This window comes from Lissotriton helveticus, chromosome 12, assembly GCF_964261635.1.
Source record: "Lissotriton helveticus chromosome 12, aLisHel1.1, whole genome shotgun sequence".
NCBI lineage: Eukaryota > Metazoa > Chordata > Amphibia > Caudata > Salamandridae > Lissotriton > Lissotriton helveticus.
Genome location: NC_136073.1, coordinates 864,523,248 through 865,099,963, shown reverse-complemented (window position 1 = coordinate 865,099,963; position 576,716 = coordinate 864,523,248). Strand labels below are relative to the sequence as shown.

The 576,716-nt window shown below is 46.4% G+C and overlaps 2 protein-coding genes and 1 long non-coding RNA gene across 5 annotated transcripts; 2 read left to right on the top strand and 1 right to left on the bottom strand.

Annotated features, from left to right (window-relative positions):
- Nucleotides 1–220,587: 220,587 nt before the first annotated feature.
- Nucleotides 220,588–476,964, bottom strand: LOC144799412 (uncharacterized). 2 transcript variants are annotated; one of them, XR_013603810.1, is made up of 4 exons: nt 476,898–476,964; nt 334,139–334,289; nt 332,032–332,131; nt 220,588–220,651 (listed from the first exon to the last, which is right to left on the bottom strand). It is a non-coding gene; the product is annotated as an uncharacterized LOC144799412 (long non-coding RNA). The 2 variants fall into 2 exon arrangements; XR_013603809.1 differs by lacking the exon at nt 220,588–220,651 and adding an exon at nt 282,361–282,474.
- Nucleotides 338,929–357,093, top strand: PGPEP1 (pyroglutamyl-peptidase I). 2 transcript variants are annotated; one of them, XM_078668414.1, is made up of 6 exons: nt 339,088–339,143; nt 340,027–340,112; nt 343,431–343,483; nt 344,913–345,029; nt 354,593–354,825; nt 356,220–357,093. In XM_078668414.1, exons 4-6 carry the CDS (start codon nt 344,994–344,996, stop codon nt 356,410–356,412), a joined length of 462 nt encoding a protein of 153 aa, XP_078524540.1. In that variant the 5' UTR covers nt 339,088–339,143; nt 340,027–340,112; nt 343,431–343,483; nt 344,913–344,993; the 3' UTR covers nt 356,413–357,093. The 2 variants fall into 2 exon arrangements, with proteins under 2 accessions (XP_078524539.1, XP_078524540.1); XM_078668413.1 differs by lacking the exon at nt 340,027–340,112 and having other exon boundaries at nt 338,929–339,143.
- A 4,561-nt stretch (nt 476,965–481,525) lies between the features above and the next one.
- On the top strand, nt 481,526–492,043 carry GDF15 (growth differentiation factor 15). Its single transcript, XM_078668353.1, has 2 exons — nt 481,526–481,844; nt 489,378–492,043. The coding sequence occupies exons 1-2, from the start codon at nt 481,526–481,528 to the stop codon at nt 490,196–490,198; spliced, it is 1,140 nt and encodes a 379-aa protein (XP_078524479.1). The 3' UTR covers nt 490,199–492,043.
- Nucleotides 492,044–576,716: the final 84,673 nt, after the last annotated feature.

Below are 576,716 nucleotides of genomic sequence, written 5' to 3'. Positions count from 1 at the left end.
GCTTGTGTTAGGGCCCATGGTACCAACACTACGCCACTCAACTACGGGTGATCTGTACGACACTCTTTTTAGTTGAAAAAGTGTCTGAAAAGGTTGTTTTTCAAGAGTTTATTGAACTGAATATAATCTGCTTCTATTTGGAGGTGGGGCTGAGGCTGGTCTATAATTTTGGTTCCTACACTCTCAAGAACCTCTGCCAGGGCAGTTGTTTAATCACAAATGCTGACAAAGAATGCAGGTTTCAGACCAGAGTGGAAAGGCATAACAGATTTTGAAAGGGCACCACCACCTTTACCTGGTTATGCTTTGTGTGAAAGGCTTAGGGTATTCAACTTGCTCGTAATTTCAACTGGAAGTCAACGGAGGGCTTCAGGCCTGTGTTAATGTGGCCATCTTTGTGACAGTGGAGGCACCGTCTACCAGATTTTTTATTCTGTGAACTCTGGAGATGAGAGTTTTAGGGGGGTGGTGAAGATTACGCCACAGTGGCCAAGTCTTCCCATGGCGAAAGCACAATTTGGTAGTTTAGAGGAGCATGGGGATTTTCCAAGTCGGAAGTTAAGTTCCTAGACTTCAGCTTGAACTTTGGGGGGAAGTTTAGTCCGAAATGAGACTGAGCCAGGGCCGGACTGGGAACCAAATACGGCCCTGGCAAAGTGCTCGGCTGGCTCCCCCACCCCGCAGGGGGGTTTGGGGGTGCGACCGTGCTCTTTGCCAGGGCCGGTTTTTGGCCCATTTTGTTACAGGGCCGTTTTTGCAGCAACACTGCAAAAACGGCCCTGTAACGATAACGGCCCCCAGGGGGCCAAAACCGGCCCCCACCCTTGCGGCGCACCGGGGGATTTCCCGGTGCCCGCAACGGCCAGTCCGGGCCTGGACTGAGCCACAGATTTCTGAGTTGATGGAAAGAGAAGGAAGGGGGAGTGCCCAGGTTAGGCAGCCCCTTGACAGAAAGCAATTCTTGGCAACCTCGCCTATAGTCAGGAGTTCCGTTTTTGATCTATTCAAAGAAAACTTTCCTTTGTCCACAAGTAGACGTGGTCTAGGCACGCCCAGGGCTGGTATGCTCGAGTATGCTTGAGCGATGTCCCTGGAGGGAAATCTATTCACTAAGAATGGAAAAAGAGGTAATCTAGCTTGAATGAGCGGCATCTGGTATGACTGGTAGTCAGTCTCTATAGTTGAATGTCTAGTATCACTGTACCTAAGTGGTTGAACATGTTTTTGAAGCATGAATGTTTACTTGTTCTGTGAATTGAGCCTATATACATTTGTGATTAGTAAGCAGCTGTCTGATATAAGAGCAAGTAAACTTGTTTGTAGGGCTGGGTTCAGGGGCTCTCATCCCATTACAAGTGAATGGGCCCAGGTTCTTGTTGGCCTCAAGTGGAGATAGACAGCTTTTATCCCCCAGCTCCAGGTCAAGACAGGATGGCTGCATTCAGAGTATGCTCAGTTGCACACCCATGGGCCTGATTCATGATAAAAACCAAGGGCCTGATTACAATCTTGGCAGACGGGTTACTCCAACGGTGACGGATATCCCGTCTGCTGAAATATAAATCTCATTGTATCCTAATTTCACCCTTTGCTGAAATCTAAAAAGAGGATATTTCAACATTGGGGGAATGGATCCTTCTATGCATATTTTTTTTCGCCCTGGGGAGCGCATTGTTCCTGTGGTGAAAGCTCTTCCCTATTATCCCCATCTAATGTGGAGGTAATCAATTCCAACTGCCACCTTCTGTGAGACTTACTCCAGCCCTTGGGGAGAGAAACTTCCTGGCCATTTCCAGGGTGGAACAAGTTGGATTGCAGTTCAATTATGCTCACAAACTTACATGTTGGTGTGCGTTTACAAGCTTACACAACAAAGCATACCCAGCAAAGCCTATTTGCCATCCAATCACCCGTTATTTACTAAAGCAAACTTCTCAACTCTCCTGGTGGAGAAATTTATAGTAGTACATCCATTTACCATTCCAAGGAGTCCTTTTATGAATTCCTGACAGGGGAAAATAAGGTATTTAAGACATATTTTATGGCAAAAACACCTTTATGAATACGGTCCTGTCTCTTTTGATGTCTTAATTTGCTTTAATTTGAAATCCTAGTATAACATTGGTATTTATAGAGCAGGTGTCCGCCATTGGACTGCATAAAGACAGGTGGCCTATGAAAGAAAAGCCTGTTGTTGTCTTCAGCATTCTCTGCCTAACAGACAGGGGCGTAACTTGGACGGTAAGATTGGGGGGTGTCAGCGTCATAATGTTAAAATACATTATATGACAAGCAGGGCTCACAAAAGGGGCTTAAGGGCGGCAGAAATGGAGATGAATTTGGACTATTAAAGGTACTAAGTGAGAGAAAGCACATTATTTTGTGAAAAAAACAACATTTTTGAAGTCCTGTACCCAACTATTTATCAAAAAATACATTTATTAGGGGGATGTAAACCCCCCCAACCCAAAGCATGTGGTGCAGAGACCAGCTTGAGGCAAACACTTCCTGATCAATTGCCAAGTTACACAAGTTGAACAAGAAAATCTGCTCCAATGATGTGTAATTTCCCGTTTTCCAAGAAGCTTTTCCTGGTCAGACATGTTGAGAAACCCTGCAAAGGCGACTCTCCTAACACAAGGGACTGCAACTTGGATTTGTAATATTCATTTTGTCTTCGCTCACGTGTCCTCGTTTGGCCCCTAGCAAGAGCCTTTTCAAATAATTGGGGGAAAGTTAAGATGTCTTTTTCTGTAAAAAACCCATTCATTTCTGGATTAGAACTAAAGAATGTTGACAATGAAATGACCTTAACTTCATCTAACAAAGCAAGGTCTGACAGGGCCCTGACTCTTCCTTCCTAAAATCAATAAATTGGCCATCACTTATATTTTGTTAATCTTCGCTCTCCTAGTGGTAGAATTAACTAGAAAAAACGTTTTTTCCAGGACAATTCGTTCCTGCATTTTTTTGGGCTGGAAGGTAATAAATGTAAGTAATGTTAACAAACTTTAATAACTTCACAAAGTGTGTTTGTTAACCTTTCAAGCTAAATTTCAATTTCAATCAATCATCACTACCTAAGACCTGATTAGGGTAACAGCCAAATTGCTTCAGAAAACAGCATCCACTCAGATCCCATATTTTAGGGACTCCCTTCGATGTCGTAGAGGCGGCTTACCATGGGCGATCGTTGTGATGCCCAATGGCAGCGAAGAGCAGAATAGGGTGGAGGGCAGAGGCAATCAGAGTAACTTTAGGAGTGGAGTGTTTGGCCTGGAGGGAAGGTGGACTTATTGTTGTGTTGTGATGTATTGTTCCTTAAAAAGATATCTTCAGCTCTTTGCTAAACTGAAGAATTATAGGGGGGATGCTGATGGATAAGGGGAAGCGGTTCCAGGTCCAGGGTGTGTAGATGGTTTCCGGTGCTCAGCATCGGCAATTTATTGTCAACATCGGCACTTGTGACAAGTTCTACCTGTTTGAGTATTTTGCTTTCTGCCACACTGTACTTTCACACAGAACCTACCCTTCTTTTTGTGTTCTGTTCTGTCCTGGGATTTAGTTGGCACATCGTAGACAAGATCGAACAACAATGCCCCTTGTTATTTTGTTCTGGTCAGGCCTCAGCACCTAGACAACACACACAAATGCAGCTGTTGTTTGGGAACACATACTTCTGCCATATAGGTATGCACGAATAGGTAACAACACACTTGGAGAGAGATCTTTCCAAGGTAGAGATCGTGACCTGAGATGTAGAACTTTCATCTGTGCATGCTAAAGTACAGGGTCTACTGCTAACACCCAGAGATCTTCTGATATATAATCATTTTGCTTCTGTAGAAAGGGAGGGAGGTTAGGCTAACCTGTCTTATACAATGACAGCTCCCTCTATGATTTATGGACTACTTACTATGCTGACCATATTTGTGTTAGGTATCCTCTTACATATTGTGGCACATATACTGCATTATGGAGCACGATAGTTATAATAAACACTTTAAACTTTTCTCGTGTCTCTGTCAGATCTTATTGCGGACTAGTACGAGTGTGAGAGGGAAAGGTTATGTCCTGCAACCATGATTCCTGAGAGGGTTGGGAGTGTTGTGTTCTGGGGTGTCTAATCACTTGTTCCTCTGTGAGTGTGTAGGAGGACAAGTGAGACACTATAGCTGGTCCCGGGCTCATGGGTACTCAGGTGGTAGGATGACTCAGTCCCTGCCTACTAAGTTTCTATGGTCGGTCCCAAGCGTAGTTCTATGACTCCGCAGAATCTCTGCAACACTGCGAGCTGCAGCTGCCTCTTGACAAGGGACTTGGCACTTATATTATTTTTTACAAATCAAGTATTGTGTAAAGCCTAGCTTTTCCCCTTTTACCTTATATTTTCCTTGCAGCCCCTGATGAGACATCGCCTATGTCTCAACCCCTAATGGAGCAGCAATAGGAGTACTTGTGAGAACAACTGCTGCCACCTGCAACAACCAGCAAGAACAGATGACCGTGCGTTCTGCTTCACAAGGACCGATGGAATGGGGCTCATTCAAGGACAACAAAAGATGCAACTGCAACCCAAATGCACCTTTTGTAATTACTATCACTGCCACTTATGTATCACTATCATAGTTACTGTATTGTTGTATCTGCTTCATGAAATGTCCTCATAGGCTAAGACTGTATGATGTCACTTCTTGTTATGTAATCCCAATCGAAGATTATGTGATGACACTTCCTGTGATGTCTTTGAGGAGGTTATAGGGTATATAATGACACTTCCACCGTGGAATGTTGTGGTACGGATACTCCAACCTTCAGGGCAAAATCATTTTAGACACATAGTCTTGACAATAAACGCTACATTTCAAGAAACTAGTAAAGGAGATTGTGAGAAGTTGGCCTGATATATAGTGTTCACTATTCTAGTGATCACTTTGTATCATACCAAACAACCCTTATTGATGATTGGTTGTAAGTCAACCTTTCAGACCAGCTATCCTAGTAGCATGGACACGAGCAGTCTTCAGGCTAAACTCTAGAGGGCGTGTTAAGCCAGCTGTTTTACCATCACATATACCCCTTGAACACCAAGTGAAAGGACACCACACAAGTTGTTATGAAAATAAAGGATATTTATTTATAACACGTCTACCCTGAACTCTTTATGAGTCAGGGAGCTAAGCACAATACAAAACTCTTAAGAAAATACTTTAAGTTGCACAATTTACACAAGTGCCCGAGGGGCACGAAAAACCATATACACAAAAAGTGGAATGCGAAATGCTAACAGGTAAGTAACAAGATCGAGAGGCTTCAGGATCGCTAGGACTACACTACTGAACCCTAAGGTTAGGAGCAGGAGGCCTAGGGAGATCGTGTGCAGAGTGTGCACTCTCACGCGGGATGCGGGAAGAAGTCTATGGATTCTAGCGTTTCTAAAGTTACTGTTTCCGGACGAATCCGACTAGATAGACTGAAAACAACAAAGGATCTGGACACCTGGATAGTGAACCTGTGCTGGAGTACCGAAATACTCAAGTTACCTAGCCCAGGGGCCGCGGCTGCATAGGGTTCAAAAGACGTCGGGAATCCTCGTTGAAGTCTATGGAGCCTGAAAGAAGAAGTTGCTGGCAGGCGACCAGTGAAGATGTTCGGTGTGATCCAAGGCTGGATCAGTGAAGGAGACGACCTGAAAGCAGAGGGGACTCAGTTCTTAATCACTAGCCAGTGATTATGTGGGCACCAGGATGGCACCGGATGAAGTCACCTCGACCAGGTGAGTGGGCGACGCTGGACTCTGCAGTCACATGGGCTAGGAGGCGTTGTCGGCGTCCAGGCTGGAGGTGCGAGCTGTCCCACGAGGCTGTCGGCTGTCGGCGATGCTGGACTCAGGATTTGAGCAACAAACCTTGGCAAAGGCAAGCCCACGCGGTGGAGTCAAGATGGCGTCTGGAGTGGACCAGGAGGGTCCAGGATACTCCCCTCTTGGAAGGGAGCAAGGGCCAGTCTGGAGCAACCAGACCAGCGGTGAAATCGTCGTGGTACGTCGTCAAGAGGGTCACTAGCCAAGGGGCAAGTGACCGGACAACGTGGCAAGCAGCAAAGAAGCAGAAGGGCCCCACGCAGATCTCGTGGATGCTGGGAGGCTGGACTTCGGTGCTGGAGCTGCTTAGGGTTAGGGCTTCTCAAACCCCAGTGCACTTACTCGAGGGTCTCTCGGGGGTCGTGCTGGAGAAGCGTTGTGCAGGTCTTGAAGATGGCCGGTCCCACGGGTCTCGTCGCACCCACGAATCTCAGCTGGGCTGGATGATGTAGGTAGAGGCCAGAGATGGCAGGGAATCCAGGTCTCGTCGAGCTGGGCAGTCTTAATCCGGGGGATGGACTTACAGCAAACCGCAAGAGCTTCGATGGTGCCTGCTGGTGCAGGGTGGCTACTCCTTAGCCACAAGGGAGAGTCTTCAGAAGAGTCAAGAGTTCATTTCGTGGAAAGTAGTTTCAAGATTCAAGATTATCTAATTTGGGAAGGGGGCCTGCTCCTACCTTTATACTAAGAAAAGGGGCTGGCACGCGACTAAGTCCTGCCCTATGGGTGGGACTAGGAGGGGGGTGGTTACACCCCTCTCCTTTGTCTGGTCTCTCCCCAGCTCAGGGGCTGGTGTGCCCCAGGAACTGGTTTGAGCCGGCATATGCACAGTGAGCACCGGGGTGCCACTTGCAGTCACCTTCCTTTCAGCCCTGCCTACTTGGGATACACAAAATCCTGTCTGGGATGGTGCTAGCACCGCCCCTGACAGGAAACCCTTTGTCCAGGCCTCCGTTGCTGGAAGGACTCCCAGCAGCAGGAGGGCAGACTTGTGTCTCGGTGGCAGCATCCATTTTGTGGAGCTGAGGCTATGTCTGACTTTAACCGGGGTTCACAGTTACATACATGTTGTGTCCTTCTAGAAGGGTGGAATGCTAACCCCGTCGCCAGAATTGGCGAGGGGTTAGTATTCCAATTCGTATGACACCTTACTCGACATGTTTTGATAAAGCTATACCAAAGTTAGCATTTAACCGCGAGGATTATAATGCACTTAAGAGTATATGGTATAGTGTTATCATGGAACAGCTATTTGGACTTGGTTCCGCAAGCTGCAAACGGGCTCAGCTCATGCCAGAGCACCATCTCACATAATTCCAAGCACTCTGCCTTCAGGATTGATAAGGCCTGCCATAGGAGTGACTGATAGGAATATATGTGTCCATTTTAGGGTTAGATATAGGAATACTATATCTAAAGCAAAGGGTGTTTACACCACCTTGCCCCAGCTGTCGTGCAGCCAGTTGTGTCTGTTTGGGTGGCCAGCCAGGGGTGGCATAATACATGCTTCAGCCCCTGGTAGGCCCTGGGTACACCTATGCCCTGGATACCTAAGGTATGCTGTACAGGGACTGATAAGGTGGCCCAGTACCAATTGGTAAAATGCACCTAAGGTACATGGTTGTAATTTAGAGAGAGAACAGCTAGGCTGTGGGTCTGATTAGCAGGCCCACAGCCAGGGAAAGTCGTAAATCAGTGAAGCAAAAAGCAAAAATCTGGGGTGGCCATGGGATTGCAGACCCCACTCTCCTACATAACCCCCCACCAAACTTAGGGACATTAAACTAACCTTGACCAGGTGAGTCTTCTTGCTCTAAGTGGAAGTACCTGGAGAGACCATCTGCATTACCATGGTCAGTTCCTGGGCGGTGCTCCACTGTAAAGTCCATCCCCTGTAGGGAAATGGACCACCTAAGAAGTTTGGGGTTTTCACCCTTCATTTGATTTAGCCATAAGAGGGGCTTATGGTCGGTCTGAACTTTGAAGTGAGTACCAAACAAGTAGGGCCTCAACTTCTTCAGGGCCCAAACCACAGCAAAGGCCTCCCTCTCAATAGCTGACCAACGTTTCTCTCTAGGGGTCAGCCTTCTGCTTATAAAAGCAATGGGCTGGTCATGACCATCAATATTCAGCTGAGATAGAACAGCTCCCACACCCAACTCAGAAGCATCTGTTTGGACAATGAATGGCTTGGAGTAGTCTGGACTCTTGAGAATAGGTGCAGTGCACATGGCCTGCTTTAGGTCATCGAATGCCTTCTGACAGCTAACTGTCCACTGAACTTTCTTTGGCATTTTCTTACTTGTCAGGTCATTAAGTGGAGTCACAATGGTTCCATAATTTCTGACAAATGTCCTGTAATAACTAGACAGGCCCAAGAAAGCTCTGACCTGTGTCTGGGTGGTTGGAGGAGCCCAGTCCTTTATGGCCTGTATCTTGCTCTCCAGAGGTTGAACTTGGCCTCCACCTACAAGGTGGCCCAAGTATACAACTTGACTCTGCCCTATCTGGCACTTAGTAGCCTTGATAGTGAGGCCTGCCTTCTGCAGGGCCTCTAAAACTTTCCTCAGGTGGATCAGGTGATCCCCCCAGGTGGAGCTAAAGACAGCAATATCATCTAGATATGCTGCACAGAAGTCATCCAACCCAGTGAGAACTTGGTTCACCAACCTTTGAAAAGTGGCAGGTGCATTTTTCAAACCAAAGGGCATCACCACAAATTGGTAATGACCTCCTTGGGTAGAAAATGCTGTCTTGGCCTTGGCATCCTCAGCTAACCTGATTTGCCAATAACCAGCTGTTAGGTCGAATGTACTTAAGAAAGTTGCAGAAGCCAACTTATCTATCAGTTCATCTGCCCTGGGTATTGTATGGGCATCTGTCTTAGTGACAGCATTGAGACCCCTGTAGTCTACGCAGAACCTCATCTCTCTCTTACCATCCTGGGTGTGAGGTTTAGGCACTAGAACTACAGGACTAGCCCAAGGGCTCTCTGAGGGTTCAATGACTCCCAATTCCAACATCTTTTGTACTTCAGTTTTTATGCAGTCCCTGACGTGGTCAGGTTGCCTGTAGATTTTACTCTTTATAGGCAGACTGTCTCCAGTGTCCACCTCATGTGTGCACCAGTTTGTCTGACTGGGGGTCAGAGAAAACATTTGTCTGTAGGATTGAAGGACTTGCCTACAATCCTGTTGCTGATGCTCAGAGAGGCTGTCAGAAAAGACTACACCATCTACTGACCCATCATCAGGGTTCTGCGTGAGCAGGTCTGGGAGAGGGTCACTCTCTTCCTCCTGTCCCTCATCTGTGGCCATGAGCAAGCCCATGTCCTCCCTGTCAACAAATGCTTTGAGCCTATTCACATGAAGTACTCTGTGAGGGCTCCTGGGAGTTCCCATGTCAACCAAGTAGGTGACTTCTCCCTTTTGTTCAATGATGATGTGGGGTCCAGACCATTTGTCTTGGAGAGCTGCTGGGGCCACTGGCTCCAACACCCACACCTTCTGTCCTGCATGGTAAACAGTTAGGACAGCCTTTTGGTCATGCAAAGCTTTTTGAAGTTCCTGGCTGGCCTCAAGGTTTTTAGATGCCTTCTCCATGTACTCTGCCATCCTGGAGCGGAGACTAAGTACATAGTCCACTATGTCAAGTTTAGGCTTTTTGAGAGGTAACTCCCATCCTTCCTTCACAAGACATAGGGGTCCTCTTACAGGATGTCCAAACAAAAGCTCAAAAGGGCTGTAACCAACCCCCTTCTGTGGGACCTCTCTGTAAGCAAACAGAAGGCAGGGTAAAAGGATGTCCCATCTTCGCCTAAGCTTTTCTGGTAACCCTTTTATCATCCCTTTGAGGGTCTTATTGAATCTTTCAACACGCCCATTGCATTGTGGGTGATAGGGTGTGGTGAATTTGTAATTGACACCACATTCCTTCCACATAGCAGTCAAGTATCCTGACATAAAGTTTGCACCTCTGTCAGAGATCACCTCCTTAGGGAACCCCACTCTGGCGAAAACTCCAACCAGGGCCCTTGCCACAACAGGAGCTGTAGTGGTTCTAAGGGGAATAGCTTCTGGATACCTGGTGGCATGATCCACTACCACCAGTATAAATCTGTGCCCAGATGCTGTTGGGGGGTCCATTGGTCCAACAATGTCAATCCCCACTCTTTCAAAGGGAACCCCCACCACAGGTAGTGGTATAAGGGGGGCCTTTGTTGTGCCACCTGATTTGCCACTGGCTTGGCAGGTGACACATGAACGACAAAAGTTCTTAGTGTCCTCAGACATATGGGGCCAGTGAAAGTGTGGGGCAAGCCTGTCCCAAGTCTTATTCTGGCCTAAGTGACCTGCAAGGGGAATTTCATGGGCCAAGGTGAGAAGGAAACCTCTCAGAGACAAGGGGATGACCAGCCTCCTGGTAGCACCAGGCTTGGGGTCTCTTGCCTCAGAGTAAAAGAGTCCATCGTCCCAGTACACTTTATGGGCATCTGTGGCATTCCCTGCAGCCTCAGCAGCAGTCTGCTGTCTGAGGGGTTGAAGAGAGGAACAGTCTAACTGTGCCTGCCTCAAGTCTGCCCTGGAAGGCCCCCCTGTCCCAAGAAACTCAACCTGTTCAGGCTCAAGCTCTTCTAGGACAGTTCCTTCTGGGGTCTTGGGGTCAGTCTCCTGAGAGAGCTGATCCTGTTCCTGAGGCAGGGGGGAAGGGTCAACCTTACCCCTACTGCTCTTTCTCTTGGTTAGTGTCTGGTCCATTGTTCCAGGATCCAGCACTAGTTCAGCTGGGCATTTCTTGGCCTGTGACCTAGTCACAGCAAGGACATGTGCTGACAAACCTAACATTTCCACATGCGTCCTATACTCCACACCATAAGGAGGATTCCAAATCATTGCCCAAAAGACAGTCCACAGGGAGGTCTGAACTAACAACAACCCTTTTGAGGCCATTTACCCCTCCCCAGGAGAAGTTAACAAGTGCCATACTATGGGAGGTAGTGGCATTGCTAGCATTGGTCACTAGGTAGTCTGCTCCCAGTATTACCTGGTCAGGGTCCACAAAGTTAGGTGTCACCATGGTGACACTGGCACAAGTGTCCCTGTAGGCCTGAGCCATTTTTCCATTAATCAAAGGCGTCTGCCTGTACTTGCCCAGAGTACTGGGACTTATTGTAGGGGTCATATCCATTTCCCCAGTACAAACAAGAACAGCCTGAGTAGGTGTTCTGACTAAGTCAGAGCCCGCCTCAGTTCCCAGGGTTAACCCCACTATAGCCTTAGGAGGATTACTACCACTACTAACTGTACTAGGGGGTGCAGGTGCCTTAGGGGCAGTAGTGGTAGGAGTTGGGCCTTTCTTGGTGCACTCACTAAACCAGTGAGTATTACTTTTGCAGTATTGGCACCATGGTTTCTTCTGACCATTCTTCTTCTTTTGGGAATTCTGGGACCCACCCTCTTTAGATTGTTGGGGCCCTGTTGAAGACTTCTGGTCATTTTGCTTGTTCTCATTACCCTTGGGATCTGCTTTCTTCTGGCCACCACCCTGGTTCTGGTTCTGCTGCTTGACCCTTGTCCTGACCCATCTGTCTGCCTTCTTTCCCAATTCTTGGGGAGAGGTCAGATCTGAGTCAATAAGGTGCTGATGCAACAACTGATTCTGACAATTACTTAAGATTTGTTCTCTCATAATTAGATTATACAATCCTGTGTAATCAGTAACTTTACTTCCCAGTAACCAGCCTTCAAAAGCCTTAGTGGCACAATCTACAAAGTCAGCCCAATCTTGAGAATGAATTTTCTGGGTGTCTCTGAACAGCAACCTGTACTGTTCAGTGGTTAAGCCAAACCCATCAATCAGTGTATTTTTCAAGACTTGGTAATTGTTAGCATCCTCAGCTCTAGTAGTGAGGAGCTTATCTCTACCTTTACCTTCAAAGGAGAGCCACAGAATAGCTGCCCACTGACTCTGGGGGATGCACTGGACAGTGCAGGCCCTCTCCAAAGCAGTCATCCATTTGTGGATGTCATCCCCTTGTTTAAAGGGGGGGCACTATTTTACTCAGGTGTCTAGTATCAAAACTCCTGTCCTTATCCTTAGGGATATTGCTGCCACCAGTGGGGACTACCCCACTTAACTGTTGCTCTCTAGCAAAGGCAAGCTTCTCCTTGGCAAGGGCAAGTTCTTCCCTCTGAATCCTCAGATTAGCCTGTTTCATCCTTGCTTCATGTTCTCTTCTCTGAGGGGAAGTCAGTCTCCTCTGGGGAGAGATCATTCTCCTCTGAGCAGAGGCATGAGAGTGCACAGATCTATTGGAGTCCCTAGAATGAGACCTATCTCTTCTAACTCCAAAGTTAGGCCTGCTTAGGGTCAGTACTGGGGGTCCCCCAGATCCTTCCCTATGTAGGTCTAAGTTGGCCCTAGTAAGCCTGACTAGCTCAGGACCATTGTCTGCCTCATCCCCAGAAATAACCTCTTCATCCTCCTCCCCCTCCACTTCCTCAGTTTCAGTGAGGTCAGGATCTCCAGGGGTACCTTCTAAGGGGGGCATGCTCCCATCTGTATGAGTAGCTTTTCTAGCATCATAAGTCTCTAAGAGACCTAACAGAAAAGGAGTGGTAGGGTTAGAACCCTGTTTTAGTTTCCTGGAGGTACACAGTTGTCTCATCTCCTGGAAGCTAAGGCCTGCATATCTTGAAGTGACCTGTGGAGGGTCAACAGCCACAAGGGGAGTCTCTGAAGACTCTCCATGGGTAGACATGCTTCTAGTGTGGTGTAAGTGATGCACCCACCTACACTATGGGTTTACCTACTGATCCCTTGCTAAGAGTTGTAGTCAGGGTGTGCTAAGCCCTGTTGCACTACAACAGCTGGTTCAGTAGAACTCAGAGTATTCTAAGTTAAGTTATATGTACCTGGGTACTTATGTGATCTTTCAATTGATATTCTTAGGATACGTGTGTGGTAAAACAACAGCAAGCTCAAATCCCAACCGCTGCACACCAATGTGAGAAGTTGGCCTGATATATAGTGTTCACTATTCTAGTGATCACTTTGTATCATACCAAACAACCCTTATTGATGATTGGTTGTAAGTCAACCTTTCAGACCAGCTATCCTAGTAGCATGGACACGAGCAGTCTTCAGGCTAAACTCTAGAGGGCGTGTTAAGCCAGCTGGTTTACCATCACATATACCCCTTGAACACCAAGTGAAAGGACACCACACAAGTTGTTATGAAAATAAAGGATATTTATTTATAACAAGTCTACCCTGAACTCTTTATGAGTCAGGGAGCTAAGCACAATACAAAACTCTTAAGAAAATACTTTAAGTTGCACAATTTACACAAGTGCCCGAGGGGCACGAAAAACCATATACACAAAAAGTGGAATGCGAAATGCTAACAGGTAAGTAACAAGATCCAGAGGCTTCAGGATCGCTAGGACTACACTACTGAACCCTAAGGTTAGGAGCAGGAGGCCTAGGGAGATCGTGTGCAGAGTGTGCACTCTCACGCGGGATGCGGGAAGAAGTCTATGGATTCTAGCGCTTCTAAAGTTACTGTTTCCGGACGAATCCGACTAGATAGACTGAAAACGACAAAGGATCTGGACACCTGGATAGTGAACCTGTGCTGGAGTACCGAAATACTCAAGTTACCTAGCCCAGGGGCCGCGGCTGCATAGGGTTCAAAAGACGTCGGGAATCCTCGTTGAAGTCTATGGAGCCTGAAAGAAGAAGTTGCTGGCAGGCGACCAGTGAAGATGTTCAGTGTGATCCAAGGCTGGATCAGTGAAGGAGACGACCTGAAAGCACAGGGGACTCAGTTCTTAATCACTAGCCAGTGATTATGTGGGCACCAGGATGGCACCGGATGAAGTCACCTCGACCAGGTGAGTGGGCGACGCTGGACTCTGCAGTCACACGGGCTAGGAGGCGTTGTCGGGGTCCAGGCTGGAGGTGCGAGCTGTCCCACGAGGCTGTCGGCTGTCGGCGATGCTGGACTCAGGATTTGAGCAACAAACCTTGGCAAAGGCAAGCCCACGCGGTGGAGTCAAGATGGCGCCTGGAGTGGACCAGGAGGGTCCAGGGTACTCCTCTCTTGGAAGGGAGCAAGGGCCAGTCTGGAGCAACCAGACCAGCGGTGAAATCGTCGTGGTACGTCGTCAAGGGGGTCACTAGCCAACGGGCAAGTGACCGGACAACGTGGCAAGCAGCAAAGAAGCAGAAGGGCCCCACACAGATCTCGTGGATGCTGGGAGGCTGGACTTCGGTGCTGGAGCTGCTTAGGGTTAGGGCTTCTCAAACCCCAGTGCACTTACTCGAGGGTCTCTCGGGGGTCGTGCTGGAGAAGCGTCGTGCAGGTCTTGAAGATGGCCGGTCCCACGGGTCTCGTCGCACCCACGAATCTCAGCTGGGCTGGATGATGTAGGTAGAGGTCAGAGATGGCAGGGAATCCGGGTCTCGTCGAGCTGGGCAGTCTTAAGCCGGAGGATGGACTTACAGCAAACCGCAAGAACTTCGATGGTGCCTGCTGGTGCAGGGTGGCTACTCCTTAGCCACAAGGGAGAGTCTTCAGAAGAGTCAAGAATTCCTTTCGTGGAAAGTAGTTTCAAGATTCAAGATTATCTAATTTGGGAAGGGGGCCTGCTCCTACCTTTATACTAAGAAAAGGGGCTGGCACGCGACTAAGTCCTGCCCTATGGGTGGGACTAGAAGGGGGGTGGTTACACCCCTCTCCTTTGTCCGGTCTCTCCCCAGCTCAGGGGCTGGTGTGCCCCAGGAACTGGTTTGAGCCGGCTTATGCACAGTGAGCACCGGGGTGCCACTTGCAGTCACCTTCCTTTCAGCCCTGCCTACCTGGGATACACAAAATCCTGTCTGGGATGGTGCTAGCACCGCCCCTGACAGGAAACCCTTTGTCCAGGCCTCCGTTGCTGGAAGGACTCCCAGCAGCAGGAGGGCAGACTTGTGTCTCGGTGGCAGCATCCATTTTGTGGAGCTGGGGCTATGTCTGACTTTAACCGGGGTTCACAGTTACATACATGTCGTGTCCCTCTAGAAGGGTGGAATGCTAACCCCGTCGCCAGAATTGGTGAGGGGTTAGTATTCCAATTCGTATGACACCTTACTCGACATGTTTTGATAAAGCTATACCAAAGTTAGCATTTAACCGCGAGGATTATAATGCACTTAAGAGTATATGGTATAGCGTTATCATGGAACAGCTATTTGGACTTGGTTCCGCAAGCTGCAAACGGGCTCAGCTCATGCCAGAGCACCATCTCACATAATTCCAAGCACTCTGCCTTCAGGATTGATAAGGCCTGCCATAGGAGTGACTGATAGGAATATATGTGTCCATTTTAGGGTTAGATATAGGAATACTATATCTAAAGCAAAGGGTGTTTACATCACCTTGCCCCAGCTGTCGTGCAGCCAGTTGTGTCTGTTTGGGTGGCCAGCCAGGGGTGGCATAATACATGCTTCAGCCCCTGGTAGGCCCTGGGTACACCTATGCCCTGGATACCTAAGGTATGCTGTACAGGGACTGATAAGGTGGTCCAGTACCAATTGGTAAAATGCACCCAAGGTACATGGTTGTAATTTAGAGAGAGAACAGCTAGGCTGTGGGTCTGATTAGCAGGCCCACAGCCAGGGAAAGTCGTAAATCAGTGAAGCAAAAAGCAAAAATCTGGGGTGGCCATGGGATTGCAGACCCCACTCTCCTACAGAGATGTCAGTGAGGGTGGACATGGCACTATTGGCACGGCTAAGACTGAACTGCGTGTGGTTGGCATCTGTGTTATGGAGTTCATAATTAATTTTTTTTTAATAAAAAACAAAGAAATGAACAACAGATCAAAATAGTAAGTGGTAAGGTGTTCTCTGCTAGACGCTGCAGGTGCCTAAGGGGAAAATCGGCATTTGGAGACTCAAGTAAGAATAGAAGAACTGCAGACCCTTGTCCAAAACTCTCTGGAGGCCATTCTAAATGTATATACAGGCTCACCCCTCTCTGTCCCAGACAGACTCACAAGATCTCAATGTCTGTACGATCAAACACAACCACACTTTAGTTGTAGGACAAAGGGTTTCCCTCAAGCGATCGGAGATGTTGTGCATGTGTTGTTATTGTGGTATTTATCATCTCCCTATACTAATTCACCAATAATACTTTTTGGGTTCCGGAGTAACGTGATACTCGCCGAAAGAGCGCTTCGACACCTAGGGGCCCATTATGATCGAGGACGGACTTGAGTCCGTCGCGACCATAGAGGAGGAGGGAACCTCCGCATGGCCTGCGGAGTTCCCTCCTGTCCAATTAGGATGTGACCGCCACCCTGGCGGTCACATCCTCTATTTTTACCATTGCGGCGGGTGCGGCTTCAAGCTGCACCCGCCGCAATGGTAAAAATGCATACATTGCATTTGTATGCAGAAAGCGACAGGCACCGTGCGGTGCCTGCCGATTTCTGCATACAAATGCAGGGGGGTACCATAGGTACCCCCCATGTGCACCCCCCACCCCCCTTCACCAAGGGGGCCCGCAACGGGCCCCCGCAGTGAAGTTCCACATGCTTTTCCACGGCAGAAAACCCGCCGCGGAAAAGCATTTTTTTAAACCCATCCTAATATGGCTGGCGGTGTCTGAGAGACACCGCCACCATATTAGAGCTTTTCCGCCGCGGTTGTAAGCCAACCGCGGCGGACAAGCTGCGGACGGAAACCAGGACCCACCAGCCATTCTAATGTGGCGGTGGGTCTTTGGTGGGTCCGCTGCGGTTTTTCCGCATCCTCCGGGCCGGCGGTGGCTTCCGCCGGCCCGGAGGATGCGGAAAAACCGCAATCATAATAGGCCCCCTAGTTTGGAGTAGTAGCGCTATATAAGTGCTATTACAATGCAATAGACCCTAGGGCCCTAAAGTGCAGAGTCCTCCCCCTCTCACAGCCCTCACTCCACATTCTGCTGTAAAGATGAACAGGGAGTGAGAAGAGGACATCACAACCAGAGCAAGGACTATGGGGGCAGCATGGGGGGCAAACACCAGAAGCAGATGAACATGTAGTGGTAACTTAAGGAAATAGAATTGTGTGGGAGAAAGCAATGGTCTTTGTGTCGTTACAGCCTTACTGGCTGAAAACATCAGGCATGCTACCTTATAATATTGGTGTAAAGACAACGACTAATTCCCTCCTGTTGTAGGAGCATCACACTTTCACAACACTTCCCAACAACTCTGAATTTGCTCGAGAGTTGTTGAAGAGGTCTAGCAGTTCTAGGCAGTGCTTAATTTGAGCTGGTGGTTTCCGGTGCTCAGCACCAGCACTTAATCATCACACTGGTTCTTTTCATGAGCACCAGTTAAGGACACATTTATCTATTGGGAGCTTTTAATGAGCACCAGTTAGGGGCACATTCATCTATTTGGAGCTTTACATGAGCACCAGTTAAGGACACATTCATCTATTGGGAGCTTTTCATGAGCACCAGTTAAGGACACATTCGTCTATTGGGAGCTTTACATGAGCACCAGTTAAGGACACATTCATCTGCGTGGAGCTTTACATGAGCACCAGTTAAGGACACATTCATCTAATGGGAGCTTTACATGAGCACCAGTTAAGGACACATTCATCTGCGGGGAGCTTTACATGAGCACCAGATAAGGACATATTCATCTATTGGGAGCTTTTCATGAGCACCAGTTAAGGAGACATTCATCTGCGGGGAGCTTTACATGAGCACCAGTTAAGGACACATTCATCTGCGGGGAGCTTTACATGAGCACCAGTTAAGGACACATTCATCTGCGGGGAGCTTTACATGAGCACCAGATAAGGACATATTCATCTATTGGGAGCTTTTCATGAGCACCAGTTAAGGACACATTCATCTAATGGGAGATTTTCATGAGCACCAGTTAAGGACACATTCATCTATTGGGAGTTTTTCATGAGCACCAGTTAAGGACACATTCATCTATTGGGAGCTTTTCATGAGCACCAGTTAGGGACAAATTCATATATTCGGAGCTTTTCATGAGCACCAGTTAAGGACACATGCATCTGCGGGGAGCTTTACTTGAGCACCAGTTAAGGACACATTCATCTGCAGGGAGCTTTACATGAGCACCAGTTAAGGACACATTCATCTGCGGGGAGCTTTTCATGAGCACTAGTTAAGGGCACATTCATCTATTGGGAGCTTTTCATGAGCACCAGTTAAGGACACATTTATCTATTGGGAGCTTTTCATGAGCACCAGTTAAGGACATATTCATCTATTGGGAGCTTTTCATGAGCACCAGTTAAGGACACATTCATCTACGGGGAGCCTTTCATGAGCACCAGTTAAGGACACATGCATCTGCTGGGAGTTTTACATGAGCACCAGTTAAGGACACATTCACCTATTAGGAGCTTTTCATGAGCACCAGTTAATGGACACATTCATCTATTGGGAGCTTTTCATGAGCACCAGTTAAGGGCGCATTGATCTTTTGGATGCTTTTCATGAGCACCCGTTAAGGACACATTCATCTATTGGGAGCTTTTCATGAGCACCAGTTAAGGACACATTCATCTATTGGGAGCTTTACATGAGCACCAGTTAAGGACACATGCATCTGCGGGGAGCTTTAAATGAGCACCAATTAAGGACACATTCATCTGCGGGGAGCTTTTCATGAGCACCAGTTAAGGGCACATTCATCTATTGGGAGCTTTACATGAGCACCAGTTAAGGACACATTCATCTACGGGGAGCTTTACATGAGCACCAGTTAAGGGCACATTCATCTATTGGGAGCTTTTCATGAGCACCAGTTAAGGACACATTCATCTATTGGGAGATTTTCATGAGCACCAGTTAAGGACACATGCATCTGAGGGAAGCTTTACATGAGCACTAGATAAGGACACATTCATCTGCGGGGAGCTTTTCATGAGCACCAGTTAGGGGCACATTCATCTATTGGGTGCTTTTCATGAGCACCAGTTAAGGACACATTTATCTATTGGGAGCTTTTCATGAGCACCAGTTAAGGACACATTCATCTATTGGGAGCTTTTCATGAGCACCAGTTAAGGACACATTCATCTACGGGGAGCCTTTCATGAGCACCAGTTAAGGACACATGCATCTGCTGAGAGCTTTAAATGAGCACCAGTTAAGGACACATTCATCTATTAGGAGCTTTTCATGAGCACCAGTTAAGGACACATTCATCTATTGGGAGCTTTTCATGAGCACCAGTTAAGGGCGCATTCATCTTTTGGATGCTTTTCATCAGCACCCGTTAAGGACACATTCATCTATTGGGAGCTTTTCATGAGCACCAGTTAAGGACACATGCATCTGCGGGAAGCTTTAAATGAGCACCAGTTAAGGACACATTCATCTGCGGGGAGCTTTTCATGAGCACCAGTTAAGGACACATTCATCTATTGGGAGCTTTTCATGAGCACCAGTTAAGGACACATTCATCTGCGGGGAGCTTTACTTGAGCATCAGTTAAGGACACATGCATCTGCGGGGAGCTTTACTTGAGCATCAGTTAAGGACACATTCATCTGCGGGGAGCTTTTCATGAGCACCAGTTAAGGACACATTCATCTAATGGGAGCTTTTCATGAGCACCAGTTAAGGACACATTCATCTATTGGGAGCTTGACATGAGCACCAGTTAAGGACACATTCGTCTGCGGGGAGCTTTAAATGAGCACCAGTTAAGGACATATTCATCTGCGGGGAGCTTTACATGAGCACCAGTTAAGGACACATTCATCTGCGGGGAGCTTTACATGAGCACCAGATAAGGACATATTCATCTATTGGGAGCTTTTCAAGAGCACCAGTTAAGGACACATTCATCTAATGGGAGATTTTCATGAGCACCAGTTAAGGACACATTCATCTATTGGGAGTTTTTCATGAGCACCAATTAAGGACACATTCATCTATTGGGAGCTTTTCATGAGCACCAGTTAGGGACACATTCATATATTCTGAGCTTTTTCATGAGCACCAGTTAAGGACACATGCATCTGCGGGGAGCTTTACTTGAGCACCAGTTAAGGACACATTCATCTGCGGGGAGCTTTACATGAGCACCAGTTAAGGACACATTCATCTGCGGGGAGCTTTTCATGAGCACCAGTTAAGGGCACATTCATCTATTGGGAGCTTTTCATGAGCACCAGTTAAGGACACATTTATCTATTGGGAGCTTTTCATGAGCACCAGTTAAGGACACATTCATCTATTGGGAGCTTTTCATGAGCACCAGTTAAGGACACATTCATCTACGGGGAGCCTTTCATGAGCACCAGTTAAGGACACATGCATCTGCTGGGAGCTTTACATGAGCACCAGTTAAGGACATATTCATCTATTAGGAGCTTTTCATGAGCACCAGTTAAGGACACATTCATCTATTGGGAGCTTTTCATGAGCACCAGTTAAGGGCTCATTCATCTTTTGGATGCTTTTCATGAGCACCAGTTAAGGACACATTCATCTATTAGGAGCTTTTCATGAGCACCAGTTAAGGACACATTCATCTTTTGGGAGCTTTACATGAGCACCAGTTAAGGACGCATGCATCTGCGGGGAGCTTTAAATGAGCACCAGTTAAGGACACATTCATCTGCGGGGAGCTTTTCATGAGCACCAGTTAAGGACACATTCATCTACGGGGAGCTTTACATGAGCACCAGTTAAGGACACATTCATCTATTGGGAGCTTTTCATGAGCACCAGTTAAGGACACATTCATCTATTGGGAGCTTTTCATGAGCACCAGTTAAGGACACATGCATCTGCGGGGAGGTTTACCTGAGCACCAGTTAAGGGCACATTCATCTATTGGGAACTTTTCATGAGCACCAGTTAAGGGCACATTCATCTATTGGGAGCTTTTTATGAGCACCAGTTAAGGACACATTCATCTGCGGGGAGCTTTTCATGACCACCAGTTAAGGACACATTCATCTGCGGGGAGCTTTTCATGAGCACTAGTTAAGGACACATTAATCTACAGGGAGCTTTACATGAGCACCAGTTAAGGACACATTCATCTATTGTTAGTTTTTCATCAGCACCAGTTAAGGACACATTCATCTACGGGGAGCTTTTCATGACCACCAGTTAAGCACACATTCATCTATTGGGTGCTTTTCATGAGCACCCGTTAAGGACACATTCATCTACGGGGAGCTTTTCATGAGCACCAGTTAAGGACACATTCATCTATTGGGAGCTTTTCATGAGAACCAGTTAAGGACACATTCATCTACGGGGAGCTTTTCATGAGCACCAGTTAAGGACCCATTCATCTGCGGAAAGCTTTTCATGACCACCAGTTAAGGACACATTCATCTGCAGGGACCTTTTCATGAGCACCAGTTAAGGACACATTAATCTACGGGGAGCTTTACATGAGCACCAGTTAAGGACACATTCATCTACGGGGAGCTTTTCATGAGCACCAGTTAAGGACACATTCATCTATAGGGAGCTTTTCATGAGCACCAGTTAAGGACACATGCCCTTTATGGTAGACAGGGGGAGATTAAGTGTTTTGCCCAGAATCACAGTATGTTGAGCAGACGCCAAGGCTTGAACCTGGTTTCCCAGCTCCAAAGTTGGCAGCTCTGGCCATTAGGCCGCAACCTCTCTCAACTTTCATTGCTTAGTAGTTGGTTCTGTTTTAGGCGGCGCTAACAAGAGAAATGGACTGTTGCACGCTGCCTCCCGATGAAAGCCCCAGCACGTATTTTTTATTTTTTTACAAATTAACCACTAGTTCCACTGACTTTTTCACCAACCTCTCCAGGAAACTACTGACTCTCTCTTGAAAAGCACTTCCACCCACTGTGTATCCCTGGAAATATATACTTTCCTAGCCAGTGAAAATAGCGTATTTACATCAAAGGGTCATAACAGTACAATCTCAGCACGAACAACTATTGATTGGAAGCGTCAGTTTTACAAATAAAAATAAACAAATTATAAAAATGTACAATCCGCTACAACAGCATCATGACCGTTAAAACTTAAGTAGGTCATCTGTTAAGTAGATACGGGAGCATTTGCCGCAGAAGCAAATACATTACTCCCTAAGGTGTTTGTCACTGCAACAGACACACCAAGACATTTACTTAATGATAAACCATTCAGGCAAAACAATTGACACCAATAAACTGCACGTACGAGGCCACAAAGGAATCGGAACTGGCCTTAAATATTTCCAAACTCGGAACCTCGCGAAACTTACAGAATAGGAAAAAGGCATACAACATCCAGGAGACACTGAGGGCCCGATGTACGAAGATTGCATTCACAAAAGGTGGCTGCAAATTGCGAATCAACTCTTTGTAAAGGCAATCTGGTTTTGTGAATATCAGGTATGAATTATTGACCCCCGGTAATTGGCTCCAGTCACAAGGGTGCTGGTCTGCTGTCTCTTGCAGCAAGCCTATGATTGCCTTCCAAAATGTAAAACTTTTTTTAAGTACCCCAAGATCCTTAAAGTAACTCGGATGGCTTTAGAAAGAAAAAAACGTTTATGGATAACTGCCTACTTCCCATGAGGCTCAAACACTGATCCCTAAAGGGGAATCATCAGTTACCATCCCAACTTGGGAGTCACTAACATATCAATGGTTTGTGACCTGAATTATTATCGCAAACCATTGAAACAACAGGCGATTTGGAAGAAATACTCTTAGCGTGTCCATTCTCAATTACGATTCAGTATGGGTTTCTTTTTTTTCTTTTTAAATATTTTTATTGGTTTTACTTCAAACAACATATAACATATAACATAAATTCATTTTCTGATTGGGAAAACGTTTTCCAAATTGCAAAAAGCGATTAGTACATCAGAGAAACTGATTTGCAGGTCGTAAACCCTGTAATTCAGAGTTTGTCATGTTAAATCCCTTAATACATAAGGCCCCCTCTTAAGGAAAGTGAGCATTTCTGATATCAAAGTGAATCTGAAGGGAACTAAAAGATTTCTTTCAAGAACACATACATACTAGTTGAATAAGCCTTGGTCTGGGCATATGTTTTTTAGAGCAGCGGGGGATTGGCTTTACTGATGTAATCTGTAACTTGGCTATTTCCTGCTACTGGGAGTGACAGCAAAACAAGTTCTGCCAGTTCGGCTGCATAAGTGCATTTCTGAAGCCCCTATCCCCATCAATGTCCGCTGTCAATAGAGCACAGCATAGAATGGCAAACACATTTTCAAAGGTCAAACCTTTCCTTAGAAGCAGTCTGGTGAGATTCCTTCTTACTTTGCCTGGTGAAAGAAGACCTCCTTCAAATTGCTAGCAATAAAAACAAAGTCAGACCTCATTCGAGGCCTTTAACTGTTAGCTCTGCTTGACAGCGCGGTTCTCATACAGACCCAGTACTATCAAAATTCATAGAGTCGACTTATGACCGTCGCTTTCAGCCACCAGGTTTCATCACCAAACCTCTTACAGTCCTTGGCTTTAGACCATGCCAGTCTCATCTTGGCTCTGCCCACCAGAGCGGTCATCTCTCAAACTATGTGCAGTCTCCTGCCTTCCATGGGCCTCACTCACACAACTATGGTATGTGTTAGCAGCATAGAGCCCTGACCCGTAGCTTTGCCAATGCTTACTGCCACTGACTCTGAAATCTAGTCTCTTTACATTAGTATTTTTTTTGTTGGTTTTTGTTTTATCCCAGGCTCCCACCTCTCGGATTTGTTTCTTTACCATTACAAACATAGGTTACGTCCCAGTTACATGTCCGGCATTGCTTTTGTGATTGTTATACCCAAGAAGCAATAGCTTTATTTTTCTCCATCTGTTAAATTGCAGCATTAATTAATGATTGATTATGATCGAATAAAGACGAATTGAAATAAATAAAATAAATAAAAAATGCATGGTACATTGAAATAGACCAATCGCACGACTGATCTTTTTTTAAAAAGCTGTTCTGGTTGCTAGTTTTAGAATCATTAAATGCCCAAAGTCAATAACATTATTCAAAACAAAAGGGAACAGCCCTCCAGTAGGATGCAAGATCATGTGATGAACCCACCTTTCATAGCTCAGGAGCGCTCATATCTAAGGGGAGTCTGCGTCACATTACATTCGATGCGAGGTGAGGGCCTGTAAATTTTCCGGATATTGCTTCTGAATGCTTTCCAAAGTCGAGATCGATTTTTTTTAAAGGCATGAGAAAATACCAACCAAAAATGGACTTCATAAGAAAATTACCATTCTTCAGACTTGTTTTTCAGAAAAGTAAAACATCCTTCAAAACGTGTTTTTTTTAAAAACTGATTTTCAAAATAAAACATGGAAAAAACTTATTGTATAAGGATTTTCCCACAAAATGGGTATTTTGAAGGTGGTGAAAGCGAAGTTGGAAAGTCAAGCAACTCAAAACTTTGTCAATCTTTTGACTAAGGTTCTCCATAGCGGTACAAAACGGGGTGGTGATGGACGGAGCATCTGAACCAATCAAACACTCACACCCAGTCAAAAGATCTGGGTTTAATCCATCACCGTTCTTTAGCCCACTCCGCCACCCCAGTTCAGACATGGCTATATGCAAATCAGTCCGACCCTGTGCCTCATGGGAACAGTCCAGCCCGAACTGCCAAGCCATGCCTTCCCTGGACCAGAAACAAGCCTCCGAGGACCGGTTTCTGGCATTACAGCCTTCTTCAGCCCGGCTTGCTTGAATCCAGTGGCAAAGGGAGCAAGGGACTCACGTCTGAGCATACCCTGCCACACTTATGGCGGCCAAAGCGGTACAAAAGGGGGTGCTGATGGACGGAGCATCTGAACCAAAAAAACACTCACACCCAGTCAAAAGATCTGGGTTTAATCCATCACCGTTCTTTAGCCCACTCTGCCACCCCAGTTCAGACATGGCTATATGCAAATCAGTCTGACCCTGTGCCTCTTGGGAACAGTCCAGCCCGAACTGCCAAGCCATGCCTTCCCTGGACCGGAAACAAGCCTCCGAGGACCGGTTTCTGGCATTACAGCCGTCTTCAGCACGGCTTGCTTGAATCCAGTGGCAAAGTGAGCAAGGGACTCACGTCTGAGCATACCCTGCCACACTTATGGCGGCCAAAGCGGTACAAAAGGGGGTGGTGATGGACGGAGCATCTGAACCAATCAAACACTCACACCCAGTCAAAAGATCTGGGTTTAATCCATCACCGTTCTTTAGCCCACTCTGCCACACCAGTTCAGACATGGCTATATGCAAATCAGTCCGACCCTGTGCCTCATGGGAACAGTCCAGCCTGAACTGCCAAGCCATGCCTTCCCTGGACCGGAAACAAGCCTCAGAGGACCGGTTTCTGGCATTACAGCCTTCTTCAGCCCGGCTTGCTTCAATCCAGTGGCAAAGTGAGCAAGGTTCTCCATAGTCACTGAAAGATAGGAATGAGTTCTGGAAGTGTGAATGAGTGTCCGATATCATGCTAGGTCTCTCTACGCCGAAGTAGAGTTAAATGAGTTCCTGAGGTTTGAAGGAGTGAGTGACTATTAAAAACCAATGTTAAATTACTTTGGGTTTCATTTTCATACTCACTCGCATGAAAGAATATCTTCTGGAAGTCTGAAGGACGGATTCTAAGCGACTGATGTTAATGGACTTCCCTACTCCGGACTCACTCATATATGTGGATGTGTTCATAAAGTCTGAGGGGGTGACTTTCTGAGGATAACTTACCTTGGTTCTCTGTACTCACTCGCAGCCATGATTAAAACTTAGAAAGAATTCCTGTAAGTGACTGATGTTAACTGGCTTTGAGTCTCTGTACCCCCTGATCGATGTGAATGTGTTCAAGAAGTCTAAAGGAGTGATCTCAGGGGCAGAGGGTTACCGTGGAGGCTATCCCATATTAGGATATTTGATGACTTTGTTAGGATTGGAGAGAGCAGAGCATTTTTGGAATGACGTTAGATTATGACTTCCCTGATCAGTTTGCCTAATGAAGGTGACAATCGAAAGGGGCATCATAGTCTGTGACTGCCGGCCACCCCCCCCTTAACGTGCATACTACAGTTACACATTCATCAGACCAACAACAGAATTCTTTGGAAGGCAGGGGGTCTCGAGCTCGAGACCCCCCGGCCGTATTTATTAAAATATGAAACAAAATTAAAAATTTAATAAATTAACATTATTTACATAATTATTAAATGCAAAATTAAGACATTAGATTTACATCCAGTTTAGACAGGTATGGTGGGCTAACCTTAACAAATGTCTAATACAGCGTGGTTCCTAACCGAATCTAACATCCTGATATCAATTTGCATTTTAATAATTTCTGGTCCTACGGCAAGGTCGCTAACCGGTGTCAGATCTTTTTACCCAGCTACGCTCTCACGTTCAAGATGCGCATGCGCGACAAGGGCCCGTTTACCCTTGTGCGCTCCGTGAACTCCATTTAACCATAACAGGAGGGCCCTTACACTCACGCCCTTAGCGTCATAGTGCATAGTGTATGTGTGGGGTGGCTACCAGCCTGAGGAAAGCGTGACTCCCCTCCCCCGCACCCAAGCAAGCGGATATCCTGCCCCTGAAGTTCTGGGAGAGACCAATGGCCCCTCCCCCTGGGCGACCCCTTTCGTGAATGGGGCCGCCCCACCTAAGGACCTTAAATTGCTGCTCACCGATTATGACCTTACCGCCAGACCCACATAATAAATACGACATTACTAATCTAAGAGGGAAAAGAAGGCCTAAGGAAAAAGAGTTAATGCAACAGCAAAACACACCCAGAAAACATATACATATTAACATTGCCTGTAAACGGGGAAAAAGGCCTCAGGAAGAAAAACATTTATTCTTACGATATTGCATAGCGTTACACCGTATACCTACCAGTGTCCTCACCAGAATTCTGCTACAAAGGGATGGAGGGTGGGGAAAATTAAAGGCCCCACAGCGGGGCGAGGAGCGAGCCTGGGGAGTGCGGGCACAAAGAGGCCGCTTCCCGCGTTCCCCAGGCTCTTAAACTCCCCCTATGCCACGATCCCACCCCCTCGACCCGAAAGCGCAAAAACTGCTTCCGGGTCAACTGGCGGGACGCACAGCCCAACCAGCACTGGTGGAGGGGGGGGGGCCGGGCCCAGCCATGTGTGCGTGTGGGCCGAGCGGCCCCCCCTTTCCTCATGGTCTGTGACTGCCGGCCACCCCCCCCCTTAATGTGCATACTACAGTTACACATTCATCAGACCAACAACATAATTCTTTGGAAGGCAGGGGGTCTCGAGCTCGAGACCCCCCGGCCGTATTTATTAAAATATGAAACAAAATTAAAAATGTAATAAATTAACATTATTTACATAATTATAAAATGCAAAATTAAGACATTAGATTTACATCCAGTTTAGACAGGTATGGTGGGCTAACCTTAACAAATGTCTAATACAGCGTGGTTCCTAACCGAATCTAACATCCTGATATCAATTTGCATTTTAATAATTTCTGGTCCTACGGCAAGGTCGCTAACCGGTGTCAGATCCTTTTACCCAGCTACGCTCTCACGTTCGAGATGCGCATGCGCGACAAGGGCCCGTTTACCCTTGTGCGCTCCGTGAACTCCATTTAACCATAACAGGAGGGCCCTTACACTCACGCCCTTAGCGTCATAGTGCATAGTGTATGTGTGGGGTGGCTACCAGCCTGAGGAAAGCGTGACTCCCCTCCCCCGCACCCAAGCAAGCGGATATCCTGCCCCTGAAGTTCTGGGAGAGACCAATGGCCCCTCCCCCTGGGCGACCCCTTTCGTGAATGGGGCCGCCCCCACCTAAGGACCTCAAATTGCTGCTCACCGATTATGACCTTACCGCCAGACCCACATAATAAATACCACATTACTAATCTAAGAGGGAAAAGAAGGCCTAAGGAAAAAGAGTTAATGCAACAGCAAAACACACCCAGAAAACATATACATATTAACATTGCCTGTAAACGGGGAAAAAGGCCTCAGGAAGAAAAACATTTATTCTTACGATATTGCATAGCGTTACACCGTATACCTACCAGTGTCCTCACCAGAATTCTGCTACAAAGGGATGGAGGGTGGGGAAAATTAAAGGCCCCACAGCGGGGCGAGGAGCGAGCCTGGGGAGTGCGGGCACAAAGAAGCCGCTTCCCGCGTTCCCCAGGCTCTTAAACTCCCCCTATGCCGCGATCCCGCCCCCTCGACCCGAAAGCGCAAAAACTGCTTCCGGGTCAACTGGCACAGCCCAACCAGCACTGGTGGAGGGGGGGGCCGGGCCCAGCCATGTGTGCGTGGGGGCCGAGCGGCCCCCCCTTTCCTCATGGTCTGTGACTGCCGGCCACCCCCCCTTAATGTGCATACTACAGTTACACATTCATCAGACCAACAACAGAATTCTTTGGAAGGCAGGGGGTCTCGAGCCCGAGACCCCCTGGCCGTATTTATTAAAATATGAAACAAAATTAAATTTTTTATAAATTAACATTATTTACATAATTATTAAATGCAAAATTCAGACATTAGATTTACATCCAGTTTAGACAGGTTTGGTGGGCTAACTTTAACAAATGTCTAATACAGCGTGGTTCCTAACCGAATCTAACATCCTGATATCAATTTGCATTTTAATAATTTCTGGTCCTACGGCAAGGTCGCTAACCGGTGTCAGATCCTTTTACCCAGCTACGCTCTCACGTCCGAGATGCGCATGCGCGACTAGGGCCCGGGGCATTTCAGAGTTCTTCAGATTTTTTTGTACCAAGCACCCCCTTAAGTAGAAAAAGAGTAGCCAGCCCCAGCAATCAGGGTAAGCTGCTGCAATGTCTAAAGGTGACTGCTGTCAAAATATTCTTATATGCAATAAACAGGCACGGCACAGGCCGCGGCAGTGCAAGGTTTCCTCACGTGCACTGAACAAGCACAGCACAGGCTGCAGGAGTGAAAAAGCTTCCTCACATGCATTGCACATCCGTAGCACAGGTCGTAGCAGTACAAGCTTCCTCACATGCGCTGAACAGGCACAGCACAGGCAGCAGCAGTGCAAGCTTTCTCACTTGCAGTACAAGCTTCCCTCATATGCATCGAACAGGCACAGCACAGGCAGCAGCAGTGCAAGCTTTCTCACTTGCAGTACAAGCTTCCCTCATATGCACCGAACAGGCACAGCACAGGCGGAAGCAGTGCAAAAAGCGATAGAGGGATAATTGGTGAAGAAAGTGCAGGAGGTCTCTGTCCCTCTCTGGGACTAATTCAGGAGTTCTGTCCCCTTCTCCTGGGGTCCTCCCGGGCTCCCCATTGTGTCTGTTTTTCCTTCAAACCTGAAAAAGTTCAGAACTTGTTTAAAATGAATTTAAAGACTGCAGAAAGAGAGAAAGGGCCAGTTTCTTGAAGCTTATGTTTTGGCTAAAACAGGTACCATGATCTAACCAGGCCCAGCCTCTGTTTCAAAGCAAACACAGTTTATAGGGGAAGGGGGGATAGGGAACGTATGGTACCCTTTGTGAAACAGTAATGCTGTACAAAAAACACAGTGCAATATGAAAAGGAGCGTTAGGCACATAGCATGTGCTGTCCCCAAGAGGCAGGGGCCCTTGAAGGTCACAAAAGGACAATATCAAGGGGGACTCGCGGTTCCACATCTGTACACAGATTGGTCAGCGGGTTGAGAGGGGGGCAGGAAAATGGAACATGACAAAAAGAAACCACATAAATAGATTTTAAAAAAATAAAAAAATTAGAAGGAATAAAAAGAGAGGGCACTGGCCACGTTTAGAGGCTGCAGTACATGCTTCGGTACCAAGCCCCGAAACGCAACCTACAAGATATTCAGAGAAAGCAGTGCAGCCCAGCTCGACTGAGTGTGGCTCGAGGACACCAACTCTCTCTCTCTCTCTCCTCCACCTCTGATCCTCCCCACCCCCCACTTTCACACTTTGCTCTGCTGGGCCAGTTGGAACTTGACAAGCAGCATATTTGTTTCTCCTGTTTGAACTCTGCTTGCATAGTTCAGGTGAGCCTGCGTGCATGTCCGCTGGGTTGCAAATGATGGATGACGCAGTTGAAGAGAGGGCTGTGGCCTGCCGGTCTCCTATGCTTTCCAAGTATGGCCCTCCCTTAAAGCAGGTACCATATACGCATTGACGTAGGCAGGAAGAACTGCATTAGAGCACAGAGGAGGTCTCTGAGTCCCTAGGTGTGGGTGGGCCACAGACTGAAGACTCTTCTGGCCTTGGGAAAAAGAATTCCCAGAGGAATTCCAAGAAGGTGTGGTAAACATTTGAGGAAGTTTTCACAAACATTTATTGAAGGAAAATGATCATCCTAAAGTCTGCATTGGGTCAGTCATGGAGAGAAGGCATCGAAAGAGGAACTGAAGACTACCAAGGTGTGAGAAAGCACCTCTTTTTGCAGGGTTAGCCCCCACTTTTTGCCTGGCTTTGATGTGGTTTCAATTGTAATGCACAGGGTCCCTGCCAACCAGGTCCCCTGTGCTGGTGTTTTTTCGACAAAACATAACCACAATTGGTACTCTGCCCCCTGTAAGCGCCTCCTAAATGGTACCCTGGGTACCGAGTTCCTGGGAGCTGAAGAAGGTCCCCTGGGACCTCCCCCTCACTGGGCCTTAGCAGCTTGCATACCCCTGCGAGGTAGAAAAAGACAACATCGACATGGCAACCTGGTTGACATGGAAGGCAGCACTGCCTGGAGGTATAGGTAAATGCAAAAACAACAATTAATGGACATGTCATACATGCACACCAGTACAGAGATCTGGGCCGAAATCCATCGTTTTATTGCTCACCATGCCATTCCAGTTTGAACCCTACCATATGCAAATCAGTCCTGACCCTGTGCCCAATGGGAACAGTCCAGCCCGAACTGCCAGGCCAAGTCCAGTCTGGACTAGAAACAAGCATCCTGGGACCGGTTTCGGGGTTTCACCCCTCTTCAGCCACAATAGCTTGACTCCAGTGGCATGGAGAGCACGGGACCCACGTCTGGTCATACCCGTCCCACTGAACGTATAGGTAAGTCACTCCTGTAGCAGGCCTCAAAGCCCTAAGGCAGTTTGCACCATATCACAGGTGAGGGCAGATCTGCATGAGCAGATATGCCCCTACAATATTAGTGTCCATTCCTTAATATTGTAAGTGCCAGTGAAGCCATAGAGAGTACATGGGCTGGACACTCGTCAATTTGTGTTCCACAGCACCATGACGGCTTCACTGAACAAAGGAGTGTTTGGTCCCAAACGACTCCTCTCAATAAATCCACACTGATGCCAGTGTGAGATTTATTGATGCCAGTGTGAGATTTATTGTACCACATACTCAGAGGATACCAGAGGTGCCTCCTGATAACCTACCAACCCAGGTGTGGTCTCTGACAGGCTGTAGGCAGCCAGCCACCACCAGACATGTTTCTGGACCCCTGGGTGAAGAACCTCTGATCTCTGGAACCAGAAACAATGCACATCCTGGGCAGACGTGTCCCACCTCCTCCCCCAGGATGGGTCAGAGCTTGAAGGGGAAGCATCAAAGGTGTGCCGCCTGTAATGCGAACCCCCCAGCCAGCAGCAGATGGCAGCCTCTGGTTTACACCCCCACTTTGGGTGAGAAAACCGACTGGAAAACTTAGGAGAATAGGACGTGTGCCCGCCTCTGCCAACTCCACCCCTCAGGTGGGGAGGCAAGGTGAAGCACATCTTTCAGTCTCTGCCATCTTGAACATAGGAGACCCCTCCAATCATGGCTTTGTCTAGGACCCCTCCCAGAGGAGGGTGGCATAATTGAGGGTGTAGTCACCCCAGGTAAGGTACCCAATGGCCCTACCTGCTACTCCCTTAAATGGCCCCCAAATTTAGTATTTAGGTGCCTCCCAGACCAGAAAACTAGATCTGCTATGACCTAAGAAGAAAGAAGACATTCCTGCAGAGAAGAGTGAAGACGACGACAGCCTTGGCCTCAGCCATACCGGCCTGTCTCCAGCTTCTGTGAACCTGCCACCTGTCTTGCAGTCAGCAAACTCTGAAAACCCTGGGAGGACTGCTGCCTTCGAACAAAATGCCAATCTCCCATGGACAGTGGACCTGCCCAGAAGAAAACGATTCCAAGGGCTCCGGATCCAGCTGGAACCGCAATCCTTGCCCACTCTGCAACCAATGCCCTGGGGTTGAGTCTGAGTGCCCCACCTGCCCTTTGAAGTCTCCCCAGTGATCCTGACCTCGAGTCCAGTGTTTGCTGACCGCTCCTGACCTCCACAATGACGCCTACAGACTAATTCCAGAGGCTCCCCTTCTCCGCACCCGATTCTGACGTCGAAAGGCACCCCTGCACCCGAAGCCCCTGGGCGTTGGTGAGCTGAACCGACCCCCTACATCTCTACTTTCCTCTGCTGTCATTGGACTCCCTCTTGCAACCTCCGGGGCAATGCCTGCAGCCTGTTTGTCAAAAGCAGAAACTCAATTGAAAAGCATTGGAGGCCGAACGCAAATTTTGCACCCTGCACCTGAATTTGCACCCTGCACCCGGCCGCCCGTGTGCCACTAGTCGTGTACGTTTGGTGCTGCTTTGTGCATCTCTCCCTGTGCTTGTGCTAACCCCCAAAGATTAGCCCCTGAAAGTGATCTACTTACCTGCAAGCAGTGTGGCTCCAAGCACCCCCAGTCTCCTTTGTCAAGCATTGGGCTGAACTCTGACTTTGACCTCTGCACCCGGCGCCCCCTGTGCCACTGGTGGTGCAGTTTTGGTACACACCTGACCTTTGCTGACTTTTGGGCCAGAAGACTGGATTTGTAAGTGTGGTACTTACCTATTAAACCGCATTATTGTTTCCCCATAGGATAACATTGAACTGCTTCAGAAATGTTTTGTGTCGACTTTTGAAAGTGAAAAGTATTTTTTTTTAAACTTACTTACCTTATTGCAAATATCTTAGTCTTAAAATAAAATACAAAGTACATTTTTCTAAAATTGGTGTGGATCTCCTTTTTGAGTCGTGTGTCCGTTATTTGTCAATTTTTTGCAATAAATATCTTACACTCCTCTGTGTTAGGCCTAAGGCTGCTCGCCCATACTACCAATCCAATCCAATCCAAAAATTCTTTATTTCGGCCACATAGGCCATAAAAGAAGCAGTAAAAATACATACAGATAAAAGACAATATATACAATAAAAACCGACTGGACCTGCAGTGTTTAGAAAATACAAGGTAAAAATGGTTTAACCAGACATTTTCTTCCTTATTATCCATGCTGCCATTAAGAATTTGGAAACCGCAAACACAATGTGGCCCAGGGTACTAGTTTTCATAACCCTGTAGGCCTGTAAATAGTTACTGAAGCCCAGGTTCCGGCATAGAGGGGCTAGCCAGCGCCTCCTCGGGCTCCGGTAGGCATGGCAACAAAACATTATGTGCAAATCGTCTTCATCCTTAACTTTACAGCATGGGCAGAGCTTGTCGCCCCCTATCGACCATTTATAGGTGAAGACTTTAGTAGGGAGCGTACCAAACCTCCATTGCAGGAACAGTTTCCTCGCCAAAAGAGGATAAATAAAATCCATAAAAGTTTCAAAGACATAAGAATTTTTGGATACTATAAAACATCCAGTCAGGGTGCCACTGTCATAGGCATTGTCCATGTCAGCAAGGTTTTTGTTCTTATAGAGCTGTGCGAGGGTTTTGCGCGATATCCTTCTACATCCTTGAGCAGGGTCATCCCATAGGTCTGGTAACTTAAGGTTAGAACATTCCGACCTAATAAATGCCAGCCAAGGGATCTTGCCATTAACATCCAACCTCATGACGTGTATAAGGGCCTGCCTATAGTGATGCAATTCCTCGGTGGACCATACCCGATGCCAGAACTTCAGTGGTTTCGACCGTAGGTCCTCTGCAATTGACGGAAGGCCCAAGTCGAGTCTTAAGGGGAGGAGTGGTGTGCCTTGCGGGAGGGCAAGTAAACGCCTGAGGAAGCAATTTTCCACCCCTGCCATGACCTTCCCAGCTTTGTGTCCCCACAGTTCACTGCCATACAAGGCAGCTGCCTTCGCCTGAGTCCTGTACATTTCCAGGGCCGGACTAACAGGCTTGAAGGTGGACTTGTTAGACACCCTCAAGAGTGCGCCCGATAGCTGGGAAAGTTTCAACCTGGATCTTGCTACCTGGGAGTCCCATGCCAGATTTTCTTGAAGTGAAACCCCCAGATATGTGAAGGTGGAGACCCTTTCAAGGCTAGTTCCCCCCAGTTTTGGATTGGGTCTGGTCTTGGTGGGAGGGTTGAAGATCATGAACTTAGTTTTTCCCGTGTTCACCTCCAACCCATGTTGTCGACAGAAGTGACCAAAACCATCCACAATCCTCTGGATCCCCATAGGTGATTTGGAAAGGAGGAGGGTATCGTCGGCAAACATTATTGCCGGGACCCTCCTTCCTGCCAGGACCGGGGCGTCATTGTCCCCAACAGCGTCTAGATGTTGGATGACGCTGTTTATGTACAGACAGAACAGTGTCGGAGCCAGAACACAGCCCTGCCTGACACCTCGGCAGACCGGGAATTTACCCGAGGGCTTACCATCCCTCCCACACCTCACTACCGCAAAGTTGTTCTCATGCAGCCTAATGATGATTCTAAGGAGGTGGGGGGGAACTCCTAGCTTCTGCAAAACCTCCCATAACTTCCCCCTCGGGACCAGGTCGAAGGCTGACCTCAGGTCCACGAAGACCATGTACAGTCGACCTCCCTCTATACTACCACTAATAGATCACCTTGGGTTTTACATTGAGCCCTGTGCACTTTCAGGGTTACCCATGGACTCTGTGCACAGTATAACCACCTGGTGGGCATACCATAAACAGAGTCAGCTTCCTACTCAAGGCATCAAGTGGCTACCACCAGCAGTCATTAAAAAGCAAATGAAGGGTGTTTGGAAATGTGTAGATCTGTATGATTGTAAATAGGTGCAAGTTTGTGGATAAGAAGCTACTGGAAAATGCTGTCTGTGTTGGCAGATGCCAGAACGTTGATTGTGATTTATTTATCTAATGCATACCATCAAATAACTCTTCATTTTGAACCTTTCTATCTAACACAACATAGCACCCAAGAGGGTGCAGCGCATTTCCTGCAGATGATGTTTGGACTAGTCTCTACGTCGATCGTGTTGTCGTATGGTTTGCATAAGCCAATTACAAGGATTTAGAGGGTCACCTATTTCCAAGGTGAGATTTTATTGTACACCGCTAATACCAAGGGGCATATGATGAAGCGGTGGGCAGTTTGAAGCATGGCAGGTTGCCAGAACAAGGAAGAACCTTAAACTTGCAGTAGAAGCTGTGGAACATTTGGGACCTACCACATACAAGAAGGATGATTAAGCCTAAAATTAGATTTTTAAAGCCATACATTTTCTTTTAGTCCCAAGAATAGTGATCATGTCTAGTTTTTTCTGGTACCAGCCAGTACGTTTGTAATTTTTTCAATACTTTCTGACAAGGCAATGAAACTAATAGATCTGATGAAGAAAGACACACTATGGAAGTGGTGGAAAGAGGGTAAAAAGGCATTTCTGAAAATTAAAGAATGTTGTCCAGATCTTTAGTTGAACAGGCTTCCAGTGTAGAGAAAAACATTTCTCTTGGCCCAGCCCTGTTTCTCTAGCAATTATCAACAATACACATTTTAGAATGTTGCTTTGGTTGATGATGTCATCTGGGATTTGGAGACCTATCATGACATCATTCAAAAGATGGCAGTTTTTATTTTTTGAAAACATATTTTATTGAGTTTTCATAGTACTACTTGGGCAATTGCCTGACATAAACCATTTTGAGACAAGATATTGACAAGCTACCAAGCATGGAAATATCATTGGATACAGTTTGCATGTATAACAAAATTGAAAAACAAAACTTTGTGCAGACTTTCCAATCCCACACACATTGGCCAGCCTGTTTAGATTCAACTGTGCCCTTGAAAAAAGAAAATAACATATCCTACATTATGGCTCAGAACATCCAATGGAAACTGCTTTTCAAGGGGATTGCGAAGGAAGAGGAGGAAGGTCTTTGCCCCGATATGTAGCCCACCGAGACCAGATTTTCCTGTGCTTCTGAGGGCAATCCTGCGCCTGGAAGACTACTATGTCCGCACCCATGCACTTGTCTAGTTCCTTTTGCAATTTCCCTATTCTTTGTGGGGAAGTTCCCTTCCTTAACTTGGTGATATCATGTTTGGTGATTGTGAGAGCAAGGAAGAGTAAGTGTTGTTTGTATCGATTCCCCCCTATGTCGTCTGTGCTATGGAGCAGGAACAGTCTAGGGTCGTGTGGGAGATACCAGGACAGCACCTCCTTCAGGCAGGTCAAAACTCTGCGCCAGAAGGGCTGTATTGCAGTGCAGCTCCATACTGTGTGAAAAAATGTCCCCTCTTCCCTGTCATAGCGTAAGCACTGAGGGGATGCAATGACTCCCAGCCTCCAGAGATGGAGACGCGTGTAATACACGCGATGACCATACTTAAATTGAATAAGACGGTATTTAGAAGACACCGCAGCACCCCGGGGGTTAGCTATTGCCTCTGCCCAATCATCATCAGTCAAATCTGGGACATCGTCTTGCCACGCCTTCCTGATCATATGAAGAGTTGTGATGGAATTTGTTGTCAATGTTTGATATATCTGCCGAATTTTTGGGGCGCCCAAATCACGTATAAGGAGGCAGCCCTCTAATGGGTGAAACTCAGGGAGGTCATCTAAATTTGAAAGCAATGGGGTAAGAGCACGGTGTAATTGGAGGTACTTGTAGAACTAGGTTTTGTGAAGATGGACCTCCTCCTGTATTTGCTGGAAGGATTTTAGGGTAGTGCCCCGCATGACGTCCCTTAGTGTGGAGATGCCAATCGGGTTCCACTGGCGGAACCCCTTCAATGTTGCCACCTGGCGTAAGTAAGTACCATTCAACACAGCGCAACCAGTTTGAGTTCCAATCAAACTGCACAGCCATTACAGCAACTGAATAAATCAAATAAATCAAGTTCTCCATTTTCTCTTTGTGTAAACTCCATGCTTAGTCCTTTACTCTTTTTCCATATTCATCCCACAACCACGACAGACTTTTCACATCGACGAAAAGGACACCACATTTTTCCACATGTTGCATTTTTATTTTAAAATTACCCAATGCATTTCGGGAAACCATCTTCCCTTCTTCAGGGGTATCTATAATGCAAAATTAAAACGATTTTAATCGAGATTGCATCAGCAAAAATAATACATTTAAGCATCAACCGTGTATTTAAATTCATCTGCTTGGCTGCCTGTATATCGTGCTGATTAATTCTAAATGCACCCCTCATAATGCGAACCTAATACATTCATCATTGTGTAATGATGAATGGATTAGGACATGAATGGATGTGGTTGTGGGATGGATAAAATTAATTGAAGTAAACATGGAACAAACAGGAATATGGAAAAAGAGTAAAGGAGTAAGCATGGAGAACTTGATTTATTTGATTCATTCAGTTGCTGAAATGGCTGTGCGGTTTGATTGGAACCCAAACTGGTTCCACTGTGTTGGTTGAAACTGCAGCGCAGTGGGGCGGAGCGCGGAGCAAACATGCACGCCTCTATAGTTCTGAAGTGGTTGAGCATGACAAACAAGGAGTACATAGTTGTGCATTTCACAACTCTTTTGTGTACAGTAAGTAAGTACCATGCCACAGGGGTGTTTTTCTGAGTCAAATGCCCATGCCACCCCATACGCCGGACCGTATACTGCCACAGCCAGATCGATGTTCTGCTGGCATGGGGTAGAAAGTCAAGATTCTGCACGCTATAGAATAGCCAAAGGAGGGGAGTCCCTTCCATTGCTGTGTGTTCTAGAGCAAACGCCGGATCTGCAGATGTATTGTACCAATCAATCAATCAATCAATCAATCAATCTATTTCTAGAGCACGCTTTTTACCCGTGAGGGTCTCAAGGCGCTGAGGGGGTGGGGGGGGGGGAGGGGAGGGGAAGCTTCGCTACTGTTCGAAGAGCCAGGTCTTGAGGAGTCTTCTGAAGGCGAGTAAGTCTTTGGTCTGCTGTAGGTGGGTAGGAAGGGTATTCCAGGCCTTGGCGGCGAGGTAGGAGAAGGATCTGCCACCTGAGGTTGTTCGTTGGATGCGGGGGACGGCGGCAAGGGCGAGGCTGGCGGAGCGGAGCTGGCGGGTCGGGGTGTGGAAGCTGAGTCTGCTGTTCAGGTAGGCTGGTCCGGCGTTGTGGAGTGCTTTGTGTGCGTGGGTGAGGAGTTTGAAGGTGATCCTCTTGTCGACGGGGAGCCAGTGTAGGTTTTTCAGGTGGGGGGTGATGTGGCTGCAGCAGGGGACGTTGATAATTAGTCAGGCGGAGGCATTTTGGATGCGCTGTAGTCGTCGTAGGTGTTTGGCTGGGATTCCGGCGTAGAGTGCGTTGCCGTAGTCCAGCCTTCTGCTGACGAGGGCCTGTGTCACCGTCCTTCTTGTTTCGGTCAGGATCCACTTGTAGATCCTGCGGAGCATGCGGAGGGAGTTGTAGCATGAGGAGGAGACGGCGTTGACCTGTTTGGACATGGAGAGGGAGGAGTCGAGGATGAATGATTGCGTGCGTGGTCGGTGGGTGTCGGTGCTGTCCCCAGAGTGGTTGGCCAGCAGGAGTCGTCCAAGGCTGAGGGGTTGGGTCCGAGGATGAGGACCTCCGTCTTGTCCGAGTTCAGTTTCAGACGGCTGCTCCACATCCAGTCGGCGATGGCCTTCATTCTGTCGTGGATGTTGGTTTTGGCGGTGCGTTAGTCCTTGGTGAGGGAGAGGATGAGCTGAGTGTCGTCGGCTTAGGAGATGATATTGAGGTTGTGGTGGCGGGCCACTTGTGCGAGGGGGGCCATGTAGATGTTGAACAGCGGTCCGGTGAGATTTCTGATGATTATTGGTTAGAGGCGGGCAGCCGCCATCTTGGGGACAGGCCCCGGTAATGGTGGAGTGATGAGGTGTGCTGTGCCTCCTGTTTCTGAGGCCAGCACAACTAGGTTAAGTTGTTGCGAGTAGAAGTCTGGTTGAGGTGGAAATAGTTTAGGGGGATTGTTCTGTAGGAGGGGAAGAGAATAGGGGTCAGATGCCGCCATCTTTGGGTCAGGCAGGCGGTAGTGATAATTCACCAAATCTCAGGTTCCAGTGAGTAGACCCTTTCATACTCGTTGCTCGGTAACTCACCAGAATTGGGTACTGTGGGGTTATGTGGGGGCTCTTCATCCCGCCGAGTTTCAAGTTCGATGGGCCGGCCCCACCGGACCTGAGCCGCTCAACTTAATTATACTAAATTAACTATTAATTTATTAGGAATTATAAATTAATTTTTAATTAATAGGTAATTAATTTGTATTAATTAGTTATTTATTTTAATTTATTTTAATTAATTGATTAATTGATAATTATGTTCTGTAGCGGGTTATGGGTTTACAGGGGATTGTTCTGTAGGAGGGGAAGAGAATAGGGGTCAGATGCCGCCATCTTTGGGTCAGGCAGGCGGTAGTGATAATTCACCAAATCTCAGGTTCCAGTGAGTAGACCCTTTCATACTCGTTGCTCGGTAACTCACCAGAATTGGGTACTGTGGGGTTATGTGGGGGCTCTTCATCCCGCCGAGTTTCAAGTTCGATGGGCCGGCCCCACCGGACCTGAGCCGCTCAACTTAATTATACTAAATTAACTATTAATTTATTAGGAATTATAAATTAATTTTTAATTAATAGGTAATTAATTTGTATTAATTAGTTATTTATTTTAATTTATTTTAATTAATTGATTAATTGATAATTATGTTCTGTAGCGGGTTATGGGTTTACAGGGGAATAGGGTGGTAAGTAATTTAATTATAGTAAATTAATTATTAATTTATTAGGAATTATAAATTAATTATTAATTAATAGGTAATTAATTTTTATTAATTAGTAATTTATTTTAATTAATTGATTAATTGATAATTATGTTCTGTAGCGGGGTATGGGTTTACAGGGGAATAGGGTGGGAAGTAATTTAATTATAGTAAATTATTTAGTAATTTATTAGGAACTATAAATTAATTATTAATTAATAGGTAATTATTTTTATTAATTTGTAATTTATTGATTAATTGATAATTATGTTCTGTAGTGGGTTATGGGTTTATAGGGGAATAGGGTGGGAAGTAATTTAAATGTAATTAAGTAATAAGGTTTTTGTTAATTGTTTTTGGTAATTATATTATTGTTAATTAATAATTAATTGGTAATTAATATTTATTAATTGGTAATTAATTTTTATTAATTTATTAATTGATAATTATGTTAAGTGTATTATTTTATTATTGGTGTTTGTTGTGCGCTCATAGGGGAATACTGTGTAAAGTAATTGATATGTTATTAAGTAGTTATTAAATTAATATTTGTGTATTGGTAATTAATTTATTGGATATTATTTATTAATTGGTAATTATTGTTTTAATAATTATTTATTGGTATTTGTAAATAGTTTATATTTATTTAATAAACAATATTTGTAATATTTCAAAATATAATTGTATTCATAAGTATGTTATTTTTAATGTCTACGCTATCCAACACTTTCCCTACTGTTGCACTCTCTGGAGTTGGAATAGTAATTTTCACCCCTACGCTATCCAACACTTTCCCTACTGTTGCACACTCTGGAGTTTGAATATTAATTTTTACCTCTACGCTATCCAACGCTTTCCCTACTGTTGCACTCTCTGGATTTGGAATAGTAATTTTTACCCCTACGCTATCCAACGCTTTCCCTACTGTTGCACTCTCTGGAGTTGGAATAGTAATTTTTACCCCTACGCTATCCAAGGCTTTCCATGGGATGTTGCATTCTCTGGAGTTGGAATAGTATTTTTTACCCCTACGCTATCCAACACTTTCCCTACTGATTGTATTGTATTGTAATTGTATTTATATAGCGCTTACTACCCCTGACGAGGCGTCAAAGCGCTTTTAGGCGAGTAGCACGCTACTCCGGGACCCATAGAGGATTAGTGTTGAATTAGTATAGTGAAACATGCAAGTACATTTTAAGTGGTGGATAGGTTAGTCAGTTATTTGGATTTGGAATGATAGCAGAAGGATAGAGGAGGACAAAGGTTTGTATTTATATAGCGCTTGTTGATGCACGCTATTCAGGAAACCTACAAAGGATTAGTGGTGAATTAATATGGTGAAATATGAAGTAATTTCAGTGGTGGATATTAGTCAGTTACTTGGAGTGAGAAGGATAGCGAAAGGATAAAAGGGGAAGAAAGATTTGCATTCATATAGCACCTGTTACCCCTGATGGGTGCTGAAGCGCTTTTCTGGCGCGTAACATGCCACTCCGGAACGCATAAAGGATTGCTATTGAAAATTAGTATAGTATAAATATGAAGTAATTTGAGTAGTGGATATGTTATTCAGTTATTTGGGTAGTATATTAGAATAAATTTATTATGGAATTTGAGAAGTGAACATGTTAGTCTGTTAATTTCGATTGAAAAGGATAGTGGAGGGATAAAAGAGTGAAGGAATTTTTTTTTTTTTTTTTTTAGGTCTTAGCAGTAGGAGGAGGCTTTTGGATGAGTAAAAAGGAGTTTTGGAGGGGAGGACTCCAAGGGAAGAGTTTAGAAAGGTTTGTTTTAGGGGATCGGTAAAGTAAAAGAGGTGTCAGATGATGCAAGGAAGGGTAGAGTACGAGAGAGTCTAGAAAGGGTTATTTTGGCAATCATAGTAGTAGTATGGGGTTTGGGATAAATGAGAGAGTGGATGTAGAGGATATATTGATAGATGTATAGGATGAGAGATAGGGTAGTGCATTGGAAGGAGTAGTAGAAGAAGTTTGAGATGAGTCAGAAGGTTGGGCTAGAAGATATATCGTGCGAAGTATAGGCTGAGAAATAGGGTTGTGCACTGGAAATGCTAAATTAGAAGAAAGTGATAAATATATAGATCAATAATTACATTGAAAGTATATAGATACATAAAGGAGGTAAGTATATTAAAGATATTAATAGAGGCACAGGATGAGAAATAGGGTAGTGCATTGGATATGCTTTTTCAGGAGAAAAGTAACAGACACACAGATCCAAGTACATAGATGTTTGATATGCAAGAGTAGTCTGGCAGCCGAGTTCTGAATCCGTTGTAGTCTTTTCATGGTCGTTAAAGGCGATCCGTGATAGAGGCTATTGGCGTAATATGCACTGAAGCCGTAGGTTCTGTATATAGTAAGTGCACATATGCTAAAAAGCGTGGACCAAAATTGATCACCTTCAAAAGCTGGAAGAGGCACTCCCAACTCAGGGAGTCAAAGGCCTTGTCAATATCGGCGAGGAGTATGGCCGCAGGGTGACCCAGCTCTGGGGCCAAAGCCATGGCATTATGGACCCGGTGAATATTATGACGGGTGGCTCGGTGTGACATAAAGCTGGATTGATCTAGGTGGATCAAATCCTGAATGCAGGTCCTCAGGCGATCTGCAATAACTTTTCCCAGAGGTTAGATTCAAAGTTAATCAGTGAAATAGGACAGTATGAGGATTGGTCTTCCGGTGGGCGGTTGGGTTTTAAAAATAGGACAATCTCGACCTGTCGCCAGTCTTGGGTTAATAGTTTCTTTTCGAGGGCATCATGTAATGTATCCTATAGGTGTGGGCCCAACGTGATCATATGGGAATCAAAGAACTCTATGGGGAACCCATTGGGGCCAGAGGCCCGGCTTGATTGCACCACGGTCAGTGCCGCCGTTAATTTGCCTAGTGCGGGGGACGTACGTAAGACACCAACACTACCCCTGATGGTTGGGACTGTGGCTGGGGCTCGTTCGGTTTGGCAGAGTCTGTGCAACATTTTACTTGACTTATCCCCCCACTGGTATATTCGGTGTTGAGACGCTAACCAAAGTTCTTTCGCCTCCTCCATAAGGTGTTGTTGTAACTGTTGTTGCATGAGGGATACATTTAGCTGAAGGGTTGTAATGGAATCCTGTGTGTATCGTGCCTCTAAGGATGTGTACTGGGCCTCATGCTCTGCCCGCTGAGCTGAGCGCTTACGTTTGTCATTTGCCCTGTAGCTAATGTCTCCCCCTCTAATTGTGGGTTTCAGGGCTTCCCATAGGCTTTCTTTACATGAAACTGAGTCAGTATTCAGGGCTAAATACTTTTGAATTGCTGAGCTCAGACACTCTTGATAATCAGGATCTCGAAGATTCCATGGGGACATTTGCCACCTAAAGGGGGCTTTTGAAAATGCAGTAGGAGCGTCACCGTGACCGGGGAATGATCAGACAGCCCTCTGGGAAGATGGGAGACCTTGGAAAACCTATGTATATAGCTCTGTGGTGTAAACATATAATCCAGAAGAGACATGGAAGCATGGACCGTGGACAAGTATGTGTAGTGTGGTATATAAATAAATATTACCGGATCTATTTTTGACTGGATATAGTAATAACAGATAGCTCAATAAATAAGAGTCAAGATTCGAGGTAGTAGGAGTTTGCAGGTTTAATACAGCATAAAGGACAGGAACAGGACAACCTGCACAGGAATAGAATGGCAGCGCTGCCGGGGGCAGGATCGGAATCGGCGACGGCGTAACTTTTAATAACAGTGCACAAGTATATATACTAAAACAAATGCATTACAATACATACAATAGGCGGAGCAGTGGGTGTGGTCAATAGCAGTCGCGAAAGATAAGGGTGAAAGTGGGTGTAACAGGAGGCGTATACATAGACATGTGATGTAAACGTAACAGAATATGTCATAAATGGGGCGGAAACATGGAGGGGGCTACCTAAGGAGCCGGGACCTCTAACCTAATGGTGCGCGCAAACTAACAATGACGTGTTACTAGGAGAAGCTGGGGGCTATGACTTCTGCGCTAGGAGCAGAGACTGAAGTCTGGAGAGTCAGGGCGACATGTACCTAAACACTATCTAGTATCTGATGTTTAGAGAACACGTTGATAGAATCCAGAAGTTATCGGGGTAAAGGCTAACAGACTCTAAGACTGGTGCATGCATTATTCTACATGTAGTGCGTGTTGAGGAATATTAAATGACCATTAATACAGTATTTCTCTTACATGGAGATGTAAAGGCTAGACCATGACGGAGACTATTGATGCGATTCAGTAGCTTAGGAATGCAGAGAAGGAGGGCTAGACTGATAACTAGAATCATAACATACTCTTGGCAGACTAGCAGGCAGAGCCAGGCCGAGCCGGGCACTGTGAGGCAGGAAGTAAGTGAAGGGTCAGGAACACAGGTGGGGGCTGTATCGCTCCTCAGCGAGGGCTCGGGAGACAGGAGCTGAATCTGGTGTCCGGGCCCTTTTGAGGCCTAGAAACGGGGACTTTTCAATGAAATAACGTGCACACTGAGAAACGTGGCAACGTAACTTTACATAGGCCTAATATTCGTTGTATTCACGAAGACTGGAAACTGGCATACTAGAGATGGACACAACTGTAAGTGCGTCTTTAATCGACCATAGGGAATACATATGCATATTAATCATGCACATACAACATAAGATGGGGGACACGTAGGGACATAGCACATGGCAAAATTTACTTTTCCACAGTAGCCTATCTCTGCGGGGTGATATTCTCGCCATATGTCAGACCATCCCAGTGCCCCAGCAAGTATGGATAACTTAGAGGCAGCGGCGGATGGGACTACCCCTGATCCCCGCCTCCTATCGAGCGATGACATAGTATCAGTCCAATCTCCTCCCAGGAGAGACAGACCCTCTGAAATTCACTCCACAAATGAGTGATGCAATCTACAAACGTGGTCCCCAAAGGCAGGGGTGCATAAACGCTGCCTAAATTAAGTGGTTCACTATAAAGCGTGCCCGATAGAAGAACATATGTACCCCTGGGATCTACCCAGTGTTTAATATGGATGAAGGGAACACGGAGATGGATAAGGATAGCTGTTCCATGGGAACCCCTAGTGAAACCTGAATGATATACCTGCTGATACCCAAACCTAGCCAGGCAGGGAGCTTTATTACCCAATAGATGAGTCTCCTGTAGGAGAAGAATGTCCACACCATAGCGTTTAGCTTGCCAAAGGATAGGACCCCCTTTGATTTTTTTAAGTAACTCTCGGACAATCCACGTTACTACTGTTAGGTCACCCACATGGGAGACAGCCACCTGAGTGGCCATATGTCGATTATGGGTCTAATAGTAATGGCACACCGAATGAGAAATGGGATGTGTGTCTGCGTGTTTGAAAGAACCGGACACAACATAACTCCGAACCCCAAAAGCGACCTGCTCTTATCCCCCCTCCCCCTGATACTGCCAAGAACTAGGAGCATCAGTCGCGGTGAGGAGCACCCTGGGACCCCGACCAGAGATCCTAGGAACCCCCTCCAATGGATCTCCACATTCCCATAAAACATTAACAATAAGGGTTCAAGTGTCCGGGTTAGGTCAGCCACAGTGCACAATGTCCACCTCCACTTAGTGCAAGGTAGTCGGAGTAGTTCTAAACTATGGACATTCAGTCATGATCAGATGGATACAGCACAGACCGTGAGTTGATCAGGATGCTCACTCAGGACTGGAGGAGTGCCGGTCGGAACCGGAGCGATGTCGCCGTTTTGAATTTGTCCTGTGTGATCTGTATCGTTGCGAGCCCCTGGAGGAGTCGGACTCCGGAGGCGGCGGATAGTGAGTCTTCAGATGGGCCCTCACATCAGAATAGGCAAAGACCGCTTCAGGCGAATCGGAAAAAAGTAGGTCTTAGAGTTATACTCAACACGTAATTTGGCAGGATAAAGCAGCATTTATGAAATATTAAGGTCACGTAGTCTCCGTTTTGCTGCTGTGAAGGACTGCCTTTGTTGTTACACTAGACGGCGTAATCTGGAAAGATCATTATAGGCCTGGAGTCAAAGACAAGTTTATCCGTATGTGACCGAGAGTACTGCAAGACTGCGTCCCTTTCTGCATAATTAAGCAGCTTGGCGATAACCAGTCGTGGATTTTCGCTGGGGGTGGCTTTCTCGTCAGTGTCCAGAGGGCCCTGTCAACCACGAAGCACGTGGAGATCATATCAGCCGGTAGCAGGTCTTTGAGCCACAAGGTGAGGAAGCGATTCATGGAGTTACCCTCGCAGCCCTCTGGGAAACCAATGAAGCGGAGGTTGTTGCGCCTCGTGCGGCCTTCGGCGTCTTCAACCCGGGATGCTAGCTCCTGAGAGATCACAGTTAATTTGTTGACACGGTGCTGTAAGGTCGTCCCATTATCTTCCACGGAGGACACCCGAGTCTCCGCTTCGGTGATGCGGTCTACAGCTTTCCTCAGGTCTTGTCGTACGAATGAGACTTCGGTACCCACTGTGCTAATCTTGGCATCAGAGTGCCTCTTGCTTCTGTAATGGCCGCTAAGAGAGCCGCGTTTTCCGGTAAGGGGCCAGGAGTGGAGCTCCCGCCCGCTGTCGTAGCGTATTGATCCAAGGTACTGTGCTTCAAACCCGCAGCGCCAGGCTTATCCTTCCCCATTGTGGCACCGCCAATAGATTACTCCAATTATTGCGGGGGATCACAGGTCAAGGTTTGATGTGACACGCGGGGTCGAAATTATGCCGAGCCGCCTCTCTGGTGGGCTCACCAGGGAGAGCGCCACGAGCCGGTCCTCACGGAAACCATCCACGGTCAGGCAACAAGCCGCACTGGGCCTAGACCAGCCGCCTCCGCAGCCCTCAGCAGATAGCCAAGCAGGCCCCTCTATCGGGACCTAGCTCACTGGACCACCAGCACGCCACACACCCCTGACCACCCCCGCACCTCAGGGCTATATTTTGATATATGTGCAGGGATCAGTTGTGTTGCATGTCCCCTAGGTCCTCAGGACAAAGCATGGGGTACACTACGCCTCCCAAATGAGTGGCACAGGGGTAATTCACACCTCCTCGGCCTTCAGCAGCGTCACTTGGGTCCAGCAGTGGTATGTGTGCAATTCAATGGAGCGGCAGCCCACTCACGGGGGCCTCAGGAGAGAAACAAGATGGCGTCATAGGTGCCTCAACGCCGAGGAATTTGGCACCAATAATGTCCCCAGGTCCGCCTAGTTTGATCCTGTCAAGGGGTAGTTCTGCAGGGCCCCAGCGCTTCGGACAAGCGTGGTGTATCCTCGCTACAGGCCAGGACAGCAGTGTTTCTGCGCCCAAGGCCCGGTGTGTCATGCCCAAGGGTGAGCCATAGAGGGCGCCGAGAGGGCCCCGCAAGCACGGTGCGCAGCGCCACCCGCCCGCCCCTGCCGGCCGGAATGCGAGCCCAAGAGAGCCCCTTGACACCAGCGGAAAAACCTTACTGGGCCGATGGAGCTCCCCCTGACCAGAACAGCGGCCGGGACTGTTGAGAAGACCTGTGAGTCACTTCTGACATTTCCTCTTGAAGGTGCAAACTCCCAACTCCCTCAAGGATCAATTAACACAATCAGGAATTCAACTCTGACTGAATCAACTTTTCCCTCAGGGAAAGGGGAAGTGGACAGAGAAACTAACAACATATAAATAAACACTGTCTTCAGCTGTTGTTTCTCAAAATAGTGTTCCAGGCCGCTGACCTCTCTTTAAGATGCGCTTCACAGGTTTCACGCAAATCTGTTGTTTTTAATTAAACAATAGTTTTAATCTCAAACCAAAAATTCTGGACTCAGAACAGAATTAAATTTTAAAAGAAAAAACTTCTGTAACTGACCATAGGTATTATTGGCCCTTGTTCACACTCAATAAGTAAACAGAGTTTGCTCAGTCTTCGCTCTATACCTTTTTAACAGAGAAAAAAGTTTCACATTAGAAAAAGTAACATTTTCAAATTAATGGGTTAGTTTGTTAATTTGATTTAGTGAACTGAACTGTTTTTGATCATGCAAAAACTTGTACCTGTAGACTTCAGCAACTCTTGAACTTGTTTTGGAATCTGCAGTTTGGGAGATAGTAAAACAACAACCTACGCCTTTTAACTTCTGCAGACAAATTCAGACTCAGGAAGTCAACTCAAAAATAACCCTACTTATCAGAGTCTTTTGCTAAATAAATACACACTTAAAAGAAATTACTTTTCAGTTCTTAATTTCCTTTAACTTGGTTCTTGCCTTTGCCTAGGCTTGTTCTTACCCCTTTCACAGGAGTTAAAATTCTCCCCAATTGGGAAGCCACAGAAAACGCTAAAAACCTCTAAGTCTTTGTTTTCAAATTATCCTTGCCTTTGCCAAGGTTTGTTTCCTAAGTCCGCTTAGGTGCTTAAATGTCTTCTTCCTAATAACGACGAACTCAGATTCAAAACCCTCTATGCTGAACTCTCCTGAAGAGTAAAAGTCAACTGTTTCTTTTTCCTTAAAGTAAATAAATCTTACTGTACATAACACTCGCTTCTCGGTGCTGACAGGAGCCTCGAACTGCCTACCGGCAAGGGAAACGTAACTGGATACTTCTTCAAAGCGCGAAGAAAGGGACTCGGGTTCTCGGCTTCAGTGATGCCATGAATCAACAGGGAATAACAGCTAGGGTGAAAGCTCGAGCAGGGACCAATATTTCAAAATAAGTTGAGGGGCTTAGAGTAATCAAGGACTAGATTACGGTTGTAAGCGAACCGTCACGACAGGAGCAGAAGTGCTCGTCAGGGCAGCAACATGAGACGAAGCGCCAAACCGTTGGGCTTCCGTCTATTTATAAACAAACTCAGCCACGAGAGCAGCGCGAGCTGTTTCCTCGTACAGATTCTAATCACGAGAGTCAGCGCGAGCCTCTCTCGTAATGAGCGCACAATCTTGAGTGTTTAACCCCTAAGGCTTAACACATAAACTAAAATTAAACAAGCATTGTTAAAAGCAATTTTCTAAGCAGTTATTTACATTGTGATTTCCTAAGCAGTTTTTAACATTGACTAAAAACGAAAAGTTACATTCATTAACTACTCCTAAATTTCATACAAACTATAAATTGAACTGACAGTTAAATTTACACATGAACCAAACCTAGATCTCACTAGATTAAGTAAGACGACCAGTAGCACCCCTAACAGTTCCTCCCCCAAAGGTCGTCTTACAGGTCGAGGTTTGTCAGGGTGTAAAGCATGAAAAGACCTAACAAGTCTAGGGGCATGAACATTCTTTTCGGGTTCCCAAGATCGCTCAGAAGGATCATAACCCTTCCAATCAACCAAATAAAACAGAGAACCTCGTATCCTTTTAGAATCTAAAATAGATTTAACCTCATATTCAACATGATCACGAATTACCACTGGCGGAGGTAGATTATCAGGTCGAGTAGAGGGTTCAAATGGTTTCAAAAGAGAAACATGAAATACTGGATGAATAGCATATTCCTCAGGCAAAACTAATTTCACAGACACAGGATTCAGAATTTTCTCAATTTGAAAAGGCCCTAGATACCTGGGTTTCAACTTCCTAGGACCTTCTAACTGAATGTTTCTAGTAGAAAGCCAAACCAATTGACCCTCAATGTACAAAGGAGAAGGTCTACAATGGGAATTGGCTGTTCTTTTCATAGTTATCTTACTTTTAATCCACTGTTTTCTTGCCTTTTCCTGAATATCCACTAATGAAGTCAACCTGTCTTTAACTGCTGGCATGGGCTGCTGTTCCTCAGGTAAGAGAATAGGGAGAGATCTAGGATGTTGACCAGTAAGAAAATAAAAAGGAGAACAACCCAAAGCCGAATGAGTGGTGTTATTATAAGAAAATTCCGCCCAGGGTAAAACTTCATCCCAAGGCCTAGAAGAAGTAGTTAACAAACATCTTAAACCCTGTTCTACATGTTGATTAACTTTTTCAGTTTGTCCATCAGTCTGTGGATGAAAAGAGGAGGACAGGGCTAATTCAATTCCTAGCTGTTTACTAAGTTGAGACCAAAATTTTGATATAAATTGAGGACCTCTATCTGAAATAATCTTTGAGGGAAGACCATGAAGTTTTACAATATTAGATAAAAACACATTGCTAAATTCTGCAGCAGATGGAATCTTGTGTAAAGGAATAAAATGTCCCATTTTAGATAACAAATCAACCACTACTAGAACCGTAGTATAACCATTAGATTTAGGAAGATCAGTAATAAAATCTAAACTGATCGTGTGCCAAGGTTGAGGAGGTATAGTCATCGGACGAAGTAAACCCATAGGAGCTGCATGTAAAGCCTTTTGTCGAGAACAAACTGGACAAGCTTTCACAAATTGCTGAATTACAGAAATCATCTTTTCCCACCAAAGATAACGCTGACATAAATCCAAGGTTTTATTAATACCCGGATGAGCATCAATTGCTAAATCAGGATTCCATTGCATAACCTTGTCTTGTAAATCTTTTGTGGGAATAAATAATTTATTGTTATGATAGAAAAGACCTTCCCTGACCGAATTCCCTTCCTTTGATAACCATTCATGAAAGTTAAATTTTTTTAATTCTTTCTTAATAGAGTCTAAGAATTTTTCAGAATGAACCTCTGCAGCAATCTTTTCCATGGGCAAAATACTTGGTGGCTCTTTAACAGAATTAATATTTTTTTCACAAACTAATCGTGAAAGTGTGTCTGATAACAACTGTTTATTACCAGGCCTATACATTATTAAGAAATCAAATTCACTAAAAAATTGTAACCATCTCATCTGTCTGGGAGTGAAGGCCTTAACAGAGGAATAAAATTGTAAATTTTTGTGATCAGAATATACGGAGATAGTATGTTTAGCCCCCAAAAGGTGATGTCTCCATTCCTGAAACACATCTTTAATAGCTAACAGTTCACGTTCTGCAACTGTATAATTCTGCTCAGCTAATAATAACTTCCTAGAAAAGAAAGCGATGGGATGTAAATGACCAGTATTTGAATCCTTTTGAAGCAACACACCACCAACAGCTGTCTGCGAAGCATCCGCTTCCACAAAAAATGGCTTGTCAGGATCAGGATGAATCAAGATTGGAGCAGAGGTAAAAGCCCCTTTTAACAAAGAAAAAGCTCGATCAGCTTCCTCAGTCCAAGAGAATGCTTTCCCCTTTTTTAATAACTGAGTAATAGGAGTAACGATTTCAGAAAATTTAGAAATGAATCGCCTATAAAAATTGGCAAATCCAAGAATTCTTTGTATATCTTTAATTGAAGCAGGAGTTGGCCAGGTCAAAATTGCTTCTACCTTCTTAGGATCCATATGAATCCCCTCAGGTGACAAGCAATAGCCAAGAAATTCCACCTTGGATGCATTAAAAACGCATTTTTCCAATTTAGCAAATAATGAGTGATCCCTCAGCCTCTGTAAAACAGATTGAACATGCTGTACATGTTCCTCCGTATTCTTAGAATAAATTAAGATGTCATCAATATAAACTATGCAACAGACATCCAACAAATCATGCAAGACCTCATTGATAAAATATTGAAAGGCCGCTGGGGCATTGCAAAGACCAAACGGCATAACAGTATATTCAAAAAGACCAAATTTCGTACGAAAGGCGGTCTTCCACTCATCACCTTCCTTGACTCTAATCAAATGATATGCTCCTCTAAGATCCAGCTTGGTATAAATACTGGAACCCTTAATTTGATTAAGAAGCACAGGAATCAAAGGTAACGGATATCTATTTTTAATTGTTGCTTTATTAACAGCTCTATAATCAATACAAGCCCTCAAATCACCTGTCTTCTTAGCAACGAAGAAGAGTGGAGACGAGACAGGAGAAGTGGAATGACGGATAAAACCTAGTTCCAAAAGTTCGTCCAGATACTTCCTTAGATAATCATTCTCTGGTTCCGTTAAGGCGTAAATCCTACTGCAAGGTAGAACAGCCCCAGGTACTAAGTCAATCCTACAATCAAAAATTCTATGCGGTGGTATTCAACTGGAAGCTTATTAACTTCAGGATTTAAAGTAGCACAAAAAAGAGGCATTACCGTGTGGAAAAGTGAATTTTGTCATGTTCTGTGTCCCTACGCCTCATCCATCATATGTTATGTGTGCATGACCAATATGCATATGTTATTCCCCATGTCTGATTAATGACGCAATTACAGTTGTGTCCACCTCTAGTATGCCAGTTTCCAGGCCTCGTGAATACTACGGATATCAGGCCTATGTAAAGTTACGTTGCCACGTTTCTCAGTGTGCACGTTATTCCATTATAAAGTCCCCGTTTCTAGGCCTCAAAAGGGCCTGGACATCAGATTCAGCTCCTGTCTCCTGAAGCCTCGCTGAGGAGCGATACAGCCCCCACCTGTATCCTCGACCTTTCACTTACTTCCTGCCTCGCAGTGCCCGGTGCAGCTTGGCTCTGCCTCTGAGTCTGCCAAAAGTATGTTATAGCTCCAGTTATCAGTTCAGTCCTCCTTCTCTGCATTCCTAAGCTACTGAACTGCATCAATAGTTTCCGTCATTGTCTAGCCTTCTCGTCTCCACGTTAGAGAAATACTGTATTTACTGATCATTTAATATTCTTCATCACGCACTACATGTAGAATAATGCATGGTCCAGTCTAGAGTCAGTTAGCTTTTCCCCTCATGACTTCTAGTTTATATCAACATGTTCCCTAAACATCAGATACTAGATAGGGTTTAGGTACATGTCGCTCCGACCCTCCAGACTTTAGTCTCTGCTCCTAGCACAGGGTTCATAGCCCCCAGCTTCTCCTAGTAACACGTCATTGCCAGTTTGCGCGCACCACCAGGTTAGAGGTCCCGGCTCCTTAGGTAGCCCCCTCCAATGTTTCCGCCCCATTCATGACATATTCTGTTACGTCTGCACCACATGTCTATGTATACGCCCAGTTACACCTACTTTTACTCTTATCTTTCGCGACTGCTACGCGTCACGCCTTCTGCTCCACCCACTGTTACGCCTACTGCAATGTAATGCTATGTGTTTGCGTTATGTATATAAGTTCATGTATTGTTATTAAAAGTTAGCGCGCTCATCCCAGACCCAGCCCCGGCAGCTGCCGGGCCCTGTCATCCTGTTCCTATGCAGGTCGTCCTGTTCCTGTCCTTATGCTGTAATAAACCTGCAAACTCCTACTACCTCGAATCTTGACTCTTATTTATTGAGCTATCTGTTATGATATATGCCTAGTCAAAAATAGGGTATTATTTATTTATTTACCACATAATGGCGCCCGAACAGGGACTTGCCCTTTCCCCACGCGTCGGTGAAGCCACGCCGACCCCCTGACCCTCTGCAGTCGTGACGGAACCATACCGTGCACCGGCAGATATTTCTGCTTCAAGTATCCCTCAGGCCCACGGAGGAGACGGAGGAGGCGGTCCAGCATCCAAACGAGACGGTGGAGGAACGCGGCGAGTCCCGACCAGAGCCCAAGCCAAGAGTCCAAGGTCCGAGGTATCCGGAGGCCCACCCGTAACTGAAGTCCGAAGTTCGTCGTCCGTCCAGTCCAGTCCGAGGCCTCCCGTTCTTGCTGCCCGGTGAGTACCATTACTGGGGTAGTATCTAGACAGGGTCAGTCTAAATTGACTCCTGGTCCGTGGGTTGGTGGTACCCAGGCCCACTAACGAAGTGTTCACCTAGGTGGATACGGGTCTTGATGCGTCCCTTTATGGGACCGGTATGTTCCGTACTGTTTCAGCAGTGCATCCAGTAACTCTAGTCTGTTCCGTTCTCGAGAAATTCTGTTCTGTTTCTGTTCTTAGTATTCCAGGTAATATTCTGTCCGAACCGTTATGTTCTGATGTTGTTCAATGTATTTCCAATGTCGTGGTATGCCTGAATTGTTTTCCCAATTGTTATTGTTTTTCGTGTATTGTATTGTGTTCCGATTCAAGTTTACAATGTCTCTCTTTTCGAGATTACGTCAGTTAAAAACTAGAAAGGGTTTGTTAGAAGAAGCAGTTCCTGTTCCGCCTAGGGACAGTCCAGGTCATTTTATGTATCAGAAACATGGCATAAGCGCCATATTATATCTAGATTTATGGGTAGATTATACCAAACAGTTAGAAGAAAAGTATAGATGGCCCGTATCGGGTACATGGGATCCCGAATGCATCATGCGAGTAGAAGAAGCATTATGGAAAAAGAAAGCCAGACAGTCACAGAAATATGCCATCGAGTTATGGCGCAAAGAAGCTCATAAAAGAACCGAAAAAGAAATCAGAAAGTCAGAGTTAAGTAGAGAATCCCAAGAACGAGCCCAAGAAAGAGAATTAATCGAGATAGGTGAACGAGTCAAAGCCGAACAGTCAGATAGACAGAGGCATGCCCTCATTAAGGGTATGTATCCTCTTCTTGCCGAAGGCTTGCCAAAAGCGACCCCAGAGGCATCCAGTAATTTCCCGCCGCCATTAGTTCCGACCAAGCTACGTCACAAACCGACCGCAGCTGATATTTTTATTTCGTCCTATCTGGACGACACAGTCCCCGAATATGCAAATCCTGTTCGCGCTCCGCCAGTCCCTGTAAATCAGGTAATTCCTGCTCCCCCAGACACCGGGGTGCCCTTAACAGCTCCCCCGGGTCAGCCCGTCATACAAGTCCAGCCCACGTTACAATTACCGACCCTGCCAGGACGGAAAGCATCAGTCGACGATTCCAGTTTAGGGGCCACAGGAGGAGGTCTTCCTCAAACCCCACCGCCACACAAGCGTTTATCAGCACTCGAATTACATGCTCAAGCATCACAGCGTACTCCTAAAAGTAATAAGTCTGTTACAGAAATCAGGCAAACCCTTGGCGAATGTGCCTATGACCCAGTTCCAGGCGAGTTTAATATGGTTTTATATTCCGTACGCGTAAGGAGGGTGACCGAGTATCTAGTCACCCTGCCGAATATGAAAGAAGATCTAGACAGAATATATCGTTTCATCCGTACAGGGGATGATCCAGAAAGTATTAGTGATGCCATGTCTCAAAGGAAAGCCGAGATTCAGCGCATGATATTAAAGTTCTTAATTAATTGTCTAATAAGAGAACAAGATTACCCGTCTAAAGATCCAGCCGAAATGAAAATCCTGACAAAGTGGAGTGATAATATAGCCGAAGGAAAGCACAATACTATTGGTGCCATGGAAAGTATGTACAAGAAAATCCGTAGAGAGATAATAAAGATACACGAACAGCGTAAAGCAGCACAAGTAAGCGAGAAAGAAAGTATCTCTGATCCTGAAGAGGAAGACGACGAGAATACCGCCAGAATAGCGTATGTAGGAAAATCTAGATTTCCAGATCGCCATTTACGTCTAGAACACAAGTCTATTTTCCATCATCCAGCACCAGAACAAGGTTCACTAGAACAAGTATTCCAAGCTACCGATCACATTCTGAAATCACGAATCGGTTACAGTGAATTAAGTACCATGCATGAACAAGAAATAGCCCGATCAGCAGTCCGATGGATTACTGATTCTACCACTTTTCCAGACGAAATAGTGGCACAAATGTTTCTGAAAATGCCCCCAGCCGAGCAGCGACTGGTGGGTATGTATATGATCCAGCACCTCATTACTTTGTATGAGGGTCAGCACTCTGATCCAGGTCCGTTACATGATATCCTGAACGAGTTACTCCAGTATAGATGGAGAGGTCTAGGTACCGATTTAATTAGTGTCATTCTAGAACAGCGTCACAAATATAGAACGTTTCTGAACCCGCATTTTGTTCATGTCTCACCCCCAGAAAGTAAATCATTCTACATAGACAGACAGAATCCGTTACGAGAAGTCCACCCAGTTAAAGGAACGGGTGGCGAAATGCAGCGAGTGTTTGTATACACTCCAATCACAAAGATGGAACTCCTTGAAATGAAGAAATTAATTCCCTGTCATGACAAAGATCCAGCAGGGTTCCATAGAGAATTAAAAGACATGCTCCGTATGGGAGAATACACGTACCCAGATATCATTAAAATGTTAAAGGTCCTGTTGCCCGCAGGGGTGTATGAAAAGCTAAAGGAAAAAGAATGGGAGGTGGGGGAGAAAAAGATCGATTGGACAGCTCTAGAAGCTGAAGACAAGGCACGAGTACCAGGTACCGGTCTTGGAGATAAATGTAAAGAATTACCAGAATTATTGATTCAAGTTTTACCCAGATTATTGACAACTAGAAAGGAAGACTGGGATGCAATCTCAGCCTGTAAACAGAAGCAAGACGAAGATATTAGTGATTTTTATTCTAGATTTGAAAAATGTTTCAGTATCAACAGTGGTCTCAAGACAAGTAGTGAGTCATACCCTCACCTTTTTGTTACTAAATTAGTCGAAAATTCAAGTCCACCAATTAAAAACCGAGTTTTGAAAGTCGAAAGCACCTGGCAAGCTAATACTCCGTCCCAGATGCTCCAGATGCTCCAGTACCACCAGAATAGAATCAGGGAAGAGCAAGAACACGAGAGAAAACGTATGAAAGACACGAAAATGAAAGTGCTAGTTGCACAATCTGTTCCTCAAGACAGTCAGAAGAGGGGTCCGAATCAAGCCAGTCATCCTGCAGCTCCCGTTAAAGGGAATTGCAATTATTGTAAACAGCCAGGCCATTTTATAAATGAGTGTGCAGTTCTGAAACATAACATAGCTACTGGTAAGACAAAAGAAAGACCACGTCCGCCTAGACAAGAGCAAGTTTCACAGACTCCTCAGTCACAGAATGCACCACAGACAGTTACAGTACCGCAGCCTATTGCTGCAACACAGCACGTTACATCGCAGATGTACCAGTATGCACAGTCTGAGTATCCAGAGTACCAGCCATATTCATGAAACAGCCTAGAGAGGGAGGTAGGCTTGCCTCTCATCGAGATACCTGTAGATCAAGAAGGTCCCTATGTTCACAGTCAAGTATTAGGGAAAGACAGAAAGTTTTTGATTGATACAGGGGCAAGTAGGACCACAATTAGTCATGCCGAAGTTCCAGGGGCTCCGCTCTCAGGCTCAAGAAATGTTTCCCTTGGATTTTCAGGAAAGCCTATCGTTAACGAGATATCAAAGCCAGTTACTCTAGAAGTAGGTCCATTGTCCCGCACTACTGACCTGTTACTTACTAAGTCATGTCCAGAAAACCTATTAGGCATTAAAACACTGAAAGAATTAGGTGCAGTTATATGCTGTTCCCCAGAGGGAATACGTCTGTTCCTACGTGACTTTAAGGGTCACTATGTATTACGAGATTTTGATTCAAGACTGTCACAAGTTCCGCAGCATTTATGGGCGCAAGGTCCAACTGATGTAGGTTACATGCAAATCACACCCTATCGTGTGACTCTCAAGCCAGGTGTAGTGTTACCACGAATCAGACAGTATAGATTGCCACCCGAGGCTGTAGCAGCCTTATCCAAAATTATTGACGAGCTCATCGCTCAAGGAGTAGTTGTAGAAACTGACTCCAATGTATGTAATTCTCCGATCATTCCAGTCATGAAACGTACTGATCCTAATGCACCCCCAGTATATCGATTAGTGATTGATTTACGAGAGCTTAATAAATGTATTATTCCGCAGTACCCAGTTGTCCCAGACATCTCTTCCCTATTGACAGCCATTGATTCCGAAGCCATGTTTTTCACTGTCATAGACCTCAAGAATGCATTTTTTAGTGTTCCAATTCATCCAGACAGCCAGTTTCTTTTCGGATTTTGTTTAAATGGAAGGAGCTATATGTTCACACGAGCTCCTCAAGGTTTCACAGAAAGCCCTAGTATTTACAGTCAAGCACTCAAGAGACAACTAGACAATATTCACATGCCAACTGACACTGCCCTGCTCCAGTATGTCGATGATCTACTGATCACAGCCCGTTCTGAACGTGCTTGCGAGCGGGCATCCCTTACAGTTCTGTATTTCCTAGCCGAGATGGGGCACAAGGTGTCACCATCGAAGCTTCAATTCTGTGTCCAGCAAGTGGTATACTTAGGACACTTGCTGTCCAAGAGGGGTAGGCAGTTGACACCAGACCGTATCCAGTTGATAGCGAGTCTTCCCCAGCCCAGAACCCAGAAGGAGGTACGTGCCTTTATCGGCCTTACTTCTTATTGTAGACAATGGATTCCCCAGTATGCATTTCTAGCCAAGCCACTGATACAGTTAACGACACAGGAGGCAGCCGTATCGACTGTTCTCCCTTGGACATCTGAACATACACTTAGTTTCAACGAGTTAAAGAAAGCCCTATGCCAAGCTCCAGTTCTAGCAACACCGAACTACAGTAAGCCTTTTACACTTTTTGTCACTGAACGTGAAGGTACAGCATTATCTGTTCTTACACAAGATCAAGCAGGACAATACAAGCCTTGTGCTTATTTTTCGAGCACACTAGATCCAGTCGCCCAGGCGTTGCCTGCGTGCCTCAAGTCAGTTGCAGCCACAGCACTAGCTATCAGACAAAGTGATTCCATAGTTTTAGGACACTCCTTGACAGTACAAGTCCCACATTCAGTAGAAGTTCTTTTAAACCGAACACAAACTCAGCACTTGACAATTGCACGTTTAACAGGTTATGAATTGACACTGTTTCAGCCACACATAGTAATTAGACGCTGCAACGTCCTGAATCCTGCTACACTGTTACCATCAGTTAGTTCAAATCCTGACCCACATGACTGTGTGGAAGTAGTTAACATTACGACAAAGCCAAGACAAGACCTGACAGACATTCCGTTACCAGATCCTGACCTGACACTTTATGTGGATGGTTCATGTATGAGAACTAGTACAGGAGAACTAGTCGCCGCGTATGCAGTGACTACTGACACCGAAGTTATTGAAACACACCGTATTGACACCCTGTCCGCTCAAGCAGCAGAGCTAGTTGCTCTGACACAAGCCTGCATACACGCCAAGAACCTGAAAGTTAATGTTTACACAGATTCACGTTACGCATTTGGAGTTGTACACGACTTCGGAGTGCTCTGGCAGGAGAGAGGTTTTATGACTTCTCATGGAACCAAGATTCAGCATGGTCTCCTTATTCAAGCTCTGTTAGATGCCATACATTTACCGACATCTATTGCTATCATGAAGTGCAAAGCACATACGAAAGTTACTGACATTATTTCCCAAGGTAACGATCTAGCAGATCGCACAGCCAAGCTTACAGCACAGACTCTAGACATTCCAGTTAACATGACACACACTCCAGATCCGATTACATGTATGACAGTTAAGGACCCTACACAAGATGTCATAGATATCCAGTTACATGCTACTCCCGATGAAATCAAGAAATGGTCCGAACAAGGAGGGGTCCAGACAGATCAAGGATGGTTAACAAAGGGTAGAGCCACATGGTTTCTCCCCGACTCTATGGTTCAAGTCATTATTAATACCGCACATAGTCCAGCACATTTAGGAGAAAAAGCTATGTTAGACAGCATCCAGAACATTTGGTTCAACAAGCATTTACGAGCTGCAGCCAAGCAGAAAGTCCGTACCTGTATGATATGTTGTCAGTTTAATCCAGGTAAAAGTGTCCCGGTGGAACAAGGTGGTTTCCAGCCCCCTGACCACCCTTTTGAAGTCCTCCAGATGGATTATATTCAGATGGAGCGATGTCGAGGTTTCAAGTATGTCCTTGTAGTTGTATGCGCTTTGTCCAGGTGGACAGAAGCATATCCAGTCCCAGATTACACAGCCGCGACCACTGCCAAGCAGTTGGTTCGTGAATTCTTCCCTCGATATGGACTCCCTAGAGTCGTATATTCTGATAACGGTCAGCCATTCTCATCTGAATTAATGAAGCACGTTTCCCTGTTGTTAGGGTACCAGTGGAAGTTCCATTGTGTACGCCATCCCGAAGCAGCCGGTCTAGTCGAGAGACATAATCAGACTCTGAAAATCCGAATCGCCAAAGTATGTAAAGATAAGGGTGTGGACTGGCTAGTAGCTCTGCCAGTCGCTTTGTTTTATATGCGCATGGTCGCACATTCCAGATCAGGTCTGTCCCCGTATGAGGTCGTATTCGGCCGCCCCCCTAACATGTGGGGTACTCCTAGACCCCGAAGTATTACTGATGTTTCATGTAATATGCTGACAGATTACCTAGCTTCCTTGATGTCTGCCCTCAACTCATGTCGTTCACAGGTTGCCGCCGCATTTCCAGACAATACCGAGGTGGCACCGCATGAAATCGTTCCAGGTTCCATGGTGATGGTCCGGAATTTTGACAGATCAAGTCCGCTGGAGCCTCGATGGAAGGAGCCCCGTCAGGTCCTCCTCACCACCCGTACAGCCGTGAAGTTGGAAGGCCGAAAAGGATGGATACACCTTTCTCACGTTAAACTTTTTAAAGGATTGAAACCCGTCTTTAAGAACATTTCCCAGGATTTTAAGGACTGCCAAAATATTGCTCCTAAGGACTGACCCGCAAAAGACATTGATACAACCCCTCCCTTGGTAGAGAAAACTCCGCAGCAGGAGTATAAGTTAAAGCTCTAGTAAAATAAGTCAGTCAGTTTGATTGTCTAAGTCCTCCCCTAGGTGAAACGGTTAGACTGTTTCTGACATGTATAAAATAGACCCCCATAGTGAGAGAGTCAGTCAAAGTTCAATTCAATGTATCGTTTTTCTAAGTTTCATATTATTCATCAGCATAATGATTTCCTGCACTAGTTACGCATTTTTCCTATATTTCCCAGTTCTTCATGTAAATAAGTCTGCTAATGCTACAGCAGAGCACACGTTTAGTGATCTGCCTCCTCACGAACTCTCCTACCGCCTCGCTATGCGTAACAATTCATTTATCCGCATGTTACATTACTCACAACAGACCAGCAATGCCACTAATTGTTGGGTGTGTGGTCGACTCCCCCCTTTCCAGACACCGAAGGGAGTTCTGCCACTCTTTCCTTATCCGTTCTCACATAATGGTTCGTGTGGAGCATGGTCCACGTTAACGTCATCCTCAACAGATATGTCTTTTCTTAACAGCACATGTTTCCCAGACAAGCAAGGTCTTCCCCACAGAACAGGTTTAGATCTAGAAAATGAAGTATATAATTTAGGTAATTATTCGTCGAATTTCATGGTCCTGAATGTTCAGTCTGATACTACTCCAGACTCACCTGCTATTTCAGTACTACCAGTCAAAGGCGAATTATGTGTCCGAAATAAGGGTTCCGTACATGTAGGACATAGTGAATGTACTACTGTTGTCCAGTATAGTGACAGTGGGAAATCTATTTTCAAAGCTTCACGTCATTCTTATTTTGTTTGTGGTCAAACCGCATATGTTCGTTTGCCCCTCGATTGGGAGGGAACCTGTTACATTGCCTTCCTACTGCCACCTGTTTTTCTAGCCCCACCTGACTACCATAGGAATTCCTTCCTAGTACATACTAGACACAAGAGAAACCTCCCGATTGTCGACTATACTGAAACTGCCGCAGAACAATTAATTGATATTGATAAAGGTGTGTTCCCTTATTTAGGTACAGTTGTAAACAGTAAGCTAATTCGTAGATTAACAAGAACCCTTGAAGCTGTAGTAGATGAGACTGCCTCCGCTCTAGGTAACTTAACCGAAGAGCAATCCTTTATGAGAATTGTCGTTTTACAGAATCGTCTCGTCCTTGACGTCATACTGGCCGATAGGGGCGGGGCCTGTAGAGCCATCGGATCTAGTTGCTGCATTTTCATTCCAAATAACGCACCGTCTGTTTATTCAGCTATAACCAGACTCCATAAGATTGCCCATCTGTTACACCAAGATCCAGGCACCTGGACATGGTCCGGTTGGTTCTGGAATATAATTTCCGCATGGGGATGGAAAGTCCTGTCCTTTCTAGGTATCGCAGTAGCGATCATATTCAGCTGCTGCCTCTGTATACAATGTGGCCCTGCGATTTGCGGCATGTGTGCTACCTCTTGTATTCCTAGTCTCAAGCCCCGTTCTAAATCCCGTTCTAAGACCATTCGAGACGAGCAAATGATACTGTATGAAATGATAGATGGTATCATGAATATTGATGTTTCCTGATGGAAACGTAGTGACAAGGAGGGAATGTGGAAAAGTGAATTTTGTCATGTTCTGTGTCCCTACGCCTCATCCATCATATGTTATGTGTGCATGACCAATATGCATATGTTATTCCCCATGTCTGATTAATGACGCAATTACAGTTGTGTCCACCTCTAGTATGCCAGTTTCCAGGCCTCGTGAATACTACGGATATCAGGCCTATGTAAAGTTACGTTGCCACGTTTCTCAGTGTGCACGTTATTCCATTATAAAGTCCCCGTTTCTAGGCCTCAAAAGGGCCTGGACATCAGATTCAGCTCCTGTCTCCTGAAGCCTCGCTGAGGAGCGATACAGCCCCCACCTGTATCCTCGACCTTTCACTTACTTCCTGCCTCGCAGTGCCCGGTGCAGCTTGGCTCTGCCTCTGAGTCTGCCAAAAGTATGTTATAGTTCCAGTTATCAGTTCAGTCCTCCTTCTCTGCATTCCTAAGCTACTGAACTGCATCAATAGTTTCCGTCATTGTCTAGCCTTCTCGTCTCCACGTTAGAGAAATACTGTATTTACTGATCATTTAATATTCTTCATCACGCACTACATGTAGAATAATGCATGGTCCAGTCTAGAGTCAGTTAGCTTTTCCCCTCATGACTTCTAGTTTATATCAACATGTTCCCTAAACATCAGATACTAGATAGGGTTTAGGTACATGTCGCTCCGACCCTCCAGACTTTAGTCTCTGCTCCTAGCACAGGGTTCATAGCCCCCAGCTTCTCCTAGTAACACGTCATTGCCAGTTTGCGCGCACCACCAGGTTAGAGGTCCCGGCTCCTTAGGTAGCCCCCTCCAATGTTTCCGCCCCATTCATGACATATTCTGTTACGTCTGCACCACATGTCTATGTATACGCCCAGTTACACCTACTTTTACTCTTATCTTTCGCGACTGCTACGCGTCACGCCTTCTGCTCCACCCACTGTTACGCCTACTGCAATGTAATGCTATGTGTTTGCGTTATGTATATAAGTTCATGTATTGTTATTAAAAGTTAGCGCGCTCATCCCAGACCCAGCCCCGGCAGCTGCCGGGCCCTGTCATCCTGTTCCTATGCAGGTCGTCCTGTTCCTGTCCTTATGCTGTAATAAACCTGCAAACTCCTACTACCTCGAATCTTGACTCTTATTTATTGAGCTATCTGTTATGATATATGCCTAGTCAAAAATAGGGTATTATTTATTTATTTACCACAACCGGATCTCTGGTCTCTTGATAACAATGCAACTTACAAAATGAAGACTCTAAGGTAACAGTTCTTTTAACCAAATCAATTCTTGGATTATGTAATTCTAACCAAGGAATACCCAAAATCACTCCAAAGGTAGGTGCGTCTATAAGGTCAAAAACCACCTTTTCAGTATGCCCATTGTCTGCCACTAAAGTTAATGGTTCTGTGTTAAATTGAATCATCCCAGAAGACAGAACTGAACCATCAACAGCTCTTACAGACTCCGGTTCCTCCTTGGCAACAAATTTCCAATTTAATTTGTGGGCAAACTCAATATCGAAAAAATTCCCAGTGGCCCCAGAATCCAAAAGTACAGGAATGCTATGTCTCTGAAGTGTAGTTAAAATAAAAACCATCCGAATTGTAAAATGTTTAGGAATATGCGTAGTTACATTTGTGACAAATTGGGAGATCTTAGAAAAAGACTTACTCGAAGAAACGATCTCGGCTTTCCTCGAGAATTCTAGTTTTCCGACGGATTTGACGAAAAAGTTTCTATCACAAGGGCCTTCTTTTTAGCAGGTTTAACAGTACAATCCTTAGCAAAGTGACCAGACTTGCCACAGTACAAACACAAGTTACCCTTACGTCTTCGTTCTTTTTCCTCAGGGGTTAAAGGTCCTTTAAACCCTCCCGAAAGAACAGGCTCACCTAAGGTATTCTTAACTTCTGACTCTTTTTTCTCAACTCTAACTTGTGAACTTCTAAAATCACTCTTTGTTTTCTCATTTTTACGTTCACCTAACCGGTGATCAAGCTTAACCACAAGGTCCTGAAATTCCTTAAAATCCCCAGGCAGATCAACTATGTGTGCAAGAGAATCTTTCAAATCATCCCTCAGACCTCTATAAAACAAAGAAACTCTTTTCCCTTCAGGCCAATGAGTTTCAGTCAAAAGTCTATTGAAGGTTGTAATGTAAGAAATGAGATCCTTGCTCCCTTGTCGAAGATTCAATAACTCATTATCTGAAGACTGAACAAAGGTATGCTTAGCAAATAAATTGGACATGGCTATTTTAAAATCTCGCAGATTATGAAGCAAGGGATCATCATTATCTATCAAAGGCATAGCCCAATTTGCAGCCACCCCTCCAAGATAAGAAATAATAAATGCTACCTTAGCAGTGTCGGAAGAAAAAATCTGAGGTTTACACATGAAATGCAATTGACATTGACTAAGAAATGTAGCAAATCTACTATTATCTCCAGAAAATCTTTCTGGATTTGCCAAAGGGACAGGTGTCGGGGTGACTACTGTGACTTGAACTGGTTGACTTTCAGACTGATCACCTGAAGCATGTGACTGATGAACCCCAGTTCCAAACCTAGTAGGCGCTAAGACAGGCTTTTTCTCCTTAACAGGATCCCTCCAGACAGAAAATCCTGCTCTAGTTTCATCTAACTCTTGACGAAGCGATTGGTTCTCCAACCGCAAATTCTCCATCTCCACAGTCATTTTCTGCACTAACTGTGACAACTGTGAGACATCCATGAGGGTGAGTTTACTAACTCCAGAGGAAACGTTTTAAGTAGTGGCTTCGTCTACTGTTGAGAAGACCTGTGAGTCACTTCTGACGTTTCCTCTTGAAGCTGCAAACTCCCAACTCCCTCAAGGATCAATTAACACAATCAGGAATTCAACTCTGACTGAATCAACTTTTCCCTCAGGGAAAGGGGAAGTGGACAGAGAAACTAACAACATATAAATAAACACTGTCTTCAGCTGTTGTTTCTCAAAATAGTGTTCCAGGCCGCTGACCTCTCTTTAAGATGCGCTTCACAGGTTTCACGCAAATCTGTTGTTTTTAATTAAACAATAGTTTTAATCTCAAACCAAAACTTCTGGACTCAGAACAGAATTAAATTTTAAAAGAAAAAACTTCTGTAACTGACCATAGGTATTATTGGCCCTTGTTCACACTCAATAAGTAAACAGAGTTTGCTCAGTCTTCGCTCTATACCTTTTTTAACAGAGAAAAAAGTTTCACATTAGAAAAAGTAACATTTTCAAATTAATGGGTTAGTTTGTTAATTTGATTTAGTTAACTGAACTGTTTTTGATCATGCAAAAACTTGTACCTGTAGACTTCAGCAACTCTTGAACTTGTTTTGGAATCTGCAGTTTGGGAGATAGTAAAACAACAACCTACGCCTTTTAACTTCTGCAGACAAATTCAGACTCAGGAAGTCAACTCAAAAATAACCCTACTTATCAGAGTCTTTTGCTAAATAAATACACACTTAAAAGAAATTACTTTTCAGTTCTTAATTTCCTTTAACTTGGTTCTTGCCTTTGCCTAGGCTTGTTCTTACCCCTTTCACAGGAGTTAAAATTCTCCCCAATTGGGAAGCCACAGAAAACGCTAAAAACCTCTCAGTCTTTGTTTTCAAATTATCCTGGCCTTTGCCAAGGTTTGTTTCCTCAGTCCGCTTAGGTGCTTAAATGTCTTCTTCCTATTAACGACGAACTCAGATTCAAAACCCTCTATGCTGAACTCTCCTGAAGAGTAAAAGTCAACTGTTTCTTTTTCCTTAAAGTAAATAAATCTTACTGTACATAACACTCGCTTCTCGGTGCTGACAGGAGCCTCGAACTGCCTACCGGCAAGGGAAACGTAACTGGATACTTCTTCAAAGCGCGAAGATAGGGACTCGGGTTCTCGGCTTCAGTGATGCCATGAATCAACAGGGAATAACAGCTAGGGTGAAAGCTCGAGCAGGGACCAATATTTCAAAATAAGTTGAGGGGCTTAGAGTAATCAAGGACTAGATTACGGTTGTAAGCGAACCGTCACGACAGGAGCAGAAGTGCTCGTCAGGGCAGCAACATGAGACGAAGCGCCAAACCGTTGGGCTTCCGTCTATTTATAAACAAACTCAGCCACGAGAGCAGCGCGAGCTGTTTCCTCGTACAGATTCTAATCACGAGAGTCAGCGCGAGCCTCTCTCGTAATGAGCGCACAATCTTGAGTGTTTAACCCCTAAGGCTTAACACATAAACTAAAATTAAACAAGCAATGTTAAATGCAATTTTCTAAGCAGTTATTTACATTGTGATTTCCTAAGCAGTTTTTAACATTGACTAAAAACGAAAAGTTACATTCATTAACTACTCCTAAATTTCATACAAACTATAAATTGAACTGACAGTTAAATTTACACATGAACCAAACCTAGATCTCACTAGATTAAGTAAGATGACCAGTAGCACCCCTAACAGGGACAGCCATCCATTACCTCTACGTCCCTCGTCCTCGACCCAGTCATCACTCATGAGGTATTCCACAGACAGGAAACAAAACAGGAAACGCTTTTTAGGCTCCACCCCCCCTCCTGCCAGGTGCTATATCAGACCAAACCACCAGAAGCACATCCTGTTTTGTTTCCTGTCGGTGGATTACTTGATGGGAGATGCTGGGGTTTGTGCCGGGCACTTACCTGCATCTTTGTCCTGTGGATCCTCCTCTGCTGGGCTTTGGGTGGCTCCCATGGAACGTCGTGGGATCTCTTGGAGTGGGCCTGCTGGGCTTCCCTGTCTCCGCCTGGGCTCAGGTGTCCTGGGCTGCGTGGCTTCTCGGGTCTTCCTGGTTTCCTGCTGCCCTGCTGTTCCTCCTGCGGCTGCCCTGAGGTTCTCCTGCTGTGCGAGGGGTCCTTGGTGGTATTGGCCTGCTCCCTGCTGTGGGCATCCAGGTAGGGGCTGTGTGCGCTGTTTTCTGTGGCACGCTGCTCCCTGTTTTTTTTCTCTGGCCTCTCGTCCTGGCCCTCTCTGTGTGGGGGCCCGGGTGTTTCCTCCCGTTGTCCCTTTTGTGGTGCGGAGGGGCGGGGGGGGGTTGTGTTGCTCCTTCCCCCTCTCCGGGGGACACGGGTCGGTTCTGGCCTCTCGCCGGGCTTCCTCTGCGGCTCCTGTTCTCCTGTGTCCACGCATGCGCTTTGTTCGCGCATGCGCGGTTGAGCTTCCTTCCCGGCACTGATCGGACCGGACGTCCGGGTGGGCTCCGGGCACACGGTCCTTGGATGGTTGGTTCTGTGCCGTCCGGAGTGGACGTTTGCCAGCGGATGGGGTGAGTGTCTGTCTCTTTCCCCTCAAGCGGCATTTTTCTCCTTGGTGCCGCGCCGGCTGTTTGCCTGCGGTTTTTCTTTTTTTTCCCCGCCCCTCCCCCTTTTCCTCTGGCCTGTTGGTTGGCTGGGGGGTCGGGGGCTTGCCTCACTGCCTGTTTTTCTGTTCGCTTGTGAGGGGGGGGGGCTAATTGTTGGGTGTGCCCTACATATATATATATATGTCGTCCCCTGGGGGGGGGAGGTATTTTTTCTTTGTAGTGTTCTTTCTTCTTGGTCACTACTTTGTGCTTTGGTGTGTTGGTCATGGGGAAGCATCATCGTAAGAGGAAGCATTCCTCCCCTGTGCCTCCCTCTTCCAATGGTTCCAGTGGGGACTCCTCTCCTCCTTCTGTGAAGCGTGCCAGGAAGGCTGATGATGAGCGGATTAAGCGCCTTATCCTGGAGACTCTTTCTGATATCAAGGCGACCAGGAAGGATGCTGTTGGTCTTTCTGGTTCTGCTGCCCTTTATTCCGATATTTCCTCCTCTGCTGAATCTGATGAGTCTTCGCTGGCTGCTGTTGATCTTCAGGGCAAGTACATTTCCAGGGATCTCTTGCCTGACGTCCTTTCCCATGTTAGGGTTAACATGGGGTTTCCTGATGAATCTGCGCCTAGTACCTCTCAGGATTCGCTCTTGCCGCAGTTTCGGAAGCCTGTTGCCTCTTCCTTGCCGGTACATCCCTTTGTGTCTGATGTCCTGCTAAAGGAGTGGAAGGACCCGGATCATATTGCTATGCCCAGGTTTATGTCTAAACTTTATCCGTTGCGGGATATGGTGGACACTTTGCCTGATTCCATTCCTGTGGACTCTGTGGTGGCCAGTCTTGTGGGTCGTCCTTCCATGGCTGATGATAATATTCTAAAGGACGGTGTGGACAAAAAAGTGGATTCTGCCCTGAAGAAGTCTTATGCCGCTTCTCATCTGGCTATTCGTTCTGGCATTTATGGGGCTTACGTTGCCCAGTCTTTGCTGACCGATTTCAAGTCCCTGTTTTCATCCATGCAAGAGGGTGCCAGTTGTCCGGAGTTGCTGGAGTCTATGGAGCGCCAGGCGGAATTCCTGTCGGACATCGCCTTTGATTCTGTGAGGGCTTCTGCTATGTCCGGTGGTTCCTCTATTGCTGCCCGCCGTAACCTGTTGCTGCGGGATTGGAAGACGGACGCGGCCCAGCGTTCCATGGCTTTGAGGCTGCCTTTCACTGGTGCCCGTCTATTTGGTGACTCGCTGGAGGAGAAGCTACACAAGGTCTTTAAGGAATGCAAGCATTCTTTGTCCTTTCGTGATCTTCCGCCCCGGGTGGGTTCTTCCTTCTCTGGTGCCAGGACTTTCCGCCAGCCTTCCAGGTTTCAGCAGTCCTCCTTTCGGAATCAACGTGGCACTGGCAGGTCTTTTCTGCGGAGGTTTCCGAAGAAGTCCCAGAGGGGTGCAGGGTCTGGTCCGCAGCGTTCCTGACTATGCCGTCCTGGGGAACGTTCTCGCTGGTGGTCCGCCTCTGGTTGGTGGGAGACTTCGCTTGTTCCTTCCTGCTTGGCGCCTGACGACCACCGACAGATGGGTGCTGAATGTCTTGTCGAGGGGCTACCGGATCGAGTTCCTGTCCCCCCCTGCCCCCTCCGGGGTGGTGGTGAGACCTTCTCCTCGGGATGCCTCCCGCCGTCTGGCCTTGTCGGACGGGGTTCGTTCTTTGGTCAGCAAGCTTGCGGTTGTCCCTGTTCCGATGGCGGAGAGGGGGTTGGGCGTCTACTCCATCATCTTTGTGGTGCCGAAGATCACGGGGGGCTTCCGGGTGGTCATCAACCTTCGGGGTCTGAACTTGTTCGTGAGGAAGATCCCGTTCAAGATGGAGACTCTCCAGAAGGTTATTCCGCTGATCCAGTCCGGTTGGGTGTTCTCCACTCTGGACCTCCAGGATGCTTACCTTCACGTCCCGGTGGCTGTGAGGGATCAGCGTTTCCTGCGCTTCTGCCTGGAGGGCCAGCACTGGCAGTCTGCGTCCTTCCCTTTCGTCTTCGGTCCGCCCCCAGGGTGTTCACCAAGGTGGTGGCTCCCTTGGTGGCCCATCTCCATCTCTTGGGGGTGTCGGTGTTCCCGTATCTTGACGACTGGATGGTTCAGGCTCCGTCCCTGGAGGTCATGTCTCGCCACCTTCTCTTGACCATGACTACGCTCAGGGAACACGGGTTCTTGATCAACTTGCCGAAGTGCCACCTGGAGCCTGCCACTCGGAGGACCTTCATCGGAGCTGTGTTCGATTCTGTGTTGGGCAAGGTGTTCCTGCCGGAGGCCCGGATTCGTCGCCTCCAGTCTTTGCTGAGGAAGTTGTTGTCGCAGCCCTCGGCTCCCCTCCTTCAGTGGCTGGAGGTTCAGGGCCACATGGCTGCTTCTGTCTTCACCGTGCCATGGGCCAGGGTTTATCTGCGCCCTCTGCTGTGGCATGTGCAGCGGTGGGTCCCCTTTCCTGTCCTTGATTATGCAGTTCCTGTGCCCGTGTCTCTGGACATTGTGTCTGCTCTTCAGTGGTGGCTGGATCCTTTCCACCTTTCCGTGGGGATGTTGTTCCGTCTGCCTCCTCCTCTGGTTGTGACCACGGATGCCACGCTTTCGGCTGAGGGCCGACTCTGGACCATTGGGCTGTGCAGGCTCGTTGGCTCCTGGTGGAGTCTCACAGGTCTTCCAACTGGAGGGAGTTGTCTGCGGTGGAGAGGGCGCTCCGCTTTTTCCATCTTCATCTGAGGGGTTGCCATGTCCGGGTGAGATCGGACAACACCGTGTCTGTGGCCTACATCAATCACCAGGGAGTGACCCGCAGTTCTTCCCTGAATCTGGTGGCCTGCTCCATTTCGGACTGGGCGGAGAAGAATCTTCTGGCCCTGTCTGCTCAGCACATTCGTGGTGTGGACAATGTGGTGGCGGATTCTTTGAGCCGGAGGTTTCCTTCGTCTCTGTCCCTGTGCCTGGCTCCCCGGACTTTTCGCTTGATTTGCCTGAGGTTCGGAACTCCGGGTCTGGACCTGTTCGCCTCCCGGTCCAATGCCCTGGTCCCCCTGTTCTGCTCCAGGTCTCCGGAGGTGGGCGCCTGGGGGGTGGATGCCTTGTCTCTCTGGTGGCCTCCTTGGCTTCTTTATGCCTTTCCTCCCTTTCCTCTGATTCCTGCTTTCTTGTTGAAGGTTCAGCGGGAGGGGGCTCAAGTGGTGGCTGTTCTTCCTCACTGGCCGCGGAGGTCCTGGTTTCCTCTGCTGCTGAGCCTCGCGGTGGGCCCTCCTTGGCTTCTGCCCTGCTACCCATCTCCTCTGAGGTCCCCGTCCTCTCTTCTGGTTCCCCTCTTCTTGGCGGTCTGGAGGTTGAACTGTTGTCTCTTGGGGTCCGTGGTCTGCCCGACCACATCATTTCTGTGATGCAGGCCTCTCGTAGGCCGTCTACTTTGTCTTCCTACACGAAGCACTGGGCTTCCTTCTCGGGGTGGTGTTCCTCTTCTGGTTTATCTCCTACCTCTTGCCCTGTGTCTTCTGTCCTTCAGTTTTTTCTGGATGGCTTTCAGAAGCGCTTTGCTGTTTCTACCTTGAGGGGCCAGTGGGCTGCTATCCGGGCCTTCCGGGACACTGATTTTTTTCTGTCTTCTGATGGCCTATTGGTTTCTCGTCTGTTTCGTAGTTTTTCTATCTCTTCCCCTTCTGTTCGTTCTCTAGTGCCTCCTTGGGATTTGTCTTTGGTGTTGGGTGTTTTGCAGTCTTCCCCCTTTGAGCCTTTGGAGACTGTGGACCTTAAGTTTCTGTCCAACAAAGTGGCCTTTCTGGTGGCCATCACTTCTGCGAGGCAGTTGGGGGAGCTTACGGCCTTGCCTTGTTCCCCGCCGTTTTTGCGTTTTCTGGATGACGCTGTGGTGCTCTCTTTGGATCCTGGTTTTGTCCCCAAAGTCCGCTCCCGTTTCCATTCCTCTCAGGAGCTGGTTCTTCCTTCTTTGTGTCCTTTTCCTTCTTCTCCTTCTGAGCTGTTGCTTCATTCTTTGGACCTGAGGCGTGCCCTGTCCATTTATGTGGCTCGTTCTGGGGAGTTTCGTTCTTCTGACTCTCTCTTTGTGACCTTTGGTTTGGCTGGTAAGGGTAAGGCTGCTTCCAGGCTCACCTTGGGTCGTTGGATTAAGGCTGTCATCACTCTTGCCTATCATGGTGCTGGTTTGCCTTGTCCAGTGGGGGTTCAGGCGCGTTCCACTCGGGGCGTGTCTGCCTCCTGGGCTGCTTTTCATGGTGTGTCTCTTGATGAGATTTGTCGTGCTGGGACCTGGGCCTCCGAGTCCACGTTTGTGCGGCACTACAGGTTGAATTGTGCCCTGTCTGACCGGACCAATTTTGGTTGTGGGGTGTTGCAAGCTGTGGGGGTTCCCCCTCCGCTCTGAGTTCTGTTTGTGTATTGTAACGGGGTCCCCCTTGAGCGCCCCGCTGTAGGGCGCGACTTGATCACTTGTGACCCCCCCCTCTTCTCTTCACAGCCCACGCAGTATTCAGAGTGGACCAGCCGCGACTCCTACAGCTGCGATGAGGAGGACGCCTGGCCCTTTAACCTACAAGGTGGTGATTCGGAGGAGGGGCCCAGCAGCAGGATAAAGAAGGACGACGCCCAACACCAGGTGTGTCTATACACCGGAGGAGCGGTCAGAGTGGAGCAGAGCGGAGAGGCGGGAAGCAGCGAGGTGGAGAGGAGAAGAGAAGGACGTGGAAGCAGCGAAGCGGAGCGGAGGAGGACAGGACGCGACGACCGAGAGACCGAGTGGCCAGGCTGTAGCAGGTGGATCAGCGAAGCCGGTCTCACGGACGGAGAAGAGAGGACGACTCGAGATTGGAGCTGGGAGCTGAACGCGGAGAACAGCCCGGACCCCGCCTTGCCGACGAGTGGAGACACCGAGAGAGCCGAGGACGCATAGGGAACGCCTGGAGGCCAACACCACGAGCCGCCCAGCCGTACGCCAGGAGGGGTACGGCCCCCACAGGTACGTAACCGCTTCCTAGGGTGGTTCATGAAAAGAGCCAGACGGCTAACGGACAGGGGGGGAGAAGCCTGAGGGACGGGTCCCAGGGGGACGTCACAAGCACCTTTCCTCCTCATTTGGTTAAAAGCAAGTACCCTACTGGGTTCACTGTGTGGTGTGCTATCCCTCACTCCCCATTCCCTGTGTTCACAGTAAAGTACCTCGTGCGCCTCACTGACATCTGCCTCTCCTTTTGTTCCCCCTGTTGGTGGCGGCGAGGGCGGACAGCACGGAGCCTCCAGAGCCCCCTAGACGGCGGAGTCCAGTCAGGAGGAGAGAGGAAGGAGTATTCAGAAAGACCCGCAAGGAGAGAAGCAGATCGCCGAGAAGAGCAGCTGTTCGCAAAACCTGTACCGATGCACTGTTCGACCAATTAAAAAGCGGTATCACAAAAACACGTCTCCTGCCCTTTCCTGGTCCCGCCGTTACAGTGGTGGAGAATGGGGGCAGTGTAGCCATCTGCACACAGAAGATGGAAGGGGTAGTACAAGCCTTGGTACAAGGGCAGGAGAGACTCGAGAGGTTGGCAGAGCAGCAGCTCAGGGCGGCCGAAGCCGATAGAGAACTAATCAAAACAGCCGTAACAGCCAGAGCACTGGACCCCCCCCTTTCGTCAGGCCCGGTCACCGTAAGCAACATCCCCCATACCATAGGAGGGGTCTCACTACAGAAGTACCAGCCAGGGGAAGACCCTGATGCTTTCCTCTTAAACTTTGAGCATGCGGCCCGAGCCTGTGGTTGGCCTGGGGCCAAATGGCCTTTCTTTTTGGCCCCGTTACTTGTAGGGGAAGCACAGGCCGCTTACCAGGTGGCTAACCCACGGGGAGACACCTCTTATACCGATATAAAAAGGATAATCCTTGATCATCTGGGGTTGGACCGGGAAGCCTATAGGCTAAGATTCAGGAGAGAAAGAGGGGTGTCCGGAGAGACGCCAAAGACTCTATTTGTCCGACTAAAGATGGCCGCCGACAAGTGGCTCAGCCCCAACGAGAGCACGAAAGAAGAAATAATGGACCGGATTTATCTGGAACAGTTCGTGGAGGCACTGCCCTTCGCCACTCAACGGTGGTTGAAACAGCACCACGATCTGACCACCGCTCAAGCCGTGGAGATGGCCAATACTTACTCCCGTGTCCAACAGAGACCCCTGCAGACCCCCGAGACAGACAAGGCGAAGACGCCCTTCCGACAGGATAAGAAACCCCTGAGGGTTCCCGAAATTCCCAGACCACGCCCCTGGAGAAGCGAACCCCTCCCTCACACCGGGCCCCAGTGTTTTGAGTGTGAGACCTGGGGCCACATCGCTAGGCTTTGCCCAAGGAGAAAACCGGCAGAAGAGCCTATGGAAGTGGGATACCTGCCCCGCACCGTTCTCTATTCAGCGGAGATGGGTCACGCATACCGCGTAAGTATGAGGATCAACGGCAACCCAGTGCAGGCCCTCCTAGATTCCGGTTGCCGCCAGTCGGTGGTCCAGGCCCATCATGTGAGGCCCAATCAACTCCTCCCCCACGAGCAAGTATATATACGTTGCGTGCATGGGGACGTAAAACCATATCCCGTAGCTGTCTTGGCCCTGGAAACTCGAGGAGGACCCCCCTCTAGGGTAAGGGTCGGAGTGTTATCAACTCTTCCCGAGGACCTCATCATCGGAACCGACAATCCGGCTTTTCTATCCATGTTTGAACAAAGCATGAGGAGAGTGAAGGATAGGGGTGAGAAAATGAGACGCCCAGCAGCAATCTCAGCCTTAACGTCCTCTGATCCATGGACCTTGGACCGCAGTTTTCAGTTCGCCCAGGCCAACGACGCCACGTTGTTCAATGCCTGGGAAAAGGCACATCACTCCCAGGACACGGAACCGATTCGGTATCCGCGGTTCTACATCAAAAACGGCTTGTTGTACCGTCAAGGAGGAAAAGAAGAAGCTGAGCAGTTGTTGGTTCCAGTCTCATTCCGGGAACAAGTACTTTTTTTTCACATTCCCATTTGGTAGCCGGCCACACAGGAGCAGAGAAAACAACCCAGAATCTACTGAAATGTTTCTATTGGCCTGGGATCTACAAAGACGCTATGACCTATTGCCAAGAATGCAACACATGCCAAACCCGAAACATGACCAGACCCCCAGCGGTCCCCTTGCAACCCCTCCCCATCATTGGTGTCCCTTTTGAGAGGATAGGGATGGACATCATCGGGCCTCTCCCGAAAACAAAGAAAGGATACTCATACGTCCTAGTCATCGTGGACTATGCCACCCGTTTCCCGGAAGCGTTTCCCCTCTCGTCTACCACCACCAGAAATGTGGCAGACAAAATGCTAGAACTGTTCGCGCGTGTGGGGTTCCCAAAAGAAATACTAACTGACCAGGGGACCCCGTTCGTGTCCCGCCTCATGGGGGAAGTATGTAAGGCACTTCACATACATCAGATACGGACTGCAGTGTACCACCCTCAAACGGACGGACTCGTGGAACGGTACAACCGCACCCTAAAAACCACCCTGAGAAAAATGCTAGAGGTCAACAGTAATTAATGGGATCAGGTACTCCCCCTTGCCTTGTATGTGATCAGAGGACAGACACAAAGTAGTCTAGGGGTCTCCTCCTTTGAGATGCTGTACGGGCGACAGCCCAGATCATTGTTAGACATGACCAAGGAGGCGTGGGAGAAAGAAACCCCTGAAGAGACTGCTAACACCCTGGAGTATGCCCGAAATCTGCGCTCCAAACTGGGTAAACTAAGGGACCTGGCATTCGCCAATTTGGAGAAACACCAAAACAAACAAAAGAACCTGTACGATAAAGGAAAAAAATGGAGGACTATGGAAAAGGGGGATTGGGCCCTGGTGTTGCTGCCCTCCTCCACGCAAAAGTTTAAAGCAGAATGGAGTGGGCCGTACCGAGTAGTGGAAAGGATTGGCAACACGAGCTACAGACTACAGGTGAACCCTAGGAAAAGGCAGGTGTACCACATCAACATGCTGAAGAAGTGGTTGGGGAAACCCCCTAACGCAATACACCTAGCGGAAGAAGAGAAGACGCCAGACCCCTCCACGATACCACAATTGGTCATCAATGAAGACCTCAGACAGGAAGAAAAACAGGAATTGATGGGAGTACTGCGGAAACAAGAACGGGTGTTTTCAGACCTTCCCGGAAAAACCACACTGGCAGAACACCGAATAGACACCGACCCGGGTAAGACCGTAAAGATACGCCCCTATCGTATCCCCGAGGCCCGACGACAGGACATACGACGCGAGGTGAACGACATGTTGAAACTCGGGGTTATACGCCCTTCCCGGAGTAACTGGTCCAGCCCGATCGTTCTCATACCCAAACCCGACGGGACAAGAAGATTCTGTATGGACTTCCGCGCCTTGAACGACATCTCACGATTTGATGCTTATCCCATACCACGGATAGACGAACTCATCGAGAAGCTCGGGGAGGCGAAGTATATCAGCACGATTGACCTCACGAAAGGGTACTGGCAGGTTCCTCTACGGGAAGAGGACCGCCACAAAACCGCGTTCTCGACCGCCGAGGGGCACTACGAATTTACGGTGCTACCGTTTGGACTGCACGGCGCCCCCGCCACCTTCCAGAGGCTAATGAACAATGTGCTACAAGGACTGTCCTCCTTTACCTCAGCCTATCTGGACGACATCGTGGTGTTTAGCCCCGACTGGGAAACCCACCTAGGACACTTAGAGCAAGTGCTGGAAACCCTCGAGCAAGCGGGACTGAGGATAAACGATAAAAAGTCTAGGATTGCTTTCCACAAGGTGAAATACCTGGGGTACGTGCTGGGACATGGACTGATAGAGCCTCAGACCGAGAAAGTCAGGGCCATCGCGGAGGCCCCCTTTTCCCAACACCAAGAAAGAACTACGGGCGTTTTTGGGGCTGATAGGATATTACAGACGTTTTATCCCCAACTTTGCTCAATTAGCAGCCCCCCTTACGGATGCCCTACAGTCTTCGGTCAAACAGGCAGCGCTGTCGAAACCCACTCCGGTCATGTTGGATGCTTTTTCCGAGCTCAAGAAAAAGATCACCTCAACGCCTATCCTCAACTCACCGGATTTCTCACGTCCGTTTTCACTTCACACCGATGCGTCCGATTTCGGGATCGGCGCAGTACTATCACAGGAGGGTGGCGACGGGTTGGATCATCCGATCCTGTTCGTTAGCAGGAAGTTGTTCCCCCGTGAACTCAAATATGCTACTGTGGAGAAAGAGTGTCTGGCTATCCGTTGGGCCGTGGAGAAGCTGGCCTATTACCTTGAGGGCCGTTCCTTCTCGCTATACACAGACCACGCACCTCTCACCTGGATGGCCCGTAACAAGTCCTCCAACGCCAGGGTCATGCGATGGTTTCTGGCGTTCCAGCCATTCTCGTTCAGGGTGTGCCACAAGCGGGGGGTTGACAACACCGGGGCCGACTTTCTCTCCCGCCACCCACTTCCCGATCGGAAGTGTCCCGAGGGGGAGGTGTGTAACGGGGTCCCCCTTGAGCGCCCCGCTGTAGGGCGCGACTTGATCACTTGTGACCCCCCCCTCTTCTCTTCACAGCCCACGCAGTATTCAGAGTGGACCGGCCGCGACTCCTACAGCTGCGATGAGGAGGACGCCTGGCCCTTTAACCTACAAGGTGGTGATTCGGAGGAGGGGCCCAGCAGCAGGATAAAGAAGGACGACGCCCAACACCAGGTGTGTCTATACACCGGAGGAGCGGTCAGAGTGGAGCAGAGCGGAGAGGCGGGAAGCAGCGAGGTGGAGAGGAGAAGAGAAGGACGTGGAAGCAGCGAAGCGGAGCGGAGGAGGACAGGACGCGACGACCGAGAGACCGAGTGGCCAGGCTGTAGCAGGTGGATCAGCGAAGCCGGTCTCACGGACGGAGAAGAGAGGACGACTCGAGATTGGAGCTGGGAGCTGAACGCGGAGAACAGCCCGGACCCCGCCTTGCCGACGAGTGGAGACACCGAGAGAGCCGAGGACGCGCAGGGAACGCCTGGAGGCCAACACCACGAGCCGCCCAGCCGTACGCCAGGAGGGGTACGGCCCCCAGAGGTACGTAACCGCTTCCTAGGGTGGTTCATGAAAAGAGCCAGACGGCTAACGGACAGGGGGGGGAGAAGCCTGAGGGACGGGTCCCAGGGGGACGTCACAAGCACCTTTCCTCCTCATTTGGTTAAAAGCAAGTACCCGACTGGGTTCACTGTGTGGTGTGCTATCCCTCACTCCCCCTTCCCTGTGTTCACAGTAAAGTACCTCGTGCGCCTCACTGACATCTGCCTCTCCTTTTGTTCCCCCTGTTGGTGGCGGCGAGGGCGGACAGCACGGAGCCTCCAGAGCCCCCTAGACGGCGGAGTCCAGTCAGGAGGAGAGAGGAAGGAGTATTCAGAAAGACCCGCAAGGAGAGAAGCAGATCGCCAAGAAGAGCAGCTGTTCGCAACACCTGTACCGATGCACTGTTCGACCAATTAAAAAGCGGTATCACAAAAACACGTCTCCTGCCCTTTCCTGGTCCCGCCGTTACATGTATTAAACTTTTTCACTTGCTGCACTCCTTTGTGTCTGGTCTGTGTTTTGCTGTGTTTGGGTTGCCAAAGGCCTGTTTGGGCGTTGCTTTGGTATGCCTCATGAGTGATGACTGGGTCGAGGACGAGGGACGTAGAGGTAAAGCTATGATTACGTATGGTAATACCCATTACTCTTAGTCCTACTCGTCTTCGACCCAGTCATACTTCCCGCCCTCCCTCCCTGTCCAGGCCTTTATTGCTTGGTGTGTCAGGATGTGCTTCTGGTGGTTGGGTCTGATATAGCACCTGGCAGGAGGGGGGGTGGAGCCTAAAAAGCGTTTCCTGTTTTGTTTCCTGTCTGTGGAATACCTCTGGGTCGAGGACGAGTAGGACTAAGAGTAATGGGGTTTACCATACGTAATCATAGCATTAACGGGCCCCGGTAAAGGCGAGGGGAAGAACACAGGTCGCACCCGCTTCAGCGCCCCCTTCGTCTCCGCACACCTCACCTCAGGGTCCGATCCCGGTCCCAGCATAGGTCCTGGCAACACCGCGTCAGGAATCGGGCGGTTGGCCAGCAGCGCCAGGCCCAGTCCACATTGCGATCAAGGCAGCCCTGGCGCCTTCGCTCGATCTGCCGTCAGAGCTCGATCCCCGGCACCGCACCAGGCGTTCCGAGCACGTCAGTAGTCCTGTGCGCTTAGGATGGGCTGCACCAAAGTTAATGAAAGCAAGATTTAAGGCGGATTAAGGAGGTGGGCGCGCTAAGCTTATTCAAGCTGCGTCCGCCATGTTGGCTGACCAAGCCACGCCCCCCCCAAAAGATGGCAGTTTTAAGCCTTCAGACACTAGGAGCAAATGACTAACCCCTAACAGGTCCCAGCATATTTGGCCTGGGCAAAAGTGCTGTTACAGGTGCGAAGAAACGCAAGGCAACGCGAGTTCAGCAAGGAAACGTTGGACATGTAATTTATGTAGCATCTCCTATTTTGAGGGATATAAGACTGCAATGACTTCTTTCTGGTGTGTACAGCCTTCCCATTCATATGTATGGCTTTTAGAAGTTAGCACAGAAAGCAACCACACACATCTGATTAACATCTTTGCCACCAGTGGCACAGGAAAGGCAACGCCTCGCATTGCAAAATACCAGCAGAGCTTACAGGCATGGGTTTCCGCAGTAAATTTGTATATTGAGCGCAGATTGCCACAGAAGTGCGGTTAGAAGTCAGAATATGATTGACATAAAGGCTGACTGACAGAAATAGCGTGTCTTAAATGTTGTTTACAAAGAACATCTCTCCACCGGATGTAGAACTGGTCTCTTTAGAGTAAATGCTGCTTATAAAATAACTGTGTACCACAACCTGAAAGGATGCACCAGATGAGGGTGCCCAGTGAATTTGGAGATTGAATTATCACCAATGGTTCATTTTCCTTTGGAAGGTCTGGCCTGACAGAGCTGATGTCTTTTACACCTATTGTCGCCAATTACTTCAAATATACACAGAGCGGGCTTTGCCTCCACCCAAAGGAGGATTTCCTTTTCATATCATGTTATTGAGAATCTGTTGCATGAGTTCCATCGCTAGGAAGCGCCTCCATTGGAATGTATGATGGACTACTGTACATTTGAAAAGTACTCTCACCCCTCACTCTGTTCGTCCCATGGAGTCCCTTTACACCTGTATGCTTTCATTACTCATGGCAACACTTTTCTGTCAATAGCACAGACTTTAATGTGACAAACAGCATTTGTGCATGCTACCTGTGGCAGTTGCATTTACAAATGCCTGTGTTTACATGATTAGCGCAAATTATAGCCAGATCTATCCGCCTTCTGACTTTTAAGTATCATAAATAGACAATAAAACACCGCATTTAAAAATACTTGTATAGTAACATGAATAATGGAAACAGTTGTGTAAAGAAGTGCACAGAACCGGTGGCGAGAATGGAGAGAAGGCGAAACCCTTTCCAGGATATGCTGCAGGCGGTCGCTGCAACCTCTCGTTGAGCAATCCTGCCCACCCCAGGCGCCATTCGTGCACACATGCATGCATGGTTGAACTACCTTGGGGATGTAGCAAGGAAGAGTAGAAGTGAGTGAACCACACATTAGGGGCAACTCACAGATTGTCAGCAATGCTTTTGAATTTAGGAATGGGTAATAAATGTTAGGCTCTCAATCCACTCTTGAACATTTGATTTAAAGCGCCCGTCTACTCTGTTTTGTGAAAGACAACCACATAACTGGAAAACGTACTTTATAGTATTGGTATTGCAACACTTACATATAACTAACTTCCCTTATGTGCAGCGCTGAAGTACTTGCCTACATGAGTAGCACGCTACACCATGCAGTGAGTGTGGCTGGGGGGATGCTGTTTTAACCCTGCGTGGGAAGTGTTTCATGTTGGGCCTCATGGTCACCGAGGTACGGTTGTCGGGATGTGATGCAGTGTATCGGAGACATAGAACATTATGGTACCCTTATATTCAAGTACCTATTAAATACATTCCCCATCATTTCGATATTTCTGAACGCTGCACCACATGCATGAAATGATTGATCTCTCTGTGATTCTAAGGGCTTTTTATTTGGGGCAATGGGTTGTGTGGTTTGTGTGACCGTTTGGCAGTAGCACTTGGTCTACTGTACTCCTTTGAGTATGGTAGTACTTTTGTTCCTGGAAGTTGTCGTGATTATGAAGCAGTTCTGCTATTTGCTTGTGTGTGACAAAACGTGTACAATTTAGATATATTCCTGGGCGTGTGTCGATGGGCGTGTTGTGCCCCAAACACGTGGACTTTGTTCCTCTGTCTGTTACTCAATTCAAATACAGAGATTTTTCGCAATTTCATAATTTTGTCGAATTTGTGTAGAAACGTTGTTAACTCAGCGAAGGATCTACCCTGTTTTGGACTAGGTGTAAAACATTTGATTGTTTAGAAACAAATATACGTTTCCAAAGATTGTTGTTGATAAAACTCGAGATAAAATCAAAATTTAAAAATAACTTACACCTGATCTTCTCTAAAAAGAGACTGGACACAGATTTGTCTGCAAATAAGCAAATTAAATGAGGGTACAAATAGAATTCTCAACACAACACACTGCATAGTTCTGTCATGGTTGTATTATTTTACTTTCAGTTGTTTGCACAACAGCACTCAGAAGGATTTTCTGGCTCACGCCACCAGTGCAAATAGAACCAACAAACATCACTCTGAATAAAGCTGAACACGTCATGGAAGAGATAGCAAGGCACAGCAGAATGCAACAAGCATTGGCAAAGCAAACTCGTCCCACCTTTCAATGGCGTAACCCGACCTATTGACTTAGTCTATGTATTTACCAAAGCTGTTCTGCCCTCTCAAAAAGACAAAACAATCTTGCTTGCTGATGTGGAACAGTATGGGCAAAGGAAAGAAGGGTAATGACGAACACAAATGCACGAGTCATCGCGCGAGCGCATAGAGTGACATGAAGGCGGACCACAGTAGTAAATGTAAAAAATATCACATGTGCCCAAAAGTGCTTTATTTTAAAAGTAAGGTGTAACCCAAAAGCATATCGGACCTGCTTGGCCCTCTAACAAAACAAATAAAAGAAAGTAAAGAACTTAACAATGTTTGTGGGGACAGGGAGCAACAGTGGAAGGGGCAAAGTAAGCAGTTGGGAGGGGAGTAGGTGCAACTAGGGAGCTGGGTAGAGGGTGGGTAGTTTAAATAAGAAACCCTAGGGGATGGTGGCAACTCAATGAGCAGGGAGGAGGCGTGTGGATGTGTGCGGAAGGCTAGCACAAAGGTGAGATCCTAAGATCACATCAAATGTATCCCTACGATGTGCTGAAAGAAAATGAGAAGAGAGCAAGAAAATGCATTCACATTCATGGAGTACTGAAACAAAAAAAATGAGTTTCCTAGTGGGCTGCAATGCAAAGACACAAGTCATCGAGTCAAATGGATGGTAAAGTGGCTACTCTCCAGGGGAGGGTCAAACACAAGAAAAGAGAGGAAAGCTATAGTATAAAATGCAAAGAGATGAAATTGGCAAGAAAGCCAGACAATGATAAGCATTGGGCTGGCCCAAAGCCCACTGTAAGTATTTGGCTATGTCTTGGACAAGAGACAGCTAGAAGAAATGTAACTATTACTAAAACTCCTGTTGAGTTTTACAGTTACATTATATAATATGCTTAATACCCAGGGGCTAGAGCGATCCTGTAATGGACGTTAGTTCGATTCCACCCTGCATTCTCCCACAAATATCGGTCTCACTCTTATGACATAAAGCAGGATAGCATGAATATTATGACTCTAATGTCAGCTGCCTGGCACCAAGATAAAAGTGACAAACAAAACTAGGGCTGCCACTCATCTCCACACCCAAGTGCTGGGGCAGTCTCCTGCACTGTTTTATGGGCGTAGAAACCTGAAGCCCCCTTTGTTCCAGACCACCCCACCTAGGAGTTGAGTTAGCCCGCCCATTACCACTCCCACTGAGGGCTCAAAAGTAAATATTTCCATGAAAAGGGGGCTTCATCTCTAAAATTCACCCACAACATGTGCTCTAGAATGTACCTGTTTGATGGCGTCTGTTTGGGTTTTGAGAACTATTGTGACATCATTCACCAGACAATCCCTTCCAATTAGAGTTCTCAATGTGTCTGCTTTGAGGGTGGACATTTTGTTGTATGTTTTCTTGTGATTGGCTAGCTAAAGGTTGAGGCGCCTAATGCTTAAATATCTTTGTTTAGCGGAAAGAGAAGCAAAGGTGAACGATTTACCTGCAGGTATTGCCTAGTCTGTGTTTCTTTCAATAATAGGGAGAGCACAACACAATACATAGCAGCACGCCACACTTGTTTTATTGGAAGTGTAGCTGATAATGGCTATGTATGTTTAATACTCATTGAGTGGAGCTGATTCAGTACTCATAACCCTTGGTGCTCCCTCCTAAATATATAAACGGCTGTTAATATTACAACAGATTACATCAGTCAGATGCACTAATTTTGTCGACCTTGACACAAACACACCATTGACCGCAATGAAGGGTGCATTTACTATTCTAACTCCATGCGCGCTTTGATAGTAGGGAAGGTTATAACGTGGACTGAGGCAAATATAACGGCACTTTTAGTTTTTTGATGCACTCGCTCTAAAGTACCTAAACACACTGTGGGAACCGGTCCTCATAATGCACCAGTCCTCACAAAGATAGCGCTTGGTTCTGTCAGGGTTTACCCACGCTTTCAAGACCACTCCTGTCCTCACAGCATGGATAATACATTCCCTCTACACACACACACACGTGCACACACACAAATCCAACAAAGATTAGAGACAGAGACTTATACATTAGAGGTACATCTATGCAAGAGGCACCAGTGCCCACCCCTCGCCCCCCAGATGTTACACAGGGATCAGAACCTATCACTTGCAGAGTAAAGCACAACTTGTACAAGTCACATTAACAACACCAGCTATTGTATTGTGTTTGAAACGTGGTCTGCAGGTCTCTTTATCTCGGTCTTTCTCAAGCACAAATACACCCTCTCGAAAATCTATACAGCAGGCAGCGTGATCAATCCTTTCGACTTTGGAACATGTGATCTGCAGGTTACACACAGATATCTGCAGTGCACCAACCCAATGTGTTGTCACAATGAAACTGGAGCCTGTAGCCCACAGGTAAAAAAGGCAACTCAGCTGCAGGTACATTAACACTCCAAGTTGCCTTCCTCTTTTTATGGTCTGCCTTGAAAGCGCCGCTGTTGGCAGACAATTATGTGAGCATCACTAGACAGGGGCTTTGGCTCTACACACATTTAGGGAGCCAGGAGTCCATGTTTTGATTGGGCAGATGTTGTGTGCTTCCACAATAAAGTGCTTGCCCTCCACAAAGCTGCGATCATGTTCTTTATTTATTCAGCTGCCTAAGCTTGAAGTGAACTTTCAGGGGAACATGCATGACATTGAAATGCTATTAAAGTGTCTTAGATAGTAAGATAATTTATGTTGTTTTTCTCTGGCAGCAGCACAGATGGGATGAGGGAAATCATTAAACCTACATGGATGCCAGGGCCCCGCTTGACAGTGCAACTTGTAGTGTAGTTCCGATATTCCCAATAGGCTCTGTGCATTGGAATAATATATCCTATAGATGTGACGTAGGACTTATGTCGACTAGGTCTCTATCGAATATATTAGACTTAATTGTGAGTGCCAGCTAGCTGAGAGGTCACTAGAAACTTTCTTGAATAAACAAGAAGGGATTAGTTTCTGACAACCGCATAAACCTGACAACTTTGTTTCCCCAAGATAAAACGTATCTTCAGAGTCGTGGAAACAATAGATAGATATTTCACTCAGTCAATCGTGCATGCTTCCTTTCACCAGAGGTGCAGAGAAAATAGAGAGACTGCATTTTCAATAAAAGTATTTATTGAACAGTCTTCTTTCTCATGCAGAAGAAATGAACTGCTACAATCATAATACTGGCTGTAAAGTATAATGAGTACAGCAAGAAGAGTATTATAAAATAATACTGTAAAAGCATGGTATGGTTTCTAAGCCATAAAATACATACATTAATAAATAAAGACTAAAAGCACTCAACTGGTGCTTCTAAAATACGCCTACCCCGATGCACCTAACCTAAGTCTAGTACGAGGGAAGAAGTAAGTGTGGTGTAGCATAAGCTTAGTTTCTTTTTGCCAAGAATCTATCCAAGTTTTCTCTTAGGGTGTAATCAGCTCCGTACCTTGGTTTAGAATGAAGGAGGTCTGGTATCTCTATGTCTCAGTACTCGATTTCCCAACAACCCGCAAGCATATAATATGATATTGATAATGCTAACCGAATGAATCACCAAATTACATTTATGAAATGGCTCTTAGTTACAGAATAAAAAGGTCGAGAACATTCCATGGCAGAATATATAAACTGTTTCCGTTTGTAGATAAGGTCAATATTGTTTCTAGGAAGTATTCAAAGAATTCTTGTTCTCTAAGAATAGTTTTACTTCAAGCAGATTACTTTGTGCCCAAAAAAAGTTCAATTTTGGAAAAAAGTCAAATCAAATAGTAGAAAAATAGAGTTCCAATGCTAGAAGTTTTGTTTTGAAAAGCGAAGGTCGAATTCAGAGTTCATAGAACACTGTGTGCTAATTTCAAAAGTTATTCTCGGTGTCAGGAGAAAACATTAAATTATCTAGGCTGGCAAAGAAATCATCTACCACAGTCGGTGAAAGTTGAACCATTTCATTAAGTAGATCAATCGTACACAGATGAGAGGCATCGCCGTCAGCGTCAGTCGCATTAGCAATGTTCGCAGTAGATGGTACCTGTGTGCCTGTCGGTCAACGCATCTGACCTTCAGCTGGAATTGCCAGTGAGACCTCAATGAAGGCCGTCATCAGGATTGGTAGCCGTTGGGGGCAACACAATGCATGAGCCGTTACCGAACCAAGCAAAGCGCCAACATCCGTTGGCAGTGCTGATGGAAGTGTCAGACAGATTTCTAACACGCATTCCTCTCCACAAAGCAGGCATCGTAGAACAGGTAAGATGCAATCTTGCCAGAATGGTCTGAGCGAAAGGAACCAAGTGGTATTCAGATCTCTCAAACAAGCCAAGCCAAGAATCTGTGTAATGAGTTCACGATACTGCATGGCAAGAAGAGTGTTCTCCATGGTAATCGGGGTATTTCTGGGGACTGGACTTGCCATATCGGAGCAGAAGGAACAAAAATAGTACTCCCTGCTATGAGTCCCAAGATGAGAGGCAGGCCGCCGAACACAGAGTGCACGAAGTTTGGAAAAATGCCTAGGACTGATTCAAAGGGTGCTAACCGTCCCGAAAAAATCATCTTAAATACATGTTCAATACCACTGGTATCAGACATGTTTAAGATACGACCTAACATGTCTGCGAAATGTATTGGGCAGTTTGTCGATAATAGGGCATGTATCTCTGCAGAGGACCTTGCAACTTGCAGATCATACGTCTCTTTGGACGAGGTCAGTGGCACAGTTTTTTGTAAAAGAATGGCTTTCATTCTGCTTAAAGTATCAATTCGTATAGAAGAGATGTTCAGTGAAGGCCATAGGAGTGACTCCCCGTCTGTCTTAGCTTTAGGAAACAATACTTGCATACAACAAGTGACCCTGGCTGACACACTAACGAGATAGGCTATTCCTGGCATCATTCTACAACAGCTGTGATCATTCAACATTATGTAGTACCCATTGGAAAGCTGCCTAAAAACTGGATCTATCACTGCTGCCGGGGAACCCTGCAGGTGGCATGATAAGTTGTTCGAAGAACCATCGCAGGCTCCATGCAAATTATTGGCCTGACATAGAAGTGTACCGCTCAGTGAGCTCTTGTAATTTTTACCACTAAGAAATACCTCCTATCCCCCACTCCAACATTTGTGTGTGTGTATGGTAAATCCCAGGTCGACTTTATGTACTCTTTACCCAACCTTTCATACAGGCCTGCTGGTATGTATTTCAAGCAATACTGAAACTGGAAAATCGTCACTGGTATCGTGATGGTGCCATGTATTATCCATTCAACGGCTGGTTTCTCAGAAACAGTTAATGGTAATCTTTCCAGTTGTTCTATGCTCAGCACCGTATAGTCTGCTCCCCTTTGTGTCAAAGAGATTTGTTTATCTGTAAGGTTAAATCCAGTAAACAATGACGTGGTGTTGATTAGACGCCAAGGCAAAAGCCTGAACGAAGATTTTGTAACGTCCAGCCTAGCAGCATTATAGAACGCAATTGAGACTGTCCATGTTGTAACACGAGCAAGTCCTGTTCCATTATGTCTATGGCAGAGGATAAAATGCTGTCCAAAGAATAAATCCTCGATGACAGAGTCGTTAACCCATTGTCAACTACAGAGAGATCTTTCTCTAAATTAATACGATCAATTTCTCGTATTCGTTCTGCAGTTTCCATTTGCGTGACTTTCCATGCTTCATTATAAGCAGCGTAGATACCGGCGTATATGAAACGTTTATGACGTTGCTTACGAGGCCCTAGTAAGAAGTCTCTCAAATCAACGCCATCTTTAAGTAAAGTTAAGTGTTATTTTATCTGGAAGTGTGGATTTCTGTAGCCACTCAAGGCATAGTTGTCCTACACTGTAAGTTGTTATTATCTCTGGATGTTGTCTCTGGACATATCTTGGATCTGGCCTAGTTACTGTAAACCCTTGTGTCTTGTTCAGGAATCTATTTTGACAGTTATTCGGGTCTGTGGGCCAGATTAACCATTTTTTCCAATCAGGATTAGTTCTGTTCTGTTGTAAAATATAGTTTACGTCTACCTCCTCATCTGTATTTCCATTACTATCAGGTGTGGGTTTAGGTATGGACGGTTTGTTTAAATCTTTTATCTTAGCCAGGCCAAGACAAGATCTCTGTTGAACAGTTTCATTTAAAAACATTATTTGTTCTGGGATGATTCAGGCTCTAAATAAAGCTTCTAAACCTTGCACCTGCCAGTCTTTTGTGGCCCAGACAGTTTTTGTCTCAATGTAGTCTTTCCAAAAGTCAAAACCTAATGTGGACAATTGAGCATAAAAGGCCGCAGAATAAATTTGCTTAGTATTAGTAAACATACTTTTCATGCCTGTCTTATTAACATTTTTAAAGTAAAAAGTTTCTGGATTTGTGACATTAAAGCCTGAGAAGTATGGACATTTTTCATTAAATGTTTTAGAGCTACCTTTTGGTGGCATAGGACAATGTTCTTGTTGATTATAAGTTAAAACATTTCTAGGGTTTGCAGATTTGTGCAAAAAATGATGACCAAAATGATTAAAACAATACATTTCTTCATAATCTGATGAACCTTCTAAGTATTCATGTTTTGCAAATTTTGCTGACATTTCTAAGTCTGCCATCATGTTATTAACAGTCTCAAAGTCCCAATCATCAGAAAATGTGCTGGGTGAAACAAAGTCACTCAAGGAGACTTTGATGTGGAATCTTCAACAGCTCAACCGGACCATAAATGTCATGATCAGTTCTGTCCCATACTATACCACCAGGTAGGGGAATGGCTGTGATATTTACTGATGACAGGTCTCTTTGTTCACGATGAGATGATTTGTGTGGCTTCAGGAGCAAGTTGATGTTCTTTCTTGCTGTGTCCATTTTACTATATTTTCTATCTACCAGCTTTCCCAAACTTAAAACAAGAATGAGCCAAATAAGAGAAAATGTACACCTGACACAATCCAAAATTCAACCCATGGTGAAACCAGATATGTTTTCTCAAGTTGATGAAAGAGTTCTGTTATTTTTTCATTGAATGTTTTATGTACTGGTGTCGTTTCGGGCTCACTGGGATCCTCAGAAAACGTATCAAAGTTGATGAAATAGCCAGAGGCAGTTCTATCAATTGTTGGAATTGCATCCGGATTACTTGAAATCGCTGGAGCTGCTTGATCCCTTGTCATATTAGTATAGTCAGAGGCTATATCATTGTAGACAGGAGTGTCTTGACGAACTGTTATTTGGGTTTCAAGAGGCACGAGTTCCATGGCTTTGTTACATAGTCCTTCTTTTCTCACTGCAGATTCATCAAAGGTGATGAATCTCTCATTTTGAACCTCTTGGATTGTAGCAAGATTTGGTCATCTGCTACATCTATGGAGTCCACTGGGCCTACTACTTATTATCGCCCACATGATGTGGTTTTACCAGGTCAATTGACACGGACCGGTTCTCCTTGCTTCCAGCAAGGGGCGGCAGTAACACTGTTCTTGATCCGTGGACTGCTAGTACAGGTACTGGTTTTCTGTAAGAAGGCCCAAATTCCTTCTTATCTGCTATTTTCTCTCTGACTAGATCCCCAATCTTTGGAATCCAGACAGATCTTGCTGGGACAGGTGGTTTTTCTTCAGTGGTCGTTGGCTTCTGTAATGTGTTGCTTAGACTTCTTCTTGTTTCATTTACGTCCTGCAAAACAGCCAACCGGTCTTTGATATCAAAGGGTTTCTGTTCTATTTTATTTATTTATTTATTTGCGGGTTTGTAAAGCGCTAGAATAAACTCCCGAAGGAGTATCTCCGCGCTAAAGACAACAGTAGCAAAAACCGGGATAATAATAATAATAATGCTGATGCAGTACCAGTACTTATGTTTTAATTGATATTTGACTAGCTCTGGACCTAGCTAAATTAGGCCTGAAACAAAAAAGTCTTAAGTTGTTTCCTGAAAGCAAAGGGATCAGAACACTGTCTAAGTTGAAGAGGAAGGCTGTTCCACAGAATAGGACCCACCACTGACAGAGCCTTGCCACCCAGTCTGGTCCTTCTAATCTTGGGTACTCTTAGCAGCAACTGATCACTTAACCTAAGGGTACGTGTGGGAACATAAGGAACACATTTATTTGCCAAATAAAGAGGCCCTAGATCATATAGTGTGACAATCAATATCCTGGAAAAGCATTCTAGTACCAAAAAGTATTTTATATGGAGTGATTCTACCCAGAGAGTTTCTTGGCAGATTGTTAAGACTACGTTGGACACTTATTACATGTTTGACCCACCCGTCACCCGAGCCTAATACCCTAGCTGTTATAGATTGCTTTATGTCACGGTTTTTTCTTTCCACTACAGAATTTCCCTCAGGATGGAATGGACTCGAAAACCGCAATGCAACGCCCAAGCTGGCCATGGCCTCTTTGTAAGCTCGTGAGCTAAACGCAGGACCCTGTTCAGAATGTAGTGTGCCGATTGCGTATGTGCTGATAAAAACTCGCAAATCTTTTATAACAGTTCGAGCGTCAGCCGAGCGCTGAGGCAACATCCAAATGAATCTGTCCTAATATTTGTGGGACCACATTCGTCCATGATGACGTCTGCGTGTAGAAAGTCTAATGCTGTCTAACAATGGTGTTTGTACTGGGCTGGCTACGCTGTAGTCAGGTATCTGGCGGCGCTCTAAGCTGTGATCTCTGTAGCAGACATCACAATTAATTCCAAATTCGTAAATGTGGGCACTCATCCCCGGCCACCAGTACATCTCCTTTGATTCTAGTAGAGATTTTGAGATCCCTCGATGTATCAGACCCTCTCCCATATGTGCTTCTTGAATCAAAGCACCTCTCCTATTCCTGTTTGGAATTACTCTGTCCCCCACTCCAGAGATTCGAGCAAAAGGAACAGAGGTGCCATCAATTATGTATGTATATTCGAGTGGATAGTTTAAAGGTATCGCAGCTCCGCTGCCTTTGCTTGTGGCATTGATAGCTAGCATTGTTTCACCATCTATTTCTGTTTCTGAACGAGTGATTGCAGCTCGGAAGCCGTTTGCACAGCTGCCTTCGCGGCTTCATCAGCAAATGAATTCCCTGCAACGTGAAAACGCCTTCACGCTGATGACTCAGTGTATGGATCTCGTGAGTCTTTTGTAGTTCTTTCTGTAATAGAATTACTTGATCCCAAAGCAATTTATGCTTGATTGTGCCACCTTTTGCGTCTTTGAAACCATTCTGAACCCAGTTCTGCAAGTATTCGTTGTAAGATTGAATGCAGTAATACGAATCGCACACTATGAGTGTGGGGAACTCGCGATCAATATTTTCAAGCGCCATCTTGACAGCCTGTAGTTCAGCTCGCTGAGCTCTACAGTCTCCTAGAAATTGAGTTTTTGTGACCATAGGTCTGAATTTACCATTGCGCCAGTGACCTTTAACAATTGCGCAAGCAGCACTATAAGCTTGTTTTATCCCCAATTGCGGGCTGTGCTGATCCGTCTGTATAAATTATACATCCGTAATGTTCTAGAGGAAGAATCTCAGTGGGCAGAGGACATTCTTGTTCGTATTGGAGAAATTCTTGTGTTTTCAAGTAGGGGTCAAAAACGTATTCAACGTCTGTTGCAGCAAGAGAATTAACCCATTGTATCCATCTCGGATGTAAAGCTTTTGCATTTAGAATGATTGCTTTTGTCACTGCCTCTAAGGCAGGTATAGGCGTAACGACCTTTATGCGTTTTCCCTGCGCGAGGGCTCTCTCCTTTGCTACTGCTGTTTGAACCGCTGTCAGAATTTTTTCTGTTGAAGTGAATTTCATTTCAGCTTGTGTGTACAAGTGTGATTTGTAAAGCTATTGGTACCTTTCCACCTTCATTAAAGGTTATGTATGTGAATCCGCATCTCCCTGGGGTGATTCGGATTACAAGGTTGCGTACGTTGTCGCGTGTCTGTAAATGTGTTGTTGCTAACATGTCTGTTTGCACTGAACACAAAATTTCTGTGTGTTTTTGAGTCCAATTAGTTGATTTGAAATCAGGTTTGATTAATTCGTAGAGAGGTTTAACCCTTTCTGTGTAATTTAGAATGTAAGTTCTTCCAAAATTCAGGAAACCTAAAATTGACTGTAAGTTTTTCAGCGATTTTGGAGGTTGGAGCAGCGCACACTTTTCTAAAAAGTTTGCTGCCAGGCTTTTGCCTTCACTTGAAAGTTCGTATCCTAAGAATAGGACGTTGAGGTGGGCAATTCTTGATTTCTTAAAATTGAATTTGAACCCTTCAGAGGCGAAACCAAGTATTATGGTGTTCACTCTGTTCAAGTGCCTATCGAAGTCATCGTCTGTAAGATAGATGTCATCGACATAAGATAATGCCTCATCATCATACGTTTGTAGTAACTCTGTTACTGTGGCTGAAAATAACCCTGGACTATTCTTGAATCCCTGGGGAAGACGGCAAAAATTACCCTGTGTCCCCATTATTAAGAAAGCTGTCAAGTACCTGCTTCTGGTGCAATGTTTTGACAGAAGAAACCGTTAGAAATATCTAACGTGGTCTTATATTTTTTGCGCACAATTTTATTCATCAGTGCTGCACTGTGTGCATTTTGTACTGCAAAGGTTTTGCAACAAGAGTTTAAATGTCTGTAATCCAAAACTAGACGATATGTATTGTCTGGTTTGGAGACAGGAAACAAAGGATTGTTCATGGACGAGGTGCATGTTTTAATCACCCCTTGGTATTCAAGTTGATCTAAGTTCTCCCTGACCTGTTTTTTAGCTTCTTGCTTAACCGGATACTGCCTCTGAGCAGTCGGTTGATTTTTAAACTGGATTTTATGGTGAGGAGAATCCTCATCCCATCCCACATGATTTTTATATAATGCTGGAGCTTGAGCTACATCCCATTTTCTGGCATAAGTGTATTTTTTATGAATAGGAATATGTTTGGAGAAAGCTGGCATAATGATGTCTTCGCCATGTGGGCACTCCCTGACAAATTCAGGTGGACAGTTTTTTTCAGCTAGAAGAATGTCATAGCCCTTAGAGAACTTCTCCCAAAAGAGTGCTCTTATTTTCCTAGTTATGTCCCCCTCCATTCGGAGCGTTACTTCATATAACTTATGGGGTACACTAACCCTGGTATCTGCAGTTTGAACCTAAATGCATTCATTCAGGTCCACTGTCTCCAGATGATCCTTCAGGATCTTGCGAGCTATGGTAACTTCTGCTGTGCTGTCTAGCATGTCTGGGCCCACTCCCCGTTCTTGAGTTGTGTCCTCAAGATCCTCGGCATGTCTGATTTTTAGACCTGCTACCTTCTTTTTGATGAATTGAGTTTTCTTATTTTTTGGAATGTGTTGATCGTCTTTGGACTTCACGCGTTCTTCCTTGTGTTCTGATCGTCCTCTTCTTTCGGATTTCTGCGAGGAAGTTTGAAAGGTACAAGAGGAACGTGTATCAGTATCTTGATATCTATCAGATTTTCTCAAATTATCCTTATTTCTGAGGTTATATCTCTTTTCAGAGGGCTCCTTTTGAGAAACCTACCTCTGGATTGAGAACACTTCTCTTTAGTAAGCGTCTGTCTAGTATTTTCCCACTTCTTTTTAGGAGTAGTGACTGTATTTTTGATAAAAACCTTTTCAGGATTTTCTGTCAGTTCAGGTTTTACTGGTTTCCCTCCCAAACTATCTCTACCTAGTTCTTAATAGGATTTTTCAATAATTCTGGCAAGTTCATACTGTTGCTCAGTTACATCAAGTTCTTTTACTTTTTGGGGGATCGCCATGGATGCTGCTTCACCTTTAATATTAGCTAATATTATAGCTGAGACCTGTTTGAAATCCTTCAGTAACTTCACACCGAGATTTAAAGCAGGCTCTGCCCCATATTCATTTTGAATCTGTTTCAGGACATCCGGTATTACCACCATAGACCACCATGTGTTTTTGTGTATATTGCAGCAAAGACTGTACCCCAAGTGTCACAGTCCTCCAGGTGTGGTGCGATCCCCATTGGTAAACAGATTGTTAAAATCCTGTGTTTCTCATGAGGTGTACTATCGGGAAATACTGCCTCTATCTGAGTAATTTTTTGAGCTAACCAGAAAGGAATTTGTTCCCTTTTTACGGGCAATTTACCAATGACTGATTGCATAGTGTGTGGTATAATTTTGTTTGTGTTCCCTGGTGAGGGGTGTGCTGTGGAATCCTTATAGCAGGTTGGACTGTTAGAGTCCGCATGACATATTGTACCAGTTGTCTATGTATTTTAATTATTTGTTTTAGCTGATCTAACAGTTTTGGGCCTGTCATTTGTTCAATGGCAGGATGTGGTGTATAGCTGGCTAGTACCGGCCATGTAGCTCCTGGTCTACCTAGTGGACCGAGCCTGGTAATGTGATTTTGATGTTGTAGGGCGCCTTTAAACCGGAGCTGGTGCTCTTGGTATGTTAATGGAATTTCAACGTCCTCGAAAGGAGCGTATTCCGCTGGATGTTCCTCTATCTTGTAGAAGTGGAACACATGTGTTGTTGAATTTGCTTCAGGGAAGATAATCCACGAATAGAATACCTCTGTCTGCCGATATTCATGTGCCTCTATGACAAATATAACCCTTCCCCCTCTTGGTGATAGGCCATTTTCTATAAGCTTTATAGCTATAGTTTTCCTTAAGTTTTCCGGGATGATTATAGCATCCGGGTCATTCTGTTGGAGACCTGTAACGTTTAAACCTGCTCGGGCTGCAGTTCTTGCAGGTCCACCGTTCTCTTCGTCGCTGTCCGGCATTTTGTTGACAGTTTTGCAGAGCAAGTTTCAAGGAAACAAAGATAAGGTGCACAATATTTTTGGAACACTGTATCCTTCAACGTTGAACAAACCAAAAACTAATACATAGGATTTTTCGTCCTAGTCAGTTAAGGCGAATTGTTTATCCTTTAACCCACTCCAGACGTCTATTGGAGTATTTTACGGGAAAAAGGGGTCCCTGTGAAAAGCACGACTGAAGGCACCAACAGCCGGCTTGCATCATCTCAGAAACTCTGCCCCGATATCTTGACGAGAGAGGTGAGAGAGAGAGACAATGAAACCGTATGAGAATTTGTAAAGCAACTAACACTGAATATTTCACCCAATGGCATTTATAGCTTACCTTTCAATTGACGACTACATAATGTGACTAGCCCCAGTCCTATCAGGAGTCAGATGCGGAGCCAAATAGCTGGGGCGAGGACCTCGGACTTCTGCAATGGAATGAGCCAGCTTGCCGGTTAAGCAGGATAGTTGCAGAGGCCTTTGCATGAATAGATGCAATCCCCTCAAACGTGCTACAGAGATGGAGAGCAGCAGCACGCTTCTAGATATGGAGCTCTCAGAGATAACGGAGCAAAAGAACTTAACAGGCACAATGGGGTAAACACCAAGTGGTTCAGATGACTAGTGGGGAGGGGAACTCAGAAGGGGGAGAATAATGAAGAGTGAGGCATCGCAAATGAGTAACTGCTGGATACGATGAAAGCAAAAAACACTGGGTGATGTTGCAGGCACCAAACCAGTGCCTATACTGGCCTTTCATTGTCAATCGCCTGGAAGGCCCCAGTAATCCCGCCTGCGACCCAGAAGTGAGTACTAGACTAGCTTCCATGTTCCCATCCACCATACTCACCCAGCCTTACCTCTTTTGAGCTTAAAGGAGTTCTTAACCCCATGGTTAATTATATTCTGCTGGAACAATCTTTCCTGATAATCCTGACAGATGGTCAGTATCCATACAATTTGGGATCTGGACCATCACGTCATGAAGGTGGTCTGTGCTTTCCAGAATATTCTTGATGCATTAACTTTACAGTGCAATCGACAGGAAATCAATGTAAACTGGGGCCCTGGACCTGTAGATCCTTCATCTCATAGACTGACAGGTACTTGGGATGCAGTAGACGCATGTCTTGCATGCTAGACCCAAGATGCTCATGGTCATCATGCAGATGCTTTAACAGCATTTCACAGAAATCTAGAGTCAGTAAAAGGAGCTGCAAAGTAAGAAAGAAAATGGGTTACTTACCTGTAACTATGGTGCTCCAGTATTGGTATCTTTCATAGATTCACATGCTTGAATCATCCCCGTCGTAGTGGGAGTCCCACGCTACCGATTCAAGCATGTGAATCTATGAAATATCCAATAGTGGAGAATAAAATGAGTTACTTACCTGTAACTACGGTTCTCCAGGATTGGTATTTTTCATAGATTCACATGCTTGAATCTGTAGCGTCGGACTCCCATTACTACGACGGGAAGATTCAAGCATGTGAATCTATGAAAGATCCAATACTGGAGAACTGTGGATTCCACTTTCTAAATGCACAGTGTCTCTTTGCAGGATCAGAAGTTCTCTGGGTCAGAAGATGATGCATATCTCAGGATCTACAGAAGTAACTGTCATCAGAGGTTCGCCCACCTTCTTGGCATTGAGGTCCTATGAACTACCTGAACCCATCAGGTGCTCTACGTAAGCCTGTAAGATGTTGCACGCTTAGCAGTAGATGATTGGCTGGGATTCATGCTCAGATCCAACACCCTCAGGTGGACAGCCTGACTCCTCAGCATTCACGGTGCCTTCAGAGTTATGCAATCCAGATTCATTGACATTCGAGCAGGAGGGGTCGTACAACCGCTTAACGGTTCATCTTTTTCTGAGCTTGTACCATTGTTGGAAATCATGCATAAACATGGCTGCAAGTCATCAATTTCCAATACAGTACAACTTCTTTGTCATCTCACTGTCACATTAGTGAATGGGTTGTTAAGCCTTCAGGACTGTGACCTAGCCATAAATATGAAATGTGTCCTCAAACCAAGGAACTTAAGTTGGTGCACTGAGTAGTTTTTTTCTGATGCTGAGAAACCGTGGGTAGCTGTGTGTTGCTATCCAGGCCAGCGTTACCCCATCTCTGACAGGACATCATGCAAACCTTCGAGACCGACATCTTCTTATCGTAAGATTGCTTTAGTGAAGTCAACTAAAGCTAGGACAGAGGAAATTGGCAATATGTCAATTCCAGTATTGGAGGTTAGGGTCTTATGCAGAATTCCACCTGGGCCCAAAGGCTTCTGGGACTTTGTATTGTGATCTCTCTAGCAAAGAAGTGTCTTGATTCTAACTTGATGTCTTAGTTCTGGGATACCCTTGAGTCGGTATGATTGCAGACTCTCTGATACTAGCGAACCCTTTATAGTTCTTGGAGTACTACTGCTTCTCACCGAAATGGAGTAACTGTTGCCATAAGAAGCACTCTGCAGCTATCCCACTGTTGATGCATTAACTTTACAGTGCAATCGACAGGAAATCAATGTAAACTGGGGCCCTGGACCTGTAGATCCTTCATCTCATAGACTGACAGGTACTTGGGATGCAGTAGACGCATGTCTTGCATGCTAGACCCAAGATGCTCATGGTCATCATGCAGATGCTTTAACAGCATTTCACAGAAATCTAGAGTCAGTAAAAGGAGCTGCAAAGTAAGAAAGAAAATGGGTTACTTACCTGTAACTATGGTGCTCCAGTATTGGTATCTTTCATAGATTCACATGCTTGAATCATCCCCGTCGTAGTGGGAGTCCCACGCTACCGATTCAAGCATGTGAATCTATGAAATATCCAATAGTGGAGAATAAAATGAGTTACTTACCTGTAACTACGGTTCTCCAGGATTGGTATTTTTCATAGATTCACATGCTTGAATCTGTAGCGTCAGACTCCCATTACTACGACGGGAAGATTCAAGCATGTGAATCTATGAAAGATCCAATACTGGAGAACTGTGGATTCCACTTTCTAAATGCACAGTGTCTCTTTGCAGGATCAGAAGTTCTCTGGGTCAGAAGATGATGCATATCTCAGGATCTACAGAAGTAACTGTCATCAGAGGTTCGCCCACCTTCTTGGCATTGAGGTCCTATGAACTACCTGAACCCATCAGGTGCTCTACGTAAGCCTGTAAGATGTTGCACGCTTAGCAGTAGATGATTGGCTGGGATTCATGCTCAGATCCAACACCCTCAGGTGGACAGCCTGACTCCTCAGCATTCACGGTGCCTTCAGAGTTATGCAATCCAGATTCATTGACATTCGAGCAGGAGGGGTCGTACAACCGCTTAACGGTTCATCTTTTTCTGAGCTTGTACCATTGTTGGAAATCATGCATAAACATGGCTGCAAGTCATCAATTTCCAATACAGTACAACTTCTTTGTCATCTCACTGTCACATTAGTGAATGGGTTGTTAAGCCTTCAGGACTGTGACCTAGCCATAAATATGAAATGTGTCCTCAAACCAAGGAACTTAAGTTGGTGCACTGAGTAGTTTTTTTCTGATGCTGAGAAACCGTGGGTAGCTGTGTGTTGCTATCCAGGCCAGCGTTACCCCATCTCTGACAGGACATCATGCAAACCTTCGAGACCGACATCTTCTTATCGTAAGATTGCTTTAGTGAAGTCAACTAAAGCTAGGACAGAGGAAATTGGCAATATGTCAATTCCAGTATTGGAGGTTAGGGTCTTATGCAGAATTCCACCTGGGCCCAAAGGCTTCTGGGACTTTGTATTGTGATCTCTCTAGCAAAGAAGTGTCTTGATTCTAACTTGATGTCTTAGTTCTGGGATACCCTTGAGTCGGTATGATTGCAGACTCTCTGATACTAGCGAACCCTTTATAGTTCTTGGAGTACTACTGCTTCTCACCGAAATGGAGTAACTGTTGCCATAAGAAGCACTCTGCAGCTATCCCACTGTTGACACCTTAGACCCGGGTTATGTTGCCTTGGCCCGGAGCAACGCTATTGGCAGACCATCTAAATGGCCACAATTCCATTGAGCAAGACATTCCTTTCACAGAATTTATATTCCAGTTAGAAAGGAACAATAGTTCCTTCCCTTGGTAACAGAGGGTGTGATTAGTATGTGACCTGACCTAGTGAAAGCATAAACATTGCGGAACCGTTACCCATTCAGAGCAAGCAACTGTTTCCAAAAAAACATGACAAATGAACTCCTTCATAATTACTGTGGTTAAACGGGCGCTCTTAAAAACATTCAGACTGCAAGCAAGAAATACTGACCCAGAGCACATACCACTGTCAATAAAAGACACATTGATGCATTCAGTGTCTTAATCCTGTTTTGGCTAAAGGATTGTGCAGATAGTGTTGTGGTTTCTGTTGGGCGGTGCAGTGACAGCACCAATGGCAGGGTCAGTAAATTTTGTGTATAAAGATAACCTCCCCCCCCCCCATGTAGCCTTTATTCAAATTGTCAGCTACTTTCTGGAGTGGGCCTAAGGAGAAATCCCTGGGCCCGGTATAGAGGTTGTTGCTAATGGATAAGATTCTAAGTCCAGAAAAGAATCCACCAGCAGGTTTCCTCTACCGTGGTCATACAGCTGAATATAAACACCACAACACTATCGTGGTACAAGAATACAGAGGACAGAATGTCGAGGGACACAATGCTTGAAGTTAACCGCATAAAGGGATGTATGACCTTACAACGCATACTTTTACATCGCATGCCTTTACAACGCGGTATTTACAACGAATACCATTACAACGCATAGTGCTTTTAGGCGCTGGATAGTGATTTATTTAATTTACTATTCCAACTCCAGTCCCCGTGGATAGTAGGGAAGGTGTTGGATAGTATATTAAATACATTCCCTATCCTAGAGTGCCCCCCAGTGCAATGCGTTGTAATGGTTTGCGTTGTAAAAGTTGCGTCGTAAAGGCACTGCGTGGTAAAAGTTGCGTTGTAAAGGTTGTACACCGCATAAAGGGAAGTACAGACCTACCATTCCCAACTCACCATCTAAGCCCCTTGAAGATATGTGTATCGCACAGGCCCAAATATGTGGAGTTAGGTAATAAAATACTTACTTACTTGTTGGTATGTTATTTTCGACATCCTGGCCTCTATATTGTATCCTATTGATGTTGTGGTTCTGATATTCATGGGGCACATCCTCTACTATACCATGCACAAGTATTAATAGTAAACAAGGGCAGGAGCAGTACTCCCGGCACTTCTTTTGGCACTGCGGGTACCACCCTTGCACCACTGGTCACAGAGGTCATGCAGGCAGCAACAGGATCAACGGTAGACTTCACTGTAGTAGTCGGATCCGGCCAGACAGCAAACGCGATCACTAGCCCGTGATCTAGCATCATTCCAGAGACATGACCGCCCCACTGAGGGCTCCTTACAACTGGTCACCATACCGTTATCCCACTTCATAACCTAGAAGCTGCTTTTTCACCACGCGCAGTGAACCCGGCTGGGTTTGCTGTGAGTACTTTTACATCTACTTCACTCACGCTTGTTACACTTCACCCCACGGGATATAACGCTGCAAACTCAGATGTCCCACACATCGTAGGTCCTGATGAGACCCCACATTCTAGCTGGGTCGAAACACCATCGACGATAACTGGAAGTGAACCCACAAGACAGCACTCATGATTGTATAGAGTTGCTTTACCACTGTGTTTGACCTCATTTCAAAAAAGGGTCGCTTCCTTTGATGAACATTTGCTCGAAACCTTGTATATATTTTCACTGTATGTCACCTAACTGTTTTTGCTTTGGTTCTTACAATACACTTGGGGCACTTTGCACTGTCACAAAGTTATTCTTTGTTCATTATCCATAGGACTATGTGTAATGTTTTGAAAAAATTTCTTGGATACAACATCAATTTTTTTTTTAATAGACCATGGTGTTACGTTCGCTCTCTCTTTGATATCACGTATGAAACCCTCTGTTTTTGATTAGCTATCATGCATTTGATTTACCATTGAATATTAATCCTAACATTCCACTGGAACCGCTGTTCTTTACATAAATTATGCACCCTGGTTCCTTGTGAGTAGGGTTTCCCTTGTTCTTTCTTCTCGCGCTCCAGCTCACAGTCACATCCAGAGGCTGCGCTCCAGCTCACAGTCAAATCCAGATGCTGTGCTCGAGCTCATAGTCACATCCAAAAGCTGCGCTCAAGCTCACAGTCACATCCAGAACCTGTGCTCGAGCTCACAGTCACATCCAGAGGCTGCGCTCCAGCTCAAAGTCACATCCCGAGGCTGTGCTCGCGCACATGATCACATCCAGATGCTGTGCTCGAGCTCACAGTCACATCCAGATGCTGTTCTCGAGCTCATAGTCACATCCAGAGGCTGCGCTCGAGCTCACAGTCACATCCAGAGGCTGTGCTCGAGCTCACAGTCACATCCAGAGGCTAAGCTCGAGCTCATGGTCACATCCAGAGGCTGCGCTCAAGCTCACAGTCACATCCAGAGGCTGCGCTCGAGCTCACAGTCACATCCAGAGGCTAAGCTCGAGCTCATGGTCACATCCAGAGGCTGCGCTCAAGCTCACAGTCACATCCAGAGGCTGCGCTCAAGCTCACGGTCACATCCAGAGGCTGTGCTCGAGCTCAAATTCACATCCAGAGGCTGTGCTCGAGCTCATAGTCACATCCAGAGGCTGCTCTCCAGCTTACAGTGACATCCAGATGCTGCGCTCCAGCTCACAGTCACATCCAGATGCTGCGCTCCAGCTCACAGTCAAATTCAGATGCTGTGCTCGAGCTCATAGTCACATCCAAAAGCTGCGCTCAAGGTCACAGTCACATCCAGATGCTGCGCTCAAGCTCATAGTAACATCCAGAGGCTGCGCTCGAGCTCATAGTCACATCTAGAGGCTGTGCTCGAGCTCATGGTCACATCCAGATGCTGCGCTCCAGCTCACAGTCACATCCAGATGCTGTGCTCGAGCTCATAGTCACATCCAGAGGCTGCGCTCCAGCTCACAGTCACATCCAGATGCTGTGCTCGAGCTCATAATCACATCCAGAGGCTGCGCTCGAGCTCACAGTCACATCCAGATGCTGTGCTCGAGCTCATAGTCACATCCTGAGGCTGCGCTCGAGATCACAGTCACATCCACAGGCTGCGCTCCAGCTCACAGTCACATCCACAGGCTGCGCTCCAGCTCAAATTCCTCACAGTCACATCCACAGGCTGCGCTCCAGCTCACAGTCACATCCACAGGCTGCGCTCCAGCTCACATTCCTCACAGTCACATCCACAGGCTGCGCTCCAGCTCACAGTCACATCCACAGGCTGCGCTCCAGCTCACATTCCTCACAGTCACATCCACAGGCTGCGCTCCAGCTCACAGTCACATCCACAGGCTGCGCTCCAGCTCACAGTCACATCCAGAGGCTGCGCTCCAGCTCAAAGTCACATCCCGAGGCTGTGCTCGCGCTCATGGTCACATCCAGATGCTGTGCTCGAGCTCACAGTCACATCCAGAGGCTGCGCTCCAGCTCACAGTCACATCCAGATGCTGTTCTCGAGCTCATAGTCACATCCAGAGGCTGCGCTCGAGCTCACAGTCACATCCAGAGGCTGTGCTCGAGCTCACAGTCACATCCAGAGGCTAAGCTCGAGCTCATAGTCACATCCAGAGGCTGCGCTCGAGCTCACAGTCACATCCAGAGGCTGTGCTCGAGCTCACAGTCACATCCAGAGGCTGAGCTCGAGCTCATGGTCACATCCAGAGGCTGCGCTCGAGCTCATGGTCACATCCAGAGGCTGCGCTCGAGCTCATGGTCACATCCAGATGCTGTGCTCGAGCTCATGGTCACATCCAGATGCTGTACTCCAGCTCACAGTCACATCCAGAGGCTGCACTCCAGCTCACAGTCACATCCACAGGCTGCGCTCCAGCTCACATTCCTCACAGTCACATCCACAGGCTGCGCTCCAGCTCACAGTCACATCCACAGGCTGCGCTCCAGCTCACATTCCTCACAGTCACATCCACAGTCTGCGCTCCAGCTCACAGTCACATCCCGAGGCTGTGCTCGCACTCATGGTCACATCCAGATGCTGTGCTCGAGCTCACAGTCACATCCAGAGGCTGCGCTCCAGCTCACAGTCACATCCAGAGGCTGTGCTCGAGCTCACAGTCACATCCAGAGGCTAAGCTCGAGCTCATGGTCACATCCAGAGGCTGCGCTCGAGCTCACGGTCACATCCAGAGGCTGTGCTCGAGCTCATATTCACATCCAGAGGCTGTGCTCGAGCTCATAGTCACATCCAGAGGCTGCGCTCCAGCTCACAGTCACATCCAGATGCTGTTCTCGAGCTCATAGTCACATCCAGAGGCTGCGCTCGAGCTCACAGTCACATCCAGAGGCTGTGCTCGAGCTCACAGTCACATCCAGAGGCTAAGCTCGAGCTCATGGTCACATCCAGAGGCTGCGCTCGAGCTCACGGTCACATCCAGAGGCTGTGCTCGAGCTCACAGTCACATCCAGAGGCTGAGCTCGAGCTCATGGTCACATCCAGAGGCTGCGCTCGAGCTCATGGTCACATCCAGAGGCTGCGCTCGAGCTCATGGTCACATCCAGATGCTGTGCTCGAGCTCATGGTCACATCCAGATGCTGTACTCGAGCTCATGGTCACATCCAGAGGCTGTGCTCGAGCTCACAGTCACATCCAGAGGCTGTGCTCCAGCTCACAGTCACACCCAGATGCTGCGCTCCAGCTCACCGTCACATCCAGAGGCTTTGCTCGAGCTCACAGTCACATCCAGAGGCTGAGCTCGAGCTCATGGTCACATCCAAAAGCTGCACTCGAGCTCAAAGTCACATCCAGAGGCTGCGCTGCAGCTCACAGTCACATCCAGAGGCTGCGCTCCAGCTCACAGTCACATCCAACTGCTGCACTCGAGCTCACAGTCACATCCAGAGGCTGCGCTGCAGCTCACAGTCACATCCAGAGGCTGCGCTCCAGCTCACCGTCACATCCAGAGGCTGCGCTCCAGCTCATGGTCACATCCAGATGCTGTGCTCGAGCTCATATTCACATCCAGAGGCTGCACTACACAGTGTGGTAGTCGATCCGAATCAATGAAGCAGCGCTTAAAGTAGTGGAACTCACGCCCAGTGAGTGAGATCAAGTTGTGAGACTCACACTCAATGAGTGAGACTGCTTCAAAATATAACACTTTGAGGACTTCAAAACTCTTCTTTTTGATTCTTGTTAAGGCAGCTGTTAGCTTTTTTCTGATCCCTTCTTCAGGTGATCTTTTCCGCTAGCGCCGGACGCCTCATCAGAGGTAGGTGTGCGAAACAAATGGCATTGTATTGCATTGTATTGTAGGACATTCCGCTCCCAGAAACGAAGGTTGAGCTCAGTGTGTTCAAAAGAAAGAAAATGGTATCCAGTGAATCCATGATGTGAGATTCAGACTAAATGAGTGAGATTAGCCGATTAGATTGCGGCATTTAGGGCAACCTCTGAGGAGAAGTGCAATGATGTTATGTCAACGGTGTGCACCAGCTGTGCTGTCACGCGGCATTCCACTGCATCTCTGGCCTGCAGGAGCATTTGACCAAAGAACTCCATCACCCTCTGTGTTCCTAAGGGGGGCTTATGAGAGCACTGAAGCCTATGCCTAACCCCCTCCAAAGGCTCAGCGCACTAAGTGCAGACCGCTACCGGGGCACTCTACAATCTGCCCCCACTGGAAAGAGTAGTTGCCCAAGTGCACGTAGTGCAGTGGTACTTTGGGCCTAGGTGTGATCTCCGTCTCATCTGGTGCAATAGCGTGTAAATGTACATCCACAATGTAGCATTGCCCAGCTTTGGTGCTATACCAGAATATCATGTTTTAAATACTGTCCTACAAAATATCGTGCCCGCAAAATCATGAAAATGAGTACGAATGGGAGGGACAGAAATTCTATGCTGAACTCCCGTATACGTACCTTAACAATCTACATATGTTCAAGCTATGTAGCTGCAGGGCTCGAGTCGAGGTACCACGTGGGTGGACGGCGTCCCCCCACTTATTTTACCGGGTGGACGCTGTCCCCCCTGCCAAACAGCTGGACTTCACTCTTTGCCCTCTCTGGGATGCTAGATCGGAGCTCACAGCACGATGCTCATGCGCTGGCTTCGCAGATGCAATCGCATCTAAGGGGTGAGCGAGGGGGGCAATGAGCCCGATGGTGCAAGCCACCTTTCGTGACGTCACTTCCTGTCGGGACGTCACTTCCGGTGACAGCGTCCCCCACTTCTTTTTTTAGGACTTGTACCCTGTGTAGCTGTACAGTTAAGAATAGTAAATCAATACTTCCTGATGCTTAAATATGTTCTTACTTTGACAATATTGTGGCTGTCAATATTCTGGCTAGGATACCTGTGTACACTCTGGGCCTAATTTAGAGCTCGAAGGACGGGTAACTCCTTCCTAAACGTGAGTATACGCCGTCTGCGTATTACAAGTGCATTATATCCAGTGGCACGTGTAGTATGGCCGATAGGATGTCCGTCACGTTTGTGATGGAGTAACCAGTCAGCCGAACTCTGAACCAGACACTATGTTCTCACAGCCCAAGCTAGTTACCGAGGCCAGAGGTGATGTTTGCCCTGGTTGCAGCAGTGCCAGTCCCCGTGACTCACCTTGAGCAATGTTGGTTTTGCATCAAAGTGCTATAACTAATCACACAGAGGGATTTACTTTAGGTGTTCACGGATAAATACCATGCTCTACTTGGAAGATAACAGTGTGGAGCATGAAGAGAGTAGCTGTGCTGCTCATAGTCTACTCCAGAGCAGTGGCCTAGCGTTGGGGGGAGGAGGGCGGGGGGGGGCACAGGGGCAGATGTCCTGGGCACAAAATTCGTAGGGACATTTTTAGAGGCACAAAATGTTAATGTAATGTAATGTAAAAATGTAAAAAATTCTTGTAAAGCGCACTTACACCCAGCGGTTTCATGGCGCTATTGGCGGTAGGGAGACCAGAAGGGCCAGGCGGGAGCGAGGAAGAGGGAACTAGTTATGTGCCCTGCGGAACAGATGTGTTTTCAAGAGAGACCTGAAACGGGGGTAAGAAGTGGTGAGCCTAAGCTCTAGAGGGAGTGCATTCCAGAAGGAGGGGGCAAGAAACGAGAATTTGAGCCCTCCATGTTTCTTGCGTTTGAAAGTGGGAGTTTTGAGTAAAGCAAGATGGGAGGACCGGAGGTTGCGGGGGGGCCATAATGATGGAGAAGAGAGGAGATGAAGGCTGGTGCAATGTTAATGGGTGCAAAATTATAAAAGATAAGTGGAAGGATACTTACCTTGCCCCGGGCGCTGGCAATCCACGCTACGTCGCTGCTCCGGGGAACTAGGTTCCCTTCGCAGGGCACCTCAGTCATTTCACTGCTTGCGAGTTCAAGCATCCCAGCCTGTATGATGCATGTGCCATGTCTTCGCGTTTCCATACACATGGCTATGTTTCCACTTGCATGCCACTACGCGCCTACTGGTGATTTCTTAAGTGCTGCATGCTCCCGCCAGATGACACTGGGAAACCAAACAAGCATTTACAATGCAACGGTTTCGCCTTGGACAAAGTTAGAGCTATTGGCATTGCAAATGACAAATTGTTTATTTATGTGTTGGTTTTGAAAACAGATAAATAAATGGCATTGTCATTTACAATGTCAATAGCTTAATCTTTCGCAAATGCGAGACCTAACAAAAACAAGCAGACCTATTGCATTGCAAATGCTTGTTTAATATGCAAGTCGCTGAATTGATATGATTATTGTGAATTATGGAAAACAACTGACCGGTGTGATAGAACTCCCGTGAATTTTAGGTACTGGGAACGGTGCTGTACGTGCGCAATGATAAATGTTAGAAGAAATGCCGTAATCTCACGGACAGTCTGTATCTGAGTCAGGGAGCCATTACTAGAAAAATAAAAACATTCCCAGAGTGTACGTTGTATACGTCACCCACGTGCAATAACGCGCACATAGATGCAAACATGTAATCATACAAATGCACGCTGACACACACATTCACACACAATACACACATGCGCATAAACACACATATAAACAGTCATTCGCGCACACATGATTTGTGTATGCACAGATACACATACAATGATGTACAGACACAAAGCAAATGTCACTTTACATACACACAAAAATACACACGAGCAAATACGCACACACAGCCACATATACATACGCAGATTATACACACACACACATGGAAGCACGCATGTATAAAGGACAAGATACACACTTAACAGTCATTGTGAAATAACTTAGTACACGTTGTGTTATCCGCAATACATTTCTGACAATGGTAAACCCGGAACAAAAACTCAGCTGCTTGTGTATACCGAAACTGTGACGTCAGGTAAAACAAACATAGGTTTGGTTCAGCCCCTTTGTTTCCCTTCAGCCTAATATTAAACTTAGAAAAGCAGGAAAGTCAACCAAAACTAAGGCCTAACGTGTGGTAACTTCAGCAAGTAATAACAGTTTTCTTTTAAAAATAACAATCAACAGCGCGGTGGGAGTTGGAGTGTTCTACAAGAAACATACAAGCTGTAGCCGGGGACACGACGTGCTGCCAGACACTGCAATTCTAACAAAACATAAAGGTTAGGCTAATTGTTTACTTTCGTGCTGTTTTAGAAATTATGTAGCCTGTGAAATAGGAATCTGTAAACCATTTGTGCTGGCCCAAGGTTCAGGTGTTTTTAGAACCCAGGCTCCTGGCCTAAGACCACTGGCTCCAAACATGAACAAGAGCAGAGTGGCCTGAAACGAGGACCGGTGGTAGGTTGATAAAAGGGCCATAGGATCGGCCAGAGGTCGCACATCAAACAACCCGGACCGGACAGAGGCCACGAACCGAGCAACCCGGACAGAGGTTCTGAAACTAAGAACCAGGACCGGACAGAGGTCGCAAACCAGGTGCGTATACAGGTGAGACCCCAATCGCAGAACGGAAATCTGAGATTTCAACAGTCCATGTACACTGTGGAGGGAGCTGCATAGTCTGCGCACCGCGATGGTGGATCATTGAAGGCCACTCACGGGCAGACACCGAGCTCTTATCCCACGGGTCTGGCGCACAGACTCCAGAGCAGAAGCAGGGTTACATGCACTCTCAATGTGCAGGAAAGCATTGTTGGAAATTAACATTGTCCACTCACCGTCTAAAACAAGCAGTCGCCATTGCGCAAATGCAGCCGCTTGTTTAACTTAAAGCGAGATGCAAAAATAAACACGCAGCTACCATTAAAAACAAGTCAGGTCCCGGGCCGGCCAGCCAATCACAGCGCGGCCCGGGGAATGACGTCACGGGGGTGTCCCGGGCCGGCAGCCAATGACAGCGCGGCCCAGGACAAAGGGGCGGGACTTAAAAAAAGACCGAGAAACTCCCCCGAATCGCGTTTTCACGGGAAAGCGTGATTGACAGCCTCTGTCTCCCAATGGCTAGCCTCCATTTATGGAGCTAGCCAATGGGAGACAGAGGCGGGACCAAAGCCCCATATGTAGGATCATGAGATTTCGCCCTGGGCGGAGCAACTGCTTCGCAGTTGCAACGCCAGGGCAAAACCTAAAAAAAACCCAGAAAGGAGGCGAGGATGAGGGTCAGCCCCTCCCTGGGTGACATGACAGTGGTTACCGTTGCTCGGACCCCTCCAACGACCCCATACCCCGCACCAACAAACCCACTCCCCTCAGCTCAAGTGCACAGCAAGAACCCGCCCGACAGGAGGTTCCCTCTCCTGGAAAACAAAGGTATTGTGTTCCACAGACAATGCCTGGCCGTCCCCTCCCGGAAACCAGAGCCCCGGATGGTGCCTTTTACTAGGCTAGCGCCCCCGGCTAGCGCCAACACCTCACATTTAGCTGCTTTCTCATCAAGAGACTCTTTGTCGGTGAACATGCTGCTGGCTAATGCACCTGCTGCGGTGATCCGTGTGTAACATGCACTTCACGTGTCCTAACCACAGAGGGGCTTGTGCTAGCGGGAGGCGTCCCGACTCAGTCAAGCACCTCGAAGGCTTGGTAGAAGCTGGACAGGGGCACGGGAGGGGTCGTGGCTCAGGCTAGCGGCTTGAAAGCCAGGGGAGGTTGTGCAAAGAAGTGGGGTCCAAGGCTCCTAAGATGCAGTGCAAGTGCACTGGGACGTTTGTAGCTCAGGGTAGCGCCTCGAAGTCTGTAGGCAGTCTGGACAGATGCTTGGGTGTTCGACGTGGACGGGGTGGCCAAGTCCAACCAATTATGCATTATTCAGTGGCATGGGGAAGCCGTACAGGTGCATGAGGGTGGAGACAGAAATGCCCGGCTCCTGATTGGGTGGCGGCTCTTACTCATGGAGATGGCAGCTCACCTGGGTGCCGCCTCCACTCATATAGCGCTGGAGGTGCCAGAGGAGACAGACCCGCTCAGAGTCCCGGAGATGTCTTACCAGGTGTCCGGGCGGCAGAAGCCGCGCTCCAGCGCCTCGAGTCTGTATGGCGCTCCCGGGGAGCTGCGCATCTCCACCTCCCGCCTGAGCTCCCTCCGGGCCAACATGGACGCCTCCCTGCCCGGGCTGCGGGGGGGCATGGACTCGCTGCTCTCTGCCAACAACCACCAGGAGGCCATGCAGGGGCTGAACGAGCGGCTGGCCGGCTACGTGGAGAGGGTGAGGGGCCTGGAGGCGGCGAACTGCCGCCTGGAGGAGGAGATCCAGGACATCACGGCCAACCGGAGCACCCCGGCCCAGCGGGACTGGGAGCCCTACGAGAGCCCGCTGGGGGAGCTGCGCAAGCAGGTGAGAGCCGGGAGCTGCATAGCGCCTCGGTGCCGCGAGCAAGTCATAGCGCCTCGGTCCTGCAAGCAGGTCAGATCTGTGTGCGGGCATAGCGCCTAGAGCAGGTATGTGTGTTGTCATAGTGCCTCGGTACCGCAAGCACATCATAGCGCCTCAGTGCCGCTAGCAGGCCATAGCGCCTCGGCGCCGCCACCAGGTGAGATCTGTTTGCTGTCATAGGGCCTAGGTACCGCAAGCAGGTCAGATCTCTGTGCAGTCATATCGCCTCGGTGCTGCGAGAAGATCAGATCTGCGGACTGCGTGCTATCATAGCGCCTAGAGCAGGTCAGATCTTTGTGCAGCCATAGCGCCTCGGTACCGCAAGCACATCATAGCACCTCGGTACCGCAAGCAGGTCAGATCCGTGTGCTGTTATAGCGCCGCGGTACCAGACGGGGAGATGTGTTGGGTTCATACAAAGTCACCCCAAGATTACACTGAGTGCAGCCAAAATATAAATGAGTATACACAGTGGGAGTCACAGACACCAAGATCACACGCAGTCAGGCGAAGATCACAGCCCAAGACCACCAGCCTGGCCGTTGCATAGAAATAAAGGTACAGAATGGGAGTCACAGACACAAAGATAACACACACCCAGACTCAGTTCACAGCCCAAGATGAAACAGAGTGGCAGCTGAATAGAAATGAGTGTACACCGTGGGAGTCACAGACACTCAAGATCGCACACTGCCAGACCAAGATCACATGTAGTGTGTTAGCTGCACAGACACCAAGATCACACGCTGTGTCAGCTTCACTGATGAATACTGTAAGCTGCAGAGAGCTCATACCAGAGTCCCGGCTGCACAGATTCCAAGAGACAGAGGTACAAACGCCAAGACCACACCGTGTTAGAGCAAAACTGACGAATATCACACATGGCGTCAGCTCCATAGAAAACACAACGACACTCAGACTGAGGGTCACAGACGCATAGATCACCCATTGCTAGAGGCAGACGGCGTACAGATACCAAGATCACACATACTGTCCACAGGATAGGATCATAGCGTCAGCTGCACAGAACCGAAGGTCAGGCACTGTATAGCGCGCATAGAAACCACGAACAAACACCAAGATCACACAGCGGCAGAGCACCCTGTTAAAGGTTAGACGTGGTGGCGGATTCACAGACACCAGACCAGGATCACACACGGTGTCAGAGTCTCATATAGGACCTGCTGCACCGCTGAGTAAACTCGGCTCACCCTGGGGCACTGCTGGAGGAGGCCCAAGCAGGGCAGACCTGCAGGTTCTCTTAGCGCTGTGCTTTGGAGAGGCCCCGTGTTCATCGACTGTCAGACGAAGATCACACAGTGTCAGCGCCGCAGACACCAAGGTCACGCAGGGTCACCCACAATCAATTGTGCTGCAACAACCTCCAGAGTGGGGGAAGGGGGTATGTGGTGCTGCCGTTAATGTTAGCGATTGTGAAAAATCTGTGTTACACAAAGAGCAAGTGAAGCAAATCAGCGTGGTGGGAGCGGTGTGTGTCCCGTGGTGCATTTTAGAGCAGCCTGTCCTGAATATACACGTGCGGGAGATTCACTTCCACTGCCAAATGCGAGCAAACGATAACGTGGAAATCGGGGCTCAGCATATATTTTTCATTTGCTCCTGACAGAACTAAAGTGCCTTGATTTGTTGTCCACTCACCGTCTAAAACAAGCAGTCACCATTGCGCAAATGCAGCCGCTTGTTTAACTTTAAGTTAAAGCGAGATGCAAAAATAAAGACGCAGCTACCATTAAAAACAAGTCAGGTCCCGGGCCGGCCAGCCAATCACAGCGCAGCCCGGGGAATGACGTCACGGGGGTGTCCCGGGCCGGCAGCCAATGACAGTGCGGCCCAGGATAAAGGGGCGGGGCTTAAAAAAGACCGAGAAACGCCCCCGAATCGCGTTTTCACGGGAAAGCGTGATTGACAGCCTCTGTCTCCCAATGGCTAGCCTCCATTTATGGAGCTAGCCAATGGTAGACAGAGGCAGGACCAAAGCCCCATATGTAGGATCATGAGATTTCGCCCTGGGTAGAGCAACTGCTACGCAGTTGCAACGCCAGGGTGAAACCTAAAAATGGGAGTATGCAGAAAACGAATATACCCCTACTTTGAACCCTATCCCTGAACCTCACTAGCAGTTTTTGGGGGTACCGGTTGGTGAAAATGGGTAAATAAGTGACCAGGCGGAGCATTTTACTGCATCGTCTTGAAATATCTTGGCCAAAAGCTACTTCTTTTCCAAGCATTTATTGAGGAACACTCCTGAGACAACCCAAAATATCAAGATTTGTTACTCAGTCAGATCTACCATTCCCAAAAAAATTGGTCGAACAATGTTTTTAGAGCATCATGTCCCTGATAGATTCGACAAAAATTGCTTATTGACCTACAATTTAAAACACCGGTGCGTGGGGAGGAGCTTCGCGCGGATCCAAGATGGACGCGTGAGCACAGGGCTCCCGAGACCCCTTCCACCTCCTGCGGCTATCCTGTACAATATCCTGATTTAGACGACGGGTTCGACTGAAGGAAGCCCTGCTGATACGAAATTGTCTTTCGTAATTCGATTTGGCCGCCGGACACCGGACTTGCTGCATCTCTATCTTTCTGGCCTACACCAGCGGATGCCCACGGTCTCGAGTTGCCGAACTACCCGAGTGGTAATTGAATAACAACGGTCACTGGGGCTTGATCGCAACCCTCGTGGTACTTTCGGTTTCGTTTTTGGTCGCTGTCCTCCGTGGCTTCCTGCCTGCCAGTACTGCTGTCCCATACCTTGCAGCCCGCCCCCAGCGCATCTCCTGTCTCTCGTATTTCTTGACTGTACACGTCGGATCTCTAGAGAGCTGCCTTCGCCGTACCCTTCCGGAGGTCTGCCAAGACTCCTTGGCCACCATGTCGGGTAAACCTGAGAGCGAGAAGCGGGCCACCAGGGTCACGAACCGAGGGGGTTCTACTCAGTCTAATACCATTGATCGCTTTGCCCGCCCGAAGGGCACCCCTGGGGGGCTGGGTAGAGCCCCGGGTGAATCTGGAGAGGACCTTCCTGCGACAGACGACCTGACGCTGCGAGACGTCATGGGCGCCATTGCCAGTGTAAAGACCTCCATGGGCCAGCAGTACGAGACACTGGCCTCGAAGATAGACACTGTGGCTATCGAGGTTAACCTCATCAGAACGGATCTTGCAAAGACTAGTGAGCGGGTAAAATCGCTGGACATTAAAACAGCAAGTCTCACTACTGATGTTTCGGACCTCCAGACCGAGGTCCACAATCTCCGGAAATTTAATGACTTGTTTGCTCGTCGGCTGGATGATTACGAGAGCCGGGCCAGGCGAAACAACGTCCGCATCATTGGTGTTCCGGAAAGTTCCGAAGCAGTGTCCACGGATCTTTTGGTTGAGGACCTCGTTCTGAACCACTTGGCACCTAAGGGCCTCAGTAACTTCTTCACTGTGGAGCGGGCCCACAGAGTTCCAGGTGGTAAGCCTAAATCGGGAGCGGCGCCACGGCCCATTATAGCCAGGATCTTCAACTTTCGAGACAGAGACGCTATTCTTCAGGCATCGCGCACTGGTGGACCCAAGAAATTTGACAATGCATCTATCAGTTTTTACCCGGACTTCACGCAGTCAGTCCAAAGACAGCGCATGAACTTCACGGGTGTGAAACGACGCCTCCGAGATATGAGCCTAAAGTACGCTATGCTGTTCCCGGCCCGCTTGAGGGTCGAATATGAGGAGCGCACTTTCTTTTTTGATCGCCCGGAGGTTGCTAGTGACTGGCTTGATACTTTGCCTACACGGCGAGATCGATCTGAACACTCCGGCGGTGCTGAAGGTGGACTGGAGGAGCGGGTGGAGTGAGTCCCCGCCGGAGGGCCGGCTATATGGCCTTGCAGCAGCGGTTTGACTGTTTCTCCTCTAAGGGGTTCTTCTCTCTTTCCGTAGATTAGTTTAATGGGGCGACAGGCACACTGCAAGTTGGGGTGGTTCTTTGGATCGACGCAGGGGTGCAGGGTGGGGGGGTGTGTTGGGTATTCTTTCGGGGGCGGAGGGGGGTCTTTTGTTTCTTTGTTTACTCCGAGGTTTCATTTCAATGTACGATTCGCTGGATGTGACTGTCCTTATGCGGGGGGGGGCGCTGGTTACGTTTCTGCAATGGGGGGTAGGGGGCTGAGGGTGTTTGGTTGGAATGTCAACGGGCTGGGTGATAGGATCAAGCGGGGGATAGTTTTGCAGTACTTGAAACGTCTTTCACCTGATGTTGTGTTGCTTCAAGAAACTCATTTGATAGGGAACACTTGCCATGCGCTGAATAGGAGGGGGTATCGTCTGGTGGCGCACTCAGGTTTCACCACAGGTTCGAGGGGGGCGGGCGTTTTGGTTCGTAACTCCCTCCCCTTGGAGATCAATGACATCGTGCTTGACGATCGTGGCCGATATGCGGCCATTATGGGGCGATGGGGGGGGGGACGATTTCCATACTCTCTGTCTATGTCCCACCGGGTCTACAGTCCACTACGTTCTCTGATTTGGGTGGGGTGGTCTTGAGCTTCCCCGAGGGCATGTTGATAATGGGTGGCGACTTCAATTCAGTGGTTAGTGGTGATGATGATCGTAACCCCCCAAGAACTCTTTTGAGATCGCAGTCATGGTTGGGTGATTTTCTGGATGCGATGGGTTTAGTGGATAGCTGGAGGCACCTGCACCCTGGACAGTTACAGTACACCTTTCACTCGGGAGCGCATGGCAGTCTTTCGAGGCTTGATTATATTCTAGTGCCAGCGGTGCAGATGGTCTCCGTAACGGAAGTGCGTCACTTGGCTAGGGGGATCTCGGATCACTCTCCACTTTGGCTTGGGATTGATTTGTCCTTGGGAGCGGAGGGCCGTGTTGCCCCGATCAACCCCTGGCACCTACGCAACCCCAAAACTAGGGCTGCAGTGGTTCAATGCATGGAACACTACTTTAATGAGAACGTGGGATCGGTGTCCTCTTCCGTTTCCCTCTGGGAGGCCTATAAGGCCGTGATTTGGGGTCAGGTCCTGTCCTTGATTGCTAGCGCTAAGAAAGGTAAGCATGAGGAGGTTGTTTGCCTTGAGAATGATGTCACAGCTTTGGAGGAAGACTTGGAATCCGGGGTTACACCAGAGAAGTTGCATGTTTTGGCCCTTAAACAGGCTGAATACAAGGCTCTGGTGATGGATGCAGCCAGAATGATGTACCGTGTGCAACAGGGGAGAATGTATGATGTTGGTGATAAGGCCGGGAAGTTGATTGCTTGGTTGGACAAGAGAGAGTGTTTGAATAGGGTTGTGCCTGCTGTGGAAGGGGTGGGTGGCTCGCGGGTTGTGGACCCTGTTGGGATAGTCGCGGCTTTTGCTCAGCACTTCCAGACGGTTTACGCGCCGGTCTCGGACAGGCCGGAGGAAGACTCACATTTGCTACTGAGAGATATCGCGCTGCCTAGCCACTCGGAGTCTGACCGTGAGCTTATGGAAGCGGATTTTTCTGCTGACGAAATAGCGCTTGCTATTCGTTCCCTTCGTTCAGGCAAGGCCACTGGCCCGAACGGTATTCCGGTAGAGTTGTATAAGTTGTGCCCGGATAAGAAGGCGCCACATCTACGTCGCATGTTCTTGGAATCGCGAGATCTCGGACTTCTTCCCCGGGATCAGAGATTGGCATCCATTGTGGTCATTCATAAAGATGGGAAACCCCGTGAGCAGTGTTCGTCGTATAGACCGATCTCGCTACTGAATGTTGAACCTAAGGTTCTGGCGAAAGTATTGGCGAACCGTCTAGTTGCATTGATTGGTGACTTAGTACATCCGGATCAGTCCGGATTTATCCCCCACCGTAATACTGCGCTCAACCTTCGCCGTCTTAATGGCGTTCTGGCGCGGGCGGGGTCACTTCGTGAGCCGGCCATCTTGGTTTCTTTAGACGCCTCGATGGCCTTTGACACAATAGAGTGGTCGTATTTATGGGCGGCTCTCTCGAAGTTCGGTTTCGGCCCGCGTTTTATCGGGTGGGTTCAGCTCCTCTACGAACAACCATTGGCTCAGGTGGTGGTGAACGGCAGGGCCTCGGAGTCCTTTGTTCTTGGCAGGGGCACACGGCAGGGCTGCCCGTTGTCACCGTTGCTCTTCGCACTTGCTCTTGAACCCCTTGCCGTGTGGCTCCGATGGGAGCCGTCGCTTAAGGGCATTAGTTGGTCCCCGGGATACGAGGATCGTGTTTCGTTGTATGCGGATGATATCTTGCTGTACTTGACTTCCCCTCGTAAATCCTTGGGAGTGTTATTTGACGTGCTGCGCTCCTTCGGGAGAAACTCTGGCTTGTCCATCAATTGGACCAAGTCTTGTATTTATCCGCTCACTGGAGAAATTCCCTTGCTGCCCCGTGACTGCCCGATACCTGTAGTACGTGACGGCTTTAAGTATTTGGGGATTTATATCTCCTTGGACTCTACGGTGCGGTATGAGAGGAATCTACTGCCGCCACTTCGTTTAAAAAAAAACAAAAAAATACACCGGTGCGTGCTAAAATCGTGTTGTCCACCTCCATGAAATAAACCAAAGATGTGGGTCCTCGGAAATAAAAAAGCCTGGTATTGCAGCATTCAGAGCTAGAAATGATGATGCTTACCCCAAGAACCTTTAATGGGGAGAGGAGGGGTTAAGGAAAGGTGACACGAAGTGGTGGAGGAAAGTAGCCTGGAGGTAGGAGGTGCAGATGCAATATCAGGAAGTCTTAGGCCTGCACATGCATTGGAATTATTTTACAGTCTCTGATTTGTATCTCGGAAAAATATCTCAAGGGGTTAATGTGTTTGTAGGAAAGATTCTAGTGCAACTGCCTGTTACAAGTGCAAATGCTGGTAAAACAACTCAGTGGGGCATGTCCCTGTGTCACATTTCACTAGGCAGCATCAAAGCATGGAGTGTTACTTAGACACTATTCAGTCATTTATGGTGATTACAAATAGCAAGACAAAGACAGTAACATTTCTTATTGTAGTCCCTAAGAGAACTGGCAGTGCAGTAAAGCGGACTGGTACATTAGTATGCTTGTAATTGGCAAGACATCACTTTCAATATTTGGAAGCTTCAGCACAATGTTTTAATCTTCTAAAGATAATACAATGGGTACTATTGAGGTGAAAAGTATTTGGCACATATTAAGTTTAAAAAAGAATACTCATTTTTGTGTGCAATGCAAGCAGTTGTTGTTAGTAAAAGTCCACACAGACATAAGTGAAAGGGTCACAATGAAGTTGGCACTAATGAGGGAAAATCGCCTCTAATTGCCTCGACCTTACAGAAGGATGTTGCTGCTAGGCCTGGGAAAAATTGTATTTACATCAGCGAAAATCATGTTATTTTGTGAATTTCATGTTACTCGAAATTCCAGAAATTACACCGCTGCGCCACCACACTTAGTTACGCGCAATTCGCAGTAAAAAAAATACTTCAAATATGGAATGAAACCATGTGAACAACAATATATAAAAAACACACTATTTTGTAACTCGAAAAGCATCCTCGCTTCAAAAATTGATGAGAGGATGCATTTCGGACTAATATATAGCGGTAAAAGACGAATTTGCATGTTCCATAACGCGTAATTTCTTGTATTTTTGCAGAAATTTTGCATAATTACGAGAAAACAAATTGAATTTTTGAATTCTCCACAACCCCAGAATCTGCATATGGCAGGTACATAGACACAATGTGCACTCTACAGGTGCCAGAGATTATTCACTAAACCAGGACTCATTCACTGAGGTAGGCAAGCCACCCAATACATAGGAAGCGATGGGCCAGAGCCGAGTGAGGGATCTGATGTGACCGTCCAGGCCAAAGCACGCCCGGGTCGTTGAAAGACCCATCGCAAGAATCATCTAACAAATATCACGTTAAAATATCTACCCTATCTACCTAAAATACCTCAAATATTTACACTTTGCCAGCATCTACCTAAAATATCTACCCTTTGCCATATGTGTTTCAATGTGATACATTGCATTATTGCACTGTGACATTTATTACTTATTAGTACTTTATTGTTGTTATTATTTACATCGTTATGTTTTTCATACATAGATTTTAGAAACATTTAAGAAAGAATGTCTGGACAGCTTTGTCAGGTGCGAACTAGCAGACACATCATAAAAATGGTAATTATGTCCTTCTTATTATTATTCTAAAAGCAACATTGCGCTGTATTATTCTATGCATACAGTAAACTCTCCACAGATTTACGGCCACATTTTACAGACAATTATCTGTAGGGAAGGGCAACAGTCATTAATTAATTTCTGCATAATTCCATAGACTTAAAACTGTAATCGCTTGTAATCACATGGTATTAAACCAAAGTGTATTTCTGTCTGAAAGAATTTTTCTCCAAACAATGTAGAGTTCACTATGAACGACAGTAAGGAGTCTTTCACCATCTTGGTCGTTGAAGTTGAATTATTCATAATAGGAAGTGAAATCTGTAACTGACTATTTCACAAGGCCACAGCCACAAATAGCATACTGAGAGTAGATATTGCACACCCCAAATATGTCATAAACAGTATCCCCTCTGGCGAAATGATGAGGATCAGGCACCATTACAGTGAGGACACAGACTTTAGGGAGGAAATCTAAAACTAAAGACAAGAGGTTATGATGATAAAGTCTTGAAACAGACCAACAATAGGATCTTGGGGGTCAATGGGAGTACAACTTTACATAAAAAGACCCGTATGGGCAAAGAAAGAGAGGTAGCATTAGCATCGGCTTTCAGTGCTGAACATAATGTGTATAATGTCATTACACAATGACATTGGGGACCTCTTTTGAAAGTTCTGGGTCTAACCAATATACTCACAGAGAAAGCATAAATGACTTATAGAAGAGAGGTTGCGGTCAGGAATTTGGCTACGTGTAGTTATACACCTCCCACTTTCAAAAAATCAACAACTGGATACCAGTACACCCCAAAGTCAGCTACCTGAACAGAATGCAACATATGCCAGCTTGGGATCAATAAACTTAAAACCTTTTGTCATAACTATGTGAGAAAGTATTACATAAATTATATTATGAACTGTAATAGTACATATGTGGCTTATATGATTGTATGTAACTGTAAATGAATCTGTGTGGGCAGCACTATCAGAATGCTAAAGTTAAGGATAAACTTTGGGCCAGATGCATCAAAGGGTTCTGCCCATTCTGTGTCTATGGGAAAATGTGTTGATGCATATGGCCCATAGGAACATCAGAGAGCCATCAGGAACAGACTTTCTAGAGGCCCTATCAGCATATAAAAGAAATGCAATCCTAATGATCTCAGGTTTACTTTCCACGGTATACAAAAATGAATCCCAAACCCAGAGGGGGTGATCGGGAATTGACTCTTAGACAGAATGCAGCTAAATGGAGAGCTAGGTTGATGTCAGTGGAGAAGGTCTCAATGCAGAAAATGAACTTCACTAGTTTCTGTCAGACTTAATATGATGTAGAGCTGTACCAACTATGTGGGAGATGGCGAACCATCTTATATAAGAATCTATGCATGAAACCTAGATGCACCCATATTGGGTTAAAGATCAGATAGTACAATCTGGGGATGTGAACGTAAGGAATGACAACAGTAGAGTATCCGTTGATAATACAACAAAAGGATAGGATGATGTCTTGGTAAAATATCACAACAGAGGTAGTAACTTTCCCCGCTTAGCTTGTTGCCCTAATAATACCATGACTGTAGTGAGATATACATAGATAACAAGTTTGTAGTGAAGAATACTAAGATATCGACTATTAGTGACTGAGATTACATTGTACCGTCATGGAGCCCCAGTGTGGGACATGAAACTGATTGAGTGTGGCCTTTAAAAGCTGTGGCACAGACTTTGCACCCTTGATACCGATAGGATGTGAGGTTGTTTCTTTCTTTCCTTAACGCACGAAAAACTCTGACGTAAGTACATTAGAATTGTTATGCAGTGTAATATCGTAATCCGGGTAGCGGCTTGCCCCTTTTCTCTAACTGGTAGCTATAGCAATACCACGCAAATCTGGTGCCGGCACACCACCGTTGTAAATATTTGTACTTTGGTATGATCCACAAGAAGTAACAGTGTGCCACCTATCAGCTGGATTATTAGTAGCTACGTATAATATTGTAATAGGGTGTTCTGATGCTAAATTTTCTGAAACATATTTCGGTCACGAAACATATATTTATGAATAAATACCTTGTGGGTAATTGACTTATTTACTTTGAGGGATATGTTTGATGAGGTGCAAACCACAGTGGGATTATGAAAAGTTAAACTTGTCATACTGGTATCATTTATTTATTTTTTATATATTTTTATTGACATTTTTCTAATTGCAAGACAACAACAGTGGTTATCAGTGGGATATGTAAACATATTCAAGTAGACAGCAGCAGCGTATCCAATCAGCAGTAAAGGAGAGTCAAACATACTGGTATCATTTTGTTGCCAATATTTACCAGGTTATAAATGTGGGCTGCAGATGAATGGATGAAGTCAATGACTGTTATCGTTTGCAAGGAGAGTATGGCCTTAATATGCAAGTTCAATAAGGACAAACATTTTACCATGATGATTGGATGAACAGATGGATGTATGAGAGTTGCAATACATTGCGGGGAATAGAAATGTGAAATTACAGTGTTGGTAACAAAACAGTTATTTATTGTATTCGACAATGTTTTGAACAATGAGAACTGTATATGGTATGGTGTGGCCACCATTCCAAATAGAAAATATGCAAGTATGCACTTGGGTGCTGAGAATGATGGCAAGCTCAAAAATGATATCAGGTACAGATAGGTATGAAGGAATGTTTTTCTTTCTTGTATCAGTGAATTAAAATATATTGAAATTAAGGACATGAAAATTTGATGGAATTAGATAAGAAATTACGTTGTGAAAGTAATGAATTCTGTTCTCCTTTAAAAACATATCGCACTGATATACTCTTAAGGGAGTGATAATCATATGAGGAATGGATCAATTGTTTATTGTTTGAGTTGTAATCACTATTGTTAAACTGTTGGGGGCAAAGATGTTCACTATATTATTGTCGCAGAATGAATTTTTGCTAGAACTGGGGTGCAAATTTGGATTTAGTATATGTATATACTGAAGGTATGTACTTAATTTTATATACAAAATGTTTCAAAAATAATTTTAAAAAACGTATATATATATATATATATCCCTGTGCTTTGTGCTCCTTCTGTCTCCCCACGCCACAAGCAGAGGATCGCCCAAGCCGGTGGAGCGCGCCGGATAAATTTCTCCGATAAAGTCCCAAAGTAATGCGATCACTCAGAGGATTAACACCACTAGTTGGTTTCTTTTTCAGTTACACATTTCGCTCTTGCTCACACACTGACTAGTGGGGAAAAAACTGCATTACATATGGGTATACAGAAAAGAAACACGGACTTGTGGCACAAAGCGTTGTATAAATGGCATCTATTTTGAAAATGTGCTATTCTTATTGCTAGTGATATAATCATGTACATATCAACTTTTAAGACATGTGAAAACAGTATGGTATGCTATGCCTCAGTGGGATTCTATAGTTAGAGCGTTGCAGTCGTATTAGGCCGACGGGAAGTGTAACCAGCAAATTCCTGTGACAGCCACTTGTAAGCTCTGATACCTTTTGCTTGACACAGTGTCACCCAAGAGGATGCTGTTGGGGACATAGAAGCTTGTAAACATGCAATTATGCCTGATGTTAACAAACACACTTAGCGTTGTGTTGCTAGGCAAGAGTTGCAATTTCCTCAATTATTAAAAGCAAGGTAGTAATTGCCTTGCTAACGAGCTGCCCACCACAAAGTTAGCTCTGCTATAACTGGCAATTTCCTGGTGCCAATGGTATCTACACAAGACATAGTATCAGGATGAAAGAAGTGCCAGCATCATCCAAATAACCAAAATAACCAAATTCCCATGTAATTGTATTCCACACGGAGAGGCATTCTAAATAGTGAAGGGAAGAAACGAAGCAACTGAAAGGTCAGGGTAGTATTTCACAAGCCTGCAAGCCTCTGATCCAAGAGGTGAGACTGAGTGTGTCCATGCAGCAAGGCCTGAGACACACAACTATTAAGAGAGACTGTGCACCAGGTTGCTGGGCTTACATCAAAAGAATAAAGTTCTGCTCTGTGATGAGAAACTTGCAATTGGTGAAAATGTGCTCCCAGATGTTTGACTGAGGGTGCAGGCCACACCTCCCTAACGGACAGGAACTTAGAAAGTCCGTTCTGACATAAAGACGCCAAGCGCTTCACGGCAGACGCAAAAGATTTCTCAAGCTTGTGGTTAGAATCCATAACAATCTATAGAACATGGGTCTCCAACCTTTTCTGTAACAAGAGCTACTTATATGCAATGAAAATCTTCCAGAGCTACCAAAATTAGTGATGTAGCAGCGACCACCACATCCAGCATTGTCAGCACCGGTCACAACAGTGCATTAGGCAGAGTTGCCTGCAGTAAAGTAGAAAAGCACTATCATTGGGGAACACCTCAAAATGGGTAATACAGTGCTTAATTTAAGTGCCGGGGCTCTGCATTCTGCCACTGCAGCTTGCACCACACATTGCCCCCTGCCAGCACTGCCAATGACAATACCAACACAACCACTAACCACCACACTCCTAAGAAGTGTGACAATGTGTACTATTCCAAGCCCCCAAAGCTATAAGAATGGATTGAGCAGCAGGTAAAAGTCATCTTTAATGTAGATTGAATTTTTATTCGACTGTTGGTGTCTTCTCTACATTAGTCAGACAGCACCCTCTTGTGGCAGACTGTCACAGGCGCTGGTGTTGACTATTAAGTGTTGTTGCCGAGCACCAGAAACCACAGGCTCAAATTAAGCATTGGGGTAATACCTACCAGCTCTAGCTGCAATGCCCCAAGTTCATAATGAGAGTAATGACAGCTACTCAGCTCCTGGAGCTAGTGAGCTACTCACTGGAGACGCCGGCTATAGAAGCTTGACTCTATGTAGGGTAAGGGATAAGGAAGGGCAGGAAAGAGGGGTCATGAAGGCTACTGAGGCTCCCTCCTGTCCTGGCTGCTCCGGCTAGAAGGTCAGGGAATCCCTTGGCACGGGCAGTCCTGCCTGCCCCTCCCAGAACTGCCGCAAAATGGACTTTATCTCCACTTGTGGGACACCCCCGCGCCGCACGGCCACCAGCTGCTGCGTGTGCCCCCTGCCGCCCTCTGCCTCGCTGCTGCCTCGTTGCCGGCTCCCGCCGCTGCGAGTGGTTTTTTGTATTATTTTGACGGTGATTTGTGCTTGTCTGTGTTAACTTGTTTTTCCCAGCTTTTGCGTGCATTTGTGCCTGTTTTTCTACATTGTTTTCTCCTCCGTGTTGCCCTCCTTCCTTGTTGTCCGCCTACCGCCTTCCTCGACGCCCCCCGCCCTCCCTTCCCGCCACCGCCGCTTGGCCCCGCCCCTTTTTGCCTTCTGTAACCCTCCCCGCTCCCGCCTCCCAGCTGCTCCGCCCACCCGCGCACTTGGCCTTAAATGGCGACCGTGCGACGCAGGTGAGTGTGACCCACTTGTGGGACACCCCCGCGCCGCACGGCCACCAGCTGCTGCGTGTGCCCCCTGCCGCCCTCTGCCTCGCTGCTGCCTCGTTGCCGGCTCCCGCCGCTGCGAGTGGTTTTTTGTATTATTTTGACGGTGATTTGTGCTTGTCTGTGTTAACTTGTTTTTCCCAGCTTTTGCGTGCATTTGTGCCTGTTTTTCTACATTGTTTTCTCCTCCGTGTTGCCCTCCTTCCTTGTTGTCCGCCTACCGCCTTCCTCGACGCCCCCCGCCCTCCCTTCCCGCCACCGCCGCTTGGCCCCGCCCCTTTTTGCCTTCTGTAACCCTTCCCGCTCCCGCCTCCCAGCTGCTCCGCCCACCCGCGCACTTCGCCTTAAATGGCGACCGTGCGAACGCGCAGCGGTCACGCGCAGCGGGCGCGCCGATTGTGCGCCGAAGGCGCGCCAAAGGTAAGCCCGTCTGCGCCCGTCCGCGACCGGATCGCGACCAGCGCCAGGACCCCTGGACCTCGACGATCCCGACCGACCCGCCTGACGTACTCCGCCGCTACCCTCATCGCACTCAACACCGGCCGACTTCCAGACTGCCACCAGGCCACTCCACGACGTACCCACGGACCTTTCAGCTGCCACGCCTGCAAGTTCACCTGCAGCCGGACCTGCCTCGCACCAGCACCCGCAAAATCGAACACCAGCAGCACCCACCTCAAGTGCATCCTGCTCAACACCCGCTCCGTCCACAGACACGCCATCGAACTCTGGAGCCTCCTAGACGCCACAGCCCCTGACGTTGCCTTCCTCACGGAGACCTGGATGAACGCCTCTTCAGCTCCCGACATCGCCATCGCCATCCCGGAGGGCTACAAGATCGTCCGGAGGGACCGAAACGCCAACCAGATGGGAGGAGGCATCGCCATCATCCACAAGAGCACCATCCGTCTCACGACCAGCACCGACAACACTCCGACCAGCGCCGAACACCTGCATTTCCAGATCCACACCAACCCGAACACCACCCTCAGAGGCACCCTGATCTACCGACCCCCTGGACCACGCACGCAATTCAGCGAGGACATCGCCGACTTCGTCAGCCCGCATGCCCTCCCATCCGCCGACTACATCCTCCTGGGAGACCTCAACTTCCATCTGGAGAACAACAACGACCGCAACACCAGCACCCTGCTCGACAACCTCGCCAACCTGGGACTCAAGCAACTGGTGTCCACCCCCACCCACCTCGCCGGACACACACTCGACGCCGTCTTCTCATCCAGCAAAGACGTCACCTTCAGCCACACCACAGAGCTTCAATGGACGGACCACAGCTGCGTCCACTTCACCTTCAAGAGAACAACGACCCACCAACACCAGCAACAGGCCGCCCGCAGAAGCTGGAACAAGATCACGGCAGACCAGCTCACCGCCTCCCTGGGCCAGCACCCTCCTGCCAGCTCAGCGAACCCCAGCCAGGCCGCCGACAACCTCACGAAATGGATCAGCAACTGCGCCGACGAACTCGCCCCACTGAGGACCCCGCCTAGCAGACCCGGCAGCAAGAAGGCCCCATGGTTCACCGACGAACTCAAGAGCTCCAAGAAGAACTGCCGAGCCCTCGAGAAAGTCTGGAGAAGGGAACCGACACCAGACAACAGGACCTCCTTCAAACTTGCCACCCGGAAACACCACCAGCTGATCCGTGCCGCCAAGAAAACAGCATTCAAGGACCGGTTGGACAACAACGCACACAACTGCAAGGAACTCTTCAACATCGTGAAAGAGCTTTCCAACCCCAGCGCTGGTAACAACGACATCACCCCATCGCAAGACCTCTGCAACTCCCTCGCTTCATACTTCCACAACAAGATCGCGGACATACACAACAGCTTCAACAACCAACCTACGCACACCAGGACCGAACAACCACCCCCCACCACCACCCTCCATGCCTGGACCCCGATCAGCACCGAAGACACCATCCGCACGATGAACTCCATCCACTCCGGATCACCGACAGACCCCTGCCCTCACCACGTCTTCAACAAGGCCGACGCTGTCATCGCACCCCACCTGCGAGACATCATCAACACATCCTTCGACACCACCATCTTCCCGGAGAGCTGGAAACACGCCGAACTCAGCGCTCTACTCAAGAAACCAACAGCGGACCCCACCGACCTCAAGAATTACCGACCCATCTCGCTCCTCCCGTTTCCAGCCAAGGTCATCGAGAAGACCGTCAACAAGCAGATGGCCGCCTTCCTCGAGACGAACGGATCCCTCGACCCCTCACAGTCCGGCTTCCGGGCCAATCACAGCACCGAGACCGCCCTCATCGCCGCCACCGATGACATCCGAGCCCTGATGGACAAGGGAGAAACAGCGGCCCTCATCCTCCTAGACCTCTCCGCGGCTTTCGACACGGTCTGCCACCGCACCCTAGTACAGCGGCTCAACAACGCCGGAATCCAGGGGAAGGCACTGGAATGGATCATCTCCTTCCTCGACGGAAGAACACAGAGAGTTCGCCTACCACCGTACAAGTCAGAGGCCTCCGAAGTCATCTGCGGCGTCCCCCAAGGTTCATCTCTGAGCCCCACCCTCTTCAACGTCTACATGAGCCCCCTCGCGGCCATCGTACGCAAACACAACCTCAGCATAATCTCCTACGCCGACGATACCCAGCTGATCCTCTCCCTGACCAACGACCCCGCCGCCGCCAGAACCAACCTGCACGAAGGGATGAAAGAGGTAGCCGAGTGGATGACGACCAGCCGCCTGAAACTGAACTCGGACAAGACGGAGGTCCTCATCCTGGGCTCCTCGCCCTCCGCCTGGGACAACTCCTGGTGGCCCCCCGCCCTGGGCACCGCACCCAAACCGACAGACCATGCGCGCAACCTGGGCTTCATCCTGGACACCTCCCTCTCCATGACCAGGCAAGTCAACAGCGTCTCCTCGGCGTGCTTCAACATCCTACGCATGCTACGGAAGATCTTCTGGTGGATCCCCACCGAGACCAGGAAGACCGTCACCCAGGCCCTCGTCACCAGCCGACTGGACTACGGCAACGCCCTCTACGCCGGTACCACCGCCAAGCTCCAGAAGAGACTCCAGCGGATCCAGAACGCCTCAGCCAGACTCATCCTCGACATCCCACGAACCAGCCACATCTCCGGACACCTGAGAGACCTTCACTGGCTCCCCGTCAACAAAAGAATCACCTTCCGCCTCCTCACCCACGCACACAAAGCCCTACACGACCAAGGCCCGAGCTACCTCAACAGCCGAGTCAACTTCTAAGCTCCCAAACGCCACCTCCGATCAGCCAACCACGCCCTCGCCGCCGTCCCCCGCATCCGAAGAGCGACTACAGGAGGAAGGTCCTTCTCCTACCTGGCCGCCAAGACCTGGAACTCCCTCCCGACCGACCTGCGCCTGACCCAAGACCACCTCTCCTTCAGGAAGAAGCTGAAGACCTGGCTGTTCGAGCAGTAGCGGCACCCCCCCCCCCCAGCGCCTTGAGACCCTACGGGTAGGTAGCGCGCTTTACAAGTGGCAATGATTGATTGATTGAACGAAGGAGATTTGTTCATGCCGAGAAGGTTAATGTTCAACCAGAATGGCTAGGTCTGATTTATGCAAATCTGTCATGTGCTCAGTCAACCTAGTCTGAGTTCACCTGCTCTTTTTCATCCAGGGCCCAACCGAAGGCTGCTGTACTAATATTAGCACAGTCTCTGGCCTGAAAGAGATCAGAGCGAGAGATACCTTCCTCGCGTGCCATACCTTGTGGTCCACAATGCACACAAAGCAGACTCCGCCCAGCTGCTGGTTCCAGCCTACAGAGAGGGAAAGGGCTGCTTCTTCCCTCTGAAAGGGTCGGCTCTGCTAAAGTGCAGGTGCACAGACTAGTGACACTGTATGTTCTGCACAGAATACCCCTGTGCTGTCCGAGTGGGCCGAATCCCCATCACATGTACAGTAAATGTTGCAGAATGGCCCCATCCTCTTAATTCAAAAAATGTAGAAGACCGAATTACATTACTTTTTATATAATATTTAGTGCACAAAGGCTTCAAAGCGTTTAAGGGCGTGAGGCATAGACCGAACTGCCGAACGCAATAGCAGTGTGACCTAATTTAATACATTTCGCAATGGTAAATGTGAATTACGCTAGCTAGAAGTAAGAAATAACGTATACCTACCGTTTCGGTAACTCAAAAAGCTACTTTAAGCACATGCAAGTGTTATTTGTGTCTGCGTACATGTGTGTGTTCTGTATGTGTGTAAGGTAGTTAGGTATGCGTAGATAACACATTATGCATGTGTACATTTAGCAAGTTTATCTCAAAAGTGAACTTTTTCAGGGAGCTTTAAGGCAAGCTAGATAAAAACGCACATAATGGGAAGTTTTAACCTCAGCTGTGTGTTAATAGTAAATGCAGTGTAGTAAACTGCTCCAATTTCATTCATTACCTAAACATGCGAAAAGGAAATGGCATATACTGGATTAGCATTGATTTATTGGGAAAGAAATGTACAAAATAATAATTTATGAACAGGGTCCAATTTAAAACTCTCAGCCTCATGCACAGAATAAAATGGGGAAATGCACCCAGATACCTCCAAACCCTCGTGCATACCTATACTCCTGCCCGATGCCTGAGATCTGCCACTCAAGGCCTTTTCTGTATCCCTAAAATCCACCGTGCAAGGATGGGAGGAAGATCCTTCTCTCTCCTAGGCCCGAGGCTTTGGAACTCTCTCCCGCAATCTCTCCGTCTTGAAATTCGTTACACCTATTTCCGCAAAGCCATTAAGACCTGGCTTTTCAACCAGTGACCTGATCTGGTTTTCCTCCCATAACTCTTTCCTGCCTCTCGGGTTCAGCATCTTTTATAGCGCCGGGAAACCCTTTTTTGGGTAGCTGTCGCGCTCAATAAGCCCAATAAATAAATAAATAAATAAATGAATGTAATGTTATCTTAATTTGAGTATGTCTGTTTACTGGATCCACTGCTTATATTTTGAATAGGGCCCTTTCAGTGCATTATTTGCAATGGTTTCTTCAATTGTTGAGGTTTACAATAGTTTGCTTCAAAGAGAAATCCAGCAAGCAACCATTTATTGACACCCTGGCTGACCACTCTTGAGCCTCAGTGGACCAGTGGCTAGCCATCAGTAGATCATACGACAGACAACTTAAAGAACTATCTCCCCGTGTGAGGAGGTGGCAGGGCCTCGAAGGGGGCGGGGCCTCATGCAGAGACGTACCTATGAGGCACTTTTGAACCCCAACCTGCCCCGAATCCCCCTCCACCCCAAAACATAAGAACAGTTTTCTGAGGCTGCTGCCGATGTCCTAGGGAGTTTTCACACCCCTTTATGGACGTCAGCAGTTCAAAGCCTCAGAAAACGAGCTGGAAAAACGCTATTTACAGTGGTTTTCAGCTCGTTTTCCCTTCCACCATGTGATATCGGTTCCTCACCAGGAGACCGTGTGATGGGAGCCGATATCGTGTGTCACATGGTGGCACCGTGTGAGTTGGTAGGTATGTAAGACATCGGTGGATAATCAAACAACAGACATTAAATGCAGCGAGCAGCAGTGATGCTGTGGTCTAGCTAAACTATCTACAAGAAACATTTCTCCATTTACATTTTATAACTGAGCAAAGATTATATCGCTTCCTGCTGACCTTGTTCTCGGGATGCGGTTCATATTTTGATCCAACAAGCCAAAGCAGTGATTCCACTTCTTTAGCGATGGCCGGAGAGCAAAATAATATTTGAGTTAAATTCATACAAGAAATCAGCAGAGATAAAAAATGTATGTTTGATCTACTGGTAATGTCCATGTTGTTTTGCTGACAATAAGACCTACTGTGTCCAGTGCTTAATTTGAGCAGATGATTTCTGGTACTCTGCACCAGGACTTAATTGTCAGCACCTGCACTTATGACAGTTTGCCACATGGTGACGCTGTTTGTCTGATATAAAGATGAGCACAGCAACAGTTGTTTACTAATTTAATGTACATTAAAATGACTAATATCTTCAGCCTAAGCTATTCTAATAGCTTTGGGAACTTAGAATAGTCTGGATTGTGACACTTGTAGGAGTGTGATAGTTAGTAGTTGTGTTGGTACTGTCATTGGCAGCGCTGGCAGAGGACAATGGGTGGTACAAGCTACAGTGGCCTCCTGACGAGGGCACTGGCACTTATTTTTGAGGTTTCAGTGCTAGACGGCGCACATGCGCTGTCTCGAAGCGAGACATGCTGTATCTGCTTCGTGGGCATACAGTCCATCCATAGCCTTCCCATTTGCTAGCACTATCGTCACTCCATTTTTCCTTCTCCTCAATTGTCAAGGGCATGCATACTTTATACTTTTTTATTTTTTTAAATGTTAGGAGCACTAGTGTTTCATTAGCAACAAGCACTGTTTAAAAAAAAATCCAGTGCCACTACCTGGCTCCTGTTTGCCCCACGGCTGTGCACTCATGCCAGCTTCCTGCACTATCCTCCCAACGCTGGCTACAGAGCGGTCATAAGGGACACAAGACGCTGTTTAGACAATCATTGAACCTCTCTGCTGTGTCCGTGGACAATTGGTTTGATTTGAGATTTTTGTACAGCGCCTCATACCACCTTGAGCGAGCCTCAGAGCGCTGTGGCATCATTTTGTGCCTACTTTGATTAGGTTTTGTGTGTAAGATGAACAAAGGATACATGCTTATGTCACACTGCTGTGCCCTTCAGTGACCTTGGAGGTCTAGAATCATGGCATTATTTCCAACAAGTAACTTATGGTCTATAGATAAAGGGCGTCACAGCGTGAATGAACATCCGTTCATTAAACATCCAGGCGAAGCAAAACTGACATCACTGATGACATCACAGGATTCGCCCTCTGCCCCACCCTTTTCCTGTATGCTGCTGGGGAAATAGGGTTAGGATATGGAGTGTAAAACACACGCTGTATACAAGGCTCTTAAAGCCCTGCTTCCTTGTATTCCTGTCAGAAGATGTATGCTCTCTGGACCAGGAGCAGCAAGAGCAGTGTCCAGGCTACGAAGGGGCCAGCCTGGGGCAGAACTGCTGCCGCTGGCTAGGTGGATTGACTGTAAGGGTAGGATGGTCTATCTTGTTTCCACGGGTTGTCACAGTCCGCACCTATCTCGTTCTGGACTGTGTGTGATTGGCTTAGTAAGGTTTTGGTAGATCCAGGGGATTTTCAGTGTAAGGGGTAGGGTGACCTGACCTGACCTGCACGGTTAGCCCAAGGCTCTCATACTATGATCCCCAAACTAACCCTTCTTAGAATCTTCCCTCCTCTACCCATACTTGCATCATCTCAAACCTCCGCTACTATTCCGGTCTCCCAAACAAGCCTTTCTAAATTCTTCCCTCTGACTCTCCCCCTCCACCTCCCCATTATTCATTCCATAGTACTCTTACAGCTATGATCCCCCCCAAAACACTTTCTAGACTCTTCTCCCTTTTATCCCTCCACTATCCTTTTCAATACAACTAACAGACTCACAGTTGGTAAATCTCTCCCTATCCTCAGCAGAGGTTCCTATAGGCTGGAAACAGGCAAAGCTTCTGCCGCTCTTAAAACAAGCATTAGAAATGCAATCGGGCTCGGATTTATTTGAGTTTGAGCTAATGGCATTGTAAATGCCAATGTATTGTTGCTATGTGTTATGGAGTGTGTTCATGTGTGTGTACTGCCAGTGATCTCATTGTGAGTGTGAGAATATTGCACCGTTACTGCCTGTGTTGTCCTTCTTGTGAGTGTGAGAAGCTTGCACCTCTGCTGCCTGTGGTCTCCTTGTGAGTGTAAGAAGCTTGCACTGCTGCTGCCTGTGATGTCGTTGTTGTGAGTGTGAGAAGCTTGCACAGCTGCTGCCTGTGAGTATGAGAAGATTGCATTGTGCATCTCTGTGCTGTGCCTGTTCTTTATAAGGGACTCTTGCTCTGTTGCTGCTGCTGCCTTGGCACAGTACCTGCTGTGAGTGTGTGAGGGAATCTTGCACCGCTGCTGCTTGTGATATCCTTCTTGTGAGTGGGAGAAGCTTGCACCTCAGCTGCCTGTGGTATCCTTGTGAGTGTAACAAGCTTGCACAGCTGCTGCCTGTGATGTCCTTCGTGTAAGTGTGCTCTGTCATCGGTAGTTGAGAGTGGTAGTGGAGAGTGGAGAGTGTTAGTGGAAAGTGTTAGTGGAGAGTGGTAGTGCAGAGTGGAGAGTGGTAGTGGAGAGTGGTAGTGGAGAGTGGTAGTGGAGAGTGGTAGTGGAGAGTGGTAGTGGAGAGTGGTAGTGGAGAGTGGAGAGTGGTAGTGGAGAGTGGTAGTGGAGAGTGGTAATTGGTAGTGGAGAGTGGCAGTGGAGAGTGTTAGTGGAGAGTGGTAGTGGAGAGTGGTAGTGGAGAGTGGTAGTGGAGAGTGGTAGTGGAGAGTGGTAGTAGTGAGTGGTAGTGGAGAGTGGTAGTGGTGAGTGTTAGTGGAGAGTGTTAGTGGAGAGTGTTAGTGGAGAGTGTTAGTGGAGAGTGTTAGTGGAGAGTGGTAGTGGAGAGTGGTAGTGGAGAGTGGTAGTGGAGAGTGGTAGTGGAGAGTGGAGAGTGTTAGTGGAGAGTGGTAGTGGAGAGTGGCAGTGGAGAGTGGAGAGTGTTAGTGGAGAGTGTTAGTGGAGAGTGGAGAGTGTTAGTGGAGAGTGTTAGTGGAGAGTGTTAGTGGAGAGTGTTAGTGGAGAGTGTTAGTGGAGAGTGGTAGTGGAGAGTGGTAGTGGAGAGTGTTATTGGAGAGTGTTAGTGGAGTGCGTTAGTGGAGAGTGGTAGTGGAGAGTGGTAGTGGAGAGTGGTAGTGGAGAGTGTTAGTGCAGAGTGGTAGTGCATAGTGGAGAGTGTTAGTGGAGAGTGTTAGTGGAGAGTGTTAGTGGAGAGTGTTAGTGGAGAGTGTTAGTGGAGAGTGGTAGTGGAGAGTGGTAGTGGAGAGTGGTAGTGGAGAGTGGTAGTGGAGAGTGTTAGTGTTAGTGGAGAGTGTTAGTGGAGAGTGTTAGTGGAGAGTGTTAAGTGGTAGTGGAGAGTGGTAGTGGAGAGTGGTAGTGGAGAGTGGTAGTGGAGAGTGTTATTGGAGAGTGTTAGTGGAGAGTGTTAGTGGAGAGAAGTTAGATCCCAGAAGCTCTTTGTGCTCCACGTGCCGCCAAGCTCTGCAGAACAGGAGCTTAAAGCGAAAGAGAGAAACTGGTGTGCTATAGGGGAGAGGAAAAAAAGAAAAGCTTCAGACTTCAGTTGAAGGCTAAAAACGCGTAGACAGACAGGTCCAAAAAAATATTAACGTTTCTTAACAGGCAGACGAGAGGATGTGGCTTAACAGCTAGAGCGGCCGACCTCCAAGCTGGTCCAACTATAACTGCAGGCAAATGCTATTTTTACAGCATAAACCCGAACACATTATCTCCAGGCATGTTCGTGGTATACAGAATAGAATGGTATGTCTTATTTATTAAATTTCCTTCCCAGAAGGTACCGAGAACGAGAGACGTAAGACTACAGGAGAGAAGAACAGGAAAGATGCAAGCTTGTGTGGGAACAGGCACAGAAGGGAGAACTGACACTAGGTGACTAATGGGGATTAGGAGCAGGGTAAAGAGGAAGTGTTACACTACAAATCCCACGATGCACCGGAGAGCTGCAGCAGCACCCGGGTGGCACCAATGTCGGCCCGAGATGCCCACTGGCTGGATCCCGTAGTTTCCCGTTGAATTTCGGCAATATTGGAAAGGAAAGAGGCCCGGCCCTTTGCCCAGAATCGGAAGGGTGCCCGATCTACGGGGAGCACGTGACATCAGAGCATGAGAAAGGGCACGCGAGAGATGTGCAGCGCGGAACCCCAGGCAGACAGCTGGAACTCATCTCTAGCAAGGCGGGGGTGACCACGGCAAGGAGCGCGAGCCCGCCCCTGGGTGCCAGGGAGGGGCGCGCGGTCAATTGACTTTAGTTGACAAGTAGGGGACAGGTGAGGTATGCTGATGTTTAGCTTCTACACAATGGTTCTCTTGTTCACCTATGGCATTTTATTGTTAGAATTGTTTTCTCTTTACTCTGAAATGTCATTTGAATCAAAACAATGGAAAATATTCAGAATCAAAATTTTAAAAAATGTCACACTCAGCAGAGGGCCTCCTGCCGGTCAATTTATCTTCAGTTTGTGCCAAATACTTCCTCCTGCCTACAGGTGCAGTGTGGCATCAATAGGCACCTGTAACACACTGAAACAAACAAGGAACTTTTATTTCTAATAACAAGCGAGTTCTGACATTAAAACTCTCTTGTAATATAAATATAATGTTTGAATAAGAAGAGTACATGAGGTAAAGTATCCCCATTGTATAATTTATATAGGGCTTACTAGTCCTATGTGGGGTGATGGTGCGCTTCTCTGCACCGGTAGCATGCAACACCATGTAGAGTGTGGTTGAAGAGTGTTGTCTTTATGTTGATCCTATATAGTACATTATAAAGCTACTGAAAGTCAGCAAGTGTTCTATCTAAGCAGAAAACTGAATCCAAAGCTTACTGGAGGCCCCGTGTGAGCTAAAGAGGAATAAGTGCTGCTCACTTTGTCAAGCAGCATGTTCTAAGACAGTGGACTCTGCTAAGTACTGAGCGTGTGCACCATATTATGAACCTACCTAGTGCCACCATGCTCATGGTCACCCAGAGGGATGGCCCTCAACTGCTTGGAGTAGGAGTGTGATTTGCGGTTGGATTGTAAAAAGCAACGATGGTCGAAATATGTCAATGTTGAGCTTGTTCGTTTGCCATGTAAGCGTCATGATTTCCAGAAGGAGGGTAGACAATCCTCATAATTTGTCCTCTCCAATATGGTGGTTTGCCTAGTGGATATGAACACAGGTTACAAATCCAAGAAAAGGCAGAATATATTCAGTCATGTCTGTTTCAATTAGCACCATATCGAATGAGGCACATTCAAAGTGAAGGGTGAATCACAACACATTTGTACGCTTATTTGTGTCACATGCATCATGCCGTTTATACCTTTTTTGTCCCCGAATTTTGCTCCCTGAAGTTTAACACCTTTTCATTACTCTTTTCTCCTTTCTGATGTTAGCAGGAGTTTGGTGTATTTCTAGTCTCTTCGGTACTAATACTCATCTTTAATCAGACGTGCCAAGGAGGATTTTTTAACCCTTAGTGAGCGATTTCCATTTAGCAGGGGGCATTTTAAGGAGAAACTTGTCTACGTTCACGTATATTAGATCTGCTGTGCAGTGTGTCACTGAAGCTACTGAGAGGAAGCGCCCCTTCTTCAGGCAGTCAGGAAGTGGACACACCAGACCTTCTCAGACACGTCCTTGAGCACTTACTTAGCCAATCATTATACAGAAACAATAGGATGCAGGCACAACCTTTTATGAGGGCAGAGAACTCAGGGGTGACATGTATAACTGGGGAATAACAGTCACGCTGCTGGACTGCATGTTCCAGTTGTCTTCTGAGATGGAGGGATGTCTTAACAGTTGGTTAAAAGACAGTAGTAGTCTTGGACTACTACTGCAGTGTGGAGTGGGGCACTTTCGGCACTTTCTATTCATTAGAACACATGAGTTCCCGCCTCACTTCACTACAATGTCAGAGATTCGTCGACTTCCTCCCCTCTTTCCATAGCTGTCAAGAGACCCATAAATACCAATAGTTAAATAAATAACTTAACACGTTTTCTAAAAAGTGCCTTTTACCGCGGTCTTACTTAATCCTTCACAGAACTCATGTCACTGGGGTCTTCGCTTCCCGTGTTGCACTTACCAGCTGGACGCCAGGCAGACACACAGGGAGAGCAGGCACAGCGCGGTGCGGGGCTCCGGGCACACGTTCCGCGACTCCTTGGACTTCAGAGACGCCGGGGAGCAAGTCTCCTTCCCTGCCTTGGCGGCCCCTCGCTCCTGCTCTGCCTTCGCTCCCTCGGTAGGCTTAGAAGGGGGAGCTTTCTTCCTCTGTTTAAGGTAATTCGACATTGTGAAAAGTTTCAGACAGACCGGAGCGGCGATGGTGTGCGAGGAATGGCGTGTCTGGGAGAAGCCGCTTATCCCAGGTCTCAAGGTGGTCGAGCGCCCAGGTCCACCTCGCCTCCGCGCGCTGCAGACCGAGGGGTAAAGGTGGGTGTCCGCTGCAGGGTGTAGATGTGGCACGCGTTCCTCGCGGCCGCTGCAAGCCCCGCAGGAAGTTTCCTGAAGTTCGGGACTCCAGAAGTGGGGGGCGGGGGAAGAACGGGGTGGGAGCGTGCGTCTGGTGCTGGGATGTGTACGGGAGCCCAAGAGGCACAATTTTGCACACAAATGTTTTTCGTTTCCATTGGGCTTTCCTTTTAAAAAGGGTCTCTTTTTATTTATTTGTATTTTTTTTAAGCCACTTGAAACAATTCATCCGTCAACGTAGTCATAACATGCAAGAACAAGGAAGCTGCGCGCTGAGCGCTGCACAATTGTGAACGCGCCCGGCCATCTGGATTCACTAACGGAGGCACCCTGACAGCTCCTAATTATAATTTAGGTACTTCTTTGCGCGAGCACGAACGAAATATGCCCAAAATGGCGGAACAAAACTACATTTACCCTATCACTTCAAGCCTATTAAAACGAAAACACAAGGAAGACGAATCACTGGCCAGATGACAGAAAACACTAAGGAATGTGTGGAATTCTCTCCAAGGCCCTAGGAGATACTTCTTTTTTTTCTTCTAACATTAGGATCTCGAAACTCCTCCCCCACTTACAGTGGGGAGGAGTCCGAGCCCTAAAAACCTGGGCTGGATGTGGCTGTGCCTGGGAATTATCGTCCCATATCCCTTTTGCCAGCATTGGCCAAAATCTGTGAAAAAGTGGTTTTTCGTCAACTTGAGAGCTTTGTTGAGACCTCTAATGCTTTACATCCAGCTCAATCAGGTTTCAGGGCAGCCTACAGTACGGACACAGCCTTGGTTGAAATGGCAGAATCTATCCGGGAGTGTTTGGACGGTGGCGGCAGAGCGGTCCTGATTTTGCTGGACCTCTCTGCCGCATTTGACACCGTTCCGCACGCCCTCCTCCTCGCCAGGCTGTCTGCAATTGGTATTGGGGGGCGTGCCCTGGCCTGGTTGTCTTCGTTTTTAACGGACAGGTCTCAACAGGTCTGGTTACCACCTTTTGCCTCGGAGCTCAAACCACTTCTCACTGGGGTCCCCCAGGGATCCACGCTTAGTCCCCTACTGTTCAATATTTACATCACCCCCCTGGTATATCTGGCGGAACAGTACGGGGCTAAGATTATTGGATATGCTGACGATACCCAGCTGTTGTTTACCTGGCCAGATGACCATCTAGACACCTCAGCAGTCCAACTTTGTCTGTCCTCTGTTTTCCGCTGGCTGACTATGGCCCAGTTGAAATGCAATGAGGACAAGTCTGAGGTCCTCTTCTATGGTTCTTTTCCCCCCTGCTTCAAAGATTCACTGTGGCCACCCAACACTCCTAGCCCCAAGGTAATGGGAGGTCCTGCGAAGAATCTTGGCATCTGGTTTGGCGAGGACCTAAGATTTGAGGACCATATTAAAAAGCTATCTGGGACTTGTTTTGCCACCCTGAGAATGCCACGTAGATTCTTTCCGCTGCTTCCCAGGGAGGCAAAAGAGACTGTTGCTCGAGCTATCATCCTAGCAAGGCTAGATTATGCCAATGCTCTGTTTAGTGGCATTCCTGCTTATCTGGTCAACCGCTTGCAGGTTATCCAGAATGCCGCTGTCCGACTTCTGTTTAATGTGCCGAGATGGAAGAGCGTTCGCTCTCAAATGAATTGTCTTCACTGGCTTCCGGTGTCTCTGCGCATTTTGTTTAAATCCCTGGTGCTCCTGTTTAGAGCAATTCACGATCAAGGGCCTGTCTATCTGAAGAAACGATTCATTCTCTATGTCCCCACTCGAGCTCTTAGATCATCCTCTCAGCTTAAGATGACTCTCCCCTGCTTTAGGCGATCTAGGCTAGGGGGCCAGTACATATCTGTGGTGGCTGCCCGGGCCTGGAACGCCCTTCCCCTCCAGCTGCGCTCCACTCAGGGTGTAGCCCAGTTTAAGAAAAATTTAAAAACTTATTTTTTCACTAGGCTGGTTTAAGTTGGTCTCTTTATGTCTTTCTCTGCTTTTTCCCATCGCGCCAGGACACTCCCAAGTATCAGAGCGCGTTATAAAACGGTTTATACATACATACATACATACATACATACATGTCCAGAACTCAAATTAAGTTCATATCTCCAGGGGCGTAACACAGGCCCCCGCGGTGCATGGGGCCCCCTCAGCACGGCACTTTGGCAGGAGAGCTCCTGATGGAGTCCGGAGGGGCCCCCTTCATGTACCTTGTAGGGAGGCCCCTTCAATTTTGTTTACATCACTGTATATCTCCCTATAATAATTCACCAATAATCCTCTTTGGGTTCCAGAGTAGCTTGCTACTTGCCGAAAAAGCGATTTGATGCCTCGTCAGCGATAGAAAGCGCTATATAAATACAAGTACGATACAGTCTCCAAAAAAGGACAGTGGACAATGGCCAAAGTGTAGGAATGTGTGAAAAAGTGCTGCCCGTGCAACCGAAAGCCTGACAGAGACAGAAGCACAGCAGTCAACCGGCCTCACGTCATGACCTGGGCAGTCAGTGGTTCATCTTTATATGCTCGCAGTACTAGACATATTGGGATTTGTAATGTCCCTGTCGTCATTTCAAAGTACTAATACTACGTACATGTTTATGTAGCACTGAACACCACGGTTTTGCCATGTGTGAGCGCTATAAATAATAGGTGTTCGCTTTGCTCAATGTAATGGTGCTCAAACCCTTGCCCTTAGAAGGATACAAGTCTGAAAGAGTCCAGTTGGTATACAGAGCAGAACACGTCAGACGTCAGCAGTGAGGACTTAACTCGCTGAGCCCAGGCTTGCTAGCACGGTGGGATAAACAAGACACCACTGCCTGAAACTCACAGAAGACGTGGCTACCTGACAGCACCGAGGAACTCTAACTTCTGAGCAGGCACCTCAGCTGGAGCACACTGTTGCTATCACTCATCTATGGCAACTGAATGTATGCAACTGAAACAGGTACAACCAGTCAAAAACAGAGCTGCCTGTCTAATCTTGATCCTAAAAGTGTGGGATCCCAGAAAAGGGGTGAGTGTGGCTTCACTGGCAACCAGGTAAATGATGGGTTAACTTTAAAAGCATCTGCATACATGGTCTTCATTGCTTTTACTATTTCCATGCCTCTAGTATCTGCAGGTGCACTTACAACGCACCGTGCAGCAGGCTAGCCCTTACCAAAGGTCACAGGGGGGGGGGGGTCACACTACTACTCTCAGCGCACATTAATAGGAATAACCGCTTGTATCATTCCTGGTAATAAAATGCCTTGAAGTACTCAGAAGTTTGGTGTAAGGCCGTCTTCTGCCATTTAAAACATGTAAGGATCATTTCCAGCAGTCACTCCGGAAGTTACATCACTCAAGTCGGACGTTAGTCCTGCAGAGAAAACAACACTGCCTCCATGTATTTCATTTTAGTCTGTACACAATGTCATCATTCTGAGGTCGATGCATTGAGTTGTGCAATTGCACCGCATGCTGTTTACATCTCCCTGAAGCAGCAAGGACTGTGCTAGCACCTAGTATTCAAAAAATGAACACCATTATTTGAAACTATTTTAAAGAAGAGGCTATGGTAAAAAAAAATGTTTTTTAAAAACTATATAACAACAGTAATTGAGCCAAAACCAAAACAGCATTGTGTCCTATGGAATACTATTGCCACTTTCTGAACCATTCATATACAGTTAGCTTAATCACACCACACTTTCACACACACATCCAGTGTCTAATTTGAGCTGGTGTTTTCCGGTGCTGAGCACCAGCACTTAATTGTCAACAGCAGCACTTAGACAAACCGCACCACCATGTGGCATACTGCCCTAAATTAGAGAACAGCACAACAGCATTTGTTTGTTGATTCAATATACATTAAAATGACTAACACCTGTGGCAAAAGCCATTTTATAGCTATGGGGGGGGGGGTCCTAGAATAGTCTTAATGGTCACACTGCTAAGTGTGTGATGGATGGTAGCTGTGCTGATACTGTTATTGGCAGCGGGATTGGGCGAAATGAGTGGTGCAAACTGCAGTGGCCTCCTGACTAGAGCCCTGTCACTTATTATTTTACAAATTAAGCACTGCACATCACTATACAGCTTTGCACCTGGCTAGTGATACTTGTCTGTAGAACAGTCTCCTGGGCAACCGTCAACCACTCATCAAGCACAACAAGAAAACATATAACACAATACAAAGATGTCTGCCTGGCTCAGACAGACTCCTATCACTTTCACACTAATTAATATGACTCACTACTATACTGGACATTCAACGAAAAAATCACCATGCACAACCATTCACAGACAATCTATAGAAATCCTACACACTTATAGGAATGCGCCCAATTACAATCATGCAATGGTAGAAGTGTTCTATACAAATTCCCATCACATATGATAAACTGAATTATCAGTTGGATTTTAATGATGCGTATATTTACTACCTGGCCCTGCTCGGCTCCACTGGGTTTTAAATCTTGGCTCTGCAGGCTGGGTGGGGTCTGTCAGATTCCAAAGAGACTGACAGGCAAGTTGCTGCATGTTTAAAAGGAAGCCAAGCGCTGGCGTTACGTTACACGTCCGGTATCCCAGCGTGGTGCGTCACCTAGGGAACCGCGTGAGCCCCGAACGGGCTGTCACTCGAAGCGATTGCTCTGTAATGATTAAAGCCTACACACTACTGTTCTGTACGCGGTATGCCGCGATGACACAACTGTTACTATTGGAGGCGTAGAAGGACCTCCTATGGTGCACAGCTATTAAAGGAAGAATACCGTGCCAATAGACCACATGGATATATACAATATTGATACACTTAAATTCCTTAAAGAAAAAATTATAAATGTTGAATGATCATGGTGACACGCATATGTGCATTAGGCAGCTTACATTGATGCACTTGTATATTTGCATCTTCGGGTTTATCAACCTACAACACACGTTGGGTTGCAATTCTATATAAAACATGGGATTTTAATAGACCACTGTTATACGGCACAGTAGTAAAATAGCCAGTGTATTATTATCACTATTGCGAGCCCGATAGACAAGAGGCCCTGTAAGCGGTGGCCACAGTAATGCGATGTGATGTAGAGGTAAGTGCAGTTAAAGAAAAAGGTTACACCCAATGCCCCAATAAACAATTGTGTTTGTGACAAATTGTTTACAGTGAAGGTAGTACAAAAGTACAGAATACATAACCTATTTACAGAAGGTGACACATTAATTATATAAAGTGAAGATAGTACAAAAGTACAGAATACACAACCTATTTACAAAAGCTTGAAAAACAGAACCACAGTTATTCCACATGGGCATATCAACCATTGTTTAGAGTTGCGGCCTGTTTTGCTATCTCCTCGTATTTGTTCAGACCCCTGAGTGTTGTGTCAAAGTTATGGATCCAGTTACACTCGCTGAAGTTCAGACTGTATTGGAGTAATTACCACCTCTTACATTGGAGTGGACTTTCTCGATACTCCACCACTTAAGGCTCTCAGCCGAGTGGCCGAAAGTGGTGAAGTGGTCCACTAAGGGGGCCCCCTGCACTGAACAGCGTATACGACTACAGTGCTGTAGGATGCAAGCCTTAGCCTTTTGTGTCGTCTGGCCAATGTATAAGAAGCCACGTGGGCATTCAATTGCGATAATAACCCCTGCCGAGTTACAATTGGTATGGTCTCGCAAGGTATGTGTGTAACCATTGTGTGTGAAACTTTTTAATTCCTTTGTCGTGGAACACGCCTTACAGCTCCCACATTTGAAATGTCCCTTTCTAGGTTGAATATTCCATAAAGGGAGTTGGACATTCGTGGGTTTTACAGGGAGTAGAGATTTGACCAGATGCTCTCAGAGATTTTTACCTTTCTTAAAGGCGTGCATGGGGGGATCAGGTATACCTACATCCTCTGCCACCAAGTGCCAAAAATGTTTATTGATGTTTTTTTGATTGCATGGCTCTGGGTACAAAAATTCGTAACCCAAGTCAAACGTTCCTGCGCCAGAAATTGTTTAGAGTTCCAGAAGGAATTCTCGCTGTGAAAACCAAGCCCGTTTATATCCTTTTTTGAGAAGACTGGCCAGGTAGCTGCGTTCTTTTAAGCGACATACCACGTCAGCTGACTGCAAAGTAGTCAAGTTTCTTCGGAACAGTTGTGTCTGATCCTGAGAAATTGCCCAGAGGGTAGGTTATCCCTGAGACTACGTGGGTGGGGCTCGGCTATCTTAAAAGAGTGTTCCGTTCACTTTCTTTTCTATATAGGGTGGTGTGTAGTTTACCTTCCTCAGCCCTGATCGTAATATCTAAGAAGTACATTTCCTTTGTGTTATGTTCAAGGGAAAATTGAATGTCGTTTGACATCTAGTTTAACCAGGAATTAAAACGTTTTAGGCGTTCCTCTGTGCCCCGCCAGATCATGATGACATCGTCTATATATCTGCCCACATCTTGATATTGTCTCTAAAGGGGTTTGTATCATTTAAGCGCCAGGATAACCGTTGGGTGGCAGCCGCGCTATAGAAGTACTCCCTTACATTACATTAATACATACCAGTGTTCATAGTTATTCATGTAAATGATAGCCAGATTTAGAGCAAAACTTGCCCCCATGGCTACGCCTTTAGTCTGTATGAAATGATCCCCCTGGAAATAGAAGACATTTTTAGTCATAGCACTTTCAAGTAGTTGGAGAATGAACTCCGTAGGTACTTGGGTGGGTCTAGGTCTTTCGTCGATGACTTCTCTAATGACATCGAGAGCAGCCCCCTGGGGGTTGCTCGTGAAGAGTGTCGTTATGTCCATGGTGACCAATATTTCTTCCATGTTGTTAAAAAGAAGGTCATCTAACAATTTGATGGTCTCCATTTTATCTCTCAGGGAAGCAGTTGTATTGACTGCACTTGGTTTGAGGAACAAGTCTATGTATTTACCTAGAGGCTCCAGAATGGAGCCACAACCTGTGATGATGGGTCTACCCAGTGGTTTAGGCATGCGCTTATGAATTTTAGGTAGTGTATACTCATGTTTATTTTTAAGAAAAAACTTCAGAGAGACCGAATTCGGTTACGTTTTTGATGGTCCCTGCAATCTCTTTTGGGGGTCACTTGTGAGTCTGATGTAATTGTCAGTTACCCCAAGTTGGGCCAGGATCTCTTGTTTATAGTCAAGTGTATTCTGAATGACTAAGGCGCCCCCCTTTCTCATGTGAGTAACAAGGACCTCCTGTTAGATCAAGAATATAATTCCTAGGACAGGGTAATACGCAATGAAAAATAAATTCCTAGGCAATATAATAAAACAGCATTCCTCATTCTGAATATGCTAGAAATAGAGACAGTGTAACGACCAGACTATAAAAAATGCAAAATGTAATGACAAATATTCAAAGTTGTGATCATATCATTACATTAATAGATTAAAAGAACAAGTTACTTACCATCTGTAATGCTATTTCTGGTGGATACAGTACCTGCCTGTGGATTCCTCACCTTGTGAATATCCCCCTGCGTCAGCAAAATTCGGAAATTCTTTTGTAGCTCTTCACGCCGACGTGGACGACATCACAAAACGCACGGCGTGATGACATCAGTTCCGCCCTTTTTTCCGTGCCTTCGAGGCACACGGACGGACCGACAACAGTAGATATACACACAATGTACACAGTACCAAATAATCAAAATAACACACACGGTGTGTAGTCAATGCAGGAAAGCAATTATAATAACACATTTCCTTTGACAATAAAATATTTACATTAAAACAATGACACTAAAACAGGTATAGAAGAGTGGACAACGGGGAGGCGGGTGGGCCAGTGAGGAATCCACAGGCAGATACTGTATCCACCAGAAAAAGCGTTACCGAAGGTAAGTAACTTATTCTTCTGATGGATACATCTGCCAGTGGATTCCTCACTTTGTGAATAGAGTCCCACAGCAGTCCCCACTCCAGGAGGAGGATGTCCACTCTCTTATACCAGAAAATCCTGGAGGACAGAACGCGCAAAGTGGCCGTCCCTCCTCACTTTGGAATCCAAGCAGTAATGCTTTGCGAAAGTGTGGAGGGGAGCCCAAGTCGCTGCTCTACAAATGTCCTCTACAGGAACACCCCTAGACAAAGCAGATGCAGCAGACCTTGCTCTAGTAGAATGAGCTCTTAAACCTTCTGGAGGTTCCTTACCCGCCAAAGAGTAGCATATCTTGATACACAAGACAATCCATCTTGACAGCGTGCGCTTGAGCACCGCCTTACCTCTTCTGGTTCCAACAAAACCCACAAAGAGCTGGTCATCCACTCTGAACTCTCTTGTTCTGTCCAGGTAGAAGCTCACCACCCTCTTAGGGTCCAAGCGTTGAAGTCTCTCCTCCTTGGAAGGGTGAGGGGAGGATAGAAGGTAGGAAGGGTAACGTACTGTCCTAGATGGAAGGGAGTTACCACTTTAGGCAGAAAAACAGCCATGGTCCTGAGTACCATTCTTTCAGCATGAATGGTCAAGAATGGGGGCTTTGAACTAAGAGCTTGAAGCTCACTTACCCTCCTTGCCGCGGTAATTGCAATCAGGAAGATCGTTTTAAAAGATAACAGTCTCAAGGGACACTTGTGCAAAGGTTCAAAAGGTGAACCCATCAAGAAAGTGAGCACAAGATTCAAGTCCCATTGAGGCACAATAAAGGGAGTAGGAGGAAATGTATTGTAAGGCCCTTTAGAAACCTTAAAACAATAGGAGATTTAAATAGGGACGGCTGATCCGGCAGACAGAGAAATCCCGACAAGGCCGAAAGATAACCTTTGACCGTAGCTACAGCAAACCCTTGCTGAGCCAAAGAAAGAGCAAACTGAAGTGTGTCAGACAATCGAGCCTTCAAAGGGTCAATGGACTTCTGCCCACACCAAGAGACACATTTAGACCATCTATAAGAGTAGATAGACTTGGTGGAATCACGCCTGGCCGATAAAATGACATCCACCAGGTCATGTGGGAGAGAAAAAGAATTCAGGTTGCCCCGTTCAATCTCCAGGCTTGAAGGTGTACGCTCTGGAGGTGGGGGGTGTAGAACCTGCCCCTCCATCTGAGAGAGGAGATCTGCCCTGAGAGGGAGACGGAGCGGCGGGCACGAGGAGAGGTGGAGAAGATCTGTGTACCACACCCTTCTTAGCCAATCCGGGGCGATCAATATGATTGGGCCCGGTCTTGACGTATCTTCCTCAGAACCCGAAGAATCAAGGGTATGGGAGGAAACGCTTAAAGGAGTCTTGAGTCCCAACTCAACTGAAACGCGTCCCCCAAAGCTCCCTGCATCAGATACTGGAGACTGCAGAATGACGGGCAGTGAGCATTCTCGTGAGTGGCAAACAGGTCCACCTGAGGAATTTCTCGGGTCGGAAAGACGTGACGAACCACTTCTGGATGAAATCTCCACTCGTGATCGGCCGAGAACTGCCGACTGAGACTGTCTGCACGCACGTTCAGAACTCCGGCCAGATGATTTGCCGTCGGACAAATCTGATGGTCCTGAACCCAGGACCAAAGACGGAGAGCCTCTCTGCAGAGACACTGCGATCCCACTCCTCCCTGCTTGTTGACATACCACATCGCGGTCGTGTTGTCCGTCAGGACCTGAACCGACCGACCGCGAAGGGAAGGGAGGAAGGCCTTGAGCACCAAACGTATTGCCCGTAACTCTAGAAGGTTGATATGAAGCAACCTTTCCTCTGGAGACCAAAGACCCTTGATCTCCAGATCCCCCAGATGAGCACCCCACCCTAGGGTGGATGCATCCGTTATCACTGTGGCCACCGACGGAGGCAGTTGAAAAGGCTTCCCTTGAGACAGATTGCCTTCCACGCCCCATCAAGACAGATCTGCTGCAGCTTCTCTTGAGATCCTCACAGACTCCCTGAGATCTCCGTTGTGTTGATACCACTGCTTGCGGAGGCACCACTGGAGTGCCCTTATGTGCCAGCGTGCATGGTTGACCAGCAGAATGCAGGAAGCCATCAGACTGAGCAGACGAAGGACCTTCAGGACTGGAAAGACCGCTCCATTGTAAAATAAAGGAATAATTTCCTGTATGTCGCGAATCCTTTGAGATGGAGGGAATTCCTGACACACAGTTGTATCCAGTACAGCACCTATGAACAGGTTGCGTTGGGAAGCACCAGGTGAGATTTGGGTACATTTATCGAAAACCCCAATCTGTACAACAACTGAGTTGTGACTTGCAGATGATGGAGCACTTTCTCTAGAGATTCTGCTTTGATCAGCCAATCGTCCAGATAATGGAATACTGGTATCCCTGTCCTTCTGAGATGTGCTGCCACCACAGCCTTCACCTTGGTGAAGACTTGAGGTGCAGCAGGAAGACCAAACGGAAGGACCGCAAACTGGTAATGTTGCGAACCCACCGTGAAACGGAGATACTTCCTGTGCGACTTCAGGAAGGGGATGTGGAAATATGCATCCTGCAAGTCGATCAACACCATCCAGTCTTCTTCCAGCAGCGCTTGAAGAACCTGCACAAGGTTGAGCATCTTGAATTTCTCCTGATTCAGAAAGAGGTTCAAGATCCTGAGATCAAGGATTGGACGAAGTCTGCCATCCTTCTTGGGGATCAGGAAATACCGGGAGTAGAATCCCTGACCCCTTTCCTGCTCCGGAACCACCTCTATCGCGTCTTTTCTTAATAACGCCAGGACTTCCTCCTGCAGAAGTAGCAGGTGGTCCTCTGAGCAAAACCCTTGGCAAGGAGGGTAATTCGAAGGGAATTCCCGAAAGGGAAGAGCATACCCATTCTCCACGAGATTGAGAACCCAAAGGTCCGATGTGACCGATTCCCAATCTCGTAGAAAGTAGGTAAGCCGACCCCTCACTGGACCCGCATGATGCGGAATGGCGGATCTAGGGTTGCTTTGCTGAGGTTGGAGGGGGGTGGGAAGAGGAAGAGGAGGAGGAGGAAGAGGAATCTTGACGACATAGAGGACGAGCTCTTTGTCATCCCCTGTACGATTTGTACAGTAGATTTTGCTGTTGCTGCTGCTGTTGCGGCTGCTTGTAGGCTCGAAAGGAGAACCTTCCAAATCCCCTATACCTTTTACCCACAGTTCCTCTGGACTGTAGACCCAAAGACCTGGCTGTTGCTCTGCTATCTTTGAAGCTCTCCAACGCAGCATCAGCCTTTTTCCCAAAAAGGCCCAAGCCAGCAAAAGGCAGATCCATTAAGGCAACCTGGACATCAGCAGAGAATTCGGAAGACTTCAGCCAAGCTGCTCTTCTGGTGGCACTAGAAGACCCCATGACTCTCGCCACAGAGTCAGCTGTGTCCAACCCACTCTGGATGACTTGCCGAGCAGCAGCTTGAGTATCAGCAAGCACCTCATTAAAATTCTGCCTTTCCTCCTCTGGAATTTTAGGGGCCAACTGTTTCACAGAATCCATCAGAGCATGGATGTAACGCCCCAAGAGGCACGTGGTGTTCGTTGATTTGAGAGCCATGCTCGCTGAAGAAAAAACTTTCTTTGCTGATTGGTCTTGTTTTTTAGATTCTTTGTCTCCAGGCACCTGAGGGAAAGCACCTGCAGATTTTTTGGAGCAGGCTGCCTGTACCATCAAGCTCTCTGGCAAAGGATGAGAAGATAAAAAGTTTGGGTCTCCAGGAGCCACCCTATATCTTCTTGCGACAGCTTTCGAAACTGCTGGAGCCGTAAGAGGCCTACTCCACACCTCCAAGCTTGGCTCTGTCAAAGCTTAATTAAAAGGAAGCATAGGCTCTACCACTGAAGGTGGAGAGTGGAGGACTTCTGTTAATATATTTGACTTGTACTCCGCAGTAGGCAGATTTAAATTCAACAGTTCTGCTGCCTTCTTGATGACCACATGATATGGCGCCACATCTTTTGATAGGGCATCTGGGACAGAGGATAACTCCCAACCCGGAGACAGTTCCAATCCACTAGCCTTCCTTAGGTCATCAAAGAAATCTTCAGATTCCTGCAGCTCACCTTCCTCCATCTCCACTTCTCTGTACCTCTGTACCTCTAGAAGTCGCTGAGCCTCACCTCTCGATCTCTCCTTCGGGAACACCATCGGCGGATCCCCAATCGACTCCGATGGAGCCGGAGGCAGCGTCGAGCTCGGAGCTGAAGGAACAGGCCACTGTACTCGAGGTCGAACTGGAACCGGCGCCGGTGACAACGGAATCGGCGCCGAAGACCTCGGCAGCGCCGAGAGATGCCAAGGCGGTGTCGGAGCCGGCATAAGTGGCATAAACGGCGCCGGAGCATACGTCTGGGGGACTCCCAGATTAAAGGCCATCGGACCCATGGGACCAACCGGTGCTCCAGAGGGGTACATGGCTCTCGTGAAGACACCATACATAGCATTTAAATACTGTGTAGGGTCTTGTCCCGGGCCTGGAAATGGAGGGTATGAACCCACAGGCTGCTCTCGAGGAGGCACCGCATTCTTGTCAACTTGTTCCTCGGGTTGGTGAGCCGGAGTCATCGAACCCTCAGGCAAGGGAGCCTCTTCCTCCTCTCGAGATGGCGCCGGAGAAGGATTCCACACCGGAGCCGGTGAATGCTCCAGCGACTCCATGGGCGAAGCCTCACCTTCCGGATCCAGAACATTTGGAGAAGGAGATACATCATCCTTACGATGTTTTCTACCTGGCGACTTCGGCCTCGAATCAGAGTCCTTCTCAGAAAGGTGTCGAGATCCGTGCTTCCTCTTCTTATGCTTCTTTTTTGTCGACCTGGAAGCATGCCCCGATGACGACCTCGAAGGCGACCTCGAACGGGCCCTCGACCTCGACCTCCTCGATTGCGGCTACAAGCTCTTCTTGTCCTTTTTACCCTTCATCTTGGCAACCAGGAGCTTCGCCTCTCTTTCATGAAGGGCCTTGGGGTTCATCTTCTTGCAGCATGGACACCCTTGGACATCATGGTCTGAGAACAGGCACCATACGCAATCTTCATGCTGGTCCGTGATTGACATCATTTTCCCGCATTCTCTGCACGGCTTGAATCCAGTCTTCTTCAAGGACATCTCGACAGGAGACAAAGAAACAAGAAAACACTGAAAGCAACAAACAGTAACAGAGTTACTCAATAGCTACAGAGGATCCCTCGAAAACCGTTAGCGTCGACGACGCAGAAAAAAGGGAACTGATGTCATCACGCCGACGGAGTCCTATTATGGAGTCAGTGACGTCAGCGGAGCCGCGGGCGCGAAGCCGTGCATTCTGTGACTTCGTCCATGTCGGCGTGAAGAGTTACAAAAGAATTTCCGAATGTTGCTGACGCAGGGGGATATTCACAAGGTGAGGAATCCACTGGCAGATGTATCCATCAGAAACACAAGTTTATTCACACAATCGTTATTTGTCTAAACCTCTGCTAAATACATAATCTCACTAAGATAAAAATACAATATAAAAACACAATGCTGTGGCAAATAAACAATAAGTCTTTGACGCGCGTTTCGGCGTGAAACACGCCTTTGTCAGGAATAGCCACACAAAACTTTATGCATATAGGGATCAATATTTAACTATTCTTGGCAAAGGATGTATCCGATTATTTTCTTTTGTGGAATCAAACCTTAAAATATATCACGACTATTAAGGAGGGATGGCGCCGTAGTAACCACCTCTAGGCATCTGATATTGTTCATGCGTGAGCAATTGATCAATAAAACCAATCCTGGATGGAGATCTGATATTAAATTCGTAGCAATTCACGATAGAATTAATTGTAGTGTACCGCGTTGATGGTGGTTAACTAATAAGAGTCAATATATTCCTTTTTGATAAAACTCTGATACGCAAAGGGACGCTCCCCTTGTCTGCTGGCTTGATGACAATATTGTTATTCTTTTTGAGTGATTCAAGTGCCATACGTTCAAGTTTGGAAAAGTTAAATTTCACATATTCTATGTTGTTCAGGGAATGCATGACATCCCTCATAACCACCTGTTCGAATGCCAACACTTTGTGTGACATCAACTGGGATGGTGGTGTGAAGGTGGATGGAGGTCTCAGATCTGTGTTAGAAAACACTGGTTTAAAAGGGATTGTGTTGAAGTAGTATTTAAGGCGAATTTTTCTAAAAAATTGATGCAATTCCATCTTTAGGTTGAAATTGTTGGGCAAATTAGTAGGGACAAAGGATAAACCTTTGTGAAGTACTTGTTTGTCTTCAGTACTGAGGACATGATCCGATAGGTTGACTACAGGGTTTTGTTTATCCATTTGGAGGGTTACCATCTATAGTGTTATATATATAATTTTCCCACACGCAAGACAATGCAGTCTTAATGAAAACAAGGCTAAACAATGCTTCCACAAAATGCCTTTGCATCAATAGACATATACTCTGTTTTTAATTCTTGTATATACACTTATAGGAAGAAAAAACAGGAGAACAAAGAGACACTCATACTCTCTTTATTGAACTGCAGAAGCTGCAATGTAATAGAGTAGGCATTGTTAGCCCATAGGTTGCATTGGAAAAAACACATTGCAGCATGGAAAATTAAAGAAGTGGCACCGTGCCTTAAAGGCAGCCATGACCCCTAGCTTCCCATCATGCCTCACAGGTGACAGTTAGGTCAGTTGTTCTTTGCGGAGATCTGAAGATCAGGGCACAAAGAGATGCCTTATTGATTGATCATTTGTCTGGGGAGGTGGGTGGGTTTCTTATGCTTTGATGAGGACACCACTTGAAGAGAACTAGGATTACAAGTAAGTAACTTATCCTCTCTTCCAGGGGATCCTCATCAATAGTCATAAGCACTGAATCAAATAGCAAGCGCACCCTCTACCTCTGTGGACAAATGATTAAAAAACAAGAGCTGCTGGACTCAGCATTGAAATACGTTTCTCAAAGAGGCCTGGCCTACTTGACTGTCCGCTCTTGTATCTGATTCAAGACAATAATGTCTTGTGAATGTATGTCTCAGCCTCCAAGTGGCTGCTTTGCAGATCTCAGAGATGGGGACATTGTGCAGTAGGGCCACAGTAGCTGCCTTTCCCCTTGTGGAGTGAGGCTTGGGTATAGCCACAAGGAGTTTATTAGATAACTGGTAAGCCAGTTTGATACAGGACACTATCCATCTGTAGATGGAACATTTTGAGACTGGACAAACCTGTTCTGATGAAACCATAATTAACCAACAAATGATCAGATTTCCCTAATGGCCGTAGACTTGTCTAGGTAGAACTTTAATACTCTTTTTAGATCCCAGGAATGGAGAGACCTTTCAGCTGGTGTGGTGGGATTAAGAAAGAAAGTGGGTAGTGATATGGTCTGGTTAATGTGTAAATCAGATAACACCTTAGGTAGGAAAGAAGGGTGGGCTCTCGTTACTACCCTGTTGTAGTGAAATAATGTGTATGGCTCTTTAGAGCAGATAACTTGGATCTCGCTCCCCCTACGAGCAGAAGTGATTACTACTAAGAAGGCAGCCTTCCATGTGAGATGTTGTAGGGTCGCTTTGTAAATCGGTTCACAGGGTGGACCCATGAGTTTAGAGAGGACCAAATTGAGCCCCCAGGGAGGAGAAGGGGAGCAAACTGGAGGAAAGACTTTCTTTACCCTTTAAAAAAATCCTTAACCACCGGAAGCTGGAAGAACAATGGTTGAGATTGTGACTTTCTATATGCCGTAATGGCTGCAAGGTGTATTTGTATGGAAGCAAACTGCAAACCTGAATTGGTCAAGTGAAGGAGGTATGGTAAGATTACCTCCTCTTGCCCATGAATTTGATGGAACCCTCTTTGCACACACCACATATAGAATATTTTCCATTTAAATGCATAAGAGTGCCGAGTGGAAGGTCTCTTTGATTTTTTTAAATGTTCATGCACTTCTGAGGAAGTCCTAGAATGCTGTACTGAAGGACCTCAGGAGCCATGCCGCTTTCACTGCCTCGGCATCGGTGAGCAAGGCTGCTGTGCAGCCAAAACACGTTCGATGGTGGCCGAATAAAACTTTATTCAACTGCACGAGGTGTCATCGTCATCCTTGTCTGAAAAGAGTGTGTGGATATATATATATATTTTTTATGTACTATGGGTCCCCGCACATTGGTGGGAATATTCAGGGCGTGTGACCATTGATGAGGATCCCATGGAAGAGAATGTAGCTATCGCCACGCCACAGCTGTGTGATCTGACCTGAATTGTTAGTCGTGCAGGAGATGCTTAGTATTGATATGATCTTGAAGTTGTGTTTAAGCTGGTTTTTTGTCATACTTTTTCATTGGGGGTTGAAGCAGCGTTTGAGTGTTTGGAAGTCTGTTCAGCTTCTGTGGGCAGTTCCATTGATATGTTGGTGTAAGATTCGGTTTAGACTCATGTGATGATTTGTTTACATATTATGCACAAAGACTTCAGTAAAGTGAGTTCATTGGGAGTTCTGTTTTTCTTCCATTTTCTTTCCTTTCTGAGGAGGAAGTGTGTGTTATCGGCATGTTCTTTGGAGTGCGAGCATACAGGAAAGGTAGGGGTTCACAGGATTTTCTAGAAATATGTTGATGATTTTTGGAAGGCTTTTGAAGTTGGACTTGGAGGTAGCAAAACAAGAGATGAGTTTGAGCTTTAGACCATCTTTGGAGAAGTCTTTCAGGGATCTGAAACTTTGTTGTTTTCTTTGGATGGATCTTGATGCATTTTTTAGATGCTGAGCAGTGTGACGTTGATTGTGAGCAGACTGCGTTGATTGGGTGGCACGCTGTACCACGTTGAGGTGTCTATGAGATTGAGGCTGGTGTCTTTTGTTCGTTTTCGTACTTCAGTTATTTGGCAGATTGATTTAACTGAGGAGGGTCTTGTGGCTCTGTTGGATGGATGAATTGGTGAGGTGGTCAGATAAGTTATCTGTGAAGTCCATGCTCTGACCCAGAGGCTTGTTGATGGGGTGGAAGGTGGTAAACTGAGTAGTGGAGAGTGTGAATGATGTGTTAAGGGCTCCCTGGAGTTGAATGTTGGTTGAAAGTCTAGGGCTAGCTCAATTGAGCCAGAGGACTTATAGATAATGGTGAGGCCTTCTCCCTCCTTAAAATCACAGTACACACCCTGCAGTCTGTAGCCTGTGGGACGAAGGGCATCCGGGATGTGCGAAGATGTAGGAGTGAACCATGTTTCCATGATGAAGACTGAATCAAGGTTATGATAGGTAATCTGGCCTCCGGAGTCTGGAGCAAAGAGTACTGCAGAGAGTGTATTAGGGAGTTGTGATATGAGTGTGTGTTTGGGTATGTGGTGGGTAATGGGATGGGTATGAGGTTAGGTTTTTGTGTGGTCTTTGTCTGGGTGTGATTATTGGGATTCGCATGATGAACTCTTACTTTGTAGGGTGCAGTGGAGAAGTGTCTCTGATCCAAGGCTCTTCCTGGCCCTAACAGGCCCAAACAGGAGACAGTTTTGTCTGAGTCCCCTCATTGCTGGGGAAGTCATTGTGGTAGGGCTCTCTGAGGCGACTGAAGTAGGGAGAAGGCAGGAAGTTATGTAATTTCCTGAAGAGACGAACGTTAGGAACTGCTGTAATGTCGCTTTCTGTGGAGATGGATGTTGAGGAAAGAACTCTGCTTGCCCGTCTTCTTTTAGAGATGTTTTGGCTAGAAACCAGTGATGCAACTTCCTGTAGAGATGGATGCTGGAAACTGCTGTGATGTCCCTTCCTGTGGAGTTAAATGCTGGAAAATGAAGTCTGAATATCTGGTGGTTTCTTTTAAATATTATTTAGGTGGGAAACCAGCAAAGTAATTTCCTGTTGGGGTGGATACTGGAAACTGCAGTTATGTCAGTCCCTGAGGTGATCCATACAGGGCAATGAAATCTGCGTATCTGGCATCTTCCTTTAAAGAACGTGTGGGCAAGAAACCAGTTGCTGTCTAGTCCAATTCCATGCCCGACAGAAATGTAACAATATGGACATTAAAAAAAGGTTTTCTGATTTCACTTTGTTTTTTAAGCACATGTCTCACATACTACTCTGCTCCGCACATGCAATATTCTAGAAGCGACATGGCATGGGTCCCGGAGAATATCATAGATTCTGTAGTTATGGAAGTGTTTCCTAGGATTACCTCTGACCATAATCCTATACTACTGTCCTTTCACGTCGAAGCCGGTCGTAAGACAGTTAGATCCTTTTCATTTCCACGCGACTTGCTCACAGACAGTAGGTATTTGGCTATTATTAAAAAACAACTAGAGGACTTCTTAATGGATAACACGGGGACGGCTTCTCCTTTAATCGTCTGGGACGCTATGAAGGCGTTTATACGAGGGGTCACACAGCAATACATCTGGCAGCCGAATAAAGAGCTGGAAACCCTGGGCAGAGTAGCTACTCAAGCATTGCTTGCTACTGAAATTCAGCATGCAGGAGTGGTTCAACGAAGGGCTGGTGACCAAGACCAACTGCATATCTCTCTGGTAGATGCAAGGGCAGCTATGAGTCGGTCATTAAGGGAGAAAACTGCTGTGAAATATAATAAGCACAGGCTTTTACAACATTAATTTGGGGAGCAAATCGGGAAGGTGCTTGCTCTTCAAGTAGCAGACAACAGGGCTAAAAACCGGATGAAGGCTTTAAAAGGGACACATGATATTTTACATACATGTCTGCAGGCAATTTTGGATCAATTCTACAGGTTTTATCAGAAATAACCCTGGGCGCAAGACTACGCTCCGCCCACGGAGTGTACGTAGTGTTGCCTACTTTGCATTTTGCAAAGTAGGCGCAGTAGGCAACACTACGCACGCTCCGTGGACGGAGCGTAGTTGCCCGCCATCCGCCTCCCTGCCGCCCTCTTCTTCTTAACTAATTTATGCTTAAAAATACTTGAAAAGTAAACTACGGGCACTTACCTGGTCCGCGGCGTCCCGGGGCTCCCTCTTCTATTTCGCGCCGCGTCTTCCATGCGCATTTGGATGGAAGACGCGGCACGAAATAGAAGAGGGAACCCCGGGACGCCGCGGACCAGGTACGTGCCCTTAATTTACTTTTCAAGTATTTTTAAGCATAAATTAGGTTTGTAGAAGAGGGTGGGAAGGGGGCGGGCTGCGCTTAGTGGGGCTACGCGAAGTGCGTGGGTGGGCGTAGCTTCATGCCCACTTCACGTAGCTTCGCGTAGCCCCACTACGCATACTACGCCCAGGGTTAAAGAAACTATCTGCGCAGTCCACAATACCAGAGCAGGATGATCTACAGCAGTACCTCCGAGGTTGCTGCCTAACGGTCCTGAGTGAGGGAGATTTGGCTTTATTAGAGGAGGAAATTTTGCATGACGAAATAATTGAGGCAATATCTTCTCTTCCCTCTGGGAAGGCTGCAGGGGAGGATTCTATACCTGCTGAGTTTTATAAAACCTTTAAGAGCCTTATAGTCTCGCCTATGGGGATGGTTATACAACATATCGGCTCTAGCGGCAGGATCCCAGAAACCTGGAATATGACAAATATAGTCATTTTTAAAAAAAAGACAAACTTCCAGAGGAGTGCGGCTCCTATTGGCCGATCTCCCTTATTAATTCAGATGTAAAAAAAAGTTCTAAAACCTTGGCTACTCGTTTCACCCTAATAATGCCCGGGTTAGTATCCAGTCAGCAGCATGGTTTTATTCAGGAAAGGGATACTACTGTGCATGTTAACATTGTAGTGGGGGCCTTCGACCTAGCTAAGAAGTCAGCAATAAATTTAGGCATGGTCCATTTAGGTTTAACTTTGTTTTTTATTGGCATTCAGCAAGAAGATAACATACAATTCCAGAAATTTGCGCCATGCAGTTCGCTATACGGAGCCATTTACAACATATACTCATTCTTGACGTGCCATTTATGGGCGCTCCCAGTATGGCCCGAGTGGGCTTACTAAAACGTCTGTAATGTCTCTATGCTTTCTGGAATCTCGCGCCAACTCTTAGACAGCAATGCCGTTGAAAAAGAGGAGAAGTGTGGCTCAATGGTTAGAGCGGCAGACCCTGATGCAGAGGTCTAGCCCGGGACCAGGGTTCAATTCCCCGCCTCGGCGGGTCTTGGGCTCAAAATTTCACGGACCTGATAATTCTCGCCTTGGTACCTATTCCAATCATGGAGTCCCACTCTGCAACATAGCTTGCTTAATCTCCACAACGGCCCCCACAACGCTAAGGATGCCTGGCCTCCACCTTGGGGATGCCCAGGAGTGGACACCTCACAGGGAAAGCCAGGATGGGTTCCACAGCGGTATTCGTACAAGCGCCATGATACCCTTGCGGGTGAGTAGTGCCCTATACAATTATCAATTTACATTTTCTTTACATTTACAAAGATAAGTAAAAGAACAGACCCCCTCCCTCAAACTGGTGTGCTTTGGAGCGGCTGATTTATCTTCTAATTGCGACGCAAGCATAAATGTACTGCAGCTTTGCTAGGCTGGTGATGCAGAGCCCGTGAGGTGGAGAAGGCGCAGGTGTCTTGGGCATGTGATTTTGTTCGTTTCAGTTGACAAAAGTGAGAGCAGCAGTTGCCAGGTTTCGTTAAAACTTGTCATGGAGTTGGTGAGGGAGGCCTGTATGCGTTCCATACCTAGATTGTACCATAGCCTGTGCAGCCACCCTAAATATGGTGGCTTTACCCGTGTTACCCAGTGCGATAAGATGTTTTGGAGAGCCGCCCCCAATGCTAGCCCCATTTGTTTCCCTTTTCGGGACCTTAGTGGATACGTCAGCGGGTTACGTAGGCTCAAAACCACATAAGCTGAGACTCTCGGTGTCTGCATGTCAAATTGGCGATCCACATCGTCCAGGATCGCTGGACAATAGCTCGCCAATTCTGTGCATTCCCACAATAAGTGTACTAACGTGCTGTCTGCTCCGCACTCACGCCAACAACTTGGGCTGTGATTTGGGTTCCACCTATGAAGACGGACTGGAGTCAAGTGCCAGTACATAGCAACGTTAACTGCCGTCTCTCTGCTAGCTGTATTGCGTGCGGTGTGGGTAGCATGGTAGTAGATATCGGTTCACTCCTTTGCTGTGAGGTCTCTCCCCAATTCTCCCGCCCATCTCCTCTGTCCGGCCGTGGGTTCTTTTGGGGCTTGAGGGCGTAGCACCTCATATAACTCAGAGATCATTTTCCTATCCGTGTTCTTCGTATAAAGCCCTTTTTCAAATTTCGTCAACTTCAGAGAGACCTTTTGCAGCACCTCTGTATTGAGTAACCAACGCCTTAGTTGCAGATAATGAAACCGTTCGGTCCCTGGGAGGCCATAGTCTGCGCATATGTCACGGAAAGAAAGTATCCCCTCCAGCTCGAAAAAGTGCCCTGCTGCCTTGCATTCCGGCTCCCTCCACCTTGGAAACGCCCTTTCGTCAGCCCACAGGGAAAATACCTTGTTATCGAGAACGGGAGTCATGGGCGAAGGGAAAGAGGACAACCCCTTCTTAATGGTGACCCCGTCCCAGACCTTAAGCAATGAGTGCATGATGGGTGACCCACTGAGATTGGGAGGTCGATCTTCCCGCTTAAGGAATGGGACCTTCCAAAGCGATAGTTTAGCCCTGTCTTGGAACAGCCATCTCTTTTCGGATTCAGATCTGGTCCACTCCACTAGATATCGGAGCTGTGCTGCCCTGAAATATTCTAAGACATTCGGTATCCCCAATCCCCCCTCTTCTGGCCGTAAGTAGCTCAGTTCTTTCCACAACCCAGGCCTAACTCCCGCCCATACAAAGTGCTGGATTACTTGTTGCAGTTTCTGGATAGTGCTGGGTGGTGGCCAAATCGAGATTGTCTGGAAGAGGTATAGTGCTTTAGGCAGGATGACATCTTGATTGGTGCCACTCTTCCCAGCAGGGATAACTGTTGATGTTTCCACTGGTGTAGATCCTGGGCGATTTGAGAGGCTAGTCTGGTATAGTTGAGCGTAACCGTTTGGGACACCGACGGGGCCAATTCAATGCCTAAATAGGGGATAGACGTTTTTACCTGTACACATGCGTACGTGTTCCCGCCCAAGGCGAGTGAATGTCCTGCTTGGTTCAGCCATAGGATCATTGATTTCCCGACATTAACCCAGAAACCCGAGACCCGGCCAAAGGCCACTAGCTCCCATAAAAATGCCAGGACCGATTGCGCTGGTGCTTCAAGGGAGGCGATAATGTTGTCCGCATAGCGACTTATTTAGTGTCTTTCCCCCCCAAACGGAATGCCCGGTATGTCGGAGTTCTCTCTAATCTTCTGGGCGAGCAGCTCAACATAGAGGGCAAAAAGAATGGGCGATATCGGGCACCCCTGTCGGGTTCCTTGTTGAATCTCCAATGGTCTGGACGTAACCCCATTTACCCTTATAGTTGCCGTAGGCTTGTTGTAGCAACTCGCCACCCGGGCCCGAAACATTTCCCCTAGCCCAAAATGGATCAAGGTTTTATCCAAAAAGTCCCAGTCTACCCGGTCGAATGCTTTCTCAGCATCTACAGATAACAGGAGGGCATCCATAAACGTGAGGTGAGCCTTATCGATGAGGTGGAATAGGCGTTTGGTATTATCGCTGCTTTTCCGGTTTTTAATAAAACCGGACTGGTCGGGTTCTATGATGCCCGGCATAAGGGGCCCCAGTCTAGCTGCCAGTATGCCTGTGAACAACTTCAGATCCACATTAAGCAGCAACACCGGTTGGTAGGATCTGCACAGGGATTTATCTTTTCCTGGTTTCGGACAGCTTAGGACACCCCCCGCGCCGCACGGCCACCAGCTGCTGCGTGTGCTCCCCGACCTGCCTGCCTCGCTGCCCGGCCGCCTCCGGGTGACCACGCCCCCTTCCACCGAGCGGCGTGGCCTCGCTGTGCTCGCCTATCCTGCTGCCGTTGTTCTCTGTGTCCCCCCTGCCTGAAGTGCTTTTGCCCTTTAGTATTGTTTTCATATTGTTTTGCATTGTGTAATTGTCTTTTTTCTTTCTGTATTGCCGCCTGACTCTAGCTCCCCGCTTCCCGCCACCACCGCTGACCACGCCCCTTTTTCTTCTGTACCCTCCCCGCTCCCGCCTCCCAGCTGCTCCGCCCTCCCTCGCACTTGGCCATATATGGCGACCGTGCGACACAGGTGAGTGTGTCCTAGCTTAGGACACCCCCGCGCCGCACGGCCACCAGCTGCTGCGTGTGCTCCCCGCCTGCCTGCCTCGCTGCCCGGCCGCCTCCGGGTGACCACGCCCCCTTCCACCGAGCGGCGTGGCCTCGCTGTGCTCGCCTATCCTGCTGCCGTTGTTCTCTGTGTCCCCCCTGCCTGAAGTGCTTTTGCCCTTTAGTATTGTTTTCATATTGTTTTGCATTGTGTAATTGTCTTTTTTCTTTCTGTATTGCCGCCTGACTCTAGCTCCCCGCTTCCCGCCACCACCGCTGACCACGCCCCTTTTTCTTCTGTACCCTCCCCGCTCCCGCCTCCCAGCTGCTCCGCCCTCCCTCGCACTTGGCCATATATGGCGACCGTGCGAACGCGCAGCGGCCACGCGCAGCGATCGTGCCGATTGTGCGCCGAAGGTAAGCCCGTCTGCGCCCGTCCGCGCCTGGACCGCGCCCAGTGCCAGGACCCCTGGCCCCCACCGACGGAAGACGACCCGACTGTCCTACAACGCCACCGAACTCCTCGCACTCAACACCGGCGGAACCCCTGAATGCTACCGAGCCACCCCGAGGCGCACCCACGGACCCTTCAGCTGCCACGCCTGCAAGTACTCCTGCATCCGGACCTGCCCCGTTCCAGCACCCGCCAAGCCGAACGCCTGCTGCAATCACCTCAAGTGCATCCTGCTCAACACCCGCTCCGTCCACAGACACGCCATCGAACTCTGGGACCTCCTCGACACCACAGCTCCTGATGTTGCCTTCCTCACGGAAACCTGGATGAACGACTCCTCAGCGCCCGCCATCGCCATCGCCATCGCCATCCCAGAGGGCTACAAGATCACCCGAAGAGACCGCGTCAACCAGACTGGAGGAGGCATCGCCATCATCCACAGGGACACCATCCACATCACGACCAACACCGAAGACACCCTGAAAACCGCCGAACACCTGCACTTCCAGATCCGCACCGACCCGAAGACCCCCCTCAGAGGCACCCTGATCTACCGCCCCCCGGGACCACGCACACAATTCAGCGAGGACATCGCCGACTTCGTCAGACCGCATGCCCTCCCCTCCGCTGACTACATCCTCCTGGGAGACCTCAACTTCCACCTGGAGAACAACAACGACCGCAACACCACAACCCTTCTCGACAACCTCGACACCCTCGGACTCAAGCAGCTGGTGTCCACCCCCACCCACCTCGCCGGACACACACTCGACGCCGTCTTCTCATCCAGCAAAGACATCACCTTCAGCCACGCCACCGGACTCCACTGGACGGACCACAGCTGCGTCCACTTCACCTTCAGAAAAACAACGATCCACCACCACCAGCAACAGGTTGCTCGAAGAAGCTGGAACAAGATCACAGCCGACCAGCTCGCCGCCTCCCTGAGCCAGCACCCTCCCACCAGCTCAGCGAACCCCAGCCAGGCCGCCGACAACCTCACGGAGTGGATCAGCAGCTGCGCGGACGAACTCGCCCCACTGAGGACCCCGCCCAGCAGACCCAGCAACAAGAAGGCCCCATGGTTCACCGACGAACTCAAGAGCTCCAAAAAGAACTGCCGAGCCCTCGAGAAAGCCTGGAGAAGGGAACCAACACCGGACAACATGACCACCCTCAAGCTTGCCACCCGGAAACACCACCAACTGATCCGCGCCACCAAGAAAACTGCTTTCAAGGACCGGCTGGACAACAACGCACACAACTGCAAGGAACTATTCAACATCGTGAAAGAGCTCTCCAACCCCAACGCCGGAAACAACGACATCACCCCATCGCAAGACCTCTGCAACTCCCTCGCCTCCTACTTCCACAACAAGATCGCGGACATTCACAACAGCTTCGGCGCTCAACCGACGCACGCCACGTCCGAACCACCGCCCACCACCACCATCCACGCCTGGACTCCGATCAGCACCGAAGACACCGTCCGCATGATGAACTCCATCCACTCCGGATCTCCAACCGACCCCTGCCCTCATCACGTCTTCAACAAAGCCGACGCTGTCATCGCACCCCACCTGCGGGACATCATCAACACCTCCTTCGACACCGCCACCTTCCCAGAGAGCTGGAAGCACGCCGAACTCAGCGCCCTGCTAAAGAAACCTACAGCAGACCCCACCGAACTCAAGAATTACCGCCCCATCTCGCTCCTCCCGTTCCCAGCCAAAGTCATCGAGAAGACCGTCAACAAACAGCTGGCCGCCTTCCTCGAGACGAATGGATCCCTCGACCCCTCACAATCTGGCTTCCGAGCCAACCACAGCACCGAAACCGCCCTCATCGCTGCCACCGATGACATCCGAGCCCTGATGGACAACGGAGAAACAGCGGCCCTCATCCTCCTTGACCTCTCCGCTGCATTCGACACTGTCTGCCACCGCACCCTAGTGCAGCGCCTCAGCAACGTCAGAATCCAGGAGAAGGCTCTGGAATGGATCATCTCCTTCCTCGACGGAAGAACGCAGAGAGTCCGCCTACCACCGTACAAGTCAGAGGCCACCGAAGTCATCTGCGGCGTCCCTCAAGGATCCTCGCTGAGCCCCACCCTCTTCAACGTCTACATGAGCCCCCTCGCGGCGATCGCACACCAACACAACCTCAACATCATCTCCTACGCTGACGACACCCAGTTGATCCTCTCCCTGACCAACGACCCCGCCGCCGCCAGAGCCAACCTTAACGAAGGGATGAAAGACGTAGCCGAGTGGATGACGACCAGCCGCCTGAAACTGAACTCAGACAAGACGGAAGTCCTCATCCTGGGTTCCTCACCCTCCGCCTGGGACGACTCCTGGTGGCCCCCCGCCCTAGGCACCGCACCCAAACCGACAGACCATGCACGCAACCTGGGATTCATCTTGGACTCCTCCCTCACCATGACCAGACAAGTCAACGCCGTCGCCTCGTCATGCTTCAACATCCTGCGCATGCTACGGAAGATCTTCCGGTGGATCCCCACCGAGACCAGGAAGACGGTCACCCAGGCCCTCGTCACCAGCCGACGGGACTACGGCAACGCTCTCTACGCCGGAACCACCGCGAAGCTCCAGAAGAGACTCCAGCGGATCCAGAACGACTCTGCCAGACATCCCACGACACAGCCACATCTCCGGACACCTGAGAGACCTGCATTGGCTCCCCGTCAACAAAAGAATCACCTTCCGTCTCCTCACCCACGCACACAAAGCCCTACACGACCAAGGCCCGAGCTACCTCAACAACCGCATCAACTTCTACGCTCCCAAACGCCACCTCCGTTCAGCCAGTCACGCCCTCGCCGCCGTCCCCCGCTTCCGAAGAACGACAACGGGAGGAAGGTCCTTCTCCTACCTGGCCGCCAAGACCTGGAACTCCCTCCCGACCGACCTGCGCATGACCCAAGACCACCTCTCCTTCAGGAAGAAGCTCAAGACCTGGCTTTTTGAGCAGTAGCAGCACGCCCCCCCCCCCCCAAGCGCCTTGAGACCCTCCGGGTGAGTAGTGCGCTCTATAAATGTCTGTGATTGATTGATTGATTGATTGATTCGGCAATACGGCTATGGAAGCCGCTAGCATGCCCGAGGGAATGGTCCCCGGACCTGAGAAGGAGTTAAAAAGTTTTGGCAATACTGGGGCCAGCACCGTGCAGAATGTTTTATAAAACCCGGCAGAAAAACCGTCCAGTCCTGGTGGCTTCAGAGGCTTGAGACACGAGATCGCCCCTATGACCTCCTCTATACGTATGGGTGCATCTAACGTGTCGGCGTGGGTTGGAGCTAGGGCGGTTATGTGGGACCCCTCGAGATAGGCATCGACATGGGCAGGTGAAAGGGTCTCCCCGCGATAAGCTCAGAATAAAATTATTGAAAGACCCAAGCGATCTCCTCATCGCTTTCGGCCATGGTCCTCGAGGTCGACTTGAGAGAGTGTACTTTGGAGTGTAAGGTGCGGGTGCGCAGTTTGCTCGCAAGCATGCGCCCTGTCCTGTTCCCTCCACTGTAGTAGGAGTGCTTAAGCCTGAGCGCTGCATACTCGGCCCGGTCAAGGTCGAGTCCCGCTAACTGGGCCCGCGCAGCTTTCAACTGACGCCAGACCCTGGGTGCCCTAGTCCTGCTGTGCACCCTCTCTAGTTCCAAAATTTGGGCTATGAGCTGTTCGTGCTAAGCCCTTCGCTCTCTGTTCTCGTCAGAGGAGATCGCAATCAGTTCTCCCCTTACCACAGCTTTAAGAGCCCCCCACAAGGTGGACCTAGAAACATCGGGGGAGTTGTTCGTGTCACGGTAGTCTGTGATACATTTGAGGATCTGTACCTGCATTGCTGGTTTGTATAACATGCCCTCTCTCAATCTCCAACCCCCACCTGTCCTACGTGGTTGTGGCACCCACAGGGTCGCTTGTACCGCATTGTGGTCGTATAAGGCCACCAGTGTTATATTGACATCCCTCACCAATGCGTTCACCTCCGCCGTACACAGAAAATGATCTAGACGGACATACAGGTGGTGTGCGTGGGAGTAGTAGGAAAATTGTGAGGCATGGGGATGAGCTGACCTCCATATATCTATGAGCCCCTGGTTCTATAGCCACTGCCGACTCTCCGCAGAGATTGCTCCTGTCTAGGCGTACCTGTGGCTAGACCTGTCCGCTGACGTATCCATAACTAAGCTCAGGTCACCTCCTACAATTACCCATTTCTTCTGAGCCCACATGACATCGGACATGGCCGCTTTGAGGAACTTCTCTTGTCCAGTGTTGGGTACATAAAGAGACCCCACTACCAGGGGTGAACCCCCCACCCACAGCTTGTATGCTTAAAAGCCAGCCTCTGACTTCCGCTACTTTATCGCCCACTTTCCAGGTGAAGTGCTTAGCCACCAATATGGCCACCCCTGCCTTTTTGTCCTGGGTGGAAGAGAAAAGCTGTTAAGGGAATGCTCTGGACAGCAGCCTAGGCCAATCTTTGGACAGAAGAGGAGTCTCCTGTAGGAGACATATATCCGCCCCTGAGTGCTCGAGATTTGACAGTATGGATTTCCGGTTGTTAGGGCTATTTGGCCGCGTACATTAAGGGTTAGAATGTGTATCTCTGAGTGTGTCATGGAGTATAGGTGGTAGCTCTCAGCTGTATCCACCCATGGGCCAGCCCTCGCTGCAAAACTGTGCCCCCCTCCCGTGCACTCAGCCAGCCGCCTATGCTGCCTACGCTTGCGTGGACTCCCGGTTAGCACACCAGTTCCACTCCTCCCCCACCCTAACCCCATATGAACTTCCCCAGTCCCTCCCCAATGTCCAGAGCCCGCTGGGCTTGATCACGCATCTCTGGAAGAAAAAGTTAACTGGGACATCCCGTGGCTTGAAAGATGAATCTTCTGTCCCCCCGCCCCTACCGCACTTCGTATGGTATCAGTCCCCGCTTCAATCAGGGGCTATCATTAGACGCTGTATCCTTGACCACTGACGCCAATGCTGCCTTTCGTTCCTGCGCCATGGCTTTGGGGTCGGGCCCCCGGGAAGCTCCTGAGAGATGTCTCGTACCAACTCTCTGCCATCTCTTTCGGGGTGTTCGTTGACTAGTGTTGAGCTTGTCGTCGGGACTGGAAAGTGGCAGGCCCAGTAGCTTACAGGCCTCTTGCAGCGATCGGATCCGGTGTAGCCTGCCTTCCCACTTAAATATTATTCAAAATGGGTGCCCCCAGGAATACGCCACTCCTTTGTCTCGTAGGTGGAAGGTCACTTCTCGAAAGTCTCACGTGGCTGCCAAGTCTTGATACAGCGCTATGTTGTGGCCCTGGAATTGGATCAGTTGTTTCATTCTGGCCTCCCGGGTAATGCGTTCCTTCAGGGGGTAGTCCGGCAAGAAGGCGAGGATATCCGGTGGTGGAATTGTAAAAACAGTTTCAATCGGGTCGGGGACAATCGATATTTGCCCGGCAGTATTGCCTCTGTGACCCTCTAGTTATTTAAATCAATGAAGAGGCAGGCGCTGGAGACTGGAAGGCAGGAAACAAGGTTTTTATTTTCTCCGGAGGAGAACACAACGAAACGGACAGAAGGTATCGTTCTGAGGTGCTCTAGCTTACGTTTGAGGCCTGGCCCCTTATATACGGTGTTTTATTGTTTTTATTGCAGTTTACATATATGTGACAAAGCTTTGATATACGGAAAGACATACCCGGAATCCCCCTTTGGGGCCCGTTCCCACACACATTTACAGTTGAAATCCCCACCCTAATCACAACAGGTGATGAGCATCGCGCAGCTGGATAATCCGCCGAGTCACGGGATGTGGGGAGTGTGATCGGGTCTCATGGGGTGGGGGCTTTGATCAACCCGGGGATTTCTTTGATGGGGGAAACTTTCTATTGTACGGGGAGGGGCAAGGGTGGTATCGGCAGAGCTGGGTGTCGGCTTGGGAACGGGGAGGACAAAACGGGCACACGGGGAAAAGGGGGGTTTGCATCTAAGGGCCGGAGATCATGAAAGGAAAGCAGGGAGGTGTCGCGCTGGGAACAGGATGAGGGCCGGGGGCAGAGCAGCGCCGAAGAGGGGTTTATGACTCCAGGCAGGTGCAAGCAGGGGGTGGTCAGCGGGCAGGCTTAGCGAAGGCAAAGGGCTATGTCAGGGGCCAGCGGCATGCAAAAGGGTTGGTTCTGATCGGGGCATCTTAAAATGGCGGGCGCGCACGACAAAAGTGTGGCATCAGGGGAAGAGGCAAGATGGCGCAGATAATGTTCACCAAAACGCACTAATTTTCCACAGTCCCTCCTTTAACATATTCAAGACATCTTGTTGGTTCATTTTCTACTCGGGTCTATTGTGGTGAGCATGAAAGAGAGAACGGTAGGAAACCCAAGATAAAGAGTTGTAAACAATACACTTTGAGGTTACTAGTTTTTAGGAGGTGCACCTATTTGATGAACTTTGATAAATTGGTTCAGCAGGAAAAGTCATAGGAATGAAATACAAAAACGGCGAGCAGCAAGTACATATCATAACATAAACTGGCAGGTTAATACATATTTCGGATTCGGATTGGAGCAGGATCAATACAATGGTGGCTGGGAGAGAAATGAGGCGTAGGAAAAAAACGGTGGTTTGAGGATGTCAAATGTTCGAAGTTTACGAGTTCTCATTGTTCTTTGTGGTCTTTCGTTGGCGCTGTTGAGCACCGGCGGTGGAGCTGCAAGTCCGGCTCTGTTCTAAGTTCTGCGTTGCAGGGCACGACCCTTTCCTCGCGTTTCTGGTCGGAAAGGTCCTTTTCGCCCCGTGTCCTTTGAGGTGATTGTCAGAAAGTTCCGATGGAAGAAGAGCGTTCAAGACAGTCCATAGGGTAGGTCAGAGGAAAAAGGGGGATGGAGCAAGGCCAAATTAGGAGCAAACTAGGGGAACGAGAGACTTCAAATAAGCGGGCGTGTGACGGAATTCGGAGAGCGGGGACTTGTCGACAGGCACTGGACGTCGAGCAGGGGCATCAGGTCGACCCTTTCTTTTCATGCTGTCGAAAACAGTGCCTCGTCCTGCAGCTCTTTTCAGTCGTGGTCTCGCCTTGGCTAATGTCGCAGGTGTCCCTTAGTCTGCAGTCGGGCCTCGTGCTCCCACATCCGGTCCTTCTCTCCTCCAACAGCAGTACCCTTAAACAAGTTTGAAAAGACAGTTTTTTAGAAAAATTTTCGGATGAAGATAATCAAAAAGTCTATTTCTCTCCCAGCTCCAGGCAAAGAATGAAAATGTCCGTCATTTTTAACGTTCACAACTGGCATATGAATGACCGGTGGCGGACCTGCTGGATTTACTATGACTTTCCTTCATAATCATTTATTACAGGCATGACAGTTCATCTGATGGTAACCCACCTTCGGGAGATAAATCTGGCAAAGGTATGCCGTCCTCTAGAGTTTCACATTTACAAAAGGGTACAGTGAGTCGTCAACATGGTACTACACAGGTATTTCGCTGAGAGACGAACATGGCTAAACATTTCCTTTCTATCAGTGCATCCTGTTTTTCAGCTACTGCGAGGTTCATTTTGACGATTTCTTTACCTTGGTCTAGTCTGTTAACCTTGTAAAACATCATTCTGGGTCCTACGTAACCTTTTACAGCCCGGTTACTTAACTAGGAAGGACAGGGGATTTATGGGAAACAACCAGGGACATAGACAGGGGAGGCAACGGGGGTGATCGTTTTTCTGGTTTGGGTATTACGACGATTCGGGGAGGGGAGGGTCGCGTATTCTGAGGTCCTTGTTTTATACTATAGGAGCCGTTGACATGTAGTTCCCTTATTTCGGGCCAGATTAGGGAACCTCTGTTGTCTTACCTGTCCTTTCCCTTACGGCCCAACCTGGGTTCATTGACTTCTAGCGGAAAAGGAGAGGTAATGACGCGGCCTCAGGGTGATTGCATTAAAGACAAATGTTTGTGCAAATACTGACGGTATTTGAAGCCAATTAGGTGGTGTGCTAGGGGTGGCGATCTGCCAATTTCGGGGCTAACCACTCGGGAGAGTGGTAGTGCAAAAAAAAAAAAGAGAGAGAGAGAGAGAGAGAGAGAGAGAGAGAGAGAGAGAGAGAGAGAGAGAGAGAGAGAGAGAGAGAGAGAGAGAGAGAGAGAGAGTGTGCAACGGCAGGCTAAATAGTGCACGTGCAACGGAGAGGGCGGCAGTGCATTCAAGAAAGGCTATTTAGTGCATTACACAGTAAAGGGTATTCACGAGTCCACGTTAGAATCTTGTAATCATGCAGTTTGAGCATTAGACAGGGTAGAGGGGACGTGCTTTGGGAAAAGGAAAGAAGAAAAAGGAGGTACCATTTTGTCGCACTTTCTCGCATTCTCGGTCCTTTGACCAGTCGGGTCAATGCTTCAGTCACACACACACACACATTCCCTCACAGTTTCGCATCATACGTGACATGGGTTCATTCTTCCGGTCTGGTTTAAGGGTGGTCACTTTTTATCAGGTTGTGCTAATTTTTCGGGCTTGTTCGATACGTGAGTAGTTTGCAGGCGTGCTTGGGCACTACCCTGCGGCGCTAGTCCGTTTCGTGTATTTGGACATGGCAAGGTCTCAGATCTTCGCCACACCTCGGCTGTAATTTCTGACGTAACCTGCAGAGGGAGGAAAAGAGGGGGGGTGGGGGAGACAGCATTCGCGCGCATTCAAATACATGGATTCATAAGTCCTTTACTTACCTCTTACTCGTCTTTTCCTCCTTGGGGCAGGGTCCCCGGGGATATGGTTTTCGGAGTCGGGGGGGGTAGTGTGTTCATGTAGGGCGTGTGCGGGGAAACATAAAAAGGTAACCAGAGGTGCCTAGTGCGAGGTATCTAGTCAAAGGATATACCTCACTATCGGGATCCTTAAACCTCTTTCGACGCCGTGGCGTTCTAAAGTTCTTCGGTTCTTGGGTCCCTGCTACTTCGGAACGTTGTACTTTACAATATTTACATTATTTCATTTCACCCTCCTTTTACATTCCCTCATTTACACCATTCGTTTTACCCATCCTTGGAAGTCACGGTCTTCCTCTACGCGAGGGTTCACGAGTCAGTCGCGTACTTTTAACGCGGAGCGTCGGGTTGTCTATCCGATCCGTCCTCCAAGGCCGGGCAACCATCTTCCTTTAACCTTAAAGAGAGAGCAGAGTAGGGTGCACAGAAAAAGAACTTTCCTACCCATCCCATATTGTTTTAAAATAAAACATGCAATACCCGTCCATAGTTTAAAAGACTTTAATTTGCAAATTCATTTCAGCATATGGATTAGGAGGGTGTGGTCGTATTTGGTCGGTCGTGGCAATGGCTAAAGTGCGTACAGTGGGGGGGTGTCGTTTGCAACAGTAAAAAACATCGGAAAGTTTTACTCATTCATTTGTAAGAGACTAAAAACGTCTATTAATTGGCTGGGGGTTCGGGGGCATATATTTTCATAATTTAGAAACATAATCATAACAGTTGTAATCAGATTTCCTATATACATACCGTACGCATGTATCGTAAATGAGGTTTACATCAGTTATAAAAATATAATACATTGTATATTCGTAATCAACGTTTGTAACGGGGATCTTTTCATACAGTTCGTCGAGTGAGCTCTCCTTGTCTTTTCTAGCCAAGTGTACAAAGGATCACAAAAATCTCAGAACATCAAGTTTATATTAGTGCGAAGGAACACCACGAGGTGTTCGTAGGTTCCGATTGATACCAGCGCCATTTTGGGCGGGGCCGGCACAGTCCGGAAGCAGCATCAGGGGGAAATGTTTCCATTACTGGCAGTTTGGACCAGAGTCCTTTTCGGCAGTTCTAGAATTCACGCTAACAGAAGGTGTGGCAATGTCATGTTTGTTTCGTTGGCGATCGAAGCAGCCGTCCCTTACCGGAAACCTGCTAAGGCCGAAGGCTCCGCCGGGGACCTTTGCATGATCTTCAAGGCTGCGGAGATGCTGTCGGAGATGGGGGCTCGTGCTCCATGGGACAAATGTTCGAGTTGTGTGGCTGGCCAAAGTTACTCTAGTGGCCGGGGCCCGCCTTCCAGCGGATCCAGACGCCATTTTGAGGCCCTACAGGGGCCACTCTCGTCGAGTTTGCAAGAATGGAAGAGACCCTTTGGAGTGAAGGGAAGAGGTCCCTGTTTTGTGAGAGCGGGACGTTCAGCTGGGGTGCAGCTGTGATGCCCCCACCTGGGGGGGGGCGAGGGAGACTCGTTCACATCGTCTCCTTCTCCCGGTGCACTCCATGCCGCTCCTTTTCATCGCCCTGCATGAAGGCCTCTCCACATCCGATGTTCCCCAAGCGTCACCATTGTACGTTCGGTGCTGCGCAAATACTGCGGTGCCACCATTGTGTGTTCGGTGCTGCGCAAGTACTGGGGTGCCGCCATGGTGTGTCCGGTGCTGTGGAAGTGTGGGCTCCATCGCCTGACTGGGGGTGTTCGGCGTCGGACTGGGGGCTGGGAAACCTCCTACCTGTGGAGGTGGGAGAGGCTCGTCCGCGTCGCCTCTCCCTCCCAGCCCAACTTGGACAAATTGTTGTGGAGGTACGTGCAGGACATCCCGCCGTCCAGGACTGCTGCGGCTGTGACGGAAGAGAAAAGGAAGAGGTGCCTCGCTCTCCTCTTGACATGTGGCGGGACTACCTTAGTCTTTCCAGGCCCGTTGCGGCCGGCCAAGGAGACATGTGGCGGGACTACCTGCAAATGCCCAGGCTGCGGGCTCCTGCCTCTCCTCCGGCTCCCCCATACGTTAAGATTTCCTGACCAAGAGTTGGCGGCGGGGCTCGCCTTATATGGGTTGCCGTTGGTTGGGCGTAGCCGTAACCCTGCCCTACTTTGGAAGGTTCCAGAATGGGGGGGGCGAATGTTCTGTTTGACTTCCGTTTTCTACAGTTTATCGTTATTATTCCTTGTTTGTGGTGTTTAAATTAAAAGTTCAAGTTTATTAATGTTCTACGGATTTTGTTTTATCATTTCTTTCTTTCCAGGTTGCTTTTATGCTAAGTTTCTGCTAACAGGGGTCGAGTAACACGGAAACACGTGTAGAGGGGTGACGCAGATTTGTACATTTACATACACACGAACTCAGACGGGGGACAGTACAAGTACGACATACAAAGACCCAAGACAAATATAAAAACAGTTATCGGTCATAGTTATCTCTTTCCGTCTGTAAGTTTTTTTTAAACGAGGCTGGGTTCCCGTCTTGACATTGCCCGACCTAGGAGAACTTGATCATGCCGCTGAGATTTTCCTGGCGAAATCTGTGCCATCGGGCATAATCAAACGTGGTGGTTCTGTCTGGCCTGTCTATGTAAGTCGGGTTCTTCTCTGTCTCGCGCCTTTTCTCGTACTGTCGGTCTGTCGTTCCTGTCGGTCCTCTGCTCCTACTCACGCTCAGTAGAGTCGGGCATTGGGCTTTCCAGTGTCCGACATACCTACAAAAAGCGCATTGGTCTGACCCTAAGTCTGGTCGTCCTTGGTATAGTGTCGGGGGGTAAGTTGTGGGTAGCGGTGTCCTGGGGTTGTCCTGTCGGTATATTTCCCTACTTGGTTTATCCTCGTCTTTTCTCTGTCGTTTTGTAGCCTCTCTGCGCCACATACCGAGACTGTCGAGCATAATTGGCGTCGTCTTATTATTTCGAAGGGCTATTTCTAACGTTTCTATTTTATCAAGGTCGAAGGATCCTGCCAGTGGCCATTGTTTGTCTTGGCTATCTTCGGTATACCTGTGCCATAATTTATTATAAGCTATGGTAACTAACCCATAGTTTATGAACATGTCCTTATTAGGGGTGCCTTCTAGTGGAGCCATATGGTCCACCTCTAACACCCGGTCCGGGCTAAACAGGCTATTTATCAATGGGGAGAAGACAGACATGACGGCTCGTAACGAGGGACTAAAAAGTCAGCACTGCCTATCTTATCACTAGGTGCAAAGACTAGACAGAATATTTCTATTCTACGTTGTTTGCAGGCAGTGAATACCTCATGGATCCCAAAAAAACCAATAGACCAACAAAATAACAATGGGGAGAATGAGTAGGACCGCAAAGATCTGCGTCACCTACCCTTTTCACTATCTGCAAAAAGGATGGTCTCTTCCCTGCTTGCAGACAGAGAATCTCCAGGAAACAATAGTTTGTGAACAACAGTTCACTTTCAAGCAATTATTGAGTGGGGGAGAAAAAGAACAAGCACGGCTGCTACCCTACTTATCCTCCACTGCTTGCAAAGGGAGAGAGAGCCTGTTGCTTCTCCGTTTGCAGACAGTGAATCTCTAAATAAAAATAAACAAGGCAATACTAGTATTTTTTGACAATCAATCAAAACAAATTCTTTCGCAATTTGTCGTGGCAACACGACCTTACCCGGACCATGTGGACAGTTTCTTGTCTTCCGAATCCAGCGCCCGATCGTCCTCTTTTTCTCGTATTTCTCACGGCACTCCTGATGGTTCCCAGTCAGGACCGAAGATCACTCGAGAGAGGTCTGTTCGGAACTAGTGAAGTTCGGATGATCGGCTGCCAGACGAGGGTCTATTGGGCAAGAGCTCTCCCGATCGTTGCAGTCGTTCACTCTGTCGTCGGGACCTCTCCCACTGGATCCACGAGTCGCTGATGGGCCCCACGCTTGGGACGCCAATTGTAAAAACAGTTTCAATCGGGTCGGGGACAATCGATATTTGCCCGGCAGTATTGCCTCTGTGACCCTCTAGTTATTTAAATCAATGAAGAGGCAGGCGCTGGAGACTGGAAGGCAGGAAACAAGGTTTTTATTTTCTCCGGAGGAGAACACAACGAAACGGACAGAAGGTATCGTTCTGAGGTGCTCTAGCTTACGTTTGAGGCCTGGCCCCTTATATACGGTGTTTTATTGTTTTTATTGCAGTTTACATATATGTGACAAAGCTTTGATATACGGAAAGACATACCCGGAATCCCCCTTTGGGGCCCGTTCCCACACACATTTACAGTTGAAATCCCCACCCTAATCACAACAGGTGATGAGCATCGCGCAGCTGGATAATCCGCCGAGTCACGGGATGTGGGGAGTGTGATCGGGTCTCATGGGGTGGGGGCTTTGATCAACCCGGGGATTTCTTTGATGGGGGAAACTTTCTATTGTACGGGGAGGGGCAAGGGTGGTATCGGCAGAGCTGGGTGTCGGCTTGGGAACGGGGAGGACAAAACGGGCACACGGGGAAAAGGGGGGTTTGCATCTAAGGGCCGGAGATCATGAAAGGAAAGCAGGGAGGTGTCGCGCTGGGAACAGGATGAGGGCCGGGGGCAGAGCAGCGCCGAAGAGGGGTTTATGACTCCAGGCAGGTGCAAGCAGGGGGTGGTCAGCGGGCAGGCTTAGCGAAGGCAAAGGGCTATGTCAGGGGCCAGCGGCATGCAAAAGGGTTGGTTCTGATCGGGGCATCTTAAAATGGCGGGCGCGCACGACAAAAGTGTGGCATCAGGGGAAGAGGCAAGATGGCGCAGATAATGTTCACCAAAACGCACTAATTTTCCACAGAACCGGGGCCCTCCGTCGCAGACCTACTCTGTGGGCTTTATCAATGCGGATCTCCAGGTCTGCTGATTCCCCGAGTATCTCTCGAAACAGGGCCTGCAGGTATTTGACCATGATATTCCTCCTGCGTCCGACGGGACTCCCCGCACCCGTATGTTATTCCGCCAAGAGCGTTTTTCAAGATCCTCCGTATGGGCCTGGAGGTCGATTTGCTGCTCCCTCAAGCGGATCACCTCTTGCTGGAGTTGGGTCAACTCCTCCTCCCTTGTTTGCTCTTGATCTTCACTTGCAGCAACTTGGTCTCCTAAAGTGTCCATGTCCCGTTGGATCTCTCTCATTTCCCCCGCCACTTCGCTTTTCAGGGTTTGAAAATCGTCTTGCAGAGTATTGAATAATGTCTCTAGAACAGCACGGGTAATCGGGCCCTCCGCCCCCTCTGCATTGGAGCTTGTCCGCGTGGGTTTAGTGAGCATGTCTTTTAATCTTCAGTCTTTCTTGGTTCGCTGCGCCGCCATGTCAGCAGCGGACAAGGCAGGTCCTTGGTTGAGGGCCCCCCTGGTCGCGATGAAGGCCCGCTTCTGATTTCTTGTACAACGGTGTTGGGCGCACAGCCGTATTGTCTTCAGCCTCCTAGGATTCACCGCTCTGTTGCCAAGGGCGTCCCAAGTGAGGGCACTCCACCCATTTCCACTTCTTCAGAGGGTCAGCAGTAGGTGAGCGTATCTCTGATGAGCCAATGTGGATAGAGTCTTTTAGGATCTGAGCTTCTGCGTGATTGAGGGTGCAGAGCTCACGATGGTGAGGCTGAGCATTGTCTGTTGTGTGGTGGGCCGCCCCTGAGGGTCCACCCGTGCCCCCCTTTTCTGAACGATCTGACTCTCTGGGGTCCCGAAAGCCCCCAGTCTCAGGCAGTGGTCCCTGTTGCTGTCCCTCTGCTCTGAGTGGGGCGCCTCCGTCAAAAGCCCCCTCGCCCCGTCTGCCGTACTAACTAGCCTGGGTTTCCTCCGTGAGGGATGCCTGCTGCAACCCCGCTTCAACTCCCGGGGTTGGATCATGTACAGTCACGGGGCCCCAGTTTCAGACCCTCTCACTTTCTCCAGTACACGGTCACCAGTCAAGCCCCCGCTCCGCCGTCCCTCTGGTTAGGTCAGATTTGCTTGTGTGAGTGGGCCTAGTGGTGTTGCCGCCCAGGCCGCGTGGGTTATCAATAGGCCCCCCAGCCACCGGAGCAGTCCCTCAAGAGCATGCTGCGGTTATGTGTGGGCACCAGCCAATGAATCTGGCCGTTGCACTCCTGTGCCTCGCCCGGCCTCCTTCTGCTGCCTTCTTGCTGCTGTTACCGCATTGAGGCTGCCGAAGTGCGCCCTGAGCCCTCCGCTGTCACCCCGGCCCCTGGTGGCGAGGCCCCAGTATCCTCTTTGGCGGGCTGCAGACCAGCCCCGTTCTCAGTTGTTTCACCGTGAGGGGGGCAAGCCAGCCGCTATTCTGGACAAATCCCTCCGCCGCCGGGCCTTCCGATGACGGGCCGTTGCCTCCCATACTCCGATCAACCCACAGGAGATGCGGTCCCTATGCAGCCTTCCAAGCTCCCCTCCTGATGCCGGCCTCCTGCTTCTGCCTCCAAAGCCTCCGCGCCAGTGTCAGATGGGGCCGTTTCGCCTGCTGTCTCTCACAGAGGTGTAGCTGTTGAGGGATTCCTGATTGGAGACCCGGCACCTACAATGCTCCTATCTCTCCACAGGTTCTGCCGAGTTACTGGCTAAGTCCGGCTGCCATTTTACAATGCCGCGTCTCGGACCACCGCCTGCAGATTAATCGATCACTCCGGCCCCCAGCCACATTCCACAGCAATTCAAAGCTACAGCGAGGCTGGGGGTATAATCTTCCTGCGAGTTGGGCGCTCGGAAGCGAGTAGACGAAGCAAAGCACGTCCTATCTGCTAGCCATCTTGGCCACGCCCCCGGCATGGTCCTTTTAGATGCCGAAAAGGCTTTTGACAGGGTGCTCTGGGGCTACTTATGGGCCACACTCGCATCCCTTGGGTTTAGAGGGCAATTCAGCCAATGGGTACAGGCTCTGTATTACAAACCTCAGGCAAAACTGCTCTATGCAGGTCTACAATCACCATCTTTCCCTATATTAAGCGGTACCAGACAGGGATGTTCTCTTTCTTCCCTGCTGTTTGCTCTATATAGTGAGACATTTTTTCGTTCATTACACTCTAATATATGAATTGCAACAATGATATTGGGGGCAAGCCAGCTTAAGGTAACTGCTTACGCGGATGATATGGCTGTTCTTACTACTGACCAAGCAACAACTATAAGCTTTATTGAAGAGGAAGCAAGCACATTTGGCCATCTGTCAGGCTATAAGTTGAATGTTAAAAAGGCACAAGTGATCCTTAACTTTCGGCCCGACAGACCCATAGCGGGTGTGTGCTCAGTAGTCACATACCTTGGGGTGCGTATCTCGGCGCAGATTGAGCGTATACATGCGCTGAATTATAAGCCTCTTTTAAAAGCCACAGCTAAGCGACTGAAGAGTTGGCACAAGCTCCCAATTGGAATAGTAGGGAGGTGCAACATTATAAATATGAAGATATTCCATAAGTGTTTATACTTATTCCAGTCAATTCCTCTCTTTGTCTCTAATATTTTTTAAGGAAATTAGGAGGCGTGTTAGGCAGCTTTATTTGGCGGTACAAAAAAGCTTGACGGGCAATGGATTTACTGAAACTCCTGTATAATCAGGGGGGCTCGGTTTTCCGGATATTATAATGTATTTTTTGGCAGCATTTGTGGGACGTTGCCGTAGCCTTCTAGATCCTGAAAATCAAAACTTTTCTCACCGGTTGATGTTGGGATCTGAATGTCGAATGTTTCTATATAAAACTAACAACCCCAACTCTTTCAAAAGAGTTAGGTTTAAGACTATTAAAGATAGTGTGTATATATAGCGTGTTATGTCTGCTAAATGTACTCTGTCGTTCTTTCATGACAAGATCCCACTATGGGGTAACCCCTTGGTGCCGGGGGTATTTCAAGACACTGTTAGTAGGCATTGGGCTAGGCATAGGATTCAACACTTGGGCGATCTTTATGACTGTAAGAGCTTTAGCACATTTGGGAACCTGCAGCTTCTCTATAGTCTTCCTGGCCAAATGTTTTACAAGTATTTTCAAATCAGAGACTACTTTGTGAAATATTTAGCCTTAACGTCAAAGTCTAGTTCGGACATATGGGACTGTGTGCACGCGTATAATCGAAATCAATAATTAGTATTATGTATCAGTGTCTCAGTCATTTTAGGCAGAACGGGTGTGAAAAGCTTGCGGCACGATGGACTAAGATTTTGGGGATAAATGTTACTCCCATGACTATCACTCATGCATTAGAAAATATAGAAGGGTCAATTCACTCTGTTAACTTAAGATTACAGCAATTCCGCACAATGTGTATGCTTTACTACACCCCAGAGAAGATTGCTAGTTGGGCTCAGGAGGGTCAAAGAGGAGATCGGAAAAAATGCCCCAAATGTGGGATATATGCTGCAGGCTCAGTACATATGTTTGCTACTTGCCCAGAGCTAGAACCCTACTGACAGAAGATAGGTCAGGTGATGAGGGAACAACTAGGGGTAGATACCCCCCTACAGTTATAGAAATTATGCTGAGTTACAATGAAGAGAGTCAAGGCTTGAAGCGGCTTATTGCAATTTTACTAGTTGCTGCCCGACATACCATCACCAGGGCTTAGATTTCCTATAAACCTCCTACTACAGGTGAATGGTGGGTCATAGTAAGGGAAACTTATGAAATTGCGAAAGTTTTAGCTAGGGCAAGAGGAACTCGCTCTTTGACAAAATTGGAGGCTATATGGGGGATTTGACATTAAATGCATAAAGACAATAGATCAGATGGAGTGAAAGCATAATATATAATCTGAAGAGAAACCTCCCGGAAGTAGGATTATAGATTCAAGTTTATTATCATTATTATTTACGGTATTGCCGGTACTGTACTGTCTCAGGAATGTTTATACAGTGTCGGGATGTACCTCTGCACCTCTGATGTAGTTCTGTTTTTTTTCCCTATTTATATTGTGTTGGTGGTACGGTATAAGATACCTTAAAGATAATTTGTAATGTCATCCCCTTGCTGACAATAAATATATATATTTTTTAAAAAGAACATCTCTCTCCAGGACAGGTGAGACCCAGGAAGAGGTAGAATTGTGACTGGGAGAAACACAAACCCTGGGAAAAAGAGCTCTAAAGTTCAATATTCCTCCGTAAAAGTACATTCATAACTAACTACAGTTTACCAGTGGAGGGGATTGCAAGTGTACTTTGGCTGGTAGAAAGTGACATTGTTGTTAATGTTGCATGCTTTTACATCTTTTATAAGGGTATGTTGCTGGAATAGGTCGGCAAAGAGTTTGGATAAATGCTTTGCATTTGCAATTTTCTGTAATGCCCCTGCTACAGTCACTGTCGCGATCCGCGGATTAAGGGTAGTTCCTATAGGAGAACATATATAGCTGCTACTATAAGCCTGACATCTACTTTTCTCTCACACTCTAGGCTGGTTACTGATTAATAAGAGGAATAATTTCGAATCCCAGAATAATCTTGATTCAGGCACAAATTGCAGTTTGTGCCAAATCGGAACTAAAAATAGTACACAAATGACACACCCTTTACCATGTAAAACTTTGCCAGGTAATACCTGGCGGAATAATGCAATATTTTATGATTTGCAGCAAGAAAGGGGGGTGATGCGGTATATAGGTCCTCATTCCGAACTCGAAAAGATGAGGGTGTAATAACACTGCATATAGTATCAGTATTTACTCACTGCAGTATTACTCGCTGCTGTATTACCTACGTGGATAACGGGCCACTGACAAGGAGACCACAAGAAGGGATGCAGCGCAGCATGCTGAACTGACACTCTTCTTAGCGCAGAGAGATCTGGATTCTAGTCGATAGTCATCGTCTTGACTTGGCCAAACTCTTTGAGTCTGCATGGCTCTCCTCCTCATCTCTTGGGTTTGACTGCCTCCACCCACGAGGGCATGGTTCGTAAGCTGGATGCAAGGTGCACAGACAATAATACCCTGAACTACAATGCACATCAGTGGCCTGTCAGGCTAGGACCAGCTTTGTAGCTAATCAAAGGCAGAGCTGCTCAACATTTTCATTGTTGTGATGTCTTTTGTCCCCGCTACATCTGGCATCGCTAGTTGAGTCTAGGCTGCAGGTTCCGCTGGGACAGATGGCATCAATCAGACAGACTGGTGGGTTAACAGCCATTGCCATCGTTGAAATAGTTGGGCTTCCCCTAGCGAGCCAAGTGGAGACATCTTTACTCTACCAAGCAGCAAACAAAGGGGGTGCAGAAAGACCTCTCAGTTACCAGACAGAACTCTCTGCCGAAAGAGCTTTAAAATATGGAAAATCATTTTTGTACAGAAGCCTGCTTAAGGTGGTTTTGTTCAGCACAGCTCCATTGAAGTCATCAGCAGAGCTTAGTAGAGCATAAAGACAGCTCTTAATTGAGAAACTGGCCTCGGTATGAGGCAGTGCTTTATTTGAAAAAAAATAAGTGCCACGGCCCTCATCAGGAGCCCACTGCCGCTTGCACCACACATTGCTCCTTCCAGCGCTGCCGGTGACAATAACAACACACCTACTAACCATCACACGCCTACAAGTGTGGCAAATGAGGCTATCCCAGGCCCCCAATGCTATAAGAATGGCTTGGGCAGCATTGAATAGTCATTTTTAAAAATATTTTATTTTATTGAATTTTCAAATACACAACAAAAGAAAACAAGCATTTACAATGCAATGGTCTCGGCATTATTAAAGGTAGAGCTATTAGCATTGCTCATGACATTTTTAGGTCTCGCGACCTATCGATGCGCGCAAGCGCATTGAGGGAGCGAGAATTCAAGTGCACGAAATCCTCGTGAAACCAAGGGCTTCTTGCGCGGTTTTCATTAAGTTCACGTGAATCACGTGACAGCAAGCTCCTTCGTGCACGAGCTTGCCTGAGCCTTCTGCCTATCAGCCTGCCAGTTCTCCTCCCCTAATTATTCACTTCACTTGTGACTCCCCACATCAAAGCCTCAGCCTCCCTCCCTTGCCATTTGCTTCCTAACCAGCCTGCCTCGCATAGTTGCATCAGACCCGACACTTCAAAGGAATGCGCCCCCGAGAGCCACTTTCACGGCCGTGCATTTCTCTTCCCCCCTCCCCACAGCAATGCCAGGAGCTTGTTTTTAAATGCTTCAATACTAAATACTTATAAGGTCCCACAAGCGAGACCTATTGGCAATGCCAATGCTTGTTTATTTTATTTTGCCGAACCAACAAACAGGCAACAGATAGACTGACTAATACAGCCTAGTAAATGTGAGCACACATACAGTCAGGCTACACACAAACTGGCAAACACAGACTGACAAACATAACCATGCATACACACTGCCAGATTAACAAACAGACAACATAGAAACTGCCAAACAGATACAGAGACTGGCAAACACAAGCATACACACACACACTCAGGCAAACACACAGCCATACCAACAAAAAAGACAACACGCAGACTGAGAAACAGACACTGATAAATAAAAGTATACATATCAGGCAAGCAAACTACCACAGGAACACACCAATGGACGGACTAACACATGGACTGGAAAACACAGAGACAGATGCACAAACAGAAGTACATAGTTACACACAGTCACACACACTCACCAACTGGCGGGTAGACAGAAAAACATGCAGAGATTGACTATCACTGTTATACAAACGCAGAGAGTGGCCACAAGAGACACATTAAGTTAACAAACGTATAAGCGCACAAGTGCACTCAAGCCCATTAGCAAAAGACCCTCTTCACCCACAGAGAAACGTGCAAAGTCTTAAAACACAGACCCATAGACACACAAGCACTTAGAAACACTGTCTGATGGGCCGATAGTTACACACAGACTGAAGAGCATGGACATACAGACTTATAAACAAAGAAAATGACAGCCTCACAAACACACTTCTAGGTGTACTGACTAACAGCTTCACAGCCTGAACGGATGCACATAAACACGCACAAATCGACACCCAAACTAACATATAAGAGCATGCAAACATGCAGTTCAGAAGTACTTACCCACAGTAGTACCACAGAATAAGGCATAAGCACGCAGATGCACAGATACAAACAGGCTCAAACATGCGCACACAAGCACATGTACACATTTAGGCACACAGAAGCACACATGTAAATTGATAGAAACCAAAACTCACAAGTACACATATATGCATAGACACACACAACACGTGCCCCACTATACCACCCAGACACGCACAGACACTTGTAGAAGTGCTCATTTGAACATTATTATTCAAAACGCAGGCAGAAAGTACACACCCACAACACACAGTGAAACAGACAGAAATATATATATATATATATATATATATATATATATATATATATATATATATATATGAATGAGCAAATGCGCAAGCGCTTTAGTGAGGGCACACCGCAGCACCTTGACCCTCCGGTTTAGCGTGGCTCCCTGGCGGTGTTTGGAGGCTCCCTCTTGTTTCAAAGAGAATGTCCGACGCGTTTCGGGGCCAAAACCCGCCCCTTCTTCATGGACTTTGAAAGGAGAACATCACACTCAGCTTGCACTCTTCAAATGTATTCGTTTGAAAAGGGCGTCAACCGCCCTGAGTGGGTGGAGTTTCAGACACCAAGACTTATGGTAAGTGTAGTCTTTACATGTTGGGTAGTTCGTTCAAATCTTAAATAGATTGACGTCTCCTCTCAGATTTCAATGTCTTTAAAATCCTTTAGTAGGAGGCGAGGGTAGCTTCAAAACATCGCTCTGTTCGTGAAGATGCTGTGCTGACTAGCGATGAAAGTCAACATCGCTTCAGGCTCCGAAAGCATGGATACATGTTCCGCTTCTGGAGCGGAGCTCCTCACTCCGACCATGGCAAGCCGGTGACAAAATGAATGAGCAAATGCGCAAGCGCTTTAGTGAGGGCACACCGCAGCACCTTGACCCTCCGGTTTAGCGTGGCTCCCTGGCGGTGTTTGGAGGCTCCCTCTTGTTTCAAAGAGAATGTCCGACGCGTTTCGGGGCCAAAACTCAGCTTGCACTCTTCAAATTTATTCGTTTGAAAAGGGGTTTTGGCCCCGAAACGCGTCGGACATTCTCTTTGAAACAAGAGGGAGCCTCCAAACACCGCCAGGGAGCCACGCTAAACCGGAGGGTCAAGGTGCTGCGGTGTGCCCTCACTAAAGCGCTTGCGCATTTGCTCATTCATTTTGTCACCGGCTTGCCATGGTCGGAGTGAGGAGCTCCGCTCCAGAAGCGGAACATGTATCCATGCTTTCGGAGCCTGAAGCGATGTTGACTTTCATCGCCTGCCAGCACAGCATCTTCACGAACAGAGCGATGTTTTGAAGCTACCCTCGCCTCCTACTAAAGGATTTTAAAGACATTGAAATCTGAGAGGAGACGTCAATCTACTTAAGATTTGAACGAACTACCCAACATGTAAAGACTACACTTACCATAAGTCTTGGTGTCTGAAACTCCACCCACTCAGGGCGGTTGACGCCCTTTTCAAACGAATAAATTTGAAGAGTGCAAGCTGAGTGTGATGTTCTCCTTTCAAAGTCCATGAAGAAGGGGCGGGTTTTGGCCCCGAAACGCGTCGGACATTCTCTTTGAAACAAGAGGGAGCCTCCAAACACCGCCAGGGAGCCACGCTAAACCGGAGGGTCAAGGTGCTGCGGTGTGCCCTCACTAAAGCGCTTGCGCATTTGCTCATTCATTTTGTCACCGGCTTGCCATGGTCGGAGTGAGGAGCTCCGCTCCAGATGCGGAACATGTATCCATGCTTTCGGAGCCTGAAGCGATGTTGACTTTCATCGCCTGCCAGCACAGCATCTTCACGAACAGAGCGATGTTTTGAAGCTACCCTCGCCTCCTACTAAAGGATTTTAAAGACATTGAAATCTGAGAGGAGACGTCAATCTACTTAAGATTTGAACGAACTACCCAACATGTAAAGACTACACTTACCATAAGTCTTGGTGTCTGAAACTCCACCCACTCAGGGCGGTTGACGCCCTTTTCAAACGAATAAATTTGAAGAGTGCAAGCTGAGTGTGATGTTCTCCTTTCAAAGTCCATGAAGAAGGGGCGGGTTTTGGCCCCGAAACGCGTCGGACATTCTCTTTGAAACAAGAGGGAGCCTCCAAACACCGCCAGGGAGCCACGCTAAACCGGAGGGTCAAGGTGCTGCGGTGTGCCCTCACTAAAGCGCTTGCGCATTTGCTCATTCATTTTGTCACCGGCTTGCCATGGTCGGAGTGAGGAGCTCCGCTCCAGAAGCGGAACATGTATCCATGCTTTCGGAGCCTGAAGCGATGTTGACTTTCATCGCCTGCCAGCACAGCATCTTCACGAACAGAGCGATGTTTTGAAGCTACCCTCGCCTCCTACTAAAGGATTTTAAAGACATTGAAATCTGAGAGGAGACGTCAATCTACTTAAGATTTGAACGAACTACCCAACATGTAAAGACTACACTTACCATAAGTCTTGGTGTCTGAAACTCCACCCACTCAGGGCGGTTGACGCCCTTTTCAAACGAATAAATTTGAAGAGTGCAAGCTGAGTGTGATGTTCTCCTTTCAAAGTCCATGAAGAAGGGGCGGGTTTTGGCCCCGAAACGCGTCGGACATTCTCTTTGAAACAAGAGGGAGCCTCCAAACACCGCCAGGGAGCCACGCTAAACCGGAGGGTCAAGGTGCTGCGGTGTGCCCTCACTAAAGCGCTTGCGCATTTGCTCATTCATTTTGTCACCGGCTTGCCATGGTCGGAGTGAGGAGCTCCGCTCCAGAAGCGGAACATGTATCCATGCTTTCGGAGCCTGAAGCGATGTTGACTTTCATCGACTGCCAGCACAGCATCTTCACGAACAGAGCGATGTTTTGAAGCTACCCTCGCCTCCTACTAAAGGATTTTAAAGACATTGAAATCTGAGAGGAGACGTCAATCTACTTAAGATTTGAACGAACTACCCAACATGTAAAGACTACACTTACCATAAGTCTTGGTGTCTGAAACTCCACCCACTCAGGGCGGTTGACGCCCTTTTCAAACGAATAAATTTGAAGAGTGCAAGCTGAGTGTGATGTTCTCCTTTCAAAGTCCATGAAGAAGGGGCGGGTTTTGGCCCCGAAACGCGTCGGACATTCTCTTTGAAACAAGAGGGAGCCTCCAAACACCGCCAGGGAGCCACGCTAAACCGGAGGGTCAAGGTGCTGCGGTGTGCCCTCACTAAAGCGCTTGCGCATTTGCTCATTCATTTTGTCACCGGCTTGCCATGGTCGGAGTGAGGAGCTCCGCTCCAGAAGCGGAACATGTATCCATGCTTTCGGAGCCTGAAGCGATGTTGACTTTCATCGCCTGCCAGCACAGCATCTTCACGAACAGAGCGATGTTTTGAAGCTACCCTCGCCTCCTACTAAAGGATTTTAAAGACATTGAAATCTGAGAGGAGACGTCAATCTACTTAAGATTTGAACGAACTACCCAACATGTAAAGACTACACTTACCATAAGTCTTGGTGTCTGAAACTCCACCCACTCAGGGCGGTTGACGCCCTTTTCAAACGAATAAATTTGAAGAGTGCAAGCTGAGTGTGATGTTCTCCTTTCAAAGTCCATGAAGAAGGGGCGGGTTTTGGCCCCGAAACGCGTCGGACATTCTCTTTGAAACAAGAGGGAGCCACGCTAAACCGGAGGGTCAAGGTGCTGCGGTGTGCCCTCACTAAAGCGCTTGCGCATTTGCTCATTCATATATATATATATCTATACATATATATATATAAAGGCATATATGGGTATAGCCACACATACAACCACACAAACACATAGACACAAATATTAACATACTTACACATAGGAACACACAGTCACATATGAATGTTCTTCTATGCAAGCACAGACACAGGTACACTCATAACAGGAATAAAACAATTTTCATAGTGTCAAATGCACACCTTGTGGGCTCGGTTGGCGAGTTTGTGGGAACCTCATGAGGTTTCAAGCTTACCCTGGATAGTTCCCATGTTAGGTAAAGTCCGCTTGGACAACTGTCCCACACTGAGCTCTAATCCGTTCCCACGGTTCTCTCGCCTCCTTCCTGTGGCCCTAATGGCTCCTGTTTACGCTGCCTGTCAGACTCCTCGATGGATGGCCTGCACTCTCCAGGCCAGGGCTCAAGCTTGCCCCTGACCGTGACTCTTGCCTCCACACCTCATTAGTCTCACACCTGAGCCCTGGCCCTCTGCTTCCATTTGTCATGCTTGCCTCTGGAGGGGAGGTCGAGAGTGCAGACTCCAGCTCTAGAGGCTGAAAGGCCCTATAGTCTGAGCCCACCCTTAACCTCTGAGGCGTCCCCTGGAACCTAAAGGTGAGCAGACTGAACGTCCTTATCCATAAACAACTGATACATGATCACACATGTCAGAGGAGGTTTGTTTTCATCTGGCTGAGAGCGGATGAGGACAACTCCAAAGCGGTCTGCTGATCAGTGGTGTATGGCAAAATGATGCCCCCCGCCCTCAAGCAGAAGGTGGGAGGGGCCCCCGAGCCCCGGTCACTGTGCACGTGGTGGAACCAATAAAGTTTGGGGGTGCCTACTTGGGCATGCCACTGTAGAGACTACAGTTAATGAGTGGCTTCATTCACGATTGCAGGGCTCTGCTTATCAAACTGGCTGATGAATCCCCCAATACTGCGCCCTCATCGGAGGAGCACTGAACATGACTTCAGCCACAGCCACAGGCCAGATGCGGCTCTCCTCTGATGTCTGTAAGTGAAGGTGGTGACGGCTCAGCGAGGCGTCATAGCTCAGCCTGACATGCGGGAGAGCCATCCGTCTTTGAGGCTAATAGAAGCAGGGCACTGACGTCTGGTCCTGCCTACCAGGCGAGAAATACGTCACAGCCCCTCGGGGTGGCAGGATCACTAACCCTCGCCCTTCCGACACGGGTCAGACTAGGGAATGGCCTCAACCTTCATTTGGCAAACCTGTATTTAGCAAGTGAGCTTTCTCCCATCTCTGCCCGCCCGACCCCGCCTCCTCTCAGAGACAACTGGAAGACAAGAGGAGACAACGGGTGCAGCAGAGGGGTGAGCTGAGACTGGCCGGGGAGCCTTCTGCCGCTAAGTGTCCGTGGGTGCAACCCACACAGGGCAAAGCAGGCAACAGGGAAACGAAACAGGGGGGTACATGTCTTCCGGCAGCCGCCGGTATCCCTAGTCCCAGGGCTGCAGCGCCACGGGCTCCGGGGCATGTGCCATGCTGTCCCGGGGCAGAGCTAAGCACTAGACTAGACGGGTGGGAGACACGAGGGCAGAACCCGGCAGGGGCAGGGCACGGGAGGGAATAAAAACAAGAAAAACGGCACTCACCGGCTGTTTGGGGAGGCGGCGGCTCCTCTCTGCCGCGGGCAGGGCTGCTGGGCTTCTCCGGTCGGCGGCGGCTGGGGACGGGCTTCTTCTCCTTGCCAGGCAGGAGCACGGGGAGACCTCCCGTCCGCTTCCTGCCTGGCCCACTGTACTTCCGGGTCGCGGATACGATTTTCGGGTGTCCTGGGCTGCGGCGGTAATGCGGGGCTGATGAGGGGTAGGCTCCCTCTTTAATTTAAATAAACAGCGGGGTGAGCACCCGATGGGGGGATCCCCACGCCGGGACTTCTTCCGGCAGCGGCGGTGGTCGGGCAGAAATGGCTGCCTCAAAGCTTCCGAAATTTTTCGGATTTGGGGGCGTGTTTTGCTGTCGGACGACGTCACGGTCTAAAGAACAGCAAAACTTACGCCCCCAAATCCGAAAAAGACGGGGCTTGTTTGGAGTGACTCAATTCTCTTCCAATGGCTGGCCTCTGTTTAGGAAGCCAGCCAATGGAAGCGAACGGAGCTGAGAGGCGGGTCTAAACTGCCCTACTAACTAACATTAAATCTCCGGACCGGAAGCTGCTTCGCAGCTTATAGGTCCCGAGACCTAAAAAATCAATACGTATCTGAAAGGGATGGAAAAACAAGAATCAACAAAAAACAGATGCAAATCACTAGAATCACAATCAATGGATCAAATAAACAATAATGATACAGAGGGCAGTGGGGGACACAAAAGGGTGGGTGAGGAGAAGCATCTCCAGGGATATAGCAACCCAGGGGGTAAGAAGGCGATACTCCGCAAGTTGATTTATGGGGCGCCTGTCCGACATTTTTAATGTACATTGAATTAATAAACAACTGTTGTACAGATCTCTAAATTAGACAAAAGGTGCCACCATGTCAGACTGTCATAAGTGTCAGTGCTGACAAGTGAGTGCCGGTGCTGAGCACCGGTAACCACTGGCTCAAAGTAAGCACTGGTGTGAGGGCATCCCATGACTTCAAGCAGCTTTACGGATGCGTGGATGTGTTATATCTTTATCATAGAATAAGAAGAAGATAACATAGCATAACAAAACATAACATAACGTTTGTTGCACGTGAGCTATTAGCTACTGCATTTAGGTTGTAGAAAAGTCACCTCCAAGAAGCCACCAGAGCTTTTGGTGGCATAGCAGCAATATCCATAGGGGTTTTGTAGAACGTGAAGGAAGTATAAGTTCATGGCAAGAGTACATCTCTCTTTTCTTTAAAAGTTTAAGCTATCTATTTTTTTGCTTCTACATCTTATACATCCCCAATGGGCTTCTATAGGGCTGGGCTCAATATCCCAATCAACTGGTATACAACCAAGCAGGCGGGCAACTAGAGCCAAATTTCGGGGGGGGGGGGGGTAATTCTTCCAACCATAGACAGAGTGACTGAAAGAAGGGGTGAAAACACAACAAACGCCTAATTTACAAGTAAATGGTCTTTTAAAGACCTGTTAAGTACTCGGGTGCGGCTGCAATTAGATGGTCGCCAGCCCGCAAACTGTGTCGGGCCGGGCTGACACACACGACAGGGGTGTCTTGGGTTACATCTAGCCCTTTTATGCTTTGCTAACATCTGTACTTCCTGCCCTTTTATATTTTATTATTTTGTGGTTTTACAAGCAAACGCCCTCGAATTAACCTGTCAGTTTCTTGGCAAGGAAATACATTGAAGAAACACGCCCAACCAATAAAACATATTAGTGCGTCACTTAAAGAGGTAAAATATGTCAGGTTAATCGCAATGAATAAAAGTATTCTGATGCCCAGAATGCAATCGGCCTGGGAAGTTGCCAAATGTAACTCCCTTCACCGCGCATGTCGCAGTTAAGAGTTGGGTGAGTCTGCATGTTTCCCCAGAAATACCAGCATATCAAACGTGTCAATGTTTACAGGGCGAAAAAAGCCCAGCAAATAACAGAACATGCAGCTTTTGGTGCAGGAAGCCGCATATTTCTGGATGCTATGCCCCACTCTAAGGGCAATAATCATAACTGGTGTCATTTTCTGCACCGGTAAGTGTGATAAATACTGAAAATGGCATGAATTAACATATTTTGTTTCAAATACAGAGCCCCTCGGGTCGTACTGTTTTCAACTGCCCTTCAGGACACCAAGCAGTAACTCCACTGGCTCCCCATCAGACCCAGTTGGGGGGAGGGGTGTCAGCAGTGCTTAATTTGTAAAATAATAAGTGACAGAGCTCTATTCAGGAGGCCACTGCGGTTTGCACCACTCATTTCTCCTAACCCCGCTGCCAATAACAGTATAAGCACAGCTACCATCCACCACACACTTAGCAGTGTGACCGTTAAGACTATTCTAGGCCCACCTACCCGCCCATAGTTAAAAAAAATGGCTTGTGCCACAGGTGTTAGTCATTTTAATGTATATTGAATCAACAAACAAATGCTGTTGTGCTGTTCTCTAATTTAGGGCAGTATGCCACATGGTGGTGCTGTTTGTCTAAGTGCTGGTCTTGACAATTAAGTGCCGGTGCTCAGCAAAGGAAAGCACCGGCTCAAATTAAGCACTGTCAGATAGGGGCCAAAGGGTCCCAACATCAAAGCTTAAATCAGAGGTCTTCAAACTTTTGTCGGCTGAGCCCCCCCATCTAAACCTTTTTTTACAAGTCGAGCTCCACCACCACCACCAACCTGACAAAAAAGTTCTGGAAGCTGGTGCTCTGCATCATTGCTGGCCGTTCCCTCCTGCACAGCCCAGGTCGTACAGGGCAATTAATATTAAATAAAGTAAGAGTGTTTAGTAAACTGAAGTTTTTGTAGTGCTTGTGCTTAATATAAAGTTCAAATGAAAAGTCTCCAAGAATAAATTAGCACAAAAAATTACACTGGCGCTTTATTTTTCACATAAAACACAACATTTGGATAGATTAGTAAAAACAATCCCAAAACACAGGTGAGGGGTGTGCCTGTTTATCTCCACAGAGACATTCGATGTCTGGATGGATTCTTGCTTCTGCCATCCTTAGGTTGTGCTCCACTTCCAGTCTTGAGCAGTACCTGGAAACAGGAGTGCTCACAACATTTTGTAATATATTTGTTGCAGTTTTATATAGAGCGTACATGACCTAAAGTTATTGGAGCACTTTAAAGGAGCATATTTAACATTACACAGGCACACATTCTTTTTTTGTGAGAGCAGGAAGAATAAGTGATTTGCCCAGAATCACAGGATGTTGAGCAGACACCAAGAATTGGTTCCCCAGCTCCACAGTCATCAGCTCAGGCTGGTGCCACATCCTTGCCGCTAGATAAGATATCAGAAAAGGGGGTTCCACAAAACATTGAAAAATCTGTGATTATGTGGAGTATGGCCAGTAGGAGCCAGCCACTGTTTTCCAAGAAGGTCTAGGGGACATTTACATCAAACACATATGATATAAGTGATTCAAGAGGATATATACATCTTTATTCTCTAGCAGCATCAAGAGTCAATTTGTTAGCATAGTTGGCTTATAAAAAAGATCGCCTTCCAAAGCTTCAGAAATAGCTGCACAAGAAAGCATTTAAATTTGGTCTACGAAAGAAGTGAGGACAGATGGTAGGCATACTTCACAATATTTGTTATATTAGGCTTGTGGACTCAGCTTTAGGGATTGGAACATGTTAAACAATCACGAGCGACTTTGATAAGGCCATATTCTATTTTCGTATGTCACTGGTAAATTAAGTGATTTTTCCCAAGGTCACATGACGTTGAGCCGATGCCAGGACTCAAACCCGGGTCCCAAAGACCAAAGTCAGCACCTATGGCGACTGAAAAGTAACTGTGATGTAAATACCAAAAATAATAATAAATGTGGCAGTACTTATATTAGCAAGACTGGATTTAATGTTTCTAAAAAAAGTAATATATTTAAGAAGTACAACAATTAGAAACATAGAAGAAGGTCTACAGTGGCACATACAAACAGAGGCTTTTAAGAAGGGCCAGAGTGGCACACAGAGCCAGCAACGTAAACAAAGTAGAATAAAGGGGGATAGCACAAGCGATATAGATGGACAGCAGTGGCACGTTCAACCAGCAACATTGAGGAAAGACCACAATGGCACATACTGCCAGTGACATAGAAGAAGCACTATAATGCCACATATAGACTTTGTTAAGGGCATGCTCACAATGAAACGAAGCCAGACAATTAAGTTTGAGGAATTAAGTGGGAGCCTAAGAGAAGTATTGACACAGCTGATCAAGAAGTGTGTGAACACTAGATATTGTCTCTGATATTTTTTTTGTGTGCGTTTTCCACACCAAAAAACATTTATTTTTAAAAGAGCACGACCAATAATATTGAGAATGTACATATTTAATATTTGCTCATAATGCAAAACATGTTACTCTTAGAGAGGAAAGCCTTATTTCCTTGAAAACTTGTCTTTCCGCACTCTCTTTATTGGGAGACCGGAGTGCTTAGTGGAAAGGCTGCAGAAATCCAGCCAGGCAGGCAAAGTCTAGGCGTGCCGGAGATAGGACTACAGACACTGCCCAGCTGAGACACTTGACGGTGGGGGCTGAAGCCCTTTCAGCCTAATGCGCTTGGAAGCAACAATGGAAGTGAAGTGGTGGGGTGGAAGTGCGTGCCCCCGCAGGAGAGCGCGCCCGATAGTTTGAAGACCTGTGGCTTAAATTAAGGCTTGGGCAGCAAGTAAGAAAACGAGTTACTTACCTGTAACTACGGTTATCCAGTATTGGTATCTTTCATAGATTCACATGCCTGAATCATTCCCCGTCGTCGAGGCGGGAGTCCCACGGTAAATAAAATATATAATAGCAGTGCCTAAAATTTCTTGTAGTAGGCTGGAAAAGCCTAAAGGCCTAACTAGGCCTCAAAACTTAGCAGCCTATCTACATCATTATGTAAAAAGACCTGAAATAGTAGCCTCAGCCAATCAGCTGTCCTCACCCTCTAGAACCTTCCCAGCTCAGGCAGTTCTCCTCAGATTTTCCCAGCACAAGTGAGAATTAGTATCCATAGACAGAACTGCCCTACCGGGGAGGAGGGTGGGTGCATGTGAATCTATGAAAGATACCAATACTGGATAACCGTAGTTACAGGTAAGTAACTCGTTTTCTTATCCAGTATTAGGGTATCTTTCATAGATTCACATGCCTGAATCAGAATAGCAAGCAGTAACATCATGCTTGTCGATAGAGGAAGGTGGGAGACAAAGAAAACATAAATCTATCCCCACTCAACCAGGAAGGTAATAGAGCACAAAACTTGTTAACATAACATATGCATCAAAACCTTCAAATATAACAGATAGGACAGCATTATAAATATATACAGTTTAAAGCAGTATAAGAAAAAATATATAAGCTATCCAACCTTAGTGAAGAAGATGCTGCAGCACTGCATCACCAACAGCTGTGTCATCTTGAACTGCCGACTGCAGACAGTAATGTTCGGTAAAAGTGTGGACACTTTTCCAAGTAGCAGCTCGGCAAATGTTCTCCAGCGTCACTCCAGCGAAAAGGGCCGTAGATGTCGACACTGTTCTTGTGGAATGAGCTTTGACCTTCCTTGATAAAGGTCTATTGGCCTTGTCACGACAGAAGGTAATTGTAGAAGACAACCACCTGGCAATAGTTGCTTTTGTGACAGCTTGACCGAAGGTGGGTCTTCCATAGGCAACAAACAGTTGTGTAGATTTACGGATGTCTTTCGTTTTCTGCAGATAGAATTTCAGACACCTTTTCACATCCAGAGAATGTAAAACCCTCTCTGCAGGAGTTTTTGGATCCGGGAAAAAGGTTCTGAGTTTGACCGGTTGATTAATGTGGAATTGAGTTGGCACTTTAGGAATGAATTTTGGATTGGTCCTAAGCGTAACAAATTCCTTAGAGAATTGCAGAAAAGGGTGAGTAATAGTGAACGCCTGTATTTCACTAACTCTGCGAGCAGAAGTAAGAGCCAACAAGATTGCAACTTTCCAAGTCAGAAACTTCAGTTCTGCTTTATGGATTGGTTCAAAAGGCCTTTTTAGAAGTTGGGAAAGAACCACATTAAGATCCCACTCCGGAGGAGGAGGACGAACTGGAGGGAAAGCTCGGAATAGCCCTTTAAGGAATTGTTTGATCAAGGAGGATGAACATAAGGATGGTTTGTTGGAATTCTTCCGGAATCTGGATATTGCTGCCAGATGTACTTTAATAGAAGAAAAGGCTAGACCTGATTTAGCCAAAGAAAGCAGGTATGGAAGGATGGCTTCAGGAGGAGCCTGAAGTGGATGAATCTCATTATCTCCACACCATGAACAGAACCTCTTCCACTTGAAACGATATGTTTTGATGGTACTTTGCGCACGTGCTTGCGACAATATCTCCCTGCAGTCCGAGGAGATGGTTAGGTCTTTGAACTCTAGGAAGTCAGGAGCCAAGCGTGCAAGTGCAGCGATTGAGGATCTGGATGATGGATTTGACCTCCCTCTCTTGTCAGCATCGACACTGTCGGTTTGATCCGAAACGGAGGCTGTTGAGACAGTAGGAGAAGCTCCTGAAACCAATATTGCCTTGGCCAACGTGGAGCAATGAGGATGAGAGTGCAGTGTTCCCTCTTCATCTTTTGCAGCACTCTCGGAATGAGCGGAATCGGAGGATAAGCGTACGCAAACATTCCGGTCCATCTCATCAGGAGGGCGTTTCCTCTTGACCCCCTTCCTGGGAACCTGCTGGCATAAAACAGGCACTTGCTGTTTTGCTGCGTGGCAAACAAATCCAGCGTCGGTTTCCCCCAAAGCCGAAACATTTTCTCTACTTGATGTTGTTCGAGCTCCCATTCGTGGCAGTCCACAAATGTTCTGCTGAGACTGTCTGCTAGAGAGTTGCGAACTCCTTGTACATGCTCTGCTTTGAGGGATATGCCGTGACTTAAGGCCCATTCCCACATCTCCTGAGCTTGCAGTGACAGGGCAAGAGATTTCGTTCCTCCCTGTTTGTTTATGTAGAACATGCTGGTGGTATTGTCCGTACGCACCAGCACGGACGAATTCACGATCCTTGGTAGAAAAGCTTGTAGGGAAAGAAAAATGGCCCTTAGTTCCAAGATGTTGATGTGCATCTGTTGGTACTGATGAGACCATTTTCCCTGGATCTGAAGGTCCTGAAGGTGACCTCCCCAACCTTCCATGGACGCATCCGTAGTCAGGGTGAACTCCGGAATCTCTTGGAGAAAGGTGAGGCCCGGCGACAAGTTGTGCGCCTTTGACCACCAGAGAAGAGCCTGTTTCATTTTGACAGTGACTTTGATGCGGTCGTCGAATGATCCCTCGACCTGCTTCCACTGACGAAGTAACTCTTCTTGCAACGTTCTCATTCTGAGTCTTGCCATAGGAATGAGGTTGATCGCAGCTGAACACATCCCCAGAAGGGAAGCATATATCCGAACTGAAAGCGACTTTTTTGCGGATATCTGTTTTGCTAGTTTTACGAGCTTGTTTTGTCGCTCCTGTGTCAGGTATGCCTTGCACTGGCATGTGTCCAAGACTGCTCTAAGAAAAGTCAATCGTTGACGAGGTTGGAGCTGAGATTTCTGTGAATTGAGGGTCAGCCCTAGATTCGAGAATAGTGAAAGTGTCCTGCTGACCGCTTCCATTGTCGAGCTTCTGGTTGGACCTTTTAACAGCCAGTCGTCGAGGTATGGGAACACCTGGAGTCCCAGGGACCTCAACATTGCAGCCACTGGAGCCAGGCATTTTGTGAAGATTCTGGGGGCCGATTTGAGGCCGAACGGGAGGACTTTGAATTGGAAATGGACGCCGGCCACTTGAAACCTTAGGAATTTGCGGTGGTTCGGGTGAATAGGGATGTGAAAATATGCGTCTTGCATATCCAGAGAAGCCAGAAAGTCCCCTTCGTTGAGACAATTCAGAATGTCCTTCAATGTCACCATGCGGAAACTCTGTTTCTTTAGATATTTGTTGAGTTTGCGCAGATCCAATATTGGACGCCACTCTTCCGAATTTTTCTCCACAAGGAAGAAGCGAGAATAAAAGCCCATCCCTTTCTGAGAAGGATGGACTCGTTCTATCGCATTCTTGCATAGCATCTTTAAGGCTTCTTTGAAGAGTAAGCGCAGGCGAGGGGGAGGGGGACCCCTGGGCGGTGTTGTTGGAGGCTTCTGCAAAAACTCCAAAGTGTGTCCCTTGCTGACCAAATCCAGGACCCACTGATCTGAAGTTATCTTCCGTCACTGATGGTAAAAGGCGGAAATCTTGGCGCCCACGGGGAGGGAAAGGGGTATGGCCGACATCCGGCAAAGCTCATTGGCGCTTGTTAGAATCTCGCCCTTGATTGCCTGAGCGCCGTTTCCCTCCTTGCCGAGAGAAAGAACCAGAAGCAGGCTGCCTGTTAGAAGATTGGTAGTAGGGCTTGTTGTAGGTAGATTGATACTGTCGATTTTGTTGGTTGGAATAATTGCCTCTGGATGAGTAGCCACGACCTCTTGCTCCTCTAAAGGACCCCCTCTTGTATTGCAGGGTTCCAAGAGATTTCGCTGTATCGGTATCAGTTTTAATAGCCAATAAAGCGTCATCAATGTGCTTCCCAAACAATGACTCACCATCAAATGACATGTCCAAGATCTTGGTTTGGACCTCAGGTCTAAAAGTGGTGGCCTTGAGCCAACCTTGATGTCTAAGCACAATTGCCCCAGCCAATTGTCTAAAGTTGGTATTAGAAATGTCTAGGGCGCAATCAATAATTTCTGAGGCCGCCCTTTCGCCTTCCTGCACAATTCTGCGCACCTCCATCTGTTGATCCTCCGGGATCAGCTCAAGATATTCCGTGATCTCAGACCACATTTGTCTATCATAACGAGCCAGGATAGCTAAAGAATTAGCCACCTTAATGGATGCTGCTGCGTTTGCTGAAAACTTCTTTCCAATTGCATCAAGCCTTCTTCCCTCCTTGTCAGGTGGCGTTGAAATGGGAGCAGAAGGATTTTTGGACTTCTGCTGCGCAGCCTGAGAAATGACCGAATCTGGTTGAGGATGACCGATTAAACAAGCAGGAGTATCAGCTGGTGCTCGATACTTTTTGTCTATCCTCGGCAAAACTGCCGGAATGGAAGCTGGAGTTTTCATTATATTGAGACCTTCCTTCCATATATAATCTATAATAGGTATGGCTCTGACCACTCTCCGATATCCCTCTTTAAAGTCATGTAAAAAGCAGTCCGACTGCTCAACTGTGACAACTAATTGAAATCGATTAGCAGCTCTCTGCATAATATTGTGAAAACCCCCAATATCTTCAGGTGGAGAGTCTGAAGGACGGGGAGGAGGTGGAGAAGGTGTAGGGATGACATAATCCTCCCAAGGATCCACCGGAGTGTTATCCGGTAACTCTCCCTCTTCCCTACTTTCTTCACCATCAGTGGAAGAACTGTCTACAACTTGAGGAAGTGGAGCAGTATGTTGTTGTGGCGACAATGGAGCTCTTGGCGACGGAGGTCTTGGCACAGGAACTGGAACAGGTGATCCAGCGGGCGCACCTTCATTGGGTGGAAATCTCTGGCGATAATCTGCCAACATAGCCTGCAAATCCTGTATTAAGGAAGTTGGCAAATGTGTCGTGTCCTCAGACCGAGGAAGTCTACTATGAGGTGACTGATATGGTGTTGAATAAACGTCATGCACATAATGTTCCTGAACCTCTTCTTCATCATCCTCTTGAAATTTAATATTCAACTGAGAAGGGTGACAGGCAATCCCAAAGGGACCATCATCCTCTTCCCCTTCATCCGACTCCCCTTGCATGTATGTCTCCAAAATGTGCGATGGCAAAAGTGGAGAAATATGTGAATAATCCTGTCTTTTATACGTTTTCATTTGAAAATGAGTGAATTGTATCTTTGCTGGTGGGGAACCGTGCATTCGATGAGCAGAAGTCCCAGTAAATGGATTCTCCGTCGACGGTGCTGTCAATGCTATAGATTTTGCCGTCGACGAGGCCGTCAATGGTATCTTCGCCGACGAGTCCTTCGTCGCCGGGACCGTCGACAATGCCGTCGTCGACGAGCCCGTCGTCGACGGGTCCCTCGTCGTCGGGACCGTCGGTGGTATCTTCGTCGACGAGTCCCTCGTCGTCGGGACCGTCGATGGTATCTTCGTCGACGAGTCCCTCATCGTCGGGACCGCCGATGGTATTTTCGTCGACGAGCCTTTCGTCGACGGGGCCGTCGATGGTATCTTCGTCGACGAGTCCCTCGTCGTCGGGGCCGTCGATGGTGTCTTCGTCGACAATGTCTTCGTCGACGGGTCCGACGTTGGTGTCTTCGTCGACGAGATCTTCGTCGACGAGACTGTCGATGACGTCTTCGTTGACAACGAGGCCGTCGATGGTGGCTTCGACGACGAGTCCTTTGGTGACAATGTCTTCGTCGACGACGGCCTTGCGGTCGTCGACGGAGCAGACGATTTAGTCGACGGAGCCTTCGTTGAGAAGGATTTCGACGATGGTAACTTGGTTTTTGACAGCAAAGGTGGTACAGACATCAAAGGTGACGTGATAGCTGAAGTAGTAACCACAGAAGTAGAAGAGGAGGTAGAAGTCCAAGTAGTTGTAGGTACAGACACCAGAGAGATAGTCTTAGCCTGGGTTGTACTCACATGTGAAGAAGCCGATGCACTCTTAGAGGGTTCTGAAGCTTTCTGAGAGGTTTTCAACATTTTCTTTCTCTCAGGAGAAGCATTGTCCGTGGATCTAGCTCTCTTGCTAGAAGTAGAGGCGTTGTCCTCATCATCTGTGGATGAAGACTTCAGCCACAAAAGAACCCTTGCCTCCCTATCCCTGATGGTTTTCTGAGGGAAGGTACGGCAAATTCTACAGTCCTTCACCACATGTGAAGGGTGCAGGCAATAAATACAGTCCGAGTGCTTGTCATCCACATGGACTCTCTTCTTGAAGCAGGTGCCACAAGGTTTGAAAAGAGCCTTCTTTTCAGACATTTTAAGGTTTGAAGATCCAAAAACTGAGTAGGCACTCAGGGAGACTCCTTTACACACGAAGTGCGGTGAAAATCTGAGGAGAACTGCCTGAGCTGGGAAGGTTCTAGAGGGTGAGGACAGCTGATTGGCTGAGGCTACTATTTCAGGTCTTTTTACATAATGATGTAGATAGGCTGCTAAGTTTTGAGGCCTAGTTAGGCCTTTAGGCTTTTCCAGCCTACTACAAGAAATTTTAGGCACTGCTATTATATATTTTATTTACCGTGGGACTCCCGCCTCGACGACGGGGAATGATTCAGGCATGTGAATCTATGAAAGATACCCTAATACTGGATAATGTTCATTTTTAATGTATATTGAATTGGTAATTACATGTTGTGGTGATCTCTAAATTAGCCAGACAGCGCCACCTTGTGGTAGACTGTCACAAGCGCCAGGGTTGACATTTAAGTGCCAGTGGCAAGCACTGTAAATCACTTGCTCAAATTAAGCACTGCGCTACATGTAAACATTCTTAGACATGTTCCCTGGACTTTTGCTCCAAGTTCCTCAGCTAGGTTTGCTCTATATAAGTACCCTGCCGACCTGCAAATGAACTATAGTTACTTACCTGTAAACTGTGGTTCTCCAGTATTGGTGTCTTTCATAGATTCACATGCTTGAATATCCCCCGTCGTCGAAGTGGGAGTCCCACGGTACATAAAAATAGCAGTCATATATGCATGTATACATGAAAATTATAACAAATAAAATATACATACATATAGTGCAATAAATTGTAAATTCTAAAAGTACCATAGAACATAATAGGCCCATTGAAAAGCCTAAGGGAGAACTCACTTTAGTAGCATATTAGTGTCATTATGTGTTGGATCACATTCCAGCCAATCAGGCTGTAGCCTCCTCTAGAACCTTCTCCTCAGAAGCCCAAGTCCTCAGATTTTCGTAGCACAGAGTAAGTAAAAGTGCCTGAGGAGAAGAGAGCCTCTGAGGGGAGGATGGGAGGGTCGCATGTGAATCTATGAAAGACACCAATACTGGAGAACCACAGTTTACAGGTAAGTAACAATAGTTCTTCTCCAGTATTAGGGGTGTCTTTCATAGATTCACATGCTTGAATAGAGTAGAAAGCAGTAAATCATCACATGAGTCATAAAGGTAATACATCAAGCAAAGAAGGTAAATATATATGGCAATATGCACTAAATACCAAAACATTATTAGGAAAAAACCTTTATGACTGGAGGCGGGTAGCAACAGAGGCTCACCTTTATTGGAAAAGATTCCGCAGCACCGCTTGACCCACTGCCGCATCCGCGGCGTCTGTTGATTGCAGGCAGTAGTGCTTAGTAAAAGTATGGCTGCTCGACCAAGTTGCAGCTCTGCAGATCTGTCGTAAGGGTACCCCCGCAAAAAGGGCAGCCGAAGTAGACACTGCTCTAGTTGAATGAGCTTGAACTGGAGCAGGAAGGGGCTTTCCAGCCCGTTGGTGGCAGAAGGATATGGTAGAGGATATCCACCTGGTTATGGTCTGTTTGGTAACAGGTTGTCCTTTGCAAGTTGGACCATATGCCACAAACAATTGATCTGACTGTCTGATAGGTGCAGTTCGTTAAATGTAGAATTTGAGACAACGTTTAACATCTAATGAATGCAATGACCGCTCAGCTGGAGTTTGCGGAGCAGCAAAGAAAGTTTTCAGTATTACAGGTTCGTTGAGATGAAAGTCACTGGGAACCTTTGGGATGAACTTAGGATTAGTTCGTAATGTCACAGCCTCGTTGGAGAATTGCAGGAAAGGAGGCTGTATGGTAAACGCCTGGATGTCACTGACACGTCTTGAGGACGTTAAGGCGAGTAAGAGAGCAACTTTCCACGTGAGAAATTTAAGATTTGCAGAGTGAATAGGCTCAAATGGTGGTAGAAGTAGTTGAGACAAGACCAAATTCAAGCGCCAAGCAGGCGGAGGGCGACGGATAGGTGGAAACATCCTAAAAAGGCCCTTGTAAAATTGCTTAATGATCCTTGAAGAACATAGAGATGTGGAACCATCATGGCGGAAATGGGAAATCGCCGCCAGAAACACTTTAAGAGTTGAGTGTGACAGTCCTGATTTTGCCAGGGATAAAAAGAAAGGTAAAATCTGTTCAGGTTTTGCAGTCATTGGGTCCAAATCCTTAGTGCGGCACCAGACACAGAAACGCTTCCACTTTAATTGGTACGTTTTTATGGTGGAGGGTGCGCGAGCCCGCGCTAACACCTCCCTGCAGTCCCTGTCAATATTTAAACGTGCAAATTCATTGTACTCAGGTTCCAGGCATGGAGTTGAAGATATGCCGGATCCGGGTGACAGATTAGTCCCTGCTGCATCGTGAGGAGGTGCGGTAGATGACGAAGTGGTAACGGGTCGGACTGCGAGAAGAGGAGCAGGTCCGTGAACCATGGACGTCTCGGCCATTTGGGTGCGATCAGGATGATGCGACAAGATTGGAACCTCATCCTGTGTAACAGGCGAGGGATCAGAGGAAGTGGAGGGAAATCATAGGTGAAGTCGTTCGACCAATCGATCAAAAATGCATTCCCGCTCGCCTCTCTGTGGGGATGCCGACTTGCAAAGCGTTGGCATTTCCTGTTGACAGCAGTCGCGAAAAGATCCATCTGTGGCCGGCCCCACCGCCGGAAGATGAACTCGACCGTCGGCTGGTTGAGTTCCCACTCGTGATTGTCCGACGATGCTCGGCTGAGTGAATCTGCCAGAACATTGGCCACACCTGGCACGTGAATGGCTGTGAGATGAATTTGACGTTGAATCGCCCAATCCCATATTTCTTGTGCCAGTTGAGAAAGTAGAAGAGACCTCGTGCCGCCCTGCTTGTTGAGGTAGTGCATGCTGGTGGTGTTGTCCGTCCTTACCAGCAAAGTGTGTCCCTGCACTAACCTCTGGAAAGATTTTAGGGCTAAGAAAATCGCCAAGAGTTCCAGACGATTGATGTGCCAAGTTCGTTGGATTGCTGTCCACTTCCCTTTCACAGACATGCCGTCGAGATGCGCTCCCCAGCCTTCGAGAGACGCGTCAGTTGTAAGCGTCAGAGTTGGAGGTTCGTCCTGGAATGATCGGCCCGCAGATATGTGCGGAGGGTGAGCCCACCACTCCAGCGCTTTCTGGATGCGAGGTGTTAAAAGGACCTTGCCCTCCAATGACCCCGACACCTGTTTCCACTGCCTGTCCAGTTCCTCCTGTAGAGCCCTCATGTGCAATCTGCAATTTGGGATAAGTTGGATGCACGAGGAAGCCATGCCAAGGAATGATTGGAACATTCGGACAGAAACGTACAGTTTTGATTGGAGGAAGTGCACCATCTTTGCCATGCGGTCCTGTCTTTCCTGGGAAACGAACACCTTTCCCTGCCGAGAATCTAGCAAGGCTCCGAGAAAATCTCTCCTTTGCGATGGTTGAAAGTGTGACTTCTGGCAATTGATTGAAAGCCCCAAGGCGTGGAAGAGGGAGACGCAGACTTGAGTGTGCTGCTCCGTCAGGTGAAAAGTTCTTGCCTTGATGAGGCAGTCGTCCAGGTATGGGTAAAATTGGATACCTTGGAGACGCAGGAAGGCAGCTACCGGGGCCAAGATCTTGGTAAAGACCCTCGGTGCTGATCGGAGGCCGAATGGTAGGACTTTGAATTGGAAGTGTAGCTGGCCGACTGTGAACCGTAGATACTTCCTGTGTCTGGGGTGAATTGGCACATGGAAATAAGCGTCCTGAAGGTCGATTGTTGAATAGAACTCACTTGGATTGAGAAAATTCAGAATTTGGAGCAGAGTTAACATCTGAAAAGTTTTTGAAATTATAAATTTGTTTAGGGCTCGCAAATCTAAAATTGGTCGCCATTCCCCCAACTTCTTCTTGACTAAGAAAAAGCGGGAATAAAACCCCTTGCCGCGTTGACCTTGCGGCACGACTTCGATGGCTCCTTTTTGATCATCAATTTCACCTGGGCCAGAAGTTCTTTGAAATGAGGAGGTGGGGGCCCCGAAGGTGGATGAGAGGGTGGAAATTTTGTGAATTCCAGGGTATGTCCTTTGGATATAACGTCCAGGACCCATTGGTCGGAGGTGATTTCGGACCATTTGTAAAAGTACTTCGAGATGTGACCTCCAAGATTTACGGTCGGCAAAAGGAAGGGTCTGAGGCAGTCACTGCTTTTTGTTGTTTGAGCCACCTCTATAAGTGGATTTCCTCTGGTATGGTCTGGAGGTGGACTGACGATTTTGGGGTTGATAGGAACCCCTCTGTCTGTTATCGTTGTAGGTGTTGTAAGAACGATATTGACTTGATCCACGAAAAGTAGAGGAACCTCCGCCTCTACCTCGTGCACCCCGAAAGGGTCGTTTCTTGTATTGTAGGGTAGCCAAGGACTTCGCAGTGTCGGTGTCCTTTTTGATCGCCTCAAGGGCATCATCAACATGTTTGCCAAACAATAATTCTCCGTCATACGGCAAGTCTAGGACTCTTGCTTGTACCTCTGGACGGAAGGTGGTAGATCTCAGCCAGCCTTGACGCCTCAAGACTGCAGCCCCAGCCAATTGTCGAAACCCCATTGAGGAAATATCGAGTGCACAATCAATGATTTCGGATGAAATCAACTCCCCCTCTTGTATAATTGCCTGTGCTTCTGCACGGATTGCATCAGGTAGCTGAGGGATCAATGCAGCAACCTCGGACCACATCTGGCGGTCATAACGGCCCAGAATAGCCAGAGTGTTTGCCGCCCTCACCGTAGTAGCCGCCATAGTTGTGAATTTCTTTCCTATAGAATCCAACTTGCGGCCTTCCTGATCAGGAGGAGACGTGAGTGGCGTAGCAGGATTGCGCGATCTTTTTTGTGCAGCCTGTGTAATTACCGAATCTGCCTTCGGCTGAGACACCAAGCAGGCCGGGGAGGACGCCGGAGCCTTGTATTTCCTGTCCAATCTGGGCAAAACTGCAGGTACAGAATTTGGACGTTCCATCAATTTAAGGCCCTCCTTCCAAATATAATCCACGATAGGTATAGTGTGGGAGGATCACTGAAAGAATATCGACGGACAGAATATCGACCATCAAAAATATCGTTGAGAAAATATCGACAGTCAAAATATCGAGTTTCTATCTACAAACAGGTAAGTACAAAAATATCGAGTTAAAAATATCGTTTACAAAAATATAGTTGTAAAAAATATCGTATTTACTAAAAACAGTGTTAAATTAAATTAATATTAATAATTAATTACTAAAATATACTTAAAATTACTTAAATTAACTTATAATAATTAAATAATTAATGAAAGTTAAATAAATATTTTTTTATTTCATATTTATTAAACATATATATATAGTAATAAAATATAATAAAATAATACCCAAAAACTGAAAACTGACCCTAAAAATACCCCTTTACCCAAAAACTGAAAACTGACCCTGAACCCTAAAAATACCCCTTTACCCAAAAACTGAAAACTGACCCTGAATCCTAAAAATACCCCTTTACCCAAAAACTGAAAACTGACCCTGAACCCTAAAAATACCCCTTTGCCCAAAAACTGAAAACTGACCCTGAACCCTAAAAATACCCCTTTGCCCAAAAACTGAAAACTGACCCTGAACCCTAAAAATACCCCTTTACCCAAAAACCCAAAACTGACCCTGAACCCTAAAAATACCCCTTTACCCAAAAACCCAAAACTGACCCTGAACCCTAAAAATAAAAACGATATTACTTCACTTACCTTAAAAACGATATTACTTCACTTACCTTAAAAACGATATTTTGGCTGTCTATATTCTGTCCTGTCGATATTTTCTCCAAACGATATTTTGGAGTCGATATTATGTCCAAACGATATTTTGGAGTCGATATTATGTCTGTGCACCGGTCTGGGATTGCCTTTGAGATAGGTCCTTAAAGTCATACAAGAAACATTCACTTTCATGCTGTTGTTGTTCGACCTTGAGATGAAAACGTTTTGTAGCACGGATCATCAAATTGTGGAAATGTGCAATGTCCACTGGGGGCGAATGTAGAGGTGAGGTGGGCGGAGTGGAAGGTGTTTGAGCCCTGTAATTGTCCCACTCAGTCATGTCGACGTCATTGTCGTCGTCATCAGTATTGTGAGGATCCGGATCCTCGTCGCCAGTGTCAGGACGAGCACCACCCGGTGACGCGGGTGAAGCTGGTGCAGGTGCCTGAGGAAGTTGAGGTTGAGGCTGCGGAGGAGGCAGGGGTGCTGGAGAAGCAGGTGTAGAAGAGGGAAACCTGCGGTTATAATCATCCAGCATGTGCTGAAGGTTCATAACCAAAGATAGAGGTATCTGTGTAGTCGGTTCTGAAGGCATCGGTTCTGACGCATCAACAGGAAACAATTCAGTCCCATCTTCGACATTGTCCATCACATCACCCTCATCACTATATTCCTGGCACTTAATGTGTAAATCCGAAGGGCTGGTTGCCTGTTTAAAAAATTCTTCCACCTCTGAATCGTTTCCGGATTCCTCCTCACCAGACTGGAACAATTGGTCTGGAAGATGAGTGCCGCTCCTCACAGGACTCAGTTGGATGAGTGGTACTGTCCGCAAAGAAGAAGCAGTAACCACTGTATAGACGGCAGCTGTTTTTGGTAAAGGTCGACGCGACGTCAACGAGCCCGTTGGCGTAAATGTGGCAGTGTCAGCCAGAACCTGAGGCGGCTGCGTCGTCAACACAGAGGCAATCGGCGTAGAAATGGATGGTTTTTTCTTCGTCTTGGAGCCTTGGTCGTCGACGACGACGTCGACGGGATGACAGCCGTTGTCGAGGCCATCGACGATGGAATGCTGGTCGTCGAAGGCGTACGCGTCGACGAAGGAAGCGTCGATGACTTCGTCATCGACGGTCTCTCTTTGACGGTCGTCGACGAGATCTTCACAACCGAAGAGATGGGTCTCATCTTCGTGGTCGTCGTCGACGAGGTGGTCGTCGTCGACGTAGCGCTGGTCGACATTGTACATGTCGTCGTCGACGTAGAGATGGCAGACACAGATTTCGTCGACGCTGAAGACGTCGACGGGCGCGTCGACGAGCCCGTCGACGAGCCAAAACCAGATTTTTTACTGGAAGGCAAGGTTTTTGGCGCAGACGACAGAGAACCAGGTCCCGTAGACGTGCACTGAAGCAAATCCTGTGGGGAGACAATCCTAGAGGACTCCAACAGTCTACTCTTCTTAAGAAAAGGAGAAGGAACCTCAGTCTCAGACCCACGCTTCTGAGAGGACTTTGAAACAATAGATGACAGGCTCTCCACATCAGAAACCACAGACTCTGAAGTCTTCAACTTCTGTAGCCACAGAAGGAGACGGGCCTCTCTATCCCTCAGAGTCTTGGGAGGGAAAGTGCGACAGTACTTACAGTTTTTCACCTCGTGGTCTGGGTAGAGACAGTAAATAAATTTACTGTGTGGATCCTCGTGGAAAAGGCGTAGTTTACCACAAGAAGGGCAGGCTTTAAACAAAGATTTCTTGTTTGAAGACATTTTCTTGAAGAAAAAACAGTTAAAGTTGAAGAAAACTGAGCAGAGCTCAGGGAGACTCCCTTCACACGACGTGCGGTAGAAAATCTGAGGACTTGGGCTTCTGAGGAGAAGGTTCTAGAGGAGGCTACAGCCTGATTGGCTGGAATGTGATCCAACACATAATGACACTAATATGCTACTAAAGTGAGTTCTCCCTTAGGCTTTTCAATGGGCCTATTATGTTCTATGGTACTTTTAGAATTTACAATTTATTGCACTATATGTATGTATATTTTTATTTGTTATAAATTTCATGTATACATGCATATATGACTGCTATTTTTATGTACCGTGGGACTAAGCATGAGCGCAAAATCGGCTCCGATCGCGGATTTTGCGGATTTTCGGTGAATCCGCGGTCCGCGAACTCTCGCGAATTCACCGAAAATCCGCAATCCGCGATCGGAGCGGATTTTGCGGTCAAAAGTTCAAGCCTAATGCCTAATTTACGATGGCGCCGGCAAGCTGCCAGCGCCATCCTCAAATGGTTACTTAATTAGCTTCAACAGGAAGCTCTAACAGATAAGATAAAGCAGGGGCTCGAGCGCCTGCTTTATTTTATCAGTTGGAGCTTCCTGTTGAAGCTAATTAAGTAACTTTTGCAGGATGGCGCTGGCAGCTTGCCGGCGCCATCGTAAATTATTTACATGGGGAAAAACGGTGGTGTCTTCTTGAATAAATATGAAGGGCAGGGTTCATTCTGGCACGACGGTCCTGGCACGAAAAATAAACCTCAACAGGAAACACTTGCAGATATCAATAACGCATGTGCCCTAGTTGAAGCTTAAATTCAGTGACTCATTCATCAGCCCAAAAATAATCGTGAGCGTTGTGGAGGCTGGGCAGGTGTGTCGAGCACGAGTCTGTCTCTTAATCTGCTGCTCTGATCGGTCTCTGACCTTTTATACACACAAGCGCCATGTGCGCTCGCATGGAAGCCCCGTCCGTTTGGCCCCGCCCGAGCTTCTGTCTCTTAATCTGCTGCTCTGATCGGTCTCCGACCTATTATACACACAAGCGGCATGCGCGCTCGCATGGAAGCCCCGTCCGTTTGGCCCCGCCCACACACTCGAGGAAGCCCCGCCCCCAAATCCGCCGATCCGCATAATCCGCGGATTTTGCGGATCCACGATCCGTGAATCCGCAAATTCGTGAATCGTGGATCCGCGAAATCCGCCCATGCTTACGTGGGACTCCCACTTCGACGACGGGGGATATTCAAGCATGTGAATCTATGAAAGACACCCCTAATACTGGAGAAATATACATAATGAAAAATGTGCATGTGTGGACTCAGAAGGGATGGTAAAACTCATCGTGTGGCGCCACGGCCAGGGCGACTGACGGTGGAATGTGGGGATCACGGTTCGATCCCCGCCGCCAGCGGCTGATTAACCCAGCACCATGTGACTCTGGGCAATAGCTTGCTTGATCTTCCTGACGGCCCCCAGCACCTGGAGACCCTTACGGGTGATGTTTCGCGCTTTACAAATGTGGATTATTATTATTATTATTATTATTATTATCTTCAAACACATAAATTCTATGTAACAGCTATGTAACCTTTTATATCTTTAAATAGGTCGTACAGACAGTATGACTCATCTTCCCATAAAATCACAAAGTCTATGCAGAGTCTATAATCGTTTTTATTTTTTTATTTAAAGTGTAAGTAATTGTTATACCCACAGTAAATGGGTAAAACAGTGGACGTAATTTTGTTTAGGAATGAGTCTGAATGAAAAAAGTTATTTGAATCTTGAATCTGAATGGATTGGGATGGCCTGTTAGACCAGCCCAATTGGAACAGTGTTTTGCTGAGCTGTTAAGGCTATTAAGGGTGTGCTACCTAATCCGCTTGCTGTGAAGTAGGGCAGTAGCGGACCATGAAGCGGACTGGATTCACCTTGAGCTGTAGCAGGTGTTGTAATAAATATCCACCCGCCATCCAGGAACATCTGCCCACTGTGGATGCAAGGGATTGCTATGTATGTATGCATGCTATGTTCTCCCGGTCCTGACATTCTTTTGTACCTTCCCTTATCTGGGTGTTGCCATGTCCTGTATTTTTCCCGACTATGATATTATTGATTCCATTTGTCTCTGCTCTCTAAACAATAATTTTTGTTTTCTCCTACTTTTCCAAATGCTTATCCGGTTAATGTTTCCCTCTAGCACTCCATGTGATATGTCTGTATTATGTTCCTGCTGTCACATATGACTTAGATGCTCTGTATATACTTGTTATCTATGTTGTGAACATTTACCGTTGTAAAGCGCTCTGACCCAGATGCTCTGTATATACTTGTTATCTATGATGTGAACATTTACTGTTGTAAAGCGCTATGATGCCTTCGGGTCTAGCTAGCAATATATGAAACTGTCAAATAAATAAATAAAGCATATAGAAGTTGGCTAATGTGCTTCACTACAGAAAGGATCTCTAAAAGAGCTGCCAGAAGAGCACTAGTATGCTACAACAGAGGCTCTGACCAGAACTTGAATTTTTTTATCAGGTCTGGCTTTAGTCAATGCCTTTTGTTTTTACTAACATTATATTTACAATAGACTTATTTGCAGGGGATTTCAGCAAGCCCTCTTCATCCACTGGTCTGTATGTGATTTGTTTACATTTTTCTTCCGTCCACTACAGCACACAGCATGGGGCTGTGGGTCAGCCTACTTCAGCCATTGGCCGACTTCACTTTGAGTGACGGCATTCTGCCCTTTCATAAGAAGCAAATCCAGAGACAAAGCATTTCCATTGTGAGACAGCGACCACTATGGTAATGTGCGTTTTTTAAGATAAAAAAATGTTTACTTTTAGTCGTTTTTTTTTTTTAAAGATTGACAAGGGCACTGCAGCTCTCCAACAATACTTTTTTTTTTTAAACCATGAGAAAACACGCATTGGGGCAGCCATTGCAAGACCTGTTGGTTTTGTCACTGCTTGTTACATGTTGTTTTCCAATAGTGTTTTCATACTAATTAATAGATTTGTGATGTGATATTCTGTTTTTTGCAAATAAATTGAGGTCAGAAATGTTGGGAGATGGACAGCAAACAACCTAGGAAGCCCTTTGCACAGTGAAAACTATAACTTTAAGGGTAGAGGGTTAGATACCTTTACAAGATGTTATTGTTAAAAAATTGAATACATGTAGCCTTTAATAGCCTGGATTAATCCATTGATATTTAGCACACACATTTCCTTCAGGGCCGGACTGGGAACCACAACTGGCCCTGGCAAAGTGCTCGGCCACTTTTTTAATTTTACTAAACAAGTTCCCACACTTTTTGGTAAAAACCAACAGTTCTTGAACAGTTAATGTTATGCCCTTTATTTGAGTTGCAGCAAGCTGAAAAGGAAGGGGAGGGTCCCCTGTACTGTGGAGTGAGAGAAGAGACAGACAGCTAAAGAAGAAACAACCCTTCTCTCCAGGGCACCTACTACCTGAAAAATTATAAATATGAGCACTTGGTTAAACAGCAAATCTAAAAGCTGTGTGGTTCCAACTTAAGACTTTAATTGAAAGAGTCATTTGAAGCTTCATGGTAACACAGAGTAACTCTATTGGGCGAATGTGTTTTTTTAATTGTTTGTCTATGTAATGTCCCAGATTAATTAATTTGATCTCATGTGACTCAGCCGCTCTGTATTTACTACTTTATCTATATTGTGAACATGTACTGTTGTAAAGCGCTCTGACTCAGATGCTCTATATAAACTCGTTATCTTTGATGTGAACATTTACTGTTAGAAAGCGCTCTGATATCTTTGGGTCCATCTAGTGCTACATAAAACTCTCAAATAAAGAAATACATTTGTGATTGAGGTTGTTTGTCACTGGTGAACTGGCATCCGTCCTGGTTTGGCTATGTAAACAGTGGCACATACAACAACTTTTACAGTTTCTACAGGAAGAGGTGTGGCGCCGCGGCCAGGGCGACTGACTCCGGAATCTGGGGATCACGGTTCAATCCCCGGCACCGGCGGCAGATTATCCCAGCACCATGTGACTCTGGGCAATAGCTTGCTTAATCTTCCCGACGGCCCCCAGCGCCTAGAGACCCTTAAGGGTGATTGTGCGCTTTGCAAATGTGGATTACTCTCTGGGTAGTGAGGGTGAGCAGTTAAAACTTCTCAGAAAAGTAGTGTGGGGGACAAGAGCTCAGGACTCAAAAATCAAACAACAGATGCAACAACGCATTCTCCAGCCCAGTGGCTATGTAAAATGTACTTTAATCTTATATGAACACTAAATACAAGACAGTTCAATAAGAATGGGATTGTACCCTAAGTAGCATTTATCAGTGAGGTGCTCCTGTACTCTCTCTCCGTTATGTTCAGTACCCCGTAACTGAGGTCCCCAAAACACTGCAAGTATAGTCATCCATTAGGCAGAGTTGCAGAAGACATGAACTACTTTCACACGGGTAATTGTACAACGCAGTCCAATGTCTGAAACCCCTTCCTTTTACTCGGAAAAAAGTTGTAAGTCTATGCGACAGACTCATCTGTGCGTGTTAGTTTATCTCTGGTCCTGGCTGCAGGCTAAGCCCCACAGTTATCTGCTGGTAATCGTTGGAGTCCTAAAGGTGAGGCGTGTGTGATGAGTGCTTGGGGATAGACTTATACCCTTTCTGTTTTTGCATAAATTTGCCTTCCAACATTTGGAAATAGTAACGATGAAATTTTGAAAAACAAATGAGGGAATGTATTTTCCTGATTGACTTATATTAAGGTGGAAGCAATTTTGGAAGAAGAGAGCTAAAATAAAACTGCTTTAGCTAAATACATTTGTGAGTCTCGCATCTGAATCAGGTGTGTTGGCAGATATGCATACAAATAAAGAAGGAAATAAGTTACTTACCTGTAACTGTAGTTCTCCAGTATTGGAATCTTTTATAGATTCACATGCTTGACTCATTCCCCGTCATCGAGATGGGAGCCCACGGTATTATTAAAAGTAATGTTCTATTAGACATAGAACATAAGGCCCTAGGGCTTAACATTTCGTAACATATCCTTGTCCTTATATAAAAAAGGACTAAAACTTAGAACCAGCCAATCACAGCCAATCAGCTGACACCACCCTGAAGAACCTTCCTGAGAGAAGCTCCAGTCCCTCAGATTTTCAAGCACAAGTGTGTACAAATAGAAAAAACTGAGATATCTAAGTGAGTCTTCTCCAGGGGAGGTGGGTGAATCGCATTTACATCTATGAAAGATTCCAATACTGGAGAACAACAGTTATAGGTAACTAACTTATTTCCTTACTCGAGTATTGGAACCTTCACAGATTCACATGCTTGAATCAGAGTAGTGAGTAGCAATTAACACATTTCCGTGCAATATTCAGAAGCTGTGAGCAACATGAAGAACAATAGTTATTTACCTGTAATCCGTGGTTCTTCAGTATTGGTGTCTTTCACAGATTCACATGCCTGAATTATTCCCCTTTCATCGGAGTGGAAGTCACACGGTACATAAAAAAACAATAATATGCATATAATAACCAAAAACCTTGGTAATAACCAAACCAGGAAGTACAGTAGCCCTAAGCTACAATAGCAAATCTTCTACACTCATGACTATCCTAGTCATTTTGTATAGACCAAACTGCAGCCAATCAGGCGACAGCACCCACCAGAATGTTCTCCCCAGAGGCTCAGGCTCTCAGATTTTCTCGCACAGGAGTGAAGCCAACATAATCGCTTGAGGAGCCTCTGAGGGGAGGTGGGCGGGTGCATGTGAATCTATGAAAGACACCAATACTGGAGAACCACAGATTACAGGTAAGTAACTATTGTTCTTCTCCAGTATTGGGGTGTCTTTCATAGATTCCCATGCCTTAATCAGAGTAGATAGCAGTACAAATCATAATGCTCATAGACGCTCCTTGTATTATAGTACATATGCAAGTTTTGTAAAAGAGAATAACATGTAAAATCAGCGTCTAAAAAGAGCATAGAGAAGGAGGGAGAACAGAGGCTCACCTTATTTGAAAAGATTGCGAAGAACTGCTCGTCCCACTGAAGAAATCTGCATCACTTGCCGCATCCAAACAGTAATGCTTGGTGAACGTATGCCTGCTGGACCAAGTTGCCGCTCTGCAGATCTGATGGAGAGGCACACCAGCAAAAAGAGCTGTAGAAAAGGAGACCGCTCTTGTAGAATGCGCCCTTGGCAAAGACTGTAGAGGTCTTCCCGCCTGTTGATGACATAGACTGATTGCTGAGGACACCCAGCGGGCTATAGTCTGCTTGGATACAGCATATCCCTTACGTAGCCTTCCATATGCTACAAATAATTGATCCGTCTTTCACAATGTTACAGTTCGTTGGAGATAGAATTTAAGACATCTCCTGATGTCAAGGGAATGCAAGGCTTTTTCCGCCGCTGTTTGCGGATTAGGAAAAAATGTCTTTAGAATTATTGGCTCATTAAGATGAAAGTCAGAGGGAACTTTAGGCATGTAACTTGGATTGGTACGAAGCACCACTGAATGTGAAGTGAATTGTAAAAAAGGAGACTTGATGGCGAACGCCTGAATGTCGCTGACCCTGCGTGCTGACGTCAGTGCCAAAAGTAGAGAAACCTTCCATGAAAGGAATTTGAGATCCAATTTATGAATAGGTTCAAAGGGGTGACGCATGAGCTGAGCGGGCACCACATTTAAATACCAGGATGGAGGTGAACGTTGAATAGGAGGAAACATTCGGAATAGACTTTAAAAAAATTGTTGAATTATTCAAGCAGAATAAAGAGAGTTAGATCCATCTTGACGAAATCTGGAAATGGCTGCCAAAAACACCTTCAGTGTGGAATGAGATAAGCCCGATCTAGCCAAATGAAGAAAGAAAAGCAAGATCTGTTCTGGTTTAGCATGAATTGGATGTAAATTGGCAGAGTGACACCAGGTACAGAACCTTTTCCATTTAAGCTTGTAGGTTTTAATTGTGGCAGGCGCTCTAGCATTGGCTAAAACCTCTTGACAATCCGCAGGGATATTTAAATGGGCAAATTCAATGTGTTGAGGAGCCAAGCTGCTAATTTCAAGGAAGCTGGGTCCAGGTGACAAATCTGACCCCCTTGCATGGTCAGTAGATTCGGTATTGGTGGAAACTGAATGGGATCGTACTCCGAGAGGACGAGAAGCTCGGTGAACCAATATTGGCGAGGCCACCTGGGCGCATTGAGAATGAGGCCACACGGCTGTCTCTTAATTTTCCGGATGACTCTGGGAACCAAAGGAATCGGAGGAAAGGCGTATGCATATATCTGAGACCAATTCATCGAAAGCGCATCCTTGTATGAGTCCTTGTAGGGAATCCAGCTTGCAAAGTGTGGGCATTTTCGGTTCTGAATTGTTGCAAACAAGTCCAGGTCAGGGTGACCCCACTCTCGAAAGACTCGGTCCAGAGTTGGCTGATGGATCTCCCATTCGTGGTTGGATATTGCAGATCTGCTGAGAGAATCTGCTAGTACATTGGACATCCCTGGAACATGAACTGCCGAAAGATTTATCTTGTGATCCAGAGCCCAATCCCAAATCTCCTGGGCTTGCTGAGAAAGAAGGGTTGATTTTGTACCCCCTTGCTTGTTTAAGTAATGCATACTTGTTGTATTGTCTGTCCAGATTAGAACTGCGGACCCCTTGATTACTGTTCGAAAGGACTTCAAAGCCAGAAAAATAGCTCGCAGCTCTAGCAGATTTATGTACCACTTCTTCTGTTGCATATTCTACTTTCCGTTGACGGTCATTCCCTGAAGGTGTGCCCCCCATCCTTCGAGGGAAGCATCCGTGGTGATGGTATAATTTGCCACTTCCGTCAGGAATGTACATCCCTCTTACAAATTTTTCCTTTGAATCCACCAGTGAAAGGCTTCTCTCATAAGGTAAGTTATGCTGATCATGTCATTGAACAACCCCGAAACCTGCACCCATTGGAGGCTGAGTTCCTCTTGTAAAGGTCTCATTCGGAGACAACAGTTGAGTATCAGAGGGATGCAGGATGAGATAATCCCTAGAAAAGATTTGAACATCCGAACTGAAACATACTCTTTTTATTGTAAGAGGAGAGCCATCTTGCAAATCTTGAGCTGCCTTTCTTTTGAGACGAAAGCCTGAGTGAGCTGAGTGTCTAGTGTGGCTCCCAGAAACGACTTCCTTTGAGACGGAGTTAGATGGGATTTTTCGAGATTGATTGAGAGACCCAGAGACTGGAATAGTGACAGGCACCTTTGAACATGCACTCTTGCTGTTCCTAAAGAATTGGCCTTGATAAGGCAATCATCCAAGTATGGAAAAATTTGAATGCCTTCCAAGCGCAGATGTGCCGCCACTGGAGCTAACATTTTCGTGAAAACATGGGTCGCTGAACGAAGTCCAAATGGGAGAACCTTGAATTGAAAATCCCTGCCAGCCACTCTGAATCTTAAGAACTTTCTGTGCCTGGGAAGGATCGGTACATGAAAATAAGCATCCTGAAGGTCGAGGGTGGCCATGTGATCCCCTCGGAGAGAAGCTGGAGGATTTCTTTAAGCGTTAACATCCGGAAGGATCATTTTTTTAAGTATTTGTTGAGGGCAAGCAGGTCGAGGATGGGGCGCCATTCTCCTAACTTCTTGCGTATGAGGAAGAACCTCGAATAGAACCCTCTTCCTTTTTGCAATTGAGGAACTTTTTTGATTGCTCCTTTCCGAATCATTATATTTATCTGGGAGAACAGCTCCTTGAGGTGAGCTGGTGGTGGACCTTTGGGAGGAGAATTAGGAGGGGTTTTGACAAATTCTAAAGTGTGGCCCCTGGCCACTTCATCCAGGACCCACCTGTCCTTAGTAATTTTGGACCAAATCGAGAAGAAATGGTATATTCTTCCTCCAACTTTCCACCTGGGGATGGGCAGAGGTGGTGGCAGGTGGTACGTCTCATTGCTTCTTGGAGGAATCACGTCCCCGGTAAGACTTCCTTTTTCCTTGTGAGTAATTGTTACCTCGCTGTCCGTGTGTTTGCTGTTTATACGGTTGATACCGCTGGTTACCTTGCGAAGATTGGTACGAGCGCTGCTGAGAGTAGCCACCTCTATTGGAAAAAGATCCACATCCTTTGGCACCACGAAAGGACGATTTACAAAACTGCAGGCTTCCCAGTGACCTTGCAGTTTCTGTATCCTTCTTTATGGCCTGCAGGGCCTCATCAATATGCTGGCCAAAGAGAAAATCCCCATCATAAGGCATATTGATGATCTTAGCCTAGACCTCCTGGCGAAAGGATGTTGACTTCAGCCAACCCTGCCTTCTCAGCACTGATGCCCCCGCCAAGTGCTTGAAACCTGTAAATGCCACATCTACTGCTGCGTCGATCATCTCTGCAGAAGTGCACTCCCCTTCATGCAATATTTTCCTGGCTTTTGATCTTTCAGGCTCTGGAAGCTTTTCAATATATGGTTTGATATCCGACCACATTTGTCTATCGTATCTCCAAAATATTGCCAGGGAGTTTGTAGCACGGACAGTAGTTGCAGCTATCGTTGAAACCTTTTTACCAATAGAGACCAGACGTCTGCCATCCCTGTCTGGTGGAGCGGTTACCTGTGAAGATGGGTTTCTGGCCCGTCTCTGAGCCGCTTGGGTGACGACTGAATCCGTCTTTAATTGCCCTATAAGGCATACAGGTGAGGTGAGAGGTGCCTTATACTTTTTGTCTACGTGAGGCAAGACTGCAGGTAAAGAATTTGGAGCTGACATGATTTTTAGTCCCTCCTTCCAGATAAAGTCTAATACTGGAATCGTTTTCACTTACCTCTGCAGTCGGTCTTTAAAATCATATAAGAAACAGTCATCCTGTTTCGTTTCCATGGAAATTAGGAATCTCTTTGTTGCTCTTTCCATTATGAGATGGAATCCTCCACTATCTACAGGCAGAGAGTCCGCGGTAGGAGGAGCAGAAGGTGATGGGGTTTGCGTTTGGTAGTCATCCCACTCCGACAGTACAGATTTATCATCAGCTTCTCCTTCTTCCGTGTCGTCATCAGTGGTAACAGCCTCCTGAGTATGGTGGGATGGTGCCGGAGAAGGTGGAACTGTGGATCGTATTTCAGGTGCTGATATTGGAGAAGATTATCTTGGAGGTCTAAACATTGTTGCAGATGCTCGAAGCATGGGCGTCGAAGGGAGCGACTCTGCCGATTCAAATGGAGGGAACCGGCGATAGTAGTCGTCCAACATATACTGCAAATTGTTGAGGAGAGCTACTGGCATCTGTGCTGTAGGCACCGTGGCAGAAGCCTGACCTCTAGGCTCAAGAAACTGCTCTTCCTCCTGATCTTCGTCTTGCAATTTTAAAAGCAGCTCAGATGGACTAGACATTTGGGGAAAAAAAGAGGGGCCGATGTGAGCCCGAAAGGTAGTACACGGAACTGATAGTGCCTGCCTGCCACTGTGAATCTGAGAAACTTTTTGTGTTTTCGGCATACGAGTATATGAAAGTATGCATCCTGGGGATCCAGAGATATGTAATCGTTTCAATTGAGGAGGTGTAAAACATCCTGGATAGAGATCATGCAGAACAATTGTTTCTTGAGGAATTTGTTCAGGTGTCTTAAATCCAAAATCGGTCTCCACTTCCTTAACTTCTTGCGAATCAAAAAGAAACAGGAGTAGATAACCTCTTCCTCTGACTCAGGGGAACCCGTTCTATTGCTCCTTTCCGCAACATGGTGGTACCCTCCATATTCAAAAGATGTAGGTATTTTTGAAAATGAGGCAGCGGAGGGGTTGTTAGAGGAATCTTTATAAATTCTAGAGAGTGGCCGAATTGTATTAGGTGTAGAACCCATTGATCCAATGTTAATTCCTTCCACTGCTGAGGGTGGAATGGGCAGGGCAGAAGCAGACAGATGGAAGAAGTCAATGGTGGTGACTAGTGTCCTTGCCTTGGCGTCCTGATTTTCCTCTGAAGGAGGACTTGTTGTAAGCTGCCGCAGGTGGTTGGCACGGAGAAAATTGAGCTCTGTATTGCTGAGCGGAGGAAGAATAGGCTGGGTAGCGAAACTGCTGGTAGCCTCCCCTGTGGAATTGGTGAACTTTTCCTCTGGCACCATGAAAGGCATTTTTCGGTACTGTAAAGTACCTAAAGACTTAGCTATTTCCATGTCTTTCCTAATAGCTTGCAAAGCCTCATCAATGTGATGTCCGAACAATTCTTCTACATTATACGGTAAGTCTAAAATCTTTGTTTGTACTTCAGGCCTAAATGAGGTGGCTTTCAGCTATCCTTGACGTCTCAGGACGGCCGCTCCAGCCAGCTGGTGAAAACTAGTGGAAGCAATATCCATAGTGCAGTCTATTATTTCTGAGGCGGACCGCTCGCCTTCTAGAAGAATTTTCTTTGCTCTCTCCTTGACCTCTAATGGGAGTCTCTCCAAAAACGCTGTCAAACGCTGTCACGTCCGACCACATTTGCCTATTATAACGGCCCAATAAAGCCAGGGAATTTGAAGCTCGGACTGTTAAGGCTGATATTGTCGAAAAGCATTTCCCAACGTTGTTGAGCCTTATGCCCTCCTTGTCAGGTGGCGTGGTCAGGGGGGCAACGGATTCTTAGATTGTCGCTGCGCTGCATGGAAGAACACTGAATCTGGTTTTGGGTGACCTGTCAAGCAGGCAGGAGTGTTATCAGGGGGTTTGTACTTTTTGTCCAGTCTTGCCAACACTGGTGGGACAGTTGCTGGATTCCGCATGATTTTCAGGCCCTGGTTCCAGATGTAGTCTATGATTAGCATAGACTTTACCTATTTCCTATAGGGTTCTTTGAAGTCAGATAGGAAGTAGTCTTGCTGATGCACAGGCATTGGTAGTTCAACTCGCCTGGCCGTTCTTTCCAAGAGATTATGCAATCCTCCTATTTCTTCTGGAGGTGAATCCGTTTGGGGTGGAGATGGTGATGCTGGTGGGGGAATAATGGAAGCATCCCTCTCATCCTGTGAATTTCACCTTCTTCTCTCTCTTCTTACTCTTCAGAGGAGGACAGCTGTTGAACAGGAACTACCTGAGGAGAAGGACGAGCACCTGTAGTGGTGGAATAGGGAAGAAAATCTCTAATTCAGAAGGAGGCGGAGCCTGTTGGAGAGGAGACTCTGGAGGAAATCTCCTTTTATAGTCTGCTAACATGGATTGTAGATCCATCACTAGATTAGAAGGAAGACACATCACATCCTGTTGCGGATGTTGTTGATGTGAATAGTAGTATTGGTGCTCATAACAGTCCTCCTCATCAGAATCTTCCTGATACTTAACATTAAGTTCTGATGGGCTTAGTGTTGCCCCAAAGAGGCTATCATCCTCAGAGTCCTCCTCCTCATCATCCTCCAAAAGGTGCGAGGTTAAGAGTGATTGCACCTGACTGGGGAAAGTTAATGCTGTTGTCAATGGCTTTTGCTTCATCCTATGATGTGAAATATGTTTTTCTTTCCTCGTCATTGGTGTTGTCGATGAGCCCATCGACGAGGGCTGTTTCACAGCCATACCTTGATTCGTTGACAGAGTTGACGTTGTCAACAATGTACCGTCGGTGATAAGAATCTTCGTCAGCGCGGACAAAGTGGCTACCATTCTAGACAGAATCGCAGACATTACCTCTGCTGTCGACGAGGGTTGTCCCATCAACGGGGTCGTCAACGAGGAAAAAGACAAGGTCACCGTCTACGACGAGAGATGTGCTATCGACGGAAGGGCCGTTGTCAAGAAATGGCTCTTCGATGATGACGATGATTTAGAAGAGATAATCTGTGTCGTCTACGATAATGGAGCCTGACCTGTCAACGATGATGTAGTCAACAAGGACACTGTCACTGACGGAACAGTGACGGTAGTGACTGTAGGCACGGTCGACGTCAATGAAACCACATCGAGAGAGGGTTTTCCCGGCATTAGGGATGCTGTCGACGAGCTGTTTCCCGGCGGAGCTGAGGCAGGCTTCTTAAAAGTATGTTTGAGAATCAGAGGAGTAGAAGGCTCTGAAGCTGGCTTTTTGGAAGATAATGGCCTCTTTTTCTGGTGGTATGTTTTCTTAACAGAAACAGTATGCTTCTGAGGGGTTTCAATTGATTTTTTAGATGATTTCTTGGGTGGCTGCAAAGATGTACCTGCAGGGTCATCCAAGGGTCTTTTAAGAGGTGTTTTGGAAGAGGATTTGGAAGAAGCATCACTCTCCTCATCAAAGACCACAGTGTCCCTGTTTTTAAGCCTCTGAAGACACAAGAAAAGCCTTCCTTCTTGGTCCTTCATATTTTTGTTGAGAACGTCAATCAATCAATCAATCAATCATGCCATTTGTATAGCGCACTACTCACCCGGGAGGGTCTCAAGGCGCTTGGGGGGAGGGGTATGCTACTGCTCGAACAGCCAGGTCTTGAGTTGTTTCCTGAAGGCGAGATGGTCCTGGGTCAGCCGAAGGTGGATGGGGAGGGAGTTCCAAGTCTTGGCAGCCAGGTAAGAGAAGGATCTTCCTCCGGCGGTGGCTTTTCGGATGCGTGGTACGGCTGCGAGGGCGAGGCTGGTGGACCGTAGCTGGCGGGTGGGCGTGTAGAAGGTCAGGCGGTTGTTGAGGTACTTGGGGCCCAGGTCGTGGAGAGACTTGTGTGCGTGGGTGAGGAGCCGGAACGTGATCCTCTTGTCGACGGGGAGCCAGTGCAGGTTCCTCAGGTGACTGGAGATGTGGCTGCGTCGGGGGACATCCAGGATGAGTCGGGCGGAGGCGTTCTGGATGCGCTTGAGTCTTTTCTGTAGCTTGGCTGTGGTTCCGGCGTAGAGGGCGTTTCCGTAGTCCAGTCGGCTGGTGACGAGTGCCTGGGTGACAGTCTTCCTGGTCTCGGTCGGGATCCAGCGGAAGATCTTGCAAAGCATACGCAGGGTGTTGAAGCACGATGAGGAGACAGCGTTGACTTGTCTGGTCATCGAGAGGGAGGGGTCCAGGATGAAGCCCAGGTTGCGTGCGTGGTCGGTTGGCTTGGGTGCGGTGCCCAGGGCTGGGGGCCACCAGGAGTCGTCCCAGGCGGAGGGCGAAGATCCCAGGATGAGGACTTCCGTCTTGTCCGAGTTCAGTTTCAGGCGGCTGTCCTTCATCCACTCGGCGACGTCTTTCATCCCTTCGTGTAGGCAGGTTCTGGCGGTGTCGGGGTCTCTGGTGAGGGAGAGGATCAGCTGGGTGTCGTCGGCGTAAGAGATGATGTTGAGGTTGTGCTGGCGTGCGATGGCTGCGAGATGTTTCATGTAGATGTTGAAGAGGGTGGGGCTGAGTGAAGATCCTTGCGGGATGCCGCAGATGACTTCGGTGGCCTCGGAGCGAAACGGGGGGAGGCGGACTCTTTGTGTTCTTCCGGCGAGGAACGAGATGATCCACTCCAGTGCCTTCTCTTGGATACCGATGTTGCTGAGGCGCTGGACTAGGGTGCGGTGGCAGACCGTGTCGAACGCAGCGGAGAGGTCCAGGAGGATGAGGGCCACTGTTTCCCCCTTGTCGAGCAGGGTCCGGATGTCGTCGGTGGCTGCGATGAGGGCGGTCTCGGTGCTGTGGTTGGCTCTGAAGCCGGACTGCGAGGGGTCGAGGGATCCGTTCGTCTCGAGGAAGGCGGTCAGCTGTCTGTTGACGATCTTCTCGATGACTTTAGCAGGAAAAGGGAAGCGCGAGATGGGGCGGAAGTTTTTGAGATCGGTGGGGTCCGCTGTAGGTTTCTTCAGGAGGGCGCTGGTCTCGGCGTGCTTCCATAACTTCCAATCCTTAGGCTTATGGTCAGGAGAAAGGCAATAAAGGCAGACTTGTGTGGGTCATCACTATGCAGTCTTTTCTTCCTGCAAGTGTCACAGGGTCTGAAGAGACTTTTTTAGGTGTATCTGATATGATGGGCATCAGTTTACGTCACCTCAACACAGATATACAAATTTGGTAATATATTTGACCTAAAGAAAATCTTCTATCAAGAGTAGGAAAAAGACAAAACTGAGCACAGCTCAGTGGAGACTCCCTGGTACGACATGCGGTAGGAAATCTGAGGAACTGGAGCTTCTCTCAGGAAGGTTCTACAGGGTGGTGTCAGCTGATTGGCTGGTTCTAAATTTTAGCCCTTTTTCATATAAGGACAAGGATATCTTACAAAATGTTAAGGCCTAGACTAGAGCCTTATGTTCAATGTCTAATAGTACCTTACTTTTAATAATACCAGAGGCTCCCATCTCAAAAGACGGGGAATGATTCAAGCATTTGAATCTATGAAAGTTCCAATACTGGAGTAATAATATATTTTATGAGCTAGGGACTAGTTTCTACAAAAACACTACAATTAGCTGGATTTAAGCAATTTTAAGATTACTCGACGTGAAATGGATATCAGGAAAATACCTTTGGAAAGATAAACATTTATCATTCTCTTGTGTCAAGAATAGAAGTAACAAGAGAGCTATTAACCCAGAACATCAAGCTCATCCACAGGTAGATCGAATGCACTACATGTAAAGTGAAGGTCAAATACCTATCTAATGCCCCAAATACAATCTAGTGGTCACAAACCTTTTGTGCATCAATAAAGAAGTGTTGCTTCGACCTACCTTGGTTTCAGAGATCACTAGTTCAGAATTCAGCATCAACCCATGGCAATGCTGCTAGAGGTTTCTGAGTTTGACTACCACCTGGCAAAACCATGTATGCTCTGCAGTGGCGAGGGTATTGCTTGAAATGGAATGGTCAGAAGATAAAACCTGTATTGAGCATCAGAGTGGAGCATTTTTAGATAGTTTTGGTAGGGACAACGCACACGCTAAATGATGACAAAATGTCAGATTTAATTGGGTCTGAGGCTTTCCAGCATGTATTTGCTCAGATTTAACTAGCAGTACCAATGATACGATTTAGTCATTTATCTGCACTCCTTTCTCCGCTTCCTTACACCGACTCTTGGGCTTCTCTTTTACTGTGTTCATATACCAAGGATGTGTTCATGAATTCTTCCCCTTCCAGGTTTAACATACATTGAACTTGCACTTTTGTTGTTTTCTCTTTTGTTCCTTTCAATTTTTCTATTGTTTATGCACAAACCAGTTATCCGTACTAGTCGTCTACAGGATTCCAATGGAACACATAGCTGTATGGCTGCATAACCCTGGCTTCGTCGCCACAGTATACGCAGTGCTGCTGGTGGAAAAGCCAAGGTCCAGATGGATGACACATTCATTACCCACGGATACTTTTAAACAAGCTGTCCCATATAGCCATGCACCAAAACTAGCAGAGCTAAAGGCAGTCTTAAAAGGTCCATTAGATAAAGCGAGAATTTTTTTTAATTTACCCAGAAATGCACCACCAACAATAAGAATTCTGGAATGGTGCTTTGTCTGATGATGTCTGCTTGGGTTTTGACACATAATGTGGCATAATTCAGATTTTCCACAGCAGAGGTGGGATGAAAGTCCTGCATTTATTAAAGACAAGGAGGCTAATATCAAGGCTACTTTACCTCAAAAGACCAATTTGCAGGTTGACTAAACTACAGGCAGGGCTGAACTAAAATAGCATCGTTATGTTATGTTTTTGAAACAAGCTGTGAATGAACAGCACATTTGTTTGTTGACATTGTCTCTTAACCCCTTCACTGCGGCGGCTATTCCGCCGCAGTGCTAAGGGGGCGGGGCGGCTGATGACGGAGTGGTTCCGTCACCAGCAGGGGAGGGGTTAATCAGGGTAGGTGTAAACTCCTTGAAGCTGCAGTAAGGTGGTCCAACGTTAGCCCGATTTCACCGCCATAAAAAAAGAGCAGTTGGGAGAACGGACAGGGAAATGCGCATGGGAAGAGTGGAGAATGCTTAGGAAGCCAAACAAATAATAGCAACTGATTTTTTTGTGACAGTTTCAGAGGTACAAATAATTGTATTTAAGCTCAAAAACAAAAGTGGTTGTAAAGTAATCCAAAGTTCATGCTGAAATGCAAATAAATTATATTTTTTTCATAAAAATTGTAACAGTACTTATGGGAGAGAGTCTTTGGGTGGGCACAAAGGAACACTCGAACTTTCAGACTCCTCAGAGCAGCATTTAGGAATTTCCTTCAGTAATCGGGGAGTGAGGTAAGTGCAGGCAACTTTACGTTTAACACTATAATCCCTACATATATAACTAAACCAAGTATATGCATTTCCACATAATCAGACATGGCATCAATAATACCATAAGGTGGAGTTGCACGTACTTAAAAAAATGAAACCAAAATTATATTAAAAGTAAAACTGAAGTATACAAAAAAGAATTACTTAATATTAGTTGGCAAAAGATGTTCCTCTATATTATTAGAAAATAGGATAAATGTTGATATATTAATTGTGTAAGATGGAAAATGGTTGTGGTGCCAAAGAAAGACCGGACACTTCTGTTACTGCCTACTTAAAGTTGGCATGGACAAGAAAGGGATTTGCAATGCATAAGTCTTTATGCAGAACTAGGCCATAAGCCCCCTGAGACCTCTTTTATTTCTGGCTTGCTGTCTAAGGTGGGTCCTGTCTTGTACTCTCCTCCCACGCTGTGAATTTTCCTGTCAGTTGGAAATCGGTGACATTTCATATGGAGCAAGTATAGTGGGAACCAAAAACAAGGCAAAGATTTGCAGTAGTATCACGATGGCTGTTTTCCGACTGTCTCATAAGCGAGGCGGGGGTGCAGTGTTGTCTCACTCAAGCGGAAGTAGAAAAACCAAGCCACAACGGACTTCCTTCAAGGACTGCTCGACAGGTGTTTTGGCTACTGTGCGTGCTTTTTCTGCTCATGTTCTTGGGCTACGCTCGATGCTGAAACAGCAAATCAATGTTCGTATGAGGAGAAAAGCGAGGACAATGGAAGCCAGAACTAGAGCAAATGTTGAATGTGCATGTAGCAATACTTCTTGAACGACAACTGTAAAACGGGCAAACAAAGCCAACAGAGTAGTCGATTGTATTTAATCCAGAAAGAGATACCTCAAAGTACTAATTATCTTCAGCTTAACATGATTGGTAGCTGCATCATCGGCTGCTCTTGTTTCTGTTCCTATTTCTCTTGGCAGGACAATATTGTTTTCAAGCTAAGCATTAGCAGTCTTAGTACAGCTAAGAGTAAGCATCTTATTATGAAGATCACAACACTTTGCTTTAAAAAAAGAGGGCTAGCAGAGTGTGCAACATGCTGTGGCCTATTCACAAAGGTAAATTTACACAAGTAAATCTACTCATACACTTTGGAGTAAATTTACCACTTTTGGCTATTTATCATTTTCAAGTATAACTTTATCCAAAGTGCATACTAACATGTCTAGAAATCTGGGGGTGGGGGTCAAATTACGAGTGCAAAGTGGCAACTTTTTACATGTAGGTGAAGATCTCAGCCAATATGATGTAGATCTTGGCAACTAATGTGGAGATCTCTCTATGGAAAAGAATAGGGAAAATTAATAAAGTTCATCAATTTAAAAACATATGTATTGTTTTACTGTAAAATTTAAATGCAAATTAATTTTCAATAAATATTTTTACTCTGTAGCTAATAAACTAAAATGTTCAAGCATTTTATCTCTTCAAAATAAATGTTTAATAAATATATTAATTTATTTTACAAATATACATTTTTAAACAACATTAAAACACCCTACCTAGCATTGTTATTGTAATTAATATTTAATTCATTTATATAAATGTTGTGGTCAAATAATGTAAATTACATTTTAATAGCTAATAAAAGAAAACATTCACTTTTTAAAAACAAGTAAACTGGTAAGTTTAAAAACTTCTAACATATTTAATTACTTTAGAAGTGTAGTTTAACAATAGCGATGGTCTCACTATTTTGCGGGTGGGTGTTTAGATTAGCAACTCCCTCCATAAATTCCTCCTGGCTCTTCAATAAACCCCTCCTTATCCTTCCCTAAACCCTTCTCATTTAGTAGTAGATATTCCTTATTTGCCCACCCCATCCCTAGTCCCTTTCACATTTACCACCAAGTAGTAAACTTACATGTGCAGAGATCTCTTGATAGAAAATATAGGAGAGGTGGAGGTAGAAATTTCCATCCATAGGTGTTGAATTGCAGTTTGTAGTAACCAGTACTGTAGTACTACTTCACATACTACAAAATGCAATTCATTAATCAGACACGCTTTTCTGAGCATAAGAACCATATATACTCTCAAAGGGTGTTTTTAGGACCTAATTGTAATTGCCTTTAATTTGGGTAGTTCAATCTAACAAGGTTCCGACAATGACCTTCATCCTCCATGGATGCTGCCCTAGAAGTAAAACTAATGAATCAATTTACATTGGGGTGCCAGAGTCAGGAACGTAATGTAAAGCTGTGTGGATGTGCTATGGATAACTGTGTATAACTTTAGAGCCCCCTCAACAACAGTAATGCACATGTATCTATTGATATCTATATAATGCAAACCTACCAAGGAAGCAACGGAGCCACAGTGAATAACAACATCAAGTGAATCGTTATCCCTTTAGTGCTTATAGATCATTTTAGGCTGATTTTGTCAAATGTCTTTACCCTGCAGGAGAACTGTAGAAGGTGTTTAGGTTGAATACAATTGGTAGAAAAGCAAACTGATTGAAAAAAATTCGTTGAAAAACAAGGTGATTGAGTTTTTTGTCCGAAAACACTTTTTTGAGTGAATCTTTATTAAAACCACTTAATTGATAAATCTAGCATAATCCATACATCGATATAATACTTAATTATACATCAGAGTATGGTGAATATACAAGCTAAAATATGAAGCAATCGCCTTGGCCAAATTATTCTAGGGCTGGAGTTAAAATGTTAATTTGTCTTGTGCCGGTTGGGCAAAGTTTAAACTATATTCAAAATTAAATGCTTTCAGGTAAATGATTCTGACCACATTGATTAATGTAAAGAGTAGACTTTCAAAAAAAAGTTTTCCCCAAAATGCTTTCATAAAAAGTTATTTCAATAGTTTTCTTTTGCAGAAAAACAATACAATCTCATTTGAACCTGTAACCTTCCAAATGGAAAAGTGGAGTATGGACAAAGGTAATAAGAAGGCTCTGCAGGATCTGGTCGGTGCCTCTTCCCTGTGTTTATAATCATCAGCACAAATGTCATTGGAGCATTGGTATTGAATCCTGGATCTGGAGGGCCTGAGAACTACCAATCCAATTGAAAATTGTAAAAAAATAAAAATCGTTGGTCTAATAAGCTAAAATAAAAAATGTCTAAGAAAGTGTAGGCATTTTAGTATAAAATTGGTTGTGTGGCCTGTCACTGAAGGAAGCTTGTCTGTTGTTAATGGGGATAAAACAATTAGCCAACCAGCGTCATCCTAGAAATGTTGTTTTATGTCTGTATTTACCAGTCTCCATGAAAATAGCCCCAATGCACACTTAAGTTCTGGAAACGGAAATCTCCCTTGGATTGATGACTGAAAGTTATTAGAGATTTAAGTGTATAACGGGTATCTTGGATGAGCCAAGAAGCGTGTGATGTACTCTGCTATTTCATCCTATTATCCCGAAAGGACAAGCATTGGCAAAGGTAATAGGTCTAGCATTGCAATCCTGCTCATTTCCCCCTTTTTTTTTTGCAAACATATGTAAGAACGTTACAAATGTAAATCTAATAAAAGAGTAAAAATGCCATTGTCTAAAGCTGTTGTGAATGTTTGCCCAAAAACAACTAAGCCAAAAAATATTCATCGTGAGGATAAATTAAAACAAAAAACATAAAATGAAAGCAGAGATTGGCCTACCAGCCTTATATTGGAGTGGACCATTTTCGGTGGATGTACAAACGAGCAAAAGCAAAATGACATCACTGCCAGTAAAGTTATCCAATGGCTGAAAAGGGCTGGCTTACTGCCCCGTCGCTGTATGCTGAAGCCGGCGCGCATAGGATGGCATTCTAATCTTTCACAAGGAGCATACCCACATACACAGTATCTGTCTTTAGTGCGGGGTAATATCATGGCAATGTGTGATTTTAGCCAATGTTTTTGCATACATTGGCAAGGGCATGGTAGATGGGCCAGCAATAAGGTTTCACAAAAACATGACAAGACAAAACAACCGTAATCAGAGGCAATTAAAGCCAGAACTATTGACTTTGTCAATGCTTTTTCGGCTTTAAAGCAGGTGTGGTTGTTCATATTTTGTTAACTGTGGCAATTGTTTGTTGTGGCATTGGCTGCATGACCAGAAGGAGCTTTCGAAACCCTGCCTCAGCCCTCAGCTGCCTGAGTGGCTTCTTCCCACTGCACAGGTAAGCTGCAGGTCTGGGCTTGAATCCCCGGTGCACGCCTTTGTTACATTTAGAGGGGTCGTTAATTAAGTATGTCCAAGAGGCGGATTGTGCGCCAAGAAGTAAGTCTAGCGCCCAGTCAGTGACACTGTACTCCAAACTGGAGGTTCACACCAGTCAGTTGTCGATTGTGCACCCAGAGCGCAGTTCTTTCGATACACACATCACAGCCCAGAGGGCCTGCTCATGATGCATAGACTTTAGCATCAGAGTGTGGCATAAGTATGCTACTTTTGTGTGCTGCTGGTGTATACCTTGCGGTGGTGTGGTGCACGGCAGTGTTGTTGACGCCAGCGCTTTGCCAACTATAAGGCTTTGGTGCTGTGTTGTGGCGGGTCTCTGCAACCATCACTGTATGAGTACAAACATTTCTTTGTATGTAAGGCTACAACAGTGGTGTGTGGTGTCGGTGCTGTGAGTGTTGGACCAAGTGTAGAGCGCTGTCTGTAGAGCGTCATCAGTGAAAAGGTAGTTATTATCCAAAATTGGAGGTGCTTAGTAAATTTGGTGATATTGAGTGAAAAATAAAAGCAAGTTAGGTTGGCAGGCAGGTAAACATTATTCGTTACGTCACCTTTGTGTGGTTAGAAATAGGTGAATCAAGTGCAGACGGGTTATATAGAGTCAAAGTGTGCGTAGTATGTCAGTCTTTCAGTCTGGCATAACCTTATCTGAGATCACTTTACTGGAACTGTTGCCGGGCCTGAATCATAGATAGCAGAGGGGCTCAGTGACCGCACGGGCACCCAGAATGCCTCGCGGCACCGTCCACTCCACTGTGAGGCCAAGCCTAAATCTCCCCTCCGGCCTCAATGGCCATCATTCCCTGTCTGCACCTGCAGGATCAAGGGGCATCTTTGAAAATGTATAGCCCGATCTTGTTTGGGGGAGTCGTCATTTAAAGTCACGATAAACGTGGAAAGAATCAGACAATTGAGAAAATCCAGTTCCTTAATTTAAATAGTAATTAATAATTAGAAGCTTAAAAATGGCGCCTGTAATCATAAACATAAATAATCAGGGGCTTAGCGTGTGGCTGCACCCTAGTGCCTGGTAGGGTGCTTGTAACAGTGCGAAACGTTAGTGCCCCATAGGGTCACAGAACGTGGGCGAAAAAAGAGCCCGTCTGGGGCAAGAACGCAAACTCTCCTGACGTTCCTGAATGTCTGCGGTTACGCCTCTCTTGCACGGTGGCTTTAGCATTAAGGGAGGTAAAGCAGAGCGTGTAGAGAGGGCCACTAGAATTATGCGGCAGCAGAAGGCCAAATTATGTGGCAGGATTGAGTAAATTATGCAAGAAAGGATACATTATGCAGCATAATGTTATAGTGTTGCTTCATTATTTAGTCGTTTTGAAACTTGGTAACACTGTCTGGGCACTGGTAGCAGCTCAGTACCAGTTTAACAGGGGGGATTTGGGGGGCAGCCGAGCCGCGAGGTCTGCCCCCCGGGCAGTTTTGGGAGGGGGAGGGAGGCTGACACGGGCGCGGCCATTTTGCCGTTTGGGCTGCCTGGGAATAGCCCAAAGGCAGCCCAATTGCCGATTTCATAGCCCAATTATAAAAGGGGCTGCCGCGTTTTCCCAGCCACCATTTTAGGTATTGAAACCTGGTGGCTGGGAGCGGAGATAGGTTTTTGTCGTTTAGAGTGAGTTGGTTGCGATTATTCTGAGGAAATGGATCCCCAGGGAGATGTGCGTGTCTTAGAGGCAGGCACGGCTCCAGGAATTTTTATTTGGGTGGGCCAAGGGTACATTCGGGTGGGCCACTACCGTCCCAATTTGTCGCTTCTGGAGGAAGTCTACAAGCCATAGATTACATCATATCTACTTGCCAACTGTCACTATGATACAAAGATTGCTTCTGTGTGTATATAGAACATGTGGAGAGTTTTTTTTAACGGTGCCCCACCACTGACCTCTTTCTCTGTAGATACTTTTACTACAACCAGCCAACAGTGCACTCCATCTCTTCGTAGCCCCTCCCCCTCATGACCTCCTCCTCAGACTCCCTCACTACCAACCTCCACCAGTGCCCCTCCTCTCTCTGTATCTCCCACCCTCCCCCCATGACCGCCTCCTCGGATTCCCTCACTGCCACCCTCCAACAGTGCCCCTCATCGCTCCATAGCCCAGCCCCCCATGACCTCCTCCTCTGATTCCCTCACTACCACCTTCCAACATAGCCCCTCATCTCTCCAAAGGCCCTCCTCCCCGTGACCTCCTCCTCGGGTTCCCTCATTGCCACCCTCCACCAGTGCTCCTCATCGCTCCATAGCCCAACTCCCCCCCCATGACCTCCTCCTTTGATTCCCTCACTGCCACCCTCTACCAGTGCCCTTCATCGCGCCATAGCCCAGCCCCCCATGGCCTCCTCCTTGGATTCCATCACTGCCACCCTCCACCAGTGCCCCTCATCGCTCCGTAGCCCAGCCCCCCATGGCCTCCTCCTTGGATTCCCCAATTACCACCCTCTAACAGTGTCATCTCTCCGTAGCCCCTCTCTCATATTCAATTTCATTTGTTGTATAGCGCTACTCATAGTGTAGGGTGTCACAGTACTTTACACCACGCACACATTATGCACAGACAATGAATCATACAAGTATGTAAATCAGCCTATAGGGAATGTCACATAAGCCAATGAGGATTACAAGGTGTAGGAATCGCATGTCATCCATACTGGTGGGCAGTATGTTTTAAGAGGGTTTGGTCTGGAGAAGCACAAACACATGATTGAAAGCATACCCCAGTGTTTGTCGGGTTGGCTTTACTGATTAAAATGTATATCTGCCAAAACAAGCTCTTTATAGCAACATTAGAGTAATGAAAGACTAGGGAAATTCTAACTATATTGAAACACACACAAAAAAAGTTTTAAGTATATCATTCAGGTTTGTATGCAGCTCTTTATGTCAGTTTATAGATCACTGTCCTATTTTAGGATTGTAACTTCTGTACTGCTAGTAACCCATTGACTATCCACATCCATATAGAATACAGTTTATCTGCATTTAAAAATTATGAACGGACAAAATAATGCTTTTTAGTAGTTGTCTTGCATCCGTTATGATAATGATACAACAATATAAATGAAATATACGCAGCATGCTGGGCCCTCACAGACTTTTAGTATATTAACTAATATACACACATCCTCGTAGCTTACACAAAATATATATCTAGCTGGGCCTTGGCAGATTTAAAAAAAACGAAGCAATAGCCACACATTCTCTTACCTGCTCTGTTCAAAACTCTGTGCCACAGCCGGATCTGATAAACAGCTGAAGGGGTCAGCCTGACGTCACTGCGAGGGCCAAGGTTCATGTTTGGGTGGGCCTGGCCCACCCGGCCCACCCTCTAGAACCGGGCCTGCTTGGAGGCCATCCGCCTGCTGAGCGAGGCGGTGCGGATGGACCTCCTGGTGGGCCTGATTGCGGCGACGCGCCCGCTGCGTCGTGCCGCGGCGGGTGTGGTGGCGGCGATCCTGGCCTGCTCGCCGCCACGGAAGGCCGCACGACTGCAGGTGGGTGCCGGGGGCCGCGCCGATACCAGGAGCGCGGCCCACTCAGTATCGGGGAAAGCGGGGGAGGCGGAGCGGGCCTCACGGATGGGGCGTGCTGTCAACGGCGCCCCGCCGCGGGAGGGCCGAGAGTCACAGAAACGGAGCGCGCGTGCCCCAGGGAAGGAGCCGGGGCAGCGCGGTGGAGTGCAGGATCTCCCCAGCACGTCTGCTGACGGTGGGGAGATCCGGCGCACTGACAGGAAGGCCAAAAAGGTCCCGATAGCGGGCAATAAGGCAGCGGGGGGGCGGGGCACAGGGGGCAATGGCAAGGAAGAGGAGAGGCCAGGGATGGACACGCCAGAAGTTGGGAAGGGAGGCAAGAGGCTGCAGAAAAGTGCAGGGAGTGGGGCAGGGGGGCAGGTGGGGCCAGTGCCGCCGGGGGTTTGGAGGGGGAGCCCCTCCCCGGTCAGACAAGGGAGCAGCTTAGAAGGGGGAGGGGCAGGCAGGAGGCCAGGCAGGGGGGCAGAGGGGGGGCAGGGGAGCTGGGGGGGGTGCGGGAGGGAGCAGTTGGGGGAGATTTTAGGTTCTGGGGGCGGGAAGGAGGATCAGGGTAGGAAGGGTTGGGTCTCCCCATTATTGTTAGGGTCAGAGGATGTCGACAGGGACTGGGAGGGCCTGGATGTGTTTGAGTCCTGGGGGGAGGGGGTAAGAGCGGCTCAGCTTTCGGCAGGGGGCAGGGGGGAAGCAGCGGCTCCGGTGGTAGAGCGAGCGGGGGGGTTAGAGGTGTTGGGGAGTTCTCCGGAGTAAGGGGGATCTGGGGTTGGGGAACTCGTGTGGAGTGAAGAGGAGGAGGTAGTGGAGGTGGTGGGGGCGGGGGATAGGTGGAGGAAGGTAGGGGAGGCCGCGCAGTGGCAGGGACCCAGCACATCAGCAGTACCGTTTGCATTGCAGGGGGATGATCGGCGCGGGGTTGCTGACTTGGCCAGGCTTGGTGCGGCGGAACGGCGCCAGGGTGAAGGGAGGGCCGTGCCTCTTGCGGCAGGCCTGGAGTCGGCGAGAGAACTCGACATGGCTGGCACACGAAGGCCCCTGGCGGGCTCGCCGGCCCATCCCCCCACAGGGCCCCCACGGCTTGGGGACCAGCGGCGGATATGGAACAGCACGGAGGAGGACTGTTTTGTGTGGCATGGTGGTAGAGAGGGGCAGCGGGCCTCTTGTAGAGTACAGTCGGCGCCTCCGCTGGCACGTCAGGTTTATAGGTGGGGTGGTGTGGAATTGCGGGAAGGTGATGAGGATAGCTTGGAGGAAGGGGAGTTGAGGGATGGCGAGGGCAGACGGGGGGCTGGTGACGGTGTGTCTTCTTTTTTGCAGGTGTCACGGGGCCTGGGTGCTGCGGCGGCCCGGACACAAGCCAGCAGGTCGGCGTCGGAACGGAACTGTGGCAGATAAGAGTGTGGGTTCGGAGGAGACGCGGCTGGCGCCAGAAGGCAAGGGTGCTCAAGGGGGGTCGGCGCCGGCGGCCGGGGTGATGCCCGGGAACCTGGTTAGCGCGGCAGGTGCGGCGGCGGGTGATGACAGTGCGGCAGAGGTTGAGAGCAAGGAGTTGAAGATAAAGCGGCTCCCTTACATGGGGGTCACGAAGCCGCTGGGGGCGCATTTAATGTCGTCCAGCAAGGAAAAGATTTGGAAAGCGGAATATGTGGAGCTGTTGAAGTTACTCCACCGCGAGGTCCGGTCGAAGGAAGGGTCAAAAGAGGAGGAATACGAGCTGCAGAAGCGGCCGAGGGTGTCCTTGACGATCGAGAATTGGACGGCGGCGTTCTTGATTTTCGCGAGTGTATATTGCGAAAAATTCCCTGAGCGCTCGGTGGCTGTGTTCAAATACATGGATGTGGTAAGGAAGGCGCAGATCACGGGGCGTGGATACGCGTGGGCGCAGAACGACGAGGAATTTCGGGCCAGGATGGCGTGGGATCCGGAGGCCAAGTGGGGGGAGCTGGATTGCGATCTTTGGCAGCACACGATGGGGCTGGCGGGATCGGGCAAGGCTATTTTTACCGCCAGTGGTCTGCCGATAGTGTATCAGCCCTTTCAGGGGCGCCCCACCCGCGGGGGGGTGGGGACAGGTGCCAAGAGCCAGACCGGAGCGGCGGGCGCCTGCTGGGACTTCAATAAAGGAGTCTGTGCTAGGGAGCAATGTCGTTTTAAGCACGAATGCTCGGGTTGCGAAAATAAGGACACCCCGTGGTCCGTCGTTGGGGCCCCCCACGGGAACAAGGGGGGTCGCAGGTGCCGGGCGGGGGCGCGCGTCACGGAGCCGCCCAGCAGTCTGCCAGCGGTCGGGGGGGTCGGGGCTCTGCGGCCCATGGCTCGTACTCCGGTTAAAGTGGATCGTTGACGGTGGCCCTGCGTAACTACCCGGAGGCGGGGGCTGCCGAGTGCTTGTGGGACGGTTTTCGGTGGGGGGTTCGTCTGGGTTACGCAGGGCCGCGACAGAGGCGTTGGGCTGACAATCTGCGGTCGGCGTGGGATCACCCGGAGGTGGTACAGGGGAAATTGGACAAGGAGGTCCTGGAGGGCCGCATGGCGGGTCCTTTCGCGGATTGGCCGCTGGAACACTTGATAGTGTCCCCCATTGGAGTTGTGCCCAAGAAGGAGGCGGGGCTGTTCCACCTCCTACAGCATTTGTCGTTGCGGAGGGGGGGTCGGTGAACGACTTCATTGATGAAAAGGAGGCTACGGTGTCGTACTCCTCGGTGGAGGCGGCCATGGAATTGGTGGTGGGGGCAGGCCCCGGTGCGAAAATGGCCAAGTGCGACATAAAATCGGCTTTCCGGCTGTTGCCAGTTCACCCAGATGACTGGTGCCTGCTGGGGATCCAGTTTTGCGGCTGCTGGTATGTGGACAAGGCGCTGCCGATGGGCTGCTCGATGTCATGTGCACTTTTTGAGTGTTTCAGCACGTTCCTCCAGTGGTTTTTTACGGAACGCACGGGTCACCAGGGGGTTACGCACTGACAGGATGACTTTTTCTTGGTCGGGTCCCCAGACTCCACGGACTGCCAGGTGGCGCTGGACAGGTTTCAGGAGCTTATGGAGGACCTAGGGGTGCCTTTGGCACCGGAAAAGACAGTGGGGCCAGGCACGGCGCTGTCCTTTTTGGGCATTGAGCTAGACTCAGTGCGGATGGAGGCAAGGCTGCCGGCGGATAAAAAGCGGCAAATGTTGGTTTTGTTGGAAGTGATGGTGGCAAAACACAAAGTGGCCGTGCTGGAAATTCAGGTGCTGCTGGGACACCTCAATTTTGCGTGCAGAGTGGTGCGCGTGGGAAGGACATTCTGTAGGCGCTTGGGTAGGGCGCTGGTGGGCAACAGGCCCCCGCACCACCACGTGCGTTTGTCGGCGCGTGTGCGAGAAGATTTGAGGATGTGGCGGTTCTTCCTGAACCAGTTCAACGGTGTGCCCTTACAGCGGGACGTGGATATGGTTTGGGAAGTGCAGATTTTCTCGGATGCGGCGGGCAGCGACGGTTTCGGGTTGTACTGGAACGGGAAATGGTGTGCGGAGAGTTTGCCCCCCTTGAGTGGCGCGGGGGGGGCGGAGCATTGCCTTTCTGGAGCTTTTCCCTTTGGTGGTGGCGGTATGGCTGTGGAGAGAGGTGCTGGCACACCGGAGGATGACGTTCCATGTGGACAACATGGCTGTGGTTCAGGTGGTCAATCGGCAGTCGGCCAGGGATGAACAGGTGTTGAAGTATTGCGTGTGTTTGTGCTGGGGTGCTTGCGGCATGACATTGCTTTTCGCATGGTGCACGTTCCGGGCATCAACAATGACATTGCGGATGCCTTGTCTCGTTCGCAGTGGGGGAGATTCCGTGGGTTAGCCGAGGACGCGGAACGGGACCCGACGCCCATGCCGACACAGCTGTGGCGCGTGGGCAACACCGGATGTTACAACTGGTTCTAGGATCTTTGGCAGACTCGACCAGGACAATGTATGTGGCTGCATGGGGGGAGTTTGTGGCGTCCGAGGCGCGTTGGAGGCCCCCGGGAGCAGACAGGCAGGATGATGTGGTGCGGTTTATGCTCTCCTTGATCAACAGGGGTCTCAAGAGGGTGACCATAGCGGGCAAACTGGCAGGGATAGCCTTCATGGGTAAGCTGTGCTGGGAGTACGCACCTTCCGCAGGGGAGCTCGGGTCGCGGATGTTAGAGGGCTGGGCCCGGGAATGCGGGCGGGCAGGGGCGTTGCGGCGGCCTTTGTCGGAGGAGCTTTTGGGGAAAGTTGTGGGGGTGTTGCATTTAGTGTATGTGGACGAGCGGGAAGCTTGTTTGTTTGCGACTCTGATGGTATGGATGTTTGCGGGGGCTTTTTGGGTGTCTGAAATGGTGGGCGAGAGACAGTGCCAGGGTCTGGGATGGTCAGAGTGGGCGGCTGGGGCAACGGGAGGTGAGCATTTGGCTGCATCAATCTAAAACGGACCAGTGTTGTGTGGGGGCCTGGGTGACGTTGCAGGCGGCGGGGGGAGTGGCGTGCCCGGTCGGGCAAGGCTATTTTTACCGCCAGTGGTCTGCCGATAGTGTATCAGCCCTTTCAGGGGCGCCCCACCCGCGGGGGGGTGGGGACAGGTGCCAAGAGCCAGACCGGAGCGGCGGGCGCCTGCTGGGACTTCAATAAAGGAGTCTGTGCTAGGGAGCAATGTCGTTTTAAGCACGAATGCTCGGGTTGCGAAAATAAGGACACCCCGTGGTCCGTCGTTGGGGCCCCCCACGGGAACAAGGGGGGTCGCAGGTGCCGGGCGGGGGCGCGCGTCACGGAGCCGCCCAGCAGTCTGCCAGCGGTCGGGGGGGTCGGGGCTCTGCGGCCCATGGCTCGTACTCCGGTTAAAGTGGATCGTTGACGGTGGCCCTGCGTAACTACCCGGAGGCGGGGGCTGCCGAGTGCTTGTGGGACGGTTTTCGGTGGGGGGTTCGTCTGGGTTACGCAGGGCCGCGACAGAGGCGTTGGGCTGACAATCTGCGGTCGGCGTGGGATCACCCGGAGGTGGTACAGGGGAAATTGGACAAGGAGGTCCTGGAGGGCCGCATGGCGGGTCCTTTCGCGGATTGGCCGCTGGAACACTTGATAGTGTCCCCCATTGGAGTTGTGCCCAAGAAGGAGGCGGGGCTGTTCCACCTCCTACAGCATTTGTCGTTGCGGAGGGGGGGTCGGTGAACGACTTCATTGATGAAAAGGAGGCTACGGTGTCGTACTCCTCGGTGGAGGCGGCCATGGAATTGGTGGTGGGGGCAGGCCCCGGTGCGAAAATGGCCAAGTGCGACATAAAATCGGCTTTCCGGCTGTTGCCAGTTCACCCAGATGACTGGTGCCTGCTGGGGATCCAGTTTTGCGGCTGCTGGTATGTGGACAAGGCGCTGCCGATGGGCTGCTCGATGTCATGTGCACTTTTTGAGTGTTTCAGCACGTTCCTCCAGTGGTTTTTTACGGAACGCACGGGTCACCAGGGGGTTACGCACTGACAGGATGACTTTTTCTTGGTCGGGTCCCCAGACTCCACGGACTGCCAGGTGGCGCTGGACAGGTTTCAGGAGCTTATGGAGGACCTAGGGGTGCCTTTGGCACCGGAAAAGACAGTGGGGCCAGGCACGGCGCTGTCCTTTTTGGGCATTGAGCTAGACTCAGTGCGGATGGAGGCAAGGCTGCCGGCGGATAAAAAGCGGCAAATGTTGGTTTTGTTGGAAGTGATGGTGGCAAAACACAAAGTGGCCGTGCTGGAAATTCAGGTGCTGCTGGGACACCTCAATTTTGCGTGCAGAGTGGTGCGCGTGGGAAGGACATTCTGTAGGCGCTTGGGTAGGGCGCTGGTGGGCAACAGGCCCCCGCACCACCACGTGCGTTTGTCGGCGCGTGTGCGAGAAGATTTGAGGATGTGGCGGTTCTTCCTGAACCAGTTCAACTGTGTGCCCTTACAGCGGGACGTGGATATGGTTTGGGAAGTGCAGATTTTCTCGGATGCGACGGTTTCGGGTTGTACTGGAACGGGAAATGGTGTGCGGAGAGTTTGCCCCCCTTGAGTGGCGCGGGGGGGGCGGAGCATTGCCTTTCTGGAGCTTTTCCCTTTGGTGGTGGCGGTATGGCTGTGGAGAGAGGTGCTGGCACACCGGAGGATGACGTTCCATGTGGACAACATGGCTGTGGTTCAGGTGGTCAATCGGCAGTCGGCCAGGGATGAACAGGTGTTGAAGTATTGCGTGTGTTTGTGCTGGGGTGCTTGCGGCATGACATTGCTTTTCGCATGGTGCACGTTCCGGGCATCAACAATGACATTGCGGATGCCTTGTCTCGTTCGCAGTGGGGGAGATTCCGTGGGTTAGCCGAGGACGCGGAACGGGACCCGACGCCCATGCCGACACAGCTGTGGCGCGTGGGCAACACCGGATGTTACAACTGGTTCTAGGATCTTTGGCAGACTCGACCAGGACAATGTATGTGGCTGCATGGGGGGAGTTTGTGGCGTCCGAGGCGCGTTGGAGGCCCCCGGGAGCAGACAGGCAGGATGATGTGGTGCGGTTTATGCTCTCCTTGATCAACAGGGGTCTCAAGAGGGTGACCATAGCGGGCAAACTGGCAGGGATAGCCTTCATGGGTAAGCTGTGCTGGGAGTACGCACCTTCCGCAGGGGAGCTCGGGTCGCGGATGTTAGAGGGCTGGGCCCGGGAATGCGGGCGGGCAGGGGCGTTGCGGCGGCCTTTGTCGGAGGAGCTTTTGGGGAAAGTTGTGGGGGTGTTGCATTTAGTGTATGTGGACGAGCGGGAAGCTTGTTTGTTTGCGACTCTGATGGTATGGATGTTTGCGGGGGCTTTTTGGGTGTCTGAAATGGTGGGCGAGAGACAGTGCCAGGGTCTGGGATGGTCAGAGTGGGCGGCTGGGGCAACGGGAGGTGAGCATTTGGCTGCATCAATCTAAAACGGACCAGTGTTGTGTGGGGGCCTGGGTGACGTTGCAGGCGGCGGGGGGAGTGGCGTGCCCGGTGCGCTGGGGGTGGACTTGGAACGGTTTTCGGCGTTTGGATGGTTTGGTGTTTCAGCATGCAGATGGAAGAGGGGCGACTGGGCCGCAACTGCTGGGGGTGCTGCGTAAGGCGCTGGTCAGGTTGGGGGTAGCGGCAAACAGTATGGCACGCACTCGTTCCGCATCGGGCAGCGTCGGAGGCGCATAGTCGGGGTTGTGGGCGCGGGGCCATTATGCGCTTGGGGAGGTGGTCTTCGGCATGCTACCGGCGTTATGTGCGTAGCGCAGAGTTGGTGTGAAGCGCGCGAAGGCAGTCGGGGGACATATTCGCTTACATTTATTTTTCGTTTCAGGTTCAGTGGCGGGGCCTACGGCACATGGCATGTTTATCTGGATTGTAGGCCACTCCTTTGTGAAGAGAGCGAAGTTGCAGGCCCAGGATAGCTATTTCGGGGAAAACTTGGGCTTTAATCCTGCTCTGTTTCAAGTGGTATGGCTGGGGAGGGGGGGGGGGGGGGCATGCGCTAGAAGGAATTAATGTCCACTTTGAATGGCATGGTTCAGGGCGGGCGTTGCCCGGATGTGCTGGTTCTCCACTTGGGGGAAAATGATATGGTGCGGGAGACAGGTTTGGTGTTGATGAGGGCGATGTGGCGGGATTTGGTGGAACTGCGGAGAGGTTGGGCCGGTTGTTCGGTGGTGTGGGCGGAGCTGGTGCCGCGTAGGGTCTGGCGAGGTGCAAGTCGTCTGCAGGCGGTGGACAAGGCGCGGAAGTGGCAGATAAGAGTGTGGGTTCGGAGGAGACGCGGCTGGCGCCAGAAGGCAAGGGTGCTCAAGGGGGGTCGGCGCCGGCGGCCGGGGTGATGCCCGGGAACCTGGTTAGCGCGGCAGGTGCGGCGGCGGGTGATGACAGTGCGGCAGAGGTTGAGAGCAAGGAGTTGAAGATAAAGCGGCTCCCTTACATGGGGGTCACGAAGCCGCTGGGGGCGCATTTAATGTCGTCCAGCAAGGAAAAGATTTGGAAAGCGGAATATGTGGAGCTGTTGAAGTTACTCCACCGCGAGGTCCGGTCGAAGGAAGGGTCAAAAGAGGAGGAATACGAGCTGCAGAAGCGGCTGAGGGTGTCCTTGACGATCGAGAATTGGACGGCGGCGTTCTTGATTTTCGCGAGTGTATATTGCGAAAAATTCCCTGAGCGCTCGGTGGCTGTGTTCAAATACATGGATGTGGTAAGGAAGGCGCAGATCACGGGGCGTGGATACGCGTGGGCGCAGAACGACGAGGAATTTCGGGCCAGGATGGCGTGGGATCCGGAGGCCAAGTGGGGGGAGCTGGATTGCGATCTTTGGCAGCACACGATGGGGCTGGCGGGATCGGGCAAGGCTATTTTTACCGCCAGTGGTCTGCCGATAGTGTATCAGCCCTTTCAGGGGCGCCCCACCCGCGGGGGGGTGGGGACAGGTGCCAAGAGCCAGACCGGAGCGGCGGGCGCCTGCTGGGACTTCAATAAAGGAGTCTGTGCTAGGGAGCAATGTCGTTTTAAGCACGAATGCTCGGGTTGCGAAAATAAGGACACCCCGTGGTCCGTCGTTGGGGCCCCCCACGGGAACAAGGGGGGTCGCAGGTGCCGGGCGGGGGCGCGCGTCACGGAGCCGCCCAGCAGTCTGCCAGCGGTCGGGGGGGTCGGGGCTCTGCGGCCCATGGCTCGTACTCCGGTTAAAGTGGATCGTTGACGGTGGCCCTGCGTAACTACCCGGAGGCGGGGGCTGCCGAGTGCTTGTGGGACGGTTTTCGGTGGGGGGTTCGTCTGGGTTACGCAGGGCCGCGACAGAGGCGTTGGGCTGACAATCTGCGGTCGGCGTGGGATCACCCGGAGGTGGTACAGGGGAAATTGGACAAGGAGGTCCTGGAGGGCCGCATGGCGGGTCCTTTCGCGGATTGGCCGCTGGAACACTTGATAGTGTCCCCCATTGGAGTTGTGCCCAAGAAGGAGGCGGGGCTGTTCCACCTCCTACAGCATTTGTCGTGGCGGAGGGGGGGTCGGTGAACGACTTCATTGATGAAAAGGAGGCTACGGTGTCGTACTCCTCGGTGGAGGCGGCCATGGAATTGGTGGTGGGGGCAGGCCCCGGTGCGAAAATGGCCAAGTGTGACATAAAATCGGCTTTCCGGCTGTTGCCAGTTCACCCAGATGACTGGTGCCTGCTGGGGATCCAGTTTTGCGGCTGCTGGTATGTGGACAAGGCGCTGCCGATGGGCTGCTCGATGTCATGTGCACTTTTTGAGTGTTTCAGCACGTTCCTCCAGTGGTTTTTTACGGAACGCACGGGTCACCAGGGGGTTACGCACTACCAGGATGACTTTTTCTTGGTCGGGTCCCCAGACTCCACGGACTGCCAGGTGGCGCTGGACAGGTTTCAGGAGCTTATGGAGGACCTAGGGGTGCCTTTGGCACCGGAAAAGACAGTGGGGCCAGGCACGGCGCTGTCCTTTTTGGGCATTGAGCTAGACTCAGTGCGGATGGAGGCAAGGCTGCCGGCGGATAAAAAGCGGCAAATGTTGGTTTTGTTGGAAGTGATGGTGGCAAAACACAAAGTGGCCGTGCTGGAAATTCAGGTGCTGCTGGGACACCTCAATTTTGCGTGCAGAGTGGTGCGCGTGGGAAGGACATTCTGTAGGCGCTTGGGTAGGGCGCTGGTGGGCAACAGGCCCCCGCACCACCACGTGCGTTTGTCGGCGCGTGTGCGAGAAGATTTGAGGATGTGGCGGTTCTTCCTGAACCAGTTCAACGGTGTGCCCTTACAGCGGGACGTGGATATGGTTTGGGAAGTGCAGATTTTCTCGGATGCGGCGGGCAGCGACGGTTTCGGGTTGTACTGGAACGGGAAATGGTGTGCGGAGAGTTTGCCCCCCTTGAGTGGCGCGGGGGGGGCGGAGCATTGCCTTTCTGGAGCTTTTCCCTTTGGTGGTGGCGGTATGGCTGTGGAGAGAGGTGCTGGCACACCGGAGGATGACGTTCCATGTGGACAACATGGCTGTGGTTCAGGTGGTCAATCGGCAGTCGGCCAGGGATGAACAGGTGTTGAAGTATTGCGTGTGTTTGTGCTGGGGTGCTTGCGGCATGACATTGCTTTTCGCATGGTGCACGTTCCGGGCATCAACAATGACATTGCGGATGCCTTGTCTCGTTCGCAGTGGGGGAGATTCCGTGGGTTAGCCGAGGACGCGGAACGGGACCCGACGCCCATGCCGACACAGCTGTGGCGCGTGGGCAACACCGGATGTTACAACTGGTTCTAGGATCTTTGGCAGACTCGACCAGGACAATGTATGTGGCTGCATGGGGGGAGTTTGTGGCGTCCGAGGCGCGTTGGAGGCCCCCGGGAGCGGACAGGCAGGATGATGTGGTGCGGTTTATGCTCTCCTTGATCGACAGGGGTCTCAAGAGGGTGACCATAGCGGGCAAACTGGCAGGGATAGCCTTCATGGGTAAGCTGTGCTGGGAGTACGCACCTTCCGCAGGGGAGCTCGGGTCGCGGATGTTAGAGGGCTGGGCCCGGGAATGCGGGCGGGCAGGGGCGTTGCGGCGGCCTTTGTCGGAGGAGCTTTTGGGGAAAGTTGTGGGGGTGTTGCATTTAGTGTATGTGGACGAGCGGGAAGCTTGTTTGTTTGCGACTCTGATGGTATGGATGTTTGCGGGGGCTTTTTGGGTGTCTGAAATGGTGGGCGGGAGACAGTGCCAGGGTCTGGGATGGTCAGAGTGGGCGGCTGGGGCAACGGGAGGTGAGCATTTGGCTGCATCAATCTAAAACGGACCAGTGTTGTGTGGGGGCCTGGGTGACGTTGCAGGCGGCGGGGGGAGTGGCGTGCCCGGTGCGCTGGGGGTGGACTTGGAACGGTTTTCGGCGTTTGGATGGTTTGGTGTTTCAGCATGCAGATGGAAGAGGGGCGACTGGGCCGCAACTGCTGGGGGTGCTGCGTAAGGCGCTGGTCAGGTTGGGGGTAGCGGCAAACAGTATGGCACGCACTCGTTCCGCATCGGGCAGCGTCGGAGGCGCATTGTCGGGGTTGTGGGCGCGGGGCCATTATGCGCTTGGGGAGGTGGTCTTCGGCATGCTACCGGCGTTATGTGCGTAGCGCAGAGTTGGTGTGAAGCGCGCGAAGGCAGTCGGGGGACATATTCGCTTACATTTATTTTTCGTTTCAGGTTCAGTGGCGGGGCCTACGGCACAGGGCATGTTTATCTGGATTGTAGGCCACTCCTTTGTGAAGAGAGCGAAGTTGCAGGCCCAGGATAGCTATTTCGGGGAAAACTTGGGCTTTAATCCTGCTCTGTTTCAAGTGGTATGGCTGGGGAGGGGGGGGGGGGGGGGGGCATGCGCTAGAAGGAATTAATGTCCACTTTGAATGGCATGGTTCAGGGCGGGCGTTGCCCGGATGTGCTGGTTCTCCACTTGGGGGAAAATGATATTTATTTTTATTTTATTTTGAAAGTTTTATATAGCGCGAACAAGATCTTTGCAGATATCAGAGCGCTTTACAAAGCCGGGAATGCCAGCAAGAGAGTGGGGTTACACATAATAAGTGGGAAGGGTAGGTACGTGAGGGAGCAAAGTAGTACAGCACATCAATAATACAAATATAACAGTTAAATGTGTGCATAGATAGTCAGTAGCGTCAATAATACAGGTGAAATAAATAGTATAGAGTTCGAACAGAGTAATACAGGTCGGTGTAGAGTCTTTCCAGATCCACGCTAATAGGTCTGGTGTATTTGGCCATAAAAATAGCTTTTACTTCTTTCTTAAAAAGTGTGAAGGAGGAGATGAGCCTGGTTTCAGGAGGGAGTGAGTTCCAGATCCTGGGTGCCATTCCTGAGAAAGAGCGTTTATAAGTTTTTACCTTCCGGAATCTTCGAGGTTTTAGCAGAAGATTGTTATGGTGCGGGAGACAGGTTTGGTGTTGATGAGGGCGATGTGGCGGGATTTGGTGGAACTGCGGAGAGGTTGGGCCGGTTGTTCGGTGGTGTGGGCGGAGCTGGTGCCGCGTAGGGTCTGGCGAGGTGCAAGTCGTCTGCAGGCGGTGGACAAGGCGCGGAAGAAGATAAACGCTGAAATGGTGCGTTTTTGTCGGCACCTAGGGTTTGCGAGGATTTGGCACAGGGACATTCACTATGATGCGCCGGAAATGTTCAGGGGAGATGGGGTACACCTCTCGCGGATAGGTATGGATTTGTACCTTTTAGAGCTTCGGGAAGTGTTGGCCCGGCTGTTGGGCGTGCGCTGCGAGTAGGACCCTGGTGCTTTGTTCTTTATTAGCTGCTCGGGAAGGGAGGGGGGGCAGGAAAAGGGGGAGGCGGTGTATTCACCATCACTCCACCTTTTCCTGGGTGGCGGAGTTGGTTTTGGATGTTGGCCAAGTTTGGCTGGAGTTTGGTATTTTGTCGTTAAGTTTGGGGACTTGGGGAACGGGAGCGGGGAAAGGGTAACCAGTTTGGGGGTTACATTAGAGGGTAGTTTGGTTACAGTTGCAAAAGGACAGATAGGAATGTAGGTATTGGAGGTTTTGGATTTAAGAGGTAGGGGAGAAAATTGGATATTCATAGGATATAATGCTGTTATATTGTTATGTTGCGGGGTGGGTGGATTTTATCATGTGGGATAGTAGGGGTGGGGGGAGAAAAACAAAAGGGGGTCAGGTAACTCGATGTTTAGAGAGGTTTTAGTTTTGTAAGGCGGTTTGCCAGTTTTGTAATAATGTGATGTGCACCTGTTTCAATAAAGCGGCCTTTTACACACACAAACTGGTAGTCTGACGTGCTTGCCTCCCTTTCTCCCTCCCAATAAGCACCCACATACAGGAATAAGCAACAAAAAGCTGACTAGTCAAGTTTTCAAAAAAGGGCCTTGCAACATGTGTCGTTGCCTTTTTAGTAACTTTCGAACCGTTTGATCAAGAAACAAGATTTGTTTGTGTTAAAATCTACAGATTATGCGGTAGATGGTGGATTATGTGATAAATACAGCAAATCTATAATTACGCGAAAATTTCAGCGGCCGCACAATCGCATCATTCCAGTGGAACTGCCTGTAGGACACAGCTTGTTCGTTCGATGCCCTATAAAAGTGGACCATTTCCGCTCTCTCTGAGCCGTTCCTTAATAAATAATGCCTTTACCTGGTGAGATGCAGCTGCAGGCTGTCGTAAGAGAGCGCTCGCAGGGGAGGCGTGCCATCATCAAAGAGAAACTCGATCCTTCTGGAGGAGCCGGAGGTGTCAGGATTCAGGGCGGAGGCCTCCAACAAGGGACTGAGTGCTGTCCAAGTCTCGCCCACTCTCCTGTGGCCTGGGCTCACTTCTCGAGCTATGATTGAACAGACACCCCGGCAGGCCCCACCTTTGTCTGTCTGGCTGCTCCGGTGAGGCCTATGTATGCAGGTGTATAGCGCTTAATATAGCTGCCAGGACACGCCAGTACCCTAGAGAGGCGAGGAGAGGGCAGGGAAGGGCTGGGGCAAAGAGAGGAAAGAGGTGGTCGGTAAGTGGGAAAAGAATGGATAAGATGCTATTACGTCATCACTTGTTGCTGCGGTTAGGCGGTTTCATAGCGCTATGGAAGGGAAGGGAAAGTAGATGCTTAACGCACGCGTCTGAACTCACTGTACCTAATTAGGGAAGATGAAAGAATGAGCCTGCCATCCGACGCCCAGGGCTCGTGGTCTCTGTGGAAGGAGCTGACGCAACTGAACTCTCTATAGCCAGTCGAGGAACCAATGCGAGGGATAAAGCTGGTGTCTCCCTAGCCGCCTGGTCTCTTTTTTTTTTTTGAATTTGTTTATTGGGTTTTTGTTTGCATTTTACAACCAACAAAGCAGTGATTATACGGTATAGTAATGCATGACCATAGGTACATTGTTCCAGAGAAAGCGCTCAGTGGTCTACCCCCTTCGGCGGTCCTGTGTCCATCGACCATACCTAACCGTGTGATTCAGTAGCGTTTACCTCATGATCCCCTACAGGGTCGGTTGTTCACCCCTGAGTAGAGCGAAGACTGTCCGTGGCGAGTGGTCTGCTATTCTCGGCATGGTAGTGACCTCGTGGTGTAGCAACTGGTATTTGGTCGTCGCAGGGAGCGCCAACAGAGTCGGTGCGATCCATAGCTGCATGTGTTGTCGTGACATCGTCATCTATAGGTCTTCCCAATGAACCAGTGGTGTGGGGGGGGGGATACTCCCTCCAAACTAAACTTTCTAACTCTTTCAAAAAACTTTAGGGGCAAACTTGGTGGGGTGAGGGGGGAAGGTTAGGGGTGGAGCGGGGGGGGGGGTGAGTCGATGCGCTGGGGCGTAGTGTCGGCGCTCCTGGGGCGCATGATATAATATCGTGCGTGGAGTGAGTGTTGCGCGTCAAGTCGCAAGGGTTGCGGGGCACGGTGTCTGGCGATGTTTGGGTAGTGTCCGTGGCTGTGTCATTGAGGTGCGGAGGCTGGTGTGACTATTCGTGTCTGGGTCTGCGAGGCCATAGGTGACTCTGGGGGGTGTGTTGCCTGTGTAAATTTATACATTAACTGGGCCCAGTCTAGGGATATGGGGTGTTTGCGGTGACCCCTCACTTCCTCCTCCCGGAGTATCTCCTCCTCTGCCTTGCCCCACTTGTGTACCGCGCCTATCCACGCTGCTTCCGGTGGTCCCGTGGGGGACCTCCAATGCATAGCTATTCCCCGTTTTGCCAAAAGAATGGCTAGTGAGAGGCAACGATACTGTACTTTCTCGGTTTTCCGCCTGCGGAAAATCCAGAGCGCGCATGCTTCCCATGTGGACATGGTAGTGATGGCAGTAACCTCTTCAAGGACTCGATGGACTGTGCTCCAGAATCCTTGGAGTGTGGGACAATCCCAGAACATATGCCTGAAATCTGCTCCCGGGATGTGACATCGGGGGCACTCAAAGTGTGTATCTGGAAAGAAGCGCTGTAGTCGGTGTGGCGTGAGGTAGGCTCTATGGAGGACGTTGAATTGTATGTTACGGAATCTGGCGTTTCTGGATACTTTTTTGGGGTATTCCAGGGCAGTGCTCCATTCTTTGTCGTGGACCACCCTGCCGATGTCCGTCTTCCACCTCTGGCGTAAGGGTTGGAGGGACGGGAGGAGCAGTGTACGTATCGCCTTACAGAGCCCAAATAGCGGGAAACCTCTGCATTTCATGCAAGTGACCGGGTGCCTATCTGGGCTTCAAATGGGGCCATACGGGAGCTCAGCGGGTACATTGAGGACTTCCCCCAGTTGACCCAAAGGCCCGAAATGTCCGCGAATTCCTCCAGCGTCGTCCAGATGCGGGTCACGTCGCTCGTAGCATCCCTAACGTATATTAAGAGGTCGTCTGCGTTTAGGGACACGCAGTGCCACGTGTGCGCCAGGGGAATTCCCCAGTCTGCGCCCTCCTGTCGTAGGCAAATTGCTAGGGGTTCAACCGCAAGGGCGAACAGGAGGGGCGACAGCGGGCACCCGTCTGGTCCCTCTCTCTACCGCGAACTCCGAGGAAATGTAACTTCCCATCCGGACCCTAGATGTGAGTTGCGTATACAGGAGCCTGGTGTATGCTGTCAGGCGCGGGCCAAAGTTATTCTTCCTGAGGACCTCGAACAGGTATGGCCATAGGAGAGGGTCAAACGCCTTTTCGAGGTCTAATATGAGGCAGGCCGCATGAGGGAACCAATCGCGTGTCGTGTCCTGGATATGGAATAGTCTGCGAAGGTTGTGAAACGTGTTGCGGTTTGGCACAAACCCACTCTGGTCGGGATGGACCAGTTGGGGTATGACCTGGGCATATCTGTCCGCTAGCATTTTACCTAAGATTTTGCAGTCCGCGTTGAGTAGCGTGATCGGTCTGTAGGACGAAGGGAGCTTGGGGTCCCTGTGTGGTTTCAGAAATGTGACTATTACCGACTCCCTGAGGGATCTTGGCAAGACCCCCGTCTTGAGCGCGTCCTCAAACATAATGACCAATCGTGGGGTTAGGTGAGTCGAGAATGTACGATAGTATTCGAGGGGGAAGCCGTCCATTCCCGGGGCCTTGTTCCTGGCTAGTGTTCCTATCGCTATTTTAATCTCGGCAGGTCTTATTTTGTGGTCCAGGTCCTTCTGAACGTCTGGCGAGATCTGGGGGAGTGGCAGGGTGAGGAAGAAACTGTCTATTGCGTGGAGATCTCCCTGCCTCGATGCTTGATATATGTGAGAGTAATATGTGTAGAATACTTGCATGATTGAAAGTTGGGAGGTTTGGAGCCGACCAGACCGATCCTTGATTTCTGTGATGGGTTTTAGGTCGGGGTCCTGCCGAGCTAACCATGCTAGAAGTGTCCCCCCCTGTTGCGCTCCCGGTGTACACTGGCTGCATAGGCCCTGAAGTTATATTTGCGTAAATCCCTCCATGTTTCCGCGTACTTTGTTTTGGCCTCGGCCACGCGCTCCTGGACCGCCTCGCCGCGGTCGTCCGCATTTAGCAGGGTAGCTAACGCGCATTATGCGTCTTGTAGCGTGCGCTCTTGGATCTTACGCACTCCCACCACCTGTTGTATACAGTGGCCCCTTGCCGTCACTTTATGTGTGTCCCATTCTATTCGGCAGACCCATACCGGAGACGACGTGGCCCCACCTACTGCGGCGAACCTGGAAGGGTACGCGAAATGCCCAGTTCCAGTTGGTACAGTTTTTCACACTCCATAGGGCGTACCTGACTCCGGCCAAGATTCTGAGATATTTTGGGGTTCCTCAATCAACGTGTCCGAGATTCACCGCGGACGGTGCCGATTTCCTGCACATGTTCAGGACCTGCGTGGCGTTGGGATCCTATTGGGAAGAGGTGGTGACGTGCCTGAATCGTGTGACGGTGCGGGCACTGGAGGCTGAGATGGCTACTTGCCTGCTGCTCTGGTTTCCACATACCTCCCGTACCAAAGTTACTAGTAAATTCTACGATTTGGGGCTGATCATGGCAAAAAGGGAACTCACCATGCATTGGAAGTCTAGGACGGGCCCTAACTATTACAGATGGCGGACGAGCTTCTTGACCTGGGCGGGCAGCGAGGCGCCCTCCGCCTGCAGTTGGCTAGGCGCTCGTCTAATGAGAAGGCGTTAGAAACAGCGAGAGCGTGGGTGGCACTTGTGACCGAACTGTAGACCCCATCTGCGGATACCGGGGAGGAGGATGGTGGGGAGAATGCTGAGGCTAGTCGGGGGGGACTGCTTGCCGGCGCCAGACAGGTGGAGAGTGAGTTGAGTGGGACTGAGAGGTGCGTGTGAATTGGAGGGGCACCTGACGGCGATCCAGGATTGATTGTGCTTGCGACCTTAGATGGGGCTGCAGGGCTCTGGTTTTCTTGTGAAGGCACTTTACCATGTTGCTACATCTGATTCTAGGTGGTTTACACAGCTGTGTAGATGGGTAGTTGGCTGCTATTCCTATGATTGACCTAGGTGGGGCACACTGGCGGGGGGAGGGTGGGGGCGGGGGGGAGGTGCGTTTGAGGGGAGGGATGAGTATTTGATGTTTGCTTTTATCCTGTGGCAGCACTAGCCATCTGTGCAATGGCGGCCTTGTTTACTGTGGTTTAAATGGCTTTCTTGCAAAAAACTAATAAACTCTGTTAAAAAAAAAAAAATGTGTGTCCCATTCTATGAGCCTAGAGGATGCCGTCCCTGCGTTTAGGGTGAAATGTTCCTGCAGGTGTGCCCCGTGATCGTGTGTAAATGGCTGGTCCGTGAGGCATTCCCGAGGGAGTTTCCATGTTGGCACTGGGGGGTGGGGTGATTTCCACCGAAGTATCAGTATGTGGGCGTCGTGGTCTGAAAGCACCCTTCCAAGATAGTCTGTGTGCTGTGCTTTAGTGTGCAGAGTTGCCGAGCAAAGGAATCTATCCAGACGTACTCGGAGGTCATGCGGAATGGAATGAATACAGTTTCGTGGTAGGGTGTAGTGCTCTCCATGTGTCAGTCAATGCCCAGTGTTGCACCCAGGTATTAAAAAGTTCTGTTTGTTTGTAAAGCGGTGAGCGTGCGGGCGGGGGGCGGGAGCGATCGAGGGTCGTGTCCAGGACACAGTTGTAATCCCCTCCTAATATCCAGGGGGCATGGGTGTGGTGTGCCAGTATTTTCGTGAGGCGATTCCAAAATACATTCTGTTCTGCATTCGGGGCGTAGATGCTGCCTATCAGAACTGATTGTCCATCCAACAGCCCCTTCAGTAGCACATAGCGCCCCTCCTTATCCACCACCCTGGTCTGCTCTCTGAACGGGACGCCTGGCCTAACCCATATCAATGTCCCTCTAGCAAATGCAGAATACCCTGTGGCGCATACTATGCCCCTCCATTTTTTTCTGTAGGTGTCCAACCTCCGTCGTCGTCAAGTGGGTCTATTGCAAGAGGGCTATATGTGCCTGCTGTCTTTTTAGGTGAGCATAGACAGCGTAGCGCTTACTCGCCGTGTGCAGACCTCTGACATTTAGCGTGATGAATGTGATGTCTGTATTGGGGATTTTCGTCATGTGCGGTAGCTAGTCGTGTAGGTCGGTGCTTCCCCACCTCGCGGTCTGTGATCAGAGCCACTCCCGCCCGCACACTCCCTCCACACATTTTTATTCGGAGATTAGTTGACCGCTCCCGCTGAGGTATTAGGGGTGAATGGGAGAGGGGGTAAAGTAAGAACAATGTTCGGAAAACCGTCCCAACTAAGGGGACCTATTGCTTGGCACAATAAGTTCAAACCGTACATCTCGTACTGTCTCTAGTTCGTTTGGTTTGGGAGGTGGGGCGTCGTCGCTGTCGGAGGCTCGGGGTCGGGCTGCCCACAGCGTTATGTCTCTGCGAGTGTGCTCACTGCTGCCATTACCTTCTTTGGAGAATCGCGAAGTCCTCCGTTGGCCATCCTGTCGGAGTGCCCTGGTCTTACCGCCTTCTGTGTTGGTCGCCGTTCAGATGAGCGTGTCCGCCGTCTGCGGAGTCACCAGTGGAGGGGAACCTGATCCCTCTCTGGAGGTGCGGATGTCGCTCTGATCCTCGTCGTCAGATGTGAAGATGTGGGGGCCATGGCCCTCTTCAAGATCGACTTCTGTCTGCCGGACTTCCGTCGCCGCCTGCAGGGCCTTCTGTCGATCCGCTATAATCTGTTCCAGGTCTGGGGAGTGTCTGGTGTTGGGAGTCCCTGGGCGGTTCAACTGCTTGAGGGTGACTTTCTGGAACGCAGCCTTCGCATGTTGGATGAGGAGTGCGATGGAGTAGCCCCCCGCTCCGGCAGGTCCCGGCCGTGGAGGTCGAGCCATTGTCTCGCCTCCGCTGGATCCGAAAAGAAGTGTGTTGAGTCTCCATGAATGATTTTGAGGCGGGCCGGAATAGGAGGGCGTACTGTATCTGATGCTGTCGCAGGGTTTGTTTCACCGCCTGGAAGGTGGCGCGTTGGCGTTGTCCTGCTTGGGAGTAGTCCGGGAACACCATCAAGTGTTTGTCTTTCACCCTGAGTGTCTTTGCTTGTCTGGCCGCCCGCAGGATCGTGTCTCTATCTTGGTAGTGTAACAGTTTTAGTAGAAACGGCCTGGGTGGGGAGCCCGCAGGTGGTCGTCGGGCCGGAACCCTATGCGCTCTCTCCACTGAGAAGAACGTTGTGAGGTCTTGGGTTCGGATGAATGTTTTTATCCATGTTTCGATGTACTGGATGGGGTCTGTCCCTTCCACTCCTTCCGGTAAGTTGAGTAAGCGTATGTTGCTCCGGCGGGAGCGACCTTCCAAATCGTCGGCCTTGCGTTCTAGGAAGTTGACTTTGTCCTGCAGTTCTTTAATGGCTGTCTGGTTTGAGTGGACCTGTGGTTTCAGTTCCTGCAGCGTTTGACCCTCTTGATGCACCCTATCTGCCAGTTTCCTGTGGTCATCCGGTAGGAGGGTTATGTCCGAAGCGAGTTCTCCGAATTTGCTCTCCATGGACATCCGGGAGTGTTCGATGGCGGCCAACACTTTGTCCAGCTTAGTTGACATATCTATCTCCTGTGACGGCCCTCCGGTGTTTGACTTACCCGAGGGGCCCGGGGAGTGTGAGCGCCTCTGGGCTGGGGCCGGCGTCGTGGTCACTGTCGCTGAGGTCTCCCCATTGGTGACGCAGGCGGCCTGGTGGCTCAGTGGGGTCTTCCACAGACGTCGCGACCTGTCTTTGCTCCCCTTGTGGGTCATGCCTGTCGTGGCAGTGTCGCCAGTGGAATCACCCGGCTCCGGACGCGTGTCTCCATTCATCGGAATGCTCCCCGTCGGACCCCCCACAGGACTGGCTGGATGTCACCAATTCGGATGAGCCGGAGGGCTAGTCACCACGCTCCTTCGTGAGCCTGTGTCAGCGGAGCTCCAATGCTGGGGGCCTGCGGAGGGGCTCTCAGGGGCCCAGTACTGGGTCAAAGTTCTTGCTGCGTGGAATGCCTGGTGTTCTCCAGATAGGTCGGGGGCCGGGAGGGGTCGCCGCCGTCCAATGTGCTCCCCCTCAGTGACGCACACTCTGCGGCTCCGCAATTCTCCGGGGGGACGACACCGATGGTCCTCTGTCTCCCCGATCTCCAATGGGGGCTGCCGGGGGCTGTAGTGCTGACGGCGGTGTGCGGGGCTGCTCAGTTGGGCTGCGGGCAGTCAGGGACCGCCAGTACTGAAGGCGTGGGTGAGCCCCCTCGTCAGTGCTTCTGCGGGTGGCTGTGGTGCTCTCGGGGTGTCTCCTGTGATCACTGAGAACGTCCTCAACTTCGACAGGGCAAGCTGGATGGCGCCATTTGGGAGGTCTTGCGCGCCCGTTAGCGCGCGACATCACGGGTCCCCATTTGTAGCTCCGCGACCTCGGGGGCGGCAGGGGCACGTTCAGGGATGCCCACAGGGGTGTATTCATATGCCCCACTCCTGGGGACCAGCCCTCCGGCCGCCGCCGGTACCGTGAGTTCCTCGATCCCGTTTGCCCGCTCGGGCGGGTCGGGTGTAGGGAAGGCTCGCCTCCGTCCAGATCTCGCCCCTCACGGCCGCGCAGCCCCAGCTGCCGGGCGGCAGCACTCACCGGGCTCTCGGGGTATCTCTCGGAGGGTAGAAGGAACCATGGGCAGCAACACCAGGAGGCAGGCACCGGGAGCTCGGGTCCTCCGGCTTCAGGTGCTGGGTGCCGCCATTTTAGATGGATCCCGGCGGCGGCCGTCGCCCGTCATTCCGGGCTTGCACCAGGAGCGTGGTCGCGTTCCGAGGCACCGGAGGTGTCCACGGGAGTCTCTCACCGGAACCTAAGGTGTTTCATGGCATTATTAGCGATGGTATATATTCGTGTTGCGGGCAGCCGACCGGAGCACTAGAGAAGTGCGTCCGCCATCTTGGCTGGCTCGGCCACGCCCACCCTAGCCGCCTGGTCTCTTGACAGTGAATGTTGCAGGCCAGGAATGGCCACCAGCTCCTGATCAGCCTGAGGCAGGTCTGTGCATAATGAATGGCCTTCCATGCCCACCCTGGCATCAAACCCCCTGCAGATCACAGATTTCCAGGGCTTCCCAGCAAATTCGAATAAGCCCAGTTCCCTTCCTTTCCACTCCAAGAGCCCGGAGCAGGCAGTGCAAAATTTGAGCCGGGGCTCACCCGGCACTTAATTGTCAACACAGGGGCTCGTGACACTGCCACAAGGTGGCGCTGTCTGGCTAATTTAGAAATCACCACAACAACAGTTAATTATTGATTCAATATACATTAAAATGAAATGACTTGACTGAGTATGACGCGACCGGCCCTTATGGGTTATAAGTAAAACGCTGTGTATAAACTTGAGCTTGAGCACTGTCAACGGTCTTCCATTTTCTCATGCTATAACGCGGCCGGCCCTGTTGGGTTGTAGGCTTAACGCTGTGTACTAGTCATCCCATTGCTACTCCCTGTTATGGGGGTGAAATAAAAAGATTTGACAAAAAAAAAATACATTAAATGACTATTACCTGCCGCCCAAGCCATTCCTATGGCTTTGGAGGCCTGGAGTAGTCTGAATTTTCACACTTGTAGGAGTGTGAGGCTTAGTAGTTGCTATCATTGGCAGTGCTGGCGGAGGCAATGTGTGGCGCAAGCTGCAGTGGACTCCTGACAACGGCCCTGGCACTTAATTTATTTTTGACAAATTAAGCACTGGCACAGAGGACACTGCAAGTGCTGTCATCCACTGCAACCAGAGCCCAGAATAAATCTATCCCTCAGACCTCAGAGCTCCTGAACCCCGGATTCTGCCCCCCACCCTGGCGCAGAGAGGACTTGTTAATATCTGTTCCACCAAACTATGCCATGCTGTAGCTGGTCAGAATCAACTGTTCGCCAAGCACCCACAGGGTCGTTGAGCTGCCTTCAGAAAACATGTCCAAGAACCAACTCATGGAACATTTCTGCAGCTTCTGAGTTACGCAGTGACACTAGAATTCAATTGTGGTAAAGCCGCATTTGGAATGTAGTTACACCATATTCAAAGATGACACGATTGTACCATCCTTAACAGCAAAAAATTGCAGAACCTTTTTTGCCAGTTATTCCACATTTTGTGAAGAGGCAACTCTAAATCCTGTGATTAAAAAAAAAAAAACCTTCCAATTGAAGAATTGGGATTTCCACCCCGAGTTATTCACCCCAGTATTTAGTTGGCTCTTCGCATGAGTGTCTGCACTGTCCATGACTTTCTTTTCACCTTTTCCTGGCAAGGACACCCCACCACCTCCGCAGCCAGCGAAGAGACGCAATAGTCACTCTGCAGTTCAGGCCGGTATTTCTCTTGCCTGCCTCCCTCAATGGGAATGGGGTGACAGTGTATGTCGGGCCTCCTTTACAGACTTCAGCCGACTAGTCTTGTCGGAAATAAGGAGACCAGAAAATCCCAAGGTAGAAAACAGCATGAACCCAACCCGAAAGAAAACAGTTGTAATCAGCAAGGGATTTGATTATGCCCAGCAGGGACAAATGCTGTATGCAGTTTGCAGGGAATAGGACATGATACAATGCAAACGTTTACAACGCATGCCTTTACAACGCCGTTTTTACATTGCAGCATCCATTACACCGCATAATTTTACAACGCATGCCATTGCAACACATTTTTAGAAACTACACTTACAACGCATTCCATTACAACACATACCATTACAAAGTTTAATACTTTCAGGGCAACAGTAGTGTAAGTGTTGGCTAGTGTAGGGGTAAAAATTACTATTCCCACTCCAGTGAGTGCAACAGTATGGTAAGTGTTGGATAGTGTAGGGGTAAAAATGACTATTCCCACTCCAGTGAGTGCAACAGTAGGGAAAGTGTTGGATAGTGTAGGGGTAAAAATGACTATTTCCCATTACTCACCTTATAATGCGTTGTAGTGGCTTGCGTTGTAATAGCTGCATTGTAATGGCATGCAATGTAAAGGATGGTGCGTTGTAATGACTGCGTTGTAAAGGTAGTGCATCGTAATGACTGCGTTGTAATGGTTGTTTCCCGTTTGCAGGTGTCAGACTGTGTTTTAGGCTGATATAAATATTTGAGATAGGTATCATGCTAAACATTTGAAGTGCCTTTTAGGTCTCGCCTGGCGACTACAGCGCGAAGCGCTGTCGCCAGCAAGATCTATTGCTACTGACTTGCTTCGGAAGGGAGACAGGAGATTGGCACGCGCATGCCGGACTGGAAATGTGAACGCGCTGTGCACATCTCCTGTCCCCCTTCCTCGAAAGCCTCCTGTAGTTTCACTTTTGTTTTGTAGGCGCACGCGCACACAACTCGGGATGTCCTTAAGCCCAGTGAGCGACACGCTTTTTTCTTCTAACAGCCTGCAAGCTCTCACTCACCGGCTCGGTCTGCAGGTTGCCTGGCCGTCTCTTGGCACGCCGCGGGGCTCTCCTCACCACTCAGGAGCCCCGCGTTGCTTCTGGTACCATGCAGTCTTCCCTCGCTCTTCGCCCGGGACTTCAGCATGAAGCCTGCAGGGTTCCGGACGTCCTCCCCTGCGGTTCCTTCGTGTTTCTTTGGCAGGCCCCGCCCACATCCCAACGAAGTGCCTGGTGTATGCCTGTGTTTTGATTCCAGGAAGAAGAAAAAAACTCGGTGGGGTGGTATGATGCACAGGGTGTATGGTGGTGGAAAGGGGTGGCTGCAGGGTGGTGTGCTGATCAACAAGCGACAATATACGTTCTGATGTGTATCCATATCCACGCACACGTGTTGCTCTCGCATTATTAAAGTTGACCCAGATAATGAAAGCCTGAGGATTATACACACACGAGCACACACTAAACATAGTAATAGCTAGTTCTAACCTCTACCCCCACTCCTAGTAACGAGTGAACCCCAGTCCCCATGTGTCCGCATGTTTTTCCCATCCAGCTGCCCCCGTCAACACAATGTTGCAAAAACGCCCCCACAGACCTGATTCCCCGGCCCCGGAGCACCACGATAAAGGGGAAAGTGATGGGGGGCTCCCGCACAAATAAGTTCCAATACTTAGTGTTGGACCTGCGATGGGCAAGCCCAGCACAAATGGGGTAGCTTGGCTCAAGTGCCAAGGCAGTGAAGGCTGTAGGGCTAAGCCGGCTCTGACCCAATAATAACCCCCTGCACAGTCACACCAAAAAGAAGGACACCACACCACTGCTGTAGAAGAATACGATTCCTTTATATAAAAGTTCTCTGCTGTAAATAGGGATCAATTGGGGAAGCACATTCACATTTCATTTGTTACAGCACTCTGGGATTCAGGTTGAGAATAAATACAGTAAATAGGACTTCAGGAACACTGGTGTTGCATAAATATTAGGAATAGCTCTATCAATAAATAAAATGAATATCAGGTTTATATATCACCAATACATGGAATAATAAAGCCTGGTTCATTTAAATGCATAACCACATTTTCATTCTGGTATCGCTGCCACCAATTAAATAAATCAGGAAGTTTACATTTGCAAGATAAACCCACTTTGAAAAGGATAACAGTACTTGTGGAATCATGGGGAATGCATGTGGGCTTCTCTGGATTCACGGTGCACTGGGGACTCTTTTATGTTCACGCGGGGCCCATGCGCGTGTACCTAAAGACAAGGAAACACGGTAAATATGACATTTGGCCCTCCGCTGCCACCGGGGAAGGATGTCCGCTTGCCGGTGTGGTTTACTTGAGCCTACGGCAATATCGCAGGCACCAGGGTAGCACAGTTCGAAGTCAGTAGACGAACGAATGGCTGACAGCGGGGTCACTCAGTCTCAGCGCTCGCTCAAATCAACGCCGGTGCACAGTTCCTTGATAACGCGGCACCCCTCCAGGGGAAACGACCCACCTCACTACGGCTGCAATCGAATAGCGATTCAGTCGGGGCACAGCACTTCCTACGCCAGCATCAGGGTTCTCAGGGGCTTCACGGACCTCCCTCCGACTTCCTCATACGGGGGCTGGTCCCGCCCACGGCAACAGTTTCCCGGGTCTCTGGGAAAGGGCAGGGACGCTAATCCCGCCCAATGAAGGCCGGCCTCTCCCCGCCCCGGCGCACCACCTCACCTTCGATCACTGCACAACCAGGAAGCGCGCAACGCCGGTGGGGCTCGGAGACGTCCAAGTCCCCCGCGATAGGCGCTATTCACGAGGGGGGCACTGTGGAAGGTCGCGACTCGCCTTTTCTTCATGATTTCGCCACCGGGGGGGGGCGGGGAGGCACATAAACTTGGCCACAGTCTTTTGGGGCAATGAGGCACTAGCTGGGTAGGCGCTGTAGGCGCAAGGTTACTGGAACACGCCTGACTGGAACGCCAGTCAGGAATCAGGCTATTAACCCTTGCCACTCTACTGCCTGTGCTCTCAGCCACCTCAGGGGTCAGCAGGGCAGGTGTCGCTCTGGTGTCAAGTCTGGAATCTGAATTACATCTATAATGGCCGCCAGGGACTGGGCTTTATATAGCCAGTGCCCTGAGGTACTGGCACGAGCCAGAAGGTTCTAGAACCTTCCCTGGCTGTGTCAATGGCATGGCACTTTTGAGGTGTCTTTTGGTCACTCAGAGCCACCGTACTGGGGCTCTGGAGCAGCCCTTTTGTGTACCTGAGGAAAGTTATGAAATTCCTGTCAGGAAAGCGCGCCAACCAGAAAGGGCGCCAAAACCTCAAAAGGTCAGGGTTCAAGGAGGCTCCAATGGGAGTCACTCACATGAGGGAAATATGTGTCCACCATTTTAAGGTTAAACACACACAGGTTGCCAACCTCAGTTTTCATGTCCACAGGTTTCGCCAGGCGCCTTGTACATAGGTGCCAGAAACCTTGTGAGCAACTGGGTGTCAAGGAACACCTAGCCCCATGAAAAAACACACAAAAAGGTCCTGGTAGACAAATAAAAAGCGGCAAATTTTGGGAGGTTCAGGGGAACAAAAGAAATCATATTGGTGAGGGGACTCTCAGAAGCAGACGGGTCCAACACGCATCCCCCCCAGCCGAAAGTGGGGAGAACTACCCAACCCCTTGGGAGTCCTCAACACTAAGGCGGAAATACCTGGAGAGACCGTCTGCATTGGCGTGGTCAACTCCGGGCCGATGTTCCACCCGAAAGTCCATTCCCTGTAGGGAGATAGACCACCTCAACAGTTTGGGGTTTTCCCCCTTCATCTGCATGAGCCAGCGAAGGGGTCGGTGGTCTGTCTGAACAAGGAAGTGTGAACGAAACAAGTATGGTTGCAGCTTCTTCAGTGCCCAGACCACCGCAAAGGCTTCCCGCTCAATGGTACTCCACCTCTGTTCCCGGGGAAGCAGTCTCCGTGACAAAAAGACCACGGTTTGATCCAGACCCTCTTCATTGAGTTGCGATAACACCGCCCCAATGCCAATATCGGATGCATCTGTCTGGACAATGAACTCTTTCGAAAAATCTGGAGCCTTCAGGACTGGAGCTTTACACAATGCTTGTTTCAGAGTTTCGAAGGCTTGCTGGAAAGCCTCCGTCCAGATGACTCTCCTTGGTTGCTTTTTGGCCGTGAGTTCTGTAAGGGGTGCCACGATAGTGCCATACCCCTTCACGAACCGTCTGTAGTAACCGGTGAGGCCCAGGAAGGCTCGGACCTCAGTCTGGGTCTTGGGGGGTTTCTAGGCCATGATTGCCTCAATCTTTGCCTGAAGGGGCTGCACCGTTCCCCGGCCCACCAAGTGACCTAAGTACACTACCGACCCCTGTCCAATCTGACATTTGCTGGCCTTGATCGTCAAGCCAGCCCGTTCCAGGGCCTGGAGAACGGCTTGCAAGTGCTGCAAGTGATCCTCCCAACTGCTACTGAAGACAGCTATGTCATCCAAGTAAGCAGCAGAGAATGACTCCATCCCGGTGAGGATCGTGTTCACCAGCTGCTGGAAAGTGGCAGGAGCGTTCTTGAGCCCGAAAGGCATAACGCAGAACTGGTAGTGTCCATCAGGTGTGGAGAAGGCTGACCTTTCCTTGGCTCCATCAGTCATGGGAATCTGCCAGTACCCTGCAGTGAGGTCAATGGTACTGAGATATTGGGCAGCTCTCAACCGGTCAATCAATTCATCCGCCCGAGGGATCGGATGAGCATCGGTTTTCGTTACCGAATTGAGTCCTCGGTAATCCACACAGAATCGTAATTCTGGTGTGGTGCCAGGTGGGGCAGCTTTGGGTACCAAAACCACCAGGCTGGACCAAGGGCTGTTCGATGGTTCGATGACTCCTAGCTCCAGCATCTTGGCTACCTCGCTTCGGATGCTGGCCTTCACCTTGTCAGACAGCCGGTAAGACTTTGACTTCACAGGTGGGCTGTCTCCTGTGTCCACGTCGTGGGTACACAGATGGGTCTTACCCGGGACAAGGGAGAACAGCGGAGCGAATGTCCCCAGGACCTGGCGACATTCCTCCTGCTGCTCAGGAGTCAGGGATGGTGAGAGTTTAATCCCTCCTCTGACCCATCCTTTTCTTGAGACGCAAGGAGGTCGGGGAAAGGCTCTGTGTCCTCTTCCTCCGATCCGTCAGTCACCATTACCAACATGACTTCGGGCCTCTCAAAGTGGGGCTTGAGGCGATTGGCATGTAACACCCGATGCGGATGCCGAGGGGTCCTTACGTCCACCAGATAGGTAGACTTGCCCATCTTCTCCAATACCTCATAGGGGCCTGTCCAATGGTCCTGGAGAGCACTCAGCTCCCCCGGCTCCATCACCCACACCTTCTGTCCAGGCTCCAACTCCACTGGGTGAGCATTGTGGTCATACCACGCTTTCATAACTGCTTGACTGGCTTCCAAGTTGTCAGAAGCTTGCTTCCACAACTTAGCCATTTGGCTTCGGAAGGCGAGCATGTAGCTCACCACATCCTGGGGAACTTTCCGGGGAGACTTTTCCCAGGAGTCCCTCACCAGGCTGAGAGGTCCACGTACAGGGTGCCCATACAAAAGCTCGAAGGGGCTGAAGCCCACTCCCTTCTGTGGCACTTCCCTGTAGGAAAAGAGCAAACAGGGTAGGAGGACGTCCCATTTCCTCCGCAGGCTTTCGGGTAGACTTCTGATCATACCCTTTAAGGTTTGGTTGAACCTCTCCACGAGGCCATTGGCCTGTGGGTGATAAGGAGTGGTGAACCGGTAGGTCACTCCACACTCCTTCCACACTGCCCGCATATACGCTGACATGAAGTTGGTCCCCCTGTCAGACACAACTTCTTTGGGGAATCCCACTCGGGTAAAGATCCCCATCAGGGCCTTCGCCACTACTAGTGCAGTAATGGTTCTCAGAGGAACTGCCTCTGGATACCTTGTAATTTACAACAAGGGGTGGTGATGGACAGAGTCTCTGAATTAAGCAGAGTACTCTCACCCAGTCAAGAGATCAGGGCTAGATCCAACACCATTTTTTAGCTCATTGCACCATCCCAGTTTCAGAACCTGGCTGTATGCAAATTAGTCTGTCCCTGGCCCAGTGCATCATGGGAACAGGGCAGACCAGACTACAAAAGCCAATTCTTACACTGGGAAGGAAACAAGCTTCCGGGGACCGGTTTCTGCCATTTCAGGCGTCTTCGGCCCGGCTTGCTTGAATCCTGATGGTGCAATGAGCAAGGGACTCACATCTGAGTATACCCTTCCACGCTTAGGGTGGACAAAATAATTTACAACAAGGGGTGGTGATGGACAGAGTCTCTGAATTAAGCAGAGTACTCTCACCCAGTCAAGAGATCAGGGCTAGATCCAACACCGTTTTTTAGCTCATTGCACCATCCCAGTTTCAGAACCTGGCTGTATGCAAATTAGTCTGTCCCTGGCCCAGTGCATCATGGGAACAGGGCAGACCAGACTACAAAAGCCAATTCTTACACTGGGAAGGAAACAAGCTTCCGGGGACCGGTTTCTGCCATTTCAGGCGTCTTCGGCCCGGCTTGCTTGAATCCTGATGGTGCAATGAGCAAGGGACTCACATCTGAGTATACCCTTCCACGCTTAGGGTGGACAAAATAATTTACAACAAGGGGTGGTGATGGACAGAGTCTCTGAATTAAGCAGAGTACTCTCACCCAGTCAAAAGATCAGGGCTAGATCCAACACCGTTTTTTAGCTCATTGCACCATCCCAGTTTCAGAACCTGGCTGTATGCAAATTAGTCTGTCCCTGGCCCAGTGCATCATGGGAACAGGGCAGACCAGACTACAAAAGCCAATTCTTACACTGGGAAGGAAACAAGCTTCCGGGGACCGGTTTCTGCCATTTCAGGCGTCTTCGGCCCGGCTTGCTTGAATCCTGATGGTGCAATGAGCAAGGGACTCACATCTGAGTATACCCTTCCACGCTTAGGGTGGACAAAATAATTTACAACAAGGGGTGGTGATGGACAGAGTCTCTGAATTAAGCAGAGTACTCTCACCCAGTCAAGAGATCAGGGCTAGATCCAACACCGTTTTTTAGCTCATTGCACCATCCCAGTTTCAGAACCTGGCTGTATGCAAATTAGTCTGTCCCTGGCCCAGTGCATCATGGGAACAGGGCAGACCAGACTACAAAAGCCAATTCTTACACAGGGAAGGAAACAAGCTTCCGGGGACCGGTTTCTGCCATTTCAGGCGTCTTCGGCCCGGCTTGCTTGAATCCTGATGGTGCAATGAGCAAGGGACTCACATCTGAGTATACCCTTCCACGCTTAGGGTGGACAAAATAATTTACAACAAGGGGTGGTGATGGACAGAGTCTCTGAATTAAGCAGAGTACTCTCACCCAGTCAAGAGATCAGGGCTAGATCCAACACCGTTTTTTAGCTCATTGCACCATCCCAGTTTCAGAACCTGGCTGTATGCAAATTAGTCTGTCCCTGGCCCAGTGCATCATGGGAACAGGGCAGACCAGACTACAAAAGCCAATTCTTACACTGGGAAGGAAACAAGCTTCCGGGGACCGGTTTCTGCCATTTCAGGCGTCTTCGGCCCGGCTTGCTTGAATCCTGATGGTGCAATGAGCAAGGGACTCACATCTGAGTATACCCTTCCACGCTTTGTTCCCATGATGCACTGGGCCAGGGACAGACTAATTTGCATATAGCCAGATTCTGAGCTGGGATGGGGCAGTGAGATAAATAACGGTGATGGATCAAGCCCTGATCTTTGGACTGGGTAAAAGTGGTCTGCTTAATTCAGACACTCTGTTCATCACCACCCCCTTTTCTGAATCGTCTGGATACCTTGTGGCGTGATCCACCAGTACCAGGATAAACCTGTGACCGGATGATGTCGGTGGATCTAGGGGCCCGGCAATGTCGATGCCCACCCTTTCAAAGGGGGTGCCAACGACGGGAAGTGGTTCCAGGGGAGCCTTCAGCTTCATCCCTGTTTTCCCACTGGCTTGGCATGACACGCACGACCGACAGTATGTGTCGGACGCCACCCTCATTCGAGGCCAATAAAAGTGGGGGACAAGCCGAGCAAAGGTCTTGTCCTGACCCAAATGTCCTGCCAAGGGAATCTCATGAGCCAACTCTAATAGGAAGGCTCGGTAACACTGTGGGACTACCAGGGCCCGTGACAGTCCGCGCACTGGTGCCCTGGGTTCACTGTAGAGGAGACCTTCCTCCCAGTAAACACGATGGTTCCCAGACTCGTTACCTGCTGCCTGGGCTTCAGCCTGTTGCCTCAGACCCTCGAGGGTGGGACATTCCCTCTGTCCCTTGCTTAGTTCTTCCCTGGACGGTCCTCCCTCCACTCGCCACTCAGCGGGGATAGGTAGGTCCTCCATCAGAACCATGTCCTCCTCCGCGGACTCCGGGTCCACCTCCACAGGTGGCCTATCCGTCTCACGGGGCACGGACATCGAGGCAGGCTCCTCCTGTCCTCGAGATGGTCCCTCATCAGCAGCTGGGTGGGCCATTGTTCCAGGCTCCAACCCATGCGACTTCTCCTCCCGAGCAGCCGCAGACCTGGTACTCACACAGGCCCAATCAGGTGTACCCAGCATCACAGAATGAGTCCGGTATTCCACCTCCTTCCAAGCATTGTGCTCCATATCATTGCCCAGTAGACGGTCGACTGGCACGGCAGGGCTTACGGCAACTCGAAGTGAACCTGCAACCCCTCCCCACTCAAAGGGAACCTCGGCCACGGGATAGTGGCACATTCTGCCGTCAGCCATCGCGGCTGGGTGAAGTACGCCTGGAATCACCTGCTCTGAAGACACCAGATGACTCCTTACCATAGTCATACTGGCTCCTGTATCTCTCAGAGCTTCCCCTCTATGGCCGTTGATGGTGACCCACTGCCCATACTTGGTAGTATTTGAGGGCACCTGGATCTTTGGAACCATCTCCCGATCACCCAGGGACACTAAGGTGACACCCGCCCACTCACCCCCCTTAACTAAGGGCATCTCCTCCCCGAGCACTACACTAGCGACTCCCGGGGCTTTTCCTCCAGTGGGAAGGGGTGGTCTCTTTGGGCATTTCACGTCTCCTTTATAATGTCCAACACCACCGCACTCAAAGCAATGGACAATCCTTGGCTGCTGACTCTGGCCAGGATTAGGGTTCTTTAGCGGGTTAGCCTTAGAGTTGGGAAAGGAACTTTCCCCCTTAAAATTATTTTGGGGGCCTTTGGAGAACTCCTTTTTCTTGTTATCTCCCCCCTCTTTCTTCTGGGGAGCGCCCTGTCCGGACTTCTGAGAATCTTCTCCCGTCCCCCTCGTGGACACTCGGGTACTTGTCCAAATGTCCGCCTCCTCAGCAAGCTTACGGGGGCAAGTAAATTTGCTGTCTACCAGGTGTTGCCTCAGCTCGGGAAGACATTTCTCGAGTAGATGTTCCTTGAGTATTAGGTCGTACAACCCTCGACAGTCTTCCACCTCACTACCTTGGACCCACCCATCTAGGGCTTTCTTGGCATAATCCTGGAAGTCAACCCAATTCTGTGAGCTCAGTTTGTGGCTGCCCCTAAACCTCCGCCGGTATTTCTCTGGGGTCAACCCAAATTTTCTGATGAGCGCCACCTTCATGGCGGGGTAATCTACCTGCTCCTCCCGGTCTAGGGCCAATAGGGTATCCCTACCTGTCGAAGGCATGTACCGGTATAATCCACCACCCCAATGCTTCTCATGGATCCCATGGGCTCTTAAGGAGACCTCATAGGCGGTCAGCCACTTGGCTATGTCGTCTCCAGCGGTATAACTGGGGACCACGTCCTTGGGTAAATGAGGCCTGGGCTCCCTGACAAATTCCTTTGACTCAACACCCCCCGGAGTGATGTTACGGGCCTGGAGGTCGAGCTCTCGTAGCTTGAGCTCATGTTCCATCCTCCTCCCTTCTCTCTCTCTCCTATCTTCCATCTCCAGCTTGGCCAACTCCCATCTGAACTGTCTCTCCTCTCTCCTGTCGGCTAACTCGGTCTCTGACAACCCTCTTGAGGATACACTGCTACCCTCCCGTGAGGCTACCTTGGGGCTGATTGACATCTCACCCACCCCCAGGGGACATTCCGCAGTTCCCTCAATGACAGTACCTCTGTCTGACTCCTCCTACTCTACCGTTCCCTCCGGGTGTGCTTCCAGCCGGGCTCGCAGACTAGTACGGAGCTCCTCTCTTTTGGCCCCTCGCCTAACGAACACTCCCCTTTCCTGACAGAAATCCTTGAGCTGTGCCACAGTATAGGTCTCCAGCTCTGACATTTCGAATTCCATCTTGTCAGTGAAAAGTGTGGACAACCACCACGAAGTAGGTTATAAGGATATGAGACTCTGAGGGTCACCTCCACCCACCTCCAGAAGAGAATTTGGAAAAAAACAAAATGTCAAATCAGAGGGCCGCTGGGAGAAAACTCCGGGTGTGTACCTGTGACGCACACTGAATTATTATGGGGTACAGAACAAGCACTGCTCGCAATCCCAACCGCTGAGCACCAAATTTATGTTGGACTTGCGATGGGCAAGCCCAGGACAAAGGGGGTAGCTTGGCTCAAGTGTCAAGGCAGTGAAGGCTGTAGGGCTAAGCCGGCTCTGACCCAATAATAACCCCCTGCACAGTCACACCAAAAAGAAGGACACCACACCACTGCTGTAGAAGAATACGATTCCTTTATATAAAAGTTCTCTGCTGTAAATAGGGATCAATTGGGGAAGCACATTCACATTTCATTTGTTACAGCACTCTGGGATTCAGGTTGAGAATAAATACAGTAAATAGGACTTCAGGAACACTGGTGTTGCATAAATATTAGGAATAGCTCTATCAATAAATAAAATGAATATCAGGTTTATATATCACCAATACATGGAATAATAAAGCCTGGTTCATTTAAATGCATTTTCATTCTGGTATCGCTGCCACCAATTAAATAAATCAGGAAGTTTACATTTGCAAGATAAACCCACTTTGAAAAGGATAACAGTACTTGTGGAATCATGGGGAATGCATGCGGGCTTCTCTGGATTCACGGTGCACTGGGGACTCTTTTATGTTCACGCGGGGCCCATGCGCGTGTACCTAAAGACAAGAAAACACGGTAAATATGACATTTGGCCCTCCGCTGCCACCGGGGAAGGATGTCCGCTTGCCGGTGTGGTTTACTTGAGCAATATCGCAGGCACCAGGGTAGCACAGTCCGAAGTCAGTAAACGAACGAACGGCTGCCAGCGGGGTCACTCAGTCTCAGCGCTCGCTCAAATCAACGCCGGTGCACAGTTCCTTGATAACGCGGCACCCCTCCAGGGGAAACGACCCACCTCACTACGGCTGCAATCGAATAGCGATTCAGTCGGGGCACAGCACTTCCTACGCCAGCATCAGGGTTCTCAGGGGCTTCACGGACCTCCCTCCGACTTCCTCATACGGGGGCTGGTCCCGCCCACGGCAACAGTTTCCCGGGTCTCTGGGAAAGGGCAGGGACGCTAATCCCGCCCAATGAAGGCCGGCCTCTCCCCGCCCCGGCGCACCACCTCACCTTCGATCACTGCACAACCAGGAAGCGCGCAACGCCGGTGGGGCTCGGAGACGTCCGAGTCCCCCGCGATAGGCGCTATTCACGAAGGGGGCACTGTGGAAGGTCGCGACTCGCCTTTTCTTCACGCTTTCGCCACCGAAGGGGGGGGCGGGGAGGCACATAAACTTGGCCACAGTCTTTTGGGGCAATGAGGCACTAGCTGGGCAGGCGCTGTAGGCGCAAGGTTACTGGAACATGCCTGACTGGAACGCCAGTCAGGAATCAGGCTATTAACCCTTGCCACTCTACTGCCTGTGCTCTCAGCCACCTCAGGGGTCAGCAGGGCAGGTGTCACTCTGGTGTCAAGTCTGGAATCTGAATTACATCTATAATGGCCGCCAGGGACTGGGCTTTATATAGCCAGTGCCCTGAGGTACTGGCACGAGCCAGAAGGTTCTAGAACCTTCCCTGGCTGTGTCAATGGCATGGCACTTTTGAGGTGTCTTTTGGTCACTCAGAGCCACCGTACTGGGGCTCTGGAGCAGCCATTTTGTGTACCTGAGGAAAGTTATGAAATTCCTGTCAGGAAAGCGCGCCAACCAGAAAGGGCGCCAAAACCTCAAAAGGTCAGGGTTCAAGGAGGCTCCAATGGGAGTCACTCACATGAGGGAAATATGTGTCCACCATTTTAGGGTTAAACACACACAGGTTGCCAACCTCAGTTTTCATGTCCACAGGTTTCGCCAGGCGCCTTGTACATAGGTGCCAGAAACCTTGTGAGCAACTGGGTGTCAAGGAACACCTAGGCCCATGAAACAACACACAAAAAGGTCCTGGTAGACAAATAAAAAGCGGCAAATTTTGGGAGGTTCAGGGGAACAAAAGAAATCATATTGGTGAGGGGACTCTCAGAAGCAGAAGGGTCCAACACTTAGTAATACTTAGCTTTGGGTGGGGAGGGAGGTGTCGGCGTGTGGAAATAAAAAAGGAAGAGCAATTGCAAATGCAAAGGAGGAGCGGGACGGGGCAGGGAGGACTTCAAAGGCAACTTTGAACCAAGGAGTGCAATAAAAATTTATGGCGGATGTCATTATTAGCAAACAACAACTCGTAAATCTCCCGGCACAAGTTCCCTTTAAACAAGCGCTGGCGAGGGGTCCCTGCAGCCCGGGCCGACAGCGTGCAGGGTTTATTTATTTATTTATTTATTTATTTCAATTTATATAGCGCGTTATCACCCCAAGGTCTCTAAGCGCTTGTACAGAGAAAAAGAAGAAACCAGCTCTACAGAAAACAGATGGCTGACTTACAGCCCTCCACATGCTTCCCGAAAGAGAATAGTTTTTAGCATTCGGCGGAACAGCAGTAGATTAGACTCCTTGCGGAGTTTACTTACACGTGGTGACATGCACCTTCTTCATCCAGGCGTAGACCACCGGCTCCTTGCCAGGGGGGCTCGGGCGCATCAGGGGGGTCTGGCTGCAGGAGGGCGGCGACGGCAGGCTCGGGGTTCCCCGCTCGTAGAGGGGGCCGCGGCTCCACTGCTGAGCAGAGCTGGGGCTGGCTGGCACCCAGACACGAGGAGTAGCGCTGCTCCGGGCATGCCGGACGGAAGGGCGCCTTAATCGGCTGCTGCGGGAACCTGCTGCCGACGTCTCGCCTCTGACCACTGTACAAGTCCGGGCTGTGGCTGCTGGGAAGGTAATCCGTCTGGCAATATTCCTCGCTAGGGGGGGGGGGACTTGGGGTCCACATAGTTGGAGTTGACTAAAAACGAGCTCATGGCCATTAATTTGCCTCGGAATTGCACGCACACAACCCCCCAAAATGCACTAAAATGTATTCCTGGACCCTGCCTCGTTATCCTGTTTCCCCTAAACCCTCCTCCCTGCACTGTCAAGTCAAGAAAGTTAGCTTTGCATGTGACGGCGGGATCCAATGGCAGCCCGGCTGCAGTCCCGGATCAGGAAGCAGGTTGGCGAACACCACATCAGCAAGCAGGGCAGTTTTTTTTCCCCAGCAATACTTACATATTTTCAGGCTGCTGAATGTCAAGGGGAGGTAGGCTGGACCAAGTCCATGCAGGGGGCTCCACTGCAGGTACCAACAACCCGTAGCCCTTCCTAGGGGGACCTGAGCGAATACGGCTCAGCGAAGACTCCTCTCTGTTTCCCATTAATAGCAATATTCACAGAACATTCTGTCCAATGCAGAGAGCTCTGCAGGGGTCACAGCTGAGTCCACGCGCAGGGGTCGGGGGTCTCTCCCTGGCGAGGGTTTACAGATATAAAACACCAGGACTGGGTTGCTCCCTGCTCCCCAGCTGGTGGCCTTGTACAGGGAACTCGGGGGCTCTCCCTGGCGAGGGTGTACAGATATGAAACAGTAGTGTCCCAGAAACTTCCAGGATCCACGAAAAAGGGAGAAGGAGATTGCTGCTGGGGCCTTCTACCCCCACCCACCCCCCTCCCCTACCCCCAGCATTTATGGTAGTCCGCTCCATGTCTGTGTGCTGCACAATCTCACAAAGCTTGGATTGGATTACCCATCCATAAAAGGAACATTTATAATTGAAACCTTTCCACGGACCAGCAGATTACCTTTGAAGGCTGCAGGGGCCACGACACGGAGCAGAGTCACGCTCCCCCTCACTACAGCGGCATCAGCGAACTACTTCTTTGCGTAGCGGGAAACGCTCGCAGCTAGGGGCTACTTGCGGCAAGCAGGGAGATTGGACCACATTGCCCACAAGACATCTGGGCTAGGAGACACCCTCCCGCCACGCCCTCCACAGGGGGTTAAAGCCAGCCTCCTCATCCCGCATCGCGGGACGCGTCCGGGACGAGCCGGGCGAAGCCCGGCCAAAAGGCGGGCCGTCTGTGGCCGTCCGAGGCGGGGAACAACCTTTACTACGCAACTTTTAGCACGCAGTGCTATTACAAAGCAGACTTTAAAACGAAAACCATTACAACGCATTACACTGGGGGACGCTCTAGGATAGGGAATAGTTTTAATTTACTATCCAACACCTTCCCTAGTGTCCACGGGGACTGGTGTTGGAATAGTAAATTAAACTATTCACTATCCAGCACCCCCCAGTGTAATGTGTTGTAATGGAATGCGTTTTAAAACTTGCGTTGTTACAGCATGCGTGGTAAAAGCATGCGTTGTAACAGCGTACATCCGTCCGAGGCAGGCCAAGGCTGGGCTGGGCCACGTCCCTTTTGTCCATTTTGCAGTCCTGGACAAATATCCTAAGATATATGCCTTTTCATTGATGCCATCACTTACTATTTTAATAACAGCAGGATTCACGCTTACTGTTGCGACCTAATTGTGTTTTTAGCCTGTTGCCTTTTGCTGTGCTGGTGTTTGTGTTAGATAATATATCTCAGTAAAGCATGGCTTCTTGCATTACTAAAGGCAGGAGGTCTTTAGTGGGAGGGTCAGTTAGAGGGACCTTGGATAATTTTATTACTAGGGCTGCCTCGGTTTTGGAAAAGGAAATTGCTATCACTGAGCGGCGCCTGTCTGCTGAGCTTCTTCATAAAAAGCGTTTGTCTTCTGAGCTCCCCAATAATAAACGATTGTCTTTGGGCTCTATTCAGCAAGCCACTTCACCTCGAGCAGATTGTCTCGATAATGAGTATATAGGTGATAACAGTATCCCTTTACTTTTACAGAACATATCACCATCAATTAGGTCACTTAGTAACTCTATTATTGATGACACAAACCTAGCCTCACTATTGGAAGTCAGCCCAGGGAACAGTATACCAATAGAACCGCTCTCCCAAACGCCAACACTGCGGCCCCATAATATAAAAACAGCCCCAGGCCCCTCAATAAAAAAAAGAAAGCGGGGGGGGGGGGACTAGTCACAATGGCAAACGCGCCAAAAAATCCAAAACCTCACTGAGCCCCTCAAAGGACCATAGCATAACCATAAAGAAAACTCATCCGGATGTTCATGCACCTATTGATTTGCTAACCAAGGACCTACTGGGGAGTATCGAGCTTTTGATCAGATCTCTCCTATTACCACTCATTGAGAGGGTGGAAAGAGTAGCTGACCAATTGGGGTCCCTTGAAAAAACTATCGTAATTAATACTGACTTAGTTAAAGAACTGTCTTCTCTTGGTGTACAACATCCTACCTGTGTTATTCCAACAGAACCAAATATAATTACAGAGGTAAATCCAACTAAGACAGCAAGTAATAGGGACCCACTGACCGTAGCCAATGTTAACAGCTTGGCACCCCAGCTAAGGGATAAAGTTGAGATAGACCACAGGGGGAAGGGGTAGGAGGGCAACCACTCAAATCAAATAGCACTCAGGCCAACACTGCCATTACACATGCCCCAGGTAAGCCCTCAAGGGGATCCCGCCAGCAAATAGATCTACCCCCAGAGGCGGCCCGTACGTGGTAGTACTTACTGGTGCCCCAGAATTGGGGGACAGGAAAATAGAAGGCTACCATGACCTCAAAAATAAAGTTGTACATTGGTTAAAACACAATAGGTCACTTCCCCCTAACATCAACTGGGAAATCCTTCATGTACGACGTCTTGGCTGGGTGGGTCACAGACCTAAGGACATCCAGGGAGACATAATTATTATCAACTTTAGGGACCGCAGGGCAACCACACATATCGTTGATTGGTATGCGGAGAGAGATAGGTGTGGAATTACGGCATATGACTTAAGCTACTTTTATCCCCGGGCTTTGTTGACAAACCCTCTAAAGCCACAGACACTGTATATGTGTAACACAGAAGGTCCTAGCTTTAACATCCCTACCTACAATCGATATGCTGCCTTTTCTGGCCTGGATGGAGTGGACTGACTGCCCATTTCGACTCTTAGTGGCCATTTTGCTAGGTGTCACTGGGAACAGACGAGGGTTGCAAATGGTGGATTGATAAGGGGTTATACTATCCTAACAAACCCCAGTACATGTCAAGTGAGTACTGAGGTGCAAATGGCACTTATACCCCTTTTGGATGTAGCAAATGAGGCAGCAGATCCAACTCCAATTTTGAAAAAGGGTCCCGAGGTGAAGGCGCCAGATGGGCAAGGCATGGGGAGGCCGGACACTCAGGTGGGAAGTGAAATGGCTCTAGGCCCGGGGGCTGTGAGTGATCTTCTTCCAGGACCAAGCTCTGGTCATGGGGCTGGTAACTATGGTGCTTCTATGGCGGGATTGCATGCAGATAGCCATGGGCACATCTTAAACAACTTAACTCTGATTTCCTGGAATATCGCGGGGATGTTTAAAAACTTCTGCGATCCTGATTGGTCAAGACTCATAAACTCATGCGATATTTGTCTGTAACAAGAAACATGGGCCCTAGAAACTCCATATAGAGTTGGCTACAGGACTTTTAACATAGAGGTTGTACCTTCAGTCAGAGGCAGACCATCCGGAGGGCTAACTATATGGGTAAAAGTATCACTGGAAATTACCATCACCCAACTAGTTATTGATTCAGTCGATATACTAGGGTTGAGAGTAAAAACGAAAGATGGGAGGTGTTTATTTCTATTTAATGTTTACAACCGTCCAGGCAGTTCCCCGAAATAGTCCGCGACCTTAGAAAAATTAGATTTTTTCTTAGTTAACCAGGACGAGTTACCAAGCATGATAATAGGTGGGGACTTGAATTGTAATTTTGAGCCAATTATTGGATTCAAAGATGTTTTTAGTGATGAGGATATGGCAAATAAGATACCATCCCTGAGCTACACTGAAACAGTGCGCTGCACCACTCTAGCACTTCAAATACTGAGGTTGACTGTTACGTTTGGGCTAAGGGCCTGTATTGGCCGCCTCCCATCCGACTCTCCCAAAGCTGCAACCTTTGTCAAAAACAATGACAAAAGCAGGATTGACTATATTCTAGTATCACTGGACGCCTGGCCCCACAGGGTAGATCTGGAGATTATGCCTCGGATTGAAAGCGATCACCGCCCTCTCAAAGTATCAATAAACCATAGTTTGTTGTTTAGTGATGACTTGGAGAAGGAGCGCTGTTCCTTGGCTATTGGTACTAATGATTTACCACTAGTAAGTAACAACAGACAGTTCTTAAAATGGGCTCATTTACTAGACAACAGGGAATTATTAGTGGGCATCTACAAGTTGTTTGCTCATACTTTTGCCAGTATTAGAAGTAAATTGGCAGATGGTAATGATTTTATGGATCTACACAAGGTTTTTTTAGTTCCTTACTGCCCCTTGTGTCTAAAATGCCCCAAAAAATGATCCAAAGGAAATTAAGTGCAGTTGGTACCCATCCCTGGTATAATAAAGATTGTCGCATAAGCAAGACACTGTTGGTAGAGGCAATCAAAAGCAAAAGCCCTGAAACTATTAGGGCATCAAGGAAGAACTATAAGAAAACCCAGGCGATAGCAAGAGCTACTTGGGACGAGGATTGCTGGGGAAATATGCTACTCGCTGCAAAAGCCAAGGATAACCGAGGATTTTGGAGACTAGTAGCCAATGGGAATTATGTAGGTAGATTGGCCCAGGACGTGTTCATTGATGAATAGACCTGGGTCAAACACTTTACTCACCTATATGAAATCCCTGATACCATTGAGGTGAATGCATTAGTTTATTCCTGGTACTCAAATAGCGCTGAGAACCTAATGTTCTCCCTAGAGGAAACAGAGCTAGCCATCAATTTAGTTAAAAATGATAAAGCACCAGGCCCAGATAAAATTCCCGGCGATCTGTATAAACATGAGATCCAAGTCTGGGCACCATATATATAAATCGGCTTTTTAATATTATAGCAAATGGGGCAGCCTTACCTGATAGTTGGAGGGGTGCGGAGATAATTTTAATTTTCAAAAAGGGCAATAGAAATGATCCATCTAACTATCGTCCGATTAGTTTAATGGACATGTTACAGAAACTATTTGCAAGGCATATTTTAATGCGTATGAATTCCTGGATGGTTGATAATGCCGTCCTCACAAAGTTTCAGGCTGGGTTCAGGTGCAACATTAGCACAATTGACCAAGTTTTTAGATTTTGTTGTCTTTATTGGAAATACGTTTTATTAAAGAAAGGGCATATTTATGTTGCCATTGTTGACCTTAGGGCAGCGTTCGATTTATTTTTACGTGATCGTTTATGGAATTGTCTGCTTACGCTGGGGCTGCCGGGTTGTCTACTCCACCAGATCATAAGACTGCATGATAACAACTATGCCAGAGTACGTTGGGGCCAAAATGGGGAATTATCAAAACCTGTACCCATTAAGCGGGGAGTAGGCCAAGGATGCGTGTTGGTCCCCACGCTCTTTTCACTATTTGTCAACGATATGCCAGACTATTTGGATGAATGTAACAATGATTCACCAAAGTTGAATGGCATAAGGGTACCCGCACTCTTATTCGCGGACGATACTATCCTGATCTCGCAGACGCCCAAAGGTCTTCAAACCCTTTTAAACAGATTCAAACTTTATTGCAATGAGAAAGGGCTTGAGATAAATGCGAAAAAAACGAAATGCATGGCCCTAAATCCTCATAAATTGTTCCAGGGGAATTTCTTCTTGAACAAACATAAACTAGAACTTGTGTCCAACTTCACTTATTTGGGAGTTTCCCTGGACACAAAAAATTCATGGATTACCCAAACTGAAAAAAGCAAAACCATTTTAACACAGAATATCCTACCAATTTTAAAGAAACATGGGGCGAGTCTTAACAAATCAATATCCCCAGCATTAGAAGTTTTTAAACACAAGGCCCAGTCTGCAGCTCTTTACGGGGCTGAAATCTGGGGTCTGAAAGCTGGGAATCTATTTGTAAAGAGCGAAAACAATTTTTATAGAAGTATCTTAAGACTACCAAAACGTACCCCACTTTTACCATTACAGTTAGATCTAAGTGCAAAACGTACAGATCATTTTGCGCTTTTACGCCCACTCTCTTACTGGGTGAGACTTTGGTGTACTGTAGAACTCAGTGACTATAGAGATGGCCTCCTTGAAATAATGAGGCTGGACCATTATAATTCGAACCCTTGGTTGAAACACGTCCAAACCTGGCTATGCAGAATTGGGTTGTCACACTTTTGGAAGGAGCCACAATGTCTTTTATATAGCTGTAAAAAACTGGTTAAAAATACATTCTGGGCATACATAGCACAAAACCTCCCAAATAGCCATTCAGGGGGCTCCATCACAAGGAATTTCTTGGTTTTTAAGGACTTACCACACTTCGAGAATTTCCTTGATGAGGTCCAACCTTCACTTGCAAAAAGTCTCTACTTGAAATTGAGATATGGAATACTTAAAACTAATGCAATGACTGTTAGCTGGTCGTCTACGTTGATGCCTCAAAAAAACACAAGATGTTTGTGTTGTACGGCCAGCTCAAAAGAGGATGATATCCATATCCTATTTTTTTGTAGTGCGTATCTATTGGCAAGGAAAAAATGGATTAGGTCACTATGTATTGCAATTGGTTTTCGTTCCTATGTTGAAGCATACAGGAATATTAAAACTGATTCTAGACAAATGGTTGTTTTCTGCGTAGGCAGATTTCTAATGTCGGTATGCTATACTTGCAAAAAAATGGGACTTGACTTATAATTGGCTAATTCTGTGTATATATGTTGATGATGGTTATTTTTTTTCTTTTTATTAGTAAATGCTTCGAGTAATCAAATGCATTGGACTTGTGCAATTGTTTTTTAACTACTGTTTATATATGCCTTTTGAATTAATTTATGGTTTTTAATGTACTCCTGTAAAACCCAATCCAGCATCATGTAAATTGTCCTTTTTGCAATGTGAAAAGTATTTGGTTTTATGTATCTTTTATGGCCGTAATGTGCCGAAATAAAGATTTAATAATAATAATAATAATAATTAAACAATTATCCTTGCTTAATGAGAATGTGTTATGATGTCCAATAAATGTAACTGAGAGGCTTCCCTGTAATAGCTATGATATATGTATGAGGTCCTTTTCCTCATTTTGTTTTCTAAGGGAAATTTCACACACAAGCTTCTTTCAGCACCTTTTTTCTCTTCTCTGCCTCTGGAGCGACCATATGTAAATAATGTGAATTACACTGTCAAGTTGCACATAAATACAAAAAAATCAAATGCATTGATTTCTATGTGTGTGATAAGTACTGATATCATTTAATTTTATCTTCCATATTGTTGAAAGTAATACCTTACACCCTACCTCTTGGTTGAGGAGTCTGGCTTGTACATATACAATTCAGGATACATTAATTTGTTAAATCTTGTCCTTCCTGTTGGCCTCTCTGCTTGGACCATTGTTGTTGTGTATCAGGTTTAGACATGAGCCCTTATTATGAGTGGCACAGAGATTGATTTTATATTTATTGCATCTGAAAAAATCAGACTTCTTAGAATTCGAATTTATCTGGTGCAGTAAATACCATCCAATTCCAAGATTTTGAGGAATAGCATGAGGATCTTTGGGCTTCTTGCACCAAATTCTGCATGTTCTGGTTAATAGGTGTAACTTTCCACCGATGATTATTGGCAGATTTTTACCTGCTAATATATGTACTACAAAACTTCTCCATATTGCCTCCCTACACCCATGTTGTTTTCCTCCACCAGGGCCCTCCTTGTTTCTTTCCCTCAGCCGCGCCTTCTGTGCTGCTTCCGCCTTCCTCCTGCCCTCCCAGTGCTGCTTTAGTTTCCCCCTCCTCACCTCCCACATGTTGCTTACGCCTCCCTCAGCCCTTACCGTGTTGCTTCCACATTCCACCTACCTCCACTGTGTTGCTTCTGCAGCCACCAGCTCTCTACAAAAGGACACGGCCAGCCAGTTCAAAGTTTTTTTAAAAAAACCTTTCACCATGCTGCCCAGCCAATAGTTCACAAAGGCGAGACCTACTGGCTTTGCCAATGCTTGCTTTTAAACTGTGCTAAGGCCTATTGACCACAATGCCCGGTCGCCTATGCTGACATTTCTTATCGAGCTTGCCATGGCAGGGCGTAGCTGTAAGAGGTCACGTTCTACAGTACTGAAGTCAATTGCAGCAGAACGGCATGGGGTAAGCGTACTACCCCACTATGCGCCACGCCCTGTTTCTCATTTCACGTTCATGTCCAGATCCACCTTAATACCCACACCTACAGCTGTCCCCTTTAAGTTTACCTCCCCTGTTCAGATTGTACAATATTCAAACTCAGACATTATCAGTATCTCGGTTATACCTTTTGAGGCACAACAGAGGTGTTTACATCTCAACTGGGTTTAGAATCTGTGTGCGGACTCTACATTAAATCAGTTTTTTCCCCCCAGACACAGTGCTGGAACATAGAGTGATTGTGCCGCTTCCTGGTTCCGGCAGCTACTTTTGAGCCTGACCTGGGATGCAGCCGACCCAGGGAGATAATCTTCTGAATTTGTCATATGTAATTTTCTGACACAGAGAAACAGTTCAGCAGCTTATGTACATTCCGTTGCCTGCCGCGGCCTGCAGTCAGCGCAAGGGCGGTTTCTTATTTTCACTTCTAGCTGGGCACAAAGGCCAGATTGAAAGGGCCCTCCTGCCTTCTCTCTTTCAGCATCACCATAGCTGGGAGCCATGTGAAGCCTAACACCTAGATGCGAGTGCAATGAAAGGAATCAAAGACACAATGCAACAGAAGGAAACAAAGGCGCACAGTTTATCACTTTACAAGTATTTTAGGAAAACTATGACCTGGAGGCAGGCTTTTCTCTGTGTTCAACACCCCCCTCACGTAAGAGGTGTGCGAGCATTGTAATTACGAATGCAAGTTCCAGCACTGTCCCGACTGAAACATTTTTAGAGGTAAACCCTGGAAAAAAGGCTGTTGGTGGGGGATACAATTCCTGTTTTTGCAGCTCGGGAAGGGAGAGAAGAGAACCTATGCTTTTATCAAATGATCCTTAATGAAGTCCTGCAGCATAATCGGACAGTATCAAAGTAAAGGATAATTTTGAACAAGTAAAATATTGTGACATGTTTGAAGAATCGCTCTTGTTGATTGGCAAGGCAGAGCAGGCCGGAAGTTAGAGAGATGCCTACGGCTGAAACGTAGAGATGGCCTCTTAATGGAGCTTCCTTTTTGCCAAATGCGATAAGCAGCACCTGTTTCTAATTATTCCCAAAAAGGGTTTCATAAAAAAGAGAAAACACGCAGCCTGGCCCCAACTAGTGATAAGACATAAGCTGCCCTATTAATAACAGACATTGGCATAGCCAATAGGTTTCGCCTTTGGCCAGTGCTTGAAATGGAGAAATAGAACTGCAGGGATTCTGTACCAGAGTACCTGCTTGTTTCTGAGAAGTGCCGGTTCTCGCCAATTAAAAGTGTTACGTTTTTCTTGAGAAGTGCAGGTACTCTGCCTCTCAAAATAAAAAAGTGCCGGTACTCAGTACCGGCCCATTTAAACCACTGCCTTGGGGACATAGAAGTATTTAGCCAAGCAGCACATTATCCTGGGTGCTACAGCACCTACTGTTATATCATGTGAAAAGCAACGTGCATTGTACTGTGCCTATAGAGTTTGCATCCATGTGCCTATAAGAAAGCTGTATATGAAAGTACCCGCTCAGCAGTCAGATAAACTGTCAAGCGGCATGAGTTTCCTGACTCAAATGGCTAAAATAAAACATGCACTAACAGTGTAAGTATAATAAAAAGGGAAAATATGACTGCCAGTACCGGGATCCGTACTGTTAAGCACTGCAGCACTCTTACCCTAAACATTCACCCCTGCGCCATCTAGGCAGAGTAAGCTGATGATTTACGTACATCGTGATAGCAGTCTTTGTTAATGAATTTGCATATATTCAAATGAAACTAGGTAAGAAAGCATCTAAAGACAATATATATATATATATATATATATATATATATATATATATATATATATATATATATATATATATATATCCAACACACCGTCACCTTCCTCACGCTCTGGACCAACTCCAGCCAGGAAAAAAGCCAACAGACACGGACCATTTGAAGTGCTCCAATTTTAATTAAGGTGCAGAAAAAGCCTCATGACGTTTCGGCTCGCAAGGTATATATTACCTACAGGCAGTCGTTAGTAGGTAGATATAGTTAGGACCTAGTTTCCATAGGAACTCCACAACATTCTATTTGGAATAACTTTGGCGCTGGTGGACGAATCTTCGCGAAATTCTCCAAGAGAATGGCCTGCTCCGCTCCTTCCCTGAAAGTTTGGGGGTGATTCGTCAAGTGGGGGCCGAGAAAAATGGGGTCCCAAAACGTGTTTTCCCCATGCAATTTTCCATAGGATCTTTAGCCAGGGCTACAGCCCGAATGGCTGAACGGAATTACACCAAATTTGGCAAAAAGGTAGAGTTTGGTTCGCAGATTGTGCTTTTTGTTAAATAGTGTAAATCTGTTAAGTAGTTCCTGAGAAAATCAAAAGTACTGTAGAACCGAGGCACAAGAAAGTAGTGAAACAAACTTGCAAAACACGAAAAGGGGGCAGGGTAGAAACACCCTGACCCCCTAGGCCTGCTCAGGGGATCCCACAAGGACCCCCAAGGCCCCAAAAATATATTTTGTTTAGTTTTTTTAAATCGTGGGGTACGAAGTACCGTACTGTGTACGGTACTCTGTACCTTCCAGAGCACAAGCTTCATGGTCATTGGCTTTCAACTGTCTGTCAACACTCCAAACCAGGAAGTGTTGGCAGTCTTCTTGTGCCTCGGCACAAGAAAGCAGTGAAACAAATGTATTTTTTTTTTTAAATCGTGGGGTACGAAGTACCGTACTCCGTACTGTACTCCGTACTGTACTCCGTACTGTACTCTGTACTGTTCTCTGTACTGTACCTTCCCGTGCGCATACTGGAGGTTCCTGGTGGGCTATTTGGCCCCCAGGGACCTCCATTAGGCAAGGGGAATTAGTTCCCCCTCTGCAAACGCGCCAGGGGGCTGCGTTGCAGAGAGGTGTAAAAAGGGGCGTGGCCTCATTACACGTCTCTGCAATGCAGCCCCCTGGCACATACTGGAGGTTCCTGGTGGGCTAGTTGGCCCCCAGGGACCACCAGTATACAAAGGGAATTAGTTCCCCCTTTGCAAACGTGCCAGGGGGCTGCGTTGTAGAGAGGTGTAAAAAGGGGCATGGCCTCATTACACCTCTCTTCAATGCAGCCTCCTGGCGCATACTGGAGGTTCCTGGTGGGCTAGTTGGCCCCCAGGGACCTCCAGTATGCAGGGGAATTAGTTCCTCCTCTGCAAACACGCCAGGGGGCTGCGTTTCAGAGAGGTGTAATGAGGCCACGCCCCTTTTTACACCTCTCTGCAACACAGCTCCCTGGCGCATACTGGAGGTTCCTGGTGGGCTAGTTGGACCCCAAGGACCCCCAGTATGCAAGGGGACTTAATCCCCCAACTTAGAACATGCTACAGGGCGCGTTTGAACAGTGGTGAAGGTAGAGGGTGGGGCTTGAGGTGATGTGAGTGCAAACATGCCCTTTGGCGTGTTTTAAGTTGGGAAATTAATTCCTCTCCAATCCAGAGGTCCCCTAGGGGGCAACTGGTCCAACAGGTATCTCCAGTAAGCGCCACAGAGCTGTGTTGCAGAGTGTTGTAAAAAGGGGGCGTTCCCTCTGAACACCTCTCTGCAACACAGCTGCCTAGTGCATACTGGAGGTACCTGGTGGGCTAGTTGGCTCACAAGGGACCTCAGGATTGAAGAGGAATTAATTTCCCAATCTAAACGCCCCACAGGGCGTGCGCGTTTGCACACATGTTACCTCAGGCCCCTCCCCCTACCTTCACTATTGAGCAAAATATTCCTGTAAAATCAACCAAACTACGAATTCCGATTTACTCACCATCACAAGAAACGTCAGTGCGCATCTTTGAGCGCACTACTGATCCTGAAAAGTAATTCTAACCATACTTACAGTAACTTGAATTTCCTTCCATAGGCTAACATTGACTGGTTTCACTTGGAAATTCTTCTAAGTGTGGAGTTTTGGAACTTTAAAAAACTCCTCAAAAATCAGCCGAACTACGAATTCCGATTTACTCACCTGTTATCAGGAGAGACCTCAGTGCTGCATCCTTAAGCCCACTACTGATCCTGAAAAGTAATTCTAACCATACTTACAGTAACTTGAATTTCCTTCCATTGACTAGTTTCACTTGGAAATTCTTCCAAGTGTGGAGTTTTGGAACTTTAAAAAATTCCTCAAAAATCAGCCGAACTACGAATTCCGATTTACTCACCTGTTATCAGGACAGACCTCAGTGCTGCATCTTTCAGACAATATTAAAAAAATATATTAATTAATAAAAAAATTATGTTTGAATTTAGTTTTTTTATTATTTTACATTAAGATTATGAAATATAACTTAAAAAAATATATATATATTTATAATAAAAATGTAGTAAATCAGTATCAAAACAAATAAATATAACAATTAATACATTCAAAAATTGTCATTTACAAAACCTTCGAAATTCACTGAAAAAACCAAAGGTTTCAGGCCTGATATAGTTAGGAATTAGCATTTAACCCTTTAACCGTGGCGGAAATTCAGCCGCGGTGCGGGTGATTTATGGCGTGGGCGTGGTTCGGATGGCCCCCGGCCGCCCTCCGCACATGCCCACCGTGACGTCGGGTGGCCGTCCAACACACGCAAGGGGTTAAAAAACCTTTGAAATTCACTGAAAACACAATAGGTTTCAGGCCTGATATAGTTAGGAATTAGCATTTAAAAAACCTTTGAAATTCACTGAAAAACATAGGTTTCAGGCCTGATATAGTTAGGAATTAGCATTTAAAAAACCTTAGAAATTCACTGAAAAAACTGTAGGTTTTAGGGGTGTTATAGTTAGCTGGACATTTCACTCGTACAAAACCATTGAAATTCCTCCGATATAGTTAGTTGTACTAACTATATCTCGCGTGCCCGCAATCCACTGCTGATGATGCCACATATTACATCATTCATGACATGGTCAGTGACATCACTGATGACATCTCAAATGAGGTTTGACAGCATTGGCTACCGTAGCAGCAGATGGGAAGAAAGGTATGCAACCGCAGTGTGCCCTGCTGACTAAATGCATCTGGCTGGAAAACCAACACATGACGGTGTCATTGCGGCCCTATCCGTTGACCTCGCACATTGACATTAATTAAATAATGTCATTTTTAAGGCATCAAAGTACCAGTTACATTACACCAGTATTTTTTTATTTAAAGGCACAGGGTGATTCAGTAATTTGCCCAGTATCACAGGATGTTGAAACAACGCCCCAAGAATCAAATTTGGTTCCCTAGTCCCTAAATTGGAAGCTCGGGCCATTATGCCCCATCCTCTCCCAGCACTGGAAGCCTCCGGATGAAACAGACCTATTGGCAGCAGCAGCTGTCCATGTCCCGAGGGCAAAAGTAATGGCCTTTTGAGTGTGAAAATACTGCCAAGATGCTGATGTGGAGCACGACGGAGCAACTCTGGATAGGTGGAGGCAATTATAAGCTGAGATTTGCAACAGGGTTAACTCTGCATAGCAGAAATAGTAGAGTACATTCCTGGAATGAAAGGAGGTAAGCAAGGGGATTGGGGCAGGTTACCTAAGGTAGATGGTTTTCCCTAATTATTCTAACGTGCAGCACCACGGAGAGGAGTAAAGGCATATATCAAAAACATTGAACAGTGGAAAGAACAAGCAATGCCCTTCCTTGTAAAACCCAGCATGGCAGTCACCAACATCAATGATAATCTCAGCTCGAATAATACAATTGTTTAGAAGATGCATATGTATATTACGAAATTACACCAAAGTCAGCCACCTCACCTAACCAAAAAGCGTTTATCTCCCAGTGCGTACAAAATGAATATGACTTTGTTTAATGCAACTAGTGTTCATGTAAAGCGCTAAGATACCTACTTTGCTGTTAACTAATGTACATTAAAGCAAGCAGCGACTTCGGAGGGGTAGTGGTGAAGGTGAGCAAGCAGTGTTGTCGGAGGGGTGAGATGGCACGGGGAAAGTGAGTGACAGGTGAAGCTGAAGCCAATCGGACATAAAGCAGATGCATGCTAGGCCAGCAGCACAATGTTGGCTAGTGTTGCATTTAATAACAAGCTACAACGTGAGCCGGGCTAATATAATTTTTTTAGAAGTTGCGGATAAGGATTACAAAATTAAGTCAAAGTCGGCAACATCACTTAACAAATACAAGTAATCTCCATGTGCGTACAAAATAAATATGAACTTGTGTAATGCGATTGGTGTTTACATAAAGCACTTAATTACCTACTTCACGCTTTACCAATGTACATTAAAACAAGCAGCGACCTCCAAGGGGTGGTTGGGGGGACAAGCAGTTTTGTGTGAGGGGTTAGGGGGCGAGTGGGACGGCATGGGGAAAATAAGTGACAGGTGAAGCTGAAGCCAATCAGAAACACAAAACAAGATAAGCACAAAGCACGTTGTTGTGGGAAATTGAGCAGTGGCAAGCCACCTGAAAGAAAAAGAGTGCTCACAGAGTACAATAAGTAACTGTAAGAGTAAGCGCACATGTAACAGGGGCAGTCCGCATGGGAGGTTACAAAAGATTAAAAGGAGGGACAATTAAGCATATTGACCAAACAAGATCAAGCATTTAGGAAGGGCAGTAACAGGCAATAATGAAAAAGATGGGAGGTTCTTGAACTCCACATTGTAGATACAACATGTCTCGAAGACAGTTCATGCATTGCCTAGGCGAGAACTGAAAAGGGAGGCTTGCTCGCATATAAACATGCATGAATAAATGTTGCTGAAGGAGAGCGATGCCCTGGAAAGGTTGGGACATAAAACCTTTTCTACTCTCCAACCTTGGAGAGACCCTGAGGCAGAGCTACAAGGGAATATGGGTTTGATATATAAAGGACCGTTCGATTTCAAAAGAAATATGTAACTAATATCGTTGCTAACAGCACCACCATGGTTGAAACAGCTACGTACAAATGACAACAAAGTAGTTTTCTCTAAGCCCAAAGGCTTGACTTAGGGCTTGATTTTTATCTTGGCAGATGGGTTACTTCGTCACAACGGTGATGGATAGCAAGTTCGCCGAAATATAAAACCCATAAGATATAATGAGATTTATATTTCAGTGGAAGGGATATCTGTTACCTTTGTGACTTAGTAACCCATCTGCCTAGATCTAAATCAGGCCCTTAGAGTTTGGCTGACTGGTATTCTGTCACAAATGTGGTGATATCCTGCCCAGAGGTGACTCCTCCATTGGTGCAGAGGAGTGTTGCCCCGCTTAAATACCAACAAAGCAGCAGAGATGAAATATAAAATGGTAATTTATTACCATTTTAATTTTCATACACCTGTCCCAAACGGAGTGTCAGGAAAGGACGGGGCCTGCTGAGTGGCACCAGCAGCAGGGAGGAGGGTGGGCTGTCTGTGCACTGTTTAAAATTCATGAGGCGAAAGAAGAGGTCTGGAGCCGAGGATGTCGTGTTGGTGTTTTATTTTTTAATATTATTATTTGTGCCAGCCGCCACTGATCCTGTCTTCCTTATTATAAGTATTATACGTGCAATGGAATATAATGCACTTGTAATAAGACAGGCATGATATCTGTCCCATTTGCAATGCAGTACCGGTATGCCAAGCTCCAAATTAGGTCCTAAGTATAGGATTAGGAGCAGATTCCCGGGGAAATAGGGGGGGGGGGCTGATGTTTGGAAAGTGTATGGTATCAGAATATCATGGCCTAAATATTATCTGTAAAAATATATCGACTCAAATATTGTTTACAAAAATATCAGCAGGTTGGTGTTAGTAAAAGAAACTTCAGATTTTCCACAGCTAGGATGAGTAGAAAATCATTATTTTAATATAGACACGGAGGCTGATATTATGCATATCTCTTTAATTGCCAACTCACAGTAGCAACTACAAAACAATTAAAAGAACTTAGAATAGTAATCCTAGCAGCAGCTAGAATCCAAGGTAAACCTCCACCCAATAAATGGGCTTTAGAAGCCATAGCACCCCTAGCAGAATAAGCTCCACACTTAGACAGATCTATCCCCACTCTACTCATAATTACTTTGACCCAGCGAGCCAAAGTAGGAGAGGACACAGCCTTATGTGGGCTTCTAAACGAAATTATCAGCTGGGAATCTGCCCGGCATCTCAAACATTCTGTTCTCCTTTCATATTCACGCAAACATCTCACCACACACAATTTCCTACATTCATCTAAAGTGGGATAAAATATAGATCAAGACATCGTTTTAGTTCTCTTAGTGATATAGAAACACATTTCTTCTGGAACAAACCTACGCCTTGAAATTTCTAGGGCCCTTACATGTGAAACCCTTCTAAAAGAAACCAGGCATAGCAACATAACCAATTTCAAAGAAAGTTCCCTTAGGTCCAAGAATTCATTTTCGCTCCAACTCATTAATTCTTTCAGAACAAGATCCACATCCCATTGAGATTAATATTTTGCTCCTGGTGGTGTCCTAATTCTTACGCTTCTCAACAGTCTCCTAAACACAGCATGTTGCCCTACGGGTAAGCTGTCTATCAAGTCATGACCTGCCAATCTTAACAGAATTGTAGGATTTTTTCTCAAGGAAAACTTTGGTCAGATAATTCACTACTTCCAAGAGAGGTGCTGATACTGGATCCATACTCCTCAAAGCACACCAACAAACCCATCTTCTCCAGGCCAACCTGTACGCCTTTTAAGTCCCTGGAGCCAATGACTCTTTAATGAGTTTCGAAGCTTCCAATGATAAGCCTGACACTTGCCAGGCTCTCCTGAAACCAACCAAGCCATCAACCTTAAATGTGCGTGAAGAACCAAGTCGTGAAAATCCCCCGATACATTTGTCAACAACTCTGGGGAAGTACCGGGTCGGCAATAAACATTTCCATAATGTCTGGATACCAAACTTGGTAAGTCCAAAACAGGGCTATTAACACTATCTCTGCCTTCTCCCTTTTCACCTTCAATGAGACTCTTTGAATCAAGGCAAAAGGAGGGAATGCGTAACATCAAGACCTGCCACAGACTTGCAGAAAGGCATCAACTGCCTCCGCCGCTGGGTCCGGCCTCCAACTGTAGAATCTGGGAATCTGAGCATTCACTCTGTTTGCAAAGAGGTCCACTACCAGAGCACCCCATTTCTTCAATTTGAACACTTCCCTGTTCAGTCTCCAGTCGCTGAAATCTTTCAGCTGCCTTGAATTCCAATCTGCTATGGTATTGCTTATCCCTGGTAAGTACTGAGCTTGCAAAAGACACACAATTGATGGACGGAATGCAGAACAAATCAAAACATTCACCCCCAGTCAATAAATCTGGGTTAAATCCATCATTCTTTTGCTCACCTTGGCATCCCAGTTTAGACCTGGCCATATGCAAATCGGTCTTGACCCTGTGCCTCATGGGAACAGTCCAACCCAAACTGCCAAGCAGGTCGTCCCTGGACCGGAAAGAAGCATCCTAGGACCAGTTTCGGGGTGTCACCCCTCTTCAGCCAGGATAGCTTGATTGCAGTGGCACAGTGAGCCCAGGACCCACGTCTGGGCATACCTGGCGCACTTAGGGTGAGAAAGCAAAACACACACAATTGATGGACGGAATGCAGAACAAATCAAAACATTCACCCCCAGTCAAGAGATCGGAGTTAAATCGATCATTCTTTTGCTCACCATGCCGACTCAGTTTAGGCCTGAGCTTGAATCATAATGTTTCTGCTCAGGCAGAAATGCCAAAACTTCTTTGCCAAATTTGCCAAAGCTTTCGAACGAGGGCCCCCCAATTTGCTCACATATCTTACTTCCAAAATGTTGTCCATCCTCTAGAGCAGTGTTTCCCAAACTGTGGTCCGCGGACCCCCAGGGGTCCGTGACACATTCCCAGGGGGTCCGCAAGAGGCAGTTTTAAAAGCACTCCAAAGTTCCTGGTCTAATTAGAAGTTTTAGAGCAACAATAAAAGTGTCAAAATAAAGCCAGTGATTAATGCACCTGCTGGAGAGATGAGAGTTTTGTCCAGTTGCAGCTTTGAGTTATCTAATGTAGCACAGAACAGAGGGTGCAAAGAATGTGTACCATGCATTTTAAAAAAGCAGTGTTTAATGTGCATTGGTCAGTGGGTTGCTGCTTTTGTCACAGATTTTTTTGTTACTCTGCAATTCATAAGTGACAATCGTAATCTAGCACAGTGACCTTTAAACTGTCATCAAAGAGCTGCTTGCAACAGGAACAGTCCTCGACATCGTGGTCCGAGCTCAAACACCATACACAGCATTCGTGGGGGTCGGTAATTGACATGGTCTTGCCACATTCGCCGCAGGCTTTAAATCCCGTCTTCTTCGACGACATCTCGAAGAAAAAGTAATAAAGACACAATTACGAAGAAATAGTAACAAAGTTACTGGAAGCTACTACACGATCCCTGAAAACCGTTAGCGTCGACGACGCGGAAAAAAGGGAACTGATGTCATCACGCCGGCGTGGGCCTGTTATAGGCGCCGGTGACGTCAGCGAGGTCGCGTGCGATGCCGTGCCTCTGTGACGTCCGGATCCACGTCGGCGCGAAGCTACAAAAGAATTTCCGAATGTTGCTGACGCAAGGGGGATATTCACAAGGTGAGGAATCCACACGGCAGATGTATCTATCAGAAAAGGTTTATATGGGTGGAAATACATTTTTATTTTTTAAAGTCAATGCTAACCACTGGCTGATGTTCTGAATCCCAAGTTTGTGCTTCTCCGGATCAAGCACTCTTTAAAAATGCCTACTAGTATGAATGACGTGAATCCTACACATTGTAGTACCCTTTGCCTTATGTAACATTTTCTATACACTGATTTACACGTGTGATTCATGGTCTCTGTATGTTTGTAATGTAAAGTGCTCTGACATCCTACAATGGTATGAAAGATACTGTAAAACAAATGAAATCCATGTGACAGAGAGGCTATGGAGAGATGAGAGGCACTGCTGAAGGATGATAATAAGGGAATCATTGAAGAACCCCAACAAAGAATGTCGTATCCTGGTGTATAGTAAGGTCTTCATTTACTATTCGTTAAAAGCCAATACAATTTAATATATAATGATATATGTGTTTTAGACTGCGCCAATGTTTCCTAAATTTCTTGGAGGGAGAGCCTCCCAAAGCCCCCTTTGTAGTGGTCAGGCTCACTCACTGCACCTGGTGTGCACCGTATGGCGACTGATCTGAAAACATTTGCCAGGGCTGCTTTGGGTTTTCAGTCTGGCCCTAGCAGGAGCAGGAGCCTTGTACTGCGAAATAAAACCAACCATTTAAAAGTTAGTCACAGAGATGCAGCGCCAACTTTCCCATTAAAATGTTTTGTTTTTTGCAAATTCTTTGAATATAAAATACTTAGGGGGATATTTACAACAGAAGTGGCAGAGCGTGCAGTTAGCCTCCTTGGCTTAACGACACACTCCGCCACTTCGGAAACACCGGGCTGCACCATATTTACAAGAATATGGTGCAGCCCTGCGTTTCCCCCTGTGCTGGCGCTACACTTAGCAGTGTAGAGCCAACGGGAAACCCTTGCACAATAGTGCAAGGGTGTGTGTATGCAGTGGAAGATTGTTTATGTGCAGGAAGGTCCCGCTTCAATCTTGAAATTTTGTTTTGTCACTTCTATGTGTGCTGCTTAATGCAGCCAACATGGAAGTTACAAAATGGCATTTTTTAAAAAGATTGTTTATGTGCAGGAAGGGTCACCTTCCTGATCATAAACAATCCAGGCGTTTTGCTTTTTCCATGTGTGCTGCACAAAGCAGCACACATTGAAAAAGCAAAAACGAGGAGAAATAAAGGATTTCTCCTTGTTTTGCCAAGTTAAGACCTGATTTTCCCTGTCTTCATTTTGGCAGTACTTCCTATTTATGCTGCCCTTGTAAATGGGGGACAGCGTCAAAATCAATGGGTGTTGCGGTGGAACGCCCATCACAACACCCACTGCCCACCCCTTTCACGCTAGGCATTGTGTGACAGGGGACCCTATTTACAAGGCAGCGTTAAGCCATGTTAAGTGGCTTAGCGCTGCCTTGTAAATACGGCAAAGCCTCTATCGCCACGGGAACGTTGCAAAAATTGATGTTCCCATGGAGATAGGGGCTTCTTAAAATTCCCCTAAAATCCTTAGTAATTCGAGTATTTGTTTTGTGTGCACACGTGTTTATTTTTTCTGAATTACTGTTTTAATGTTTGAAATTTAAATCATACAAATTGCTTGGGGGTACCCGGCTTCCAGTTGTGACTCAGTGGGGGTCCTCAGAAGTCAAAAGTTTGGGAACCACTACTCTAGAGTACACAGCATCTTGCCTGATCCCTGACAAAGTTCTCATGGCCTGTCCATTTCTCTCCTTTTGTCAAAGAGCCACATCTCGTTCCCCAGCCCTGAAGACTGGCATCCAATTCTATTACTATATCTGGGCTTAGTCTGAAAAATTGCCCTTCCATTCCAAGCTTCCAGATTCTCCAACCACCACCTTAATTCCTCCTATGCTTCCGAATCTGTCTGAATTTTCTGTGAATATCTTACCCCTTTGTGCAAATACATAGCTTTTAGCCTCTGGCGTGCTCGATAATGTAAGGGAGCTGGAAATACCGCCTGTATGGAGGCTAAATGGAGTCCTAGAACCCTTGCTATCTGTCTCAAAGTTTTCCATTTGCTTACCAACATTCTTCGAACTTCCATGCAAATTTTCCTCACCTTTTCCAGCGGTAACCTCAACACATAGTCCAAGGTCCAAATCTGAAAACCCAAGAAAACAGTCTTCTGACTTCTTCGTGTTTACCACAAAGCCCAAATCTTCTATTACACAAACTGCCAATGAGGTATGTTCCTGATCCAAATCCTTACTCACTGACATAATCAGGATATCGTTTAAGTATATTATCAGCCTTACCCCTCTTGTGCGCAACCATACAGCGATTGGTCTCATCACCTTTGTAAAACACCATGGAGCTGATGTTAAACCAAAGGGAAGGCTTTTGAATCTCCACATGGTTCCTTGCCATTGGAACTTCAAAATGTCCATCTGCTCGAGACAGACCAGAACAGTCAAGTAAGCATCCTTTAGGTCTAGGCGAATTAACCAATCCCCTTTTCTTAAAAGGTCACTCAACATGTGAATACCCTCCATTTTGAAGTGGTTGTGCTCCTCCCACTTTTTCAAGTCCTTCAAATGTATCACTGGCCTCATGCCCTTGTCCTTTTTCTTGACAAGAAATAGGTTGCTTACAAATCCTGTATAGGAATAGTTTGCACCATTGTTCTCCAAGTCCTGCCGCTACTTATCTACCATTATCTCTTCCTCTTTTGCTAATCTTGATGGGGCTGGTCCTCTCACCTGGACTGGGTTCTCTACCAAGTCTATTCGATAGCCACTGAGTTTGTAACACCCATGGATCGGAAGTTATTTGTTTCCACCTGTCTAAAAAATGGGCGAGTCTGCCATCCAATTTTTCCGGAGTAGACAAAGGGTCATTTGCCAAACATACCTTGAAGTCTTGATCTTCTCTCTCCTCTAAATCAACCTCTTCCCCTAAGCCTCTGAGGGTAGAAACCAGGAGTGAAGTTTCCCGACTGAAAACCACCGGGTCTGTACACACGAGTGAAGGAGCTCCATGAGATTCCAATGCCATGGCCGGTGAATTGACCCCACATTCTACCGGCCGTTCCAAAAACCTTCCTGATGTCCTTTTGGATCAAGTTAAAGGCTCCTGCATACAGAGCCATCTCCTTTACAAACTCCTCTCCAAAGAGGAAGCCATTTGCTTCGTAACCCGACTCTTTCCCTGCTAGTTCGGCTAGTTTTGGGTCTATCTTCATGAGAAGGTTCTTCCTACGTTCAATACACAGGGATGCATTCGTATTCCCCAACAAGCATACAGCTCTTTCCACCCACTGCCGTAGCTCCACAGTATTAACTGCACACGGCTGCAGGTAAGTTTCTTCGCATAAATCGAATATTTTAGTCAAATGCCCAAAAACATCAAGAAGGTGCTATTGACTCCCCTTCAGCCCTTTATCGAGCCCATGTCTCTACCCAACTTATTTAAAAAGGTCAGCATTTTTGCATCCAACTCGGGTGTGTAAGCCACCTTATTTGCCAAGGAAGGTCTCTGGCACCCAGAGCAGAGTCTTGTCCTAACCTCTTTGGGCATTTCTTTCCTTATCCAGTAGTCAACATACTGTGCCACATGTTTGGTTGAGACCCATTGAGGAGAGAGTGGGTGCTGGATTGTGTTAGGATCAAACATAAGTTACCCTTAATGGATCCACAACCTGATCCAAAATCTCCTTCTCATTCCTCTCTTTTTGAACTCTCTTCCTCATTACTTCCTCCTCTGAGGAGTCAAAATCTGAAGAGCATGAAATTATGATATCCCCAGTGCTTGAGAATTTGTCACAGGCGATATCTCTGCGATCCCCTTTAATGGCCTTTATAGCCTTTTCACTCAATTCCTTGCGAGTTGACTTCCCAATGCCTTTCTGATTAAAGACCCCTTTTCCTTTAATGACCTTCTGTAGTCGTGGGGGGTGTGCGGGCCGGAATAACAGGCGAGGAGGCCGTATGTGGTGTGCTATGATTTAGCAGTCTTTATTACAGTACACAGTTATAGTCGTGGGAGGTGAAGTTGTAGAGGGTAGAAATGAAGTTGGTGTTCCGGGTTCACGTCTTTGGGGTGCAGGATGGTTTCTGGAAGGGTCTTGCGCGACGCCTCTGGGGGTTAGGGTTGGTCCTTCTTCTCCTTGCCGGTCCGGTGGTCCTCGGAGGGAAGGGGAGAGAGAACAGGGCGGTTAGTCCTTAAGCACAGGACTATCAGAGTACTGTCACCAATCACCAGAGCAGTGTGGAGGTTAAAGCACGAGTGAGGAAGGGGGACGGTAGGGAGGAAGATGGGAGGGTATCCAAGCAGGAAGGAAGAAGGTGAACTAAGTGAGGGTTCCGGTGTGGGGTTCCGTACTCTACGTGACTCGGGCCTTGGTATATACAAATAGTGCTCTTAGGGGTGCTACAGGGTGAGGGGTTACTCTATGTACAAAAATATACAGGTCCGCCTGGGAGCCAGGAGACCGGGTACTCACATTCCCCGCCGTAACTCTCCCTTGAGTTACGGCCGCTCTCCAGCGTCCTCCACCGGACTCCACCAGTCCTCGGTCCAGACCTCGTCGTCTTCTCCGTCTTCTCCGTTCTGCTTTCCAGGGGCGCTGCTGTCCGTCTTCTGCCACAAGCCGGGCTCACCACGCACCTCGCCGTCTTCGTTTTCAGCTTTTTCTTCGTCCGCCGTCGGGTAGGGGGAGGGACTTCCGGGGTCACTCGGGAGTCCTTCCGGTTTCACGTCCTTCCGGGCCGGGACCTGCAATGGGGGAGAAACACATGGAGTCCGGGTTGCCAGGGACGCCGTCGGATTGGTCCGCGAGGCTCGGGACCCTGAGGGAAGCGACGGGTCACTTGAGGTAGGGCCCGCATCCCGTTCACACCTTCTCTTTTTCCAGATGTTTTCTCTTCTCGGTAGCTTTCTTACCACTTCCACCCGCTGTGGTATCATCAACTACCTCCTCAACTGACCAGAACTGCTCCTCATTTACACTCTGACCGAATCTCCCTTCTAACTTGTCAATACAGTCGTCCAGTTTTTTCTCCTACTGAGACGCCAAAGCAGAGACTGCCTTTTCAACACATTCCAGGACTCTCACTTCCACATTACTATCATTATCCTTATTCTGCTCCATAATCCCTAATAACTAGCAAAAACCACCAATTAGCTTTGCCTATACTAAAACAGAAACAAGATCAGCAACAAAATTAAATCGCACTAAAGTATCAGGCCCCCTGCGCAAAAAAAACACTTTCCTCAAGAAAAAATCCAGAACAACACCAAACATTTGTTTGTACTTCTGACCTCAGCAGGCTGACTGAAAAAAATGGTCTCTTGGCCTCTTTTGCTTGTCCAAAAGATGGCTGACCAAATTGTGAGTAAACTCCCTAAGATAAGCCATTCTAAAATGGCCGCGGCATCAGGTGACACTCCTACGGTGGCATTGGAGCAAATATGAGCACTACAAACAGGCTCCTAGAATCGGCAGAGTGGGGTAAGCACGATTCAAACTCTTAACTTGAGAAGAAGTTTAAGGAATTAAAACTTGTTTGTTCTTTCCGCTTGTTAAAACCGAGCGCGTCTGTGCGTGCTCATGCATGCCCGTATATAAATGTATGGAAACGAGCACAAGGGGAAAACCTCCCGCTCGAGCTTATTTAGATTAATTGAGGCACAGCAGAAGAGACGCCGACAGCAGCAGTTGTCCGCTCGCGCCTCCTCAATCCCTCTTGCGCCCCAATCAAAAGGTCAGAGCGCTTGTGATTATTGAGGCACAGCGGGAGAGATGCGACAGCAACGGTTGTACTCTTGTGCCCGCTCAATGCCTCGAGCACCCAAATCAAGGAAGACGGAGCGCTCGCAAAAGTTTAACCAGGAATCAAAGGGAGAGTGGTCTCATTACCAACTGATATCCGCCGCCTCTCTGGTGCGGCGTGTCAACATAAAAAATGCCAATTAGACAAAATTCAAAACTCCAGATAACACATCTTGAAAAACCTCTTACTCACATTACTCAGTCTAAAATAAAGTTCTAATAAATCACCCATAACCCACCTTAAGCAGCACAAGCGCACACAGCCATTACAACGTCTTACACACAAAATTAAGTAGGAGTAAAAAGCAACCTTATCTCAGCTGTGAGCAGCATCAAAGAAGGAAGATGGCTGCCACACATAGGATTAAATAAACATTAGAATGTTAAGGATTACTATTCTAAGTTCTTTTCATTGTTTTGTTGTTGCTGCTGTGAGTTGGCAATTAAAGAGATATGCATAATATTGGCCTCTGCGCCTTGCCATAAACTCTGAGCCCAATGGAGCAATATTTTTAACAATGATGTATTGAGGTTCTGTGATTCTCGAACCAGACTCCATTTTGTTTGAGTTGTTCGTGACGCCATTTTGTGTTGCCCTCACGTAGGCCCGTGGAGGTAACCAAACGAACAAAGTTGCATGGGCTTCGTTGTTCATGTACGCATTAACTAGGCCTTTTCTGACTTGTGAGTGAACTGCAGGACGCTGACCCCGTCACCTGAAACTGACCCTTTGCGAAGCCAATTTTCCTGGCTGATCGTTGTCTGAGATTGCCAATCAATGTTCAGGATATCGTTAACTTTAGTGCCCTTGTACATGTCTTATCCTATTCAGCATCTGAACTGTTTCCTTTTCTTATGACTTTTCATTACATGGCTAGTGCTTTCAATTATGGGTTTGTCCGGCTTGTAGAAATCGAATTTGGGACATTCCTAATAATTAACTTGTGGGTTGGTACAATGTAAATCGAGATTTTATGATGTGATATTGCGTGGGAAAATGTATTTCATTCGTCAGTATTTGTCACAGTGGGTGTGCATTTATAATGAGCAAAATGTGGATAAAAAGTGATGTCTTGCTCTATGAAAGTTGAGCAGTCTCCTGAGTTGTACACCGTGTTGTATTGCTGGGATTACTGTTACTAGCTGCAGCTAATAAATGTGATCTTTGACACCATCCAGAAGTATTCTGTGTTTCTGTATACCAAGACAGGTGAATCCGAAGACTTTGGGCGTGCCCCTGGCGCCGCTGGGTTCTAAAACCCGGTTCTTCAGTTGGCGCCCATTGTGGGGTGACTTCAGCAGTACCGGTCCAAGCCCGAGGATCGTGAGGAGCCACGTGAGGAAATTCTGGAGGAAGGCCAGCCACTTCATCAACCCCTGTATGTCGACGTGGACCGAAAGTTTTTGCTGCGAGGCTTCCCGCTTTCCGAAGGCTATGAAGGACTGCTGCCCTGACTGTCACCCTGTCTTGGACCTTCGATTGATGATTTGTAGAGCGAGACGATAGACGGTCGTCTGGTGGCGTGACAGATATTTTGGTTAAGTATAAGTGGGTCGCTCCCACGACTTTGTTTTGTTCTTGGTTTTGATTTGGTTATTGCAATAGTCGACGCCGAGGGGCTCGTATATTTACGAGTGTATCGATAGTTGATAATCCCTTGAAGTTTGATGCTAGATTAGTGAGCTATAAGATGCCTGGTCTTAGCAAATTTAGGAAATGGTTTAGTTGTGGTTGCAATAGGGATTCCCGATTGGAGGATTCGTGTCCGCTACCTCCAGTTGGAACTCCGACTTACGAGCTCTATTCAAAACACGGAGTGGGTCCTATTACCTATAATGAAGTATGGGTTCGCTATACAAAGAAAGATGGTGTTTTACGATGGCCCCAACATGGTAGTTTCGAATTAAATATTTTAGATAATTTGGAAGTTGCGTTATTTAAGAAGAAAGCCCGGCCGGGAATGTTTGACTCTTTCCGCCTTTGGCATAAGGAAGCCAAACAGCGAGAAATTAAGCAAGCAAAGAGAGATAGAAAAGATAAGAATAGGTCAGTACTACAATCTGCTAGGCAGTTTAAGGAAGATGAAGAAGATCGTGCGAGTGAAGTTTCAGATAGACAACGTTGCATGGCCATCGATAAATGTTATCCGGCCATGCCGCCTTCCCTTTCAAAAGTGACTGAAGACTCTGAAAAAGATCCTTTGATGTCTCATTTACTGAGATTACCACTCCCTTATGTTCAAGGTGCTACTGCACCTCCATTACCCCCGGTTGTTGCACCCTTTGTTGTTCAGCCCCCTGCTGTTGTTCAGCCACCCGTTGCTTCACAGATGGTTCTCCCTCCTACGGTGCAGCCCCCTCTAGGGCCGCCAGCTTTGCCATCAGCTTTGCCTCAAGCTCTTGTACCTTACATTCCTGTATCTCCGACTCCTGCTACTTCTGTCCCTACGCCTTTGTCACCTCAAAACACTCTTTCTCCTGTCCTTATGGCAACTTCTTCTCCTTCTGCTCGAAAACGAATGACTGAGACTGTTGCTAGTCTTTTGTCTCCACTCTTTGGGTCACTGAATATGACCCCTGTTTTGGAACGTAAGCAGAGTTGTAGTCAGTTTCCTGGTCCCGAAGAGCGGGCAGTGGTGGATCTTTTGGCTCGTAGATGGGTTTTAAATGCTTCTAGGTATAATTTACAAGCAGTTATGGATGTTTTCTTACAGTGGGAGCCGCCTAAGCAAAGGTATGTTTTTGATGTAATGTGTACTTTTCTCCGTCAGGAATGGGAAAATAATGAATTGGGTCTTATTCCGCAGGAAGTGCTTGATGTTCAGTCCGAATTTGCTAAAGGGACGATAGTGGAGTCTGATGTTGCAGACGCCGTAGAGACGATACTTGTTTTTAGGTCTAGGCTACCGCCTCAGACATTGTACAAACCTGATTCTTCTGTTAGGAGGAAAGTGAAGCAGTATCCTATGAGAGAGGTTCCCCCTGTATGGAGAGAGGCAGTTGTTGCTAATGCTAATTTGGGGGTTCAGGCTGAACCGGCTCATTTTCAGCGCGTGTGGGTACATGTCCCTTGGAAGAGAGCAGAGGTCTTGGCTCTTAAGCAGACCTTGCCTGGCCCCCGTAAAAATCCTGCTGGTTATTACAAGGAGTTATCTCAGACAGTTGATGCGTGTGTTATGAATTTAGCTGACATAGATATGTTGATGGGTAATGTAGTTCCTCAACCTTTGTGGGCGAAGATCCGTCATGAGGATCATGCGCCAGAATTAGGAGATACGTGGGCTAATATTACTGCTGCAGATGGTCGGCAGGTAGGAGGTGCCAAACCTGAGCCCTTGGTTGCAGAATTACCTGGTAGGATTATTAATTTAATGACAACTATGATGCCTCCTTTGCAAGTGAATTGGGATAAGTTAGCAGCATGTAAACAAAAGAAAGACGAGAGTGTGTCTGATTTCTTCACTAGGTTTGAGGAAACGTTTATCGATCATAGTGGTCAGGACATGAACACTGAAGGTGGTCAAAGGTTGTTCGTGGACAAATTTGTCTTTCATTTGCTTCCCGAACTTTCTAATAAGTTAAAGGACTCTGAGAGTTCATGGGCTGTTTCTTCGTCGGCCCAGATATTGGCTACTGCACAATATTATGAGGATAGGGATAAAGATGAGAAGGATAAAGTAGAGAAGAAGACTAGAGACCTAAAGACGAAAGTTCTTTTGCAGCAAGCTTATCCGCCTCGTCCGAACCAGCCTCAGTTTCAGCAATCCCCACAGTTTTAGAGATTGATACAGAAGCCCGAGTTTTTCGCTCCGCGATTGCCGCCAGGACCTAATCAGAGTGCTTATTGCAGAGAAGTAGGTCACTTCAAGAGTAGTTGTCCGATTTTGTTACAGCATGCGAATGGTGTATCTGGTGAGGGAGGTCGTGGTGGTTTCCAACAAGTTCCTAGGAGTAGGGGACGTGGTGTGCTTCCCCGTAATGAGCGTTCCTTTCCCCCTCAGAATTCTACAAATTGTTTTGACAGACAGAATGTTCCGACTGGTCAGTCTGCCCAGTACTACACTGATGATTATTATGTCGAGAGTGAGAGTGCTGGTTATAATGATAGTTAGGACAGCCATGGGCAAAGAGAGGGAGTAGTGTCAGTTCCAGTAGACCAGAGTGGACCTTATGTTGAAGTGATTACATTAGGTGTGGCAGAACCTTTTCTTTTGGATACTGGTGCGACAAAGAGTTCTATTATGCACTCTAAACTTCCTGGCGCACCTTTGTCTGGCTTGACCAATGTTTTCTGGCGCCCCAGTTTGTAATCCGGTGTCTAATCCTTTGCCCCTTTCTATTGGTCCTTGTGAATTGGAAGCTCCCCTTATTCTAACGACTGGTTGTGGTGAGAATCTGTTGGGTTTGGACTTGCTGAAAAGATTGCACGCAACATTACATTGCTCTCCTTCGGGAGTACATCTTACGATGGGTAAGAAAGTGATTTCCCCGATGTATTTGTCTAAGGATTGCCTTCCACTGGAATTGCGTTCTCTTCCTGATACACTTTGGGCTACGGGTCCCAATGATGTTGGTCTCTTGCAGATTCCACCTTATGTTGTTACCCTTAAGTCAAATGCTAGGCTACCTCGCATTCCTCAATATAAAATGTCTAGTGATGGCGAGAGAGTAAGCATGAGCGTAAAATTCGTTCCGCTCGCGGATTTTGCGGATTTTCAGCAAATTCGCAATCCGCGAACTCTCGCGAACTTGCAGAAAATTCGTAAAATCCGTGCGAAGCGGATTTTTTGCTTGGTCGCACTTGCCAACTAGAATACTATACAATTTCACGGGAGTAAACACTTGCGAACACGTAGATGCGGCGGGCAGCGACAATCTCGCAATTGCGAGATTGCAAAATTTGCAATTTCGCACAAGAAATCCACCAGCAGGCAGCATAAACCTTGAAAATTATGATTTTTATCAGAATAACTCCTCAGGTTGACATTTGCCTGCACTTTTTCTTTGCAAGGAGTCCATTTTGGGGGGGGGGGGGGGGGGGTGGGAGGAAGGAAGTGCCCCACAGTCGCCAACTTCCTGTTCCTGTCCAGCAGGCTCCTCCCAGTGCTTTCTTCATGTGCTGGTCACTTTGATTTGGATCTTGACCTGGAAGGATTACTTTTTGTGGATGCTGCTGGATATTTGGATTTTTGCAAAACTGAAAGCACTCAGCAGGTGCAAAAGTTCAATCTTATCATTAGTAACCATTCCCTGTAGTGCTTCCTGAGGGGCCCCTTCAGATTTCAGTTGCCTACTTGCAACTATTCTATGACCCTGCTCTGACCCTCACAGCAGGCTCAGAGAATAGCTACAAGTAGGCCACAAAGGTCCTGTGAAAAAAAATTGCACTGCAACAGAAAGCAAATTACAGATAAGGAAGCAGGTGCCAGCCAGACTGGAAGTTCAAATTCAGTGGCACATTAATCAACCCCAAATTAATTCATGTCAGTTGAAGCAGGGCAGGTGTGCTTGCTTTTTTTCACCCCCATAATCTACAGTGATAAACCAACCAGAGGGTGGCAGTGATGTACCAGAGGGTGGCATGGGTGTACCAGAGGGTGACAGTGGTGAAACAGAGGGTGCTGTGAACCTGTGATGATGAACCAGACGTAGAAACAACATAGTCGCGGCCGTTGCGAGCCGACAAGTAAGTTCGCAATTGCGAACTGGTACACAACCCTCGTGAACTGGCAGAAACCCTTGCGAACACAAAAAAAAAAAAATTTGCGAGAGTTCGCGGATTTTGCGGATTGCGAATCCGTAAAAACGCAAGTTCGCGGATTGCCAATTTGCAAAATCCGCCCATGCTTACGAGAGAGCCCTTTTAGCGATTATTTATGATTTGGTTGAGAAGGGTGTAGTTGAAGAAACGAGAGGTAATGTGTGTAACAGTCCTGTTCTACCTGTCCTTAAGCGTACTGCTGCTTCTCAGCCACCTGTGTATCGGTTTGTGATCGATCTACGATCTACGAGAGGTCAAGAATAAATAAGATTGTTGTGCCACAGTTTCCTGTTGTCCCGGATATCACTGCTTTGTTGACTCTGATCCCTGCTTCAGCTGCTTGGTTTTCAGTTATCGATTTGAAGAATGCTTTCTTTAGTATTCCGATCGCTGAGGAAAGTAGAGGTATTTTTGGCTTCTCTTTAGGAGGTCGCAGCTTCCGGTTCAAACGTGCTCCTCAAGGTTATTGTGAAAGTCCCTCCATCTATAGTCAGGCGTTGAAAACTCAGCTTGATAATTTTGTGTTGCCTTCTGGTGCTACTCTTATCCAGTATGTTGATGATCTGCTGGTCGCTGCTGATGACGAAGAGATTTGTAAAGAAGCTACTCTTTCCTTGTTACGACATTTGTCTGACCTTCATCATAAAGTGTCACCTTCAAAGTTACAGTATTGCCGACAAGAAGTAACCTACTTAGGTCATCTCTTGTCGAAGGAGGGAAGACGATTGACCCCAGAACGAATTCAAGCGATTGCCCAAATGACTGTGCCATGCACACAGAGAGAAGTGCGTGCCTTTTTAGGTATCACCTCGTATTGTAGACAGTGGATTTCAAATTTTTCTTTGTTAGCAAAACCTCTGTTGGCATTGACTCTTAAAGATACTCCGTGTCCTCTCCCTTGGTCTGACAAATGTCAGAAAAGTTTTTCTGAATTACGTGATGCATTGTGTTCTGCTCCGGTGTTGGGGACCCCGGACTACAGTAAACCTTTTACACTGTATGTACACGAGAGAGAAGGTTGTGCATTGTCAGTGTTGACGCAACGATTTGGAGACAAGCAGCGCCCATGTGCGTATTTTTCAGCTACGTTAGATCCGGTAGCTAAGGCGTTGCCGAGTTGTCTGAGAGCTACAGCGGCAGCGGCTGTTTCTATTCGACAGTCTGCTGGTTTGGTATTGGATAATACGTTGATTGTGATGGTCCCACATGCAGTGGATACCTTACTGAATAGGACGAAGACTCAACATCTTACTAGTGCGCGTTTGTCAGGATATGAGTTGACGCTTTTGGCTAGCCATGAACACATCAAAAGGTGCAATGTGTTGAATCCAGCTACGTTGTTGCCGATTTCTGTAGAGACAGATGTTCAGGAACAGCATGATTGTTTTCTCCGGACAGAGGAGGAAACGAAGGCTAGAGTTGATTTAAAAGATACTCCTCTTTTGAACGCTGATGGTACCCTATGGGTAGATGGTTCGTGTTTTAAGCTTTCGAATGGAGAGTCGACTGCAGCATATGCTGTCACAACTTTACACACGATTGTTGAAACAGCACGTATAGCACAGAATTCAGCGCAAGCAGCAGAGTTAATAGCATTGACTAGAGCGTGTGTGTTGTCAGAAGGAAAGCGAGTGAATGTTTATACTGATAGTCAGTATGCGTTTGGTGTAGCGCATAGCTTCGGCCGCTTGTGGAGAGAGAGAGGATTTCTTACTTCCCATGGTACGAAAATTCAGCATGGGGAATTAGTGAATGAACTTCTTGAATCACTTACTTTGCCAAATCAGATTGCAATTGTGAAGTGTAGTGCGCATAGAAAGGTTGTGGATGATGTGGGTCGAGGGAATGCGTTTGCGGATGAAATTGCGAAAGAAACGGCGAAGGATATGATGAGTCGAATGTATGTTGCGGGCCCTGCTAGATGGGTTATGGCTGGTGGATTGTGTGAAGACACAATAGAAAGCGTGAAGTTGATTCAGGCTGAAGCTACGGAAAAAGAAGTGAGTGTGTGGAGAGAAACTACGGGTATATTGGAATCGACAGGTTGTTGGGTTGAGTTGTCGGAGCACCGCGATGGTTGTTGCCTGATGCGTATGTGCTCCCAGTGGTCACTATGGCTCATGGAATGGCTCACATTAGTTCGAAAGGGATATGCAAGTTGTTGGCTCCAGTATGGCAGAATGCTGGAATTCCTAAATGTGCTGAGAATTTGGTGAAGCATTATATGATTTGTCTGATGTATAATCCTTGAAAGGGAACTCCAACTCCAGCTGGTCATTTTGCTCCTCCAACGTATCCGTTTGAAGTGATACAGCTAGATTACATTCACATGGAGAGATGCAATAACTTAAAGTATGTCCTTGTGGTCGTTTGTGCCTTTTCCAGATGGATAGAGGCCTACCCCCTAAAGGATAATACTGCCTTGTCTACAGCTAAGGTTTTGCTCAAAGAGTATTTCCCTAGGTATGGTTTGCCGAGAATGGTATGGAGCGACAATGGAAGTGAATTCGTGGGTCAGATCATGAAGAAAGTGTGTGCGGGTTTGGGTATCAATCAGAAATTTCATGCTGCGAATCACCCCCAGTCTGCTGGACTTGTTGAGTGCTATAACGGCACTCTGAAATAGAAGTTAGCTAAAATACAAGCAAGCTCTGGTCTTACATGGCCAGATGCCTTGCCATTGGCCCTTTTGTCAACAAGGACGACAGTACATTCTCGTGTGGGACTTAGCCCATATGAAATTGTTTTTGGTCGTCCGGCCAATGTTTGGGGTGTGCCAAGGCCTAAGAAATACAGTGATATCGAGTACCCTATGTTGGTGGATTACTTACATGACTTGACAGCTAAATTATGTGTTCTCCACCAACAGGTCTATGACAGTTTACCGACAGCGACTGCGGATCCAGGCCACACAATTCAACATGGTGACTATGTTCTTACCAAGAACTTCCAACGAACTAAGAACTTGGAGCCAAGGTGGACTGGACCGCGTTTAGTATTGTTGTCAACTCGGACTGCAGTTAGGGTAGCTGGTAAAAAGAATTGGGTACATGGTACCCATTGCAAAAAGGTTCCATTGCCCTTACCGTATGACAAGTGGGTGCGGGGAGGAATAGCTGATTCTGAATGTGAAAGAATTCCTAGATTCGTACCTTTTAGTGACGCACATTTGGAATGGACTCAGTCAGAATGTGCGGACAATGATATTTTGCAAGCTGTTGTGCCACCGCATTTAAGATTAGACACAACGAATCCGGAAACACTCTTTCAAGAGCAAACTGTGTCTAGCAGAGAGCGCTACAACCTCAGACCGAGAAAGGACAAATAAAGTTTGAGAAAGGACAAATAAAATTTGAATTTTTGTTGTGAGTTACACCTTTTTCAGACAAGAGACTATTTTTCTTTTTCTTTTTCGAGTCACCATCCGGACTCAGCTGCAGGGTCGCGGTACAGCCTTAAGGGGTGAGCCGCGAATTGACGAAGGTCTGTGGTTCTTGGTCGTTAGTACGATCTTGATGCACACTTAAATGAAGAAGGTAATAGCCGTGAGCAGCACGTTAGAGGATGGAGTCTTTTGGATCTGAGAAAGGTGTTGAGGGAATTGATTCTAAAATGAAAATGTGTACATTGGTTCGTAGCAAATGTTTTTTAATATTGTGTTTCTTGATGCTTTTGAATATTACATTGGCGGGTTGTGTGGGTTGGATTGTCTATATTACACAACAGACGGCTGTACCTACGTCCCAACCTACTCTTTCTTTTCCTACTGTTTCTCTGGATGAGTTTCACACGTTGCCTGAACAGGAGCAGACACGAAGATCAGAATTTGTTAACAATTCATTTATACAGTTGTTGCATCAGCATCAGTTAGTAGTAAATACCACGAATTGCTGGGTATGTGGTCTTATGCCGCATACGACAGATAAGGGTATGCCATATTTGGTTTTGCCTTTTTCGCCTAATGGGTCAGTGTGGGCACTCCAAGCTATGTTTATTTATGCGAATGAAGCATCTCCTTTACGTTCCGTCAAAGATAATGTGAGTAATAATGCCTTGATACAGGGAATAGTAGATATGATCAGAGATATCGATGCGTATAATGCTATCCCTAAGGATGAAGTACGAGCATATATTGGTTGGAACAAGACTGGATATAGCATTAGCCTGTCAGAGAAGGAGAGACGAAAAAGGTCTCCCCCTATTTGGGTTGTACCCCACCGAGGTCATTTTTGTCTGCAAGGTAATGGTCAGAATCCGAGAGCTCAGCTTGGTAAGAGTGTGTGTGTTCACACCTATGTCTATGCATCCCAGAGTTCTCCACCGTTCGTGCCAGCTAAAGACACATATTTTGTTTGTCACGATAGAGCATATACATGGTTGCCACCTGATTTTTCAGGTACATATTATGTGGCATTTTTGCTTCCCCTACATACACTGCTGTTTTTAATTACCATAAGACAAGATATGGTAGAGGTGTCATCGATGCGAAAGATACTGTCGCACAAGAAGCTGGAGACTTCTTTAAGGGTTTCGTGCCCTTTTGGGGTCCTATGGCCAATAGTAGGAATATTCGACAGCTTACGAGAGTGGTTGAGGCCACTATAAATGAAACTGCAGGTGCTCTTAGCAATATAACAGCTGAGCTTCAGGCGGATCGTCTTATGACGTTACAAAACCGTATAGTTTTAGATATTATACTAGCAGATAGAGGTGGGGTATGTAAATTGATCGGGTCTAGTTGCTATGTTTTCATACCAGATAATGCCCCGACAGTGTACCAAGCCATCATGAAGTTATATAAGTCCGCTGAGTCTATACATGTAGACGAAGGGAACTGGTCATTGACTGAATGGATTTGGGGACTGTTGTCCAGATGGGGATGGAAGATTCTGATGTTCCTTGGTATGGCTTTAGCTATCCTTTTCTCGTGTTGTTTGTGCATCCAGTGTGGTCCCGCCATTAGTAGTCTTTGTGCTACGATGTGTGTGAGAAGACCTTTCCCGAGAGAAGTGAAGGATAATAAGATGATGCTACAGCAACACCTTGATGACCTCATGAGAATAGACATAGACCTGGATTAGGATTAACATGAGTTTAGGTTATTGCCTACTTAATGGCAAAAGGAGGGACTGAGGTTCTGTGATTCTCGAACCAGACTCCATTTTGTTCGAGTTGTTCTTGACGCCATTTTGTGTTGCCCTCACGTAGGCCCGTGGAGGTAACCGAACGAACAAAGTTGCATGGGCTTCGTTGTTCATGTACGCATTAACTAGGCCTTTTCTGACTTGTGAGTGAACTGCAGGACGCTGACCCCGTCACCTGAAACTGACCCTTTGCGAAGCCAATTTTCCTGGCTGATCGTTGTCTGAGATTGCCAATCAATGTTCAGGATATCGTTAACTTTAGTGCCCTTGTACATATCTGATCCTATTCAGCATCTGAACTGTTTCCTTTTCTTATGACTTTTCATTACATGGCTAGTGCTTTCAATTATGGGTTTGTCCGGCTTGTAGAAATCGAATTTGGGACATTCCTAATAATTAACTTGTGGGTTGGTACAATGTAAATCGAGCTTTTACGATGTGATAATGCGTGGGGAAATGTATTTCATTCGTCAGTATTTGTCGCAGTGGGTGTGCATTTATAATGAGCAAAATGTTGATAAAAAGTGATGTCTCGCTCTATGAAAGTTGAGCAGTCTCCTGAGTTGTACACCGTGTTGTATTGCTGGGATTACTGTTACTAGCTGCAGCTAATAAATTTGATCTTTGACGCCATCCAGAAGTATTCCGTGTTTCTGTATACCAAGACAGGTGAATCCGAAGACTTTGGGCGTGCCCCTGGCGCCACTGGGTTCTAAAACCCGGTTCTTCAGTATAGGACACTGGATTGATATCAGATGATGTTTTAGTGAGCAGCATTCTAACACACAAGTCACAGCTTTGAGGATATTCAGAAACACTTCCAATGAATTACACATCAAATGTTGGTGCAAAGGTTTACTAATGAATGCTAAGGATACTCAAAAACTTTCACAATATATGGATTTGTGTGAGTGGAGAACTCTTCACAGGAAAATCGTTGCTGCAGAAAAAAATGAAAAATGTATAGTGCATTTGCAACGTAAATTGAATCACAAACTAGTGACGTTTTCACACTTGTGAAAAATCGGGTTTAGGATTAAGAGTATTCAGATTTGCACTGATTTGTTGTGAATCCTCGCGCATACAGATATTTGTGAAATGTGTAGTAGGAAATCTATACTACAGAAATGTATGCATCAGAATCAATTGTTTGCAAACCAAGCTGTCACTGTTGGAATTCAAAATAACGAAAATTCTGACGAACACAGCATATATCACTGCAGGAAACACCCGACCTCCAAAATGTCCCAGCCTCATCATACTCTTCATTCAACTCCTTGGAAAATGTTAAAAATGAAGGAACCTTGGTGGCCAACCCTCTAGCTTTGTGGGTCAAAATGTTCTTCTAAACATTTGAGATCAAACCTCCTCGGTGCTTCAATGCAAAACTTTGCAGAAGGAGCTCAAAACGCGCGCTGTTGCTACAAATGATCTGCGAGTTCTGATCTCTATAGCACAACAACAAGGGGATGTATGACGTTTCAACGCATGCTTTTACAACGCATGCCACTACGACGCAGGTTTTACAACGCAAGTCGTTACAACGACTTGCGTTGGGGGCGCTGGATAGTGAATAGTTGAATTTACTATTCCAACTCCAGACCCGTGGATAGTAGGGAAGGTGTTGGATAGTAATTAAACTATTCCCTATCCTAGAGCCCCCCCCAGCGCAATGCGTTGTAATAACTTGCGTTGTAAAAGTTGCGTCGTAATGGTTGTGTTGTAAAGGATGTTCCCCACAACAAGGGCCTCTTTGAAGAACAGGTGCGTAGTAGAGCTTTCCTGAAGGTTTTCGCATTAGAGAGGGTATGGGGATATTGCAGAAGTGTGTTCCAAAGCTTAGGCGGCAGGTAAGAAAAGGACGTGAATGAATTGTGCAGCTGGGGTGATAGGAACCACAATGAGAAAGACCTGATTTTGTTTAAGATTAGAACAAAAAACTTGCTGCATCAGACTTTTTTGTAGAAAAAGAGGTGTCACCATGCGACGAACTTTCGGATCATACTTAAAATCTTGAATTTCACTCTTCGGCACTCTACATTTGTTTGTTCGGTCTGAAATGAGTTTCTGAAACAGACAATCTCCATGTGTTATGGAGGAGTGGCCCAATTTACCCCATACTGCTAAAGATAGATGACCATAACAGTTGGGTCTGGTGCCTCAGCGGCCTAATGCACTCATTCCAGAAATCTGTGTTTGACCCCATGATCTAAGCCTTGAAACCAGTAAGGTCCACTCAGCTTTTCACCTTTCCGAAGTCATATGAGTACAGTCTCCAAGCAGAGCATGTTCCTTCTCAGCGAAATTGATTTTCAGACATTGTGCAATTGCATATGATGTTTTAGGGGCTTGGGATATTTTTAGGTTTAGGGACGTTGTCAAGTTTTTGTATATTGGGGAGGTTTGTAGTATTGAGCAATACTGGTCGGTAACATGTAGAGCATATTTACCCCTCCATGTCAAGATTGGATTGTTGGTTTGAGCCAAGGGATGTTATATGATTAATAAATGGTGCTGCCCAGGCCCTGGGATCAGTAGTTAGGGGTGTACTTCACCTCCAGTGTACAATGTATTGTATTGCAGAAATGTATATAGCACTTACTAACCCTATGTCGGGTGCTGAAGCGCTTGGCTACATGAGTAGCATGCTCCACAATGTAACATATGCGGTTGGAAGGATGTTTTTATTTTGATCCTATGTTGGAAGTGTTTCCATGTCATGCGTGATGACCACTGAGGTATAGTGATCGTGTTATGGGACGCAGTGTGGTGAATGATGAAGTGTAAGAGACAGACATGCATTTTTATAGTTTTTAGTATGCTTTTAACTTTGAACAGGTCTACAGGTCCCTTTGTGGTATTTCATATGATATCAGGGCTTTAAGTGGGATGAAAAAACTGGGGGGTCTCTCAAAGGGGCGTGGTCAATGTAATTGAGGGCGTGGCTTACAAACACGTAAGCTAAAAATCTGTGTTTAGCACAGTGTGCCGGCCGACTTGTATTTTGCTTTTCCTGTTATTGCGCCATATATACATGATACAAGTCACATCATACCTACAATTCACGACTATTGGCTTTGTCAATGGTTGCTAGTTGCACAAGAAAAACAAGCACTGGCGTTGCCAATAGGTCTCGCAGTAGGAAAGTTTGAGCTATTGGTTTTCTAAATGACATTTTATTTTTTTGTTTTGTGATTTACAATGCCCATACTTTTAACTTTTCGCATTAGGAAAGTTTGAGCGATTGGTATTGTAAATGACACTTTTTTAATTTATGTGTTGTTTTTGAAAATAGCAAAATTAATAGCTTTGTCAGTTACAATGTCAATAGTTTTAACTTTCGCAAATGTGACACCTATAGCATTTGTAATGCAATGTGTGTTGTATTTACGTAACTTAGATGTATTGATATTACAAATAACAATGGCTTTTAATTTTGTAAATAATTAATACTTAAATAAAAGTTATTGTAATTTATAATGGCAATAGCTTAAACGTTTGTAAATAAATTTTGTGAAGAGTATGTTCAGTGTATTTTATTGTGACGAAAATCCAAGAACATTGCATTTGCACCTACACACACATATGTGTTGTAGCACTGAGTGGTGTGAGGGTGAGGGGGTGTGAGGGTGAGGGTGAGTGTGTGAGTGTGTGAGGGTGAGTGAGGGGGTGTGAGGGTGAGAGTGTGTGAGGGTGAGGGTGTGAGGCTGAGTGAGGGTGAGAGGGTTGTGAGGGGGGGTGAGGATGAGGGGGTGAGTGAGGGTGTAAGGGTGAGGGGGTGTGAGAGTGGGTCCATTTTAGCGCCTGCACCGTCAAAGCAGCATCAGACTGCAGCCAGCAGTCGGAACGGTTGGATCGTGCTTCCAGTGAACTAATTTCTTGAACAAACGACACATCCCACGCACGTGAGAGAACCATTGGAACTACGTGATAGAAATGAACGCATTTGTGGTTATTTTTTTTTACGCTTTCTTACTCAAATGTTTTATAAAAGCGTACTGGAGACTTGAAACCACTGGAGCACTTGAATAAAATAGGACAGTTGAAACTATGTAATATCAAAACACTAGTAATGAACAGAGCCCCGATTGAAAAAAGTAACTTTAAAGGTAATATAGCATTTAGAATATCTGATTCTGATTGTCAAAGCAAAAGGGAAGTGTCTGCAGGGACCCTCCAATATAGTTTACCTATACGATGTTCAATAACTGTCAAAACGTACAAGGAGTTGCTCTTGGACTGCCCGTTATTATGTGGTAAGACCTTGCCTTGCTTGCTCCCTGATCACAAGCCGAGCAATCACGTATGTTTCCGTACATCTGTGTCCTCTTATTGCAATGTATCACTGCACAGAATAGAACGTGCCCAGGCAACATATCCATGTAACACTGTACTTCTGCATGGCATTTTTGGTGAGTGAAGACCGATCCGTGAGTGAGGTAGGGTGCAGTGAGTGTAGTGACTCTCTGGCAAACAGCAAAAGACCCCCCATATAATACAAATATTCCCTGTCCTAGTAAAGGCCAATAAGCAATTACGAGCGCCAACATATCCCAGTAATGGATACAGACGTCGCACAAAGCTGTTTTGGAGAGTGACGGGGGAGGAGTCCTTTGCGGCAGTGGCAAGGAGTGTGGCAAATGGCCGGAGGGAAGCCGGATGGGTGCGGGAGAGCCTGGTGGGGGGGCGGGAATGTGAGCGAGGAGCTCACGGTGAGACTGTAGGCGTCACCAAGCTTTCTTCAAAAGGCTAACAGTGCGGGGGCGGGGTGGGTTGTTGACTACAAATTGTTGATTTAGGTGATGAGCCGTCTCTGTCTCAGCCGCCCTGAAATCCCGCCTTTAAAGTTGTGCTTTCCCTATTGAGGTGCATAGGCCCAAAGATAAGATCTGCCAGAGTCTGGAGCCCGTGGCAGCGCGCGGGCTGAGGAGGGAAGGCTTGGAGGCGGGAAAGTGCTTGTCAGAGAGGGAAGTGAAAAGGGCGGGGTAGCGGGCAGAAAACGTAGCGTGTAGAAAAGAGAGTAGCAGTAAAACACGTAAAGAAAATAATAGACGAAAGCAAAAATAAAATGATAGGATAAGATAGAAAAAGGTGTAGAGAAGATGAACAGTGTAAATCGCAAAGAGAGAAGACGGTGACAGAGGACAGGTGAAATAAACACGATAAAAGGAGAGATGCAGCAGAGTGCAAATGGAGAGGGCATGAATGAAAGAACCGAAGAGAATAGACACACACAGCGATAACGAATAAATACAAGTTTACTAATCATGGCCCATCTGTTAATTAACACCATACACGATTAAAGTAATATATATCAAATCAAAGAAATGGATAAAAGCAGAAAATAAGTGATAATCGTAATTTGGGATAAAGAAGACACAGGAAGGTATAAAAAACAAGGAGGGCGTGGGAGAATGGAGGGGGGAGTGAGAGCAGAGATCGGGGTGGAGGAACATGGAGAGAGACAACAATGAAAACATTAAATCATGGCGCTCGTGAAAGGGCATTCAAAGTGAAAACAGGACCAGCTAATTCACACACTTATGACGTAGGACAGCTTGAGATCACTGCGTCAGTTAGTGAGGTCATTACTAATATTAGCATTGTTATTTAATTGTTGTTGATGGTCCCAAGGCAACAGCGCGAGCAAGGAAGTCACCGCAGCTGCGCGGCCCGATGCTGTAGGGTGGGCACCGGAAGGCTGAGGAAGCTGATGCTGTCATACGTGCAGCTTGGAACATTGTCCTGACATGCCCTGCCTGACTCTGGAATGTAGGCCGCTCCGTTCACGCTGTGAAGCTGCCTGGCTCGGATCCTTGCAGAGGCTGCATGGTCGAGGTGAGGTGTCCGTGTCAGGAGCTCCTCTACATACCAGTGTGAGTGCGACACAACATTCACTGGCATGGACCCAGCAGGGAAGAGTAAGGCGAAGCAGAGAGGCGACTGAGGGAAAATGATAGACGGAGATGAGGAGAAGAGGAGAGGAGAGAGAGGAGGGAGAAGTGGGCAGAAAAAGAAAGGGAAATAATGAGAGTGTAAATGCACGCACGCACGTACCTGATAATGCAGAGCGGCCGGGAGAATGATAGACGGAGATGAGGAGAAGAGGAGAGGAGAGAGAGGAGGGAGAAGTGGGCAGAAAAAGAAAGGGAAATAATGAGAGTGTAAATGCACGCACGCACGTACCTGATAATGCAGAGCGGCCGGGAAACTGAAAGTACGGCGGGCCGGCCAGCCATGATTAATTAGTTAGGGGAGGAGAATCCGCAGAGCGCACGCTGGGCGAAGCCCTTTGATGTGCTGTGCGGCCATGAATGCGCGTGCTTGTTTGGTCACGTGATTCACGTGAACTTAATGAAAACCGCAGCGCAAGAAGCCCTTGGTTTCACGAGCGTTTTGAGGACATGAATTCTCGCTCCGCTCAATGCGCTTGCGCGCATTGATAGGTCGCGAGACCTAAAAACAAGTAGGACTCCATTCTAGGCTATAACACAACATCCTCATCTGTCCCTCAAATGTAAATATATTAAAATATTATTATATTCATGCTGTACTGTGTGAGTCATGGCCCATCCACCACGCTTCATATTTTATAACATGATCCAAATGTTCCCAAACAAATCACTGTAATTATCTTATGCGCACATTGATCGCCTCTCTTTGAAATTATCTTGCTCTCATTTTAATAAAATCAAAAAGAAGAAAAGAAGACGTGAAAACAGAAAAGGAAAAAGGGAAATGCATTTCAATCTCATCAGTATTAAACATTACAGTCAATAAACATCTGCCTTCGGGAAGTGTGCCGGGAAAGAACTAGCACCGGATGTGGTTGTTCCGACCGGATCTGATTGCTCAGATGAACGTCTGTGCAACAGGTGCTAAAAGTACAGGCGCCTGACATCAGAAAAAAACCAAGAAACAAGTCAGAAAATGTTTTTGAGGGGAATGGATCCTGTTGACAGCTGAGCAACATGCAAAGATCTTTCTAAAACAGGCAAAAAGAGAACAACTTGATAAATGAACCCCAGTAGAAATATAAATTAACTCATTGGTTCGTGCTGAACTACACTTTCTCTGCCATATCGTGTGGTCAAGGGCCCTGTTTCTATGCTCTGTCTAAACCAAGCACATAGTGTGCTCAAACTTTATTGGCTGCCAATAAATCAGCGGGCCAAGTTCAAAGGCCTATGCATCACGCATAAAGCCATATACGGGCAAGCTCCTAAATACATCAAGGAACGTCTTGTCCCGTATGCCCCTAGTAGGAACCTTCGATCATCAGAAGCCGCATTATTGATCTGCCCACGGTTCAAACTATCCTCTATAGGAGGTCGCACGTTCTCCCACACAATCCCCAGTGCTTGGAATAAACTGCCTGAGAACCTGCGCAAAGAAACAAGTTTGCTGCCTTTTAGGAAAAAGCTAAAAAACGTGCTATTTCAGGAGGCATGGGGTACCATCTAGCCTCTTCCCTTACAAACAGTGTCCACTTGTATTTACACCCCGCTAAGCGCTTAGAGACCCCTGGGTGATAAGGCGCTCTACAAATCAAAAATACAAATACAAATACAAATCTGTGGTGAATCTGTGTGCAAACTGCGGGACAAAATTTCCAATTCCACCAGACCCAATTTGTCTTTCTTTCTTCCAAAGACAATCTTATTTATAGCATTAGGATTGGTAATACAGATATTAGGGATGTACAGATGGTTTACCATGATATCCTTGCACATTTTTAAGAGGGATTTGTTAAGTATGTTTCCCCTAACAAACCAGCAACATACCTGAGTACATATTTTTATGTGGTATTATATTATCAATAACAATTGGCTGACAATGTACAAATTACAGTAGCTCCACTTTAAAATGCCTGCAACGTCATTAAATCAGTCTGTACGAACCCCTACCCTATATTTCTTGCTGTTGTTGACACCTTTTATTTTGGACATCGAATAGGTCAAAAATCATTTAGTTTATTTTAAATGTTAAGAACAGTAAATGCTGAGGCTATTTATCGAGTAGCCATTTAATGTGTTACCTTACTATCACCAGTTGTCGTTATCACCTGTTATTGACTGTTACTGACCGTGACAGGGCGGACCTGTCGCCGTCCGCTAAACTCTTAATCGGGCCCTAAGTATGCACATTGAGGGGCGAGTATTACAGTCATATGTACACAAGCTTTACTATGAACCTCCAACTTGGCCTGATGAACGGCAGGCAGATCTTTGGATGAGTTATCCCTGATGACCACAAGAAGATTTAACGATCAAAGCTTCCCAGACATAAGCGCCTGGGTCCAGGTTTGTGATGGTCAGGTGGGTCCTCCCTACAGAGCATGCCTGCTGTTGGTTGACTCTATATGTCTCCTGTGTTGTGCTAGGTCTGGCATTTGTCATCACAAGACACTACACCGCTGACTCTGAATTGTTATCAGCGGGGGAAATACAACTGTTACAACAAAAGAAGATGCCATTACCGCCCATGAGAGATGTTGACGCAAATATGATTATGGCTCATTAGGTCTCAACGTCAAATTAAGAATTTCATGAAGGTCAGATTGCTAACAGTAGATATGCATGGCAAAGAAGAATATGGATCATGCAACAAATTAACTGCAGAGGGAATGAGCTTGAAGAAATAAACAGGGGGAAAAGAACACTGTTGATTTGTTGTAGGAAAAAATAACTACTGTTGATTGTGTTGTACCTTTCTATTCTAAATAAGCAAAGTGAGCTTGCACTGTGCAAATGAAGAGACCTTGTTATATTGCTGCCTATAATTTTAGTTGTGTGTGGAAGAGAAGCATGCACTGCTGCCACCTCTACTCTAACCTTTGTATTAAAAAGAAGCTTGTCCTGCTGCTGTACTCGGGTTTCTATGTGAAGAACACACACTGGTGTTAACCAGACCAATATAATCTGAATGTGAAAGAAGGTTGCACTGAGGCCCCCTCTAGTCTACCTTTAGTGTGCGAGAAAAGCTTGCACTGCTATTGCACTCTGTTTTTATGTAAAGAACACCTACACTGGTGTTATCCAGCCAATATATTCTGAATGGAAAAGAAGATTTCACTGCAGATCTGTCCATTCTACCTTTAGTGTGTGAGAGAAGCCTGCACTGCAGTCATACTCTGTTTTGTATGCAAGGAACACTTACACTGGGGTTACCAGTACCAATATATGTTTAATATGAAAGAAGTTTGCACTGAGGCTATTCTACCTTTAGTGTGAGAGAAAAGCTTGCACTACTAGCGTGCTCTGTTTTATATGTAGAGAAAACTGACACTCGTGTTACCCAGACCAATATATTCTGAATATCAAAGAAGCTTGCACTACGAGCCCCTCTGTTCTATCTTTAGTGTGTGAGAGAAGCTTGCACTGCTGTTGCACTCTGTTTTTATGAAAAGAACACTTACACTGGTATTACCCAGATCAATATATTCTGGATGTGAAAGACGCTTGCACTGCGGCCCCTTCTATTCTACCTTTAGTGTGTGAGAGAGAGAGAGAGACGCTTGCACTGCTGTTGTACTCTGTTTTGGATGTAAGGAACACTTACACTGGTGTTACCCAGACCAATATATTCTGAGTGTGAAAGAAGCTTGCACTGCTGCCCCTTCTATTCTACCTTTAGCGCGAGAGATAAGCTTGCACTACTATCATACTCTATTTTGCATGTAAGGAACACTAACACTGTTTACCCAGACAAATAAATTCTGAATGTGAAAGAAGCTTGCGCCTTGGCTCCCTCTATTTTACCTTCAGTGTGAGAGAGAAGCTTGCACTACTACTTTCTAACTCTGCTTTGCATGTAAAGAACACTTACACTGCTATTACCAAGACCAATATATTCTGAATGTGAAAGAAGCTTGTACTGGGGCCGCTCTATCTTTAGTGTATGAGAGAAGCTTGCACTGCTGATGTACTCTGTTTTTTATGTAAAGAACACCTACACTGATTTTACCAAGACCAATATATTCTGAGTGTGAAAGAAGCTTGGAGTGTGCCCCCTGTAATCTACCTTAAGTGTGTGAGAAAAGCTTGCACTGCTGTTGTACAATGTTTTTATGTAAAGAACACCTACACTGGTGTTACCCAGATCAATATATTCAGAATGTAAAAGGAGCTTGCACTGCTTCCACCTCTATTCTACCTTTGGTGCGTGAGAGAAGCTTTCACTGCAGTTGCACTCTTTTTTGTATGTAAAGAACACTTACACTGGTGTTACCCAGATCAATATATTCAGAATGTAAAAGAAGCTTGCACTGCTTCCCCCTCTATTCTACCTTTGGTGTGTGAGAGAAGCTTTCACTGCAGTTGTACTCTATTTTGTATGTAAAGAACACTTACACTGGTGTTACCCTGACCAATATATTATGGATGTGAAAGAAGCTTGCACAGCAGCCCCTTCTATTCTACCTTAAGTGTGTGTGAGAGAGAGAGAGAGAGAGAGAGAGAGAGAGAGAGAGAGAGAGAGAGAGAGAGAGAGAGAGAGAGAGAAAGAGGGAGAGAGACACGCTTGCACTGCTGTTGTACTTGGTTTTGTATGTAAGGAACCCTTACACTGGTGTTACCCAGACCAATATATTCTGAGTGTGAAAGAAGCTTGCACTGCTGCCACTTCTATTCTACCTTTAGCGTGAGAGATAAGCTTGCACTACTATCATACTCTAGTTTGCATGTAAGGAACACTAACACTGTTAATACCCAGACAAATACATTCTGAATGTTAAAGAAGCTTGCCCTTTGCCCCCCTCTATTTTACCATCAGTGTGAGAGAGAAACTTGCACTACTACTTTCTAACTCTGCTTTGCATGTAAAGAACACTTACACTGCTATTACCAAAGCAAACATATTCCGAATGTGAAAGAAGCTTGGACTGTGGCCCGCTCTATCTTTAGTGTGTGAGAGAAGCTTGTACTGCTGTTGTACTCTGTTTTGTATGTAAAGAACACCTACACTGGTGTTACTAAGACCAATATATTCTGAGTGTGAAAGAAGCTTGGAATGCGCCCCCTGTATTCTTCCTTAAGTGTGTGAGAAAAGCTTGCACTGCTGTTGTACAATGTTTTTATGCAAAGAACACCTACACTGGTGTTACCCAGATCAATATATTCAGAATGTAAAAGAATCTTGCACTGCTTCCATCTCTATTCTACCTTTGGTGTGTGAGAGAAGCTTTCACTGCAGTTGCACTCTATTTTGTATGTAAAGAACACTTACACTGGTGTTACCCAGATCAATATATTCTGAATATGAAAAAAGATTGCACTGCAGCCCCCTCCATTCTACCTTTAGTGTGAGAAAGAAGCTTGCACTACTTTTGTACCCTGTTTTTATGACAATGATAATTACACTGGTGTTACCCAGACCAATATATTATGGATGTGAAAGAAGCTTGCACTGCAGCCCCTTCTATTCTACCTTTAGTATGAGAGAGAGAGAGACACTTTCACCGCTGTTGTACTCGGTTTTGTATGTAAGGACCACTTACACTGGTGTTACCCTGACCAATATATTCTGAGTGTGAAAGAAGCTTGCACTGCAGCGCTCTCTATTCTACCTTTAGTGTGAGAGAGAGGCTTGCAATACTATTATACTCTGTTTTGCACGTATCGAACACTTACATTGGTGTTACTTTGACCAATATATTCTGAATATAAAAGAAGCTTGCACTGACTGAGTCCCCCTCCATTCTACCATTAGTAAATGTAAATGTATATGTATAGGCATTTATATAGCGCACTACTTACCCGTAGGGTCCCAAGGCGCTTCGACCGCTGCGAAACCCTTCCTGGCTTCCCTGAGAGATGGTCCCTTAATGGGTATCTCCAGGGTGAGACCAGGCATCCCCGGCGGTCTGGTGGGGCCGTTAGTGAAGATGAGGCAAGCTAATGCCCAGAGTTGCCGAGTGTGATCGCTGATCAGAGTGGGAACCGAGGCGAGAGAATTATCGAGTCCGCTGACCCTGGTCCAGAAACCTGCCGCGCCGGGAATCGAACCCTGGTCCCGGGCCGTCCTCTGCTCTCGGGTCTGCCGCCTCTAACCAGTGAGCCACACTACTTCAATTAGTGTGTGAGAGAAGCTTGCACTGCAGTCGTACTCTTGTTTGTATGTAAAGAACACTTACATTGGTGTTACCAAGACCAATATATTCTGATAGTGAAAGAAGCTTGAACTGCTGCCCCCTCTATTCTACCTTTAGATTGTGAGAGATGCTTGCACTGCTGTTGTACTCTATTTTGTATGTAAAGAACACTTACACTGGTGTTACCCTGATCAATATATTCTGAACGTAAAAGAAGCTTGCACTGTGTCCACCTCCATTCTACATTTATTGTGTGAGAGAAGCTTGCACTGCTGTCATACTCTATTTTGTATGTAAAAAACACGTACACTGGTGTTACCAAGATCAATATATTCTAAATATGAAAGAAGCTTGCACTGTGGCCCCCTCTATTCTTACCTTTAGTGTGAAAGATAAGCATGCAGTAATATTGTACACTGTTTTGCACTTATAAAACACTTGCAGTGGTGTTACCCAGGCCAATATATTCTAGATGTGAAAGTAGCTAGCACAGCGTCCCCCTCTATTCTACTTTTAGTGTGTGGGAGAAGCTTGCACTGCAGTCATACTCTGTTTTGTATGTACAGAACACTTACATTGGTGTTACCCAGCCAATAAACTCTGTATGTGAAAGAAGCTTGCACTGCGCCCCCTCTCTATTCTAATTTAAGAGTGTGAGAGAAGCTTGCATACATTGTGTTACCTAGACCTATATACAGGGCAGGCTTTTAGGGGAGCATGGCCCCAGCCCAGGGCGCATGCAGTTGGAGGGGCGCAGGGGTAGCTAACCTCCTGAGCTGCCTTGAATACATCTTTTATTCCAGATCGACAGCCTCCTTCCTTTTCCAACAGCCCCCTCCCAGGGACTCTCACGTCCAACTTAGGAACTGAATAAGTAACTGAGGTGAGGGGACAAGGTGCAAATGTGTGTTCACGAGATGGTTAGTGTTCTGAAGTATTCAGCAAGGACGTGTCCTGTGAGTACAAAAGCGCGCGCACGCCGTAGGGCCTGCGTCCTTTACATTCAGAGGGGCAGATTTAACAAGCCTCTTGCGCCACTTTTCACATGTTAAAAGTGACGCAAAAGCGGCGCAAGGGGCTTGTAAATCTGCCCCTCTGAATGTAAAGGACGCAGGTCCTACGACTGTCCTTACTATACGTATCTATGTAGGGGAAGCTTACATCATTGAATCCCGTGATGGACCTACTTTGTGTATGCAATGTAAGCTTCCGCCGCGGCAGTCACTGCTGTGCTTGCTCTGTGTAAGTAAAGCTGACACTGAATCGAACATGGCGATGTTTGCGGTTTCAACAGTGATTTGCATGAAAGAGCCCGCGGGAGGCAGATGTGAAGAAAAATAACCGTTTCATGCATCAGGCGAAGTACTGGTTGTGTTACTGCACGGAGGCTTTGTTTATGTGTAAATAGTGATGCACTTTGGTCTTCAATGCGGAAAAAGAACTTATGGCGGGTGTCCATAGGGCAACGCCTGAAAGCTGGGGGCCGGCTTCAGCGCGTGGGAGCTGGGCCCACGCCCAGGGCGCACAGCTTTGGCGGGGCGCAGGAGCCGCCTGATGCAACCTTCTTCCGACGTGGCGCCAACGAAAAATGAATTTAACCGCTGTTTCTGAAGGCTGCTTGTGTCAGTGTCTACATTTTGGTTGGATTTCCTCTCCTGACTCTCCTTTGTTTCGCCCCTCCCTCACATTAAAAAAAAGAACCAGCCGCAGCCGAGCACCATTATCTCGCTGCTAAAATCGAGCCCGAGGCGGAAAGCGAGACTGAAGGCCGCAGCTGTGGGAAACTGCGGAGAACGAACCAAAGCACGCAAAGGTGCCTGGGGCTGCCTCGAGCGCCAGATCTACACATTGCAAGTACACAATTGCTGCGAGAGGGGGCTGTTTAAATATAACTTTTAGATGCTGGCGCCTGAGCCTTTACCCTATACAAAATGGCGGCACCCCGCAGATTGCTCTCCTGAAGCTGGCTGCCTGATGGAGTGGAGAGCGGGCGGGCAGAGAGAGTGGCTGTGAGCTCCGGGTGCCCGTAACATCTGCTGATGTGACTGACTTTGAAGTGTTGCGCTCACTCACGTGCCAAGAAAATCTTGCAAACACTTTCCCCACCATGCCACGGTACGTCACAGCCCTACCAAACAAACTTTAACCCCGCATTGGCTCCGAAGAAACACTTGGGATCGAGCATCTCTGAATCGAAGCAGGCCTTGGTTCCGAGGACATAAAAACAACATGGCCAAACTTCTGGACACCTGTGGGTACAAAGACACACAGACGACGTGGCTCCTCCTGTCACAGACATAGACTCACCAGTTTCGAGAAATGCGACGCGGCAGGCAGGGGAGGGGGCGGAGCGGGGGTGTGGGAGGAGTGCGGGAACAGACGGCGAGGGGAGGAGAGTAGGAGGAGGAGTAGGGGAGGCACGGCCTAGCGGCCGTGCAATCAAGAAGTGAGGGGGCGGGAGAGTAGGCAAGGCAGGCGCGAGCATCTCTGAATCGAAGCAGGCCTTGGTTCCGAGGACATAAAAACAACATGGCCAAACTTCTGGACACCTGTGGGTACAAAGACACACAGACGACGTGGCTCCTCCTGTCACAGACATAGACTCACCAGTTTCGAGAAATGCGACGCGGCAGGCAGGGGAGGGGGCGGAGCGGGGGTGTGGGAGGAGTGCGGGAACAGACGGCGAGGGGAGGAGAGTAGGAGGAGGAGTAGGGGAGGCACGGCCTAGCGGCCGTGCAATCAAGAAGTGAGGGGGCGGGAGAGTAGGCAAGGCAGGCGGCTGGGGGCATGTGCACGCGCTTTTAAGCTCAATGCACATGCGCATTGAGCTTAAAAGTCACGGGCACTGCAAGGAATCGCCATGATTCCTTGCAAGTTGGACAAAGAGTGGATAAGCCCCCATAGTCTCGCTTGCTCGATGCGCATGCGCATCGACAGGCGAGACCTAATAAGCAGCAACTATGTGGCTTGTATATAATACTGAAAAAACTTCAACTTAAAGCCCTGGTGACACCAGACAATATTGCTGCTGCTGAGTTTTAAAAAGAGAAGGAATATCCAGAGAGAAAGTGACTCTCTTGAATTTCCTTACTCTACAACGCTCACCACGCACACATGGATGTCACTACAGTCCGGGGAAAAAACGGACCGCCTGTGCTAGGGCACAAAACAGAGCCCGATAGAGACCCGTTTCGAGGCCCCCTGTAAAAAACTGCCGGTGCTCAGACCCCTTGAGACCCGGCCCACTTAAAGCCCGATATGGTCTGCTCAGCTGGTTAATGTACTGTACGTTATTGCCACCACCACTGCCGAACATAGCACCCACAAAGGGTCACCACCCTAATATCCCAACAGTCGTACAACTGCCTGAAAACTTACTACCGTTTGCTAGTGGTTACTCTCTTCACAGTAACCTGACACCCACGTTACATACACCACCAACGTATAAACAGCACTACAGTACTAAACTGTAAGTATGGATCTCCAAAGCGGCTGATCGACAGTTTGTTGGTCCCATACAAACAACAATATTAAATAAAAAGTAAACAAAGAAGTATTTCAGCTTTGATCCACTTGGCAGCAACACATCATCACATCGTTCACTTGAATGCAAGGTGTAACAAAATTGCGTACCTGCTAGTTTAGCACATTTGTATGCCTCGTCTGCCACCTAGTGGTGTCAAATTGTTTTACACGTCAAAAAGCGTAGCCTTACAAGAATGGTTTTGTTATTATTACTGTGGTGGAGTCCAACGTTGGGACGTTTCAAATGCCTGATTGGAGGGTAACCACTCAGAACATGCACATACTTTCCATTTAGAATCTTAGATTGTAAATACATGTATTGTATGCTGAAATCCTGTAAGCCTGACACAGATCCAGCCAAAAGCCAGGCCTGGTGTCCGAGTGGACTAATGCATCCATTCCAGATTCCAGGGATATGTATGACCGACCTCAGGGTCACAGGGTCACATTTCTGGTGGGCCCACTCTGCTTTTCAGCTTCCCGAGATTGTTAAAATGAATATTATCAAGTTAACAAATAAACATGTTATTCAGCTCCAAGATAACCCCCGGGTTGAACATGAGCTTTTCGGATACACGTTATGTCACAGACCACCCCCGCACACCCGGGGGAGGACACATAGTTATGGTTCCAGTCCAGGCAATACGTACACTACGTGCCCACTGGAGAGGCAGAAGAATTCATTTGTACTTCTTGCTAATGAGGTATTTTTTCTCCTTTACCTTCTACATTGTGATGCATGTTTGCAAATTGTTAACGTTATAGCCAGAAATAAATGAAGGGAAGGTTGGGCAATGGAGAGCCAACCTAGGACAAATGTCCACAGTCTGATTCTCAGAGAGCTCCACTGGCTACCCATCCAGAAATGAAGTTACTTTAAGCTTCTCATCCACCCGTACAAACCATAAACAATGCAGGACCTGTATACCTAAACAATCCTCTTCACTTCTACCAGCCTTCCAGACCAGTACGCTCCGCACTTCTCTCCCTCACACGAGCATGGTCTTGGACTGCCGGCCACCTCCCCCCTTGAACACTGACCGAATTACCCAATTCAACCAGTCAACACATGGGGGTCTTTGGAAGTCAAGGGGGGGTACGGGGCCCCCCCCCTGGCCGTATTTATTAAAATATAAAAACAAATCAAAAATTTTAATAAAATAAACATTTCTGATAATTATTAAAATGCACACTTTTCAGAATATTAGATTGACATCCGTTTCGACATGGTATGATGGGCTAACCTTAACAAATAGCTAATACAGCGTGTCTCCTAACGTAATCTAATCATCCTGAAAATTAAACTGCATTCTAATATTTCCAATACTTTTTAATCACTTTTTAATAACTTTAATAAAGGCCTACGGCAAGGTCGCCAACCGGTGTCAGATCCTTTTACAGCTGCGCTCTCGCGTTGAAGATGCGCATGCGCAACCCAGGGCACGTTACACCCACGTGCGCTCCCCGAACTCCATTTAACCATAACAGGAGGGCCCAGACACTCGCGCACCTTAGTGACGTCATAGTGTTGTGAGGGGTGGCTACCAGCCTGAGGAAAGCGTAGACTCCCTCCCCCGCACCCTTTAAATTAATGGAGACCATCTCCTGCCCCTGAAGTTCTGAGAGAGACCAAATGGCCCCTCCCGCGGGCGGCCCCTTTCGTGAATGGGTCCGCCCCCCCCGTAAGGACCTTAAACTGCTGCTCACCGATTAATGACCTTACCGCCAGACACACATAATAAATACGACAATGCTATTCTAAAAGGAGAAAAGGCCTAAGGATAAAATTGTTAACACACAGCAAAGCATAACATCTACATATATAATTACTCCTGTAAGCGGGAAAAAAGGGGCCTAAGGAAAGAAATTGGTTAAAATCACGGCACTGCACCAACGTTTAAATTCTGTACTTCCTTCCAGAAAACAGGAAATTCCAGGCCTACTGGATCAAGTCCCCCTTACATCTATGTTCCGGCACATTGACAAAACCTGATACTCACCATTTGCCAAGCCCCAAGGTCTGCTAATAAGGGATGGAGGGTGGGGAAAATTAAACGGCCCCACGGTGGGGCGAGGAGCGAGCCTGGGGAGCGCGGGCACAAAGAGGCCGCTTCCCGCGCTCCCCAGGCTCTTAACCCCTTCGCTGCCGCGACCCCGCCCCCTCGCCCCGGAAGCACACCAGTACTTCCGGGGCGAGGGGGCGGGGAACGCGGCCCCGAAGGGGACGGGTTGTGGGAGGGACCGGGCCCCGCCATGCTTGCGTGGGGGCCTATTGGCCCCCCCTTGTATCATGGTCTTGGACTGCCGGCCACCTCCCCCCTTGAACACTGACCGAATTACCCAATTCAACCAGTCAACACATGGGGGTCTTTGGAAGTCAAGGGGGGGTACGGGGCCCCCCCCCTGGCCGTATTTATTAAAATATAAAAACAAATCAAAAATTTTAATAAAATAAACATTTCTGATAATTATTAAAATGCACACTTTTCAGAATATTAGATTGACATCCGTTTCGACATGGTATGATGGGCTAACCTTAACAAATAGCTAATACAGCGTGTCTCCTAACGTAATCTAATCATCCTGAAAATTAAACTGCATTCTAATATTTCCAATACTTTTTAATCACTTTTTAATAACTTTAATAAAGGCCTACGGCAAGGTCGCCAACCGGTGTCAGATCCTTTTACAGCTGCGCTCTCGCGTTGAAGATGCGCATGCGCAACCCAGGGCACGTTACACCCACGTGCGCTCCCCGAACTCCATTTAACCATAACAGGAGGGCCCAGACACTCGCGCACCTTAGTGACGTCATAGTGTTGTGAGGGGTGGCTACCAGCCTGAGGAAAGCGTAGACTCCCTCCCCCGCACCCTTTAAATTAATGGAGACCATCTCCTGCCCCTGAAGTTCTGAGAGAGACCAAATGGCCCCTCCCGCGGGCGGCCCCTTTCGTGAATGGGTCCGCCCCCCCCGTAAGGACCTTAAACTGCTGCTCACCGATTAATGACCTTACCGCCACAGGCCAGATAGTTAACCGACTATCTGGCCCCCCCCCCAGAACTCCCCCCTTCTAGAGAGGTCATACCCTTCCTGCAAAAACCTCCACCCATGCCAGGATGTTTCTTATAAAAAGGGCATTCCCTTCCTCTGTTAAGTGCACCCCATCCCGCAAGTAGAAGTGCTCCCCCCAAATGCAACCGTGAGGGATGGTCTGTAAGACCGGAGTCCTAAATAACCTGTCCAGCTTGTTGTTGACCCTCTTTAACGAGCTGTTCAACGCGCTGACTGAGTTTCCCCCCCTCCATTGCATCCTTGGTATCAGTTGTGACCACACCACAACACTACCTGGTAACCGCTTTGCTAGCCAACCCGCTGCAGATATAATTTCTTCCAGGAGGACCCTTCTGCCCAGACCTGCCAGATCATTCCCCCCTAAGTGAAGTATTACCGCCGAGGGTGGTGTAGTATGTCGCGCTAGTAAGTCCGACATATAGTCCCTGAACTGATTGAGGCGGAGCCCCCCCCTGCCATGGCAGGAGACCCTGCACCCCCTACTTTCCACCCTTTGTTTGCCTGAACCTGCAAGAAAAATTTTGTTAGCACGTTTGACATATGAATGCCCCACTACCCAAATGACTACGGTCTTCTGTCTGTCCTCCTGGTCACTCCATGCTGTAGTAAAGTTGCCTTGATGCTCCATGGGTAGTTTCCGTCCTGCGTCACAGGCCCGTGAAACTGTAAATAACCAGAAAAACAGCAGGTATTAGCAATACTCCACATGGCGGCAGCTCTCACAACATGTGCAACCGCACGTAGCGTTTATAAGCGCTTGAGGACCATCTCCCAATTCTTTGCACACTCTTTGTGGTCAAACCCCTAGCTGTTGCTTCTGTGGCTGCCCCTATCCGGAAGGAGTGTGTCCCAAACTCTTTGTGGTTATAACCAGCTTTTGCCATGCTCATGGCTAGTACCCTCTGGAACTGAAACCTGGTAAGAGGAGTCCCATCCCCATGCATCAGCAGTGACCCCACACACTCCTGTGCCCGCTGTCTTATTAGTTCCTCCACATGTGTCACCGGGCAGCAGGGATTGTTCCTTGCCCGATGTAACGCCAAACTTTGGCCCCTAGCGTCCTGATCAGTTTTAGATTTCCTGATGCTGATCCACATAGTGTCGCCCCTTATGCTGATATCCTGCAGCTGAAGGCCGCCTATCTTATCACCTTTGTTGGCCGCAACGAGTTCACCTACCCTGAATGCCCCATAGAAGGCTAAAGAGAAAGCCGCTTTAAATAGGCCCACCTCAGATGTAGAGCTACATGTGTCCAGCAGCGCGAGGAGAACAGCTGACAGACGTTCAAAACCTATGGGTTTCCTGGAATCTATGGAGGGGGGCTGCATGCGCCGCCATCCCTTTAGTGCCCTGTGGGCCTGGAAGCTGTGTGTAGGGTCCCTGCCCCCCCGTGCCCGTGCGAAAAAGGAGATAGCGGCCTTGTGCCTGTTGGCTGTTGCCACCGTGCGCCCTTCCTTGTGTAGGCTGCCTAAATACTCATTGAAGCTAGCCTCCATAGTCCAACTACTCTCCCAGCCCTGTCCCAGAAAGTGACAGTAAGACCTGAACGCCCCTTCGTATGCCGTCCTGGTCTTGGGTGCTAGGCTGGCTGCCACGAGGTCATGTAGTTGGGGGCACCAATTTGCCAAAGAATCGCTGGGAATTGGGCTGGCGCTGTCTCTGCCTCCGGCAAGTGATCCCTGAACACCTGCATCTTAAAGCGAGAAAGGGCATCAGCTGCATTGTTTAACACCCCTGGGACATGTTTTGCTCTGAAAAGTACATTCCTTGTCATGCAACACAGTACAATCTCTTTTATCAAGCGTAAAATGAGTGGACACCTTGCAGCTTGTTGGTTGATGCATTCAACCACTGACATATTATCTGACCAGAATATTACCGATCTGTTGGCCAGCTCCTCTGGCCAGACTTTCAGTGCCACCCAGATTGGGAAGAGCTCGAGGAAACCAATGTTCACCGTCAGCCCGTTCTCCTCCCACCAGGCGGGCCACTTCTGCGCCACCCATTTCTTGCCAAGGATGGCCCCAAACCCAACACTGCCCGCCGCATCTGTCCATAAACCAATGTCCTCCGAAGACACCGTGGGTGCACCCCACAGCACTCTTCCATTGAAATCCGCCAGGAATGCCATCCATATCCGCATGTCCTGGCGCACCTCAGCAGACAGCCGTGTCCGGTGATGTTTTTCACGAAGACCCCTCATGGCCTGTGCAATTGAGCGTGAAAATGGGCGAGCCATAGGAATTACTCTCAACGCAAAATTCAACTGTCCCACTGTCTGCTGCAACAGCCCTAAATTCACCTTCCTCGCTTGTAAGCACAGTTCTAGAGTCTGTTTGAATTTTTGGATCTTTTCTGCTGGTAATCTAAAACACCCCTCAACAGAATCCAGTTCAATGCCTAAAAATTCCAGGCATGTCACTGGTCCAACTGTCTTCCCCTGTGCCAACGGGACACCGAAAGAGCGCATGAACACGCAAAATTCCTGCAATGCCGACGCACACTCCCGTGAACCCGCCGGGCCCAGAAAAAGAAAGTCATCCAGGTAGTGCATCACCCACTGGTGACCCGTATGTTGTCTTAATGCCCATTCCAAAAAGGAGCTAAACTGTTCAAAATAAGCACATGAAATTGAGCAACCCATGGGCATACACTTATCCATGTAGTACTTTCCCTTAAAGGAGAAACCCAGCAGGTGCTGGTCCTGTGGGTGAACCGGGAGTAGTCTAAAGGCTGACTCAATGTCTGACTTAGCCATCAGTGTACCTGCGCCCAAACTCCTCAGCATGCCCGCTGCCTGATCGAAGGACGCATACTTCACTGAGCAAATTGTATCATCAATAGCATCGTTTAATGATGCCCCCCTTGGTGCGGATAAGTTGTGGATGAGCCTAAATTCCCCTAGTTCTTTCTTAGGCACCACCCCCAGAGGAGAGCACACAAAATTCTGCGTGGGAATGACGTGAAATGGTCCTGCTACCCTCCCCAAACGAACTTCTTTAGCTATTTTTGTTGACACCACTGTTGGATTGGCAAAGACTGATAGCTGATTCCTACACTGTGGTCTCCCGACATACCCCCCAGCAGGAATTCGAAAACCATGTGTGAAACCTTCTTGTAATAATCTAGCAGACGTGTGATTCGGGTACCTGTTCAACCAGGGGATCAATGCTGACAGCTGGATGGGTGAATGTGCTATTAGCGGGTGGATCATACTATTCAGGTTTCCTCCTACCCCTGCTTCCTGCACCACTATTTTTATTTCGGCATGTTGTTTCGGGGTGGGAAGTGTGGCCACATACGCTACATGCGTGCCTGAACTTACAGGTACCTGGTGCCCTGTTGCATGTCCGCCTATTGAAGTCCCAGCATACCCCCTTCGCCCCTCCATTCGCTTTCTGCTTTTGGGCCGTCTCCCCTCCCGGTGCAGATCGAAAGGGCTGTTGAAACGCCTGCTGCGGCCTGGGGAAATACCCTCTACCCGCATTTGTGCTTGTGCTTGCCCCCTGACCCTTCTCGAATTGATTGTGCCATGAGATAGAGTCTACCTTGTCCCATGATAAAGTTTTATCAAATTCTTTGGACTTTCTGAAAGCGACATCATATTCCTTCCATACATCCCCTGCATGATTCTCATGGAACATTGTTATCCTACTTTGGTAGCAGTTCATGGCTGGTTGCATCCCCTTAAAACGTTCGCCCATTACTGCGCCGAACACTGCAAAAGCCCTCAGCCAGTTGATGAGGTTTTCTTCCACCCTAAACTTGTACAACTTCGCTCTCCATTCACTGGGCAAGAACATTTCCTTCTGTGATTTTGCATATTCCCACTCCCTGTTATCTATCAGCAAAGAAAACATGTTCACATACTTGTCGGCCCATATCATTTCCTTTACACACTGTGACACATGCTGCGCTAAGCACTCACCCCTAGAGGGCAATGTTCCTTCGCCCAGCAAAGGCAGGGCAATCTCCTTACCATTCCCATTGTCGTTGGGTAACATTGCGTCCGCGGTCTTGGCACCGCCTCCATCATTCGCTGGACCTGTTTGGGGAGAAACCGGTGCAGGCGGCGTTGCGCCCCTACCACTAGCCAACAATATCTGATTCACCAATGTTTGTTGCTCCATTGTCAGAGCGGTATTGGCCGGCAACGCACCCCCCCCTAACCAAGGGAGAATAGCTGCCACCTGAGCTGCCAGGTCTATTGGCACGGGCCCTGGCGCGGGAGTGGGAGTAGGGCCCGCACCTAGGGGCACCGGAGCCTGTGGTGGCGCGACGGGTGGCACTGGTGCCGCCGCTGGTATCACCGGCACATTTGGTACTGCCACTGGCAACTGGGGCACCGGGGCTGGAGCGGGCACCGGGACCTGAGGTGGCGGGAGTGGGGCAGCAGGGGGTACCTGTGGTGGCAGAATTGGTGCAGCAGGAGGTAGGATGGGAGCAATATTCTGTGGCTGCCCCCCCACCCTCTTATTTCTTGCGCGCCTGGGTGGTGTCACAAAAACGCCCCTTGGCTTGGGCGGTACTATCGTCCGCTTGGGTCTACCAGATGGACCGGCCTGGGCATCTACCTTGGCCCCCAGAACCGCTAAAGCCTTATCCATTTTATCAACTTTCCCCAGTCTCTTATCCATTGCAGACATTCTGCGCATCATTTTTTGTAATATTACACCCACATTTGGATTGCCGCGCCCCTTTCTTTGAGACATAATTATGAGCACACCGTGCTCCCTACCTGACCCAGTTGAAGGTGCCCGAGCTGGATCACACAGACCTAGGTCCCAGGCTTGTCCCCCTGAAATTAGAAAGTACGTTATTTCTTTTTCAAGCAAGCAATTACCGGCAATCAGATCACCCTTCTCGGCGGTACAAGTCAAGGTAAACCTTTTATAAAACTTTTATCTCTAGCTGCTGTATCTGTAAACACTTAGAAATGCGACACAGTAAAATACCAAATACCCAGGAAGTGCCCCCTTTCTGTACTCATTCAGTGCCAATTCAGTTAACACAACACGCAGTAAAAGAGGCACAAGCAGTAAAAAACAGTCGGCTCTAGTACATGGGCAACTGATATCAATTGCTTCTAATAAACGGTCTACTTGGTCTGCCAAAATAAATTCCTAACCTAAACAGGTAGGGCACCTCTTGCGTGCCAATTTAGTTCTAATATCACACCCAGACAGTCACCACATAAAGCAGCAGGGCCCCTTTTTGCCTGTAACTTCAGTTAATTAGAAAACAGCAATATGCAGCAATAATAATAAACCCCCACATAAAAACAAGCAGGGCCCCTTTGCGTACTAATTCACATAAATATAGCCCACCTTAGCATTTGGCTGACCCCGTTACCATTAATACGTGAGTTTAGGTCTCCCATCCGGGTTCTGCCCTAGCTGCCCCTGCTTCGCTTTGTTGATTGCTCAGCCAAATCACACGCACTGAAGTGCTCGCGTCAAATGCTATTTAAATCCCCCCCCCCGCTCAACGCGCAGCGTGCAGCGCGAACTCTCCGGTACCCTGTAAGCCGGCTCCTCGAAATGTCCGCCACAGCCCTCGCACACCCCGCAAAATACCTTGTTTCTTGTGTGACCGCTTCACTCTGTGCTCGGTCGGCCTGACCTCACCGCGCTCGACCAGGCTCCGTAGCCTCGATTCAGCGACGCTCTCTCTCCCAGCCCACACCTCGGAAAGTCCCTACGCGCTGCTCTTCCTGAAAATTCGGGATGCCTCCTTGGTCCACGAAATCGCCCGGTCTCTGGGAGCGTGGGGAACACGACGACGCCTCGTACTTCCTTGAGTCCACACCGTAGCGTTCTTGCTCCTCGAACCTGAAATTAAAATAAAGAAAATTAAACGGCCCCACGGTGGGGCGAGGAGCGAGCCTGGGGAGCGCGGGCACAAAGAGGCCGCTTCCCGCGCTCCCCAGGCTCTTAACCCCTTCGCTACCGCGACCCCGCCCCCTCGCCCCGGAAGCACACCAGTACTTCCGGGGCGAGGGGGCGGAGAACGCGGCCCCGAAGGGGACGGGTTGTGGGAGGGACCGGGCCCCGCCATGCTTGCGTGGGGGCCTATTGGCCCCCCCTTGTATTTCTCCGCGTCCACAAAAGCTGTTCCGGTGGACGGTCTTTCGCCTACATTGCTGCTCATTACTGGAATGGCCTACTGCAATCACAAGGACATCCCCATCCCTTCTCGACTTTCGGAAGAAGCTAAAGACATGGCTGTTTGACTAGGAGTTCCATAAGGCCTACACTCCAGCTTTGTGTCTTCATACCCTCACGGGTGATTAGACACACACTACAAATTGAAATAACATAACATTCTTTATCAGATCAGCTGCCTTCGGGGCGTTCTTGTTAGTTGGAACATTCTTAGAAAGAGCTTAAATCCAAAGGTGAAGGTGTGTGTGTACGTGGGGAGGGGGCAGCAAGGGGAAGAGTTTAACGGGAAACACACACAGAAGAACATGTGCAAATATACGGAGCCAAATTTTTCCCTTTACACAATTACAGTCCCAATTTAGTGGTGCATCTCCCAACTTGCTGGAGACAGCATTGGACTGCGTCACCACCATAGGGATTTTAGAAACGGTCCCAATTAACACCTTGTACCTACATATGTGATGCATCACACGAAAATAAAAATTGCCCATATCTGCCTGATATTGAGCAAATCAGGTCTTTGTTTTAATTGCACCTAAAAGGAGCAATATGTTTTTGGGGAATTTATTTTGTGTTTACTTTGGTGAGAGATATGTGACTTCATCCGATTCGATTTCTATTTTCTTCTCTTTTGATTGTAGTGGGAATGACTCAAGAATCCTTGACATGCAATGGAGTGAACTTTATACCCACATTGTGTAGGTGAGAGTCCCTTTTGTGATCTGTTCTAATATTCCACCACAGCTAAGGTTTATCGCATGTAGTATGTTTTAGGAAAATGTGCCGCCTATTGTTTTGTTATGAATAAAGTTTCTTAATTTCCTACAGAGCTCTCGGACAAACGGCTTCATTGTGAATGCTTCGCTATAAACAAAAATTGATTAGAGAGATTTCTTTGTAGTTTTCCTACCGTGTGGATGGATGTTTAATTCCTTTATTTAGTAGGGCAATAATAAATCTTCGTTTAACATAATATAATATATTATATTATCAAGATAATATATCTTAAACAATTTCTGGGTGGAAGGAGTATTTCCTGGTGCTAAAATATCAGTTTACTGGTCACCACCAGTGTGGTAATAATAATATATTAACAACATTACCCAGACAGTTACAATATCGAATAATGAACATTCTTTCGATGGTTGCTTATATTCTTTCTTTATTTGATTATTTGGTGAGTCTCTTTATACAGCCTACAGCAAACATGTGTTTCGCACACACTGCGCTTCTCCAGTGCCTATTTAAAAAGGCTTACTTCTCAAGCACTATATCCAAGTAAAATATGTCTTCTGGACTTGAAATGTAATAATCTTTCCAATGGATCAGTACACCTAAATCGAGCAGGAGGAAGGCCGTTTGGGAAAAGGAGATGCATATCCTGTATCATGGGGAATGCATGGATAAGGTCAAAAAAATAAACAGGTGCACGTTGGCATTCTGCCATGCAAATTAACACTACATTTAAAAAATATTATTGATTAAAGAGAACCATTGGAAAGATTATTACATTTCAAGTCCCGAAGACATATTTTGCTTAGATATAGTGCTTGAGAAGGAAGCCTTCTTATAAAAACCTTGAAGAAGCGCAGTGTGCACGAAACATGTGTTGGCTGTAGGTTGTATAAAGAGACTCACCAAGAGATCAAATAAACAAAGAATATAAGCAACCGTCGAAAGAATGTTCATTATTCGATATGTCTCACTGAACAAGTTACTTACCTTCGGTAATGCTTTTTCTGGTAGATACAATATCTGCCTGTGGATTCCTCACCTTGTGAATATGCCCTTGCGTCAGCAACATTCGGAAATTCTTTTCGTAGCCTCGCGCCGACGTGGACTTGGACGTCATAGAGACACGGCATCGCACGCGACTCAGCTGACGTCACCGATGCCTACAATAGGCCCACGCCGGCGTGATGACATCAGTTCCGCCCTTTTTTCCGTGCCTTCGAGGCACACGGACGGACCAATGACAGTAGTAATGTACATAGAATACACAGTACACGATAGTCAAAATAACACACACAGTGTGAAGCAAAATAAATACAATACAGATATACTGGTATAGAAGAGTGGACAAAGGGGAGGCGGGTGGGTCAGTGAGGAATCCACAGGCAGATATTGTATCTACCAGAAAAAGCGTTACCGAAGGTAAGTAACTTGTTCTTCTGATAGATACATCTGCTGTGTGGATTCCTCACCTTGTGAATAGAGTCCCACAGCAGTCCCCACTCCCGGAGGAGGGTGTCCACTCTTCTAAACCAGGAAATCCTGGAGGACAGAGCGCGCAAAGTGGCCGTCCCTCCTCACTTCGGAATCCAAGCAGTAATGCTTCGCGAAAGTGTGGAGGGAAGACCAAGTCGCCGCCCTACAAATATCCTCTACAGGAACACCTCTAGCCAATGCTGAGGTAGAAGATTTAGCTCTCGTTGAATGAGCCCTTATACCCTCTGGAGGTTCCTTTCCGGCCAAAGAGTAGCAGATCTTTATACAGAGGACGATCCATCTTGACAAAGTTCTTTTATGGACCACTCTTCCTCTTTTGCAGCCAGCAAACCCAATGAAGAGCTGGTCATCCAATCGACAGTCTTTAGACCTGTCCAGGTAAAAGGACACCGCCCTTTTGGGGTCCAGATGGTGTAATCTCTCCTCCTCCTTGGAAGGGCGTGGGGGAGGATAAAAGGTAGGGAGGGTAATGGATTGACCAAGGTGGAAAGGAGTCACCACCTTTGGGAGAAAAGCAGCCCTGGTCCTAAGAACCATTTGATCAGTATGAATGGTCAAGAAAGGGGGCTTGGAACTAAGAGCTTGAAGCTCACTTACCCTCCTTGCTGAGGTTATTGCAACGAGGAAGACTGTCTTAAGAGTCAAAAGCCTCATAGGACATTTATGAAGAGGCTCAAAGGGAGCACCCATTAAAAAGGTCAATACAAGATTTAAGTCCCACTGAGGCACAATAAAAGGAGTAGGAGGGAACTTATTTGTGAGGCCCTTCAAAAACCTTAAAACTACAGGAGATTTAAAAAGAGATGGCTGGTCAGGCAAGCAGAGAAATGCCGACAGCGCTGAAAGATAGCCCTTAACTGTGGCAACAGCAAGCCCTTGCTGCGCCAGAGAGAGGGCAAACTGAAGAACATCAGACAAATGGGCTCTCAAAGGGTCAATAGATTTCTCCCCACACCAAGCGACAAATTTTGACCCTCTATATGAATAGATGGTCTTAGTGGAGTCACGCCTGGCTGACAAGATGACATCCACCACGTCAGGAGGAAGAGAAAAGGAATTCAGGTTGCCCCGTTCAATCTCCAGGCATGAAGGTGTAATGTCTGGAGGTGGGGATGTAGAACCTGCCCCTCCATCTGAGAGAGGAGGTCTGCCCTGAGAGGGAGACGGAGCGGCGGCTGAGAGGAGAGGTGGAGAAGATCTGTATACCACACCCTTCTTGGCCAATCCGGGGCGACCAATATGACTTGGGCCCGGTCTTGGCGAATCTTCCTCAGAACCCGAGGAATCAAAGGTTTGGGAGGAAACGCGTAAAGGAGTCGTCTTTCCCAACTCAACTGAAACGCGTCCCCCAAGGCTCCTTGCAACGGATCCTGGAGACTGCAGAAAGACAGGCAGTGAGCATTCTCGCGAGTGGCGAACAGGTCCACCTGAGGAGTCCCCCACGTCCGAAAGACGTGACGAACCACCTCCGGGTGAAGCCTCCACTCGTGGTCGGCCGAGAACTGCCGACTGAGACTGTCTGCACGCACGTTCAGAACTCCGGCCAGATGATTCGCCATAAGACAAATCTGATGGTCCTGAACCCAGGACCAGAGACGCAGAGCCTCTCTGCAGAGACACTGCGACCCCACTCCTCCCTGCTTGTTGATGTACCACATCGCGGTCATGTTGTCCGTCAGGACCTGGATCGACCGACCGCGAAGGGAAGGGAGGAAGGCCTTGAGCGCCAAACTTATCGCCCGCAATTCTAGAAGGATGATATGAAACAACCTTTCCTCTGGAGACCAAAGACCCTTGACCTCCAGATCCCCCAGATGAGCACCCCACCCTAGAGTGGATGTATCCGTTATTACTGTGGCCACCTCAGGGGAAGCTGAAAAGGCTTCCCCTGAGACAGGTTGCCTTCCACGCCCCACCAAGACAGATCTGCCGCAGCTTCTCTGGAGATCCTCACTGACTCCCTGAGATCTCCGTTGTGTTGATACCACTGCCTGCGGAGGCACCACTGGAGCGCCATCATGTGCCAGCATGCATGGTTGACCAACAGAATGCAGGAAGCCATCAGACCGAGCAGACGAAAGACCTTCAGGACTGGAACAACCGCTCCATTGTAAAATATAGGAATCATTTCCTGTATGTCGCGAATCCTTTGAGGAGGAGGGAATGCGCGACATACAGTTGTGTCCAGTACAGCACCTATGAACAGGTTGCGCTGGGAGGGCACCAGGTGAGACTTGGGTACATTTATCGAAAAACCCAACCTGTACAACAACTGGGTTGTCTCTTGCAGATGATGGAGCACTCTCTCTGACGACTCTGCTTTGATCAGCCAGTCGTCCAAATAGGAGAATACTGGAATCCCCAACCTTCTGAGATGCGCTGCCACCACCACCATCACCTTGGTGAAGACTCGAGGCGCAGTAGTAAGTCCAAAAGGAAGGACCGCAAACTGATAGTGTTGCGATCCCACCGTAAAACGGAGGTACTTCCTGTGCGACTTCAGGATTGGGATGTGAAAGTACGCATCCTGCAAGTCGAGCGACACCATCCAGTCTTCTTCTAGCAGCGCTTGAAGAACCTGAGCAAGGGTGAGCATCTTGAATTTCTCTTGTTTCAGATAGAGATTCAAGATCCTGAGATCCAGGATTGGACGAAGTCTGCCATCCTTCTTGGGAATCAGGAAATACCGGGAATAGCATCCCTGACCCCTTTCCTGCTCTGGGACCACCTCTATCGCACCCTTTCTTAACAGAGTCAGCACTTCCTCCTTTAGAAGCAACAGATGTTCCTCCGTGCAATAACCTTGGCAAGGAGGGTAATTGGGAGGGAATTCCCGAAAGGGAAGGGCATACCCATTTTCTACAAGATTGAGAACCCAAAGATCTGATGTAACCGATTCCCAATCCTGTAGAAAATGGGTAAGCCGACCCCCCACCGGACCTACATGATCCTGAATGGCGGATCTAGGACTGCTTTTCTGAGGCTGGAGGGTTGGAGGAAGTGGAGGAGGAAGAGACTTGACGTCCAGGGGACGTGCTCTTTGCTTTCCCCTGTACGACCTGTACATGGAATTTTGCTGCTGCTGCTGACCTCGTCGGTAATTCCTAAAGGAAGAGCGACCGAAACCCCTGAATCTCCTGTCTTTAAATCTCTCCAGGGCCGTATCAGCTTTCTTTCCAAAGAGACCAGATCCATCAAACGGAAGATCCAGCAAAGTCGCCTGAACATCCGCTGAAAAGTCTGAGGATTTCAGCCAAGCTGATCTTCTAGTGGCGACAGCAGTGCCCATGATACGTGCCACCGAGTCCGCAGTGTCCAGACCACTCTGTATCACTTGGCGAGCCGCTGCTTGTGCATCCGAAATTACCTCCTCAAAATCCTTCTTGTTGGCATCAGGAATCTTAGGAGCTAGAATACGCAAAGAATCCATAAGGGCATGCACATACCTCCCCATCAGACAAGTGGCATTAGTCGACTTCAACGCCATGCTTGCAGAGGAGAAGGTCTTTTTAGCAACCTGATCCTGTTTCTTTGCCTCTTTTTCACAGGGTACCTGGGGAAAGGCACTCACATTCTTTTTGGAGCAGGCTGCTTGAATGACTAGACTCTCTGGTGATGGATGAGATGTCAAAAAAGCAGGGTCTTCAGGTGCAACCCTGTACCTTCTTGCCACACTCTTAGATACTGCAGGAGCTGACAGTGGTTTCTTGAACACCTCCAAAATGGGCTCCGTTAAGGCGTCATTAAACGGAAGCAATGGTTCTACCACAGAACTAGGCGAATGCAAAACCTCAGTGAGAAGATTGGATTTAAACTCCACCGTTGGCAAAGTCAATTGCAAAAGTTCTGCAGCCTTCCTCATCACCATATGATAAGGCTGGACATCCTTAGAAGGTGTATCTCCCACTCCGGAGAGAAATCCAGGCTACCAGCATCAGCCAGTTCCTCGAAACAGTCCTCATCCAATTCACCTTCCTCCATATCAGGATGTGACTCCATATACCTTCGCTCTTCCAAAAGGCGTTGAGCCTCTCTTCTGGACCTCTCCTTCACACGCCTCGCAGCCGGATCCACCAACGGCTCCGACGGAGCCGGGATCGACATCGCTATCGAATCCGATGGCCCAGCGGGATGCCCTCAAGGTCGTTCTGGAGCGGGCGACGCCGAAACCGGCGTCGACGGCTTCGGCGGAGCCGGAAACTGCCATGGCGGCGTCGGAGCCGGCATAAAGGGCATGAATGGAGCAGGAGGATAGGAGTGAGGGACTCCTAGATTGAAAGCCAGAGGACCCATGGGACTCGAAGGTGCGCCAGAGGGGTACCACGCCCTTGAAAAGAGGCCATACATAGCGTTCAGAAACGCCGATGGGTCCTGGCCTGGGGTTGGAAAGGGTGGCTGTAAACCCTCAGGCTGGTCTTGAGGAGGGTTCGGATTCGGCTCTTCGGCAGGCGCAGAATCCACATCCACCTGAACCTCTTCCTCATCTCGGGCCGGGGACGGCGCCGGAGACGGATTCGAAGCCGGAGTCGGCGACTGCACCCGCGACTCCGAAGGCGAGGCCTCACCTTCTGGTTCTGAGACATCCAGCGTAACCACCTTAGAACGCACCTTCTTCGGTGACCTCGAGCCAGACTCCATACCGGAACGACGTCGGGACTCATGCCTCCTCTTCTTATGCTTCCTCTTCGACTTCGAAGCATGGTCTGAAGCGGACCTCGAAGACGACCCCTCTCGAGATCCGGATCTTGACTTCGCCCTCGCCCTTCGAGAACGAGACCTCGATGATTTTCCTTTTCCAGCCTTCAGCTTCGCTACCAGGAGCTTGGTCTCTCTTTCCCTCAGGGCCTTCGGGTTTATCTTCCGACAAGACGAAAATCCATCCACATCGTGATCAGAGCTCAAACACCAAATGCAGTCCTCGTACGGGTCAGTAATGGACATCATCTTTCCGCACTCCCTGCAGGGCTTGAAGCCGGTCTTCTTTGTCGACATCGTCGAAGAGACAAGAAACAAAGAAGCAGAAAGTGGTAACAAAAAGGCAACAAAGTACCAGTTGGCTACTGAGATTCCCGAAACCGTTAGCGTTGACGACGCGGAAAAAAGGGAACTGATGTCATCACGCCGGCGGGGGCCTATTGTAGGCGTCGGTGACGTCAGCGGAGTCGCGTGTGATGCCGTGTCTCTAGATGTATCTATCAGAAATATATATATATATGTATAAACTATAAAGTTATACTCAGGACCCATAGGAAATAGATGTTTTGGTTGGCTAATAACCTAGAATGAATCAGATATGGATGATCCAACCACAAGATGAAGAAACGAAGGGCCTGATTTAGAGTTTGGTGGACAGGCTACTCCCTCACAAAGGAGAGGGAGTACCAGGCCACCAAGCCCTCGATCCACTTATCTCATTTAGAGTCAGGCTGTAAGTATTCTGTCAACAGAGCCTCCTTTGGCTCAGGCAATTGATTACTTACCCCGATGGCCTGATGAAGTAGGGGCTGTCAGAAGAAGGCCCTTACACTATCTGTGCTTTTTAAGGTGGACCTTGTAAAGACTTGTATTTCCTGCCCATCACTGCCAAGAGAAAAAAAAATCCACTTTAGGAATATGATTTTGAAAAAGAAAAACCTTTTGGTACCATCCATTATACTTTGCCACATAGATAGGAACCATCCTGATGGCGGTTCATGTAAATGTAGAGTTGTCTGCTAGGTCAGCGGACAACTCCAAATTTGGCGAGTCGAGGTCCCTTGGGATGACTGAGGTAGTGTATAAAGCGAAATACAAATCATTCATCTTATTCTATTGGCTGGAAAAGAATACTTCTTTTTTGGCTCTTATATACCTTTTGTATTGTAATTTTAAGTCTATGTTTTTTTTTGGTTAACTTTTGTGCATCCGTGCCTAAATAAACGTTCTTGGAGAATTACATATTTTGCTTTTAGTTGTTGACAGTGTTTATCAAACCATTTAGTTTGGTTTGGACATGAAGTAGAAAAATCTTTTCTTGTTTTGAGTTTTAATGATATTTGCAAAAACGTACTATTCTCAATATGAGACATACACGTACACCAGGTAACTTTATCAATACTTAACAAAGTCTTCATGGTAAGAATTGGAAATTTGACATGAAAGAGAAACCAAGAGAACCTATAAACACACACCAGGCACAATTAAAGAGTACCAAAATGACCATGGTTAATATATTGAAAGTGAAGGCTATGGCTGAATCATGGGCATGTCTAACAGTAATTATATGCTAATATTCAAGCACTTCATATGCTGGTAATACATTCCAATGACACTCATTTGCTCTTCAACTGGCATCAACCCAGGAGACCTGGAACATGTATTCTTTATAATTGGGATTCCCAGTTTTTAGCATTTTGTAAAAACATTTTCATCTGTATTTAGCCATATTTATTTTTGGGCCATCTTATAGGTATTTATCCAAATGTAGGGGCCTATTAGGATGGCGGACGGACCTGCGTCCGTCCGCCACCCCCGAGGTGGAGGGACCGTCCGCAGGGGCAGCGGCAGTCCCTCCGGTGCAATTAGGATGTGATCGCCACCCTGGCGGTCACATCCCATATCTTTAACCTTGCGGCGGGTGCTGCTTGAAGCAGCACCCGCCGCAAGGTTAAAAATGCATGTTTTACAATTACATGCACAAACCGGCAGACACCGCGCGGTGCCTGCCGCTTTGTGCATGTAAATGCTGGGGGGTACCATAGGTACCCCCCATGTGCACCCCCTACCCCCCGAAACCCTGGGGGCCGCAACGGGCCCCCAAACACCAAAGACCACATGCTTTTCCACGGCGGAAAAGCCGCCTTGGAAAAGCATGTTTCAATGCACATCGTAATTTAGCTGACGGTGTCTTGCAGACACCGCCACCAAATAGCCCTCCACACACCGCGGATCAGCGGCGGACGGACCTGCCGTCCGCCGCTGGTCCCACCGCAATCCCACCGCCATCCTAATCTGGCGGTGGGTGCTTTCTGTGGCCACGGCCGTGAATCCGCATCCCCCAGGCCGGCGGTGGCTTCCGCCGGCCCGGAGGATGCGGATTCACCGCCATCCTAATCGGCCCCTTATTTTGTATTTTAAGAATAAATAGAGTGGTAACATGGTATATTTCCACATTTATTTAACTGATAAAGATGTACTCATACTTTGATGTCTGTTGTGTTTTAGCAAAATAAACAACCAATATAGCAAAACACTACCCCACGTGTAAATATTAGCATATGTACAAATATATGTTAACATATACCTGCATTTAAGCAAATGTCATCCTTGTTTTTAACTCCCCATACTCTCTATCTGCTCAGATGTTGGCCTAGAATTCATGAAGGACAGCAAGGAAAGTCACTTACACAAAGCACACTTTTCCGTATTTTTCAGGTTTTTAAAATAAATACAGACAAGAAACACATTGTTTTCTGTCTGTATTTTTCTGTAAAAATCAGTAAAAACTGAAAACTGGGAGCCTTATGTATAATTTCTAAGACACTCTCATATAATATAAAAAATACAAGACATTAAAAATAAAATAGAAAGCGGGTGTCCATTGCTCACCTTTTCATAGGTCCAATCTGCACCCTAATGTTGAAGAAAAAACAATGCTATACCCATTCCAGGGTTGCTTGTTTTTCTCTTTAGAAGAAAGGTGGCTGGGCAGTTCCTGCTGGAGTGTTCCTGTTGGAGCAACATTCGGTATCACCGGTCCCTGTAAGTCACATAAGAGGCAAAAGATTATGGAACGGATTACAGTACCAAGCAACTACCAGTAGTCAAGACTGATTTAAGCATTCCTCCCATAGCTTTTTGCTTGTTTATATGGAATGTGCATCACTATTTATTTTCCACAGGAAAAAAATCCCATAATACATCTACATGGATTTCAGTTATTTCCCAAAAGGCTGAGCTATTTGAATGATTTCTCTCACTCAGTATTTGCAATGTCAAATCTATTTATAGCACTAGGAATTGGTTGTAATATTGTAATGATTAAGATCAATCGAGTATTCCACCAAAAAGATTTTTACATTCTTCACCACTTTGTAGTTATGTTTCAAATTCATTATCAATGTTTATAATAATACAATTGATAGAGGCCCATCTTGTGGATTATATATTACTGACAATATACTTTGTACATTTCTTTCATTTTCCTTCTTCACATATTGTGCTTTTTTTGTTTTATACTTGTTATACATTTCTTTTCAAACATAATAAAGAATATTTGAAACAAAGAAGATTTATGTTTATAAATGAATTGCTTCTCTCTGGGAAGTAGTCATTTTAAAACATTGGCTACCGATTGAATGGCCAGATTTCAAGAATTCTATACTTTTGACTTTATGAGAGTAACAATATATGAATATACATCCCACCATTAAAAAGGAAATATGAAGACTTGAAATTAATAGGTTTATGAAATGTCAAGTAATTCTAATGGATTAAAACATGACACACCTTTCTATGTCTTCCTTTTTACTGAGAGACTAGTATGACTCATGTATGTGTTGCAGGGATTCTGCGCAAACACAGAACTAAGCGTAGGATTATGGGACCTTACTGCATAGAGACTGAGTCATCCTATCACCTTAGTACCCATGAGCCCAGGACCGACTAGCTATAGTGTCTCACTTGCTAGAACACAACACTCCAGATTCTCTCAGGAATAACGGTTGCAAGATACCTCCTTTCGCTAACACTCTTGTACTTGTCCTCAATAAGATCTGACTGAGACACGAACAAGTTTAAAATATTTATTTTCACTAACATGCTCTAATATGCAGTATACGGGCCACAATATGCAAGAAAATGCATGACACAAATAGAGGCTGCTGCCTTCTAGGACTATGTGAGCGAAGGCAGTGGGAACCCTCACAGAAACAGATTCCTTCTACGACAATGTGAGAGGAGACTTAAAAAATAATAATTGAGGGCACAGGGTGGACAGTGTTTGGAGGTAAGTCACTAACTGACGTGTGTTTAAGAATCTTCATGGAAAGAACAGCTGCATGGAATGTTGTCAATGTGCTGTAAGTAGAGGGATTGAATAAATCATAGCAATTAGTCCATAAATCATGAAAGGAGCTGTCATTATGAAAAGACAGTATAGCCTAACCTCCCTCCCCTCGTATAGAAGCAGACTGATTATATATTAGAAAATCTCTGGGTGTTATCTGCAGACCCCGTACCTCAGTCTATAGATGGTAGATCTACATCATAGTCGCTGTCTTGCTCTTCTCCTTGGAAAGGTCCCTCTCCAAGTGTCCGCTACCTATTTGTGTATTCCATTAAGACCAACGTATGTATTCCCAAACAACAGCTGAATCGGTATGTTTTGTCTAGGTGCTAGGGCCTGACTAGAACAGAATAACAAGGGGCACTGTTGTTCGACCTTGCACACAACGTTCAGACTAAATCCCGGGAACCTGCAGAGTGTGAACACAGCAATAGGTTCTCATGTGAAAACGTCAAAACATACATTTGCAAACAAATCTTGCTTTTTCTCAATATTCTTGAATTCTATCTAATTGAACTGATGATATTCCCACCTTTGTTTTGACTGTTTCTAAAATTGAATACGTTTGTTAATACAGTGGGATAGAATGAAAACAGGCAAACAACTGGGTGCCAAGAATTAAAACAGTGGCACAATAATTTTCACAAAGCATAAACCACCTAAGGATTCAATTCAAATCAAGTGGGCAAGTACAGTTGGAACCCTCACAGAAGCAGACTCCTTCCATGACTATGTGAGAGAGGCCAGTGGGAACCCTCACAGAAGCAGACACCTTCTAGGACTATGTGAGCGAAGGCAGTGGGAACCCTCACAGAAACAGATTCCTTCTACGACAATGTGAGAGGAGACTTCAAAAATAATAATTGAGGGCACAGGGTGGACAGTGTTTGGAGGTAAGTCACTAACTGACGTGTGTTTAAGAATCTTCATGGAAAGAACAGCTGCATGGAATGTTGTCAATGTGCTGTAAGTAGAGGGATTGAATAAAACATTGCCATCGAAGGGGAGACATGGCGGTACTGCCCCGTGAGGCCAATAACATTTAGTGTGAAACAAAACTCAGCGAGAACTAACGTTTATTAGCAGCCCAAGGCCGGTGAAACCATCAGGGGAAGAGGTGATTATCTTGCAGTAAGCTTGACGCTTGGAGTCAAAAAATATGAATGCCTAAGAACAAGCAAAGCCCCAACCACTAAGAATTAGGGAAATATGGAGCACCGAGATCTGGAAAATAGAGGGCTCAGAGCAGTGCTTAATTTGAGCCGGCGATTTCTGGTGCACGGCACCAGCACTTAATTGTCAACAACGGCGCTTGTAGCAGTCTGCCACAAGGTGGCCCTGTCTGGCTAATTTAGAGATTACCACAACAACAGTTATTTATTAATTCAATATACATTAAAATGACTTTTACCTGCCACCCAAGTCATTCTTCTAGCGTTGGAGGCCTGTAATAGTCTAAACTGTCACACTTTCAGGAGTGTGATGGTTAGTAGTTGTGTTGTTACTATCATTGGCAGCATGGCAGGGGCAATGTGTGGTGCAAGTTGCAGTGGCTCCCTGGTGTGAGCCCTGGTATTTTTTTTTTTTTTACAAATTAAACATAGATCAGAGCAACCTAACCCTTCAAACAACCAATCTACAACCCAACTAAACACAAGGATGTTGGTAGTCGATTAGCATCTTATGTCACATACGATATTGTGACTACCAATGATGTTACTTCCTGGGCATTACATTGTTGAATCGTAAATTAGTAGGAGATGGTTTAAACTCAAAGAATGTAGCCACTAGGCCTGGGATGAGTTCGCAGAGTTCTGCTACGTGGAACTCCATAAAGTGACCCAAAAACTCAGCCGCGCTACACGGAGGACCGCAATCGGCAGAGTCCATTAGGTCACGCCGTTCGTGCTGATTTTAGTGTCGAATGTTTGTCCCGTGCTGGAAAATCAGTGCGAACGCCGCCATGCGCAGCGCACTAGGACACTGCTACTTTAATGTTCTCGAGTAGATGTTCTACTCGACCACCAGCTTCTTCAACGTGAACGGAAGGTGCTTCAATGCGAACAATAACAGCCAACTGCAACTTGCTTCGTTGAGAAATCTCATCTGGAGGTTGGTCTGGAGTAAGAATTTCCTTGCTCGCCCACTTAAACTTAAAGTTGGCAAGCACGAGCGAGGAAAAACTCCGCCCCAGGCAGCATGGGTTTTAGGGGGGTGGCCTCCCCCACCGCTCTTACCTGCGGCTGTCGATAGGCAGCAAAGGCAGGAATCGCCAAAACCCACCCGCTCTTAAATTCGGCTGCTGCAGGTGGCAAATGCAGGCGCTGACATGGGCATGGCATAAGGCCTAGTTGCGCCACTGGGAATAACTCTGCAAGCGGGTGGAATGTCTCCATTTGGGACCCCATAAAAAACTGATACTGAAATATGTACAGAATTTTGCCACGGGACGCATTTATAGACAGTGTATCTTCCTCTCAACAAATTAATCAACTAGAGTCAGATGCACACCTGTCAACCTTCTGTATAAAAAACATGAAAGTGAAGTTGTGGATTTAAGATGATAATCAAAGTAGAAGTACCATAAACCAGCATGGATAGTCCTTTCAGATAAACAATTAAAATATGAAATACACAATGAAAATAATCTAAATGTATTTTAATATGTCTGATTTACACCCAAAATGTGTGTCGAAGATAAATGAGAATACAGTGGGATTTGCTCCATTTCGTTTATCAAGTAACATCGCCTGCTCCTTACATGGAAAACAGGGACATAAAAGGTTAACAAACAAGGCTGTTTCTATAATCTTAAAAAAACAAAAGCATACGAGTTGTTTACTTAAACTTAAATCATAGTACCTAACCTAAGTGAAACCTGTGAGACTCAGATTTGGAGGTCAAAATAGTAGGAGAGACTGAATACGCTTTCCAAAACCCGTTCCAAGATGGCTATTAAGTTCGCACAGACTTCAATGTTTCTGAAGCTCTGGCAGTAAGCGGTCAAAGATATGCAGCCACATTCCTAATGCACATAGCCTGAAACTTTATATTTTAACGGATAACTTGTGAATTATATAACATTTCTTTTGAAGTAAGTTGAAATGCTTGCGGCGAATTCGAAATGGGTACAGACATTGATCAGTTAGCTTTTTTTCATTTTGAATGTTCATCAAGACTGCAGTGCAAAATAGTTCTGATATTTTGGTCTTGTATCAGGAGTGTAAAACATGATGAGTTTCAGCACAGGTTTTGGGCTATTTCTGATATTTCAGTGAGATTCCTACCCTTGTTCGTGTGTTCCGGCACCACTCAAAGATGGCGCCGCTGAGGTCTTTCGGGGAACAGTCCCTTCTTCCCTGTTCCAGTGACGGCTGCCTTGTTGCTGGTCCCTGGGACTGCACTGTCTGAAGTGCGAGCTCAGCTGGGCGGCCGCCGGGGCAGCGAGTGGCCAGGAACAGGAGCAGCCACCGGGGGCGGCTGGGGGCTGGGGGCTGGGAGAGGCAGTAGCCATGGAGGCCCAAAAGAAAGCCGTGGTGGTGACTGGTGAGTGTGCAGCAGACTGATCGCAGCCCCTGAGCCCCTTTGTCCTTTCTTCGAGTCCGTGTCTCCACCACTCCTTTGTTAGAAACAAAAACAAGTGCAGAGGACTTTACAAAGGATACCTGCCTGGGTTCCAAATGAGGTGCACTTTGTGTCCCTAACATGTGCTTCCGGGTCGTCATAAGAAAGCTCTGGACCAAAATAATGGACATATTGGGCTGTAAATAGATGCTTTAGAGGTCTTTGACGTCACAACATTTATACAGGGCTAGACAAAGTACATTTATGTTTTTAGCTGTAGGGTGCTGACAATAAATCGTATTGGAGTCCAAATAACGGACCCTTAAGGGCTTGAAAAAGTACACATTCATAGGAACAAATATAAAACTTACTAAACCTCTTAGGGTCCCAATGAAGTACATTTTGTTGCAATAATAAGTCATTTTCAAGTATTTAATAATAGTTCTTTTCCTGTTCAAATAAAGTTAATTTAACTCCCTAATATTGGAATTCTAGTGGTTCTAATAATGGAATTTTAGAGATATTTTGGTTGCATGATGGACATTTTGAGGGTCCGAATTTATTCAGTTAACCTGCCCTCTAAAGACTTAAAAAGACAAGGATAAAAATCAATACATTTTTAGGTACCAAATGTAATATATTTTGGGCCACTAAAAAACTTCTAGGATCTACTACTTAAGTTTTTAGAAATGAAATGGGGAGGTACTTTGACCCTCTGAGAGGATTTTGTAGTCCGAAATGGTGGATGCCAACCTTCCCAAAAAGTTAAAATGTTTTATTACCAAAATATTTTTTAGATAAGTGTGTTGCACAAACCGGTTCTTTTGTTCTCTCCTATCTTTCGACTGCTTGGTTAAAACTAAAGTTCTAGCAGTTCCAATGAAGAAAGTGGACCGAGGGATTGCAACTTAAAAAGCTACATGGAAGATGGTTTCAGGCTCATTTGAGAGGGTATGTTTACCATCACAAAGTTTATTTCTGCCTGTTAATTACTTTTCTGTCGTTTTTTGGGTCCCCAAACTGCTTTACTAATGCCTCTGCAAGCAAGTAATACCTCCTTATGTGAGTAGTGTTGAGTTACGCTACTGAAGAAGTGTGAGGAGCTGCTTGCTGACAGAAAATCCATCTCCCCTTGATGTTGCACACCTCCTTGCATCTACCCCCTTTGACCACGTTGTGGCACCCTTTTGTGGCTTGCATGTGACACACCTTTTTTAGCAGAATTGCAATATTTATACGTCCTGGCTTCATAAAAAAGAGAAGCATTCAAGTAAAACCTTCATCCAGAATGTATTATTTTGGCCATATTTGCCAATTCCCTATGAATACTTTATTTTCTTTTGAAGTTCTGCTGTGAACATGTTCTGTCTTTCCTAATTATTTGGCTATAACATTTTCGCACAAAGTTCACATTTATATGTGTGCTAATGAGTCTGGTTCAAATCCTTTATAGTTTGTAAGCCTCTGCCTAGCAATAAATTGAAAACCCTGTTGTCCGAAAGCCCTACATTAGAATTACTAAACCTCTTTTCAAGCCCCTTCTCTTTGAAAAGGCGTGGTTACAGTAGATATCAGGCTGACTTTGTATGATAGCAGTGGTTACTCATTACAAAAGATCTGTGCAGTGGACATTGACCATTTGCACAATTAGCAGAACGTTGCTTACCAGCGCTTGGTTTTTCTGAAAAATATGCTGTTCTTTGAATACAAGTTATACCTCTTATGGCCTATTTTGAGGCCCGATATTATTTAAAAACATATATTTTCTTCCATGGTTGCTGACAATATTATCAAGCAGGGGTTCATACAGAATTACATTCATTATGCATTTGTGCAGATAATCAGCTTGTCCGCAGTTTGTATAAGAGTCACAAAGATTTACATTATCAACTTTACATAATAAAAATGCCTGGAGCTCCCCTATTTAGGTCGAAGCCTGCCAGACTACGCAGCTGTCTGGTTTGCTAGAGTCATCTTGGGGACATTCAGAAAGCTTCCTTGGGAATGCATTCCGCCATTGCTTATCATTGACTTTGTAGTTTGTAACTCACATTTTGTGGCATTCTATTAGCCGGCTTTATTTGTTTTAGGATGTTCAGGGTAAGTTCGTCCCTCTCAAGGAGCAAAGCCTTTTCACACCATAACCCCTTGTATTCTCCCACAAGTGCTCCTTTCTGTAAAGGGGCCTGTAAATCTTATTCTGATCTTGGTCACATTTGCTGTGCATTCAAAGGTAGAGGTCAAATGCCAGACTCTTTCTTCTGATGGAGCTTGGTGGTTACTTTTCTTTCTCTGACTTCAAAGTGAGAGGATTTATGCAAAAATCTTGCTGAATACTGGGAAAGGAAATGTTTTTTTCTAGTACACAACAACTTTTGAATGAACTGTGCAAGTATTTCAGAATTAGGAACGTACACTCAAGCACTTTTTTGTTAATTCTGAAGTGTGTTGGAAACAAATACTTTAATATGAGCAAAACATATCGGTATACCAGGTGATGCCATTGCTACACATTTCCGTTTGTGTGCTGTATAGTTTTATTAGTAAAACTGAATGTGAGTGCAAATGTAATGGTTATTTCAATTGAAAATGTGTTGTCTGTAACAGCGGAGTGCTACCACACCATGCATACTCCAGTCTTCTCTACTCTGCACCACTCCACTCTGCACCACTACAGTTTACTCCACTTTGCCTCATTGCATTCTACTCCACTTTGCATCACTGCATTCTACTCCACTCTGCTCCACTGCTTTCAAGGCCACTTCACTTTATGCCTCTCTACTCTATGCCAGTGCACTCTTCGCTTCTCTACACTACACCAGTCTACTCCAATGTACTCTGCACAACCCCACTCTATGCCATTCTTCAACACTACACTCTACTACGCCACTGCACTCTATGCCAGCACACTTAAGGCCAATGCACTTTAATCTGTAACACTGCACTCTACCCCAGTCCACTGTACGACACTCTACTCTACACCACTGCGCTCTATACCACTCTGCACCACTGCACTCCACGATACTCTACCCACTGAACTCTACGCCACTGTACTCTGCATCACTCCACTCTACACCACTGCACTCTGCAGCACTCCACTATACACCACTACACTCTATGGCACTATATTCTACTTTGCACCACTCTACACCACTGCACTATGTGCCACTCCACTCTACTCTGTACAACTGCACTCTACGCCATTCTACTATGAGCACTGCACTCTCCCATGCAACATTCTAATCTATGCCCCTGCATTCTGGAATGCGGCATTGTATGCTAATAAACTGTATGCCACTGCACACTATGCTCTGCAACACTGTACGCCACTGCACTCTACACCAGTTCACTCTACTCTGTGACTCCACTCTACGCCACTCCAGTACACAACACTCCATGCCTCTGCATTCTACTCCACTCTTTGCCATTCGACTCTGCGACACTCAACGCCACTGTCCTCTGCGCTAGTAACTTTTAGCCATGCCAAACAGCAGTCACGCTGGTGTACAATATGGCTAAAACACATTGGCAAAGCCAATAGCTCTTGCATTAGCAAGACCAATTGGCTTTGCCCATGCATGTTAATTTTGTTCAACAGACAATCGGATTCTAGCCCATAAAAATTAACATCTCATAGATGAACATGATAAACTGCAACATCACATGAAAAGAATGTCAAAATTCATTAGTAGAAGTAACATATTTTATGCCCTAGCTAATTTCAGTAGCAGTGTGATATCAGGGTAACACAAATTGCTCCAAATGTCTGTATTTCAGCAGGTTTTCACAAGGCACACACTGCTTCAAGACTCTACAGAGTCTTCGCTACATCCCAATCCACATGCCTCCCTATTATGTCGGCACAGGTAGAAGAAAGTGTTGAAAGCTCCTTCGCCTGTATCAGTGCCCCAACCTAAACCGGAAAATGATTTGTGTAGAGAGCAGGGTTCGCTAGCTGGACTGTGTCTTGGCTCTTGCACCGCTTTCAGGCGGGTTGTCCTCCCTATGAACTATCAGGCATTTTGGACGTTTGGGGGATTCCCAGGATAAACATTGGTGTAAGCAGTGTGTCTACTGCCTGTCAGTTGGACTTCTGTTTCAAAGTAAGAACTATCTCAGCCAGCAATTGAAATTCTATGAAAAATAAATGCCTTGCATTGCCATGTTTCTGCTGTTTATCTGCAAAACTATAACAAATCTAGAAACAAAAGTAAACTGATATGGAGACAAAAAGAAGGTTCACAATTAATGACATTTCTGTAATTTCAGGATTCGGTCCATTCGGGGAACATGCAGTTAATGCCAGCTGGATCGCAGTTCAGGTAACTTAATTAGTATTACTTTTGAAAAGAACAGAGTAGGATATGAAAATGCGTGTGTATGGCATGCTTCAGACTTTGGGTGGGATTTGAACTTCTTTTTTTATTTTTTGCTGTCCACTTGAATCCTTCCATTTGGAGTAATTGCCCGGGTATATAACTAAGAATTGCCTCCAGGTATGCTTGCTGATCTCCTACCACTCAGCCTGAATAAGATGATGGTAATGCAAGTGTGAAGTGGATACTGCTTAAGCTGGATCTAGAGCAATCTCCACAAAAGCTTTTTTGAAATCTTTATAATTGTCTTTCTTAGTTGAGATGTGAAAACGACATCTTTATAGCCCAAATATTAGTACTGCTTTCACGTCATAGCTTTCATTCTTACCTGGTGTGCCAAGGCACATTACTGCAGATTCTGCCTGGATAGACAACTCTGCCTTTAGTTGAACCAAGATAAGCCTAGAGTCTTGCCTGGTAGGCCTGAGCAACTGGTAAAGGTTTTACAGGCTTTGTTCACTACTTGGACAAACTGGCAATGACCTAGACTGTATGGATGTTGTTCCCTGTAGCCTTCAACAGGTAAGTGCACTCTGAACCAGTTCTTATTACTTCAAAATGGTTGTTTCTTACTACGTCAATTTCCCCCATTTTGCAATCCTTGGTTGAAGTATTTCTGTTAACATGTCTGGATTATGGCTTCTCCACTTCGTGAAGTATCCAATTAAAATAATGAGAAAACTATTGAACATCTGTCCCTCAAAGTGGAAAACCCATATTGTACACCATAGGATAATTAATACAGACGTCGGCTCCGCAGATGTTATTTTCTATTTATTTTATACATTTTTTAAAACTAGGAATAGCATTGAATGCAACTACATATCAGTCATAGGGAAAAGATGCAGTCAGTGGACATAATTTGTACAGCCTGACTGTACTCAGAATGAACATACATGTAAATATTTCCCACCCTGTTATGTGGTAGAAAGCTCACAACGGTTTCCACTGTATTTGCCTTTCTCCGGGGACTGGCTAATGCTTTTATATCCTTTCATTTGGTTAGAATCTTCAAGTCTATAAATCCTCTTAGAATCTTTGAGAAGTAGTATAATGAGACTTTAACCATTTCACGGCTTGCTAGGTTTTCTAAGGATTTCTACGTATTTTATATCAGATCTATGAGCCATAATGGCATTATAGGGGGTACCATTTTAAACAATGGAATACTCTATAGCTTGATGATGGTCTGCCTTAAGTTTTGTGTTTTCGTGCAAAAAGCAGAAATCACTTCGCTTATTTGGCCTCAACTTAATGCATTGAATTTGTGATGTTTAATTCTTTTGTTATACTGTGATCCCTTAAAGAGGATGGAGGCTTAATGGAACAAGACTAGATAACTACCAGAGTTAAAACGCCTTTTCCCTCACTTTAGGAGCTGGAGAAACTGGGTCTGGGTGACTCTGTTGACCTCTATGTGTATGAGGTTCCAGTTGAATACCAAGCTGTACAGAGGATGATTCCAGCTCTGTGGAAAAAGCACACTCCACAAGTGAGTAGCAGCATTCCAAGCATATTCCTTTAGCTGTTCCTGTTTATCTGAGAATTTTGCTGTCTTTGAATAGAGGGTTTTATGATGGACTTTTCGTGTCTGAGCTTTTTGTATGAGAAATGTGTAAATGGAGAGTCAACACCAATGTCAAGATCGGAATTTACAGTTTCGGTCACTTTGAATCCAGACAAATCAAATTTTTTGTTGTTGAGGATGGATGTTTGTCGTTTTTACCAAAGTGATGAATTAAACATGTGAAACATAATGTGTTACATGTTTTTGTGTAATCCCATTTGATGTGCATGTTCTTGTAGATCATCCTCAACAACCTGAGGGGCATATTAACAAGGGCTTTATCTCCGCTTTTTTGGCTTTAAAAGCTAAAGAAGCGGAGATAAAAATATCGCCCTATCAACAACAGGGTGCTTACATGCAAAATCGCATGTGAGCACCCTTTTTCACTACGCTTCCCTTTGCATCTCTAATGAGATGCAAAGTGGGCGTTCCAATGCAAAATAATAGGAGAAATGTCGCCAAGCGACATTTCTCCTATTATCAAGCTTCACGCTAACCCTGTTAGAGACAAAAAAAGCAGCGCTAACCACGGTTAACGCTGCTTTTCTACGTCTGCTAATTTTCAGACTTAGCCATGTAATCCAATGAGAGGTGGATTACATGGCTAAGTCCACCATGGGCTATCAACAAGGATATCCCTATCCTTGTAGTTTTATCGCTGCATTACCAGTGATAACCTCCCAAAATGCCGCTATCGCTGGATTTTTTATCGCCTAGGCGGTTAGCGTTGTTAATAACGCGATAACCAGGCGATATTATCCAGCGAAAGCGGGCGTTAAAAAATGAACGCTAAGTGCCTTTAGCATTCATTTTCCCTGTTCCTTGTTAATATGCCCCTAAGTAAGGTAAAGCACTCTTTGGCTTCCTAGCTAGGTTTGAAAACCAATAAATACATGCATACATACACTAACAGTATGTAAAGTAGGAGCAGAGTTGAAAAAATCAGACCATCTAAACCGAAAGTTAATATCATTATGGGATTTTGTCAATTCAATGAGTGTATCCCAGACTTTTATTTTATGGACATTTGCAATTAATACCTCTTGTGTTTTTAGTGTTTTAGGTCCTCCCATGTGCCATAGGGCACCTCTGTTTATCCCATTAAATTTGTCACATTTGCTTGCAATACGTTCCGAAATCTTGTTGTGACCCTTTGTAATGTTTTCCTACTGAACATTTGAGTCTTTAAAACTGAATCACACTTATAATCCCCTGTCTGAGAAGGTGGGCATCCTGATGAACAGTAAGTATGCATTTGTGAATGCTTCCCCCTCCCCCCACTTCACATTCACCATAGTAGCAGGTAGGCAACATTTCCTTTCCATTGTCTCCGCTGTTACTCTCCCCTAGTGTTTGCTCCAACGAATATCTTTTTTTTTCCGGATAGTTGTAGTGGAGGTACCAACACAGTTCTGGTAACCTGAATGAACCAGATGTCGGTGGGCATCCATCATTGCAGGTCCATTATTTGCTCACTCATTTCACAGTGGGTGCATAGATTATCCCACTGATTCACTACACAACTCTGGTCAGTCTGATGAGACCCAATCACAAAACACTTGTCAAATTTTGCTGTGCTAGACTTGAGTTCATGTAAATACAGCTTATTCACAATGATGTCTGTGTACAAGCAGTATTTCAGAAAGCCCATGTGGGTAGAACAGAAATTGTAACAAGGTGTTAAAACGACCCCCTTTATCAGAAACTTTAGCATAGTCATTATAAGGAAAGCTGCAAAATGGAACAGTCTTATTCACTGCCCTGCTCACTAAGGTTCATCCGGTGCCACAGCAACGAGAGCTTAGAGTTTGGATGGGAAACTCTCAGCCGATCAAATCATCCACAGTGGACGACGAATGAGACCGCTCCTCTTTTCCCAGCAATCCAAAAGCACGAGGGAAAATTAGCAATGTTTCTTTGAACAGATAACGGTTCTTCAGAGGCCAACAATACAATCTGGATTTTGACCAAGGATTACAATAGTGACACAAAAAGTATATGGGACTCCAAGACTCCTACAAAAGGGAGTTTGTGGTGTTCCCCATGAACCAACAAGTAAATTCTGGTAAATGATGCATTTGTTACTAAGAAAGCACCCACCACATTGTTTCAGAAGCGGATAGGCTCAAAGGACAACTGTAACATGGGATTGCATGCCCATTCCCCAAAACTATTTAAAAATCAATACCTAATTATATAATATTTTAAAGCAATAACTGCCCTCACATTCCACTTTAGTACCCTGAGCTCCCTCTGGATATCATCAACAATCAATGAACCCTGTCCTTTGGGTGTAAGTAATGTCAGTGTATCTTGCAACAGACCAGTCACATGTTCATGATCTCTGTTACACTCCCCTATCCACTATCATTTCTTCGGGGTATTTACTGCAATACGTCTGGTATTTTTAGAAAGTTAAAAAGAAAACATATTGGCCAACAACTCTTGACAGTCGCCTAGAACAACAACACAGGATGTCTGAAACCTTAATCTATACAGTGCATCCACCACATGAGATTGAAAGCAGACAGATTTCTGCAAACAAATGTGTGAAGAACAGAATGACACCTCACGGGAACACCACCCTCTGGGTAACTGGCAAGTACTCACCAGACTGGGCCCCTTTTCTCATCACTGGTCGTCATTCAGTTCAAAAGAAAAGGAAAAGTGTGTCCAAACAAAAACCAAGAAGTGAAAAAGAACGTGGTAGCAGAACCAATAAATCTGCTCGTGACAAACAGATGTGATTAAAATCAACAGGCACACCTCTTCGCAATTTTATTCCTAAATATTAGGCGTGGGCTGTTAAATTAAAAAGGCTGGTGGCTACCATCGCATACCATTACCTATCGCCAACATGTTTCTCTGCCTCAATGATTTCGGCAGATTCGTCAGGGCTACACACCTTGTTGCCACACCACTGTTGGACACTCTGTTCTATGTCGACCTCTGGTAACCCACTTCACTTATACCAGCTGCCGAGGGACCTGAGCATAGCTTAATACTCCAGGAGTGAGTTTTTCTTGCTATAGTCACAGCCAATGCGATTGTAATCATCAATCGTGTGCTTTCCACCGGAGCGCGTTGTCTCCCTCTGGATATGCCAATTAGTTCATAATCTTCTGCCTACTTTAACACTAAAGTTTAAGCTGCCAGGAATTTGTTGGAGCACTTGAGTTTCTAGACCGCACCTCTGTGCTAACATTACTGAATCCCTTAAGAAGATACCGCTGCGTCGCATATTTAGGCCAAATCATGACAGTATTGGTCCTACAGAAGACGAAAGGGAAACCCATTCTATCCCTCTGCCATATGACTTCTTCTCTGTCCCTCTCTTTTCTCTGGACATGAACACCACTCATTACTGGCCTATCCCTGCCCTTCCTATTTGGTGAAGGAACTCTTCATTTTTAGTTCCAATAATCACCAAAATACTAACTTGTTATTGACCTTTGATAACGCTCTTTCTGGTCTGTATATACTCATATACATATTCCCTGGCTTCAGACTGGATCCAGAAACCTTTTTGCAGTACTTCTGCACACCAGCAGGTGTCATCATGTGGTTCTGTGCCAACAACATTCAGCTCGGACGTCATTTGCTTTTTTCGGCTGTCCACACCCCCAGACGCAGAGCTCAATAGCAAATTTGCTTTGACCAGTGTGCATGTTTCTATATCTGGAACCTTTTTTTTGTAGAAAACTTTCACAGAACAGGGAGGGTGGGCTGGTCGGTGAGGAGTCTATATTTGGATAGAGTTCTACTCAAAAGAGCATTATTGAAGGTAAGTAACTTGTTCTTCTGATAAATACGTTTAACTGCATATTCCTCACTTTTTAAGAGATGCAAAAGCAGTAACCCCTGGTGGTGAGTCTGTGAACTATCTCAAACCAGAAAGTCCTGTAAGGACGACAGCAGGCTTGTTTCCAGTGGAATGAACCTACAAACCTTTCAAGGACTGCTTCTTGGCCAATACGTAGCAGATTTTAATGAAGAGCATGATCCACCAATATATGGTCCTCTTTTGCACTGCTTTGCAGTTCTTCGCTCCAGCGAATCCCTCAAAGAGCTGTTCATCCATAGGATTTCTACTGGTACGACCAAAGTATAAGCTAAGAGCCCTTCTAGGATTCAGTCGATGGATCCTACATGTCGGTAGGGTGAAGTTTGTCCTGATGTAAAAATGAGTCATCACTTTTGGTGAAGGGAAGCTTGGGTTCTGGTGACCAGCTTATCTGGGGAAAAAGTAGTGTGTAGTGAGGTGATGGAGAGGGCTTGCAGCCCACTTGCCCACAGCGTCGATGTTATGGTGATGAAGAATACTTTCTTTATGGTTAGAAATCGTAGTGGGCAGGTGTGTAGCTGTTCTAAAGAAGTACAGATCAGGAAAGTGAGGACCAGGTTAAGGTCCCAATGAAGCATGATAAAGGGAGTTGGTTGAAAGAAATGTTGCAAACCCTTCAAAAAAGAGGGCCTCAGAAAAGCTGAAAGAGCTGTCAGATATCCCATAGTTGTGCCCAAAGCAAGTCCTTGCTGGGCTGGGGACAACACAAAAAGTAATATTTTGGATAACCTGGCGTGAAGTGGATCAGTTTGTTCAGTACCGCCCCAAACCTGTTCCAATGACCAGGTATATGGAGTTTGTTGAGAGTTCCCTGGCTGCCAGATGACGTCTACAACCTCGGAAGAGAGGTCAAATGCAGTCAGCTGTTGCTGATCAATCTCCAAGAATTATGGTGAACATTGAACAGGCTTGGGTGCAGGACTCTGCCCTGTTGCCACAGATCCTCCTGAGGCGGCAGCCTTATCGGAGAACTGATGCTCATGCCCAAGAGTTCTGATGATTGCACTCTCTGTGCCCAATCTGGTTCCATTAGGATAACTTGGGCCCAGTCATTCCTGATCATTAGAACTTGTGACAGGAGAGGTATTGGCGTACAGGAGAGAGACACTTCTTGGAAACTCTAACATGGGAAATTGCTGACATTGCTCATTCAGGCAGTGGTGAAAAGAGTGACCAAAGGTTCTCCGCATTCGCCTAAGAGAACTTTGCTCTGGAATAAAAACCCTACAATGAGCCAATCATCCATGTGATATTCCCATGTACAATCGATATAGAAACTCGATGCTCTTTTAAGGTCCAACTGATGGGAGTCTCTCTTCCTTCAAATAGGGGTGAGATGGAGCAAAAAATGCCAGCAGGATGATGGCCTGACCGAGATGAAAAGGAATAACCAGTTTCAATAGAAAGTAAGCTAGGGGCCTCAAAACCAACTTATCAGGAAGAAGGTGGTATAAGGTTGATTTACACAGCCTGAAGTTCGCTCCCACGTCTAGTTAATGTTATGGCAGCAACTTGATAGGAGGACAGCCGCTCATGCCCTGGAGTTCCAGGTACCACACTCTCCTGGCCCAGTCCGTTGTCACTAGGATGACTTGGGCCCAGTCATTCCTGATCATCTCCAAAACTTTGGGCAGGAGAGGAAGTGGCGGGAAGCCATACAGGAGTCCTGAGATCCACTCCAGACAGAAGGCATCTCAGAGGGACTATTCCTTTGGAAACTGCAGTTTGTAAAAGTGCTGATATTGTGCATTCCCTGTACTGGTGAAAAGATCCAGTCAGGGCTCTCCCTGTTGTTGGGAGATGACCTGTGCCACCTCTGAGTGCAACTGCAATTCATAATCTGCGTGTTGCCTGCAGCCCTGGTGTTTAAAGATCCTACCATTTGGTTTGCCACCAGAGAATTAACATGGCAGTCCCACCACTTCAGGGGCGAAGCGCAAATGGCACAAGGGTCAGGATCTCACCCCGCCTGGCTTGTTTCAGAGCGACGTGACGGTTGTGTTGTCCGTGAGCACCTACACCAGCCTTCCTTTGATGGTGAGCCAGAAGACCTTTAACACCAAAGTGAATTACCCTCAACTCTAACAATCCCAACATGCCTGGGAATTATTCATGGCATGAGGAATCTATGGTTACAAGTATCTATCAGAAATGTGTTTGTTTTATGTAATCCATGTGCAGGTTTGTGGGGACTCGAATAACCCCCATACTAATGTAGACTGGAATGCCCAGTGCCCTGGCCATCATGGCATCTTGTCTGTATAGCATGTTTTTGTTGTGATACTGTGTGTGCATACCAAGAGGCTGTTTTCGTAGTGTGTCTTGGGCCTTTGCAAGTTTGTTAATTCACAGCCTAAATTTTGTCTAATTTTTTGTGCACTTTGATTACGTTATGTGGACCCTTACCCATCATGCGTGGGTAATTGGCATCTGACTTTGGCTTCAGTTAGTGGCTGAGGATATGGAGATCTTGTGTGATAGCTTCTCCTTGCTCTACTGTGGTGTGTTGTTTCCTGGTTCGTTGCAGTGGCCCTTTATTTACTGGAAACTTCTGCATGCGTTGGAGCATGCCTGTCATAAACTGGGGAAGCTTGTCCCTTTTTAGGTCTTGCGTCAGCGAAAGACCTTATGTCGCCCGTTTGCGGGAATGTTGGACAGGAAATATGCACGCGCTTTCCCTCGGCAGATTTCACCTCGTGGGCGCGCACGTGCACATCTCCTGTTCAACATTCAGCAGCCTCTCGCCTCTCTCATTCGCGCGCACTCACACAGCCACAGTCACGCATGCGCACACACATTCCCACGCGCACACACTCACCCCCCCCCCCCGCACACGCAGGGCATACATACACCCACAAACGCGCACACACACACCCTCCCAACCCCACTCACCGGGCACACGCAGGGCTTCCATCACTGGGGGGGGGGCGGGCACCGTCAATGTGCCCTGACGCCCCCCCCCCCCTCGATTTTTCACTCTTACTTGTAGGCTTGCTCTTACTTCCGTGGACATTGTCATCATAGTCAGGGGCGTCTGTATCACTCGCAGAACGGTCGTGACGACATCAGCAGGCCTCTGTGATGGTGGCTCCAGTCTTGGCCCCGCCCCCGGCGCTGCTTTGTGGGTGCCTGGCAGGGTTACGTTCCTGTCGCGCGCTCTCGGATCCAGTGCCGGGCCGGGAACAAATAAAGAAGGTATGCGTGGATCAAGATTATGTGACGCGCAAGTATGACATGTTGGGGGAAAGTTTTTTGGGAGAGAATGTATGACTGTGTGATCTCATTGGCTTATATCCCGCTTGGCCCTTTGGGAGTTGTAGTTTACTTTAAATTGAGGCATTCTAAACTTTCCCCACAAACTGGTCCTGCAGAAAGCTATGGTTCTGAATCAGTGGAAGTAGCAAATACGTTTTAAGAGCTCGTGGGCAAGCTGGGAACTGTGGTTCAGAGAAGATATACTGCAAATCCATCCTTGAAAACACCTGTGTATGCAGCTGTCAAGTGGGTCAATGTTCTGTGGAACATCTCCCGAAAGTCCTGCTTTTCGAACACTCTCTTGATCTCTGCCCAGCCGCCCAAAGAAAGATGAGGCGGCCTTGTCACAGCTCGGATTGCCACCTTGCCAGAGAAAAATATCGGCCATCTGTTCACGTCTAAGATTCTACAGAGGCCCGCCCGGCCATGAGTCTTAAGTATAAATGTACATGAAATCTTCAGTATTCATTTTTAGCATGGCATTTTCAATCATTGTTTACTTGACTTTCATTATGAACCAGGGATCATTAAGGCAGCCGTTGAACACATTTTAAAGTGTTTTCTTCTTACATTTATAGTTTAAAGTATGTACTGAAAACGAAAAAAATACTGACTTTAGGTGATCCACATTTTTGTACTAACAGTCATACAGGTATAACAGTCATGCCGATAAAAAAACACAGCCAGGTGGCAACGCTAGCCCCAGCTAATTCTTCGTCTGAGTTTGTGTAGACCATCTTTATACCCTGAAATCGCACCCGTTATGAGGGTGTATGCATCAGTGGCAACCAATCGTGAAGGTGCTGGGTGGCACACTACTGCTTCCTTCTGAAAACATAGTTCAAAACAATAAACAATGATGCCCTGGTTGCTTACTGGTAATCTTCATTACACCAAGTCCGAGCCTTACTTGCCACAGTCATTACATAATGAGCAATAGCTCCTGTGGGCAGATCGTCAAAGCAAAAGGTAGCCTGCTAGTTTCCCATTCCCCCAAGATGGACTACTCCCTCCCTCTAATTAGTATAAAACAAACATTTGCAATGCACTAGGTCTCGCATTTGTTAGAGATTAAGCTATTGGCACTGTAAATGACAATGCCTTTTATTTATGTTTTAAAAACCAACACGTAAATTAAAGATATTGCCATTTACAATGCCAATAGCTCAAACTCTCACAACTGCGAGACCTATTGCATTGCAAATGCTTGTTTTTCTTTGTTTAAGGTAGACCCAGTGAAAGAAGATCCTCACGTGTAGTTAATATCTGTGGCTCTTCTTTCACCTTGTGTATCTCTATGTGCAAGAAATGGTGAGAAAGAAAGAGCACTGGTACCATCACTATCCGTGTGTGTAATCTCTTCCTGCCAGTTTTCACAGCACCTGTGGCTCCGTTGCTGACACATCACCATACAATACGAACTTTGATGAGCTTTAAAATTCTACTTTGAATTCACTAAAGGTATCATAAATTTGCCTAATTGCTTTTTCATCTCTGAAAGGCATGTCTCTGGAAGATAGACTTGCCTTCCTGATTGAACTATATTTCAGAAATATTTTAATCCTTTTCAATCTTAAAGGCTTTTCTTATTGAAGGCTAACTTGCTCGTAACACCTTAGCTAAAATATTCCTTTTTGTATTCCAGAAAAGCATATTCCATCTCAGTTTTTCGTAAGCGGACTGTCGTCAAGTGTTCTTATTGTGCTACACCGCTGGCCTTATGCAAGTACTAGGCTAAGTACACTCAGTACTGCAGACCCCCAGCTTGGGCAGGGGCTATTGTAAACCTCTTCCCCGAAGTTTCAGTCTGGTTTGCGCTGTCACCTACTCCTACTGCTTTCTTAGGAAGCTTAGGATCTTTTCTGAATTGTGGTCGCTGGGTAAGATGCTGCGATGCCATACTAATGGTAGATGGTGCTATATGCAAGTACTGAGCAACAATAACAATAAAAAAGTAACGTGATAATGCTTAATAGCTTTGTTAGTCCTGGGTGGAATTTGTAAAGGAACTGAGCGAAGGTAAGAACACCTGTATATGACCTCGGAACTTCTGACCTGGATGTATTGGTGAGATGTGCATGCCTTTCCTAACTTCCCTCTCAGTAGGTCCTTATTGGGCATGCCATAACAATGCTGCAACGTGCTGATGATCATGTGGGTTTGCAGTCAAGTATAGTTATTATAAAGGTGAGTAGCAACGTGGCACGGTGTATTTGGGTCAAACCTGCAGTTCTTTTCATACTTGATAGCCACACACCATAGGCATGAGTTCCATTGAGTAATCAATTTACACTAATGCTCGTCACAATTACTGCATTGAGTTCCACCTACAATATCACATTTTTAGCAATTGTTACCCTTGCATAATCAATGTCTTATTTCTTCATAGTTGGTCGTTCATGTAGGCGTATCCAGCATGGCTACAACCGTCACTCTGGAAAAATGTGGACATAATGTGGGCTACAGTGGTTTGGACAACTGTCATTTCTGCCCAGGCTCCCGCTGTTGTGTGGAAGGTGGACCAGAATGCATAGACTCCGTCCTTGACCTGGAAACAGTTTGTAAACGGGTCACAGCTTCTGAGCCAGATGTTGCCGTTTCGATATCAAAAGACGCTGGCAGGTATGAGGCAGGATCATGTCAAATGGTTTTCAGACTGGTAAGGAGGGGAAACGATTTGCTTACAACCCTAACTTCCCATCGTTGGCCTGCTCTCTTAATTCATAATAGTAGATTCTACATATGCAGCGTGCTAGAAAGCGTAACATTTTTTTTTTCAAATTGAAAGGAACTTAAACAAACAAATCTGTCCACATGAGGCAACATTTTCTGTCTTTTGTGACATCCAATCAGCCAATAGTACTTTTGATTCATTCTCCACTGGAACAATGTACTTTTAAAAGAGAAAACATAAATTAGCATCCTATCTTTTATCTTTATAAAGTGGAAAACTGTTCCAGCTTCTCTGAAGATTTCTTGAATGTGCTGTTTTCCACTCGTTGTGCAAGGAAACAATACTCTTTTGTTTTTATTGAAGGAATTCTTAATGCTTTTTTCATTTTAAACTGTTTTTTCACTTTTTGAAGCTGAAGGAGGTCAAGTTGTCTAGTGCAGGAGGGTCATTTCTGTTGGGTCCAGATCATGTTAATATGCAAGGTTCGAGTCTGATAGTCCTCTCCCTTGAAATTGCATCCATCCTTCAAGGCACCTCGTAAACACCTACTGCATTGCAGTTACCATGAACCTTTGTGAATCTGATATTGACAATTGAAATGCATATTTGAAGAGGGGTGGGAAGTGTCTGTTCTGCCCTATTAAGTAACACAGTTTGTTAAGTGCTTCTTTCACCGAAAAGCTCCTTAAAGGTTTACTAACCCGCCAGGTAGGGGGATGCTTTTGTCATTATTGGTGCTGAGGGTGGATTTAAAATTTGCTCCAGGACATCCTAGAGACTGATTTCTTGTTTGGAAATTACGCTTCATAAGACCTTACATAAACTGTATTAGCTTTTGAAGGTAGAGTGACCATCTGACCTGAATCACTTTAGATCAAAAGCCATAATCCGAAATTAGTTTTAACAGCGGGCCTGTCGTAGGAGCATTTTTGGTTATTGATAGAGCATCGGAAATGTACTTATGCCCTTAAGGTGTCGAAGCAAATAACTTAACCACCAAGTGAAATTAGGAGAATATAGTCCGTAAAATGTGCCCTTCTTTGCAACCTCTGCAAAAGGTTTGGAGGCATGGTGGAATTTGTGTCTGAGTGTTTCTGTAGATGTCTTGGACAAAGAACTCATTTTGAATTTTTAAGGCCCAATTAGGAAAATAACAGTAACTCTCAAGTACCTTATACTTATTCACACTTATTTGCCACTTTCAAAGCTGCTAGAGCCAGCGAGACAGAACAACTGACTTTGTCCACATTATTTAACAACATTTCGAAGGAGCTTAAGTGCTAATGATTTCCAGATGTTAAAATGGCCTACTTATCCTATTTTCTCCCTCTTTTTTTTCCAGGTACCTGTGTGATTTTACATACTATACATCCTTATATCAAAGCCACGGCCGTTCGGCATTCGTGCATGTGCCTCCATTAGGGAAACCTTATTCTGCGGTGCAGCTAGGCCGGGCTCTGCAAGTCATCATTGAAGAGATGATCAATGTTCTGGAGCAATCGGAGAATAAAATCAACTGCTGCCGTGAATACTAAAACTGGACAAAGTGCTCTTAATTTTGCATTTCTAGAATATTTCTTGCTGCAAAATGAAATCCCGTTAAGACACAGAAAAGAAAATGACATAAATTAATCTTAAAGAACTGATTTAAAAAATCCCCAACAGCTTCAGCACTGTGTGACTCTAGAGCGACAGGGAAGCGGAGGCTTTTTCCGCCTGGGTTTCTATCCTTCCAGAACTGTTTGCCTCGCGAAGAGAACTGCGGATAACAAAAAAGACGAAACCAGGAGAAGAAAGTGTCTATATTTATCCAGTTTGTTGCTGAAAGGAATTTTGCGTACTGTAATGTAAAAATGCTAGCTTATAGCAGTTAAGAACGTTTTGTGAGTCATACATGATGATTTTTACAAGGAAGCGATGTAAACTGTATTGGAGAATTGGTTGTCTTCAGGATAATACCCAATCACATTTCTAACTGCAATGACTACCTGTCACTAAACATTTTAAAGGAATGCCCTTTGCAGAAAATTCATTAAATCAATTGTCAATCTGTTTTCGGCGACTATATGATCACAACTACCTTTTGCTTTTTTGGATATGGCGATGAGAGCGATGTACAATTCGGAAGCACGTTATGATGTGGCATAACACCGAAGAACTTAACAGTGCTCAGGAATTATATTTTAATAAACAAAACATGTCTAGTATCAACACAAGGAGTTATGAAATGTCTAGTTAATAGATACTTAAAGCATTTTTCTGTCAAGTACTTGTTTCTTTATTGAGTAGAGACGTTGAAAATGAACACTTGTAACCTGATTTTGCACAAATGTTTTTGAGCTTGGTCTACTTGTTTATTTAGTTATTTATTTATTTTAGACATTTTTAAAGCGCACTGTTACCCAGAGGTGTCCTGGTGCTGGATGATCACTGGTATGCGTGTGTTGAGGACTTAGTGTGTAAAGAGGCACGTCTTAAGGGCTCTCCTAAATGACAGCAGATCAGAAATCTGTCTGAGGCTCTGCGGCAGCGCGTTCCAGGACTTTGCCGCACCCAGGGAGAAGCTCCTGCCCCCCCAACAAGCTTTCCTGACTCTCGGGACTACCACCAGCCCCTGCTCAGCCGACCTTAAGGATCTTGCAGGCTTGTACCGCTGGAAGAGTTGCTTCATACAATGGGGGCCTAGGTCATGCAATGCCTTAAAGATCACGCAGAGTGCTTTAAAAACTATTCTTTTACGCACTGGAAGCCAGTGTAGCTTCACCAGATCCTGTTCTACCGAAGCAAACCTAGGTGTCCCCGTGATCAGGCGAGCTGCTGCATTCTGCAGAATTTGAAGTTTGTTCAACAGCCCCTGTTGGGCATTCAGCAGGAGACTATTGCAGTAATCCAGTCGGGACATCACCAGTCCTGTTACGACTGTTTACCTGTGTTCGTCCGCCAGGAACGGCAAGACTTTCCGAATGGTTTTTAGCACAAAGTTGGTTGCTGAGGACAGTGCGTTAATTTGTGGTCTAAAGGACAGAGAGTCGTCCATTAGTACCCCCAGGTTTTTGACCTTCGCCACCGGCGCAGGGGGGGGGCCCCATTTCCTCTGGCCACCAACGTGGGGACCAGAAGTTGTCTCTGGACCCAAATAGCAGCACTTTCGTTTTTGCTGAGTTGAGTTTAAGGCAGTTTCCTGCCATCCAGTTGCTTACCTCCAGCATGCAACCTCTAAACCTGTCAGCTGTGCTTTCTGTTTCACCCAGGAGCAGCGACACCACAATCTGTGTGTCGTCTGCGTACGATGTGAGGTTAAAACCAAAGGATCGGATCACTGGCGCCAGGGTGGAGACGTACACGTTAAAAAGGGTCGGACTCGGGGAGGACCCCTGGGGAACTCCACATGGGAGCGCAAATGGGTCCGATTCAAAGTCCCCCAAGGCCACCGTCTGAGTCCTGCTGGATAGGAAAGCCTGCAAGATCTTGAGAGCCTTTCCTTGAATCCCGCAGGCCCCCAACCGGTCCACCAATAGCTTATGGTGGACCGTATCGAAGACCGCAGACAAGTCCAGCAGGATCAGAGCGGCTCTGCTGCCTGCATCCATCACCATCCTTATGTCTTCAGCAGACTTGATCAGCGTCGATTCCGTGCTGTGCCCCGCCCGGAATCCATGCTGAGATGGATCGAGACACTCTCCTGTCCCCAGGAAGGAGCTCAGCTGTGCGTTTAATATGCCCTCCATGATTTTGGCTGGGAGGGGTAGCCTGGCGATCGGCCGATAGTTATTCAAGTCGGTTACATCAAGATTGGGCTTTTTTAGGAGGGGCAAAATGGATGCGTGTTTCCATCGTGAGGGAAATTCCCCACTGTCGAGCATGATATTAAACAGTGGGGTCAGTCCAGCAGCAATGGTAGATGGCGCTAATTTTGCAATCGTGGTTGGGCAGGGGTCACGAGGGGAGCCTGATTTTATCCTTTGTAGCCGGTTCGCTACCTCCTCTTCACTAATTGGGGTGAAATGAAGAAGTTTTTCCATTTTGCTATCAGTCCCTGGGTTTGTGTCAGGGCCCTGAGTCCTGACTTGGTTGTCTAGAGAGTAGAAAATATTTTCCACCTTTCCCAGAAAGAACTTGGCCAAGTTTTCACATAGTTGACGACTTGGGGGTATCTCCACCGGTTTAGGGGGTTGCTAGAGATGACACCGTACAGAATAGTTCCTTAGGGGAGTTACTAGCTTCCATGATACGTTTGGAGAAAAACGCACGTTTAGCCATTCGGATCATCTCTTTATAAACTCTCAGTTCGGCGTTAAGTAGTTTTTTGTCCGCCTCCCTGTAGTTTATCCGCCAAGATCTTTCCAACTTTTTGCAGAGAACTTTGTGATCCCTGATCTGTTCTGAGAACCAGGGAGCAGAGGGCTTTGAGCGCGTGGAATGATAGATTTTAGGGGGTGCCAGTTGCATGCATGCTGCATCGAGCCACATGGTGTAGGCTGTGGCCGCCTCCTCCACATTTTCTGAGGGGGGCGTAATTGAGGTTCTCAGTATGCCTTCCAGCGCCTCACCTTCTATGCTTTTCCATTTCCTGATCTTTCTGGGTGGAATTTTAACCTTGCAAGATCTCGAAGGGGGGGCTAGAGTAATTTTAAAGTGGACTGCGGCATGGAGACCGGCTGTACTGTTGTGACTTCTAGGTTGGGATGATTGGAAAAAATCACATCTAGGGTGTGTCCTGCCTTGTGAGTCGGGCCACAGACCTTTTGCTTCAATTCCACCCCATGCAGCAGTTCGATAAGATCATGGGTATCTGAGTCTGTACCGCACTCAAGATGAAAATTAAAATCCCCTAGTAATGTAAAGGACTTAGCACATATCGCTTCTTCGAGCAGACTACTCAAAGCCGTAAAAAATGGTGCTTTAGCCCCCGGGGGCCTATAAAGTAGGCAGCCTCTGAGGGTTTGGTGATCAGATAATGTAAAATTAAAAACTAGTACTTCGTCTAGGTCAGTTGCTCCTGGCTGGAAGGACCCTCTAACTGATTTAAATTATGATAAATAATCGCCAGGCCTCCTCCTCTCTTCCTTTCTCTATGCTGCGTAAAACAGTCATAATCCGGGGGAGTGGCTTTAACGATATCTGGGCCCGAGGCTGCATCTGTCCAGGACTCTGTAATGAATGCTATCGTCACTTTAGAGTCCTGTATTAGATCCGCCAGTTCTATGCTGTGTTTCACCAGAGATCTGGCGTTAAGCAGCAGACATTTCACTGTGGCGTGCTCTTTCCTCTCAATAGTTTTGTGTAAAACCCTGGGGAATATAATAGGTTGCCAGCGTAGATTTGGCAGGGCTTGCTTACAGTTGGCGTAGTGATGAGGGTTTGTCGGCACATCTTCCCCCATTTTCATAGAGACACTTCCTGTCATATTGGTATTGCCCCCCAGCGCCCACAGGGTATTACGGTCATAGGAATACCGTGTAGCTGATTTTAAATGCATCGGACCAGGGGTCCTGGCTCTGGGCACGGACGAGCGCAGACGGGCTTGCCTTTGGCGCACCTTCGGCACGCCGCCGGCGCGCCCGCTGCGCTTCCTAGGCCAGTATGCCATTTTATGCAGGCAGGGTCGGGAGGGGCGAAGCACTAGTCTGCTCGCCCAGCAAATGGGGCGATTTAGCTCGGGTTCGAGCCCTTCATGTGCAAAATACAAAGGTTAAAATCTTAAAGTGGATTGTTTACTGGAGAGTGAACTCACACGCTTCTGAAAAATTGATGCCACAGAAACCAGCATTAGCAAAGCGTTTGTGACCTACTGACTTTGTCACAGTGTTTTAAGCAAAATAATTTCTTCCAAAGCTGTACAGCAAAAGAAGACATAATTACTTTAGAATGTACGCATCATGATGTCTTGTGACCATGTCCTTTAGTAGGAGTGTTCATGCGTCACCACGCATGTGCATTCCTACTGAATGATGCTCATGCCATTTTTTTTTATATACCAATCCAAGATGGCAATTTGAAGCCATACATTGGAAAAAAAGGCATTTTCATTTGCACAAAAGCAAAATTTTGAAGGGCGAGTGACCAGCAGAAAATGAAATAAAAAAAAAAAGTATTTGATGAACTAAAATGGATGGGGAAGCGAAGAAGGAGCAGATGGGTAGAGCCAATATGGAGTCCAACGGACAAGGTATACACCATGGGGCGGGGTTAGGGATTACATTTTTTAAAAACTTATATGGGAAGAAGAGAAGACTATGAAGCGCATGGAGTGGGGGTGAGTATTGAACAGGAATGGCAGCTCACAAGTGAGAGAGCATTTGGGGGTGTGGGAGGGAGCAACTCAAAGCACGGTTGTGCCGGTATTTGTGGGGTTGGGTCGCAGCCCTCAAGGAAGACCGCTGGTAAAAAACGTGCACGCTCGTGGAGTGCCAAAATAACAAGCATTTACAATGCAATGGTCTCGGCATCATTAAAGGTAGAGCTATTGGCATTGCTCATGACATTTTTTTTTCTTTAAATCATAAATAAATGGCATTGTCATTTACATTGTCAATACACACCACTCTGCACTCAACTGCACTCACCTGCACTGCACTCAACTGCACTCACCAGCACTGCACTGCACTCACCTGCACTGCACTCAACTGCACTCACCTGCACTGCACTGCACTCAACTGCACTCACCTGCACTGCACTCACCTGCACTGCACTGCACTCACCTGCACTACACTCACCTGCACTGCACTGCACTCACCTGCACTGCACTCACCTGCACTGCACTGCACTCACCTGCACTGCACTGCACTCACCTGCACTCACCTGCACTGCACTATACTCACCTGCACTCACCTGCACTGCACTCACCTGCACTCACCTGCACTGCACTCACCTACACTGCACTCACCTGCACTGCACTCACCTGCACTGCACTCACCTGCACTGCACTCACCTGCACTGCACTCACCTGCACTGCACTGCACTCACCTGCACTGCACTCACATGCACTGCACTGCACTCACCTGCACTGCACTCACCTGCACTGCACTGCACTCACCTGCACTGCACTGACCTGCACTGCACTCACCTGCACTGCACTCACCTGCACTGCACTGCACTCGCCTGCACTGCACTCGCCTGCACTGCACGCACTGCACTCGCCTGCACTGCACGCACTGCACTCGCCTGCACTGCACTGCACTGCACTCACCTGCACTGCACTCACCTGCACTGCACTGCACTCACCTGCACTGCACTGCACTCACCTGCACTGCACTCACCTGCACTGCACTCACCTGCACTGCACTGTACTCACCTGCACTACACTCACCTGCACTGCACTACACTCACCTGCACTACACTCACCTGCACTGCACTGCACTGCACTCACCTGCACTGCACTCACCTGCACTGCACTGCACACACCTGCACTGCACACACCTGCACTGCACTCACCTGCACTGCACTCACCTGCACTGCACTGCACTCACCTGCACTGCACTCACCTGCACTGCACTCACCTGCACTGCACTGCACTCACCTGCACTGCACTCACCTGCACTGCACTGCACTCACCTGCACTCCACTGCACTCACCTGCACTGCACTCACCTGCACTGCACTCACCTGCACTGCACTGCACTCACCTGCACTGCACTCACCTGCACTGCACTGCACTCACCTGCACTGCACTCACCTACACTACACTCACCTGCACTGCACTCACCTGCACTGCACTCACCTGCACTCCAATGCACTGGCATGCACTCCACTGCACTGCACTGCACTGCACTCACCTGCACTGCACTCGCCTGCACTCCACTGCACTGCACTGCACTGCACTCACCTGCACTGCACTGCACTCACCTGCACTGCACTCACCTGCACTCACCTGCACTGCACTCACCTGCACTGCACTCACCTGCACTGCACTGCACTCACCTGCACTGCACTCACCTGCACTGCACTGCACTGTACTCACCTGCACTACACTCACCTGCACTGCACTGCACTCACCTGCACTGCACTGCACACACCTGCACTGCACACACCTGCACTGCACTCACCTGCACTCCACACACCTGCACTGCACACACCTGCACTGCACTGCACTCACCTGCACTGCACTCACCTGCACTGCACTGCACTCACCTGCACTGCACTGCACTCACCTGCACTCACCTGCACTGCACTCACCTGCACTGCACTCACCTGCACTGCACTCACCTGCACTGCACTCACCTGCACTGCACTCACCTGCACTCACCTGCACTCCACTGCACTCACCTGCACTGTACTCACCTGCACTGTACTCACCTACACTGCACTCGCCTGCACTGCACTCACCTGCACTGCACTCACCTGCACTCCAATGCACTGGCATGCACTCCACTGCACTGCACTGCACTCACCTGCACTGCACTCGCCTGCACTCCACTGCACTGCACTGCACTCACCTGCACTGCACTCACCTGCACTGCACTCACCTGCACTGCACTCACCTGCACTGCACTGCACTGCACTCACCTGCACTGCACTGCACTCACCTGCACTGCACTCACCTGCACTGCACTGCACTCACCTGCACTGCACTGCACTCACCTGCACTGCACTCACCTGCACTGCACTCACCTGCACTGCACTGCCCTGCACTGCACTGACCTGCACTGCACTCACCTGCACTGCACTCACCTGCACTGCACTGCACTCACCTGCACTGCACTGCACTCACCTGCACTGCACTGCACTCGCCTGCACTGCACGCACTGCACTCGCCTGCACTGCACTCGCCTGCACTGCACTGCAGTCACCTGCACTGCACTGCACTGCACTCACCTGCACTGCACTGCACTCACCTGCGCTGCACTGCACTCACCTTCACTGCACTCACCTGCACTGCACTCACCTGCACTGCACTCCCCTGCACTGCACTCCCCTGCACTGCACTCACCTGCACTGCACTCACCTGCACTGCACTCACCTGCACTGCACTCACCTGCACTCCACTGCACTCACCTGCACTCCACTGCACTCACCTGCACTGCACTCGCCTGCACTCCACTGCACTGCACTGCACTCACCTGCACATACCTGCACTGCACTGCACATACCTGCACTGCACTGCACATACCTGCACTGCACATACCTGCACTGCACTGCACATACCTGCACTCACTACTCTGCACTCACTACTCTGCACTCACTACTCTGCACTCACTACTCTGCACTCTGCACTCACTACTCTGCACTCTGCACTCACTACTCTGCACTCACTACTCTGCACTCACTACTCTGCACTCACTACTCTGCACTCACTACTCTGCACTCTGCACTCACTACTCTGCACTCACTACTCACTACTCTGCACTCACTACTCTGCACTCACTACTCACTACTCTGCACTCACTACTCACTACTCTGCACTCACTACTCACTACTCTGCACTCACTACTCACTACTCTGCACTCACTACTCACTACTCTGCACTCACTACTCTGCACTCACTACTCTGCACTCACTACTCTGCACTCACTACTCACTACTCTGCACTCACTACTCACTACACTGCACTCACTACTCTGCACTCTGCACTCACTACTCTGCACTCTGCACTCACTACTCACTACTCTGCACTCACTACTCACTACTCTGCACTCACTACTCACTACTCTGCACTCACTACTCACTACTCACTACTCTGCACTCACTACTCTGCACTCTGCACTCACTACTCACTACTCTGCACTCACTACTCACTACTCTGCACTCACTACTCACTACTCACTACTCTGTGCACTCACTACTCTGTGCACTCACTACTCTGCACTCACTACTCTGCACTCACTACTCTGCACTCACTACTCTGCACTCACTACTCTGCACTCACTACTCTGCACTCACTACTCTGCACTCTGCACTCACTACTCTGCACTCTGCACTCACTACTCTGCACTCACTACTCACTACTCTGCACTCACTACTCACTACTCTGCACTCACTACTCACTAATCTGCACTCACTACTCACTAATCTGCACTCACTACTCACTACTCTGCACTCACTACTCACTACTCTGCACTCACTACTCTGCACTCACTACTCTGCACTCACTACTCTGCACTCACTACTCTGCACTCACTACTCTGCACTCACTACTCTGCACTCACTACTCTGCACTCACTACTCTGCACTCTGCACTCACTACTCTGCACTCACTACTCACTACTCTGCACTCACTACTCACTACTCTGCACTCACTACTCACTAATCTGCACTCACTACTCACTAATCTGCACTCACTACTCACTACTCTGCACTCTGCACTCACTACTCTGCACTCTGCACTCACTAGTCACTACTCTGCACTCACTACTCTGCACTCTGCACTCACTACTCTGCACTCTGCACTCACTACTCTGCACTCACTACTCTGCACTCACTACTCTGCACTCACTACTCACTACTCTGCACTCACTACTCTGCACTCACTACTCACTACTCTGCACTCACTACTCTGCACTCACTACTCACTACTCTGCACTCACTACTCACTACTCTGCACTCACTACTCTGCACTCACTACTCACTACTCTGCACTCACTACTCACTACTCACTACTCTGCGCACTCACTACTCTGCGCACTCACTACTCTGCGCACTCACTACTCTGCGCACTCACTACTCTGCGCACTCACTACTCTGCACTCACTCCTCTGCACACTCTCTCTGCCCACTTACTCTGCACTCACTACTCTGCACTCACTACTCTGCACTCACTCACTACTCTGCACTCACTCACTACTCTGCACTCACTACTCTGCACTCACTACTCTGCACTCACTACTCTGCACTCACTACTCTGCACTCTGCACACTCACTCTGCACTGTGCACACCACTGATATCATGGAATCTTCCACCACACTTTCTAAAACTCTATAGTCCGAAGCATAATAGGCACAGAACCAAAAGAAGGGTAGACATTGCTTAAAATAATCTTATTGTATTTATGAGAAGCAAAAGCGAGACTGTGAAATGAGCTGAATATCAGTTTGTTACGAATCAACAGAGTGGAGTTAGAGAACCAAGAAATAGTAATTTAGAATCCGGGTTAGAAGGAGTAGTAATCACAAGCTGAGGATCAACGGGCGCGAAACAGCGTGGTGGGCGCGCAGGAGACGCAGCGTGAGCGTGCACATCAGCTGAAGATCGCCGGACAAGACACGTCTGCCTGCTGCCGTGACTGACCCGCTGCAGAGGGAAAGAGCCCGGTGAGTGGGGGTAGAGGGGGGGGGGGCGGCAGAGAGGGAGTGGGCAGAGAGGGAGGGTGTGTGTGTGTGTGTGCGTGCGTGCGTGTGTGTGTCTGTCTGTGTGTGTCTGGTGTGTGCCTGCCTGCCTGCCTTTGTGTGTGCGCGTCCACAGACCCTGGTCGGCTCGTGCACCGCTCTGTACTCCCTTGCGCGCTTACTAGGTGACAATAGTTCTCGTTGCCGAGACCTAAAAAGGTAGTGGCATGAATGTGAGCAGGATAAGGATGTGGGAGGGATACAAATAAAAAGAGGAAGGCAAGCCATCGAATTTGAAGTAAGCAACGAAAGTGGCAGTAAATTGCAAACAATATTAAACTATGGGCGGGCACTAAGCCCATTGCAAGTTTTTGGTATGGGCCACTAGAGGTCTTTTGCAAACATACAGCTAGTAGCTTGCAAACATACAGCTACAAGTTGTCTGTATGCAAGACCTAAAAAAGACTTGTGTTCTTTTGTATAGCATACATCTAACAGAAACATCTGTCAGTGCTCATGCTTCAATCCTGCCAGGCCTCTCGGCAAGTGATTATAAAATAGGATGGCATCTTGGAATGGTAAAATAATAATTTAGAATTCAGAATACTAGCAGCTGCTACCGGGCAGTATGGAGGGGGGGGGGGGGGCGAGGGGGGGTTAACAAAAAAAACCTTGCCAGCAGCCGCTTTCCTCTATTCTCATCCTCTTCAGGTCGATGTACCAGGAAGTACCCAGGTTCCCAATTCCACTGACCAATCACAATGCTGCAGTGCAGCAGTGTTGTGATTGTTCTGAGTGCTGTGGTTCGGTGCTCAGCCAGGGAATGGGAGGCTGGGAATGTTCTCCATTGGGCTGTACAATACAGCTTGGTGGAGAACAGGGCAAGTGCGCATGAGGGGTTTGATTGGCCAGAGATTGCCGGCTAAACCCCTCATGCGCACTTAGGAGATTGCCACAACTCCTTCCCCTGCTCTGCGGGAAGCGCAGCCACGCCCGCACTGGCAATGATAAATAATAAAATTATAATAACACTGTTATTATCATTTTATTTTTCTGATGGGGCGATGCTTCTCTACCTTAGCGGAGGAGCCACCACTGTCCAAGGTGTCTGCCAGGTTTATATCAACAAGTGGCTCAGCAATACTGCATGTGAGCATTAAGAAAACAGACAAGTTTATGGTACAGAAAGTAAAGCAATCCATGTATTAGTTCTTGTTTACAGACCACTTTTCCCTGTCTGTTGTGGAAAGACCTCTTGCGGATCCTATCAAAAGGTTACAGTGGGGGTAAAGCCTGCCCAATGCCTTCTAATGGTCTGCTTTTCTTAACAGTCTCCTTTGCTTGTTCTTATTCAAAGGTATCTTCCTCTTCTTGTGTTTGTCCCTCCCCAGAAGTAATGCTGCTTTACAATCCTTTTGAATGGATGGCTTGTGTTCTTCATTTGCTCACATTCAGTGAAATACTTTTTTAGGTCTCGGCTAAGCGCGCGGAAGCGCGTTCTCGCCGAGAACCTTTTGTTGCCGTGTCTGCTTTCCAGGAGACAATCCTGGCCGCACGCATCGCCTTGGAGGCGATTTGAAACGCGCACACGCACGTGAACGCGCTCGCTGTGGCCTGCTGCTGTCGCGCATTCACACAGACACACACACACACACGAGCGCCCATGCACGCACGCACATACAGACACCCCCCACACATACACACGCGCGCACACACACACGAGTGCTCCCCCCCCCCGCACACAGACACACACACAAGTTCACCAAAACCCCCCAGCCCTTTTTAACTTACCGGGCCAATCTCGGGGGACTCCGCCGCTGCGGCTCTTGCCAGCTCCTTTCACGGGGCTCCCTCTTGGTCAAGGGAGCCCCGCAACACTTGCATAACCTCCTGCTGGCGGCCCCGGGGCTCTCCACCGCTCACAGGAGCCCCGGGCCGCGATACGCATTTCCTCCTCTTCCGGTCCGGACGCGGCCCCGCCCCCGTCACAGGCGACATTGCCTGACTTCCGGTGCGTGCGCCAATGGAGACACAAGACTGCAGAAAGGTGTGTTTTGAAGGAAGTTCATGTATGTTTTTTACTTCTTACTTTTATTCATATGTTAACCTTTTTTTCTACCATCCACTATTTTATGTTGTCATTCGTAATAATCTGTGCGTTCCTTATCTTGTATTACCTCCACTCCCTGTGTTCATTCACTTCCCAGGCCTTGTCTTCATGCAGTTTCTAATCCCATATTCTCGCCCTATCTCAAACCGCTTCTCGACTCTATTTCCCTCCTCGTTTAGCTTCTTTGCCATTTTCTGGCTTTTGTTGTCTTTCACTGTCTGACTGACGTAACTATCTATCTCCCCTTCTGTCTTACTTTCACTTTCAAACTGTACTTCTCTAAGTCCCTTTCTTTTCTTTCACCCCACTGGTTTTGTCTGGTCTTCCGCTCCTTCGCCTTGCCTTCCTTAACTCAACCGCCTGGCTCTCTATCCCTCCCTTTTCTCTAAATCTGCCTTGCGTTGTTTTTCTCTTTTACTCACTTTCTTTAGCTCGCTGCACCTTTACTGCATTTTTCTCTCAGTTGCCGTGAGATCAGGGGTAGGAATGCTCATTTGTCTCCGCTGTTCACCAGTCAGCAGCACGGAGAGCTGGAATTGGGGGACGAGAGCACGGATTCAAGAAAGGGTGAACTGTGCCAGGCCTTTGCTGGCCCTTTAAATGTCCCAGGAAGCCGACAAGATATGAGGTAATTCTGTCGGTTTTTGTTTTTTAACTGCAAATTTATATAAACTTTACTTTTTTTAACCAATAAAGGGCTTACGTTTGGGCTACTGGGACATGTAGGGAAATGCAGAGGTAAATCATGTGACTAATGTGGATGAAAGTTCACAGGAAGAAGTGGGCTGGTCAGTGGAGAGATGTCCTGGCATGCTGGTGCGTGTGAAAGGCCCATGTTGCACAGTCACATACGTGACTCTGCTTGTGACGCACTCATCCCCAGACCCGCTTGCCGTTTAGAGGCTATGATCTCCAGAGAAAAAGTCACATTTCGCAAGGCCACGCCTGCTCCTTCCCAGTTCCATGCTAAAAACATTACACGGTGTGACGGAAGAGTGACTCTACTTATCGGAACACCGAGTCTCACTTGAATAATTCCACTTTGAAAGGCTGTGATGTTTTGGAGGATCAACACATTCCTCTGCGTGTTCATGTAGCACTCAAAATGAATTTTATTTGATGGAGAACAAGAATTCCCATGGCTGCAGCTTGCCACGCTGTACTTCGGCGTGTGTTGCTCCACCCGCGGCCTGCAGCATCTCCTGTGTGTCGGGCAGGGGCCGTGGGAGTCAGGATGTGTGTAGGCGGGCTGGTCTCTTGTGGGCTCCACGCCCTCTCGATGCTGCCAGCCCCGGTCACGCGGGAGTACACGGAGGCGTGTCAGGCCGGGGTAGCTGTGGAGAGTCCAGTCATCTGTTTTCAAGTAAGGCATGGTTTCAAGAAAACCATGGACGGAAACTCGGAAGCATAGGCCTCTCTAAAACCTAACGTGATTGGCCTTTGGTACGGATGTGATCTGAAACCATACTCTACAATCCTCGGCCCCCAATTCTACCTCGCTCGTTATACTCAGTTAAAGGGGCTTTTAGCCAACCCTCCTTATCCATTGGTCGGCTGTCATTCACATTTTTCCTCTTCCCAATACAGCAAAAAAATGGGGCGATGGGTCAGCCTACTTCATCCTTTGGGCTACCTTCACTGTGAGTGACAACATTCTGCTCTTTTACAAGAGGCACACCCGCACACAGTAAGTGATGGACTAGTATGGCTGGGTGTAGTTACAATACGGAGTTTGCAAAAAAATTCATGCAACACATTGTCATATACAATGCCAATAACTCAAACTTTAATGCTGCGAGACCTATTGCATTGCAAATGCTTGTTCTTGTTCTTTCAGCATTCCATAAGCTCACGTGTTTTCTTGCTCTTTTGCTCTTGTGCTGCTTCCACACTTAAATACTGCTCCTCGTGTGCTCTGTTGCTCCCTTCTACCACAAGTCTCACTCAGCTTGTCCATTGCTTCTCCCACTTTGTTTTTAGGCTTTTTTTCTCTCCCTCACTGCTCCCATGTCCCCTCCCATTGCTGTCCCCTATCCACCCTTTCATTACTCACATCCATCCCTCCTACTGCATTCCCTAAAAAATCATTAAAAAATATGTTTTCTTTCGTTTTAGAATCGTTTGGATAGCATAGATGCTGCCAGGATGCTCTGTTTTCTTTTTATTGACTTTCTTAAACATTTGAATATTTTCTTTTTTGAGCAGGTGTTGGTTAAGTAATGTCTGCTGTATTGGAGCAGTAAATAAAACAAGCATTGGTAAATGCATTAGGTTTCACCTATTTGATTAATAATATGCTGTTTGTGCATTTGAAGAACAAGTTACTTACCTTCGGTATCGATATATCTGTAAGAAACATTAGTAGTGATAGATTCCTTACCTTAGAATTACCCCCAGGCGTCAGACTAGATCCGGAAAGTTTTTGTCAGCAGTACCCCTTTGTGTCGGAAGGTGGCGTCGTGCGGCTCCGCGTCCCTCGTTGGCAATCGTGGTTGCTGAGATGATGTTGCAAAAGCTACTTAGACGCGCCCTGGCACGCTGACGTCAGTTCTGTACACGACTTTCCGTGCCAGAAACACAGAGCCTTGCAAGATACTGACCACTGGTGCCTTGAAATTAGGGCCCTGAAAGGGATGACCTTAACCCTAGAAATCAGTTCACAGAACGGCGAGGATGGGGGAGCGATAAGGAATCTATCACTACGAATGTTTCTTACAGATATATCGTTACCGAAGGTAAGTAACTTGTTCATCTGAGAGAAACACATAGTGATAGATTTCTTACCTTAGAATAGATACCAGCAATACCAACCCCGGTGGTGGGTCTGCGAGCCAAGATCACACGAGGAAGTCCCGGAGAACAGAACGGCCAAAGATGCCGTCTCTCCGGACTTGGCTGTCTAGGCAGTAGTGCTTAGTAAAAGTGTGCAATGATGCCCACGTATCAGCCGGACAGATGTCTTGTAAGGGGACACCACGTCCCAATGCCTTAGTGGCAGCCGTCGCCCTGGTGGAATGGGTGCACAGCCCCACGGGAGGCTCCTTTTAGCCAGAGAATAACAGGCTTTAATACACAAGATGACCCATCGGGAAATATTCCGCTTGTGTACGGCCTGACCCTTCTTGGCGCCAACGTAGCCAGCAAAGAGCTGGTCATCCACCTGGAACTGTTGTGTGCGGTACAAGTAAAACGAGAGAACACGTTTTGGGTCCAGGCGGTGGAGCCTCTCTAGAAGGATGCGAAGGTGGGCAAAGTGATGGTCTGCCCGATGTGAAAGGCAATGACAACCTTAGGCAGAAATAATGGACGTGTCCTGAGCACAACCTTGTCCGGATGGACAGATAGAAAAGGAGGTTTACAAGAAAGAGCCTGGAGCTCACTCACTCTCCTGGCAGAGGTGATGGCAACCAGCAAAGCAGTCTTCAAGGTCAGCAGACTAAGAGGACAGTTGTGAAGAGGCTCAGAGGGAGTGCACATTAAATATGTAAGAGCCAGCTTCAAGTCCCACTGTGGCATTACGAAAGGAATAGGGGGGAAAAGATGAGTAATGCCTTTGAGAAATATATTTACAACAGGGGACTTGAAAAGAGAGGGCTGATCAGGGAGCTTGAGAAAGGCCGAAATAGCAGAAAGATAGCCCTTGATAGTGCCCAGAGCAGAGCCCTGTGGAGGGACGCCTGGCTGCCAGAATGACATCACAGACTTCAGGAGGCAAGTCGAAAGGAATCAAATGTTGCCGCTCAATCTTCACGCAATGAGGTGGAGACTGGACAGGTTCGGGTGTAGTACCGTCCTCTGCTGCGACAGAAGATCCTCCCGTAGAGGCAGTCGGATCGGGGGATTGATCGTCATACTGAGTAGCTCGGGATACCAAACTCTTCGAGCCCAGTCCGGCGCCACAAGAATTACTTGGGCCCGTTTGCGCCTGATCTTCTTCAGCACTCTGGGCAGAAGTAGTATAGGCAGAAAGGCGTACAACAGACGGCAACTCCACTCCCGATGAAAATCGGGTGCCGCCTTGGAAATTCTAAAACGCAGAATAGCTGACATTGCGCGTTCTCTTCGGTGGCGAAAAGATCTAACCAAGGCACTCCCCAGAGACCTTGCGCCAGTCCGAGTGAAGACGCCATTTGTGATCCATCATGCACCTACGGCTGAGTTCGTCCTGCCAGGTGTTGGACCACCAGGAAAATGCCCTGCTGTTCCAGCCATATCCAAAGGCGCAGAGCCTCCTGACCTAGGGTCTACAAACCCACCACGCCCTGTTTGTTGCAGTACCACATGAAGGTGGTGTTGTCTGTGAACACCTGCACCACTTTCCCTTTGACAGAGGGAAGGAATGCCTTCAGTGCAAGTCGGATCGCCCGAAGCTCCAGAAGGTTGATTTGGAGCTTGGACTCCACCAGAGACCAGAGGCCTTAGATCTCCGCCTCTCCCATGTGGCCCCCCCATCCCAGGAGGGACGTGTCCGTCACCACTGTGCTCCGGTTGGGGAAGGGAGAGGGATCTGCCCTGGACCCATTGTCGGTTCATGAGCCACCACTGCAGCTGCCAAGATCTGGACGTAATCGGACTGGTTGTCTTGTTGCTGCACCCACTGGAACTTCAGGTCCCACTGCAGAGCCCGCATATGCCATCTGGCATGAGTGACCAGCAGGATGAATGAGGCCCAGCAGCCTCCGGGTCAATCCTGACCAAAACCCAGGATGGAGGCCGAAAAATCGTAGCCTGAATATCCTGGACTCGCCATTCGGGAAGATAGTCCCGAAACTGCATCGTATCCAGAGCCGCTCCAATGAAGAGGAGCCTCTGAAAGGGAATCAGGTGCGACTTCGGCACGTTGATGGAGAACCCCAGAAAATGCAGGAGGTCGGCCGTAGTCTGGAGGTGGGAGATGACTAGCTGGGGCGAGCCCGCCTTCAACAGCCAGTCGTCGAGATAGGGAAACACTGGAACCCCTGATCTGCGCAGATGAGCTGCAACCAACGCCATCACTCTGGTGAACACCCAAGGGGCGCTGGTAAGGCCAAACGGGAGCACAGTAAACTGAAAGTGCACATGGTCTACCGTGAACCGCAGGTAACCCGGTAGGACGGGAATATGGTAATATGCGTCCTGCAAGTCCAACGCTACCATCCGGTCTCCAGGGTCGAGAGCAGACAAGACCTGAGCCAGAGTTAGCATATTGAACTTCTCCTTCGGGAGGAAGCGATTGACGTCCCTGAGGTCAAAGATAGGACGCAGGCCCTTGTCCTTCTTGGGCACCAGAAAGTAGTGGGAATAACAACCACGTCCTACTTCTGGCGCAGGAACGTGCTCGATGGCCCCCTTGGCCAAGAGGGCCACGACTTCCTGTTGAAGAAGTGACAAATGATCCCCGACATGCGGTGGTACTGGGGTGGCATGGCTGGAGGGGTAGTCTTGAAGGGGAGGGAGTAGCACCTTCGGACTATTTGTAAAACCCACCTGTCCGAAGTGACAGTGCACCAGTGGGGAGTTGATGGCGAATCCTGCTGCCCACAGGCGTTTGATGGGCCTGAAAGACCAGACTAGGAAGGTTTTGGGGCAGTTGTGGCCGGGGTGAAAGTGTACTGACCCGCCCGCTGGCCCCCTAAACCGCCACTGCGAGTCCCACGTCCACGCTGAGACTGCTGCTGCTGCGGCCTGTGGCTCTGAAGCGAACGTGCTGGGGCGCCCCTTCCGTGGCCACGAAAGGAGCGAAAAGCAGAAGGCGGAGGAGGGCGAGTGGCCTAAATGCCCAAGGACATGGCCGTAGCCCGCGAGTCCTTAAAACGCTCCAACGCACTAGCTGCTTTGTTGCCAAAATGGCGAATGCCATCAAAGGGCATGTCCATCAGGGTGTTCTGGACATCCCCCAAGAAGCCAGTAGTCCTCAGCCAGGCATGGCGGCGGAGCGCCACTGTCGTGGAAATCGCTGTACCCAGCGAGTCGGCGGTGTCAAGGCCACATCGTATTGTGAACTTGGCTCATCTCTCCGCTCAGCAATAGCATGAGACAGCACTGTCCGCGCCTCCCTTGGACACTGAGGCAGTACCTGCGCCACCGTATCCCACATAGAGTGGGAATAACAGCCCAAGAGGCATGCAGTGTTCACAGACCGCAGCCCTGAACTAGCGGAAGAAAAAATCTTCTTCCATAATTGTTCCAGTCTCTTGGATTCCCTGTGCGGTAGGGAATGCGCTTTGGGACGTTGAGGCTTGGACAACCAAGCTCTCAGGGGTGGGGTGTTGGGAGAGGAAGATGGGGTCGCCCGGGGCCGGGTGATGGCATCGGGCCACGTTCCGATCCACTGGAGCCCCTGTGTTGGGCCTGGACCAGGTGCCCAAAAGAACGTCAGAAAGAGCCTCATTAAAGGGCAGCATTGGCTCCACAAAGGTAGCTGCCGGCTGAAGCACTTCTGTCAGGAGGTTAGTCCAGACGGCCACGGTAGGGCATTGGAGGTGGAGGGCCTCCGCCACCCTACGCAACACCACTGCATAACTTGCACCCTCCTACGTAGACACGGTAGGAGGAGTGAGCATGCCATGGTCAGGAGAGGTGTCCAGACCATGGCATCCCCTACTTCCTCTGCCTAGTCCGGGTCATACTCACACTGAGCTGTGAGAGGGTCCTCAGACCCCTACCAGTCCTCCCTGTCCTCTGAAGGCTGATGTACAGGCCGAAAATAAGGAGGCTGGACATAGGGGTAGAAAGGCCCCATCGGCTTCGAGCAACTCCGTTTCGTGTGCTGAGACCGGGGTTGACGCCGTCCACGGCCCCGGGCGACGTCGGAGGTGGTGCTGGTGTGGTCGACGCCGGTGGAGGAGTAACAAGGTCAACTAGCATCGACCGGGATCCAAGACTGGAAGAGGCGAGCAATGGCTGACTGAAATTCCTGCAGCTGGGCCGGAGTCACCGACGAACCTGGGAAGGGCGGGTAGGCCGACGGCGACACCGTAGGCTCCGTCGAAGAGGCACCACCCGCACCCTTAGCGGCGTCGCGCGACGGGAAGTCGTCGAGTGGTGAAGCTTTGTCGACTTCTTGTGCTTCGTCTTACCTGACCCCGAGTGCGAAGACTTCGATCCCGACGAACGATGGTGATGGCTCCGCGACCGGTCCCTCGACCTCCCATGGTGGCGGGACCTTGAGCGGCACGAAGTCGACTGCCGGACTTCAAGAAACTTTTGGGACCGCTCCCGCAAAGTCTTCGGCGCCATGGCCCGGCAGTCGAGGCACGACTTGGGGTTGTGGTCGCACCCCAGGCAGTAGAGACACACGCAGTGCGAGTCTGTCACCGACATCATCCGATGATAGTCCCTGCACGACTTGAAACAGGGCATTCCTATGACACCAAAAGTCAATCGACTCGAAAAAACAGAGACAAAAACTCCGGACCTGCACCTGCTGGCGCGAAAAAAGAAAGAACTGACGTCAGCGTGCAAGGGCGGCGTCTAAGTAGCTGCCGTGACGTCATCTCGCCGACCGCGATGCCAACGACGGACGCGGAGCCGCACGACGCCACCTTCTGACGCGCAGGGGTACTGCTGACAAAAACTTTCCGGATCCAGACTGACGCCTGGGGGTAATTCTAAGGTAAGGAATCTATCACTATGTGTTTCTTTCAGATACCGAAAAACACAGATATCCGAGTTGACTACCGGTATTCGAGCAACATAGACCTGAAGATAAAATGTATGCAAGAGCAATTTTTATATTTAATTAACAAAATAACCAGTAAATGGCAGTGGTGTCCATTTCTTCCAATATGGGGCGAGAGTGACGGGAGATCTTAACATGGGCTTGTGCCAGCACACTAATATAACTGCCCAAAACAAAGTCATAAAATCGAGTTCAAGAACTCATAAAATGTAGAGTGAGATCAAGTGGCATCACGATGAAAAGATCAGGACTGACAGCTGTTTCAATGTGTGCAGCCAGGGCAAGTAAAGAACAACAAAAAGTTCCACACAACAGCGAATGAAGACAGCAATTCGGCACGAGAACTGATCACAGTCCCCTCTCAAGATATTTCGCAAGTGGTGTGCAGGCGAAACCTAAAAACTTAACAAAATGGTGGCCGCATCATGTACTATGTGTTCACATGCGTGGTGATGCATTTGTCATCATGCGAGGTTGCCAGATCATCATGGTATAAGGGTGCGTGCATGTAATTGTTTCGTTTTTATTTAAAGATGCATCGCATTAGTAAAAAAGCATTGTAGTGTAGTTCCTATCATCCCAATAGGCTCTGCGCATTGGAATAATACCTACAATAGTAAAGGCCTAGATCAGACGTTAACTAGGTCTACTACTGTCGATATTAGACTTAAAGTTTTGGGTTTGCCAGCTTAGCTTCAGAGTTCACTAGAAACTTTCTCGAATGTTCAGGTAGGACTTAACTTCCCTGATTAGACAAGAAGGGATTTAGTTTCTGACAACCATAGAACATGACAACTTTGCTCTCCCCTAATCAAGAGTATATCTCGAGAGTCGTGTGAACAAAAGGCAATTTATTTTACTCAGTCAGTACGTGCATTCTTAGTCTCATCAGATTGTAGAGAAAAGGAAGAGACGGGCGTGTTCAATAAAAAGGTGTTATTTATTGATCAGTCTCTTTTCTCATACAAGAGAAATGGATCGATATTATTGCAATACTTATAGTTAAGTAAAGTGCATACATTAAAAGCAATAGTATAAAATAATACTGTAAAAACATTGATATGGTTTCTAAGCCATATGATGTTTAAAATGAATAAAATATATTACATACACATATACATTTGACTAAACGTACTCAACTGGTGTTTCTAAATACGCCTACCCCGTGTACCTGACCTAAGCCTGATGCGTGGGCGGGAATAGAAAGTTACAGTTTAAGTTACGTTTGTTTTTGCCAAGTGACTAACTTAAGAATTCTCTGTGAGGGGTTATTCAGTTCTGTACCTGGAAGTTAGGATGAATGAGGGATGGTATCTCTCTCTCTGGTCTCGATATTCCAGGCTGCCTGCGAGGGCTACCCGGAAGCGCCGGTGCTGGGTCTCTCGGCAGGAGAAAGCAGCGCGTCTCGTTCTCAGCGCGTCAGGAAGGCGGGGCTGTTGCCAGCGGGGTCTGCTCTGCTCTGGGCTTCGGCAAGTATGGCTGCTCCGTCTCGTCACCACCGCGTGTGTTTGCATAGGGCAAGATCGGTAATATTTATACCTTTAAGGTGCCGAGATTGACGTAAGGATGGACATAGATACGTCAATAAAGATGTCATACGACCAGGTCGTTAGCACATTCTTTTGCTGAAGTTCTCTGTGAAATCAAAACAATGGCCGCACGGATTTTCCAGGTTGTCATAGGTTTGATTTGTTATGAGAACTCCGTATGCCTTATCAGGGGCTGGAGGAATATCGCTTGTCTAATTAGATCGCAAGCGTTATGACCTAATCAGATAACACGTTCCTGTGCCGTAGTGTGACTGCGTCAGATAACGGTATCTGCATCATGGGGGTTTTCTGCCTCATGGGCTGACTGCTAGTTAACTTGTTAGTTTGTTTAACCAGAATAGGGTCAGGAATAGGGGGATCGATTCAGAACCTATAGGAATACATGACACCCACTCCACGCTAACTATGGACATATTTACTAATCTAGGCATAGTATAACATAGTACAACATACTATAGAGTAGTGTGTATACCTTACCACCCCAAAATACATAAATGCATTTTGAAACTTTCAAATATACGGAAAAATTGCAGTCATATGTATTGTATGCACTTAAGCTGTAGAATAATGCCAAAGTAATTACGCATTTTCATACATTAATGCTATTTGGTATATGAGAAATTACACATGAAATGGCTCTTAATACAGAAAAAAGGTTCGAGACCATTCCATCACATAATAAAATATTTATGAACATACCAGCGGGCAGCTAATGTCTATAAAGTATCGAAAAATAGAAATCTTAGTTCTCTAGGAATAGTTTCTTACTTTAAGCAGAAGATAAGTGTCCCGAAAAATTGTAAAAAATATTTTGGAGCTGCTGAAAAATCGCTGTCCGTGAACTGGAGTGAAAATAGTTCATGTGACTTTGTTTTTAAAGTTGAAGGCCGAATTCAGGGAACGCCGTGTGCGAGTTTGCTCAAAAGTCTCTATTTCTGCTCTGGTGAGAACATCATATCATTTAGGCTTTCGAAAAAACTGTCAACAGCTTCATGGGAAAGTTCCACTAACTCGGAAATAGGTGTAACCATGCATTCGTGCGCATGATTGTCTCCATTGACATTCTGATTTGCATTGCTGACAGAAGGTCGTACCTGATCGATGCTGCTTTCATCTTGAACTTCACTACCCATCAATCGTAGTGGTGAAGCTTCCACGAATGCCGTCATCAGGATTGGTAGCCTTTGAGGGCAGCACAAAGCATGAACCTTTATTGGGCTCAACAATGTAAATGTAAATGTAAATGTATTTCGATTTATATAGCGCACGAATCACCCAGGGGACTCAAGGCGCTTGCTTAGGGAACCCGTCCTGGTATTCCCCTGTGAGATACCCCGGCAGGGTATCCACAAGGTGAAAGCCAGGCATCCCGCCGCGAGGGGCCGTAGTGGAGATTAAGCAAGCTATTGCCCAGAGTCGCAGAGTCGTACCTGATCGATGCTGCTTTCATCTTGAACTTCACTACCCATCAATCGTAGTGGTGAAGCTTCCACGAATGCCGTCATCAGGATTGGCAGCCTTTGAGGGCAGCACAAAGCATGAACCTTTATCGGGCTCAACAATGTTTCTGCATCCATTGGCGCATCCGATTGTAGCGTCAGACAGGTGTCTAACACGCATTCTTCTCCGCATAGCAGACACCTTAATACAGGTAAAACACATCTTTGCCACATTGGTCGAAATGATAGAAACCAAGTCATGTTCAGGTCTCTAAGCCGGGAGAGTCCCAGGATTTTTGATATCCGGTCCCGGTATCCAATGGCTAGGATTGTTTCTTCCATTGTCGCGAGAGTTTGGTCTGTGACATGGGTTGCCATAACGAAAAATAAGGACTAAGAATAGGATTCCTGCAATTAGTCCCAGGATCAGGGGAAGTCCGCCAAAAATCGAATGGACGAAATCTGGAAAAATACCCAGTATGGCTTTGAATGGTGTTAATGCCATTGAAAATACTGTCTTAAATACCTTTGAGACCCCAGTGGTATCAGAAATATTTAAGATTTCATTAAGGATTTCCGCTAAATGTATGGGGGAATTAGTCGATAACAATGAATGTATCTCTGCAGTCGTCCTTGCGACTTGTAGATCATACGTTTCTTTTGATGACGTGAGCCTTGTAGGCATCTGAAGAAGCACTGTTTTCATTCTGCTTAAAGTATCTATTCGAATAGAAGTAATTTTCAAATTGGGCCATGCCCTTGCCTCCCTGTCTGGAAAGGAGCTGGGGAACAATGAGCGTCCACAGCACTTGACCTTCGCAGTCGTAGTTACGAGATAAGGAGTCCCGGGCATAAGACTACAGCATCTGCGGTCTACAATTAGAATGTAACTCCCATTATAGAGTCTTTGAAAGAATGGTTGTATTTCTGTTGCAGGTGCGCCTTGCTGGTGACATGAAAGGTTGTATGAATTCCCTTCGCAGGCTCCATGCAAACTAATTCCGTTACACAGAAGCGTGCCGCTTAGTGACATCGCACAATTATTGCCACTAAGAAACACTTTCTGTCCTTTATTACTGACACATGCATGTGAATAGGGCAGGTTCCATGTTGTTTTAATGTACCCCTTTCCCAATTTCTCATACATGCCAGCCTGTATATATTTTTGGCAGTATTGAAACCTGAAGGTTGAGATTGGAATATTAATTATCCCATGTATTATCCATTCACTGACAGGTCGTTCTGACATTGTCACTGGTAATCTCCCAAGTTTCTCAATGCTCAGGATTGTATAATCAGCACCCTTCTGGGCCATACTGATTTGTCTATCAGTAAGGTTAAAGATTTGGAATAGTGACGTTGTGTTGATTAAACGCCAAGGCACATAGCCTGAATGCAGATTTTGTAACGTCCAGCCAAGCTGTACAATAGAACGCAATTGTGACTGACCGTGTTGTAACAACAGTAAGTCTTGCGATAATATGTCGATTGCTGAAGACACAATGCTGTCCAAAGAAAAAATTCTGGAGGACAGAGTCATTAACCCATTGTCCACTACAGAAAGTGATTTTTCCAAATTAATACGGTCAATTTCCCGTATTCTCTCTGCTGTTTCAATTTGAGTAACCTTCCAGGCCTCATTGTATGCTGCATATACAGAGGCTGCTATGAAACGTTTTTGACGCTGTTTGCGTGGTCCCATAATGAAATCACGCAAGTCAGCACCATCAGTAAGTAAAGTTAGGTGTTGCTTAATTTCTGCCAGTGTGGAAGTTTGTAGCCATTGAAGGCATACTTTGCCCACACTGTAGGTTGTTATTATCCCTGGGTGATGTCTTTGGGGATATCTAGGGTCTGGCCTGGTCATTTTGAACCCCTGTGTTTTGTTCAGGAATCTGTCTTGACAGTTATTAGTATCTGTGGGCCAGATCAACCACTGTTTCCAATTTGGATGTGTTCTGTTTTGGTTTAATATATGGTTTACGTCTATCTCTTCATCTGTATCAGAGCTATTGCTAAACATTGTTGGCTTTGGAATAGACGGTTTATTTACGTCTTTGATTTTGGCTAAGCCAAGACAGGTGGTTTGTTGGACAGTGTCATTTAAAAATATAATTTGTTCTGGGATCATGCAGGCTCTAAACAGTGATCCTATACCCTGTACTTGCCATTCTTTTGTACCCCAAACACTTTTTAATTCAACATTTTTGTCCCAATAATCAAAACCAAAAGTATTCATTATTTCAAAGAATGAATCTGAATATATCAATTTTGTGTTGGTTATCATGGTCTTGGTCCCTGTCTTGTTTGACAATTTGAAATAAAATGTTTCAGCATTACTTGTGTTAAAACCTGAAAAGTATGAATATTTGTCATAGAAGGTTCTTGAGCTTCCTTTCGGAGGAGTTGCACAATGTTCCCATTGATTATAATTTAAAACATTTCTAGGCTGTGCAGATCTATGTAGAAAATGGTTACCATAGTGGTTATAACAGTACATACTATCATAATTTGTAGAACCCTGCAAATAATCATGTTTGGTAAATTTAGCAGACATTACTAAGTCAGACATCATATTATTAATGCTTTCGAAGTCCCAATCATCAGCAAATGAGTTTGGTTTTACAAAGTCACCGGACCATAAATTTCATAGTCAGTGTTGTCCCAGGCTACCCCACCCGGTATCGGATTGGCTGTGAAGTTGACTGAAGAAAGTTCTCTTTTCTCGACGTGTGAAGATGTGTGTGGTTTGAGGATCAAGTTGATTTTCTGACTTGCTGTGTCCATTTTAGCATATTTTCCCTCAATGAAGCGTCCCAAAGTAAGTACCATGATGAGCCAAAGTATGAGGATAAATGCACCAAAACCCACCCAAAATTCGATCCATGGAGAAATCAGGTATGTTTCTTTCAGTTGTTTCAAACGTTCTTTTGCTTTATCTTTAAAGGTTTTTGATGATGGCTGTGTCTTTGATTCACTGAAGCCTTCAGAGGAATCATCGAAGTTTATGAAGTAGCCGGATGCAGTTCTGTCAATTGTTCCAATTGCTTCAGGATTACCGTTTCTTGCATTTTCACTAGGTACTTCATTATAGATTGGTGTGTCTCTGCTAAATGTTTTTATTTGGGTTTTCAGAGGTCTGAGTTCTATTGCATTGTTGCATAGTCCTTGTTCTTCTTCTGTAGGCGTTTCGAATTTGATGAGCCTCTTCGATAGGACCTCTGTACTGGTAGCAAACCTTGGTGTTCTGCTACTTATTGGGAGTCCACTTGGCCTCCTGTTTGTTATCGGCCACATGATTGTGGTTTTACCAGGTCGACGGATACAACTCGGTTCTCCTTTTTACCAGCAAGCGGCGGTAGTACAACTGATCTTGTCCCGTTGACAGACAAGACAGGAACTGCTTTTCTGTAAGAAGGCCCAAATTCCTTCTTTACCGCGATCTTTTCTCTGACTAGATCCCCGACTTTTGGAATCCAGACAGGTCTTGCTGGGACAGGTGGTGGTTCTTCAGTGGTTGTTGGCTGTTGTTTCAACTTTATGTTGCTCAGGTCTTTTCTTGTTTTGTTTAAGTCCTGTAAAATAGCCAAACGGTCTTTGATATCAAAGCTTTTTTCTTTCACCACTGAAGTCTGACTATCAATGTCAGAGATCATCATCCTAGTTCCAAATAATAATTCGTACGCACTGAATCCCTTCAGAGAATTTCTTGGCAAGTTATTTAGACTACGTTGGACACTTATTAGATGTTTGACCCACCCAGCTCCCGAACCTAATATCCTTTCCGTTATAGATTGCTTTATGCCTTGGTTTTTTCTTTACACCATCCCGTATCCCTCAGGAAGGAAGTGAGAAGATTCCCGCTGTGCTATGCTCATTTGGCCATGTTTCCCCTCAGGCTGGAGGGCTAGAGTGAAAACGATGGTCAAACGTAGCATGCTCTTAGCGTATATGCCATTTAGATTCGCTAATCTTTGTATAACAGTCCAGACGTCAGCCGAGTGCTGGTGATCTACATTATAAGTGGAAACTAGCCTGTATATGTTAATCGCAAGCCTTGCTTTTTACTGTTGATTTTTTCTGGAGTAAAACGACGAGGTATTAAACTGGTTCTCTCCCCACTGCGATCTCTGTTGCAGTTTGGGCAGTTTTTCACAAACATGGTGTGATGCAGTCTCATGCCTGGCCACCAGTACCGTGATTGTAATTCTTCCAGAGAATCTTTTATTTTTAGGTGTCTTAGACCCTCGCCCATATGTGCGTCTGCGATTAACAAGTTTCTCCTGTCCATGTTTGGAATCACTCTATCCCCCACTCCAGGGATTCGAGCAAAAGGGACGGAGTTTGCATCGATTATGTATGTATAATTGAGTGGATAGTTGATCGGTAACGCTGAGCAGTCGCCTTTTGATGACGTTTTCACCGCCAGCACCGTTTCACCGTCAATGTATGTTAATGTACGCTTTTTTCGAACTACGGGAGCCGATTTAGTGGCTGCCGCTGTGGCTGTCTCAGCCAATGAATTCCCTGCAACGTGAACGCCATCACGCTGATGACTCAGTGAGTGTGTCACGTGAGTCTTTGGTAGTTCTTTCTGTAAAAGAGCTACTTGTTCCCATAGCAGTTTCTGCTTTATTGGTGCATCTGTGTCATCTTTGTAACCGTTTTGAATCCATGTCTGCAAATCCTTGTTATATGATTTGACGCAGTAATATGAATCTGACACTATAAGTGTCGGGAATTCGCGATCCGCATTATCTAGCGCCATTTTCAATGCCATTATTTCAGTTTGTTGTTCTGAATTAGTTTCTACTGAGTGTGTTTTTGTTAATAGAGGTTTTAGTTTACCTCCGCGCCACACTTCTTTTGTAATCCCACATGTGGGATTGTATGCTTGTTCTCCCCAAACGGAGGGTTGAGCATGTCCGTCTGTATAAATTACACAGGCGTAATGTCGTAAAGGCAGAATGTCGATTGGCAGAGGATATGTTTTTTCATATTCTAAACTTTCCATTTCTTCTAGTTCCGGATCAAAGTAATAGTATACTTTGTCCGTTGTGATTGAATTCACCCATTGTATCCACTTTGGATTCAATGCTGCTGTTGGTAAATTACATGGTGTTGTTAATGCCTCAAAGGCTGATTCTGCTGTTCTGACTGTGATGTGTCTACCGTCCGCTAGATCTTTTTCTCTAGCTATTGCGGTTTGAACTGCATGAACAATGTTTTCTTTGTTACTGAATTTCTGTTCAGCTTCTGTGTACAAGTGTGATTTGAATGCAATTGGTACCTTTTCTCCCTCATTAGAGGTCAGGTATGTGAATCCGCATCTCCCTGGGATGACTCGAATCACAAGATTGCGTGTATTGTCACGTGTTTCTAATTTTGTTTTAATTAGCATGTCTGTTTGTAAGGATCTCAGAATTTCTGTGTGTATTTGAGTCCAATTGGATCTTTTAAAATCTGGTTTTATCAGATCATAAAGGGGTTTAACCCTTTCTGCATAATTTGCAATGTATGTTCTTCCGAAATTTAGGAAGCCTAGAATTGACTGTAGGTTTTTTAGTGTTCTAGGTGCTTGGATTACGGCACATTTCTCTAGGAAATTGTCAGCCAGGCTTTTGCCTTCACTTGATAATTCATATCCTAAGAACAGGACTTTCAGATGGGCAATTCTGGATTTTTTAAAGTTGAATTTGTAACCCTCTGCTGCGAACCCAAGTATTATGGTGTTCACTCTCTTCAAGTGAGTATCCAAGTCATCATCTGTTAAGTATATGTCGTCGACATAAGATAATGCTTCATCATCATATATTTGTAGTAATTCTGTTACTCTCGCTGAGAATACTCCCGGGCTGTTCTTGTACCCCTGGGCTAACCGACAGAATTGTTTTTGAGTGCCATTTATTGAGAATGCAGTTAAATATCTGCTCTCTGGTGCTATGTTTTGACAAAAGAATCCATTAGAGATGTCTAAGGTTGTTTTGTATTTTTTGCGCACTATGTTATTCATTAGTGCAGCACTATGTGAGTTTTGCACTGCAAAAGTTTTGCAACATGTGTTAAGGTGTCGGTAATCCAAAACTAGACGGTATGAATTGTCTGGTTTGGAGACCGGAAACAAAGGGTTGTTCATTTGTGAGGTGCAAGTTTCAATCACCCCCTGGTATTCTAGCTGATCTAGTATTTCTTTTACCTGTTTTTTAGCTTCTTGCTTAATTGGGTACTGCCTTTGTGCAGCAGGTTGTGATTTTAACTGGATTTTGTGAGGAGGAGAGTCCTCATCCCATCCTACATGATTTTTATATAAAGCAGGAGCTAGAGCCACTGCCCACTTTCTAGCAAGTGTGTATTTTTTATGAATTGGGATATGATTTGAGAAGGCAGGCATAATTATTTCTTCGCCATGAGGGCACTCCCTGACAAACTCTGGTGGCCAGTCTTTTTCAGCTAGAAGGATGTCATAGCCCTTGGAGAGATTATCCCAAAATAGTCCCCTTATTTTTCTAGTCTTATCCCCCTCTATACGCAATGTTATTTCGTATATTTTGTGAGGTTTGCTAACTCTGGTGTCTGCAGTTTCCACTTGAAGATATTCATTCGTGTCCACTGTCTCCAGATGATTCATAAGGACTTTGCGAGCTATGCTCACTTCTGCTGCGCTGTCTAGCATTGTCTGAGCCCATTCTCCGTTTTTCAGTTGTGTCCTCAGAATTCTCGGCATTGTTAACTATTTTAATGCTGGCTACCTTCTTTTTTGGAAATTGTAATTTCTTTTTTAGCTGAGCAGGTTCCTTGTCTTTGGACTTGGCGTGCTCTTCTCTTTGTTCTGATCGTCCTCTTCTTTCCGATTTCTGCGAGGAAGTCTGAAAAGATTGAGAGGGACGTGTATCAATGTCTTGATATCTATCAGGCTTTTTTATATTATCCCTATTTCTAAGGTTATATCTTTTCCCAGAGGGGTCACTCTGAGGTGACCTGTGTCTTTGGTTCGGAGATTTCTCCCTTCGCCTAGGAGACCTTCCCCTGGACTGGAATTTCTTTTCTTTAGGATTGGATTGTTTGTTTCCATCCCAGTTCTTTTTTGGTGAATTATTATTAAAAAATATTTTTTCAGGACTTTCAGTCAGTTGCGGTTTTACTGGTATTCCACCTAAACTATCTCTACCTAGTTCCTCATAGGATTTTTCTATGATTCTGGCAATTTCAGCTGGTTGGTCTGCTATATCTGTCTCTTTTAACCTCTGGCGGATCGCCACGTTTGCTGCTTCTCCCTTTATGTTGGCTAATAATATAGCCGAGACCTGCTTGAAGTCTTTTAGTAATTTCATACCAAGAGTTAAAGCGGGTTCTGGACCGTATTCGTCTTGAATTTGTTTTAGCACATCTGGTATTACCGAAATGGATGGAACACCGTGCGTTTTTGTGTAGATGGAAGCAAAGACTGTACCCCAAGTGTCACAGTCCTCTATGTGTGGTGCGATTCCCATTGGAAGACAGATAGTCAGAATCCTGTGTTTTTCTAACGGGGTGGTGTCAGGAAACACCGCCTCTATTTGGGTGATTTTTTGTGCCAACCAGAATGGTATTTGTTCCCGTTTAGCCGGTACTTTACCTAGGCAGGATTGGATGTTCTGTGGTGTAATTTTATTTGTGTTCCCCTGGTGAGGGGTCAGCTGTGGAAGTTTAATTGCTGGCTGAATTGTTGAAGTCAGCATCACATACTGGAATAATTGTCTATGAATTTTTATTAATTGTTTTAGCTGTGTTAAAAGCTGTGGTGCAGGCATCTCGTCGATGTCTGGATGTGGTGTGTATCCGGCTAGGACCGGCCACGTTGCTCCTGGTCTACCTAAAGGACCGAGCCTGGTGATGTGATTGTTATGTTTTAGGGCGCCATCAAATAAGAGCAAATGCTCTTGAAATTTGAGTGGTACTTCCACCTCCTCGAAAGGAGTGTACGTTTCAGGAGGTTCCTCTATTTTGTAATAGTGGAAGTACTTTGTTACAGGATTTGCTGCTGGAAAGTTTATCCATGAATAGTATACCTCTGTCTGCCGATATTCGTGTGCCTCAATTACGAATATGACTGTACCACCTCTAGGTGTCAGTCCATTTTCTATAAGTTTTAAAGTTATAGATTTCCTTTTGATGACTGGGATGAGTATTATATCCCGGTCCGCGTCTTGCAGTGCAGTATCAGCTGCTGCTATTTCAGCTGCTAATCTAACTGCCTCTCTTTCTCCTTCACTGTCTGACATTGTACTGTCCAGAAGGTTATTTTGTTTGTTTGCAGATCAGGTTTCTTATGGAAACAAAGATTAGATGCACAATATTTTGGAACAGTGTATCCTTCAACGTTGACTATACCAAGAACCATACATAGGAGTTCCCTCCTGCGAGGTCTGGCGGATATAACCTTTCACCCACTCCAGACGTCTTTGGAGTATTATGGGAAAAGGGGTCTGAGTGAGAAAGCACGACTGAGTTACTCTAAATCGATCGATATTATTGCAATACTTATAGTTAAGTAAAGTGCATACATTAAAAGCAATAGTATAAAATAATACTGTAAAAACATTGATATGGTTTCTAAGCCATATGATGTTTAAAATGAATAAAATATATTACATACACATATACATTTGACTAAACGTACTCAACTGGTGTTTCTAAATACGCCTACCCCGTGTACCTGACCTAAGCCTGATGCGTGGGCGGGAATAGAAAGTTACAGTTTAAGTTAAGTTTGTTTTTGCCAAGTGACTAACTTAAGAATTCTCTGTGAGGGGTTATTCAGTTCTGTACCTGGAAGTTAGGATGAATGAGGGATGGTATCTCTCTCTCTGGTCTCGATATTCCAGGCTGCCTGCGAGGGCTACCCGGAAGCGCCGGTGCTGGGTCTCTCGGCAGGAGAAAGCAGCGCGTCTCGTTCTCAGCGCGTCAGGAAGGCGGGGCTGTTGCCAGCAGGGTCTGCTCTGGGCTTCGGCAAGTATGGCTGCTCCGTCTCGTCACCACCGCGTGTGTTTGCATAGGGCAAGATCGGTAATATTTATACCTTTAAGGTGCCGAGATTGACGTAAGGATGGACATAGATACGTCAATAAAGATGTCATACGACCAGGTCGTTAGCACATTCTTTTGCTGAAGTTCTCTGTGAAATCAAAACAATGGCCGCACGGATTTTCCAGGTTGTCATAGGTTTGATTTGTTATGAGAACTCCGTATGCCTTATCAGGGGCTGGAGGAATATCGCTTGTCTAATTAGATCGCAAGCGTTATGACCTAATCAGATAACACGTTCCTGTGCCGTAGTGTGACTGCGTCAGATAACGGTATCTGCATCATGGGGGTTTTCTGCCTCATGGGCTGACTGCTAGTTAACTTGTTAGTTTGTTTAACCAGAATAGGGTCAGGAATAGGGGGATCGATTCAGAACCTATAGGAATACATGACAGCATTGCCAAAGCCAATTAGGTCGAAAGGACAAGACCTACTTACTTTGCAATGCTTTTTTTTCTGTATCAAAACCATTTTTAGATGCTTTTATCAGGGCTCAGCGCTGCTGGTAGCATTTTCTGACACAACCCAGCCCTTTGTGTTTTCCAATGCAGGCAATAAGAAACACCCGAACATTGAATTGAGAAAAGCTAAGACTAAAATATTCCTCATCACTGATCCCCGATATGATTAACAGTGCCCGTAGTCAACAGCTAAAGATCTGGAGCAAAAGATGCAGTAGGGTTTTGACCCAGCATCATACATGTATATTCTAACGAGCAATGGCAAAGCCAATAAATCTCTCGATCGAGGCCTTGTGGCTCTGCCATTGGGGTTTACCTGTACCGTACAGCATCCCTGATGCAAAACAATCTTTTGGGCAACGAACTCCAGCTTTGTTAGAATCAACATAAAACGCTTCAGCGGGAGCTTGATGACGACATAGCTGCAGATGGTGCGCCCCCTACGACCGCAGTGTCCAACTTGCCACATTGGAAAACTTTGAGCTCTAAAATTATGTCGTACATTTTGACTGGTGCAGCCCACCTAGTGTAGCTGACATCTGCTCTATAAGGATTTGGCCTGAATTGGAACCTAAGACCTTGTCAACCACAAAGTGATACTTTATGTTGGCACTTTACATTTTCAAGGTGCCTTTTTCTTCTCCTGTTCCCCTTCTCCGATGTTGCTCTCTTTTTTTTGCTAATGACATTTTTCTCATTGTTCTAAACTGGTTTGGTAATTTTATTGTGTTTTTTTCTTGACAGTAAGATTGTACATACTGCATGAGCTTAAGACAAATATATTTGGGGAATTTTCTGTTGCTTGTGCCACACCTACCAAGGGTTGAGCAGAGATGGTGTTAGAATGTGTTTTAGTCTAACCAGACTATATTTATGTAATTGGTAAAGGTGCCTTCTCTCAAATGAATATCTTTATTTCTGACCAGAATGTTGTGCATAACACGTGAACATCGCACCACGTCACTATATACAGCACCATAAATAGTCTATCATGCCAAACACCACATAACACTGCCCTACACAATGCAACTCTACCACACATGGGACACCTTTATAGGACACTACTGTAGGAGGGGAAAACTGTTGCTACATCTCCACAACACACCATATCACATCACGTGATTCTCCATGCCACATTACACCTTCTCAAATCATTGCACAATATGAGCCAATTTAAATACAAACACTTCACATCAAACCATACAACACCACACTGTAAAAAGAGCACATCTAGCCACATAAGACCAAAGCACAGTACACTGCACAGCACTTTAGTATGCAACATTACCCGCCCCCGCCCCCAGGGCAGATACAACACTGTCCACCTGCATCACGTATAATCATACCACACCACTTGGCACATTGCGCTGTATCATGCAACACTTCCAGCATATTATACATCTAATCTCAAACACCACACCAACCTAGCCAGATCACCTACACCACACTAGATTGCATCATACTACACACCGTCATGCAGTTCTAAACTTTACCTACCCAAAACTTGGCATCACCTAACACCAGGTTGTACAACTTCACCTCATGCTAAATCATAAAGTATAATGTCCTATCGCCCCACAAATTAGACGTTAATCTTCCACGGTAAGTAGAATCGTTAACTGTTAGTGAATTTTATTGTTTGGGTGCTACTAGCTGCGCAGCTCTAGTATACATTTGGGAAGGGCCTCTGAGACATTAGGCTTAGGTATCCATTCCTCTGTGTACTGTAGGGCCTGACGATGCCATCCATGTGGCTTCTGCAGCAAACAATGAAGTGACAAGAGGAATTCTTGAATTAATCTCAGCCGCTGGCGATTGCTCAGGCTCTGTCCCAGTCCATCATATTGTACCTACCACGTTAGACAGATTAGTCTTAGGCCTGGTCCACTAGGAATAGCCCAGTCGGAAATTCCGGGCACTCTCCTGGCAGGAACACAAACAACTCCACACCGGATTTGGCGCACTTAGGTCTTGACAATGAGGTATAGCTTGGGTCATGCAGCACAATCAGCATGGACTCAATCGCGGCATCTCATCGCACTTAAGGCATCTACTGCAAGAAACGACAAGATAATATAAGGCATGCTTGAATTAATCTCAACCATGCTAGGGCTCCATTTCAGATCATTATTTTCAACCCACTACTGCACTCTGATAGTGTTTCATCCCATTGCAAACCAGTCCTGGTCCTGCTGAAATAGCAGCGGTCGAGCCAGGATGGCCAGAGCAAGACCCCTCTCCAAAGGGCAAGCAATTAAAGACTGTTTTGGCCCAAGCGGGACACGTTGATGAGCTATAGATTGAGTCCTATGGCCAAGGAGTAAGTGTGCCTTGTTTGTGCATACCTGTCTCACCTCGAGTGAGTACTGCAAAAAAAAAAAACCAACAAGGTGCTATAAGGAATGCTTGAATTATGCTTAGCCACTGACAACTCAGGCTGCATTCCAGTCCATCACTTTTTCCTTACTATGCCACTCTAGACAGAAACCAGCTATATGCAAATAAGAACAATTGTTACTTACCTGTAAACAGGTGGTTCTCCAGTATTGGTGTCTTTCATAGATTCACATGCTTGAATATTCCCCGTCGTCGAAGTGGGAGTCCCACGGTATATAAAAATAGCAATAATGCTAATATAACATAAATGATAACATCATATATAATAAAAAATAGAGATAATACATACTGTAAAAACCTCTACAATGGTAACTTCCATAGGAAGACATTATAAAGAGAAAAACTCATTTGTAACATATCAGTGTCATTATGTTAGTCCAAACTGCAGCCAATCAGGCTCAAGCACCCTCTAGAACCTTCTCCTCAGAAGCTCAAGCCCTCAGATTTTCGGAGCACTAGTAATAATAGCGCATGAGGAGAAGAGAGCCTCTGAGGGGAGGAAGGGTGGGTCGCATGTGAATCTATGAAAGACACCAATACTGGAGAACCACCTGTTTACAGGTAAGTAACAATTGTTCTTCTCCAGTATTAGGGGTGTCTTTCATAGATTCACATGCTTGAATAGAATAGATAGCAGTAACTCCTTAGAACTGGGATTGCTAATAGAGTCTTAAAATGAAGGCAAACATATAGCTTAAAAGCATATAGCAATCACAGAAAGAAAAGGAGGAGGGAACAGAGGCTCACCTTATTTAAAGAGATGGCGAAGCACTGCTTACCCCACTGCGGTATCCGCTTCGTTGATGGAATCCAAACAGTAATGTCTGGTAAAGGTGTGCCTACTTGACCATGTTGCCGCACGGCAAATCTGGTGTAGAGGCACTCCAGCAAACAAGGCGGTGGAGGACGCCATCGCTCTCGTCGAATGCGCCTTTACTGGACACTGTAAAGGCTTGCCAGCTTGTTGGTGACAGAAGGATATGGCTGCTGAGAGCCACCTTGCAAGTGTTTGTTTCGTCACTGAATGTCCCCTCCGCATCCTTCCATATGCCACAAAAAGTTGATCGGATTTGCGGAAAGGGGTAGTCCTTGAAATGTAAAACTTTAGACAACGTCTGATGTCTAAAGAATGAAGTCGTTGTTCTGCCGGTGATTTCGGATCCGGGAAAAAAGTCTTTAAGAAGACAGGTTCGTTCAGATGGAAATCAGTAGGCACTTTTGGCAAAAACGAGGGATTGGTACGAAGAGACACTCCATCCGGCTTAAATTGCAAATATGGAGGCTTGATTGTGAAAGCGTGAAGATCGCTTACACGACGAGAAGATGTTAGGGCCAAAAGCAATACAACCTTCCAGGTAAGAAATTTGGTGTCTGCCCTGTGAATTGGCTCAAAAGGAGGCTTCATGAGCTGTGACAATACCACGTTGAGGTGCCATGCTGGAGGAGGGCGTCTAATAGGAGGAAACTTCCTGAAGAGACCTTTAAAGAATTGTCGGATTATTCTGGATGAGCAGAGAGACGTCGAACCATCGTGTCTGAAACGCGAAATAGCTGCCAGAAAGACTCTCAAGGTGGCATGAGAGAGACCAGACTGAGCAAGGCTCAGAAAGAAAGGCAAAAGCTGTTCCGGAGTAGAAGTGAGTGGATGGATATCTGATGCAGCGCACCAATGGCAAAAACTTTTCCACTTTAGCTTGTACGTTTTGATGGTTGATGAAGCTCTAGCCGAAGCCAGAATGTCTCTGCATTCCTGGGGCATATCTAAGTTTGCGAATTCGAGGTATTCAGGTTCCATGCCCATAACTGAAGCGTGGTCGGGTCTGGATGGCAAATTTGACCCTCGTCCATTGACAGGAGATCTGGACGTGGATGCAGATGAATGGGAGCGCATTGGGATAACAGAAGAAGTTCTGAGAACCAAGCCTGTCTGGGCCAACGAGGGGCGATCAGTATCAAGTGGCAGGGTTGCCTGCGCATCTTCCACAACGTTCTCGGCACCAACGGTATTGGAGGAAATGCATAGGCGAACAGGCCGCTCCAATCCATGAGAAGGGCATTTCCGCTGGACTCTGGATGGGGATGCCAGCTCGCAAAGGCGGGGCACTTCCGATTCAGTGGAGTGGCAAAAAGGTCTATCATGGGATGACCCCAACGGCGGAAGACCATGTCCAGAGTAGGCTGATGAAGTTCCCACTCGTGGGTCGATGACGTGGACCTGCTCAATGAATCCGCTAGGATGTTTGAAACCCCCGGCAGATGGACCGCCGTCAAGGAAATTTGATGACGAAGAGCCCAATTCCAGATCCTTTGAGCTAGCCGAGACAATGGCTGAGATCTTGTGCCGCCCTGTTTGTTCATGTAGTGCATGCTGGTTGTGTTGTCCGTTTGAACCAGCACGGACTCCCCTTGCACTACGGGCAAAAAGTATCTGAGAGCAAGGAAAATTGCCATCAACTCCAGTCTGTTGATATGCCAGGTTCGTTGTGTCGCCGTCCACTTGCCCTTGATTGAAAGGTCCAGGAGATGAGCACCCCAACCCTCCATGGACGCATCTGTAGTCAGTGTTAGATCCAGAGAATGGGCCAGAAACGATACTCCTTCGTCCAGGTTGGATGGTTCTTTCCACCAAAGCAGACTGTCCTTCATGCGAGACGAGACTCGCACTAGGTCGTTGAAGGACCCTGACACTTGGCGCCATTGCAGGTCTAGTTCTTCCTGTATAGGACGAGTGCGTAGCCTGCAGTTCGGGAGCAGAGCGATGCAGGACGACGCCATCCCCAGAAATGACTTCAACGTCCGCACAGAAACTGATGAACGGATGGTGGTGACCAGACGTTCTATCTTCCTCTGTCGCTCTTGGGAGATGAAGGCCTTTGATAGGCTCGTGTCTAGAATTGCTCCCAGGAAGTTTCTTCTTTGCAATGGTGCAAAATGTGACTTCTCCATGTTGATGGTCAACCCCAGTGACTCGAATGTCTGCAGGCAGAGACTGGTGTCGTGAGCCAGCTGTAGAGGGGATGGAGATTTTAGAAGGCAATCGTCTAGATAAGGAAAGATTTGCACTCCCTGAAGACGTAGATAAGCCATGACAGGGGCCAAGACCTTCGTGAAAACACGAGGTGCCGATCGCAGGCCAAAAGGCAGCACCTTGAACTGGTAATGCATATTGCCCACTTTGAACCTCAGAAATTGGCGATGGTGTTGGAGAATCGGCACATGAAAATAGGCGTCTTGTAGATCTATTGTTGTTAGGAAATCTCCGCTGCAGAGAAGCCGCAAGACTTCCGATAACGTCAGCATGCGGAAAGATTGTTGTTTCAGAAAGAAATTGAGTGCCCTCAAATCCAGTATGGGCCGCCACTCTCCCGTCTTCTTGGCAATGAGGAAAAAACGTGAGTAGAAACCTGTCCCTTGTTGAGATATAGGAACCACTTCGACTGCACCCTTTAGTATTAGAAGACGAACTTGATGTTGCAATTCCCTGAAATGGGGAGGTGGCGGGCCTGATGGTGGAGAATGTGGAGGAAACTCTGTGAACTCCAAGGCATGACCCTTGCGAACAATGTCTAATACCCATTGGTCCGATGTTATCAGAGACCATTGGGAATAAAACTGCGAGATTCTCCCTCCAACTCCTTGCGCAACTGGAGAGTCATTGACGTTTGTTGGTGGAACCCCTATAAGTTGACTTTACTCTATAGGGTTTGGACTGTGGCTGGCGATTAGACTGTTGGTTGGAGTAACGCTGATTTCCTTGATTGTACTGGCGGAACTGAGTGTGTCCTCCTCGAAAAGTGGTTGAAGACGAGCCTCGTCCACGTGCGCCACGAAAGGGCTGCTTTTTAAATTGCAAGGATCCTAGCGATTTTGCTGTATCGGTGTCTTTCTTGATTGACTCAAGCGCTTCATCAATGTGAGCGCCGAAGAGAGACTCACCGTCATATGGCATGTCGAGTATCTTCGACTGGACCTCCTGCCGAAATTAAGTGGATTTAAGCCAACCCTGACGGCGGAGCGCCGCAGCACTGGCAAGGATACGAAAACCAGTACTTGCCACGTCAATCGCACAGTCGATCATTTCTTCTGATGCCCTCATGCCATACTGAAGGATCTGTTGCGCCTCTGCTCTGGACGCTTCCGGTATCAGCGAGACCAGTGCAGAAATATCCGACCACATTTGCCGGTCGAAACGACCCAAAATGGCCAATGCATTTGCAGCACGAACAGACGTAGACGACATGGTCGAAAAAAAATTCCCAATTGCGTCCAAACGTCGACCCTCTCGATCAGGCGGAGCGGTGATAGGAGTCGCCGGGTTACGGGACCGTCGCTGTGCTGCCTGTGTGACCACTGAATCTGGCTTAGGATGCGAGAGCAAACAAGCGGGGGAACCAGCCGGAGCTTTATATTTCTTTTCTAGGCGAGGGACTTGTGCAGGCAAGGAGTTAGGAGCATGCATGATCTTTATACCCTCTTTCCATACAAATTCTATAATAGGTATGGTGTGAATTTGTTTGTACGGTTGGTTTTTGAAATCATAGAGAAAACAGTCTTCCTGTCGTTGTGCTCTCGGTAATTTAAAGCGGTCCGCCGCTTTATTCATCAGCACATGGAAGCTTGCGATGTCAACCGGAGGTGAATCACCAGCATCTGCTTGCTGAGGAGAGGGTGTCTGTATCCGATAGTCATCGAATTCCGCCATATTTTGGTCCTGTTCTTCATCAGTATCCTGGGGTACTTCCCCTTCTTCTCTGTCCGACTCCTCCTCCTCTTGCGCAACAGGATGCGGATTCATGGGGATAGGAGGACGGGGCCGCTCTGATTGAACAGTGTGCTCCGAAGAATGCTGATTGTTTGTAGGGCCTGGTGTGTCCGATGGAGCGGGGCCTGGTGTACCCTGAGGGGTTGGCGGAAATCGTCGATTGTAGTCGTCCAGCATATGCTGGAGGTTAGAAAACAAAGATACTGGAAATGTTGCCATAGGAACCTGTACATATTGGGGCAGATTTATGTTGGGAATGCGCCACTTTTGCGTCACGCAACTGCGGCGTAAACGTGGCGCATCCCTACGACCCATTTACAACGTGACGCATCTAGGCAGATGCGTCACGTTGTAAAGCCCTGCGCCACTTGTGGGCGTTCCGGCGCAGGGTGGGCGTACCGGGGCAGGTGCGCCTCGCAAAAGTGGCTGAGTGAAATCTATAAGATTTCACTCAGTCACTTTCAGGCCAATGCTGCGTCAAAACCCTGCGCCTGCTTGAAGCAGGCGTAGGTCTTGACGCAGCATTGTAAAGATGGGGCACCCCCGAGCCTTGCTGGAGCTGTGTCGCGCTTGCGACGCAACTCCAGCAATGCGTCACCTTTATGGCACAGATGCGTCATGCATCTGTGCCGTTTTTGCCCCATGGTGCGCCGCATTGTAAATGCGGCGCACCATGGGTGGCGGAGCAGCGGCGCAAAATAACTGGCGCATCCCTGGGGATGCGCCAGTTATCATAAATCTGCCCCATTGTTCGTCCTGGTGGTCAACTTCCTCCTCCTCCTCGCCCTCAGAACTTGTGTCCTGACATTTAATTATTAATTCCGATGGACTATGTGCATCGTCAAGGACATCGTCGTCCCCAATAGATTCCGTTTCGTGATCAGTAGCCATCATCGGTGATGGTAGCTGGAGAGTAGGAGGTGGCAAGTGGAGAGTAGAGTCCTTGCCAGAGGCCATGGAAGGCAGAGGCACTAGAGGCATAGTGGCGAAAGAACCCACTCCTGACGTGGATCCTGCATGTTCCGGCCGTGATCCCTGTGAAACTGCTGCAGCTGTAGCTGTCGCCGTCGACGAGGCAGTTGTTTCCACGGCGGGCGTCGACGATGTAGCAGTAGACGTCGACGAACGTTTAGGCTCTACCGTCGACGGTGCCGTCGTCGACGGACTCTTCGTCGACAGAATCTTCATCGACGGTACCTTCATCGACGGTACCTTCGTCGACGGTACCTTCGTCGACGGTACCTTCGTCGACGGTACCTTCGTCGACGGAATCTTCGTCGACGGAACCGTCGTCATCTTCTTCGTCGACGAAGCCGTCGTCGACGAGCTTGTCGACGGAGCGGTCAGCGTCGACGGGACCTTTGTCGACGATGAACTCTTCGACGTCGACGAGGATTTCTTCGTCGACGGTAATTTCGTCGCCGACGAGACAATCGGGATCGTCGACGAGATAGAGGAGATAGAAGCTCTCGTCGACGTAGAAGACGTCGACATAACCATCGTCGACGACGAGGAAGCAGACGTCGTCGTCACTGAAGTCGTCGACGAAGACACCACAGCCCCTCGTTGATGGAACGGTCGTCGACGAGCCCGTCGACGACCGCGGTGTCAGAACTGTTACAACACTTATAGAGGCTGGAAATGACGCCTGAGAGCCAGGTCTCGTGGGCGTAGACACAGAAACCATAGGAGCTGTTGGTTGAACTTTTGCCACTGTTAAAGCCAACTTTTTCTTCTTCAAAAAAGGAGAAGGTAACTCCTGAACACTCCCACGCTTGGAAGCAACAGTAGAACAGCCTGACTGGAGACTTTCTGCGTCTGACAAAACATCCTCTTTATCTTGGAGGCGCTTCAACCATAGAAGAAGACGACCTTCCCTGTCTCTGAGAGTCTTAGCTGGAAAAGCTCTACAGAATTTACAGTCATCCACCTTGTGTTCAGGATACAAACAGTAAATACACTTTTGGTGGGGGTCCTTCTCAAACAAACGTAGCTTCCCACAGGAAGAGCAAGGTCTAAACAAAGACTTCTTACTTGACATTCTTGTAGAAAAACAACTGAAGTGAAATACTTGAAGAAAACTGAGCAGAGCTCAGGGAGACTCCCTTCACACGACGTGCGGTAGAAAATCTGAGGGCTTGAGCTTCTGAGGAGAAGGTTCTAGAGGGTGCTTGAGCCTGATTGGCTGCAGTTTGGACTAACATAATGACACTGATATGTTACAAATGAGTTTTTCTCTTTATAATGTCTTCCTATGGAAGTTACCATTGTAGAGGTTTTTACAGTATGTATTATCTCTATTTTTTATTATATATGATGTTATCATTTATGTTATATTAGCATTATTGCTATTTTTATATACCGTGGGACTCCCACTTCGACGACGGGGAATATTCAAGCATGTGAATCTATGAAAGACACCCCTAATACTGGAGAAGACTTGGTACTGTTCGAAAAGTAATAGTCCAGGCCAGGCCCCCTCAACGATACAACATAAGCACCCTCACACTGCTTCTGGTTTACACAGGCCTGTTAGTGATCATCGTACTTACAAAAAGGCCACATCCTTCAAGACTTGGGGGACAATAAATGAAGGCATGCTTAAATGAAAATTGTCTGCAGACACAGGCTAAGCCTTTGAACGTTGGCAGCACCCCTGAGCTGGCTGCTATTGGTCTTGTAACTATAGACATTCCCCAGACCTTGGAACTGACGGATTCAGCCGTTTGCAATCACAAGATGTCTCCATCTCAATATCCAGCACAAAAGCATTGGTTTGGTCAAACACAAAACCTGACAGAGTATTACGTTTTGTAATTACAATCTGGTTTAGATGGTTACTTCGGAATTCATTATTTCATAGGGATGGCTCAGTAGTAAGTACATCTAACGGTGGACATACTGTCAAAATTAGTAAAATTGTCCAACCCATTATCTCTACAGCTGTGACTACTAGTGCCAATGACTCATTTCAAAGTGACCCACTAGCCCTTGATTCAATAAATCAGGATTTACTCTAAATCAAAACTTGCTAAGTTGGGAGTAGGCCTGGGAACTCTGGTGCGTTCCAGGAGCTTGCAGAGTTCCAAAAAAGAGTTTTTTCTTCGCTCGCGCTTGCCAACGGTAAGTTCGCAAGCGAGGAAAATCTAACGCTAGGCCACTTCCCAGCGAGATTTCTCAACTCGGGTGGTCGCGAATGGTCGCTACTGCTCTTGTTGAGAAATCTTCTGTTCGCGTTGAGGAAGCTGACGCTCCCTCTTGCACTGCGCTTGATGCAGTTTGTGTTGATTTTACAGCGCAGGTCAAACACCCGGTGCTAAAAATCAGTCTGAACGGCGCAAGGTAACACACTCCGCCACCCGCGGAACTCCGCATAGCTTGGTGGAATATTTTTGTCACTTCTTGGAGTTCTGTGTAGCGGAACTCTGTATCTCTACCCAGGCCTAGTCAGATGGTAATCCAAGCAGTCACGATGATGGGAGTGTGGTTCTGAAAATCCGGACCCTGTTGTTATCCCGATATCGAGGTCCAATACCCGTGTCACAAAACATCAACATACCATGACGAATTTAGTATCGACGAACCGATAATGACTAGGACATCATCCCTATGCATTTGCGTCATGATCGGAGGTTGCCAACACCCCTAAATCATAGTTTCCGTTCTGACCCTTTAAACTCCATTTTGTAAGCAGCATCCATCTTGTGCCTTGCCCTCATGATAAGTCAATTAAAGGTCGAGCTTGATCCAAAAGGACACGTCCACCTTCCCTGACTTCCCCCTGACCTGTCCCAACTGACTCCACTGCCTTCAGCCAGACCTGTTTGGGCAGCTCCTCGCCCAGTGGCCGAATACGATAGCATCAATGCATAACATTCCACAAACCATTCACTACACACAGACCATGCTTTCTGCAAACATGCATCTGTCCACGTTCCTTGTTTATGGCCAGTTTTATGACTAGGAGGTGCCCTTCTTTATTGAGGTTTCATCGATATCTGATGGGAGTTCCGGGCCTAACTGGGTAATCTATCAACGAACTGGACATCTAAAATATGGGCTTGCTTACATGACTTCGCTCTTTGTATTATTGTAGAAATATGTGTATAGCCATATCATAAACTCAAGAATTCTTGCTCGAAGCTATTATTTTTGTATATAAGGAGAAGGCTGGTTCTGTAAAAACGAACAGTCTCCCGAGAACCTACTATCCGTGTGGTGTACTTCTGGGACACGTGTTACTTGGTAGCTACCAATAAAACTTGATCTTTGACTGCGACTAGAAGACTCCGTGTTTCTGTGGTCCAGAACAAGAGAGAACTCTGAGGTCTTCGGGTGTTATCCCCTGGCACCAACGGGTTCCTAAAAACCCGTTACCTCAGTTGGCACCCAACTCGGGGCGATATCAAGTGGCGACGGTCCAAGCCAGATGTTCGTGAGGAGCTTCGTGTGAAAATTCCAGAGGACGGCCAGCCACTTCAGCGACCCCTGTATGTCGACGTGGTTCCGAAGGTCTTTGCTGCGAGGTTCCCCGCGTCCCGACGGCTACGAAGGACTGCTGCCCTGACTATCGCCTTGTTTTGGACCCAGTGATCCTTAGTAGAGCGAAACGATAGACGAGTCTTCTAGCGACGTCATCGATCTTCAAATACTTCAGTTAAGTATAAGTGGAGCGTCTCCCAGTCCTTAGTTTGTCCTTAGTTTTTGGTATCCTTGAGATACGCTTTGATTTGGTACTTGCAAGCCCCAAAGCCGAAGGACTCGTGTATTCACGAGAAGTATCGTAATAGATCATCCTTTGAAGTTTGAAGCTAGACTAGTGAGCGAAGATGCCTGGTTTTAGCAGACTTGGAAACTTGTTTTGTCTTGGTTGTAGTAAGGACTCCCGATTAGAGGATTCTTGTCCGGTTCCTCCAATTGGAACTCCAACATATGAGCTCTATGTAAAGCACGGCGTAGGTCCTATCGCATATAATGAAGCATGGATAAAATACACCCGCAAGGATGGTGTTTTAAAATGGCCCCAATATGGTAGTTTTGATCCAGAAATATTAGACAACTTAGAGGTCAAATTGTTCAAGAAGAAAGCCCGGCCGGCGATGTTTGACTCTTTTCGCTTATGGCGCAAAGAAGCCAAACAGAAAGAAATAAAATTAGCAAAAAAGAATAAAAGAGGAATGTCAATGGTACAAGCTGCCATTGCATACAGAGATAACGAGGAAGAGCAGGAAAGCGAACAAACACTTAGGAGAAAGAAACTAGCAGTAGATAAATGTTACCCGATGCTACCAAATAAGGGACAAGGTCAAGAGGAAAGATCCGAGAAAGATCCATTAATGTCCCACTTATTAAATTCGCCACCACCCTATGCACAAAATGCCACAGCACCTCCGCAACCTTTAGTTGCACCTCTGGTAGCTGTTATACCGGCTCCTTCACAGCACCCACCAGCTGTTCTTCAGCTGGCTCCTGTTTCTCTGGCGCAGCCTCCTCAAGGCTCACCGATCACATCTACTTCTCCTACTGTTCCTTCTACAACTTCGCCTAGCGCACCTTCTATTTTCTCTGATACTCGTTCTACGAATGTTTCTGTTTCTGCTCTGCGTGACTCCGTTCTGCCACCAGTTCTTCCTCCACTTTCGCCTTCCGTCTGGCATAAAATGGCCAGCATTGTTACTAACTTTCCTTCACCACTTTTTCGGTCGCCTAAAACGACCCCTAATACGGAACGAAGACAATTACGAAGCCAAATACCTGATTATCAGGAAAGGGAGTCATTGAATAAGTTAGCACGAAATTGGGCTATGGATACAGCGAGATATGATGTAGAGTCTGTCATGAACGTCTTCAGTCAATGGGATGAACCAACGCAAAGATACGTCTTTGAGCAGATGTGTGTTTTTCTGTGTGAGGATTTGGAAGATAATGGTCAGAAGAGCAACCAGCAAGAGTTGTGTAGTGTACGATTTAAATTTGGGGAGGGTATGATCGTAGGTCCCGATGTTGAAAAAGCAGTTGAGATATTATTATCACATCGAAGTACGGGTGGTAATTCTGGGTCATCATCTGAATGTGGTACATCTGGTAGGAAAAGAGCGAGACAGTACCCCATGAGAGAGGTTACTCCGGTTTGGAGGGAAGGCGATGCAAATGCAGTACCGCCAATTCCGCCTCATTTCCAGCGTGTATGGGTACATGTCCCCTGGAAAAGATCCGAAGTTTTAGCACTCAAGCAGACACTACCCGATCCCCGTAAAAACCCGACTGGGTATTATAAGGAGTTGTCGCAAACTGCAAGCTCATGTATAATGAATTTAGCGGATATAGACATGTTGTTTGGGAACGTTGTTCCACATCCTTTATGGAGTAAAATTCGTCATACGGATCATGACCAAGAATTAGGTGACTCGTGGGCGAACATTACAACTACAGATGCTAGACAAGTTGGTGGTTTTAAACCTGAGCCATTAATAGCTGAACTTCCCAGTAGAATTATAGCATACATGAAGACAATAATGCCTGAAGTACGCGTAAGCTGGGACAAACTCTCTGCGTGCAAGCAAAAGAAAGATGAGAATGTGTCTGACTTTTTCACGAGATTTGAGGAAACTTTCACCGACCATAGTGGTCAGGATATGGCTACCGAGGGTGGCCAAAGATTGTTCGTAGACAAATTTGTACATAATTTGCTTCCTGAACTGTGTACTAAACTAAAAGATTCGGAAAGTGCTTGGGCTGTCTCTACATCAGCACAGATTTTAGCAACGGCCCAGTACTATGAAAATAGGCGCAAAGACGAGCTAGATAAGGCAGACAAAAAGACGAAAGATTTGAAAACTAAAGTTCTTCTCCAGCAGGCCTATCCGCCTCGTATGGCTAGTCAGCCCAATTATCAGCAACAACAGCAGTATTCGAGAAACACGCAAGGAAACGAATTTTCCCATCAGCGTGTTCCGTATGGCCCGAATCAATGTGCGTATTGCAAGGAAGAGGGTCACTTCAAAAGTAATTGTCCGGCTCTTGCGCGACGCTTGAACGGTGTTTCAGGTGTAAGGGGAAGAGGTGTTCAACATGCCCCTAGAGGTAGGGGCCGTGGAAATTTCTCCCAGAACACAGCTTCTTTTCCGCCTCAGAATTCCATGAATAGCTTTGAACAAAAGAATAATGCATTGTCTAGGTCAGCTCAGTACTATGCTGACGACTATTACACCGAACACGATACTGAGGGTAACGATTGCTAGGACAGCCATGGACAAAGAGAGGGAGTCGTTTCAGTTCCAGTAGATCAGAATGGACCTTATGTCGAGGTAATTGCCTCAGGAGTGTCAGAGCCATTTCTGCTGGATACTGGTGCTACAAAAAGTTCTATTATGCACTCGAAACTTCCTGGCGCACCTTTGTCTGGCGAAATGAATGTCTCAGTAGGTTTCTCTGGCGCCCCTGTTAGAAATACGATCTCTAGTCCTATTTTACTTTCTGTTGGCCCATGCGAGTTGGAAGCACCCCTCATTCTTACGACAGGTTGCGGTGAAAATTTGTTAGGTTTGGACTTGCTAAAAAGGTTATATGCGACTTTATACTGTTCCCCCTTGGGAGTACAACTTACTTTAGGTAAGAAAGTCATTTCTCCAATGTATTTGTCAAAGGAAAATATTCCAACGGAATTGTCATCACTCCCTGATATACTTTGGGCTAATGGTTCTAATGATGTCGGTCGTTTGGAGATAGCACCGTATGTCATAACTTTGAAAGCCAACGTTAGGTTGCCACGTATTCCCCAATACAAAATATCTAGCGAATGCGAAAAGGCGTTGTTAACGATCGTTTATGATCTGATCGATAAAGAAGTTATCGAAGAAACAACAGGTAACGTTTGTAACAGTCCAGTTTTGCCAGTCTTAAAACGTACTGATCCTTCACAGCCCCCTGTGTATAGGTTTGTGATTGACCTCAGAGAAGTAAATAAGGTAGTTATCCCACAGTTTCCAGTTGTCCCCGACATTACTGCTTTATTGACAATGGTTCCAGCTTCAGCAGCTTGGTTCTCGGTGATTGATCTGAAGAACGCTTTCTTCAGCATCCCGATTGCTGAAGAGAGTAGAGACCTTTTCGGCTTCAATTTAGGAGGACGAAGCTTCCGCTTCAAGTGCGCTCCTCAAGGCTACTGCGAAAGCCCATCAATATTCAGTCAGGCTCTGAAAACACAACTAGACACAATTGTGCTGCCAGATGGGTCAACTTTGATTCAGTACGTAGACGATCTGCTGATCGCTGCAGACACTGAAGAAATTTGCAAACAAGCTACGTTGTCATTATTGCATCATTTATGTGACATGAAGCACAAAGTCTCTCTTTCCAAACTACAATTTTGTCGACAAGACGTAACCTACTTAGGTCACATCTTATCGAAGGAGGGAAGGAGACTGACACCAGAAAGAATACAGGCAATCGCAGAACTAAGTGCCCCAAGGACACAGAGAGAGGTTCGAGCCTTCTTGGGCATTACAGCGTACTGTAGACAATGGATACCGAATTTCTCACTACTAGCTAAACCCTTGCTGGCACTACTCTGTAAAGACACGCCTAATCCTATGCCCTGGTCTGAAGATTGTCAGACGAGTTTCCACGAGTTGCGTGATGCATTATGTTCGGCTCCTGTGTTGGGAAACCCCAACTACAGTAAGCCTTTTACATTATATGTCCACGAAAAGGAAGGTTGTGCATTATCAGTCTTAACGCAATACTTTGGGGACAAACAGCGCCCATGCGCATATTTTTCGGCAACTCTAGATCCTGTGGCTAAAGCCCTTCCAAGTTGTCTGAGAGCAACCGCCGCAGCAGCTGTCTGCATTCGACAGTCTGCTGGATTAGTCATGAATAATACTCTGATCGTTATGGTTCCGCATGCAGTAGACATTTTGCTAAATAGGACAAAGACACAACACCTCACTAGCGCTCGACTATCCAGTTACGAACTTACACTACTAGCAAGTCACATCCACATAAAGAGGTGTGATACACTCAACCCCGCTACGCTACTTCCCATCCCGACAGAAACAGACACAGACAAAATTGATAACCATGACTGCTGCTTTAGGACAGAAGAAGAGACAAAAGGGAGAGTAGACTTACAGGACACTCCCCTTCCCGAATGCAATGATACTTTATGGGTTGATGGTTCATGCTTCAAGTTGCCGAATGGTGATACGACTACAGCATATGCCGTAACGACATTACACACCATTATAGAGACCGCGCGTATTTCCCACGATTCTGCACAAGCCGCAGAACTTATTGCACTCACCAGAGCATGTGTGTTGGCGAAAGGAAAGCGAGTGAATGTGTACACTGACAGCCAATACGCCTTTGGTGTGGCTCACAGTTTTGGGAGATTGTGGCGTGAACGTGGGTTCTTTACGTCACATGGTGCAAAGATACAACATGGTCAGCTAGTTAATGAGCTCCTTGAGTCACTGACCTTACCGCTACAAGTTGCCATCATAAAATGCAGTGCACACAAAAAGATTCAGGATGATGTTGGCCACGGGAATGCATTTGCAGACGAGGTTGCGAAAGAAACTGCAAGGAACACAATGAGTCGAATGTATGTTGTGGGTCCCGCTAGATGGATTACTGATGTGGGAATGTGTGAGGACACCATTGACAGCGTGAAATCGATACAAGCCGAGGCCACTGAGAACGAGGTGAATGAATGGAGAGAAAGTACAGGCAGATTAGATACGAATGGTTGTTGGGTCGAACTATCAGAACACCAGCGATGGCTATTGCCTAATGCATACGTACTTGCAGTAGTAACGATGGCTCACGGAATTGCGCACATCAGTTCGAAAGGAATATGTAAACTATTGGCCCCAGTATGGCAGAATAGTAATATCCCAAAATATGCAGAGAATGTGGTCAGAAACTGTATGGTGTGTTTGAAGTACAATCCCGGTAGGGGAACCCCAACTCCAGCTGGTCATTTTGCGCCTCCAACTTATCCGTTCGAGGTTTTGCAGCTCGATTTCATCCACATGGAGAGGTGCAACAATCTGAAGTATGTGCTCGTCGTTGTTTGCGCCTTCTCCAGGTGGGTGGAAGCATACCCCCTTAAGGACAATACCGCCTTGTCAACTGCCAAAGCCCTTGTCAAAGAGTTCTTCCCGAGGTTTGGTATGCCTAGAATTGTCTGGAGTGATAACGGAAGTGAATTCGTAGGATGCGTGATGAAGAGAGTGTGTGAGTGTCTAGGCATACACCAAAAATTCCACGCTGCAAATCACCCCCAATCAGCTGGATTAGTAGAGTGCTACAATGGCACTTTAAAACTCAAACTAGCCAAGATCCAAGCCAGTACAGGTCTTAAATGGCCAGACGCTTTGCCTCTAGCACTCTTGTCAACCAGAATGACTGTGCATTCCAGATTAGGACTTAGCCCCCACGAGATAGTGTTTGGCCGCCAGGCCAACGTCTGGGGCGTGCCAAGACCAAAGAAACTCAGTGAAATAGAACACCCTGTACTGCTTGACTATTTGTGCGAATTGACAACTAAATTGCGTGTTTTACACCAACAGGTTCACAGTTCCTCTCCGCCAGCCTCTGACAATCCAGGCCACTTCATCGAACCTGGCACGTGGGTCCTGGTGCGGAATTTCCAGCGCACCAACAACGGACAGCCGAGGTGGACCGGACCACACCTGGTGCTTCTTTCAACGAGATCAGCTGTTCGGGTGGAAGGCAAAAAGAACTGGGTACATGGGACCCATTGTAAACGGGTCCCTCTACCCCTTCCATACGACCGGTGGGTCAATAAAGGACTTGCCGACTCCGAGACAGAATCCGTACCTCGCTTCATCCCTTTCAGCGTAGCACGTTTGAAAGAAACTAGTACCGAAAAGGAGAGTGATCATATTTTACAAGGACTTGTGTCACCGTCTATGCAATTGGACACTACCGAACCTGAGACATTGTTTGAAGACCACACCGTACCTGGGAAACGACGGTACAACCTAAGGTCTAGACAAAGAGACTAATAAAGATGCAAACTAATGTGAATTTCTTTTTCCCTAAGAACTATTTTTGATTTTTCAGCTCTCTCGTCCCAGGGAACTTGCTCATTTTTTGATTTTCGAACCGCCATCCGGTTCTGCTGCTAGGGTCGCGGTTGAAGTCTGGGGAGTGCAACTGGGGAAGTTTTAGGTCCACGGTTCTGGTTGGTCCACGGGAGTTACCCCGGACTGAACAGAGCGCGCTCCCTGGCAGAATCAATCTACCACCGCGGGCAGCAACTAGAGGATGGAGTTTCCTAGGGTAGAGAGACCTATCAGACTCACGAACTTTGAAAAACAGTTATGCACGATAATGTCCAAAAGAAGATTCCTGATAATATGTGTTTTAATGTCATGTAGCATAGTTGTGTTTTTGACTGGTTATACACTATTCGTATTTAAAGTTACCTTTTTGAATGACACCCAGCCACCACCTCCTCCTACTATTTCTCCACACTACTTTCACCCTCTACCTGAACACGAGTCTGCCCGAAGACTCGAATTTGTAAACAACTCCTTCATTCAACTTCTACACCAACACCAGTCCATAATGAACACCTCGAACTGTTGGATATGCGGACTCATGCCACACACAACCGATAAGGGGATCCCATACTTCATTCTGCCATTCAGTTACTATGGCTCTCTGTGGGCTTTCCAGACCATGTTCCTATTTGCCCTAGAACCATACCCGACCCGTTCCACTGAGAGCGATTCCAGTAACAAGGCACTAATTGCAGGGATAAGAAATATGAGTAGGGATATCGACACATATCTGACAATCCCCAAAGATGAACTCGGTCCCTACACCCGTTGGAACGTGACCAAACATGGGGTTTACCTGATCAAGAGCCAGGCAGCAAAGAAATCCCGCCCAGTTTGGGTAGTGCCCCACCGAGGTCATTTATGTTTACAGGGTATTGGTAGGGATCCCACGGCACAGTTAGGAAAGAGCATTTGCACAGAAACATATGTGTTCGCTTCCCGAACTTCCCCTATACTCCTAGCAGCCAAAGGCACGTATTTCGTCTGCCACGACCAAGCCTACACGTGGTTGCCCCCTGACTTCTCAGGTACATGTTTCATCTCATTTCTGCTGCCTCCCACCTACACGGCCAGAGCAGATTACCATCGGACAAGGACAGCTAGGGGTGTCGTGAGTAAAGACGACACCGCGGGTCAGGAATTCGCTGACTTCGCCAAAGGTTTTCTGCCATTTTGGGGTCCTATGGTGAACAGCAGGAATATTCGTCAGTTATCGAGGATAGTTGAATCCGCCGTGATTACAACGGCCGGAGCCCTTGGAAATCTGACAACCGAGCTTCAGTCGGATCGACTTATGACCCTTCAGAACCGAGTTGCCCTAGATATCATACTCGCCGATCGTGGTGGTGTGTGTAGAGTTATCCAATCCAGTTGTTGTATATTCATCCCTGATAATGCGCCGACAGTGTACCAGGCCATCTCTAAACTACATGAAATATCTGGTTCCCTTCACGTTGAGAAAGGGGATTGGTCCTTGCTGGGGTGGTTCTGGGAACTGATCACCGGCTGGGGATGGAAAACACTGATCTTCATTGGGATGATCTTAGCACTTCTGTTCATGTTCTGCCTATGTGTACAGTGCGCTCCTGCACTATGTGGCCTCTGTGCTACTTCGTGTGTACGGAAGCCTGTGTCAAGGGACGAACGGAGTAACAGAATGATGCTACAGCAGCATCTCCACGAATTTCTCCATACCGATTTTGACTCAGATTAACGTGAGTTATTGCTTTACATAAGGGCAAAAAGAGGGTCTGTGGTTCTGAAAATCCGGACCCTGTTGTTATCCCGATATCGAGGTCCAATACCCGTGTCACAAAACATCAACATACCATGACGAATTTAGTATCGACGAACCGATAATGACTAGGACATCATCCCTATGCATTTGCGTCATGATCGGAGGTTGCCAACACCCCTAAATCATAGTTTCCGTTCCGACCCTTTAAACTCCATTTTGTAAGCAGCATCCATCTTGTGCCTTGCCCTCATGATAAGTCAATTAAAGGTCGAGCTTGATCCAAAAGGACACGTCCACCTTCCCTGACTTCCCCCTGACCTGTCCCAACTGACTCCACTGCCTTCAGCCAGACCTGTTTGGGCAGCTCCTCACCCAGTGGCCGAATACGATAGCATCAATGCATAACATTCCACAAACCATTCACTACACACAGACCATGCTTTCTGCAAACATGCACCTGTCCATGTTCCTTGTTTATGGCCAGTTTTATGACTAGGAGGTGCCCTTCTTTATTGAGGTTTCATCGATATCTGATGGGAGTTCCGGGCCTAACTGGGTAATCTATCAACGAACTGGACATCTAAAATATGGGCTTGCTTACATGACTTCGCTCTTTGTATTATTGTAGAAATATGTGTATAGCCATATCATAAACTCAAGAATTCTTGCTCGAAGCTATTATTTTTGTATATAAGGAGAAGGCTGGTTCTGTAAAAACGAACAGTCTCCCGAGAACCTACTATCCGTGTGGTGTACTTCTGGGACACGTGTTACTTGGTAGCTACCAATAAAACTTGATCTTTGACTGCGACTAGAAGACTCCGTGTTTCTGTGGTCCGGAACAAGGGAGAACTCAGAGGTCTTCGGGTGTTATCCCCTGGCACCAACGGGTTCCTAAAAACCCGTTACCTCAGGAGGCTTGGATTCCTCAAATGATAAAGTACAAAAAACACATTTATCTAGTTCTGCAGTTCATTTGGAAGTTAATCAAATGAAATATATAATGATTTTGGAAACAATTCTTACAGAAATTAAAAAAATAAAGCAGTTTCAAAATGACATTGCCTCACAGTTAAAAGATGATCTCTATGTGTTAGCTGAGAAACTCATTGTTGAGGAAATCAAACACTGTGCCCGCATTGCCTGACAGCAGCAGAGGGGGAGAAGCCATGCATAACTAGATTACTTTTTTGCCACCACTGGGGTAAACTACAATTCCCAACATCCCTCAAGATGACACATGTGCATATAAGCGCAACACCGACCCGCGGCAGCTGTGGTCGCATTCCCTGACAGCAGCAGAGGGGGACAAGCAGTGCATAATTAGATTACTTCATCGCCAACACTGGGGGAAAGTACAATCCCCAACATCCCTCATGACAATACATGTGCATATAAGTGCTGAATGGACTAATTAACCCTAATCTTCATCCAATGTCTAGAAACCCTGTAAGGTCCATACCAACACTTACAGTCAGCCAATATCCCCATACCACCCAAATTCTCTCTTTTCCACATAGCAGCAGTCTCGCTCCACAAGTCCCCCCCAGTGACGCGAGGGCTGAAGGCCCCCACACTATCCAGATCGGGAGACATGACGGAGGGGGGCTGCCGCGATCAGTAGAAAGATGGGAGGGTATCTGTGAGAAGTTGGCCTGATATATAGTGCTCACTATTCTAGTGATCACTTTGTATCATACCAACGACCCTTATTGATGATTGGTTGTAAGTCAACCTTATTAGACCAGCTATCCTAGTAGTGTGGACAAGAGCGGTCTTTAGGCTAAACTCTAGAGGGCGTGTTAAGCCAGCTGTTTTACCATCACATATACCCCTTGAACACCAAGTGAAAGGACACCACACAAGTTGTTATAAAAATAAAGGATATTTATTAATAACAAGTCTACCCTGAACTCTTTATGAGTCAGGGAGCTAAGCACAATACAAAACTCTTACGTAAATACTACAAGTTGCACAATTTACACAAATGCCCGAGGGGCACGAAAAACCATATACTTCAAAAGTGGAATGTGAAATACTAGCAGGTAAGTAACACGATCCAGAGGCTTCAGGACCGCTAGGACTACCTTACTGAACCCTCAGGTTAGGAGCAGGAGGCCTAGGGAACCCGGGTGCAGAGTGGGAACTCTTACGCGGGATGCGGGACAAAGTCTATGGATGCTAGCAGTTTCTTAAGTTACTGTTTCCGGACAAATCCGACTAGATAGACTAAAAACGACAAAGGATCTGGACACTAGGATAGTGAACCTGTGCTGGAGCACCGAAATGCTCGAGTTACCTAGCCCAGGGGCTGCGGCTGCATAGGGTTCAAAAGACGTCGGGAATCCTCGTCGTAGTCTATGGAGCCTGAAAGAAGATGTTGCTGGCAGGCGACCAGTGAAGATGTTCGGTGTGATCCAAGGCTGGATCAGTGAAGCAGACGACCAGAAAGCAGAGGGGACTCAGTTCTCAATCACTAGCCAGTGATTGTGTGGGCACCAGGATGGCACCGGATGGAGTCACCGCAATCAGGTGAGTGGGCGACGCTGGACTCTGCAGTCACACGGGCCAGGATGCGTTGTCGGCGTCCAGGCTGGAGGTGCGAGCTGTCCCACGATGGTGTCTGCTGTCGGCGATGCTGGATCCAAGATTGGAGCAACAACCCTTGGCAAAGGCAAGCCCACGCGGTGGAGTCAAAATGGCGTCTGGAGTGGACCAGGAGGGTCCGGGGTACTTCTTGTTGGACAAGGAGCAAGGGCCAGTCTAGGGGACCTAGACCAGCGGTGAAATCGTCATGGTACATCGTCAGGAGGGCCACTAGCCAACGGGCAAGTGACCGGACAACGTGGCAAGCAGCAAGGAAGCAGAAGGGCCCCACGCAGATCTCGTGGATACTGGAGGGCTGGACTTCGGTGCTGGAGCTGCTTAGAGTTGGAGCTTCTCAAACCCCAGTGCACTCACTCGAGGGTCCTTCGGGGTCGTGCTGGTTAAGCGTCGTGCAGGTCTTGAAGATAGCCGGTCCCACGGGTCTCGTCACACCCACGAATCTCAGCTGGGCTGATGATGCAGGTAGAGGTCAGAGATGGTGGGGAATCCGGGTCTCGTCGAGCTGGGCAGTCTTGATCCGGAGGATGGACGTGCAGCAAACCGCAAGCGCTTAGATGGTGCCTGCTGGTGCAGGGTGGCTACTCCTTAGCCACAAGAGAGAGTCTTCAGAGAGTGACAAGAGTTCCTTTCGTGGAAAGTAGTTCAAGTTTCAAGATGATCCAATTTGGGAAGGGGGCCTGCTCCTACCTGGGATACACAAAATCCTGTCTGGGATGGTGCTGGCACCGCCCCTGACAGGAAACCCTTTGTCCAGGCCTCCCTCGCTGGAAGGACTCCCAGCAGCAGGAGGGCAGACTGGTGTCTCGGTGGCAGCATCCATTTTGTGGAGCTGAGGCTGTGTTCAACTTTAACCGGGGTTACAGCTACCAACATGTCTTCTCCCTCTAGAGGGGTGGAATGCTACCCCCGTCGCCAGAACTGGTGTGGGGGTAGTATTCCAAAGCGTATGACACCTTACACGACATGTTTAGATAATGTCAGACCAAAGTTACCATAACCGCGAGGAATATAAGGCACTTAAAAGTATATGGTCTGACGCTATCATGGAAACGGCTAAGGGATAGATCCCGAAGGCCGCAGACAGGCTCAGCTCATGCCAGAGCACTATCTCACACGATTCCAAGCACTCTGCCTCCAGGATTGTTAAGGCCTGCCATAGGAGTGACTGATAGGAGATCTGTGTGCCCATTTTAGGTTTAGATATAGGTATACTATATCTAAAGCAAAGGGTGATTACACCACCTTGCCCCAGCTGTCAAGCAGCCAGTTGTGTCTGTTTTGGATGGCCATCCAGGGGTGGCATAATATATGCTGCAGCCCCTGGTAGGCCCTGTGTGCACCTATGCCCTGGGTACCTAAGGTACACTGTACAGGGGCTGATAAGGTGACTCAGTATCCAATTAGGTATGTACCTAGGGTACATGGAATCCATTTTACAGAGAGAGCAGTGGGCCTGGGGTCCTGAATAGCAGGGCCCCAGGGCAACTAAGTCGAAAAACCAGCAAAACACCAGGCAAAAAGTTGGGGGCAACCATAGTCAGATATCCACCTTCCTACAGTATCAAATGGCAGAAGACCCATACAACATTAGATCTCCCCCCGGCAGTCTGCCCTGAGCTGAACCATACACATACAGAGTAAATCACAGCAATTGATGTTTAAAACCTTACACTGGATGTCGAAGCATGTGAAAGGGGAACACGACCTTTCCGATCATATCATTATGGCTAGGAGAGTCACGGGGGTGGGCAACTCCATCAAAACACTTAGAGGGGACTGCAAAATAGTTAACTTGTTGAATATTCTACCTAACCAACCTTCTCCTGATACACAAATTTACAGACTCTAGCTAGGCTTTTTCTATGGACCTTTAGGCCAAAATATAAGAAAACAGGTACATAGAAGTAGTTCCCCCCTTTCTTTTCATCCACACAAGAATCAAGAAACTTTCCCAATACACACAAGTAATCACGTTGCTCTCTTGGAAGGCCTTGAAGCATGCGATTGACAAGGGGATATGGTGGCCCAACAAACACCCACGTGCTCTGCAGTTAACCACCCCCCCTCCCCCAAGAATCCTCCCATAATGGACACTGGTAACGACTTGATAAACATAATAACCTGGAATAAATCAGGGCTAGGGTCGAAATTGGAAGATTCTGAATGGTTTAGGTATATGACTTGCTTCGACCTAATATGTCTACAGGAAACCTGGGAAATTGGGCCATCCCATATAGATGGATTCCGCTCTGTCTATACTCCAGTGATCCCTTCGAGAACAGTTAGAGCAAGAGGGGGCATTCTAACTTTGATCAGAAATACCTTATGTCTAAAAGTTTTTGGTTTTTGTAATGAGTCCCCATATTATCATCTTCTGGTGGGTGAAGGCTTTGGAGGAAGCAACATGCTGCTAATTAACTATTATAATAACAACTTTGACGGTGAGATATCATGAGTGGCCGACTCACTTGAGAAGCAACTCTCATATACCACCATACAACTCTCAACATTTTATTTATGGGAGAGTTTAAAGCGCACAGTTGTGGCAGAATGGAGAAGCCAATGTGTGGTTTAATCGATGAGGGGGGGAAGGTAACCCCACGCTTCTCATACAACACCTATGGTAACTTGTTAAACAGATGCCTTACCATAAGGAATTTAGACATTATTAACCCAGTAAATACAATCTCTGGACGCCAAGAGAAAACATTCAGCATCACTTCACAGGGTTCTACCATTGACTATCTGGTTGTACCGGTCCCCCAAAAAACCCTTTTTAGTAATACCAAAATTCACATCTTTTAGTGATCATGCAGCGATAACCTCCCAAGTAAAATGGAAAGAAAGCCTCAGTCCTCCATCAAGGAGAATTTCCAAACCCCATATAGCAAGAAAGAACGGTATAGTCCTCAAATGGGACAAGATCAACAAGGAGGAATTGAGTCCCCTGATTGTAGCGAACTGCCAGAAGGAGATAATGGCCTGCCTTGACTCGTATAACGAACCCACCAGAGTAGTGCTAGTCTTTAAGATATTGCTGGGCAAAGCAAGAAGTAACTTAACATGCCCAGTGTCGTCCTTTAACTCCTCTGAACCTTGTTGGTTTGATGCAGCGTGCACTAAGACTTTAAATAACCTCCATTAGGCCCCTAGAAGAAATCCAAGAGCCAAAGATTTAGTCGGGTGTTTGCGACAGCTATACAAAGAAACCAGGAAGGCTAGACTGCGAACCTTGAAGGAGGAGGCATGGTAAAACCTCCTACAGGTAGCATCCACAAAAAACGCAAGGGACTTCTGGGCTGTAATCAATGCCCCATTCTTGAAACAGGGTACAGACCCTAACTTAGAAGTTCATGTGGACAAAGACACCTGGGTGGAACACTTCCTCAAAACCTTCGGGCTTCCTCACGACCATACACATACCATGTTACTACATGACCATTTTTTCTTTTATTAAAAAACTAGGGTCTATGCTGTTGCAGGCAATCATAAAGATCTATACAGCAAAAGCCATCTCCGTAGCCACATACGGGGCAGGAGTGTGGGGTCTGGCAAATGTAGATGCTCTTCAAAGCATCGAAGATACTTTCATTAAAAAACTTGTAGCCCTCCCCAGAAATTGGTCAAACTTCAACACACACTCTGAGCTGGACATTCCCTATATATCAGATGTGGTTCGCCTCACCCCGATTCCATTATGGCATTCACTGTGGAGAAGGGACTGTTAATTTGACACAAAATATTATTAGGGACTGCTTAACCCTTGACCACGTACATAAGGTTACCTGGATCCAATATGTTAAAAACACACTGCCTTCCTTGGGTTTGTAGTCTCTGTTTACAAACCCAGCTAATTGCCTGACAACCCCTATAGCCCTAATTAAAAGTTTATTCTTAACTAAAATGGATAGTGATAGATACGAAATTACGCGTAACTGATCCATTGTGATAATATATCTGAAGACACCCACCATCCCCCATGACGTAAATTCATACCTGTCACTTGCAGCTTTGCCGGCTTGTCGGTGCGATGGAGTATCTCCCCAAACAAACCTGCACATTATCTTCTTTTGTAAATGTTACGTGGCGCATCTCAAAAGATTTATCCTGCACCTCACGCAGAAACACAAATTCAGGCAGTGTCGCACAGCACTTTATTTTTTACAAAGGTTTTCTGTTCACCTGGTGTGCTAATGCTTAGCGTCTTATTTATGTTTGTCAATAGTGAACAGAAGATCCCTCCAGTCGAAAGGTTTAAGTTTGTCATGTTGATGGCAACCTTAAGGTTTTTAACCGTTTGCGTGCTTTTTTTTAATCTTTTACCATAGTGTGTATATATAATACAGTAGACAACAGCGGTTATACTTTTTAATTCTGCCCAGGCACATTATTATGAAATTCTCTTATAGAAAGAATTTAATAAATAAAGAATGATAGCTATACTAGTATATTACAACAAGTTAATTGAAGTGCTTGGCGGACCACTGAGTGAGGTTTTAGCATTCATGTTATTAACTTTGCATCATTCACTAACTTTTTTAATATTGTCGCTCAGTTCTTTATTTTTATGCCTGATGTCTCTCATCGTGGCTTCTGTAACATTGTCAATATATCCATATTATGCACTGACACTTTACGAAACGGAAGTGTAACGCTGTACAGTACTTTTATGATCTATGTTTCAATTAGATCGAATACAGTGAATTGGATATTTGAAAACACTGCGAAGATGTTCATCGGAAGCTCCAGGACACTCTACACAGTATAGAAGGATACAGTTGAAAATTAAACAAGGGGAAATTGAAATCTTTTACAACATTCCAATTTGTGTTTTAATGGAGTTCCACAATGTAAAAAGGACATAAAGTGGGTGTATTAGCTTTAATTGAAAGTCTGATCAAAGACCATCTTGCGCGACGTTTAATCTTTCAATTATTAGGGCACATAGAGTTCCTTCACACACTATCACACAAAGTATCCTAAAATAGTTATAGTTAATTTAACAGATTATAGAATTAAAGAACAGATTTTTCTAAGAGCATTACTCAGAGAAAAAAGAGTTTGAAGTTCCAATTTTCTCTGATATGACTGGGGAGAGTGTGACTTCGATAAGAGTTTAAAAGCAAGATTTCTATTTTTAAAATCAGTTGGAGCTCAAGCCTCTGTCATTTAGCAAGCACAATTATAAATTTTACATAAGTAAAAATCCCATGTTTACCAATATAAAAGATATTTTTTCCGAACAAATTTCCCAGAAATAATTGTATTATTGCTAAGTTATTAATTCTTGGTGGGACGTGCCTCAGAGATGAGCAAACAATGTGAAGCTGCAGGTCCTAATTCACGGCATCATTGTGACCATGAGGCAGCGACTCTGGCTCTTGAGCAGGCAAGGCTTTGAGGAGTAGCAGTAGGCAGGCTCACAGTATGGTGGAGGGTTGACCAAGGCAGTGTCTAAGCAAAAAGAGGGCTAGAAAGCTAATGTTTTTATGAGGCAGCTTTTGAAGCACAGAAACTTAAACAGACTACAAGTAATTGAGAATCTTGCAATGACAATGGTGTCAATGCATTGCGAGGCATTACTGAGGTTGGTTAATCATCTTGAGCCTGAAAATATTTTTTTCAGGTGACTCACTCTAAAAAATCTCAAACTATTTAAGTCTGGAACATACAATGAGACTCATCAATTCAGCACACTTCTGCTCAGGGAGATGGACCGCACAATGAGACTCAGCAATTCAGCTCACTTCTGCTCTGGGAGATGGATCCCACAAAGAGACTCAGCAATTCAGCCCGGATGTATGACATTACAACGCATGCTTTTACCACGCATGCCTTTACAACGCAGTTTTTACAACGCATGCCTTTACAACGCATAGCGCTTTGGGGTGCTGGATAGTGAATAGTTTAATTTACTATTCCAACTCCAGTCCCCATGGATAGTAGGGAAGGTGTTGGATAGTAAATTAAATCTATTCCCTATCCTAGAGCGCCCCCCAGCGCTATGCGTTGTAATGACATGCGTTGTAATAGTTGCGTCGTAAAGGCACTGCGTGGTAAAAGTTGCGTTGCAAAGGATGTTTCCCATTCAGCACACTTCTGCTCAGGGAGATGGACCGCACAATGAGACTCAGCAATTCAGCTCACTTCTGCTCAGGGAGATGGATCCCACAATGAGACTCAGCAATTCAGCTCACTTCTGCTCAGGGAGATGGATCCCACAATGAGACTCAGCAATTCAGCTCACTTCTGCTCAGGGAGATGGACCGCACAATGAGACTCATCAATTCAGCTCACTTCTGCTCAGGGAGATGGACCGCACAATGAGACTCATAAATTCAGCTCCCTTCTGCTCAGGGAGATTGGCCGCACAGTGAGACTCATCAATTCAGCTCCCTTCTGCTCAGGGAGATGGACCGCACAATGAGACTCATGGACCACACAATGAGACTCATCAAATCAGCTCACTTCTGCTCAGGGAGATGGACCACACAATGAGACTCATCAATTCAACTCCCTACTGCTTAGGGAGATGCAATATTTCTTAATCATTCAATTCCCTTTGAATTTCTGCAAATCTAAACTGGTCTAGAGCGTTGGTGGTTCATGGTTACTGTTTTAATCCACACACCAACTATACAGTGGATAGTTATTACAAGCCAATCGAAGATGATTCTAGCTCTCTTCAGTAATTACATATTTTCTTAAAGAATCGTCAAGGCCATCTCTTAGTGGGAGGCACTTTCCACTTTTTTCAGTCTACCATAAATGATCCCTTTCAGAAAGATAAGCATGCATTATCTAGGAATCTCAAGACAATGACTCGGCCACTACGCTACAAATATAAGTTAAATGCACAGGAAGCATCCATCCTTTGCACGCTCTTACAGGTTGTCAGAAAGTTACAAGATCGTAATGGTAATAACCGCAACATAACATAACGTATATTTGTAAAGCACATATTCACCCAAGGGTATCTTGGTGCTGAATAACAGATGTTTATTGTTACCCAACTCAATGGTGAACAAGTTACTTACCTTCGGTAATGCATTAGCTGGCAGAGACTCTATCTAGCTGCAGATTCCTTACCTTTGAATTTTCCGGATCCAGCCTGACGCCTGGGAAATTCAAAGGTAAGGAATCTGCAGCTAAAAGTCCCTATCTGATATTTCTTGAACCTAAGAAGGATGAAAGGCGGAGTGGGCCCCCTGGGATTTGAGCCTGTGGCCATGAGGTTGAACGCAGGCTCCTACAGTGGACGCATTAGTCCACTAAGCCACCAGCCCCGACTATCATATGTTAGCGGTCGAGTGGACCGACACCACACGGATTACGCTAGTGAGAACAAACTGCCACATAATGAAAGTGGAGCAAGGATGTTACACACTAGGGATAAAGACCCCAGGCTCCGACAACACAATTAAACTGAGAGTACAAATACACAAGCAGAGGATGAGGCAGAGGTTTGCAAGCCCCCAGAGGGTGCATCCTCCACTAAGGGTCAATTTATCACCTATCTTCTGAAGACCTTTGACAATGTGATACACAAAACATTGTAACAGAATACAACATTTGCTGCTTTTGCACAGCTTGTCTTCCAGTGCTAAAGGATCTAGAGCCGGGGTTCTCAAACTTTTCTATGCCCCAGACCCCGAGGAAATGTTTGATTAATGTTCGCACCCTTACACAAGTCTCACCATATTCCTATTATGCATACAGTACATACTTACCTCTTTGTCACACCCCCTGAAATGCCATCTCGCACCCCCCTGTGCGTGCGGGTACCCCAGGTTGGGAACCCCTGATCTAGAGAACTGGTTGGTTCTTCAATACAGTCTTCTATTTGTAAGATGGAACAGGTAATAGCTTACTGGGTTCAGAGTTTTCAGGGCATGGGCATAACTATATCCGTTCCATTTACATTACTACATTTCATTTTTAAAGGTTTAAAGTTCAACAGCTTACAGTAAAAAAGTTGCCAGCTTCTGTCAAAATCACTAGGTGGCGCTAACATCCAACCGAGTTGTTCAGCAACACTGAAACCCATCCTGTTCTACATTGCAAGCATACATTACGAAGAAGCCTGGTCAACGGAGCTACCAAAATAGGCTGACACAATTTGAATCATTGGTTATCAATGATTAACTATTATGTTATTTCCAATGTTCTTAAAAATTTTCTGCAATCATTTATGACTGAGGCATATTTTATGTATTTGTTGTATTTAATCACGGTAAACTGACCTTGCTAAGGTATGCACCTCACTCTGTGTTTGCAGATAGTAAGTGTCTGCTTCCTTAAAGGGTTATGTTGCAACCTGATGAACAAACAGTGAGGTGTAAAACTATAAAATGTGAGTGTGTTACAATGCATCTTCTACGTTTTCAAACTGCTCCCCGAGCCACAGTGAATGGGTATGTACAAGGAAGATGGGTCCACCTGTACTAAGGGTTTTGGGGGTCGCAAACCCCCCAATCATTAAATCAGTGTTTGCAAACATATAATATGCTTGTAAATACCGACTAGACTCATTTTACAATTTAGAAATGTTTTTCTGAAGCACAAAATCGATTTAGAAATGGTCACCGATTCAGTATTTGGAAGGTGTGGGTTTTGGGTGTCCCTTCAAAATACCAAATCGGTACCATATGTGACAATGGGTCTTAAAGTATTGAGAAGTTGCAGACTCCCAACTTAAGGTGGTAACGCATTCGCAGAGGGAAATGGGCCCTCTGAAAACAGTTTACCCGGGAAACATCCATTGCAACGCAATCATTACAACGACCTACCTTCACAACGCAGCTGTTATAACGCAACTGCCTTTACATCGCATGCCATTACAATGCATGACATTACAACGCATGTCACTACAACACATGCCATTACAACACATACCATTTCAACACATGCCATTACAACGCATTATAAGGTAAGTAATGGAGATTTTTTTAGTATTAGGGTGGGTATGGGTTTTGGTACATGGGAATAGTAATGTTTACCCCTTCACTATATAAAAATACCTTCTCCACTTATCTCTGCTTCCAACCATTCCAACTCATGACCACAACTATACACAAAACCCAGTACAGCAACCATGTAAGCAGAATACATTACAAGAAATATCACAAAGGGACCCGCATAGCTGTTAAAAGCTACCAGCATACTGAAAACCCTAAAACTGTGTGTCTATCTCCAACACTTCATCATCCATCACTCTGCTATGGGAAGCTTCCCATAACATGATAACCGCACCTTGGTGCTCATAACGCAAAACATGGAAACATTTCCCACATAGGATTAAAACAAATACAACATTCTTCCAACCACATTCCCTACACAGTAAGTGTGCTACCCATGTAGGCAAGTGCTTCAGCTCCCCAAGTAGGGGTGATAACTGGTAAATAAATGCTGCAATACAATACAATATAATGTGTAGTAAAACTGTGGTCGCAATTTGTGTACTCACTTTTTGCAACCACTAAATCATTTTGCGAACCAACCATTATATTAACAGGTTGGTTCATAAAATGGTTCAGAGCTGGTCACAGACCAGTCTGCCAAATGACTATTCACCAAGCCGGTTGACTATAAAGTTGCCACCACAATTTGCAAAAGGGCAAATTAATATTTGACGTTACAACGCATGCAATTACAACACATGCTTTTACAACGCAGTCTTTACATTGCAACTACCATTACATTGCATGATTTTACAACGCATGCCAATACAACGCATTTTTTAAAACTACCATTGCAACTCATTTCATTACAACGCATACCATTACAACGCATAATACTATTAGGGCAACAGTAGGGTGAGTGTTGGATAGTGTAGGGGTAAAAATTACTATTCCCACTCCAGTGAGTGCAACAGTAGGGTAAGTGTTGGATAGTGTAGGGGTAAAAATTACTATTCCCACTCCAGTGAGTACAACAGTAGGGAAAGTGTTGGTTTCATCCCATAGCTGAATGTCTGTGAGATGTAAAGAAGCAGTCAGAATGTATAGATATTTGGCACTTGCAATAGTAGACTAAATTAAAGTCCTCCAAATTGTCCAACAATGTGTGACAGATGTCTTCAATTATTCCATGCCTGTTCGTTTGGTGATATTTGTTTTTTTCAGTTGTAGAGCGCTGATAATTGACCACCCTCATAGCAGATATGTCTTATGTCAATTTAAGAGGTATAAGTTACAATTTTCTGCTGACTGCTGCATATTACGTTTTAGTATTATTGTGGGCCATAATTTTTACATTTGCATGTACATAACTATATAATGCCACAACGAACTATAGGTCAGACCTTCTTAGCTTACCCAAATATCAAAAGCAGTTTTCTGGTTGAGTTGTTTCCAATTTGTGGGCTGTAAGCAGAGGACTGCGCTTGAGGGCGTGACGGTTTTCTGGATATGGGTATCTTATTAGTTCATGTCCCGGGATATGGGTGGTGGAGATATTTAAGAAATAGCCATATTTTCAGCTGTCTTCGGAAATGTATATGCTACTGGCTGCTCGTGAGTTCCAGAGCTTCGCGCCTTCTACTGAGAAATCAGCGCCTCCTATGGATTTCTCATTGTAAGTTGGTATGATGAGAAGTGGTGCAAGCCTGGAGCGCTGTGTTATGTTTGGATGACATTTGATGAAACGAGGGCAGGGAAGAGTAGGTGTATCCTCTAGGTCAGATGTTTAATCTGCAGACTAACACTTGCAATCAAAGGTTCACACCTCCAAAATGTAGCGTGCCATGTCATGTCTTTCCAAGCAGTCTCTGCATCTTGTCCAGGTACTCCAGAATGAATATTTTCAAACGGTCATCCTAGGTATCATTCTTTAGAAAACACACCTTTAACTTCATACCTGGTGCTTCCAAAGTCTCTGAGCACCCAATAATATCTTCTTAGGCACTAGGCTTTAGGTTCGAGTTGTGGGACGGCTCCCACAACTCCCTGTCCGGTCTACCGCTAAGTATCCAATTGCAACATGGTTCCTAGTTTTCCTCTATAGCGGCCCAACTTCCCTCATGTCACAGGACTTTTTTCACTCCCCTGATAATGGTAGAAGCTGAAGAAATGACAAGTAGCAGTTTTACATTTTAAAGTTCTAGGAGAGACATTCCAACCGGTACGCATGTTCCTCTGGACAAGTCATGGGCCCTTTTGGTCTTAGGGGTCAACAGAAGGCCATCTTCTGCATGGAGCAGCTACACAGTCTTACACATTTTACAAATAGTAGTAAAGTGCACACTTGTCTGTTTGAAGTGTGCAGGTACTTTGTGAAGTACGTAAGAGTCATCATTGCTCAGCTGACTGGTACGCAGGTCTCTTTAGCAGGCCTCAAGACAACAAGGAGGGTAGAGCGGACTGTTATTTAATCAGGTCCAGCATACATGTCCGTAATGATTGAGGAGCAAAATCAGTATGCAGTTCCTAACAGGGCAGGTCGATGGTATCCAAGGGGACTGGATAATACGGAGAAAGGGTTTTCTCCTTCGGAAAAAGGCCCTCACACACCCAGCCAGCTAGGTGTCTTGCTTCATCATCGGGTCTGCTCCTTATCGGGCCGGCAGTGCAATGCCCGAACAGGCGCCCGTGATGGGGCCTACTTAGCGGAGATCTTTTTTCCTTTATGCCGGAGGGTGAGGTGCGTGTGAGGGCCCTAGGAGGGTGTAGGTGACAATTAATGTAATAGGTGTGGAAAACTAAAATAGGGCAGGAGGTCCACTCAAAACAATTTTAATGACTGTGGCCCCTAACCTAATTAAAAATATATACAACAAAGACGCGGAGCTTCACTCTAAGAATGTGGAGCTAGCGTGTTTGTGGGATGAGGTCTTTAGCAGGCCGTCAGAACCTACCTTAGCTATCACGTCAGTTACTTAAAAATTGATTTCCTGCATATCTGCACAATTTCTTCTAGGCGTCATTGACACATTCCTTCTTGGCCCTTTTCTCCATTTTGCCTTTACTTGCATGGAGGGAATAGCAATGTTGTCAGCTGTTCTGCTATTCTTCGTGTGACTCAGTGCTTGACTGTGAGTTGAGATGTTAATTTAATGGCCTCATCTTAAAATTTACATTTAAGTTACTGTCGTTTCGATCGTCTTTCTCCCCTTGATATTATTTTCCTGTCATACCAAAGCAGGTATTTATTTACAGATTAAATCCCAATTTGAGTCATTTCTGTTAACAAATATTTCTATGCCTTGCATTTTTTACTTAAATTCTTTAAATGTTTTAGAGATTTGAACACCATGTTTATATTGATGCGTTTTTCTGAGCAAACATTGAATAATTTCTAAATAAAATTAAAACATGTATTGCAGTTTTTATCGTATTATTGCAACAGCTACTCATACAACCTTGAATAATAATTTGTAAATATTGTTTATCAACGAAAGAAAAGTCCAGAAGTTTTGTACGAGAGAGGCCCCTCATCAGTTAGTTGCTTTCGGTTTCAAATACTTAGCATGCACTTTTCTGCAGAATAAGAAAGCTGTACGTTTGGAACGATGAGAAGTAATTAATAAAGCCCAAACAAAAGGAAGTAACATCATTTTCAACCGATGTGTAAAATCTATATGGGGAGTTTCTACCAGAGGAATTACCAATGCATCAGCCCCATCATGAAGAAAGTAATTCCTCTGGAAGACAATGCCCCCAATGGAAATCACTCTGATAGATACAATCACATTAATCCTGCTTTTAGGAGGGTTACACTTCATCATTTTACTCTTTATCAGACCCTATATCTCAGGCAAGAACCTAGAGGCATTCCACAAGTATACTAGCACAGACGCAGTCTCAAAATTCTGCTCTTACTTTTTATGCAAATTTAGGATAATTTTGAAATATGCTATCCAGCTTTCATCCTTCACCGTAGCGCAAATTAAAAATTTCTGCTGTAGTGCTTAGAAGCTAAAGCATTATGTTCTTTACAACTAGTTGTAACTTACAGTTGATAATTGTTTCCCTAAGAGTTACTATCTCCACCTTGTGAAAGTAGTCTTAGAAGCCTTTTGGACTACGGAAATCTTAGCACGTAAATGGGTAGTGGAGCAGCTCCATCAACTTCATCACTAAGGCAACAATCCCTGTAGATGCGGATGTTAAGTATTTACAGTAAAGTTTTCCTGTGAGAATCACCACAGTGCCAGAGGTGCATAATTTACGATTGTTTTTAATGCAAGCAAATGGAAATATAGAAGAATGAGAAAAATGTGTTTAAATGCTCAACTCACTGAGATCAGAAAATCTGTAGAATGCCGTACATCTTTTAGAAGAAGAACCTAAGATTTAAGGAAGGCAGAGTGAGAAAAGTGTTTACCTCTCCCATGTGAGATAGAGCAATTGGCTGGGTGTTGATAGCTTGGAAATTAGCAAGCAAATAGCACGTTTACATCATTCTAGGAAAGCAAAGCAGAAACATGCAGTACCCTACAGTTTAGTACCGCGTGAATTGAGAGTATACATATCGTGAAGTAAAGAGACTTTTTAGAGAAATAGAAGAGATACAGTTATTAAGGAATAGAACCTGAAGGAGAGATTCTTGGAGAGAGAAAAAGAGATATCCTCTTATAAGGCAATACGACAAGAAGCAGCAACATCTCAGAAGGAACGGTATATGCTCACGAGCAATACCCCCAGGGGTAACAAAGCCTTCAGAAAAATAAATATTCCGAGATGAAGAGAAACAATCAGGCAGCACACACAGACATTGGTAAATAGTTAGTCTAGATGTGGAGAAGAAAGGAGAGATTGACGTGGTTCAGAATGGACTTGCTTTCTAAGAGAACAGAGCAATCAGAACATTTCAGATCGAGTCATTTTACAATTTCACCAGAAAATCAAAGATGATTACGATAATTTGACTCTGTTTGCAGCAGTTTTTTATATAAATCAATCGAACTCAATTTCAGTAGGCTTTCCTTACCGAAAAGTATTTCATACACAGAGCCTTTCTACACCACTGTTGGTCAGAAGGAAAGAAGAGAAAGCTGTAACATTCAAGTATGCTGCAGTTTACTTATGTGTTCACTCAGGAGACATAGGATTCGGTGAACAGATACTCTCAGATGGAGACATCGCCAAGAACTATACCTCCCAGAGGACAGAGATTCTCTCAGAAAGAGCGATACTCTCAAAAAGATAAGCACTTCACTGCTGCCAAGCTAGAGTTGCGCTATAAAAGTACATGTGCTTGTATACACTCATCCAATACAAGGAGAACCCCTCAGAAGGAGAGACATCCATAGAAGGAGCAGGACTCTCAAAAGAAGTGGTACCATCAGGAACAAACCTTCTGAAATAAAGAAACTTACATAACCTGAGGTACCCCAGATGGATTAATACCTGGGGGTAAGGAGCAATACCTTAGAAAGAGAGATCCCCTCAGAGGGAGTGATGCCATCAGATGTGAATATAGCCTCAGAGGTACCCCCGAAAAAGAAACTATGCCCACAGGAAAGATAGCCTTTGATGAACCGATACTCTCAGGCGGAGAGATACCCAAGAAAAAAGTACCCCAGAACGAGTAATGGCCTTCAAGTGGAGTAGCAGAATTTCACCCTGAGTGATAGCTCTGTGTTAAATATTATTGTCCACTATTCCAAGAGTCTCTGGGCCTGGACTATCTGGTCCGCAAGACTCAGGTCCCAATAATTCCAGGCCCAGAGATAGCAGGTAATTTTCCAGGTTGCAGGGACAGAGGCCACGGGCAGCAGCACAGCCTTTTCTTCAAACTCCTGGACCAATAGGGGGAATCTGGCAATGCTCCACCCAGTCAGGCCGAAGGAAGCCTGCCCATACTCACCAACCCATCTCCCAGCCCTCACTGGCCATTTTCCTGGCACTTTCCGTCTGCGTTTTTCTTCCTGGTATCCGGGAAATCACACTGAAAAGGACCCCGTATCTCTGGGTCCATATGGTTTTGTCCATTTTGCCTGGAAATGAATAATCCAGCCTTCAGTATCCCTGCACCAAAATCCACGGAATAGGGCCATCAGAGCAATAAACGAAGCTAAGCTAAGACGGAGAGCCCCTCCCCCAATAGACTGATAACTTAAGTACAGAGACTATACATTGACTGGTACTCTCAGAAGGAGCAATACCTGCAGAAGAAGCACGAACCTCAGAAGGAAAGATTATCTGTCGAGGAGTACTACCGCAGGAGGAGCAATACCCTCAGAAGAAGAGAGAATTTCAAGAAAGGGCGAGACTATTAAAGAAAGGATACTTTCAGAATTAGTGACACTCAACAAGAGGAAGAAACACAGGAGGAGCAATAGAGTAGGCTTGATACCCTATACAAAAGAGATACCCCCAAAAGGTGTGATTGATCAGAACAGAAGCAAAGATACGCGCAGAAGAAGGGAAATGCCTAGAAATATTGATGCCCTCAGAAGGAGAGATACCTTGAGTTCCTCAGCTGGAGCAATATCTTAATATCTTCAGAATGAGAGATATGTTTACAAGAAAACATTAAAAAATACCCCCAGGACACATACCATCAGAATTAATACTTACTTAAGGAGCAAAACAGTCAGCAGGAGACATACTCCAGAAGAGATACTCTGACAAGGATACTCTGACAAGGATAACACAAACTTTGTAAGTAGGACCGGTGATCCCCTTCCCAAAATGGAGGCTCTATTTCAACAATACTAAATTTCTCCTAAGACGTTATATTACGTACGCAAAGTCAAGGATGATTACATTCACCTCTGTCTGTTCAAAGTACATTTTTGTGCAATTAAATTACATTTGAAAGGGTTCTATCATTTTACCACATTGTATTGGGCGCTTCGTACCTCTCTGCATCTCTGACACTGATCTGTAGCAACAGAGAGCACTTCGGCACTCCATGCTGGTGCTGTTGCTTTTGGGATCTCTTTGTTTGTGTATCAAATATTTTATTGGTAAAATTAAGAACTGAGAAATAACAACAAATACAATGACATGCAAGTCCAGCTTATACCCATATAGAGATATAAACGTTGATTGTGGTACCTGCAGGAAAGATGCTCTTGGGATCTCTTGACTCACACTCCAGGGACAGAGGTATTGCCTGGCGAGCATAGTTCCAACACTACATACCCGGCCTTGCGAAGACTAGCGGGAAGATGGTTATTGCCAAAAGCCTCTCTGCACAAGTTATTGCTTTGTTTGGATTTCTCCATCTGTAATGTTTATAGAACTATTCTTGTGACTACGGTACTTGAAGCCATATTTTTACAGTCTGGAATTTCTGTCTTCTGATTCATTTTAAGGCACATCAAGTGTTGAGCTCAAGTCATCAAGTGGGGGGGGGACAAACTTGCAGCAAGTCACAGCCAAATCCCATTCCTGTATCCGTCTGAAATGAGAGATTCACTTCAAGGAATTTAAATATTTATACTGTGCTGCTCCTATCTCTTTTACTGCTTGGCGCGGAGGTGGAAACACTTCTGCAACCCTAGTGCCACTGGCCAAACCAGACCTGTAGTCTCTGACCTCCTGAATAATTTCTGTATCCCCATCAATACATTTTAGAGCCTAAACCATGGCAACTACACATCTAGTTCATACTTCTCATCTCTGCAGCATCTTTCCTTAGCTCCCTGAAGTTATAAGACCACCACTAAAGCTTTATAAAACTCCTAAACAAATAGATACATTGGTGCTTTAATAGGGGCTATTAGGACCCATCTCAATGGCCCTTGCTGCCATTTCTGAGTCTATCACTTATATGGATGCTCTCCCCCAAGGTGCCCATTCTTCTATGCTGCCGCACTAATGCTGCGCATAAAACAGCACACATAGTCCCATGATTTCAGTCTCTTCAGCACCTCCAAGTACATCACAAAACTCCTTCCTCCTGCAGGGCCAGTCTTCAGAGCCTCTCCACAGCCAAGCAACAAGACTGCATAGTGCATGACATAGACATAAAAACATTCTTGGGTTGTTGGAAGAAAAGGTATTTTAAGTTCAAATTGAACAAGCAATTATCCCAGGAAAAAAAGGCAAGTGTCAGATGCACAAGGTTCCATTTACACAGTTTTACTGACAAATATAACGCTAGGCAATGATGGCGGATGTAGGCACGGGATAAATCACACCAGATCACTGTCATACTAAGGGCATAATCAGTGTAGCACAAGGTTGGCAATCTACAAAGACCTCACATGCAGAATACTGTTTAGGGGAGAGGTATTAACCTCTGCACACTCCAAGTTAGTTGAGCTCAGTTGGCATCATTTGCATCTCTGAAGTTGATGACGTTTGCCGAGTTTCCCAACTTTGTGGGGAGGTTTCAAGCAAAGACATGTTGATCCAAGAAAAGTTTGTTACAAAAATACGTTTTCTATATAATTTCTGTTTCACAAACGGGTTTTCCACCACTAGATTTTCTTTTAACACCTTCCTACTTTTGGAACTTCCGTTTGAAAAGTCAGGATTGAAGGCAGCGGATTATATTGGTTGAATTGTACAAAGCAGACATTCTATTGTGTTTGTTGTTATTCAAGTTAATTTATTGAGTGTTCATACTCAGAGTGCTTCACAGCTGTTAGGTAGGGGAGCAACAGAATAAGAGGGTGCACAATACAACTGTTATGATAACGAGGCACAGCGGACAGCGTGGTCTTTAACACTCTGTTTGCACCTGGCTTGCTTTGGTTACAGAAAGAACTGTAGAGGGAGGGATTTCTAGACAGAGCAGCAGTGGGCAGGAAGCTAAAGTAATTTAGGAGATGTCCCCACACAACTATTGTACACGTCAAGTCCCAATTGCATTGATGCTATCCGGTAATCACAAAATATTAGGGCAACTGTGTTAAACTAATGCTGGACAAAACTGGTGTTTTCGTTTTTTAACCCTCCCACTAACGTTACGTGTTATACCACTCTCATGGCATGCGAAGGCATCTAATCGTCAGTTGTCATCTTTGTTGCCACCTCAGAGTAAATTGCCTGGTTTTATCTCAGATGACTTCAGGACACTGTCATGCTCCAGGAAGGCTCCTGCATCTCACTGGTACTCTCAGCTCCATCATTAAAGCTTCATTCATTGCGATGTGATCCTTCCCCCGTGAGAACAAGCAATCACAAACCTTCTTTTGAGAAATGCCAACTTGGATTCGATTGGTCCCGTTAGTTATAAAACCATTGCGAGTTTCTTCATTGTGAATAAGGTTCTGGAGAAAATCATCACCCAGCCCAGGGCAAGCACACATCAGACACAAACAATACTTGCAAACTCGAACAAATTGGAGGTTTGGCCCTAGCACGAGACTTAAACTGCCCAGCTACGGAGCGCCGAGGATGCTTCCATAGCTTGGCATGTATGGACATCTGGACCATGATTTTTGACCCACTGTCACAGGAGTTGATGACAATAAACTCAAACAGTTCGGTTTCCTCTTCAACCAGCTGAACCAACTTGTTAATGTTTTATTACTTATGTTTACACGTGCCACAAACACCTTGTGATAAAATAACTAAAAACTATTACCTGCTTCAAAGTCAAAACACGTCTCCAAGTCCTCTTAAGAAAGAAAGAGAAACTCGAAAAAAGACATTAAAAGCAGGGTAAAGCCTTTCAAGGGGATATCAATCAAACTCAATGTATTTCATCACACTTTGGCTGTAGTGGCACAGTACAAGGTAACATTAGCAAGCTATGGCTGGAGAGGGCTGCTCCAAACCCCTCTGTATTTTATGTTTGTGTAAATGCCAAGAATTCTGTCATATATAAAAATAGGCTACACCAATCAAAAACTGTAAAAAGTCTACAGAAGAGGCTGGACGCTTCAAAGACAACGTTTTCTGGTAAAGTCAGGCGAATCGAGGTGATGAGATATCCAAATGTGAAGTTGTCTGAAGAAAGAGGAAAAAGGAGGAATATATTATAAATGAAAAAAATTATAGATGAGTGGTGTCAATCTATTTGTCCAGAGGATGGGGATCTCCAGGGGATGACAGATAAAGATTATGGGCCAGATGTAGGTCGCCCAATCGGTAACAGCCGAAAGTACCGAATTTCGGCCGTTCCCGACCGGTATTAGGCTACTGAGATGTAGGTGGCCTAATTTGCAAATTCGGTAATTTACCGATTCGGTATTTTGAGGAATGACCGATTCCTTAAAATACCGAATCGGTAAATTACCGAATTAGCAATGTAGGGAGCACTAAAATGAGTGCTTTTCCCATTTTAGGATTCGTTATTTACCACCAACTATAAGTTGGTGGTAAATAACAAATACCTTCGGAAATGCAAATCTGTGCATTTTCAACTGTGCCCTTAGGGCATGTATGTGTGCCACATCTGCACACAAGCACGATTCAGGGGTGCAACAGAGTGTCAAAGTGACACCCTGGCACGCTTGAATGTGTCCCCCATTTTACCGAATCGGTATGTACCGATTCGGTAATTGCCATTCATTCCTATGGGCCTCCAGACCCTTAGGAATGAATGGCAATTACCGAATCGGTAAATACCGATAAATACCGAATCTTACCGATTCAGTAATGTTTACCGATTTTTTTGCTACATAGCATTTACCGATTCTAAAATACCGAATCAGTAAAATTCTGTATTTTAGAATCGGTAAATGTACTTTACCTACATCTGGCCCTTAATGACTATATCCAAAAGGTGAATGAATTATGTAGTTAACAGATTGTTAACTTGTTTGATTTGTGGGAGAAGAATAATCCACAGTCTGGGGCGCCGAATGTGCGATCTCCTCTTCATTAAAATTGGTCTTGGAGATCTTATGAAGGTATTTATTGCTAGCTCTCAAAGCGCCCACGTGGAACCATAAGGCAATACATTCATTGTGAAAAACATTGCGTCAAGACATTTAAAACCAAGGTAAAAGTAACTCTTAATAACCGAATCAAAGTGCAATGAACATTCACCTTGAGGAATCTAATCAAATGTTCTTATTGCGGGGACCGGGTAAGCCTTTACATTGTGTAAGAATGCAGGATGACAAGCGCATATGCGTGAAGCTGATCATATAGTTTAACACGACATTATTCAAATTTCCAGCTACTACTTTAGATTAATATCTCACAATTTAAGAATCATAGTAGCTGTAGCTGAGGCAAGAAAGACTTGACTACAAAGCTTGAACGCGGATCCAAGCTGAACTATGCATTCCAAAACACTCCGAAACTTCTGGATGTTTCGGAAACTAAGTGGTGACATTTTGTTCTGATGAGGTGTTTGGAGTTTAGGCATAAGTTTGTAAACTCCGTGAAGTAGGTTTTGTAGAAAAAAATCTACAAAATACAAGTTGGTGAGAAACAACGGAGGAAATATCAATTTTTAGCAAGAGAATGTCATTAGAAAATGAAGGTGGAAAATTAATCTGCAGAAGCTTTTTTTTAAATGAGAATTTTCAGTTTGTGTGCAAAGGATTGTTGGCAAAATTATAAAATTGGCACACCCCTAAGTTTACAGCCCAACACGTCAAGGCGGCTCTGCTTTGCTCTTTTTGGTAGGGACCGCCTGCCATAACGGGAGATCCTATCGGTCCAATGAATGTACAGAAGTCAGAGACGTTCGCTGAGTAGTGCCATGCTGTTTTTGCCCCACTCTGAATTTTTTTGGGCTTTCCTGAAACAAACATCAATAAAGAAAAAAAATAATTGGTCCTGAAGCGCTGGTAAGTTTCTCCCTGCTATTTAGTACAATTGTTTGTTTTCACTGTTTGGGACCACCATGCCTCGCGTAGTGCAGCCAGGCAGACAGAATCAGTGGCAGTAGTTGCTTCTTAAATTTATTTATGTATTTATTACATTTATAAAGCGCCTGACTCACCCCAAATGGGGTATCCCGGTGCTGAGGACAACAGTAAACACAACACAGAGGGATACGAGAAATTAGAAGAGCTGAGTCTTAACTTTTTTTCTAAATGACAGGTAGTTGAGATAGGGCGACCACCACTGTGACCTGGCTACCCTGAAGTGGGCAGGCTGACAGGTAAGAGTATGCCAATGGCAGAGTCAGCTGAGGGTCCGCTTTGGGAAAGCGTGTGCTCCTCCCACATATAAATGGGGTGGGGGGATCAGCAGGTTAGTGAAGTGGGAGCCCTGCCAATCTACAGTAGAGCTCCATTTCCACAGAACTCTAAAGGACGTCCGTAATTTTAGTTTGGTATAACCCGACTCAGGAATATTAGGATTTTATAGCTATTTTTTTAAAAAGCATATAGCCCCTAAGCATGTAGTCACAAAAGTGGACTTTACGAAACTTCTGTTTAACAGTAACACCTGCATGAACAACCCCAGTATTACAACACTGCCAAGGGATATAATGAAATGATTGAACTAAAGGCTCGTCTTACTCTGCTATGCTGTCACCTTTCCAAAGCGCACTTTCTTCCTGTTTTATTGTGACACTTCTCTAAAATATGTACTGTTAGCACATCAGGGGACTCCACGTTACTTCCGCATAGGCCAAGATGGTAAACCAACGAGTAGCTGTAAACTTCCCCAGATATTCTGACTAGTCAAATTAGTCTCTATCTTGAGATACATTTGCATATCCATCTTTCCTCAATTGCCAGGTTGCAACTAGACAGTGACCTCGAGGCCACTTACTTGGAAGACAATGGGATAGTCAGGTCTGCTCAGCAGCACCGATCTGTGAGGAGGTAGTAAACTAATAAAAATGCACGCCCTAGCACGTCTGCAATACTAATTCAATAAACCTTAGAGCTCTGCACGATTGCTGCCATTGAACCCTCACACTTGTAAAGGTTTTGATGTAATCTTTGGCATGCTAGCAGCGTTTAAGTGCTGACAGGTGGCCATGCTCCGGGCATTACTCTGAGCAGGAGAACCAAAGACATAGGGACCGATTTAGATCTCGGCGAATGGGTTATTCCATCCACCAAAATATAAATCCCATAGGATATAATGGGATTTAAATAGAGGACGGATATCTGTAACTGTTGTGACTGAGTAACCCGTCTGCTGAGAACTAAATCAGGCACAAAATGTCCATCTGAGGGTCCCTAGGTGCCTCCAGGTAGCCCACCTATAAAACTGGAGGTTAGTAGGCATTCCGGAGCAAGGGTGAGGACTTTCATTCGAGGGTGCATGAGCACAGTTACTATGCGCCTATGGACACATGCCCTCAGATTCATAATATACCAAGATAAACGTCCTTGCACCTCGCATCCTGCGCTTACTAGGATGCATGCTCCCACATTCTGAGTATAGTGTGATGCATGCCCACATATCCTTTTCATCTCATGACGCTATCCCTTAAATCCTAGGAAGTTGGGGAAAATCTGCAACTACATTTACGAAATCCTAAAAGGAACATTGGCGGCCTAGTTGGACTAAAACAAGGTGTCGTCACAACCCCTAGTATATGGTCAAATGTAAGAGTTCTTTTTTCAAAAAAAGATAACAAGAAGGAAATGCCAGCATTTTGAAACTGAAGTCCAGTGCCGGACTAGCCTTAGTGGGCACCAGGCATTTCCCCGGTGGGCCGGATGGGTGGAAGCCGCTTGTGTGCCCGTGGGGGCCAGTTTTGTCACTAGGGGCCCATTTTGCAGCAGTGCTGCAAAATCGCCCCCCTGCCACAAAAACGGAAGTGGGGCCCCCCAACCCCCTCCACAGGGCCGGTCGAGCAGCAATCAGCCAGGGCCGGTTGCAGTTCCCAGTATAGCCCTGCTGACGACCAGTATAAAGTAGAATTATTTTGATGTCATGTGTTTGGTGTAATGTTTTGTTTATAATTTGGTGTTAAATTTATGTTTTTTGCACAACAGTGTAGGCTTAAAATATGGAAAATTATTTAGTGATGTTGTCCAATGAATATGCAAAGTGTATATGTATAATGCTTTAAAAAAACGAAAGGTTTACTAAATTACAAATAACGTGAAGACAATTAAATTACTTGATCGTTTTCAAAAATAGTTTCAACTAAATAATTATCAGCAAAGGTGATTGTTGTTGTTACATCCCTGATATCATAGGCATCTCAGACGGCCTGCCCATTGTATCCATGTGCCCTTTCATTCCTTCTCTCAGAACTTCTCTACTCAAGGATGTGTGACCTCTCATCTTGTGGAAAAGATGCCCTCAGATTCAGGGTTCACTAAGATTCATGCCACCAGATCCTGTATTATTTAAACTGAACGTCCTCAGGGTTAGGGTGGCGTAAAGACAAGAACTGGTCCAACTGCATATTTATGATATCGGTATGTTGGATTGACCTCTGTTGGGGAGAAAGAAGGATATGGAAATAAAGATGAAGAAAAACACGCCTGGGACAGGGCAAAGATGTCTTCCACCTCCAGGCATGGCCATTGTGCCACAAATGAGAAACAAGGGTGAAAAAGTGCTTGGCGTGCCCGTTCAGTACTATGAAAGTGTTCCCCTTATGTTTCATGAGGCCATATCACTGACTCTTCCCTATCACGTAGGGTGTCCCACACACCCTTCACAGATATCGAAGGACCTCCTTAAACTTCTAAAGTGGTCATCACCCCAGTAGGAGTCACATGGACAGCAATTAAGCTAAACAGCAGAGTCTGACCACCCTATGATCTGTAGATCTAGTCCATGGGCGATAGCTGCAAGGCTGGCCAACTCCATTGTCTTACTCTGAACATTTCTCACTGGGAAATGGAGAAAAAGTGGGAGAAAGGGACAAAGGCAGGAGATCATTGTCAAATCGAACTGGCACACTCTCCCCAGCCGCTTTGATGGGTTCTCTCTACCGCCATCCCGATGATCCATCCACTCCTTTAATGCAAGCTGCACACTCCCACCCCACCAGGTCCTGGCCTATCAACAGGCAAAGGCATTGGCACATGGATTTTATGAAGAGTAGACACCATCTTGGATTGTCTGGAGAAGGAAGTAAACTCCAAGTTAATCATTCCGGAAAACCGAACTCCAATCAGGTTGGCAGTGAACCCTCCTACCGGTATAGGTTCAGGCCTCACCGAACATATGCACAATTTGTAATGGAAGTAGGACTGTTTCACCACAATGGAGATGCATGTTTTGACATACATCGGAGAATAATGCATCCCAAAAAGACCAGGTCATCTTCTGTGTTAGGCTTTGAGATAAAGTCGCCTTTGCTTTGGTAGCCAAGGATAAGGTAGCTGAAGAGTTTCATCCACCAGTCTGCTAGGATACTGTCCACTCACTTGTGACTTCCGACTGAAGTATAGGTGCTTCCCTGGGGGAAATTTCCACTAAAGTCTACCCCTTTGTGTAACCCCTACCCTAATCCTGTATCCAGTGCTTCTCACGTGTGGTCTTAGACGCTGGAATTATGATTGCATTTCCAGGACCCACACTGGTGTCCGGGACACGTTTGGATTTTTCTTCAGAGCCATTGGGAGACAGTTCTTCACTTATGTAAAACTGTCCTTTACACAGAGGGGAAGTCATAGAAAATAATGGCTGATCAGTAATCTTAGGAAGAGTGGCCAGTTCACCAGCAGATTCAAAATCCACTTTGCTGCAGACATTGCAAGTCTAGTGACGAAGCCAGAGGGGGCGTCACCATCGGGTTTGATACATTCCCTGGCACTTTAAATCAGACAGCGGACATTTGCTACATTCATGATATTCATTAGCATCGCCTCTTTTTTATTAATATTTCTATATTTGGACATTTTTCAAAAGCTTAATGGCACCATAGTTGCCACTTTGTGTAAGACCTGATTTGGGGATGGATAGTTATGTAAAACCTGCTGATTACTTGCGAACAAGGTAAATCCACTTTCAGTGGGATTACAACTGCCATTGTGGTGTTAATGCCTCAATTTTTTGGGGGAAACCTTTTTATTGGGTCTTTAGTTATTGTACAGGTTATATAACAGTTGATTGTGTTTATCTTAGCATAACATTCATTGTCAACATTTTCAGAGCGGATAACTGCGTGTCCATTGAGGGGGGTGCAGCTCTTCCTGTATGGGGCAGGCCTAGATGCATGCCCGTTTGGAGATGTCGGGGGGCCTTATGGAATAACAATTCCCCGGGAGCGAGTGTTGGACCTATGTTGTCTATGTGACGGTGCAAGAGGACGATCCATATGTACAACCGAAGTGGGGAGATAGAACTCGGGGAGAAGGGGGCGGGGAATAGGGGCGTTGCTTCTCACAGGTCCATTATCAGCAATCGGTGATTTCCCATCAGCGCTAGCAGGGTGCTCTATTCAGGGCGGTCGAGCGGGTGGCCTATTACAAGGGGGCCTTGTGAGGGTCGAGGTGTATTTGGACCTGACTCCGTCTGGGTGGCCTGTGGAGTCTCCACCAGGATGGCCTGTGTCTGTACAAAGATATGGAGGAGCATTGACCATTCCATCGATATGGGATCGTGCCTAGCGCCTCTTCCTGTCTGATGATGTCCTCCTCGGCCGCGCCCCACTACTTAACTGCCCCACGCTATCGAGGGACCGCCCAGTGAGCGCCAGTGCATTGCGATGCTTCGCTTTGCGAGGAGTATAGCTAGTAATGCAATCGGGTCTCTACCTTTCTCTGCTTGTGTCACTTAAAGATGCCTAGGGCATGCGAAGTGAGTCCCGCCAGGCCTGTGACCGTCTGCAGTGTTGTGTGCACTGTTTTCCAAAGGGCTTGCAGTGTGGGGCAGGTCCAGAGCATGTGGATGAATGGGGTTTCAGGGGTGTGGCAGCGGGGCAGTCAAACTGTGTCGCTGGGAAGAAGCACTTAAGCAGCGCCGGCGTAAGGTATGCGCGTTGCAGTATGTTAAATTGGATGTTTTTGAACCTTTGATTGAGGGACACTTTTTTGTGGTTTTCTAGTGCTGTGAGCCGTTCTTTGTCGTGTAGAGCCCGGCTGAAAATCTCCTCCCAGTGGAGTCGCAGTCGTGTTAGGGTTGCACGTGTAAGTTACATGATGGATTTATATCCATGTGATGAGGTGTTTCCCCCGTCCCCATGTTAAGGAGCATATGCAATTCAATTCAATTCTTTCTTTATTCGTCCTTCCGAAGATATGTCATAAAAGATACACCATATTAAAAGCATCCTATAAAATTCGGTTCCGGAGGCATGGAAGCAGGCAGTAGTAACCCCTCTGCTTAAGAAACCCTCCCTAGACCCCACGGTCCCGGCAAATTTCAGACCCATCTCTCTCTAGCACCCATCTCTCTCTAGCAATACCTGATTCAAATCCTAGAGAAAGTAGTCAGCAAGACTCTGTCATGCTACCTAGAGGATAACCATCTGCTAGACAGGGATCAATTTGGCTTCCACCCGGGTCACAGTACTGAGACTGCCCTGGCTACCGTAATGGACAATCTATGTATGCGTGCCGACAATGGAGATTCTAGTGTCCTAGTGTTACTAGACATGTCAGCCGCATTTGATACGGTGTGCCACACAGTACTGGTGGAAAGACTAAAAAATATGGGGGTAAAAGGATGAGCCTTGCAGTGGCTACAATCCTATTTATCAGGGAGACAGCAGGCTGTGACTATGATGCTGTTCGTGTCCACTAAGTCCCCAGTACACCACGGGGTACCGCAGGGGTATGCGATATGCCCCATTCTTTTTAATATCTATTTGCACCCCCTACTCTCCCTAATTAAATCCAATGGAATTGACGTGGTCAACTATGTGGACGACACCCAATTGGTGTTCTCCCTGGTAGGGAAACAGGCGGTGTCTATGGATACGTTCCAGGAGTGTATGCGTCAGATGGTAGGCTGGCTCAGGCAAAATTCCCTGCAATTTAATGGGGGGAAAACAGAGGTGAAATTTTGCTCACCCACCAACCTGCCTCAACATCCGACGCTGGAGTTTAAGCTTACCCCAGAGGATGATCCACTGGTCCCTGCTAAAACAGAGCGTAATTTGGGTGTTCTGGTGGATAATCTCCAAATGGAGTCCCAGGCCAACAAAACTGCTAGCGTCTGCTTTTCTCTGTTGCGGATGCTACGGCAGATCCTCCCGCTGCTGCCCAAGGATACTGTCTCTCTTGTAGTAAGGAGCGTAATGATTAGCAGACTGGACTACTGCAACGCTGTATTTGGGAGCACCACAGTACATCTTGCAGGGGCTGCAGAGAGTCCAGTCCATGGCAGCAAAGCTGGCGCTGAATAGGCAACGCAGGTCTTCTATGATCGTAGCGCTGCGAGATGTATACTGGCTGCCTATCAAGGAGAGAATCTTTTTTAAATCTCTCTGTATCATGTACAGAGCAGCACATGATTTGGGCCCAATCCCATTGCAGGAGAGGTTCACCTGGCCGACGCACGCCTATGGAATGAATTGCCCCAGACCATTAGACAAGCCAACTCTTTGACCTGTTTCAGAAAGAATCTGAAAACCTGGCTGTTTCCAAGGGCGTAAAATTAGATTTTTTACTGCCATCTTATGTTTGCTCACGTGCCGAATATTCTTAAGTCTAAGCGCCAGGATACCCGTAGGGTGACAGTCTGCGCTATATAAATCTACGATACAATACAATACAAAATCATACACGTCTCAACAATAAAAAACATATTTTTCATTTAAAAAGAGTACAGCAGCAAGCAAAAACTGTAATTTTTTTCTCAGAACTAAAGTGACAATGCAAAGCGATTGGGTTCATAAGTAGCAGCAGATATTATCTAATAGTGCAAAAGACAACAGCAGCCATAAATAGCAGCAAATAAATAACCAATAATACATGAATAATAAAAATCAATTCTATTAAGGGGTTAGCAGCAAGGGTGGACATGTTAGCAGGAAAACAGGTACAATCCATACAGGAAAATGGTAAAGTGCATTGGAATTAAAACAGCATGCTTCTTCGCTTTGCTAAAATACACTTCGAAAAGCTCCCAAGAGCAAAGCAAACATCATGGTTATTGAGTTGCTGCAGAAAATACATAGCCACTTTGCACTTGGAGAATTTGTGTCTGCGCAAAAGAGGTATTAGAAATTCCCTGATAAATGCAAGATAAAACGGACAAAAAAAAGACAAAATGTAAAATAGTTTGTTTCGAATGTTCATCACAAGGGCAAATAGTAATAGATTCCGGAGAATACTGACCCAAGGGAAAGCATACCAACCACCTAAACAACCCCATCCTAAATCTAGTCAACAAATTTTTTTCATGCACATTATTTACATATAGTAAATACTGGGCAATATGGGGAGGTACTTGTATAAGGCATTAATCCCTGTTTGGCTACTTCGGACAGTTCCCTAGATGATTCTTTATGCTTTCAAAAGCCCACCAAAACCCTCTGTCGATCTCCTTTGCCGATTAGGTCTGGGTGCTCAACAATTAAAACCAGCCTCTTCATTTGTCCAGATAGAACACCAGGTAGCTAGAGGTGCAGCATTTATGGTATCTTGGACATACTTGAGACAGCTCCAAATAGAGGGGAAAATGCAGCGAGGAAGGGGGCACTCCTAAAACTCTACGGCAAAATCTATTCTCCTCCAGCTACATAGCAAAAACGTCCCTGCAACCCCAGATCCCCATACCGGATCACTGACATAATATAGAATGACAAAATATAGACTTACCAAAATATAGTTGCCAAAATATAGAATGCAAAAATATCGAATTCCTATCTACAAACAGGTAAGTACAAAAATATCGAATCCAAAATATAGTCTGTAAAAAATATAGTCAGTCAAAATATCGATTTTTTTTAAATGTCTTAAAAGTAATTTAAAATTAATGAAATAATCAATATAATTAACTAAAACATACTTAAAAATACTCAAATAACCTTAAAATTAAGATATAATTAATTTAAGTTATTAATAAAAAATGTATAATATTTTAACGTAGGATAGCAGGACAGTAAAATTTAATATTACCACTCCAGTGAGTGCAACAGTAGGGAAAGCGTTCGATAGCGTAGGGGTAAAAAATACTATTCCCACTCCAGTGAGTGCAACAGTAGGGAAAGCGTTGGATAGCGCAGGGGTAAAAATACTATTCCCACTCCAGAGAGTGCAACAGTAGGGAAAGTGTTGGATAGCGTAGGGGTAAAAATTACTATTCCCACTCCAGAGAGTGCAACAGTAGGGAAAGCGTTGGATAGCGTAGGGGTAAAAAATACTATTCCCACTCCAGTGAGTGCAACAGTAGGGAAAGCGTTGGATAGCATAAGGGTAAAAATTACTATTCCCACTCCAGAGAGTGCAACAGTAGGGAAAGCGTTGGATAGCGGGAGGGTAAGAATTACTATTCCAACTCCAGAGAGTGCAACAGTAGGGAAAGCGTTGGATAGCGTAGGGGTAAAAATTACTATTCCCACTCCAGAGAGTGCAACAGTAGGGAAAGCGTTGGATATTGGAAGGGTAAAAATTACTATTCCCACTCCAGTGAGTGCAACAGTAGGGAAAGCGTTGGATAGCGTAGGGGTAAAAATTACTATTCCCACTCCAGAGTGTGCAACAGTAGGGAAAGCGTTGGATAGCGTAGGGGTAAAAATTACTATTCCCACTCCAGAGAGTGCAACAGTAGGGAAAGCGTTGGATAGCGGGAGGGTAAGAATTACTATTCCAACTCCAGAGAGTGCAACAGTAGGGAAAGCGTTGGATAGCGTAGGGGTAAAAATTACTATTCCCACTCCAGAGAGTGCAACAGTAGGGAAAGCGTTGGATATTGGAAGGGTAAAAATTACTATTCCCACTCCAGTGATTGCAACAGTAGGGAAAGCGTTGGATAGCGCAGGGGTAAAAAATACTATTCCCACTCCAGGGAGTGCAACAGTAGGGAAAGCGTTGGAAAGCGTAGGGGTAAAAATTACTATTCCCACTCCAGAGAGTGCAACAGTAGGGAAAGCGTTGGATAGCGTAAGGGTAAAAATTACTATTCCCACTCCAGAGAGTGCAACAGTAGGGAAAGCGTTGGATAGCGTAGGGGTAAAAAATACTATTCCCACTCCAGAGAGTGCAACAGTAGGGAACGCGTTGGATAGCGGGAGGGTGAAAATTACTATTCCCACTCCAGTGAGTTCAACAGTAGGGAAAGTAATGATTTAATATATTATTACAAATAAATTAAATATCAATACCAATAAAACATTAATTGAAATTAATAACCAATTTAATATTATGTAATAATTAATTAGGAATACAAATACATATTAGTTATTAAAAAGTAATAACCTATTCATAATTATTTAACAACTAATTAATTAATAATAAAAATTAATACCAATTAATAATTAACAGTAAATTAATTATCAATACACAAAAAGTATTTTTATTATGTAATTAATTACAATTACATTACTTCCCACCCTATTCCCCTATAAACGCACATCCCACTACAGAAAATACATTAATGCAATTATCATAATGATCAAATATTTAATTAATACAAATTAATTACCAATTAATAAAACTTAATTGCCAATCAATAGAAATTAATTACCAATTAAAAATTAATTACCAATAAATTTAAAATCAATACCAATAAATAAATAAAAATATTTACTTAATTACAATTAAATTACTTCCCACCCTATTCCGCTATAAACCCACAACCCGCTACAGAAAACACACTTAGAAAATTAACATAATTAACAATTAATCAATTAATAAAAATTAATTGCCAATTAATAAAAATAATTACCAATTAAAAATGAACAATAAAATTTAAATGAATACTAATAAATAAATAAAAATATTTACTTAATTACAATTAAATTACTTCCCACCCTATTCCCCTATAAACCCACAACCCGCTACAGAATTAAATTACGTACAAATTAAATACCATAAAATTCATTACTTAAAATAAATTAAACATACATTACAAAAATGAATATACACTTTTCACACATATACTAACATACAAAACACTTTAAAAAATGTTATATTATTAAAAATTCGATATATTTAATGCCTATATTGTATACTTCGATATTTTGACTTTTATATTTTGAAAATCGATATTACTTACCTTCAATTCGATATTTTTAACCACTATATTGTGTCCATTCGATATTTTGTCCATTCTATATTTTTACTTCGATATTATGTCCATTCTATATTTTGGAATCGATATTATGACTGTTTACCCCCCATACCATATGTTAAAATCGGAATACATTTGTGCTTATAAATCTCTAAATTGGGGCTATAGGCTTTTTACCTATGGACATTGCAAGTGAATAAGTAGTGCCAACTGCGCGTGTGAATCTTATCATTCTATTATTTATGTAGGTATGCCATGTACAGCCTACATCAAACTCCAGGCCTAAGTACGGGAAGGAACTAACCCTTTCCAGCTTTTTACCCTCTATATTCAGGCTACAGGGCTTAGTATTTTGGGGCCACAAATTATGACAAAAGTTTTCTTATAGTTTGGCTCCAGCCCCAAGTCCTTCATAAAGTTGGCATAACTGGAGATGAGTTTCTTTAGGCCTATCGAAGTCCTTGCCATAAGGACTGCGTCATCCGCATAAAGAAGTGTTGGCACAGCTTTTTTGTCAACTTGTGGCACGTCAGCCCCAACCATAACTAGAGTTTTCTCCAAATCGTTAGTATAAAGGAGAAATAAGATTGGGATGAGTACACATCCTTGGCGCACCCCACGCTTAATGGTAAACTGTTCTGAGCATTCGCCATCATTAGCATACCTCACTGAGGCAGAAAGATTGTGATGGAGAAGCCTCAGAAAGGAGACCAGACCCACTTCGACTCTCATGTTTACTAAAATGACACATATGCAGATATGTATGCAATATGTGGGGTGTCTTGGGTTCTACGTACGTGAGGTCCCAAGTCTTTCTGAAGTCGGCCACCAGTTGTCGATGTAAGAGGAATTACCCGGCAGGAAGACCACTCTCTTCAGTCAATCCTGCGAGCGATGTCAGCTGACCGTCAGTGAACAGGATGAGCGCGTGCTCTGTCCACACTTGCAGTTCACCCGAGGCATAGTACCCTTCTCCCATGGGGAGGCCCTGTTGCGGCAATAATGGGGAGTTGGTGGGTGTCGCCCTGGATAGACGGTGGATTCGTAGGGTGCAGGATCACGCCACTTTGACCAATAGGGGGTTTGGCGAGTTGAGCTTGGTCCCCGGGAGGAGCATCCGGGTCAGTTCCGGAATTGACATAGCTCCTGTTTGTGTTTCCGTTTCCCCCAGGTTTCAGCTAGCTGTCCATCGCTATAGCCATTGCAGTTGTGCTGCGAGGAAGTAGGCCTCAAAGGACGGGGCTCCCAGCCCCCCCCCCCCCTTCTTGTGCTGCTAGCTGCAGTGCTGTCAGGGCTACTCTATTCGGCCGTTCCCCCAGATCAGAGAGGTCAGTAACAAGTCTAGCTCTTGAAAAAAGGAGCGTGGGGGGATAACAGGAACATTGGCGAAATAGTAGAGGAGCTGGAGCATCATGATCATTTTGGATAAAGCTACCATTCCGATTGGGGTCAGGGGCAGTGTGCACCAGAAGTTGACTTGGCTTTTTAGCCCTCGGAGGGCTCGATAGTGGTTGCCCTCCAGGAGGTCTTGAGTCTAATTCCCAAGTATCTTGGGGTATCTCCCAACCAGGACAGTGTGGCGTCTCCCACTCTGACCTCCCAGTGAGGTACATCCGGCGCAGGGGGTAATCGGAGGATTTGGCCCAGTTTACCTTCAATCCTGTGGCTTTCTCAAAGTCAGTGAGTGCGATCCAAAGAGTGGTGAGGTCTGCCGTGATGTCCCTGACATAGATGAGGAGGTCATCCGCGTACAGGGACACACTGTGTGTATGGTCCTCCAGCGGTATACCCCAGAGCTCGCCCTCCTCCCTGAGTCGTACCGTCAGTGTCTCCATTGCAATGGTGAATATTAAGGGGGACAGGGGACATCCCTGACGTGTTCCACGCATGACCGAAATGGGGGGTGAGATGTGCCGCCTATTCTAACCTGCATGGTATGCCCGGTGTACAGTAACCGGATGTACGCTATGAGTTGGGGACCCAATCCCACCAGCTGCAGAACCTCGAATAAATACTGCCATGCAAGAGTATCAAAGGCTTTCTCGAGATCCAGGACAAGGCAAGCTGCACATGGGAATCTGCCCCGCGCGTTATCCTGGATCTGGAACAACCGGTGTATGTTTTGGGAGGTGCTCCTCCCGGGAATGAATCCGCATTGGTCGAGGTGTAAGAGACGGGGAGAACGTCCGTGATTCTGTCTGCTAAGATCTTCCTGAGTATTTTGCAATCCGTAGTCTGGAGGGTGATAGGGCGGTATGATGACCGGAGCATGGGGTCCCGGTCTGGTTTAGGAAACTTCACTAGTATGGATTCCCGCATAGATTTGGAAAGCAACCTCACCTCTAACGCTGCTTTAAAGACTGTGTCTAGCTGTGGAACTAGGTGTCGGGAGAACGTGGTGTAAAGTTCTATGGGGAATCCGTCGTGGCCGGGTGCCTTGTTTTTGGCTAAGTGGTGGGTGGCATGTTTAATCTGTGTCACCGTAAGTAGTTCGTCCAAAGACGCCCTGTATTCTGCTGGCAGCTGTGTTAAGTAATCAGTGTCTAGCATTGTACAGATGTATTCCCCCTATCTTGGGTTGGTTCCCTGTGTAGTGTGGCGTAATAGTTGTGGAAGGCAAACAAGATGTCTGCTTGTGTGTAAAGGATCTCGCTGGCTGTGTTTCTAATGCTGGTAATCAGTTGTGTCTGTGTGTCTTGTCTTATGAGCCAGGCCAGTAAGGTACCGGCACGGTGTCCTTCATTGTGGGCTCTGGTGACATATGCACGAAGATTATATCTCTGCAAGTCTGCGCACGCTTCCGTGTAATTAGTCTTGGCTTCTGCCATTTGAGTGGGGGTAAGCTGTTGTTGGTCAGTTGCCTTAGACAGATGCTCTGTTGTTCTGCTGCCTGCACCGCCCTCTCTAGTGTTTGCCACACCACCATGATTTTCTGAATACATGACCACTCTGAAGGCGTCCCATTCAAGTGTTCTGGATTGTGTGGTGCCTGTATTCTCCACAAAGTAGTGTTAGATAGTTTCCGATTGTTCTTGATGGAACACTGGGTTTGTTAGGCAGTCTCTGGGGAGTCACCACATGGGGCCCGGGGGTGTAGGTGGGCGCCATTGGAGGGTCATTACGTGGGCATCGTGGTCCAATTTGACCCTGCCTAATTAGTCAGAATGTTGGAGGAAGGGGAGAATCGTCTGTGTGCACATGAAGCTGCCTAAGCGGACTCGTAGGTTATGAGGGCTAGAGTGGAAGGAGTAGAGCTAAGTGGTCGGGTGTGCATGGCGGCAGGCATCTGTTAATGACCAATGAGAGGCCTAAGCTTGGAATCGGGCTGTTTGTGTGCAGGCTTGGGAGTCTTTGGCGGGGGTGAGATCTGTCCAGTGTAAGATCTAGGGAACAGTTGTAATCCCCTCCTAATATCCATGGGGAAGGTGTGAATTGCGACAAGTTACTCATCAGGGTCTCCCAGAATGTTGGCTGATCTGTGTTGGAGGCGTATATGCTGCCTATTAGTATGGGTTGACCGTCTAGTAACCCTTCTATTAATGCGTATCGCCCCTCAGGATCTACCTTCCTGCCGGTTTCCAGAAAGGGAACTCCTGGCCAGATACAGATTAAGGCTCCCAATGCATATGCTGAATATGTCGGAGCTCAAAATGTGCCCCGCCATTTCTTCTGGAGTTTGCCCTGTTCCCTTTTTGTGAGGTATGTCTCTTGCAGTAAAATGACCTGTGCTTGCTGGCGCTTGACATATGCATAGATAGCATAGCGTTTCCTAGTCGTATGTATGTCCCTGGCGTTTAGTGAGAAGTGTGAGATCTGTCGTTAGGGTCATGGCGGCTGGTGGGCCGCACTGTTGTGGTGAGGGGTCCCGGGACTTACGGAGCCACCCGTCTGTTGTGAGTAGTTACTACCTGATGGGTGATGTGGATCTATGAGGGAGCGCCCCCGCCTTTCGTGATGGGGGAAGTGGGAAGTCATAGTGCAGGGGGAAGGTGAACAAGAACTCTGTGGGGTCTGGAACCCAATAGAGGGTGTCTGTGGCAACGAGCATCACATCCAAACAGGTACTACCTGGTACCAAGTAACTAGATGAACGGGGTGCCTTTTCGGGTTGCGTGCATCTCCGTGGCTCTCCAGCGGGGGTCCCCTACAGCATAGTGTAAGGTGCATTGGTGGGGCGCCGTGCGCTGAAGCGTGTATAGTTGTATTGGACCGCAGGGTGCAGTGCATGGTGTGGTGTTACAAGGTGTGGTTCAGTTCTATAGTCCGTATAACAATCGCCTTGCGGGAGCTTCAGAGTGTCGGCAGTCTGCGGTGTGACCTTTGGCAGGGTTCCAGAGTTCTCGCCAGAGTCACTGGAGTCGTTCAGGTCTTCTTCTGGCGTGAAGGTATGTGGGGTGCCTTCTAGGTCCGGTGTGGAGAAATTCGTTGCGAACTCTGCTGCTGTTTGAAGCGCCTTCCGGCTGTCTATTATGATCTGCTCCAGATCTGGAGACGCCAGCGACCTGCGAAGTGACTGCATATCAGAGCGGCTTTTGGATTTCTGGGTGCAGCGCCGCTGTAACGACCTGGCGTTCCCGGGATCGGGGACAGACACCCACAGAACACAGTACCAAAATATAGGTGCTAAGGATTTATTGTTAATGTGCAGGGTAAAAGGAAATACACATACAGAATGTTTTCTGTAATCACCAGGTCTTAATACGTTACCCCATTCACAGCGCTGGTGTATTGCACCGTCCTCCGCAAGTACAACGGTCCCATTGCACGCCAACGGAGGGCACCGTGCTAAAAGCGTCCGACAATGCCGTTCGATAGCTGTGATGGGTCTTACTCTCAGGTGTAGGGCAGCAGGTATGAGGAAGGTGGGAGTCGCCCAGCCGGGTTCTCTACCACTCCTTACTTAGGGGATACGGGGAGCAGCCGCTCTACCGGTATCCCTTAACGCTGTTCTCGCTGCTATGCCCCAGGGGACTGTGACGCGGCAACACCTCCCGGTGTGCGTCTACAGAACCCAACAAGAAAACGAAAGAGAGAGGTGGTCGAGAGCAGCCGCTCGATCTGACCTACCCCTTTTGCTAGGACCGCGGAGACGCCGCAAACTCCTCCCGGAGTGCGTCTCAACACGTAATCCCGGACTAGCACAAGGACGGGGGCTGGGAGCTTCGGCTCACACCAACCTCCGTTGTTCTGGCCTTTGTTAAGACCCTGGGACCGGGCTGGGAGCAGCCGCTCCTACCAGCCGCAACTCAGGACCCTGAGCCGAGCTCGCTGACTCGTCCGAGTCAGAGGACGCCTTCCGCGCAGCAAACACTGTCAAGCATTAAACAGAGACACGGGGCTAAGAGCGGAAGCTCTTTCCTACCTCCGTTCTCTTGAAGAACCACGATCGCCTCAACAGTCTCAGTTCACGGAGCGCTCTGCTTCAGGTTACGTCGGCGTTGGTATCTGAATATCAGACACGGCGTCCATTACCTTTCCGCCTATATAGGCGGTCCTTTCATGTTATGCAACCCGTATAACTGGTGTTGCGTAATTCCTCCGCGCTAGGCTACCTGGGATTTGTAGTCCGCTCTGATAGCGGCGCGCTAGAACGACGATGGCTTGACGAGGGGAGGAATTCCTGACAGCCGCGGAGGTTTCATTGACTTGGGGCTCTGAGTTTTTGCAGTCCCCGATGACGGATCGAGGCGCAGGTGCAGCTCCATCAAGTGAATGGCCGCTTGTGGATCGGTGAAGAATTGTGTAGTGTCTCTATGGATGATTTTAAGTCATGCTGGAAACAGCAGTGAGTATTGAACATTCTAGTTTCGGAGCAGTCGCTTTGCCTCAAGGAATGATGCCCATTTTGCCTGCACAGTTCTGGAGTAGTCCGGGAAGAGCATAACATGCTTGTTTTCTACCATGATGGGGTGGTGCTCTCTGGCAGCTGACAGGATAGCGTCCCTGTCTTGGAAGTGGAGCAGCTTAAGGAGCATGAGGCGAGGGAGTGAGACCGAAGGGGGGCGGCGTGCGAGTACCCTGTGTGCCCGTTCGATGGAGAAATAGGGAGTGAGTTCGAGGCGTGAAGGAATGAAGCCGGGATTTCATATATACGATCGGGTCTTTGCCCTCCACTCCTTCTGGCAAATTCAGTATTCGGAGGTTGCTCCTCCTGGAGCGTCCTTCCAAATCATCTGACCGCTCCTCCAGGGTGGCAACACGGGCCTGCAGGTCTTTGATAGAGTCTTGGTGCGCTTTGGTTTCAGGCTGTAGTGTGACTAGCACTTTTTCTCCATCAGATACCTTGTCCACCAACTTGCAATGGTCATCTCGCAGCAGGGTGAGGTCTGTGGCCAGGGTTCCGTAGCGCTCTTCCATAGTGACTCACAAGTGTTCTATGGTGGCCAGGACTCTGTACAGCTTGTCTGACATCGTTTTGTTTGAGTCTGAGTCTGTCTTGGAGCTAGCTGGGGCTGGGGAAGTCATTCTGGGTAGGTGGACAGTTTGGGTAGTGCCTGTTGCCTTAAGGCGTCCCATGGCTGGAGATGGCGTAGAGGGCGCTTAAGTGGCACGACTTTTCCCCGTTCCTGTCCGTAGGCCTCTGGAGTCCGCTTGTGTGTACAGCCTTTATATGTGCCCCCCGTCCGAGGGCCCTGTGCATCTGTGCCGCCTCGACTCTGTGGCTGGGCGCTGGGATCCCAGTCTCGTTACTCGCTCCGATAGTGAGCTCCAAACCGCTCTGGTGTTCGGGGCACTCCCAGTTCAGCGCCTGTCATTGCACGCTCCTCGTTAGGGGTGTTTAGCATCTCTGGCTCTGCCCAGTGTTTACAGTTGAGTGCCCAGGCTGCAGTCTTTTACCTGAGGGCCTGTTTCCTTTGTTGCGCCAACCCTCCCTCGAAGCTGGTGGCTAACTGGGGTCTCCGGATTGACCGGCTCTAGTACTCTTTGCACTTTCCAAAAGCTGGTGGTTGCAGTCCTGCCTCCCAGGTAGATCGTAGGCGCCGGAAATGGGGAGCTGTAGGTCTCGCTTCCCACCTCACTTCTCAACCCGTCTGCATGTCCGTGAGCCTCCCTTGAGGTCTTTCCCACAACCAATCATTATGGGCTACAGGTTCTTTCCAGCGTCCAGGGCTGTGGAGTGTGAGTGGGGGGGGGGTTTAGTTGTAGGGCCCACCGGGGAGGTGGCCGGTGGAGTGCTGGGCCCCACCTGTGTCCCGCTGTCCAAGCAGCCGCGCTGCTCCCTTGACCTGTGCTCCGAGAAGCCCCCTTCGCCTGGAGCAGTGTCTATTCGGGGCCTGCAGGCCACATCGCACCCTGGGGGGGGGGTCCCCTCCTCTGCTGATTTCTGCCTGGGGTCGCTTTTGGCTGAGAGCACGGTCTGTTCCGACCTGTGTGCAGGATCCGGTGTGCACCACCGATTGTAGCCATCTATTCGCATGTCACGCTTACCGGTGACTCTCGGCAGGTCCTTTGCTGCAGGGTCCCTGCCTTCCAGCCCTCTGTTCCACTCTTGGGGACCGTGCGCCCATCGCCCGCCTGCTGATTGTTGTCCGGCCACCTTCTCAGTGGTCTCAGAGGCACAGGGCCCACAAGTGCTGCTCAGTTGATTTCGGCAGTCATTGTGCGGCTGCCATTTTGTGGCCAGGCACCTAAATCCACTTGAGCACCTCTTCGTTTCGCCTCGACACCAGTCAGCGCCTCTGTGATTTAGAGACTCTGCATGTGTCCCTCTATCCATCTCGGAGCCCCCACAGCGGATGGATGACGCTTGTAGGGCCCGATAGCGGAGCCTCAGAGAATCTCGTCCGCCATCGTGGCCAGTTAAGCCACGCCGTGGTGTTAATGCCTCAATGGTTATTCTTCCAATGATGGTTTCACTTCTCTTGTGGAATGGGCCGATTGCACACGACTGAATGAGGTTGTAGGTCTTCCTTTGATACACTTGTTTTTGAAAAAAGGATTCCAGGTGTTGTAAATAGGGTTCCCAAGAGACAAGTTGATGGACTCTTGTACTGTGTAAAATCGCACATTATGAATATCAGAGATGGAATCTCAAATGACCTTGTCAAGGAAGTCATGCGCGATGATTTAGGTGTTTGCTAATTAGCACATTTCAAAACCCAGGTCTGGTTTGTTTCAGTTCTGATTGATTTCTACTTGTAGTTGACGGTAAATGTACCTTCTGTTTGGGAGAAATGTTTGAGTTAACTCTTTTCTGAATCAACAAAAGGGCGTCTCCCTCAGAGGCAGATTTAACAACATCTAACTTGTTCAGCATACCTTCACCAAACTTTCTTTTGTGCTTCTTTTATCCCCAGACTGCACCTTCAAAGTGTCTTATTGTTAGGTTACAGCATGTCCTGTAGCGTTTCCGGAGTTTGCAACCACAGCAGACTGAGGTTATTCTGTAAAAAATTAGAAAAAGCGCCATATCTCTGGAAATAATTTCATAAGAGTTTAATTTCATCTATACTTGTTTTAATGCTTTGAGCCAATTGTGGAAATCCCCTTGCTCTGTACAAAATAGCAAGCAATATATTTGTTACTGCTCACTTAAATTAAATTAGCATGTAGTATTGCACCATGTCACAACACTGGTAAAGTTCTTACAGTTTGTTAACGTTGCAAAGCATTGCCTATGGCAGAGCATTTGGTAGTAAAAATATTTTTCTACGAGGGAATTCTCCCAAATACAAGTGGGTTTTTGCAGAGTGTTCACCAAAAATCCTGCTTTTGCGGGACGTTGAACATCCTGTGATTCTGGGCCAATCACGTATTCTCCCCGTGCCTAAAAAAACCCGAATGTTTCCTCATGTAATGCAACTGGTGCTATGTAAAGCGATCTGATACCCGATTCGGGTCAAGTTTGCACTATATAAAACTGTGTTGCCCAATTTTCGTCTATTTATTTATTGGATGACACTCAACATTTGTTAAGATCTAATGGTGGCCCAGAGGAGGGTTATCCGTCCTGTCTTTCTTTTTGTATCTTAGAAGTTATTGGTGCTATCAGCAGACTGTCTTGTCACAAGGCTCCTGGACTAGACGGAGTTCCTGCATATCTTTTCAAGGGAGACAGTACCATCTAGGCCCCCTTACTGACAAACATCTAAAACACTGCGGCTTCTTTTATCCCTTTGGCCTCTTGGTCCCAGTCTATCATAGTTCTGGTCTTTAAGAAAGTGGATCGAGGGGATCCAAAATTTTATAGACTGATCTCATTTATTGACACAACATTGAAGGTCTTAGGTCAGGTGGTTTTAAAAAAGACTGAAGGATTGGGTGGACGAGCAAAATATAATTCCCAACAATCAGTATGGGTTCAGATCCAGGTTAAGCTCCACCGGGCAATACTTGAATCTTCATCTTTTGATCCAGAAATACAGGGTGGCAAAGAAGGGAAATCTCTTTTTGGGTTTAATAGACCTTTGCACAGCTTTTGAGCAGGTATAACAATCAAAGCTGTGGTCACTTTTATTGTACTTGGGGGTAGAGCCAACCTTAGATTCTTTTATGGCAGATCTTCATAGGGATATGTCGGGCTCGGTTAGAGGTTCAAATAAGGGTGCTTGCACTAAGAGTTTTCCCATCACTCGTGGAGCGAGGGATGTATCCTGGCCCTATCTTTGTTCACCATCTATATTACTGGTGCGGAAGTGGCATTATCTGAAGTCCAGGGAGACCCTCCTAGAGTAAGATCATGAGCAATTCGAGGCTTTCTATAGGCAGAGAATGCAGTCCTTATGTCTAGGTTGCCATTAGGTCTCCAACGTCTTTTGGATTCTTATGCATCTTTTAAGGAGAGCCTGGACCTGTCCTTATATTCTGCCAACTCAATTAACGATGGGGTGGGGATCAAGCCTGCTAAACCAAGAAGTCCTTTTGGTCAGAAAGTCAGAATTGCCCAGGTCGGTTCTTATAACTACCTGGGCATTCTGCTTGATGACAAATCCTCTTGGGGACTCTCTTTTCTCTAGAAGATGTTGGCCCTTGCCAGATTGTGTGGGGCAGTTATGAATGTTAGATCAAAGGTGGGCAGGAAACCTGTGAAAGCCTTGATCCAAGTTTATAAGGTGAAATGTGTTTCAGTAATTACTTATGGCAGTGACCACTGGGGGTATCGGGATTGTGATCTGATGCAGAAGAAAGAAAACATGTTCCTCAGGCAGCTCCTGGGTGACCCAACAGGAACCTCCACCCTCGGGGTGCATGAGGAACTTGGTATTTGTTAGCTGTCGGACCTCAACAAACTCAGACCTTTATTAAGCTGGATCTCGATTTGGCTCAACAGTGAGCCTATTTTTAACAGAATGATTATTCAGGACTGTCTTCCCCTAGATAAGCACATGGTTATCCCATCGCTAATTATATAAAGTTTGCATTTTTAGCTCTGGGTCGTCCCAGCCTTTTTTCACAGCTGGAAAGCAATATTACAGAGGATTACCAGTGGGCTAAACAAAATTTTCGTATGCGTTGGTCGGCCAGTCGCGAGGATATCGTGACATGCAAACCTTCATTGCGAACTTATTTTTTAATACCGTTAATTAATTGGAGCCATATTTAACCTGGGTGACCAATATGTACCATTGACATCTTCTATCCAGGTTTAGGTTGAAAGCATGTTTCCCACTGGTACGTTTCTGTAAAGGCTTGGTGGCAGGTGATCTTTTAGGCCCCAGTGAGTGCATGTTGCCATGTTTTGTCATTTTTATACCTTGCCTAGGAAAAAGTATCTGATTCCGCTCTTGAGGGAGGCCAAGTTAGCCCAAGTGAGGCTGGCTATGCTTTTTCTTGCTATGCTGTGGAACATGTATGTGCATGGGGTACTTTTTAAGCTATGTAAAAAATTGTACGCCGTCTGGCCATAATGTATCTTGTTCACACTAGAGTAACCGGCATCTGAGGAGAGACTGCCTTGTCGTTTATTCATGGTGTAATGTAATATGGTATTTGCTCATAGTTTGTTTCATCTCCTATATCTGTGTCTCTTTCCACATTGAGTGATATGTAAAAAGCGTGCATTTGTTTTATTGTGTTTTATATTTTTTATGGTTATTTATTTAACCGAATAAAGAAATGTTCTTCTTCTTTTAAGTTCAGAGTAGCTCAAATGTGTTGACGCCATTAAAAGTGGTTGGTTTCCCTCATCACATGATCTTGAAAGAAGGTAATGCCGAAGAAAGGATAATTATTGCAGAAGGTTCTCTACTGTCTGCCATTGCTAAGGATGAATTCAACTATTAAGTGGAGACGTTCCTGGAAATCTCAAGGTCACAAAACTGTGTCTCATGCTCTTAGAACAGGGGAATGATGCAAGATAGCCCTTCGTCCACAAACTGCTTTATTGTAATAAATGCAGCACGACCAAACCCGAACCTAACCACATCTTTACCCATCTCCCTAGCATTCATTGCCCTCCAACCTTACATAGTAAATGTTCTACAGCATTAATACAAATGCAAAATGCAAAGCACAACAAATAGCAAACCAATCCAAGTAGGGCAGGTATGTCACATTTAGCATAAGGTAGACGAAGGTTGAAGAGTTCTCAGAGATACATATCTACTGGGGTCAAAGAGAATCTGCTAAATTTACGTGGGACCTGACCTGGGCTTCAGTTATACTCTTACTCACAATAGCTATCACTAGTCCCGACATTTTCAGGTTTCTTCTTCAAATTTGGTTTGGTTACACCACTGGGTGTTCGCGATTTCCATAGGATCAGCCTACACTTCTCCAGGGTCTTCCTTCTTATTTTATTCACTTTTACTTGATCTGGCAGAATGCAGAAATATGGCTTGACCTGAAGTTTCTACGGAACAGGTGTGAAGGACACATAGCTAGGCAACTGGCCCTTAAGACCATGGTTACAGTGATCCAAACTTTACTCTGTGTTTTACCAGAAGGCAATGGAGAGATTCTAAGGCACGTCATGTGGCCATGTGTTTTAAGGCTAAGGCACATACGAGATACTTGGTTTTGCATTCTTAAGTATGTATGAGAGAATAGGGAGAGCAGGGAGGGATAATCTCTGGGGTTGTTGGGTTTGTGAGCTACGATTCACCCTTTGGAGGGCACTTACAGTCCCCTGGACCCTTCATTGAGGTGATTTATCACAATCAGATGGTCCCCGTTATCATATGACTCTAACAAATTGAAGCAAATTAATGAAACAGGGTGTTTCTCAGCTAGAGGCATGGGGAGGACTTGTGGCCCATCCGTCAGTGCAGAGTTTGGCAGATGGGTGCTCTGTTAAAAACATGACAGTTATCCAATCTGTCTTATTAAAAGCACATGATATTCTAATGCACTTGAAATAAGGTGGTCAGGATATCCGTCCCCAACAAGTGTTATGGTTAGAGTCTAACATCCATTCATCTGTGTGGAAAGGACACCCTTCCATACCATCTTGTAACCATCTACAGCACCACACTCAAACGGGGCCATTAAGAATAATTTTTACCTTTTTGAAAAAACTATCGACATGTACTCTCATTTGGTGATGAGATTGGCCACCTTTTTGACCAACAACTTTTTGGTAAAAAATGTGATGGTGTATTTGTGCCGCAACCGTAATTTTATGCTACTGGATATGGGGTCTGCACATATATGTAAATATGTTTAAGGGTTGGATATTGTTTTGGGTAATTGGTGTCTTTTGATGATATTTAAAGATTTGATTTACAGATGTATGTTTAAATATTGTGTTAATGTGTTTTTATAGATATTCGTTTTGGGAGGAGTGAATTAAAATATTTGTTGTTAAGAAGGTGTCATATTCCAAAAAAGACCACGAAACGTGTCAACGGATTTTACAACACAACCCACGGTGCTTGGACATGTATGTTATGTCATTGAACATATTCAACGATAACCAATGACACTTTTAGTGGGAGTGTAAATTTTTACTGAATAACTGATTGAAGTTTTTATGATACTTTGACTCCCTTTGGCCTTTTAAATACACTTGATGTATTGTTTTTATTTATACGTGAAGTATTGTTCAATATTGTCACTTATATGTGAGGTATTGTTGACTATACTATTTAAGTTGTATATAAAGGTACACTGTTGGGTTTCTGAAATAATGTTTTTATGCATTGTTGTTTTACTAAACATTTTGATTTCATTCTGAATATGTGTTTTCATAAAGGTCCTGTGGTAGCATATTTGGTTGAATGTGGGGACTGGATGTAAGTAGAATGGTTTTTGTGGCCTCGTAGGGGGAATCTTTTCGTAATTTGTGGTTGGTTAAACCCTGTCTCCTTGCGTTCTGAAGGGTTTCTCTCTTTGCTTTGAAGCATTCATGATTTGCAACCTTTCTGATGGTGAAAAAGCATCAAGAGGCCACCGACTTCTCTTACCACTTGGTAACCATTCATGCTGCCTATGAGCGTCTACTGTAAATATGGTAAGGTGACACTTTTTACTGTGGATGCTAATGCAAAGGAGGTTAGCTGTCAGTTGCAGGGCGCGGTTCTGCATTTGCAGCTCATTTGACTGCATGACAAAAGGAATCCTTACCCGTGGATACTGATGGGGCAGCTTTCCGACCAGTCCTTACGTAGAGAATTGCGCCGGCACCAGTCATGTGGTAGATGCTGTTCAAACACATCACTGCCATGACAACCGTCCAAAAGGATCCGCATGCAACAGGCATGAGAAAAATCATCACTGAACAGAAGTGGACCAGTAAATGAAGACAGTATCAATTCAAGCAACGCAGACACTACTTTGAAACAAGTAAAACTGAGGCATCCCCAGACCCAAGTAATGTACAGACCAAAAGTGATGGGGTGAAAAAGCCCAGGCCTGGAAACTATTTATCTGCTGACGGTTTCATGACACACTTGCACTCCAGAAACATTCCTGCAAAGTTCAAATGCTTTGGCAGCTCAAACGTATTTTTCTATTTCAGTGAGGCTGCAGAAACATGATGTAACGAAATTAGAAAAACAGACGTTTGTGTTTACACTTCTCAGCAGTGACGTCAAAGATCTGCAATTTTTCTGGTTTACAAGAAAACCATGACCCATAAGGGAGAGTTATTGAATTATTTTGTGACATCAAATTTACCTCACGAAAATAGTTCTAGATCTTTCTTTAGAGGAGGTGGAACTCTAAGGTTTGTTGGTGGTACAGTGATTCACCGACTCAACACTGTTGTGACCTCTTTCCTCACGATCATTTGGAAATCTACTGTCATTTAAGTACCGCTGCAGCTCCAGCTAGCAAATCAATACATCACTTGAGCATTTTATAATACAAAGCATCAAGTTCATTATTCAGTGACACATATTCAGCAATTCTGAGTGAACAAAGACTCACAGGAAGAATCTTAGATGCAGGTTTACATTCGATTCTTTATAGCAGCAAGAAGTCTATAACCTTATCACATAACATGTTTGTCTAAGTCTCCTCCCTGTTTCTCCTGATTCTTAAGAGTAAGCGACACCATTCTCTTACAATCGTAGACATTTCAGTAATGTCCATAATGAATGTATCTGGAATACAAAGGCATAATACTTTAAGCGTATACCTTTATAAATACAGAACCATAAACTACTAGTACTGACCACGTGTAACACTTACTAAAAACAAACCACAGTTAAATAAATCACATATCACAAACTATTAATATCTATTCACATACAAAGATATCTGGGAGCCTTCAGGCGCCTCAAAAATACAAACATAATCATTTTGAAATATCAAATCAGTCAAAAACAACACCTTTTTTGTAAAACACGAAATAATTTAAAATATCTTCCTAAAATAATTCAAATTCTACTTGTACACTGCGTGCTTTCATTTCTATATATAAAATTGTAAAATTATATGTCATACAATTCTCTAATTCAAAAACAGAATGTACACAAAGTCAGTACTGGCAAGCTTCATTAAAAAATCATACATGCTGTGTAATTTTATGAAGATGATGTGATATTTTGGAAAACATGATCTATGAGAGAGGGTCTAATGTTACAGAAGATGAAAATGGGAAATATCATTTGCATTCCCCATTCAAGCCCCAGTAGGAATGTTGCTGACTGCTAAAGCAAAAAAACGCTGAGCAAAATTACACCAAACCTCGAACTAAGTTAGAAAGTTATTCAGAAGAGAGCCTTTGTACGGCTTGGTGTAATCCATTCAGTGTTTTTTCATATATGGATTCCAAAAAAGTCTTAGGCTGCCTTAGACGAGTTAATCGATTTTATACTTAAACTGTTAATCTGCAGAGTCTTTGCGTATATGGATCTTCGAATCCCCCGTCAATAACACATTTGCAATCACTATTACAAGATGCAAGGCGTTTGAAGATTACTGAAAACAGGTATTTGAAAGGCTTTAGGCGGCACTCTCACTTACCCTTGGGTAGATGTGGCTCAGTAAAATCTGGCTACAAGGGGTACAGATGTTGGCCTCAAAATTTTTAAGCTGCATCCATTTTTTTCACGAAATAAGCAGAACCACCCATGAATTATCGGGATGTTTTTTTTTTATCTAAGCCCAAGGGCTGGGTTGTGTTAAAAAACAACCCGCGTATTCCTGTGCTCAATATTATTTTTTTTATATTCTCCTGTGTTCACAAACATCAGTAAAGATTTTTTTTTAAACATGGCAAAGCCAATAGGTCTGTCTGGCATTTTAAGTTACAAGCCAAACCAGTTGGATCTGCCACTGTTCCAGTCTGAAAGGAGAGAAATCTATTTATTTATAAAGTTTTATATAGCGCAAACATGACCCATGAGGGTGTGTGGGCTGCTATGCCAGGCAGAGCTGGATGTCATATACCTGAGCTGCAGAATGGTGGACAGAGGAGTCGCATGGGCAGTGTATGGAGACACACAGGGGCTAAACAATGGCAGCGTGTCGCAGGACAGGGGGTTTGCAGGGGGACACACAGAGCTACAGCAGGTGACCAGGAACACATAAGGGGATGGTGGTGCAAACAGCGGACCTGCGGGGAAGGTAAAGGGGCAGACAGATGGGCTGAAAAGACACACAAAAAGGGTCCGCAGGACAGGAAGGGCAGCGGACAGGGGCTACGGGAGGCCTGGGGTAGATACAGGGTGTGAATTGGGGTGTTGGTGCAAGCAGCGGATGCAACGGTGGTGGGAATATACTGAGAGGCAGTATGGCAGCAAGAGGGCATACAAGGTGGCTGGATTGGCATGGTAGGGTGCCAAGCAGGGGTTACAAGGGGCACAGAGATTCTGCAATAGACTAGAGGCATATAGGAGAGATGTGGGGGCGCAATCTCGGCCATTCGGAGTCGAGATGCACACACATAGGCTGCATGACTGATAGGGGACACACAGAGGGGCTGCAGGGTGGAAGATCAGCAAGAAGGACAAAGGCTGCACCTTGGCTCTGTCTGGGGGGCCGGTGCACACAAAGGGTGCTGGGTGCCCGGTGGTACAAACAGTGGATAGAGGTGAGGTGCGAGCACACAAAGGGCTGCAAAAAGAGCGAAGGGGCACACACAGGGGTTGGAGGGGAATAGTAGCAGGGCCCACCAGGATTGCAAGTGGGACAGTGGCAGACATAAAGCCTGCAGGGTGGTGTGGAATACAACTAAGGCATGCTGGAGAAGCTGGGCACACACAGGTAAGCAGGGAGCAGAGCAGACTGGGGGGCTGGAGGAACAGGGCAGGGTGGCACACAGGGGCGAAAGCGGACACACAGAAAGTCTGCAAGGGGTTAGGGATGGATAGATGAGAGGTGGGCTTGCCTATTGGGGCAGCAGGGAACCAGAGGCAAAACAGCGTTTGCAGGGGACTGAGGGGCACATACATGGTAATAGGGATGGTGCAGGCGCACACTAGGGCTGCTGGGGGGGGTTGTCAGGAACACACAAGGATCTGCAGGGAGACACATGGTATAGAAGCACGGGAAGCACGGGAGGCATACTAAGAATGGCATACAAAGGTATGGGCAATAAACCACCATCATACACCAATGCAAACACCAACACACCATCCCTCGTATACAAACATAAACACTTTTAAGCACATACGCATTTTAATGCAGCTAAAGTATGTTTTATTTTTACATTTAAGTTTCTTTGGTAGGACTTGTTCTTGTACTTGGCTAATTTGCAGTATATTTTATGTTTATTTGGGGTTTATCGTGTTGTTGGCTCCTTCATAAGAGGACCTGAGGAATGTATGACGTATACTATACAACGCATATTTTTACAACGCATTTTTTACAACGCAAGTACCATTTCAACAAATGATTTTACAACGCACACCATTATAGCGCAAGTGTATTAAATTATAAGAAAATGCTATTACAACGCATTACAATACTCCGCATACCATTACAACGCATATATATATATAATAAATTATATAAATATAATTATTTTGTAACCTAAAACCTGGCACGGGATGCAGGGAAAATAGGGGTTTTGGGTGGGGAAGTGTATTAAAACCGTAAAACGATTTAAACGTTTTTTTGTGATATAACTAATCTATTTAAATAAAATAAATACTCGAGTACTCAAATCAATACTCGAGTATTAAAATTAATACTCGGGTATATATATATTTTTTCTTTTATTATTAAAACTAATCAAAAATTTCCGAACATTTCGATAATCACCAAAAAATGAAGAAAACAATTCCATTTAGAGTAAACAAACGTAAATAAAGGGAACCACCATTTTAGAAACTTACAAATACCACAGTCCTACAACAGTTTCAATGACACTACATGGAACGCAAAGCAAACAAAATGGAGGCGAAGTGTCAAACCAAAACAGAATAAACACATATTTAAAAAAAAAATATATATATATACATCCACACATCAAATGAAACTTATGAAAATTGTCATACAAACGATTATTTTATAACATTTTATGATGAGAGACACTAAAAACTATAAATACAGGTGACCCACCATTTTGAACTCAGTGGTCGGATGACTACGAGCGAGAGCAGACGCATTTTACGCCACTGCTAACGTGACTAACACAGAAGTTCTATCAGAGCACTTACATTACAATTTAAAGTAAGTAAGATATTATATATTTAAAGTATTAGGTATTAAAATCTGCCTAGAAAACATATTAATATAAAGGTATAATTTTTACAGTTTGAAATTGTCATCTAAACGAATTACTTGGAAGAAAAAGGAGTATACATCAAACCATTAAAACCAGTAAGCAGAAAATATTATTTAAATGTCTTCTAAATAGTAATAATGTGCAAAAATACCGTATTAAAATGTGATAGAAATGAGATGTGTTTGATAATTAATATTTATATTAATATATATATTAATATGAAGCCAACATTTCCAATTAAAATATTGTGTGGTAAAAAAACTGTCATACAGTAATCTATTTTTAAATAATATGTAGTAATTTACAAGTGATAGATGTATTATTTCACATATAAATTATAGGTCCAAACCTAAAGCATCAAAAGAAGACTTAAAGAACTGCTTCCTAAAAAACCACAAACTACTGAAAAACATCGATAAATTAAATTAGTCGGTAAGTCCAATTTAAATTATTTGTAAATTTTTAATGAAACTGATTTTTTCACAGAGATAACTATTATCTTCAAAATTTGTATTTTAAATAATATGAAAGCATTAGTGTTGCAGTATAGTGAAAAATCTGTTTTAAATGAAAACAATAAAGCAAACTAACTTTTCTAACATGTTTATGTTCAAAATACATAGGGGAACTAAAATGTTTAAATAAACATCTATTTTTTTTTACTCAGAAAAAGAAAACAGCTCTAATCTTCAAACAGAACACCTAAAGAAGAATATCTCATTTTCGACAAAAGTCAAAGAAAAATTATTACCACACAAACGGTAAGTGACCACATAAAACCATATATTTTTTTAATTCTTAAATTAAATCATTGTATATATTTATCGAACTATAGGTTGTAATGTCATACATTCATCACAATGAATTCCTGGACTAGCTAAATAGTTTTATTTAAAAATGTCATGGCAAATAACCTATTTTTAAATTATATTTCAATCCCATTAAAATAGGGTATTGTAAATCAAATTTTAAACAACCTATATTTTTGGATTTCATTCTACAGAACAATTTAAAAAAAAATAAAAAGCAAAACCAGACGAAGAACAGGACCTACAGACCAAACCCAACCGAATCAATCCGAAAACAACACACTTCAAAAACACAACTAACCACAAACAAGGTAATTTCTTCAAAAGTTTTTTCTTATGCTAAATGTACGCAAAAAAGAGCTAGGAAATAAGCATAAACCACAAACATTTACAACAATTTTTCTTTAAATTTTTTTCGTTTCAGACCATGTCTCAAGATAAAGCAGCAAAATATATTCAAAGCAGAAAAGGAAACCGTTTACTACAATATTCAGGTTATATTTACTGCAAGGAAAGAATAAGTGAACCAAGGAGACATTGGAGGTGCGTGGAATATTACTCATCCCATTGCAAAGGCAGAGCGGTTACTCTTGGAGACACCGTTGAAAAAACAACTGAGCATAATCTGCCTCTGCAATGGAGATTGAAGTAAGAGAAACCATCAACGAATTAAAAAATATTGCAAGCACCTCCAATGACTCCTCTGGTTCAATTTTAAGGGAGGTAGCTTAACATGTTCCAGATCACATTGCTAGTAATATGCCTATAATACCTAATTTGAGACGTATAATTCAACGTAAAAAACAGGCAAGTAACCCTCAAAGAGTTACACCCCAGACATTCAGTGACATTGTAATTCCACCTGAACTCTCTCTTTCTATTTCTAATGAAACATTTATCCTGCATGATAACCAAAACCCTCAAAAACGAATAATTATTTTAGCACACCCCGTAACCTTGTTAAGTTAGAAAATAGTGATATTTGGATGATGGGTGGAACGTTTAAATGTACGCCCCATCCTTTCACCCAAATATACACTATACATGCTAAAATTAATCAAACAGTAGTACCCTTAGTATACAATTTGCTGCCTGATAAACAATCCACAACATACACTGAATTGTTAACAGTGGTTAAATCTAAAACATCCAATAAAAGTCCTAGGAAGATAATAATTGATTTTGAATTTGCCATGATAAATGTTATTTCCAAAATGTACACGGATACCCAAATTCAGGGATGTTTTTTCCATTTCTCCCAGGCATTTTGGCGTAAAATACAAAAATCATCCCTAGTTGTGGATTACATATCAGACAGCAAACTGCAATTTGAACTAAAAAAACTAACTGCACTTTGCTTTGTCCCTCCTACAAGTGTAGACGAGTACTACACTGCAATTACCGAATCTGAATTTTTTACTACAAATGAAGACAAATTGGCACCCCTGCTAAATTATTTTGAAGACACATGGATTGGTCATCTAAGCAGGTCGGGTCGCAGGAGGAAGCCACGTTTCCATGTGGAGCGGTGGAACGGCTACACGACCTGCTTAGAAGGAGAGGCAAAAACAAACAATGCCATTGAGGGATGGCACAACTCCTTCAACCACACAATTGGCAAAGCTCAACCAAATTTCTATCATTTCTTGGAAATTTTGAGGAAGGAGCAAAGTTTTCAAGAAATGAGAATGTCACAATCATTAACAGGTAGTCTGAATCCACTCATCTCTAAAAGAACAAAAGAAATGTCTGAACGACTATTGGCAGTTTTACAACAGTTTTCGTTGTGTGTGGCTTCAGACTACCGAGATAATGTTGCACACATACTACACTACTAACAATCCCTTCTCTTTTACTTTCCTGTTTTGCCCTAAATTACAATATAACACATTTAATTTGGCATTTTAATTGGCTTTTTTTTTTAATTGTAACAAATTTAAAGTCGGGTCACCTTACCTTTGAAGTCTTGTTTTTTCTTTTTTCTTTGTCTTTAATGCAATCCAATATAATCCAAAGCCATGCTTGTTTTTTATTCCATTTTTCCAAAACCATAATGAAACAACAAGTAAATAAACAATCTTGTTGCTTTTTTTCTAAAAACAAAATACTATTCCTTAGAAAAGGTATTCCAATTTTGAAGATCGATTTACAACACAGTTGTCAATTTCAAAACATTGTCTTCTCCAATTAAAATAAATCTCCAACACCAAAACAATCGAAAATATATACATCTTCTTTCCGTTCTTCAAATCCAAACTCTTCAAAAGCCCAAAGATAGATCCATCTTCTTGCTTTTCTCCAAATAAGCACTCCTTCAAAACCCATTTCCAGAAAATGTATATCCAGCGAAATTCAAACCCAAAAAAAACAATCCAAGGATGTGTACCATAACTCCTTAAATCCCACTCGATTATCGATCCATTTTCTCCACTGGAAATCCAAACTTCGTAAATCGATCTTCTTCCGAAGGAATCTCAAACCAAAAAAATCACAAAAATACAGTTATATACTTTGTTTAACTACTTTATTTAATTTTTACAGTATACATTGCAAAAAAGTTAAACACACACGTGACCCGTCATAGGCATACTCTTTCAAAACGATCTTGAACATGCTGAATATAACCTAAAATTTTTTTTAAATATTCTACACCTCCCTATTCTTTCCTTGCAATAAATTTAATCCGCTACATTATAAAATGTAAATAAATTCTTTAAAAAGTTTCCTACCTGAGCGCAGATCTCCATGCATCAGCTCTCTCCAGCGACGCTCCACAATATGGCTACCTACGCGTTTGACGTTCACCCGTATACGTCATCAAAAGCTGCAAAAAAAGAAAAAGGACTATTTTTTTATTTAACTTTATTTAATAATAAACAGTATTTTTTTACTATATTACTTCCTTGTAATAAAGTTTAAAAAATGTGAAAAAATGTCTTTAAATTTACACTATCTCAAAATAAATATGTTTATTTTTTCCCCAAAAAATTGTCGTTTACATAATTTTGTCTAATTTATTTTAAATCTAAACATTTTGTAATTAATTCTATTGAATGTATACAAAAATATTATATCACTCTTACCTTATCCATACACTCCATTCAAAGTTTTACGAACCCAGTCACTCCTCAGCCTGCTTCACATTCAAGGTACGCGATGTCAACAAAGAGAGCTATCGAAATAAATGTAGGACAATTCCTTTCATTGCAATCAATGATAAAGCGTGTGAACTTTTTTTAAAAATAGATGTAACATACTTTATCTATTTTTATTAAATCATTTTTATTTCATTGAATTAAAAATAAGATTTATATAAAATAATTTAATATTAAAATTTAATATTTCTTAATTTTACAAATTACAAATAGTAATACAAATATTTAATTTAATATTTCCAACTTCTTAGTGTAGAAGTTTATAATACTATTCTAACTTCAGTTAAAATTACTATTCTAACTCCAATGAGATACAATACTTGGGTAAGTGCTGGATAGTGTACAGGTTTAAATTACTATTCTAACTCCAGGGGGGTGTAATACTAGGGTAAGTGCTGTATAGTGTACAGGTTAAAATTACTATTCTAACTCCAGGAGGGTGTAATACTAGGGTAAGTGCTAGATAGTGTACAGGTTTAAATTACTATTGTAACTCCAAGGGTGTGTAATACTGGGTTAAGTGCTGGATAGTATACAGGTTAAAATTACTATTCTAACTCCAGAAGGGTGTAATACTAGTCTGAGTGCTGGATAGTGTACAGGTTAAAATTACTATTCTAACTCCAGGGGGGTGTAATACTAGAGTAAGTGCCGGATAGTGTACAGGTTAAAATTACTATTCTAACTCCAGGAGGGTGTAATACTATTGTAAGTGCCGGATAGTTAACAGGTTTAAATTACTATTCTAACTCCAGGGGGGTGTAATACTAGGGTAAGAGCTGGATAGTGTACAGGTTAAAATTACTAATCTAACTCCGGGGGGGTGTAATACTAGAGTAAGTGCCGGATAGTGTACAGGTTAAAATTACTATTCTAACTCCAGGAGGGTGTAATACTATTGTAAGTGCCGGATAGTTAACAGGTTTAAATTACTATTCTAACTCCAGGGGGGTGTAATACTAGGGTAAGTGCCGGATAGTGTTCAGGTTAAAATAACTATTCTAACTCCTGAGGGGTGTAATACTAGGGTAAGTGCCGGATAGTGTACAGGTTAAAATTACTATTCTAACTCCAGGGGGGTGTAATACTAGGGTAAGTGCCGGATAGTGTTCAGGTTAAAATTACTATTCTAACTCCAGGGGGTGTAATACAAGGGTAAGTGCCGGATAGTGTACAGGTTAAAATTACTATTCTAGCTCCAGGAGGGTGTAATACTAGGGTACGTGCCAGATAATGTACAGGTTAAAATTACTATTCTAACTCCAGGGGGGTGTAATACTAGGGTAAATGCCGGATAGTGTTCAGGTTAAAATTACTATTCTAACTTCAGGGGGGTGTAATACTAGGGTAAGTGCCGGATAGTGTACAGGTTAAAATTACTATTCTAACTCCAGGGGGATGTAATACTAGGGTAAGTGCCGGATAGTGTACAGGTTAAAATTACTATTCTAACTCCAGGGGGGTGTAAAACTAGGGTAAGTGCCGGATAGTGTACAGGTTAAAATTACTATTCTAACTCCTGAGGGGTGTAATACTAGGGTAAGTGCCGGATAGTGTACAGGTTAAAATTACTATTCTAACTCCAGGAGAGTGTAATACTAGGGTAAGTGCCGGATACTGTCCAGGTTAAAACTACTATTCTAACTCCAGGGGGGTGTAATACTAGGGTAAGTGCCGGATAAGTGCCGGGGTGTAATACTAGGGTAAGTGCCGGATAGTGTACAGGTTAAAATTACTATTCTAACTCCAGGGGGGGGTGTAATACTAGGGTAAGTGCCGGATAGTGTACAGGTTAAAATTACTATTCTAACTCCAGGAGGGTATAATACTAGGGTAAGTACCGGATACTGTACAGGTTAAAATTACTATTCTAACTCCAGGGGGGTGTAATACTAGGGTAAGTGCCGGATACTGTACAGGTTAAAATTATTATTCTAACTCCAGGGGGTGTAGTACTAGGGTAAGTGCCGGATAGTGTACAGATTAAAATTAATAAATCAAGTAAGGTGTCATAGTAGAAAGAATACTAGAGTATTTTTTTATACTACAGTATTAATTTTTTCAACTAGAGTAATAATTTTTTAAATATACAAAATAATACAATAATATAATATATTAATAATTATTTTAAATATTTTTATACTTACCCAAAAATGCGTTGTATAAGTATGCGTTGTAATGACATCTGCGTTGTAATGGAATGCGTTGTAATGACATGCGTTGTAAAAGATCCTGCGTTGTAAAAGTTGCGTTGTAAAAGAATTGCGTTGTAATAGTTGCGTTGTAATGGTTGTAAACCGGACCGGAGCCTACTTTCAGATCGGATGCCAATGTCAGGATTTTTATAAACAATCAATCAAATTTCTTATAAAGCACGACTTCTCACCCATGAGGGACTCAAGGCGCTGGGTGGTGGATTATAGCGATAATCAGGCATGTATATTTAAAACAACTTGAATTGTGAACATCTATTTTTGCTAGTCCTCTCTTTGAAAGGTTTATGTATTTGAAACAAACGCAGCTGCACATGAACTTTGTATATTTTGTGACTAAGCAGCAACAAACAATGGTAAAAGGGTTGTGCCTCTAATGAGTTGGCTCTTGTAAACCATTTCGAGAATACATTTTACAAGCTGAGACGGGACACAAGGATAAATTCAACAGTTATGCTTATTCACAAACTGTAACTAGCCTCGAAGTCAAATGCAGTTTACTTGTAATCACTATAAAGATCAAAGAGGTGACTAATTTTCTGCTTCCATCTGCACGCTCCCAATCTATTGAAAGTGGAAAGAAAATGTCAACGCCCTTGCAAACACAGCCAAACTAGTGGAGAAAACCCAATTAGGAAAGCGCTGTCTCACAAGAACTCCTACAATTATTTCCATCTGAACTCTAAATATTCAGCATTTTGTGAAATGAATACTCTTTATTTGAAAACTTGAGTAACTAACTTCCAATGGGCATCTGATGCATTCTATGACAAACAGAACCTCTTAGATAATTTGTTTTAATCGTGTGTGTTTTGTTTGTGTATGTCTGCATGAGAGAGAGAGAGAGAGAGAGAGAGAGTACACACACACACACACACACACACTGCAAGTTGGGGTGCTGTGGGTGCTGCAGCAAGCACCCCAAATATCACCATACTGGAGTTCAGAAGGTAAACTGGTGACAAAAATGCCTTTAAATGTCCTTTTGATTGGGTAGCATTTGCTGTGATCCAAAGAGGGAGGACAACTGTCAGGCAATACTTTCTTGGATGTTTATTCTTTTAGGATGTACTTGGTGTTTACTTTCATGAAGTGCACAGTGAGATGATTTTGCACAGTGAACTATTTGGCAGTCTAAGCAGGGGTGCAGTTAATGTATTTTTTCTAACACACAATGAAATTTAAATACCTGTACATGAACTGTATAAATGGGTTAGCCTATATCAACATTTTGGAAAACACAAAGAAACTGTGCTTTATTAGTAATTCTAAATTGGGATGAAAACAAAGATTTTAATAGGATAAAAATAAATCAATACACACTTTTTTCCTGAAACCCAATTTCCACACATGCTTATCTGCTTTTTATAAGCCCAAAACTGTATGCATGAGCACATTTCGTGGTCATTTCAATGGAAAATGTGCTGCCTGTAAATTACGGTGTGTTACCACACCATGCCTCAGTACTATATTTGCAACAGTGTGCTCCAAAACTCACCACCAGCTATATACTACACCCATAGCACTGTCCTGCTTAATATACTTGCTACACTTGTTCTTTGTGTATGACCCGTGGGATTTTCACAATCCTTGTGACTTCAGTGATGTAACATTGAGGGCAGCACCTCCTCTCTGAGAATTGTACCAGCACCACTGTATAACAGCAAAGACGATGGCTCCCTAGGTGTGATTTGTGAAGAGAATCTGCTTTATTCCACGTATGGGTCCCTCACATGCCTTTTCTTTTACTAACTGATGCTTCCACTCTCCCGCCAACTCCCTCTTGCTTTGCTTAACCCATCTCACCCACTTCCAGTTGCTTTCCACCTCACACTCAGTCCTCGTTGCACATCTGCTTTATTCAGTATTTTTAAATATGCCTGAATAGCTGTACCACTGCCCCACAGACCAAAAACTGGGCCTCTGATAGACTAGGCTACTAAGTGTATCATTTTTGTGGCAGTCACTTGCATCGAGAATGCCTGCTCCCGTCCAATCCATCATTCTCCTTGAATTTGAAAAACTCTTCCCTTGTGGTGGGTAGGCCCAACAGTGGTAGTGCCGGGGCATAAGGTTTCCATCTTAAACACCCTACCCTGACTACGGAGAACCATTGTGATAGGTTTAGGTTTCCTCACTAACCTCAAAGATGTTCCCATCAACATGGCAATCAGTGCCCTCTGGTATTGCGGTTCTCCAACTGTGCCTACTTCCTCACGTCTCAACTCGTCACGCCACCTACGTAGTCACTGTAATTGTGAAGTCAGAAAGCATAAATTATAATCAGTTCCCTACCAATCCTCCCTCTAGCTAGATGTAGTAGTAGACGAAGGGATGCTCTCTGACGCTCTCCATACCAGATCAGCTCCCTGAGCAGCGCGCCCCGGGCTCTGAATATGGAATGAAATCCTGCAATGCATTCCATGACCCATATTTCCCCCGCTATTCATATTTTCCAGCTCCCCCACAACCCACAGTTCTCTCGCTCCCCAACAAAAGTCTTCTGATGGCCACCCATGTCCAAACTGTTTCCAAGCGAGCAAAGTGTCTTTTGAAGTAATAATGAAAAGTTTGCCACCCTACATAAGAAATGACATTGTATGATCTTTGCCAGAGGGCCATTGCTGTTGCGGCTTAAGTCATTGTGGGGGATGCCATGAGCGCATGTCTTCTGCCAGTAAGTGTTGAGGATAGGGAATTTCCCCACCTCCTTCAGGAATCGCTCACTTGGGTGACTCCATCTTAGCCTCTTGAAATTACAATACCATGCCATCTGCATAAAGCAAGGTAATGTGCTTCCTATCTCTCTGGGGGGGAGCGCTTCTTCCTTCCAATCTCACAATGTTAGAAAAGGGTTCCACCACCAATGCAAATACAGTTAGCGACAGGTGACACCCCTGCCAGCTGCCCGTGAATATTGTGTATGCTTTGGTATGCATTTACCACTTTGTATCCTGGCCCGGGTGTCAGAGTACATTATTATTATTATTAGTGAGCTTGTAAAGCGCCATAGTTACTCCAACTGGAGTGTCCCCGCACTAGGACAAACAGAGCCCTAACAGCCACCCCAACTGCCACACACGCGGGCCTCCAACTAAGTGGAACCCGGCCATTAAGCTAATCCATTTGCCCCAACCCGCAACATGTTCATTCGCCCCATAACCACCCACAGGTGTCTCCAAAGTAAACTTTTCCTAAATCTAATGAGAGGACCACTACCTCTTGGTACTGCGTAAATGGGGACTCCCATTCTCAGCAGTCTCCTGATGTCTGAAGTGTGTGGGAGAATCAAGCCGGCAGTCACTTTATGTTCTGATAAAGCAAAATACTTATGTTTCTGGTCAAGGTTGCAGATCAGCAATCCTTTGTAACTGAAATTACATGTCATTAAACAAGACAAGAGTGTTCCAGGGTAGTGAAAAACCACCGTATTGGAGCAAGTAAGTTAAACGCCTTCACTTAAGGTGTTTAAAGAAAGCCCTCACTCACCACCTGGTGATGACATGCTTCATCATCGGGCCCCACAAAAGAGACCTAGCGTCTCTTTTGTGTGCTTCAACGCCAGATCTACTACGGAGCGGGTTAGTGGGTTAAGGCAATGTTGTGCAAAGAAAATTAAGTGAGTGATGAGGGGTTAAAAAGAGTCAGTAGTGTATCAAAATGTAACTTTATTATGAAGATCACTAAGGACTCAAGATAAAAATTATGTGTCGGAAATTAGTCCACAATTCATTAAGTGGTAGTTTCCTAAGTCAGTCAACATGTTTCAGCCACGAAACGGTATGAATTTACCTGGCATTCGTCAGGACTCAGTGTGAATTAAAACCCTGGCGGTATGGACTCTCTAAGGCCCACCCTTACCTAGGGACGTGAAAGTGAAAAATACAAGGTGAAAAAGTGCAAAAAATTAGGAAGAAAAATTGTCTTCCTAAATACTCCTGGTTTAGGAGGCTTCCGAACTTTCGGTTTCTGCACCTGTGAGAGAAGGAATAACACGGACAAACATAAAGGACAAAACATACAATGAGTTGTGATGCTTATCACTTAATGGTAGTCCATTGTGCTCCAGTAGGTGGTTTCAGAGGTATCGTGTGGCAGAGTAACGGTATAGTTAACACCACCATGGTCCCCAGATTAGTAGAGCGCTACAGGTTGGTAGTGCAGTGTGCTATACGTGCTATGTACAAACAATATTTTTCATAAGGGTTTTTTTTGTGTTTGTTTAAAATCGCTATCAAAGCTAAAATGTCGGCGCGATCGTGCAAACAAAATTAAAAATTCTCACTTTTAAGGTGTAAAGAATTCACACCATGGGTCACAGGAGGGGGGTGGGAGCGTAATTGGCACACCCTATAGTTGTCAAAACAAATGGGAAGAACGCACAATAAGTCATACACCTTAGATCGGTACTTAGCTTAGTGTCGTAATCGGTGGAGGGGTTCTGTCTTGTGTACTCACGCCCTCGACGCTCGGCACCCGTTTGTATACCTGCAGCAGCCCTCCGCTGGACCCCGAAGATGTGAGCGCGAGGCAGCGAGGGCGTTAAGTAGTTACTTCGCGGTAATCTTCTTCCGGGTGGGCGCGGTCGGGCCTCGTCGAGACGATGACGTGGGCCAATCGGTGTTTGCCGCTGAAAATGACGCGGGGATCATGGACCAATGAGAGAAGATTGCGTCGTTGTTATGGGCAACAGAAAAGACAAGGCGGATAATTCCTTCTCGATCGTGAATATATCGTGAGGTCAAGAGCCGGTGGCTTATGCGGTTTGGCACTCACAAGCAAGGATAACAGTGCAGGCACTAGCGTGGGAGGATAGCAGTGCAAGCACTAGGTTACGAGAAATACTGGCTGTGGGTCACAAAGTGGAGCGTGACGACAGTTCTCACGTGGTTCCAATGGGCCAATCAGGAATGTTCAGATCGTTGTCAGGGAAAACACAATATGCGCTACAGAGTTTGGATTGTCAGTTCTCGGTTGAATAGCACATAGATTAAGGGTGATATCCGCTGCAAGGCAGCAGTTTGCAAAAGCTCTAATGTTCCAAACGGTTACTGCGCACTGGGCATATGTTGTAATTTACATATCCAGTAGGTGTAATAGAGATCTGAGATTTGTGATTTAAAAGATGATAGGGTTCCATTGTGTTCATTTCAAGACAGAGTTCCACGGGATATCGTCATTCAGCCCAAGAGTGTGGGTCCCAAGTCTATAGACCCACCGTTGTTCTTTCTCAAAAAGGCGGTGATTGATGTTATTGCCACTCCCAATATGTTCAATTATTGTCCAGTGCATGTCGTTGGTGGTGTGATTGAGTTCCAGGTAATGCCTGCTCAATTTAGTGGTCATTTTTTTACACCTGACATTGGACCGGTGCTCACATATTCTCTGTTTGACCTTTCTGCTGGTCATACCCACGTAGCGTAGATCGCAGGGACAGGTAATGAGATAGACTACATTGTTTGTATTACAGTTTGTATGGACTTGTTGTGTCCATGTCTTGCCTGGTTCAAGCTCTAACGTTTTTGAGTGTGTTGTTAAGTGACAGACGCTGCAGTTGGAACATGGGTAATGGCCCACAACCTTTGGAAGACCCCAGATGTCAGTTACTGATCTTGCTTCTTCTGTGATTTTAGGTCTTGGTCGTGTGTGGACCATTGCTTCCTTTATGCTTCGGCCTTTTTTGAAGGAGAAGAGAGGTTTTCCCCAAGTTTTATTGATACTTGACAGAATTCGCCAGTTTTTATTTATAGATTTTTTCATTATATTTGACAATGTGCTATATGTTGTTACACATGTCAAAGGGATGTCCTTTTGGGTGGGCTCCCTTTCTTCAAGGAGGGCCTCTCTTGGCTGATTGCGAGCTCTTTTATAACCTTTGTCCAGGATTGCGGTCGGGTATCCTCTGACTTTGAGTTTGGTAGATAATTCCGTGGATTGTGCTTTAAAATCCTGTAGTTCAGAACAGTTATGTCTCAACCGTAAATACTGGCCGTAAGGAAGATTCTCTTTCAAGGGACGAGGATGAAAGCTGGTATATTCTAAGAGATTATTTTTGGCAGTTGGCTTATGGTAAGTCTTGGTAGTGAGTTTTGTTCCAGATACTTGGATTGTGACATCCAGGAAGGTGACTTCAGTCTTGCTGATAGCATTTGTAAACTTTAAGTTTGGGTCTAGAGTATTGACCCAGGTCAAGAAGGCTTGAAGTTCTTCATCGTCACCGGTCCAGAGGACCAGAACGTCGTCGATATATCGACGCCAGATTTGTATCGACTGATGAAAAGGGTTACTGAGTGGCAAGATGTATTTGGCCTCAAAGTCTGCTACATAGAGGCCAGCCACACTCGGGGCAAAGGTACTGCCCATAGAGGTACCAGTACATTGGAGGTAGAGGTTGCCATCATAGGAAAAATTACATGCACACTGTCAGTGGGCACGATGAAGCCAAATAAAGAACAGGAATTCAAGCGCCAGATGGCACAAAAGATGTTCTCATTTTACAAGGGTCAGTTTGCGTTCAATCTATCACTTAGTACAAAAGCAGGAACGTCGTACATAGAGATGAAGTTCTTTACATGTAGTGTACTTTTAAAGTGGCAAGATATTGGACTGAAGTAGACAGTCTAGAGGCACTGGACACTTGGCAAGCACACTTGCCATACAAAAATACTTCAGGAGCAATTTAGGAAAAATCGTTAAAGATCGAGTTAAGATTTACATTTTTTTCTGATCACAGACTTTATTTGCAGGAAGATGGAAAATACTATAAGTCTTAGTAGCGATGTACTCAACTTGCAAATTTCTACTTTTCTATTAACAGTCAATGTCCACGTTTTCATTGGGACATCTCTAGGCATAATTAATAAAAGTCATTTTCTATTCAGCATCCTCATCCTTTTCAGCATAAACAACTGCTGACTGTGCCGCTTGACACATAATATGATTATTCACAATGGGCTTTTCCCACCGCACACTAATACACAACCTGGATCACAGACAATTTTGCTCTACATGAAACATGCATACATTCTGTCATGATAAGAAAAATTCCTAGTTTTCATGCTTGCTCTTTACAGAGTACAGCGTGATGGGCATTACAGTGTTCTGTCTATTCAACTAAAGGAAAGACTAGTTCAATAATTTACTAGCTATGATCTCAGAGTATCTGCAAACGCTCTTCGCAAATGTGACATGTAGACCTAAATATTAGTTTTATAATGTTTCAAAGCTGTGATTTCCTTTCACTGACTAATCTTGTGGAGAAGCACACTGGAACCACAACAAATCAATGTGCAGCAAAGGTGTGACATTAATGTGGTGACAAACAACTAAAATATTTATAATGTTCCTTAACATTTACAATAGGGATAGAAACCAAGGCTATTACTCACATCAGAAGCTGGGCACACATACAGGATGCTGTGCAAACAGCTTATATTTGGAAAGTGATCTTTGCGAGACACGGTTTAGAGCGGTCTTCACCGCAGCCTTGCCCGACATGATTCAGTGTGTATTTTGTGCTAGCTGACTAATGCGTATAAAGTATATTCGCTAAACCGTATAAATATTGTACATGGTGTCCCTTGTGATGGTGTGAGTGAATATATTGCTGTCAGTAGATAAATATTCAAAAGACAGAACAAGCAATACATCTTAACATCTAAGAAAATCCAGCCATTGCTTTTGACTTTGATGTGTTATCAGAGTTGTTTTAGAAGGAAGTGATGCATGCATGAAAAACCTATTTTTCCAGGACAGAGTCAGAACTGTTTTATATCACAAGCACCAATATGTCATCTAAACAAACATTGGGGGAAAGACATGTTAAACATGTTTCAATTGCACCAAGGAATGGAATATCCCTGCCTGTATGGAGATAGGACAACCCCCATGGATGGTAACACGGGGTGAAATGTTTGATTTGCCTGAATATAACTGTAGGAGTTGATGACATGTTCATGCTGCTATTAAACAAGGTACCAATCTGTGTTACTTCAGACATGTGCAGTCTTGTTCTCATGCCTTGCATTGTAAGTGGGAAATTCTCAAGTTGTTTGCACAGCTTTAAAAGTTTACACTTTTTGTATATTTTCAAAGGTTTAATGTTCTGTCTCTGCATATGCTAATGCCATCTTTGTTTTGCTTTTGAACACTTGATCTCCATAGAAACCCTGTGTATGAAAATCGGCACATTTATAATTTGTGTATTTTAACATTCAACTCAACAGGTACTGGGGCTGGGTGGGTCCTTCCAGTCACCCATTTCTGTGATTCAGATTGATTTTTCTTATGCAGTGACAGCTCCTCTGCTAAGGGGGTGGAGTGTCGCCCCACTGCTTTTAAGCAGTGTCACCAAAGGAAAAATTAAATGATATTAACTCTAAGTTATTATCACTTTATTTTTTCTTGTTGCAGCAGCTTTGCAGGTGGGATGTGGTGGGGCTGCTCTGCTGACGGAGCAGGGGGGGAAAAGTCGTGGTTTGCACTCCCTAAAGTGTGCATGAATGTTTGGCTGGTCAAACATTCGCACTTTGTCTGTGTGGAGAACATGCCCGAGGCCACATAGCCTGGATGAATGTGGAACTATGGTGCTCAGACCAAATACTACGCTGCATGGCAGCGCTGTGATTGGCTCAGGGGAGCCTGAGTGCTTTCCGGGTACTCTGTTCCCAGAGACGATGATGGAGAGAGTGGCAAGATGCGGCGAAGAGGTATGTTTTTATATTGAAATCTTTACCCACTTTCCTGGCTCCCCTCCCTGCCCTCCACCAAGCCCCCCCCCCCGCCGCTCCCCCCCCCCTACCCCCACAACTGATCCGTGCCAGCCCCTACTGTTCTTTTGCCAATACATGACAAGGTAATAGGATTCCCAGCCGAGCATTATTTTATCAGCAGAACCATTACCTTTTCCTTTTGTAATGCACTTCAGCAGTATTTTAGAGTTTTCTTATATATTCCTAAAGGATTATTAACTCAAAGGGAGGCAACAATTACATGTTAAAATTGAATAAAGAGGGGTGTTCATGTAAATGCTTTAGGCCCCCTTAGAATCTGAAAACAAGAACAGACACCCAATATTATTCTCTGAGAAAGTTAGAAACCAGAATGGACCCCAGACATCTTGTTCGGAGTTTTCCTTGCATAAATTACTGATATTATGTTGGTTTGTCCATTAGTGGGAAACTAGAACAGCAATCCCCAGAATACAGGCGTTTGTTAAAGGAAGGCTCAAACCAGGCCATAAATTGCCCACATGAAGGATAAGCACATGTCTGTCCTGGTTAGCTCCCTGCTGATCCATACCTGCCGACCCTAATAATTTTGCGTCTCGGCTCAGGTCCTACTGCCCGAATTTCTACAGATTTTTTTGTCTAGAACGGTGCATGTCAATCCCACCCCAGATGCAGCGAAACTATTAAAATAAGTCATGGGGAGCCTCAGAGGCTGTTCTATGACGGGCAGTAGACCCTAGCAGCCAATCAGAGCTGCTATGCTGTGTCCAAGACCTCGAGGGCGTGACATCGACATCTAGCAGTGACTTTAAGCTCTGTTCTAGGGGTACAAAGAAGCTGCAAAAGCTATGTGTATGTCCTGAATGTACTCGGCCAACGTGTAGTAGCTTTCTGGGCAGCAGCTAGTTTAGAGGTGGAGGCCCAGGAGGACCAAAGACACTTATTTTTCCTTTGCAGTGTAGGGGACAGCAGAAGGGGTCCAGGCGACAGGGGCTTATGCGTGTAAAAGTGTACTGGTATACAAGGAAACCGTAACAACAAACTTACTGTACATTCTTTCCAATACAGTGCTATTTTAGCCCATATATCTTGTAACAGCCTGGTTTAGTTGGTAACTTGGCAGGAAAACATGAATAATAATATACATTCTATTTAGCACTGGGCCTTGCCCAGGGCTTTAAGTGGGCCGGGTCTGGCTGGTGCTGAGCACCGGCAGTTCTTAAAGTCAGGTTCCAAGACGGGTCCCTATCGAGCTCTTCATTTTTATACTCACTCTCAGCATTGAAAAAAAATCTTAACACTGCAGCATGTCACTGTTTTGGATGTAACTTTCATTGTTTTGCAGTTCTATATTTCAAATTTCAAAGTGTTTTATATGAACACCAACAAGGAAATATTCATATATTTTTTGGTATGCACGGGCGATAAGCCAACGCTGAGGCTAAAACCTGCTCCCTCAGCTCCAAAGTTGGCAGCTCTAGCCATTACGCCACAACCTATTGTTCAAGAACTAAAGCATTTTCAATATTATATACAACAAAGCCATAGTTGTATGCATGCTTGTAGTATAATTATCTTATCCAACTAACAACCTTTGACAATGCCAATAGTCCTGGCTTGTTGTTGGCGGAATGTTACTTGTTGTAGCATATATGTGGAGGCAATAACAGAAGCAGCAAAATACCAGTCAAGCGGCATATTATGCTGAGCACATAATATTAGCAAAATGTTTTAAGCCACGCCGTTAATTATATAAGAATCCCCCCCCCCCCTTTCAGAGACCCCCCAGTGTTTTTCATCTCACTTAAAGCCTTGGCCTCGCCTAAAGAGTTAAACACATGTTCCTTCATGGGAGAGCTCAGCCTCCTGTCTGTCTGGTGCAGCAATAAAGTGCAAGTCCTATTTTCCGTAATCCCGTTTATAACATTCTCTAGAAGTACACAATTAAAACACTTCCCTGTTTATGACCCTTCTCACAGACGCCCGTTTCGACGCTTTCACGCTCACCTGTCCCCTCGTTATTCCCGCTTCAACTGACACTTTTTAAAACGCTCCTCATGCCAACCACCGGAAGACGGACATTGTGCAGCTTGCACATCCCGCGCTTTTTAACGGCCATCTTTAACGGCCATCCGTCACGTGCGCAGTGACGCATCTTTAGAACTCCCTATGACGCCAGGCGTCAGTCTGGGCAACTCCCTGACCTGTCGCGAGCTCCACACTCTGCGTCGCCCCGCCAGAGCCATGACGTCAACATTAAATCCACCAATCGCCCTTCAAGGCGGCTGGCTGCTCAACCGCACGCTCTCTCCCGCCTTTTCCAGTGGCGTCCTGTTTCATTGGCTGTTTGTGGGCACGCGGTCAGTCGCGAGCCGATGCCTTGCTCCTTGATGAAAGATCAGGTGTTATCTATCGATCTCCTAAAGGCGTTTTGTTATGGAGCTCGAGGAGTGTGATTGGAGTCCGTGGACACAGTGACAGAATTTGTTGACACTCTCACTTTTACAATTTAGGCAGATTTTGGCAGCAAAGCTGACAATGTCTACTGAAGTGGACAAGAAAAAGTATGGGAACCCTAATGAGTCAGAGATGTTTTAAGGCCTGGGCAAATGGGGATGTGGCCCTGGGCCAGAGTCTTTTAGAGGGCCTCTGATACAGCCAGCTCCGCAGTCTTCAGCAGCGGTTCCTGCACTATGTTGGAGAAGGGTTGCCCCACTGCTTTGTAGCAGTGAAATAAAAGAAACATAAAATGATAATCAGTTTATGTTTTACTGCTGCAGCAGGTTTGCAGGCAGGCTGCCCCAATGACAGAGGAGCAGGGGGAGGAGAGATTTGCCCACTCCAAGTGTGCATGAATGTTTGGCCGGCCCTCTCGCGCCAGCCAAACATTTGTACGCACTTTGCATGTTCTCCACGCAGGCTGCATTAGAACCTGCGTGGAGAACCTGCTCAGACTCCCATTCTCTGGCTGAGCACCAAGTTGACTGGGGGTGAGTGTTTGATTTGCTCAAAAGCTCCGTCCATTATCCCCTTTTGGAGCACCAAATCATGGCACTCAGACTAAGCACAACGCTGCAATGCAGCGATTCGATTGGCTCAGGGGAGGCTGGGTGCCTGCCAATCACAACGCTGCATTGCAGCAATATGATTGGCTCAGGGGAGCCTGGGTGCCTACCATCACAACACTGCATTGCAGCGCTGTCATTGGCTCAGGGGAGCCTGGATGCTTCTTGTTCCGGACCCATGGGAGGGACGGAGAAGAGACATGGCATCAGGTACGTTTTTTAAATTCTTTTTTAAACCGCCCTCCCGCTTCCCTGATCCGTGCCAGCCGCCACTGAGAGTCTTACCCTGATGAACTGGAATAATTCTTACACAGATTGTTTTAAATACCGTTCTCCTTTAATTTATTTTTAATGTGGGTGATGGGTGAGGGTTTGAGACTATTTGCAAGCATTTCACCGATCCCTTGAGTGTTTTCCGCAGTGTGATACCGTAAGGCTGATGCGTATGCTCAGACATTGGTTGTGCACCCTGATTCACAGGACTCAAGGTATACCTCACTGATTTTTTGTTTGAATATCTTTTATTAGTTGTTTTGTTGAGTTACGTTCAATTCGTACACATACATGAAATAGCTCCATAATATTGGCATAGTATCATCATTACACATCTTACCAATCGTATAGGCACAATGTTGGTTACAAGTAAAAGATGTTAGAATAAGAGCAAAGCAACGTACACATCTTGACTAGGCCATTAGCTCTTATTGCGTACTGAACAAATGTTAAACCGCAAATCAACAACAGCAGTTTGCTGAAAATACCAAACGGCTTCCAACCTTACACCAAGGGAATGAGTAGGTAGGGGTATCGTGTAATAGTAGTTGTGGCATATCTGTAGCAGGTACTCACATTTTTTGCTTGAAACTGGAAACCATGAACAACAACCTGGGATTGTGGGGTTGAAAGATTAGGTGAAGGTGAACTAGGAATGTGTGGTTCAATCAGGACAGTCAGGAACGGGCGTGTGTGGTACCGTGGCTGTAGAGAGGGCCGATGGATGTGAAACGCAGTGGGCTTAATAAGGAAGTGGGGGGGGGGAAGGCAGGAAGGTCGATCACGAGGTCCAGTCTGGAGCGTACAGGGGTGCGAGACCGATATGTAGCCAGGGGTGGGAGGGGGGAGGGGGGAGGGGGAAGGGGGGGAGGGAGGATGAAAGGGATGGGAGAAAAGGTAGGGGTGTCTGGGTTAGCTGACTACTGCACACCCGGATCTAGATAATGCCTTTCTGCAGGCACACTTGGTGATAAGCGGCCAAGGTGTTGTCCCAGTCTTGCGCTATGGGGAACTTGCGCAGTCCAGCCGTCTCTTCCCCATGTAGTGCTACGCTTTCCGCCCTCACCCAGTTATCAAATGAGGTACGCCAATGTGTGGGTTGCGGGGGTGCACTATTTTTCCAGCGCTTGGTGATGAGGCGCAAGGTATACCTCACTGATGAGGACTAAGTTAGCCGAGACCAGGCTGGGATTGACTGTGTTCTGTTCCAAAGGGGACCTTGCTTGGCAGTCGGGCTAGACTGTCCTTTTGGCACAGGACCAAGACTTGTTTGCATTTAGTTTGTCTATGGCATTGCATAGTTGGTGAAAAAACCAATCAACTGGAATGCAGCTCCAAGCAGAGGCGCAACTAGAGCCACATTTCGGGGGGGGGGAGCTAAGAAAAAATTTCAGGGGGTCTGAAACTTTAAGCAATAGGCAGAGTGGAGCTACAGGAGCTCTTAGAAGGGGTGGAACAACAAAGCATCAATAACATGCAAATGGTCTTTTCCCGGGCTGCCACACACGACGGGGGGGGGGCTGGAGCCCTTTGACTTCAAAGGGTGTTGCACGCCTGGCTCCAAGCAATTGCCAGTGGCTGAGAAAAATTGCAAGTAATTCAACCATCACCTTTATGTCTTTTGTATATCCTCGTGGCCTCTTCTGCTCCGAGACCAGTTTCCTTTAATACAAAGCAAAGGTTGCAACGGTTAAAATAAGAGGAATGGATAAGAGAATCAGAAGATAATCAATCATTTTTATACAAAATTTAAGAAGAGCATTTTCAAGACAAAGGAAGAGAAGAGTTAGTGTTATACCCAAAGCATCCATTGGAGACCATTCTTACACAAGAAAAAACAAATTAATCACAGTTACCAGCCAACTGTCCTGAATCTCACAGAGCTGGATGCGGGGAACAGGTCAGGTACATCCAATCTGGTGCATTCAAATGCACCCCAACACTAATGACACTTGTTTGGGACTCAGATTGCGGTATTCAGGAGAAACTGGCCCCACTACCCCTGCTTCAGGTCTCAGCCAACAATTCAGCCTCACCTTTGGTAATTCTAATTGCATTTATGTAGCGCTTCCTACCCCTAACCAGACGTCAAAGCACTTTTTTTGCAAGTAGCACACTACTCTAGAACCCAGAGAGATTTGTGGTGAATTAGTATAGAGAGATATGAAATCAATTTGAACGGTGGACATGTTAGTCGGATCGAAAAGAATAGTGGGGGGATAGAAGAGGGAAGTACATGGTGGGTAACTTCTTTCTACCCACAGCCACACTCTCTTTAGCCAGGACTTCCAGCACACACACCAACAAAGCCTTGAAAGTCTACTGTCCAGCTCTATCATGGTGACAGCACTAATCTGTCAAACTTTCAAGGCATTGACAAAGGCTGCGCTTCTTTCCAATACAAGCTGGGACATCTCTAAATTTGCCAGGTAGGTACTCTGACATGGTTTTGGAGTACTTTACTCCACGACAGAGTATATTCTGTCTAAGTCTACATAAGGGCCTGAGGCTAGAATGTGGCTTTGGGCCAGGCTGTCCTCCGCCATCATAAGCCATCAGGCAGAAAAGGGGGACTTTCCAGGGGTAACGGTGAGACTGCGGTAGGCAGAACAGCAGCACCAAACACCCCTGGACTTTAGGGCTCACCATAAAACAATGCAGGTTTTCCTTACATACCATTATCTCTTTGTCTGGTGAACGTGCTCAGCTGAGGCTGTTTGCACTTCCGTAATTTCGACAACCTTTCTAGATTCTCTATTTTAATAATGAAATTATCTTTCCCATCAGTTTCGTCGTGCTACAATATCCCCTCTATTCCCAGAGGTCAGGCACCGGGCCTGACTTTCAGATTCAGAGCATGGGGTGGACGATTCACAGACTCACACAGGTCGAGGGGCACTTTTGGGCTCGCCCCTTCTGGTCTTTCGTTTGCATCTTCTCTGCTCTCTCTTCCTTTCTTTTATTGAGTTTATAAATGCTAGGCTTGGTCTTTGCTGCTCCTGCATCACTGGCCAGGGCAGCCCGGTTGGCTTTTCCCGCCTGGGGAGATCTTAAGTCAAACAAGCGCCTCACACAGCCCCGAGCTCGGGAGCAGCCAGGCTGGGAGGGAGGACCGCTGTATTGTTTTTCCTCTTCTTCACACCGTGAGTGACGTCTGCACGTGTGTGTGCGTGGGCGGGTGGCGAAGCAAAGTTCAGCTCAATATAAGGCCAAGAATGGAGGCTTCCATTCATTCCCGGGGCGCTGAGTCTGGCGTGCATAGCGCCTCGCTCGGGCAGTCCCGCATCGCAGCGCACCATGCGGCGCTCAGCCCAGGGCGCCAGGCACTGCTCCGAGGCCTGCCTGGCCCTCCTCGTCCTCCTGACTGCGGTGGAGCTGCGGCCCCTGGGGGAGCAGGAGAAGAGGATACAGCTGGAGGCGGTGAAGAGGGGAATCCTGGAGCGGCTGGGGCTGCACAGACCCCCGCCCACCCCCCAGAGGCTGGACAAGGAGGCGCTACAGAGGATGTACGCCATTTACCAGGAGAAGCTGCTGGAGCTGAAAGGCAACGCCAGCCGAGGGGAAGAGAACATGCTGACAGCCGCAGAGACGAGAGTCCACCTCCTCACTCCCAAATGTAAGTCTAACTTTAGTTAAATTCATGATGATGATTAATGTATACAGCGCCTTAATGCAAACTGCATTACCTCTTGGCGCTCACCGACTTTAAAGAATAACCGACTCCACAGCGTGGCTTATTATCTGATTTCAGCCTCTTTCTTAGCACTTCCGACTTTGTCCTGTGATGGAGATGACACTCTTTGCAGACGATCACACTGACTAAGAGAGCAAGCCATGATTCAAATCCGCTTTCTATTCATACTGGTGTCAGTTCACTCCCAGGCTTTTCTTGTTATCTCCGAGAAGCTTGAACACACCGAATACCTTTGGTAATGGGACACTAGTGAGAAATCTCAGCGGGCGCACACTCAACGAAAAGAACTGTGCGAATCTGCAAGTTACAGTTCTGCTTACTAGCTGAGCGGGCTCAGCCTTTCATCATCCGGAGGTTCTCACAATGAAGTTGGCAAATAAGGGTGTTGTAGTCTTGTGGGTACGTTTTTGCCTATATAGCATCCACCTACGGGACGCACCCTGAACTTCTCTAGGTGACTACTGTGTGATCCTCTGCACATTACCCCAACAGCTCTCTTTCCTGTATCTGCCGAAAGCGCTAGTGCTTAGAAATGGAATGAATGCTGATATAAGGAGTCACATTAATAAACATAAATGTATTATAGTTAAGGCCAGGGCTTTAAGTGGGATGAAAAAACTGGGGGGTCCCTCAAAGGGGCGTGGACAGTGTAATTAAGGGTGTGGCTAAAAAAACACTTACGCTAAAAATCTGTGCTTAGAATAGTGTGCCGCCCGACTTGTATTTAGCTGTTTATGTCATTGCATCCAGATATATGATACAACAAGTAACATCATACCTACAACCAGTCAGGACTATTGGCTTTGTCAATGGTTGTTCATTACATAAGATAAATAAGCAGCAACTACAGCTTGTATATAATATTGAAAAAGCTTCCACTTAAAGCCCTGGTGACACCACCACAACGTTGCTGCTCCTGAGTCTCAAAAAGAGAAGGGAAATCCAGAGAGAAAATAACTCTCTTTAAAGGATTTCCCTTCCCCTACAACGCTTACATGCCGTGACGTCATGCCGTAACTTCTCCACTAGTGAGAAGTGAGCAGCGCACATCAATGTGCCTGCAGTCTGGAAAAAAATGGACCATCTGTGGCAGGGCATAAAAAAGAGCCCGATAGAGACCCGTTTCAAGGTCCCCATTAAAAACTGCTGGTGCTCAGACACGGTGAGACCCGGCCCACTTAAAGCCCTGGTTAAGGATTTATTGCACTGTCTAGAGTAGACAGAAAATAACGTTTTTCTTTTGCCCATAACTTCGACAATGTTTGCTCAAAATCCACCAAATGATAATTAGCATCTTGGTGCCTGATTTTAGGGATGTTAGGGTACACTGGTAATGGATTGCGTATTTTTAAAAAAACATATCTTGATTAATCGTGGTTTGACGATAGAGCACATACAAAGAGACATTTTCACAAATTTGATGTGCATAAATCGCAGACGCACGTCAGAAATGGTAAAGGAGATGCCCGTGTTTGAAAGATAACAATAATGTAAATTAGGTTTGGATTTATCTGTCATCGAAGGATACACAGACTGGCCAAAATCATACATTGTGTACACATTACACTCTTGCGGCTTCCTCTTGAACAAATGCAAATGTAGTCAGTTTGTTCCGCATAAGCAATGTACCATGTCCTATGCAACCCAATGCTGCCTACCCCTTTCTTTCTATCAAGTTAGCAGTGGAATCTACCCTCAAGTTAATAATGTGAGCTGTCAGGATAGAGAGTAGGTTAACGTTTATTTTGTAGTGGCTCTGGAAATCCAAGTACGTAGGACCTCTCCTACTCCCAAATACATCTCCCTTATTGGACTCAAACAAACACAGAATAGCTAATTTTGTATGTGTGGTATAATCTAAGACATACACAAACTCTCTCTCTCTCTCTCTCTCTCTCTCTCTCTCTCTCTCTCTCTCTCTCTCTCTCTCTCTATATATATATATATATATATATATATATATATATATATATATATATATATATATGCTGATTTTCCCGTTCTCTTGACTTCTTTCACTCCGGACAAACGGACGCAGGCCCAAAATTCGGTGCAATACTTTATTTAGTTGTAATAACGCCCTGCACCACCGCCATTATATATATATATATATTGCTTTAAATGGGCCAGTGCTGACTACCGGCACTTTTATTTTGGGAGGGAGAGTACCGGTACTTCTCAAGAGAAATGACATACTTTTAATTGGAGAGTACCAGCACTTCTATATATATATATATATATATATATATTCTCAAGAGCAATGCGCCAAGCGCTTCAGGAAGGCTCACCACGGCGCATCCGGACCCTCCAGTCTCTGTAGCTTCCGAAGAACTCACAGCCTCCCTCCACAATGGTTAAAAAGAAGTCCGACGCGTTTCGGGGCAGACACGCCCCTTCTTCATGGACGTTTTCACAAAGGCACAGGCAGCTCACCCTGGTGATTTAAATGCAATTTATTTAAATCTGGTCCGCCCTGAGTGGGTGTGGCTCACGATGCTGTGTTGCCAGGAATGCTGGTAACTGTAGTCATAGGGTGAGTATGTTAGTAGTCCTTGAGTAGGTTGTGCTTCTTTGTGCTATATCAGTCATCTGGTTTGTTGCCTTGAGTAGGAACCTGGGGGGCAAGCTGTGAGCTTGTAGTTTTAATGATGTGTCGCGCTGGCATGCAAGGATATGTATCCTCACCACAGTCCTCGCCAGGTGCCGAATTCCAGCCGCCTGACGAGGCGGAGCACCTCCCACGGTTAAGGCTAACCGTTAGTAAATTTTCAAGAGCAATGCGCCAAGCGCTTCAGGAAGGCTCACCACGGCGCATCCGGACCCTCCAGTCTCTGTAGCTTCCGAAGAACTCACAGCCTCCCTCCACAATGTTTAAAAAGAAGTCCGACGCGTTTCGGGGCAGACACGCCCCTTCTTCATGGACGTTTTCACAAAGGCACAGGCAGCTCACCCTGGTGATTTAAATGCAATTTATTTAAATCTGGTCCGCCCTGAGTGGGTGTGGCTCACGATGCTGTGTTGCCAGGAATGCTGGTAACTGTAGTCATAGGGTGAGTATGTTAGTAGTCCTTGAGTAGGTTGTGCTTCTTTGTGCTATATCAGTCATCTGGTTTGTTGCCTTGAGTAGGAACCTGGGGGGCAAGCTGTGAGCTTGTAGTTTTAATGATGTGTCGCGCTGGCATGCAAGGATATGTATCCTCACCACAGTCCTCGCCAGGTGCCGAATTCCAGCCGCCTGACGAGGCGGAGCACCTCCCACGGTTAAGGCTAACCGTTAGTAAATTTTCAAGAGCAATGCGCCAAGCGCTTCAGGAAGGCTCACCACGGCGCATCCGGACCCTCCAGTCTCTGTAGCTTCCGAAGAACTCACAGCCTCCCTCCACAATGTTTAAAAAGAAGTCCGACGCGTTTCGGGGCAGACACGCCCCTTCTTCATGGACGTTTTCACAAAGGCACAGGCAGCTCACCCTGGTGATTTAAATGCAATTTATTTAAATCTGGTCCGCCCTGAGTGGGTGTGGCTCACGATGCTGTGTTGCCAGGAATGCTGGTAACTGTAGTCATAGGGTGAGTATGTTAGTAGTCCTTGAGTAGGTTGTGCTTCTTTGTGCTATATCAGTCATCTGGTTTGTTGCCTTGAGTAGGAACCTGGGGGGCAAGCTGTGAGCTTGTAGTTTTAATGATGTGTCGCGCTGGCATGCAAGGATATGTATCCTCACCACAGTCCTCGCCAGGTGCCGAATTCCAGCCGCCTGACGAGGCGGAGCACCTCCCACGGTTAAGGCTAACCGTTAGTAAATTTTCAAGAGCAATGCGCCAAGCGCTTCAGGAAGGCTCACCACGGCGCATCCGGTACTCTGTACCTGCTGGAAAAACTTGGTTAATAAATAAGAACTTGCCTCATTTTGGAGTGGTCCGTTCTCCTTCTTCGCCAGCGAGTGTGCTGGAAGTGGTTTGGAGTGTTGCTTCGGATATATATATATATATATATATATACGTTATGGTGTGCCATGCACAAATGCACCCCATTGCTCATGTTCCTGCTTTCTTTGTATACAGCCGTTCACGATTGCATGCCATTGGCTAACTGAACATGGCAGGGGCTCGATTTATGGCATGCAAGGACATCCTGAATGAGCTCAAGGGAGTATTTAGTTTCACCTTCTTTCTGTTGGCATTCCGCTGATTGTTTAGGTGTGACATTAGCTTCCATTGGGTTATATCTGAGACTGTTTTACATCTTTCTGAGTCTGGTGGCTTAATGGACTAATGCGTCCCCTGTAGGGCCTGTGTTAAACCTCGTGGTCGCAGGTTCAAATCCCAGCAGGTCCACTCATCTTGTAATCCTTCTGAGGTCAATAAAATGAGTGCCATTGAGTTGGGTGACAATAGTTTTCCAGCTGTTTTAACCCCTTCCATGCTGATGATGGCCAGGAGCCGTCATGGCACACAGTGCTCGTGTGCTGATGACCGTACCCGCGATTGGAATGTGCCGCACAGTCGCAGAATTCCGGCCGCAGCCAGGAAGTTCATTAGACTCAAGTCTGAGCCTGACCTAAAGATGGCTGCCCCACCCCCATTGTACTTTTTACATCAGATTGCCTGACCTCCAGACTGACGAAACCTTGAGTTCAGCCACAAATTATCTCAGCGTGAGGAGCTCTCAAAAGTTTGAGCGTGCCGCATGGTGACTCCTTTTCACCCTGCTTCTGAGCGTCATAATCTTCTGTAGGTCCAGGGAAGGATACAAATAACCAGTGCTGCTGTTAAGCTGCTTTATGCCTCCATCTCATCCTTCCAGCTAACAAGCATTGCCAAACCCAAAAGGGCTAGCATTTAACCATAAATGTATGTCAGCCCTTTTGGCTTTTCAGTGGTTTTATTTTTAGTACGGAAACCCTCAAGGGTGGACACAGGCATGAGAAAGTGCAAGGGTGCCAGGCCATGACTTAGTCTTTGTGCTTGTTACCAGGCACACACAGCAGCTCAGTAAAGTGCTCTAGACGCAGCTCCGTGCTGCTAAAAGTTGGGCAGGTCCACACAGGTTAATAATGAGCTTCTAGAGGTTGGCAATAACCATGTCATAGTTCAGCATATTTAGTGGCAGCTGAAGCAGACGTTTGTCTGAGACAAAAGGCAACCCCTCTCCTTGCCAAGATTCTTTCTTGATTTATATGTTTATTTAGGAGAGCAATAAACGACACCATCTCCTAAACACTGTAACATGCCGGATGTTGCAACAGTGATGTGGAGTCATAAGATGAAGGAGTAGAAAACGGTTCAGAGAGAAAAGACAAGGCTCTGAGGAACAAGGGCCTCTGGGTGAGCAAAGACGAAAACAAACAGGATTTAAAACCAGAAGAATTTGTTTCATGTTCGGTCGTTTTTTAAAGTCGGTAACTCATTTCAAATTCTTTGCAATGTCATTCCAGAGCAGCTAACCTTTTGGTTGTTGTGTCTAAGTAAGCCAGCTGCTGCTTTGTTGTTTGATCTGAGTGTCCCTAACGACTGACAAGAAATTATACCCCTCCCTCCAGCACACCGATCCACGAATTGACTATACAAAATTGTCCTAAGTTTTTAAATTAAGTTTGTGGTGAAAAGTGATTTTGGTCTAAAATTGCTGTATGCACCTGTTGTTTGCACCTGTTCTAGCACTGTCACCTCCGTCTAAATGACCATGCAAACATATTTAAAAAAAAACAGTGCCAAAGCTGGAGTAGCAACAAACCAGCAGAAATACTTCGTCCCAAGTGTTTTTCAAGTTTTGAGCTTGATTCATAGTTTGGTGTAAAACATAGAAACATGATGTTATTTGTCCCGGTTTTGTCTGTGTTACTCTTGCCTTTTTACTGGTGTGGCCCTGAGAATTGCTGCCAGTAACTCCAAATGCAGACTTTCAAATTAATTCAGCTTACACTCAGCTCTAAGGGCCTGATTACAAGTATGTGGTCCCAAGGCTGCCGTACTCGCGGTGGCGGTGGACTGCCGCAGCCTCGGTGGTCTGACCACCGTATTACGAGTGTGGTGGTCAGACTGCAACCAACCTGATACAAGACCTCTGCCACCACAAGGATCCTGGATCCCACAGCGGTGCGTAAAGCGGCAAAGAATTGAGGCGGTGTCGATGGCTGCACCGCTGGGCATATTACGAGTTGCCTTTCCAACAACCTATACATGTCGGGGATCCCGCCATAAAAAGGTTGGCATAAAGGCAAGGAGGGGGCCCATGCATTTTCACCCATTGGGCATTGTGGCTGGGGGCACATGTTGTGCCCCCCTGTGACGCACTGTTGTGCATGCACAGTGTGGCATGCGTGACATGCTGCATGGTAACAGTGTACCCACGACTGTGATCCAAAACATGCCGCCGCCCCAAGACCGCTGTCGGAAGACACTGCCAGCCTGGCAGTCAACTCGGAATACGGAGGTAGAGAAGCCACAGGCTTGGTGGTGTTCTCCTGACCGCGACAACAGCAGTCGGACCGCTAATCTCGTACTCGGGGCCTGAATCAGCCGAAGAGCAAAATTTGGAACCAATTATTTTTTCCATTGCAGACCTCTTTCCCATACTTCAATACCTTTGGGTTATATCTGAACAAATTTGTGCAAGGAAAATCCATGGGTGTGCAGCATTAAGCAGAATTTAGACAAGCAGGCTTGTAACTGATGTTATTTACATCCAATCTTGGTATTCCATTACTCAGACTGAGGCTGTAGTGAGAGAACATATTCGCTATAAAACCATGAAATCTCACATTCATTTTGCCACCATTTTGAAAGTGCATATGTAATCAGAGTGCTGGTAATTTTCAAAATACCACTTTCCTTTGAAATGGGGATCGCTTGGTGTTCAGACTTCTTGCGTTGAAGTGCAGAAACAATTTAGTGACTTGGCTCTTTATAGATATTTTTGGATGGCAGATAAGTTTTCACCCTTTTCCTTCTTGTGTTTGGTTAATGGCAGTTTTAGGAATTCACACTGAAAGAAGGTATTTGTCTTGGCTCTCATTATGAGATATATTAATGTTTGAACCTGTTAAAAGTTCTCACAAATATGCCGGGTGGTGTTGCAAATTACAGCACAACTACATTTTAATGACTAGATTTTATGAAGTTTAATGGGAATATTTCTAATATAGGACTATGACAGTGTTCAGTGAGGAACCATATGGATGTAGTCCACAAAGAGTAGTATGATCTTTCTGCATATGAACACTATAGGTGACAATAGTATAACTGTAACAAAGCCTCAATGTCCTTTACATAATTTTTGGTTAATAGCAAAAACAAAATCTTTAAGACCGTGTAAAAGTTAAGCCGAGATAAAAAAAGAAATGGCTGCATCTGTTTCATTTGTTTATCATTACCAGTTACATCTTGCCTTCTCCAAATCTGTATTGTATATGTGTGTTTACAGGTGGATTTTATATAACTTCTATTTCTTTCTTATAGTGACTCTGAAGATCAAGACAATAGACAAACATCAGAAGCAAGAAAAACACAGTCACGCGGTCAACCTTGTATTTTCCAGATCTCTGGTGTTCCACCAAGGGCTGAGCGTCTTGAGGGCCGAGCTTCAGTTGCAAAAGCATTTCCTTTCTGCCCAAAGCGTTGCCAGAAAACACTACCGACCACCACCAATGGTGAATATTTATAAGGTGACAGACTCAAGCGAGGCAAACTGTGAACCAGAGCTCAAACTTCTGGATTCCAAGCCTTTTGAAGCCGGAACTTTAAATCTAAACGTTGTGAAGGCTGTCCAGCAGTGGGTCGCAAGCTCCGAAGAACGTTTGCAGCTCAAATTAATGTTGGTCTCTGATTTTCCACTTGTTTCAGATGTGAACCATTACAAAAAGTGGACTGACTCTTTGATATTGGAAGTGGAAACTCAGGAGGCTAGCAAATCCAGGGCGAGAAAGACCAGGGAGCTCCCAAAACAAGATCAAGAGGACTGCAAGAAAAATGAGAAGAATTGTTGCCGCAAATCTTTACATGTCTCTTTTAAAGAGATTGGCTGGACGGATTGGGTCATTGCTCCAGAGAGCTATACCATGTTCTTTTGTGAGGGGTCTTGCCCTCATAACTACAAATCGGCAAGCATGCATGCACAGATCAAGTCCCGGATGCACCACTTGTCCAATGGTGCTACTCCGGGTCCCTGTTGTGTTCCTGCTAGCTATGAACCCTTGGTACTCATGCACTACAACAGTGCAGGAGAATTGACTCTGACACCATTTGAGGACATTCTTGTTAGGAAGTGTTACTGTGCATAGTAATATTTTAAATATTTTCAGAGTAATTCTTCTCAGACCTTGTTGCCAAGATACGGAACAAGATGCGGACTATTGCTTGTACTCGTCAGGTACTATCTTTCATTCTGTAGGGGACTGGAACAACAAAATGTCACCTCTAGTCATTCCATCGATCACTCATGCCTTTATGTCCTTTTACAGGACCTTCCTAAATAGGACTGAAAGTGCAGAGGTTTTAGTCTGTTTAAAAAAGTATTAGCCGAGGATCCGTAATGTGTTAATAGCAGAATCCTTATGGATATATCTTCTTCAGGGATTGTTTTATTTGATAAAGACATTCTTGCACTAGAAATTTTGTGTAGGACAATATTTATTGTGTGATGATGATATGATCACACAAGAACTCAGTCCCCAAACAGAATGGGATCTACAATGTGTTATCACCACCCTAATAGAATAGAATGTTAAATCATATATTGACCATTTTGACTGGGCAATTAATGCACTTAATAAGATTATCTATGATGACGTAATGATTCAAATTCAATCATACACTACTCCATGACTTATGATATAAATAGATTTGGTTTTGTACTTAGAATGTAAGATGAAATTGGCTTCAGTATCAATATCAACAAACAGAAAGGGGAAAACAACAGGGACAACCTTTTATATAAGTTTGCCATGGAAAATATGAGGACCATTCAGCACAGGTTTAATCAAATAATCTGTTAGTCAGACTTCATGAATACTGTCTTAGTCACCTGGTTTATACAAGGTAAATGCAAATCACAGCCATTGTGTTTTCTATAATGGCTGCATTTGGAAGATTGCTGCATGTAGACATGTTGCAATATCAAGAGACAGAGCAGTTCAAAAACTGAAAGTCCTGTTTACATTTGTCTGTTTTTCTTCATGAAAGTATGAGACCAATAGAACAAAAAAGTAAGTTATAACCAAGGCAGATTTTCCGTACAAGAAGTCACCCTGAGTGACCTTTTATGAACTGGTGAAGTGCATTTTTTAAACAAGTTTCCACAGTATCAAGACAGAACCCCAGACATATTAGAAAATTACATATACCAAAGGAAAGTTTTAAATGGGATAGTGTGCAGTATATGTACTTTAATATGACAATTCTATAGCTCACATGATTGTTTTTCTGAGCAATATGTCATTTTCTAATAACATAACTAAAGGTCAATGTAAAATCTATGGTTTGATGTTACTCATAATTTTCTCAAAAGGAAATAGTTTTAATCCTTTTAAAAATGTAATAGGAAAAGTTATGTTCCATTTCATTCCATTTTGCTGCTTAAAAAAAGTAGTGTATATACATTCAGTCAACAAATGAAAAATCTCATTCTAAAACAATGTGCTTGTTTCTCTACTAACTGGAGAATTAATTCAAAATCAACATTCACATTTTTTGGCACGTATTTTTTTTAGAGTTTAATCCAACAAGTGTCAAGTAAACATATATTCCATTACGACCACTTTCGCAAAAAAATGTAGGACTTCAAACACTGTGTTTTCTGTAACGTTCTGCTCCTACTTATTGGAAACTGCTAATACAAATAATGATTTGCTAAATACATCAGGTCTGCTTTTTCTGAGCATTTGTTAAAAGATTTTTAGCCTTCAGTATAATGTAAGTGTAATACTTTAATTGATTTGAAGTTTATTTATACCGAATTGTTATTTATTCATAACTTATTGGTGTTCATTTTATACTGTTAATAACTATTTTTATATTTTATATAAGTATTGTATGTATATATAAATATATTTTAATATATTTAAGAATCCGTCAATCCTGGATAGATTGTGAGAATTTCATTTTTAATAAATTATTTGTGAACATAACATTATTTGATTTATTTTTATTCTTATAAAACATTACATTGTATTACAAGAACATGCATGTCCTAATCAAAAATAATTTAAAAAAATGTTTTAAAAAAAGGGTACCCAGAAGGGTGGCATTCACGATGGCAGAGTTAACCATCCACTTTGCCATGGGTAACACCATCAAGCAGTTGTGACTCTACTCAAAAAATGTGTAGGACTGGCTCCACAATTAAAACGTAATTTCGGAAGCCCTACCTCTGTGGAAGGTGACCGTGTAAACCTTACCTGTCTTGTAGGGAGAACACCACAAACTAACGCAAGGTAGTTAGAAAAGCAGTGCAAAACTTTTCAAAGTTCAGACAGCATAAACATTCAGAAAGAATCAGAAAGCGATTGTTTGCAAAATATCGACCCTTTGCCTCATAAATACAGGTGACATCAAGGGGTCCATTAGGATGTAGGGCAGATTGCCACCGCACGCATGGCGGTGGCTATCCGCCCTACATCCTACCCTGCCCGCCACCCATTTCCCCCACCATATCAGTATGGCGGGGGTACCCCGGCAGACGGAAAGACCGTCCGCCGCTTTCCCGCCCTGTTGACTCGTTGACCGGGTGAAAAAGGGTTTAATATGGTGGCGCCGGTGTCTGCTAGACAACGCCATCCATATTAGTATGCAGGCGAAGAGCAGCCTTTCTGTGGAGCATGCAGAGTTCACAATTGGGGGCCCGTTGCAGACCCCCAGGTAGTTGGGGTTTAGGGGGTGCACATGGGGGGGGACCTATTGTACCCCCCTGCATTTGCATGTACAATGTGGCAGGAACAGTGCGGTGCCTGCCACTTTGTGCATGCAAACGCACAACATGCATTTTTACCATTGCGGTGGGTGCTGCTGAAAACACCGCCTGCCGCAATGTTAAAAATGTGTGATGCGCCCGCCAGTGTGGCGGGCGCATCCTAATCTCCCCCATGGGACCGCTACACATATGGCGAGCGGTCCCATTTTCCGTCAGGATGGCGGGCGGACAAAGTCTGCCCGCCATCCTTATGATGCCCCAAGTGTTTTTGAGATGATCCCATTTAGGTCAATGGGGAATGAACACTTTTTTGGTGGGTGATAGAGGTATGAAAAGCTGGAGACTCCATTAAAGTCCATAGAGGCATTTTGTTTGTTAGGGAGATGAATACAAGTAGAAAGAGTGCAACACCCACAAAATGCGGTTGAGTTGACGGGTATGGAGTAACGGTATCACACCAGCCATTACAATAACACTTTTCAGCCTGTATGTTTCCATTCCTTAATAGTTTGTGTTGGTTATTTGCTATCTGTCTTGGCTTGGTAAATGTTTTTCCAGTACTGACGTATCCAACAAATACTTAAGTACACAATACCTTAGTGCTAGTAACGCATAAGAAGCAAAATAAATAGGTTATCGGTTTGCCTTGGGATTTAAGTCTTTGGAAAGTTCTAAAATTGTCTGACTTACAGTAGGTGGGTAGAAAGAATGTCAAGCGCCCACATGTTTTATCGACATGTATCCATACGATGGGTGTGCAAAATGTGTGAAGTTTGCACGCTACTCAACAGTGTGTCTTGAAGTCAAAAAGATAATTTACGGAGGTGTGGCAGCCCATTGCTAACAGGTCACAACAGGCTTCTTTCCTCAGCAGACTGTGGAATGCTGTGGTCAGAAACCTACGTAATAACTAACCCACTGTTAGTTTTGTAGGTAGAGATTTGTGAATGGACCTGTTTTTCAGGCCCTGTAATGCCAGTGTCTTCATTACATCACAATATTATTGTTTGGTGGTTCTGTTTGGCAACAGTAAATAAGGCAAAGCTAATATGTATAACTTATCTGACGCCAAAACCTTTATTAATTGAATACATGACCTTTTTTAATAGCATATGAAATTACATTATTTTTTAAGGGGGTATGTCTAAGGGGACTACTCATCCTTTGTCAGGTGAATCCAGCATCCTTAGAAGTAGTAATCAAGCATTCAAGGTGTGGCTCTTACTTCAAGGTGGCTCCCACTGGAACAGCTCAGGTGTCCAAAAGAAAAACTCTCCAAGGCAGTTGGTCCACCGTGCCCTGACAACAGTTTTGAACAACTGTGACAACTATAAAGACTCACAAAGATGTGGCCTGAAATAGGTGTTTTCTACTAGCTATCACAAATATTTCAAGGGTGTTCTGTGGATAATCAACATGGTAAACAAGGTGAACTTCTGTAAAAGTGGCACCACTGGAAAGGATGGTGGATTGGATATTCTAAATTGTGCAACCGGTCCAATGCTGAATCTACAAGCTTCACATCTGTCTGATTGGTTATCGCGATGCTAAAAAAGTGAGGTAGCTCAGCTGCCAGGCCTGAAATAGGTGTTTTCTACTAGCTATCACAAATATTTCCAGGGTGTTCTGTGGAAAATCACCATGGTTAACAAGGTGGACTTCCGTAGAAGTGGCACCACTGGAAAGGATGGTGGATTGGACATTCTAAATTGTGCAACCGGTCCAATGCTAAATCTACAAGCTTCACATCTGTCCGATTGGTTATCGCGATGCCAAAAAGTGAGGTAGCTCAGCTGTCAGGAGCACCGTTTCTACCACTTTCTTAATGGTCTGGAAGGAACACTGAAGGCCGAACACATGACGTCTGTTTTTATGGCAAAGGACACATTGCGGCCCGTCTTTAAAGTAGGTACAAAGTTTAGTTTGGTGTTGTAAGTCATGTAAATGTGGGATACTTGTAAAGCGCACTGTTACTCTACCCGACTGTCCTGGCGCTGTAGACCGCTGGGGAACCCGTCCTGGTTTTCCCTGTGAGATGCTCCCTTTCTGGGTATCTCCAGGGTGAAACCAGGCATCCCTGGCGTCTGTGGGGGGCCGTTGTAGAGATGAGGCAAGCTTAATGCCCAGAGTTACCGAGTGTGTTCCCTGGTTAGAGTAGGCACTGAGGCGAGAATTATCGAGTCCGTTGACCCTGGTCCAAGACCCTGCCGCGTCGGGAATTGAATCCTGGTCCCGGGCCGTTCTCTGCTTACAGGTCTGCCGCCTCTAACCAGTGAGCCACACCTCTCCACTCCACTCTCTAATGAAATATTAAATCAGCTACCCGGGTAAACTGAAAGATTCACAATGAAATACACTAAATCCCTCTTTCAGACCAGCCTGAATTGTGGAACCAAATACTGTCCCCATGCAATCTCTTCTTTCAAAATGAGAAGATCGCAGATAATATCCTTATTGAAACTCCAGACGAAACGCTTGAATATGATTGCAGCGTTGTATTAGGAAACTGTTATCTGCATTTATAAGTAATTACAGTTCCTCTCCAGCTACATTATATGTACCACTGTATAATGATTTCATGCACTGTACTGTTTATGTACGCCTCAAAATGAGGACCAAAAAGAAAAAGACCTTTTTGTGATAATTTCTACATTGTCACGATGTCAAGGTTCCTCAATAAAGTTTGTTAAAAAAAACTAAAAAAACTCCAGACGAAACAGTCACAGAAACTACTGTTTTAACAATGAAAGAGACGACACTCAACAAACCCTTAAGCATGCATGTGTTACTGTATTGTTATGACGCAATAGAGCATTCAAAGAATTTTTGAGGATTAACAAAGACAACCCTGCCTCTAAAAGAATGCTCATTTCTAAAGCCATCTTCAGCTTGACTAACCTGCTAATCATTACTCAACCCGACTCTAGTTCTATTTAAAGAGCCTTTCTGCTTTCCTGCAGTTTGTGTGCACAAATGTCATAAAATGAGGAGTTCCCTTAGTTAAGCAAGTCGGAAAACCCTGAAGTCCACAGGTCAAGTAATAAAGACTGTTTTACAGCAACTGCTGGATTCTTTGAAGAGCAAGGAATGGCTTTCTTCTCTTCCTTTAAATACTATGGCCTAAATAAGTGACTTGCCCTTCTGTTATTCCAAATTCCAAAAGCAGTATATCGAGAAAATATATGGTACAACATGAATTCTCCTGAACAGACCAGCCATCCTTCAAATATTTGGTTGATGCTCCCACATAAGTACAGTTTTTCTGTAAGTAGGTGCATAATAAAGTAATTTGAAATTCCACACCCTGACTCTCAAGCGAGGATCTATAGAATTTTCAATGCACTCGTAACCCTGATACAGCTCGATAATCTACCAGGAGTTAGAGGAATAAATATGACCCCCCTAAATTTAAATTGTTTCCCCAATGCCAGTAGGCATGGATGACTAGTAAATCCAATGCCGCTAAGTGTGCGTTGTTTCCCAGTTCAAGCAGGAATGGAGGCAGAAAAGTAAATCTGATCCCCTAATTTTTTTGTTGTTTCCTCAGTGTTAGTAGCAATGGAGTTAGAATAGCAATTCTTACTTGCATCCTCAAAATTTAAATACTCTACAGTACATCTGACAATCTTGAATAAATACACTTGTTTAAGTGTTAGTAGTACTGTGTTTAGCATAGTAAATATGACATTATACAAATGTAAGTAGTTTTGACAAGGATAGTTACCCTGGATTTACTAAATATGTAACTGAATATTAGTAAATATATTAGTGAAGTAATGTGTATGGACAATAACTTACAATTTTAAGTTGAAACACATTCAATATCTATCTATCTATCTATATATCTATAAAAACACAATGGTTAAAGTGGCATTATAGTTAGGTGAAGATTTCAGTGGCAACATAACGTTTTAAACTAAAACAGAAAACTAAAATTCACCAATTATAGTTATCTATAACTCATGTCCTCCGCAACCATAACTTGCACCCCTGCCATGCAGTTTTATCATCAGTGATGTCATTGCAAATGTTGCAATGATGTTATCAAACATGTCATAGAACTTTTCAAGAGTGAAGTAATATGTTTGGTAACTAGCAGCGTATGGCAGTGCGCGACTTATTGATACCTGAAGGCACGAGTTATAGTTACTTGATATAAGTGAACCAGATAAATTTCAGTAGTTTTTTACATTAAAGCGTAACATTGTCACTGAAATTTTCACTTCACTATAACCTTGCTTTAGCCCTTGATTTGGTCTGTTTCCCAGTAAATTTCTAGTTTTTTTTAACGTAAAGTAATTCTTTATTACGAGACGTAACGCCCACCCCCTGCTGTGCACGGCCTTTGGCCTTGAGCGGCGTGGGGTGGACAGCAGGGCCTGCATCCACCTCATTGGTGCAGACTTGGTTCCCAAGCATCTTCCGACCCTGTGGAACGCACCCCCTGGGGCTTTTTTAGGGGGGAGAGAGGCACATTGCCCCCACCCTGGTCCATTTTGTGTCCCAGGGATTCCACCCTCGGGCCTTTTTAAAAAATGAAGAGGAGGAGGGCACATAGGCCCTTCCCCATGCCAATGGTGGCCCTGGGAACCCATCCACCAGGAGCAAAAGATATATGCAAAAGGTAGGGGGTTGTACAGAATCCTTCCCAAGCCACAAGGGGGCCGTGAACCCCAACTCCCAGGCTAAAACATATATTTTATGGTGAAGGGGTATGTGGACCCTCTCCCCGTGCACCTATGGTACCGCGGCACCACACCCCCCGGGTCTTCTTTTATTATAAATCGGAGCTGGACACGCAGCCCCCTTACCGTGCCACTTTGGGCCCCTGGAGACCTCATCCCATGGGGGCCTTCTTTTTACAAAAGGGGGAGGGGACGTGTGGCGCCTCTTTGCAAACCTCCTGATGCCCAGGGACCCCAGCCCGCAGGCGAGTACTTTAAAAAAGGGTAGGGGGCCACGCAGCCCTTCCAAGCATGTTAAGGCCCTGAGAACCCCATCCCCAGGGCAAAGTTTTATCAAAAAAGGGGTGGGGTATGTGGCTACCCTCCCCAAGCCTCAATAAGACCCCAGGGATCCCACCCCCTGGGGCCAATATCTCAAAAAAGGGGAGAGGGGGGCGCATGCCAGGCGGAGGAGCCTCAGGGACTCCACAACCCTTCTGGCTCCCTGCATGCACCCATCCTGGGTGCAGTGGGAGCTGGCATTGCTCCCTCCTGGCAGGAGCAGGCATTTTCTTCTGCTCCTGTTGGGCTGAACCAATCTATGTTTCCCTGCCCTCTGGAGTGCAGGCAGGGAAACAAATATTTTGTGCCACCGGCAGAAGCATTTTCGCAGCTCCGGCCAGATGGGAGCAAACACATCTCTGCACTTACTCCTGAGGACAAGGCAACTGTGTCTCCGGAGTGGGCTTCTCGGGACACACTTAGTGGAGTCGGGCCCAGGGGAATGGGACCCCCCGGGACTCATAGAGGCATGGGGAGGGGTTTGTGGCCCATCTCCCCTTCATTACTATTCAGCCCAGAGGATGGGGTCCCCGGAGCCCAAACCGGCTCAGGGAGGATGACCTGACTCCCGAACCCCTCCCCACTCACACAGGATGATGGCAAAAACAACAGTTTTTTGTATTGTGGGGACCCCCACAATGGCTAGGGGGAGGGTATACCCACAAATCACCCTTTATATATATATTTTTTTAAATTGTAGGACAGGGGACTAAATCCCTAAGTCACGTAATAGCTGTCAGCAAAATTTTTCTTCATCTTGCTAGCAACCAGTTAGAGCACTTCATCCCACAGGAGTCTAACGTCTGTGGGAACGAGATGGCCCAAGGGCAAAAAAAAAAACCTGGGCCAATCAGAACACAGTTTTTTCAGAAATTGGGTTCGAGGTACTCTTGTGAGAGTCCCTTAAACCCAACCATCCAGATATACAAATATTGTTGAGACTGAATACCTCACAAACTACACCAAATCACAAAAAGCAGGCTTTCTGGACCAAGATCTATTTCATGGGTTCCGTTCAGCATTTTTTGCGGAAGCGCTATTCAATAAAGTCTAAGGAAAATGCTTTGGGATTTTGCATTTTGGGTTCTCCACGGTTTTCTTTGCCTCCGCTTGATCGCTACGAAATGTTTGATGTGCAAGCTAGACAAAAAGTAGCACTTTCAAAAAATAGTTTTGCGAAGATTGGTCAAATGGCACCAAAGTTATTAGCAAAACACGAAAGGTATTTCCTATCTATCTATCTATCTATCTATCTATCTATCTATCTATCTATCTATCTATCTATCTATCTATCTATCTATCTATCTATCTATCTATCTATCTATCAATCTACCTATCTAAAAACACCGGTGTGATTTAGTCTTGACGTATTTTGATGCAACTAGTGCCTTTGCCAAAATCCCTGGTTGCGCCAAAACATGTCACAAAGAAACCACACCAGTCATTAAAACCTGGAATGCCGGTTGATTCATTTATGAGGCAGAGCGACCTCCTCCTACCCCGAACTGATGTAAGGTAGTTGAGCCCCAGCATGGCCGCATAATGGAGTCGCTCTCTCTCTCTATTTATATAAAACTATATTGTTTGTTTACAATATTAAAATATTCAGTAGAATGAATAAAAAATCTAAGGTATAGGAATATTATATAAAGACAATACCATATTCATGCTATATTTGAGGAAAACGTATAGACTTTGAATGCTAAGGAAAATAATAGTAACTTTAAAATAATAGATTTAACAGATTTATCATATAAAAAATATGCACATTTTTTAAATAGTGTTCCGTTAATTTTTTTTTATTGAGAGTCTCCCCTACCAGAAAGCACAAAATGCCTGTTGGCAAAAACTTCTACTTTCAGCTCAGCTTCCAAGGGGCTTATTGCCCAACCGTTGCCTACCATTGGTAGGTTTTACTGTCAGTCTAATTTGCTTACATTTCATTTGTTAGCGTTTGCGGGCTTTCATTCCACTTCTTGTGTTTCTCCCACCCCAAGATCATTGATGTACTGATTGTGTCTTTTCAAGCACTATTTTTTATTTTGGTTTAAGTAGCCCCCAAACATGCATGTGTTTTCCCGCTGTCTCCCTCTGCCGGCTGCACACTGTCTAGCTCTATGTTCTCCATGGTCCTCTTCATGTTGCACTCGCCCCCATGTCCTTCCACTCATGCCCATCCTGTTGCTTCCCCCCTACCCGTGCCCCATGTGTTTATTCCCGACATCTGTGCCCTCTGTGTTGCTTCTCGCCCCTCACAACTTTAGTGTTCTATGCCTCTGCCCACACACTCTATATTGCTTCCTTCACCAGCGTCCTTCCTGACACTTCCCCATTCACAATCTCTGTGTTGTTTCCCCGGCTTGCACTTTAAAAAAAAAGCTTTTGTGCTACATATTTTTTAATTAATTGATCTTACTGTAAATAGGAAAAGAACTTGCATCATTTTGTAGGCGTGCACATGCATGTTGTACACCTACAAAATGACGCTGCAGTGGTGTCATACCACCTATTTGTATTCTTTACTTATGCTGCATAGCATAGGGAATTGTCAAAACTCATTAGCAAAGACAAAAAGTTCCAAAAGCAATGCCTGCTGGGTTTGCCAATACTTGTGATTTTAATTTTGCCACCACTTTGTTTTACCCTTAACTCTATTTTTAGTCTTTTTTCACTTGTTTTTGAATGACTGCTGGCAAGGGTGGTGGATCTCTGTTTCAAGTAGCAAAATTAACATTTACTTTCTTGCCAATAGTTTTCAGTTATGTGGGGCTTCTTTAAAGTTAGCGTAGGGGGTTGGGAATGCAAATAATGTCTTATAGTATGGGTTAATAATTTATTAGCAAGTGTTATTAAGATTAGCCATATTATTTTCTACTATTAATAATTTGTTTGCTTGTTAGTGACATTTATGATTTATATTGTGTGCAAGAAGTTAATATGTTTCATTTATAGTTTTTGTAAATAGTATGGTATGTGCAGTGGAGTCTTATTTAGTTTACCTCTTAAGGTACTTAAGATTATTGTTCCAGATTAACCTTTTCATGGATTTAGTGTTTCATTAATATTTTTTTGTAAGGAAAATGGCTTCAAAATTCCAGATTTTTTACACCACTTTCATCAGATTTTCTGTTTATGAGGCTCTTTTTTAAATTATTTTTTCAGTTTTTGGAGCGCCTTCCTGGAGTTGGGATGGGATTGTACTCTGGATATATAATTTTTTGAATGACTGCATTTAAGCATTTTTTATGAAATGTATTTGTAGATTGCCAATTTGGATATAGATTATTTCACAGAATCATCTTTTACTACATCCCTAAGCTATAAATATAGCTTTTTCCAATTTTAGAAATATTGTTTGGTGCTTTAATTTCATATATTTATATACACAGTAAATGGTGTAACATATTTTAAAAATCAGATTATATGTAATATGTTTTAAAAACTAATGTTTTGTGTAATAAGCGATTTAGTATTTATTTTTTAAATCCTGCTTTGTGTTTGAAGTGTTTGAAGTGTAGATTAGTTTGTCATAGTGTTTAATTTTTTGTTTAATGTTATTTTATTTCATTTAATATAGTTTACAATTATTTAATAAGATAAAAAACTAGTAAGTATTGAAATTAAATAAAACATTGTAGTAATTGAAGGTTCTCACAGTTTATATTATATGGTGTTGCTTTTTTGAATGTTGGTAGTTGTTGTGGTATTTTGTAGTAAGGGTAGATCAGTGTACATGCTATGAATTCCAATTATTCCAATACTTGGGGGTCTTAGAATAGGTTAACATGGTTACATAGCATTTCCTGGAAATGTTCTATTTGCTTAGAGATCATATGCTGCAGTTTTATGGCCAGAGGCTGCTCTTGTCATAAAGTTTAGTAGCTGTGCTCATTTTTCAAGAACCTCTATGAATTGATACTAGGTTGGCATGAGCATTTCTAGTTTTACTTGGAATGAGTATGGTACTACTCTACTGCATTGTTTGTTTTTGATTCTTCATTGAGTACGATTTCAAGCATGTTCCACCTAGATATAAGGGACCTGTGGACTTAATTTTTCTTTGTTATTATTATAACATTAGAAGTCAAGTGGTAAGGTGGAGGGCTTAGCAACTTCAATAAGAGGTACAAAGACTGGGGCTGTACATCTTCCAATTTCAAAATCAAATTGACTGTTTGAAGCTTAGCTAATGCTTAGGGTAGTGTTTCTTAACCTGGATGGCTACAACTCATACTCAGGGAGTCCCTGCTTACAAAAGTACATCTGATAGATAGATAGATAGATAGATAGATAGATAGATAGATAGATAGATAGATAGATAGATAGATAGATAGATAGATAGATAGATAGATATGTGTGTGTGTATACATATGTGAATATATATCTATACATAAGAAAGCAAAAAAGCAAAACATAAAATTACAAATATTAAAATGCACTGTAAATATGAAAGAGTTTGTAATTATAGACAAAAAATTAAGTTGGACTTGTTTGCATGGTTTGTGGTAGGAGTGGAAGTACAAAAAACAGGTTCTAGTTTGGACAATTGGTGGCCCCAATTGATGCACTGGTACTGGAACAAAAAGAGAGCATGTATTAGGCGCAAAAAAAACAAAAACTAATATGCTAGAATCTAGCATATTATTTCACTTTTTAGAAATACAACCACATTTTGAGAAGCTCAGCCACACTATTACAATTACAATTTTGATTTTTGTGAATTTTTTTCTTTGTGAATTCAATAAAATATTTCATAATTTGTTTATTTCTTTGGTATTATACTTGTCCCTGTAGTTCTGTGTATTTGTTTGAGCCTCAAATCCCAGAAATGAAATTGCTTAGGCTGGGGCCCCTAGCTTCCTGTAATGGCTCAGGGACGGTCCCCAGAAGTCAGACATTGGTGAACCGGTAGCTTAGAGTATATTTCTAAAAGGTATCTTCATAAGGCTTGATTAACGTAACAGTAGCACTATTAGAATTGAATTTTAGGGTATTTTTGTAGTGTGGATCATTGATTGTTTAAAGTCCAATAGGATGTTTGTGAGGGTGTACTTTGATTTTTTTGTGTATTGTGGTAAAAATCCTGATAGGTGTATCTTCGTTCGTTAGGGAGAATTACTTAAAGTCAGGTATGCTATTCTTTTGCTACTGGCCATGGATTGCACATATTTGTTTAAAGGGTGGTGGACATGAACACATCTTCCATTACAGGAATATTACATTTTGACAAGATTAGTAAGTGTACACTTGTAGAAAATATTAAATCTTCTGCCATTACTAAGATGGTCCTAAAGGAAACATTTTTGTTTTGTGCATGCTTCTTTAAGGTTCGGTGGTATATCTATATCTCAGGATGTTTTAGGTGTATACATTGCTTGTTGTTCAACTCACCGCTTATTGTCTTTTTTTAAATTTGATACAGATATTATCTGTCCTGTATCCTCTGGTGGAATATTCGGGATATTTGCTTTCATAAGTGACTCAGTAGGTGCAGAAGAACTTGTGGATGCTGTCTTTAATACTTGAGCTATATTCTGAACCTGAATTTCAGTCATATTAAGTGGGTGGTTGGGCTCTTCAGTTTTTCCACAATTCCATCTACTATTGTTGAATGATCCTAGCACACATTTGAGTAATACTTTTCTACATTTCCCAAGAGTCGTTTTCTGTGTTGTACTTTTGTTCGTATAGGTGTATCCTACATATGTTAATAATGGTTTGCCTTTCTGGGATATAGTGTAGATAGCTTGGGTATATAATATGGAATCTAAGAATGATAGATGTAAAGAAAGATAGCTTGTGTTTTTGTGTGTTTAAAATTAAATTGAAAAGACATTTATTTTAATCTACTCAATTTTTTCACAGGTAGCATTATACTGACATTTTCTCTACATTTTTTTAGAGGTGAAATGTTCATTCTTATTTAGCACTGTCAAGATATCTTTTCTGTTTTTAAGAGGATTTCTGGGTTTCTTTTTCAGAATTCCTTATTGGGAATTGCCATGACCTGTGGCCGTGGCTCACCTTCCTATGCTGGAAGGGAATATGACAGTAATACTCAAAATTCAAAAGCGGAAGTACATTCCGGAAAGAAATCCCTGGCTGTCCTCCCGGAACATCTGCTCCAGTTGACGAAAGGGTTTGTGTCTCTGGAGAATGCACTAGACATCATTACGCGACCCAAACTGCATTTACCGTAAGTCTGCTGAAATCTCACATTGTTTGGAAATACCAGTGCATTTTGATGTTCTGTCGTATAACAGACTTATGGTTATGAGTTCCCCCGCTAGACAATCTAAAGACACTCTTGCTAGAGACGGACCTTGGTTCCAGAACTTGTGAAGGTTTTGGAGACCGTCTGTTTTCCATGTTTGGAAACTGATGCTGGATAATGAGTAGGATTCTAAGGGTTTAAGATGTGTTTTGGGAACAAACTTTAATAACTTATAGCACTGATTGTGAGTTTATTAGTGATAGTTTAGTACTATATTTTTGTTCTACATTTGTCATCCTATTTTAAGTGAGGAAACAGAAAGAATCTGCTTCAGCTAAAAGGCTGTTGAAATATTTACAATGCATAAACTGGGGAGTATTCACAAAAGTAAATTTGGTCGCAAACATGAGTTGACGACCAACTTACCTTACTTAGGGCTTCCAGTAACGGAGTGTAAGCCCGTTTATGAGAGTGAAGAGTTCTGCTATGAGTCCAGAGATCTCTGCACCCAAAAATCCCACTTAAGCGGTAGGAATGTGCATCTTCCTGGGTGTTCCAAGGTGTGGTTAGTAGTAGGTGTTTGCAAATGCAAATACACGCTCACATTTGTTAGCGTTCATAAATTTCTATCATTCCCTATTCAAATTTTTAAAAAAAAGATTTGGAGGGGGCGTGGGAGAAGAGGTTCTCCTGAGACAAATATAATCCCTCGCAGAGAAAACAAAAACAAAAAAAATTGCAGTCGCACAGTGGTTACTATTTCCCCAGTGCAGAGTTCTGTGTCATGTAGAACTTCATATACAAGGAATGGGGTCTGGGTTGGAAAATCATAATTTTCCCAGAAAAGCATAATAATTTGCTTGGCGCATCTCTCCAAGTCGATTCTTGGAACCCTTGGATTCTGTCAAGTCCATAGTATTTTATTTATTTATTTAGGATATATCCAAGAAGTTTTATATAGTGCTTATATGTTGCCACTTGGCCACCTTAGAGCATCATAAAAGCTTTTTTTTTTAAAAAGCAAGGAATTGCAATAAGGCACCGGCCCCAACAGCCTAAAGAGCAGGAGTGGCTACCTGAGCAGCATACTGGCACCGGCCGGCCCAAGTGGCCTAAATACCAGGAGTGGCAGCCTGAGCAGCACACCATCCCCAGCATTCTAACACTAGGAGTGGCAGCCTGAGCGGCACACCATCCCCAGCATTCTAACACCAGGAGTGGCTGCCTGAGCGGCACACCATCCCCAGCATTCTAACACCAGGAGTGGCTGCCTGAGCAGCACACCATTCCCAGCATTCTAACACCAGGAGTGGCTGCCTGAGCAGCACACCATTCCCAGCATTCTAACACCAGGAGTGGCTGCCTGAGCGGCACACCATCCCCAGCATTCTAACACCAGGAGTGGCTGCCTGAGCAGCACATCATCCCCAGCATTCTAACACTAGGAGTGGCAGCCTGAGCGGCACACCATCCCCAGCATTCTAACACCAGGAGTGGCTGCCTGAGCAGCACATCATCCCCAGCATTCTAACACCAGGAGTGGCTGCCTGAGCAGCACATCATCCCCAGCATTCTAACACCAGGAGTGGCAGCCTGAGCGGCACACCATCCCCAGCATTCTAACACCAGGAGTGGCAGCCTGAGCAGCACATCATCCCCAGCATTCTAACACTAGGAGTGGCAGCCTGAGCAGCACACCATCCCCAGCATTCTAACACCAGGAGTGGCAGCCTGAGCGGCACACCCTCCCCAGCATTCTAACACCAGGAGTGGCAGCCTGAGCAGCATGCTGGCACCGGCCCCAGCAGCCTAACGACCAGGAGTGGCAGCCTGAGCAGCACACCGGCACCGGCCCCAGCAGCCTAACGACCAGGTGTGGCAGCCTGAACAGCACACCGGCACTGGCCTCAGCAGCCTAAAGAGCAGGAGTGTCATTGAGCAGCACACTGGCATCAGCCATAGCAGCCTAAAGACCAGGAGTTGCAGCCTGAGCAGGACACCAGCACCTGCCATAGCTGCCTAAAGAGCAGGTGTGGCTGCCTGAGCAGCACACCGGCACTGGCTCAGCAGCCTAAAGAGCAGGAGTGGCTCTCTGAGCAGCACACCGGCACCGACCCCAGCAGCCTAACGATCAGGAGTGCCTGCCTGAGCAGCACACCAGCACCGGCCATAGCAGCCTAAAGACCAGGGTTGGTTACCTGAGCAGCACACGAGCACTGGCCTCAGCAGCCTAAAGAGCAGGAGTGGCAGCCTGAGCAGCACACTGGCACCGGCCCCATCAGCTTGAAGACCAGGAGTTGCTGCCTGAGCAGCTTGTGGCATCGGCCCCAGAAGCCTAAAGACCAGGGGTTCTTATGGAGAATGGGACCGCCTGTCATTGGTGCGGGGGTCCTGTTGGTGGCATTAGCTTGCCCCCGCCACACTAGCGGGCGCATCCTGCATTCCTGACATTGCGGCAGGCGGTGCTCTCAGCACCGCCCGCCACATTACCAAGAAGGCATGTTGTGCACTTCCATGCACAACGTGGCAGGCACTGCGCTGTGCCTGCCATGTTGTGCATGGAACTCCATGTGCACCCCCCAGAATCCCTGGGGGCCCGCAACGGGCCCCCACATGAGATTCCCGCATGCCACGCAAAGGCATGTGTCCACCCCATCCTAATATGGATGTCGGTGTGTAGCAGACACCGCCACCATATTGAACTCTTTTCCGCCCGTTCGACTTGTCGAGCGGGCAGAAAAGCGGCAGAAGCTCTTTCCGTCCGCCGCGGTCCCCCACCATAGTAATATGGCGGGGGCAAATGGATGGCGGGCGGGGAAGGATGTCGGGCGGATCACCCCAGCAACGGCCCCAGCAGCAAAAATACTAGGTGTGGCTGCCTGAGCAGCCTAAAGAGCAGGAGTGGCTGTCTGAGGAGCACACTGGCTCAGTACGCTCAGTCCTACTGCAATGAGCAGCCTCTGCCTTTTCCAGTGTCATTGAACGCATTGATCAGCTACTCTGGCATATTTCCTTTGCACCACTGGCAGACTGGAATATTTAGCACATTATTATGAGTAGCACAACATTTTTTATGGGTTGTTAACTGGCACAGAAACAGTTGTGTGCATCGTATACTGGCATAGAATTTGAAATCGATGCTGCTTAACTCGGCATAGGCTTCTTTCTGAGCACTGGCCCAAAGGAGCGTGCACTAGCCAACGGGCACTGCGCCTTCCGCGCCCGCGTGCACCCAGTGTTTTGTGTGGGGTTTGTTTTGAGGATGGGTCCCTCCTGGGCACTGTGGCAGGCCATGAACTATGTCCAATTTATAATAATCCCTCCCCCTTTTATAACTCCCCATGTATCATTTTCTATTTTAGCCAATGTATTTGACAAATGATGATATTATATGCACTGTTACGACACATTTTTATGAGAAGAAAATTCCTTGGGGACAGAATCCACCTCTTACTCACCGGAGAGACCGCGTCACTCATTATACTGACCGGCGACCCAATGTGGGGTGCGGTTTGCACCCTTTTAAAGCGCTGTTTTTGGTTCTTCATAGAGTGGCTAGTCATGAACTGAAAAAGCATGAATCCCAGCCAGTGAAGGATATCTGCTATTCTGGTCAGTCAGTTGTCCATGGGTTTATTTTTAGATGCCACCCTCTCACTTACACATGAAAAGAGCTGACACACTCCTGCATCGCAGAGTCCAGTTAGCCATTGGGGAATTTTTGGTGAGCGCTGGACCGTGGCTTACTGCCAGACAAGAAGATGGCCATTTCCGAGCCACCGAGTCAGCTTGTTTGTTTCAGAAGCCAGAATCATCTAGGCTAAAACAATAGCATTTGGCCTTGTATGGCTGGCTGCTCTCTGCTGGAAAGTGCTTATACTGCTGGATATCTAAGTTGACATTATCTGGTTTCAAACTGGAATCCTTGCCTTCTCTGGTAATGAGTGGCTAATGAGGTTCAGGGTCTAAGGCACAGCTGAGAGGGTCACTTCTGAGGTCGCCCTTTGAATCCTCCAGCTGAGAGTTGGAAAACATGTTCCAACTGAGTAAATATGCTTTACCAACTCATTTTTTTTTTTAAAGTTCAAGGATTCAGCTTTTTTAACATCAGTCTTATTGGAATAATTACCGGCCAAAACTCATTTTAACACCCAGCTTTCAGCCAGACCATATCTAAAAACAGGGGCGTAAAAAAGTATCTTCCAGGTTGCCCAACTGCAATTAAGAGTTGCATTCTGGTAGCCTTTGCTGGCAGGGATTATGAGATTTGATTGAAAAGATTGGACCACCCTAAAAATCATTGTGTTTAACTTGCTTTGTTCACAAAGTCCTTCTTCAGAGCTGCCCTGGGAATAGAAACCATACCAGCTAACTAGATACCGAAAAACCTGACAAGTCGCCAAAGGCCCAGTGATGTGTTAATATAATGAGGATGTCGGGCGGATCGCCACCGCCCGCATGGCGGTGGGGATCCGCCCCGACATTTCCTTCTGCCTGCATCCCATTTCCCCCCCGCCATATTATGATGGCGGGGGTCCGCGGTGGACAGAAAGACTCGTCGACCGGGCGGAAAACATCTCCAATGTGGTGGTGGCGTCTGCAAGACACCGCCATCCATATTAGGATTCAGGCGGAGATCAGCTGGAAAGGCATGCGGTCTTTCACATTGTGGGCCCTTTGCGGGCCCCCAGGGTGTTGGGGGGTGGGGGGTACACATGGGAGGTACCTATAGTACCGCCCTGCATTTGCATGCACAACGTGGCAGGCACCACGCGGTGCCTGCCACGTTGTGCATGCAAATGCACATGGTGCATCCACAGCATTGTTGGCGGGCGGTGCTGTGAGCACTGCCCGCCACAATGCTGGGAATAGGGGATGCCATCGCCACTGTGGCGGTGGCATCCTAATTGCCAGTGCGGGACCGCCGCACCACTGGCGGCCAGTCCCAGCACCGCTAGGGTGGCAGGCGGACGTCCAGTCTATCACCTTGTGTTTCAAATCCTGGTGAGATTCTACCCTCTGTTCCTCCCCCAATGGGCAGACCCCTACCATTACAATCGTGTAGGGTACGGCCTCAGGGAGGAGCTTCACACGACGGGGACTTGGTAAGGTCGTCCTCTTTTCTACTGCCGGGTGACTTGAGGGATTGCTGCCAACTGGCTTCTTTGGCATGGTCGTCTCTGGCAAGGGGTCTCCCCTCTTTTGGTCCTACCCCCGCTTTGTTATCGGCCCTTACTGCTCCACCTACGTTCTTTTTAGGACCTACTTTAGGAGGCTGGCTAGCGGTGTCTAGTGCATGGTTTGGGTTAACCACCATCAAATCCGTACCCTGCCCCACACCATTGGCATTGGGAGTAAAGTTTGCAACCCCCCCGGGCCCCTTGCTAACCCATCAAGTTTAACAGAATTAGCTAAAACTTGTTTCTCAATTTCAGTTAACTTGGTAGAAAGCAGCCTAGTTCTTTCTAACAATGGTAACAACAAAGATTTCACAAGACATTCTATATTAAATAGTAGGCCGGAATTTTCACTATGAGGGGAGACCCTCGGTCACCGTAATTGGGGGCGAAATTATGCTAGAAGGGCAAGCACGTATCTGGACAGGAGGGACCTCATCACTCTTCTTACATAGCTTAGACCGACCACCCCTGGAACCTCCACCTCCTCTTTTCCTTTTACTAGGCTTGCGAATATGCGGTGGCAACTCTTGCATTAATAAACTAGGGGGGTTGGATGTAGGATCCGGAGTAGAGGCATCGATAAGTGGGCTAGAGTGCATGTCAATACTAGCATTGTTGGAGTCCCCCGAATCGTTAGACAAAATAAAATGTTCCTCCACAGGATGAACATCCACGATGGTGACCAAACGGTTCGTCTTAGTAGGAGGTGCCGGGGAAGCAGCACCCCCGATGGCACCCAAGGAAGACCGCTTACCCGTGATTAAGTCAAGAGAGAGTCTCTTCTCTGTAAGTGCAATCTCCTTAGCTACAATTGACGTCGCTCTAGTAAAGAAATCATCCAAAGTGCCCGTCATCGCCCCTCCTGTTGAAGTAAGAGTTACTTTCCTTTCTTTGCCTGAACGAAGTGGCATTGTAAGTAGATTATGGGTCACCAAAAGTTAGGGAGATGGCCCAGCCCGGCCCTAGTCGGCCCCTGACGGCCGCAGACGGCCCCGCCCTTCTCCCGGGACGCTCCCGCGCGCTCCCGCGCAGCGGTATACTGTTCCTGTTATGAACGGGAGGTCAGGGGGCGTGGCAAGCAGGGAGAGCGGACCAGGTGTGTCAGATTGGTCGTGCAGGGACTCCTGGGATACGGAGTCCCTGCTGCACAGCTCGCAGCCTTGCTGGAGAACGAATCCTCGCCCCTCACGCTCCACTTCCAATCCGGTCAGTTACTCTCTCCTCTCCTCACGCTGCGAAGCGGGACCCGCGGAGCGGGTCCGGCGAGCAGGCAGCAGCCCCAAAGGAGACGAAAGCAAGCAGCAAAACAAACAGGCAGCTCCTCCTCACCAGGCAAGAACAAGTTTGTAAGTCCCCCCGCCATCCTAATAGGCCCCTAGATGGTGCCTCCTTAGCCAAATATGTATTCACTTCCATCTACTATTTCTTAGATAGTGCCCCTAACAACCTCCACAGAATATAAGTGTAGAAAAGTGTATATAATAGAGCAAAGAAGTTCCAAGTTTATTTATTCTCAGCTAAAAAAAGCCATTGCAAATCGATAGAAACATATAAAATCAAAAAAACGTACCACAGCGTTCAGTTTTGTAATAGAGTGCTAGTTGCACATAGAGCATAGACACTATAGAATCCATAGGGTTGAGTCCTGTATCTTCTCATCACTGACTCTGAGAATTATGGCATTTTTCTGCTTTCTGAACATCATTTGAGTCACCAGGGGTTGGCAAATGTTCCACGGTCTGGCCATGGTAGGATGAAGCGATACCCAAATGCATTAAATGAATAGGACTGCTGTGCTGACGTCACGCCAATTTAACGAAGGCAGCCATATTTGCAAAAGTAATATTACAAACAAACAGACAATGCGGCGCCTGGGTTCCATCTTCCATTCCTTGCAGTTGCAATAGCAGACATTGTTCTCTCACCTTACACCGCTTTAACCCGTTTGCCGCTACCGCAATTTCGTGGCAGTGCGGCACTTCTGCAAAAAGGGGGGGGGGCCGCGTTGGACGTGTGCAGCCCTACGGAGGTAGTGCTCGCAACGTCCAATATCCGACGGCACTTTGTAACAACGAAGACTTGAGCAACCAGCCATCTTCTGTAGAAGTGATTCAATGCTACCTATCAATCTAGAGGCGACCAGTTTAGTAGATATATTAATCCCTTATTTTGTGTGTGTGTGTGTGTGTGTGTGTGTGTGTATATATATATACACACATACATACATATATACATGTGGATGTCAATTGAAGGTGTATCTGGGTAATCGATTTATATCAGTTGAAGTTATGTATTTTTTTTAGTAGATCTTTTGAAGGTGGGAAGGGAAGACAAGCAACCCCAAAATTAGTGGGCATATCTGAGACGCGATTATACATTTGTATTCTTCCATTAACAAATGGAATTCACAAAGGCTTTCCAAATTTACATCTCGAAACCCCTCAGGTGGTCAGAACCCTGTGTTTTTTTTAGAATTGTGCCCATATTCTTTCAATCATTGAACACAAGTTGGTTCCATTCATAGGGCTGACTCCGGAAGGTATGATTTTGGTATAGCATGGAATATGGAGGTGATTCACTAGCTGGTCTTTTCGCCTCACCGGTATGCCTAGTTCTGTTTCGCTGGACATGAAGATGAGAAGGTCCTATATTAGGTTAAAAAACTCAGGTCTTAAAAGACCTTGGGGAAGGAGGTCTTAGGAATGTTGGTTGCTTCTGTAAAATTAGTTTTGGGCGGTAGAGCAAATCTCAGCAGTGCCTTTTCAGAGTTACAATTGACAACGACCAGCGATAACCCAACTGTGGCTACCACTGTGGTGTTTTCCAAGAGTGTCCTCATCTGTGCCATCATGGTCTAGTGTTTACACTCTGATTGGAGCACTCTCAGTGACCCCTCACTATTTCTTTCATCCTGTGCTATCATTTTGTGTTGCCCAATTGTGGAGAGGTGTGGTGCCTGACTCCGGACCACAGGGTTCACGGTTCGATCCCCGGCTCCCGTGGCAACTCAGCTCAGCACCATGTGACTCTGGGCAATAGCTCACTTAATTTCCACAATGTCCCCCAGCACCTTGAGACCCGTAAGGGTGAGTAGTTTGCGCTTTCCAACTACGGATTTACATTTATATTTTACTGTGTAGACCGGGAGCGCGCTCGATAAGATGGTTTGGTAATGTCCGCTGATGAAATGGACTTCTGTTAAATTGGCACTGAATAAGTGCCTGAAAGATCCTCAAATTCTGCTAGGTCTAGAAAAAAGACCAGCACCACTCCTATTCTGAAATATCTTTTGCCACTGTCTGCATCACTGTTGCACACTTTGCCTACATCCGAGAGGCATAACAAGCCCTGAACTGGTGTAATAGTCACGATTCTTGATAACAAGAATGATATACAGTTTACGCCAAAAAGAAACACCACATCTGAGCCGAATAAACTCTTTTTAGATCAAGTTATTCTAATATGTAAGAATACCAGGAACGCAGATCTCTTTATTATGTTAGAATTAACGCAGTTGGCACATTACACTTAAATTATGTTACCGCTCCAGCTTGGTTCTGCTAGCAATTACTGTTTGGATCATTATCTCCAGTGTGAACACTGGTGGAAAATACATTCTTATGGATTTAAGCAAAAAACAAAAGCAGAGGGTAACATGTACTGCCATTTGCTATAAAATACCCACAGAAAAATAATATATATATTTTATGGGGAGTCATAATGTCTCTGTGGGCCAAAACAATCTTGCATTATTAATGGAATCCCTCATGAATATGCATAACCAGCTGTCCTCTTTGCATACTCTCGCAATGAGCTTTAAACTTTGCAAGATCTTTACAGAGTGGATCATATTTTGGGTGACAATGTCCATTATTTTAGGGCAGTAGTTTTTCCAACATTGATTTCCTGCCGTCACTAAAGTAGTGATCAATGGCGGTAATGCCCCCTTGGTCAGTGGTAATTGTAGTCACGCAGTAGTGTGTAGTGTTGTTTTACTACTCTGAGGTATGTTTCTCCTTCTTTAATGGGCTGTATTTATTATTATATATTTTTTAAATTTATTTGAGAGTTATATATAGCGCTAGCTAGACCCGAAGGTATCAGGGCGCTTTTCTGAGCCCTTTACGACAGTAAGTGGTCACATAACAAGTTAGTGCCCGGTGGTATTCCCTCTGTTCCTTCACTGTGTCTGAGTCAGCCAAAGCACCATGATCTGCAGGTGTTGATTCATGGCTAAAAGAATTTCTGTTTTTCTCAGTTGTGGTGTTGTTAACTTTACAGCTGTCTAATTGAACACAATATTATCTACAGATCAAGGGAGAAGTGCCAGGGTGTATCTGCAAGGCCAAGGCTAACCAGGAGCAGCATCATCATTTCAAGGACAATTGCAGCAGTTCGGCCTTGAGAAGAAAAGTTTCCTGAACTGCCCTAGAGATAAAGAAGTGGCCTTCCTTCTTTCCAGTATATGTATGACATTAGTTACCAATGCTTGGGGTGATGCATGACACTGTGGTCGGGGGAGGGGTGCACTCCTAGCCCTCAAAGGGCCTCCCTAGTTTCCTCCTTTCTTCACTCAGCCTCCCCTTCCCTTTATCCCAGATTGTCCTACTTGCAACTTTTTCATTCTCTCAACTCCCCTTCTTTCGGCAGACTCTCCCCTGCCCTGTTTGATACTAAAACAATAGTTTATAGGATGCCTGGGGGAGTGTGATAATCCTGCTATTTGCCATAGTGTACCAGGCTGAGGAGAAGGACGTCACTTCCTCCTTGAGTGACAAGGAGGGCGTGTCTGCAGGTTGTGTCTTGGTGTGAGTGGTGCACCCCAAGATGGAGCTGATTGGCCGCGGCTTTCTTGTGTTGATGAGAGGATGCTCTCGAGGAGTCTTCTAAATGGGTCTCACCAAAAGAAGTGACACAGTCCCACACCTCAGGGGTAGGACAACCTGGCCCAAGACGTCTTTGAGATACCCGATAACACGCTCCTGAAATCATCCTCATCTCTGGACCAATTCTGTAGCTCTGAAGGTCCCTGAAGGTGAATCAGAGGCATCTGGAACTCTGTCCAGGGAAGGACTCTGCCGTAGAACTGGACAGAGCCATCTCCCAACCCCCTACCCAAAAAGGGAGGTCTGCGACCCACTGGATACTAGATTTTCCCTATTTACCCCACTCCCAAAAGACATCCTCAGCAGCTTCAACTGTACAGTGGCTTGTTAAATCCGGGAGCCATACTAAATTTGGATCACGCGTCTGCCTTAAAAATCTGTTATTAAAACAATATTCCTGAAATACCCCCTGCAAGACGAATGAATGACTTATCTCAGATAATACCTTACTATCGCCATAAAAGCTGTTCTCACCATGGGCCAAATTTGCAAAAGCGTGTAAACTGATCATAGGCCCACATGCATCATTGTTGGTATTTGCGATTCCTAAATTGCGAAAATTAAGGAATCGCAATTTAGAAATCGCAAATACCTATGCATTAAAAATTAGCATATATTTTTGCGATTCCTTATTTTTCCTTATTTGCGATTCTCAATTTTGCGAATCGCAAATGAGGAATCCCTTTACATCGATTCCTATGGGCCTCGAGGCCCATAGGAATCAATGGGAAGGCATTCTCATTTTGCAATTTGCAATTAAGGAATCGCAAAATGAGAATGCAATTTCAAGGGTGCAGGGGGGGGTCCAAAGGACCCCCCCTGCACCCCTGAAATGTAACATACAGTCCATTTTTCACACATACATGCCCAAGGGCATGTGTGAGTGTAAAATGAAAGTGTCAAAAATGCACTTTTGTGCATTTTTGAAACTTTTCTAAAATTACCATGAAGGTTGACTTCATGCTAATTTTACACTTCTAATGTGCGAATTCGCAATTTTTTTTAAATGATGCATTGCATTTAAGAAATCGCAATACTGCGATTTCTTAAATGCAATCGCAATTTAAGAAAACGCAAAAAAATTGCGATTTCTTAAATTGCGAAAAATAAAAAAACTTGATGCATCTCAAAAATTGGATTTGCATTCGCAAACGGCCGAATTTTGCGATTCGCACCGTTTGCGAATGCAAAAACCAATGATGCATGTGCCCCATAGACTTACGTCTTAGATTTGCATAGAAGTAGGTATTTTTGGGAATTGTCAAAATCTGATGTGAGTATACTGTGAAATTCTTCCCAAATCACAAACAAATCTTGATCCACTCCTTTCTTCAAAATTCACATGCCAACACAGGAGCAGAAGGCGGGCAGTCCATTGGAGTCCACAAAGAAATCCTTCCACTACAACCCCATGCAACAAGGCGGTGTTTCCTTTGCTTTTGCACGTTGACAGACATACTCCATCTCTTTCCAAGATTAACTTTCCAGGATGGGGCCTTACATACAATAAATTATTGACTGTCCACAGACTGACTTGTGCAGCGGCAAATCGAAACACCCCCTAAACTGCCCCCAAAGCAGTAATTCTTCACCTCAACACACATTCGAAAATAAGGCAAATTGTTGGCTACAGTGACAAATGATATGGTGGATTGATGGCTACGGTTCAGCCAGTCTGTAAGCCAAAATGTTTGCTACGTCTGTGTTTCAGGATCATAGCTTTAGAAGCAGCAGATAATTTTTAGATCAAAGCCTCGTAGAGGCAACGGGGTGGAGGGCATAACTGGATGTCCCATACAGCTGTCTGGTTTGCTTACAACTGCTTGTGGGCATTTTGAAAGGTTCCCTGGGAATGCATTTCACCCATTGCTTACTATTGGCTATGTGGTTTGAAACTCACGGTTGCTTACTTTCTGTTTGTTTGCTGGCTTTATTTGCTTTAGGATGTCCAGCTTGAGTTTGTGCCTCCAGTGACCATCTCTTCTGTACTGTATCCTTCCAAGTACACATCCTCTGCATCCTCCGCAAGAACTTCAAATGGATCCCCCCTGAGTCAAGGAAGATAGTCACCCACGCACACATCACCAGCAGACTGGACTATGGGAACGAGCTCTACGCCGGCATCAACAAATCCCTACTCTGTAAACTCCAGACAATACAGAACACAGCTGCCAGACTCGTCATCCTCGGCATCCTCCGGCACGAACACATCAGCCAACACCTGCGAAGACTCCATTGGCTCCCTGTGGAGAAAAGAGTCACCTTCACAATCCTCACACACGCCTACAAATGCCTACACAACAATGAACCCAAATACCTCAACGACAGAATCAACTTCCATGTATCCAAAAGAAACCTCCGATCTTCTAACCTCGCACTGGCCGAAACCCCCCGCATCCACAGAGCCAAGGCAGGCGGACGATCCTTCTCTCACATTGCAGCCAAAACCTGGAACGAACTGCCGGCGGACATCAGACGCACACCCCCTCCCTGGACACCTTGAGGAAGGCCCTCAAGACCAGGCTTTTTGGTTAATGGAGCTGCGGAACCCCCTTCCCTAAGTGCCTTGAGACCCTTACGGGTGAGTAGCGCGCTTACAATTCCCTGATTGATTGATTGATTGAAGTACTCGCTTTCTGTAAACAGGCCTTTAAATCTTGTTCTTATCTTGCCAGATTTGATGTGCATTGAAAAACAGAGGTTAAATGTTAGGTTCTGTCTTCAGAGGGAGCTTGCTGTTTACTTTTCTTTCTCTGACTTCAAAGTGAGAGTATTTGTGTGACAAGCCTGCTGAGTACCCATTGAGAGGAGAGGGTGTGGGATGTTATTTTTTCGAACACACAACAAAAATGAACTGTGATGAAGTTTCAGAATATACCAGAATTAAAAAAGTACAAATGAAGCTAATTTTTTGTGTAATTCTGAGCTGTGGTGGAAACAAATATTTGAATATGATCAAAACACATCAATATTCGAGGTGATGACATTTCCACACATTTTCGTTTTTGCTGAGTAAAACTGTATGACGGTGCAAATGTAATGGTCATTTCAATCGAAAATGTTTTGTTTGTAATGGCAGAGGGCTCCCACACCATGTATACTCCACAGTACACCAATCCACTTTACACCACTCCACTCAACAACACTCTATGGCCTTCCACTCTACGCCACGCTCATCCACTCTAAGACACTCCACTCTATGAGATGCCACTCTACTCTATGCCCCTCCAATCTAAGACACTCTATGATACCCGACGCCACTCGACTCCACGCCGTTCCACGCCACTCACCCCATAACATAATACACCCTTCTACTCTATGCCACTCTACACTCCTGCACTCTACGCCCCTCCACACACCTCACTCCACTCCAATCTACCCCACTCCATTCCAGTCTACCCCACTCACCTCGAGTCTACCCAAATCTGTCCCACTCCAGTCTACCCCAAACCACTTCACTCCAATCTACCCCACTCTACTTCACTCCAGTCTACCCCAATTTACTCTGCTCCAATGTACCCCATTACACATCATCCAATCTACCCCACTCCATTCTAATAAACCCAACTCAACTCAAATTTACCGCACTCCACTCCATTCTACCCCACTCCATTCCAATCTAGCACAATCCACCCCACTCTAATCTACCCAAAACTTCTCCCTCGCACCCCAATCTACCACACTCCAATCTACCCCACTGCAATCTTCCCCAGTCTACCCAATCATCCGCACTTCACTCTACCCCAGTTCACGCCAATCTACCCTAATCCACTGCAATCTACCCCACTCCACTCCAATCTACCCCAGTCTTCCACACTCCACTTCACTACAGTCCACCCCAATCCACTCCAATCTACCCCACTTCACTTCACCCAATCTACCCCACTCCAATCTTTGCCACTCCATTCAAATTTACCCTATTCCACTCCACTCTACCCCAATCCACCCACCTCCACCCACTCCATTCTACACCACATCCCAATCTACCCCTCTCCCCTCCAATCTACCCCCTCCAATCTACCCCACCCCACTCAAATTTAACCCACTCTAATCTATCCCAATCTACTCAACTCCATTCCAAACGACTGTACTCTAATCCACCCAATCTATCGTACTCCAAACTATCCCACTCCAGTTCAATCTACCCCAATCCACCCACTCCTCTCTTCCCCGATCTACCCCATTCTACTCTAATCTATCCCAATATACCCCAGTCTCCCTACCCCAATCTATCCTGTTAATCCCCACTCCACTTTACCATAATCCACCCCAATCTACCTCACTCTACCCCAGTCTACCTCAATCCACCCCATTTCAATCTACCACACTCCAGTCTACCATACCAATTTACCCTAATCCCCCACTCCAATCTACCCCAATCCAATCTACTGCAATCCAATATACTCCACTCCAGTCTACCCCACTCCACCCCAATTTACCCTACTCCACTCCAATCTACCCCACTCTACTTCTCTCTAATCTACCCCACTCCGGTCTATCTCACTCTACTCCAATCTGTCCCACAACAATCTACCCCATTCTGCCCCAATATACCCCAGTCCACTCTAGCCCATCCATTCCACTTCACTCTACCCCAATCTAATCCACTCTACCCCAATCTACCCCACTCCAATCTACCTCACCCCATCCCACTCCACACTGCTAGCATTTAGCCATGCTGAGCAGCAACCACACTGGTGTACAACATGGCTAATACATATTGCCAAAGCCAATAGGTCTAGCCTAGGCGAGACCTATAGGCTTTGCCAATGCTTGGTTCTCTGTATTAGTTACATATGCATGGATTCAACCCTTCCTTATTTCATGTACAATTACAACCAATGAGATGAATAAACATGGCTTCTAATATTAAAGACTGTTGAGTTATGGAATGCCTGTGGCTTGAGATAAAGACAGGTAGTCGCCCCATCTTTCCTTGCGAAGCATTGACATTTCAGTGTAGCGCATAATCCGGCGTTCATGCTTTTCCTCCCAAGCAAATAAACGGAGCCTTAGCTAATGTAGCGGAATTGGAAGTGTTTGCTGAGCTGCTTCCTGTAAACACCAAAGAGGAATGCCTTTACTTTTTAGTAGACAAGAAGGCACTTTGCAACAACTGTAAATCAATAAAGATCTGCCAGACGAGAGCTAGGAATGCCTCTGTTTGCATGTGAGGGTGTGGTTGTGACAATAAGGATAATGGCACCCATTTCACAAGGTTGTCGTCATCATTGCTTTTGAGCCATATTCCTCAAGCAGGTTCTTGATTTCCTTTTTAAATCGAGTCTACCAGAAAGAGCAAGCTGTCTCGTTGCAAACAACATATTGTGGGCTTACCAAGAGTATACAAGGGCTTGCAGCCCGCCCACTGTTTACCATTGGTTAGCTTTACTGTCTTTCCTATTTGCTTGCTTTCTATTGGATGGCTTTCCTTGTTTCAGCAGGTCCATCTTGTGTTTGTCCTTCCTCTGCAGCATAACCTCTTTACCATCTCTTTGTTTGGCAGGTTTCTGCGCATACTCTGCTTGCTTTTGAGGGTCTACTTCTTTCTTTTTATATAAGCACTCCATGAAAGTGTGTGTGTTTCCTACCTGTCTCCCTGTGTAGTTTTCTTCCCATTCCTCATTGCTCTCTCTTGCCCATGTGCTTCTCTCCCCCACTCTCACTTGTGTTGCTCTCTCTCACCTACATGCTTCACACCACACTCTCTCCCCAACTCACTTATCTCTTTATTTATTTTTGTAAGTACTTTTGAGGTACATTTTCAAAAGCACTTTCAAGCTAGTTTTTAGGTTTCGGCTACCGTCGCACTGCGTAAGCAGTGGGCGGAGCCGAAATCTTTTGTCTGTAGTATGGGGGCTGAACACGCCCCTCTTCTCCATTGGCTGGCCTCGTAAATCCTGGCCAGCCATTGGAGGAGAGGAGCGTCACTCAGTTCAGGGCCCGCCTTGACGCGATTCGGGGGCGTTTCCGTGTCTTTTTTTAAGTCACGCCCTCTCCTCTTCCCATTGGCTGGAATTTTACCTTCCAGCCAATGGGAAGGGGAGAGCACGCAAACACGCCCCCGAATCCCAAAATGACCTTGTTTTATTGGCTACTTGGATCCCGGGCGGAATCCGACCTCCGCAGCAAACTGAAGCGTCAAGGAGCAGAACGGTAAAGTGGCTGCCGCTGTGCCCCTGTTTATGTTACACATTCTGGTACAAGTGTATGTGTCCTCAAATGCATTTTGCGATGTTGCTCGGCTTGTTTTAAGATTGTTTTGCAGTTTTATTTAGAGCGAACTGGTCCCGAAGGTATTGGAGCGTGAGCACTAGATACATTGAGCAAGGGTTTTAGGCACGGGGAGATTAAGTAGTTTGCACAGAATCACACGATGTTTAGCCGACGCAGAGACTCGAGCCGGGGATGCCACATCACGTACCCAGCCTCACTACTCCAGGTGAGCACCTCCCAGTGTTTACCGGAAAAGCTTCGCCTTCTGAAGCAGCTGAGCGGCTGCAAGAGTGTGTGGCGCACACTGGGGTCGTCTCTACGGAGCCTTTGAGCCCGAACGTTCTCCACGACTCCGTCCGCAGGTCTCTGTGATTAAAAATGAAAACATTTGGGTGTTGCATGTATGTTCGCACAAAAGGGCAGAGAGGATTACACACACGATTAAGGATGGGGCTCCTTTTCAGTATTTTTTAGGTACTGGAAGGGATGATCAGCAAGAGATACGCAAGTAAATGAACAATATGTATAATCGGGGCCAGATAAGGGTCTTAAACGTAATTCGGAAATTTAAACTACAAATCCCAGCATTCTTTCGTCACGTGATGTTGCACGTACGGTTAACTGGCCGTAATGGAGGTTTTGGCGTTTGAAGTGAATAACAGGCAAAGCGGAGCGTAGCCAGCAGTCAGCAGCGGGAACAACAAACGTTGAGAACAATCGTGTAACACTTCAAAGTAAGTGCGAAAATACACGATCTAACAAGAGACTAGGAGGCAGGAATGGTCGATAGAGAGAGTTTACAAATGTATTTTGTTTATTATTTATAGTGGCAACGTATGTGGAATCTTAGCGGTATATCGGGAACAGTTGGAGATTAAGAACACACTCTTATGTACACGGGTCCAGTACCTTGGAAGTAATTTGAGAGATAATCGTGGTTTGAAATGTTGTTACTGAATAGTTTTTCAGGTATAACAAGCGGTCTATCGCAACGGACTACATAGAAAAGAAGTGTGGACCTTGAAGTAGTTGTACAGCCTTATGTAGTGTCACCTTTCATATACACTACGGGTGAGTGCGTAGTTCAAAACAACACATGAAGAGTAATTATATACTCCGCACTATGACTAATGGTTACTATACATCTAGTTGCAGATGTTAAAGATTTAGCGTCCCGATCATCCCGTTTGCATAGATTGTCACGAAGGTGATTCCGGTTGATTAAAGCGGCGGTGAGTTTCCTAGTATTGTAGTTGTGTAGTGGCAGAGGAAGGATGTTTTGGAGTTGATTACGAACAGCGCTGATATATTAATGGTTACATTGAATATTCACAAAATTGTGAACGTTGAGTTCAACAGGCACAGTGCACACTAGAGCAGGGCCATCCTGTTCATGGTTTGAATAAAAATGAATGGGCGCCATATATTGAATGTAACCAAAACATCAAAGGCGGGAATAAAACAGGACGCAATGCTAGCGCAAACCCTCGACCCCCGGAGAAGTAAACAGCGTGAACGTCCTTGCAGCTGGTGAACGCACGCACATAAACATATAGAAGGGCACACTGCACAGCTAAGCGATATTTAGTTTATATACTGCCGAGGCCGCTCTTGCTGAACGATGAGCGCTTTAGTTCCGGCGGTGTTTAAGAGGAGGAAAGTTCGATTTGTGTCTGTGTGGGGGGTGTTCTCAATAGGGGGCACGGGTAGCCCTAGTCCTTCTGGGTAAGAACCCCTTGCTCACAAACAAGAGTGAGACAACCCATAGTCCTAAGGGGGGCTCAGTACTCTGTGGGAAAGGGGGTGGGGGGGATGGGACACGAAATGCCACTGCCTCCTCCCCACCCCTCACACTTTGTGTCATCATCTCCCAATACTTTTCCTTTTTAACTTTAACATAATCACAGGCTCTCTGCACGAACTGTTATTGCATCATGACATTTGACAAATGGCTATAAATGTGATAAATGTCAACATTTATAGTTTCGTCTAATGTTCTTTCACCATGACTTAGTCTGCACTGCAGATGACTACACCGCTTTAGCTCTGAGATGGTAACTTTCCTTTAATTGCAATAACTCCACACGTAGAATCTAATTTGATTATCAGAGCTGGCTAACACTGTCATTAAAGTTTAATGCTTTTTGATTGATTGTGCCCATGTTAAAATCTAGAAAATATAATTGCAGTGTCAGCTTCTCCTTGTAAAGCGGATCTTCAAAGGTTCATTCAACTTTTGTTTTGTAATTAGATTTGACAAAGAATTATCATTTGCCTTCAGGAGTCAATTTTGCTTATTAATTGGTGCATTCTGTCTTTAAGAGACAAAAAGGTGCAGATATAACTCCATTATCGTATCTGCCCACATCTTAACATCATACGCGCACATACACTATGATTGGTAAGTGATGTACACTACGTCAGCGACGGTTGTATTTATAAAACTGACGTAACGTGCGCACTTCTTATAAGGAAAGGCGTCACTTGGTGTTTACTCTTTACTAACCACAGATCTGCAGATTCCACTCTGAAGCCTGCAGCCGACGGTGTCTGCCTACAGTGGATCTCTATAAATTGGTATTGACACGGAACAAGCCGTGGGTGGAAATATTTATTTAGCTCTTAAGTGGAACAATTGTCAGGCCGGCTAATCTGCAGGGATTCTCCCTGAGGCTTCGGGCCGAGACGGTCAATACGGTCTCTGGTTTCTAGATGTCTCTGCTGTTGCAGGCCCGGGACGTGGCTAGGCACGGAGAGCAGATGGGGACAAGACCCCCACCCCCATTTTAGCGGATCCCTAGCTCGACAACTCAGGGTGCATATGGTATAACGCCCTATGGGCCATTATTACAGAACAAGCATTTACAATCCAACGGTTTCGCCTTTGGAAAAGTTAGAGCTATTAGCAATGTAAATGACAATGCCATTCATTTATCTGTTTTCAAAACCAACACATAAATACAAATTTTGTCATTTACAATGCCAATAGCTCAAACTTTTCCAAAGCCGAAACCGTTGCATTGTAAATGCTTGTTTTACTTACTGATCCATCGCAGATTGGTAAATAATAAAAAAAAAGGCTGCACATACAAACCAAATGATGCAGCTGTTGCATCATTACATCTTTGTCTTTTTTTAGCCATGCTGTATAGCATTGCTAAAAACATTGCATTTACGAATCCTTCAGGTAATAGTTCCATCGATTTGCCTGGAGAAAAAGCATGGGTCAATGCACAATTTGAGCCTGACTTAGAATTGCAAAGTTAGTGCAAACAGGCTGAGACTGTAACTATTCTAACTCCATCAAACACACAAAAGGTGATGAGAAGGAATGCTTGCAATATGTCTAAACACCGGCAGTCGTTAACGTAGCATTCCAAACTACTGTTCTTTTGCCCCCTGGCCACCTCAGATTAGACCCAGGATATGCAAATCAGTCTTGGCAGTGGCCCAATACGAACAGTCCAGCCCAAACTGCCAAGCCAGGTCCTCTCTGAACTGGAACACAAACAACCAAAGACTGGTTTTGCTCTGATTGGGGCTTGTCAGTTGAGTTCAGCTTCGTTCCAGTGGTACAGTGAGCATGGGACCCACTTTGGGCATACCCTTGGCTACTCAGGGCGTTATATCAATCACACAAAAGGTGATGGGGTAATGTATGCAATAAGTTGAATGACTGGCAGTCGCTCAGAGTAGCATTCCAACCCATCGTTCCTTTGTCCACCATGCCACCTCAGATTAGACCCAGTCACATTCAAATCAGTTTTAATCCCACACCAATGAGAACTGTCCAGCCCAAACTGCCAAGCAAGTCTGTACCGGAAGACAAGCAACCCAAGACTGGCTAAGCCGTGATTGGGGCTCGTCAGTCGGGTGCAGCTTCGTTCCAGTGGCACAGTGAGCAAGGGACCCACGTCTGGGCATACCCATGGCCACTTAGGGGGGACATGTTTATATTTACCATCTGTTCTACCATGGACGCCTCCAGAATTCATACCCATGATGCCTGATGCATTAGAGCATCACCACCAATATTTGTTTTCTTCACTGGTGAAAGAGTTCCATAGTCAACGAGCTTCCTGCTGTGTCTTTTCATATACTTTTCCCAGAGGCAAGAAAGGTGTCTCTTCCACAGAGGACCCATCCCACAGCCAGTAAGGGGCATGCATTGATGCCCCCCACCCCCTCGCCTCTACGAGGCTGTGAATACAAAACATCCTACCAGTGCACTTTACAAGTCCAGCATGGGACAACTGACAACAAGAGGCTGTACAAATGGCAGATTTAGGCTAAGGAAGAGCTGTCAAACACATAAGACAAAAAAAAAATCACGCCACATAGCAGACTGGAGAGTGGGATGTTAGGACAAAACGCATGCTGTCAACGGCACTCTTAGAGATGTAATATAGAAAGTAGCCACAGTACAAGGAGTAGTGTGGGGTACATTGGAGGTGAGTGGGGTAGATTGGAGTAGGGTATATTGGATTGCAGTAGAGTGGACTGGGGCAGATTGGAGTGGGGGTTTGGAGTAGATTGGTGTGGTAGATTGGAGTGGGATAGAGTGAATTGGGGTAGCTTGGGTGGATTGAGGTAGACTAGGGTGGAGTGGGATAGATTAGAGTGGAGTTGGGAAGATTGGGGTACACTAGAGTAGAGTGGGGTGGGGTATCTAAGGAGTCGAAATACATTTGGGGGGCATGATTTAGAATTGTGTGATAAGAAGCAATCCTTAAGTTTGTGTAGGAAGTGGTGATATTACACTCATGGCCAATAAGTTGGTTGGTTTACCTCCACCACAACCCTATGTCGAAGGTATTTCACTGGACAAGAATCCTGCAGCGGGTGAATTGATACTTCCTTAAACAATCTGAGATTTTCCATTACCACAACTGTAAATCAGCCGATTAAAAATCAGAAATGAAGAGCTGAGTCTCAAATAAACAAAGGCACCCAAATACAAGCAGGGGCCATGCCTGGATCTCATCCCACCAGTCAGCTGCTTACTAGTCAAACAGAGCATTTCACATCACCAGATACCACGTTTCATTGCTACTGTACTGTCATTTTATGGACTCAAGGTTTACGTGGGAGGTGGAAAGAACTCACAGCCACTCCACATACCAAAGTCTTCCTTTTATATTTCTGCAACCTTGGAGTAATCATCTTGATGAGGAAGTGCCAGAACCTCCCTGGCAAACAACTGGGGCCATACTATGTGGAAATCGCCCGGGCCCACAGACTTTCATCACTTGCCTTTGCAACGACTAGTAAATATTTAAGAGATGAGAGTTAATATTGGTCTCAGAGGTTGTGCTTCTGTTACTTTCATCATCCCAAACTCACTTAACTTCATTCCTTCTTGAATTGTTAAGAGCCTGTGCAGCTCATGCTCAGGATGACCAATAATTAACTTCATGTTTATCCTTTCAGTAGAAAACTATACCATTTAGGTTCACAGTTTTTTTAAAAGGTCAATTAGGAGATAGTGATGGAAACTTTATTTTAATTGCAGCAATGCTGAATTGGTGTGCTTCTGTAAACAGTTGTTGGCTTTCTACCAAAACCTAATTTCTAGACTACCTAGAGTCCTAGACCGCATGCGAAGAAAAGACAAAAACATAAAATAGTTTAAAGACGTTTCTTGAGGGACCTGAGTTCTTGACAAGAGCACCACACAAATAGACAGATGTGTGCGATTAGTCCCTCCATAGTGAAGGAAATTGGCCATCTTGGTGGCTTGTAAACTTCTTCTATATATCCACTGCCCTGAGAACCTAGGGCCCTGTTGTCCTTTTCACGCCACACTTCAGCAATTGACCACTAGACGTGATCATCAGCAGAAGATGGGCAGTGGGTATAGAGACGTGTCACCCTTGTGGACATACTCTTTGTCCCATGATTCCTCAGGGACAGCTCCACACCAGGCCAATAAAAACCTGCCTAAACAGACCCCAGTTATTGTTATAGATTCTACCAGTTGTAAACAGAAAGAATGCCAAAAATTGTAACACCATAAACTAGAGCCAAGTATCCCAACACTCTTTGTGGGGGTTTCACATGGATGTGTGGCCAGATTCAGGAAGGGCTAACCTGCTGGTGAACCAGGTCTTCTGGTCATACTTGGTGGTTGCCCATAATCCTATGGAATTTCCAGTGGATAAGCAACTGTAAATAGGAACACATATCAATCAATCAATCAATCATAGCATTTATATAGCGCACTACTCACCCAGAGGGTCTCAAGGCGCTAGGGGAGGGGGGTCCGCTACTGTTCGAACAGCCAGGTCTTGAGTTGCTTCCTGAAGGCGAGGTGGTCCTGGGTCAGGCGGAGGTGGGTCGGGAGGGAGTTCCAAGTCTTGGCGGCCAGGTAGGAGAAGGACCGTCCCCCTGTGGTGGCTCTTCGGATGCGGGGGACGGCGGCGAGGGCGTGGCTGGTCGATCGGAGCTGGCGTTTGGGAGCGTAGAAGTTGAGGCGGCTGTTGAGGTATCCTGGGCCTTGGTTGTGTAGGGCTTTGTGTGCGTGGGTGAGGAGACGGAAGGTGATTCTCTTGTTGACCGGGAGCCAGTGCAGGTCTCTCAGGTGTCCGGAGATGTGGCTGCGACGGGGGATGTCCAGGATGAGTCGTGCTGAGGCGTTCTGGATCCGCTGGAGTCTTTTCTGGAGTTTGGCGGTGGTTCCGGCGTAGAGGGAGTTGCCGTAGGCCCGACGGCTGGTGACGAGGGCCTGGGTGACCGTCTTCCTGGTCTCGGTGGGGATCCACCGGAAGATCTTACGTAGCATGCGCAGGATGTTGAAGCACGACGAGGAGACGGCGTTGACTTGTCTGGTCATGGAGAGGGAGGAGTCCAGGATGAAGCCCAGGTTGCGTGCGTGGTCTGTTGGTTTGGGTGCGCTGCCTAAGGCGGGGGGCCACCAGGAGTCGTCCCAGGCGGAGGGTGAGGATCCCAGGATGAGGACTTCCGTCTTGTCCGAGTTCAGCTTCAGGTGGCTGTTCTTCATCCATTCGGCTACCTCTTTCATCCCTTCGCGAAGGTTGGCTCTGGCGGTGGTGGGGTCGTTGGTGAGGGAGAGGATCAGCTGGGTGTCGTTGGCGTAGGAGATGATGTTGAGGTTGTGCTGGCGTGCGATGTTAGCGAGGGGGCTCATGTAGACGTTGAAGAGGGTTGGACTGAGCGAGGAGCCTTGAGGGACGCCGCAGAGGACTTCGGTGGCTTCTGATCTGAACGGGGGGAGGCGGACTCTCTGTGTCCTTCCGGCGAGGAAGGAGGTGATCCACTCTAGTGCCTTCTCCTGGATTCCGACGTTGCTGAGGCGCTGCACTAGTGTACGGTGGCAGACAGTGTCGAAGGCCGCGGAGAGGTCCAGGAGGATGAGGGCCGCCGTTTCTCCGTTGTTGAGCAGGGCTCGGAGGTCATCGGTGGCTGCGATCAGGGCGGTCTCGGTGCTGGGGTTGGCCCGGACATATGCATTCTTAATGCAGGACTATATATCAAGATATGTTTTAATTTCACTTTGTATATTTGAACACGGTTAACAATGCCTTGTGATGGTTTATTACGCAAAATCAAGCAACTTCCTATTTGAAACACCAACAAAGTTGTCCCTGAGTCTTATTTGTGTAACTAACTTTCTCCAGTATTGAATCTTTCTTAAATTCACATGCTCGAATCTTCCACATCCTCATGGTGGGCGTCCTACAGTAACTATAACAAACAGTGCTATACAAATCATTAACAGCCATGGAGAATTCAATTGACATTGTTAACCAATTCACATTATTGTAATAGATCCAAACTTAAACCAATCAGAGAGCAGAACCTGAAGCACTCCTCCCCCGCAGGGCCGCCATACCATGAATTTCTAGCCGCACGCCATGTGTGAGGGAGTCTCTCTGAGCTCTACTCAGTTCCTGTGCTCAGTCCCCTTTTGACCTTTTTGGCTTCTTCCAGAAGTGACACTTTTGGACCTTCAAGCAACTCTGGGGTACAAGTGTTTTCTTTTCCTCAAAGCATCATGTCAGAGGGATCTAAAAAGAGACTGTTTAGGCCTTGTAAGTCTTGTGGAAAGCCCACACTTTTTTCAGAAGATCCCCACAAAGAATGCCTAAACTGCTTACATCCCATCATAAGCACAGAGAATGTAAGCATTCTGAGGTTTTTCTTGATTCAGCAGGTCCATCTTGTGTTTGTCCTTCCTCTGCAGCATAACCCCTTTACTATCTCTTTGATTGGCTGGTTTCTGTGCACACTCTGCTTGCTTTTAAGAGTCTACTTCTTTCTTTTTATCTAAGCACTTCATGGAAGTGCATGTGTTTCCTACCTGTCTCCCTGTGTAACACACTTTCATGATTTCCATTTTGCCATTTTCTAGTTGCTATTCACAAGGATTCACAATTAGAAAATAGCAAAATGGTTCCCCTCATAAGGAATCTGGGTCTTCAAAATCTCTCAGTAAGGAAGTAAGCCCAGTGCCCGTGACTCCTCGAAAGGAACCATCACTGGAAAAATCTGCTTGTTGATGGATCTTTCATCGACAGCTACTATGTCGACCTCGCCCTCAGTACCAGTGATGACAGAAGCATTGGTAACACTGACGATGGCAAGAACAACTACTACTTAGTCGGAGAAGGATACGGCGACAACCATTTCATCGCTGACATCGTCGAAAGTGATCCCGTTGGCGGAACATTTAAATCTCAATCAGCGAGGTCCACCAAAGCTCATGGCAAACACGCCCTTTTATCATCAACGAGCCCATCGACTGCATAGAAAAATCCTGATTTTATTACCATGGAGGGAGTTCCTGTGGTTCTGCACCCAGATCAGACACAGTATCTCCACTGCCTGCTCTCCATCTCCAGGAAACAGAAGAATCTGGAGATGAAGGACTTTTTAGGCCAGCTTACAGTCAACACGCAGCTCAATGTCAAATATCAGGCCATGGATGATGAAGAGCCTGGTGGACAGGCTCTACTTATTCGGAAGACGAGTATTCATTCTGAGACAGACGCCAACCAGCGTTTCAGCGAAATTATTATTTTCAGGAACATTATCCTTACATGGAACCTTATGCACAACAGCATGTGCCTAGTGGCCACACTATATCAGTGCCTACTTATTTGGTTACAGACCTACGGTGCACACTCAGTGACTATTGTAAAAAAATTCCGTGGGCAAATGCTCCAGTGCCAACTACCCCGGTACTACTCAGATGTGCAGGGCATAACATCACAGCCTAGAAGCCATGTAGGCCCTTCACTGCATAATGATAAAAAAGTACTGCCTCCAATCACTATCAGATATAACTATGTTGACAGTGAAGTATAAAATCAACTGGACAGAGAACTCCCTCAGGACCCAGATGGCTTTGGACACCTCATCTCCATCGCTGTCACCAACACGACTAGTTCTGCTACAGAGGGCAAAGGAGACTTTCACAAACTTCTAGAGTGTGCTTCAAAGTGCTTTGATTCACCTCTACCAGTAAAGAAAATAGAATATTTCGTTTACGATTTTAATGATCAAGCGAGGAAAGCTGTACGTTCCATACCCATCGTGGATTATATTTGGGAGGAAGGCTTGAAGCTGATGGAGACTCCAGCCTCTGTTGCAGAGGTCATTCCCTGACTCAACTTAATAGGACATCCTCGTCGTAACTCGGTGGTCATGTAAGCTGCCCAAAGACGCTCCAGGAACACATCTGCCCCGTGTTCAATGCCACCCGACAAGAAGGGCAGAAAATTGTATAATATTGGAAAATGATTTTCAGCTATGGCAGCCAAGTCTACTAGAGCGTCTAATGCTCTCGCTATTTTATGGCGTTATGATAGGCAGGCGTGATCGGATTTGTCAGCATTCCTTGACTACTTGCCTGAAGACAAGAAAAAAGAGGCGAAGGAAATTCTGCAGGAAAGGGTGACAACTTCTTCTGAAATCATCTACACAGGCAAATAACAGGTGCGGCTGTGCTACGCCAACTGGGATGGTTGAAGGCCACCTCATTCCGACCAGATGTTCAATCAAGGGTTTTAGTTATACCATTTGACGCATGTGAACCTGTTTGGCAAACATGTTGATGATGCTCTGCGGTTTATCAAGGCAGATACCGACACTGCATATTCGTTAGGGACGTTGCAGCAAAAGCATTTTCACTCCACTCGTGGAGCCCAAGATAGAACCAGTTTTCATCAAGAGCTTCTTAACTGTCTTCCAGATATCAAACAAATTCCCAACAGGGATATTGACCTCAATAGTCTGCTCAACAGCAGCACTGATCCTCCTTCACAGCCACTTACTCACAACAACCAGCCCATCACTGGGTGGAAAAGGCCACGATATGGCTACATGACAGTGACGATTCCAGGGAACCAACCGACTCGGGCTTTCACCCAAAGTTAAAGACCTAACACCTCTCAAACTTTTACGATCATTGGGAAGAGATCTCCTTCGACACATGGGCGTTGGACATAATTCGACATGGTCACACCTTAGATTTTGCTAAAATGCCTCCCCGTCATCCTCCTACGAAAAAGGAATCACCAACATTCCGCCCCCTCTCCATGGGTGCTATTGAAGAGCTTTCTGTCTTTCATCACAACAGAAACTGCAGTACTGAAGAGGCCTATCAGACAGAAAGTTCAGACATGATGAAAAGATTTAGAGAAAGAGGCTATCCAAATTGGGTCCTCAAAAGAGCCAAAAATAAAGCAAAGCTAGTAACAAGAGAGCAAACCCTGACAGACAGTCTGAGCAAAAAAGATCAGGATATGGAGAATAATACACCTTGGATGATTTTGACATATAATCTGGAGTCCAACAAAATCAAACATATTCTGACAAAAAACTGGAATATTTTGAAATGCGACCCAATTGTGGGTCACAATTTGGCTACTCACCCGTTAGTCCCGTACCGGAAAGGGAGGAGTCTTACGGACATTCTTGTCAAAAATGACATTAACAACAGACTCACAGGACCACAACAACATCTGCAGGGATTTTTTCCCTTCGGTCACTGTAAACCTGCAAGTTTAGTTACATGAAGAAAACATACGAAACACCACACAAAACTAAAACGATCACCCAATTTCTAACTTGTAGCACGACACACATGATATACGTTTTGGAATGCTCATGTAAACTTAACTATGTGGGCAGCATCACTTTTGCAGCCAAGAAAAGAATACTTGAACACCTAAGGGCCATAACAAACAAAGACAGTCACTATCCAGTGGCCAGGCATTTTGAAAAATACCATCTGTCAAATAGCTGATAGCTTAAATACTATACTATAGAACAAGTACAGAAAAGTCAGTGGGGGGTGGAGAAGAGTCCTACACCTGAGGCATATTATAGAACTCCAAACCAGAACCCCAGGAGGCCTGAACTTAGATGAATGACTAGGAATACACCTACATGAAGACTAGATTCCTCATGATGTGTGCACTACATCAGTTTTATGATCTGCTTAACATGAAGTAATACCTGCTATGCAATGAAATGTGAACTTTGTGCGCTTATTGAGGGTTTTTAATCATGTGACTGATTTTATACGTTTGTTTTTTAATTTATTTCACATATGAGGAAAGGAAGGGGCCTACTCCTGGGAGGAGATGCTGACAGATGCCGTCTACCCTTGTCTTCAAGATCGCGTCGTCGTGATATCAGAGCACCTTGTAGATAAGTCTATTAAGTTGTTATAATTGTATATTTTCTTCTTTTTTACACTTTCACATGATGTTACCAATTAGGGATATGGGTTTTCACAGGGTTAGAATGTCACCATTATTGCTAGTGTCCATCAACCACAGTAAGAGGACAGACATATCCATATGTTGAGTCTACTGATTCAGGGCCAGATGTAGGTCGGTCGGTAACGGCCGAAATTCTGTATTTTCGTCCGTTACCGACCGGTATTACAGATTTGGCATGTAGGAGCACAATTTTACAGAATCGGTAAATTTACCGATTCGGTAAATTTACCGATTCTGTAAAATACCGAATCGGTATTTTTACCGATTCGGTAAATCTCAGATGTAGGTGGGACTCTTCAGAGTCCCAAAGGCCCTACAAATTTGGTATTTTAACACCCAATCCAATTGGGTGTTAAAATACCGAATTCAGGTGTGCATGCACATGTGTGCATGCACACCTAGCCATGTGACAGACAGATATGCCCTTAGGGCATGTCTGTGTGCCACATGGCGCACATGCCTATTTTTGGGGTGCCAGAGGGTGTCAAAGTGACACCCCCTGCACCCTTGCTAAAATCGGTATTTACCGATTCTGTAATTACAGAATCGGTATTGCCCATTGATTCTTATGGGCTTCACAGCCCATCGGAATCAATAGGAAATACCGATTCGGTATTTCCAGAGTCGGTAAATACCGAATCTTAACCATTCGGTATTTCCACATCTGGAAATACCTACATCTCCCCCCTTCATATTTACCACTTATTAAATACCGAATCGGTAAAATTCAGTATTTAAGAAGTGGTAAATAAGAATTACCTACATCGGGCCCATAGTATGGATTTACAGCACAAATGCTTTTGCCACTAGGCACCAAGGAAGAAATCCTTAGTCATAGTATAGAATGACCATCATAGGAGAGTACTGAGTCTAACATCTATACAAAGTGTTGTAACCAACTAAGTGCAATACAACTGTACAATTAACAGTACAATTCAGCCACTAGTGCGAGTGCCGAATGTTCATAGTACTGTGGGTTACAACATATGTTTTCCACGGATGTATGACATTACAACGCATGCTTTTACCACGCATGCTGTTACAACACAGTTTTTACAACGCATACCATTACAACGCATAGTGCTTTGGGGTGCTGGATAGTGAATAGTTTAATTTACTATTCCAACTCCAGTCCCCGTGGACACTAGGGAAGGTGTTGGATAGTAAATTAAATCTATTCCCTATCCTAGAGCGCCCCCCCCGCACAATGCGTTGTAATGGTTTTCGTTGTAAAACCTGCGTTGTAATAACACTGCATGGTAAAAGTTGCATTGTAAAGGATGTTTTCCGTTTTCCACACTGAAATGAACTGGACATTATGTTATTATAAATTGTGGATTACATATTGTAAAGATTAGAATGCTGTCCTGTATAGAAATAGTGATAGCATAGACTGTGATACTTATCAAACAAAATGTTCCACCCAGCTCAAAAAAGAGAATGTAAAGAGGTAGGAAACATGCCACATTGTCGATTTGTACAGCCATTACAAAATGGCCGCTGGTGTAACCCTTTTTACCACTGTTGGTGTTGTTGATGTCCATCTTCTATGTCAATACTCGGACATGTAAATGTGTGGTTGAAATGCATTCAAGTGTGTGAGCAAGGATATATATATATATATATATATATATATATATATATATATATATATATATATATATATATATATATATATATATATATCGAACTCCACACACCACAGTGCGAGGCCACAGCAGGGGAATACGAGGAAACACCTTTATTCCTTTTACAGAGGTAAGAGAGCAGAACCACTTCCCACTCTCGGCGAATGCATTTCGGCATTAACTTCAGCCTTCCTCAGCGCCAGTGGTATGTGTCATCAGGTGTAGGGCGGGTTTCGCAGATAAAGTATCTTGCCCTTTTCTGATTTGTTGGTCGTGCACCGCTCCACCCCCAAAATGTTCAATGCCTATCGCCGACATCCCTGGTAGTCACTCCATGTTCTGTGACTACCAGTCCCAGCATGCACGATTGTTTGTAAGCACTTCTGGGCGATGTTACACAGGGCGGGTTGGTGCTACGATGGTGTCGGCTCCCCGTGTCTCGTTCTTATGGAACACGGTATCCCCTCAGCTCCCCAACCGTTCCAACCTGAAAGTGTCCGGATTTTAAATAAGCGGGGGCATGGAAGACAATCATTCCTAGCCCAGCGTGAAGCAAATTTGCCTCATCACCGCCTCATCTCGTCCCGGGCTAACAGGTGGGCTCTGGTCATTCCGGCAACCCGGATCTTCTCCAATGTTCCACAGACGTAGAAAACCAGTGAGCCAGAGCCTGCTTAAGGGAACGGGGGCCTCGTGTGCGCGACACTGGAAATCGCGCTATAAATCGAACTCCACACCTCCTCCAAAGACAAAGTGCGAGGCCACAGCAGGGGAATACGAGGAAACACCTTTATTCCTTTTACAGAGGTAAGAGAGCAGAACCAATATATATATATATTTACCAACAGTCCTGAGTCCAGCTATCCCTTCTCAGCCATCCCAGGTACAGACCACAAACGCGCAGTAGATTTAAAGTTTCAATGCTTTATTCCTCCGTGTATCAGCATGGCGCGTTTCGGCTGCGACACTGCAGCCTTGATCACATGACTCTCCGGATATTCTTACAGTGTTAAATAGTGACTATATATATATATATATATATATATATATATACATTTATATGCAAGCTTTGTTTTTTCCATTTTTATAAGTTAACCGTATATATATTATGTTTTAGTGCAGCGCAGTTGTTTGTAATACCTACCACCTCTTTTCTATTGCATGTGAATTTATGAAAGGTTCCATTTTGGAGACAAAAACAAGTTACTTACCTGTACACTGTGGTTCTCCGGTATTGATATCTTTCATAGATTCACATGCGACCCTTCCACCTCCCTTCGGGTTCATCACTCTGTATACCTCATACATTTTTAATTTAGCACTTGTGCTTGAAATCTGAGGTATGGTGGCCATGCAGCGAAAGAGTGCTTCAGGGTATGCTCTCTGATTGGTTGAAGAATTGGTTGACAATGTCAATTGAATTCTCTTTGGCTATTAATGCTATGTATAGCACTGTTTGTTATAATAACCGTGGGATGACCACCATGACGACGGGGAAGATTCAAGCATGTAAATCTATAAAAGATTCAATACTGGAGAACCACAGTGTACAGGTAAGTAGCTTGTCTTTTAGAATTGGTTTGGCCAGGAAAACACCATTGCACATGTGAATTGTAGAGGTAACTACAGGATATTGTTCTTTTACAATTTCTTTTTTTAATGAAATGTTAAAATATCAGTATGCATAGCAACAACATTAACATCATACTTTAATCTTTACTCATCTACAGTGATGTACCGAGTGGTTGATGTTCCTACATTAGTAGCTATGTGACAGACAGCACCCTAGTGCCTCTGTTGTCGCATATGTCTGTGCCTTCCAGATAGAGATTCGTATCCATGCCTGCCCTCAAAGTCAGAGGAGAGGATAAAAATGCTGCCAAATAATTGAGGACAAGATAATTTAGTATTTTAACTACAGTTTGAGTATCTTTTGGAAAAATGTGCATTTCGACATCTTGTGCATGAACTTGGTAAGCAGAGACACTGAAAATACAGGCTTGTCTCTAAGCATATAGAAATGCTCAGTAGAGTTGGGAAGGAATGAGAAGAAGGGTAGGTCAAGTCCAGAAGATGGAGAAGGGGGACTGAAAGCCAGGATCCAGCAGGATGTCCCTACTGCTAGTTCATCCTCCTCCCTTTATTATAGGCACCAAAGGCATAACAGTAGGACATCTCACCTGGTTCTCAGGTGTTCCAGTTCAGCGGTGTGATTGTCTATCAAGGAATCAATGTCCAGGTATGTGAGGCCCTATGAGATACCTGAGCTTCATACCATAGTAGCCCTCTAGAAAATCACCAACCTGGAAGGGGCAGCCTAGCCCTAGCAGGCCAAGTGAAAATTTTGAAATCTGGCGCTGCCTTACTGGAGCATGCAAATTAAGCAGTGCCAAACATACAAATAATGTGTAACTGCTTTTGTCGCCCTAAGCGGGAAGGGAATGCCCAGACGTGGGACCCGTGCTCACTGCACCACTGGATTCAAGCTAGTTTGGCTGATATGGGGTGATGCCCCAAAACAGGTCCTAGGATGCTTGTTTCCAGTCCAGGGGGGACCTGGCCTGGCAGTTAGGGCTGGGCTGTTCCCATGAGGCACAGGGTCAAGACTGATTTGCAAATGTCTGGGTCCAAACAGGAATGGCGGGGTGAGCAAAATAACGATGGATTAAACCCAGATCTTCGTGACTGGGGGTGAATGTTTGCATTGTTCAACATTCCATCCATCATTTGTTTCTTTAACATACGAATAAGGTGAGCGGGCCGATGTTAGCAAATGGGACTTGGAAGACCACATAGAGAAGGAGGAGAAGGAAGCAGGACGGTGGAGGCCACAACTCCCCTATCAACCACAGTCCTCAGGTTTGTGGTTGGAGACAAAAGTAAAGTGAGAGCTGATCCACTTGTGTGACCCTGGCAAAGTAAACAATAAGCTCTACCAACTGCATGGCTGCATCAGTATAATCAGGAGCTCGTATGAAATTTTAACTTTCAAAAACAAGTTTAGTTTCCCAAATTTTCCTGAGTGCAGCATGGTAAAGTTTTCTCATTTGCTGCAACCTGACGCCTCATGGATGGGGCATCTGACTGCGGCTATGTGTGTTCCTACTGTCACATGAGTGGCAATGGAGAGACACATGGCATCATCTGGGATTCGTCATCTCTGTTTTCATATTCCTCTAAAGCCAGGGCACAAACATGCACTGCTTGTTGGCTGATACAAGATGGATTGGTAGACCTCACCTGTGTATTAGTCCTACACAGTAAACAACCTTTACAACAAAACCCTAACAACGCGGTACCATTACAACGCAGGTTTTAGAACGAAAGTCATTACAACGACTTTCGCTGGAGGGCGCTCTAGAATAGGGAATAGTTTAATTTACTATCCAACACCTTCCCTACTATCCACGGGGACTGGAGTTGGAATAGTAAATTAAACTATTCATTATCCAGCGCCCCCCAAAGCAAGTCGTTGTAACGACTTGCGTTGAAAAACCTGCATTGTAACGGTACGCGTGGTAATACCACACGTTGTAAATGTAAATGTAAATTGATACTTGCGCACTACTCACCCGCAAGGGTCTCAAGGCGCTTGTACCGTCATACATCCGTCCTACACAAGTACTTCTCTGCTCAAAATCAACCAGTTTGTCTCCTGTCTGTGCACTGTTGACAAGCTTCCTTCCTGTTCTTCAAAGCAAGTGTTTTTTCTTTGTCTGTCTTCGCATACTTCAGAGAGGTGACCACTGGTGGTCTTACAGAAATACTGCACTCCCATTTTCATGCATAAAAAACAAAAAAAACGTTCCCGTTTATGTTTCTGCTGCATTGACTGTTTTAGCAAGCTTTCAGTACAGCAGAATGCTTGCATGACCAAACGAGAGTAGAAGTGACATAGACTATGTGTCCAACTAAGAAAAACTTCCATACTCGTTTTTGTGCTTTTTAGGTCGAGCCTAAGCAGCGCTTGCCCTGCTCTGCGTGGCATGCTGTATTCGAGTATGGACTTGAAGCCTCACCCACTCTCCGCCCATATTTGTGATTGGCTTGTCTCATTGTCCTTTGTAAATGATGGCTTCTGACTTGTTAATAGGCTTGTTAGTCCCTCCTTAGTACCCCTTTGTCTTCATTTGTAATCTCCCATGCAGACTGGCAGTCTGTAAGCACTATTTTCTTTAATGCGTTTCTCCTACTGCAATCATGACATGCTTTCCTGCAACATTCAGCACGCCATGCATGCTTTCACTTTCCAAGCAGCCCGGGACAATGGCGCCACTTCTTTGAAGTGAAATAGGGCTCGCATTTACAAGAGTTTGAGCTATTGACATTGTAAATGACAATGCCTTTTATTTATATGTTAATTATCAAAACAGATAAATACAAGGCATTGTCATTTACAATGCTATAGCTTAGACTCTCGCAAATGTGAGACCTATTGCATTGCAAATGCTTGTTACTTTTGCCACACTATATAGAACAACCGTTGAAACTGGTGCCTGAAGTATTGCTGCTGTAAAAGGGCATTGAAGGGGTTGTTTACCATGCCTACGGGTGACATTGTCCCAGTCTAGGTCTACTGGTGCCAAGCTATGTTTCCTCTAATCATTTTTATCTGTGTGTGGCAAGGATATGTTTGTGGGCACACTTTTTTTTATATGTACGCAATTGTGAGCAGAGAGGAGTCCCTATGTGAGCAATCATGTGGGCAAAATATTATGTCAAAGGGAACTTGGCAATTGCTGGGGCGGGTTTAGGGGTGTGAGTCTACAAATATGGAGGTATGAGGCTGCAGCTAGGATCTGTATAAAAACCTGTCCATTGACATATATCTTCTGCTGATTTTAACTGTCCAGTGATATAATTTGGTTACTTATTTTAGTTAAAATTACTTTACAATGAAAAAGTTTGCAGTTGATGCTTACCCGCATTACGACCAATACAATTACGTGCCTATTTTAAATAAATTCCGATATTAAGAGATTTGTCCACCTCACTCCACTACGGGTTAAATATAAAAATAAAAAGAACACACACCACAATTCAGTATTAACTCAGCACATTAAACAAATGATTAATACTATTAGTAATTAGAGGTGGGCGAAATTTGCGTAGTCGCACTACGCAAAGCTCCGCGAAATAGTAGAAATCTCCGCAGGCACGCAAAAGTTCCGTGAACACGCGGAATTGCTTGTTCCGCCCGTTCGCAATGTTTTTTTCCTGTTCGCAAACGCTGTTTGCATTCTTGGGGAGAAATATCTTGCGAAGACGCATTTTGAAAGCGGGAACAAGCAAAAAATTCAGCGAAGCGGCAGAATTTTTGGCAATTCCCCGTTCTCAGCGGAACGCAAAATTACCCAAATTCCACATAGTCCGTGAGCAGAACGGAATTTACAGCCCAGGCCTATTAGTAATAGTAATACATTTGTTTAATTAATAGCAATTATACTATTGCAGAGGAGTGTGCGGAGATTTGCCCACTCCGCACTCCGCTGAGAACGCAGAGTATAGGGCAAAACTCCGTCTCCGCAGCAGAGCGAAGTCAGCCAGCCCCCCCTGCTAAATAGAATCACTGTCTCCTCCCCCTAATAAAAAATATTTAATGATTAATTTAAAAAAGAAATACATGCACTTACTTGTACTGTGGCGTCCCAGGTCTGCCCTCCTCCTTCTCGTCGTCTCTCTCCTGCATCGTGCAAGAACTGCACATGAGCACACGCATTTCTAAGACAAAACGCACATGCTCGCAAGATGCAGGAGAGAGACGGCGAGGAGGGCAGCCCGGAGACACAGCAGTACAGGTAAGTGCGTTTATTTCTTTTTAAATTAATTGTTAAATATGTTTTATTGGGGGGTGGAGGCGGGTGGCAGAGCTGAGTTCCAGAGTTTTACCCCAACTCCATGGACCTCCGCATAGTGTTACTAAGCCAGCTCTGCCCGGGGTTAAATTACGCCTGCAGTGCACTTGTGTAGTATTTTCTGGATTGAGAAGAATCCGAAACATCAATTTTCTTTAAAGACCTATACCTTTATCAATGAAGTTCTTAACTAGTAAGGACTACACATCATATATAACATACTATACGGATTGCAGGAATTTTTCTTAATGGAAAGACATACTTCTAGAGGCCATATAGTATGAACTCATGGTAAACCTGAAACTGAAGATGGGTTTTAGACCATAACTGGTTGTGCTAAATAACAGGCGTGCCTTTTAATACAAGTAGTGTGAAATCATTTGCGATTTAAAGTGGTTTACCTGAGCACAGGAGGTATGTACTGCTGTTGTGATCTAATTACTTTGATAAAAGAGTCATTTTTCTTAAGACCAGTATTATCCTGGGAGCCATAATCTATGGCCCTTGCTGTTTTTGTGGTACAAATAGAGAATCATGTAAACAATTATTAGGAAGCTGCCACTAATATGTAGGCAGTAGGTACAACCCCTACTCTAAGGGACTTATGTAATGTGTGACACCTTCACCCAATGTTGTGATTTTTGGCAATGGCACATTTGTGTTGGGAATTATGATTTCCTAATTGCAATACTAAAAGCAAAACCACAAGTTCCAGAATGCAACTTGCTGCTAGCTTAAAAATAAAGGCTAGTTGAACGTGTCAAAAATGGCACGGTGTCACCTGGCAGCAGTGCTTTCATAAAGAAACACCTCCCCCTCCACCACTATTTAGTGTTTTCTAGGTATATCTGAAAAATCAAACATTTATCATGAATCTGTAATGTGGCAAAAAATAAGAAAGAAAAATTCCCTGCGCCTCAATCATTGATAGATCAACTTAACATGCGCATAGTAAGGTTTTTTATTTAATTTTTCTCTACAAAACATTTATCTGGGGAAAATGGAAATGTTAGAAGAGGGGAATCTGCCAAAAAAACTGGCATGCTTTATCATTCTTTCCCTTAAAGCAAAATGTACCATAATAGGTAACCTTCAGGGAGCAAATGAGGTGTAGTGGCTTTATTGCTCCTGTTAAGTATTGGGAGACCAGTTTCCCAATCCCTGTTTCTGATTTCACTAAAGGTATGATCCAGAACAATGTTAATATCCAGCCGTCTCAGTTCCCTACCTGTTAAACGTAGGAGTACCAAAACAAATACCACTCTTAAGCGCTATATAAAACTATATTTACACATGTTCAGCTCTAAATAGTTTGTAATGAGTTGCATGTTCTTCTTTTGAGAGCCGAGGGCTTATCTGTATTGGTGGACGGGAGCAAGATCGACCGGAATACGGTGTTTACTTTCAGCTTCACCGATGCTAATAGGGAGAAACGCGATTAGGCAGGGATATAGGGCCAGATGAACATAGGGAAAGGTTTGCGATTACCAAATAGCAAATTTTTGTGATTCGCTATTTGTTATTCGCAAACACCAATGTACGAAAATGTGCTTTACACTTTCTGCGATTCCAGTAGGTTGCAAATAGACCTACCTCATTAGTATTCATGAGGTAGGTCTCGGTTTGCGACCCATTGGGAATCCCAAAAATCACAGTGATGGTGGCCTGCTGGGGTCTGAAGACCACAATGTCTGTGATTGTTTTTCAATAAAGCAATTTTTCTTTTTTTGGAAAAGCAGCCTATTTTCCTTAAAGAAAAACGAGATGCGTTTCAAAAAGAAAAGTTACAAGTTTTCTTTTTCTTTTTTTTTTTTAAAGTAAGCAGTGGTCTGTGGGAACGCTGCCTACTCTTAAAAAATATTTTTCCAAACAATCACAAAGGGGAAAGGCTCTCTTGGGGAACCCTTTCCATTTGTGAATGGGTTACTACCTACCTCAAGTAGGTGGTAAAATACGAATGTTATGCTACTGCAATTCGGTCGCAAAACATTCACACATACTACTGCAATTTGGTATTAGGATGGGACGTCCTAAACATGCCTCAATTCGGCAATAGATCACCAACTCGCAAATAGGGATTTGAACCTTAAAGAAAGGCTTTGATTTGCATCTGGCCCATAGTCTTTGCTTCCACCTAGGCAGAAACGGCACAATAGTGCAAATTTCTCCCCTCCTCTTAGAGTGATAATTGCTGCCTTTGTCCCAGTGGCTCTGAGTGCACGCTCTCATGCTCTCTGTGCACGGCAAGGTGACTCAGGCTGAGTGGGCGGCAAGCGCGCATGTTAGAGGGAGCACTGGTGACAAGTCTTATTGTTGGATACCGAAGTGTATTTTGTACACAGCTATCTGCTTATCAATATAAGCTGATATGGATTGCAATCTATGCTAACTAATTAACTACTTGTGTCATGCACACTGGCAAATATATAAATGTAGACGTACAGACAACTTTCACTGAATATTTATGAAATGTCATTGGGTTTCTTGAAATTGTTTAGTGACGTCTTAGGCAGTTTGTTATTCAAGAGTGGTTGGTTAAAGTTTAAGGAGAGTTCTCAAATAGCTTTATGTGTGTGTTGATTTGTGCATGGTTGCATTCCCTATGAACATCACTTTCAGCCAGCTAGGCATTATTAACAATTTCTGGAGGGAGTGGGCTAGCGCTATCATCGCGCGCACCATCATGCCTTGTACCATCATGCCTATACTAAGGAAGATCCCCAAGAACGTGAAGCGGAATACATATCACGCAAGGGTTAATGGCACGGTGTGAGATCACAGACCCTACAGAGTAAGGCTAGGCCAGTGGACTTTTTTTTAGACATCTTTACAGAATGCTGTAGGCTGTGACATAATAACAAAGTGATTGAAAAAAAGGCTCAAACAATCAGATATTAAATGAGCTAAATACATAAATTCAAGTAGTCAAATGTGTGTATGTATTTATTAGTTTGTTTATCGCTTTCACCGAAATCAATAAATATAAAAAAATCGGTAGAACATATGATGTTAGGTTTCTTTACTCTACAATTCTAAAGTACCCTAGTTAAAACTTTGATCGGAGCAGGGACAAAAAAAAGCTCAACCATTGATCCTTCAGATGTTTTTTTAGAAAGACTAAGGGCGTGATTACGAGTTTGGCTGTCCATCGGACTGTCAAACCTGTGGTGGAGGACCGGTGGCAGTCTGGGACGCCGCACCGGTGGTCTGACTGCCGTATTACGAGTACGGCGGTCGAACGTGAGTGGACCGCAGCAGCCGCCTGATCCCTTGTGCAGGCGGTCTTGAGGCAGCAATATGCTTGGCGGTGCTGCTGCGACACCGCCAAGTATATTACAAGTTTCCTCACTGCGACCCTAACCACCGCAGTGAGAACGCATTTGTGGCGGTGGCGGTGAGGAAACAAAAGCTTCTGCTGCCTCCGTGTGTGCATGCACCCTCTTACGTACACAGCATAAACTTCAGAGTCCAAGCCATGCAGGAAAGGGCTGTGACATTCCCATTGCAGTGCATTTCATAAAAGCAACACCGTGTGACCACCAAAGGACTGCCCGCCAGACCAGGAGAAAGCTCCTAATCTGGCTGGCAGCTAGAGGTCGAGTCTGGCTGTGCTGTGCAGGTCAGTGGCATGCCGCCCGCTTCTGCGTTGCCAAACTCATAATCAGACCCTAAGTACAGGTGAAAGGGTTGTCTCAACTAACAGAAAATTCTATAGCAACATGGAGCAGAGAAATATTAAAGGACACAGTGGGAATGTGGACTAATCCGAGGAGCAAGGAAGACAGATCCATGCTTGCAACTTAGACGGTGCCGAGAAGGTCTCCCGCATATGACGGAGGATGAGAATGGAGGTACTTAAAGACAATACATATGTAGTGAAACTGAGAGTCAGAAGTAACAGGAAGCCACTGAAGAGGCTCGAGATAAGAATCACAACTTGTATTAATTAAGACCATACAATATCTCGAAAGGTGAGCTCAAAATAATAGGAGTGGCAAAATAGTGTAAAGGGGTAGCCCAGCATAAGGAGCACAACAAACAGAAGTCATAGAAAGTGGCTGAGAGAACCACTGCGAAGCAGGTAAGAACTGTATTTCTGTTTCAGAGGTGGAGAGGTGAAAACAATGATCAATCATCCAACAACAAATGGTGTAGAGACAGTCAGAAGACACATGAACTGACAGCAGGAGTTGCAAATAGTACAGTGATCTGTGCTTTCTGACTATTCAGTATGTGAGTATTTTACTCAAATAATGAGCTACAAAACTAAATGTAGACTTTGTGAAAGAATGGAGAATGTTGCATAAAGTAAACGTAGGGAGCCAAGAATAACTCCTGGGGACCCCACTTGGGGTATGAAGTAGAGCAAGAATTTACCTTTCACAAAAAAAAGAATAAAAACAACTTCTCAGGTGAAAGCAATAAGTAACAAGAGTCCAGACATATCCAAGCAACTGACAGACAGGAAAAAGTATTATTGTTTTGCGTTTTACAGAGTACAACGCTGAGAGTGGTAAGTGCATAGTACACACCAACAGCAAAGAGGACACAAGCATCTCTTACAAAGAACAAGTTAACATGATTGAACAAAAACTAATAACATAACTCAGAAAATAAGTTGCATCAAGGCATGAGAATATGAACTGCAGGAGAAGAAGAGATGCAGAGGAAAAACTAAAATGCCTCCACAAGGTAGAAGAGAGGGATCATCAGAGCAGACCGAGAAAGAGTGATAAAGTCAGTAGGGGCATTATAGAAGGTCTAACAAGCAATTACAATGCAATGGTTTTGCCTTTGTTAAAGTTAGAGCTATTGGCATTGCTCTTGACATTATATTTATTTATGTTTTTTTAACATAAATAAATGGCATTGCCATTTACAATGCCACTAGCTTTATCTCTCGCAAATGACACACACAAACACACACAGAGCCCCCCCACACACACACCCATACAGAGCCCCCCCACACACACCCACACAGCCCCCCACACACACAGCCACACAAAGCTTCCCACACACACAGCCACACAAAGCTTCCCACACACACAGCTACACAGAGCCCTCCACACACACCCACACAGCACAAGCAGGCAACAGGGGCACACGGAGGCACAAGCAGTGGGTGCATCGGTGGAGCTGAGTGGTGGGTGCATCGGTGGAGCTGTGTCGGTGGAGCTGTGTGGTGGGTGCATCGGTGGAGCTGTGTGGTGGGTGCATCGGTGGAGCTGTGTGGTGGGTGCATCGGTGGAACTGTGTCGGTGGAGCTGTGTGGTGGGTGCATCGGTGGAGCTGGGTGGTGGGTGCATCGGTGGAGCTGTGTCGGTGGAGCTGTGTGGTGGCTGCATCGGTGGAGCTGTGTGGTGGGTGCATCGGTGGAGCTGGGTGGTGGGAGCATCGGTGGAGCTGTGTCGGTGGAGCTGTGTGGTGGCTGCATCAGTGGAGCTGTGTGGTGGTTGCATCGGTGAAGCTGTGTGGTGGTTGCATCGGTGGAGCTGTGTCGGTGGAGCTGTGTGGTGGCTGCATCGGTGGAGCTGGGTGGTGGGTGCATCGGTGGAGCTGTGTGGTGGGTGCATCGGTGGAGCTCTGTGGTGGGTGCATCTGTAGGGCTGTGTGGTGGGTGCCTCGGTGGAGCTGTGTGGTGGGTGCCTCAGTGGAGCTGTGTGGTGGGTGCATCGGTGGTGCTGTGTCGGTGGAGCTGTGTGGTGGGTGCATCAGTGGAGCTGTGTGGTGGGTGCATCTGTGGAGCTGTGTGGTGGGGGCATTGTAGAGCTGTGTGGTGGGGGCATGGTAGAGCTGTGTGGTGGGTGCCTCGGTGGAGCTGTGTGGTGGGTGCCTCGGTGGAGCTGTGTGGTGGGTGCCTCGGTGGAGCTGTGTCGGTGGAGCTGTGTGGTGGGTGCATCGGTGGAGCTGGGTGGTGGGTGCATCGGTGGAGCTGTGTCGGTGGAGCTGTGTGGTGGCTGCATCGGTGGAGCTGTGTGGTGGCTGCATCGGTGGAGCTGTGTGGTGGCTGCATCGGTGGAGCTGTGCGGTGGGTGCATCGGTAACTAACTGCTCCCCTACCCAACATATGTCAGAGGCAAGTTATACATCGGTAGTCTTAAATGTAATAAATACAAAGTTTGATAATGGCAATATCATACTGGAAAATGTGGACTAAATAACAATACGGATTACTAAATTAAAACACCAAAGCTTTTATTGGCAGTTTATTTCCTTGAAGTTTGTCCACATCTGATTTACTTCCTTACAAGCACTTTAAATGAACTCACCTACAAACGGTCTGGAGAAGGTCTTTAACAATAGTGCTCTCAAGGATGCAGCGTTTCTATAGGTTCAAAGGGACACAGTTACTGACAACTGAGTGAAGTAAAGACGACGGCAAGCGTTTCAACATTGACTTCATTCTGGTTGCCAATGACAAGGAAAATTTTCAAGGCCTGCCTCTGCATAATGTGATCAGGTCCTGACAACGTTTTCCATACAACTCACCATTCATAGAACGGACACACAGAGACATAAGACCAGAGGATGAGTGTAACCCGCAAAACACTTGTAAAGTGTTGTCGTGGAAATGAATGAAAGTAATTGGGCGACCAAAAGAAAATAAAATACAAAGTATGTCATTGATAATGTTCTTTTGATGCGGGTTCTACCGGAATAGAAATTCTTAAGGATTTGTTGAGAGCAAGAGCACGAGGAATCTTCACAGACGGAATGTCCATTCTAAACATGCAAAGGGTGCTTCCATTAACTCCAGCACATGCTTTGCAAAACTTTAAAGCAGAAGCTCCAACTCGCAAGCATAGAGTTTCACTTTTACCTCTGCCCCTCCTTGCTCAATGACAATCAACGCTCTCTAAAGTCAGCCTGCTTAAACCGAAGTACGGCCGCCGGGGTCAGGTCTGCGGGAGGACATGACGAGCGACGAGTGAAGGTAGGAGACAGGGGGAGAGAGGTTGGGGCAGGAAGGCAGGGGAAGAGAGGAGGGAAAAAAAAAAAAAAACAAATCGACTCACCTGCACCTTGCGACGGCGGCACTTCTCCGGTCTCCCTCTTCGGCATGGGAGACCGGCAACGTCGACAATCTCTCTGGCACTTCTCCGGTCTCCCTCTTCGGCATGGGAGACCGGCAACGTCCTCCGCATCTCCCGGGGTTCCCTCCAGGCCACGGGAGCCCCGCGGGCGCCGCCATACTTCTTGCCGTCTTCCTTCTTCCCCCGGGCTGCGGGCACTTCCGGCCGGCCGCGCTAGGATTGGCCGGCCGGCCAGTCACGGGGCGGGAAACGGGGGAGGAGAGACGCAGAAGTGCCGGCAATGCCGGACCAGACTCGGGGGCGTTCCCGGCGTCGCGTGACGTCGGCAAAAGCCAAAGAATGTCAGGAACGCCCCCGTGTCTGGTCCGGCATTGACGGACAGGCCCCTCATCCAATGGCTAGGCTCCATTTACGGAGCCAGCCAATGAATGACGAGGGCCGACCCAAAGCACACTACAGTTCTCATCAGGTTTTCGCCTGCGCGAAAAAGATGCGCAGAGCGCATCTTTTTGGCGAGGCAAAACCTAAAAAGGAGCGAAAGACTGAAATTCCAGATAAAGAGGAATAGAGTTTCAGCAGGAGGGTGTTCAGTGAATGAATAAGGTGAGAGGAGGAAAAGGTAACCAATGTAGTCAAATTAAATTTTAAAGCAAATGTGGTTTTAGCTTTTTTTAGAAGGCCATTGGGGTTTCGGCACATCTCATGTCTAGTGGGTATGACGTATGAGTCCATTAGGAAGGGTGCTGCAGTGAAAGAAAGAATGAGTTGTCACTTTATAAGTTCAGAATTTATTTAGTTTCGAAGTTCTGGGTATATATAGAATCTCCTTCGGTGTATTTTTTAAAGGACAGTTTTAGAGATAATCAATATAGTTTGAGTGGCAAGTTGATTTAAAGGTGATGCAATCTTTAGCTTTATTCTGGTTTCTAGTTGGTGCTAGTGTTGATCTGTAACAACAGGAGAAATATAGCCCTATGGCCACTGAAATTTAAGAATGAGGAGACAGTCTGCTTGGGCATTCAAGGTACAGGAAATGAATCCAGAATTTTAAGGGTTATGATTGCATTGCAGCAACTTCTGCAGGTACATAGTGGTTTTGCACCAGGAGTTTGGTTTGTTCAATATTGGAGTCACATTGGATTGCCACAGGAAGTTAGTCACTGGGTGATAGTGGGTCAGCACATCATGGTCATCTGTGTGCTTCTTCAGCAGTGGAGAGATACTTCCGGTCCTAAGAAATTCCAGGGCAAACCATTTTAAAGAAAAGTACTGATCAGTGAGCACCAAAAGTAACATAAAGGTTTTCAGTTCTTCTCAACAGCTGGTATAACAAACTAGGCAAAGGTCATTTTTCACAATTTTAGAGTTTCTACATTGATACAAATCTGAAGAGGTATATTTCCTTGGAATGTCTTGGTGTTATAGATATCTTATTATCAGTTCATTCTTGTTGGTGAAGGAATCAGGGAATTTCATTGCATTTCTTTTTAGAATTGGGAATATTGTACCTTTATTTGAGGAATTCAGTTTCATCAACCTGAAAAAATAGTTATTTCTCTTGTCTTGAAGAGCCTAAGCAGAGATAATTTTATGTTTATAATTCCTAATGACTGATTTTACAGCAGATGTCGATTTCAGAGTCTTAGTAGATATTCATAATATTTCTACTTAACTTATTCCTTCCCTCCTGAGGTTAAATCATCCAAACACAGGCTGCCGGTGGCCGTTTCATCGCCATTGCCAATCACTTCTCCACCCGCCATATAATGATAAAAAATTGCAAAAAACATAATAATGATGGCGGGCAGTGTGATGGTGGATGCAAAGTCCTCCCGCCAGGGGTCTGCCACAGGCAATCCTTCCGAATTCCTGGCGGACCCGGCCAGATTAGGATGCGGCAATCTGCAAGCCTTTGAATGGCGGTTCCTCCGCCATTCAAAGGTTGGCGGAGATTGACTTTGCGGGGCCGTTGCTGAACCCTCTTGGGCAGGGGCATTTTTGTTTTGTGCTTGGGGGGCACCTATGCCCCCCACTACATTTCCCTGCACCAGGTGGCAGGCACTGTGCGGTGCCTGCCGTGTAATGCAGGGAAAAACAAAATGTGCACTTTTAACATTGAAAAAGGTGCTACAGCCAGCAGCACCCGCAGCAATGTTAAAACTGCATTTTGCGGCTGCCATGGTGGCGGCTGCATTATAATTAGTAGTTCAGGACCGCCGCCATATAGGCGGGCCGTCTCTATCCCCAGGACTTGCTAGCAAGAATGAGAAAGAATATCTCTGATGCCATAAGGAAGATAGTGCTACGCAATCAAATGATGAACAGAATGCTTAACCCCTTCCGCGTTCATGACGAGCTCAGCTCGTCATGTGTTACGACGCTCGTACGCTCATGACGAGCTGAGCTGGTCATGTAACGCGGCTTTTAAAAAAACGCAGCGCACAGCGGGAAAACCGCTAGCGCGCATGCGGGTAATAAATTATACATTCATCCCCAGTACAAAGATCTGGGTTAAATCCATTGTTCTTTTGCTCACCATGCCACCTGTTACGTTCTGGTTGAGCGCCGCCACAGCGCACTGGGAAAGAGACCCCTCACACGAAACTACATCTCCCAGAGTCCTTTGCGGTGCAAAGGAGGTTACATAGGGGACTCATTTCCTGTTCTTGATGTCGGATATTTCGAACCACAGACTCCTGGATGAGACGTGTGGATACGTTCTCTTGTTGTAGAACTCAGCCTCTTTGTTGTTACTAGGCGACATTGTGCGCGGCACGTTTGCCGTCTAAACTCATATCGTTCCTCCGTTGGAGAGTCAGGCAGACTCATGCGGAGGACGGTTTCGTGGGCTCTCACAAGTGTTTTTGTTGCCCTACATTGCCCTCCGTTGGCGAGTCAGGCAGACTCATGCGGAGGACGATTACAGTATAAATCGTGTTGTTTCACCTGTCATTGCCCCCTCGTTGGACGAGCTGTCGGAAGCTCATGCGGGGGACGATGAATCATTGATTTTCCTTTCTTGTGGATTAGTCAGCACTTTGCATCCGTTGCCCTCCGTTGGTGAGCCTGTACCGTGGCTCGTGCGGAGGACGATATCTCCACACAGCAATTCGTATTACCAGGCTTGGTATACGGGTATTTTACATGGGAATTCAGCGTCTTGCGGCTCCAGGCTTGGGGACCCTGCTGTGTAGTGGACAACTGAGAGTGCATCGTTTATGCTGCTACCTTTGGCCTAAGAGGTACTGTGAACTATTGTCTCACTGAAACGGGTGAAGCAACCCGCCCAGGATCTTTTTGGTTATTTTCAAGTACTACCTCTGGCTACGCTATTTCACCCAGACATTCCTTTCAAAGTAAGAATATTACAAACAGGGGGGGGTACGTACACTGCCTATTCTACCCATCTGCTTTTCTCTAGCTCTTTATCAGGATTGGGGGTGAGATTGGTGTTGTGCTTTGTGTTACAGGTGGGAATAGCGTTGCTCCCAGTCGTCTCCGGTTTGGAAGTGGGTGAAGAGAATTATCTTCCACGTCCACCAACTCTTTTATTTCCTTTACAGGTAGATGATAGAAAGAGGGGGAGTTTAGGGAGCTAGGGTACTTCATGTTGTGTTGTACTAGTAGGAGAGAGAAGAAGGGTCTAATCATCGTTTTTTGTTTTGTCGTTTCAGATCTCCCTCCCTGCAGTTCCCTCCCTTCCCCGCGGGCTTTATTGCCCTCGCCTGATCCTTCCTTAACCTTTGGCTATAATAGCATACAGGGTTTGGATAGATCAGGAGGTGGCCTTTCTTTTTCGTCACGTTGATCCCGAGGAATTGGAGGATAACAGAATATCCGACCCAAGTTTATATTTCCTTCTGGTCAACGGATGTAACAGATGGCTTCTTTAGACTATGTATTAGCGGCCCTTGTGCTGGTCCAGTCAGAACTAATCTCCTCTAGGCAAGAGACCACGGATCTCCGCAACCGAGTAGATGCTATCCAGAGGAACCCCTTTAATGCAGGAACCTCTAGTACCACACCACCAGGTCCGGTGGTAGTGGAAATGCCCACCACGGTTCCATTAGCTAATCCAGAACGCTTTAAGGGGGACGCGGGCTCGGTACAGGTTTTTCTCTCACAAGTGATGTTGCATTTCTCTTGTAAGCCTCGCTCTTTTCCCACTAACCAGGCCAAGGTGGCTTTTCTAATCTCTTACTTGGCGGGTGATGCCGCCCAATGGGCGGTACCCCTACTACAAAGGGATGATCCGGTCATACACGATTGGGAAGCGTTTAAAGAGGAGTTTCTTAAGGTGTTCGACCGTAGGGCAGATTCCTATGCAGCGGATAGGGAGTTGTTACAATTGAGACAGGGTAACCAAGATGTGTTGACATATCTCAATTCCTTTAGGAGGCTGGTTACCGAAACGAAGTGGCCTGATGCCAAACAAGCTTCCCTATTCCATCAAGGTTTACGAGAAGATATGAAGGACATAATAGCTCAGATTGACCCCCAGCCAGCCACCTGCGAGGATTTGATTAATCTAGTGTTACGTTTGGACCACAGAATGAGGGACCGTAAGGGCGATCCTAAACTACAGGGAAGAACAGTCCCTTCTTCCGGGCCTTCAAAAATGACAGATAAGGACACCGTTCAGGCTGCCGAACCTATGGATATAGGGGCGGTTAGGGCGGCTCTCTCCCCCTCTGAGAAAGAACTAAGGCGTAAACACGGTCTATGTTTATATTGCGGGAAGAAGGGGCATTTTGTGCGGGAATGCCCTGTGAAACCCAAGACGTCTCGATTCCGCAGTTTCAAAGGGATTTCTGCAGCAGCCGAAAAACCTTCGGAAAACGAGATGACTCTGAGGTGAACGAAGGGGTTCCTTGGAGTCGTAAGTTCGTCCCTTCTCTGCTTAAGAATACGATGGGGGCTCAGCACCTGTTCATTGAAGTTATGTTGTTGGTACAGGCCAGCTGGATCACTGTGCATGCCATGGTAGACTCGGGTGCTACAGGCATGTTCATGGACTCGACTGAAGCACGGAGAGCTGGGATCGGGTTAATCCCTAGAGACACTCGTGAAGTGGTTTATGCCGTGGATGGGAGACAGTTGGAGTTAGGCCCTGTTGGCTATCACACAGGTGATATGGACATGATGATTGGGGATCATAGAGAAAAGGTCCTATTCAGCATAATCAACGCTCCACAATATGGTGTCATTCTGGGTAACCCATGGTTGAAAAAACACAATCCCGAAATAAACTGGGTTACAGGCATCATTACTCTGAGTTCCCCGTATTGTAGGGAGACCTGTTACGAAAGAAACGAAAGACCTTCTTTGGCCTTAGCCTGTATTGAGCATGTCGCTACAGCAGCTGAAAAAGATGTTATATTACCAGAAGTATACAGAGACTTTGAGGGGGTTTTCGATGAAGTACAAGCTGAGACCCTCCCTCCACATAGGCAGTACGATTGCCAAATAGATCTGGTCCCTGGTGCGGTGGTTCCCTGTGGACGCTTATATGCTTTGACTGAACCCGAAAATGCGCATTTGAGAGAGTATTTGGATAAGTTGTTAAAGCTTGGTTTCATTCGTCCATCCATGTCTCCGGCGGCTTCTCCCCTATTCTTCATTCCGAAAGCCAACGGAGAATTGAGAGCATGTGTAGACTTCAGGGCCTTGAACGCAGTAACAACTAAGAACAGGTATCCTCTCCCCTTAATCAGTGTATTACTTGAACAGGTCAAGTCCGCCACCGTCTATACCAAGTTAGATCTGAAGGGTGCATATCATCTGGTGAGAATGAGAAAGGGGGATGAATGGAAGACTGCTTTCAAGACCAGGTATGGGCTATTCGAGTATTTAGTCATGCCGTTTGGTCTCTGCAATGCCCCAGCGGCGTTCCAGTACTTTTTAAATGATGTGTTGCGGGAGATACTGGACCGTTTCATCATAGTCTACATAGACGACATTCTTATTTACTCTGACTCTGAAGAGGCACATGTACACCATGTCCAAAAGGTACTGAGCATTTTGCGAGAGCACAGCCTATACTGCAAGCTGAGCAAGTGTGACTTTCACGTCTCCACTGTAGAATTCTTAGGAGTCATGCTCAGCCCCCATGGACAGGAAATGGCCGAAAGGAAGATCAAGGCAGTCAAGGAGTGGCCTGTTCCTAGAAGCGTGAGGGATGTGCAATGCTTCATAGGCTTCGCCAACTTTTACAGGCGTTTTATCCATCAGTTCTCTAGAGTGGTTGCTCCTATCACTCGGCTGCTGCGAAAGGCTCAACCTTTTGTTTGGGACTCTGTAGCTCAGGAGGCTTTTGTAACTTTGAAGGAGGCGTTCGTCTCTGCTCCAGTGCTTGCACATCCGAATCCTGACAAGCCCTTCATAGTGGAAGCAGATGCTTCTAGCGTGGCTGTGGGAGCAGTGTTGTCTCAGAGACACGACCAGACCGGGCAGCTGCATCCCGTGGCATACATGTCCCGGAAACTGAACGGAGCGGAATGCAATTATTGCATTGCGGAAAAGGAACTTTTGGCCATAAAGGTTGCTTTCTCTGAATGGAGGCATTTCTTGATGGGGGCAAAGCATCTGGTTACTGTCTATACTGACCATCGTAACTTACAGTTTATGACAGCTGCGAGACATCTTACGCCTAGACAGCTCAGGTGGATGCTCTTCTTTTCTGAATACCATTTTACTATCACATACAGGCCTGGGGTGGCCAACAGGAAGGCTGACGCTTTGACTCGCCAATCCTCTTCCTGTACTCCTGAGATTGGGGAAGAAAAGGCCATCATAAATCCGGCTCAGAGTGTGTGTGCCATACAACCTGATGCCTTTTTGGAAGGGATTCGGAAGGGAATTAACACCTTTTATTGGAGGTCCTGGCTGTGCAGTCACGTTGAATGGAAACTGATGGATGGCTTTCCAGTGCATAAGGGAAGGCTTTTGGTTCCTACGGTTTCCCTTCGGATACAGGTGTACAGATGGTGTCATTGTTCCCCCAGTGCGGGTCATCTTGGGGTGGAAAAAACAGTGGAATACATCAATCGAAGGTGTTGGTGGCCATCTCTACGGGCGGATGTAGCGGATTGGGTGGCAAAGTGTGTGGTCTGTGCGACCGTCAAGGCGGATCATCGACGCCCTGCTGGGCTGCTTCAGCCTTTGCCCACGCCACATGTTCCGTGGGAGCGTATATCGATGGATTTTGTGGTGGGTCTCCCTAGAGATCAGGGGTGTACGGCGATCCTGGTGGTGGTCGATTACCTGTCTAAGATGGGACATTTCATTGCCTGCCCTCAAGTCCCTACGGCAGGACAATTGGCTCATCTTTTGTTGGTACATGTAGTTCGTTTGCATGGGTTGCCGGCTGTCATAGTCTCGGACAGGGGCTCGCAATTCACAGCGCAATTCTGGAAGACCTGGTGTTCCTCTCTGCATATCAAGACAGCACTGTCCACCAGTTTCCACCCCCAGACGGATGGACAAACGGAGCGTCTCAATCAGACCTTGAAACAATTCCTGAGATGCTATGTGGAGCAGGGGAAGTACAATTGGGTGGACTATTTGTGGTTGGCGGAGGTGGCATATAACAACGCTACTCATAGTGCTACAAAGGTGTCTCCCTTCTACTGTACTTACGGTCACCATCCTCGTTTCCTTCCGTTTCTCCATCCAGTGCAGGAAGACAGGGTACCGGAGGCGGCCAAGAGGGTTTTGCATATCAAGGATACCTTGTCAAAGGTTCAGGGCAGTCTCGTCGCCTCCAAAGCGGCTTACAAGTGCGCAGCAGACAAACATCGTCGCCCTGGGCCTTTGTATCAAGTTGGTGACATGGTGTGGTTGTCTACACGGAACATCAGATTTCGTAAACACAGCGTGTTCAATCCTCGCTTCATTGGCCCTTATCCTATTTAGCGTTGTGTCAACCCTGTGGCGATCCGGCTGAAGCTCCCAAGACACTTGAAGATGCATCCGGTGTTCCATGTGTCGTTGCTGAAGCCATCTAGTTCATCTGTGCGTCGGCTCCCTCCGCCCTTGGCGGTTCCTGATGGCTGTGAGTACGAGGTGGAAGCCATTCTGGACTCACGGTGGCGGGGCCGAGGCCTCAGTTATCTGGTCTCCTGGAAGGGCTATGGCCCGGAGGACTGTACGTGGGAACCCGCGTCTGGGATTCATGCGCCTCGTCTGGTGTCCTTGTTCCATAGGAGGTATCCTTTGCGTCCTGGGCCTTTGCGGCGCTCTCTGTGAGGAGGGGGATGTACTGTTACGTTCTGGTTGAGCGCCGCCACAGCGCACTGGGAAAGAGACCCCTCACACGAAACTACATCTCCCAGAGTCCTTTGCGGTGCAAAGGAGGTTACATAGGGGACTCATTTCCTGTTCTTGATGTCGGATATTTCGAACAACAGACTCCTGGATGAGACGTGTGGATACATTCTCTTGTTGTAGAACTCAGCCTCTTTGTTGTTACTAGGCGACATTGTGCGCGGCACGTTTGCCGTCTAAACTCATATCGTTCCTCCGTTGGAGAGTCAGGCAGACTCATGAGGAGGACGGTTTCGTGGGCTCTCACAAGTGTTTTTGTTGCCCTACATTGCCCTCCGTTGGCGAGTCAGGCAGACTCATGCGGAGGACGATTACAGTATGAATCGTGTTGTTTCACCTGTCATTGCCCCCTCGTTGGACGAGCTGTCGGAAGCTCATGCGGGGGACGATGAATCATTGATTTTCCTTTCTTGTGGATTAGTCAGCACTTTGCATCCGTTGCCCTCCGTTGGTGAGCCTGTACCGTGGCTCGTGCGGAGGACGATATCTCTACACAGCAATTCGTATTACCAGGCTTGGTATACGGGTATTTTACATGGGAATTCAGCATCTTGCTTCTCCAGGCTTGGGGACCCTGCTGTGTAGTGGACAACTGAGAGTGCATCGTTTATGCTGCTACCTTTGGCCTAAGAGGTACTGTGAACTATTGTCTCACTGCAACGGGTGAAGCAACCCGCCCAGGATCTTTTTGGTTATTTTCAAGTACTACCTCTGGCTACGCTATTTCACCCAGACATTCCTTTCAAAGTAAGAATATTACAAACAGGGGGGGGGGTACGTACACTGCCTATTCTACCCATCTGCTTTTCTCTAGCTCTTTATCAGGATTGAGGGTGAGATTGGTGTTGTGCTTTGTGTTACAGGTGGGAATAGCGTTGCTCCCAGTCGTCTCCGGTTTGGAAGTGGGTGAAGAGAATTATCTTCCACGTCCACCAACTCTTTTATTTCCTTTACAGGTAGATGATAGAAAGAGGGGGAGTTTAGGGAGCTAGGGTACTTCATGTTGTGTTGTACTAGTAGGAGAGAGAAGAAGGGTCTAATCATCGTTTTTTGTTTTGTCGTTTCAGATCTCCCTCCCTGCAGTTCCCTCCCTTCCCCGCGGGCTTTATTGCCCTCGCCTGATCCTTCCTTAACCTTTGGCTATAATAGCATACAGGATTTGGATAGATCAGGAGGTGGCCTTTCTTTTACGTCACGTTGATCCCGAGGAATTGGAGGATAACACCACCCCAGTTTAAGCCCAGCCATATGTTATGTTATGTTATGTTATGTTAGTATGTATTTGTAGAGCGCATGTTCACCCTGGGGTTTCTTGGTGCTGTGTACCGCTGGGGAACCCGTCCTGGCTTTCCCTGTGAGATGGTCCCTATTGGGCATCCCCAAGGTGAAGCAAGGCATCCCCGGCAGCGAGGGGGCCGTTGTGGAGATTAAGCAAGCTATTGCCCAGAGTTGCAGCGTGGGACCCATGGTTAGAGAGGCACCGAGGCGAGATTTAACGAGCCCGCTGACATTGGTCCCATACCCTGCCGCGTCGGGAATTGAACCCTGGTCCCAGGCCGACCTCTGCTTCTGGGTCTGCCGCCTCTAACCGGTGAGCCACACTTCTCCAAGTGCAAATTAGTCTTGACCCTGCTCGTCATGGGAACAGTCCAGCCCGAACTGCCAAGCCAGGTCCTCCCAGGACCGGAAATAAACCATCCTGGGACCGGTTTCGGGCTGGAGTGTTCCTATGGGGAGCAGGGTCATGACTGATTTGCATATGGCTGGGTTTAAACTGGTATGGCGGGCAAAGAAACAATGGATTTAGGCCCAGATCTCTGTACTGGGGGTAAATGTTTGACACTGTTCAGCATTCTGTCCATCAACTGTTCCTTTTGCATTTGTAACCTCGAGTGGGACGGGTATGCCCAGACGTGGGTCCCATGCTCACCCTGCCGCTGGATTCAAGCTAGCCTGGCTGATGAGGGGGTGATACCCCGAAACCGGTCCCAGGAGGCTTGTTTCTGGTCCAGGGAGGACCTGGCCTGACAGTTCGAGACAGACTGTTCCCATGGGGCACAGGGTCAAGACTGATGTGCATATGGCTGGATTTAAACTGGAATGGCATGGTGGGCAAAAAAACAATGGATTTAGGCCCAGATCTCTGTACAGGGGTGAATGTTTGACATTGTTCCGCATTTTGTCCATAAACTGTTCTTTTTCCATCAGCAGGATAGTGTCTGTCCTCAACAGGCATTACCTCATATTTAGACGGTCTAGAGTACGAGTCCAAAGAGCGTGTGAAGAAGAGCACGCCGCACTTTGCTGATGCCAGCACCTGCCAACAGGTTTGTTCCGCCCTCGACTGTGAATTGATCAAGACACTCTCCTTTGGCCCAACTGCGAAAAGCAAGGTAATAAACCTGCTGATAACACTGCTCATCCCAAAGCACTGTCAGGCCCTCCTTTTTATGATGTGCCATTATCCTATAATAAGGTTTTTCTTTAAATTATTCGTTCCTGCACCTGATTCAAACAACATCTATATTATGTCTACTCATTAACCCAGCTATGAGTGTGGAGGCCTTTCAGAGGCTCATCTGTATGACACTTGCTTTACATTCCTCAGTTCCAGAAAATGGTGCAAAACTCCAAAATTTGCCTTGAAGATGTAGTAGTTTGAAATGGGTGAGTGGACACATTTCTTCAGAGAGTCCCAGATGTGTGAAGTTTATGGTGTATTCAGTGTATTTGATTAGTTATTGTGTATGGATTTTTAATTGTGAACTGAGTCAACATTTGCATTTACATGCATATACAGCTAGATTCATCAACGTGAATTCGGCTCGCAAAGGGCCGGATTCTGAGAATCTGGCCCTTTGCGAGCGCAATTTTTGCATTTGGGATTCATCATCCCAAATGCAAAAATCGCTATTATAGAAATCGCATTTTAGCGAGGAATTGCATTTAAGGAATCTCTATTTGAGATTCCTTAAATGCAATTTATTAACCAATTTGAAATTGCGAATTCGCAATATTTGGCCGCTATTTACCACGAAGTCAGACTTCGTGGTAAATAGCGAACAAAATTGAAAAAAGCACTTTAGTGCATTATTCTCTGTTGCATGTGTAATGTTGCATTTCAGGGGTGTTACAGGGTGTCCTTTGGACACCCCTGGCACCCTTGAAATCACTTCCTTATTTGCGATTAGCAAATTGCTATTTGCGATTAGCAATTTGCTAATCGCAAATAAGGAACATGTAGGAATCGCAATATTTTTTGCAATTCCTACATGAATCCCGTTTTGCAAGTCCTTAATAGCGATTCCTTATGAATCGCTATTAAAGACTCGCAAAACGGGTCTTTGATGAATCTGGCCGTATATTTCTTAGACAACTGTAAGAATGGTTGGCTTCACAAAGGCTCAAGTTCACTAGAGTATAGAACAAGGCAGAAATGTAATTTGAAATGTGAATCCAAAATGTTTTTCTCAATGCATGTTAGGACCATTCATATATTTCAAGCGAAGAAATCTAGTGATGTTGCACCACCGCCCTGAATACTGTGGCAGTAATCTCTCTGACGTGGGGTGCCTGTGAGGTCAGAGCTTTCTGGCCACAGAGTTGGGCCAGCTAAAGAGGCCTCTGTCAGATGGATTGTCCACATATTAGATGATTACTGGCTCCTGATGGACCATATCTCCACTTGACATATTTCATGGTTAACAGGATTTTGACTTTAATCCTTAATTACACCAGGAGACAACAGAATGTTGTTAAGGCGGGTTTCCTATGGCACAGCTCCCCTTGAGCAGAGACAAGTGGATCCCAAACAATCCAATGAGCAGTAATTGTTTTTGGTGCAGGCAGGGAGTTAGGAGGGGAGTGCTTGTGAATGCGTTAGGTATAGAAATTGACAGGCACATCAATTTTGAGAGGTTTATTTGGGCTTTGAGCCTGGCCTGTGCATAGCCTGTTGTTTGCATCCAAGGTGAGACGCTGGGTCATGCGAGCAAAGGACCACTATTGATGAGTTGTGTTTCTGGGATCTTCTCACGATTCCAGTGCCTGTCCCATGATAAGCTGGGAACCCTACTCTTGTTCTGGTTTTGTTAGCTGTGTGGCACTTCTGAGCAAGGAAGGCCAGGCTGGATTCTGGCTGAGAGACACGCCGCGTGGGTGCATTTCTGGCAAGTGTGTGCCATGCTAGTGCTGCATCACTGATTAGAAGAGACTTGTGTGTGTCAAGTAATACTTGGATAGTTGGAAATAGGGAGGGTGGCAGACATAGTTATTATGATGAGGCTGCTGCTTGTCTTCTTTGATAAGGAGAAAGCACTGATTTTGCTATGAATTATTGCTAGGCTCTCAGAAAATTAGAGGCCAAAATGTTCCATGTCCCATGATATAAAATTGCTTGCGTCCAAGATTTGCTGTGATTCTGATGATGGTTGGGCATCATGCGACAAGAATACAAATGTCAGGGAAAGTGCTTAACTAGTATGAAATCAAGAAGGCATCTGACAATGCAACAGATAGACTTTGCATGTCTTTCAATATTATATGGAATAGTCAAGTCAAGTCAATAAGTCTTTATTGCGATTTTTCATCATAAAAGACATACTATACAGAATCAAAAGAGCCATGGAAGTCAATCATATTGTACAGACTAAAATTGATTATTCCAAGTATACAAGTACATAAAAATTTAAATATGTAAAAATGCTAAAATAGATGCTAAAAAAGAATTAAATGTGCAAATAGCAAAAGACTTAGACAGCTAGTTGTTAACTAGTTAAAAACTCCAGTCAGGGCCCATTACCCATGGAGGGTTCCTACTCCCCACTATATATATGGAATAATTGCTGTACAGATGCTGGTTGGCAGTCCTCCTCAACAACCCCTATTTATTCTGTGCTTCCTCGCGTTTCACATTTGTGTTCTTTGCTATTGGAAGCCATTTTACTTAAGTGTAATTGCCTAATTCTCAACTAGATTTGGGAGGTAATATAAACAGGCTAACCTCTGTTTGCTTGATATGAGCTCTGTATGAAAAGCTGGGCATGGTCATTTAATTCACAGACTGGGCCAGATGTATCAAATGGATTTACCCATTCTGTGTCTATGAGAAAATGTGTTCATACATATGGCCCAGAGTTTTTTCTACAACTTTTCTGATGCCCATTCAAAGGGGCTTAATGTCACTGACCTCTGTCTAAATGCTGTGGCAGCACACTTCACCGTGCAAGCCACTGTTAAAGATTGTTTGCTCTTCAGTGCCAGTACTGCGAACCAGGCAACCTGTCCCTGGAGTCAAAGACCTGGGAGGAAGCAAAGTCTAACCAAACTTGAAAAACAACTTCAAAAATGGCAGTGAGAGAGAAGTGCTCATCCCTCAGATGCAGGCAGTATAATACTCAAAGGACTTTGAGTCCCACATAGACAGGAGTTATGACCCTCGAGAAATGTGACCGGGAAGGAACTTTGGTAAAGCTGAGTGGCAGCGATATATGATCAACAAGGTCGCAATGGGACAGAAACCAGGCCCGGGCACCAAAATAAAAATGGTTGCGTTGGCGACTCAGATAGAGAAAAGTTTGGTCCAAATTTGCAAATCGGGGCAGTATAGATCCTGTAAAGACATGCTCAATAGTTGTTTAGCAAAGTATGGGAGACTGCATGCATGTGTGCTTGCTGCTGGCAATGTTTATGGTTATCTAGGAAATCTACAGTAACAAGCATTGACAAAACAATTTGTCTGTTTAATGAGACTGCAGGGGCGGCTCCTCCGTTATGGGGAGGAGGGCCGCCCAAGGGCTGGAACCGGCAAGAAAATATGTAAAATAAAATGATAATAAAACAATTAATAAAACAGATTTAATATCATTTTATTTTGCATGCATCAGGGAGCCACAGCTGAGTCGTGAGGGCGGGGCCATCAGCAGCAGGAGGAATGGTGGGTACAGGGCACCAAGTGTGCATGGCGGTTTGGCCGGCGGTCTTACAATGCCCAAACTGACATGCATACTTGGATAGCTCCAGGCTATTGTTTGGAGATATCCGCAGGGCTCAGGAGCACAGGCTCCTAGTCTCAGCTGGAGCTTCAAACCAGCCCACTCCGCCCAATCCCAGCACTTCCCTCATGCTGGGTAATAACAGCATGAGAGCAGTGTCTGGATTGGCGCTGGGGAGTCTGAGAGCCTGTGTGTGCAGCTCCTGTGCTTCAGGATCTGAAGAGTGTGGCGAGGCAGAGGGCAGCAAGAGATAAGTTTTACTTTTTTATGTTTTTTGTCCGCCGCTCGGCTCACCACTTTACTATGCTAGCGGCCGCCACTGTATGAGAGATCTATTGGCTGTGTCAGTGTCTTTTAGCCATGCTGTACAGCAGCACAGCTGTTGTTCAGCATGGTTAAAAGTTAGAAAGAAAAGCTGTCCACATTTGTTGTGCTTTTGTTTCTGTCAGCCATGCTATCTATCCTGTGCATAGATCTCTGCATATGTAGGTATACATTTTGGTAGTGAATTTGGGAGACACAAGACGTGGCTTGAATATTGGGAATACTTACTACTAAATGGGGGCAGTTTTGGGAAATTTAGGGACCATTGTGTTGTACCGGGTCCTAAATGAAGATGTTGGCTTCGTGTCATCAATATCTTCAAGTTCATTTAAGCAGAAAGAACCTGTGTCTGTACAGCCAAACACCAACAGCCCCACACTGTCCCAACTGCCCTGGAACCCACATACGTCACAAACACTGACCATTCCATGATCCACAAGACACATAGAGGAAAGACTAGGAGCATAATATAACACATCCCCTCTCCTTCAACATAACAGGGAGAATAATCTGCACCCCCAACACCACCTCACCAATGGATGAAGCAACACGAAACATTAGGACCCACCACATGAGATATTAGGACCCAAAAACACCCCAACACCCACATACACACTTACTCACACACAAAGTCATGAAGCCAACTAGGGGGTCTTCTACATCTTCTCACACCCCTCCGAGCAACCCCTCGTTCTTCCGTGATCTCTGCATTCTGTTCCGCCGAGGTCGCTTGGAACAACTCGTCATTCTCGTTAAGTTCCGCCGAGGTCAATTGGGACTCCTTGTCATTCATGCCTAACCAACTCAAACCCGACTCCACACCATCATCCAATGACCAATTCACATTCCCACCTTTTTGAAACAAAGCGACCCTTCTCATATTCCAAGTTTGTCCATTATCCAATCTTACCCGGTTGTGACTCACAACCTTCACCTTGTAGGGACCCCGAAATTTGGACTAACCAGACCTCACTCCACCTGGCTTAACTTTAACCCAATCCACCACAAGAATCACATCGACCTTGGCAGGAATTGACCTGGCTCTTGCTATTAGCTCCTCACTCCTCTTTCACCTGGACTTTGCGTCCGTCAAAACGACAGCAAATCTCTCCTGCTCAGGTGACAACATCAACGCACCAATAAAGTCCAAACTGACTTTCCCCCACACCAAATCTGCATTGGACATGTGCAGGTGAGTGTCTTGTCCGCCTATTCCAACCCTCAACCTCTTCCCAGAATGTTTGCATTCCACACATTTCTTAACCCACAACTTGACATTCATCTCCATCTTAGGCCACCAAAAAATCTCTTTCAACCTTTTTAACGTGAAGGTTTGTCCCATGTGGCCTTCATGTCCCAAACATACCAACTTGATCCTTACTGCCACGGGAGGTACACACCTCTCACCCCACACAATGAGCTGGTCTATATTCACAGAAAGTTCCTCAACTATTTAAGAATAAGGCCTGCTGGCATTAGAATACAAGATTTCTCTTCTTACACCCCCTTTAATCATCTTTGTTACTGCTTTAATCTCTTCATCCTGGTCCATGGATTCCATCCATTCTTCCTTAGACACCTCTCTATGCAGGTTTTCTAACACAACTTCCACACTTGCCACTACTTCCTCAGTGACCAGGTCACCCTCCTCACAAAGTTTGTCAGGCAGCCTGGACAAACGCTTGGCAAATGTATTCTTCCAACCAGGAAGAAATTCCACTGCGAAATCACACTCCTGCATCTTTACCACCAACCGGGCCAATCGTGCTGAACGATCCCCGATACCATTTGGTGCTAAGATTTTAAGTAACGGTTTATGATCAGTCCTGATGATCACCTGTATATACCCCATATTAATATGCAAAAACGACTGGCAGCCCATTCTGCAGCCAAGGCTTCCCGCTCAATGACAGAGTAATTCCTTTCAGTATCTGTCAAAGAACGAGAGGCACAATCTACAGTCCTCTCCACCTTACCATGCAACTGAGACAATACAGCACCCAATCCAACTGCACTGGCATCTCCCGCAAGTACTGTCTAGAAATTGCACTGGAAAGGCACCAAAATCTCTTCATTCGAAATCTCAGTTTTTATTAGGACAAAGGCTCCTTGCTGTGAACTCCCCCACTCAAATGTTCTCCCTTTTCTGAGTAACTCTCTCAATGGTTCAGACTCACTTGCTAAATCTCTCACAAACTGAGCAGTATTCTACCATGCCAACTTATCCTTATCATTTGGGGTTTCTGCATTGACTATGGCACTCACTAAGTTCATCTTTGGTCTTACACCGTCACTTGAAATGAGATAGCCTAGATACTCCACCTCACGTACCAAAAACCTGCACTTCTCTTTCCACAATGTAAGACCTGCATCCAACAATTTGCTCAACACCTTAAGCAAAGTGTCATTGTGTGTACTTATACTGTGACCAAAAAGCAAAATGTCATCCTGAAAAAATATTACATTTTTGACCCCAGACAACACATTTGAAATAAGTCTTTGAGATACGCTTGCCGCGGATGACAAACCAAAAGGTAATCTGTTGAACTGGAACACCCCATAAGCAGTAACAAAAGTGGTTAGATGCTTCAAATCTGGATGTAGCATTACCCGACGATAGGCACTCTTGAGATCTAATTTGGTAAAACGCCGTTCCCCCAGCCAATAGGAAAACTAACTCTGTGATGTTAGGCAGGGGAAAACGATCCATGACTGCATTCTGATGTAAGCTAGGAGGTCAACACAAAATCTCAATGCCCAAGTCCCTTAGGCATAGCGTATGCAACATTTCTCTTCAGGTTTCAACCAGCCAATGACAGCTCTTGATCCTGCTGGACTGGTGTCAGTCAGTCCTGTGGGTGCAGCTAATCAGAATGCTTTATTGTGACATTTTTACTGGAGGAGTCCCGCAGTGCTAGATATCACAATTTTTTTTAACTTAATTTCCCTAAAATGGCTAAAGAGGTTTACACCAAATCACAGAAAGCAAACTTTAGTAATTAACTATATTTGAAAACAATTACATTACATATTTAAACTTTATTAAAAAATACTTTTTACACTAACCAAATATAAAACTTGTAACCCAGTTTACTAAATATGAAATAGAAATAAAAATGTTAGTGAGGGTGAGTAATTTAGTTTTAATTTTTATTTAAAAGTTAATATTGCCGAGTTAATGAAGAGATTAATATATTTTTAATATACCTTTAATTTAAAAGTTAATATGGCAAAACAATGTAGTTTATTATTTCAGGATTATTAAGAAATATTTCAAAATAATTTACATCTACATCATATATTAAAATTAAAATATGAATTTATATATATATATATATATATATATATATATATATATATATACATATACATACATACATATACATATATATATATATATATAACTTCATTACATTTCCCTATATTTTCCCATAAAAAGATTGCCATCCCCGTGCCGGAAGTCGCCACCTCGGTGGTAGACATGTCCGCCAACTAGGCCAACCGTAAAAAAAAAAATTGTAAAGTTACTTGTAGTAACCTTATAGTGGTAAATACCATTGTCGGAGGCTCCACCCCCTCACTGTAGGTGATGGAGACATGCAAGTCTACATCTAAGAGTACATTTCCACTCAGAAACGGTGAATAGCAAAAAAGTGGACAGTTCAACATGGGTGTAGTAGTAAATATACACGTGCATATTAACCTTAGTGAATCAGGCCCAAGGTGGGTGTCTGCTACTGCGATTATACACTCTCTTGGAGAATCAGGTGAAAGTTCTGGCAATGCCTGAGGGTGATGGACTTACTGCTATGTAATGTGGACACTGTGGGAAAGTACCTACAGTGGTGCTGTGATGGAATACTGGTGTGTGCTGGTAAGCTTGGTGGATACTTATATCTGGAGGGAGGATATACACATGGCAGGAACTGTGGTGCTGAGGCTGTAACTAGGGCTTAACCACAATAAAGAACGTACTATTATTGCCAACCAGTGTTCTCCGGGGAACGTCCTTTACAACGGAACTTTTACAACGAAGTACCGTTACGATGCAGGTTTAACAACGAAAGTCATTACAACGACTTTCACTGGAGGGCGCTCTAGGATAGGTAATAGTTTAATTTACTATCCAACACCTTCCCTACTATCCTCGGGGACTGGAGTTGGAATAGTAAATTAAACTATTCACTATCCAGCACCCCGCAACGCAAGTCGTTGTAATGACTTGCGTTGTAAAACCTGCGTCGTAACGGTACGCATTGTAAAACCATGCGTTGTACCGTCGTACATCCGTGTTCTCCTCTAAGTGAAGACCCTGCCTTCAGACTTAGCTCTTTTACTCGAAAACTTCCCATCAACGCTATCCTTGACCAAATAACACCAGTGATCACTTGGCAGAAAGATGTTTTAATTATAGGGCGAAATCAATGAGCTACTTGGCAACTCATCGGTTTAAGTTTTCACATCATTTCTGTGAACCTTGACCATCTTCTGGTGCTTTCTCATCGATACTAAATTTTTTCTGTGGCTTACTCAAATACTCCTTAGAACCAGCGGCCATGCCCATGCTTCGTACGAAGACTGCATCACCAGTTCCTGCGGCCTTGACCTACTGGAGGAATGTAGGTGAATCTGATTCTGTTCCATGGGCAGTCCCTTTACCACATACCATTGAAATCTGTTTGAAGTGGGAGAGCAGTGAAATGATTCACTGTTGTTGGCATGACTCATAAAGATGAAATGCACTGTCACACACAATTAATAAGCCCCAACAGAGTGGTGAGCCTGGTTAAGCCTTTCATTTTACTCTTTCAACTTCTTATCTTAGCCATAAAATGATCTGGAAGCTAGAATCCATTTCACAGCACCAGAGTTGTTTCAGCCAATTGTCTGTGCATCTCAGGTCTTCCCACTGTGTGCTCAGAAAGATTTGCACAATGATATAACCGCATGAAGGTAAGGGACTGTTAGATGTGTTCACGAATACAAACTCTTCCTCCAGATCCAACCGCATGAATTCATGGCCTGGAATAATAGGATCCAAGAAATAACTCCCATTATGTTGCATTGGCACATACTTCATGAGAAGAGAAATATTGTCTGTTTCAACTGTTAGACCAAAAGCAGAATTGTCTTTAAGTGACTAATATTCAGTGACGTTTCTGCCATATTCAATGGTGTCAGTTTCGTGAAAGGATGCAAGACTCAGTCAGGATTTGAACCTGTGGCCTAGAGGCTACACACAGACATCCTGGTGTGATAACGGGAGAATTTTGTGGTACTAGGCATCACAATACAGTGAAGAGTGTGCAATGTTTTTTAATGAATGCACAGATTTGAGTACTCCTGGATTACTGGCCTACATGTAATTTATGGATTTTCATGGATTCACTTTTTATAGTGAGGTAATATAGTGCATAGATTGAAACCATTTTATGCATGTAAGTCGTGAATAACTGGTGTGCAGGAGCATAAAGTATTCTAAAACCATATCTTCATGAAATCCCTTAGGACTCTACTCAGAATAACAGCCTCAAAATGCCGATGATACACAACTCTACGTGAAAGTCTCCTCTGTTACAGAAATCCAGCACCTTGAATACTGGCTCTCCCTTATTAAGATCTGGGTCAGGAAGCACAAACCCAAAAATAGAGTATTACTGTTGTTTGCCAAGAATAGCAAGCAATCACTAGTGCAAGCCTGGCTCTATGCCATGAACCTTGACATTTACAAAACCCAAACATCACCCAATGCCAAGTCACTTAGATTCACCCTGGAGAACATCCCCGCCTTGAAGGAGCGCATTTCAGCATCGCCGTTCAAGCCTTTCGCACATGTATGGTGGCAACGCCTTGATCCATAGCCTCGCACACTTCACATTGCCACCCAATAATGTCATCCTAGGTTGCACAACATGTCTATGTATGGTTAGCTCACCTTCAAGCTGGCGCCATCTTCAAAACCAGCTTCATCCTTTGCAAATCTAAAACGACTTCTATCTGGATGACAAGCTCGCCATCCCCAGCAGCTCTTAGCAAACCCACAGCTAGGACACTGTCAGACTAGAGAAAAAGTAATGGAGAAAAATGAAAAAAAGAAGGCAGCAATCATTCTCCAGCTTTGCACATAGGATCTAAAACTGCATCCCAATATAAATCAGGACTCTCCTATCCCTGCTCCATCTTAGGAAAGAGTTGAAGGCACACCTCTTTGAAATACATTATATAACAATGCTATAACTTTACAAGTCTGCTCCAAGAACACAGCTACCTCTCCAATCACTTGTTGATTGCAGCTTTGCATTTGACCTTGTACTGTGCTACGCTGCTATTTGGCTAGGTTCACTCTATGCGAATACTACATACTTGGAGTAGGGTGGCTCACTGGTTAGAGGCAGCAGGCCTGAGAGCAGAAGTCAGCCTGGGACCAGGGTTCAATTCCCGACGCGGCAGGGTCGTGGACCTTGGTCAGCGGACTCGATAATTCTCGCTTCGGTGCTTACTCTAATCAGGGGTTCCACTCGGCAACTCTGGGCATTAGCTTGCCTAATCTCCACAACGGCCCCCCACATTCACCGGGGATGCCTGGCTCCACCTTGGGGACTCCCAGCAGGGACCATCCCACAGGGAAAGCCAGGACGGGTTCCCCAGAGTTATACAGCGCCGGGACGCCCCGTTGCTGGGGCAGCTGTGCGCTTTACAAGTATACTACATTTACATTTACTTACATATATGCATACATGTCGCACCAATCACTCATAAGCATTATTTATATGAGTGCAAACCTTGTTTAGCTTTTTCTCGAGTGGCTCGATTACACGGTATACACCCGTTACAACGGATCTTTTACTCCGCAGACCCATTACAACGCGACCATTACTCCGCATACCATTACAACGCATTGCGCTGGGGGGCGCTCTAGGATAGGTAATAAGTATAATTTACTATCCAACACCTTCCCTAGGGTCCACGGGGACTGGAGTTAGAATAGTAAATTATACTTACCACTATCCAGCGCCCCAAGGCGCTATGCGTTGTAACGGTATGCGGAGTAAAAGTCGCGTTGTAATGGTCTGCGGAGTAAAAGTATGCGTTATAACGTCATACATCCGATTACACCTGAGTACAAAAAAACTTGAAAAAGTCAAACTTTTTAATTAAAAGCCCAATTAGGTTATAAAGTTTAAACCTTTGCATATTTTGGCCCTTTTTGTGACAAATATGCATTGATTGCAAGGAACAACTATTCACATACTCCTTATTGCAGCATAGAGTATCCACTATGCATACCACCAACTATGCATACCACTAACAAGCATATGGAGGAAACTCTGTGTCCATAATTTCTGTAAGGTATCCTCAATTTATTACTATGAAAACTCCTATGTTAAGGTGGAATTCTAAACATATGCACAGCATATGTTACTTTGCATGAACGTGTTACTGCTAGGATTTATATTACATTTTAAATGAGGCACAGAGTGTGCATATTATTTTTTACTCTTTAGATACTAGGAAGGCTTCCTACTTCTTGGAGTCAGAGCCTAGATGCACACTGGTACCGCTTCGAACGTCGATAAGTATTCAGAAAGAAACTCCTGGAGGCGTAAACCTAGCCTTGCGGCAATCCCTGTAATAAGGGAGGTTCCCGGTTCTGCCGCAAGAGCTATTTTCTCTTCTAATCCAAAACTGTTGTGCAGTTTTCCGCAAAGTTCATTTGATGGCCATGGCCAATACTGAGATGGATTGGAACATCTCAGCCATCAACATTACAATGTGCGAAGTCTAGTGTACCCTCCTAGTTGCAGTTGGATCCACAGATATAAAATAAAATGTTTGGGCGGGTTATAAAAAAGAAACTTTGCAACCCGACCAAAGAGGTCCCTAAGAGCCTGTTTTAAGGCTTGGACCCAGGGCTCGAGTTGGGGTACCACACGGGTGGACGCCGTCCCCCCACTTATTTTAGCTGGAGCTCGATAACTATAAACTGCAACTGAGTGCAAGCCACCTTTCGTGACTTCACTTCCTGTTGTGACGTCAGCGTCCCCCACTTCTTTTTTTAGGACTTGTGCCCTGCCTGGACCAGAGCCAGGTTCAGCTGTATGCCACACTAATCAAAAAATGACCCAGTCCTCAAGGCAACACAGAAATAAGTAAGGCTGTAAACAGTTCTAGATCGTCCAAAGAGCACTCTAATTATATCTCTATTCATAGAGATTATAACACTGTTTCAGTCTATTGCCAACGTTAAAAAATGAGCCCATCTCTGATAAACAGAAAACCGTCCAACACAGTACAGACATTCACTAGAGGGACAACATTTAGGAAAAAGGTGTGAATAGCTAGATGACACCTCACGGGCGCACCACCAATGGGGCCCCTGGTTGGTACTCACCAGGTCGGCCCTGTTCTCATCATCGGTGTCAAATAGCTTAACGAAAACGTGTCCAAAACCCAAAGTAAAGAAAGTAACAGTGAATGGTGCAGTGTACAAACAACATATATGTGACACGGACTAACAACGTTCAACATATAACACACACAAAACTGCGCAACAAGATACTACTCTTACTTTATTTATATCTTCTTGTTGCATTGTAGTTTAACATGTAATATAAAAGGGTGAGATATGAATACTACCTATCGCCTCATACTCAGCCCACAGCCGACATGTTTCATTGCCTTAGGTATTATATCAGGCAATTTCTTCAGGGCCAACGTATATTTACGATGTCACTGCCAGCGATACTGTGCTTTTAAAATGCTAGATAAGTCCTTTACTTTCATACCGTTACCGCTCTGGCTCTGTGCAAAACTCTCCGACCCCCTTCCGATCGGTAAGTAGGGTCCCGCCTCCCTTCTTTAGGTGCTCGTGGAGGTACTGCAAACGGCATTTCCTCAACACCCAGCTGTATGCCAACCTTTTGTAAAAAAAATTAAATAAATAATAATTCATCATGAAATGTGGGTGTTGGGTAGCCTCCATCAGCCATTTCTTGATATCTTTCATGGTTAGAATCAGCTCACCAGGCAGAATACAAAAAGTGGGGGAACCGGTTAGCCCCTTTCCGCCACAGGCTTTGTTGCCAGTGTTATTCACATTTTTGATCAGCCACAAAAAAGCCGTTTGGTAAATGCGAGTGCTCAGTGGCAGCCCGACCATTAGGGCGAAGGAGCGGCACCCCCACCCCACTGCCAGCGCCGCAAAGGTGAAAAATAAAATAGTAATACAATTAATTTATTACCATTTTATTTTTCCCTCTCCCTGAGCTGTGTTTGGAGTTGTAGCCACTGCTGCCACCTGGCAGCAGGGGAATAGTGCTCACCCCACCAGTTTAGATTGTGCATGTCATTTTGTCCGTCTGTCTTGCAATGGCCAGCCTGACATGCGCACTATAAACGTCTGCTTAACTTTATCAGCAACATGAGAGCGGCGTCTGGATTTCTGCAGAGAGTTCAGTTGCTGCAGAGACCAACGCCGAGGGACTGAAGCACGAGGATCTATGGGGCTTTGGCTACAAACAGGTCTGGAGGCATAAGAGACCTGTTGGTTCCTTATACCCCTTCCAGAACTTTGCGCTCTGCCAATAAATCCCTGTTATCAGTCCCCCGCGTTCGTAGAGCCAAGTGGGGTGGCAGAGCCTTTTCGAGCCTTGCTCCAAAGTTGTGGAATACTTTGCCGGCTGAAATTAAGTCCCTTCCCTCAATGCAAGCTTTTAGGAGGGCCCTTAAGACCTGGCTATTTGCCAAAGCCTACCCTTAGCTCTGGATTTGCCTTTTATGATTTCTTTTTTGGTTAGGCGCCTTGATGCCTTCGGGCTTAGTAGCGCGTTTATAAATTGCATTTCATTCATTCATTCATTCGCGGATCGGAGGAGGCGATCCAGGAGAGTGGATAAATACATTTTTATTTTGTATTTTTAGTTTTTGAATTTATTTCCCACTGGCAAGCACTGCCTCCAGCCTCAACACCGGAGCTCTCAGTCGTGGTTCATTATGAACACTGTTTACAATGAGCAATGACTGACAGCTTTTGCATTGACTTTAAAGGCACACTAGTCAGTTGTACTAAGTAGTGTAAGTGTTCTTATCGCCATTAAAATTAGTTAGCATAACACTGGTATTTCGCTTGATCTTACATCCGAGCTCAAACAAAATGCTCCCTTTTACAAAAATAACAGAGTGGGTGTGGAAAAATTGTAATGTTGTTGCCCCTGGGTAAACTTCAGCATTAATTCCAGTTTCTCTGATTCACCAAATGGTGTGATCCTGGGCAGATCACCTGTTCTTTGGCTCTTTTGTCTTCCTTCATTGCGAGACATTAGTTGCAGGCGCACTGCCAGTATAAAAATGAAAATCACTAGATAGTTGCCAATGGCTTGGCAGAATTTCGAAATATTTGTGTGGTTTTCAGTGCATCTATGCGATACTAGTGCTTGTTTGCAGTGAGGCTCGGATTAGTTAAGCCTCCAAATATTTAGGGTACCAGCCACCACTGGGAGTGCCACGCCTGTTGAGTCATGTCTTTTTGCCTATTTACTTCTGATTAAGCCTTGGAAAAGAACATGACAAAGCCCACATGCCAACCCTCCCAATTCAGGCAGGTGACTACCAATTTCAAGGCTAGTTTTACGCCTCCCGATTACTGCATGCAGAAACCCGTTTCAGAGTTTTGTAAAGCTGCCAAAAATAAAATGATGATGCCTGTCACCCACACTCCAATCTCCACCTCCAAGATTTACCTCTGACGTCAAAGATTAATTCTTTGTCCTTAATTCTTGGAGTGGGAGATTAGAGCATGTGACAGGTCTTGACATTTCATTTTTGGCAGTTCTACATAGCGCAAACAAAATCAGAGTTTAGAACTTTTTTGTGCTATGTTACTAAACTGCCAAATATTAAACACTGATTGTCCGTCAGCATACATACCAATAGACCTAATTCAAGCAGATTGCCCCAATAGGTCAGTGAGGAAATATATTCTCCAACTCTTTTTTTTTCACCTCCCACTTGTGTGCTCTAAAATGTTGACATGTATGCAAAGCAGTCATCCTGCAGCTACTACAGGGGTGCAGTGCACACAGGCCATCAGAGGGGCTGTAGTGTGCGGCGCCGGCAGTAGGGATACCACAGCACTGCTCACAACCTCAGAAAGGAATTCGCTGTATCTAAGACTGTCAGATTTTGGGTGCATCTGAAGCGCTGTTCCGGGCTGAGCACAATCTGCCTTTACATCCATTGCTTCCCCAATTCTTGCTATCACCACCCCTGCTCCCCCAACTCTTGGGGCAAGTGTCATTTAAATCTAGTATCAGCCTAGGGCATTTTCTGGTTATATTTTGTATTTGTCATTGGAATTGAAGGCCGTCTGCAAGATTGCAGATAATGAGCTGAGGCAGCGCCTGCACCGATTCAGTGTCTCCTTCCTGCAGAATCAGCAGCCTGTGTGTGACACCTGTGCAGGTAGCTCCCACTACCAGCCTCCTAATGCTGGCCTTCTCTGCCACTGCTGTTGATGGAGCCTCTCTTTAATGTTACAGGGCAATATCACAGAATGCAACAGTGTGATGCCATGCAATATTACACAACAATACAGTGCAACAGTATTATACAAGCATTATTATCCAATGCAAGAGTACTATACAATATAGTACTATACAATACTAAACAATGCAATACTAAACAACAATACAATGCAGTACAGCAATACCACACAAGCATTATTATGTAATGCAACAGTACTATACAATGTAGTACTATACAATACTAAACAAAGCATTATTAAACAACAATACAGAGCAGTACAACAATACCATACAAACATTATTATGCAATGCATCTTTACTATGCAATGTAATACTATACAATACTAAACAATGCAATACTAAACAACAATGCAATGCAGTACAACAATACCATACAATCATTATTATACAATGCATCAGTACTATACAATGTAGTACTATATAATACTAAACAATGAAACACTATACAACAATACAATGCAGTACACCAATACCATACACGCATTATTATGTAATGCAACAGTACTATACAATGTATTACTATACAATATTAAACAAAGCATTACTAAACAACAATACAATGCAGTACAACACTACCATAGAAGCATTACTATCCAATGCATCAGTACTATACAATATAGTACTATATAATACTAAACAATGAAACACTATACAACAATACAATGCAGCACACCAATACCATACAAGCATTATTATGCAATGCAACACTACAATACAATGTATTACTATACAATACTAAACAAAGCATTACTAAACAACAATACAGTGTAGTATAACAATACCATACAAGCATTAATATGCAATGCATCTGTACTATACAATGTAATACTATACAATACTAAACAATGCAATACTAAACAACAATACAATGCAGTACAACAATACCATACAAGCATTATTATGCAAATCATCAGTACTATACAATATAGTACTATACAATACTAAACAATGAAACACTATACAAAAATACAATGCAGTACAACAATACCATACAAGCATTACTATGCAATTCATCAGTACTATACAATATAGTACTGTCACGGGGTGGGACGTTCCTGCATTGTCGAGGGTGCTGACGTTGACTGGTGGTCAGCTGTACCCCCCTGTTCACCCCTGTCTGTTTCCGACTCACAGCCTCCATCCGCCTGGCCAGAGGAGGGGTCTCAGACGGACAGTAGCACACGTTGGGAGAACATGGACAAAGAGGCACACGGGCCCTTTAAATTACCCGACGAAGATGACGAAACCCCGCCCACCTGGTTCGTGACGACGCCAAAAGGCAGCCCGACCCGGAAGGCGCTGAACAGCAGTTCCGGAGCAGGAGGAGGAGAAAGCGCGAGAGACTGGAGAGCAGAGACGGGGTCGGCGGAGAAGAGTACCTGATGAGCCCAGCTGTGGACTACAAGCCAGGAGGCCAACGGACAGGCGATCCGCCCAGCCACGTTCCCGCGGGAGGAGCGTGGCTCACAAAGGTACGGGGCAGAGTGGCGGGCTGGATAACTCGTAGCAACCAACCGACCCTGTGATTGGCCAGTGTGCATATTGTATAGTCTCCACAACCCCCCTTCCCTCACGAGCACCAAGAGCACTGAATCGGCCGTGTGGGTAGAACACAAGAGCACCTGGTTTCCTTCACGTCCCTGGCCCCCAAAACGCTATAAAGTGGAACTTTGGAGTAATCGTTCCTTCCTTCTCTGTTTTGTATTCCGGATTTGGCCCTGACCTGGGAGGTGTCTCCTAACCCCGACGACGTCCACGGAAGCACCGGACTGGCGGGAACCTATACCCGACGCGGGAGAAGCACCCTGGACCGTCCCATCTTCCCCAGAGGCGTCAAGACGGAACCGGACGAGTTTGCCCGGTTAAGACTCTCTAGCCGAAGAAGAAAGGCTTACTTAAAAATAAAACCGTCGTTAAAATCCTTACTGCACGTGTCTGACTCACTCCCTACAGTCCCTTCCGATCCCGAACCCCAACAACTGGTGTCAGAAGTGGGATTACCACCTCAGTCCGTCTGTATACCCGAAATGGACGCCCTCATTCAACATCTAGTGAAGGGACAAGAGAAGCTAGAATGGGCAGTGGAACGGCAAATCACAACAGCGCAAGCAGACCGGGACATGTTCACCAACACGATCACTGCCCACCTTGAGAGTATTCAGACCAAATCCGCTGATCCCCTACTCAATGTCACTAGGGAGAGTAGGATACATATCCCCAACCCCTCGGGGATAGCCCTTCAGAAGTATGTTTCTGGGGAAGACCCAGACGCGTTCCTCATGAACTTCGAACGCGCAGCCAGGGCGTTAGGTTGGCCGGAGGATAAATGGCCGTTCTTCTTAGCCCCCTTGCTGACCGGAGAAGCGCAGTTTGCGTATCAGGTGGCCAATCCTGCGGGTATAGCTCCATATCACCTGATGAAAAACGTTATATTGGACCACTTGGGATTAGACCCGGAGGCGTATCGTGTACGCTTCAGAAAAGAGAAAGGAGTACCCGGGGAGAATCCGAAAACCCTTTTCTTTAGGTTGAAAATGATGGCGGATAAGTGGTTAAAACCTGAAGCCTGCTCCAAGGAAGACATACTTGCCAAAGTATATTTAGAGCAGTTCATGGAAGCCCTTCCGTATGGGTCGCAGAGATGGTTAAGGCAACACTCTGGGCTCACTGTGGAGCAGGCCATCGAGATGGCAGCCAACTATGCCAGAGCCCAGCCCAAGGGTTTGGGTTGGGAACATGAGAAGTACACAAAAAACCAGCCTCCCGCCAAACAGGAGAAGAGAACAAAACCGATGGTGGAAACCCCGAGACCCAGATCATTCCGAATGGAGCCGCATACATCAAGGGGACCACAATGCTTTGAGTGCGGCGAATGGGATCACATAGCCCGCCTGTGTCCACGAAAACATCCCACAGAGGAACCGATGGAGGTCGGCTATCTCCCCAAAACAGTACTGTACTCCACAGAGCTGGGAACTTCCTTCTATGTGAGTATGCAGATCAATAAGCAAAGGGTGAAAGCCCTCTTAGATTCGGGGTGCAGGCAGTCTGTGGTTAGGAAACGCCTAGTCCTTCCCAGTCAATACATCCCCGATACCCTAGTACACATCTGCTGCATCCATGGGGACGTAAAGCCATATCCCTTAGCAGACATCCCCCTAAAGCCCACAGACAAACCAGAATGTGTGGTTCGAGTAGGGGTAGTGGACTCCTTGCCTGAGGACATGATACTGGGGGTGGATAATCCTAGATTCCTTGCATTGTTCCGGGAAACAGTGTTGGACCAGACACGGAATACAGAGGAACCCCGGGCAGCGTATATAACCCCTGATCCCTGGGTACTGGATCGCAGTTTCAGACACGCCCAGACAGAGGACAGAACGTTATACAATGCCTGGGAGGCCGCTCATGCCGACCAAACGAACCCCAACCTCTCTTTCCCAAAATTCGTGATACAGAAGGACCTACTGTACAGACTGGAGAAAACGGGAAGGAGCCTTCAGTTACTAGTACCCTTGTCCTTCCGGGAACAGGTACTGTTCTTTGCGCATGCCCACCTAACCGCCGGACATGCAGGGAAAGAAAAGACGACGGAGAGCATAACAGGCCACTTCTTCTGGCCTGGAGTATACCGGGATGTGCAGGAATACTGTAGGAAATGTGAAATCTGCCAGCGGAAAAACACCCACAGACCCCCTGCGGCACCCCTGCAACCGATGCCCATTGTCGGTGTACCTTTCGAGAGGGTGGGTATGGACTTGATCGGACCTTTGCCCACATCATCCAAGGGACACCGCTACGCCCTGGTCATAGTCGACTATGCGACAAGGTTCATAGAGGCATTTCCCTTACGGGCTCCCACCACAGCCAATGTGGCAGAGAAGATCGTGGAACTGTTCGCCTGGGTGGGATTTCCCAAAGAGGTCCTCACCGACCA

Excerpts from the sequence above, each read along its gene's own strand:
- GDF15 (XM_078668353.1), top strand. The coding sequence starts at position 481,526 with ATGCGGCGCTCAGCCCAGGGCGCCAGGCACTGCTCCGAGGCCTGCCTG. Across the intron at positions 481,845-489,377 it reads CCACCTCCTCACTCCCAAAT|TGACTCTGAAGATCAAGACA; the intron begins GTAAGTCTAACT and ends TCTTTCTTATAG.
- PGPEP1 (XM_078668413.1), top strand. The coding sequence starts at position 339,110 with ATGGAGGCCCAAAAGAAAGCCGTGGTGGTGACTG. Across the intron at positions 343,484-344,912 it reads CCAGCTGGATCGCAGTTCAG|GAGCTGGAGAAACTGGGTCT; the intron begins GTAACTTAATTA and ends CCCTCACTTTAG. Across the intron at positions 345,030-354,592 it reads GGAAAAAGCACACTCCACAA|TTGGTCGTTCATGTAGGCGT; the intron begins GTGAGTAGCAGC and ends ATTTCTTCATAG.